The sequence below is a fragment of the Drosophila virilis genome, chromosome 2, assembly GCF_030788295.1.
Source record: "Drosophila virilis strain 15010-1051.87 chromosome 2, Dvir_AGI_RSII-ME, whole genome shotgun sequence".
Taxonomy (NCBI): Eukaryota; Metazoa; Arthropoda; class Insecta; order Diptera; family Drosophilidae; genus Drosophila; species Drosophila virilis.
In genome coordinates this window covers 11,980,297-12,467,883 of record NC_091544.1, presented here as the reverse complement: position 1 = coordinate 12,467,883, position 487,587 = coordinate 11,980,297, and the positions used below count along the sequence as shown (strand labels likewise).

At 41.7% G+C, this 487,587-nt stretch overlaps 56 protein-coding genes across 93 annotated transcripts; 24 read left to right on the top strand and 32 right to left on the bottom strand.

Annotated features, from left to right (window-relative positions):
- Positions 1–2,027: 2,027 nt before the first annotated feature.
- shps (sheepish) lies at positions 2,028–4,107 on the top strand. Of its 2 annotated transcripts, XM_002053989.4 has the most exons (3): positions 2,028–2,455; positions 2,527–2,709; positions 2,763–4,107. In XM_002053989.4, exons 1-3 carry the CDS (start codon positions 2,076–2,078, stop codon positions 3,625–3,627), a joined length of 1,428 nt encoding a protein of 475 aa, XP_002054025.1. In that variant the 5' UTR covers positions 2,028–2,075; the 3' UTR covers positions 3,628–4,107. The 2 variants fall into 2 exon arrangements, with proteins under 2 accessions (XP_002054025.1, XP_015027581.1); XM_015172095.2 differs by lacking the exon at positions 2,028–2,455 and having other exon boundaries at positions 2,554–2,695.
- Positions 4,108–7,216: 3,109 nt separating this feature from the next.
- On the top strand, positions 7,217–12,111 carry LOC6630035 (organic cation transporter protein). Its single transcript, XM_002053990.4, has 7 exons — positions 7,217–8,270; positions 9,709–10,155; positions 10,219–10,373; positions 10,435–10,603; positions 10,664–10,805; positions 11,095–11,248; positions 11,322–12,111. Exons 1-7 carry the CDS (start codon positions 8,155–8,157, stop codon positions 11,855–11,857), a joined length of 1,719 nt encoding a protein of 572 aa, XP_002054026.1. The 5' UTR covers positions 7,217–8,154; the 3' UTR covers positions 11,858–12,111.
- Positions 12,069–13,303, bottom strand: LOC6630036 (serine protease 55). Its single transcript, XM_070206930.1, has 6 exons — positions 13,284–13,303; positions 13,137–13,185; positions 12,915–13,077; positions 12,755–12,859; positions 12,529–12,647; positions 12,069–12,468 (listed from the first exon to the last, which is right to left on the bottom strand). Exons 3-6 carry the CDS (start codon positions 13,052–13,054, stop codon positions 12,116–12,118), a joined length of 717 nt encoding a protein of 238 aa, XP_070063031.1. The 5' UTR covers positions 13,055–13,077; positions 13,137–13,185; positions 13,284–13,303; the 3' UTR covers positions 12,069–12,115.
- Positions 13,304–14,236: 933 nt separating this feature from the next.
- LOC6630037 (golgin subfamily A member 7) lies at positions 14,237–15,591 on the top strand. Its single transcript, XM_002053992.4, has 3 exons — positions 14,237–14,374; positions 14,428–14,580; positions 14,643–15,591. The coding sequence occupies exons 1-3, from the start codon at positions 14,237–14,239 to the stop codon at positions 14,781–14,783; spliced, it is 432 nt and encodes a 143-aa protein (XP_002054028.3). The 3' UTR covers positions 14,784–15,591.
- Positions 15,592–15,838: 247 nt separating this feature from the next.
- On the bottom strand, positions 15,839–16,904 carry Pdf (Pigment-dispersing factor). 2 transcript variants are annotated; one of them, XM_015172455.3, is made up of 2 exons: positions 16,227–16,904; positions 15,839–16,151 (listed from the first exon to the last, which is right to left on the bottom strand). In XM_015172455.3, exon 1 carries the CDS (start codon positions 16,606–16,608, stop codon positions 16,228–16,230), a length of 381 nt encoding a protein of 126 aa, XP_015027941.3. In that variant the 5' UTR covers positions 16,609–16,904; the 3' UTR covers positions 15,839–16,151; position 16,227. The 2 variants fall into 2 exon arrangements, with proteins under 2 accessions (XP_015027941.3, XP_032295459.2); XM_032439568.2 differs by having other exon boundaries at positions 15,847–16,151; positions 16,236–16,899.
- Positions 16,905–17,593: 689 nt separating this feature from the next.
- Positions 17,594–18,133, top strand: LOC6630350 (uncharacterized). The gene has a single exon (XM_070206931.1). The coding sequence runs from the start codon at positions 17,642–17,644 to the stop codon at positions 18,035–18,037; it is 396 nt and encodes a 131-aa protein (XP_070063032.1). The 5' UTR covers positions 17,594–17,641; the 3' UTR covers positions 18,038–18,133.
- Positions 18,134–19,531: 1,398 nt separating this feature from the next.
- Positions 19,532–81,134, bottom strand: Pde6 (phosphodiesterase 6). The gene is made up of 13 exons (XM_032439565.2): positions 80,492–81,134; positions 49,213–50,510; positions 28,458–28,722; positions 26,552–26,797; positions 26,177–26,442; positions 23,769–23,858; positions 23,391–23,681; positions 23,089–23,332; positions 22,939–23,030; positions 22,545–22,868; positions 21,608–21,761; positions 21,393–21,552; positions 19,532–21,325 (listed from the first exon to the last, which is right to left on the bottom strand). Exons 2-13 carry the CDS (start codon positions 49,855–49,857, stop codon positions 20,713–20,715), a joined length of 3,390 nt encoding a protein of 1,129 aa, XP_032295456.1. The 5' UTR covers positions 49,858–50,510; positions 80,492–81,134; the 3' UTR covers positions 19,532–20,712.
- Positions 81,135–81,851: 717 nt separating this feature from the next.
- On the bottom strand, positions 81,852–82,796 carry LOC6630356 (uncharacterized). The gene is made up of 4 exons (XM_002054000.4): positions 82,693–82,796; positions 82,576–82,614; positions 82,429–82,517; positions 81,852–82,362 (listed from the first exon to the last, which is right to left on the bottom strand). Exons 1-4 carry the CDS (start codon positions 82,750–82,752, stop codon positions 81,993–81,995), a joined length of 558 nt encoding a protein of 185 aa, XP_002054036.1. The 5' UTR covers positions 82,753–82,796; the 3' UTR covers positions 81,852–81,992.
- Positions 82,797–83,551: 755 nt separating this feature from the next.
- LOC6630357 (uncharacterized) lies at positions 83,552–84,064 on the top strand. Its single transcript, XM_002054001.1, has one exon. It carries the CDS (start codon positions 83,552–83,554, stop codon positions 84,062–84,064), a length of 513 nt encoding a protein of 170 aa, XP_002054037.1.
- Positions 84,065–84,479: 415 nt separating this feature from the next.
- LOC6630358 (ras guanine nucleotide exchange factor B) lies at positions 84,480–84,825 on the top strand. Its single transcript, XM_002054002.2, has one exon. The coding sequence runs from the start codon at positions 84,481–84,483 to the stop codon at positions 84,823–84,825; it is 345 nt and encodes a 114-aa protein (XP_002054038.1). The 5' UTR covers position 84,480.
- A 5,174-nt stretch (positions 84,826–89,999) lies between these two features.
- On the bottom strand, positions 90,000–90,590 carry LOC6630360 (cystatin-like protein). Its single transcript, XM_002054004.4, has 2 exons — positions 90,331–90,590; positions 90,000–90,272 (listed from the first exon to the last, which is right to left on the bottom strand). The coding sequence occupies exons 1-2, from the start codon at positions 90,513–90,515 to the stop codon at positions 90,077–90,079; spliced, it is 381 nt and encodes a 126-aa protein (XP_002054040.1). The 5' UTR covers positions 90,516–90,590; the 3' UTR covers positions 90,000–90,076.
- Positions 90,591–91,545: 955 nt separating this feature from the next.
- LOC6630939 (cystatin-like protein) lies at positions 91,546–92,718 on the bottom strand. Of its 2 annotated transcripts, XM_070207616.1 has the most exons (3): positions 92,528–92,668; positions 91,892–92,465; positions 91,546–91,825 (listed from the first exon to the last, which is right to left on the bottom strand). In XM_070207616.1, exons 2-3 carry the CDS (start codon positions 92,074–92,076, stop codon positions 91,645–91,647), a joined length of 366 nt encoding a protein of 121 aa, XP_070063717.1. In that variant the 5' UTR covers positions 92,077–92,465; positions 92,528–92,668; the 3' UTR covers positions 91,546–91,644. The 2 variants fall into 2 exon arrangements, with proteins under 2 accessions (XP_070063717.1, XP_002054041.3); XM_002054005.4 differs by lacking the exon at positions 91,546–91,825 and having other exon boundaries at positions 92,197–92,465; positions 92,528–92,718.
- Positions 92,719–92,779: 61 nt separating this feature from the next.
- LOC6630940 (cystatin-like protein) lies at positions 92,780–93,495 on the bottom strand. 2 transcript variants are annotated; one of them, XM_032439954.2, is made up of 3 exons: positions 93,350–93,495; positions 93,131–93,269; positions 92,780–93,067 (listed from the first exon to the last, which is right to left on the bottom strand). In XM_032439954.2, the coding sequence occupies exons 2-3, from the start codon at positions 93,265–93,267 to the stop codon at positions 92,872–92,874; spliced, it is 333 nt and encodes a 110-aa protein (XP_032295845.1). In that variant the 5' UTR covers positions 93,268–93,269; positions 93,350–93,495; the 3' UTR covers positions 92,780–92,871. The 2 variants fall into 2 exon arrangements, with proteins under 2 accessions (XP_032295845.1, XP_002054042.1); XM_002054006.4 differs by having other exon boundaries at positions 93,324–93,438.
- Positions 93,496–94,265: 770 nt separating this feature from the next.
- On the bottom strand, positions 94,266–152,364 carry LOC6630941 (uncharacterized). Of its 3 annotated transcripts, none has more exons than XM_032440298.2 (6): positions 152,139–152,364; positions 98,205–98,586; positions 97,370–98,138; positions 96,877–97,313; positions 96,103–96,817; positions 94,266–96,039 (listed from the first exon to the last, which is right to left on the bottom strand). In XM_032440298.2, the coding sequence occupies exons 2-6, from the start codon at positions 98,558–98,560 to the stop codon at positions 94,390–94,392; spliced, it is 3,927 nt and encodes a 1,308-aa protein (XP_032296189.1). In that variant the 5' UTR covers positions 98,561–98,586; positions 152,139–152,364; the 3' UTR covers positions 94,266–94,389. The 3 variants fall into 3 exon arrangements, with proteins under 3 accessions (XP_032296189.1, XP_032296187.1, XP_032296188.1); XM_032440296.2 differs by lacking the exon at positions 152,139–152,364 and adding an exon at positions 99,312–99,469; XM_032440297.2 differs by lacking the exon at positions 152,139–152,364 and adding an exon at positions 98,641–98,768.
- stumps (DBB domain-containing protein stumps) lies at positions 100,757–140,583 on the top strand. 4 transcript variants are annotated; one of them, XM_015172099.3, is made up of 7 exons: positions 100,757–100,960; positions 108,774–108,981; positions 121,108–121,343; positions 121,494–121,645; positions 121,834–122,069; positions 135,960–136,152; positions 136,825–140,581. In XM_015172099.3, the coding sequence occupies exons 2-7, from the start codon at positions 108,972–108,974 to the stop codon at positions 139,673–139,675; spliced, it is 3,678 nt and encodes a 1,225-aa protein (XP_015027585.1). In that variant the 5' UTR covers positions 100,757–100,960; positions 108,774–108,971; the 3' UTR covers positions 139,676–140,581. The 4 variants fall into 4 exon arrangements, with proteins under 4 accessions (XP_015027585.1, XP_002054044.2, XP_015027583.1 ...); XM_002054008.4 differs by lacking the exons at positions 100,757–100,960; positions 108,774–108,981 and adding an exon at positions 120,122–120,609 and having other exon boundaries at positions 136,825–140,583; XM_015172097.3 differs by lacking the exons at positions 100,757–100,960; positions 108,774–108,981; positions 121,108–121,343; positions 121,494–121,645; positions 121,834–122,069 and adding an exon at positions 126,748–127,129 and having other exon boundaries at positions 136,825–140,583.
- On the bottom strand, positions 102,727–104,205 carry LOC116652034 (uncharacterized). Its single transcript, XM_032439741.2, has 2 exons — positions 104,083–104,205; positions 102,727–103,239 (listed from the first exon to the last, which is right to left on the bottom strand). Exon 2 carries the CDS (start codon positions 103,065–103,067, stop codon positions 102,765–102,767), a length of 303 nt encoding a protein of 100 aa, XP_032295632.1. The 5' UTR covers positions 103,068–103,239; positions 104,083–104,205; the 3' UTR covers positions 102,727–102,764.
- Positions 141,818–151,781, top strand: LOC6630943 (dentin sialophosphoprotein). 2 transcript variants are annotated; one of them, XM_070207615.1, is made up of 7 exons: positions 141,818–142,337; positions 148,935–149,028; positions 149,078–149,344; positions 149,628–149,685; positions 149,767–149,835; positions 149,903–150,445; positions 150,547–151,781. In XM_070207615.1, the coding sequence occupies exons 2-7, from the start codon at positions 149,020–149,022 to the stop codon at positions 150,669–150,671; spliced, it is 1,071 nt and encodes a 356-aa protein (XP_070063716.1). In that variant the 5' UTR covers positions 141,818–142,337; positions 148,935–149,019; the 3' UTR covers positions 150,672–151,781. The 2 variants fall into 2 exon arrangements, with proteins under 2 accessions (XP_070063716.1, XP_032296190.1); XM_032440299.2 differs by having other exon boundaries at positions 141,819–142,337; positions 149,087–149,344; positions 150,547–151,780.
- A 1,959-nt stretch (positions 152,365–154,323) lies between the features above and the next one.
- On the bottom strand, positions 154,324–159,477 carry put (activin A receptor type 2 punt). The gene is made up of 6 exons (XM_002054010.4): positions 158,939–159,477; positions 157,324–157,509; positions 157,073–157,249; positions 156,146–156,291; positions 155,268–156,083; positions 154,324–155,193 (listed from the first exon to the last, which is right to left on the bottom strand). Exons 1-6 carry the CDS (start codon positions 158,988–158,990, stop codon positions 155,014–155,016), a joined length of 1,557 nt encoding a protein of 518 aa, XP_002054046.1. The 5' UTR covers positions 158,991–159,477; the 3' UTR covers positions 154,324–155,013.
- A 503-nt stretch (positions 159,478–159,980) lies between these two features.
- nero (deoxyhypusine hydroxylase nero) lies at positions 159,981–161,032 on the bottom strand. Its single transcript, XM_002054011.4, has one exon. It carries the CDS (start codon positions 160,937–160,939, stop codon positions 160,031–160,033), a length of 909 nt encoding a protein of 302 aa, XP_002054047.1. The 5' UTR covers positions 160,940–161,032; the 3' UTR covers positions 159,981–160,030.
- Positions 161,033–161,115: 83 nt separating this feature from the next.
- On the top strand, positions 161,116–165,053 carry LOC6630946 (neurofilament heavy polypeptide). The gene is made up of 4 exons (XM_002054012.4): positions 161,116–161,638; positions 162,424–162,765; positions 162,829–163,762; positions 163,827–165,053. Exons 1-4 carry the CDS (start codon positions 161,525–161,527, stop codon positions 163,895–163,897), a joined length of 1,461 nt encoding a protein of 486 aa, XP_002054048.1. The 5' UTR covers positions 161,116–161,524; the 3' UTR covers positions 163,898–165,053.
- A 54-nt stretch (positions 165,054–165,107) lies between these two features.
- Positions 165,108–168,088, bottom strand: LOC6630947 (sodium-coupled monocarboxylate transporter 1). The gene is made up of 8 exons (XM_002054013.4): positions 167,784–168,088; positions 167,383–167,542; positions 167,199–167,316; positions 166,500–166,719; positions 166,299–166,439; positions 166,134–166,242; positions 165,543–166,075; positions 165,108–165,426 (listed from the first exon to the last, which is right to left on the bottom strand). Exons 1-8 carry the CDS (start codon positions 168,014–168,016, stop codon positions 165,108–165,110), a joined length of 1,833 nt encoding a protein of 610 aa, XP_002054049.1. The 5' UTR covers positions 168,017–168,088.
- An 885-nt stretch (positions 168,089–168,973) lies between these two features.
- On the bottom strand, positions 168,974–172,488 carry LOC6631090 (sodium-coupled monocarboxylate transporter 2). 2 transcript variants are annotated; one of them, XM_002054014.4, is made up of 8 exons: positions 172,222–172,485; positions 171,417–171,576; positions 171,238–171,355; positions 170,956–171,175; positions 170,743–170,883; positions 170,067–170,175; positions 169,476–170,008; positions 168,979–169,407 (listed from the first exon to the last, which is right to left on the bottom strand). In XM_002054014.4, exons 1-8 carry the CDS (start codon positions 172,449–172,451, stop codon positions 169,056–169,058), a joined length of 1,863 nt encoding a protein of 620 aa, XP_002054050.1. In that variant the 5' UTR covers positions 172,452–172,485; the 3' UTR covers positions 168,979–169,055. The 2 variants fall into 2 exon arrangements, with proteins under 2 accessions (XP_070063497.1, XP_002054050.1); XM_070207396.1 differs by lacking the exons at positions 170,743–170,883; positions 170,956–171,175; positions 171,238–171,355; positions 171,417–171,576 and having other exon boundaries at positions 168,974–169,407; positions 172,222–172,488.
- A 1,477-nt stretch (positions 172,489–173,965) lies between these two features.
- Smvt (Sodium-dependent multivitamin transporter) lies at positions 173,966–177,127 on the bottom strand. Its single transcript, XM_032439528.2, has 7 exons — positions 176,667–177,127; positions 176,485–176,602; positions 175,920–175,987; positions 175,702–175,853; positions 175,506–175,646; positions 174,946–175,429; positions 173,966–174,871 (listed from the first exon to the last, which is right to left on the bottom strand). Exons 1-7 carry the CDS (start codon positions 177,042–177,044, stop codon positions 174,446–174,448), a joined length of 1,767 nt encoding a protein of 588 aa, XP_032295419.2. The 5' UTR covers positions 177,045–177,127; the 3' UTR covers positions 173,966–174,445.
- Positions 177,128–179,414: 2,287 nt separating this feature from the next.
- Positions 179,415–180,289, bottom strand: LOC6631092 (uncharacterized). Its single transcript, XM_002054016.4, has 2 exons — positions 180,129–180,289; positions 179,415–180,060 (listed from the first exon to the last, which is right to left on the bottom strand). Exons 1-2 carry the CDS (start codon positions 180,144–180,146, stop codon positions 179,530–179,532), a joined length of 549 nt encoding a protein of 182 aa, XP_002054052.1. The 5' UTR covers positions 180,147–180,289; the 3' UTR covers positions 179,415–179,529.
- A 5,244-nt stretch (positions 180,290–185,533) lies between these two features.
- sip3 (septin interacting protein 3) lies at positions 185,534–188,841 on the top strand. The gene is made up of 6 exons (XM_002054017.4): positions 185,534–186,029; positions 186,104–186,160; positions 186,231–186,419; positions 186,493–187,327; positions 187,392–187,597; positions 187,657–188,841. Exons 1-6 carry the CDS (start codon positions 185,904–185,906, stop codon positions 188,140–188,142), a joined length of 1,899 nt encoding a protein of 632 aa, XP_002054053.1. The 5' UTR covers positions 185,534–185,903; the 3' UTR covers positions 188,143–188,841.
- Positions 188,556–190,328, bottom strand: LOC6631094 (JNK1/MAPK8-associated membrane protein). The gene is made up of 5 exons (XM_002054018.4): positions 189,719–190,328; positions 189,314–189,660; positions 189,089–189,255; positions 188,898–189,032; positions 188,556–188,841 (listed from the first exon to the last, which is right to left on the bottom strand). The coding sequence occupies exons 1-5, from the start codon at positions 189,818–189,820 to the stop codon at positions 188,690–188,692; spliced, it is 903 nt and encodes a 300-aa protein (XP_002054054.1). The 5' UTR covers positions 189,821–190,328; the 3' UTR covers positions 188,556–188,689.
- A 121-nt stretch (positions 190,329–190,449) lies between these two features.
- faf (ubiquitin carboxyl-terminal hydrolase-like faf) lies at positions 190,450–204,063 on the top strand. 5 transcript variants are annotated; one of them, XM_002054019.4, is made up of 21 exons: positions 190,450–190,847; positions 191,909–192,850; positions 193,652–193,800; positions 193,862–195,087; positions 195,148–195,747; positions 195,821–197,101; positions 197,165–198,536; positions 198,599–199,034; positions 199,094–199,409; positions 199,484–199,637; positions 199,702–199,852; positions 199,907–200,215; positions 200,280–200,391; positions 200,453–200,562; positions 200,618–200,969; positions 201,037–201,296; positions 201,353–201,950; positions 202,017–202,499; positions 202,852–202,896; positions 203,008–203,162; positions 203,599–203,737. In XM_002054019.4, the coding sequence occupies exons 2-20, from the start codon at positions 192,543–192,545 to the stop codon at positions 203,149–203,151; spliced, it is 8,406 nt and encodes a 2,801-aa protein (XP_002054055.2). In that variant the 5' UTR covers positions 190,450–190,847; positions 191,909–192,542; the 3' UTR covers positions 203,152–203,162; positions 203,599–203,737. The 5 variants fall into 5 exon arrangements, with proteins under 5 accessions (XP_002054055.2, XP_032295415.1, XP_032295413.1 ...); XM_032439524.2 differs by lacking the exon at positions 203,008–203,162 and having other exon boundaries at positions 195,797–197,101; positions 202,852–202,879; positions 203,599–203,799; XM_032439522.2 differs by lacking the exons at positions 202,852–202,896; positions 203,008–203,162 and having other exon boundaries at positions 190,451–190,847; positions 195,797–197,101; positions 201,353–201,929; positions 203,599–204,063.
- Positions 204,064–205,238: 1,175 nt separating this feature from the next.
- Mccc1 (Methylcrotonoyl-CoA carboxylase 1) lies at positions 205,239–208,120 on the bottom strand. Its single transcript, XM_002054020.4, has 7 exons — positions 207,964–208,120; positions 207,123–207,879; positions 206,554–207,060; positions 206,204–206,495; positions 205,950–206,137; positions 205,721–205,892; positions 205,239–205,661 (listed from the first exon to the last, which is right to left on the bottom strand). Exons 1-7 carry the CDS (start codon positions 208,002–208,004, stop codon positions 205,534–205,536), a joined length of 2,085 nt encoding a protein of 694 aa, XP_002054056.1. The 5' UTR covers positions 208,005–208,120; the 3' UTR covers positions 205,239–205,533.
- A 132-nt stretch (positions 208,121–208,252) lies between these two features.
- On the top strand, positions 208,253–210,203 carry LOC6631273 (tether containing UBX domain for GLUT4). Of its 2 annotated transcripts, none has more exons than XM_015172101.3 (2): positions 208,253–208,593; positions 208,650–210,203. In XM_015172101.3, exon 2 carries the CDS (start codon positions 208,685–208,687, stop codon positions 210,116–210,118), a length of 1,434 nt encoding a protein of 477 aa, XP_015027587.1. In that variant the 5' UTR covers positions 208,253–208,593; positions 208,650–208,684; the 3' UTR covers positions 210,119–210,203. The 2 variants fall into 2 exon arrangements, with proteins under 2 accessions (XP_015027587.1, XP_002054057.1); XM_002054021.4 differs by having other exon boundaries at positions 208,419–208,565.
- On the bottom strand, positions 210,164–212,048 carry LOC6631274 (prolyl 4-hydroxylase subunit alpha-2). Its single transcript, XM_002054022.4, has 7 exons — positions 211,821–212,048; positions 211,611–211,762; positions 211,404–211,557; positions 210,662–211,349; positions 210,570–210,611; positions 210,342–210,507; positions 210,164–210,287 (listed from the first exon to the last, which is right to left on the bottom strand). The coding sequence occupies exons 1-7, from the start codon at positions 212,024–212,026 to the stop codon at positions 210,214–210,216; spliced, it is 1,482 nt and encodes a 493-aa protein (XP_002054058.3). The 5' UTR covers positions 212,027–212,048; the 3' UTR covers positions 210,164–210,213.
- Positions 212,049–212,486: 438 nt separating this feature from the next.
- mtg (mind the gap) lies at positions 212,487–225,578 on the top strand. 2 transcript variants are annotated; one of them, XM_032439525.2, is made up of 8 exons: positions 212,487–212,640; positions 213,793–213,976; positions 222,953–223,075; positions 223,527–223,660; positions 223,716–224,027; positions 224,085–224,519; positions 224,573–224,728; positions 224,792–225,578. In XM_032439525.2, the coding sequence occupies exons 2-8, from the start codon at positions 213,934–213,936 to the stop codon at positions 225,209–225,211; spliced, it is 1,623 nt and encodes a 540-aa protein (XP_032295416.1). In that variant the 5' UTR covers positions 212,487–212,640; positions 213,793–213,933; the 3' UTR covers positions 225,212–225,578. The 2 variants fall into 2 exon arrangements, with proteins under 2 accessions (XP_032295416.1, XP_070062982.1); XM_070206881.1 differs by lacking the exon at positions 222,953–223,075.
- A 486-nt stretch (positions 225,579–226,064) lies between these two features.
- LOC6631276 (uncharacterized protein CG45076) lies at positions 226,065–228,406 on the bottom strand. Of its 2 annotated transcripts, none has more exons than XM_070206885.1 (3): positions 228,181–228,406; positions 227,222–227,295; positions 226,065–227,155 (listed from the first exon to the last, which is right to left on the bottom strand). In XM_070206885.1, exons 2-3 carry the CDS (start codon positions 227,262–227,264, stop codon positions 226,215–226,217), a joined length of 984 nt encoding a protein of 327 aa, XP_070062986.1. In that variant the 5' UTR covers positions 227,265–227,295; positions 228,181–228,406; the 3' UTR covers positions 226,065–226,214. The 2 variants fall into 2 exon arrangements, with proteins under 2 accessions (XP_070062986.1, XP_070062985.1); XM_070206884.1 differs by having other exon boundaries at positions 227,222–227,298; positions 228,181–228,405.
- A 682-nt stretch (positions 228,407–229,088) lies between these two features.
- Positions 229,089–230,654, bottom strand: Rpt6R (Regulatory particle triple-A ATPase 6-related). Of its 2 annotated transcripts, none has more exons than XM_015171544.3 (3): positions 230,506–230,654; positions 230,277–230,436; positions 229,089–230,218 (listed from the first exon to the last, which is right to left on the bottom strand). In XM_015171544.3, the coding sequence occupies exons 2-3, from the start codon at positions 230,434–230,436 to the stop codon at positions 229,164–229,166; spliced, it is 1,215 nt and encodes a 404-aa protein (XP_015027030.1). In that variant the 5' UTR covers positions 230,506–230,654; the 3' UTR covers positions 229,089–229,163. The 2 variants fall into 2 exon arrangements, with proteins under 2 accessions (XP_015027030.1, XP_002054061.3); XM_002054025.4 differs by having other exon boundaries at positions 230,496–230,636.
- Positions 230,655–231,652: 998 nt separating this feature from the next.
- On the bottom strand, positions 231,653–234,612 carry LOC6631278 (sodium-independent sulfate anion transporter). The gene is made up of 4 exons (XM_002054026.4): positions 233,064–234,612; positions 232,689–232,991; positions 232,470–232,615; positions 231,653–232,406 (listed from the first exon to the last, which is right to left on the bottom strand). The coding sequence occupies exons 1-4, from the start codon at positions 234,181–234,183 to the stop codon at positions 232,077–232,079; spliced, it is 1,899 nt and encodes a 632-aa protein (XP_002054062.1). The 5' UTR covers positions 234,184–234,612; the 3' UTR covers positions 231,653–232,076.
- A 7,932-nt stretch (positions 234,613–242,544) lies between these two features.
- Positions 242,545–251,290, bottom strand: LOC6631279 (phosphoribosyl pyrophosphate synthase-associated protein 2). Of its 9 annotated transcripts, none has more exons than XM_032439529.2 (8): positions 250,958–251,290; positions 245,557–245,793; positions 245,204–245,492; positions 244,971–245,137; positions 243,678–243,734; positions 243,248–243,389; positions 243,044–243,190; positions 242,545–242,979 (listed from the first exon to the last, which is right to left on the bottom strand). In XM_032439529.2, the coding sequence occupies exons 1-8, from the start codon at positions 250,975–250,977 to the stop codon at positions 242,821–242,823; spliced, it is 1,218 nt and encodes a 405-aa protein (XP_032295420.1). In that variant the 5' UTR covers positions 250,978–251,290; the 3' UTR covers positions 242,545–242,820. The 9 variants fall into 9 exon arrangements, with proteins under 9 accessions (XP_032295420.1, XP_015027029.1, XP_032295422.1 ...); XM_015171543.3 differs by having other exon boundaries at positions 243,248–243,359; XM_032439531.2 differs by having other exon boundaries at positions 251,042–251,290.
- On the top strand, positions 246,356–249,386 carry LOC6631280 (cytosolic carboxypeptidase 6). Of its 2 annotated transcripts, none has more exons than XM_070206880.1 (5): positions 246,356–246,744; positions 247,271–247,836; positions 247,903–248,277; positions 248,349–248,664; positions 248,724–249,386. In XM_070206880.1, exons 1-5 carry the CDS (start codon positions 246,732–246,734, stop codon positions 249,308–249,310), a joined length of 1,857 nt encoding a protein of 618 aa, XP_070062981.1. In that variant the 5' UTR covers positions 246,356–246,731; the 3' UTR covers positions 249,311–249,386. The 2 variants fall into 2 exon arrangements, with proteins under 2 accessions (XP_070062981.1, XP_002054064.1); XM_002054028.4 differs by lacking the exon at positions 246,356–246,744 and adding an exon at positions 246,811–247,183.
- A 397-nt stretch (positions 251,291–251,687) lies between the features above and the next one.
- LOC6629430 (putative nuclease HARBI1) lies at positions 251,688–252,931 on the top strand. Its single transcript, XM_002054029.4, has 3 exons — positions 251,688–251,860; positions 251,913–252,653; positions 252,708–252,931. Exons 1-3 carry the CDS (start codon positions 251,742–251,744, stop codon positions 252,835–252,837), a joined length of 990 nt encoding a protein of 329 aa, XP_002054065.2. The 5' UTR covers positions 251,688–251,741; the 3' UTR covers positions 252,838–252,931.
- Positions 252,932–253,296: 365 nt separating this feature from the next.
- On the top strand, positions 253,297–255,663 carry LOC6629432 (prolyl 4-hydroxylase subunit alpha-2). The gene is made up of 7 exons (XM_032439527.2): positions 253,297–253,482; positions 253,535–253,831; positions 254,401–254,585; positions 254,646–255,172; positions 255,231–255,278; positions 255,345–255,489; positions 255,556–255,663. The coding sequence occupies exons 1-7, from the start codon at positions 253,313–253,315 to the stop codon at positions 255,585–255,587; spliced, it is 1,404 nt and encodes a 467-aa protein (XP_032295418.1). The 5' UTR covers positions 253,297–253,312; the 3' UTR covers positions 255,588–255,663.
- A 331-nt stretch (positions 255,664–255,994) lies between these two features.
- LOC6629433 (prolyl 4-hydroxylase subunit alpha-2) lies at positions 255,995–258,124 on the top strand. The gene is made up of 7 exons (XM_002054032.3): positions 255,995–256,215; positions 256,272–256,423; positions 256,489–256,639; positions 256,696–256,889; positions 256,947–257,578; positions 257,634–257,802; positions 257,860–258,124. The coding sequence occupies exons 1-7, from the start codon at positions 256,010–256,012 to the stop codon at positions 257,955–257,957; spliced, it is 1,602 nt and encodes a 533-aa protein (XP_002054068.1). The 5' UTR covers positions 255,995–256,009; the 3' UTR covers positions 257,958–258,124.
- A 25,641-nt stretch (positions 258,125–283,765) lies between these two features.
- Positions 283,766–285,661, bottom strand: LOC6629435 (uncharacterized). Its single transcript, XM_002054034.4, has 2 exons — positions 285,425–285,661; positions 283,766–285,358 (listed from the first exon to the last, which is right to left on the bottom strand). The coding sequence occupies exons 1-2, from the start codon at positions 285,551–285,553 to the stop codon at positions 283,835–283,837; spliced, it is 1,653 nt and encodes a 550-aa protein (XP_002054070.1). The 5' UTR covers positions 285,554–285,661; the 3' UTR covers positions 283,766–283,834.
- A 19,895-nt stretch (positions 285,662–305,556) lies between these two features.
- Positions 305,557–307,959, bottom strand: LOC6629436 (prolyl 4-hydroxylase subunit alpha-2). Of its 4 annotated transcripts, none has more exons than XR_004304980.2 (8): positions 307,605–307,958; positions 307,243–307,545; positions 306,998–307,185; positions 306,359–306,942; positions 306,244–306,297; positions 306,013–306,178; positions 305,722–305,948; positions 305,557–305,664 (listed from the first exon to the last, which is right to left on the bottom strand). XR_004304980.2 is itself a non-coding variant. In XM_015171536.3 (8 exons), exons 2-8 carry the CDS (start codon positions 307,799–307,801, stop codon positions 305,878–305,880), a joined length of 1,563 nt encoding a protein of 520 aa, XP_015027022.1. In that variant the 5' UTR covers positions 307,802–307,838; positions 307,912–307,956; the 3' UTR covers positions 305,557–305,877. The 4 variants fall into 4 exon arrangements, 3 of the variants coding, with proteins under 3 accessions (XP_015027022.1, XP_032295417.1, XP_002054071.2); XM_015171536.3 differs by having other exon boundaries at positions 305,557–305,948; positions 307,605–307,838; positions 307,912–307,956; XM_032439526.2 differs by having other exon boundaries at positions 305,557–305,948; positions 306,029–306,178; positions 307,605–307,959.
- Positions 307,960–308,123: 164 nt separating this feature from the next.
- Positions 308,124–310,342, bottom strand: LOC6629437 (prolyl 4-hydroxylase subunit alpha-1). Its single transcript, XM_002054036.4, has 7 exons — positions 310,065–310,342; positions 309,707–310,009; positions 309,458–309,645; positions 308,819–309,396; positions 308,714–308,761; positions 308,489–308,654; positions 308,124–308,429 (listed from the first exon to the last, which is right to left on the bottom strand). Exons 1-7 carry the CDS (start codon positions 310,262–310,264, stop codon positions 308,362–308,364), a joined length of 1,551 nt encoding a protein of 516 aa, XP_002054072.2. The 5' UTR covers positions 310,265–310,342; the 3' UTR covers positions 308,124–308,361.
- Positions 310,343–310,540: 198 nt separating this feature from the next.
- On the bottom strand, positions 310,541–313,176 carry LOC6629438 (prolyl 4-hydroxylase subunit alpha-2). The gene is made up of 8 exons (XM_002054037.4): positions 312,838–313,176; positions 312,477–312,779; positions 312,067–312,257; positions 311,872–312,002; positions 311,354–311,806; positions 311,233–311,286; positions 311,006–311,171; positions 310,541–310,940 (listed from the first exon to the last, which is right to left on the bottom strand). Exons 1-8 carry the CDS (start codon positions 313,050–313,052, stop codon positions 310,876–310,878), a joined length of 1,578 nt encoding a protein of 525 aa, XP_002054073.1. The 5' UTR covers positions 313,053–313,176; the 3' UTR covers positions 310,541–310,875.
- A 1,931-nt stretch (positions 313,177–315,107) lies between these two features.
- Positions 315,108–315,437, top strand: LOC6629479 (uncharacterized). The gene has a single exon (XM_002054038.1). The coding sequence runs from the start codon at positions 315,108–315,110 to the stop codon at positions 315,435–315,437; it is 330 nt and encodes a 109-aa protein (XP_002054074.1).
- Positions 315,438–316,058: 621 nt separating this feature from the next.
- On the top strand, positions 316,059–317,136 carry LOC138910936 (uncharacterized). The gene has a single exon (XM_070207187.1). The coding sequence runs from the start codon at positions 316,149–316,151 to the stop codon at positions 316,812–316,814; it is 666 nt and encodes a 221-aa protein (XP_070063288.1). The 5' UTR covers positions 316,059–316,148; the 3' UTR covers positions 316,815–317,136.
- A 730-nt stretch (positions 317,137–317,866) lies between these two features.
- LOC116652119 (uncharacterized) lies at positions 317,867–318,196 on the top strand. Its single transcript, XM_070207521.1, has one exon. It carries the CDS (start codon positions 317,867–317,869, stop codon positions 318,194–318,196), a length of 330 nt encoding a protein of 109 aa, XP_070063622.1.
- Positions 318,197–358,529: 40,333 nt separating this feature from the next.
- On the top strand, positions 358,530–360,750 carry Spn100A (Serpin 100A). Its single transcript, XM_002054042.3, has 2 exons — positions 358,530–359,694; positions 359,761–360,750. The coding sequence occupies exons 1-2, from the start codon at positions 358,573–358,575 to the stop codon at positions 360,610–360,612; spliced, it is 1,974 nt and encodes a 657-aa protein (XP_002054078.1). The 5' UTR covers positions 358,530–358,572; the 3' UTR covers positions 360,613–360,750.
- Positions 360,751–362,813: 2,063 nt separating this feature from the next.
- On the bottom strand, positions 362,814–364,358 carry LOC6629484 (cAMP-dependent protein kinase catalytic subunit 2). Its single transcript, XM_002054043.4, has 4 exons — positions 363,873–364,358; positions 363,646–363,811; positions 363,301–363,578; positions 362,814–363,247 (listed from the first exon to the last, which is right to left on the bottom strand). Exons 1-4 carry the CDS (start codon positions 364,283–364,285, stop codon positions 363,031–363,033), a joined length of 1,074 nt encoding a protein of 357 aa, XP_002054079.1. The 5' UTR covers positions 364,286–364,358; the 3' UTR covers positions 362,814–363,030.
- Positions 364,359–365,108: 750 nt separating this feature from the next.
- Positions 365,109–366,587, bottom strand: Pka-C2 (Protein kinase, cAMP-dependent, catalytic subunit 2). 4 transcript variants are annotated; one of them, XM_002054044.4, is made up of 5 exons: positions 366,256–366,585; positions 365,952–366,181; positions 365,720–365,885; positions 365,375–365,652; positions 365,109–365,323 (listed from the first exon to the last, which is right to left on the bottom strand). In XM_002054044.4, exons 1-5 carry the CDS (start codon positions 366,430–366,432, stop codon positions 365,110–365,112), a joined length of 1,065 nt encoding a protein of 354 aa, XP_002054080.1. In that variant the 5' UTR covers positions 366,433–366,585; the 3' UTR covers position 365,109. The 4 variants fall into 4 exon arrangements, 3 of the variants coding, with proteins under 3 accessions (XP_002054080.1, XP_015027021.1, XP_015027020.1); XM_015171535.3 differs by having other exon boundaries at positions 365,109–365,318; XR_011416185.1 differs by lacking the exon at positions 365,109–365,323 and having other exon boundaries at positions 365,512–365,652; positions 365,720–365,905; positions 366,256–366,587.
- Positions 366,588–369,670: 3,083 nt separating this feature from the next.
- Positions 369,671–376,041, bottom strand: LOC116652104 (uncharacterized). Its single transcript, XM_032440002.2, has 2 exons — positions 370,525–376,041; positions 369,671–370,464 (listed from the first exon to the last, which is right to left on the bottom strand). Exons 1-2 carry the CDS (start codon positions 375,311–375,313, stop codon positions 370,013–370,015), a joined length of 5,241 nt encoding a protein of 1,746 aa, XP_032295893.2. The 5' UTR covers positions 375,314–376,041; the 3' UTR covers positions 369,671–370,012.
- A 6,544-nt stretch (positions 376,042–382,585) lies between these two features.
- Positions 382,586–383,645, bottom strand: LOC6629486 (uncharacterized). The gene has a single exon (XM_002054045.4). It carries the CDS (start codon positions 383,512–383,514, stop codon positions 382,744–382,746), a length of 771 nt encoding a protein of 256 aa, XP_002054081.2. The 5' UTR covers positions 383,515–383,645; the 3' UTR covers positions 382,586–382,743.
- A 23,941-nt stretch (positions 383,646–407,586) lies between these two features.
- Positions 407,587–409,407, top strand: eIF4H2 (eukaryotic translation initiation factor 4H2). 2 transcript variants are annotated; one of them, XM_070207192.1, is made up of 2 exons: positions 407,587–408,627; positions 408,714–409,407. In XM_070207192.1, exons 1-2 carry the CDS (start codon positions 407,675–407,677, stop codon positions 409,093–409,095), a joined length of 1,335 nt encoding a protein of 444 aa, XP_070063293.1. In that variant the 5' UTR covers positions 407,587–407,674; the 3' UTR covers positions 409,096–409,407. The 2 variants fall into 2 exon arrangements, with proteins under 2 accessions (XP_070063293.1, XP_070063292.1); XM_070207191.1 differs by having other exon boundaries at positions 407,589–408,627; positions 408,684–409,407.
- Positions 409,408–426,572: 17,165 nt separating this feature from the next.
- On the top strand, positions 426,573–427,784 carry LOC6629488 (adenylate kinase). The gene is made up of 2 exons (XM_002054047.4): positions 426,573–426,684; positions 426,741–427,784. The coding sequence occupies exon 2, from the start codon at positions 426,810–426,812 to the stop codon at positions 427,677–427,679; it is 870 nt and encodes a 289-aa protein (XP_002054083.1). The 5' UTR covers positions 426,573–426,684; positions 426,741–426,809; the 3' UTR covers positions 427,680–427,784.
- A 689-nt stretch (positions 427,785–428,473) lies between these two features.
- On the bottom strand, positions 428,474–429,028 carry LOC6629469 (MD-2-related lipid-recognition protein). Its single transcript, XM_002054048.4, has one exon. It carries the CDS (start codon positions 428,997–428,999, stop codon positions 428,526–428,528), a length of 474 nt encoding a protein of 157 aa, XP_002054084.1. The 5' UTR covers positions 429,000–429,028; the 3' UTR covers positions 428,474–428,525.
- Positions 429,029–429,983: 955 nt separating this feature from the next.
- LOC6629470 (uncharacterized) lies at positions 429,984–430,602 on the bottom strand. The gene has a single exon (XM_002054049.4). The coding sequence runs from the start codon at positions 430,571–430,573 to the stop codon at positions 430,097–430,099; it is 477 nt and encodes a 158-aa protein (XP_002054085.1). The 5' UTR covers positions 430,574–430,602; the 3' UTR covers positions 429,984–430,096.
- A 22,950-nt stretch (positions 430,603–453,552) lies between these two features.
- On the top strand, positions 453,553–480,911 carry zfh1 (Zn finger homeodomain 1). 3 transcript variants are annotated; one of them, XM_032439658.2, is made up of 5 exons: positions 453,553–454,080; positions 466,224–466,381; positions 466,451–467,173; positions 478,426–480,529; positions 480,592–480,911. In XM_032439658.2, the coding sequence occupies exons 1-5, from the start codon at positions 453,984–453,986 to the stop codon at positions 480,783–480,785; spliced, it is 3,276 nt and encodes a 1,091-aa protein (XP_032295549.1). In that variant the 5' UTR covers positions 453,553–453,983; the 3' UTR covers positions 480,786–480,911. The 3 variants fall into 3 exon arrangements, with proteins under 3 accessions (XP_032295549.1, XP_015027588.1, XP_015027590.1); XM_015172102.3 differs by lacking the exons at positions 453,553–454,080; positions 466,224–466,381; positions 466,451–467,173 and adding an exon at positions 477,732–478,319; XM_015172104.3 differs by lacking the exons at positions 453,553–454,080; positions 466,224–466,381; positions 466,451–467,173 and adding an exon at positions 477,733–478,256.
- The last annotated feature ends 6,676 nt before the right edge of the window (positions 480,912–487,587 follow it).

Below are 487,587 nucleotides of genomic sequence, written 5' to 3'. Positions count from 1 at the left end.
GAAAACAAATCAGTTTTTGGTCAATAATTTTTTGTGGCCCATCGATATTGAATTTCTTTGCCATTTTATAGTAGGGATCCGTACGAATTCAAAAAGGTATAACATTTCAAAATCAGACAATTTTTACGCGAGATATTCAATAAAAATCATCGAAAAAGTTTTGATTTTTGAACCGACCCTGATTTTGAAAAAAAAAAAACGTGATGATTTGCAACGTCATATCTCCGCGCGGAAATATGTCGTTTTGGAACGTCATATCTCCGCGCGGAGTTATGTCTTTTTGGAACGTCATATCTCCGCGCGGAGTTATGTCGTTTTGGAACGTCATATCTCCGCGCGGAGTTATGTCGTTTTGGAACGTCATATCTCCGCGCGGAGCTATGTCGTTTTGGAACGTCATATCTCCCCGCGGAGCTATTACCCGAGATATTAAAAAAAAAATCATCGAAAAGTTTCGATTTATGCACCGACCTCTAATTTTAAAAAAAGCGTGATGTAACCCCTTGTCATTTTGTCGATTTGGGTCAAAATTTTGGAAAATCATCAAAAATGGTTGATTTTGAAAACGAATCAGTTTTTTGTCAATCATTTTTTGTAGCCCATCGATTTTGAATTTCTTTGAATGCCATTTTATAGTCGGGATCCGTACGAATTTAAAAAGGTATAACATTTCAAAATCAGACGATTTTTACGGGAGATATTCAATAAAAATCATCGAAAAAGTTTTGATTTTTGAACCGACCCTGATTTTGAAAAAAAAAAAACGTGATGATTTGGAACGTCATATCTCCGCGCGGAGTTATGTCGTTTTGGAACGTCATATCTCCGCGCGGAGTTATGTCGTTTTGGAACGTCATATCTCCCCGCGGAGCTATTACCCGAGATATTAAAAAAAAAAAAAATCGAAAAGTTTCGACTTTCGCACCGACCTCTATTTTGAGTGATGTAACCCCTTGTCATTTTGTCGATTTGGGTCAAATTTTTGGAAAACCATCCGTACGAATTTAAAAAGGTATAACATTTCAGATATAATAAATATACAGGCCGCAAATTATATAGCGCGACTGAGAAATCATCCTAATCGTCTGGCTAGGCGTCTTCTGAATAGGCGTAGAATTGGAGGACTCCGAACGCGGAGGAGACTGCGAAGGTCTCACCCAATAGACCTCCCTGATCGATTTATATAGTCGACACTGTAAATAGTATATTAGACTTACCTGTAGAATAAGTAGTTGTAAATATTCATATAAATTTAATTTAAGTTGTTCCAGATAATAACAGAAAATTAAAATAAAACAAAACTTAATAATAATAATAAAAAAAAAAAAAAAAAACTGAGACAACTTAAATGAAAGCTATATAAATAAATACTAGTATAACTTATAACATAGGAAACTTGACAAATATAGGTTCTTCATATTTTTTCCGATCTGAGAGGTCAATTGGAAGAGACCTTTGCAATCTCGGACTCCAAGTCTACGTCTCTTTTGGAGATGATTGGGATGATTTTCAAGTCGCGTGATGTTTATTACGTGTCCCGGACTTTGGGCACGCCTAGGTCTGTTTTAAAATTGGACGGTCACATGTACCAGGGGGCATAATAATTACTGATAGCATACATATTTTTAATATTATTATTAATGTTATCACTGAGCTAAGACAACATTAAAGCAGTTAGAGATTCGCAGGCAGACCTCCCTTGTTCAGTTCGTTGAACGACTTGGTCACCCAGACAACTCATCTAGCTAGCTTAATAATTTTTAAAAACCACAACAACCAACTTATTTGATATAATTAAACTGTTCATCTATAACACGTCACCGAAAATGCGCAGTCTTCCAGCCTGAAGACTAGCTTCACGCAATGCAGGAGTTTTAAGTGCAGCCAAAAAGTATGCTATATTTTTGGCCATAGTCAGCCAGAATAAAGATAGGATTTTGTTTGAAATATTTGGCGCTGAGTGGCTCAATATAAATCGACTGGATCGATTTGGTTGGGCTTAGGGAAAATGTGTTAAGCTTAATTTGCTTCTGCTTTCAGATTTACAAATTTAAGATGTCAAAACAATTTTTCCAATGGACTTACCTTTTGGCAACGAACTACCACAGATCGATATACTTATAGTGGGCGCGGGTCTGTCGGGCCTTACTTCAGCAGTAAAAATATTGTCCAAGGAGCATTCGCTGAATGTGAAAATCATTGATGAGAATAACAAGCCCGGTGGGCAGCTGCGCGGAAAGGGAACATGTTTTGTGAGCAAGGAGCAGAAGGAGCTGATTGCCTTCATCACGCAACTAAATGTGGCACTGTTCCAGCATGATTCCCACGAACAGACGCTGAGTCGCTGCTGGGAGCTGGACCGCGGCCTGACCTCAGTTCCGGCCAAGTTTGAGCTCTGGCGCTATATCAATATGTTGGACATGCGTATGAAGAAGTTTAGCTCCGTGCGTTATGAGTTAGTTTACGATTGGACGGGGTATTGGGGAGCACAGAAATGCGCTAATGTCTGTCGTTGCCTTCCTTTAGGTTCCGCGAGCGAATACCAACAATGGAGCGGCACATAGTCACCAACTTGTTTTTCAATCTGTCCCGCGAGTTCATGTATCAGCTGGTGCATTTGGCCTCCGGTATGCAAGCCAGCGATATTAACTACGATGAATTCATGTGTCTGTGCAGCACATCGGGCGGACTGAATGTATTAATCGATCTGTAGGAGATCCATGGGGTATATTCAGTTGCACTTTAACAATGTCTACTTGCAGCTTGCTGGCCATGCCGGAGTCCATCATGAGCTTGTCCTGCGGGAAACTACTTGAGACGCTGCACGAAAAGTTGAAGTACACTGAGATCCTTAATAATGTGAAAGCTGTAAAGGTGGAACACTTTAAGAACTATGTCCAGGTGACAGACTCACATGGCAAGAAGCACAAGGCAGAAGCTGTTATCCTGGCCATACCCTGGGACAAGGTAAACAAGCTGCAGTTCGAGCCTCAGCTGCCCAGACAGTTTCGCATACCCTCCAGGCGCACAAAGAAATCGAAGAGTATGATAACCCAATACTCTATGCGCTACAACAAGCCCGTTTGGATAAGCCAAGGCTATTCGGGTCAGTTTCTAAACATTCGACCCTTGGTGGTGGGCTACGCGCTCAATTCGGGCGAATACTGCGGCTACATGCTGCATACCGTGGAGGAGGCAGACAGCGTGCGAACCACTGTGCTGGATCTGCTGGCAGAACAGTTTGGCGAGGAAATGCTTGATCCTTTGACCTACAAACAGGAGACCTGTGAGCTAAATACGGCCATACACAAGCCGCAAATAAAGCCCTGGCATCGTGTCATCTGGTCCAGTTCGGCTGCAGCTGCCACCAAAGATCGGAATCTCATGGCCGGTGCTGTCGAGAGCGGCGTACGGGCGGCGATTAATGCGCTCTTTGTAATCCGGCCACAGGTGGTGTGCTGGCGGGATCTGCAGGATGTGCAGGATAAGAACCGATATGTCGGCCCCAGTCCTGGCTACTTTGCTGGTTTGCTTAGCCGGCTCAATCTATACAACATCACCTTCTATGGCGTCTTTGTGATTGGTCTTATCTGTTTGCTCAACTTCGGCTATGGCGCCATCGGGTAAACCTAGCTATGTTCATTTTGCTGCTCAATTGCTCGCCCAATTACTTTGACATTACTAATATCAGGGGGCACTTCCATATACCTAGTCAAATCATAGACCCACTTGGGCACTCGCTATAGCATTCAGCTAGCCGTAATCCCATTTCTCGAGCTAATCATTTAATTCAACTCGGCTTGGTCCAGATCTGGAGTGAATTCCACATCTTATACTTAGTCTTTTTTGCATAATTCTAAGCCCGTCTGGTGGGTAATCATTCACTTAAGCGCCAACGCCATCTATGCCACCCACGCCACCCACGACAGGCCAACAAATTGGGATTCATAAATTTCAATCAGTCACCAAGTAGCTCTCCGGGGCCTTAGGGATGAGATATACGCTCCAGATATACCTGTTGTATCGAGTTACGAAAGTCTAATGATAATCGTAAATCTCGGTAGTAACAAAATTTGTTGTGTAAATATAAATTAAATGTTAAGTTAATCGGTTTGTGTTTTGCTTAATGCTGCCAACGACTTGAACAACGACGTTTGGCAGCTATAACTCGTAAATTGTCATGAATATAAAATAATTTATTATATTCATGTACATAAATGGTTGTAGATACTTTAACCACCTAATACACTTGATCTTTTCTGTCCATGTTATCCATGCTCATGTATATCATCTTTTTTAATATTCCATTAAATCGCACATCTCTACAACTTGGCTTTATCTTTAGAATACGTTCTATTTATATGGCATTTGCATATGGGATCATAAATGTTTTTCGGCAATTTGACTTTAATTGAATCAGGTTAGTTTTTATTAGATTAGTGCCAACCAGATGGATGTATGTCACCTACGAATGGGCGCACTGCTTGGACCGAGAGTGAAAGTATGGGCGTGGTCGGGGCACTGGGACTGACGACGTGCGCTCCATACATAATCGTAACAATATTCAAAAGCTCGCCAGCTCTGTGCATGCACTTGAAATTGTGGCCAAAATCGAACAATAGCTGCACGTGCGTTGGCCACAAACAAAAACAATAACAACAACAACAACAACAACAACAACGAAACATCAAAGCCAAAGACCTACCTATCCAATCACAATCAAATTGTCAACGGTACACGCCCATGTGCATTACGAGTTCAATTGAAAAAAAAAAAAAAACAAAACAAGCTGCCAATGGAATCTCTATATACACATAATAAATACGACCTCTCAGAGGATCGTCATGCATTCGTCAGAACGTCCAAGCTTAATGCGTATACCCTGTATCCATTGACAAGGGTGTAATGGTTCTGTGCTAAGGGTATGTAACTATGGCAAAAGACGTCATCTCCGTTTCCATGGGGTATGTATACACATATGCCATCCGTCTTTATGAATATCAATCTCAGAGACTATAAGATCTACAGAAATTTCATGTATGTATACTTCAAATCATCTAAAACTCTGTTTCCAGAATATGGCGTTAATCAAAGTTATTTTATATCTCAAAGTTCACTAAATTTGTCGAGATAGTTTTTATATGATACGCACAGATCCAGAAAATTCAACTTTTTGGATACCTTTCCTTTGTTCTAAGGAAAATAAAACTCAAACTTAACCTAAAGATTTGGTATATACCCCTACAAATTTCATAAAGTTCCGAATGTAAGCCCGGAAGTTATTCAAGATAAGCCTGTATACCTGTATGTGTGTACAGATGATAGACTGTCTGAGGTTGTGCTTAGGGTATCTGGCAATCGGGCACTCCCGGCCAGAGAACTTTTGCTTGTTTTTGTTGTTCTGAATTATTGCTAGTACTCAAGCGCCGTTAGACATGCGCTGCACTATGCAATTTTCACAGATGAATAAAATACGAGTGAGCAGGATGATTACATGCATGAGAAAAACTGAACAATAATTAAAGCGATACATTTAAACAACAGCCACAAAAAAAATAAAAATAAAATAAGCAGCTTAAATACAATGTCGACTGCTGCTTACCCTGCACTTTTCCAGTGCACAGTCCCATGGCTCTTGCTTACGTATTTCCATCGATATCGGTATCGATCGTACGCTCGATCGATTGACGTAGTAAAAACCATCAATTGAGCTTGGCCAGAGTCGAGAGCTCTTGAGAGGCATGTTATCTAAACGTTAATACAGTTAACCTCAATTGGTATTACTCAGTGGGGTCAATGCATCTGGTTCCAGTTTGAGAAATTGTCTAAACATCATAATGATTGAGGTTGTCGCTCCCATCAAATCAATTAAAGATTTAGTCATGAAAAAAAAAAAAAAACAAATCCACGCTTAAGAGTTACTCAAGCGCAGATACATATGTATCTATATTCCCACAAATTATAAATATTACAACATTGTATTCAGAACAAAGAGACTCCACCAGCAAGAGGCGACTTAAATTCAAATGCCTTCCGCTTCAGGGGATCAACATATCATTTACACAGCATTTAAGCAATATTCATTCACAGTGTTTCTTTCAATTTACAATGGTGTTTTGCTCTTTGCATTTTAAAGAGCCGAAAAATGTAAGAGCGCTGCTCTTAAGTACGCACTTAAAAATAACGGAATTGACGAAAACAATAATGTAAACAAGGCAGGCGCTCGATTATCGGCCATACGAATGTAAATTTGTAATGAAACGTAGACAAAATGTAAATTATATGAATTACAGCAGAGCGTACTGTAAATTAATGCTTAATTCCTATGCACTCTCATACATACTAAGTAAAATACATATTTCTTTGTTGTGGAGAGCAACCGTGCATTAGTTTGTAACGGCATTTGTCTCTAATTGTAATGAAGATCCTGTGCTGAATGTAAAGGTTCGGCTAGGCAGGGTGATTGATGAGCTCTGCGCGTTGGATACGTAAGGGATGATAATGTGGTTTGACATATTGAGCTATGTACCGATGCTTACACTGAAAAAGATCGTTATGAATGTTATACTTAGCAAACCATTTGGGTGCAAGATAGAATACCCTGTTGATAAGAAAATGTATTTATATTTTAGAAGTGTAGCTAGAGATAGGAGGGCTGCTAAGTCCTTTAGCTTTGGCAATTTAACTATATTTCGAATGAATGAAACATTTTAATATATGAAAGCTTTACTTTACAAAAATTTCTTTTTTATTGAAGGGGTTGAATATTTTTATGACGATGAAAAGGTTAAATTGATAAGGCTCGAATTACTTAACCTATTCCTATTTAATCAATTTTCGATCTTCCTATGATCTGTCAGTGTGGCTTAAGTGTAAATGGTCGCATATGCTGCTCCTCGTTCTGTGTAGAGTGCTATTGTCACTTGGAAATAATCTCTCCTCAAACGCGCAATGATTTCGAAAATTGAATGCATTACACACAGACACAGACACACACACATACACCAAACTCAAAATCCCAAGCATAAGTAAATGGAACGGGAAGAGCCGAAGCCGAACGTTTCCGAACCAGAGCCAGACAGAGGCAGAGACAGAGTCAAGCGTATTCGTGTATTTGTAATGAGTGTGCGTATGTACTACTTATGGGTGAGTGTATATGTCAGTCTGTTTTGTCTGGCGGGCTGTATGCTAGTACAAAATGTTGCGATCGACCTCCCGTGGGCTTAGTTTGTGAGACGCCTCCGAAGCGGCAAGTAGTTGGTGGCATTACAAGCGACTGCATCTCATCTGCCAGCAGACGCTACACGCGCTCGAGAGTTCATTCAAAATTAGAAACATTGCCGCGCGCAGCTGCCCAAAAAGACTGGGAACAGATATTCAATTCAATTTTATGTTTATTTTAACATATAAGAAAATTTTGACAAGCCAAAAAGAAAAACAAACGTGGGCTGAACAAGAAAAAAAACATAAGCATAAAGCGAATCTAGAAAATAGAACGGAAAGATAAACCGCAAAGGTCGCAACCAAAAAAAAAAAAAAAATTTAGAAGTGAAAGTGAAAACGAAAACAAGAACCACAAATAGAAAAAAAAAAAAACACAACAACACTTTGCGTTCGCAATTCCCGTTGCATTTGGCCGATCGGGCGCCTTTTGGCTGCGTATTATCAGTGGACACTGGAATAGGAGAAGTCGACCAGAAAAACGGACAGCGAAACTCTCGTGTCAGAGGCTACACGCCGTGTTAATGCACTCGTAATCGCCGGACAATTGGCGGCAATAAATTCTATATTTGTGCATATATATATATATGTATGTCAGAATTTAAATCGCGACTTTTGTGATTGCAATTTCAATTGAGCAATTGATGGGCATAGATTATAAATAGATTGACTTACAGAAACTGGTTTCAAAAGCAAGTTCAGTGTCAAAATGCGCACAGCATAAAGTTCTTCAAGCGAGTGAACGACCCAGAAAATTTCGAATTCTTTTCGAAAGAATCTGAATTTGAACTCTTATCAATACGCACACACACACATATACATATATATATACAATTTGTGTTCGTTGTTTTTGTTGTTGTTGAGCACTGTGTTGTGTGTTATATATATATCTATATATATATAAAAGCTGTGATAAACAAGGAAACTACTAAAATGACCCAGTCTAAGGATAATCTGGAGAAGACGAGAGAGCTCATCAGCGAGGAGAGCATGAAGGATTTGCTCACAAAGCAGCTGGAAATAGTTGGCAGTAGCGGCGCATTTGTTTGGTGAGGAGGGGTTGTCCTATGCACATGTGCATATATGTCGTCATGAATATACCCAGATCAGGAGTGCATAACTGAATGGAATCGATCAGTTCTGATAGCTTGACCTATTCCATTAATATGAAAGCTGTTCGACTCAAAAGTTCAAGTTCAAACTGAAACTGATTCAGAACTGGCATCAAAGCAGTTCAAACTGATTGAGTTGAAGAAAACTAGGTTAACACTAGTCCAAGCATTAGTCAGAGCTATTAGCTGTAAAGTAAATCTTATGCCAAGCACGAACAACTAATTTAAATAATATACGATTCAAATATTTTAAAACGAACAACACGTACCGACCAGATCTAAAGGCTAATCCGTAGTTGAAGTTGACTTATCAATAATAGTTTGAGCACGCGACTTGAGTGACATATGTAATGGATGAGAAAGAGTATTCAGCAGTAAATAACATTACCTTTGTACAGAGATGTCAAATCAGTGCACTAGATTTAATTATAGTAGGCAATTGAGCCTGATAACAGATTTGAATTGCAGCGGGCCAATAATCTACATACTTGTATTTGAAACCGGTACTCATTATAATAATCATTTTAATATTGTATATTCTATTCGATTCTATTCGAGTCTATATCGCTGCACTGCCTCAAGGAGGGTCAGTAAAGTGAATGGAATATTGATGCGAAATGGTTGAGAGAGAGAGAGAGAGGGGTGCTGTGCCCGAAGGACACGTACTCCGGCAGACATTCAACTACCGTAACTAGCCTTATGACTCGTACGTGTAGAACCAAAAAAAAAAAAAAAAAATCGAAAACAAACAAAATTAACTTTAAAACGTACTTTGAGTGCTTTGAATTTTGACGATCCTCTGCCCAGAAGTGGCTGGGCGGGAATCGTAAAAAAAAATCGAATATGTAAATATTGCGCATTGCGTTCCGGTTGCCCGGTTCGATTGACAATTTGGTGACGCGCCGTTTACATTGAAAACACTCGCAACATAAATGAGTTAGAACGCGTAGCTGTATATTTGTTTTGGGTATTGTATATCAGATCATGTGCTGAATACTCAATGGCCAAAATTGTAAGTTTAGCTGCGTGTTTGCTTTTTGGAATGTGTCACTAACCTTCACAATTTTTTGTTTTCGCAATTGTCAGTTGGCGTCATTTATTTTGATCGCCGATCGTTAATATTATTAATAATAATGTGAAATAACAAGCGGCGCCACTTTCAATTATCAGCATGTTGTGCTAACGTGCGAAAGATTGAAGTTGCGTATCGCATAAACAAGGGTTAGTTAATTAGATATAGCGATCATACCTGCTAAATATGTAAAATGTTTTAATTAGCGCCAGGTGAAATCAACGCCAACGCAATTTCGCTGAATTGCGTATTTAAGCAAACAATTTGAGCAGTTGTTGTAACTATTTGCATTTCCGTTTGCAGGGCCATCTTCTTTCTCTGCGTTACGCCCAACATTTTGAACGGTTTCCATGTGTCGTCGTACACGCTGCTCGGCCATCTGCCCGAGGATCAGTGGTGCGGCATTGACGAACTGCGTAACACCAACTGGACGCTGGCACAGAAGCGCAGCATCAGCGAGCATGAGCTGAACTCGGGCGGTTGCACGGTCTGGGATTGGGATTACCAGCAGCTGAGTCAGATGTCCTACGAGGCGGCACTTAACTACACCAGCCGCATGGCTGCGATCAAGCAGCCCACGGTGGTGTCCTGCAAGGCCAAGGGCAGCTACGAGTATTCGCATCCGGAGACCACATTCGTTGCCGATTGGGAGCTGACCTGTGAGCGCAGCATTCAGCGCACATCGGCCCAGGTTTCCCTATCCCTAGGCAAATTCTGCGGCTCCTTCACGTTTGGCATACTGGCTGACAAGTAAGTTAAAGCTACAGACTAGTTAAGCTGGCTGCTTAAAAAATGATATTCGTTTTTTTGTAGATTTGGTCGCAAGACTTCGTTTACGTTGGGCGCCGCTTTCTTCGTTTTGGGCAGCATCTTTTGCAGCTTCTCGCCCTGGTACAGTCTCTTTTTGATTGGCCGCTTCGCCTTGGGCGCTGCCTCGTCCGGTTTGTTCTATCCTGCATTTACGATGAGTACGTATCTTCCTTTAAGATTTGCTGCCTGTTGTACTTATATTGCAAAGTTTTGCTTTAGTTGTTGAGAACATTTGCCTGAAGCATCGTTCCTGGATGTCGATTGCCTTCTCTGCCTCATATCCCGTTGGCATGATCCTGCTGGCCATTGCGGGCTATCTGATACAGCCCTGGCGCTATCTGCAACTGGCATTGACCATACCCTCGCTACTTCTGATCCTTAATTGCTAGTAGGTTAAGTTGGTTAATGCAAGTGCCAATTTATGTAATTTCTGTCCTGTTTTTTCCAGTCTGATGAACGAATCCCCACGCTGGCTCATAACGAAGCAGCGTTACGACCGTGTCTATCAAATCCTTTTCAAGCAGCCCAGCCACTATGAGGTTCAGCCCACAATTGCGCCAGCCACCGAAATTGTTAGCGATAAGAAAACGGTCTGTAGAAAGATCTTCCAGATGCTTTCGCCAAATGAGCTAGTTGTCAAGCGAAAGTCATTTATATCGCATACTCTGTTCACAGAGTAAAACAGAGTATATCTGTCAAACAGTTTTATATATCCTGGTTACAGTTTGCAAGTCACTGCTTTGGGTTACAGTTAGAGAGTCAGTCAAATAATCAAATCGAGTCTTTTCACTTCATGATAGCGGTCATTGCACTGTGAACAGAGTATTAAGCAGTCAGTTACACTCAACAACAACGTTCATTTATTGCCTTTGATTACAGCTGGAACCGATCCCAAATGATTCGCTCGCCAAGAAGCTAAAGAATGGTCCACTTAAGTCAATTATCGAGCTCTTTGCGAATCCAAAAGTGCGCAAACTAATCTTCACCTCGTACTTTATGTTCTGCGTAACCTCGCTCAGTTACTATGTGACGGGTAAGATCCTGAGATCAAAAGTATTATGCAAAAAAAGAAAATAACCTTAATTTCAATGTTAATCCATTTGTAGCTCTCAATGCCGCCAATCTCTCGGTCAGTCGCTATCTGTATATTATAGCCACTGGCGTTGTGGATATACCTTCGTATCTGGTGCCGGTCATTATGTTGCGGTATACGGGCCGTCGTATTACCACAATGTTCCTGTTCATGTGGACGGGCGTATCGCTGCTGTTGGTGCTCGCGGTGCCCGCTGGCAGCACCACGTGGATCGTTGCGTTTGCCATGTTGGGTCGATTTGGCATCAGTGCCACCTACTCGGTTGTGACGCTCTACACAGCAGAGCTGTATCCCACCGAAATACGTAACTCGGCGCTGGGCACCTGCTCCACATGGGCGCATGTCGGTTCCATTTCGGCACCCTATGTGGTCGATGTGCTGGGCGCATTAGGCTGGTACATTCCGACAACAATCTGCGGCTGCTGCGTTCTAGTAGCAGGCCTGCTAACGCTAACGCTGCCCGAAACGGGCACGGGACACCTTTCCGACAAGGTTGAGGATGCCTCCGCCGCCAACGAAGCGACCGAGAGCAAGCCTGAAAAGCAGTAAGATTGAGCCACAACCAAGCCGTGCAGGCTGGTCGATGGGTTCCACTAGTTAAGTTAGTATACGATCGATTATCCATGCTACCTATGTATACGTATTCTACAATGTTACGATTGTAATACTACCAGTACTACTCTAGGCCTAAGTTTTCTATGCGTAATTGTTGTTATTTTTACTATTCCTTGCATTGTCGTAGCATATATATTCGTAAATGTTTTCTGTTTGATATAGTATAATTAATAAATTATATATATATAGCCGTTAGTAGTTCTGCACAAGTAGCTGGACCCAGTCGTAATAGGGTCGTGTCACCGTGTAGATGCTGGGCATTCCCTGAATGCCGCAGGTCAGCCCATGCGACACCAGTCCGTAAATGTATTCGCGTCCTCCGGTTCCATATTGACAAATAAGCGGACCACCAGAATCGCCCTGGCACGAGTCCTGATTGTGGCCCAATGCACAGACCGTATTTGCACCGTTCTTAGGTGCCCAAATGTGTCCAATAATATCGCGGCACTGCTGGTTGCCAATGACGCTCACCTCCGCCTCAAAGAGCTGCTTCTGGGATGGGCCAGCATGCCTGGTGGCGCCGTAACCAATTATTCTACACGATTCTAAAATACATTTAGGCGTATTCTGGGGATTAGTTATAATTAATCGCTTTGTTTACAAACCCTTGCTGTTGGGTTTCATGCCGTACGGAGGCAGTTGAGCAAATTGCATGTCCACTCCCAATTGGCTTTTAAATGGGCGCTTCAGATGGAGAAGTGCGATATCATTGCGGTAGTTGGAACTGTGATATTATAAGCATATTTTAATTAAATTTATTACCCAACTTGTAAAAGTAAAATTACTTGCAAAATTTTAAATATTTTAACCATTTCAATTATTTATACATACGGTTGAAAGTAAATGTATTCAGCGCTTTCCACACAATATCCTCTTAATTTTTCAACATTTTCAATATTTTCGTATCCGATAAAAGCCACAATCTTGTCAAGTTTTCTGCAAGCACAAGAGATTGACGTCAAGGCCATATCTTAAAGATATATATACCAACTTTCTCCAGATACAGTGGGCAGCAGTCAGTATCCAGCGTTCACTTATCAAACTTCCACCGCAGAAATGCTGATAAATCCGCATTTGAGTGAGATTCCTGTTGATTCCATATCCAGTGAACACATCTTGCAATGATACCATATAAGGGTACCTTGAAGTGCCATCTGCAATGTGATTGAATTTTCAATAATTCTCTCAAATCGAATTTATTTTGAAATACTGCCCACGCTAGAAACGACGCGACCGCCAACAATTGGCACAGCGCGACAATCCTTGAAAGATACAATTTTGATGAAAATTAATATCAGGAGACATTTTTGATAGCAACTGAAGCCAGCCCTCATGCTGGAACATTAACAAGATACTAAACTACGTCCGTCAGCAATCCCAATAGAGCAACAGTTTTCGAATAAATAAGAAGAAATAAAAGCGCAAACGCTCACATCGAGACAAGCTGTGTAAATAATTCAATGTGAATGCGTTTGTTGAATGTTTTGAAATCTCTGACTGCGGGCGTCATCGAACTTTTCTAGGAGATGCGTGTTAATTTGAGTATTTTCCATTACTATTAGGTGTTCTACACTTTATTAAAGCTATTTATATAGCACTTTTCTTAAAACAAGCAGTTTAATATTGTTGTATACAGCTTTAGGTTATTTAGAAGAATTCAAATTTTATTGGGCGCTCAACAACGTTAAGCGGACGATCTGGCAACGCTACATTTTGGCAGCACTGAGTGCTGGTCACACTGTTTTTGTCAAGCAGCTGATTAGTTGTACGCGAAATCTGTGAATGGTCAGACGCCATTGTGTACACGTTACGTGCGTTGAGAATTGTAAGTGCAAATTGTTCATTAATTTAAACAATTACTAATTAAATATCTGCCCAAATTGAGTGTTAACTAGAAACTCTAATGCATTTACCTTGAGAACAAAGTGTTGTGTATTTTGGAATGCTCAAATACAACACGCATTACGTTTGATTTGTTGTTGCTGCTATTTATTGTTTTGTTTGTGAAAAATATGTGCGAGTCGTGTTTGTGATAATAATATTCCGATTTGATGGAGATTAAAGGCAAATGTTTTGGCAATAATCAGTCATCAACAATCGTCTCGCCACAAGGTGACACAGCGCTATGGGCTCAAACCTCGCCCTTAGGGCATTTTCACATTTGCCCATTTTTGTGCTGACACAGACGAAGTGGGCTTTGAAAAGTTGTTGTTGTATTTCGTTTGTTTGTGGAAAATGATCGCGATGAACCAAATGTATCGATCGCTGCAATTGGAGTTAATTAACGGGCTATGCAATTTTTACAGAAGAATAATGTCACAAGGCGGTGGCACCCCATCAGCTGGCAATCCAACCATCCTGCATGGCGGCAAGGTCTTCATTCAGCGCGATTACAGCGATGGCACCTCCGTGAAGTTCCATACAAGGCTGCCCCCTGAGCTGGAGGGAATGGTAAGCAATCGTGTACTCCATAAGGCAACTCACCAGCTGTTTTTCACTTGCAGATTGAACGTCATGTCTTCGAGGCGACCATCAACAGGCTTAACGAATTTTATGCCGAGGCGGAGGAGGGTTCGTGTAGCACCTACTGCGAGGGCTGCATAGGTTGTATTACGGCGTATTTGATATATATGTGCTCCGAGACACATTACGAAAAGGTGTGATGGAGATTCCTATGTAATTTGATTAATTGATTTAATGTTCTTATGTCATCACATAGACGCTGCGCAAGATTTCCAAATTTGTTGCTTCCCAAAATGAACGCATTTACAATCCAAAGGGTCTGCAATTGATTGATCCAACATTTCGTGGTCTTCGCGTCATAGAAATTACCATATTTGATCGTCCAGGGCGAACGTGACTTCCGCTTTCGCATTCAGCAAATGAGTTTTTCATGTGAGACGTCAGAGATCCCGGCAACTAAAATCTGTTTTATCCATAATCAACAGCAACAAATCAGAAGCCATTTCGTGTGTTCCCCCAAAAATCTAAAACTGTGTCGCTAAAGCTTTAAAAACATTTCAATATGTGCAAGAATGCGATCGATACTTACAAGGATGCAGTCTTTAGCAAGTCAGCGCCTGTTTTTCTTGTTTCAATTATTTTTTTGGAGCACATGATTTAGTCATAAGTATGCTGTAATTATGTCACAGCGGCAGTCATAAGCGATATGTTTAACAGTATGATGTGTAGTTGTTAGCCAAGGCAGAGTTTACCCTTAACGAGTTAGTTAGTACGAGTATTTATGCGAGTGAAGCGCGTTGCTAGTTAAATAAGTGAAAAGCTACTGAAACTGCATTTGGGCTAAAAACCATAGTTACATACAGTTACTTATACAAACTCATACACACACACACACACAACCACACAACACACACACATTTTGCATATGTTATTGTTTTTACTAATTTAACAAAGTTGTGCGATTGTTAATTTAATTTAAAATATGTAACGCAATTCACGATTGCGATTTGAACTTGATCTAAAACATTCTGCTTTAGTGCAAATACAAGTTTTTAATTGTAGCACATACTTACTAAACAAGAAGAAAATACAAACCATACCTTTAAATAGTTAAAATGCATAAACTTTTATATACAATACAAATCTTTAACGATTTCAAATAGCGCCAAATGAACTTAAATATATACATATAACCAAGTGAAGAATTGTTCATTTTTAATAAAAATCTATAAAACTCAAATTTCTTCTAAATGTTATAAGCAAATATGCGTGGCACGGCTTGTGCTTTAGCTAAACAGCTGTGACTACTATTTGCTTAGCCAACAGAAGAAGTTTTCGACAATAATTTCGTTTAGCTGTTTTTGGTTTATTGAAATCAAAACTAGAAAATAAATGTTTGATTGTGCTCAGTTTAGATAAGAATTCTAAAAGATTTTCGATATTTTGGTTGTTTTTTTTTTTTTTAATAATTTATTTAGATTGTATATGCATATATACGTAGTTGCCAAAAACTGAACATAAAATTTAAATTTGAATATTTTGCACAGTTTCAACAAAAAGGCAGTTGGTGAATCCTTCGAGTCATATGTCATATGTATGCAAACTTATTTATTATTGAAGCGCAGGCCAGGCTTATAAAACTATTTATTAATATACATTTTTTTTTTGTATTTTTTTATTCATATTGTTTCATTATATATATTTGTGTTCACGTATAGAATCTCCACAGCGACATATGTACTTAGTTATATCCGGTCTTTTTTCTCTGTTTCATAGAAAGCATATAATATTTGATTTGTTAATATTTTCATCAGCAATCGGTCATCGGGACATTAATCACTTTACTTGCCCGCATCATTCATGTTTTTGGGTAAGCTGAGCAGCGAGTTAATCAGTTCCGAGTTTCGCTTTGGCATCCGCATATTTGGGTTAAGTGAGTTATCCAGAAAGTATGGATACTTGCAGGGCGGACCCGGTGGTTGGACGGGCGCATATCGAACGGCGTTATTAATCCAGTCATACAGATCCCGATTATACTCCTTTTCCACGTAGCGCTCCTCGTCGGGCGTGGCCCGTGCGAACGTACAGCAAATGCAGCCGGCCAGCGCCAGTAGAGCCAAAGTAAGCGCGTAACAAGTCATAGCCAGTGAAATCCAGGAGAGAGCAGAAACAGGACCAAGCCACTTGAAACTTGGGAATGAACAAATGCCAATTGCTGGCATCACTTATATAGGGTCCGCGGAGCACGTTGGGTAACAGGGCGGGCGCTTAGGTAAATCACAGCAGGGAGCCACACGCAGACCAAGCGCAGTGTCCGTGTCAGTTTCAGGGCAAATATGCCAGGCGCAGGCAAATAAGCAACGTTAGCTGTCAGTCGCTAGTCGCCCCATGGCTAATATTTGATTATGCAGCATTTTATGTGCGTGTCACAAATCCGAGGACAACAGCATCATCGGACAGACAAACGCGTTGCGCTATTTGCTTGCACTAGAAACAAGTCCTCGGTTTGGCTTGACAACAAGCTCATATGTGGGCGTCGTTCGATTAATTTTAGACTATGAGCCATCAAATGAAATGCTACATTTAATATTCACATTCTCTTTTATGACTGTGGCCAAAATCTCTTAACAGAAACGACGCACAGCAAATGCAAACACAGTTTTTTTTTTTTTTTAGGCATTTGGAAAAATATAGCCCAAATATTTGAACAACAATGTGAACACGCAATTCGACCTTGATGGGGTATTAAATTTGACTGAAAGTCGTTTTGCAGTCTCCTTATTCGCATTAAATTGCAAAAACTTTAACTATATATAATTATTTTAATTTTAACTAATTGGGTATATTAATTAAAGTGCTTGGAAGGTATCTGTTGCCCTTGTGTACTTTTAGTTTAAAGTATTTGAAAAGCAAAATTAGTATAAAGTTATTCTATGAATGTCCTGCCCAGGCTGTGACTAAAGTAAATTTTGATTATTTATGTGCAATTCTTTTCTATAGATAGATATTTTGATATTTAGCATATCTAAGAGTATTGATTCCAAACCACGTGAAAGACACAACTTTTTTGTTCGCGCATAGTGGAAGAAACAATGAAGTAGGCAAAACAAAAGAATATAAAAATATTATTATCAAATACATCTGTGCAAATTTGCAAAAAACTTTGTATAGTTTGCGAATTTCTATAAAAGCAGAAGTATTGGCCATAGTTTATGAAAAGTTTCGGGCTGTCAACGTTTGCAAATAAATAATAAAATGAGAATCTTTGCAATATTATTGGGCTGTGCCGTATTCGTGCTTTGCATGATCAAGGATAGCGAGGCGGTCGTCTGTACATCGCCTGGTGTGCCGACCGACTGTGTTGATTGCACGGATGAGCTGAACGCCGATGACGCAGAATGCCTGGCCATCACAACAGACACAACGGAGGCGACAGCAGCAGGATCAGCGACAACAACAACGACAACAGCAACAACAACAGCTGCAACAGCCACAACAGTGCGCAGCAGACGCAAGCCCAGGCGAAAGGTTGTCAGATTGACCAATTTGCAGTACACGAATGTCCGTCGGATCAGGGTTAATCGCAATCGAGCACCTGCCGCGTCCTTCAAGAAGCGTCAAAATAAAGCGCGTGTTGTGGTTGTGGGCTAAGGCCAATAAATAACTTGTTGCTGTTCAATAAAAATGCCATATTCAGAAAACATTTTCCCTACTTTTCTCTTATGCAAATTAAATGCTAAAAGCCTAGTTAGACCGATGGAGGTGTTTTATTTGCCCGTCCGGCCGCTATGTCCCTTTTCACAGTTCATTTTGCAAGGACCTACAGCTAAGATCAAGTGTGTAAATAGAATAATAGTGTCTTAAGAAAAATTGAAAATAATCTTAATTTAAATTATTTTTAAATAAATTATGTTTACTAAAGTGTTACAGCAGCTTGCTGCTATAAGAGCTAGGCCAAAGGACATCCGTGTAGTGTCCTCGCTGATGATTATAACAAGCATTATAGAGTAGTCTTTTATTTCTTTTATAAAGTTTACTAGCAAGTAAATCGTTTTTCTACTCCTTGACCCGTGTCGCACGTTACATGGCTGAGCCTCTCGGTCAAGAATCGTCCTGGTACCAAGGCTTGTCCATTTTCGGCCTGTCTCTTCGCGGCTAGTTTCTGATGCTTAAGAATCTCCGACTAGGTGACATGCTGTAACCAGCGCCTGGAGCAATTTATTTAAACATCCACCAAAGACTACACTTTTTAGAATTTTCAATGGTGTGATTTATTTTTGATTCAATTGCATTCTCTTACATATGTAATTACACAAATTAATAAAATTTCAATAAATTCCAGCAAACTTATAAGAATGATGAGGCCATCAAACGCAGGAGGACTTCGCATAAACTGCGATTGCAATGCGGCCTACTAATTTTTTCATTGTTTCGAAATCAACTCAAAATTTGTTTATATACACAAAATGGGTTACTTTCCAAGAAGAGTTTGGGTGAGTGCCAAAGGACAAAAGACAAAGGACATTTGAAGCGTACTCTAATTTCTGATTGTGTTTGTGTTCATACTTATAACCATATGGTTGGCATTTATAAAACTACATAATCCTTGAAAACCAATTGAGGTGGTTTTCCAAGCAAAGCAATTGAAAAAAAACTCATAAACAAGTTCTAAAGTTTGTTCATAAAGTTGTCTGGATTTTGATTCTCAAATGGCGCGACAGAATAGTTAGAAAAATAGTATTTCGTTTTTTTTCTCTTCCTTTTTGCTTTTGTTGCAACTGTTTTGCTGCAGTTACACAAATAATGAGGTGCCTATAATTTACATTTAAGCATTAGCAATTAGTTGTTAACAATTACAAGTGTCCCATACATATAGATATATTTATATATATATTTCTATGAGTATATATTTTTAGAATACGCTATATACTTGACCGCTTTATACACACATAAAGTAAGATTCTTTGCAACTTTGCTCTGACGGATAGAGAGATTGGGATACACAAAAGTGCGCATATCTTTTAGTTAATATAAATAGTTAATCACTAATTGAATAGGTGCTAATAGAATATACTAACGATTTGCTTAAACTGCCATTTAGATTTGAGTTGAATTCAAAAATTGACAAAATTGACGCCACGCAACGCATTTTATATGTGTTTATTTTTGTCTCTACAATAAATTTTTCATTATTATATTTATTATTATTTTTTTTTTTTTAATATTTAAACGTTGGTATGTTTGAATTTTACAATATTTCCATCCTGTGCTGTGCTCACAAACGACAAAGTACATACCATATTTATTTGAGTGTCTTTTGATTTTTTTTTTATATATAGATATATAGGTAGGTAATTTAGCTAGTCTAGAAATATCATATAATATTGCTATAGTTTATATTCTTCACAAGTTCTGGTTGTTTGGCTAAACATATATGAGTAGGTTAATTGCGTGTTGCTATTTAACACACAAATTGTGCTTTACTATAGTTAATTGTTAATTTAGTGTAGATTGTATTTTAATTAGTTATGCCATCTAGATAGTAAAAGCTTTAACCACAAGTTACCATAGGTTGAGTACAACACGTGTATGTAGATATCACATGCGGACTAGTTGTAATAGTTTTTGGGTACATTAACCTTGATAGCCAATATATGTTATATGTGTGATAGCCTCATTAAATTTCATGCTTAAACCTACACAAGGTTACACATACTATAAACATACGTGTGATTGCATGTATGTGTATATGCTATATAGTTGGTATTTCATACGCTTGACTAGCACGGTTTCGATTACGAAAGAGAACTACTTAATATTGATAATCTATTTAGATATAGTGTTTGGTTTTAGCTGGAGAGCGGAGTACAAACACCTAAGAGCTTACAGGTAATTCGCAGATTCCAATAGAGAGTTAGAGAGAAGGAGAGAGTATACCAAAAGGCATAACGCGCATGCGCTTTGACCTTTAGGACCTTAAATAGATCACATGATTTGACATTCACTTAGGTATAATATTGCAATTATCTCTGCTGTTTGGGTATGTTTGTGTGTGTTGTTCTCTACTTATAGGCATATACACGTAGAGTAACCAAAAAAGGTATTCATTCAACTTGAACTGCACATAAATTAGATACTATAGTAGTTAGTTAAGACAATGTCATTTAAGTTGTTGAATTTAAGGATTTCTGGCTGGCATTTGTTGCTTAGCACACTGTCCAGCCAGGTTCAGGCAATTAGAAGTCGGTCAGCCCCCCTCCGCTTTTGTCAGTCTCACTGCCAGCCGCACTGGAGGGGGTCAGCAAACTCTAATTGGAGGGTTTTCGTCATAATAACGCGCACAGCTTGGAGCGTTTCTTGCTCTTGTCGACGGTGCCGGCAGACGATGTGGATGATGATGCCGACATCCGCCCAACGCTGCCCAAATGCGGCTGAGATGGGCTTGTCGGACTCTTGTCATCCATATCCTCGCTGACATGCGACTCGAGCAGTTTGAGCGATGTTTTCGGCTTGGAGCCATCCATGCTGTTGTAAAGCGTCTTTGATAGCTTGGAGCGCACTACTTTGCCCAGGGCGCCGGTCTTTTTGATGCTTAGCCGTGAGCCGCTGCGCTGATGCTCCGGCGTGTGGCTATCGTCGCCGCCATGCTGCGACTGCTGATTGCAGTTGAGCGTGGTCACTGTGAACTCAATGTCCTTGATTTCCTCATCGGCACAGCCGGCAAACTCCTCCACTGGCTTGTCAATCGTATCATGATCGATCCAGGTGAGGCCCATTTCCACCTTTTCAGCTAAGTCCTGCCAGTTGCGTCGATTCTCCAGCGTGCCCTCGTACAGCGGCGTTATCCATGGGAATGTGTCGCATAATACGCGATAGAGCGGCAAACAAATGACATCAATGAATCCCACCTGCATTTTGGGCAGCTCATCCTTGCGTTCCCTGTGCGCATCGTTGCAAATTAACAGTTATTGTATGCAATAATATTATAATTTATCGATTTGTTCACCTGTCCATCATGGCCACCGGCTGCGTGTTTAGCTGCAGCTTCTCCAAATCGCCCTGGTCGAAGAACTCATCTGCCACCAGCTTGGCCACGCGATGCTGAACCTCCCAGGGCTTGGCTATGGCACTTACATCGCAGGCCGTCATCATCATGCCGCACAGTACTAAAGGCAGTTTCGAAAATATTACGTATACGCGACATGTGCCTCAGGTACTTACAATCTTTCTTCTCCTCACCCTGCCAGTCAAATTCGCCGTTTTCAACTAATTCGAGAAATGCGTTACGCTTCTTAAAATACATTGCCAAATCGGTGGAAAGTATAGCGCTTTCGACAGTCTTCATAACACTGCGGTAATCTTCGGGCGACAGCGCCTGTTGAAGGAAAGTATATTATATATATTTTGATTAGTCTTAACTGATTAAATCATGATTTCTTGCAAAAACATTAAGGGAAAAACATTTCAGGGATAAATGTGACTGCATACTTTCGGGTTCGAAAATTTGGGCCGGGCAAGATTTTTATCTGTCGAATAGAAGTGGCAAAAAATTACCCCAACAAAAGTTCTACAATAGAGAAATTATATAGCATACTTTCAGAGACAATTTACTTTGGGGAAAACAAGGTAAGATCTTCTAACAACTTGAATAACTTGATTAAATAAAATAATAATAAAATAAAAATAAATAAAAATGCGCCTAGATGGAGCAGCGATTGGCTTATCGAAATTGTAAAAATGTTGTAATATTTTACGTCACAATTTTGCGAACATATTTTCTTATTTTTAATTCCAATCTATTCTATAAAATTTCCAATGAGGATTTTACGAGGGACAAATCTCTCAGGGATCAAACTTCATTTATCCGAGATACGGTTAAAATACGCAATAGAAAGTTTGATGGTTAAAATGTATTGCGTAACTAAAGTCATATTTTCATATAATGCACATTTTGGGAAACCAACTATACATATTTTAAGGATTTGGCCTAATTAACAGATTTTTTGTTTATAAAAATGTCTCGGTTAAGTGAAAGTAAATATATAAAATTTGATTAATATCAATTTCTGGATTATTAAATTTATCAAAAAGGATGAATTTATAACCAAACTATTAGAGTTGAAGATTTAACTATTTGAAAATTAAACTTTATTATTACCTGGAATATATTGTTGCCCTCGGAGTTGAGTATCATAACACACTGATCGAAATGATGATGCTCCATGGTGCTGGTGGTATAGAGTATAGCCAATGGGGATTCGGTTTTGGTTTGGAATGCATTGTTGGTGCCGCGATGATCGAGATCGTGACATAAACAGGCCACCAGCAGGCCAAGTATCTCCAGATCGGTCATAAAACGTTCCATTTTGCCCGTCTTCAGCATGGCAAACATTGTCTGAGCCACGTTTAGAGCATGCCGCCAGTTGTGATACTTGACGGGACGATAATTTTTGCGTACGCTCAGCACCCAGCGACAGAGCACCTGGAAGGGAATGCAATGTTGATTCGATGTCAGAATTTGCAAGCAGCACCTTGATGGCAATGACACTTACATCGTAGGGAATGTGGAACTGTGAGACTAGGTTGCATTGCATGAACATGCGCAGTACTGCACGACAAGTGTCATCATCGACCAGGTCAAAGTCTGGATGGGATGGATAAGAGAGCGTGTGCAAAGATCTGGTGAAATTTTGGATACTTACCCGTGAAGGTGAAGCTGTACAAATTGTACGTCTCCGCCTCGGCAATGGGATCCTGTATGAGCTTCTCCGTCTGATCCTGACCGGCCGTGGCATGATAGCTGAGGCACTCCAGCGCCACCTTCTGCTTGGCCATCAGCTTGCAGGCGTTCTCATACATCTGTGTGTTGTGTATGCCAAGTCCGCAGAATATGGCGAACGCCTCAAATATGGAGGCATCCGATTCGGTGAAGGGCAAACCGCTCGCCTGCACAGAAAGAACAGCCCATCAGCAGAAGATTACACATGAGAGTCTAGCTACACACCTTGTTTATCAATTGTGCCACGCCTATGACCGTCTTCTGTGCATTCACAATGGGCATACAGAGTATGGCATGTGTGCTATCGATCTCTCCCTCGGCGCGTATTTGATTGTGCTCCCTGACCCAATCGTGAACATCGCAAATGTTCACCGTTTGTCCGGTGGTGGCCACAAATTGTGCGATCTGCGCCAGTGTCGAGTGGCTCAGATCATTGATGGAGGGCCTGGATACGTTTGCCGCCTGAGATTCGCCACCCAGCTCGAAGAGAACTGTGAAACGATTGCGCATCTTTTGCTGCAAGGGACAAGTATAAGGAAAATCAATAATTAATATGATATGGGATATGTGAAATTTGAATGGACGAAAAACCTTAATGCTCACCTTCTCCTCAAAGCTGTCGCCGCCTTTAATGGCACGCGTGGCGCGCTGCTCCAGTTGATGAGGCTTCTCGATTATCTTCTCCAAATGGCTCTGCAAAAAAGGGCATGTGCAAGGTACATGGACATTAAGTGGCTGCCACTAATGGAGCAACAGCCGCTCCCCGTGCAGGCGCAGCCGCTGATAAATTGCCTTTGCTTACACTGGGACAACATTGAGGCAGCACTCAACGTTTTTTGCCTGCCACCGCGTTGCACATCATTTAACGGATATGCTGCACATGACTTGGCATATTTTTAACAAGTTTTTCCCGAGCTACCTTTACTGAAGTGGCCAGGCATAATTTGCATACATATATATATATATTTATATATATATATAAATGTATTTACGTTATCGGACACGAGTTAATTGGCAATTTGTGGGGTAATCACATTTGAATGCAGACCCCAATGAATAAGCAATCAACAGCAATAAGCATTTAATTTAGCTGCACAAAGTGCCATAAATATAGTTATAGACAAAAACAAAAAGTAACATTGCTTTCCCCGAATGAAACAACATACAAATTGCAATATATCTAAAAACAATATTAACATAATTAATACGCTTGACCCAGTTACCCAAATTAATTACATTTTTCCCTCTGTCCAGGCTATGAATGGACCCTAGCATTGTTGCCATCGAATTCAGTTTATGAATAACAATTGTCATAACATGTTATGCATGTTTAATATATTTATATATATTTTTGTTTATATGCATCTTGAGTGCAAATGAAAAGTTTTCCAAGTATTTATGGGATATTTTTAAATATCACGCAATTTATTAAAAAGTTCAAGTTGTCTCTTTAAGTATTATTTCGTGTAAATTGTTTAGACGAAATGAAAATTATTTTCGCGTGCTTTTCCGCAAATCAACGCAAATATGTTTCCACGTATTTACGTTTTCTTTTTGTATATTTTTTTTAGATACTTTTAATTTGCGCATTGCAATAAAGATGGAAATTTTTGCCTAAAATCTTCACATTCTTTCCCAAAACTTGTACATTATTCTTACCAAGAAATCATATTAGAAAATATATTCAATTATTTATACATAAAATAAACAATTTTCTAGAATTTGTCTTTGCCGTTCAATTTGTAAAGAAAAAAATCTGCTTTGCTAATTTCTCTACAATTAAGTTTCTAATTGAGGCAAAAATGTGCCGCATAAGGTAGAAATAAGCTTACCAGCTATTTAATGAATATAGCCAATTATACACAGATTGTGAATCTAATTTAATGTTTAATTGTTTTGATATTTTCCTTATTAATAGGCATATTGGCAGCACAGCAAGTTCCGAGTGTCGTTGCAATCACAAAAATGCCTTCCTAAGAGTATGTCCATTCAGTTCGAGTAGGAATATTTCCCTCGTCTTCATGCTCTACTCATTCAATGTTCTTCTCTGTCTTGTAGTATTGTTAGTAAATACTCAACTCTAAATACTAAACTGAACGCTACACAACACACTTCGATCATGCTTGGCAGAGACTATCTGCTTAGTCTCATGCTAGCAGCAGCAATGCTAATACAAGTACGATAGTAATATTGAATAACAGTAGCATCTGTCGAATTCTCAGTTTATTATTAAAAAAATTGTAATTAGTACTATATATTTTAATAAAATGAGCAAAGCCAAGCAAAACTGATTACACAGACGCGCATACAAAACATTTATTTTGGCTGTTAATTTGTACAATTGTTTTGTTTCTGCTTGTGGGTTGAGTCAACAAGGGACAGGTGGTTTGTTTGGGTGACAACTACTAGCACATAAACTGTCGGTGCTAGAGGCCAGAAGAGGTATGTTTGCAGATTAGGCGCTTGTTCGGGCCTAAAAGAATGAGCGGAAGCAGAAAAGGCAATGGGACTCGTTGCTTAGTAGCACAATGGGAATTGCCTGGTCTTGGCTTAATTTACCTTTGGAAGTTAGTTAGCTTCCGGCTTGGCGGCTATGGCGGATGAAAGAAATATTACATACACACACGCGCACACACACACAGAGAAAGAAAAAGAAAAGAAATATTGTAATATAAATTGGACATCTTAATTTCCTTGGGGTGCGCTCACAGTTAACTTGACAAACGGACGGGCAGGCAAACAGACAGACAAAATGAACGCGTTGGCGTTTAAGCCATTTTAATTTTAATGAAACTGACAGCGACTCAGCCACGACCACAGTCGTGCCAACCAGCCACGCCCCAAATGTGTGGGCGGACAGCGAAAAACATTTCATTACAGCCATGTGCCATGTACTTGGAAAAGCAGGCCAACAATGTGGCGGCAGCAGCAACAACATTCGGCGCCAAAAATTCATTAACAATTGACGGCAGCAGCTGTGGCTATTATGGCATCATTAGGCATTTACTCACCTCCTCGCAGCAGTCCAGATCCACCAGAAATACCGAGCAGCGTTCACATTTGAGCAGCTCACGGGCCTCGGTCATGATTTTGGTGACAAGGCACTCGAGATTGTTCTGCTCCTCGAAGATGCTGCGCGCCAGATTCAAAAGGATTTGATTGCGCCTATACTCCTGGACGGACATTTCGAAAAGCTGTGCATTCTGTATGCCAATGCCGCAGAATGTTAAATATCTGCGAAATATTTCCACATCGTGCTCATCGAATTCCATGCAGCCTGCAGGATAACATTTGTCAAAATCTCGAATGTAACAAGTGAGCCAATTTATGGGCATTGCGATTAGGATTAGGATTGGAATTGGGATTGAGATTGGGATTCTATTTACCATTCGTTTTATTGATGATTTGTGCCACGCCTATGATGTCGCCCTCGTAATTGCAAATGGGCATGCAGAGTATGGCGTTCGTTTTGTAGCCGGTCTTTAGATCGATTTCGCAATTGAAGCGCGCATCCATGTATGCCTCCTTGATGTTAATCATCTCCTTTGTTTGCGCCACCATGCCAGCGATGCCAATGCCAAATGGTATAATAATTTCTTCGGCTCGCGCCCGCGTCACCGCATCCTTGAGAGCTGTATGGGAGAGGGGTAGAGGCAGGGCGCATAAATCATTAAAAGGCAAAGCCAACGCACACACATAGCTAAATAAATATTAAATTTATAGACAAAATATTCAGTCTGCCACGCGAAAGATACATCAGCCATGGCTGAAAGCAACAAATGCCAGTCCGGAATCCAGGCCAAAGGCGCTAAAAGTCAAATGTGGCTCGGGCTTTTGGTTCAGGGACTCGCAGCTCGCAGTTCGCAGCTCGTGAGTCCCAGCTGAATTTACATGGCCAATTCACATGTGTAGCTGTACTTGTGTGTGGGTGTGCGGGGTGTTTGTGTGTGTGTGTGTGTCAAAAAGTAAACCTTGGTTATGCTCTAGCTCTAATCTTTTTTTCGTCTTGCCCCCAAACATTTGCCATCTGAATTATGTAGCGGAAGAGGCGGCTTTAACGCACGAAACACACACCGAGATTCATTGCAAATAAATGTGCTTGTGTGTGTGTGTGTTTACCTCTACCTCTATCTCCCCCTGTCTTTCGCCCCTCTTGCTCACTGCCAGTCTGTTCGCCTGAACACGTTTTAGCCAGCATCTATTTTTCATTTGATAGCAACCTTTTGAGTTTTATGGTCTGGCCTGCCAAAAACTTTTAATGCCCGCTTCCGCTTAGGCTTAATTTGCTAATGCGTTTCCCGCCTCCGCCGTCCAACCGAACCGAGTGTTTGCCCCAGCCGCTAATGAGCGCCAATTTGTGAGGGTTAAGTAGTCGACAATTTGCACTGGAACTTGCCTAATGCACATTTTCAATCAGTTGAGAGTTCAGCAACAATAATTTAAATTATTTCTCTTTAATAAATAAAAGCAAATTTTCACACATTTTTTTTTTTTAAATTAAATTGAAATTAAAGTTTTAATAAAATAAAAAGTATGCAGTATTTCTTGTATCTCCGCTTAGTTGCTTAATCGCATGAGTCCGAGAAGTTTAAATTTAGCAAAAAGTTTTATTTTATAATGTAAGGATTTTTCCATTTCGATCCAGCATTGAGAGATTCGGAATTAAAGTTAAGAATAGTTATTTCGGGTTGCCCTTCATATCTGGCTGTCTTGCGTAAAATAGTGAAGGTAGAATTATATTTTATAAAAATGTTGACTTATGCGAGGTAGATAAATTTTTTGACGCGAATAATGTTTTGATGTTACGATTAACACTCTAAAAATTAAACAAAAATGCAAAGCTTTGGCATAGTTAGAATACAGAGCGCAACCCTCGCAATTACGATTTGAGCTTATATTTTCATTAAAACCCAGCACTGGCTTCTGTGAGCTACGTCAGTCAAGTTATTCAGTTGAACAACAATTTCAATTTATTTCTAAAAAATGTTCGTCATTTTGAGCTCTTTGTTAAATAACAGGTCTTAATATGCTCAGGCATTATGCTCCTCAAGCCGGAATCACTTTGCATCCAGCAGCATATCCTTAGCTCTGAACACAGCTGCATTGAATTCAGCATTCGATTGTTAGTTGGAATCTTTTTTGTGCAGGGCGCACTTAATTAAACCGGACTACCATTTTGCCCTTTCTCCATTTGCAGTGCATTCAGTTTTGCCTTTCGCCCGTTGCCTAGCAACATTTGGACAATGGACAATGGCTGGAAATCGAAAATTCGTATTGGCATTTGGTGCTCACCTGTCTTTTGTGTGACGTCAAACAGTTTGGCCACCAGATACTTGTTGTTGGGGGTGCCCTTGGCCAGAAAAAGGGATCCCCGATCCGCATGGGTCAGCAGGCCGACGTTGACCAATATCTTGTGGCAGAGCACATCAATGTCCAGCTCATTGGCCACGTCGCGTATCAGCTCCATGAAGAGCTCACCCTCGTCCAGTTCCATCAAATGGCGTCGACTTTCGGGCAGCGCATGCACCGATGAATTGGAAAGCTTGCGCGGTGACTTCTGCATGGAAAGGGAAGACCAAGCACATGGATAATAAATGTTAATGAATGGCTTAAATTGTGTACAACAATCATATACAGGACGAAGCACACTTGAGCTCCCATTCGTCCTGCCCCTGAAATAATTGAATTCTGTGGCCGTGGGCGGCATTTAATTAGCTGCTGTAATTGCTCTGCCACTCTGCATTGATATTAATAGAACGATAAGCTGGCATTATTGAAGGCGTCTTCAACTACAGTATGTATTATGCAAATGTACATACATTATTTTCAATATTGCGGCACACGTGTACTTCCAGCCAAATTGAATTCCTAAATTCCAGAACACTTAAACCATGCGACTTGTCATCTGGTCCGCGTTCGATTCGAAATGAAACTGAGCCCGCCCCGGTCAAAGGTGACCATTAGCAGTTTGCTTTAAGGGGCCGACTCCTCCAAGCTGGTAATTGAATATAAAATGCCCTTTCGGCTGCGTGCGAGGGGCCAATTACGAGGGCACCTCTGGGCTGGGAACTTTGCGTGCTGTGCGCCTACTATCCACGACGACCGGGACCTTGCCTGCAATTTAGCCTTTGTCTCTGCCTTCCGCTTTTTGGACAGCCAACAACTCCCCTTCCCTCCTGTTGTGGGACAATTTTGCCAAATTAAGGCAATTTGTTATTGTATTTTTATTATTCATTTCGCTATTGTTGTTGTTGCTGCTGTTTTATTTTCAGTCGTACAGAAGCAGGCTTCGTGTCGCGCACAAAAATATCGATAATTATATGCTTAAAAATAAATGTCTAATGACACAGAAGTTATTCTATTGAAAGGACGGCAACAGCTCAAGAAATGTATCCACATTTTTCTGATTATAATCATTATATCATAATAATAACACAGAGCTCAATGTTTTTCAACGCGTTTGATGAGCCCGGTTCCTAAATATATTATAATACAAAATTAATTATTAATAAACATTTCTTAGGACATTTCTTTTATGTCCAAAGCTGTTGTCCTCTCCTAAATCTCAGAAATTTAATTAATTGAATAATTCTTTAATTTGTTAATATAAAAAATGGGAAAACTAAAATTTTAGAAAACCTATTTTCCCATATTTCTTATACAAAGGGGTCGAGTTCGAGCGTATAATTATATAGCAATGGACGGAATTGCTTCAAATTTGGTTAGATTATATTGATTTAATTCAAATCAGAAACTGGTCACTTTTGTTTGTACATAATAAATGTTTCTTATGCACGTTTGATTCTTGGGCCAAACCCGCCCACTAGTTTTTTTGACCAATTGGGATAGCACAACCTAAACAACTTCTGCGTGTGCTTGCCATGTTTTGATTCTATTTTGACCGTCAAATACAGAAACATATTTTAAATGTCATGAAAATAGTCTTGTGGCTTAATGGATATTATAAATATGGCAGCCAATTAAATTGTTTACATCCAAAGTCTGTCCTCAGTCTTGCCTCGCGCTGTGTTATGTGGCTTTAGCCAATATAATTTCTTGGCTTAATTGAATTTCCAACAATAGCATTTGTGGAAATAATATTATTTTAGTTCATGCTTTTGCTTTAAACACAATGAAATATTCAATCGTTGAAAATCAATTAAAATTAATTACAATTTTTTTAAGTGGCCCATAAACTGCAGGCTAAACGGGCAAACCTATTAAGAGTCTCATAAATAAATAATTAAATAAACAGAGAAGTAAACAATTGTTATTTGAATATAATAAATGCAAATTTGAAGGCTTCTTTACTAAAACAGATTTCTCTTACAAGCATTTTAGATATATATTTTTTAATAAAAGTAATTCAAATATTTAACTGCAAAGTTCCTCTTTGGAATCTTAAAGAAAGACATGGCTTTTTCTATTCGCCGAAGACCAAATACTCTTGTGGGCATGTTGGGCATCTTGTAGCACTCCGATTTGGTACGGTTATAATGGGAGAAGGGGAAGTTTTTCGATCGATTCTACGCATAGAGCTTTTCGATATGGTAGTAAGACGTTGATAAGGCTTGGCTGCATGAAGACGAATGCCAAGTTCTGTCTTTATCGAGTCTGTCGGAAACGTCCCTCACTATGCGCTACACAATTGGTGACATAATGCGAATACTCTTGACAAGAGTAGGAAAATACAGCACCCAAGGTAACCAAACTTCTAACTAGTTTTATTACCTACAACAGAGACTAGAGGGAGGAGAGAAGTGGGGACAAACTACGTTTGCTATTGTCTCCCTACCTTTTCTGCTTCAAGGACCCTTTTAAATAATCAAACCGAAACGAGTGCTCTGAACTTTTGCCAGCAGTAAAAAAAATAACAAAAACAATGTTCAGTGCTTTGGCACAACAATAAAAACTACATGCACAGCCGACAAACTTTTTAAAACCTTGCCGGAGATAAATACAAATGAAAACAGAAACAAAAACAAACAAACAAAATTAAAAAAAAAAAAAAGGAAGCAAACATAAAGCCAAACGACTTTTAATGGGATTTTACTTTGGCACGACTGCAAATTAAACGAGATCCCCGGTTTGATGCCCCCTGCAGAACGGCAGCTGATGAAATTGGCGGCCAGAGTCCTCGTTAAGTCAGTCAATAAGGCAACAATAAAACAGCTGTCGACTGTCAACCGTCGCTTGCATTATGTAACATGCACTTAAACAAATTGACAATGCGACGCAACACCTGCAACCAACCAGGTGGGGGCACCAGATTTTTAAGCTGCAACTGTTGCAATTGTGTGTGGCAGCAAGCCACTCGCTTAAGTTGGCAATAATTTAAAAAATGTTGCATCTTTCGAACCCGCCTCATAGCTCGTGTTGTTGGCCGTAAAACACTTGCCAGTTAAGCCAGACGTTGGCCGTTTTTTCTTTTTTCATGTGCCAGAAGAGTTGTTCACACGCACACACACGCACACACACACACACACACACACAGACAAGTGCACGCACACACATCCTCTGAGTCCTTGAGTGTCGCTCGCATTTAGCTTGATTTTGCAAGTGCAAGGTAAGTGTTTGGCTGTGTGTGCGTGTGTTATAGCTGAAGTACTCTATTGTTGTGTGCGTGAGTGTGTGCATATCCCGGCAAAAGCCAAGTTCGACCAGACCATATCATATCAGATCCAAGCAGTCGAACGTACGCACCAGCTACTCCAGCCGAAATAAGTGTGCTTATCATACGCTGCCTAAATCGGAAAATCGGAAACTCCACCCATTCCCAGCGGCAAATGGTAGACAAAGCTTGTAAGTGCAAAATTAAAGTTTCGTTCGATCTTCCCCTTGGATGAAAAGTGCGATTTAAGGGTTTAACGAACGGTCGGAAAAAATTGATTCCTACTTTCATGGAATAAATTTAAATTTTCTACGTAAAATCTCAGGCAAAAACTTGAAATGTATAAGGCCGGAAAATGCAAGTGGCAAGGAATTTGCCTTACTTAAGATCTGGAACGCCAAACTTACTTTAATGCCTTTAGCACTAACGACCAGTTGGTTAAATATAAAATTTGGTATACATTTTCGTGAAAAGCAAACATCAAATTACATTTGGCACGCGTTGTTTATTAAGCGTGGATTGCCGCAGCTGTGTTTCTTAGCAAATGAAGAAAAGTAAATAAATAGCAAAATAAATTAAATAAAATAATATCAGGGCAATTGCTACAAAGGGAAACGAAGCCCATTCACATCAGTGTCATGTAAGGAGTTCCACCAAAAACCAGGTGAAAGTCCAAGACGAATGCTTGTATGCTGCGATTGCGTATGCTACGTCTAGATAGGACAATTTGCAGAGTAAGGAAACAACTAACAATTAAATAAAGTCCAATTCCATGCTCAGGCTAAATCTTGAACCAGGATCTTTATGTAACGAACAGTGTAATGAATCATAAGAAAAGCGCGGTGTTTTCTTCATTGACTTGAATGCGTTTCATATAATTTGGTAAAAGGACAGCAGGCGTTCAATATATTATATTATTATTTATCATTGTTATTATTATTTAAATGCAATCGAAATTAATATTCGATTGAAAAATCTACACACTTAATGTTTTTTTTTTTAACAGTTGAAAGTCAAAGAAGAACATTCACAACAGCTTGAACATTCACAACAACCGCATGTTTACTTAGTTTTTAAAATTTGTTTTTCTTTTGTTTTTTGTTTTTTAGTTTTTGACTACTTTCTACAGTTATGGCCATTGTGCTTAGAAGTTTGTATATGCTAGAAGCATTTGTTTAAATATCCATTGAAACCTAACAACAAAAGGCACAAAATTATTATCTAATAACAATAGCTATGGAGAGCTAAAAAATGCTAGCACCCACGTTTGAAGAATATATTAAAAGTTTGTAACAATGATTTTGAATCACATATAGGGTTTTACATTGATGTTTAGCCACGGCGAGTCTTGAAATATGTTTAAGGCCCTATTTAAGACTTCAAGCTAAACAACAAAGTTCCGATCAGAATGTGTATTTTATAAATAAGTCAAGAATGAAGCAATCCGTTTACTTAAACATAATGCCCTCTGTATAAACTATGTACCTGAATCTTTTGACTATAGCAGCAGCAACGGTTTTAGCCTTCGCAGTCCGTGCAGGCATCCTACCCACATGGTTCGCAATAAAATGATCTAAAATTATCTTTTTTCTATATTCTTTCTCTGTTATTTTAATATTCATTTTCCTTTTCTATATTTTATAAAATTATTTATTAAAGAGAATAGCAAATGAAATCAACAAACGTAAATCAAGGCAGTATGTTGGGGTCCACGCTCTACACCCTCTTTATCATGGATCCACGCCACGTTTGCAGACGACACGACGCAATTAAGAAATAAATTTATCTACTAAGCTTCTGAGATATATGTCCGGGAGTTATCTTGCGTCGTCAAATATTAACCCACTACAAAAGCTACAAATATTTAGGGGTGCAGTTAAACAGGCGCTTTACTTTCAACTACGCTCCGCAAGCTTTCTGAAGCCTCCTGGTACATGCACGCTTCCGGTTTGGAAAGAGACCGAGGAGTGCCCAAAGTCGGGGAGGTTATATATACATATAGACTATATTACGCGGCTTGGAACTAACCCAAATCGACTGGTTAGACTCATTTGTTAGTATGGCGCTCATCACAGTCACAACCTGATTGTTAACCAAAAACATAGATTGCAAGACTTGGCCCCAACAAATATTTCGCCTGTAGTTGCGCTTCAATATTTTGTATTTATACAAAGAGTTTCACAGCGATCAGCTGCCTGTCATTAGCCAATAAATTTTTAGGGTACATATATTTATCTATTTATTAAGCGTGCGGCTCGATTGTGGTATTTTGTTTTCTTTAACAATTGTTCAAATACCAATGTGACGCATATAGCATCAAATCACAAAACGGTCTACATATAATAGGTTATTTATTGAGCATTCGGGTGTCACAGCTGCTTTTATTTCAATGTTAAAAAAAAAAATTAAACACAAATCAACAATTAAAAATCGCTATAAAATGGGCGGACGGAGCCACAGCTTGACATTCGAATCCAACACTTGCTCTGGCTTCGAGATGAAAATCCAAACGGTGATCTTTGGCTGTGCCATTTTGGCCACTTGCCTGATTCGAGGCAGCAATGCGGCATGTGCAGCAGCCACCTGCACTGCAGACGAATGCGCAGACGCTGCCAATGCAGCGGAACCTAGCTGTGCCAACACGACCTTGGATACAACTACGCCTGCTGCTGCTGCTGCTACTGATACAACAACACCTGCGTCAGGTTCAGCTGCTGCAACGACAGCTTCAAGCGCTTCAGGAACATCTGCGACCACTGCAGCTAGCAGCTCGTCTTCGGACTCAAGCACCAGTGCGTCTAGTTCGTCTAGTACTAATGCTAACGTGGCTCGATTGAGGCGTAAGCTGCGTCGCTTGAGGAGACAACGCTTGAGGGCCGCCCGTAGGAGGAGAAGGCGTGCCCGGAGGGTGGCTGCTCAGAGAAGAAGGGCCGCATTGATGGCGAATAGGAGAAGGAGAAACAGAAATAGAAGGAATAGGACGGGTTAAACAGCGCCAATCTTATTCAAATTACTTCAAATAAATTGAATACATTTTTACATTGCATACCATAAACATATTGGACAAATATTTTTTAAATAAAGTCGGCGGTAATTTAGTTATCCAAGTAAACCGATCAGACAGGAATACCATATAGGCTATATTATATATTTAACTAGTAAAAGGTACAAGACAGGAGCTTCCGACTAGGGGATACCCTAAACTATCTTCTTCTTCGACCACAATACTTTCCGCCGCCTCTACCCAACAGCCACACGAATAATTGAGTCTTAGCGAGAAAAAACGAATTCAAATAGCAGAAAAGAAAACAATACAATACAATTGCAACTGCTGTTGACAGAATTCAAAGATGTCGAGCATGAATGTGTGTGTGTACACGTATACAGGAATTCTTGCAATTTGCGCTAGCTGCCGAAAACACGAAGCCAGCCAAAACACGTTTTCATTGTATTTATTAACCGATCTTGATGAAATTTTCCGTATAGCTTATTGTGTTATAGAATATTCGTATATTCTTGTAAAGATAATTGCTTTAAAATCGTGGTTTCAGTTGGTAGGTGGTTCAAATGTATTAGATTCATTGCTACGTAGTGGTACTAACAAAACAACATATAGATAAGACATGCAGTACAATTCATGTGGACATTAAAAATTGCAACATCTGGTCCAAGATCGACTTCGTTTTTGAGACCTGCTTAGTTGCTCAACGAGAAAGAAAGTAAGAAATACAAGGTGATTTGTGTGGTAGAACGGCATCGCTGTCTTTTATCTCGCTCCCACTACAGGAAACTGTTTTGGCTTACTTTCAGTGCTCTCTAATTATTTCTAGGGATCATTTAAATGTCTCTGTGTGCGTGTGTCCGCACAAGCAATAATGCGCACAAATTCAAATTTTTCTCAAATGTCCGAGGCATTTATTTCCTTTATATGGGAAAAACAATATGAAATAATGAAAGGGCTTGCCACGGCGATGCAAAATTCTTGCATTTTAGCTCATTATCGTTGGTAAAGGTACCTAAATGTTGGCATGTGTGCATTTAAAATGTTTTGACTTGCCATTTAAGCACACTTGCATATATTGTATATGAGTAGAGGCATTTATGCGTTTGCGTGCCTTTTGATTGGTTGCTTGCCTCTCCGATACAAAATTTTAAAAGATGTGAGCTTTTGTGATTTCTGAGTTTCGAGCTCTACACACACACACACGCACAAATATGTGTGAAAAGGCAGATCATGGCATGCGTTTGACGCGCACCTTCAATTGTATGGGCATGGTTCACAAGAGGACTACTCCTTACCCGACCTTTAAGGCGACTTAAACGGCAAGGTTTTGGCAAGACGATTGGGCGACAGTAAGACCACCTGCGTTATGGGGTTCGGCTCTAAATAAAACTGTACAGATTCTACACTTAATTATAATAAATAAAAAAAAAAGTGGGCATGTCATGGGCATGGTGGGTATATAGCGTGGGCCCAAACACACTCGAGGAACGCCAGCCCCGATGGTCTTTATGTTGGACTCAACTCCATCGAGTGCTGCCAACGAAGAGCATGGTTTCAATTTACAAAATAAATTAGTGCACCTGAAGTTGTGCTACAAAAATTTCATTATCCGCGCAGTGGATAAAAGTTTTCTAGCAAGCAGCTTTTAGCTGCTAAATTACTCAATGGAACTTGGAGCGAAATAGAGGTGGGCCAAATTAAACACGACGGTGTCGTGTTTTGAACTGAAAAGAACCAGTAAGAAGATCAATTCGAAACCAAAATAAATATTTCGAAAAAGTATAGGATAGAGTCTTTCAAATAAACTTATTACAAGTACAGACCTATTTATAATTATATTTTTCATAAATTATATAATCAGCAAAGTATATAAAATGATTTGATACTTTACTAAAGTATAATGTGGGGCCTCAGCAGATTTACAGACTTGCCATTTTGCCATATTGACCAGCCCCAGGAGGCCTAGCTATCCGGCATTATTAGATCATAACTACATATACAAATGATTTTCATCTAGCGATATTTGGAATATATTAACGTATTAATATACGAACGTATGTTTAGGCTTAAGCTTTAGAACCATATATATAATATATTAGAAATATAATATATATAAATAAATATATACCATAGATAAAAAAACGAATATAATTTGAAAACTTTCCCAGTGGGGGTTATGCAACTTGTTTCGAAGCTGTTTATTTTTCTTAAAATCTATAAAAACGAATGACTTTTTAAGTATTCACAAGTAATTTAATAGCAATGAATTGTGTGTAAGAAATTTCTTTCCAAATATATAAAATAGGCGAATTATTTGAACAATACACACCTGCCTAGTTGATTGATATTGTAAATACGCATTTGGTTGTTTTCAATTAGATTTGCTTGTATTTTATTAAGTTTGATGTGCATATATAATTAGCTGTGCCAAAATTTGTTTTTCATAAAACAGCTATTCAAATACTCAATAGAAAAAGAAGATGTGCGTTTATTATAAGCCGGTTATTTAATGCTCTCTCTACTAAAAACCAATAAAAATCTGTTCAAGCTAATAAGGCTGCGTCCCTAGCACAAACAAATACATACTCATTTGATTTTATCATGTCTGCAAAATTTCATTTTATAACACTGCATCAAATATTATTAAAAAATATGTAATTATTAAAAAAAAAATTTGTAGTCCCTGCGTGTAAAGTATTCAAAGGCAGAATAGAAATACCCTCAGGAAAGGTATACATGTATATTTGGCAATTCTATTTGATAATCCCACAATCAAAAGTGCTGGCTATCATAAATGTAAGCATACTAAATTATTTGTGAATATTTTAATGTTTCATTTGTTGACACAGCTGCAAAAATTTCGATATTAAAAGAGTAAATAGAAATGAAAAATAAATCGCTATAAAATAGGCAGACGGAGCCACAAATTTACATTCAAATCCAACTCTCTTTCTGGCAACGAAATGAAATTCCAAACGTTGATCTTCGGATGTGCCATTTTGGCCATTTGCCTGATTCGGGGCAGCAATGCGGCATGTGCAGCAGCCACCTGCACTGCAGACGAATGCGCAGACGCTGCCAATGCAGCGGAACCTAGCTGTGCCACCACGACCGCGGATACAACCACGCCTGCCGCTGACGCTGCAACGACGACAGCTTCTGATACAGCAACAACTGCTGCCAGTGCGACATCTGACACTACTACTGCTGCTTCCTCAAGCGCTACTACTGCATCCAGCTCAACTTCCACATCATCTTCCAGCAAAAGAGTACGCCGTCTTCGCAGACGTATTGCAACCCTACGTAGGCAGAACAGGCGCCTTCGGTTGCAATTGGCAAAATGTAGAACTGCTCGGAGGGTAAGGCGAGTGGTGGTAAACAGGAACACAAATGGCAACACAAATACGAACACCAATAGGACCGGCAGGACCAAAATCATGGTGCCGGTTAGTGTTGCCAGGCAGATTAGGAACAGAAGAAGGCTTAACAGGGTCAACTAAAGAAAACCAGAACGATAACTAATCTAAAATAATTCCAATAAATATATACATTGCATGCCCAAAAAACTTGTGTGTTACTTAGTCAAATTTCAATCATCAATGATCAACACCCTGCAAAATGTCTACTGGACACAGCGTTAATATAGGCTTCAGCACTGATGAAGTCATAATATATAAAAGACAATGTTTATGAGAAGGATTTATAATTTTATTGTTCTGTTAGCTGAACACCTCACCTCTGTAGTTCAATATAAGCTTTTCAGATCGTAGGCCAGGTAATATAAAATGCATTCGTTAAAGCTGGCAAAGTAGATTGTGCTTTGTTATAAGATATATTCCCCTACCACTGGAGAAAATTATAGTAGAAACGGTAAAACATAGGCCAACCATTTTTCCTTAGTCTAATAAATTGATTAGCTATATGAAGTAAAGAGTTTTCCTTGACTGATTAGAAATTAAGCCACCTTTATCCATTTAGTAAAGCTACATTTTAGGTTGATAGCGAGCCCAGCAACGGGACTGTGGCAAGCTCGACCGTCAAGTGAAAGCAAATTGTGGATAAAGTTTGTACGAAAAAGCATCACTGTTGTTAGTAATCAAAAAAAAGTCTATTGTGGTCGAGACGCCACGACCCTGCGCGGCTGCAGGGTCCATGCGACAGTCTAACAAGCAGGTGGCCGTATCAAATAGAGAATCAATTTGATATTATTATTAAAGAAAATATTAAACTTAATATAAATTTAGATGATCAGCTTAATTTGTGTCTCCTTTTTCCTACTTTAATATACACTGAGACGTTTTTATAAAAGATAAGATACACACAAATATTTTTGAAATATAATGGATTTATCTGTTTTACTTTGTAACAGAAACCGTCGGCATACGCAAGATAATTTTTATATTAAGATTTTGCTTATTTATTTTTTGTAAATTATATTTATAATTTAAACTGTATCATATCAGTTTATATAAATCGAATTGCAGCATTAAATAGTCTAAAGGCTTGCATTGAGGCTTTCATTTTGTTTTCAGGCACACGCCTAAAGCTATGCTGCGAACATTTTGTTGTTGGTTAATCATAAAATACTCAAGTAATGCTCTAAGCATGGCATCTGAATCGTTTCTTAAGCTAACAATCAAAAGGGGACGTAGTAAACATACAGGCTGCGAATTATATAACCTGGTTGTGAAATCATCCCAATCGTCTGGCAAGACGTCTTCTCAAGAGACATAGAAGTGGAAGAGTCCGAATGCATGAGTAGATTGCGAAGGTCTCATCCAATCGATTTCTCTCTTAATAACAGTTAAATTAAGAAATAAAACAAACTAATATAAAACAAAAACAAAAAATGCAAAAGACGAACAACAACTAACATAAGACGCATCTGAAAAATTTAATAAAATAATATATGCTACATTCTTTAACATTTACAAATGATTTTCCGCAATTGTTTTTGTTTGCAACTCAAAAATGTTTGCCTGCCTGTAACATTACACATACAAAGCATATTCATATATATCCATCAAGACGAACAGTAAATATATTTTCAACTGTCGAAAGACTAGTAAAATACACAAAGTTACCAATAAATTGTATATTTTTAAAAACAAAATTTATTTGTATTAAAACTCACCTATGCTTCTTCCTAAAAAGTTGAAAAAGAAAAAGCTCCTGTTCAAATAAAAATAATACAATTAAGAAAGCACATCTGAACCTATAAATAATAATAAATAACGAGAATATTCGTTTAATATCGATATCACAATATGGATCCAAAATATTCACTCTTTGCTATACATACAGACGATGGTGTCCTGCTAGTGGTATAAAGATCGGACTGTAAGCGAGACTGTATATTGAGGAACACCTTGCCCAAAGTATATGCCAGACCCGTTCTGTAAAGTGCGTTGTTAGCGTTGTGTGTATTTCTGTGTGTTTACTCGTTACTGCTTGTAACAGTAGCTTAAGACTCGATACAGGGGTCGGGTCTCTGGCACACCCTACCAGAAACAGCTGTTCAAATGTTATTAAAAATAAAAGAGTTATCGTAAGCCGTTGGCTTAATGCCCTCGCACTTATCTTATTCGAAAGAAAATGTATCAGGCAGAATAAAACTCTGACTTTACATACAACTTGCTTTATTATTTTTTATTAATATCCACCTTAAATATTATTTTATCCAAGTGTTACGCAGTTGGTGACAAAGTGGGAATACCCTCTTTAATTCGGTAAATCAGATCATAAATGTAAGCATACTTTGGATTTTTTATTTGTTTATTCTGAAGCCACAGCCGAAAAAAATTGTAATATTAAAATGCGGAAATTCAAAATCGTTATAAAATGGGCAGACCGAGCCCCAGTTTGACATTCACATCCAACACTCGCTCTAGCATCGAAATGAAATTCCAAACGTTGATCTTTGGCTGTGCCGTTTTGGCCACTTGCCTGATTAGAGGCAGCAATGCGGCATGTGCAACAGCCGGCGCCTGCACTGCAACCGAATGCGCAGACGCTGCCAATGCATCAGATCCTAGCTGTGCCACTACGACCGCAGGTGCAACTACCGTGGCGGCAACGACGACAGCTTCTGGCACAGCGACAACAACTGCCAGCAGTGCGGCTGCTACTACTACTACTGCTTCCTCAAGCGCAACTACTGCATCTACGACAACCTCGACATCTTCTGGAAGTAGCAGTATTCGCCGCCTTCGCAGACGAATTGTTGCCCTACGTAGGCAGAACAGGCGCCTTAGGTTGAGGCTGACAAGATGTAGAACTGCTCGGAGGGTATCCAAGACAACCAAGAAATCCAAGAACACCAAAAGGACCAAAATATTGGTGCCGATCAGTGTTGCGAAGATTAAGAAATGGAACAAGGCCAACTAATGAAACCCAGTTAATGATCTAACCAAACTCTTTCAATAAATATTTACATTGCATACAAATTACATTACTTTACATTTGTGTTTTATTAGATTCAACGTCAATCATAAAAAAACAGCACCCTAACATTATAAAAAAAAAAATTTAAGCATGTAACAAACTGACTGATTATGATCATATTCCGTAGGAAGTCGATGAATGAAATATTTACTGCAGTTACATTGTGTGATGAAGGTGCGTGCAAAGATGGAATTATTGGAAGTCTCACCCGCAAGAGTAAAAAACTCGTGAAAATGGTTGAAGAAAATTTTTTTTTAAATTTCTGATCGGCCTCAAAACTCATTATAGAAAATCTTTTTTTGGGGAAATTCACCCCTCCTGTGGATAGGGAAAACAACGACTTGATAGGTGTAGTTTCGAATCCATACTCATTTCCTTATAAATATAAAACGAATAGAATAGGTTATCTTCGGCACGCCGAAGATTTAATAACCTTACAGACCCAACCTTTTCATGATGCTCATAGTGCTTTATCCGTATCTAAAAAGCATAGGGAAAATACTTAATGCCAAGTATTATTAATATATCTTAATAAACAAAAAGTCTTATCTCTTTGGTCAAGCACGAGCAAATCCTCTACTACGCATTGGAGGACCTAATTTTCGGTACATTAAAAGATGACACAATCATCTTATCCAAAAATAAATATGTCTACGAAGCTCCTAATGATAATTTTTGGACTTTTAGCAAACGATTTGGAAAGAGATCTAGGAATGTCCATACAGGCTGCGAACTATATTACGCGGCTTGGAAATCATCCAAATCGTCTGTATAGCCGGCTTCAAAGAGGCGTTGAATTGAGGAGTCCGAATGCGGAGAAGATTGCGACGATTTCATCCAATCGATCTCTCAGATTATTTAAACACCCAACCTTTGTAAATTTGTAGTCCTAAGTTGTATTCATATACATTTAAACTAAGTTGTTTCCATAAAAACAGTAAAATTGAAGTAAAGCAAATAAAATGTAAAGTAAATAAAAACAAATAAAAACTAAAATAACACGAGAATAATCTATCAAAGTAACCCACACATAAGTATATTATATTTATTAATATTAATTTTGTTGGCAAAATATGATAGCATAACATCAATGATAAACGCGAATCAAAACAGGTAACACTTACCATTAAATAAATATTCTCTTCACATACCCACATAAATAAATTTCCAATAGTCGAAAGATTTGTACAACACAAAAACATACAAATAAGTTGGATCCGTACACAAACATTTGATCGTGCGCACTTAGCGACGTGGGTATTTCAGAGGGTTTACTTTTGAGTGTTGTTATGTATATATGAACAGCAGAGTGTTTAAATGCTTGTAACGGTAGCTTGACGCTAGGTTCAGGGTTCTATGGCATACCCTACCAAAACACTCGTAAAACAGCTGTTCAAATGTTTAAAAAAAAAAACCTATCGAAAATATTATTCTATCCAAGTGTTAAGCAGTTGGCGACAAAGTGAGAATACTCCCTTTAATTCGGAAATTAGAAAAATCAGATCTTAAATGTAAGCATACTTTGGATTTTTTATTTGTTTATTCTGAAGCCACAGCCGAATAAACTTGTAATATTGAAACGCGGAAATTCAAAATCGTTATAAAATGGGCAGACCGAGCCCCAGTTTGACATTCACATCCAACACTCGCTCTAGCATCGAAATGAAATTCCAAACGTTGATCTTTGGCTGTGCCGTTTTGGCCATTTGCCTGATTAGAGGCAGCAATGCGGCATGTGCAACAGCCGGCGCCTGCACTGCAACCGAATGCGCAGACGCTGCCAATGCATCAGATCCTAGCTGTGCCACTACGACCGCAGGTGCAACTACCGTGGCGGCAACGACGACAGCTTCTGGCACAGCGACAACAACTGCTGCCAGTGCGACATCTGACACTACTACTACTGCTTCCTCAAGCGCAACTACTGCATCTACGACAAGCTCGACATCTTCTAGAAGTAGCAGTATTCGCCGCCTTCGCAGACGAATTGTTGCCCTACGTAGGCAGAACAGGCGCCTTAGGTTGAGGCTGACAAGATGTAGAACTGCTCGGAGGGTATCCAAGACAACCAAGAAATCCAAGAACACCAAAAGGACCAAAATATTGGTGCCGATCAGTGTTGCGAAGATTAAGAAATGGAACAAGGCCAACTAATGAAACCCAGTTAATGATCTAACCAAACTCTTTCAATAAATATTTACATTGCATACAAATTACATTACTTTACATTTGTGTTTTATTAGATTCAACGTCAATCATAAAAAAACAGCACCCTAACATTATAAAAAAAAAAATTTAAGCATGTAACAAACTGACTGATTATGATCATATTCCGTAGGAAGTCGATGAATGAAATATTTACTGCAGTTACATTGTGTGATGAAGGTGCGTGCAAAGATGGAATTATTGGAAGTCTCACCCGCAAGAGTAAAAAACTCGTGAAAATGGTTGAAGAAAATTTTTTTTTAAATTTCTGATCGGCCTCAAAACTCATTATAGAAAATCTTTTTTTGGGGAAATTCACCCCTCCTGTGGATAGGGAAAACAACGACTTGATAGGTGTAGTTTCGAATCCATACTCATTTCCTTATAAATATAAAACGAATAGAATAGGTTATCTTCGGCACGCCGAAGATTTAATAACCTTACAGACCCAACCTTTTCATGATGCTCATAGTGCTTTATCCGTATCTAAAAAGCATAGGGAAAATACTTAATGCCAAGTATTATTAATATATCTTAATAAACAAAAAGTCTTATCTCTTTGGTCAAGCACGAGCAAATCCTCTACTACGCATTGGAGGACCTAATTTTCGGTACATTAAAAGATGACACAATCATCTTATCCAAAAATAAATATGTCTACGAAGCTCCTAATGATAATTTTTGGACTTTTAGCAAACGATTTGGAAAGAGATCTAGGAATGTCCATACAGGCTGCGAACTATATTACGCGGCTTGGAAATCATCCAAATCGTCTGTATAGCCGGCTTCAAAGAGGCGTTGAATTGAGGAGTCCGAATGCGGAGAAGATTGCGACGATTTCATCCAATCGATCTCTCAGATTATTTAAACACCCAACCTTTGTAAATTTGTAGTCCTAAGTTGTATTCATATACATTTAAACTAAGTTGCTTCCATAAAAACAGTAAAATTGAAGTAAAGCAAATAAAATGTAAAATAAATAAAAATAAATAATAATAAAATAACACGAGAATAATCTATCAAAATAACACATACATAAGTATATTATATTTATTAATATTAATTTTGTTGGCAAAATATGATAGCATAACATCAATGATAAACGCGAATCAAAACAGGTAACATTTACCATTAAATAAATATTCTCTTCACATACCTACATAAATAAATTTCCAATAGTCGAAAGATTTGTACAACACAAAAACATACAAATAAGTTGGATCCGTACACAAACATTTGATCGTGCGCACTTAGCGACGTGGGTATTTCAGAGGGTTTACTTTTGAGTGTTGTTATGTATATATGAACAGCAGAGTGTTTAAATGCTTGTAACGGTAGCTTGACGCTAGGTTCAGGGTTCTATGGCATACCCTACCAAAACACTCGTAAAACAGCTGTTCAAATGTTTAAAAAAAAAAACCTATCGAAAATATTATTCTATCCAAGTGTTAAGCAGTTGGCGACAAAGTGAGAATACTCCCTTTAATTCGGAAATTAGAAAAATCAGATCTTAAATGTAAGCATACTTTGGATTTTTTATTTGTTTATTCTGAAGCCACAGCCGAATAAACTTGTAATATTGAAACGCGGAAATTCAAAATCGTTATAAAATGGGCAGACCGAGCCCCAGTTTGACATTCACATCCAACACTCGCTCTAGCATCGAAATGAAATTCCAAACGTTGATCTTTGGCTGTGCCGTTTTGGCCATTTGCCTGATTAGAGGCAGCAATGCGGCATGTGCAACAGCCGGCGCCTGCACTGCAACCGAATGCGCAGACGCTGCCAATGCATCAGATCCTAGCTGTGCCACTACGACCGCAGGTGCAACTACCGTGGCGGCAACGACGACAGCTTCTGGCACAGCGACAACAACTGCTGCCAGTGCGACATCTGACACTACTACTACTGCTTCCTCAAGCGCAACTACTGCATCTACGACAAGCTCGACATCTTCTAGAAGTAGCAGTATTCGCCGCCTTCGCAGACGAATTGTTGCCCTACGTAGGCAGAACAGGCGCCTTAGGTTGAGGCTGACAAGATGTAGAACTGCTCGGAGGGTATCCAAGACAACCAAGAAATCCAAGAACACCAAAAGGACCAAAATATTGGTGCCGATCAGTGTTGCGAAGAAGATTAAGAAATGGAACAAGGCCAACTAATGAAACCCAGTTAATGATCTAACCAAACTCTTTCAATAAATATTTACATTGCATAACCAACAACACACTTGTCTCTTACATGAAAATTGTAGTGAAATAGTTACATTATCTCAGTCAAAAATCCAGATAACGCTGTTGGCCCAGTATTGCATGCTGTGTGATCAGAAAATATTCGAGTTTTTGGGCAATGTACAGTAAAAAGGCAAAATGTTGTTACAAATTATCTTTGGAAAATGCCATATTTTTGAGTTCTAGAGCTACGTCAAGTCGATTGGGTACATATATCATGGCAAACAAAATGCGATTGTTGTTTGAATGTTCGTTGTCCTATGTCGATTGAACAGTCATAATTCTTACCCAGAATAGTTTTTTCTCTTTTTCGATATTAATTGACACAAATTTGAATTTTTTTTTGTTTTTATTATAACAAAATAGTTAATCAATATTTCATCACTAAATATAAGTATTTGCGTCGAAATAGTTGATAGTGTATATCAAATTGGATCTCCCACTTAGATAATTTATTTTATTTACCAACACAATCCTTAAATATTCTTGTACTTTTAAGTTTCACCTGATCTAACATCCTCATTCAGCTGAGAATAATCTAAATGTTTGCACTAGGGCATTCTTATATCTAACAAGTGTCACGCCTTAAATTATGCCTCAAAAAATTCCTTCTTGTTAAACGCGCGAACATTTTTTCATTTCTAGGGTAGAAAAGCTGATGAATACAAAACTTTTACCATAAAACTTTTACCAGTTTTATAGTCATCAGCTTTTCTACTCTAGAAATAAAAAATCCCTTCAACATATGCTATATATTTAGACAAATTGAATATTATGAAAAATTTGGATTTTCAAAATTGGATTTCAATATTCAATATGATGGAATCAAAATGAAGCTGCTAACATTGAACATATAATATACATTATCCTTAAACATAGACAAAGACAGTGAATACATGAAAGGAATAAAGAAAAACTTGAAATAATTTTTACCAATTCTTCAGACAATTAAGAACACTATTGTAGGTTACAAAATCCCCTGTAGCCCAGAGCTAATATAATACTTTGATTAAAGTATTATACTCTTTAAATCATAAAATATAGCCTTATATAGCTTGGCTTTAGGAATGGTCGAGTTATCCATATCTGACTATACTGTACCTCAGCCAACATACCAATTGTTTTTGAATTATGATAAAAGAATACAACATTTTCAATGTATAAGGTATTAAGTAACGTAACGTAAGCAATTAGCTTTCAATCAAGTAAGAATCAAGTACAAAGTTTCTGGGTTAAGCGAATTCAATTATAGATGGAAGAACCAATTGAAAGTAAATTTAATAATAAAAGCAATGTTTTTATTGCCTAAAAAGTTGTCTAAACAAGTGGGCTTAAGAACAATTGAATGTTTCGGAGAAGATTTTGCGTTCGTCATAGATTTGGCAGCGCGTGTTAGAATGAACCAAATGGTTGTTAAGAACAGCTAATTAAATATTAAATTGAAATACTTTTGATATTGAACAAGTCAAATTCAATTTAATAGAAATTGCAATGCAATTGCCCGGTCTACCACAAACAATACAAAAAAAAAAAATTCATTAAACATGATTTGGATGTGCCATGTGTTGTTACAGCTGCTTCAATTCACTAACAATCAAATTAATAGATTCCAAATCGCTATAAAATCGTCTGCCGGGCCCATAGGAAGACATTCCAACCACCTCGCTGGCATCGAGATGAGAGTCCAAACGGTGATCTTTGGCTGTGCCATTGTGGCCATTTGTCTCATTAGAGGCAGCAATGCATGTAAAATAGAGGGCGCCTGCGATGCAGATGAATGCTTAATTGTTGAAAACCAATCGGACCCTAGCTGTCAACCCACGACCCCGATAACGCCCAACACGCCTACCACACCAACCCCACCAGCTACACCGGCCACTCCGACCACCCCAGAAACAACACCGGCGCCAACTGGCAGCACTGCGACAGCACCGCCTAGCAGTGGAAGTTCTCCCTCAAGCTCTACGGGATCAGGCTCATCAAGTGACACGGAGACGGCTGCGCAATTGGCTGTGGCTCAAGCTAGAGTCAACCGGCTGAGAACCCGAATTAGGCGGATAAGGCGTCAGCAGCGCCGGAGGAATGCAAGGAGGAGGAATCGTGCTAGGCGGCAAGCTGCCGAAAGAAGGAGGGCCGCATTGATGGCAAATAACAGGAACCGAAGAAATAGAAACAGTAACCGCAGGCGCAACAGTGTTGGTTAGTTGAAAAAAAAAAAAACAAAAAAAAAAAACATAAAAGGCCAACATTTATCTAACCCAATAAATTTGAATTCTGCAACATACTTTGGTTTATTGCTGATTATTCGTTCAAGATCACCAGCTTCCAAAGAACATGACACCGAAGGCTCTGCAGAAATTGCTAAGCTGCCGGTATAAAAGTAAATGACATAGCCACATATTTAATTGAAATTAATCTCATGAACTGTCCACCCGTGCGTATGTGCAATATAATATATGCAATGCAATAGACATTGACAGTGTCGTGTATGCGTAAATAAGTGAACTTTCAATCAGTGAGCACCAAACTAAAGTGAATCATTGAAAAAATAACATCAAATTGAGATATTTGCCCAGTAAGGCGCGAGGAAATTCAATTTTAAAGCAAGCCAAAGAAAGTTCCTATACGCAAAGCAAACGCTGCACGAATTCACAAATTCTAATTTATAAATTTATAAACGGCAACAGAACTAACAAGAGTAATTTTATTTGCACTATTAGTTTGAAACGTTTCGAGTTTAAAAACAAGTTAAAAGGCTCTTCTACCAGCACCAAATACAGCAGCTTAAATATGTCCCTCACAAACCGTAAGGGTGTGCACTACTTGAAAGCCATACCAAAACATAATGCTGTTAATAGATTTTAATAAAGACGCTCATGAATGTGTGTGTGTGTTCACATATTCATACACTTTTGATATAAAATATAAATTGATATAAGAAATCGTTTTCTTTAACAACTTCTGTGCTTCTTAATTGATCTTGATTAATTATATTCGTGGATTATCAAAAAATTTGTGGCTTAAATGCATAGTGCTTTGTTAATGTAATTTATATCTAAATGGTGAAGGTGGCGGAAGACAATAGCTTTAAGATTACTTGACCTGTAAAGGCTATTCTAGATTGCCGGTAACAAACTCGCACTGTGCGGGCACTATAAGAAGCTACGTTTAAAATTTCAAGTCTCTAGCTCTTATAGGTTCTGGGATCCTTGCGTTCATACATACGGACGGACTGCCTGTTTCTGTACTCTAGTAGAGGTGGCCGACTTGGAGATAGCAAGTCATACATACATTTGCTAAAAATCATTCTATAGAGTATATAAAAAGGTCAGCTGTTAAGCTGGTGTGAAAAATTTGTATTTCCACTTTTGCTTTTGTTGCTGCCACTCGATGCTTCTGATGAATTAAATATCAAACGGAGTTGCAGCTGAGAAATTTATTTTTAAGACAAGCGCACGCTATTGCAACAGCAAATTGAGTTTACCCAGCTGCTGGGCAAGTGGTTTGGTCTACGTCTCCAAAAAGTATGCCATATATTTAACAAACACTCACCTGCTGCACAACGGGCGAGGCCATCCACTGCTGGAACAAATCCGATGTGACCGAGGGCCGTTTGTGCGGCTTACGGCTCTCAATGAACTCGTGCAGGCGACTCAGCGCCTCAGGCGGGGCACGTTCCGTTAGCCATTTCTCAAACGCCTCGGGCTTCTCCTCAAACAGGCGGGCCACCTCGTCAACATCTTGCTTGCTGCTGCACTTGGCGGACGCCAAAGAAGTAGACGCGCCACTCGAATTATCACTGGCCGCAGGTCCACACGGTTCGCTGTCAGCGGAAACCTTTGGCTTGGGCAGCGAAGGTTGCGACGGCTGCGATGGCTGCGATGGCTGCGATGCCTGCGATGGCATTGCCGACGACGACGGCGAAGTTGGCATTTCTGCGGCTGCATGTTGATTGTTGTTGCTCTGCAAGTGACGCTCCAATTTGGCTTGATTGCTTGTGGTTGCCATTGCTGTTCCTGCTGTTCCTGTTCCTGCTGTTGTTGTCGCCTTTTTGGCACCATTGATTAGTGGTTTCGTGGACACTGAAGTAGACGTTGTTATGGACGCAGACTCAGCTGGCGCCTCTGAGTTTGTTGTGCGTGCTCGCTCGCAGGCGCCACCGGCGACCCCATCGGCTGCCGCAGACACATCGGTCATGATTCTCACTGTTTGTGGATACGGTTACGGATTCGCTGTGATGCCGGACTGCTGCAAATATTCATTATTCTAGCTGTTCACACATCCAGTAAATCAGCCCCAATCTGCTGGTTAATGTGCCGCCTCCACCTTGTGCGAAGCTCTTCAGTTAAGCGCTTGACTGCGGCTCCAGCTGCGTGTGCTGATAAAGTCACGTAGATGGCCACTTATGTGCTTGGGGTTGGGTCTCTAAGCAAAGCTCTGACGACCTGTTGCTATCGTCTGTTGCCTAACAGCCTGCTGTTTGGTTAGCTCCGACTTTAATAGGCAGAGAAGCAGCGCAGGTGCCCGCTGGAAGGGGTAATTGATGAGTGCGACTCAAACTGTTTCCGTCAACTGGATGTGTGTTGTCATCTTCAGCCCCTGTAGCTGTGCCTGTGGCTGTGGTTGTCTCTGTTACATTAGCCTCTAGATTTAAGTTCATGCACGTTCGCTTCCGGCCCTGATGCCTTCTTTTAATATTGGCGGCCTTCAATATCCGCGCGCAAATGGGCTGGAAGCTTCTATCTAATCCTTGACAGCTATTCAACAGCTCATTTCTGTTTGATTTGCCCCCACGTGCTGTCAACTTGATTTAATTGAAAACGCCTGCAGCGTTATTCAGCCTGTAAAAACTGAAAAGCATTGAATAAAAAGTTAGTATTTCATGGCAGATTGAATAGCTAGCCGAATGGAACAGACAGAACGATGTGTAAGGTGGAGTTCTGATGTCTGGTATTTCACAAGTTTTCAATTAACATGATATAAACACGTGCTAAAGTAATATGTTTTATATTTAAAATAAAATAAAAACATGTTTTTCTATTTTTCAAATTTTAATTGCTTAAATAATATCCTCCACGTGTAGGCAGTGTGTAAGTTAAGTAACGAATATTTTGTTCAATTCATTTTATTTATTTGATATTTTTTAAACAAAACGTTTCTTATAATATTTGGCACACTGTAAACTGTTTGAAGCCATGGAACAAGATTTATTCTAGATTTTGGCTTTTGCAATAAACTCTTGCCGTTCTGGCCACATTCATGTGGCTAATCAATTATTAAGTTTCCTTTTGCTTGAGCTCAGCTATTCTAAAAATGTCAATTGTTTTTGCGCAAACAAATGGATTTCGAATGCTCATGGAAAATCCACAAGAAATATATATGTTAAATCGAATTTATTTGTGGGTAATAAATTTGTTTATTTCAATCGCAAATATTTCGAAAAGCTGGCGTATACGAAATGAAAATATATTTAAATTCTTCAATGGAGTAAAAAGCTAAATTTATGACCACAAGGTGCATTTTAGGCAAAGGGAGCGAACGAGCGGGCTATTTGGTGCACAAGGGGGGCAACAGGAAGTCGGGCGACTTCATATGTATGCAAATGGTAAAGAGGCGCAGGGAATGCCGGCGACTCTGGAATAGCCACTTAAAGCGCGGCTACATTTCACAGCTGACAACAACAAAAACTATGTATATATATATATATTTCTAAATGAAAACGGGGAGCGTTGTGGCACGTTCATGGAATTGCAGCGGATAAGGGGTGGGACGTAGGGAGTTGGCAGTTGGCAGTTGCCATTTATGCGCATTTGCATTAGCATGGCTTTTGGCATTTGCATAGAAAGGCTTGCGGCACTTGCCACGTGCGCATCTCTTGTGAGCTGCAATTGCCGCTTTACCTTGACTTCAAGTTTAACTAAAGTTGGGGGCAAGAAGTGTTCGTTCAATCTTTATGGATCTCCATCTGCTGCCACTTGTACACATTGATTTTTAGTATTTTCACCAAGAGAGATTGCCTTTTCCTCTGCGTGCGTGTGCGTGCGTGTGTGTGTGTGTGTGTAGGTGTAGATTTATGTGTGTATTGGCTGTGTTTGCGCTTTGTACACTCATTTCCATTTTTACATTCTGTTTGCACACGAACCTGACGTCCACCTTGACCAGTGGATTGACTTGCATTTGCATCCTCTTCCACTATTGTTGCTGTTCTTTCCGTTTGTCATAAACCACGTTGTTTTGTATTAAAGCACACAATGGCAAGCAAAAGGTTGGATTCGCCTGTTTGTTGCAGGACTCAGATATACCCTGTATGCAGCTCTGAGTTCAATGCTCAATGCAATTTAAGTGTCTTGGCTATGTCTGGTATTCTCTGTTGGGTTCTCAAACAGGGTATATGCAAACAACAACGACAAAGCCGACAGCAACAACTACCTCGAGGTTTATCACGCACTCGTTTGCAATTTCAAATTGGGTAATAAATTCTTGAACTCTGCTCTATAAGGGACTCTTCGGGTGTATTCGTCCCTGTGTGTGTGTGTGTGTGTGTGTGCATCACTTTGCCATTCATGAGCGTGTGAAATTGCTTTGTTCTCGCCAGCTTTTTATGGGCGGCTATGTTTCTGCTTGTAGCATTGGGGCGTGGCCATACCGGTTCACATTGCGCTCTTTTCGACCATTGTGCTTGTAAATTTAATGTCAACACTAAAGATTAAGATTTTAATGCGCTTTTGGTTTTGGTTAACAAATTCGTTTTATGGCCCGTGAGCGCTGGGGCGTATTGTATGGCTGAGTAACCAGAAAATTGCAATAAACTTGTAGCATAAACTACTAAAATTTGTGAGCTTCTTGTAAATTGCAGTACGCGCTTGTTTTTATAGTTGGCCTTAATATGTAAATGCAGTGGAGCATGGACGCATTACCAGTCCCTTAGGTTTTTCTTATTTTATTTTTATATGTACGATAAGAAATTGCAGTGTATTCTATTTTTGATTTGACTTTTATATTTGAAATTCAAGTTTGCAGCTTGACAAGGCTGTAAGGCATTAAAGCATTGACTTGATAAATTTTTATAAACAAAAAGATTTGTTATATATGGCAAGGTTTTTGTTTTAAAATAGTAACCCTTCCGCAACTTACTTTAAACAAAATTTAATATACATTTTTAAAGTTAACATCTGTCTTATATTTGGCATCATTTCATCGGAAAAATATTTGTAGACCCAATAATAAATATACAAATCAAACAATAATTGCTTGTTTTTTAAAGCTGATCCAAAGTTTACCTGGAGTGGATATGGAACCAGACCAGGCCAACCAATTTTTTTCCATTAAAATCATAAACCATAAAATGTTTAACTATTGAATATTGACAAGAAGCTGAAAGTTTTACCATTGTGGCTTAAATTATAGAATATATTGCATCTCACAGCATAATGGGGAATATTATTTATACTCGGACGGGCATACAAATGTTTGTGAATTTGCGTAATCAAGGCTATGCAAATGTGTTTAGGATGCGCAGAGCCTGCAGCTTGGTCGCTCTTACAGGACGTGGCCTATCCCTTATACCCTTATACCCTATCTACCATTGGTCTGTGTCAGTCAACAAAACATCGCAGCTAATTTGCATAACTTAGGAACTGACGCTCGACGTGGGCAAATTACAATGCAGCGGCGGACAAAGTGATGTGCCGCAATTAGTGTGCCACAAATATGGGTAAATTATGCGAGGACCACACACAGAACAGCAACAACAACAAAAACAACATGAACAGCAACAAAAGCCAGCAGATGAAGTTTGCTGGGTTGACCGGAAATGAGCAACGGGATGTGGCACGCATCGAAGCATACCAATGTGGTTAGACGTGGCAAACAAAGCCACACAAATCGGGGCTGTTGTATTTGGTCTTTTAGATATTGGCCAGGAATGTACTGTGCACACACATGCTTATACACACACACACACTCACTCTCACGCCCTCTTAGTTAAATATGTGCACTCGCAAATGAAGCTCTTAAATATTTACTCACACATTTCAGTGGTAAATTGCAACAAGGCAAATAATACACATGCAACGGCAACAGGCCGCACGGCGTGTTGCTCATATTTCCGTTAATTAAAAACAGTTTTTTTGCAGTTATTTTTAATTAAAATGCGACGCAAACATGTCGGCTGCGACGGCAGTCAGCAGTCTCGGCTAAAGTTGGCATGCAAATGCTGTGCAACCTGGGGGCACCTGCCGCAGCATGCATCCATAAATAGATAGCCACAAGAGGATGGTGTGAGAGCTGGGCGCGAGGAGCCTATGTGAGCTTTGTAGTTGTTCATGCTCACAACGGTCGCTGTCCGTTGGAAATTAGAGAATTAGCGGCCACATTCTTGTTGCCAAATGCAAGCGCCATTTTGCAAGCGGAAGTGCCCATTACGCGCAAATGACGTGCGTGTTACGACAGCGGGCGTGGCGGCAGGGGGCGGTGCGCTGCATACACGTTAGCGTAAATTAACTTGGCGGCTACTTTGTAGCCCTGCGTCATGTCAAGTCCGTTGGTTCGTCGCTCCGCTTTCATTTTCGTGTTTTCAATTTGGCAAATTGCAACATTGCATTTTGGTCTTGGCCATCAACGGCGCTTAGCACGCCCAAAGCGGCGCCGGGCGGTTAGCGAGGCGGATTGGCAACACAGTCACGTAGCCGAGTCACACACACACACACACATACACACACCCACACACCTAGGGTATGATGCACGTTATACGCTTGCCGCGGCAGCAGCAACCTCTGCTTGCGGCAGTGTTTGCCTTTTTGGCTTTAAAGTGGAAAATGCGTCCAAGGAGAGTCAACGCTGTGCGGCATGTGCAACAATGGTGTTGGCATGCACCAGTCATCGCTCACCCTGCCTCACCAAAAACCAGGTCCGTCTTTTGTTCGTCGCCTTTTAGTTACACCCATGTTTGTTTGAGGTTTTGCACTGCTCTGGTTATTCTAATTTTGCATTCTACCACAGCGATTTCCCACAACACACACGTGCACACACACACAGCAGGCGCGTACATGTTTTAAGCTGCTTGGATTTCCCTTGACGCTACTTGTTGCATAATAATTGCAAAAATTCTCAAGCCCCAATGACACACGCTGAATATGGAAGGCTTAGTTTTAAAATCAGAGACGACAAGCTAAATGGAATACAATTTGTATAAATAGCTTAAAAAGAACTTTACAGCCTTTAGCCTAATAACAATAAATTAAACATAGGAGTTCACAACTTAGCAAAGAAATTTAAAAAATTATTTATTATTTATAAAACGTATTTTCATTATTTATTAAATAGTAATTGAATAATCATCAACCATAATCAACGCAATATCGATACTAACGATAGCGCACATAGACTTTAGGCAAGTGTTAGCAAACCATAGCATACTTTTGTGCGCATGCATTGAATATCAAAAGGCTTACACAAGGGACCTACTGCTTTTGTGAAACACGAATAAAAGAATATTTTTGTAATTATGAGAGGATGATGCAGATGATATTCTGAATATGGGCTTGGGCATGATGAAAGTAACGAAAGTTTCTTTTAAATTGCTGCTTATTTAGGTCACAGTCTTTTTTAATTTTTGGCTGCAATTGCGATTGTAAACTACACAATCGTTTTGGCTTTTAAGCTTAGAGTTAAAGCGCAAATGTGTTGGTTGCCGCAAAACATTTTGCCGCACTGTATTTTGTCATGCAATTTCCCAAATTTGAAAATGTTTGCATTTGGCATTTGCATTTATTTGCATATTTCTACTTATATTGACACTATCGACAATTTCTATTGATCCAAGCAAATGCATTAAAAATAAAATAGTTATTTGTTGTATGTAAACACATGAAAAATGTATTTATTTTGAAAAAACTCTTTTTCCTGGGACATCAGTAATTGCTTGTGGTTTAAGCCCAAACGATAAATAAAATAAAACAACGTTTTATTTTTGCTAGGAGTTAATAGAATAGAGTAAGAGATTCTAATGTTGAAATTTAAAATTGTTTTCATATTAAAAGTTAGTTGACAATTGGCAAATTGGATGACAAACTGTTAACGAATTTTTCTGTTTTGGGCACAAACGGAAATTTTCTACAGATGAAACCACAATAGAAACCCATAAAAAACACTTGACGATAATAATTTTATAATAGAATGTCAGTTGCAGCCCAACTTGTCGCCGTGCAAAGAACGCAATTTCAATTAAACCAATTCGAGAGACTCTCTCTGAGCAGATACAGAGCTGAGTGCTGGCTAAAGGCCAGCTGGGCTATCATTAATATTTTTTTATTCCATGAGTAAATTTACACTTTATTTAATGGAAGGCGATGCGCTGGGTTCAGCGTTGGCGCCTGCTGAGAACTTGTCAAAGCAAAATAATTGAAAAACTTTGGCCGCAGCAGCAGCAAATGGCAAAAGACCAACAACTAGAAAACACTGCAGGCATTGCATTAATTAAAACATCGGCCAAGGATGATGATTATAAGGATCAACACAAACACAAACGTGCACACACAAACACGCACATACCCCGCGGCTTGTATAATCTCCATTACGGCCGAGCACAATAACCAATTTTCTACTCAACTTTCAACTTACAGTATTTTGCTAAGTGAGCACATTTTGAGATTAAATCGGAGATGCCCGGTTAATTCCACTTGACGGCGCCAAGGCCCAAAGGATGCAAGACCGCGTCTGACTGCTGACCCCGCCGCAGCAAAAGCAACATAAATGTCAACAAAGTTGACTGCAAATAGTTGCTCGCTGACACAACAATGCGGCAGGGGCTCAGCCACTCAGGCCACCAAGTGTATGCGACAGGCCGCACTCGGGATGCTGCACATCCAGCACATCCTGGTCCAGAATGCAGGACGACAGTATGACAGCGTGACAGGGTGACAGGGTGCCAGCCAAGTGGCTTTGTGAACGGTCCAACGAGACGCCACTTCAGTGTCGGCATCTTCCATTAGAGTCGGCAGGTGGCGACCTGCCTGTGGCATGCAACTTGATATGAAAATGGAAAATTTATTAGTTAACAATGACACGAGCTGAATGTGACGCTTAATCTTTGGTCGTCAATATTTGTTGCGTGAAATGTGGCTCAGCTTAGTGGCAAGTCAAATTTAGTCCTGTTGTCAAGCTTTAAGCTCGTGTCATTGGTAATCAGCCAGGTATTCAATCTCTCAGAGTGTATGCATTCCTGACTCTTTCATTTTTCTCTTTGCCATTTGCCAATTTGCATACGCATAGCTGTATGAGATTTTAGCACATTGTATTTGTGTGTACGCTTGTTACTGAAGGAAATCTCGTGCCGCACTTTGGCTGTAGGCTGTGGCTTTTGTTGTCCTTAAGGACCAATTTAATACCAATTTCGGTGCGTGTGCGCGATGTCACAACGTTTGTTATTCAATTTACCATCAGAAACATATGAAATGTTCTGGGAAACAAGCCACAATAATAACATTCATGCATAATTTCTTATATATATAGAACCTGCTTCATGCCGCCTCAAGTCAAAGTCGTTGTCGATAAAGATGCCTCGTCTCGCCGCGTTGATGGCGTCGAGATTGGCGCTTGTCTGTTTGCACACGCTTGAGTGGCATTGGCATTGGTATTGGCATTGGCATTCGAATTGGGCATGAGTCTGGTTGTATTGCGCCCAACGGCAACTATAGCAAATAGAGCGGGGTCCATGCCTCTGCAGCTGCTTCCGTTTCCGCCTGCCATTGTTGCTACAATGGGGCGCACCAATGCTGCGGCTTTTGTCTACCCGGCAGCTCATATCGCCCCATTGACAGTTGTTGTTAATGGCATCACAATATTTAGCTGGAGCTTTGTTTTAAGACAATTTATGCTTGATTGCATTGATTGATTAGCCGCACTTGTTGTTTAGACGGCCACGCCAATTGTGTGCATACCAGTTTCTACGCCTGCCTTATGTGGTATGTAAAGCAAATTCAACTTTAATTGGATCAATATTTGTGGCAGATTGTGAGCAGAATTTGAAATTCAACAGCAAAAGCTTTCTTAATTAAGTCGCATACTTCAATATATACTATTCGGCATGTGTAATTTGTTAACTTTTTAATTAAAACTTTAAGCGAGCAACTAATATTAAATAATAAATCGTTTTGCGCTTGACTTAAAACTTTTGCCTTGAGCGTGTTTAAGGCTTAAAGAAAAAGCAGCTAATTTAATTTTGCTGCCTTTGGTATTATTAAAAGCTTTTAGTGGCAAAGGCATTATTAAACACGCCAAATGCGATCTAAATAAAGTGAATGTAAGAAAAACAACTTTTTATAAAAAAAAAAAATTAAAAGCAAAAAATCAATTCCCGAGAGCAAAGTCAATGTACGCAAACTTTAAAGAACGTTGTAAAAGCTTAAACGATATATCAAACGCTACTGAAACCGAAGTTGATCCAACAACTGCAAAGGGCAAAGGTCAAGGAATTGCGTACAACTCAAGCGAAGAGTTCGCTGTTTAGCTTAAGCCCCCGAGTATGACAAACATAAAGGACATTAATTGCCCGACTTCAAGTAAAGAGCTGAAAGCAAAAAAAAAGTTAATATCAGTGCGTGCAGTGTGCGGGGATTTATGTAAGCCATGGCATGTCAAGCTCCGGGTCTGAAATACTAGCTGTAACTCATTACTATGCAGCCCACATAAAAATTCCATGGAATATATATACTTGTGTTCATGTATATATGTATGTTCGAAGGACCTCATGAAGCAAATCACAGCGTCGCTTGTCATTTTTCGCATAAAGCGTCGTTCGCTTTGGATTCTTACTTAAATGCGAGTATTTTATTTGCAGCTTTGTTTCATTTATATCTCCTGCACTCATGGGCCAACAAGAGGGAGTAATAAATAAACCAGTTCATATACACAGACTTAATATGATATGCTCCTTCTTATATACACACGCATATTTATTGATTCGCATTTATCAAATATAGTTCGCATGCACATTATACTTTATTGCTTCAATTATTTATGGAGTTTTTTTTTAGTTCAGTACATTGAATAGCTCAGTCTGGATTTTTATATAGGTTAATATTAGTGTATATATATATATATTTTTTTTTAATTTCAAATATATTTTATACAATTGTTTAATGGATAATGAGTATTACTCGGTTGAGCATACATCATAGCTGTTAGTCAGCAAAAATATGAGACTTCTGTATTTTTTATGTACAAAATGTTGCCGTCATGTATTTCAGTCTCAAATGACATCAGCTCGGCTTTACAATGCTGCCCCCAACCTCGAACTAAATCCCTTCAAAAGCAAATGACACAAAGCAATTGATGATACTGCAGAGAGTTAAATTATTTTAAAATCTCAATGCAGACAGCGAATCGAGCTCAAATTAAAGATTGCACACAAACGGCACACGAGATTTATTGCCAGCTTAATGAGTCAGTGACCTGTGGCTGCATAAGACAATAAAGCCATTGCAAAAATTCTAGACATGCATCCAAGTGGAACAATTCTGCTCAATGGAGCTCAATGGACCTGGCTTATGGTTAGTTATGATGTTAGCTGTTGATTAGCTGCAAGCGAAATTGCATTTTCACGTCTGACTTGAGCCTAATTCCTGACTGTTTCTTCTGGCTATGGACACAGATTTTAGATACATTTCAATTGCAGTTAATAAACATTAATTTTCCGGTCGAATCACATATTTTCGTTAGACAGCAGCTTCACCTTCATCCATCAGCATTAGCGCTCATCAATATTTCCGCTCACATTCACTAAAGCCACCAATCATTTTTGCAATAGGGATTCAGGGCAACTGCAGGACATTGAAATGCCATTAGCATTAGGACACGCTGCGCTGGTTAACCGCAACAACTGAACCGCGATGAATGCGTGCTGTAAAAACACGACCCAGGACGAAAGTGTGCGCCGCAGGACAACCACAAAGCATGACAAACATTCGTCTGTCCTGTTCCTCGTTGTTTCGCTGGCATCGCATTCGACCGCAGTGTGAAAAACTAATTAAAGCGCCGTTTCAGCCACACCCCAGCTGAAACGGCACATGAGAAAATATGATACCCATTTAATTTATGATAAGTTCCAACTCTAAAATTCAGGTAAATTATAAGCCAAGCACAATAATAGTTTCGCTATTTCCATAGTTCATTACATGGCAGCTTAATACGCGGCAAAAAAACTCATTAAGAATTCCTACATAAAATGGGTAAAGATATATTGATTGCAAGGCTCATGTTTATTTTATGTCAGAGGAAGTCAGGTTAAATAAAATGGAAATAGTGTTAGAAAAAAAAATAGAAAGAATACACGATGAGTAATATTACTAAATGGCGAATACTTGATAAACAATTATCGTGAAGCTCTCATGAGATTCAATATAGCTTAAGAAAACCATAAATAAAAGAATCGCTTAAACATTTATTGAAAAGATGCAAATAGTACTGAAAAATTCTTAAGGATAACTGTAAGATTCGTAAATTATGTTTAAGAAGCTTTCAAAGCACATTAAAGAAGCGCATAGATATGTTAAATAGAGCTTTTCAAGCTCAAGTAAGCTTTAAGTAAATATATATGTAGTTAAGAAAGCTGCAAGTAAAGCACATGGACGTTTTAAGTGAGTTAAAAGTCGTCAAAAATAGAAACGAAGTAAACTTTACTCTGAAAACTTAACCAACTGTTTAAACTCATGACGTTTTATACCTCATTTGAAACTAGAAGAAATATTCTTCAAGACTTATTTTACATTGTAAAGCCAATTAGAATCACAGCAAGTTTGGATTGCGCCCTGAGGCCTTGGGCGCTGCCCCCAAAATATACAAAAGAATAGTTCTTACATTGTTTTCGTACAATGGAAATATTTATTATACAATGTTTGGCGCATTGTTTCGTACATTTTGTTTGCCATTTTGTGTGCCGTCCATAAAAAGTAATTCATTCTGACAAAAGGTCAAATTGGAAAGTTTTAAAAGCTTTTTACACCTGAGCCACTTGCGTGAAGCAGCCTAGCTGCCAAACTGCGCCAAAATTCTGAACATCGACTCCAACAACTTTGTGCCACTGGGCCGTTAAATTTCCCTCAACGGGCGACAGAGTTTTTCAATAATTAAACAACACGGCAACCACATTTGTCGGCCGTTGCGGGGTTTGGGGCTTAACATTTTGGTTTTTGTACCTGACACTTCGCTTGACATTTGCAGGCAACAGTTTTGGTCTGTTTCCGTTCCCCCCACAGCTCTGAGCTCTGTCTGTCCGTTTGTATGTTTTATCCGATTAGTTTGCTGCACTATTTGCGCAGACAGATGAAAAGGCAAGTCTGGAACTATTGAAGTGCACTTCCTGACAACTTCTGGTGCTTACCGTATGTCAAGCGGGCAATGAATTGTTGATTGCAGCTTACCAAGAGGAGCTAAGCGGGCATTTTTAAGGTGCTCTAGCTATCGATTCGCCGTAATGACTGTAAATTGCCGCTCAACTGTATATAATGTGTTGACAGTTCATGTAAATTACGAGTAAGACCATCTAGCATAAGAGTATTAAGCTGTTGACACTGTAAACTTTACCAAAACAAACATGACAGAGGGAGGGGACACGCTGACAGGGCGAGATGGCAAGATACTTATATGAAATTATATACTTATATATGTTGCCAGATAAGCTGCTTGGTATAAACTGTGTGAACGCACGTTTAATGGAACTTTTTTATTACCTCCCCATGTTCCGCTGAGCTTTTTAAATTGCCGTCATTTAAATAGAGTGGATATTTTAAAGCTCTTTCGATTGGCAAATTAATAACGATATTACCGAGTAATACGAAGAGGATTAAATATGTGTATATATACTTATTTTCACTGTTATAATATTGTAATTGGCTATGAAAAAAATATATGCATATATTAAGTGTACGCATTAAGTATACTATTTGGCTTATCAAGTCACTTAAATTCCCAACAGAGCCGCAAATTTTAATTTGTTTATAAAATTATATAACAAGTGCTGTCGCTTAATATTTTAAAGCCATTTTTACGGCTATGCCAACAGCTGCTGTGTGTGTGCTCGCGCGTGTGTGTGTGCATGTGTTCTATTTAGTGTGCTTGTAGAAGTTTTTTGCCTTACAAAAACCGTGGCATGTGTCGCAGCTTGGCAACCTAACCCTAACCTCGCCAAAAAAATATGAACAAATACCATGGAGAACTCACTAGATACGTGTTCGAGGACATAAGCCCCTCCACGCAGATGATAAGAATAAATATGTGTGTTTTTTTTTTTTTTTTTTTTTTGAGAACACATTTCCATCTTGTCAAACAAAGAAAAACGTCCACACACAGACAGATGCAAACACGTAAAACAGATAACAAGCAAATTAATTAATTAAATGTGGCTTTAATACCAGGTTCAAGTGTCGCAGCTGCCGCATCTGAAGCTCATTAATGTCACGCGTGTGTGCAAATTATATTAAATGCGAACAAACAACAAAAACCAAATACAAAATGCTCATTGGCAGCTGTGATTTATGCATGCATGCAGCCCAGGCGAGCCAATAAGGTCTGAAGAAGGGTATATTATAGCTGAAATCGATTTATGGCTTACTTATAGGTGTCCCAAAGACAGGATAAGCCTAATGGCCAACGCAGCCGATAGCTTGAGCCTGAACTCAAATGGGGGGTCAAAGTTTGCCAGCTCGAGCACGTATTTATTATATCTTTATATACACATATATGTATGTATGTATATAAGAACCTTAAAGTGTTTTGTGTGTATAAAATTTGCATGAAATGTCAAGTGGGAACTGACTCTGCGCTGTGATTGCCACGTTTGTGAGTGCCAAAATGAAAAAAAAAAGTCTAGACTTGAACTTGTCTCAAAAGTCACAGTTGCCCTAAAATAGAGAATAAATATATAGCATATTTCTCGGAGCAGTCTTTGACTTAATTGGCAAAACTAAAGTCTTAGCATGTAATCTGAATTTTAAACAGAAAATATCTGAGAACTTGCAATTCGTAATTTCAGCTTTATTGGCTACATATAAATATTTGTGGAAACTCTCAGTAAATTCTGAGTAAGCAGACAAGAAGTCTAAGAAGAAAACAATTGAAACTGATTCGAAAAAGTTTTCAGAAAATGTAATTGAAAATGTTTGCCTTAAATCAAATTAATTTAATATAATAATTGGTTTGACATACTATTGAAGTATTTAAGGCATGTTATACGAGTACTGCGAAGCTTCTCAAAAGTGAGATATGACCAAACATTACTCTAATTTATTTTTGTGAATTTATGAAGAATTCGAATAACTGGTGAATGATTAAAAGTTGGCTAAGCACAATTTCTTAAAGTATTAAATAACATAAAAAGAATTAAATTTGTTTGCGAATGTTTGCAGTATTGAAATAGCTTTTGATAAAATAAATAATTTAATGAACTAACATTAGTTATATTTTCCGTCACCTTTGCACGCAAATGTCTTAACTTGACAAAGTTATATTTGATCTCTGACAATAAAAGAAAAGCACAACAGCTTAACCTAAAGACCACAAACTGTTGGCAACTTAGTCAAGCCGAACGAAAGCCCCTGGCAGAAATCCAATAAAGCCCAAATGAAACGATACGAAACAAACAAATGCAACCAAATCAAACTGGGATGGCGGCAATTTCATTAAACATTAAACATTAATTTTAATTGAGATTAATAGCCGAGTAAATGCTAAAGATTATTATGGCAGTTAGCTGGCGAATTCGCTGCCTGGAATGACGCAAATTATCCAGACGTCTTTCGGTGTTAATTTTGCTGCTTGTTAGCAGCTAAAACATCCCGCTGAGCCGCTGAGTTTTTACCGAGTCAATGCAACTCAACTGATTCATGAGCCCAATCAATTAATATAAATCAGTCGAGCGCAAATATAAACAATAAAATAGTAATATATGTATATTAGGTGCACATAAACAATTGTGTAATTGCATATTTGACCAATTGACAGTTGAAATTGACACAAAACTAACAAAAACAGAAATAAGCACCACAGCCGCCCATTTTGACTGCGTCCCAAATGTGCGCACACGCCATGTAAATGGGCCTGTGGCCAAGCAGCTCAGCAGTCGGTTCGTCATGTCGTTCGATTCCCCATGGAACTTTGAACCAAAACATAACCCAACCGACATGGAATTCAGCTAGGTTTTTCGTTTGCTATTTTATTGTACCGCCCCCTAGTCTGTCTATTTCCAAGTTTATTTGTTTGCCTTGGCGCTATTTATCATGCGACAAATGCGCGTTTATCATCGCACGCGGGCCAGTGAGCGCGGCACTGCTCCCGCAGCGTATTAACTGTGGCAACTTAATGCTCTTTGGCCCCAAAGCAACGAAACAATTTTTGCGTACATAAATTTCATTTATGAAAATCATTTGCTCAGCCCTCCCCAGCGCTTAAAAGCAGGCTACAATATTGAGCGCGCGTGCAACACTGCGTATGAGCGCTATTTGGCCAACTATTTATGCATGCTTGTGTGTGTGTCACGAGGGTCTGTGGTGTGTGTGTGTGTGTGTGTGTGTGTGGTATGTGTATGGTATGTTGCATGTGACGTACATGATTGATGTATGGCAGCGCCCTAAAATTTGCCTTACAGCGTTTATTTTTATTAGTTTGTAGCCAGTTTCGGGCTGTTGAGAAGAGTCAAACAATGCACAACCACAGTGAAAATGTTGTTGTTGATTTTTCATTTACGATTTCAATCAAGTCAAGTGGATTTGCATCATTGCTCGAGTGCTCCATCGGTGCACATCGCTACGACTAGTCGCCCTTGCATTTATTGGCTTTTTAGCTGGCCCTTCTTCACTTTTTACTATATGCCGAGTGGCTCGTTGTTGAGGCGCTTATCAAAGGACACGCATCTATGTGGGTCAATGGTAACAGAAAAATGCGTGTTACTTGACCAAAACTGTTGTCTTTCCCCCAAAGACTAGAAGAGAAAGCGCCAACGCGCTCGTGTTGATAATATCCCAGGTCTCGGCCAAGTTAGTTGGCAGTTGAAAACGCCTCACTAGCTTGGCAGCTTGTTACCATTAATTAGAATTACACTATGGCGAACGTGACAGTCGCTTAATTATAATGGCATTAATTTTACCTAATTAAACTGAAGGCGTACCTGGGCACAACGGCACAAGGCCAACTTATGTCAGGGCCACAAATGAGCAGTAGAATTTTATATCGATTAGTATCGGAGTTGATGTTAGTTCCCGACGAATATAAATAAAACACGTTATGACTTACCTAAGCATTAAACATTATCTACAAAACAAAGGAAAGGAAGAGAAAATTATGTTGAGCGTAATTTAAAAGTTAGTTTTAGTTAAGCTTAGAACTTGTTTTGTATTTAACTGGATAAATAGCCAACGGACTAAAGCCCTGCAGGTTAAGCACATACAAATGCATGAGTATGCATAAAAATATACTTGGTTTTATAGAGCTCGCGTTGCCTGCAGACGACTTGGCCATAATTATATTCACTTTTAGCCCAAAGCCTTTTGACGCCCTCAACAGCTGGCTATTAACATTCATTTGCAGTCGATGCGAGTTAATTGAGTCACAGAAGAGTCTTGAGTTAATTGCAGTCAATTAGCACATTTCTCTTGCTCTTTTTATTCATATGCCAAATACAGATTCATTCATTTCAACGGAAGAGGACGTAAAGTATAATTTGGACTGCCAATTATTAACGTGTTATTCCTTTTAACTCATATATTTCAACATGTGCAAAAGTACGTCAATAATTGAGGGTTGCTAGCTGCCCATTAAAGTTAAAGCTGAAACTTAAATTCAGATAAAATATAAGCAAAAATAGAAGTTGAATTTAAATTCAGCAAACGTTCAGCTCAACATTGTATTAAATTACAGCTGCGAGGGAATGGAAAGTTATGTTGAATATTTATGCTCAGAAGTATCTTTTGCGTTTACATTGTGCTGTAACTCAGATACTTTCTATGCTTGGCAACAATATTAAGCTGAAAATATACGTAGCACATGTGAAATGTACGGACACGGCTACGGCTACGGCAACGGCTACAACAAAGTATTGCACTTCGGGGAATTCTGAATTTCTGATACGCTGGCAAAATTGAGTCCGGGCGAACGGAATATATGAGCTGCCTGTTTACTGATTGGACTAACCAAACTACTCCGTTTCCATTAAGCGGCACGAACAAATTTAATAATACATTAAGCACACATTTCACCTGAGCAAATGCTTTATTCGTGTATGTAGATGGATATTCAGCGGATGTTGTTATAGTTACGGCAGCGCTCCTGCTCCTGTTGGCTCTTGGTCTCCTGCCCTTCATAGAAACGGCAGATGGATAACAAGTTAAGGATAGAGCAAAATAGAGCAAAGTTTCTGGTTTCATTTCGCTTACTATTCGAATGAAAACATTTTGCATATGTTGAAATTTTCATTTATGGAAGTCAGAAATATGACACTCTGATGCAAGGCTTTCCTTTGCCTTGCCAAGGTTCATTAATATTTAATAATGCATTCAAGTATTTAATAGAGGATTCGCTCACCGTTCAGAAATGTTTATATTAAACGAAAGGAACTTAAATGTAAAGAATATTTACGTGAACTTCAAGGGAACTATTTTACTAACATTAATGGAATTTTTTAAATTGGTGTATGTCAGATATTTATTCAAATTTAAACAAATATTTAAATGTTAAAAATGCAATTGAGCATTTAAAACTGTTGTCACTTGAAACGTGAAAGTCAACAAAAACTATATTCACGTTCAATCGAACTCAATTTCTGGATGCCGGAAGCCGGTGGACAGTGTTTCAGGTATTTGCAACTGTGTTGCATGCAATGTTAACATTGACGTTTTATTTATGCAACATTCCAGCTGGGAGTCAATAAAAGTCAGCACTGTCCATGAACACAAAAATATGTATATATGCAATACATATAGCTATGGAAATTTGGCATGCGAATCGTTTTGCATACGACAAACATGTAGCGCATGCAACAAACTGCTGAAGTTGAACAGTTGTAGCTGAACAGCTGTTGAAAGCCATGAACCAACATTCGGTTCGCACACTTAATGTGCCACTGGAGATGCGCTACGTGATTATGTAACTTGAAAAAAAAGGAAGAAAAAGAGGATGTACTTGCGATAAATGCATATATGTAAGTATGTACGTAAACATCTATATAATGCATGACTGAACAGACAGCAGCGAAATAAAATCCCAAAATGCTGCACTTAAGGGGTAAATTAAGCCGAAAACGAAATGGCGTACGGAAGCGAAGGCGACGAGGCGAGTATCTGCAACATTTTCATTATATATCTTCGATGGCAAATAAAAACAAAAACACTGACTCAAACAGGCAGGCATATAACTTTATAAGGCCATCAGCCCTTATAAGGCAAGAACAAGCAGCAGCAGCAGCAACAGCAGCGACAGCCTGCAACCCAGCGGCAAGCCAGGCCACATACTCGACTTCGTCTTTCCGTTTGCCTGCACATGCCGGATATTTTACAAGTTCCGGCCGCCTACCCTTGGCTTTTATTGCGCCGTTTGCATTCGGCAAAGCTGCTCGTTAAATTTGAACACTGATGTGTTAATAGCCCACCCAAACACCCAGTGCAGCGTACACACACACGCACCCGTAAAGTTAACAGCCGCAGTCATGTCGAATAACTGCAACCAGGCAAATACATACAAACACACATGCACACCAAAAACATTCGCGACAAGCAAAAAAAAAATAACAACAGCCTGTCCAAATTTGTTTGAGACATTGCCAAACATCAAAGCAATTTGTGCCTAGCAAAGTAAACGAGCAAAATAAATTGCCAAAATGTCACAGAAATAAAGCATTCCAAAAGTAAAGGACTCGCTTTAGCTCAGCTGTACGAAAGTTTGTTGTTACCAAGCCATAAATATAATATATATATTTATATATGTATTTGTAGAAAAGAAAACTGGCTAACGAGTCGGTGAGAAAACTCAACTTTTACATACTTTAGGCACTTGCACATGCCACTCACATGGACAGTCGCTTATTTGCGTAAAGTATCTACGGAAAATCAGACCAAGTTTCAAATGCCAAACTCCTACAGAATTTGGAAAGTGTTTCGAGTGCTGAAAACAAAAGAAATGCGACATTTTAATTTACAATTTTGCATATGAAAATAAAACAAAATAAGTGCACGAAATTGAACTAGTACCTACATACCCATTTAGTTGGCTCCTATAAGCTCTGGGATATGGTAAAGAAAACCCAATCTGAACGAGGTGAGCTGGCGGGAGGTTAATGTTGGTAAGGCATATGAACCAAGAATGAGCCGTTTGTCTGCATACCAAATCCCCCGATAATCAGCATATATATGTTACTATATGGTAAATAAAGAGAGCTATATTCTATATTTCAAGTCTTCAAGAATATAAGTTAACGTAAGTAAGCAAAAACCGACCTAATTGGGCACTGGTCACTTTTATACAATGCAATAGTGTTGATAATCATCACGGAAACGTAATATGAGACTTGACATAAGGCGGAAGCTCAGCATTGTGCTGGATGACATCTGGCGTTGCAACAGAGATTAGGGACAGCTAGTAATACTCATGCATTTGTCCATTTAGTCTTCAACAAATCTCGAGCTGACACAGTCGGTGCGGCCGAGTATAACAAAGAAAGTTAACTCATTAAAATAAGCATTGCGGTTTTATTGGGCAAGTCAAACCGGCTGCCATCAATCAATTTACTTATATTATTCAACCAAGTATTTACTCGTCTAGAGTCTGGCGATAAATTATATATGTATGTTATAAGAGCAAAAAAAAAAAAAAACTCCAACTGACTTTTACATACATTTTAACCAAACTCCTATACACTCTTTTAAAATTTTAAATGTCTTTACGGCATAAAAATGACGAAAAAGTCGCATATCCAGCTTTAAAAACGTCCTATTTGCCCTTGATACAGCATGACCAAATATTAAAATATACACACAATGATTGTCAACATATTTTATGTGAACCTGCCACTGTAGTTCGAACCATAATACCCCTTTTGTACTATTGTACAAAATGAAAGCTTCGAATAAGTACAAAGCAAATTTGAAAACAATCAGTGAGACCTGACAGCTGACGGCTGACAGCAGCAAGCGACGTCACGCATACGACGCGTGTGTCCGGCCTGAACCAATAAAGTTATGCATACGCAGCGTATGCCGTATATCGAATATTTGAACAATTAATTAATTATACTATACCCTATAAATACAACTATTGACATATTTAGTTGTCGATTTTTCTAACGCTCGCATGTGACTTTAACAAGTTGTGTGCTGCAGAGGGGAGGACGGGACGAGCGCGTGTTTTGGCTATTCAAAAGAGCGCTAATGCCAGCCAAACTGTTGCCAGCATATTTACATTTAGTATATAAAGCGAGACTGTGAATTAGCACATCACAACATCTGGAGCGGTTCGTGCAAATCAGTTTAAATTGAATCAAGCCCCCCTCCAGCCAGCCTCTAGCCGAATAATGTGTCTAATTGATGCCGCTTGTAGGCAGCAGTTACAGCGTTTGCTTACATAATTTTACATAAATTAAAACATCTTCGACACAAATGTTGTCAATGCGAAAGCCTGCAAAAGCAAGTAACTTAAGTGATTTCAAGTAGTTGAAACAGTGCCTTTTGATGTGCTGCTGCCAAGTTCGTTTTTATTAAGTACCGACTCCAACTGTGCTTTAAATATATCTTTTCTGTGCGACAGTATGAAATATTTTGCTTTTATCTTTAAACACAACTCTTTTTAAGCCCTATACCCTGTGAAAACGGATAGAGAAGGGATATAATGTTTTGTGCAAATCTATAAGGCATCTTCGACTGTATATATCGAGCTGTTCCAGATCGAGGCTTGAAATTTTAAAATTTATTTAACATAGAAGACGTAGAAAACATTTATCTTTGTTTATCCATTTTATCGATAAATATCACTTATGAATTAAAGATATTTGAGTTACACGCTGTTATTGTAAGACGTTATACTTGGTATGCGTAGCATAAATATATCCATTTGCTACAATCCGTATATCCTGAATATATCAGTTTTTGGATCGATAGGCCTATGCAACTAAGATTGCATATATTACATCCTTCTATGGCCATAGTCCTGTGCTGAGGTATATTCTGACTACAGGGTAAATGTTAGTCGCTGACTTCCTAATGGAGCAATCTTACTTGCATTTGTATGGGTTCGTTTTGCTACATCCTGTTGCCTACACACACGCGCGTACACCCACACACACACACGCTCGCACTCTGCATATCAATCACATGTCAGGACGCTGTCTGTCAGGCGTCACATTGAGGGCGTGTGAGAATTTTGTGGCAACTCAAGCAGCGCATCCACTGGAAGAGGACGAGCATTCTATGCATTTGAAGAGTATCTCAAACGCTCGCGTTTTGCATATTTATTGTGCGTTCGTCACAGCTGAACAGCTGACATTCCGGCCAATGTCGCGTCGCACGCACTGTCCGGCTGGCAGTCAATCATTCTTATATTGAAATTCTATGCGCGTTCTGATAACAAAAATTCAATTAGAATGCGTTACGTGTTGCAAATCAGTTGAACATCTTTTTTGAATTGATTGTGGCATAAATTGTGATTCTGCTTTGAGTTTGTGTGAGTTTTCCGCACAAACTTAACAATATTATGGCAGCTTATTCAAAAATTTCCCAACAACACAAAATAACATATAAGCTGTTTTTATTTTTTTTATTTAAACGGTTTTCAGCTGTGTTTGCTCCACTCTTTTCATTTCTTTAGGCTCAAATCGCTTTAAGGCCCACAATATAACACATTTTTTTGGACACGAATTAAAATTCCTTACAAATTTATGACCACGCTCTGATTGCGGAAGAAATAACTTATATTACAGCAGTCACAATTCGGTTGCGTCCTTGTCCTTAACTTTTACTAACATGTGCCCAGTTTTTATATGCCGCCCATTTGCCATGCGGCTGCCAGTGCAGGTCGCGCCGCACTGGACCCAAGGACACGTTTTCATGTGGCCGGTTGCGGTTGCGGCTTTACCGAGGAAATCTGCGCCTGGACATGGCCAACAGACATATAAACCCACAGATGCGTATCGATGACATTATCAACTACAATTGAAATTGCTTTTATGGACGCAAGCGAGAGAATTTTAATTTTAACGCTTTACGAACAAAAGCGAAGGGCGTGCAGGATATATTTTTGGGGTGTGTATATGTTGGCGTGCGAGTGTATATGTGTGAGTACTTGTGGTACTTAAGAGCTTTTACATTTGCATTGCATATAGGCTTTACAGTATAAGTTTCGTTTACACACATTTTATATTGAAGCTAGAAAGCGGCCTTAAGGTTGTATGGCCCCTTTTCTATCGGCATAGGCCCTTAAAGATAATTCCGTTGTACATATATGTGAGAATAGTAATAAGTAGTAAGTAATAGCAGAAGTAAATATCTGAGAAAGCCGAATATTAACAGAGAGACGGACCTATACAAACTTTCCAGACGATAGTTTGAGAACTAAGAGACTAAGAAGCATAGAAACAGACAGACGGGCAGAAGAACGGACGGACATGGCTAAATCAACACGGCTGTTGATGCTGATGTAGAATATATATACCTTATTCGGTTATGTGCTACACATTTCATGACAAAATTATAGTATCCTCTAGAAGGGTAAATAAGCTTATAAATACAAAAGGGATTTTTGTGCTTTTTGAAGTGTGCTAACACCAATTAACATGGAGCACCGAGTTCGCACCTTGTGCAGGTAATCTTTTTATTATATTGATATATTTTTTTTAACCTGACTAAATCAAACAGAATTTAAGTATAAATTGTGATAGTCTGATGCTGTAACAGAAATAATATGTGACAATTTTTTATCTAATTTTGTTAAAAAGCTGTCCAAATATTAGGATGTATATTTTATGTAAAATAAAAAGTGTTAGAACGGACATTTGAGAATAAAATCAACACACACATGCACGTGCACACACACGCTGCCTTGGGCAAGAAACAGCTGGAATATGCTAGGCTGCGTGCGACCTACGCACATTGTGGTTAAATATTTGCTGCTATCCATCGTTTTGTTGGCTCACTTAGTGGCCTATGGCATGTAAATTTACATATCAAGAATCTATTAGCAGCTAATAGATTAATGTTTTGTTTGGCTTGCGTGGGCAACGTAGCGAAATTGTTGCCAGCCAGGAAATACTGTATGACAAAAGGAGGCACTGGGGATACTTAGGAGGAAGCACAAACAAAAATCCAAGCATATTGCGTTACGTATACGCCGCGTGTGTTGTTTAAACCGCAAGCGGAGGCGGAAGGTTGGCAACTTCAAAGCGCAGGTTGAGCAAATAAAATGGCGCCCGTGCTGGCGCTGCCGTGCCAAAGTTGTTTGTGGTTGCAAGAAAGATTGATTGAATCCAGAAGTGGCGATAACAAGCACAAAGTGAAATGGTAAATGGAAAAGCAAACAGTTGAAGCAGCAGCGCAGCACAACAACACGAAACGAAATGGCAACGTGTGGCACGTTAACAAGAAACAAGTATATACAACTATTTCACAATTCCACACGCACATGCGTGCTATTCAAATGTTGGCTGACGCCATTTGAGCATTTCACGAAATTTATACACACGTTTATTGCTGCCAACGCTGCCTGTGTGCGTGTGTACACCTGCGTGTGCGTGTGTGTGCACAATTCCTTGCCAAGTTGAAGTGAAATTTATTTTTCTAGTCTGGTTTATTCCGCCAGAAAAGTCTACGTTCAATTTGACTCTTTTCTTGAACTTTTCGATATCAAGGCAAACCCTTAAAGTTTTCCAAAAACTTGTAGCATACATTGAGGCGCCTATCGCAGTGGCACATGCCACGCTTGTGAGTGTGGTTGTGTGGCAAACCCTACATAGCACACTAGCTCTGCGGCGCACAGGTAATTAATTTCATTTTTATTGCATGTCCTGTTTGTGCCTGCGTCTCCTGCAGTATTTCCGTTACCGACGACTTGTTCATATGTTTTCGTTTCTGTGCTCATATATGTATTTTCTTTTCGTTTTTAGTCCTGGTCCATTTGGATGTTGTCGCGAATCATTTTTCGTGCCCACTGAGGCCATAAAAACGGTAATTAAACACGAAAACTAGTGTCACATGGCGTATACGTGACGTTAGCCGCTTTCTCGTTTAATTGTCGCCTCATACGCATTGCTCATACGCAGCGTATGTCGCAGTTTATAGTTTTATTTCCCACACGTTGGGTCCCTCGAGTGGCAAACCTGCCCGAAAGTATAGCCCATTGACTTTGCACTAGTTAACAACGATTTATCAATTGGTATTTTACGACTGAAATAAAAGAGCTATCGAATCCAATTAAACGACAATTTTGTTGCATCGATTCAATGTCTATGACTTTCTTATCAAATTTAATTTTTATAGTCAATTCTACAATTTATACTCTTTATATAAAGGATATATTAACTAAAATTCTTATTTGTATGCTTTGTTAGAAGGCGTGGCAAATAAATAAAATATATATCTTTGACAATTTGATAGTTCAAGCAAGCGAATTTAGAATAAGCTCTTTAGCTCATGAATGAACCCGTCTAAAAAACGATCAGACCTTCTCTGTAATTTTGTCTTTTATTTTGAGCTCTGACCAAAACTCTCAGCTGATTAAATAAATGTATATCACAGGTTTAAACATTGTTTTATATTGTCGCCAGCTTAATGCAATAATCGACAATTTGAGCTGAAGTCAACGTAAGTGAATGAACTAAATCTAATTAAGGCCCGTTGGCGTTAATTAATTAGTTTTGAGGCTTGTTAGTGCATTTTCATGGCATTGTTGCAGATGTTTGCAGCAGCAAAAGTTTGCCCGCCAGCTGCAGGCGGCGGTACAGCTGCAAAGCCCGTTGAGCTACATGGATTAGTCGTTAAATTAGGGCAGAAGTCAAGTCAAGTCCTGGCATCGCTGGCGTCTAACCTGACAGCAGCTCTGGCATAATTACACGAGCAATGTACAAGTTGGATGCCGGCAAAAATGTTTATGGCTCTTTTTGCGCACATTTTGTGCGCCTGTTGTTGCTTGTCATGACTAGGCCGTAACTAAATGCCAGCAGATGACAAAGAACATGTATGTTCCCATGTCTGGCAGTCTGTCTGTTCGTCTCGCACTCTGTCTGACTGTCTGTCTGTCATAGAGCTTGCCTGGCAACCTCAAGCACTGGCACTTCAGTCCCACACAATGCCGAACACAAACACGGCACAAAACAAAAGCGCAGCAGCGGCCCCTAAAACAAACAAAATACTCGTGTACATAATATGTGAAGAGGCAACAGCAACAGCTCTAGCGGTTAAAGCTAACGAACTAATGTAACATAGATTTTTATATGGCATGAAGAGCAAGAATCGCTGATGACTCGCGCAGATACAACAAGTCAGATTGTTGCCGTCGGGTGTAGGCGACTGCCTAATACTCATTCACATTTCAATTACAGCAATTAATCAGGCCATCCATTTATTCTTTTTCCGATTTGTCATGCGGCCAGTGGGCGTAGCCAAAGTATTTTAGAATATATTTGAAAAGAAGCTCATATTGTATATGAATAAATATGAACCGCAGCCATATAATATTGTCGCTTAATCTGGCGTCAGGTAAAAAATAATTCGGGAAAACCTGCGACGGACAGGATGGCGAATAAATCCAATATACTCTTCTACACTTTCGGAACGAGTCAAAAAAACTCGAATACACACGGACACACGTACACACATTAAGATAGGAGCTACGGAAACAGGCATCTCATCTGAGTTGAGCCTGGGCACTTAAGCAGCCGGCAGAGCAACAGCAACAGCCGCGGTTAAGGACGACTGCAGCGGTAGGTGTGGGTGGGGTGTGGGGTGTGGATCGTGTCCTTAGCCGGGGACTGAGTAACCATGTCTTGAATTGCAAAACCGCAAAATACACACAAGCGACAGACAGTTTGCACACACACACGAGAGACACTTAACATATGTCCTTTTTGTCAAATTTGTTGCTGTATGTGTATGTAATAGCCCAGCTGCACCCATCTTATCCATATGGAATTATAGTTATCTTATATGCATAGCTATCATATAAAATGTGGCGGAGTTTTTTGTCTGTAGTTGAAACTTTGTATAAAAAGTTGATGTGCTTGTCAACGCTTTTAAGAACTAGCTTAGCGTGCCTGAAAGTGTAACATTCAACAGAAAGGTGCTGCTGCAGCCAGTCAATTCCCATTGGGTCGGCTAGAATAACTGGCAGTTAAAATGTGCAGGGTGTCTGCGCTGCCTACCTTTATAAATATATATAGTTACATTTGCTATATAAATTATTCATGCATTCATGAGCACTTATTTATAAAGTAAGTACTTCTCACGCGCAATGGCCACACGCACACATAGACACCTATGTATATGTATATATATACACACACACACACACACACACACATCAAGTCGCATAACAGACCTTTACTAAAAGCCGGAAATTTCCATGCTGCGACTTTTGTGTAGGTTCCCTTCTTGCTGCGAGCGTAAAAATTTGCTTACATTTCACAAAATTTCAACAAACTCAGATTTTGCTGAATTTCCATTGCCTTATTTTCATTTTTTGGTTAAAAGTTTTCCCAGTTTGCCGTTCTGCAGTTTGCCAAATTGCCCGTAAGTTTATTTCAACATAAAAAAAACAAGTTCTAAAAATGTTTAAAATAAATAAAACTAGATTGCAAAAAGAGCTGAAAATTTGGCATGTTAAAAGAGTTAAAGGTGCCGACATTAATATAAAATCTGCTCGTTAAACTCTTCCAGTTCAGCTTAAGCCAAAAATAAAGTAATTATTTTAGAGGCTCGCCTTTAAAGCTTTCTTGGATTTCGTAAGCAAACCAGCTTTAAGAAGACAAAGAAAATACTTAAGTACCCGTTGAATTTGTTGGTTCATTAATAAGCAAAACTTCAACTCCTTGAAATAAAACACAAAATTCAAGTTTTTTGTAAGCCAAAATGAGCTTTTCGAGTTGACTGAATGAGTGGAAAAGTTTTGACAGCTGCGCCAAGCAGTCCAGCTTTAAGTTCTTAATAAACTGGGCAACGTGTTTAAAGCCTTTGCCCCTGTGACTGCAGTTGGACTAGAGAGGCTTGCAGCAGATGTAATTAGAAACAAACAAATCGGGTTAGTTGTAATGGGATTAAAAAAGAGGGTCAAACTTTCAAACTGTCAACCCTCACAGAATTCAACTAAATGTAACTGCATAAAAGTTTCAAATTGTTGGCAAATTAAATTGTGCTTGGATTCGAAAAACAAGCAAAAATTAAATTATGTCAAATAAATTGAAATCTTTTTGTGCATTTCATTTGAATACATAAGAAAACAAAATAACAAAACAGTAGAACGGGCAGTGCACAAATCAAATTATGTTAATTAAACGCACACAACAAAACCGAGCTAAAATTGTTGGCCAAGTGGTAGGATTTTTTGTTGCCGCACAATTTAACAAACAGAGCGGGGCAAGGGCGAGTGCGGCGAGTGGTCACGGGTTGGCCAGGTAAATGTTATCTATATTTTCCTTTCGCTTTAGCCTGCTGGCGACATTAACTGGCCAGCAGGACGTTAAGGATGACGGCAGTAAAAACAAAAGCGCAGACGTCGTTGCTTCAACTCACAAATTGTCACAAATTAACTCAATGAGTGGCTCGTGTACGACACTTTTTAAGAAATAATTCAATTATGGAGCCAAATTGCCGATCACGACAGCAGGTTGAGGGTAGGACGCAGGCAAATGTTGAAATTGTGGCTATACAACTTTTTATGCCGTTCCCTTTGGCCGTTTCACAGTGTTATCTAACTTTGGCTTCAATCAAAAGAAGTTCACACATTTGCCTCGCTATATTCCTTGCTCGGGCGTCACACGCCGCGTATACGTAATATAATTGCCAGTTATTGTCATAAAAGTGCAGTAGATGGGCAGAAAGAAAATGTAATTACGTGACATGTCCACGTGGCACTGACGCCCATCGATGATTATATAATCGATATAAAAACAGACAACAATTGCCGTTGCCTACGTTGGCTCCGCATGCAAAAACCCGACCGAAGGCTTTCAATTGTTGCCAGTCGATGTCGATTTTTGCTTTTGCACACAGTCGCCAAGACAAGGGTCAACTTTGTGGCCAAATTACCAAGCAAAAACCCCAGCGACCAAAATAAATGTTGCCCACTAAAAATAGCGCAAAGGAATAATCAGAAAAACCAACGACCAACAAAAAAAAAAAAAAAAAACTACAACGAAATGCGGTCAGGATATGTGTGCAAAAAGGGAGGGTTATCGCAGGAAAAAGAAACTGTGCTGCAAAAAATTTATGTGTTGCACGGTGAAGCGCAAACGAGCGCACAGAGAATAGGTTTTCTTGTAAGCATCATTTGGCAAAGCTCATTGAAAAATAAAATTTGGAAATTATGTAAAACCATTTTGCGTTTTTTAACTACTATACACACTTAAGCACTCTATCAAACTTGAAGAAGTTTCGTATCAGCAGTCCGGGCATCGCAATTCAGCACAATTCTTACAAAATGCATAAATAGTCTAGGTATATATAGTCGAGCGGCTTATCCACTTCAATACTTGTTATCCCGCAAAGAGAATCAGAATAAAAACCTCAAGTGGTGGCCAAGTCAAAGGCAACAACTAAAAGCCAGTCGGGGCCTGTACACAAAAGCGCAAAGCCAAGAAAATGAAGTAGCAGCAGCTCTACAGCTATCGACAGGATTGGCGAGAAAAGCACGGCTAAAAATCGGGTAAGATGGATAAGCGCCGCCACACAAAACGGGCAAAGATGAAGTTTTTCGCGTTGCTCTCAGTGGCGTCTCCGAGCCAAATGGAATAACACGAAACTTAAAAGTAAAAAATAAAATAAAAAGCCAAAAATAACACAAAAATGTGGCAGCTAAAAGTCAGACAGCGCCTCCTGCGGAACGGCAGGCGAACAGCGACCAGGTTGTTTCCCTGGCCAAGGATTCTCCGCGGCAATGGCGACAGCGGCTGCCTTTCATAAGGCATCCCTCAACTGTTGTATGCCACTCAGCAAAGTTTTTTTTTCGAATCTCGGGTCAATATTAATAGCTTCTGTGCTTCAGCTTGAAATGCAATTTTTTTTCTAAACATATTTATGAGCAATATTTGATGGCAGCGATTGCTTGTTAAATGAGCTACACGGAGCGTATACGCAACTTGCTTTTAACTTAGCTGTTAAATATTACAGCCGGCTTCATTAGTTTAGGGACAACCTTATGCGTTTTTTCGATTAATCCTCATGTTGTTTATTAACTTTTAATTCTGACTACTTTCAAGCCCAAAACTTAAAAAAACCGAAGCCAAAAGCGAATCACATCTTCTTTTAAAATGTTAGACTTTAAATGAAATAAGCTTAAGAGTAAGATCTAATCATTGAGTTTGTAAAAATCTTTAAAAATCCAGAATTCGATTATAGTTTTAAAAGTAAATGACATTACAAGATAAGATGCAAAAAACCATGAATTTGGAACCTGGCTGCGAGGTGTTGGTGCGTACCGTTAATCAATTTACCGTACATTTAATCAAAAGGTCTTTTTTATCCTAAATTCATTATTTTATCGTTCTGGAAGCTTTCAAAAAAGCGTCTGTAAAAAAAGTGCGATAAAAGCAATTAAATAGACATGAATTTATGTCAGGCAACAATTTGGTAAGACGACAGCAAATTAGCGGCAATTTGATCAACATGCATGACAGCTAACTGAATCAATAAACCAAAAGAAAATACTTCAAGGTCAATCAAAATTGGCTGGCTTTCAGCCGTGGCGTTTTAATAAATGAATTGCTGATTAAATGAAGTTGGCAAAAGCAGCCCAAAAAGCAAATCAAACAAAAAAAATTGGCCCAAACGGCTACACACGGCCAAAAATCGAGAGCAAGCAATGCGTAAGAAATTGTCGAACAAAATAAAATTGCGTAAATGTATCTGACAGAGGCCGATGGGCACAGGGTGCGCACGGTGTGCGCCATCAAATCAGAGGCAAGGCAAGGTTAAACCAAGCCAAAGCCTGTCACAGATGCGAATGCGACTAGCGAAATGTGCGCAGAGACACCATTTTATGGCCGATGATGGAACCGCGGCAAAGGAGGCGAGGCGAGTGGGCAGGAAGGGCGACGCAGGCAAAAAGGGCGCTGATGAGAATGAAGGAACAATAACAAAAAAACAAATATCCGCCTGCGGACCGCACAAAGCCAATGAACGACAGACAGTCCAGCTCTCTGCTAAGTTGAGGAATAGGACATACATGCACGTATGTATGTATGTATGTATGCATGTATGTGTGTACATTTCTATGGCGAGGGACGGCGGCAAACGACAGAAACACGCGCCGGCTTCAGCGAATGAGCATAAAACGCATATACGAATGAGTAAAAAAAAGAGGAATCGAAATGGACCTATGGGAAAGTTGAGAAGTGTAGCCGGAAAGCACCTTTTATGGCCTACGGCTGAACCTAATACACTTAGCAAATTGTAAGAGCCTAGACCCTTACTAAAAAATAAAGTAAGATATGTTTAACTTTATAATTGAGTTAATGCCATAGCATAGCAAGGCTATTTATCTAGGCGATCTTAATTAAAGGTTAGGTTCTAAGCTCTTAAAATGAGAGAATTAAGGGTTAAAATTAAGTGGCTCAAACGGTTCTTGACCAATTTGTAGCTGTCCATTAAAGCATCAGTTATTTGGGAATTAAATGAAGTCTTATGCAAGCAAAAAATTACAAATAGATACTAAATAGGTCAACAAGTTATGTTACGCCTAAAAGTCCTTAAAAAATAAAGTGAAGAGTAAGAGATCTGTTGTTTGGCCAGACAGATGTGCTTGACATGGGGCAACGTTCTGTACATAAAACAAAAACAAAAATACAAAATAAACTTAATGGATTTGACTAACGGACTGACTTGACTCACCGTCGGCCTGGGGAGGGAACTTCGACCGTTTGGCGGGTCTCCAAAAGGGCAACAAGAAAATTGGCGCGCGCAAGAGACACAAAAAGAAAATGAAGCGAAAAAAAGAAAATGTGTGAAAACAATTTTAAAATGTAATTTACGTGTTCGCCAGAAAAAAAAAAAAACAAAAAGAGTCGCTGCGTTTTATTTATATTTATGAAATTTGAGGCGAAAAAGTTGTTCAAAAGTAAAGTGCTTTTAGGCACCAGCCCCAGCCCCAGCCGCAGCCGCAGCCCCAGCCGCAGCACCAGCCCCTCGCCAATATAACGCATTTGCAGTCAAGGGTAAAAATATTGTAATTTTCTCATCGGGGGTTTTGCTTTGCTTTGGTCCACTAATTCGTGAGACTTGTTGTGAATATGTGCGTGTGTTTGACTTTTTGTTTTGTTGTTTGTATTTATGTTTGGTCGCTTTGTTTACGCAAAACCACAAACACAGCTAAAGCTGCAATTAAACCGACAGCTGAGCTGAGCTGTAGATAAATTCAAACACACGCACATAATAACAAAAGCTACTCACCTATTAAACACACTCACACACACACACACCACAAGCACATATGCGTCGACAGCGACGCTGGCGTCAAAAGCAAATGCAGTCACATTTCGCCGCAAATTGCTTTTGCTTTACAATTTCAAGTATTTTGTGACGTCTCTGCCTGACTTTGTTATTGTTTTTTATTATTATTGTTTTTGTTGGTTTTTGTTGCTGTCAATTATTCTGCCTACCTGATAACACGAGCGGCGTTTTGGCTGCGGAAATTGCGGGTGAATGTGAATTAGAAAAATGCGACAAATCGCTTTACGCTGCACTTCACAAGCATTTGTTTGTTATTATTGTTGTTGTTGTTGTTGTTTATGTTTTTTTGTTTTTTTTTTTAATATTTACACTAAACTGTTGATTGCGTTCAAACACTAATTCGCTTGCTGTTGCTTTTATTTGTTATTTATATTTGCTATAGATATTATGCAAAACTGTTTGCTCTGCTGTTTTACAACCGGCGGCAATTCCGCATACGTAGTGTAGCAGCAGCTTGAGGTTCGAGCAGCTGGCGGTGGGTGGACTAGCGCTGTCAGAGAGCTGCCCAATTTCCAGTACGACTTTTTCACAGCACGACGACACGTTGAGCACTGAGCGCCGTTTGCCACCAAAAATTCTGTGCGGGTCTTGCTAAATTACAACGTACCCAAATGGGTTATTTCTTTCTCTCTCTCTGTCGCTCTCTCTTTCTCTCTCCCATACACATATACTTCTGCTGCCCTGTAGACGTTTTGGTTCACATACTCTCTTTTTCTCTCTTGCAAATGCTCTGGCTCTCTCTCTGCAGCTTATTAGTTCTGAGCGCTGCTATTGTTGTCTTTTCGTTGCTCCAGTTCGCTTTGGCGCCAGACATCAACTGATAGGGCGATGCGTAGCCAGCAGCAGCAGCAGCGACGGCAGCAGCGAAGGCAGCCGCGGCAGCAGCAGCGGCAGCAGCTTACGTCGGCGTAGCATGTGCTACGTTTGTTTACTGTTATTTGGCACACGCCGCTGCTCCGATTCGCGCTCATTTTAAAGCGCTCTCCCAGTCTTCTCACGTGGATGGGGGTGGTGGCAATGACTGCAACAGTGCTGCCGAATTGTTAACATTTTGTGCACACACAAAACAACCGGAAAGCGAATTCAATTCGATTTAAAACTTAACGAGCTTAAAACAAATTTTTGTTTAATTTTGTATTATACTAAATATTTTTAAACACAATTATGTGCGTGAGTTATATTCTCCGTCAAGTCAGGCTTTTCAGAAAGACCACTTGCTGGAAATACTGAATAAAAATATTTTTGCATATATCAGACCACTGTGCCTCAATGCTAAGAGCGTGCTCTTTGACTGTGTCTGCGGCGCAGGCGCCATTTTTTGTGGGCTGGCGGTTAACGGAATTAAAGGCATGGAAAAAGTTGTTGCTCTTCCTTAAGAGCAACCGTTTGTTAAGTGCTGTGATCTTGACCAAAATCCGTTAAGCCGTATAACTTTGACTTTGACCGATTTAAGATTTCAATTATTTGTTTCAATTTTTGGTATACTTTTAGGCAAGTTTTGAATATGTATTAGGGCTTAAATAGTTTATTATATGCTTATGAAACTGGATTCAATTTGAAACTTTTCTACATTTTATGGAAATCATTTGAATAGAGAGATTGTTAGGGCTTCGCCCAAGCTAACACGAATTAATCCATATGTTCAAAGGTCTAGATGAGCTCATTGTCGCTGGTCACATCGACATCCGTTGCCGTGGCTGCCGTGGCTGACGTTGCTTCTTTGCCCTCATTGGCAACCTCAGTGTCCTCCTCGGCATCCGGTTCCTCTTCCTCTTCCATATCCAGTTCCGCCTCGCGCACGCCATCCTCGCAGACCGTCAATGGCTTGCGCTCCAGCAGAGGCCGCGGTGTGCGCCCCAGGAATGTGTTGCAGACAGTCACAATTGACTCGCACTCACCCGGAGCATTGGTAACCACGAACACGCAGCTCTGAATGACGTCGTGCGGCGTGTTGTCCATCAGCTGAAACACTATATGCTGCTCCTCGATGTTGCCGTGCGTGACAAGCTTGCCATGCAAACTGCGGTCGACGGCGTCGAAAATTCTCAATGTGTCTGCATAATTTTAATGCCAGCTCAAAACTTACCCCAGAGGCACTCCACCAATTTTCATTTGCAGCTCGGCATATTTCGCAAGTACATAGCCAAATCGTTCCTTGGCATCGCTATAGTCCATCTGCAAGTGGGATGAATGCAAAAACTACAACCGAATGCAAATTAAGCTGCGCACTTACGTCCTCAATGCAGTGGTTGGGTGGTATACAAATCGATAGCTGCACAAGTTTCACAATTAATTTAACTATATTATATATTATAATATGCTGCATTATAGACGCAGTTGGAATACTCACCGTTTGCCGTGCAAGTAGCACGAGCATCGAGTACAAACAAATATTCGCAGTAAAGTCCATGGCTGAACCGCTCAGAGATCGGCTTCAACTCCAACTGAAACGAATCGCATAAGGCCAACTGGCATTGTCTCCGCTTTGCTCTGAAAGTGCAGGTGACGTCATAATAATTAAAACTATATGGAGATACAAAAGCTCATTCATTGGAAACTCTCACGGTAAATTACAAAGTTAATTGGCGAGAAAGAGAATATTTTTCATTTGATTTTTGAGGCTTACAAAATTTGTATGACTAGAGGAAAACATTTAAAAAACTTAAATAATTACATGAAAATTCACTGAAAAAATCAGTATTAAATGTAATGTAAAAATCTGTTAAAGTAAGCCTTTCAGATAATTCTTGTACAAATTTGTATGACTGGAGAAAAACATATAAAAAACTTAAATAATTACATGAAAAATTACTGAAAAAATCAGTATTAAATGTAATGTAAAAATCTGTTAAAGTAAGCCTTTCAGATACTTTTACCCAAAGTTTATCAATGCTGATTTATAAGCAATTAAACGCTCAAGGTGCACATTTTTGTTAATTTGTTTGATTTTGGTTATTCAACTAACTGAAGGTGATCTGTTTGAAAAAGATGCGTATTATTTGTTCTATTCAATAATATATTTGCCTGCAAATCGACGCCTAATTTGACGAGTTATCAAACTTTATTAAATAACTTTAAACAGCTGCGCACATTTTGCGCAAAGAATCCATCAATATTTTTGGCTATAAAAGGCGATGTGTCGAAGATATTCCATATCAATATCTTAAACGCTTCTCTGCAGCAACAATCGAAAAACCAACAAAAATAACATGAGAGCTACAACAATTGTCCTGAGCCTTGCCATTTTGGCCAGTTTCCATGTGAGGAACAGCGAGGCGGTCGCCTGCACATCTTTTGATCCCAATTTGCCAGCTGGATGCACCGACTGTGAGGCTGCGGGCAATGAAAACCATGTGGATTGTGTGACAACAACAACAACGACAACAACAGAGGCTGCAACAACCGGCACTGGAACAACTGGCACTGGAACAACCGGCACTGGAACGGGAAATGGTGGGAGAACTGTGCGCGTTACCAATCTGAGGTACACAAATGTGCGTCGCGTTCGCGCTAATCGCAATGGAAACACCTCAGGCAGCAGCACTGGACGCCGCAACGTGAGACGTGCAAACGCGAGCCGTGGAAATGTGCGACGTGGAAATGTGCGACGTGGAAATGTGCGACGTGGAAATGTGCGACGTGGAAATGTGCGACGTGGAAACGTGCGACGTGGAAACAAGAATCGCCGCAGTGGAGCCAACGTACGCGTTGTCAGGGGATAATACTTTGGATCAGTTATTTAGTGTTAACAATTTATTACTTAACAAATAAAACATTGTTTTTAATTAAATTCAGAGAGCTTCTAGCTTATTGTTGCTTAAACATTTTAAATAATCGTAGAGGCAAGTGGGTTAAATACACAAGTTAACATAATGGAACATATTTTTTTTAGCATATGCAAAGTTTAAGTTGTAGCCTTGTTGACAGAGCACAAATCTTTAAATTTCGCTCTTTTGCGGAGTGTTGGCTGAAGGTCACACGTGCTTTTATTTTGCCAATTCGTATAATAGACTCGGCACAGCTGAACATATTTGCCAATAATCTAGCAAGGTAAAGTGTTAGCTATAAAAACCGCTGCTTTCTGGCTAAACGACATCACAAGTTATTTGAGGAATTCCCTAAGAAGTCTGTCAAAATCATGAGAACCTTCACAATTGCGCTGGGCTGTGTCATTTTGGCCATGTTGCACATCAGGAGCTGCGATTCGGTCGCCTGTTCATCAACGGTCCTGACCAACTGCACCGACTGCACGGATGCCAGCAATGCCAATAATACCGACTGCACCACCACAGCCACGGCAACAACAACAACAACAACAACGGCAAGCACCGTCTCACTCGGCTCCAACCGGAAGACGGTGCGTATCAGCAATTTGAGGTACACAAATGTGCGTCGCATTCGCGTCAACAATGGTAATGCGCGTTCCTCAAGCCGTCGCAACGGAAGCCGCAGAAATCGCAACATACGTGTCCTTGTGGGTTAGCTGTTAATTATAATTCTTCATTTTATCGATATTAAAGAATACATGATTAAAACCGGTGTTTCCTGAGGTAACTGAATGTTCTGTTGCTTCTGATATGACGTTTGAAAACGACATAACTCCGCGATCATGTCGAGATTATGTCGTTTTGAAGCGAAATAATAAATAAAAATAAATAACCGCGCGTACATATTACGTTTCAAAACGACATACCTCCACGCGGAGAGCCGCGGATATATGTCGTTACCCCGAATTTTTCAATACATATATCTCCGCGCCAAGATATATGGCGTTTGAACGACATAAATCCGCTCTCCGTTCGCGAGATTATGTCGTTTTGACGACAAAAACTTTTTAAAACGAGCAGAGACATATGTACATATATCTCTATATGACGTTTGAAAACGACATAGGTCCGCCGCTCTGCAAAAGACAAATATCCGCGCGTAGATATGACATTTCAAAACACACACACATTTTTCGTTGCAGTCATAGTATGGTGTTCATAGGAATAACATATATTTTCTGGGAGGTCTGTAAGAGCGCACAAAAGCCAGTATAGGTTAAGGTAACCCTTAAGGCAAATAGGTATTTCATACTAAAACACAATCTTCGATCGATCGTTTTAATATTTTATAAATAATACTTTATTGACGCATCTATAGATACTTAGCAACGTAGACTGCCAAAAAGAATATATTGTCTACTGCCGCCTGGTAGACTTGAGTTACAGCAGCAACAAAAAATCGTCTTGGTTTTAGAGCAATTGTAAACCTCAGCCTTATGCTAAGCATAGATAAAAGCAAGCGCCTAATGTTAGGCTACATTATGTTTCACTTAACACAGCTGCACGTTTTATAGCGCACAGCTTTTGTCTATTATATGAAGTGCTCAGTTTTATGTCGATATTTTGTGTCTTGTTTTTTTTTTGGGTTGATATTAATAACTAATCTAACTATAGGTATTTGAAATACCTATGTATATTAAGCATAATCTCTATATATAAAAAGATTTGTCCTGATTGTCTGAATGACGGTTTGACTGACTAACTGCTTTACTGATTGACTGCTTGACTGATTGGTGATCAACGAACTGCCCGAACCATAAAAGCCAGGAAGTAGATTTTTATTGATGAAAAAAGTTTCTATGGATTGACCTCAAACTTTTTTTGGAAAATATCTGTATTGAATTTTCGGAATCTACACTTTGTCTAATTGGATTCAAACCTATTTCGTAATCCCTAAGTAAGAACGGCGGGTTTTTTTTTATTCGATGGTTTTTGATTAAGTGAAATCTACAGTTTTAAGCTGAAATTTGTATTTAAGATATTTCTGGCATTTGTCTGATTATGTATACAGATTGAGATACATCCAATTAGGTATTATTATGAAGAATATGATTATTATTTATATTGTGATATTAACCAACATAAGGTAAGGCCCAACCTTTTTCGTAATATTAATTTTGAATATTTGCATGTTGAAAATAAACCATATTAAATAACTCTAGACGGCACACTCAATTATATATTGCCCTTTCGTATTAGGAGCCTGGAACTATGCTGTAGAACATGTTGTAGATTATGAAATCCGGTAACAGGTCTATTTTTTTTAAGTATTCGCCTTTTGCCCACTTGCACTTTCAATTGGTATCGAAACTGCTGACACTGAAAGTCTTGAATGGTGCAGCCGGAACAACTGATTACATATCAGACGTTAGAATTTGAATAACGTTGTGGAACACTTGTGTACCCAATTCGAACAGATGAATGTAAGTATGGGGAAATCGAGCTGGTAAATAAAATGGTATTTGGGCAAAATGGGTATAAAAAGAGGCGTGTGGCCCATGGTAAGACATTCCAAGCAAACCATTTGAATTGAGATGAGGATCCAAACGGTTATCTTGTGCTGTGCCTTTCTGGCCATTTGCCTGGTGAAGCGCAGCGCCACCGCCACCACCACGGCCCCGAGTACGGCCACCACAGTTGCGAGTACGGGCACCACAACCGCCAGCTCGGCCACCGCAACCACAACGGCATCTAGCTCTGGAGCCACCACCACTGCGAGCAGCAGCGGTGGCAATGCCGCCCGGAGGCGTCTATTGCGTCGCATAAGGATCCTGCAGCGCAGACTGCAACGTTGCAGACGAGACTCCGCCCACCAGAGAAAGGTGCTGCTTGGCAAGATCAAGAGCCTCACTGCAAGCAGCCAAAACAATCTGAAGCCCAGCTTTAACAAGCTGTTCGGCTAATCAATCCGTACCTGTTCTTTTATTAACTCTAATAAATTGTTTATCATGCATATGTCGCATATTGTTTAGCTTTGGAGAACATTAAGTATATATCTGTTTAACTGTCGCTCCAAGTATTTTCAGGCCCAATTCATGATCGCAGACCAATGCAATACAATTCTCATTAGGGGTCTGTCTACCTTATACTCTAGATTATCTTTTTATACCCTGTATCCCTTGTTAATGGGTATGGTTTTGTTCATATGTATTCCACAGACAGTAGAAATCGACTGAGTCTGCCTGCAAGTGCAAACGCATCGATAATGTGCTACGTTTCCGTGAAATCGATAGGAGCTATGAGTAGGGGCGTAGTTTGCCGGACTGGCAACAAATTCCCCCCAACGAGTCGGTGGGTTGATTATATCTATACCCTTATCAACTTTACATTCTATGCTCTTCACTTTTTTCACACCTTTTTTCTGCTTCTTTTTGTACTTATTTACATTCTAAGGTATTATAGATACTCAAGAATAAAATACCCCCAACGTGTGAGAGATAATATTCGCAAAAAACTCCCTTATTCTGATTAGGCTTTTAGTTTATAATTTTGCTATTCTCTTTAATTTGTCAACCATTAATAAAACAATTAAAAAGTGAAGAAGTAAATAAATAAAAAGAACAGCTTCCGGTCACATGGATAGAATAGGTGCAACAGCTCGAATGAGGGACGATAAAATAGGGGGGGAGGGGCTCACTTACGCCAAGTGGTTTGGGCGAAACAAATGCAAGGCAAAGCCGCAAATGAAATCCACTTTTCTTGAGTGCACTTTTTACAAAATTTCTTTCGCCCGAGAGAAAGCACGATTTCAGAAAGAATCGCAGACTCTCCGCTGCGACGACTTTTATAGCCGATCTCCAACTGCGCTTATGAGTACTTATCTCCTGCCGAGAGAGAGAGAGAGAGAAAAGGAGAGAGGGAGAGAAAAAGAGAAAGAGAGAGAGAGAATGCGCTCCAACATGCACGACAATTTAGTCATTTAATATAATCACAAGATGTTTGCCAATTTAGACATGTAGTTTAAGTAATGTTGCTTAAAGATTAAAAGGCTTATTTTAAGATCAATTGTTTTGTTTTTTATTATTTTTTTGTTTTGGCTTGAGTTTAAACTTTGTGCTGCTTGAAACGAAATAAGGCCGAGTATTTGTTGAATAAGTATGAAATACTTAAGAAAAAACAAAAATGTTTAATAAAATTTCTAATAATAATATGTTTGAATTTATTAATTTAGACTTTCTTGAAGAATAAAGCACAATTACATAAGCACAACAGCTGGAACAAATGTGCTGAGAACCTGTTGTGTGAGAATCGCTTAAAATATTGTCAGAAAATAATAAAACAATAACAGACACTGATTTATCACAGACTTGAAGCTTAATCAACAAAACAAAAAGTGTACTTTATAGCTGATAAATATAAAATATATAAAAAATTCCAAGCATTTAAGATTGTTGCTGCAGCAATAGAACTTGGTTTGAGATGTTCAAACCTGGAAAAAGGACGTTTTTAAAGGCAGCAAAAATATAACTTAAAGGAAACCCAATCAATGCATTTATAAAGAATTAATTTGTATCTTTTTGCCATTCAATCTTCGATTGGTTTTTATAAATAAAAAATACATATGATATTCCAAAATTTTATGATAGATAAATTCACAAATAAATTGGCTAAGAGTAAGGATATTTTCGGCACGCCGCACATTTAATACCCTTGTAGGCATTTCCCTTTTGCATATATATTAGCATGGTGAAGCTTGCAAATTCTGAGCTTTATGAAAATATCTTTGAAAATGTCAGAATCTGCTTTCCGACCAATCTTTCCCATAGCAGCTATATGATATAGGGGTCCGATGTTGTTAAGATTAAAAAAAAAAAAACAGAAAGACTAGCTAGTATCGATATTGATTTTTATCGATTGCTTGAAAACGGGGCAACTTATCGATTCTCGGAAAACCTCGTAGAGGCAACAAGTTCGAAATTTCAATCCTTCAGCTCTTATAGGTTCAAAGATAGACATGTTCATACAAACGAACTGCCTACATAATTTATTTTTATATATTATGTTTATGTTTCCATATATTTCTAATAATTTATGCACTCAACCTGACAGCATAACATGGTAATAATAAAGCCTACCACTTAAAACCCATATCACAATCCCTTCATGTATATTTAAATGTTCTCTTAAACTGAAAAAGTAAATAAAATAGAATGTCTGGAGTATTTAGGGATTTCATTAGTATCGATGCGATAACATCAAAGAAAGCAAAAATAAACCAATATTAAAGACGATCGATAAATAACTGAGAGTTCAATTAGAAGAATAAACCTGATCTAAAAAAAAAAAAAAAACATTTTTGTGAGCAATAAACAAAGCTAGTGTATAGATATTGCTTTGGGATAAGAGCAGCATGTCTGTGTGAATTTGAATATTATATTATAGAAAGTAATTAATTAATATAATAATTTATATTATAACCAAGCGCTACTTATATATCCAGTATCAGTCGACGCGAATTAGCCACAACTGTCTGTCCTTATATCTGTTTCTCTCGCAGTTTCTTCATGAAATTTGACTTTCATTTATTATATCCTTTTTGTGAGTAAACTCTTCGAAGACCAAACTTGGCATTTAGTTAACACAATCTTCTATAATACTTACTACATACTAAATAACTACATCACGAACAGGAAAAAGCTGATGTATGAAAGCAATTCCAAGTCTAGAAGGGCATTCAATCTTCGACCCACAATTCTACCCCGTTTTCTATTTTTTGCTATTTTGCATCTGTTAATTTAAACAATTTACGAAATGTGTTGTATATAACAAGATGTGAGAGAGCACTCGAATAAATATTCAATGCCGGCTATTAAATGCGAAACGAAACTGGTTTCTCTTGCTCAAAGAGCTGTTCAATTTTATTCAAATGCTGTTTAGAATAGAGCCGAGCAGATCGGATCAGCCAGTTTACCAGGTGCGATCCACCTTGGCATCGTCGCCCTGGCACTCGATTTTCACATTGGTGCCGTTCTCCTTGAGCCATGGCTGGGACCAGATCTTCACGGTGCACTGCTTGGCCACATTATCGCTGGTCAGCTCCACGGTGTAGGTGTCCAGAGTGCCGGCAACAACTTGAGTTGTCACCTTCAGCACTTTTGTGGCCCTATAACAAAAGCAAACAAACATAGTATAAGGAACATTGGAATAGGTTCGAGACTTACGCATAGTTGGGTCCATCGCCAGTCGACAATTTGGCCAGAGTGGCGTGCAGATTGGCAACAGCCTTCTCCAGCTCCTCGCCGCTCAGCTCCTTGTGACCGCCCACAATTGGAGGCGACTCATCGCTGGCCACCAGCACGCACACGAGTGCCAAGATTGTCAGATAAATCAATTTCGAACCGAACATTTTGTTTTCTATCTTAACTGATTTTATTTTTTTCTGGAACTGTTGTTCGACCAAAAGCTGCACATCAACTAAATTCTCTGCAGCAGAGTCGGCCCTTTTATACACCTTACGCTCTGAGCGCGGTTCCACGAGAGAGCGTGTTGTTGTGACAAATACTATGACACGATGTTTATATATAGATCCTTATATGTGTAATACATACAAGTGTGTTATCATTCATTTGAGAAAGAAAGAAATTTACATTGTTCGTCATGAAATGTGTAACGCACGGAGGGCGGCGCGCACATAATGTATGCATATATATTCTCGATCTGTATAACAATATCTGCTAACTAGTCTCTCAGTATTACTATAGCACTAAGTGTATATAACATAGGAATGATTGGTGTTAAGCTAAGCGCTACTGTGAAGAACCTTTCACTCTGCCTCTTTCTTTCCGCAAAGTTTGATCAACATCGTAAAAATAAATGATATAGCTCTTTTGTGTTTCCAGATATTCTCATTTAACTCAGCAGCTTCACAGAGAGCTTCAGAATTCTCTCTCCTCAGCTATCAGCGTATTTGTAAGTCGGGGTTTTTAATCTTTGATATATTTACTACCATACATTTTTTTTAAATAATCACAGAGCTCCAGAATAAAATTGTGGATTGACTTGTAATGCTTATATAAACACAGATAGAGGGTATTGCCCGGCCTTGCCCGTATTTCAATAACAATTCTATTAGTATTAAAAAAAGTTGCCAACTTTCCGCCAATTTTTCACAGTTACGCGTGGGAATTCCAAAAGCGCTGGATTTGAAGATTTTGAAGCCGATCGCCAACTTTTATCCTCATGTTCCACCTTGGCTGGTATTTATCGAAAAAGGTTAAATACTTCTCAAATGGGTTTTCTCGTAGATCTTGGCAAATGATTTTACATCAGAAACTTCGCCCACCAAATATTCAAACCCAATTCCAACCAAGCAGGAATGAATTTTCCGAAAAGTATGAAACAAAAACTTCCAACTCTTCGAGATAAAAATCTTTTATAAATAGAGATAATATTTATTGGTAAAGAACTCTGTGATCTGCGCTAAGCATTTATTTGAAATAATGTAAATATTTGCCGAGATTATGCACAGGATTATTTCAAAGAGTGAAGCTGAGTTCGGCATCGTCGCCTTCGCATTTGATTTTGATATTATTGGGATAACCCTCCCAGGTGGTGATAACGCATTGTTTGTTAGTTTTACCGTCGGTCAGTTGCCCGACAAAGATGGTGACGGCGCCCGAGACATATTGTTTCTGGACGGAGATCACTTTGGCGACACTGAAAAGTGAATTATTTCCTTGTAATACACGTATATTGGATATATATAGAAATACGTCGTGTTACTCGTAGCTAGCTGCATGCTCTTGGGATATTATGGAGAGGCTTTCCTTGAGCAGTTCAATAGCTTCCTCTCGCAGCAAGTCCTCCATTTCCTCGTCCATGCCCTCGAGCGGAGTATTGTTATCAGCTTTCATGGCTGCAGAGCAGGCCAGAAATAATAGAGCCAAGTAATTAATATTAGTGTTCATAATTAAACACGAACTAATTGGGGCTAGTTAGCCGCACCAGCTTTTATAGATCGCACTACGAATTCAAAGCTAGCTTTTAATTTTCCATAATAAGTCCAGCTTATTAAGAGATTCTACGGATAGCTGAGAACAATATCTAATGTATTTTGTGCATGCACATAATCTGGTTACAAAAGCGTATTCAAAAACTGATATTTGTGTGCAACAAGTACTCCTGACTTTCGGCATCTTCGCAGCTGATTTTGATGTCCGTATTGTCTGTCAGCCAGAACTGATGCCAGATTCTCACATCGCACTTCTTGGTCACAAGGCCAGTTGTCAGTTCCGTTTCGTAGGTCAATTTCTTGGCCGCAACACCCTGGCTCCGCACGCTGGTCAGTTCGAAGGCTCTGTAGAGTGCGAAAGATTGGGTAAAATATGCAAATGGAGCTGTCGATGCAGCTGGATTTACTTGTAGCTAACTGCACCAGCGCTTAGGTTGGCCAATTTGTCGAGTTGTTCGTCCAAAAATTGAATAGCTATGGTCAGCATTTCTCCGGTCTGCTCTTGCAGGCTCATTATCGGATACATTTCGGAGACCATGGCCGTGCCGGAGGCCAATGCCAGGGCAGACATCAGATACAAAAACTGTTCACAATTCATTTTTGTATAGAAACTGATATTGCCTGCCAGCCGTAGTGCCTATTTATAGACAAATGGGGCGTACTTATGGCATTAGTTTTTATTTGAATACAATTAATTAAAAACGATATTAGATCTTAATGTGTATTTAACATGCAGCAGCTGTTTAAATCTTTAAAAGGTGCTCTCAATCACGTTGTCATCGCCCTCGCACTTGATGGTTATATTGATGCTATTCTCCGGCAGCCAGGGCTGCGTCCAGATCTTAACATAGCTCTCTTTAATGTCATCGCCCTGGGCCAGCTGCAGCTTGTAATGATAAAGTCTGCCGGCAACCACTTGCGATGTCACCGACTTGACCTTAACAACCCTATGCAAATAAATGTCATTTACTTTTACAGAGTATTCGGTACTTAAATGCTTGTGTACTCACTTAAAACTGGGCTTATCGCCAGTGGCAGCCACTTTGGCCAGCGAGGTATTCAACAGCTCCACGGCCTGCTCCAAATCAGCGCCTTGCAGCTCCGCCGATACGCCACCACAAAGCGGTGCATCGTTTCGTTCAGCCATGTCTGTGGAATATTTATAAATGAACTGCATTGATAAGCAGCAAGAAGTATAAGTACTTTTATATGGAAGCCCTTCGGAATACCTGAACTGAGCAGCGCAGCGAGCCAAGACCTTCGCGTCGAAAGAAAGAAATAAAAACGAGTATTCCTGAATATCGCTTTGTTTGAAAACTCGACGATGACTGAGCACTGGAAGAGCTCGTACAGTTCAGGTTGGGCATTGGACTTGCTTTGTATGGGTGAAAACACAAAGAGAGCGCGGAAATTGGCACACACACACACACACACACTCTCTCTCTCGCGCTCTCGTTCTGAGAGCGGCTAGTCTGTATATAAGAGCTGACTCATAAACATGACGATAAAATCAAAAACAAACAGTGGCCACTGTCACTTGATGGAAATCGGCCCGAAACAAACTCGAACATGTTCAACAAACAACGAACTACCTGATATCTGGCCTTAATAGATCGTTTTCTCAAAAAAAAAAAGGTTATTTCACAAATGAGCTATTGATTGCTATTTATGGTACACGGTCGGTTTTTTTTTTTACAGGTAAGTTTATCAGCGCGTACATTTTTGAAATGCCAAGCAACATGCGTTTAGGTAATTAACTTGTTGAATGAAAAGAAAAATAACCAAGTTGGATTTATTTACTTCAGCATACGAATTCTTCAAAACAAAATTGAGGTACAAATTTAAAAGGCCTTAAAGCTAAGCTCTCTATTCAATTTAAATAACGCATTTATTAACGATCTGTCGTTGTTTTTTTTTTTTTTTTATAGTACCGTAGTTATATGTGCATATATTATATATTTATATGCTACTTATCCCGCGTAACATTTATTCAATTTGCAATTGAAATTCTTGTTTGGTAAATATTTCCAAAAAATACATTTATACCCCCCCCCCCCCCCTTCCTTATAGCCCCTCCCCACTCCTAATCACCCTTCCAATACATCGTGCGGGAAACTTAAGCAAATCTTACAAAGTAGTTCCACATTTGTTTTCTTTTTTTTTTTAAGTTTTAGTTTTCCTTTAGTTTTATCTTCCTTTTTTTTTTTGGAACTAACAAACGCTACAAAACAGTTCCAATAACAAATCCCTCTCCATATCTTCAGGCTCCTCAGATGTGTATATGCATGTGCTCCAGCAGCTGGGCACGATCCGGAAATATGGATGAACACATTTCACACTCAAAGCAGCGCGTCCGACGCTCCGTTTTGCTGGCCGCAGCTGCCTTGGCCGCTGCGTCGGCGGCATGTGCCGCGGATACCACCTCGGAGATGGAAAAGAAACCGGAACTGACATCCGAAGAGTTGGCACTGGCCACCACATTCACATTGTACGAGTCCACGCCATAGCTAAGGTACGAATTGCCGGCTGGCTTACTGACTGCAACGGGCGAGGATGTTGTCGATTTCTTGGCGCTGAATGCCGAAGAACTTTTGTCCATGTGCCGCTTGGCTGCCGAGCGGGTGGCCGAGTTGGCAGTGATCTGTCGCAGATGGCGCGATGTGCGCGCCGCCGATGAGGATGATGATGATGATGTGGGCGTGGCTGTGTGTCCTGTGGCAGTTACACGTTGCTGGCTCTCCACCATTTCGCGCAGATCCGGCGACGTGGGCTCAATTTTAATGAGGTTCTGCTCCTCCTCGGGCAGAAACTGTGGCGTTGTCGACGATTCGCTAGTAAAACGCAGGCGCGCATTCCGATCATGCTTGAGCGGACTGCGTAATATCTCCTCCAGATCATTGACAATGCTCGGATTGAACTTGTCGTAGGGCTTATCACGCAACATGGCCGTATGGATCAGCAAATGGGTGTCATCGTACATGAGCTGGACGCGCTGCTGTTGCTGCTCCTGCTCCTGCTTGATGTGCAGCGGACTGGAGCTGATCTGATTTGGCGGCTGTGTGGCAGGTGATATAATTTCGTAGTCATCGACAATCCGCGAACTGGCCACGCCGCTCGACTTGACCAGGCCCAGCTGGCTGCTCTCGCTGGTGCTGGTGCGCGTTATGTAGCTGCGCCCACGCGACTTTTTGCTGGCATTCTCTGGCGGCACACGTGCCTTTTCTGTGTGTATCATGCGGGGACGTGAACTGCTTGATGTTGCAGCTGCTGTGCCTGTATTCTTGGCCGCCTTGCTAGACTTCTTTCTGCTGCTGCGACTGTTGCCTACGCTGGATTTGCCAGACTCCTCGACAGTTGCAGCTGCTGCTGCTGTTGTTGTTGCCATTGTTGCTGATGCTGTGGCTCCCGCTCCACCTCCAGACTTGTCACTGCTCTCGGCCTGCGTTTGCGTCGGTGGCTGCTTGCCGCCGCGTCGCGACTTGGAGGCGCTTGGTGTGCTGCTGGATGAGCTTACAGGCGGCAGAGTGGTATCATTTACCACCACCAGCGAATCAATTTGAAAGAAGCTTTTGTAGGCATCATCTGCGTTCCCAACATTGCCATTGCTGTTTGCCGGCAGGAATTTCTCATCCCACAAACGTTCCGAGCTGCTATTGGCGGATTTGGCAGAACTGGAACTATTGTGTGCGGCGCCATTTGTCACGGCCTTAGCTTGATTTGTAGCTGCTCGCTTGCGCTTCTCCTTTTTGGTGGTTGGCAATGGCTCCGTCCTGTCCAGGAGATCATCCACGTTCTCAACATCAAAGTCACATAGTTCCATATCGCTGGCATACTCTTCGCCATCCTTGTTGCCCGCACGCATGTGGGCAATCTCGTGTGGCTGTAGTTTCCTGCGTCGCTTATACTTACGCGGACCAGTCTGAAAAAATCAATAAATTTCACTCAATTTTCTAGAGCACTCTGGCTATCGAATGCTACTCACAATTGGCTGTCGCTGTTTGGCGGTGTTCGTATCGCTGTGCTGGATGAGATGCTGTATTAGCTCATTGGATGAGGACAAATCGGCCGAGCAGACGGTGCAATGATAGGTGCCGCGTACCGCATCCAGACCCGAGTGATGGGATCGTATGTGCTCGCGCAGCACAACGCGCTGATTGAAGGCACGCGGACACACGGAACAGGCATAGGGCTTCTCGCCGGTGTGAATGCGTTCGTGCTTGCGCAGCGTACCGCCATCGGCAAACGCCTTCCAGCAGTAGCGACAGCCATATGGCCGTTCGCCGGTGTGGATGCGGACATGTATCTGCTGTGAGCTGCGCGAGCCAAAGGTCTTGCCGCACTCGTGGCAGGGGAACAGCTTGCCCGGCGATGTGGTGCTATGTGAATGGCGATGATTGGAAAGCGTGCGTCCATCGGGGAATTCCTCGTGGCACACCTCGCAAACCACCGACTTGTCGCGATGCGAGGCCATGTGTCGCTTCAGGCGCGCCTTGTTGTGAAAGTTCTTGCCGCACTTGGAGCACGAGTGGCACTTCTCGCGCGAGTGATCCCAGGCGTGCTTGATCAGTGCCTTGCGATCGCGACACTCTTTACCGCAAAGCACGCACGAGTTGGGCTTCAGCTCGTGCGGATGGCGCGTGTGCAAATGCCGCTTGATAGCCTGCTCCTCGTAAAAGCTAACACCGCACAGAACGCATCTGCAAATGTTAAAAGCAATCATAAATTGGAACTAGTTGCATGCGGCTGTCCAACTCACTTGAATGGCGGGAAGCGTGCATGGACTTCGGCATGGGCGAGCAGCTCTAGTGCGCTAGGAAACGATTTGCCGCATGTGTGACAACAGTGTGCTGCGTCTTTGGCATTTTCGGCATCAGCATCGCCGCCGCCGCCGCCGTCACCTTCTCCGGCGCCGTCGCCGCCGTCCGTGTCTGGTGTCAGCTTATGCTGTTGCTTGGCATGACGACGCAGCAGGTCCTGCCTGTGAAAGGAAATGCCGCACTCGCTGCAGTAGAAGTCACCGTAAAGCTGATCCGGCTCCGATTCGCTGGCGCTATCATCGCCCGCCGAAGCCGGATCATATTCCGAGTTGCTCTCCTCGAACTGATGTGTCTTCTGATGTTCCTGCAGGCTGTAATTATCCCAGAACATCTCCTGACACTGATTGCATTCGAAGGGCGAGTTCACGCGATGATTCTGGGACAGACAGATAGTTACATATGGAAGTCAGTTAAATATTCACCCAGGCTCACCTTGATATGCGAGACGAGCGCTTTTTCGCGGGCAAATGCGAGTCCACACTGCTGGCACACAAAGGGCTTGCTCTCGTCCAGTACCGGAAAGCGTAGTGTCTGCGCCGCATCGGCGGCGGTTTCGTCTGGGCACTCTGTCGAATGCGATGCATCGATTGACGTGCTGCCAGTGAGCTGCGGCTGCAGCGGCAGCTCCTCGCAATCCATGTACTGGCGCAAATCGTCAGTGGCCTGCTTCTCGGCAATCACAATGTACTGTGTGCTCTCCTCTTTGGGCTTGAGGCGGCTAATGCGACCGCGCGTGGCTGTTGGTGCGGACACAGCGCTAACCGCTGGATAGCTGGCCTGCGGCTCCACAAGCTGCTCCTGCTCCATTTGCTGCATCTGGTCTTGTACCTGTTCCTCTTCCTGTTCCTGGTACAAAGGCCAATCCTGTTCGTAATATTGATCATCCGCTTGGCGTTGCTGTTGCTGCGGCTCAAATTTAATTGCAGCCGCCTCATCTGCCGCAACCTGTGCCTCGGCATGCGCCTTAAAGTGACTGATGAGCTCGGCGCGCCTGGAAAAACGTGCGCCGCACAATTTACATAGATGTGGGCGATCGTTTTGGTGCGCCAGCATGTGAGTATTGAGGCTGCCCTTTTTGCGAAAGCGTCGGCTACAAAAGTCGCAGGGATAGGGGCGCAGTGCCGTATACTCATCCTGCTCCATGTCCAGCAGCTCCTGCGAGCTATTGTTGCCCGCTATTTGCTCCGCGGCGATTTCCACACTGCAAAAATAAAACGAACACATTATGGAACCGTCGTTCTGTAGGTAATAATCAATAAGTACTTACCGCTCGGCACCCTGATGCTGCACCCAATCATCGGTAATGATCTCCTCGGTGACCACCTGTGCATCATCATCAAATGACTCGGCATAGGCAACGGTGCCGCTGTCCGTGATTAATACAGTTCCGCCGCCGGCTTCGTTGGCGGCTATGATTTCGCTTAGCTGACCATCGCGTGCCATGAAGATAAGATTTTCGGCCGCCATATGGTCAAGATCCTCGTCCGTTGCATTGCCATTTACCAAATAGGCGGCAGTCACCTCGCTGTCAGCAGCGCCGTTTTCCAGCATATCTGTTTCGGAATCAACCGCAGATGCGTGCTGCTGTATCCATTGGATGCCGCCATAGTCCTGATTGTTCATAACTCAACTGCCCCGTTGCTTTTGCTCTGCAAGCGAATTGTTGTTATTGCAAACTTCTCGGGCAAATAATAATAATTTACAGATCTCAAGCTTGAGCAACAATTGTCTCTGGAGCACATGTGCTCTGGCAAAAAGACCGTGGGAGAGTGAGAGAGCAAAATAGCGTTGCCAGACAGATAACAGTTTTTAAATAAAAGTATAATTGGCCATTCAAAACAAACGATTTAATATGGAATTCACAAATTTTCGAAACTAGTTATCTTCAGCGCACATTTAGCTACTCATTTTATTTGATTGTACACCGGTAAGTAATATTGTTATATTATGGAACTGCACATTTAATAGCGCTGGCAACCCGGCGCTCGCTTCCAGGTAGCACACACTAGGCATCCCGCTCACACGCATGTGTCGCGCGCATCGTTTCCAATTTAATGTTGCTGAATGGCCAAGTCGTCGTCTCATAAGATTTTTTTTTCCAATTATAAGTCTGTGTTTTATTTATATTCCAGACTGTTGCACATAACCTCAAGTCAAAATACAATAATAAACAAACCGCACCGGCAACCCGAGCTCTATTTTGCACATACATGTATAACATACGCATATATGACTATAATAAGACAATAGGTGGCGCAGTCGTGGCACTCACACTCACGCGATTACATCACGCCCAAAAATTCTCATTTTATTAATTTCATTTGATTTTCAACTAAAAACTGGCGAAACAATAGCCGCACCTGCTAACATTTACCTTTAATTTCAACTTTACACAGATGTCATTCTTTAACTGTACGCCGCCTGTTTTTAAATGCAAAAAATTGTTTTCCAAACTCAAAATATGCACGAACTAAAAGAATTCCGCAGCAAAATCACACACATCGTTTTTTTTTCCTCCTCAACTCACAGCTGTTGCTGCGCCTTTCAGGCGTGTGTGCGCATACGTGTAAGGTCTGTTAGACAACACTCACACAATGAAAGGGGCTTAACATTTAAATGAGCTGTTATTAACATCGAGCATTAGGTTTTTCTTGGAAAAGTAAGTGACACAAGTTGCATGATTTTGTTGAAAATAATTAATTATTAAAATATAAAATAAAATGTTGTGTAAATTGTTTTGATAACCAATTAAAAAGCTAAAGAGAAATACGGTGGACAGTCAACAAATTTGAATTTAACAGATTTTAAAGTACCTTACAGTTGCCGGTCGCTTTCTGCTGGAGGAAAATCACAGTCGCAATATTTTAAACTTTATAACAGGTTGCTTCAATATTACAACTACATCTCTAGTGCTGCAAACGTCTTTATGTTTTAGTGCTGTTAAACTGAATGAATACGTCACATTTATCCGTTACGTTCTGTAAATATTTAAACGTATACAAATGTATAAACCCACGCCAAACAAAAAAATATTATTCACACCTGCTCAAATAAAAATTTAGTCAAGCTTACGAGTATACCGAAGTTTATTATCCAATTTTATTTTATTATCTAATAGGACTTGCTTATATGAAATTCGAACGGGAAATTATAACCTAGCCAATTGTTAGCTGTAAACCAGCTGGCATTTCTAATTTTAAGGATTTAGTACACATAGTGCTGGAATTTGTTGTTGCCCTAATACCGCAAGCAAAAAATATAGATAACGGTTGCCAAGTTCCGAATTTTAAACAGTTTTTTTTTGCGTTTGGACTGTTATCAACAGAGCAAATTTGCCCAGAGCTTAAAACAAATTTTAAGCTGTATTGGCATTTCTCGAATGATTTCACGTACATACAATACATTTCGCGTATTACAATAATTCGATTATTGGCATTTCTCGGAAGATTTCATGTACATACATACATAGATGATTTGCCTACGATCACAGCTGTATATACACATACACATATACATATATGTATGCATTTTACATATACTCACACAGTCGCGTTTCTCTTTCGCCATTAGCTTTGCTCTTTCAGCTAAAGAGCAATGCAAATGGCGAGCAACGCGCTTCGCCCAAACAGCGCCAAACTTTTTTTGCTCCACTCGCCTTTGCCTGCGGCTTTGCCCGTTGCCTTTGCCTCTGCCACTGCCACTGCCTCTGCCTTTGCTCTGCTTTTATTTTTATTGCTCTGTGTGCGTTTTGTTTTGCTGTGGGGCTCTGGGGCAGCGCCAACCAAGCGACTATTTAATTTTCGTTTTGCCGTGGAACCGTTTGGCGGCGGCCCGCAAGCGACGTGCGCGTTCTGAATATTTGGAAAATGTCGAGTAGCAGCGCGTTCGTGGTTCTATTTTGATTTACGTCTTTATGTGTTACCGTTACGTGTGCATATACATACATACATAGAAATAACGTTGTTACAACGCTGCAGCGCCATCTAGCGCTGATCGACCTGTTGCTGTCGTTGTTTTTGCCTAGTAAGTACCACGTTAGAGCTAAAATATAAACAAACGTAAGCGAATGAAAAACAACAATACCAAAAATAAAAAAAAAAAAACAAAAAAATAACCGCCATCCTTTGACAGGCGGCGACGACATAAAATGTCAAACTGTCGATCAACATCAAGGCGAAATATGCAAGATGCGTGTCTTAACTGCAAAGAGGGCGCCGACTGCTCTGGCAAATATGTGTGTGTGTGTGTGTGCGCGCGTATTTGCATACATATGTTTGTGTATGTATGCACATATTTGCAGGCAGCCATTTATGTAATGCACACACACACACACACGCGCGCACATTTTACTATCCTCCTCCCTGTTTTGCTTCTTTTAATCTTGGTGCTGATCTCGCTTTCGGCTACGCGTTTTGCATGCCTACGCGTTCGGTTCGGTTTGGGTCGTTGTTGCCCTTCTCTGGAATGCGTTTAATTCGAATTTGAATTTCATCGTTTTTCGCTGCTTTATATGATTCTGTTTTGTTTTGGGGCTACGCTCGCTTGTTTTTACAACGCAAAACACTTGTTGTGTGTGCATATTCCTCCAAGGGAAGAAATCAAACTAAGCGCAAACTTTAATTAATATACCACGCACGCACACATAATCACGATCTCGCGCTCTCGCTCTCGCTCTCGCTCTTGCACACACGCACGAGCCCACACAAACACACTGGAAGGCTGGAACAATGTTGTTATTGTTATTCGATGTGCTCATTATTGTTGTTGTTGTTGTTGTTGTGGTTTGTTTGTATTTTCTTGGATGAATTTTTTGTTTTGGCTGCTGGTATTTGGTATTGATTGAATTTTGCGCATGCTCAACACATTTTATGGTTAACGATCGCGGCACACGCTTCTTAGCCAGGTAAAAGTCAGCTATGGGGATTGGAATTTACGATCCACCATTTGTCTATTTATAGAGCTGCAGTTTTTATGGCATGTTAGCTGAAATGTTAGAGAACGTGTGGGAGGCGATTGACATGCCATGCTCAAATATTGGGAAGTAACATAAATCTAAATACTATACAAATTATTGCATATAGGTCAGGCAATTCGTTTTATTAACTTCTGCATTTAATCGATAGTAGATCGCAATGGTATATTCAATTAGTTTGGGTTACTCTAAGTCTTCTTCTACATCTTCGAGAAAATAAACATCGAATTGGTCTTATAACACCTTGTACCCCGTCCCTAACTCCATTATAAATATCGGTAATGATACGCAATCTACGGCGTCTGGGTTTTTTGGTAGAGCTACTCTGAGTTTTTGTAATGCATTGTGCATTTCCGGGATCCAGGACACAGTTGACGCAGCTTGGCTCCAATGGTGCCAAGTCGCAGGTTACACCCGTAACATCATACGGCAGACAATAGAAAATGGCAACCAGCAAGATGAGCACTTTTGCACATCTCATTTTAAGGGCTCACTTTGAACGACTGACCCAAGTTAGCCAACGCTTAAGAATTTATGGCTTTCAGAAGGGTTGAAAGACAAAGAAACAGATTTTCCTATACATAATATAAATGAACTAACATTATTCAGGTGTTCGATAGCCAATAGACTGCACCACGTGATAATCTTATTACAGCCAATGTGTATATTGTAAGCTGTACCTTTTAAGTTAGTCAATATTCTACACACTTAACCTTAACCATTCTCATTCACATTTGCAGCTTTATTTGAACCCGAATCGCCTTTCTATGCGATTCGGGTAAGACGAAAAACAGCTTAAGAGTACAAAAAAAAAAAAAAAATAGTAAAAAGTAATAAAATTGCATTTTTATATATTTAAGGAATTATGGGATTCAATTTATTTTTAATTTGTTGGAATCTTTGCTGAATCCTTTGAAAAAAGCTCGACAATAATGTTCTAATTCGGCGGCGTCGCGACTTCTTGGTGGTGCTTATCACAGTTGCAGCTGTTGTTGTTGCTGTTGTTGTGCTTGTAATGCACTCTGTATTTGTGGGATTGAGGATGCAGCTAACACAATTAGGATCCAGCGGTGCCACATCACAAGTGACAGCAGCAACCTGATGTCGCAGGCAATATATTATCGCCGTCAACAATATCAGAACTTTGACACAGCCCATTTTGAGAGTTTACAGATAACGACTGACACAAGTTGGCCAACATGTTTTGACTTTATTGTATCAAATAGGCGTCGAAACAAAGAAACAGATTTTTCGTATTTGCTGGTACCAAAGAATATTTAATCAGGTGTTTGATAGCCAACAGAGAGCAGCACGTGGTATGCTTTATGCACTGAAAATAAATATGTTGGCTATGTTAAAAGTAAGAAATCGCACAAATGATCAAACCCTGTACAAAATTTCAATAGAGCAAAAGAAAATGACTTATTATCTACTCCCCTTTAAATACATTTTCTTAGTTTTCTTTCTAGTAAAAATCAAATAATTGTCACTGGAATTTGGCAAACGACTTGATTTGCTAAAAATGTCGAGAAACCCATAAAAACAGAAAGACTAGAAACCCACTTTGAGCAAATTCAACAAGTTGCGAGTGACGAGACGCTGACAAAATTGTGACAATGACAACAATTGAACTAAATTTTAATTGTTGGCCATTTGCATAGACATTGCCAACATCGAGGCAATTGCATTGTTGTTGTTGTTGTTGTTGTTGTTGACGATCTCATTGATGTTTTTATGCGCCTGTCAGCAACTGTTTGTGTATTTGTGAAGATCGGTGGGCGCAACGTAAAACGTGCGTGTGGCTACTGTGAGCCACTCTGGTGGCACCCACATAAAACATATGCATATACATATGTATATACATTTTTTCTCGTTTGGCACAAAAACGACTGAAAACGTAAATTTCAGTCATTCGACGATCGCGATAAGCGGAAAAGCATGTGAAAGTCATAAGGCTGACACGAACGTCAGTCAAACTGAGCAGCGGCATTTAGCAGCGAAATTCGCACAAACAGAAGCAGAAATAAGAAAAGACACAGAAACGTTTCTAAAAGCGAAAATAATGTCATTCTGAAAATCGATCAAAATGGCAGACAGCAGACAAAATTCTCACGAAACAAGAAATAAAAATTCAGGCGTGATTAATTATATTTTAAATGAAATGAAAACTCACCAAACAAATTGTTGCAAGTGGGCGAAAATTGAGCGCTGTACAACATTGCGTATGCGTGTTGTCTACTGGGCAGCTGTTCGAACGTGTCTTCACTAACGCTCTCGCACTCCCTCTCTCTCTCTCTCTCTCTCTCTCTCTCTCTCGCACTCACTCGCTCTGTTTCCAGTGACAATCAGCTGTTTGCTGTGCTACATTTTATAACTAGTTCGCGCCTTCTACTCTGTCCTGTACTGGGCGCTCTCTCGCTCTCTTTCGCTCTCTCACAGTGCTGCTCTAGTTTGCCTAAATAAAAATATTCGCATGCTCACACAAATTCATTTAAAAACAATTTGTGCTTTTTATTATATAAATAAATTAACAACAGCTGCGCGCTCTCTACCTCTCTCTTTGCCATAGTTTGGCGCTCTCTTTAGTCGCGCTCTTTGACATTCTATTTGAGCTATTTTGTGCAAATTATATTAATTGTTTACATACGAATCTCTTTTTTGTTTTTTTTATTTATTTATTTATTATTTTTTTTTTTTTGTTACGGCGCACTTTAGTTGACTCTCGCGTGTTTTTATTGAGCATATTTTTTATAAATTTTATTGGCAACGCCGAAGCGAGCGGCAAATGCGTTTCGAACGTGGCGCGATTTCAGTATTTTATTTTCAATAATCTTTATTGGCCGTTTGACAAATTCGAAAACGCTTCAATTGATTTATTTGATTTTATTACCGTTCGATTTCGAAACATTTTCTTGTGACTGTGCGTGTATGCGCGCGCGCTCGTGTGCGTGTCTGTGCTACAATACGATCATGTAAATCGCATCGAAATCGTATATTTTTTACGTGAATCGCTTTGAATGCATTTTAGGCACATGTAACTGCAGGCCGAATGCGATTTTTACGTGCTTTATAGCCGATTACACAGAATGCTGGTCTAGATGAAATAAATGCGGGGGACCACACGGATGAATTGATGCGGCCTGTGTATAAGTATTTGTTGTGCAATAAACTTAACCAAAGTTTTTAATACACTATAATTCTTAAGCTGATGATCTAGATTTCTAGATCTGAATTTCAAATTATTCTTGTTATGTCTGATCAGCTTAAGAATTATAGATATCTAGATTTCTAGATCAGCATCAACAATTGATATAGCCAAGTCGATCTGTCCGTTTTAAAGCTATCTTATTGAATATATAGGATCCGCCCTGATCGGACAACTGTTTCATATAGCTGCCATAGTAGGTTCTTGTTTGAAAAACATATTTGATTTTCAAGATATCGTAACTAAACTATGCACTTATAAGTTTCACTATGCTCGCTGCTTATTTGCAAAATCTTATCAATATCGGACAACTATCTCAAATAGCTTTTATAGGAATTTATTTTACATGTTTGCAAAATCTAATCAACATGAGACTAATATATCATATATGTAGTTGTTTAAGGAACGATCGGACAAAAAGTTGGTTTTGATATGGAAACCTTTTTTATATTAAGGTAAGTTGACAAAACTCGAGACTTATTAGTTCCATTATGAGCCTCATTTATATGCAAAATCTTAACAACATCAGAGCTCTATATCATATAGCTGATATAGGAAAGATCGATGGATTAAGCATTTTCAGCATTTTCGTGCTGCAATATTTTCACAAAAGGGTATTAAATCTTCGGCGAGCCGAAGATGTTCTAACTTTATTGCTTTTGCCTTCTATTTAACAATTTTATTTTATTTTTATTTTTTTTTCTATATATATAAGATTCTGATAAATTAATCAGCTTCATTTAAATAAACCAGATTTCCTTTTAATACGAATTCTTCACATTTCTTTTTGGCAATTTGTTTACAGCAATTAGTAAAACAATGTTTTTTTTTGGCAACTAAATAAGCTTTTGCAGACGTACATATGTCTGGTTCAGCCTTCCACTCTGCACACACTCTTGAAAAATTCTAGAATGTCAGGTGCGCCAGACATGTCTATATATCACAGTGCTCGCTAAACGGCAGAGTTTTTGGCGTTTAACGGGCAGAGTCTGGGGGTATTTTTTTTTTTTTTAAGTTTATTTTTTGGACAAGCCTCCATTACACTGAATTCTTATGCCCCATACCCCGCATGTCAATTGTCTGCAGGGCCTGCATGCTCCACTTGATCTTGTCGCTGTCGCTGTCGCCAGGGGTATACATTAATCCCGTTTCGTGCCGGCGGCTGTGCCTGTTTCAGTTGCTGTTGTTGCAGTCAACGGCGCATTTACCTAAATTGGAATTTCCGGTAAACCGTAATGAAAATCGTAGCAATCAAACCGAAAAAAAAAAACACACACACACACGCACATACACACACACACTGAGCGATATGTATACAAAACAACACACATGCAAATATAATAAAAATACACGACCAAAGTATACCCGTACCCAGTTCAAGAAGTGCCAAAAGGGCCATTGACATTGGTTTATTTTTGGCGCATTTTGGGATTCCATATGGCAGATCAGACCAGATCGAGTAACTTTCGCTTTTAAATCGAGCTTTGCTTTAAAGCTGTTTACTCATTTCATAACAAAGCTTGAACGTGCTTTCAAAACTTTCTGCACAGCTATGAGTACTCAGTGTTGAGAAGCTTTGGAATAATACTAAGTTTTGAGAAGCGCTAGATTATAATATTATGTGTATGAAGTGATGAAAGGCGTTAGACTGTAAGGCCTAAGGCTGCCTGCACAGCTATGAGTATCCAGTGTTGAAAATCGTTAGGTTATAAGCTACGATTAAAAACATTATGCGAATGTAGTGTTGAGAAGCTTTTGGTTACAAAGCCTCAGGCTTTGTGACCAGCTATGCGTGTGCAGTGTTGAAAAGCGGTACGTTATAAGCTAGGACTAATAATATATAGCTTAACTAGTGTTGAGAAGCGTTAGGTTATAAGGACTAAGGCTTTGTATTCAGCTATGAGTGCAATAAAATGCCAAGACCACGTACAGGCACATATGCTCGTAGATACCCTTACCACGGGCACATTGATATGCAAATGAATGTCACCATCTTAAATGAAATAATCGTCTTAAACGAACGCTGTGCCGGCTGTCTTGCTAAATCGCTCGACTTAATTGCTTTTCTCAGTGCCCTCACAGAAGATGAGAGAGAGAGAGAGGGGAGACAGAGAGAGAGAGAGAGAAAGACAGAGAGAGAGAGAGAGCGCGAGCGAGGGTTAAAACATTTAAGAGCTTATTTTTTATGAGCGCCTTTAATGACTTATTTACTTAATAATAATTTTTATTGCAAATCAAAAACATTTCTTAAACACTTTCAATGTCATTCGTTGAGTGTTCAGGGTGGAAAAAAACCCCATCCTTCGACATCTTTCTAAATTTAGTTAACTTTCTGTAAACATTGAAATAGTAACAATACCACAAACATAAAGAACTTTTCTCGAATTCTATAAACAAAATGTACTTATTTTGAAAATTGGGTTACAATGCTGTAAACAATATGAATTCTGATTGTTGTTTCGTTCTCGCCGAATTCAGCATAAATTCCAGAAAATGTTATACTATGCACATTTTGGTTTTATGTGCAGGTATGAAAAGTTCTGAAAAAATGTTGCGCATAACTGAAAATGATTTACTATGAAAGCAAATAAATCAATCATTGTTGATTTAAATTTATGAAACCAACGAAAGCGCTCAGTAATACCCAAAAATGTAGAAATGAAACAAAAAATTCGAAAAACAAAAAGAATTTTTTCTGATGTGCATCAAATAAAATCAAAGCCTATTTCATCAAGGTTTCGACACAAATTCAAATACGCACAAGCATACAGAATTCGATGTTGAGAAGCTCCTCAAAGCCAGCACCCAATATACCGATCTCTACAGAATTGATAGGTGTTGATATGTGGATGCCGTACGATTGCCAAATCGACGAATCGTTCGCCAGTGCCACCAAATAAGAATCAGAATCACTTTGCGGTTACTTATGCGGCGCGAATATTAATTGACTTATAAAAGAAATCAACGAAATATGCCAATAAAAATATTCCAAGCATTTCGACAGAGTCTTGGCGGTGGGCCGGAGGATGAGGGGGGGGCCAGGCGCCAAACCGGGCAGCCATGCGCCAACTATAGACAAATACAATACTTACGATAATAAAAAAAAATATATATATATTTTTTATTGCTTTGTACTTATTAGTTTTATGTACTAATTGCGGTTTCTGCGGCCAATTGTTGTCCAACGTTTAAAACTGGGGCTGCGCTTCGAGCAGGCATTCCAGCTGAGGCAGCAAAGTTATAAAAATGTAAATAGGTGGAGATAGACATATATATGCATATATATAGACAAACTATAGGCCCTATGGCATAAAAAATATTTTTGGGACGCTTTTATTTGCCCCTTTCAAGCGCGATGCAACGTTTCCGGCCACAATATCCGTGTTTGCGTTGGAAACTTGTGTGTTAACTGAAAATGTTGGGAAAAACATTTTGCTTCCGTTAGAAATTGTCGAGTTTTCTATTTTGTATGCAGCCATACAACCGTTAGGCACAAGTTCAACCTGCCAGTTGCCTGTTTTATACTTTAGTTTTAATTTTTCTCTTCCCCGCATGCTATAATATTTATCGTTGTTGTTGCAATGTTGCTGCCTTACCATGCGCATAATTAATTAACATTTTAATAATTGCTATGCTTTTCTATTTTCTATGTTTTGCAGGTTTCCAATTGTGTGTGTACAAAACTTTGACTGGCCATATCCGCCGGAAGCACCTTAACGGGCCAGAACAAGTGCAAAGCCCCTGAACTGAACTGAACCACACTGAGCTCCACTGAGCCCAGCTGAGCTCTCTATAGCTCCCCAAATGGCAGACTAAACAATCGATACATTGGGCAAGACTTTGTGGCAATTATCAATATGTCATTGGGTAAGTGCTGGACAATCAAATTTTTTATACCCTGTAACCATAAAATGGCTAACACATGTACTATAGGCATAAAATAATCAAATTATTCAAGATTTCTGTTGAATAATAATGCGCGGATAATAAAATTTTGAAGACGTATTTATTATCAGGTAGATCTCTGCAAAGTCGGAAAAGAAGAGATTCGCCTCTAAGAAAAATCAACAAAAATCTATTATTAACTAAACATAAAATGTGGGTCGAAATATATTTTTTTAAATTTTATCTTCTGGTATTCTCTAGGGTATTCTATTTAAATATAACTTTGAAAGGTAAATATGCTTTTCTAAAAATAGGCCACAGGTGTTTCTAAAGCATATATATGCTTATGTCTATAGTTTGGTTATATTATTAGGATTTAAAATGATAAATAATAAATTAATAAATAAATAAAAAATAATTGTTAGAAGGTGTCTGCCTGAAATTATTTTTAAAATTCCTTAGCGCTGTCAAAGAAAATCGATTATGCAAAAAGCCAAATAAACACCTATAAAATGGCATATTAAATGCAAAGCTGCACATGAAATGTCAAGGATTAGGAAGTGGAACTCTAGGCAAGGCAAAAAGCAGCTTCTCCCTATAGGGCATGCCCCATAAGCAGAAGGTTTCTCCAATCGAACCTTAGGCAAAGCATACAGCTCCTTCTCCTTAAGGGGCATGCTCTATGCCAGGCACCTTCTCTTTCTGGGGCATGCTCTATGCCGTGCGTGGCGTTGCATTGGAGCATGCCCAGTGCATGGCATAAACATGACAAAAACATAAACCCGTTCACGCCTCGCACAGAATTTGACACCAAATCGAGTGCACATAAGTGGTTAGGCTGGGCCTTTGTCCATTTCCATAGCAACAACATACAGCAATGGCTAATGAGTATTTAACCGAGGGACAAAACTACTGTTAAAGTGCACGACAACTGTAACATGTACATTAGCAATTTCCCAGAACGCCAACGCATTTATCTTGGACACATAGTACGACTCCTACCCATATTCGGAGCAGGAGCCACGCCAACGATTAGTCCGAGAGCAGCCCACTGAAATTTTGATCGAATTGAAGCCAGCCACAACAACAACAATAGCAACAAACATAACAAACAATGGGCGTACTTTAAACATGCAAAGATTGTGTACTAGGCACGCCTTGGTCTGGAGACCCCAATGCCACCTAAAGAAAACTGCAAAGTGCGGCATTTTCCCAGCGCCGCAAATGATGCGTAGTCAGCTGAGACGCCAGTTGTTAAGGCAGTAGCCTGGGAAAAAACAACTGAAAAGAATTGCTATCTTTGTCAACACGAATATTAAATACTCTTTAAGAGGTATTTACTTCCGATTGCTTGTTTCTATGATAGCTTTAACATAGAGTAGTTCGATTTGATAGAGTTTCCCAGATATTTTGGCAGAACTCGTTGAGTAAATAATAAAAATTAAATAAGTAAAAGTAAAATTAAATAAGTCGAAGTGCTTAAATGATTAAACCTAAGTATATATGTCGAGTTTGATGCAGATATCTTGAAAGCCGACAATAATCTTCTTTTCGACCGATTATTTTTATGCCAGCTGTTTGATTTAGTACTCCGATGTAAAAAAAGGTCTGTCTTTTATGTTAGGAGCTTGTTAGCCCATGTAATCTATATTATATAGTGCTCGAATTTGACATATCAACTGTGTCTATATCTAAGCGACTATTGAAACTGATTAAGGTCATCTTGTGTGTGACAAAACTGTAATGCCCCGTGCAAGGGTATAAGAAACTGGTCGATCTAGAAGTATCTGCGTAGTGTGGCACTTATCCAATAGATACGCAGCGCCCAGACACAGTTGCAGCAGACACAGTGCGATCAATTCTGACTCACTGACAGACAGACACCGTGGCGAGGTCAGGCATCAATTTGTGAACAACAGCCAGCACGATTAACTATAATAATAATGCATAATAATAATTATAATACTAACAATAATAATGCCATGCAATAATCAAAGGACAGCTTGCGATAATAAATAACAAATCAAATGTCGAGCAGGCAACTAATTAGTCAGATTTTTGTGGCATGTACAAGCGATTGTTATCGCATGGCCTGAACTGTGCGGCATGTTTCCCCCCTCACCTACCTAGGGCCAAGCGCATGTCCAGCATCAGCTACAGCCGCGCAGTTGCCACAGTTGAATACTATTTTGTTTTTATTTATGTTGACTAGAATAAATAATCACAGAGCTGATATGGGAAATGGCGCAATTAAAACACAAAACTCGCGCGTCGCACGCACTCAGCCAGAGGCACAGATACAGTTGCATATACAGATACAGATACAGATACAGATACAGTTGTAGATACATCGCTATTAGCTGTAGAGAGGCACTCGTCCAACCCTCGTCCATCCGTTGTCCGTCTGTCAAACAGCCTGCCAGGCAGTCTCCTCTGCCTCCCCGGTTGCCTCTGTTCCCCCGCTCGGCCCGCATTCTGAAATTTATATAAATAGTTTGTCGTCATTGTCGTTGATGTCGCTATGTAAAATCATTCATTAAATCCGCATTGAATTTCATTCATTCGCGCTTTTTAATTGCACTCATTGAGCAGATCTGCGCGATTCGGTCCAGTGTTTAGCATTGCCCATTCACAGTTGTGCCCCTAACTCATTCACAATAGTCGCAGCAATGATAAAGCTAACAGTTCTTTGACTTTACTCAATCATATTATATGACATATTCACAGCCAAGGCGCGATCGCATTATTCAAATTGTTTAGGCATTGGTATTAAGATTTAGACTAGAGAAAAACTACAATTGCAGCTACAAAGATCTCTACCTTAAACTAACTTTATAATAATTCCTAACGAACAAGATACGTGGGGCTTTCAAATTTGTATTACCTTAAGATATTGCTGTCGTATTTTGAGCATACTCTATAGACCATTTATTATCGAAAGATCGTGACATGAACAAGATAGACTCTTGACTTTTGAAGCAAATGTGGGCCAGGTATCCAATCCATGAAATGTTCTTAACTGTATTATGAACATTACCAAAACCATCGATCGATTAGACGGAAAGCTACACAGACGGTCAGACAGTGAGACGTAACAAGATCGGCTCAGCTTGGCTGCATGATCAAGAATATATACCCATTTGAGTGGGTTCGGGGTATGTAGTATGTGTTCGTGTCACGAAAGGCAACAGAAGAAAGTCTTGTTCTTTACAGCTTGACCAAAATCAAACTTTTAAACATTCATATAGATTAGATATATATATAAGGAAAAATTTATAAATCAAGTAGATGTGTCTATTCTTAGATTTGGTGAATCCTCAGTTGTTTTTTTTTTTTTTTTTTTGGGAAACCTACTCAATGTATAATTAACTTTTAAACAATGCCTGACGTAAATAATTAAAAATCCATACACAAATTTCTCTCACGGGCATTTCATGAATATGAGAATATGAATATGGCCAAATGAGTCAGCTTTCTGGCCAATTCGATCGGCTGTTGGCTGTGCGTAATGCACCTTAAATATTAATTTAATGTTTTGTAAATATTTACGCAAATTAATTGTTGCTTGTGCGTGCAACATTCAATGCTGCTGCTGTTGCTGCTGCAATTGGCAAGGCCTTTGTTTTGCCCCGGGCCGACAAAGAGAGAAAGAGGCCAGAGAACAGCAAGAGAAGACAAGACAATCGAAGTGCCGTCTCCACAATTGGCAGCTGGCAGCGGCCAACGATAAAGAAATCTATCAGAGAAATGTGGACCACTGGCCCCAATTGGACTCGAATGCTGTCTCATTGCCAATGATGACGTCACAGCGCCGATCTGCTGTGGACTTAATGCCAATTTCCATGTCAGCTGCTCAATTGTGAGAGGCTAGAATAGCAGGCAACGAGCTCTTTAAAGTGCATCACAATTGTAAATGGCCTGCAAGTCGTTAAATGCAATTATTTGTGGATGGCTGATGTCTCAATTTGGTTTTTGTTTTTCTTCGAAATATTGGCAATTACTCTGCGTGGCACTTAGACAGCGCGTTTTTAGCCTAGCTAAATATATGGCCCAGCATAAATCAAGACAATCCCATTCCCAGACATGACTTCATATATTTTCTAAAAATATATATATATATAAACGACAGACATTAGACTCTGGGGCTCTCATCTGCTGCAAATGATTCTTCATAATTGAATTACACGGCCAGGGACAAGCGCGTAAACATTTTAATTATACACCTCATAATCATTTGCTTGAGTGGGAGTACCAGAATGTAGAATTTGAAACAGAAGTTGGGGAGTTGACAGACGCACTGCTGCTGGCAGAAGCAGAGCCAGATCCTGGCTAGCCGAGTGAAAATTTGATCAAATTTCTGCTACGAAAATAAAATTCAACGACGCATGTCTATGTCTTGTGGTCTGTGGGAGTGTGTGGGCTGGGACACAGATTAACGACTCCTTCACATTTCCAGGTCCAGAAATGTTAATTTTGACAGCCATGAGGAAATGTTGCACATTGTGGCTAGTACATATATTTTTGCAAAAGGGAAACAAATTTCAAATAAAATAATGCATGTACAATAAGTTGGTTTTAAAAGAGAAATTTGAAAAAAACTAATTATAAAATAAATATATACAAGAGGGGCTCCCTAAAAAAATAATAATAATATTTGTGATAGTAAGGATACCCTTTAAAAAAAATTTTTTTTTTATGTGGGATTGAAGCTCGTAAATGCTGATTTTGATGAAAATATTCCGGAACAACGACCGATCTTTCGAAATCTAAATAATCTATTATTATATTATGTAATAATTGCCATTAGATATTCAGGGAACACTAAAAGAATTTTTTTTTCTACATATAAAATGTATATTAGAGTCATTATCTAGACTCTGACGTATCTTTTACACTCAATTTCTAAATGTATCCTCAAATAGTATGCGACAAAGAGTCTGCTCTATTTGATAGCCAGCCATAGCAAGTGTGTGTATGTGTGTGCGTGTGTGTTACCCCTGATCCGATCTCATATTACAAGTGCAGTCAAAGCTAAATAAATCAAATTTTGAAGTGTGATCGTGTTGGAAGAAACAGCGACAAAAAAAAAAAAACAAAAAAGAAAACTATAGAATTCGACGCTAAGTGCAAAGCGTAACAAGATCAACAACATCATTAGAAGCATCAACAGGGAACTTGGGACTGTCCTCTCGATTGGGGAGTTGGTAATTAATGCGCCACTGATCCTCTGGGGTATGCCAATTGACATTTAACATCAACCTGTGGTTGGCCACAGCGCACAGGCGGAGCGGGAGATCGGCAGTTGGAGGTGGAGTCGGTCGGAGTTGGCGACGGACCTGGACACGGGCACATTTCAGGCTTATAAAATTTATACGAAAGCATTGAAGCAACTGCGCAGAAAGTCAGCAGAATGCCAGCCCCTGCCTCAACCTTATGCAAGCGACAAAAATATGCCCAAAAAAAGAAAAAGACACGCGCTCCACAGGGGACGCTGGCTGGGATCAGGGGCTCGTTCGGGCTCTCCATCTTTGCCTCCGGCACGGGCTCGTAATGGAGTTTTGCGCAGCCTCAACCTTCGGCTGCTTTTTTTAGTTTTACACGGAAGACAACGCTGCCAGTTGTCTATTTTTTGTTTTTCTCTGTTGTTTTGCTTTTTCCGTGTCATGTGCGCATTTCCATTAAGAAAATAATTAACATTTGTTTGTTGCCCAGGCCCAGGCCCAGTGCCAGGCCCCAGATGCGCCCAGCGAATGAGTGACTGGTCCAGGAATGAAATCTGTTGAGCAGATGTCTTGCGGCTGCTGCTGCTACTCGTCCTGTTTATATCGCATTTGGAGTTTTATGAATGCCTATCGAGTAACCATTCCGTTCATCAATGGCTTGAATATTGACCAGGTTTCATGCCCCGTAAGGTGGTCTTGTATTTATGCAATTGAATTTAATATGCAATTGGAAGCAATGATAGTCGCATAAGGGGTATACATTCCTGATCAGCAAAGTCGATACAGCTGTCTGTCCTTCCGTCCCTAAGAATGCGTCAATTTCAGGAATTATAGGAGCTAGATACTTGAAAGGTAGATAGGTTTTCCTATTGCTCAGGCATATCGAGATTATTATTTCTAATGATCGAATGATCGCTCCGTTTACACGATACCAATTGATATTCACATATTATGTTTTTTCGACCATATGTCAGACCTTAAAAGAGCTGAGCCCTAATCTATAGTGTAGATGCTCATATAGGCTAGAAAACTACAGATTATTTCACTCAGAGCAAATTGATCCTCTGGCAAAAAAAGATCACATCTCGGCGCTGTATACAGGGTAGCTGCTAGTCGATCACTCTTAGTTAAGCAAATGGGCATTTGATTCGACATCATGTCAACCACAACAAAGATCATAAAAGTGTTTATTTGATTTCTATTTTAATTGCAATCTCTCGACACCCAACAAAGCGACACACACAGCAACCGCCTACTTAGGACCTCAATATCAGGTAGTAAAAATCGCTTTCACACTTCGGTATTGAGCGAATTGGCTCTTACCTTTCGCTCACAGCCAGTTTTCCCAAATTTTCATTACACTTCCTGATCACATCCCTATTGATCTGTTGCTTGTGTGTGCGTTTTATGACTTTTTGGACATTTCCGTTGTGGATTTTACTCTGTGAGTGGCCCTTGGATCATTGGCATGGCTCACACGTGCTCTGAGCCACGCGGAAGTGTTGAAGTTTTTCTTTTCTTTTTGTTTTTTTTTTTTGTAAGATATTATATATCCTTGGTCACATCCTGGCCTGGCATGCCGCCTACATTTGGCAACTTGTTTTCATTGCCAGCGATCCTTAAGCTGGCTGTGATTTGGTTCGGTTCGGTTCGGTTCGGATCGGTTTCGTTTCAGTTTTCAGGGCACTTCATATCCGCAGCACCCCGAAAAGTGTTAGAACTGAACTATTTGAGCTATTTGCCCTGCTTTTGAGGCTGTTGTTTTTATAGCAATTGTTGTTGGTACATCCGCTTGCCGCTCTGAAGTTCTTGCCGCGTGGGCGGAACTCAAACAAAAATTTGTACATTTTAATGGCTTTCTCTGTGTTTTCCTATGGCCAACTAAAATAACACTTTCAAATGCACATTTTAATGATTTTTAAAGCATTCGAATTATGGCTCTACATTTTATGGGGCTGGCTCTCTGTAAAAATAACTCATTATTAATACCAGAAAAATGCCAAACAATTGTATGTACAAAAAAAGAACACAAAAAATGCATGCAAATGCATTCTGTTTTCTATATTCATTTCCAAGGAAGACGAGCACCTGCAACAGCCTGGCTTAAGCACAATTTTTCAATAACTATTGTTTGGGGGAAAATCAAAAATAATAATAATAATCATAATAATCATAATGGGGCTCGCCGTCGCCAAACTTCCGGGCAGGCTGACGTTGTGCTGCGTTTTATTTTATTTATTTTTTTTTTTGTTCGTTTGGGTTAGGTTTTGCCCTGGGCTGCTTGGGCTGCTTGGTCTGCCTGGTTTGCCTTGGGCTGCCTTTGGGGTTAAATCATAAAAAAAAGTCGAAAATAATAAACAAAAATTTTCAATTGAACGTGAAGGAAAACTCGTAGTGCGCATAAAATGACTCAAAATACAAAACGTTGACTGTGCCCTCGGAGCTTGGGGTTGGCACTCGCCAGCTGGTTAGAGGGCGCGGGTGTTGCGGGGCAAGTGCACTCTCAGCTGCCTACTGACTACGCGGAATTCTAATGAAAATAGCTGAGTAAATATGAGTACGTTCTGCCGTGGACCTGGCCAAATGCTCACACACAAGTGAAATAATTCGAATAGGAATAATAAATAAAACATTGCATGTAATTACTCGTATATGGCAAATGGCATCGAGTCTTGCTACAGCCGTTGGGCTCTGTCCCGAGGAAACTCAGTACCCGAGGAAACGCTTTCCCGCACAATCGATAGCCCAGCTAACAATTGGCAGCATTATGAATTCTCAGCTGTGAGTTTCCACTTATTTCTTGTTTTTATTATTTTTTCCTTTTTTTTTTTTTTTTTTGCGTGCAGTCAAACACTTCTTTTATTATTTTTATTTAGAATTATAAATTCTATATTTATGCAATTACTTGCCATATATGTGTATCATTAGTGCGCTTATTGCGCTATAATAGCCCGTTCCAAGTGGTTTAATATGTACTTGGAAAAGCCATAATTGTTTTACGAGTATCTGTGGCACTATATTAATTTATACTAAGGAAAAAATAGAAGAAAAACTGATTATTTTTAATGAAAAAGGCATTGTGTTTAAATGTATCGCCAGTCCGTAACTAAATGTCCGAAAAGTTGATCCTTTTAAGTCTCTAAGGTCTCCGACAATCATATAGAATATATATATTGCAGATCAGCGTCAACAGCCGAGTATATATAGTCCTGTCCGTCTGTCCACTTATTTGTCCATCGTCTTAAGACTAAGCATAGGCCGGATCGGATCACAATATATAAGAACAGAATGATCGGTCGAAATGCAGGCTCGTGTAAGAAAAGCTTACATCCATTTATAATTTTCACTATGCATCGCATAGCGCTGACATAGGTCAGTCGAAAAGTAGGTCTTATAATTCAAAATATTCTGTTTTGCAAGATATTTTCATCTAACTCAGCATTAACGAGGCATTTCACTAATCTCACATATCTGCAGAACCGTGGCAAATGCCTACAAGGGTATTAAATCTTCGGCGTGCCTCACTTTCTTACTTAAATGACCTTGATGCGTTGAATTTGATTGCCATGAAGCACATTTAATGCGTAATTTAAGTCATATATATGCCCGTAAATGGTTGATATAAAATATATTATTCTGATTATTTTTGATTGCTTTCCAAATACAAACTCGATACAAACGTTCTATTTTTGGCCCAATGCATTTAAAGTACTGCAACAAAGGTGAATCACTTCGTAATATGTAAAACCAAAACTGACCCAAGAGAACTATAAGAACAGAGACACCATCAAAGTGATTAACCTGTCAACGCCATAGAACAATCAGCGAGTGCTCCCAATGGTGTCCAGAGTAGGCAGCTTTGCCTATGCGAAAGGGTTGCTGTCGCTGTGCTCCAGTTTAGGTAGCTGTTGAGCGTCTACAGATTTACGACTAGAAACGGGGCAAGGCGAGGCTTACAGAACGCAATGGCAATTCCTATGCCGCACTCAAGAACCAAACAGAGTCAAAGTGCGTGCAGGCGAAGACAACAACTTGACATTTATGTGCAGGCAAATGCAATTGTATAAGTGCAAGTACTAGATGCACATTTCAAGATCATTTGCATCCACAAGCGACTGGTGGCACACACCACACACACACACACACAGAGAGAGAGAGAAAGACACACACACACACACACACTTGCCCCTGGAGAGGCCGAGCAACAATTTGGGCTGAGTGCGCACTCAAGGCGCAACCCTCTTCGCCCGGGTCCGTTTCTACATTTTATGAACTACGAAATGTGCAATTTCTACGCAGCGACCGACTTTTTACGAGTTTTCCATAGGTCCCAATGTGCTCTGCATCTGCCACATTCGTTGGCCCAGTCCCAGTCCACTTCAGAAATTCCGCCGTCTGCCACATGGAGTCGCTCTGGAGTCACAGCTTTGGTCGTGCCTTCCCTTAATTATTGTGCCGGGTCGTATGTTTCCTATTCCCTGTCTCATGGACATTTTCAATGCGCCCGTCTAACAAAATTTTAATGTGCATACCTCAGATGTTGGCCTTTGATGATCGCTCGGCTCTCTATTCTTTCCCCCGAACTTTTTGCATTCTCGTATTTGTCGTCGTTTTTGCATTGCCTTTTATTATGGCTGTCTATTTTGGCCGGAACATTTCATTGATTGCCCCTTGGCCATGCGACTCTTTTTAACAGCGAGGGGAATATGCCAAATGCTCAGCTAGAAAAGTAAAAGATCTTAGGATTATGCCCGAACCAGATATACTTAATAGTTCAAAGGATTATGCACCAGAGTTACATTGTGAAGTACTTTGTTCTATCTCAAAATTATTCGAATTTATGCTCCTTTTATATAAATTAATTATTTGGAGGTTCTAAAAACTCTTAAAAGAGGTCAGTGCAGCAGTCTTGGGAGAGTTCTCAAGATGCCCAACATTCGTCAATTTAGGTTTATCAAGGTTATTTCTAGTCGATTCTAAGACAATATTGTGTTTTTTTTTTTGTAGGAAATCGTCTTAGTTGCGTCTGGTTTTTTATCAAGAAAAATTCCAAACTGAAAGTAAAAGAATAAGTTGCCTGCTTGGAGGACAAACAACTGGAATAAAAAACCCACTCGAAAATCCTTTGTCCTCTGACAGCAGAGACAAATTCAAACTTTGACACTGATAAGACACGATGCATACAAAACTACCTCTGTACTTATGTATGTATATAGCATTAGTTGATATGTTGTTGTTGTTGTTGTTGTTGTTGTTGTCGGTACGAGTGCTCTTACCTATCGGAACTCATCAAATATGCGCGACGAGCGCAAGACAAAACGTTCCTTGCATTTATGGGATGAGAACGGCTGTGGGTATGGGAGTAGGGAGTACGTTGGGATAGTTGGGAAACAAAAATCATGCGCAAGAGACAACAGTATTTTGATCATGCGAAAAACGCACGCAAAAGAAAAACATGCGCAGGTACAACAACAACAACAACAACAACAACATTGTTGCTGGAAAAGTGAGCTCGCCTCATGTTGAGTTTTTCCTTGCGCACTCGAGTGGCCAAGCAGAGTACCGTCGGCAGCGGCAGCGGCAGCGGCAGAGCAGCAGTGAGTGGGTGCAATATGTTAACCATATTTAAACACTGATCCCGCATGCGTATGTGCATGTCGTGCGTGTGTGTGTGTGCGTGTGTGTTGCGTGCTGTGCGTGTGCGAGGGAGAGGCACACACTCTCAATGCTGCAGAGCCAGAAGAAGCGCAAGGCAAACACAGAAAATAACCATAGCGGCGAGGGATTCTCTATGGCAGCGGCCGCGGACGCGGCAGCGACGCGTCCATGACGACGCCGCCGTCGACGTCGACGTCGACGCTGACGGCTCAAGTGTTTTGTTCTCGTTGAAGTTTTAGAATTTATTCCGTTTCGGGAATTCAATGCAAACGCACGCGCAGCGCTTTGAGTAAATCAAAGAGACAACAACAACAACAACAACAACAGCAATTTTGTGCCCGTTACAATTTGAATGTATTTGGCGCGCTTTCGAAATAAAATCAATCAAACTGCGCAGTGAAACCAAAAGGGTTTCAATAATTTCTTGTAATTTATCGTTTGCCATTTTTGGCACTGTGCAACGCACACTCCGTCTGTGTGCGTGTGTGTGTGTGTACGTGTGTGCTCAAGTCTTTTGGCGCGTGCGCATGCGCAACCAGTGAAAGTGCAGCTACGAACCCCCTCTCGCTTTCCAACAACAATGAAAATGCATCATAAATTGCATTTGTGAATAGACAGCAAAACAATCGTGCACAGATTGTCCAAGTTATCGAACGAACTTAAGGCGACACAGCTTGACACGATCTCAAGATGTTTCTCACAATGGATAATACAAACGCCTTCTTCTCAGGTAAATATAAGATATAAACGAAAAAAATGCGAAGATAAGGCATATGTGTCAAGAATAAAAGCTTAGTTTTTCTACATGAAAGTTAAGGCTCAGTTCTTTAAAAAGAAGGCTGGTTCTATCATGTTTAAATGGACAACAAATTCAAATTGGTTACCTATCGATTATTATCCATTAAGATCTGCTAATAATGTACAATTATTCAAGGAATCATTTATATAGTTCCTTTTTATGTTTACAAAAAGAAAAAACATTCTTTACTTTTTCTCGAGTCCTTGGCCTTAATTCATAATAGTACTGTTATTGTACGAACTTTCCCAGTTTATATTCTATAGCAATAAAAATGATAACATATTACAAATTATGGTAACATATTCAATATAAATAATAAGAGCTTAATAATAATTGATTCAATTAAGTTTTATAAGACACTCACCTGTAGAAAGTACAGCTCGAACGAAATCAAACTTAAATGTTGCATTTGATCTTGTTTCATTTCAGACAATCCGTGTTATTTCAATGATGCCAAATCGCCACGCACGCCGGACTCACAGTCATCCGGCAGAGCCTTCTCGATATTTAAACGCCGGAACTCTAAGGGCAGCAGTCCACGACCCGCACTGGCCGCCAATCCGGAACAGATGCGTCTCATCACATCGGCCAATCTGGATACGACAGCGACGATGGCCTTTGGCAGTCCGCGCGGCAGCTTCAACTCTTTGGGCGGTTTCTCACAAGTGAGTTTTCCGTCCATAAAATTCCAATTTATCTTGTCCGATCTGCACAACTTCCTGTTTGCTGTTTTTCTCACTCCCCCCTCCATTCCCCCTTCACTCTCTATCGCTTTCACTCTAACAACATTCTTCTACTGTTTACCGAATCCACAGCAATCGTTTGAACTGCAGCCGTTGGTGTATTGCCAGCGCTCATCCAATTCGCAATCGGAGTCGTTTCGCGAACGGCTCGGCTCCTGCAATGAGACGCACAGCTCCCAGTGCCCTGGAGGCGGCGCCGAACACGACGAGGTCTTCAATGCAAGGTGAGTGATCTGGGGCGTGTGCCCGTTGACAGGATGCAGCTGTTGACAGTTTGCCAAACTCTACCCCATTGCCATACCCCTTACACCATGCCGCTTGCCTCCTGTGCCCATTCCCCATGCCCTCAGCTTAACATTGACTGTGCTAATCGTGCGTACTTTGCTCTGCTTTCATCTGGCCTCATCTGCAGCAAATCCCAGCGCCATCACACGCTGCCAAGCGGTGGCACACGTCGTCACTCGTTCGGCAACTGGGCACAGCAACCGCCGCAGCAGCAGCAGCAGCGCCAGTTCAACACATCCGCATCCACATGCACATCGCCATCGATTGGACCCAGCTCGCCGGATGAGGTGCCCAGCATGCTGGCACCGCGTCCCCCCGTGCTATCGCCGAACAAATTTCGCGGCTCATCCTATCGTCGAAGAGGTGAGTGAGCCAAAAATACTACAAAATATGCAATCACAAAAATATTGTCAACTGATTAGTCAGCGATCCCAAGGGTCGGAAATAAGTGCATGGTATTTCTTGAGATTTTTTATATAATTATAGAAATTTCCACATTTTTACTTTATGTTTGGGATTTTATAAGAGAAAAATTAGATCTGTTGACCCATGAAACAACCTAAGTATGCTTAGCAGATATATGAGACATTTTTTCGAAAAATAAGTCGAATATATTTGAGTTTGTTTTTATAAAATTAGAAGCAGAACAAGGTACTCTAATTTAATTAACTTATTGCTTGTATGTGCTTAGGCATAGTTATCTATGGAATTCATTGAATTGTTAGATATATTAGAACAAGAAGATACTTTCCTTTTTTTTTTAAATTATAGAAATTGTAATTTACTTCAATTTTTTATTTTGTCTGCCAGCTTAGGCTTCTAATCTATGAGATCTGTTGACAAATTCTAAAGATCCAGCCCAAAAAAAAAAGGCAAGGATTTCTATGATAGATATAAGTCTTACGAAAGCCTCTGCTGGAGGGAAAATATTGCTGACTTCCAATTTTCCTTCATAAACCTATGAGAATATTCCTGTGCTCATATTTAGGTATTCAAGTTTTGTACATTTAAGTGCATTTTATTTGTTTAACTTTAAGAGAAACAAGCTGCTGGCGAGGCAAATTGTTTTGCTGGCAAATAGTATATAGTATCTATGGCTATAAATACCGTTTGCAATGTGACACTAATAGCATTAATATTAGTTCATGCTGAAAAAGTTTTAAATATATATTTAAATAGAAATTCCAATTTCTGGCCTCGTTTCACGTTCGCATTTTTTGCACTTTGGCGGCTGTCAGCTTGACGGGGCCGATCCCGAGAAACGCGCTCTGACTCTGTGCATCACGTTTGCATATTAAGCGTTGGTCCGCACCCGAAACCCCTACTCCGACCCCGTCCGCCCGTCACCCACCGACAAATGCTCCGCCTTCGCCTCCTGGTGCTGGTTTGTGCAGGCGCCACGGGTCTGGTCTCAGCCGCTTTAACAACATTTAAATGTTTACGCAAGTGATAATTGTACATGTTGAATTGTTGTTGTTGTTGTTGTTGTTGTTGTTGCTTTTGTTGCTGTTAGTGGCCATTGTCGCCAGTGTGTCGCCAGAGTTGGCTTTGTTTTGAGGCGTAATGAGCCGCTGTTCCAGCCCAACTGACGTCTCGCTTCTGGCCCGGCTTGACATTGACAGTAGCTGTCGCCTCATTGTGATGTATGCCACCGAAATGTGTAGCTGCATGCCTGATTGCCCCGCGGCCAGGGACGCCAGCAGACTTGCATCTCTGACGACTCTGCGCCGTTAAAGTCATAACTTTATGGTTTATGAGACGCTCAGGACTACACTTCGGCAAGCTTATTTATAGCCAACCAGCCATATGCGCCGTCAAGGCTGCCATTGACAGGGAATTGACAGCCCAGCATAGCAGCACTTGAAGGAATACTTGAGCACAAGCCGAAAAGATTATCAAATCAATTTTGAAGCAAATAGCTCTTCAAAGCACTTGCATCAAATGCTGTTAACAATAATTAGATATTGAGTTGGGGTAAAGGCAACTCGAACGTTTAGATAACAAACAAAACGAGTTATTTGAATTTGAATTTCTTGATTTACATAAATTATGACAAAGTTATAACAGACTAAAGACAATTTCTGAGCGGCAAATCATTTAGTTTAAGTCAAGCAAAAACTGCCACAAAATTAAACTTTATATATGCAAAAGTATATGTACATAGATATATATATACATGGATACATTTGTGGCTAGGCAAAGTTCTAGTCACGCAAAATAATGAGCTGCATTTGATGAAGCTAACGGCAACGCAGTTCGGACAGGCCCCACGCATAGAGAAATTATGGCCGGGTGTCCATTTATGAAGTACAACTGGACAATTGCAATTTCTATGCCAGTTTGTCATATTGAGCGCACCGGCAATTGACACACTTGCAGCCGCAGCTTTTAGCACCTAAAGCAAAAACAAAACAACAAATTGTTTTTTTTTTTTTTTGTTTTTTATCAATTTTCCCCATTGGCTGTGCCATATTTGTGCAGGCAGTTCAAATTCAAAAACGAGTTCATAATTTTCAAATGTTCAGCTATCAAACGGCAATATGCAAATGAGATAAACATTGGCACAAGTTCTCTCCATGTATGTGTGTGTGTGTGTGTGCGTGTGTGTGTGTGTGTGTGTGCGTGGGGCACACATTTCCGGCAAAGTGCAGTTGCAGTTGCATTTTGCTGTTTAGACTCTCCAATTGTCGGAATATGTTGACTCTGTACAACATGGCGGATGCGCAACCTGCGCGCAAAAGGCAAACATCAACAACAAAAACAACAACAACAAAATGACAAGAGTCAATAAACGAATCGTAGCGATGCGCCTGCCCTCCAGTGGGTGTGGCAGCCGTGACAAGCAGAAACATAAATTGAAAATTTGCACAATTGTCAATAAGTCCCGGGACCGAGAGGCGAGGGGCGTTTGTTGTTGGCCAACAGGAACTTTGCATAATTGTTGTTGGCTGTTGGCCGTTGACTGTTTGGCTTTTGTGGCCAAGTGTGCGAGTGTGTGTGTGTGTGTGTGTGTGTGTGTGTTGTTCAAACGTGTTAATGGCACGGAAGCGTGAACTCCGCACATGCACTCGAAACAAACGGGCAACTGTTTTGCATATGGCGCGTGCCAGGCAAACATTTGGCCAAATTTGGCTAAAATGCTTTTGGCCAATTGTGCATACAAATACATACAACATACACAGTCGCACATCAAAGCAACCATAAGTAAACAGTTGGCAAAATGGTCTGACGGGCAGGGGAGGGCCAGCAATGTGCCATATATCAGTTTATGGACTGTTTTTAATTGCTCGACTGCAACTGTGGCAGGTGATTTGGGGTCAAACGTCAGAAACGCGACTGCAATGCGTTGCACTTGTTTATGAGTGAGTGCCACAAGCGTGGCATGTGCAGCCTGTTGTACTCAATTCCCAGAACATCTGCTCATCAGATTACACACACACACACACACAGAGACACAAAGCGAAGACAAGCCGCCTTTGTGGCAGCCAATCTTTAGCTGCCACCATTTTTGCTGCTGCTGCTGCTGCTGCTGCTGCTGGGGTTCAATACACTGGCTAGAGGTCTGCATGGCCATAACCCTGTGCACTGCATAACAAGCAGTAAAAGAAATCCTATTGCCGCGGCGAGTGGAAGGGGGAAAATGCTGGCTTCGGTGAATTTCCTTGACCGGCAGCCTTAGACATCGCATATCCAGTTGCCCGCACTCGTAGCCCAACACCTGTTGCATTCATAAATAATATACCAAAAAAAGAATCTCAGCTTTAAGCAACCTTAATTTACATAATTTTGGGCCCGCCTGGAGGTCTGCCGAGGATAACATAACAAGCATGCTTATATTTTGCTCACGTCCCAATCTGAGGTTTCCTTTTTGTTTTTGTTTTTGTCATTTGCATTTTATTTTTCTTCATTTTTCTTTAGCTGACTATTTTTAAACGTTTTCTCACATGTGCAGTTGAAGGCAGACGCACAGTGGTGCAAGGCTTATGCAAATTCGTTGTATTTATTTGAGAAAACAAAACGGAAGGAAACTTGTTTTGGTAAATAAGAATTCCGGTTAGTTTTTCGATGTGTATCTCAAAAAGAGTTTTCAAATGGAAAAGTTTAGATTTCTCTCACTCTCTATCTATCTATCTATCTATCTCTCTCTCTCTCTTTCTCTCTCTCTCTCCCTTTCTTCTTCTTTTACTATCTCTGTCTTACTAATCATAGTTCATACAATCCTCAAGGCGTATTAAATTTGAACAGTTCAGTTGAATATTAAATCTTACAGCTGAAATCTTTACAAGGATGATAAGTATCTTCATAATATCTTCCTCTACCGCTCCCTCCTTCGCTCTATTCCTAATGATTAAAAATACTGAGAAGTGCAGATGTCTTTGTTTATATCTTCCTTTAACCATTCTATCAGAACCATTTGAAGCCCAGCTCAAAGCTCTGCATATTTTGCCACAATTTATATGCTAAGATATATATATATATATATAGATACTTGATATATATGTATGTCATGGCACATTTAAATTGATATTATTTATAGCGACTGCCGGCTGCCCTTGTCTGCAGTTTCTGTCACTGCCATTTAAATCAAAATATATACATATTTATTTATTTATTTACTTATGCGCATGCAAAGAGCCTGTCCTGCTGCTGCCCATTTGTAACTTTAGGCGATTCCTAACTGTTTTCAGCGTCTTGGGACGCATTTGGCCAGAGAATCACGCAACTGGCGTATCTGAACAAGTTGGCTAAATGAAATAGGCAAAACATGGACTCTGTTGCCCACTTAAAATGCCATAATTCCGTTTATAGCCTGGCTCGAACTGGGATACGAACTCGGTAGCCCGCACTTAAAATGGAGATCGTGTAAATTAAACGTCACAAACACGTACAACAACAACAACAACAACAACATGAAGAGCCAACGTTGAGTTTTATTATTTTATAATCTTTTGAATGCATTATTTATTGAGAGAGAGAGAGAGAGAGAAACGCTGAGATACAGAGCGTATGCTAGAGTGGGCGACTCTCTCGCTCGCTCGCTCTCTCCCTCCCATTCTCTCTCTGCGCCTTTGGCGACACATCGATTGCTCATTATTATTCTTGGCATTCAATTTGTTTTGGCGGCCCAAGCCGAGCTCAGCCGACAGCTTTAGCCAGCTCCCGTCCGCCAGTTGAAGTTGAAGGACTGTGGCAACTTGACGTTCCGCATGCGCATTTAACTTGCCTCAAGCGCCAGTGCAGAGCTACAAGTGTGTGTGTGTGTGTCTACGTGTGTGTGTGTTTACGTGTGTTTTACGTACTGCAATGTGTCTTTGAAGTGTGCTCGAACAGCCACTCGATATAGTTCAATACTCGCACTCGAAGCTAGGCAGCCAAAATGTTGCTCAAAATTGAAGATATTGAAATGGAAACGTTCTGCTGCGGTGAGTACACGTCGTTTCGAGACCCCACGTAAAGATATTTGAATAACACTTGGATTGCAATTGCCTGCTCCGATTATTTGTTGAAGTGCACTTGAAATTCTGTGCGCCTAGAAAACAAAAAACATTAGCAATCAATTACTGAAGAAAAAAAATCATTTGCCTAAAATTCGAAAATGAAAGCACGTATTCCAAAAGGGAATATCAAAGCAAATGCCGTCGCTTGGCCAACAAGAAAAAGGGTTCGTTTTTGAGAAGGTTTAACACTCTTTTTTTTTCACACAACAGGCAAGAAGTTTTTTGGTTGCATGTTGTGTAATTAAAGGATTTCAATTTCCGTTCAATTGACAGCCGAAGCATGTGCTCAATTTCCGTGTACGTGCGGGAGCTCTAAAATTATTACATTCTAATCCTGCAAAACAAAGCAGCACGTGTGTGTGTGTGTGTGTGTCAGACAGCCGCTTCAGCAGATGATTGGGGGCAGCCGCACTCGAAAATAGAGCACAGATTGAATTTCCGCTGAAGTTGCGCCATTTAAATCGTCTAGACTAGGTTTTTGTTTTTTAATTAATAACAAAAGAAGGAAAGAAAAAAAAACAGATGAAAGCAAAGCAGCAGAGGGGTCGCCGGCAGAGCCAGACATTCAAACCGGGGGCATCCTTTTGCAGCCGACGAGGGGGCTCCATGCAGCTCAGCTGCTACCCCAAACCAGATGTGCATCAGCTTCAGGCAAGAACAAGAGCTGCTAAGCGGCAGCAGCGCGTGCTCTCGGCTAGGCTTCAAAATTTTTATATGTATATTTGTTGTTTTTTTCAGTGATTCTTGTTGTTGTTGTTATTTTGTGACGGCCGCGTGCCGACGTCAAAGCAAAATAGATGTATAAAAATAGCAAATAGCAGGCAGCAATTATAATTGAAAGGGCTGTGCGTGATGGAAATGCTGAGGAGTAACGCAAGCAAGCGCTGGGCAGGGGCAAGTGCGCGGGCTGGGCAGGGGCGCAGGCGCAGCGTCTAGTGGCTCGCAAATGTGGCAGGTGCCGTTGCCGTTGCAGCCCAAGATATGAGCATAAACATGAACAGCATGCGTGTATGCAAGTGCTTGTATATGCAACTGCAGGCAAAAATAACAATAACAGCAAATGCAACAATAACAGAAAGTAACGTACAATTTGCAGCTGCAGCGACGCTGGCAGCGACGCACGCACCGGAAATCGCTCATAGAAGGCAGCATAGCAGCAGCAGCAGCAACTGCAGCGGCAGCAGCGGCGTATGCATGTATGCTCTCTATGTGTGTCCATGCGTGTGAGTGTGTGCGTGTCGCAGCAGAGCTGTATGCAGCTCGTGCTGTAAAAAGATGCCATCTCTTGCATTTATCACTATTGAAACATCGGACACGCTTTGGCATATAATTGACCTATTCGTGTTTGTCTTTTTTAAATCACTTTCGGACTCACGCGTCCATCTCTAGCGTGCAGCATAAATTGCCTGCAGGAAACATCGCCACACACACACGCACGCACGTGCAAAGCAGTCTCGCTCCCTCACGCTCATTCGCAAGTCGCAGTCGAAAATGTGTATACGCAGCATCGAACTTTTTTCTCTTTTAATGCTCCCCCTCCCCGTCCTCTCTCTCTCTCTTGGCTTCTCTTGGCACGGCTTTAATAAACGGAAATGAAAAATTTGAGTTGATTGTTGTCAAGTTGTTGTCGCAGTTTTTTTTTCATTTTTTTATATGCGCGTCAAAAAAAAAAAAAAAAACAGAAACAAAACAAAAGAAAACAACAAATATGAAAAAAATCATAAAATGCGACACTGCGCCAACTACTTAGTTGAAAGAAATGCAAAAATGCGGGCTTTTTTAGTGCTTTAACTACTTAAACGTATTTAACAGCATAATTTTACTCACGCCAATTAACCTTGAAAGATTTCGATTAAAAACAATATAGAAAGAGAATGAGAGAGAAAGCGAGAGTAACACAGTAAATTTTAACTGAGACAAAAAAAATGCCCATAACTAACAAAATCAAATATTTCGTGTGAGAGCATTATCTTAAATTCTCCAACGGAATATTTATGACTTGATTTCTGGCTGAGTTGCAACTCAGTTCTAATATTTGTTGGGATGACATGTCGCATTTAAATTTATGACGACATTTATTAGCATGCAGAGCGCATAGATCTGTGAAATGGCCGCCAAAGTGACATAAATGCAGCCCCCACTCCCGCCGCCGCGTTTCGGATGCATTTCCCCAAAAACAGCAAAACATCAAATAAATAACTAAAAAAAAAAAAAAAAAAAAAGAAAGAAAAGTTATGCACACGCACACGCACACCTTTCAAATGCAACAGATTTGAAATGTTTGATGAAGTGTTTGACAAAATTGTCGCCTGCCACCCTCCCGACATTCCGGCACAGTGGGGGCGTTATTAATCAACGGCCATGGCGATGGGGTGGAAAAAATGGGATATGGAAGATGAGAAACTCGTGCTAAGACCACAAACGTTGCATTTTACACGATCATTTAGAGTTTCCTCATAACATTTCTGTTGAGAAATGACGATTTCCTCTCGTCGAACTCTTATATTTTTTTTTGTTTAACGAAAAATTGAGTTCGTCTTGACACATGGGGGAAGACATTTGACACCTGCCGCACAATTATTCAGCGCCCCTAACTAGTACCGGGAATCAACAGTTCAAAATAGCTCGTGACTTAAAAATAGGCACTAAAAAGAGTTGCCTGTTGAATTGTTTTTATACGAAATGCAGACACCAGATAAACATGTGGGATTTAGTATGCAATGTGTGCGTGTGTGTGTGTGTGTGTGTGTGGGAGCCTTTTGCTGTCTGGCATTCGCCTTTCCCCCCCTCTATGTACATGTCCAGCCCCAGCCCTTTTATGACAGCTACAGCAATAACAACAAAAAATAACAAAACATTAATGTCAAAAACATCAAAAAAATAAAAAAAAAAAATCACATTCAGACATCCCGAATTGGATTCGGAGTTGGAGTTGGAGTCGGAGTGGTAGTCGAACTCAGAGTCAATTGCCTGGGAGCCGACAGACCTCCAAAGTTGTTTACAGTAAATATTGCATTAAAATGCAACGCGCATGGACTATGACAGGGCCATAGGACTCTAGACTAAACTAACTGGTTAATTCACAGTTTGAGCAACTTCAGAGTGCCTTTTGTGCAGTTCAGCCATAAAGGAGATGGACTTCGGCTTTGTTTTATGAACTCTGTCAGCCAACTGATCTGCTATTGAATGCAGTTCATACAGTTTCTTATTGTTGCAACTCAAATATCGGGGGCTGCTATAAAATTTATAACTCAGCAGCGAGTTATGTTTATAGCAACTTCTTGGTCAGCGCCATAGTTCAGCAGATGCCGCAAGTTGCGGCATACAGCGTGTAAATGAACTTCTGAACTCCTACCCTCGATTGTACGATATTTTTCCTCTTTGTTTTTTTGGTGCTTAGGCAAATATTTCATGCCTCATATGCACAGTGCACGCCAGGGCAGAATTCGAAATAGTTGTTTATGTTCGCTTTTAGTTGGGGAAAAAACTGTTCAAGCGAACTCTTTCAGATGCACACACACTTTTTATGATGTGTTTTTAAATGTTTTCATTATGAGCCCGTTTCACTAAGCAAATAAATTTTTAATTAACTGGGTCAAATTGTTCAGTTTTGTTATGCTAATGCACCAGAGCACAGCGGAACTATGTGAGGGTGAAGAAAGTTCTGGTTAATATTTAACACTTGGATAATATACGAGTGCATACAATGGATAATTTGAGTCATCAACAGACGCCATTAATATTTAGATATATTGTGTATATAAATCTATTTAGCAAGGCTGCAAACGGGCTTAGAACCGATCTGGTTCAAACCAATTTTGGAGCTGATTTGTTCGCTGCCCCGATCGAGCCGTGGAACAGCCCCAAGGCTTGACCCCAAACAAACTACGCACTGATTGAAACCACATGAATTCAACTCAGGGCCGGCTCGATGCAGGCGCATTCATCGGCAGCCGAAACCAATGCAATGTCATTTATAATCGTTGTGACCGATTTGTGACCCCTCCTAATGCCCGTACACGCGGGCCTAACCGATGTCCAGCAATGTTTCCACCAATTCTCACAGCAACATGTCGAGAGACATTGAGAGAAATATGCGAGATTGAGTGCAATTTACAAATTTAATGAACATTCAACTAGCTGAGGGGTAAATTGTACTATTAGACGACGGGTGGGCGGGAACTGTTGCCTGGGTAGGGGGACTCGAGGCCTAGGCCTAAAGATAATAAAACAAAACTAGTTCAGATACGATTGGAGCTCCAAATCCATATCGTTTTAATTCATAAAATTCCTCTACGTCAACGAAGTAAAAGCTTAATTGAGCATAAGAATTCACAAATCTCGGGCGGAAGACAACAATTAACCAAACCAAAACTGAAACAGTTTTAATCAAGTGGCCTCAAATTAAAAGATGCGCTCATAATTAAGTTACAGTTGACATAATTAAATGATAATTGTTATGCTCGCACGAACACACAACAAAAAGAAAAAAAAAAAAACCAAAAACACATTAAAAAGAGATGCACGCATCTGAACGAGAAAGAGACGGCAATACACGTATTCTTTATTTTGTATGCACATTTGAGTTATAACCAAACTCACTCGTATATATATATATATATATATATATATATTGTTATTTTTGGTTGGGGGGAGGGTTAATTTGTGTATCGTCCGGTTCCCGGTTCTGTTCCATTGCGATCCGCCTCGTGGCCGCAGTCCATTTAATCCCGCATTATTTGTTCATTTTCGTTGATTTATGTCTTGCTAAAATGTCACACAGCGCTGGCATTTATTCAAATTGTCAAAAAAAAAAAAAAAACAAACAAAAAAAAATAACACACACAAATAAATACAATACTACAGTTCTTGGGCACCCCTCATAAAAGTCCAGCGAAACAAAAGTATCTTTCTATAGAAATAAGCTCAATGAATTATATAGTTTTTGGAATTTTGTGTACATTTGTGTTCTTCGAAATGATGCCGAGATCAGCATTAGAGGATCTCAACACTTTGCTGGAGACTAGTTGCGATGAGTTCAAACTAAGCTATATACCTTGATCACATTGTAAATTCTGTAGTGCCAATGACACTTGCTTAAAATCATACCAAACATTATGATTAATCTTATAAAAAGTAATATAGTAAACCAGGGCTGCATCGATCGATCATTTGCTTAAAATTAAGACAGATATTAAATTAAATCAAGTGAGCCTGTGTTGCAATACAGCTCTAATCACATTGTTAATTATGAACTTCCAATGAAACGGGCCTACAATTTAACAAAAAATGTGATTAATCTTGAAAAGCCAGGGCTGCAACACTTTCTGATTTGAAAAACTAAAATATGCCAAAACAATAAATAAACCAGCTTAAGACAGAGAATTGGTTTGCATCGTAAACTGAAAAGTTGTAAATTTTTTTGAAAAGAAAAGCCTTAAGTTCTAAAGTTCTACTTATTATATGAATGTTTGCCTTTCAGCTGGTGTCATTAGGTCGAATATCTCGCTGCTCTCTCCATTTAACTCCATCTTCTTGCCAACTCTCGATCAAACCAAATCAAACCCGTTCCAAGCCCGCCCACTAGCTGGCGCCAGTCAGCCAGGCCAAACGCGTTATTTTAATCAATTAATTAAAACTAGACTCGTAAGCGTAGCTAATCAGTGCCTAGTTCTAGCCCGAGCAGAGTCTTGCATTCGCATTCGCTTCCAGTTCCATTTGCGATGCCGAAACGACAATTAGCGCTGCGTGCGAGCTGTGCGCCGCATAATTAGAATTTCAAATAATTTATAGTATACTAAGTATTAGCAACAATTATTCGAGCCGAGCCAACATGGCGTCCGTCAAGCGGAGCTGCAGCCTCTTTGGCAGCTGTGTCTTGGGCCGCAATTCGAACTCCGATAACTGCGAGTACGTGGACATGAGTAAGTCAATAAAATGGATGGATGCGAGCTGCGAGCTGCGGGCTGCGATCTGTGAGATACACGAGCTCGTTAACAGATGCAGCTGCACCATTAAAAAAGCATCGATCAAAGAGCCAAAAAAAGAAATCAAAAGAAATTATGAAATTTTTGCAAATTGCTGCGGCAAAACAAGAAGTAAATTAAAAAAACAAAGAGAGTGTGTGTGTGTGTGTGTGTGATCGTGAAACAAAGGGTCGCATTTTACTTAGCAATTGCCTTGGCAACTGTTTAACAATTACCAGATGTTGGCGTCGACTCTTGCCGCTGAAATATTGCCCACATTACGGCCGGAGAGTCTGGCAAAGAGCTCAACTTCAACATTCAGTTCGAGAGCTCTGTGCAACTGCCGCAAAATGTCGCCTGTGTCGCCATGTAATTGAGTGATAAATTTCAATGCAACAGCTTTTGCCTCAACTTGCAACAAAATCAAAATTGCAAACTTGCAAACTTCAAAACAAAACTCATTAAAACGCAGCAAGCAGCCGCAGGCGGAGGCAGAGGAGCAAGTTTTGGCCACGGCCATTAATCAAACAAATCACAAAAGACAAACAACTTTTTGTCAGGCTCAGAAACTGTCGGCACATAGAAACGAGACTCAAAGCCAGGCAATTTTCGAGTTAATTATGTTGTCATGCGTTTAGAAAAACAGCCCAAAATAAAAGTTGCAACAATATTTATTGGTGTGTGTGTGTGTGTGTGTGTGTATGCAAATCTGTTAGCAGAAACAAATAAAAACATTTGCAGTCTGGCTGAAAACGACTGCGCAATACTCTGCTCAAAGTATAATTATCTCACAAAACAGCCAGGGCACATTTACTCGATTCTTTCTTTGGTGAATCAAAAAAGGTTGACTGTGACTTTTGTAAAAGGCGGGCATGGGCGTGGTCATAACACTTTTCACACGCTTGTAGCCGCACATATTTTCGGAATCATGCTCTAAGACAGTGAAAAATACATTTTCTTATCTTTCTCGAGAAGCAGCTCCAGAGCTGAAATAAATATTTATATAAATTATATATATATAGATTTTTAGCTTAGATTTAGCTTTAAATTTAAAAAATTTTGAAATCCCTTAAAAATTAAAAAAGAAAGTGATTTTGTACTATTTAAAAACTATTATTTTATTAGTGTAGTGGGCGTGGACTCGATCTTTTGAAAAGGCCTTACGTCTACCTGTCATACATGCGTGCTCTCAGGCTTATACATTTCGAGTGTCTAGGCGGCGAGCAGCTTGACCAAAGCCAATATACTCCTTATGCACTTGGTGAACAGAGAATATAAAGAAACAGAACGCTCCACTTGTCATTTATATTCGCGCAGTCTTTTATTTATAATAATAATAAAAATATAAAAAGAAAAAGGCACTGCCTCGACTCCCTTGGCCATATAATGAGCAGCAGCTGCCGCATGCAACAGGAAGAGCAGGCGCAACATGCGCCTCTCGGCTGGCAATCGGAGACGGCGACTGACGAGACGACAGACACCAGACAGTAGACGGGGCAGCCGATGGGGCAGCGGGACGTGGCAGGGTGCGACTGCCGACGACGACGCCATTTGTGGGTGTCAAGAAGTTCAGCGCGTTGTGCCGAGCGCCCAAATGCAACAGTAAATTTCGGTTTGGCCAGGAGATAACATCGGAGACGCAACACGGATCGGAACGGAAAGAATCGAAACGATTTCTGCGATTAGTTTTCACATTTATACTAAATGCTTAAAACGTGACTGAATTTATGATGGGCCAGCCACAACGCCAGTTGATTAGCTGAGACAATTTATTTCAAACACACACGACTTCACAGAATAGCTCTCGAAATTGTTTTTGCTGCCTATTTCAAAATTTATGTTGTTTTATTTAGCTTAAATCTGAGACAACAAAACAACTAAATCGAAAAGAAAACCATGCCCAGGCCCAGTTGCAGCTGGCTAAAACTGAACAGTTGTGTCTTAAATCTTGTTGTGGCATGTTGCATCTTGCGTAAAACTGTATGAATTTGGATGAACAAACATGTAAGAAATGCTGCTAAATGCATCAAAAATATGTTTAAATTTGAGCCGTAAATGCAGCATTAAATTAAAGAATAGTGAAATAAATATTGACATACATTTTATCAACGCGGAAGTAATAAAATTAATAATGTGTAACATGAATGTGTAATTTTTAATCAATTTAATCATTGCACAATCAAAGTTAAATATTAAAATTGACAATTAAGTAAATTTAATATATTGTTTTATCAATTTAATAGCACTTTATATTAATTGCAAGCCTTAGTACGTTTAATTTATATTAATCTATGTATTTTGGACTGTCATCAATACATTCCTCAGTTTGCAAACACATTTTTACTTGACCAATCGCATTGATAAGACTTAGGTGACACAGTGCCACAAAAAAAAAAAAAAAAAAAAAAAAAAACAAAGATATAATAAAAATTCCCAAGCGACCTTTTGTTTGCCTCGATGGGTACTTAACAAAATTATCACACATGAAAAATTTGCTCAGCGCGGCGCTTTTCCAAAGCCAAAAGGCAAACAAACTTTTTGAGAATGTCAGACAAGGGCTATTTGAAGAGCCACAGCTAGGGTCATAAATCGCTAAAGTCAAATCCTAAGTAAACACATTATTTATCAAAGACACACACACACGCACACACAGAGGGAAATACATATAGTGCACTGGTTTTTTGGGGTCGCTCGGGCCAGTTGTTTATCAGTAGCGCATTCTCATCTTGTTGCACTTTTTGCTCATCGTGACGATCGTGTTCGTCTTCGTCTTTGATTTCATTTTGCAGACAACTGCGGCAACGTGAACAACACAAACGGAGCTGCTGCTGCCACTGGCTACGGCTTCAGTCAGCCGGGCTACAACATGGACGACATACTGATCATCACTGCCAAGCACAGCGAACGCGCCTATCTGCGCGCCACTTTCCTGAAGAACCATTTCGACAAGATCACCAAGCAGCGCGGACGCAAACCATTCAAGTGAGTGTCACAACCAGATTAAATATACAATTATTTATAAAAATCCCCCTTAAATAGTCGTCCAAGCGCATTACTAGCTTTGAAGCACTTCAATATCACTAATCGCTGGTTAAATTGTTAATATTATTTCACAGATCTAGAATAACTATACCATAACCCAGAAAATCGATCTGAAACAGGGGCCAATATCAATTATCTACTCTTTCATCACTTTATTAGTACTAAAAATATGTCTATGCACTTCTTTGTAATAAGAAATTGTTATTAATTTAAATTTCAGGATTAATTTTTCATATTTGAAGTAATTTTCTGAATGTTAAAAGCCTTTACTCTTTTTGCAATATGTAGCGATTATTGTCACTGTTTCATTCCATCGTTCCGCTATGAAAACGGGCCTAAATTAAAATGTTAGGTTAGAAGCGAATTATAAATAGAAACTTATTAGAATAATGCCTTAAAACGGCTTTAAAATCATAAAGTAATGAATGCATAAGCATTTTAATAATATACATTTGCATCAAAAAAATAATTAAATAAGTGAGGTCATAAAAAATCGAAAAGGTTCTGGGGGTTCTGGGAAATCTGTGTCCTCTCTATTTATCTCTATTTTTGTAATATTCACATAGAAAGCAAATCGAACTCCTAGTTTATTCTGCATTTCCATCGTTTCAGTTTTCTGCACATAAAAATTGATGATGGCCCCTTCAGCGAGGAGATCGCTCAAAAATATCAAAATACGGCGCTACAAATTGTCATTCTGTGCCCAGCCCTGTTGGCACTGCCACACAGTTTCCTGATGGCGCAGCTGACATCGATAATACGCGTGGAGAAGGTGCTGGCCATATTGCTGGATGTGGGCGAAGATAAGGTCAAAGAAATGCACAAGACGGCGCTGCCCAACTATTATAAATGGCGACGCTGCGTGGTGCGGGACAACGATCAGGCGCAGATCAGTCACATTTTGGGCATAGCCACCGACATATTGGGCCGGGCGCTGTGCCAGCGTCCGCCCTGCCAGGATAGCAGCAATAGCAACAACAGCAGCATTTCGCGCAGCATGTCCAGCTGCTCGGAGGGCTTCACCGTGCTGCCCAAGAAGGTCAAGCAAGGCCAGAACAAAGTGTTGGCCATACTGTGCGAGCCGCTGAAGCCGAACGACACGCTTAAGCTGCTCGTGGAGAAATCGGGCGAGCTGCTTGAGGTACGCAATTTTAAGTGCCGCAATCCTTACACTGTCCAGTTCGCCATACCCGAATCCTGCATGGAGATCTCCACCATGATTGAAATACGCATCGAGAAGAACAATAAGAGCCTGGGCGCACGTCCCATCAAATGCGAGAGTCGCCTTCGCGAATTGGAACAGCTGCTGCGCGTCGAGGACTCGCCCATTGAGTTCATGTGTCATGCCCTGGGCGTGGGTCCTCTGGAGCGCGATGCATTGGATCAACATTTGCTGCAGTGCTTCCAGCGCAATATGCCGCCCAATTTCCATCTGCTCAACGGACCCAGCGAGCGTCAGCCGCACTTTTTCACACGCCTCGAGTCCAGTCCCGAGGAGTATCCAACACTGTTGCACTTCGCTGCACGCTGGGGCCTCAATCGGCTCTGCCTGCAGCTCATGGAGTGTCCTGGCGGAGACACGGCCTGCGGTGTGCGCAACTGCGCTGGCCGCACGCCCGCTGAGCTGGCCGAGCAGGAGGGTCACCATAAGCTGGCCCAGAATCTGATCAGCTTCTCGGAGTTTCACAATCTCACAATGGTCTATCACTATTTCAAGGGCGTGGAAAATGCCAGCAGCGGAGCCAGCAGCCCGGGTGCCCAGACCAAACCATGTGGCAGCAAGGGCGCCCAGGTGGTGATTGGAGCGCTGCCATCGTCGCCCAGAAGCAAACCACCCAAGCAGCTGCCCACGGCAGAGTATATGGAAATGTCCAGTGGCTCGGAGCGCGAGAATACGCCGGAGGTGCGCACCAAAACTGAGACAATGGCCATATCGAATCTCAACTACATTAGCGTGGAAACCGAGGATGAGAATCTGCAGAGCTGCGCCACAGAGAAGAATCTGGAGTCCAGCAAAGTGCTGGAGCCAGCAACTGGACCCGAGCAAACCACCAACGAGCTGCGCATCAACGAACCGCCATACTATCAATCCAAAGAGCAAAACAAATCCGAGGATGTGGTGGATGGAGCTGCCAACTATCAGACCACAGATAAGTTCAGCCAGGAATGCTCACAGCTGTTGGAGAACCAGGCAATGGCTGGCAACGATTACGTGATGCAGCCCTCCAATATACCAGTGCCACCCGTTGTGCCCGATGATGGCAACTATCTGTTTCAGCCCTCCAATCGGCCGGTGGAGGAACCGCTGCGCCTGAGTCGCTCCACAACGCGACTGCCCCAGACCAATAACAGCTATGGCACATTGAAGCGCAGCGCCAGCGACGCCTCCAGCAGCACACGGGCCAATGCCGACGACGAGCTGGCCGAGATTATGCACGATTTCAAGAACAATGTGCTGACCATACATGATGTGGAGCTGCTGGTCGAGAAGTGGAAGCATCGTAATGATGTACAGCAAAGCTTCCGTGAGAAGCAGGAGCAGATCGATCAGCTGCGTCGCGAATACGAGCGTATACATGAGCATGTCAGGTCACAGCTGAAACGCGAAACACCCTTTGAGCGCATCAAGAAGCTCTTCTCCAGACAAAAGCCACATGCCGCCGTCGAGAAGCAGAGCAGCTGTGCGGACAGTCTGCTGGACGAGACCAAGAGCTCCATTGCGACCAGCTGCAGTCTCAAGTCTTCGGCGCGTCCCATTAGCTCGCTGAGCCTGCAGAGCGTTTCCAGCTCGAGCTCCTCCTCGGGCCGCCTCAGCACAGGCAGCAATTGTAGTGGCGCCTCGCTGGGCGACTCTGGCACACATTCAGATCATGAGGAGCGTCGCCAGTTTGGCTGCCGCCTGGGCACGCCCGGTTCGCTGATGGATAACTATTTGGTGCCGCCGCCGCCGCGTCCAGTTTTTACACCGGTCTCAACGCCAGGCGATGAACGACATCAGATTGTGTTTCCCTCACCAATGTCCAGCTGCCAGCGCCTACACACGCCCACCAGTCCCACTGGCTCCGATCACTATCAGATGTTTCCATCGAATATACCCGTCTACTGCAATGGCAGCCAGCCGCTGTCCACATCGCAGAGCAGCAGCTATCTAAACACGATTATGGAGGCAAAGGAGCAGGATACACAGCAACAACAGCAACAGCACTACCAAAACGGTGTCACACTGCAGCCCATCAAGCTGAACGAGCGACCCAACATCATCTATGGCAAACTGACCAAGAGCCACTCCAGCAGCGGCTGCAGCTCGTTCAAGCCCAAGCAGGTCGCCTGCCCGCAGGTGGGCAGCATCGAGGTGCAGGCTGAGGTCTATCAAAATGTGGGCAGCCCAACGGAGGAGGCAACAGCCCCAGAAGTGCCGGCCAAGGAACAAACCAACGAGGCGCCCAACTACATGAACTGCTAGGCCTTGTTTCGTGTATTTCTCGTAGCTGCATAAGTTTTCATATGATATATAGATATCTAGCCTAAGCATAAGTGCATATATAAATTCGATATTGCTGGAATGAGTATAAACTAGTTACACAAACGGTTGCAATCAGCCGCAAAACATATTATAAAATATTTCTCGACTACATTTAACTCATTAACTAAGTATATAACTTTTCTAATATACATATATGCAACACACATTGTATTATCTTTAGCTATCGTTCTCGATCTTTTAAATGTACATTATTTTGAAACGATTGCAAGCAACCAAAATAACATATCAGATAGTCTTAGGCCAGGTCTCGAACCAACGAATTGCATGTTTGTAATTCTAGAACTAAGTATTCCCCCTCCCCCCCCCCCCCACATTTGTATTAAGCCTAGCATGCAGCTGAGCATGAAAAACACATATTTTTCGCACAAAGTTAAATGCAATAAATTGAATTCTTTAAGCAATGCAAACGATTCTCATTGCACCTCGCTACACGTAGTAAGCCGGGTAGCTGTTGGGTTCACGGGTCTGTTTGGAGCAAACAGGAAATCATGCGGAAGCCCGCACTACATGCAAAAGAGGATTGCAACTGCCAACGTAAATTTCGACGGTAAGAGCAACATACTAGAACAAGTAAGTTGGCCCGACTAGGAGATACCCTTTACGAAAACGTTTCTACTTTCTTCTATTCACACATGTACAAAAATATATACACATACACATACACACGCTTGCTCCATACTTTGGATAGTGTCTTCTTGAATATTCTAAGTGCTTATAGTTTTAAAATATTCTGGCTTTATTTTCAAATTGGAGGTACTTTCTAAAAATAAGACACACTAAAAAAGATTTCAAATTTATCTAGCTTTTTTAGTAGATCGGTTTAGTTCGTTATCCTGATCAAAAATTCTTCTATTAATTGAAAATGTATATTTTCTGCTTTAATAGATTAAAGTCGAAAATTTCTGTAAATATTATTCATTTTAAAATGCCATGGATTATGCTCTAAAATAATTCAGTATATAAAAAGATTGATATTTATATATGTACAATATATTTTATTTTTATAATTTGTAATCTTAAATTTTCATTAAACATTTTTCTATTTAAGTTAAGCGTTAATAAAAATACCTAATAAATGCTTCTGCATACAAAAATCCATTTCATTCTTTGAAGTCGAGTTTAGACGTAAAGTCTGAGATTCAAGTGGCTGTAAACATAAAGCCAACTATTTATAACTAGCACGTGACGCTCAGAAGTATGCTTACATTTTTAGAAATGCCAAATTTTAAAGGGAATACGACTACTTTTCATATATATTCTTATGTTAGCTTCTCACACATACACACGCACGCGAACACACGCATACTGTTACAAGCCCAGCCAAGCTTAAACAAAGCCTGTAATTCTTAATTCACATTCACACTCGCTCGACCTGCTCTGGAGGTCACAATTATTGCGTACGCGGCATAGTATTATTCCCAGCTGAGTTCGCGAAGAGCTAAGCCGCCATTTTACATTGGATGCGAATATGGTTTCGATGCAACCAGCTCCGCCCACAATATCCGGTTCACTCGCGCCCAACTCCCACACACAGCTGTTAATGGGCTGTAGTTTTTGTCTTTAAAGCACGAGTGTGGGTGCGTGTGTCTGTGTGAATTGCTTTAACGAGCGCAAACCACAAAGAGAGTGTGTGAGCGTGAGAGAGGCACGCGGTAAGCGTTTATTTTTTGTTTTCAAATGAGCTTTTGCACAGCCTGTTTCAGCCTAAACATTGAATATGTAAATGAAGTTGAAAAATTAAATTGAATTAAGCTAAATTTAGTTAGCAAATAATCATAATATGGCCCTTGTTGCAGCTGATTTGTGTGTTAATTTTCACATTGTGTCTTGCTAACCATAAACACCCTGTGCTCAGCACAATACAAAAAGCTTTCGTCAATGCCGCCAGTCAAAACAAACGGCAGAGCGCCAACAACTGTGAGAGAGCGCGCGTGTGAACTGAGCAAAAGAGAGAGAGGGAGAGAGAGAGAGAGAGCAGCTAAAGAGCTTGGCACGGTGGCGCGAGAAAAGCTTTTTGCATTTGGCCAGGCTAAAGCGAACAAGTGTGTATAAAAAGGACATTTCCTTCAGTCGACTCTGTTAATTAAGCGTAAATGCGACGCAAAAGTGCGCCACAACAACTTTCTTTCCATACAAAATTCACAATTCACGCCTAAACAAACATTTAGTGCTGAAAAAATAAGAGAAAACAACTGGAACAAAACTGAAATAATATATTTAAAAAAAAAAAAGTAAAGAAAAAGCGTGCATAGTAAAACAATTTGATAATAGAAGGACTTTGGCGCATCCTCGGTTGCCCCTAAGTGCTGCTGCACTCTCGTGTGAAAACAAAAACATAAGCACAAATCTTTTACGGCATCTCAACTGCGTAGTAGCCAAAGCAAAAACAATATATAGAAATAATTCCGCTCGGATTAAATATTTACAATTGGTTCGACACTAATTAGACGAGGGAACTTCGCAATACCCAAAAGGCAGCGGAAAGTCTACCAAGAAGCAACTGAACTGAACTGAACTGAACTGCAACAACCTGAGAGTCTGAGCAACGCTTGGAACAGCCGCCGCTTGTAAATAATTGAAGGTAGGCAACGTTGTCAGCAAACTCGTAAAATTTATGTGAGATTTTACTGAGTCCGTGACCAGGCAGTCGCATTAATTTCTCATTTTCCATACACCCCATAATCCCCAGCCGCTGTTGTCCAACATTTATTTGCCTTTCAATTAAGTTGAGGCTGTGCCGCGTGTGGCAAAAGTTTAATTTGAAATGTTGCCATGCGAAAATGCAACCTCTTCAAAGTTTCCACCGAGCATAGCATTTTTAATGATGCACTAAACGTTAATGGGTTGAATAGAGCAGCCTCTTTGAACTTGGTCCTGGCCCAAATGGAAGGTGTTCAAATGTTGTGAACATTTTGCAGCCTAGTTCAAGCTCAAGTTTTACAAGTATATGCATTAAGTACACGATCGTGAGTTTATCCTAAAACACATATGTTTGGCTTACAATTTGGATACCTGGAACAGTAGAACGAATAATGTTTCCTAGATCCCATGGAGATTAAGCTCAATCATTCAAGCTCAAGTTTTTGGTTCGAAGTTGGGTTCGTTACATGGTTTCCGCTATCAGATTGAATAATGCTCTTTAAGTGTTTTAAGCCGGTTTATGTTTAGGTTTATTCAATATGCAAAATTTGAGTTTCTAGCTGTAACTGGTTTGGCTTCAAACAAAGCTTTGTTTGGACTGTGACAAAATTCATTAAAGGGCCACAGGAGCGCGCAAGCGGAACGCAGAACCTATTAATCGATGCATATCCTATTTATATTCTATTCAACATTTTCAGAGACTTAAAGACCCAAAGACACATTTGTATAATTTTCCACATTTTCTATAAATATATTATTGTCACCATCCCAATGCAAACTATTTAAATTGTTGTTTAATTTTACTTACTTTGCTTTATATATATATACTTTATATTTTACTAAGTTAACTTATTTAAATTAAATACATATATGTAAAAGTTTAATTTAAATATATTCTAAATGGTTAGGTAAATTGAAAATAATTTAAAAAGCAAACATGACTGTTCTTTGCAGAGTATTAAAAAAATATTTTTGTTTAGTTTTGTTGAGGTTTTGTTTGTTGGTTTTGCGATACTTGTAACTACCTGAAGTGGCGCAAGAAACAAAAACACACACACACGAGCAGCTAGCGCGCGTGCACTCACACACATGCACACACACACATACACGGAAGCACACCCACACGCAATACATATGGCATATATATTGTATAAATTCTATGCAACACAAATACAAATGCATTCATTTACAACACAAAGCGAAGATATGCTTTGGCCACAATGCACGCTTTTCTTTCTGTGTCAGGGGGCAAGTGCCTTAGAAGCTGCCACACAGTTGGTATTATAATTTTAATTACCACTTGAACGACTCGGTCGACGTTCGTCAGCGAAAACGTGCTTGTAGAAATGCGCCAAGTCAACGCACACGCACACATATACACATATGCACATAGACTACATATATATGGTTATATATAAAAGCGCACAATGCGAAATGTGCTTACAATGCGTACAATTCTATTCAGCTGCATTGTTTGGCCCTTTTCTACATTTAGCATATTGCATTTTTTCCTGAATCGAAAAAGAAATGAACGGAAAACATAAACGTGCATAGAGACTGCTTAGAGCTTGCAATATTGCGCATACGCCATGTAAGCATGTCAAAGGAATGCCGACCCATAATTGCGCATTTGCCGCTTCACTGGATTGCGAAACCACAGCCGCACCTCTGGCTTAGATATTGCCACTCATATCGATTGCGAATGGCTGTTTAAAGTGGCCTCAAGCATGAAGTATGTTAAAATTTCCACAGATTACAGCTAGAACAAGCAGGTTGAGGCTAAATTATGCCAAACGAACCCATTAAAAAATGATTAAAAGGGTATTTTGTTGAGGTTCTTCTGTCTAACAGGTGGAAAAAAGTAATTCTGACCCGAGAGAAAGCTCATTGGCAACATTTGAGGATGATGCTCTGTTTTTTTTTTTTCAATATATTTATGATTTCGATATCATCGATAAATATCGGTTTAATTTATATACATATATATAAATATTCTAGTCGTATCATACAAAAACCAAATTCTATTTAAGTCTGACATCGATAAATATCGATTTTATATAGATCTAATATATACATATTTTTATTAAGAATTCTTACCTTTTTGGATAACTAATTGAAAACAATTTTATATAATAATTCTAAACGCTAAAACCTTTTGATTTAGGAGACACATAAAGTTGTGTGCCATGTTTAAGCACTAAGAAACGCAAAAAGTTCAGACTAGACACAAGACTAACACGAAAACCAATTTTCCCTTGTAAGGGGCTGAGGGAAGCAGAATCCCAACAAACACTTACTATTACTTTAAGTTTAAAGAAATAATGCCACAAACGAGCAGGCGTACGAAACTTTATGAGAACGTTAAGCTATACGTAAAAGCTTTAAGTAGAGAGCACGTAAAAAAACTTAAAATCGTATAGAATACTTTTTAGGTAGCTTACCCAAAAAACGTAGCATACTTTTCCGAGTGCCCGTGGGTAATGGCCGCCGCTTGGCAGCAAATGCTATTGCAATAATGGCAAATAGGTAATGTGATCATTATAATCATGCAATTTGGACGCTGTTATAACGACCAACCGAGCCAATAGCCAATAGCCCCATGTAATTGGAGAAGCACAAACGGAAAATGTTATAATAGTTGCAAAAGTCGCTTTGATGAACATCGTAAATTCGTTTTTATTGAATAATACCGTGTGACATTTACTGTTGGCAGGTCGCAAGCAACGAACAAAACACAAAGGAAAATACCAATACATATCGCAAAGAGAATTTCTATATAGTTGGCAGGTGGGCGCAGGTGGGCGAAGGTGGTGCACGGACACATTTGGGCTGCGGGGCGTGCCAATTAAAAGTAACTATAATTGTTGTGTGCTTTCTTGTCTAATGAACTGAGAATGTTTCAGGTTTTTGAACGGACTCTTGGCAAGAGCTATGCTTATGCCACGCCCCAGTATTTTGTTTTGGCCAAAACGCAACGATTTGGCAAACATATTCAGAACGTCGCGACAATGTCGTCCCCAAAGGGTTTTTCAGCCCTTTTTTTTTTGTGTAGCCTACGAGTAAATTATTCTTCCACAAGTCGTGGCCGTTTTCCGTTTTAGTTTTGTTTTGCTGTAGCTGCGCTGTGACCGACATGTGACCCCGACAAACACACACTCACACACACACACACACACACACAGTGCAGATTCAACTTCATGGTTGGCTGGCTTTAAATTCGTTTGCATTCAAAAGGCTTGTGCAATAATTCATCAATTTGAGTGTCCTGGCCAGTGCAAACATTAGAAACCCAATTTGCCGTCAGGCATATTAATTATGCAACTCACTTTGCTGCGTCACACGCAACTGTTTCGCTGCCACGTTGCATGCCCCGCCGCAAGCACTTGCTTCATATTGCAATTGTTGGCGTGGGACTGGCAACAGCTGACAGCTAAATGCAATTGCTTGTTAATCTAACTTCAATAGAAGTGTCCTTAAATATTAAAGCAAATATTCATAATTTCTAGAACTTCATGGAGAGCATAAATTGCAGGTAGAACATGGAAACCATTTTCTTTTCTTAATATGTTTTCTATGAATATCGAAATGTAAGACGGCTCTCTGGTAAATTCCACCCGCAAGTGTGAAAAAGAAGTGAAAAGTGGTTGTATGTAACTTTTATTTTCTTTCCTATTGACTTGGAAATTTACTTTCTACAGACAATATGCATGTGAATCGAATAAAAATGTATCTTTAAAGAAATGAATTTAAAATCTTAACGCGATCAAAGTAAGTTGAATAAGAAGCAGAGATAAATAATCCATGAATAAAACCAGAAACCAAAAGTTCTATATTGAGACTTGCACTCTTAATCCAAATGCAACATGTTTTGCACATCTAACAAAGATTGGATTAGTTCGCAAAGTAAGCCCAACAAATAAAATGCCCAACGGCAGCTAAATAAACTTTTGGAGACACTCGCAAATATATCCAAAAGCAGTTGCATGACAGTCACGGCCAAGCCGGCGAGCCAGACGCGTCTGACATTTGAAAATGCCAAAGGAACAACAGCAACAAATGCTGAAAAATCGAGTTAGAGTCGGGAGTGACTGGCTAGTAGATACCCTGTAGCGTGCTGTACGCTGCGCCAGGTCTTTCTGCTGCTTAGTCCTGTGCTTGGGAAATTGATTCCTGATTAACTTTGGGGCTTATAGGCTGATCAAATATATAGAAATCGACGGGCTTAAACATGAGGGACAGACAGCCAGACAGTACTAGATTGACTCAGCTCAGCTGGTACAATATACTAAGTATATAGGTTCAGGGATGCCTCCTTCTGCACAAAACCAATCTGCCCGCTTTTCGCATTTACAATAGATGCGTGGTATGGAAAGGATCAACCGACAAACAAACAAATCGCAGACAATTGAGTGAGTGACGTGCTGTTTGCCGAGACTGTAACTGACACAAGCGAAAACCGACATCGACTCTGGAGCAGACTGATGGCAATTAGAATTCAATACATTCGCCAGGACGACATGTAATTAAGTGTAATTTGGACGGACGGTGAGCAGTAAAACAGTTGACAGCCGGGAATATAAGGATGTGAGTTATGAGACAGGTAGACAGAACGACAGCCAAATGAATGTGCCATCAATTTGGACATATCAATTAAGTATAAAATACATATATATTATAGCCCTGCACTGCGGCCGAGAGCAATAAAGTAAATCAAAGGATTGTCGTGCTGTAAATCATATGAAAGTCCTTGACAGTGTGCGCCAAAGACCGACAGGACTGGCGTCTCGGCACCAAAGAAGCCAGTCTGTCAGTCTGTGAGTAAATTCCATACACAACTTTCAATTATTGAATGAAACAAACACACGCAACACCAACACACACACACACACACACACACACACATGCAGCATGCGCAGGCTGCATAAACAACAAATATTTGTAGCATAACTGCGGGCGTTTCATGTAAACGGCGCATGTCGAGCGCCAATTAAGCCCCAAAAACGTAAACAATTTCTTGCATTTCCATTTCACACTAGTTACCAATGAAAATAGCATGACAGCAAGATATCCATCGCACTATTAACACGTACTCGACTATGAAATACCCTGTAAATAGTTTTTATGTGAATTTATGTTAGAGCAATTGCAATTTGTAATGTAACAAGCAAAAGGAAGCATCTTTTCCAAAATGTATCCAAAATTTATCTATCTATATATCTACCAATCTACCCATATTCGTCCGTCCGTCCCTCCGTCTGACCCTAAGTATGAACGTGACGATCTCCGAACCTACAAGAGCTTGAAACTTGAAATTTTAAACGTGGGTCCTTTAAGTGCCCGCGCAGTCCGATTTTGTTTGCAATAATCGATGACTTGCCCGTTTGCAAACAATCGATAAATATCGATATTTACATTTTTTCCATTCTCTAAGACTTTGGTGACTAAATTTAACAATTTTTCATTTTATAGCTAGAGCTGAAAATATATTTGAAACCTTTCCAAAAATATGTATGTTTTTTAAAAAACTTTTAGGATAACATCAGACCAAATCATACGTGACGAAGGCTCCAGTCATCGCATTTAACTTAACTAAACTTAGGCAATTATGTTACACAAGTTAAGTTAAATTATTAACATTTGGAATGTATGCGACCAAGATCTTAAGGAAATGGAATCCAGCCTCACGAATCAAGCCTTAAGTTAGGAAGCTGCACAAATTTAGCCGCCAACAATTTTTGTAATAGCTTTTCCGATTTTTTTTTTTTTTTTATATAAAATATGAATTTATATATACTTATTTTTACTAAGTATACAATCAAAATTATCTCTTTGTAGGAATTAATATTAGCTCGTAAGAGGGGACATCTATAAAATCCTTAAAGCTTGACTTGAAGAAATATTAATAATTTGCTAAATAAGTGCGCACAGCATATAAAATAATCCTTATGTGTTAAACTATTTTCTGATCTGCCCATATATATAAGTCCAAGATACTCTATGCAATTTATGTACAGGGTACAAATATATTTGCGTGCTGCGCTACGTTCGCGCTGTTCAACTAGTTGGATACTTCAGCAGTGCAACCACCCACACCCAACTCCAGCCCCCCCTGCCGTGCCCTCACACTTTGATTTCGCTTTTCACCGCAGACTTTCCCAATATATGTATATATCTGCGTGGCCTCGTCTGTGGTCTCTGCGGTGCCTTTGAGCCGAAAGTGAATGTTAGCAGTGAATGGGGCACATGCACATATATACTACATGCATGCCCATAAATATATATACACATATATTGTTGTTGGTTGAAAGGTCGAGCTGCATTTATCTAGTAACTGCGAAATTAGCATTTGGCATTTTGAATTTTTCGCTCTTTGTTGAACTGTTCTAACGTATTCTTGTTAGGTTTTTTTTTTGTGCTTGTTAAGTTCTGTAAGGTCAACGGAAATGTTATCCAATTAGCGATAGTCATCGAATCGTTTTCTCGTCGATTCAGAAAAGCCGCATAGATTTGTAGTTCTACTTTTAAACTTTATTTGCAGACAATCCACAGAAGATGCAAGAGCCCGTTGCTTAGACTAAATGTCAAAGCAGGATTAGAAACTGTGCCAAGGATAAGATAGAACCATGTCAAATGTGGGTAAACACACATCATATACCTATTAGATTTAGTAAATGCTAAAAGTCTTTGCAGCCGCTGAACATGGACAAATCGAATGGCAATGGCGTGTATGCAACGAGCAGCTGCCACATGGATAATGTGGCTGCCACAACAACAGCCATGAACACGGCAAATAATATAAATATTATGAATGGCGCCGCGGCTGTTGCAGCTGCCGCAGCAGCCGCCACGCTGCCCACATCCGCCTCCAGCGAGGATCTCAGCCAGAGCCTGTCCGAGTACACGGATGCCGACGAGAGCATATCAGCACCCACAGAGTTTCTCGCCGAGGTAGGAGGAAACAAAATAATACAAAAAATGTGATATGCAAATAGCAAGGCTGAGAGCGAAATTTAATTTAAAATCCCTTTCAAGGGGATTATTGAAAGTTGCTTTTGTGCTCCAGCTTATTGATGGCCACTAAATTGTTTTCGAGCGCATTTAACTTTTAAGCCCAGCCAAAAGTTGGCCGTTGTATCCAATGTGGGCCATTGCATACAACTATATAAAAGTATATGGATATCCACAGGGTTTGACGCAATTTGATGCTCTATTTTGTTATGCTCTATTGCAGTTTCTGTCTGCCGTCATGCTCAAGGACTACAAGAAGGCTTTGAAATACTGCAAATTGAGTGAGCATAAAGATACTTTTTTAACAAGTTACTCCAACTAGTGCTGCATCCTGCATATAAACGATTCATTTTCATTTTCAGTTCTGCAATACGAACCAAACAATGCAACCGCCAAGGAGTTCTATCCACTCATATTGGACAAGCTGCGCTGTGAGTCCACATTATAGTATATCATTTGTAAGCGCGTGTTCGAGTTAATTAATCAATTATTCTGCAGTGGCCGCATCGAGCGACAGCGACGAGAACTACAATAAATCCTCATCACCCGAGCTGGCATTAGATCAGGAGGCGCCCGAGGAGCGCGAGGATAGCGTTAGCAGCCGCAGCAACAGCAGCAGTCACAACAATTGCTCCGATGAGGACGATAATGACGATGATGATGACGATGTTGATGATGTGGACGTGGATGTAGATGTGGATGTGGATGAGGATGAGGATGTCGATGATGAGGATGAGGATGACATTGACAATGTGGATGTCGAAGAGGAAAGCAGCAGCAGCGCTGATGACTACGATTTGCCAATTGACGAGCAACAGGATCCGGCCGCTGTAGACAGCCTGGCTGCGCACACATCCCATTCGCACTCCCACAACGACTCGGGCTCATCGCGCAATTCCTCGAGCGGTGGTGGCGGTCGCAGCGACAATACCACTCACTCATATTCCAGCCTACTGCTGGAGGAGGAGGACGACATTGTGCCAGTCAATTTGCAATTTGGCAACAAGCAGACGAGCGCAACAGATTTAGATGTGAGCAATGGTAAGCGCTGCCAAAACCATAATTTCGATTGCCATGCCAATCGATCATTTCAATATATCTACATATATATATATATATATATATATATATGTATATTTTAGGCAACAAGGTGCCATCCGCCTCGTGCAGCGATTCGGAATCACCCACAGAGCCGCTCACCCAGCGACTGGCCGCCATATTGCGCTCCAAGTGCGGCGTATCGGCCAATAAGGATGAGCCCTATTGAGGCGCTACGCTCATTCGCAATTTATATATGCATATACTATATATATGTGTGTGCTATATACGTAACTATATTCTTGTACTTGTACTCGTACACAATGAGTTAAATGTTTACACTTCCTTTGCCCAAAACTAGTGCATTCGCTTTATGAACCTAGAAACCGTCCCGAACAGCATACAACAAATACTAACTATACTATATAAAATTCCAAATGCAATAACTTTAGCTGCGAACTAGTTCTTTCGTTCCCAAAAATCCAAATCCCTAGACAAACATATCGTACAAACTTAATAAGTACTTATTGTAGTCATATTTGTATTGTGTATGTAAATGAGTATAATCTACGCTCCAATAATAATGAATATACTTATATATATTATATATTATGATACATATACATATACATATGTATATATATATATATATACCTAACGTATTGTATAACAGAATCTATTTTAGTAAAACACACCCATGCAAAACGCACAGGACTTGGAATATTGTTGGATAACTTTACACGTTTAGCGTTTTATAGAGGGCGACGTTTTTTCCAAACAATTTATATAATATAGTATTTAATTAGGAAACGGATAACGGTTTGGATAAGTCTGATAATCTGGATGGAGGTAAATAGTACTACAACTGAAATGGTCCAAAGTCATAAACTATATTAAACGAATACCATAAACAATTCTTGTTTGCATTAAGCATTAAGATTCTCGTGATTTATTAAGATTTTCTTTGATTCCGTATACGTAACTATATATGTATGTATAGTGCGATCCACATTTTCCAATATACATACATATGTACATAACCCCATAGATATGTATCTCATAATGCCCGCTCCATGAGCTTAACTAAATGACGAAGACACATATATGATTATATACTATATAACTACATTTATACTTAGAACGAGATTTGAGAAGATTGAACCCTCTGTGTACCCTTGATATTTATAGCAATTTATTGGTGTTTTTAAATCGGTTCCAGTTCAACTTTATGTAATCATATTATATTCGAAATGTATTCTACGTATAACGAATTGTATCATTCAAAGTTGTAATAAAGACAGCAGGCCAACAATTTAAGCGTTTTAATTACTAAAGAGTTTAGTTTATTTTATTTTTATTCCAGATATACAAATACTCCATGACATTTATGTATTTATATGATATGGCAGCCGGATGCTGATAAGCTTTTGATCATTATTTAAGAGCGTAATCAAATTTGAAGTTCTCATCTACTCCCACGACAACTATAAGATCTAATATATATACATATATAGTGGTCAGATTGCGGACAACAAAACCTGCTTATATTTATTTACTTAGCTCATCTTTATAATCAAAAAAAAAAAAAACTTTTGAATAGATATGTACACATTTATTAACAAAATTATAATACCCTCCAAATAGGGTAACAAAATACCGCTAGATAGATAAATATGTATGCATACAAAACTCTTACCCTTTGCTTCATTGCCTCATCCTTATAACTGTCTTGTTCTCTCTCTCTCTCTCACTCTCTTGCTATGAAGCTGTGCCTTAACGTGAAATGCGCGCCAATAGTTGTTGTTTTTACTTAAAAGTTCGACTCCATGTATATGTATAACGAAGCCTTTTACCGATTGTTATATATACCTGTAAGGCCGGCGAACGGGTGTAAGATTAATATATTGCAGTTTACAAACACACACACACAGCTGGAAATAATCGCTATTCATATTATTAATGTTATTAATTTAACATTATTAGAAATCCGATTTAATGTACACACGCGCCCGAGACAACCGATCAATAGCACAGACGCGCACAGACTAAATTGCCTCATTGGGAGTGCGCCTATGCTAAGCCGGCATTCGCACTAATACATAAACATATAAGAGCACACAGAGTTAATCTCCTGCTCTCGCTCCCCATACCATCAGCAGTGCTCGCTACGGGCCTGAGCGCTTTCGGCTGGATACTCAACTCAGATAACGGGATCGAAAGTGTTCTAGCCAATGGCGTGAACGCAGTGAGCATACGAGTTTCTTCTGCCGCAATTCACACTGCTCGCTCTCTGAAACTCTCAAAACTACATTTTTAACTAACGGTAAAATTTTGATGAGGTACATCTATATCTGTATATATATATATAAATAAGTACTGAACCAGGTGCAAACATGTCATTTGAAACGCTTGATAAGCATTTATTTTAAATCCATTATTATCCAAGAACTTTTTATATCAGTATACATTATTTATTAACAAGACTTGCAATCGACTAATGTACTGTAAGTACATTCATTTTTTTACGTTAATTTTCGATTTGATTATTATTTTGTAAAACCTTTAATTTTATTACCATACATTGTTTGTTTTTAAAACACTTATGATGATTCATTTCTTGAATGATTCGTGATAATCAGCCAGTATTATGGTTATGGTGAATGCCAGTTGGACTGTTTGTATAACTGTATCAAAAAGAGTTGCTTTGAAATTCGATAATACAATAGGTTTCGAAATTGTATCTATGTATGTATTTCAACTATTTGAGTGCCGAAATATGTATGTATATAACTTGCATGCCTATCCATAGCCATCTGATATGTAACAAACTACTGTGATAAACAATAAATTGTTTTGATTGCATTCTCGATTTGAATACTGTGTTTGCATTTGCTTTCAATAATACTTATGTATGTGATCCAACCACTTGAAAATTATTGTTTCTATGTATGTTCAGCACCATTCAAATAAATGTAAAAGAAAAAAAAAATCGAAAAATTAAGCATAACAAAATTAACTCTATTATCGTGTTGCATATTAAATAATGTAAGTTGCTCAGAATAAAATCAGGTAATGAAGCTTTGTTTGTATCGTAAATTGCACGTACTTGTTTCGGTTTTTGTTTTTTTTTTTCTTACTTTCAGATTAAAGTATACTAAAGTATGTATGCATATGTTTGATTGATATAATGCAGCATTGAATCAAAGTTTCAGCGTTTAGCAAACTATAAAGAAACTATGTTTTTTAGTTAATTAATATGTGAATGTTTCTCGAATAATTGCATAAATTTCTTAAACCTACATATACATATATTTTTTTATCGTACACAAACAAAATTACAATGTTAATATGTATGTTTTGATTACTTAACTTTTCAATTCAACTGTTTTTATCCCTTAATCGTGAACAGTTAATCCAATTATATCGTAGCTATATATATATATGCTTACCGACAATATGTAATATGTACACGGATTTTGTGGATTTAACAACATATAACATACCTACAGTTAGTATGTCTTTCATTTGAATTAACCCTAAATGCCGCAGCTTTACGAGTCAAGTGTGCTTCGGAAGTCTGCTAAGTCTGCGTGTTTTATCGTAGGGTATATCGTATATGCGCTTAGTTATAATATTCATTAAAAAGAAACTTTCATTTGAAAACTTCAGGTGTTTCTTGTACTGTTCAGTAGAAATACATATGAATAAACGTATGTAAGTGAGTGTGTGTGTGTGAGTGTGTGTGTGTGTGTATATATACTTGTGTATGCTATAACATGTTTGAATTTACTAGTGCATTTAGGGTCATACGAGTACATTGGCACTACATCAATAAAACAGAAAGCAAATTAGTTGAAAAAAAAAAAAAGATACAATTCATATTGACTCTTATAAAAAAATGTGTAAAGTATTTATTTAAGATACAACATCATTAAAGCACAGATCAAATAAAATGTACCAAAAATAAACGATATGTGTACAGAATTAAAATGTTAACTTAAAACTTAACAGTTAGGTTTTTAAACGTTTCGTCTAGGCTTAAATGAAAAGTAAAGCAACCACAATGGCTGGGCTTGGCAAAGAATTCAACAGCTTACAGGTTTACAAGAAAATTAAAATTCTGGGCAATAATTAGACAAACTAAGTATAAACAAAAACAATTATATTTACGTATGTGTATATAGGTATCAGTCGATGAAGTCAATGTGAGATGAGCTACAAACGTAATGCATGCAATGTGCGTCTAGAGAATTTTGCATTTTCAAAATTGCCCAGTCTGAAGATACATTTCAAAAATTCCAAATAATCTCTAGGGTAGCCCACCAGTAATGTGTTTTGTTCTGTTTAACTTAAACTAAGCTAATGTCTAAGGTGGGCGGGCGGGCGCCGTGTGTTTGTATGTATCTATGTATAAATGGCAGCTCGCTCAAGTGTATGTGTACATAAAAGCTGCCTATGCACAATACTTATGCAAAACTAAATTGTTGAATATAAAAATTAAAAATGAAGACGTGACGTTCGGGGTATTCGAATCACAGCCTACGAACGTTGGCTGTGATTTAGTACCGCTTCTATAAGCAATTCGTTGTCTCCTTTGCATCCTCAATGTTGGTGTGGTTCTTGATAAGCAACTGTGTGGTTGGATATTTGTTAAGTTGCGCAAAGCGCTCCATCACACAGGAGGAGCTGAGACGTGCCTCGGCATCGTGATCCCAACACTCTTCCATGGTGTCGCAAAATATGCTGAGGCCCTGCAAATCCAAAAAAAAAAAGAGGTTTTTATATGTACAAATTATTCCTAAAATATATCAATATGTTATCTTACTAAATGGGCACGCCAGGTGCTGAGCAAATGTGGACGCAATTTCTTCATCACGACGCTTTCCTGCACTTCATCAAGTGTGGGACGCTGCCCCAGTTCCGCCTCGAAGGGCAGCTGATACTCGCCGACGGGCCCAACGACATCGCAGCGCGATACCATCTCCCACAATACCAAGCCACAAGCATAGACATCGATGCGCAAAAAGGCATCGCGATTAAAATTAATTGCACCCTCGAGCACCTCGGGCGCCATATAGCGACGCGTGCCCACCTGGCCATGCGTATCGCCGCACGGCTTGCCCGGCTGAAAGATCATGGCCAGCCCAAAGTCAGCTATGCACGCTGTCAGATCGGCCTTAAGAAGCACATTCTTCGATTTGAAGTCGCGATGCGCTATAGATGGTTTCAAGCCATCCGTTTTGCTGCCCAGTATCTCCTCGTGTAAATGCGCCAGCCCGCATGCCATGGACTCGGCAATGCGGCACAATTCGACCCAAGTAATCGTATGGGACTTTAGATAGTCGCATAGAGAGCCATTATGCTGATATGTGGATATTAGCCAATACTCGGGCTTATCCAAATGCTTCTCCACGCCCAGAAACTCTAAAATATTTGGATGCCGCATGCGAGGCAGCTTATAAATCTCATTCTCTGTTGTCCATGAATCCTTCTCCTGCATGCGAAAGATTTTCACGGCCACATCCTGGCCATGCAGCTTGGCCTGCCAGACATCGCCAAATCGGCCGCTTGCCTTCTGCTCCAGCAATTGTATGGGACGGTTGCTGAGCAGCGGTGATGCATTTGTGATTTCCGCCTCGTGCTTAAATTAAAACATGGAGTTAACTAAATGATTACAGACTTAGCTAAACAACTGTGCCTTACCTTGGGTATCTCATTGAAGTGGACCTGCTTGAGGCGTCTATAAAATGCGTAAACAAATATGGGTAAGACGACCAGAACGGCAAAGGCCGACGAGCAAATAATATAAAAGGTCATATTGTTGTTGTCCTGTGTCTTCTCTTTGGGCACTGCAAAAATATATTTGAATCAATATACAATTGGAATTGTTTTTCTTGTGTATAAATATTCGCAAATCTTATTTAAGGCACATTTCCTGCAAACAGCTTTGTTTCGCCATTTGCTTGTGTACAAGCTACATATGCATATATAAATACATATATTTATATATATGTATATATATGCAATGGGGTGCTCTTTAAATGCTTGCCACAGGTGAAAAACATCTCAAGTGGCACCTGTAGTTGGCACAGGCTTGACTGTCAGGCCCACAAGCACAAAACGAAAAACGAAAAAACGAAAGTTCGCCCCCAATTTGGCATCTCTTTATGCTCGTCGTATATAACATTTTTTTTATGCTCAGATAAAAGGGAGCTAGGCACAAAAAAAAAAAAAGAGAAAACAAAAACAAAACAACAAAGTGCAGGGCACAAAAGATACATGCCTAAGCAAATGGAAGGCCACCCGCCCAATAAAAAAAAAAAAAAAAACACAAAAAAACGGCAACAAGAACGTGCGCAGAGGGCGCAAGAAAATGTGAGGCGGGGCGCTGGGAAATTGCCACACACGCAGCAGCTAGTGAGGCAGGCTGCTGAATGGAGAGGCAACACCGCAGCACACGCAGAGTTCGTTAACACGAAATACCGTTGCAAGGGTCGCGTTCTTTAAGGGCTGTGTGATGGCCTGGCCAGCTCACCCAGCGTATAGAATGCCAAAAATTGGGGTAAACATAGAAGAACGCACAAACTAAAATACAAAACATATTTAAGATCAAATTGAAATCAGTCGCACCTTGTGTTGTTGCCTCCGTGGTGGGCGCTATCCATTTGTACTGCGTGTTGCACATGGAGCCCTTGCAACAGCAGAAATGTATGTTACCCTGTCGCGGCTGGGTGCTGGTAATGCACGCGGTCTGATTGCACTCATGCATGTCCGTGAAACAGCCCTTCATTTTGATTTTCTCGATGCCTGCAGCAAATCAAAATAAATGAACAACAAAATTGTTGCAACTTGTTGGGACAAGTGAGGCGAGAGGCACATACCCGTCACATCGTCGGCACTCCACAAGACATAGCAGCTGGGAAATTTGTCAGCCTCCACTTGGCAGCGCTCGATGGTGATGCCGCAATCATTGGACGTATTGCAATCCTTTTCGTCATAGTGCTCGCAGTTAATGTTGTGCCCCTCGGGCAGAATGGCGCCACTGGCCAGTAGCAGCATCTGGCAGCCTGTCAAAAAGGAGCGAGACGACACAAGTCAGTGATATATATTAAAATGGTTTGCATGCTAGAGTTCTAGTAAATAAGTTAGTGAAATGGGCGCGAGCCGTTGCCTTTGTAAACATATCATGTATCTGCGACCTGTGGACCAACGACCCCAATTCCAAGCCAAGTCCCAACGGGCCAACGGGCCAACGCTTTGCTGAGGCGGGGAGTCCTCAATGAGCGTTGCCATTGAAAGCCACAAGCAAAACTTTGCACAGAACACAGCAAACGCTACGCAACCCCAATTCGTGCAGAGGGCCATACAAAATTAGCTCCGCTGGCCACCAGAGCCTTTGAGTAGGCCCTTTAACCCCATTGCAACTGCAGCTGCAACTGCTGCTCCGTGTCTGTCGCTGTGTTGGGGCTAAATGTATGCATGTATCTGGGCGCAATTCGCGCGCAAATCCACGTGTGAGTGGATACCATAGCGGCACAGTGGTTCGCATGTCATTTATCAATACTAACTTATAAAATTTGCGATTTTGTCGAACTCTATGTTGTACCATAGCTAAATCTTATTTGCGATTACATTGGTATTTTTCAGTTTTCACAGCAAAAAATTTTAATATTTCTTAAAAATAAATATATTTTACTAAATATAACTGGACTCTTGCCCTATTTCCGAACAATCACATAACAATCAATCAAAATGATCTCAATCAAGCAAATTATATTTATCATTAAAGCTTATAAGGCACAATAAATGAGATTTCCCTCTTTTTAAAATATAAAATAAAATATATATTATATTCCCAGGAAAACCTTCAGTTTCAGCATATTCATTAACATGCGCAAATTAGCATCAATTAAACATGCTTAGGCCCACTGTGCACACGGGTAATCGGATCTATATGTGCATATGTATGTATGTAAGTATACATGCGAGCGTGCGAGCATGCTTTATAGTAAAGTAGATACATAAGCATGCACATTATGCAGATTGAAAGGGGATGAGTTTAAAGTGGCGCTTGTTGAAAATAAAGAAACAACAGCGGGAGAGAGAGAGAGAGAGAGAGAGAGTGAGTGAGAGAACGAACTAGAGACAGAGTGTAAGGCTGCAGATTTTCACCCACGCGAACGCACAAACAACAAGTTTCTAATGCAACGTCATCCATTCAAAGAAATCATTGCATGCAGCTCACACACACACACGCACACACATGTGTTGCTGAAAACAACAGAAAAGCGCACTAAGAACAACAACAAAGCACGCGCCAAGCTATTCAATCAGGCGTAACAACAGGGGGCAAGCGTATGGGGGGAAACTGTAAATAATATCGACAGCAAGCCGTAACGTACAAACGAGAAGAACGAAGAAAAAAAACATACACACACACACAAATACTAAATATATACAGACGCACTAACAATGCAAACTATGCTCAATACATACCTAGAATAAGCTGCCCCACCAGATAAAACAACTTGTATTCGTATTTGGACATTGTTATTGCGTTATCGCTGTAACTTGTTTACAACACAAAATGTATACGTAACTAGACACACACGCGCGATAGTTGGGAGAATTTCTGTTTTTATTTTGGCACATATAAATTTTCCTTTGGAGAAATTGCGTTTCTACATTTGATTTGGCCAAGATTTGGGTTGTAAGCATTGACTGCTCTTGTTGCAGTTTTTAATCCTAGAATTTAATATTTCATATTATGTATACATATGCAGCGGTGTGTGTGTGTGTGTGTGTGTGTGTTATGTATGTAATTTATTTTCCGCTGCTGCAGTCGCAGCAAAGTTGCTGACCACACGTTTTTTCCATGTGCATTTTCACGTTTTTAATGGGTGTTATCTCTAATATGGCTATCACATTTCCTTTGTGGCTCTTTAAATGCGTTTCTATGCTGCATTTTATGCTTTTAATAAATTATTTTTAGTCGATTTATCTTTTGCACGCAGCTCCCACACGCAACTACGATTGTCACAATTGGTACAAATGTACCAAAACGAAGCATATTTACCAACACATATCATTTTTATTGACATCCCTGGTTGCACAAAGGGTACAAATGTATGAAACTAATACGGTTTACCAGCACTGTTTTTAAGTGGCGCCCGTGCTCAGAATTGGGCGGTGGTAGTTATATTCGATTGGACACAATCGATAGATATTTTAATTTGAATGGTCACACTTGAAGAAAATCAAAAGTCCGTTTCTTTTTAAATGTAACTACTTACATTCAGATTTGTGAAAAATATATAATCTAATCTGGCCAGAAAGTGTTATACTTAAAATCGCCTGGTCTTACTGTACTTCACATCTAATGTATTCAAATAAAAACCCCAATGTTTTTTCTCAATGAGTCAAATGACTTCATCATGCGGTAGAACGCGTCGACTGTCACGTTCTGCGATAGTTTATCTTAACAATGCACTGATTAGATGTCAGCGCATTGCATGTTAATAATAATACAAATACAATATTAACTTACAAATTTTATATACAACAATGAGTAATTTCCTCTAACTAGGATCACTTAGTGCCATCCAGCTTGGTCAGACCGTCGGCATACTGAAACTCTGGGCTGTTCTCGTACTCGCACATGTCCAGGGCAATGACGCAGCTCTCCTTGACGACACGTTTCTCATCATTCGCATAACAGTTCAGTATCTGAATGCACTCCTCGGTGGCAATGGCGCCCAGTGCTTCGGCACACTCGTGACGCACCATTTCGTTCTCGAGGCGATCTTCCAGGTTCTCCTGCAGATACGGTATGCTGCATGGTTCCTGTAGCTGACCCAGGACGAAAGCGACCTCGTGCCGGAACAATGCCGACTTATCCTTAAGTCCCTCGGCCAGGGCCAGAACGCTCGGCTCGGTGCGCAGATTACGCAAACTGAACATGGCGCGATAGCGATCGAACAGACTATGTTTGGCATCCAAATAGATGGCCTTTAGCTCCTCCACGCTCTTTGTGCCTGCTGTTGGCGGAGATGGGTCCACAGACGCGTATGGGTTATTATCGTCCACCTGTTGACCGGTCTGCAGCCAGCGCACACGATCCAGCGCTATGGCGCAAGTCTCAGCAACTTCAATAACTGAATCCTCCTTGTATTTCTCGAGTATTGGCAAAACCTCAGGTTGGCCAATGGCGCCCAATGCTTCGGCAGCCTCATGGCGCACCATCGGCTCTTGGGTGGTGTCCTGCAGCACTTTGCTGAGTATTTCCACGGCCTGCGTGTCCTGCATCTGTCCCAAACAGTAGGCCAATTCGTGTTTCAGCAGCGCGGAATCATCATCAAATGCTTTGCTGATTGCCTCAATTGCTGCCCCTCCGCCGATATTTTTCAATGTGAACAGTGCACGGAAGCGCTCCTTAAGCGGTCGTTCCTTATTGTTCAGCACACCGCCAATTGCTTTGATCTGTTCCTGAGATACCATTTTTGATTTGCTTCAATAAATAAAAGTAAATAACGAGCAGCCTGCCTCGTGGAAATTTATCAAGTGTAATATACAATTTATCGAATCTATTTGCCAACCACCACAGCGAAAGTAACGTAATTTTCAACACTGGCTAAAAAGGCCGCCATAAAAAGTGCCTGTGCAACACTTACGTTTAAGAAGAAGCAAATAGTCCAGTTGTTGGGTTACGTTTATCTTTGCCTTGTAAAGAAAACGTCAAAAAAGTGCGAAATACAGCGAATTTTCTGGCGAAAATTGTTGAAACCCCTATTTCAACATATACCGGTGCTACAGTCGATTAGTAAAATAGTTGGTCTTTGTGCGAACTAACTAAAAATTGCATTTAAAAAATTTGCGCGTTCACGGTTCGTTCAGCGTGGCGTGTGTATGTATATATGTGTGCGTAATATACCTGCTAGTTGGTTTGATTCGCTGTCTCAGTGCGCAAGGAGAGCAAGAGAGAACTCGCTACTTTGAAGCGAAGCGTTGCAACTGAACGAAAACATTGCAAAATACAAATAATTGTATTTTGTAAGCAATATTAATATCAATACCGATATCATAATGTCCGACGAGACCAGCATACAGAAACCGGAAGCAGAGGCCGTTGCCGAGGCGAAGGCCAACAACGATGAAGATGCATCAATTCAACCGGCGGCAGATGAGAAGAAGACACCCGTAAGTGTTTAGAAATATGTGTGAACATACATACATATAAGTTTGCATATATATATATTTATATATGTATAGAGACGGTCACAATTAACACCGGGGGTCGTGCGATAAGAGCGCACTTTACAACTAACACACTCGCACTGTGACGAACAGAATTATCTGGAAGAGCGTGCGCATTATAAATGTATGTACATAGATGTTTGGGCTAACGCAGTATTATTTCAGAATTATCGAAATAACACACACTCGCAGACACGTATTTCAAAGTGTAACTTATTTGATATCGTATTTTCTGCAATTTTCGTGTTGATGTTAATTATGTTGCCCTCGTGTGCGCGCGCTTTTCCCAACATCCCCCGTATGTGTGTGTTCGTGTGTGTATACACGTACATATAGTGCATGTTTGTGTGTGCGTGTGTATTTATTTTTATATGTCGCGTGGTACACTCGCTGCAAGCAATCGGTAGTCTCTTTTGTGCACGTTTTGCCGCTGCGCGCGCGTCTGTCTCGTTCTCGTTTGTTTTTATTTTTCTTGTTCTCTTTTTGACTTTTTGTTGTTTGCTGTACTTTGTCATACATGAATGTATGTATGTATGTATGTATCTTAAATGTGTGTGCACAGAAGCATTAATACGTTGCGCTTCAGAACGGGCATTTATTTACCGTTAAATAGGAATTAGGCGGGTTGAATAGACGGGTTAACGATTTGTTTCACTTCAATTCAGTCGTATTCTCTTGCTGAGAAATATCGTGAAATGTTTTGATGTGTATGTAAACAATCATTATAGAAACGCACGCCCAAGCGTCGCTCCTTCATTGAGCGGGCTCAGCGCGAGAGTGAAGAGCTGGTGCGGACAATGGGTGGCAGCTTGGAGCTGGAAGGTGGACGACGCACTCGATCCAGTACTCGTGGTACACCAACGCGACCCGCCGAAACCGTAACGCCGCCACCGAGCAAAAAGGCGCGCACATCCCCAGCGACGACTAAGAGCGGCGGACGGGGACGCGGAGCACGCAAATTGGATATAGCCGGCGGTGAGGAAGTTGAGCAAGAGACTGCTAAATCCAAGTCAGTCATAGCGGACGAGCAGGAAGAGCCGGTGCAGGCAAGCGAAGCTGTTAAGTCAAATGTAAGTTAATTGAAGTTTTTTTTTTATTATTAAACATAATTTATCTAATATCATAAATTCAAGGTTGCTGCAAAGAAAGGAAAGAAAGAAGAGAAGGTTCAAAAGGCTAAGGAAGCTGATGTAAAGGAGACGGTAGATACCAAGAGCAAAGACGATTCTGAACCTAAAGACACGGAATCAAAAGTAACTGCGTCCCAAGCCACAGAATCAACGGATCAGCCAGACTCTGCTGCCCAAGTGCCTGCAGCGCAAGATAAAAAACAAAACAATGTTGTTCACGATAAATCAAATACAAAGGAGCCTGAAGTGAAGGAGAAAACGCCCGAGCCATTGGCAAAGCCGGAGGAACCAGCTGAACCAGTTGAAAGCCCACAGAAAAGTGATGCTGCTGCCCCAGATTCTGCCTCAGCAATGGAAGTGGATGACGAAGAAAAACAGCAGCCAATCACAGAACAGCCTGCCGCAGATACTACATCTTCCGATACTGCTGTTATTACAGAAACAATTGACGGAAAGAATGAATCAAAAGTCGCCCAGGAAAAGGTGAGCAGTGAGGAACCGAAAGTAGAAACCTCTGAACCCGTCAAGCAGCAGACACCGGAACCCATGGAGGTAGATTCGAGTTCGAAAGCTAGCACTGAAACCACCAAGACCGTATCACCCGTTAAAGAGGTTGTGCCAGTAGCAGCTGCCGCCGCAGCCGTCGAGTCTGAATCAGATCAGACGACAGTAAGTAATAACGAAGTCGTTGAATCGGCTATCGAAGTCAAAGAGGATGCACCAGTCGTACCGGAGAAGGAGGTAAATGCTAGCGAAGTCGAGAGCACACCAGCAGAGAACAGTACAACTAAAGCTGATGAAGCACCTGCCAACAATGATGTAAGCAAACTGTCTGTGCCGGTTGCCCAAGCCGATACCGTCGTAACGGAGACACCGCCAACGGCCGTTAAGGAGCCGCAGGCCAACTGTGAAAACAAGTCCGAGCACAATGACAATGGTATGTCGATATATTTGATTTAGAAATTTAAAAACTTATAATAAAACTAAAAAACTTGTTGCAGGCGAACCGAAGATCGTTAACAATGCCACCGACGATGGGGAAAACCATGTAACGCCGCAGGCTTGCAATTAAGCAGAAGCAATATTATAATAATGATGATGATAATGAAAACCAATAACTATAGCTCGTGCCGAAAGTGTACAAGTGTAACTTCGAATCGATTCGACAAGTTGCCGCCAACAAATAAGCAAATAACAAGAGTTTTACCCAAAAACGGGCATGCATAGGTTTAATTCTGTTTCCATTGTCAAGTTTTCTTTTTATTCTCAAACCACAAAATGGTACGATTGCAATTCACTAACCATCTTCCAGTCTTTGGCTTAATTATTTTATGTCTTAGGCTGTAATCGATGCTGGATTTTAAATGCTGATCTGTGTGCGCAATATATAGTAACAAACACATACAGCAAATAGAAACTAAAACGTAGATCTAACCCGCCAACACACACCCAGCCCCACACACACACACACACACACACACGCACACATTGTTAAAAGCATCCAACTATAAATAATATGTATGTGTAAATTTAATTAAATTGGAAACAAAACAAATACATTATTGAGAAATGTATGTAAAATAGATGTTTTTAAATTATAAGACATAATCTTTAATGCAAAACTAATTTTAAAACCGATTTGGACAACACTCAAAACCCAAGAAAAGATTTTTAAACAACTGATGCGTCGTTCAAGAATTTAAGTACATAAGCATTAAAAACTTTACCAATGCCATTCACACTTACCTGGCTATTCACGATACATATTACGTATATATCTCTACTTATTATTTTTTTTTTGTTTAATTTCTATATAATTTTTCGTATTTTGAAAACCGCTCACTTAAAGCATTTAGTTTTTAACGTTTTGTCATCATGTAATTTAAACGGATAAACCTAAATCAGATAACGCATCAATTGTATTCCGCATGGAATTTGTGAATTGAAAACAAAAGTCTTTTCCACAATCTTAACTAAATTACGACAAGTACTGTAAAATTTTTCAATGAAAAATGCTATATATAAACAAAAACACAAAACAAAAAAAAAAACAAACTAAACAAAAAAAAAAAAACACAACACAAGAGCGTAAAAATACTTTGGAACTCTTTTTGTAACTGAAACAATCAGCCGAGGCCGTTTTTGTATGTAGCTGGATACTTTCTGTGTAAGAAATTCTTCATTTAAATATTCTTTTGTAAATAAAACTTTTAAAAATACAAAAGAGAGAGATAACATTGTGTATTAACTACAAATAGTTTTAAGTACAAAATTTGCTAAACCTATGCCGCACCATTTTCCTGCACAGCTTTTGTCAATGGTTCCTTTAATGGCAGCTCCTCTAGCTCCAGCACCGGATCGGGCACATTTAACATGTTGCGCACAAATGGCGAATACAATTTTGGACTTTGTTTCTCGTTTCTGTCCGGGCGCCACACATAGCTCATGGGCACTGCCCAGACGAATATCAGAATAGCTCCCAATACCTTATACCAATAGAAAGATATGTCATAGACTGAAAAGTCCCGATTGCTGCCGAAAGCCGTTGTCACATTGGTTGGCACAGGGGCAGCTGTTGTTGTTGCTGTAGCCGTACGATTTCTGGAAGTTAATAAACATATTTATAATCGTTAATAATGTGCATAGAACCTTTGACCCACAAGCAGTTTTATATAAACCTAGATATAGATATAGAAAAAATTCTCGATAACACTTACATTGCATTAAAAATCGTGTCTAGGCCACGCGCCTCACACTGATCCAAGGTATTTGGCAATACTTCATATTTAATAAGGCCCGCCTTGATGTTCATCTGGGCATTGACGATGACCCACAGCATGGCAAGCACACTGAACAAAATGCTGGTCATGGCCACCTTCCCATTGACACGGGGCACAAACATGCCCAACAGAAAGATACCCACAACGGCGCCCGTATTGATGCCCGTAATCGTCCACATGGTCTGCAATATTGAGTTGAAACGCTGCACAATAAACCCGCCCACAATACAGTAGCCGCCCATGGCAATGATGACCAGTTTCATGAAACCATTGGCCCGTGCCTCCGTGTGCCGTATATGGGGCTTGATATAGTCGAAGTAAACAACGCCGGCGAACGAGTTAAGGTTAGCCGAAAGTGAGCTCAGCGAAGCGCTAAACACACACGAGATGAACAGACCCGGCATGCCGGGCAGATTACCCATTATGTCCTGTATAAAGAAGGGCATCATTTTGTCCGGCTTGCTGACCAGCTGTGGGCAAGAAGATGCAATATTAGTTCGGATAAAGCTGGAAGTGCGAAGTACTTACGCCTGCCAGCATGGGATCACAGCCGTAATAGTAAGCAAACATGATGATGCCAGCAAAAGAGGTAAAGAACATGATAATCAGAAAACCAAAGCCAGCAACAACAAGAGATCTGTTGGACAGTGTTATGAATATATATGTTTGATGAGTACGTAACGCTCGGCTTACTTCTTGGCATGCGCATACGAGGGCAAGGAGACAATGCGCTGCACACAGCTCTGATCTAGTCCAATCTTGCCCGTCCAAAGTAGTAGGCCGCTGGTCATGCTGTTCCAGAAGGTGGCGCGTATTCTTGGATCAAGTCTAAAACTACATGAAACAAAAGTTGTTGTTGGCATTGAAACACTTCTCGAGCCAGTTGAAACTTACTCAAAGTTGAAACGACCGCCTTCCGAGGCATACTCGAGCACAGTACCCAATCCTCCAGTTCGCATAGTGCCCAGCACGCCCACCATTATCACAGAGAGCAGCATAACGCCAGCCTGAACCACATCCGTCCAGACGACCGCCTTGATGCCGCCCAACATGGTATAGAAAACGCAGATCGATGAGACTACGGTATTGATTAGGTGAATATTTATGCCGGTCACTGTGAACAAAAGTAAATACTGGTTAAAATATATGTTTAAGTGAGTGTAGCTCGAATTTGCCGTGCAACGATTCTTAAACGTGTACAAATAAAATTTTTCACGATTTTCACTTTGCGAAGTGGAATTTCCAAAATCGGTGAATTACTATTACACTTTGCAATAATATTTAAAAATACTTTGCACAATAATTTTTACATTATCAATAACTTCTTTGCTTAGATATGATATTAAGTTAAAATATGATCAGCCAGAAATTAAACTTTCAACTATTGATCTATATTTTTCACTGTGGGGTGTGGATTTTGTGAAAACTGTGGAACACGACTTTGAATATTAAAAAAGACCAAATAAAAATTTTGAAGCAGATGGGATTAAAATTAAAAGTTGTACACAATAGTTTCACACGCATATTCCGCAATTGTAGGTGAACTCATGCAAAGTCACCGAAAATTGGTACATTTTAAAAATATGTACATACCTTGAGAGAATGCCAGTGAGGGTATAAACATATAAACAGGCAGCATTAGAAATTGATTCAAAACAAATGTCAGCGTCACGAATTGACGAGTGCGTTTATTAAATCGCATCTCCAGATACTGTCAGTAAAAGAAAATTTATATTATATTAAACAAACAGATAAACGACTATTTACACCAACCTACCTCATAACAATTGACGACATTGTTGTCATAGAAGACGGGCACAATTATATATATCAGTATGGGAACAGTTGGTATCATGGCTAGCACCGCGAATATAAAGTTAAAGCCGTACGTATAATTCTCAGTGGGAATGGACATGATGGCAACACCTGACAGTTGACTGAAATGGAAATAATAAAACTAATTCTTACATGCAATTCAATTATCCAAAAGGGGGCGCGAGCGCATAAAATAATAACATTTATCTTAAGCTAGTAAAAAGTAAATGGAATAACAGATGTAATCTGCATTGACAAAACCTTCAAACAGATAAGTTAAGATAACGCCGGCTGGCATTGACTTTTGTGAATGATGAAACCGGCTAAAACCGATTGCCACTAAGGCACACTGGATTTACGCACCTGGAGACCAAAGATATGGCTATGGGCAGCGCTTGCATCTTCTTGCCGCCACGCAAATATTCCTCAGTGGTGTTCTTCGCCTTGGCGAAGAAGCCAAAGTAAACGCCAATGGACGCGGACACAGTCAACATAAGTATAAACACTGTATAGTCGGTCGAACCGAAACTTAAGTCCTCCACCTGTGCTGCGGCTGCAGCTGCTCTGCTGGCCAGTGTAGTTGTGGGTCCCGACATGCTGACGCTCCTAGTATCCTTTGCACTTCCCTAACACAGTTCAAATCACAGCGCGTGTGGCTGGTCTGGATGCTGCCGGCACACTTAGCATCGACGCAGTCGTATTACTTCACTTAAGTAGAGATCACAGGTAGCTTATCAGTGGCTGGCATATCTGCTAGACGCTGTAGTAAAAGTTGATGGTCCATCATAAAACAGGGCCATTAACTACGTATTTCTTCAACGTTTCCAAACGTTTAAAGGCTTCTGTCTTCGTCACGTCAAATGCACATGAGAAGGTACCAGCCCCCAATTGGCTTCATTCAATAAGCCAAGTCATAGGCGATTCCCTATGAATCTTACTAAAAGCGGAAGCTACAAATAGATTGATAGTCCTATTGCCTGCTTTTAGGGAGCGTTTCCTATGATAAGAACAAGAAGCCAACAGAATATCTTTGAAAAATAAATACTCTTACTGACACGATTTGTTTCTGATCATTGATCAGTATATGATGATTATGATCGGTCAGACTTGGCTTGGTTAGCGATTCGTCGCATTACTGCTCATAGCACAATTTTTTACACATATTGTATGCCAAATTTCATCAAGATAGTTGCAAGGTTAAGAGATATAGTTGTTCTTAAATATTTATAATCTAGAGCATCTATATCATATCATCTAGGGCATATCTGTATATATTATGTGGAATTTATCTATCTATCTAATCTATATGTTACATATTTTTAGACAAGCTTATAATCTTCTGAAAGGGTATACAAAGCGCCAAGCATTATCTGACGTAAAGCAGGTAGCAAAAGTCGTAATGGTCCAGGAGGAGAGAGTAGAGTCCATAATTAATATAACCCACAAGCTTATCTGAGAATGACAAGCAAATTCTAGGCGCCAGGCATTGTGTGATATTAGATATGTTTGCGTGCATCATATAAATGCACAAGCTGGGAGACAAATTAGATACACAAATATGTTATAGACAATATCATATTTAATATATGCAAAGGCACGAAAGTTCGTTAAGAAATAATACTAAGATGAGTCCATTTAAGTAGTCGCTGTATTCTCCTTTTTCGTCTCACTTAAATCTATCTTGAGCTCGGGATCTGCCTTCAACTGGGTTCCATTCAGCGGCAGTTGTTCCAATTCGTAAACATGATTCAGGTTTAGGAATTTCCTTACAAACGGCGTATAGAGCTTTGGATTCTGGGTTTGCTTCTCGTCTGGCTTCCAGATGTAACTCATGGGCACTGCCCACAGGATCGTTAAGAGAATGCCCAATCCTTTGTACCAATAAAATGATATATCAAATATGGAGAATTCGCGATTGCTACCAAAGGCGCTCGTTACCAAAGGTGGCCTCGACGTGCTGGTTGCCTCAGTTAAGGAGTTGTTGCGGCTGTTAAATACAATAAACAAGAGCTGAGTCAATTTATATAGCTTTTAGGGGCGTGGCAAAACGCTTACATGACACTCGAAATCATTTGCAAGTTCGACACTTCGCATTGATCCAGTGAATTGGGCAGTACATCATATTTGATGAGGCCGCTCCTGAAGTGCATCTGCGCATTTATGATAATCCAGAGCATGACAAGCATGCTGAATAAAATGCTTGAGCCGGCGACCTTGCTGTTCGCACGCGGATAGAGCATGCCCAGCAGGAACACGCCCACCACGGCGCCAGTATTGATGCCCGTGATGCTCATCACAGTCTGTATTATGGAACTGAAATTCTGCACCATATAACCGCCAACAATACAGTAAACACCCATGCCGATGATAATTAGCTTCATGGTCGCATTGGCCCGTGCCTCCGTATGCCGAATGAATGGCTTAATATAGTCAAAGTAGACCACGCCCGCCAGAGAGTTAAGTGTGGCCGAGAGAGTGCTCAACGCAGCGCTAAACACACACGAGATGAACAGACCCGGCATGCCGGGCAGATTACCCATTATGTCCTGTATGAAGAAGGGCATCATTTTGTCCGGCTTGCTGACCAGCTGTGGGCGAGAAGATGCAATTTTAGTTCGGATGAAGCTGGAAGTGCGAACTACTTACGCCTGCCAGCATGGGATCACAGCCGTAATAGCGGGCAAACATAATGATGCCAGTGAAGGTCATCATGCCCATGATGATCATAAAACCAATTCCAGCAATTACAAGCGATCTGTGGAATGTAATTATTTGTATATTAGCCCCATTTCATTAAATTAACATTTTACATAGAGTAAAATACAAAACGTTAAAATCATCGTTTTCGCCCATTTTTAATTCAAGTTTCTAGCTTTAAAAATAAATTTCGAAACCGATCAGACAAAACTAAAAGTTTTAACCATACAACCCTTAAATAACATTTTCCAGCCAGGGCGGATGATATTTCCAAAAATATTTTCAAATACGTTTCAAATTAATTTTCAAATGAATCGACACGAAGAACTTCCCTCGATACGCTGTAAACTCCCGTTTTCAATCAAAGAAGGGTGGATTTGAATTCATCCAAGGAAGTGAGTTTCTTCCGTGGGAGTAAACCTAACCCAATCGTTACTTTCCATTGGAGTGGATTTTCCTAAAAGTGTGAAAATTCTTTCAAATGAATTTAATCAAATAACTTTGACTGAGTTTGAGGCTGGTCGAAGCAAAAGCATTTCATACGATTTCCGCGTTTTTTTCACAGTTGGGGCGGGAATTTCTAGTTTTATATATAAAGATGTTAAACCTAGTCGTATGTAATTACTTTTTGGCATGCGCATATGAAGGCAAGGAGACAATGCGTTGCACACAGCTCTGGTTGAGACCAATGTGGCCCGTCCACATAAAGATGCCTCCGATTAAAGCGTTCCAGACCGTAACGCGTATGCGTGGATCCAATCTGAAGCTACAGATAAAATGTTGCTTCTTAATAATCGATAGAACACTTTTTTTTTTTTTTTGTAAACTGAATACTTACTCAAAATTAAAACGGCCACCATTGCTGGCATTCTCGAGAACCGAACTGAGTCCGCCAGCCTGCATAGTGCCCAGCACGCCCACCATTATCACCGAGATCAACATGATGCCACCCTGCACAACGTCCGTCCAGACGACCGCCTTAATGCCGCCCAACATGGTATAGAAGACACAGATCGAGGAGACCATGGTATTGATTAGGTGAATGTTCATGCCGGTGACTGTAAAGGCATATGCCCATTAGGCTACAACATAGTTAGGGGGTAGCTGGCAATCAGCATACCTTGCGAAAAAGCCAATGAGGGTATAAACATATACACGGGCAGCATGAGGCACGAGTTCATCACGAATGTGGCAGTTACCAATTGTCGCGTAAATTTGCTGAAACGTATCTCCAGGTACTAAGTAGAAAAGACAAATCGCATTAGTAAATTGACTGGTAAGAACAGAGCTCTCGCTTACCTCATAGCAATTGGACACGTTGTTCTCGTAGAACACCGGCACTATAATATAAACCAGTATGGGTACAACAACCACCATCGCGATGACCACAAGAAAGTAGTTGAAACCAAAGGTGTATATCTCGGCAGGCACGGACATGATGGCAATGCCAGAGAGTTGGCTAAAATATGTTAAGAGCTGAATGCAATCTTTTATTTAGATACTAGGTGTATTTTTTTAGTCAACTTTATAGCTTGAACTTTTCCACCCATCTTTCATATCTTCTCATGAATTCCATATCTCAAACTATTTTTGAGTCAGATAAAAAGCAGGTCTATTTTAGACCAAGGGCTTTAAATACGTTAGGATCAGATTTTAAGAAATGTAGAGCTTTGCAATGAGAAATGTAGAGCTTCAAAGCCGATCACAATATATAAAACCATTTTATGACTATTTTCCAAAGCCGAGATGCCAAAACACATTTTTGATCTTCGTATAGAGTATTCAAAATAAGTTTAGGGCCAAACGAAAGCGCAACACCCTTTTAACACACTTTGTCCAGAGGGTGGATTTTGAATATATTCAAGATTCTCGAAAATGAGTTTGAGCACAAAGCGTCAAATAATCGTTGATTCGCAAAGATAACAAATTTGACATTGCCAAAGCGCGCAGTTACATGCATTGCATAAATAACTACAGTAAAGCTGTTTGTCAATCACCAATCAGTCAGTCAATCAGTCTGTGTTATATATATAGAGGCTTGGAGTTTTAAGTGCAAAATGTAATACACATATCTTTACTAATATTCACTTCAAACCGAACGCACCTGGCCACTAGGGATACAGCTATGGGCAGTGTCTGCATCTTTTTGCCACCCCGCAGATACTCCTCGGTGGTATTCTTGGCCTTGGAAAAGAAGCCAAAGTATACCCCAATGGCTGTCGAGGCGCATAGCATAAGCGAGAAGACCAGGTAATCCGCAATACCAAATGCTAGCGCTGCGGTGGGAGCTGCTGGCCCTGATGTGGCTGAAGCCAGTGTTGTAGTAGCTGACATGGTGGCTGTTTCTGGACTACTTTCTGCTATACTCAATGCTAGAATTGGATGCTGTCGGTCTTAAATGATTATCTGTGACTACCTTATCTGTTGACAATTCTTTATGTGTCTATATGAAGCCATCACCTTGACGTATCTTTCATAAACTAGAACGCGCTTGGAAGCCTTTTTTTATCTATTAGGTTCTGTGGTGTCTATATCATGTTTATTTTCACAAATATTTAGTTCTATATGAAAAAAGTATCTCGTGAGATTCACAGCTACTTCTAACAGTGGCAGTAACAGCGAACATAATTACACAGGGAGAAAAATTCAAGACAATTCGACTTGAAGCAAGTGAATTTGTTTTACTTCTAAAATCTTGAATCAATATATATTTTCCAATTTCCTAATTGAGCTCATTAAAGGAACGAAACTTTCGCCTAGAAATAGATTAAATCAAACAAACACAATCTGACCAAAATGTATATGCATTTGTTTGTTAGAAAATATTGTTTTTAGGATCCTTAAATAAATCTTAACACAAGCTGCAAAACGATATTGAACAGAACCGGTTCGAACCCAGATTTACAATTTGTTTATTTTTTACTATGAATCGAGTCTTAAATCGACTAAAGACAGTGAATTTAAGTAACTTATGAGGCTGACCCAAAGCTCAAGGCTTAAGTTAAGTGGGCCACAACCAGAGATTAATTTTTTAATGCTCACGAGAAGAAGAAGTGCGAAATTGTCAAGTTGCAAATAAACGCCCGTACCAAACTTTATTTAAATTGCAAAGACTTTGCCAAAAACCGATTTGATACATTTGGTTTAATTCTCCAATAGAATGGCAGATGTAATTTTTTCAAATTTGTAGCAAAACATATTTTTATTTTAGTATTTTTTTTAAAAAACTTTTCCTTTTTAAAACAAAGGCTTGAGATTTATATTATTAAATTGTTAAGCTTTATTATTAAATTTATAACTCGGAACCAATCGCATGATACGTTTTTCTCGCTTCCGATAACTAATATATATATATATATAGACATAGGTCTTTCGGTATTCGAGCGATGAAATTTCAGCAATTATAAAAAAAACAGTTGAATTTTTGATAAGATAGCGCCTTTTTACGTTTCTTATATTCTTTCTCTTTGAGCACTTTATTTAAATAGATGGGCAATTTTAAAGTCTTTCACACTTTGAAAAGTTGCATGACTGGGAGCTACCCTGCATGAAATTCCAAGCTGTTTCTTCTGTGGAAAATGTATTCTTGAATAAACTTGTGTTTATTGTCCGATAATTATGAGATTCTTAGGGGCATAAAATGTCATAAAAATTAACAATATTCCTTCTAAATTATAATTTTTAGACATTTTAAGGCGAGTCGGGAACGAAATTCATCAATTAAAGTGTTCTAGATGTAGGTTTTGCTGAACGCCTGATGAAATTTTAAAATTTTCAAAATGCAAATATAAATCAAATTTAGAGAAATATGAATATATTAAATGGATATGCCGTATACCCTATTTAAGTATACCCTATTTTATTTAACCCATTTTCAATGTGTGCAAATAAGGCATAAGTCCAACAAGCTCTTAGGTTCTTCAAATATTTACCGACTAAGCGATAAGACGCTATAGCTTGATAAATTATAATGCTGACTGGTATCTTGTGATATCCTCACATAGTCTCTAGGGTGTGTGCTTAAAAGCGAAATCTCACTTATTTTATATATTTATTTATTTGTTTATAAACTATCTAGCTATCTAGAGGCTGTCGAAATTCTTACACGTTAGGCAGCTAATTAAGATAAGCGTTTTGTCAGATTCGTTGAACCATATACATATCTAAGACTCGGATCTTGCCAACATCTTGGGAATGATTGGCCAGTGTGAGCCTTCGTTTTGTGCCCACTGAGCATATATCTTAAGATCGTTGTATGCTTTGCAAGTTTGGATAGTATATAATACTAATTTAGATAATCACGATTAGTAAAAGCTCTTACAGAATTGTTATGCTTTTATCTTTTCTTCCTGTTTCTCGGCCTTCAGATCGGCAAGTTCTTCAAGCGGCGTCGGCTCGTACTGGACAAATGACTGTATAATTGGCGACAGTAGCTTCGGGTCCAGCTTGGCATCCGATGCCGGTTTCAGCACATAGCTGAGCGTTACGGCCACAAGCCAGGTGATACACATTCCGAGAACTGCATACCAATTGAAGGACATATCCAAAATGTTGAAACCAGAATCTTTTACGGCTTCCACCTTGATCGTGGCATTCAAGCGTGCAAGCGCTGATGTGGTCGTGGCAAGTGTGGCATTCAGGCCCGGGCAGTTGTCTACAGAGGTGGGCATAGTAGGGTAATGATTGCGCCCCCAACTGGCCACCACAATGACGGACATGCACGTAATGCTGCCAATGACGCCAGCAAGAGCTGCCTGTGAACAGAGCAAATATTAGTGGATATAGTCTCGATTTGTTGGATTTGATGGCAAATGCCGTTGGTACACACCCGACCATGTACCCTGGGCACCAACATGCCCAGCAAAAAAACGCCGCACACCGAGCCAAAGCTGACGCCGCCAATGGAGTAGACAATCTGCAGTATGGAGGCGAACTTCTCCACGATTATGCCGCCAAATATACAATAGACGCCGGAAAAGAAGACAAACAGCTTCATGATGACATTGGCCTTGTGCTCCGTATGGTGTATGTGGGGCTTGATATAGTCAAAGTAAACAATGCCGCCCAGCGAATTGATGCTGGCGGAAAGTGTGCTCAGCGCAGCGCTAAAGACGCAGGAGATGAAGACGCCTGGCATTCCGGTCAGATGACCAATAATATCCTGCACAAAATACGGCACCATTTTGTCCAGCTTGCTGACCAGGCCCTGGGCTAGGGGATCGCAGTCATGATAGCGAGCATACATCACGATGCCCGTAAAGCAATTGAAGCTCATGATGATGACAAAGCCCAGACCGAAAAGTACCAGCGCTCTGCAAGAATGCGGGATTAGGTTGTGTACGTGTAGGCGAACTTAGCAAATTGGTATAGGCTTTGTGTGTTACCTACCTTCTGGCTTTTGCTAGCGATGGCAGCGAAACGATGCGTTGCACACAGCTCTGATTGAGACCCACATAGCTGGTCCAAGCTATCACAGCCGAGGAATACACATTCCAGAACGTCGAACGTTCCGTGTGATTGAATGTGTAGCTGAAAATGGACTATATTCTAATAGCTATTCAATGGAGTAGTCGATGGCACCTACTTGACCTTCAAGCGACCGCCCTCGCCGGCAATGCGCAACACCTCGCCAAGGCCGCCCAATCGTTGGGCACCCATGATGCCCACCAGCACCACCGATACCACCATAATGCTTGCCTGCACCACATCTGTCCAGACGACTGCCTTAATGCCGCCCTAGTAAATAAAGTAGATAATGTTTATTCGAATTTCCCTGTGATAAGATATATACGATCTGCTTACGATCATTGTGTAGAAGACGCAGATGCTGCAAACGATCGCATTGATAATGTGCACATTATAGCCGGTTACTTGATAGATAGAATTGATAATATTTAGTTAGTCATAGGTATTAATTATATATATGTTAAGTAATGCAAACACAGGTTGTAAATAAATGTATGATTAAAAGTTAACTCAAAATAACTTTTCACTTTTTATTTAGAACTGAACTCGTCTTGCAAAAAGACACTCAAACGGGAACTGAACCATAGCTTTCTTTTTTAATGGTTCGATTTCAAATTAAAATCTTTTGAGAGGAATCCAGCCACAAGGCATAAATAACTTTGCATTATATAAGCATATTTGTGAAATGCCAATTTAGGGAAAACCACTTTCAGAAGGGATCCTAAAGAAGTTGGTTCAAAGCGCAAAACGAGCCAAAGACAATATGCTTTTCTTATGCAGCCTTATTATTTTTATTATTATTACTGGAATTATGATTTTTAAAAACAAACCCTATATGAATAGACTATCCTGATATGGCGAGTTCTTCAAGAAATGATAAGATGCATGCGATGGAACCTACCTTGCGCAAAAGCCAGGGATGGCAGAAATATGAAAATTGGCAGCATGAAGAATAGAGTCAGCACAAAAATAAAGGTTTGCAGCTTGCGGTTGGCACGATTAAAGCGCAACTCCAGATACTATTGGGGAAAATTCACTTAAATACAGTCACAAATTTAATGATGCTATAAATCTGAATCCCACCTCGTAGCAGTTGGTGATGTTGTTGTTGTAAAACACAGGTATTATCACATAGTTGAGAAGTGGTATAACCACCAGCATAGAGGCCACATTGAAGAACCAGTTAAATCCAAAGGCAAACATCTCCGCCGGAATGGTCATGATGGAAATGGCCGACAATTGGCTGGCCACCAATGAAATGGCTATGGGCAGCGTCTTCATGCGTTTGCCACCCATCAGATACTCATCCGTGGTATCGGCGCCCTTGGCAAAGAATCCAAAATAAACACCAATTGCCGCCGATATGCTCAGCATGAAAGTGAAGACTATATAGTCGGTCGTTTGGAACGTAAACAGCGAGGCGGCCAGGGTATGGGCCGTCGCATTTAAGTGAGCCGACATTGCAGAGGATAGATATATTAATCCGATATAAGTAAGTATTTTGCATGCACTTTCCGACACCGACACGAGTTGCTTAATCACAATTGATCTTCACATGGCGTCTACAGTGCTTTATATAAGTTTTTTGTCCTTTAGAAGTTTATCTTTAACTGTGATAATTTTTAAAACTTAGCTATCGACTTTATTATAAAAGCAGTTATCTTAACGATGCCATTTTACGAGTATAAGTTGATCGTCTAAGATTTTATCAGATAAGCCCCGACAATGATGATGACTCCGCAAATCTATTATCAGTCTAAAGTCGAGCCGGCAATCAAGCAACCCATTCATTGTTTTAGCCGTCGTCACACATCAAAATGATATCGCAAGTCATAATAAGATCGCAAAGTTTTTTCACTCGGGCTAGGCAAATAATGAAGCGGGCGCTGTTTATAATTAGAGTGTGGACTTAAAGACATTTGGGCTTATGTATTGCTGGAAAACCTTATCCGCAACACGTACATATATTTGGTTGCAATTGCTGTGACATAACACACACACACACACACACACACACACACAAACACACACGAATTCCACTTTACTGTTGCCGCCTGTCATCCTCTGCGGGTCGCATCAGTGCAACACACTTGTGGCACTTACCACTAACCACTTATGTGTGCCTCTATGTTGCCATAGTTGGACGTAACATGCATTAAATTGAACAAGTAGATTGAACTTAGCACGGGCTGACGAACATTGTATACCCTGCACCTTTCTTTAAAGTCTCCAAGATATGTACAAGATGTTGTTGTTTTTAATTAAAGAAGAATTGTGGCACAAATTATTTAGAACTGGGTCCGTTTAGTTAGGATCACGAAAATTAGTTAAGAAGTATACAGAATTAATCGAATTAATTAATAATAATAATCTTTCGTTTTCCGATTCTTATACCATTTTCAGGGCAAAGCAAATTGAGTCTAACTCATGAATGGGAAAAGCTATCCCAAAAGTTAAATATGGCTAATTTCATCATGTCATCCTGATCACGAAAATATATAGCTTTATAGAGAAGAATATATTTCCTTCTGCCTGCTGCATTGACTTGCAGGAAACATAATACCTATGTCCATATATTCGGGGTATATCGGATTATTATAAAAATCAAGCGACCGAAAGTTAATGCCTCAAGCTTGCGGCTCTAATGATATATATCTCATAGCACCAATAATTATAGCCAAATATACGTTGGTAGGGTATACAAATGTTAATGATGCCGAATGTTGGTTAAGTGGCTACGTCGCCTGCTGCTGCCCGCAGTCATCTTCATCGTGATCCATGTGTAATATGTGGTTAATGGTCAGCCCCGCGCGCTGCACTGTGACCCAATCGCAATATCGACTGCATCTGACGAAATCGGCTCTTAATGAGCGTCTGGCGCAAGACTTGAGCACTTGCCGTGTCTGCGGCGTTTTGGATATTGATGAGAGCTTCACAAGTCATGGCTACTGCAGGTTTTGTTGGTGGCGTCTTCCCATACAAAAAGTGAAAGGATATTTCAAGCTGTACGCAATAAGCTAGACACATTATGATAATGTCGAATTCGTTTAGACGCTCGTAAAATCAATGAGAATTCGAATTTGATTTTGGTTGTCATCGAACAGCTGAAACCAAGATTTTAGAATGTTGTTTAGTTTTAATTGCCAAATCAGAATAATCTAGGTCAATTGGCAGATGCATTTTGTAAGAAATTACAAAAATCGCCGAGAAACGCGCAACATCTTTGCCCGATTTTGAAAAGTGTACATAAATATTTTATGTTTTTTCCAAGTATTATAATAATTAAAAGATTGAATATTTTAACGGTGACAAAATTTACTATTTTTTTTATTATTTTCATATTTTTTTTTGTTGTTTCTTTGTTTGTTTCATAAAAATAAAAACACTTACATGCTAATAATGCGTTATAACACTGTTTTGTGGGGAAGAGAATGTGTGTTTTTGTTGTTTGATACAAAAAAAAGTGTTGAGAAAACTATTTACAAAAAACAAAAACGAATTTCACCCCGAAATTCGGTTACCTCTCAAATGCCAAGGCGAAATCGCATTTTGAGTTCAAATAGAAAGATAGTTTTGAGAAATTATACAGTCACTGAGTCTGGGTCTTCTGGAGGAAAGGTGAGATAGCGCGAGATTTGATGGGGGATGGATGGTAGGTGAATGAAACGGTGGATGGATTCGATCGTTCACTCTACATCACTAGTCGAACTACGTTTTCACTCAGAAGGTGTTTCAATAGGGAGGAGGGGGCGTGGCGCGCACGAACTTTGAGCCAAGTTCAAGTACTGGTTGTTGGTGAGCCCATACTTTCATAAATTCTTGTTGATTTCAGTTAATGTTGTTGTTGTTGTTGTCGTTAGGTCAGGCTGTGTCGATTGATGTCGTCCTTTCCGTCGGTATTCATTTTTTGGCAGCAAAAATTTGTTTTAGATGTGAGTCACTTGGCTTAGAAGGGCGCACCATAGCTGCCGCTGGGCCTTGAGGGAGCACCATACGAGCCAGATGGAGCACTGGGATAGCCACCGCCGGTGCTAGCCTGCGAGCTCTGTTGCGCAAACTGAGCCACCTGGATGGCCTGACGCACGCCCTCAAGATCGATGCCAACAACGCGACCGCCTCCATTGCTGGGCGCACCATAGCTGGTCGAGGGTGGACCATAGCTAGAGGATGGTCCGCTTGGGTAGCCACCACCACCGCCACCGCCGCCGCCGCCGCCACCACCGCCCTGTTTGCTCTCCTCATTCAGCAGAATCTGACGCACCTGCTCCAGCAGCTGGGGATCAACATTTTGTCCCTCCGATGTCTGGAAGCCACCGCTGACGGCTTGGAATCCACCGCCACCACCGAACGAGGATCCGCCGCCAAAGCCGCCGCCAAATCCACCGCCACCGCCGCCACCACCGCCACCACCGCGGGGATAATTGTAGCCCGATGGGGGCTCAGCAGCGGCCAGAGCAGCCAGAGCAAACACTAAGAACTGTTGGCGATAGGGTAATCCAATGGTTATCCACAGTGTAATCCACACTTCTTCTTTCGGCTACTTACCACTGAGAAGGAGTTCATAGCAATGAGTTTTGTGGTGTATGTGTGGGGGAGAGAAGTAAAATTAAATTATAAGGCAAATTTAGTTGCTTTCGAGTGGGGAGCCAGCGACTGAATGCATTCCAAATGCCACGCAGGCCCTCTTTATACTCCACACAACGGCCGCCGTGTGTCTTCATCATGCGGTCTGCACTCCGCCTCCTCGCCCAAGCCGTTGCGCCGAGTCAGTTTCATCGACTTCGTCGGGCCAACATCATTATCGGCAACTTCGTCTACTTCATGATCGCTAACGACAGCCAAGTCATTGGACGCTAATGATCATCACAGCACACACACACACACACACACACGCACACTCACATAAGAGTTGTTGTTGTTAAAGCTTGTACCTTCATCTTCAGCGTCGACTTGTTTTTGGCGGACGACCTGCGGCCAGCGCACAACTCCAACTCCAATTGCTGGCATCGCCTCTTGTTTCCCACCATAAAGCAAATATAAAAATAAAAAATAGATAAATAAATATAAAAAAAAAAAAACAAAAATAAAGCTGAAAAAATCGAAACACTAAAATGTCGCTAACATTTTTAGTTGTCTGTACTTGCATTTGAAATTTCTTCGGCACTTTCCTCGATTTGCACGTTTTGGTGGCTCTTTCGACATTTTTGCTTAGACAGCAACATCGACATCTCTCGACTTGACCAGGAAGTCATTTAAGCATCCATTGATTTGCAAAAGAAAAAAAACAACCATCGTTGATTAACCCAGACAGTCGCAAATGTCAATTTCCAGCTAGCTATATTTCATTTATTTGAGTTCTTCGATCCCCGAGATCAACTTTGACTACATCTATTTCCACCTGAAAGCCCTCGATCTGTAGCATAAGTCAAATAAAAGTAAACAACGGGCGCCACAATTTGCACCTTGTGCACGATTACGAAATAAGTTGTCTGAGAAAATGTGCTATATAATTTCCATGTAGAGCACTGGGCCGCAGTCCACAGACGAACAGCCAGACAGACATATAATCAACTTTGGCCGATTTCCCAAGGAATTACATTAAGGTTTCAATTATTTAAATTCACATAGCAGAACTGAGCAGCAGCTGCTCGTCTGGTAAAAGTTGTAGTTGTACAGTTAAAAAAGAAGACCAAAAGTTAATGATATGGTATATGGTATATGTGTGTATGTATGCATGTGGGTATGGATGTGTGTGTGTGTATGTGTATTTTTTACTCGTAATTCGAACAAATGTTTCACTTCACGTTCGCACTCTCCATTCGCGTTATGTCTGATATTTTATTATACTCGTTTCCAAAGTGAAAAGAGTATATTCGGGTTTATATTTTTGCAATATCAACACTATATTTTAACCGTCTTGAATGACTTGACAATTGGAATATATACTTGTTTTTATCTGCGTCACAAAAGGTGTTATTATTATGTGGGGGCTTTGCAAATCGATGCCTAAAATGTAGAGTGACCAAATTCGATCGATTGAAAAGAGAGACCAAATTTGTAATGAGAGCTAAAGAGTGACCAAATCTTAAATTAAAACTACTGTTGAGGTCCTTCGAACATGGACTTGGTGCGATCTCTCAGTAAATTATATCTGCCTTAAACTGTTATCTGACTCTGAACAAGTATTGGGCAGTCGGTTGGATCCGACTGTAACATTCTTGTTTATTATGCATTGGGTCTTCCCTGACGCGCTTTAAAGTGACATAACGCCTGTGTAGGAGACGATGATTCATTGGCATAGAGAAATATGCGAATGATTTAAACCCTCTAAGCAACAGACGAGCCTGCTCGCGATTCTGTCAGTAGAGCAGCACACACAGCTGATCTAACAGATCAGTAGGCGTATACGTAATATATTTTACGTTAGCTGTCTCAGTCGAGCTGTGCGTATTATGTCAACATGAACAGCATTGTGACGTGCCACAATATAACTGTAGAGGCTGTCAAGCGCATAAAGGCGAAGAAAAAAATGAAAAAGAAAAAGATGTGGAGCACAAGCAGCTGAAAATGAAACCGAATCCCAATCAAAGTGCCAAGTGGCAGTAAATTGTGGTAAATGAGGTTTATTTACTTGTACATCTCTCAGGTAACTTTCGCAAAGTGCAACGGTTTTTATTGGAGGGGAGAGAAAGAGAGAGAGAGATCTTGACTCTTGTGCGCCGCTGCGTTTGGTTTAGGGCTTATTGAAAACCTTCACGCTTCAAAGTGAAGGACTTCAGCGGCTGCGTGCGGTGTTGCGTGGCGGTGGCGGCAATGACAACAGCGGCACGACTCCGAGCCCAGCTCTTGCAATTTGGTGGCAACAAGATGAAAGTCAACACTTAACACTCTCAACAGCAGCGGGAACAGCGGAGGCATCAGAGGCAGCTCAAGCTTGAGCCCGACTTCAATGACAATGCGCTAAATCATTTTTTTTTTTTTATTTCGTCTTGTCTCTGTCTTAAATTATTTTTATCAGCCTGTAGTATTGTTGTAGCTACAGCTGCTGCCGCTGTCACTTTAGGTTTTAATTTGGTTTATTGTGGTGCTGTCTTGAGCTGCCTTGTGAAGGTCTCTCTCTCAATTTATTTCGTAATTGTCTTCAGTTTTTTTTTTTCTTTTTTAACTCGCACTTTCAGCCTAGTGCGAGCTGTAATTGGAATAATATGGAAGGGCTATAACATTCGTGCCGCTTTTTCCTGCTTGGGGTGTCATTCTAAATTACTAGCTTGGTCACACTGGAGGATCGGCCTGGCCTGGCCTGGCCCCGTTTCTCTTTTGCGTTTATTTTTGCATGTTTTGTTTTGTTATCGTTTTTGGTGCGTTGCTTTGGCCATTCGCATCGTTTTTAAACGATTTTTTTTTTTTGCAACTTTAATGAAACGCTTTATTGCACGCCACATTATATTTATGTACATACGCTTTGTGTGCGTCTATCTGGTCAAATCCATCATTAACACGTCCACTAGGTCAGCGTAGACGCCGCCGCCGTTTCATGACTTACATTTACTTTTGGTCTGCTTTTTTATTTTCTCTGCCTAATGGCGGCCTAAGTAGATGTTCATTATCCGCGCACATGTGTGCGTGTGCATTCGTGTGAGTGCGTCTGTGTGTGCGTGCGTTGGTAATGGTTATGCCATTTTAATTGGGCCAGATAGCGGCTGGAAAATACAACAAAGTTGGCAAATTGACTGAAGACGCGGCTAAATTATCAAATCGTCGTTTGTCTATGCCAATTGATGGATAATTCGATAAGGCTTTTATTACAAAATCTATTTAGTTGTTTACTTATGTATGTATATTTTGGTAGAGAGCAACGCCCCTGTCAACAAATGTGAACAGCTATTGATGCCAAAACAAAATAAAAAACAATTATTTGGCATTGATATTTTATATTCGTTTAATCTGATTCAAAAAATATAAAGCAATACAGTATATGTAACAAATACTTTTAAGATTTTGTTAACCAAAACTTGCCAAATATTCGTTAGGCGCAGCTGTCTTAGTGCATTTAGTGCTGCCAGATCACAAAAAAATTTGGGAAACGAGCTGTTAAATGCAATATTGATTGGATAAGAAAATTTAATTTACTTGCTCAATATCATGGTACTATTTAATTAGAAGATCGCACAACGCAGTCTCTAAATCTTTACCAGATTATGTCTGAAATATATTCGTTTTGTTTGCTTGCCAATTGTTAACTAAATTTATGCAGCTGTGTGGCATCTTTGCTAAAACCGTGATTTGTGATAAAGAGAAACCCATTTTTCAACATCTCGAAAACTGGCGAATCATGTGTAAAAAAAGCGGATTATTCAAGCATATAAATGACAGGGGGGTAAAAATCGGTGACAAATGCCGAGAATATCGCAAGATGTAATTGCTGCTGATTAAGATGAATGCGCTAAAACCGTAGGCACAAGGCATCGGGCAGATTCAGCTGGCAAACAGTTACATAAGGCGCCAACGCAGAAGAGCCCCTCGAGCGGTTGTGGCAGTAGCAACAACCTCGACGTCTTCTTTCGTTTCCTCAAAAAGACAAAACAAGTTTTATTTGTCCGACAACGACTTGAACCGTGCTCCTCGCTTTATGTAAGTCAAGCGTGGAGACTGATACAGCCCCGAGCCCCGAGCCAGTCGCTGCCACAGCAGCAACAAAGACAGCAAAGACAACGGCAGCCGGCATGCAGGCAGATGAGTTGTCCATGTTGCAGCCAGCGCAACCAGAAAACGTAAGCGGTAGCTGTAGAGGTGCACGGGGGTGGCTCGGCTAGGCAAGTGAAATTGCATATGCAATGCGAATTGAAGCTAGACAAAAAACAACAAATATAAAAGATGCTGTGAAAACCGAACGTGCATAGAAATGCTGAAATTGTTTGGGAAATTGCTGCGACACGTTTTGCCATGTCTGGCAGGCAGACTGACTTGCTGGAACTCGAACTCGGCCCGTGGCTTCATGTCTGGCTTTGGCAGCGGCTGGGAGTTGATTTGCCACCACACCACCAAAACATGTCCACTCTCGGCAGCCATCTCTGGCAAGTTCTGCGCACAAACTTTAGCCTTTGGGTGCCTACATTTGATTAGCTTATGCAAAGATAGCAGCTGCGCCTCAATGGGGACTCGCCTTTGCGCAATGCTCATGCAGCTAGTTTATGGCCATATGGCCAGTAGAGATTCTCAAGGCGGCAGGCCAAAAGTAAAAGTTCAGGCAGGTTAATCACAAATCACAAATCGTTTGCCAACTCGGACACCCTGCTGGTCACAGCGTGCATTTTTTATCAGCAGCTCGATTGTGTTCCGAAATTATAGCATGATTTTATATAGCGTTAATTATGGCCAAATCTGGCTCATCCGCTAATCATGGCCATAGGTGCCAGCCGTCAGTGAGAGATGAGACTCAATAAGCTATTTGCTATTTTTACGCTTTCTGGCTGATGTATAATTATAATTAATTGACTTTTGTTTATCTGAATAAGTTCATTAGCAGCTGTAAAGAAAATGACCTCTATTTTGATGCATTCATCAAATAAAATATCTCTAAAAGTTTTGCAATTTTTCTAACGGGCAATCGAAAAACAGGTAAATCATACTTTATTTATCGTTTTATAAACGATTTTATTTGACTGTTTGCTCAATAAATTTTGTTATTGCTTAACGTAAACAATTCAAAGAACTGTTCGGGGATTGGTTGACGCAAAAGCAATGTGACCGAAGTATACCGATACGCTGCATACTTTTAGGCGGTGCCAATGTGCTTGTTAACCATAAAGCCACAACTATTCACTTAATATTTAGAAAATATCGTTTCTATCGATACTATGCAGCATAATGAATGTAAGAATTTTTTTAAAGTTTAGAGAGTTTTCGTTGACAAAGCAAGCTAGCTTGTTTAATCGCCGTTAAAAAAACAAAAACAATTTTAACGTTGATAACCAAATTTAACGTGCACCTAACTTAGCGAGAGTCGGTCACACTGATTTTACAACAGCTGACTGTGCACGAACCTGTGAATGGCCGGACGCCATTACGTTACGTGCTGACGAGTCGTGTACGTGTACAATAAAAACAGGGGAAAAAAAAAACGAAAATATATGTAAAACACACAGAGAGAGAACAATCAAAATTAACCGTGTCGATGTCGGAACGCTAAAAAGTACGAAGCAATAAACTTAAAACATCTATATCTGACGTTCACGGAAATAGACCAGAGACACATTCAACATTAACATCTTTCTCGAGTCGATCAGCCAATTGGCTGGCTTTGCAACCAACTGCGACAACATGCAGCTGCTAATTTCAAGTGTTTGCATGGCGCTGACCAGCGCCGTAATTGGCAACGCCTACTACCAGAAACAGCAGTTCTACCCGGCCGTCGTATATATCACCAAATCGAATGCATCCATGGCGGTGAGTGGCAAACGCATTTGTTTTCCCAACAACAAAATAAAATTATAACCACAATGAATTTTCAATATTTACAGGTAATCTACATACAATTTTTTGTGATAGTCTTTATGTTTGGCAAGCTCTTGCGCAAGGTACAAACACTTCTCATATATAAATATATTAATATCGGTTCGGAGTTTTGATAATTATGGCTTATTGCAGATATTTCTGGGCACGCTGCGTGCCGCTGAATTTGAGCATCTGCTTGAGCGTTTTTGGTATGCACTGACAGAGACCTGTTTGGCATTTACTGTGTTCCGGGACGACTTTAATCCTCGCTTTGTGGCCCTTTTCACAGTGCTACTATTTCTCAAATCATTCCATTGGCTCGCTGAAGAACGCGTTGACTTTGTAAGTGCTCAACGAGCGTCGGCAACCAGAACTTGTGCATATTTATTACACCGGAGTTTTTTTTTTTTTATAGATGGAGCGTTCCCCAGTACTGGGCTGGTTGTTTCACATACGTGTCGGCAGTCTGCTAACCATGCTGGGCATACTCGACTATGTGCTGCTTATGCATGCCTACAACTCGACCCTTGTGCGTGGTCCGACGGTCCAGCTGGTGTTTGGCTTCGAGTATGCCATTCTGCTGACGGTCATCGCCAGCACGGCCATCAAATATGTGCTACATGCTGCAGAGATGCGCACCGATACGCCCTGGGAAAATAAGGCCGTATTCCTATTGTATACGGAGTTGGTTATTGGTCTCATTAAGGTGGTGCTTTATCTGCTGTTTGTTGTCATTATGGCAAAGATTTATGCATTGCCGATGTTCGTCTTCCGACCGATGTTCTTTACCATACGCAATTTCCGCAAGGCGCTGAACGATGTCGTTATGTCACGTCGCGCTATTCGCAACATGAATACTTTGTATCCAGATGCAACGCCCGAGGAGCTGCGACAATCGGACAATATCTGCATCATTTGTCGCGAGGACATGGTGAATCACTCAAAGAAGTTGCCTTGCGGCCACATCTTCCATACAACGTGTCTGCGCTCCTGGTTTCAACGCCAGCAAACCTGTCCCACATGTCGCCTCAATATACTGCGTACACCAACAGTTAATTCCACAGCAATGCCGCGACCAGCTGACGAGCCTGCAAATCCAGTAGCTCCAGCTGCCGCCCAGCCAGCAGCTGGCGCAAATGTTGCTGCAAATATCCCAGCAGCAGCACCAGACGTTGGTCTGCCGCGTCCAAATGGTGCAGCCGGACAAAATGCAGCAACACCCAACTTTTCAGACATATTCGGCGATGCCAGTGAGTGACTGCCCTTTCTCCTTAAATATTGGATATTTCATTTACATATATCTCTCACCTCCAGATAACCTAGGAAATGGATTTCCAAATCTAGCTGGGATTCCACCGCCGCCCATGCTGTCGCCATTTATGATGCAGCCACCATTTCCATACTTTACGCCTCCGATTGTACCGCCACCGCCAATGCCACAGGACCTAAACACTTTCAACGAGGAAGAACTGCTCGCCATGGAGGGCAATTTGCGCCAACACGTTCAAGAACGTCTTAAGGTAAATATAAAATGTTTAAATTTGTTTGCAATATCCCGCTAATCTGCAATAACATTAAGATGCTACGCAATATTTCGCTAATGGTGGACTCGGCCAACATCCTGATGCAACAATACCAAGGGATAATTGCGCGGCTGCCACCGCCCATACAAGTGCTACCACCAGTCCCAGAAACAGCGGCTGAAAATGTGCCCAATATAGTACCAGTGGCAACTGCAGCTGCAGCTGCAGAAGCACCAGCAACAGAACCAGTGCCGGCAGTGAGCAGCCCCACAGCTTGTGATAAACCCAGCACATCAAGAGCAGCTGCTGCTGTCGTTGCTGAAGATAAGCGGCAAGTCAGTGTTGCTTCAAGTAACCCTGTCTCAGAAAAAGTCACTATTGAAGATTTGGGCGCTGAGGAGGATGTTGTGCCGTCCACAGATGCTGCATGCGGGGATGTTGATAACGAGGATAGCTCCGAGCTTAGCGAGTTGCGAAAGCGACGTTTGAAATTCTTAGAGGAACGCAACAAATCACCAACTAGTAGCTACCAAACAGATTAGAATTTGAAGAACTGAATTTAATCAGCAGCGGCAGCCTTCACGCCCACCTCGCTATCACACGTACATCCAGATAATTCGATGTGTATTCTATGAATGGATATTGATTTAGCTTCTACTACATATTGACCTTATCTTTTACAAAATTCCTTTGACTTTGTTGTGTTGGCATGGTTTTCAATATGGGGAACTGTTGATGAGTGCGTTGACATTGTAGCAGGCTCGCATATATAAAACGTTATCCGTGTGAAACGTGGGGGGCTATGATAAAGCGGGGCGTGCAAACCCAATATATACCAATATATATTGTGTAAAAAAAAAAAAATAATTTAGAAAAGGGGAAACTGATGATTTATAATTAATATTATTATATGTGTATAATTAATGTGAAATATAATTAAAACGAAAAGACGACATGAGTTGGATGCTATTTTAAGAGTACATATATAATAGTAAGAAATAATTTAAGCACGTAAAACTACACATAAATAACAACTGTGGAACGCCTAGCGCCCCTCGCATGAAAGATCTGCATTTGCAAGTTTCCGGATCAAATGCGCGATTCGATTTCCCGGAACTCGCCAGGATCGGTGAAGTGCACAGTCAAAATGTAGAACAAAGAGGGAAACGGCACCAGGCACAGCAACGCATAATGGTAATTCAAGGAGCAGATGCCAAAAGCAAGCAGCAGCCAGTGAACAGCTAAAGTAAAATATAGTTTAAGATTCATCCGATTCTAACTGCCACAGACGACTTACAAATAATGACAACATTTTTGACATCCCACACAGACGACAGCAACAACGCCTTCTGGGTTTGATCTAGCTTTAAAGAGTAGTGAATGGCGTTGGCCACCATTGACATAGCGATACTTAGATAAGGAAACGAATAATCTAAAAAAAATTAAGTCAATATTATGAGCTGCACCAAGATAATTTGGTTGACTTACAAATAAGGCCACAGCAGGTGCCATGAATTAATGTCAGCAGTGGCAGAAAATAGAGTGCTGAGTAAATGGGCGCCTTGCCGCGCACATCCATCATGGAACTGATCACGGGCCGTATAAGAAACATATTGAGCAAACACAAAAAGTAATACACCAAAACAATTGTTTGCCTGCACATATAAAAAGGTATTTCATATAAAATTGTAGAGTCTTTTGCCATTGACTTACAAGGGATAGACAGCTTCCTGGGTGCAATGATACGTGGTTTCATAGTTGGGATTGGGATTATAGAACAATGTGTACCAGTCGGTAAGTTTCCGCACTTCGCACGAGTACAAACGCAATTCCCACATTGGCTCCATGAAGAGCGTGGACAGTATTGCCGCAAGTGCCACCTCAATGAAGGCGCTGGCTGTGAGGATTAATTGCTTGCGCGAAAACTTTCGATCTTTGGCATCCAAGTCAATAAAGAAACAGTGCATCATAAGTGGTAGCATGGTCATAAAGCCTAAATACAGCCACGAATAGGTGGTGAGTTCGTCCCGACACGGCGTACACGCATAGCTGGCGTTCACCTTTAACAAAAACAATGCAATAGTAAACCAAAACAAAACAACAATTTAGGCAATATACCCGTGATCCTCTGGGACAAACACCGCAGCTGCTCCAACTGCCATTTTCTAGCAGTGATCTACCACAATAAATGCCGGGGCAACGATCCAAATAATTGTACATCTTTATATTAAAGTGGATTATTATTTTTTCTTGCTCGCTTGGGAGCAATGTTTTTTGTTTCACCCAACACTAACATACAGCTGTGGGCACCCAAATTCCGTAACATTTGAGGAAATGTTTTTAACAGTGCATCTCTGGAAAGCAGCCGGTACTCGTATTTTGTTTTTGTAAATATCAAAAAATTAGACTTGCGATTCGGTGTGAAATGGCAAACAATTTGTTCAGAGTACAAACGTATTTCATCTGTCTTCAACTTTAATTAAGAAACGAGAAATTATTTCCAAATTGAATTTAATCGCTAACCGGCACAAAATGACTGTCTTTAAATTTATATGATAACATTGCCAAAGGGTATCTGTAACAGAACAGCTGTCCTAACATTCACTATACATATTTCGATACTTTAAAAAATTACTGAGCGTAACTGCAGTTATCATTCTTAAGATTATTAGCAAGCTGTATTTCTAACTGTTGCTGACTTTATTTTTTAACGCTAAGAGTATTCAAAGCTATTCACCCACAACCAAGACATAAAGGGGAGGGCGGTCGATAATGACCAGGGGTGCAAGATGTTTTGTGCCGTCGATGTTAAATTTAGGCAGGTCGACAATCGACCGGCTACTATAATCTATCGGCCGTCTACACAAGTAAAAATAATAATTAACTCTAATATACGAATTGGAAGTAGCTAGTAAACTAAAATAATTTATATAAATTTAATAGGCAATACGCCAGCAAGTAAAAAAACAAACATCAACATTTGCAAAAATTGGCCATCACCAACGGAGACGCCATTTTGGCTATCGGCCGGCTGATTTGTAAAGCTTAGGAGAGCCAGCCAGCAAAAATTGCAAAAAAAAAAGATACATAATTAGTTTTTAACATTTTGTGCAACAACTATGACATTCTAACAACCAAGCCCAAACCAAATGTGCGTACATATATCGTGGCAAATTAGTGCGACAGTGTAAATTAATGCGTATATTAACGAAAACGCACAGTGTTTTTAGGGCGGATGCACAAAATGGTGAGTTGTGCAAAAGCAAAATGATTTGGTGACTACATTTGTATGTGTATATGTGTAGCTTCGCTAATATGTGTGTGCTAATGTGTATGTTGGATGTGAAAAATGTAGCGAAACGTCAATGTCCTGCAATACTAACTGCAAATTGCAAATATAATATCAGGTTTCAGCAGAAAATGACTATTTAATCACCCGCCCGCCGTCGTAATTCTGCTTACACAAATTCCAATTGGATTTGATATTCGTTTGCCCTGCGCTACACTTGTGCGGGTCTATGCCCTCCCCCTACCCTTTCAAACTGTGCTGCACTGCCTATGTACATATATGCATATATGAATGTACAAATATGTATGCAGTGTTGACAACGAACAATTCGTTGCTCAAATGATAAGTTTGCACGTCAGTTGTCAGATTGAAAAATAAAAGTTTTGAACTGCTGAAATCGAAGAAGAAGCATAAGTAGGAGCAAACGAAAAATACACAGGACTGGAGCTCGTCGTCTTTGGTAGTAAAATAAGTGGTTGCTCTTTAAACATTTGTTCTTATGGTCCCCGGCGCTTTTGCCGGATGGGATGGGGTGCCGTTCCACGGATATCCAACGCAGCAGGCAGTGATGTAATTTTTGAGAAAAGCAAAAATCTTCTTTGTTTGGCTAACAAAAAAGAAAATAATAACAAATAAATATAAGCAGGAAAAGAACAACGTAAAACGGCAACAACAACATCAAATTAAATTCACACTGTCGCTGTGTGTATGTAAGTGTGCGAGAGAGTGTTGGTGTGCGTGTGTGAGTGCTCATATGCTCACATATATTTGGCCACTGCTCGGCTCCCTTCGCCGCCGTTGCCTGACCCCCGTCTATTAAATAATATTGATTTTTCATATTCCAACCCACTCTCAAACACTCTCATGCCACAATTTGCGCTCGCTCTTTTCGTTCGTGCGTGCGCCAGTGTGTGTGTGTGTTTGTGTGTGTGTGTGTGTGTGCGAGTGTATTTTTTCGGTCTCCTTTGTGCGCTTGTATTCATTTTTCTATTTCTTCTTTTTTTCTTACTTCGTTGCAGTTTATAGATTTTTGCAATTGTGTCCGTTGAGCAGAAATATGTAAACTAAACGCAGCGCGCCGCAAACAGCAGCAGTGCATGCAAAAACAACAACAATAGTAACAACAAAAACAACAATAACAACAACAGAAAACCCCGTTTCTTATTGGGATAACAACAACAACAACAACAGCAGCAACAATAATAATAATTATAAGGAGAGAAAATAAACAAAAACCAAGAAGAAACATAAAAAAAAAAAACGGTTTTCAAACATCGTTAAACAATAGACCGAGGCAAAACAGACGCCGACGCCGACCAACAGTGCCTATGTACATTGGTTACAAACATTATTCTTTCATTTGATTACTTACGCAAACCCAAAACAATAATAAGGAGCAACGGTGTAAACAGAAGTGCGCCCCTCTCTGTCTCTACGGAACCAGGACTGCCATAGCCATAGTCAATAATCAAAGCCAAAGCCGCCCAGCGTAGACTTCTGTAGAATTACGATAAAACTCAGACACACCCACACCCATACACACACATACACACACACACACACTCTCTCACACCTGATAAGCAGCCAACATAATACAACAAACGACGACGGCGCTAAGCAATTGTGACGCGGGTGCAGCCACTGGGCGCAACAATGACATTCGATACGCGCCGGCAAGGCACAGGAACTGGCCAAGCCACGACCAACAACAGCAGCAGCAGCACCACCACAACCACCACCACCACTACCACGAACACCACAACCACCACCACCACCACCGCTGGCATAACGAGCACAGCTCAAGACGCTGGCACGGGCACAACAGCAGTCACAACATCGAGCATGTCCAGCAGCGGTGGCGATACCAACAATAGCAATACGAACAGCCAGGATGGGGCCCAAGTTACGGATGCCCTAACAGAAGCAGGTGGCAATGCTGTAGAGAGTGCCGCTACAGTAATGTAAGTATTTTACCATTTACACATAATTATTGTTAATAACCTTAATGTATTAACTGCGTAGTTAATGGGATTGAAAGAAACCGGGAATTCGCTAAAACTTAACATATTCCAAACGTTCTCTTATACAAATAGACTGTGAAAGCTCTCTTGAGGGATAGCTTCCCTTAGGCAAACGTCTCCTTAAGCCAGTTTAATTGGTTAGTTCCAATCTTGTTTCCCTTTCTATATCAAACACAGTTACCCAGCTGAGCTTACGCTCTTTTGACCTGAATATGGACTATATTTTGGGTGCAGAAACTAGCCTTAGAACGGAGAAACAACTTTTTAACTTGAAACAATTTGTGGCAGGACAGAAATACTGGCATCGTAGCTGAACACGGGTTCCACTTTGGGCAGCCCCTTTTTGAATAACATTCTTGCAATTATGTGCTATAAATTGATAGAATTATTAGTTAATTTTTATTAAGCTGCAGCCGTAGCTGTAGCTCTTTGCTAATTGTTTAAGTGTTTGTCCCATTAGGGCAAATCAATTCGAATCACGAGTCTTAAAACACACAAACACACACACATACGCAAAGTCTGTGTGTGCGTGCTTTAACTATGTAGATGTGCAATCTAAATAATAAACACGAAAGCCGACGATAATAACAAAACAAAGCACAATTATCGCTTATCTACTTACGGGGCCAGGCAATGACTCATACACCCCTCCACCTGCACGCGACCCTCAATGAAATAGGCCGAAAATAGAATCGAAATCGGCAAAAAGTTAATATTTTCTTGTTTTTGCATTATGTATAGGACGCCGGAAAAGCTGATAGCGTCATTTCCAACCGCCAAGTTGCGCTCCCTAACACAAAAGATATCCAATCCACGCTGGGTTGTGCCCGTGCTGCCCGAACAGGAGCTGGAAGTGCTGCTTAATGCCGCCATTGAACTGGCCCAAGCTGGTAAGTAATCCATTTTCGCAAGGTTTGTTCTACATCTAAATTCCTAAATACTTGCTTTTAGGTGTGGATCATGACTGCGAGCCGTGTGTTGAGTTTTATCGCAATGGCTTAACCACATCCTTTGCTAAAATACTTACCGATGAGGCAGTCAATTCGTGGAAGTACAATATACATCACTGCATTTTGTTGTCGTGCGGCAAGCTGTTGAATTTAATTGCGATACACATGCAGCGCGATAATCCCTACCTCCTTGATTTGCTGGCCATTGTTTTTGATCCCGATAATAAGTTCAACACGTTCAATGCGGTACGCCAGCCGGAGTGCTTTGCGGCGTCTGATTCTATTTGGGGTGTGCTGGACAGTAATAAGATGTATGCGAAACCGCCGCCAGAGCCAAAGAATCCGCGCGGCTGGCTAGTCGATCTCATAAATCGCTTTGGGCAGTTGGGCGGATTTGATAATCTGCTCGAGCGTTTCAATAGCGGCCTGGAGTTGTTGAAACGCAATCAAAACACAAAGGGTGGAGCAGTCAAGAGCATCGCATCCAATGAGAGCGTGGGCGTGGAAGGCGCCGGACACGACAATCGACTGACACTGGCGCTCATACACAGCCTGCTTCGACCTTTTGGCCAATGTTATGAGCTGCTAACGCCAGCTACCATTGCCAAGTACTTTATGCCCACGTGGAATGTGGTGCTGGATCTGCTTGATAGTTTCACCGATGATGAGTTGAAACGCGAGGTTAAACCCGAGGGCCGCAATGACTATATAAATGGCATTGTGAAGTCGGCGCGTTCCCTGGCCAGCCGTTTAACCGGTCAGGAGGAAATGATACGCGATCTAGAGATGTTTCGCCTTAAAATGATATTGCGCCTGCTGCAGGTCTCCAGTTTCAATGGCAAGATGAATGCCCTAAACGAGATCAACAAGGTGCTTTCCTCGGTGGCATACTACTCGCATCGCTCTCAGCCCCTGCCTCATTGCTTACCCGAGGATGAAATGGACTGGCTGACTGCAGAGCGCATGGCCCAATGGATTAAGTCATCCGATGTGCTTGGCATTGTGCTCAAGGACTCATTGCATCAGCCACAGTATGTGGAAAAGCTGGAGAAGATCATACGCTTCCTTATAAAAGAGCAGGCACTAACGCTTGACGATCTCGACGCAGTGTGGCGAGCTCAAGCGGGCAAGCACGAAGCGATTGTTAAAAACATGCATGATCTGTTGGCCAAGCTGGCTTGGGACTTTACGCCCGAGCAGCTGGATCATCTATTTGAGGCGTTTCAGGTGAGTTACGTGATGTATAAGACAAGACTAAATCTTAATTTTTCTATTAATTACTTGCAGGCCAGCATGACGACCGCCAACAAGCGGCAGCGAGAACGCTTGCTAGAGCTAATACGTCGTCTGGCCGAGGACGATAAAAATGGTGTGATGGCACAGAAAGTGCTGAAGCTCTTCTGGACACTAGCGCACAGTCAAGAGGTGCCACCGGAAGTGCTCGATCAGGCGCTTGGCGCGCACGTTAAGATACTCGACTATAGCTGCTCACAGGAGCGAGATGCCCAAAAGACCATTTGGCTGGATAAGTGCGTGGGCGAGCTTAAATCTGGCGACACGTGGGTGTTGCCCGCTTTGCGCCTGATTCGGGATATATGTTGCTTATATGACACAACACCCAACCATGCGCCACGCACACAGACGGGCACCAATCGGTTGCAGGTGATTGAGCGTCTGCAGAACGATTACTCTCTTGTGATTCTGGTCACCAATAGTCTGACTGCGTACATGGATAAGGTGCGCGCTATGGTTAACGAGACGCCCAGCCTGGATGCGGCGACTATTCTGATAGACGGTCGATTTCCACATCATGCTCAGATTGCCGAGCGTTTGGAGTTTCTCAAGTTCTTGCTGAAAGATGGCCAGCTTTGGCTTTGCGCTGATCAGGTGCGTTTTCTTATTCCTTTCCATCTCGCTTGCTTATTGGCTAATGTAGAAATCGTGGTTGTTCCAATCGCAGGCGAAGCAAATCTGGCATTGTCTGGCTGTGAACGCCGTGTTTACGGCTGATCGCGAGGAATGTTTCCGCTGGTTCGGTAAACTAATGGGCGAGGAGCCGGATCTGGATCCAGGCATTAATAAGGACTTCTTTGAGAATAACATACTGCAACTGGATCCGCATCTGCTGACAGAAAGTGGCATCAAATGCTTTGAGCGCTTCTTTAAAGCCGTCAATTCCAAGGAGGACAAACTGAAGGCCATTCACCGAGGCTACATACTTGACAATGAGGATCTCATCGGCAAGGATTATTTGTGGCGCGTGATAACCACCGGTGGCGAGGAGATTGCCAACAAGGCTATCGATCTATTGAAGGAGGTTTCAACAGCACTGGGTCCGCGACTGCAGGAGCACATAACCGAGTTCCATGAAATGTTCATCGGTGAGTGTTGTTCGCGTCTGCGAACACACTACAGCAACATTCTAATACTGGGAAAAACGATGCTGGAGGATGCCGACAATCAGGATGCGAATAATGATAATTCAAAGGATACAAAAATGCGCTTCATTGAGGCAGAGAAAATGTGTCGCATCATCAAGGTGCTTCAGGAGTACATTAAAGAGTGCGATCGCTCCTTTAGCGGCGATCGCATCCATCTGCCTCTCAGTCGCGTCACGCGCGGCAAGAATACTAGTCTCTACATACGTTTCCAAACGCCCGGACGGCCCATTGACGACATTGAGATTGTTACGCACAGTAACGAGACAATGGCAGCCTTCAAGCGCAATCTGCTGAAGCGCATCAAGGGCAACTCCACATCTAATACCAATATAAAGGTGGATCTCTTCTATACCAATGGTGAGCTAATCGAGGTCACCGACGAGATCAATCCACTATACCAATACACTATACGCGACAAAATGATATTAACGGCCAAGCTGACACCGGTGGGCATTGGCCTGGCCAGCAGTCCCGACTCCTCCAGCGACTCCAGCACTGGTTCGCCACCTAGGCCCTGTCCGGATATGCAGCGCGTCGAGTCGGAGAGCACGTTGCCCGGCGTGATTATCTCACAGCACTATCAGTACACTGAGTTCTTTTTGAAGCTCTATCAACTGGGCAGTGACTTGGAGCACGGTCGCCTACGTGATAGCGCCAAGGTTCTGCTGCATTTGTTGCCCTGTGATCGTCACACAATGCGCATGTTGCAGCTCATGTGCCGCGTCCCTAAGTCGCCCGCCGGTGATGGTCCCAAGGAGGAGGATGCTTTGACTGGCAGCGGTCAAACCGCTAGTGATGCGGTAGGTTTCAATCTAGTTAAATATAGAGAAACATAATTTTAAATTGGTTAAATATATTTTTAGCTAAATGCCGAGGACTGCACACCTGAGCAGATGTTCCTGCACCCGGCACCTGCCCAAGTTCTGTATAATCTGAGCGTTCTGCATGGATTGTTGATACCTGCGCTGGATCCGCTGGGCGAGTCAGCGCTGCAAGTGCAATCCGCCTGGATGCATTCGGGGTGTGCTCATTTCGTGCTTGAGCTGCTCACAAAAAACAACTTTTTGCCTAGTGCTGATATGCACACAAAGCGTGCCTCCTTCCAGTGTGTGCTGCGTCTGGCCAAGCTGTTTCTCTACATAGTGGGTAGCGTATTGTCCCGCGTGGGCGATGAACCAATGATCTGTGACTATGACAACGGCGCTCGCTCTCAGGTGGACATACTTAAGCAGAACTTCTCGACGATGCCCAACAATGCGCAGGGCACGCTGCGCGCCATCTCGGCCAAGCTGGCTGAGATATTGGCCACCGAGATGCTATCGGCCAGTCATGAGGGTGAACGCTGTCGTGCACTCTTTAGCTCCACGCTGCAATGGTCCTGTCCAGATATAACCACCATCAAGGCGGTGGTGCAGCTAGCGTGGGCCTCGTCGTGCGGTAATCTTCAAGCTTTGGGCAGCACCAACGATTTCGAGGATGATGCCATCATACCCGATGGCCAAGATTTCAGCATGTGCAAGGAGGCGCTAGAGGTGTTAACGATCTCTTTTATACTCAATCCCAGCGCCAATGAAGCGCTGAGCAATGATGCCAATTGGCCCAAATTTATTACCTCAATTGTGCTGAAGAATCCGTTGCGCCATGTGCGTCAAGTGGCATCTGAGCAGCTGTTCCTGGCGTCCACCTATTGCGCCGGTGATCGTCGCCCGTTTGTCTACATGGTCAATCTGCTTGTGAGCGCACTGAAAACCCTGGTGCCCCAGTACGAGGCCACTTGCGCGGAATTCTTTTCGGTTCTCTGTCGCACGCTCTCCTATGGATGCATATACAACTGGCCACTGCAGATTGGTGAGGGTCTTCTGGGCGATGAGATCAAGTGGCTGCGTAAGATACGTGAAAACGTCAAACTCACCAGTGAAACACAGGTGCACGAGGAACTGCTTGAGGGCCATCTTTGTTTGGCCAAGGAGCTAATGTTCTTCCTGATGCCTGACTCAAAGGCGCAGCTGAACGAGCTAATACACGAGCTCATCGATGACTTTTTGTTCACGGCATCGCGCGAGTATCTGCATTTACGCAAGCACGGCAGCCTGCGCCTGGACACGGTGCCACCACCAGTGTGCCGCAGTCCGCACACAATTGCTGCCGCTTGTGATCTTCTTATTGCTTTGTGCCAGCTCTGTGTTCCTAATATGAAGCTACTCACCAATACACTCATCGATTTCGTCTGTACGGGTAAGTGACCTGGCAATAATGCTGTAGCTGCTCTGTATGGTAATTATTGTCTTTACAAATAGATACCGATCCGTTGCGCGAATGGGATTATCTGCCGCCGGTGGGGGCTCGGCCAGCTAAAGGATTCTGTGGTTTGAAAAACGCTGGAGCTACCTGCTACATGAACTCGGTGCTGCAGCAACTGTACATGGTGCCAGCTGTGCGTGTGGGCATCCTCAAGGCACATGGAGCTGCTACCAATGACAACGAGGATTTCAGCGGCGACTCGGATTTAACTAGCGGCGGCGCTGGTGGCATGGGCCCCTCCTTTTTTGGCCCCTCAGCAATACCGACGCTCGCATCGTCATCAGCAGCTGCCACCATGGGAGCTGATGACGGCTCCGATGTGCGCAAGAACTATCATGTGATCATACTTAAGCATGTGCAGGCCATATTCGCTCATTTGGGCCACAGTGCGCTGCAGTTCTATGTGCCACGCGGTCTCTGGACGCATTTTAAGTGAGTTGAAATACAAAATGATGTTGAGTATATTGATAGATAAATCCGTTCTTATACAGACTGCAAGGCGAGCCGGTGAATTTGCGCGAGCAACAGGATGCAGTTGAGTTCTTTATGTCGCTGTTTGAGAGTCTCGATGAAGGACTCAAAGCACTTGGCTACACGCAGCTGATGAATGCAACGTTGGGTGGCTCGTTTAGTGATCAAAAGATTTGCCAAGAGTGCCCACATCGCTACTCCAAAGAGGAACCATTTAGCGTATTTAGTGTTGATATTAGGAATCATAGCTCATTAACTGAATCTCTGGAGCAGTATGTAAAAGGAGAGCTGCTCGAGGGAGCTGATGCATACCATTGTGATAAATGTGATAAAAAAGTAAGTCTGACGCACATAAAAACACATTTCCTGCTACCGTGTACTATATACATATATATTCTTAATTCTATCAGGTAGTTACCATTAAGCGGCTATGTGTCAAGAAGCTGCCGCCCGTGTTAGCCATACAATTGAAGCGCTTTGAATACGACTACGAGCGCGTTTGCGCGATTAAGTTTAATGATTATTTTGAATTTCCGCGTATCCTGGATATGGAGCCCTACACAGGTGAGATCATCCTTGACTGTTTATTTATTACACCAATAATTAAACTGTTCCACATTTAATTTAGTTTCTGGCCTAGCTAAGCTAGAAGGCGAAGTTGTGGAAGTAGGTGATAATTGTCAAACAAGTGTTGAAACAACAAAATACGAACTGACCGGCATTGTGGTGCATAGCGGACAGGCATCCGGTGGCCACTACTTCAGCTACATAGTATCCAAGTAAGTAGCCAGAATACTCAATAAATATAATTTGTTGAACCTGAACTCTTTCAGAAATCCTGCGAACGGCAAGTGCCAATGGTACAAGTTCGATGATGGCGAGGTAACTGAATGCAAAATGCACGAGGATGAGGAAATGAAGGTGCAATGCTTTGGCGGCGACTATTTGGGCGAAATTTATGATAACAATCTAAAGCGCATGCAATATCGACGTCAAAAGCGCTGGTGGAATGCGTATATGCTTTTCTACACGCGTTGCGATCAAAATCCCACACATTTCGAACCCAGTGTGGAGCAGTTGTCGCTAACAGAGAGCCGTAATGTGGTGCTGCCCCTACCGAAGCCAATTGAGCGAAGTGTCAGGTGAGCCTATCTGTTTATTATTAATGCAAATTTTATAATTTATCATTCCTCTTACCAATTGCAGACATCAAAATATTCGTTTTCTGCATTCGCGCAGCATTTTCTCGGTCGAGTTCTTTAATTTTATTAAAAAGCTGGTCAGTTGCAGTATTCCCTCAACGCGCAGCGATAAAATTGTGAGTGTGTGTATAAGATTAAATCTGTTAAAAAATGTTAATTAACTATTGTACTGTGCAGACACCTGCTGCTGAGGAACTTTCGCTGCTGGGCGTACAGTTGGCATCACAGTTTCTGTTCCATACTGGATTTCGTACTAAAAAATCGCTGCGTGGTCCCGTCATCGAATGGTAAGTGGAGAAATAAACAGTAGAAAAATGGTTATTTATATTATTTTTGCTTTAGGTATGACACGCTCTCACATCACATACGTTCCTCCTCGCTGGTGCGCAAGTGGTTTGCGAATCATGCCCTGCTCTCGCCACCGTCGCGCCTGGGCGAGTATATATTGATGGCGCCCTCCCCGGAGGTGCGCACCGTGTTCGTCAAGCTGGTTGTGTTCTTTTGCCATTTCGCCATCAATGATGAGCCGCTTGTTGGCTACGAGGGTAGCAATCTCTGCGAGCAGGTTCTTATTAGTGTGCTGCGTCTGCTTAAATCTGAGGCTGCTGACTATGGCAAGCATTTACCGCATTACTTCAGTCTGTTCAGCATGTACGTGGGCCTGGGTACTCGCGAGAAGCAACAGCTACTCAAGGTAATTATAAGGAGCCATTTTGTTTATATTACATTTGCTAATGTCATGCTTTGTTTCTTTTTAACAGTTAAATGTGCCCGTGCAGTTTATGCAGGTGGCCATGGACGATGGATCAGGGCCGTCGATTAAGTATCAGTATCCAGAATTTAGCAAGCTGCATCAGGTGGTGTCGCATTTGGTGCGCTGCAGCGATGTCAGCGACAAGTGCCAGAGCTCCAATCAAAATGCGCGACCTCTGCCCAATCCGTACAAGGACGCAAGTATTTCCCAAGAGGAGCTGACGCCGCTGTCCAGTGAATGCATGGATATTCTCTTCAATCGCACCGGGTAAGTCATTTGTCTTACATGATTGTATTAGTTTTATAACGGCTCGATTTTCACAGCTATATCAAAAAGGTTATCGAGGACACGAATGTGGGCGATGAGGGTTTGAAGCTGCTACAGTATTGCAGCTGGGAAAATCCACATTTCTCGCGTGCGGTGCTCACAGAGCTGCTGTGGCAATGTGGCTTCGCCTATTGCCATGATATGCGCCACCACACAGATCTATTGCTGAACATATTGCTGATTGAGGATTCTTGGCAGCATCATCGCATACACAATGCGCTCAACGGCGTGGCGGAGGAGCGTGAGGGCCTGTTAGAGACGATACAGCGCGCCAAGACGCACTATCAGAAGCGCGCCTATCAGATAATCAAATGTCTAACACAGCTGTTCCACAAGTCACCCATTGCGCTTCAAATGCTGAACACTAATCCTAGTATAAGTCGTCATTGGAGCATTGCCGTTGAGTGGCTGCAGGATGAGCTGGAACGCCAGCGTGGCATAGGCTGTCAGTATAACTCGTACTCATGGTCGCCGCCGGCACAGAGCAATGACAACACCAATGGCTACATGCTCGAGCGCTCACAATCGGCAAAGAACACCTGGTCCATGGCATACGAGCTGTGCCCGGAGGAGGTGAGCGAGAAAGCTACGACGGTGCCTATAATACAAATTTATCTTTAAAATAAACTGCATACTAACGCATTCCTTTTTGGCTAGCAGGATCAGGAAGAGAACAACGAATCTGACTTGGAATCAAACGATGACAACAAGCAGGAGCTACAACAGCCGGCGCAGACGCAGCAGCCACAAGTCGCAGATACGAATGCTGGCAAAGAGCAACAGCAGCCAGATAACAAATCGGCCAACTATCCACAGCTAGCAACAATCCCAACAATTGGCGGATGGCCCGGCCCTGCCCCAAACTCAACACCGACTTCTACACCAGCACCAAACTCGGGTTCCATAGATGGCAATGGCATACCGAATTTGTCACGTCAATTGTTTAGCGCCTACACATCTATGGGCGTCGTCTCCTCCAGTGACAATGCTGCGCCGACTGTCGGTGGCGGTGGGGGCAGCGGAAGCGGTGCCAACAGCGAAACCGAGAGCAGCGCTCAGGATACGGGCAACACCGACTCCAACATAAATGGCCTTACCAACAGTTTGGATTATTTTTTAAAATTTAATATTTCATCAAAACAGGTAAGAAGCATGACAATGAAGCTCGATGGGTATCTCCTAGAGCTGTAGTTAGTATTGTTCAAGTCCACCTGGTTCAAGTCCTGCCTTGCCATACAAAAAAATATACCTATAGAAATATAAATATATATAAATATATAAATATATACAGATATATATATATATATAGATATATATGTATATATAGATATGTATATGTATATATAGCATACCAAAGTACACTACACTCCACAACATGGTAACTTTGTTCTAATTCTTTCTCTGTTTCAAATTATCCAATGTGCCTTCTTTCGATGTTTCGCTGTTTTCCTTTGTTGTCCTCTTCCCTTCTGCCTTTCTGTTAAACTGTGCGCAGGGCAGCCGAAATCGTGTTAACCGAGGAGGTAAATTGCCGCCGGCAGCGGAGCTGCTAATGCCGCCACTGCAACAACTACAGTCACAACAACAACAACAACAACAGAAACCGCAACAGCTACAACAACAGTCACATCAACAAAAACATCAACTACAGCTGCAACTACAACCAAAACAGCAACAACAACTGCAACAGCAGCAGCAGCAGCAACAACAACAACAGCAGCAACAACAACAGCAACAACAACAACAACAACAACGTGGTGATATTAGCAACAGTTCCACAAGCCGCTTAATTTGATTTGCTGCCAAGTTAGTTAGAGTTGTTCATCTAATTCTGTGATCCGACCACATTTGTTATTGTTTTTGTTTAAACGTTTCGTTGTTCACTGAAAAAGCCAAAAGTTCTTTATATCGAGCTATAGACACGATTGTCATTCGCATTGTTGTGTCTACCAAACGGGGACACGAAACTCCTGGCTTTTGTTTTATTTATTATTTATTTTTTAGCTAAATGCTTATTGACTCAGGCACACACACACACACACACACACACACACCCAACGACACTCCTTGTACATACATACTTTGCACACTTAGTTGTTTTCTGCTTTATTGATACGCTGACGCTCAAAGCACCCACAAAGTGTTGCAAGCGCCAAGCTTACATATTTGAAAACCCACATATTGTTTTGGATCTATATTTAATTAATAATTGTTATTTGTTTTTATTCTTATGCATTCACAGCAGTGTACGCCAAACAGGAAAGATCGAAGAAGGACAAGGGAAAAGAAGAATGTATTTAGAAGTTCGGAGGAGTACGAGGAAGTAGCAGCAACAGAGGCAACAACAACACCAATGCCTGCAACAGATACAACAGCGCCTAGCGCAATAAAAACACAAGCAGCAGTTGCAGATAGCTCAGCAGCAACAACAACAACAGTTGCAGCAACAACAAACGAGACAACATCATCAACAGACACAACAGCAACATTGTTAACGCCGGCGAACACTACAACTACAACAACAGCAACAACACCAGCAACAACAACAACAACAACGGGAGCGGCTGAACTCAATTCAATAATGGAGAAGAACTTAATTTAAAATCTATAGAAACAAAACGAAAAGTTTTTTTTCAATAAAATTACTAATCGCAACAATAATAAAAATAATATTAATAATAATAACAACAAACAAAACACTAAGCAATTTGTGAGCATCCATCAATTGATAATGTAAATTGTTTGGGTGGTTAAAGTGGGGGCAGATCGTTGTAAAAACAAAAAAAAATTGAAAACAAAATGAATAACAAAAAGATACACTAAAACGAGACTTAAACGCTAGTAGTTATTAACAAACGAATTAACAAATGAAACCTAGGCAAAAACAAGAACAAGAATACGAAAAACGATACTTAGTCGAAGTCGGATGCGAGAGGAGAGCAAGAGAAAGTAAACATTAAGAATGGGTATGTACCAACAAATGGTGTTTAAAGAGTTATTGTACTTTATATTTACCTAAACAAATTACATACATGCGTATACACACTCACACACCCACACACACACGCATATACACTATGATGGTTTTAAGTTGCACGTTAATAATACGATATAATTGTATTTATATAGTATATATAAATGATGTATTACGCATGGAAAGCGAGCAATCTAAACATTAACTGAATCAAATAAAACCAACTAACAAAAACTACATACATACATACATACATGCATACATACTTAGGAAACAAAATTAATTAATTCGGCTGAATGTCGTGAAGACAGCTGCGTAAATATTTCGATTAAGGCAAGCAAAACCAAATTGCATCTTCAGTACTCATCATGCCACAAGTGTCGCTTCTGAAAGGCGTTTCAAAAATAATATTCAATTTTTAACTGGAATTGGATGCGAAATCAAAAACGAAAACAAAACAGTATAAAACGCCAGAGTTGATAGATAAATGTGGACTAAGAAAAAAAAAAAGAGATCGTAAAATAAACTTGATTATGTTTATACTAAGTATATATATATATATTTTTAATTATTTAGTGTTTTTTGTATTAAGTGAAATTTGTTAAACATTTATTAAATTATTATGTTTTAAGTTGCAAAATAAACGCGAAAAGTAAGCAAATAATGCTTTAATCACTTTTTCTCATAATTTGTTTTATAAACCACAACAACGAACAAAACAAGCAATAGATCAATTCGATAAACAAACTGAAATATACAAATTGTTAATCTATTTTAATTTACATATTTTACATATGTAATCTGTGAACTGTATGCAATAAGAGACACGCATATGGCATAAATTAAACAAACAAATAGGAAAAAAAAAACGCAATAAATGAAAACTAAATTTTTTCTAACTAATAATGTTTTGTATATGGCAATATTTATTAGCTGAGCGATTGATTCGCTATGGCAAATGCAATAGAAAGTTTATACTTTATAAAAGAAACACCCATTATTTTTACTGTCACGGGATTAGTTACAACAATGATCCATTAGATGGAAATATTTACGCTTAAATCTAATAAATGCACGTGGGTAAAGCTAAAAACTGCTTAAGAATCGATTCAAAAGCACAGAAATAAATGCAACAAGTCAAATTCTACGCATAAATGCAACAATTTCCTGGTATGCCCAGGCAAACCAAATCAATTTTCTTCATCAGTTGGCGTCCTCATCAACGAATGTTATGACTGCAGCACCCTTGGCCATGTTGTCGCCTACGGCGCCGCCAATTAATTTAATAGTGGCATCCTTTGGTGCTTTCAGAATGTGCTCCATTTTCATAGCTAGCGTTGTAAATGCAGATTAGAGAGTAAATTTAAAGCAAATATCACTCTCAACATACCTATAAGCACAGCTAGACTGTCGCCCTTTTTGACTATGTCGCCAGGTTTGACCAGTATCTTCTCTAAAACGCCAGGCATGGGTGCCACTACTCGGGAACCGCTGCTACCAAGCTGATCAGCCTGAGCGCTTAGGAATTTTGGCTGCACTAGCTCGAAGTCCAATTTGCCGCTCTATAATTAGTAGGATTAAGTTCGCAAGATCAACTTGTTGCTTACGCAGTCTCTTACCTCTAGGAACAGCGTTACATTTGCTCCATCAATGTTAGCATTGTAGGTGGATATATTGTTATCAATATTGGCACGTATTTTCAAGCGTCCGTCATCCTGCACACGTTCGGCCTTAACCACTTGCCAAACACCGCCATCGACGCGAATTTCAATATTCCCATTATCATACTTAACGTCCACAGCATAAACTAAATTTAGAATTAGAGGTAGCAGCTGAGCAGCAGGTTTTGGTGTCTATGAAACCATTTGCATACCTTTGTCATGTGCCTTCAAATTGTAGCTGCGAATTAGCGCGTAATTGAGACGTACATTTGCGGCTGCAGCAAAGGGATCCTGATTGCTGCTGGCATTGCTGCCGGCAGCCTGTAGCTCATTGAAGATCAGCGAAAGAGCGGCTTGGCTCAGTTGCTGCTCCTTGACTACAATTGGCGGAAAGAGTGTATCAAAGTGTTGATCGATGAAGCCGGTGTGTACATTGGCTAGCTGGAACTCCGGGTGCGAGGCCAGGTCAATGAGAAAGTTAATGTTTGTCTCTAGCCCAGAAATCTAAGGTAATATAAGAGTTAGGCAAGAAAACCAATCCAAAATCGTATAAACTACTCACATGATATTCACCCAAACGCGCAATCAGCGAGTTTAGCGCCTGCGTGCGATTCTCGCCCCACACAACCAATTTGGCAATCATGGGATCGTAGTGTACAGATACCTCATCACCCTCTCGCACTCCCGTCTCTACACGCACGTCGGCATTGGGCTTTGGCGTACTCAAGTATCGCAGCGGTCCGGCGCCTGGCAAAAAGCCGCCGCGAGGATTCTCTGCATAGATGCGTGCCTCGAAGGCGTGACCACGGCGCGTGATCTGCTCCTGGGTCAGTGGTAGTGGCTCGCCAGCGGCAATGCGAATTTGCCACTCGACGAGATCGGTGCCGGTTATCATCTCCGATATGGGATGCTCAACCTGCAGACGTGTGTTCATCTCCATAAAGTGAAACGATAGATCCTCTTTGTCTAGTATAAATTCGACAGTGCCGGCGCCAACATAGCCCACAGCCTTGGCGGCGCGTACGGCAGCTTCGCCCAATTCACGACGCAGTTCCTCTGATAAACCTGGCTAAAAATAGGAAAACAATTCATACATGCTGGAATTACTTTTATTGCAAGATTTCCACTCACCGCTGGTGCCTCTTCGATGATTTTCTGATGACGCCGCTGGACGGAACAATCGCGCTCCCACAGATAGACAGCATCACCGTACTGATCGGCAAATACCTGCACCTCTACGTGACGGGGTGAGCGCACGTAGCGCTCGAGCAGCACAGAACTATCTCCAAAGGCTTTCAGGGACTCGGTGCGTGCCGAGTTCAATGCTGTGAGAAAATCTTCGGGTTTCTCAGCAATTCTCATGCCTTTACCGCCACCACCTCGCACTGCCTTGATCATAAGGGGAAACCCAATAACGGCAGCCTCTGCCTGCAGGCAGGCATCCGACTGATCGTCGCCATGATAGCCATTGATGATGGGCACTCCGGCAGCTGCCATGATGGCCTTGCTGGTGCTCTTGATGCCCATGTCGCGTATGGCGGAGCTGGGTGGCCCCATGAATATGACACCTTCTTTCTGGCATAGCTCAGCAAACTCTACCGACTCGGAAAGAAAGCCGTAACCAGGATGAATCGCTTGGGCACCCGACTTTTTGGCAATCTCCAGGATGCGCTCGCCGCGCAAATACGACGCCGCCTCGCCAACGCGATACGCTTCGTCGGCCAACTCGGTGTGCAGGCTGTGCTCATCGGGATCCGAATAGACAGCCACAGTACGAACGCCAAGTTTGCGGGCTGTTCTGATAACGCGACACGCTATTTCGCCGCGATTGGATATTAGAATTTTGTTGATCGGTTGGACCTTTGGTGTGGCTTTTGTGGCCATGCACCTGGCGAAGATAAAAACGTTTATGTAACAGTTGACTACAGTTGAAATAGCGCACAATAATTTAAAATATTCCTGCCATTATTACCTTACACTGTGACCAAAATGCTGCAATAGTCTTGTATACATTTTTGTGTTGTTTAATGTAAATAATGAATAAAAACAATTATTTATTGCGAGCAGTCTTATCACAAGTCCACCGCACACAATCAATGTGAACGACACCTGTTTTAAGAGACGGCAACTTGCACGACGATCATTTGTGGAGGCTGTCGATAGTCAATACAATAATCGATAGCATAAACAGCTGTTCATGGTATGGTTGGCTCTTCTTCTTGTTGATAGTTTGAAAGCAGTTGGCAGTTCAACAATTTAAATTAGCACGCACTTGTTTTTTTTTCCCTATAAAGAAGCAATTAACACAATTTTAAAAAACATATATGTATAATTATTCAAATCAGCAAGTAAAACTAATTAAGTTGGCAGGTAAATATTGGCAAGTAACTGGTTTATGTAACGAACTAGATGAACTGAATCTGGTTCGCTTATTTAGTTGGGCTATCGAACCTATTGGCAACAATTCGATACAAATCCAATGGTGACCGGCAAAATTTAGCCAACAATACACAATTAATAAGATTTTATAATTCAAGCTTTGTATAGCGTCGCCTGCAAGTGTAAAGTTTTAAGGTGAATTTGTAGCTTAACTGAAGCGGCTGTGGGTATTTGGTTACTTTGAAATTTTCATATATGTACAATTGTTGCTCATAATAGGGCTTCATTGAAAGCGTCTCCACTGGGATTAAGTCATGGATAAGCGCGTCACTGTCCTGTTGCCCAATGGTCGTCGACAAAATGTCAACGTAAGGCCAGACATGACCTTGCTGGAGGTACTGGAGACGGCGAGCGCAAAGCATGGCTATGACAGCGAGGAACATTGCCTCAAATTCCACAACAAGGATGTCAGTCTGGCGCAGCAGTTTCGCTTTAGCGGCCTGCCCAACAACTGTGTGCTGGAAATGGAGCCTACGGAAAAGCGGCGGCCGTTGAGCAACGTTGTCGTATGCATTCAACTAATTGACGGATCCCGTGAGCAAGGCGAGTTTCCGCCAAGCAGCACCGTCTGGCAAATAGTGCAAGAGCTATTTAGTATCCAAGTGGAAGCCTACGAAAGTCCGGTTATCATTTACATGCGTAGCGAGGTGATTGGTGAGGAGCAAATGCGTCAAACGACATTAAAATCGCTGGGCATACTAGAGGGACGCGCCATGATGCGGTTGATCGACAAGAAGCCGGAGGAGCTTAAAAGGCAGGCCAATGTCTACAAGCCGGCAGAGACGAAAGCCAAATTAGCGGACGAGTACGACGAACAGCCCAGCACCTCGCGCTCGGCCATGGGTGGTTCCGGCAGCGGTGGAGGTGGCTTTGCGCTTACCAACGATATGTTGAAATCGCTCAAGCGCTCAGCCTCTGATGAAAACAGCCCTACGGCCGCAGCAGCAGGAGTTCCTTCCGGCACAAATGTGCAAAAGAGCGAGCCTGAGCAGGCCAAATATGACTGGGGCAGTGGCTCGGGCTACTTACTTCATCACCGCAACGACGAGGAGCAATACGATGAGGATGCCGATGAAAATACCGGTAAAGCACCGCCAGTGGTAAACGTTATTGGGCCACGTAACGCTGTACTGTTCTCACTGGATGCGGCCAACAGGCATAACGACGATCTGCCCGATTCGTTTTTCGACTTGACAGTCAACGACTTGAAAATGGTGCTACGGGATCTGAAGCGCACTGCGGCGGGCAACGAGGATGCGCCGCTGCTCACTTCCAATCTGCGTGAATTAGAACGTCAAAAGGCCATGCTTGCGAAGCTGAATCAATACAAGGATTGCGTGCTACGCATACAGTTTCCCGATCGCCATGTGCTACAGGGAATTTTTAAGCCACACGAACCGCTTGGCAGGGTGGAAGAGTTTGTACGTGGATTTCTTGCCAATCCCAGCGAAAAATTTCACCTGTTCACCATACCGCCAAAGAAGATTTTGCCAGCGGACGAAACGCTTCTGGAGCTCAATTGTGTGCCCAATGCCGTATTGCATTTTACATTCGTTCAGGACAACCTAAACGCGGTGACAAATAGTTTCCTGCAGGAAAAATTTATCGCGCAGCTAACCTCGGAGGAGGGGGCTCTTTATGCCGTGCAAAAGTATCGCCTCACCAGGGCCACCGTTAGTTCCAGTTAGTTGTGGAATCTATAGATTTTAGCGAACACTTTGCGTGATAATAAATAACTTTCGCTTTTTTTATTCTATACGCGAACCAATGCAATTGCATCCCTTTAACTGTTCAAAGAATTCGCCTGGCAAGGTCTTCTAAATATCTGATCCATGTTATAAATCCATTTAGTCATCACTAAAAGATGGTAATTTTCAATTGGGGAAACTAATCAAATTTCAGAGCACTCACCATACTTAGAGCCAACAATGACAGGACATGCGGCGTGAACCGTTTTTGGATGGGGCGTGCCGGAATCTTTCAAATTGTGCCACAGAACAGCAGTTCCTTTCTCGGGCGAGATTGTCAGATTCAGTAAGGGAAATGTTGTGGCACCTCCCAGTTCAACGTCACTCAACTATAATATTGAAAAACCTCCAGACTTTTTGTTCAGTTTTAATGAAAATCAAACGGACTTACGTAAAACAATGCTGTAGCTATGCGATCTTCCGTTTTATTTTCCTGCAAAAAAAATCGGTGAAATTAACTGCTTGGAAATCATATGTAAATACCTCTTCTGAAAATGAGTCGTGGTGGGGAATATAGTGACCACCGATGCCGTAGTTGATCAAAGATAGATCGTCGGATCCTTCCATGCTCAAGCCAGACATGTCTGTCACTCGCATTTCGATAGTCTTAACTAGCTCGCCCTTTTCCAATTCAATGAAAACGTTCTTGCCGCTGCGATGCGCTGAAAATCCTCCATAATCCAACAAAGCGGGCGTATAATCAAAGCTTTGGGTTAGGAACCACTCAATTTCGCTATCGTAAATGACATTGTGATAGAGCACCACGAAAGGATCGATGCTGAGCTCCTCCATTTTGAGTGGTGCAATGCGAAGAAACGGCGTTGTCCAATTGTTATAGCGACAATGCAGATGGCTGGGTCGTTGCAAACTGGCGGCACAGTGTTCCTTTAGGGTCGCCATTGTAATGTGCTCTTCCAAAATTCCGTCGTAGTGTTCAGTTTTTGCTTGGTTTATATGCCACATTCCTAAAGAGTTCTCCCTGCGTTTAATCGAAAGGATACCCAACCACTTATGGATGCTTTTTTCATTAATGAAGATACTGTACTTGGCCTCTTGACTTGAGTCGTATTTCAAAAGCGAGGCATTTAACCAAATTTCAGCTTTCGTATATTCCTTCTGGAAATAGTTGAACATTCCCAAGGCGTAACAATCCATTGCCGATAAAGCAGCTCTGAAAGTAGATAAACTTTGACAGGTGTTCCACTAAGAGCATAAAGACACAAACCCTGGCTGGGAATATCCTAATAGCTTGCCGCTTGCCAATTCGTTGGGATTCAGTTCATAATACGTAATTAGGAGCTCGATACTGCGACTGGCCTCCTGAAGATCGAAAGCTGTGGGTAGTTCTGAGCGCATTTCATGCGCATATGCCAAATGTTCTGAATGAATAAGTAAATATTTAGCAGAGCTATGACAATTAATCATTTACTACCTTTTCCAATTGTTTCACTCATGAATAGCGCCCATTTCTGCCAATCCTGTTGCTGATGGCGTATGAGCGCAAAACTCTTTAGAGGATTGCTCAAATAAGTTTTAAAATATAAATTCATTCTGATCGCCTCGGCACGAAATTTTCTGAGTGCTCTGAAAAGGTGCATATACAGAAAATACAACAAAATAGTTAAGACAGTGCATTATTTACTGTTGAATTAGGTCGAGTTTCCATTTAAGCTCTTCCACGTAGCTAGCCAAGTTCTTTTCTAGCATTTCCTCAACGTCCAAAAGTCTTTTTAAGACTTCTGTCGATGCTGCATATGATTTTTGTCTTATAAGATTCTCAATGGCATTTGCTTTGAACAAATTCAAGCTTATTGAGGCTAGAAATATGATTATTCTTATTAAATTCATTTGATATTCCCGAAGAGCTTAGATCTGTGTTGTATAGTCGTAGAATATCTCTGTAGAACGAGGAATAACAAATAGTTTTAAGTTAAAAACATCGTTTTAGGAAATCGCAATGAAATTGCAATCGGTCATGGTAATAAGCTGTGACAAATCAAAAGGGATAGAGTACATTTAGGTTGACTCGAGGGAAATACCTTGTTAAATATGATAAGCTCTGATTGCAATATAATCTAATGAAAGACAAAATACATTTAATTTAATAAAGAAACTAAGAATTTTAACTAAGCTAATCAAGATAAATAACAAAAACTTAATCACTTATCAACCAAGTTTTTCCTTTTGAAAATGGCAGCTTGTGCCAGTGTTGCAAAGTGTCGGATGCCACATGCCCATATGAGAGAGACAGACACTCGCAACACTCACGCATGCGCGAAGTCGTCGCTTTCGAAACCGAGCCAGAAGACCAAAGAGGCCAGCCAACTCGGGGCTGGGTGGATTGGTTAGCCACAATTTCTGAATCATATTCAGTTTTCAGTCGTTGGCCGCTTGTCGAAGTAACAAGTTTTGTAAATCGCGCATTCAGACACCATTCGAGTCGCAATCGCATATGTTAATCGGTAAAGGAGCCACGCTCTAGACAACAATTGCAAGCACGAATACAAGCTTAATATATTTATGTATATGTTTGATTTAAGAAACAACAACAAACAATCAGAATGCGTGCCAATGTGAAAAAGTGAAATACATATTCGTTTATATTGGCCGAGTCGAGGCCAATGCATTTTTTGTGAATAGATTAATAATTGTTTATGCTTCCAAAAACAAAATGTGTAAATTTGCTAACCTATTGGAGCAATAATAGCAATAATTGTGCTAATTTAAATGAAACCGAACAAAATTGAAACACAAATAACAGACAAAGGAATTAAATAAAAACGTATCGCAAACAACTTTTACCTATGATTTTTATCTTTACAAGTTTTAAACGCAGAACCGCCGCCAGTTGCCTGTTTTGTGTTGTTGTTTCTGTTTTCTTGTGACAGTAGGCGTCTAAACGTGCCGACATTTTTTGGGGGGGCGTGGCCGCAATAGCAACGAAAACAACCTGCGACAGCCACGAAAATTATGGCGCGAGAGCCAAGAAATCAACCAGGCGGCCGAGCAAACTGTTTGGAAAGTGTTTGGCCCGTTACGCTGAAAATATGAAACAAGACGCTTCAATGATTTGTTTTAAACAAACTGGCATTTAGCTTAAACATGATTATGATTAAAAATATCTATGGATATAGTCATCATTTTATTGTTATTGTAAATGCCTATGTTGTTGGAAATGCCCACGCGACGTTTTTTGTTTTTTGTTTTTTTTTTTTTTTATTTGGCTTTAATCGACATTGGCATCTGAGTCTGAGTCTCTTCACTTTTACTTTAAACGGAAAGAGAGAGTGTTTGCCCAGCTCATTTGCGTTTCTGTTTACCGGTTTTTCAATTTACGCGCATTTTTTTTTTATTTTGTATTTGGCCACAACAATTGTTAATCTGATATCTATTTGGTTTTCTTAGCAGGCAGCTGGAAAAAAGATATAATATATAGATGTAATAGCTTCATTAAATTTAATTAAAGCAACAACTTCCGAGTCGGGCCGCATCTCCGGCAGCACGAGTCGTGCATTTAGCCATTTTATACTGCGCGTGCCTACATCAAAATAAACGTTTATTTTCCATTTTCATGGCAAGCAACAAAATATAAAAAACATTGTTTATGCTTAAAGTTTTTCAGTGTGTGAGTGCGTGAGTGTTTTTGTTCAACTGGGAAATTGGCAGCTAAACTAAAACGAAGCTAACATATAAACGACGTTTCCCCCCAACGAATTACACACAATCAAAATAAAGCGCTGGAAATAGTTGAGAAAATGAATTTTTTCGTTATTGGATTTCTGATCATGCAGGCGGCAAGTGAGTAAAATATGTAGCATATTGATATATTGATACAGATATAGACTTATCACGTTTGCCAAAAGTATTTCTACTCGGTGTTGGTTCAGCTAACATACATACATATATTAACATGTGTGGGCAATGTAATAATAATAATAATAATAAATAATTCATAATAATAAAACATAATCGCATTAAACATAACATCAGTTTGCATTACATATTTTTAGCTAATTATGCTATTCAAATTGTTTTGCTTACAACAAATCAAGTTTGTGCCCTAAGTCTTTCGTTTCCGCTGCCTTGTCACGCATGACAAAAAAAAAGTTATTAAATTGCTTACAACAGAGACTACCGCACATTTCGGTTGTTAACCCAAAAAAAATAATAAAAATTCTTTTGCATCACAGTTAAGTGATGTGTGCACCGCACAGAAGACCGGCTGATGGCATAAAAAGCGGCTCTCTGATTTGATATGTGCCCAACGTAATAGAACAGGTTATGCATGGACTTAATTTAAGTGGCTTGCATTCATTTGCAATTGAGATGAGCAGCAAATTCAATTCAAGTCACCTGCCTTGTGCAGCTGGGCAGTGCTTAGAAAAGCGCGCCAAAAGCGCGATTCATAACAACAGAAATAAGTGAAACGCAAGCAAAACAACAATTGACTTCTTCTACGAGCATATTCAACCATTTACTTTAAGACTGTTGCTGCAGTTTTTCGATAGTTTCTTGTTATACCCTGCAGCTATCTAGAAGGGTAGCTTAGCATTCTGGGATTTTAATAAGTAGACAGTAGAGCTGGGCTCAACTGACTAAAGACTTTTTCCTGCAGTTCTCGAACTTTACAAAATAGAAGCAGCAAAGTTGATATATGTATTCATGAATATCTCTAAGAACTCAGAATAGTTTTAGATTTTGGCTAATTTTAATCTGCTTACATTAGTGACCAACTTAGATATAAAGATCTTGAGTCATGAATGTCAGCTTGCATCATAAGTATAAAAGCGTCATTTAGTACAGGGTATTGCATATTCGCGCATCCTTGACACTGTGTTTTTCAGTTTGCAATTTTCGTGTGCCGCTCGCGTTTAGCCCGATTATTTGGCTAGCTTCTGTGTGTTTTGGGTATGGTTAATATTTCAGCTTTGTGGTTTCTCAATGCAAACGAGCTTGAGCATTTAAAGCCTTGCTAATGCAACTCACAAGAAAACACAACTTGATATTTTGTTTTTGCTTGTGTTAATGCTGTGACTTGCAAGAATATAGATAATATATGCTAAAGGCTTTTCGTTCTTTGTGTCGACTAACGAGCCTGAAACTGATAGATTTGGCTAGTATCTCATTTAAATCGCACACATGTAATTCTGGAGAATAACTTCGGAGGCAACTTGAAGCTGAACTTGGATGAAGAGTGCTTGTTGTGGTAGAAGAGTGTTTAGTCATTAGTTTTCATCCATGGCCGCAATTTAGCAGGTGTTATCGTTTCGCTTGGCCATATAAATCAATTCGCATGCAAATTGAAACACAAATTAATTTTGTTTAACCTTCGCACTGCAATTTGGCCCGAACAGCTTTTGCCTGAAGTGTAACATATCAACACACATAATTTGATTTTAGTCAAGTGCCAAATCGCTAGGCACTGCCTCGAAATTGACGGCCAGACAAGTGTTATGGGCATTCTGTCTAGCATACGCCCAGCCAACAGAAAATCGGTCAAGTTCAGCTTCAAGATGAGCATGTAGAGCGCATCAGTCATAGACCAAAAGCCATTCGGTGTTAATGGCCAGTTAACGTGGCTCTGCGGTTCTCTTTGATACGGAAAGAGAAGCGTAAATAAATCTGCATAAACCGCGCGCTTCATTTGCATTTCCATTTTTGTTTCGGGGCATGGACTATTTGGCTTGGAATGCGAAGACTGCAGCTTGACTCAGTTGCGCGTCTGCTGAATCATTTGGCCGAACTACGCCCAGGTTGCACAATGATCGCTGCCGTGTAGCGGTTACATGTGTGTGGCCTAATGCTCAGCTCAAAGGGCATGTTGATGGCTTCATAAAGCTCCGGTAGGCAATCGAGCATAGTGATTCATCAATTTGAAGCCAATCAGTTTTTTGAGATGCGTCTCAAGCCGACTTTAAGTTTGTTTCCCTTTTTTTTATGTGTTTGGCTGACCAGTCTCAGTCTTTTGTCTTGTGATCAATGACGCAGCGCTTTGGCATCGCTGCTCTCTCTCTCTCTCTCTCTCTATTTCTCTCCCCCTCTCTTAGCTTCTCGCTTAGTTTTTATATAACCCACATTTTGGCAGACCGCTTTATGCAACTTCTTAGCTAAGATAACACAACAAAAACCTGACACAGCCGGCTAAAGGGCTGACAGCATTCGATATTATTGCAAATGAAGTGGTTTTTTGTTGCCTGAGGAGACACTTGAGCCAAACCCAAATGAGTCTAAGTAACCAATAATGCGCATACGCCCAGTGTGACAGACATATTTCAAATAACTTTCAAATAGCAATTAGCATTTAGGTTTTTATACTCATACAGAGGGTATTATTATTTTGTCATGTAAAGTGTAACGCTTGGTGGGAGTAGCCGCTGATCCCATGAAATCTATATATATTCTTGATTAGCATGGCAATCTTCAGTAGCCCTGCTTATTCGCCCGGCATGATAAACATCATGGTACTTTGTAGAAGTTCGAAGCTTACACTTTTCGCAAAATCCACTTCTCTTGGATGGAAAGTGCGAGTCAAATTTTGTGTTATCAAAAGTTTGTTTGTCGACCTTAAGATGCTCATTACTAATCAAATTTGAGTTCTTTATGGCCTTTGGAGCTGCTTTTTAATATTGAATGAATATATTTAGGTTTTGGTTAAATATCTTGTGCAAAAGAGGCATTTAAGAGCCTTAATAGATTTTTGATATATTTGCAAAGCTGTATCAAGGCTTATATTTGGCTCATGTGGCACCAATTGAAACGTTTAATCAAAAAAGCGCCTTTAAGTCAGGTGACTAGAAGGGCATTGAATCTCCGACGTGTTCGTTTTGTCTCGTTTCCTAATTACTTTGCCGGGCTCCCAAGTCCAAACGGCAGTCAAGAGAGCTGCACAGCCCTTGCAAGCCCGAGTCAAACAGGAAAAAAGAAACTTGAAAATTGCATTGTCATATTGATGGATCTCAGCATTACAAGAAAAAGATGAAAAAAAGAAAGAAGCAAAAAAAAAATATGCTGTCCTAAGTGACTAAGTGAGCAATTTGCAAAGTGAAAGGCGCGGCTGTGCCCACTGCACAGACACATGGAGAACCGTCCTTCAGTGCATTTGGTATACGAGTATGTACTTGTACTTGATTTCTTGATTGCTTCATTATTTGATTTCACTTGCAAATTTGTGGCATATTTTCACTGTTTGCCTCGTTTTAGGCATGTGAGCTAATCAACATGCCCGCAATTCCCTTCCGCTCGTCGCACTTTGTTCACAATTAACAATAAATTATAGCATAATTATCGCATCTTCACAGCGCTTCGCTGGCAGCATCATGCAAGAGTCAACCGAAGCACATCCACATCCACACAGCCACAGCCAACAATACAAATAGTCCACATACATAAACAGCATGCGGTGACTATTGTCTGGCTCTGCCATAGTTTACTATGTTAGTGTGTCTCTTGTGGAGTTGCGGCTACTTTGGCCCGCTCACGCAACCCGCGCGCTCACGTAAGACCTTCAAAGGTCACGCACGCCGACTCCAACTCCAGCTCCGGCGAATCCGAATGTGTCTCCGTCTCCGTCTCTGGCTGTGTCTCTGATTCCATCAGCGAGTCGTCGTCTCGTTGCAGACTCATTTTGTTCACCCCGGGCTGCATCGCTTCTGGGCGTCTTTGTTACCTTTTGTTATTGTCGCTTGACATTTTTATTACCCTAACACAAGAGTTACGCACTTTTCCCATCAAGCTTGGAACAGTTTTTAATAGTTAGTTCAGATTGTTGCCAAAACTTAGTCTGGAGACTATCATAACCAAAATATATAGATTATATTTGGCATTATAATTTTCTTACTTAAGAACTGTAATAAAAAAGTATAAAAATAAAAAATAATAATTGCTTAACTAATATATGATTAATTATATTTTTAATTTTTGTTTAATTTAATGTTGATAAATTATTTTGTTTAGAATAAATTATTTTATTGTTTTTATGTTATTTGAAAAATAAGTTAATTTTATTTACAAATTCCTTCTTTCTTCGTAATTAGAGAAAGTGCATTGAAAGTTCGGCATGCCAAAATAAATATTTACTTTGGTTTTTTTTATTGTTTCTTGCCTATCGGCCACACACACACACACACACTCACACACACGCACACACAAGACATGCAACAAGCGGCGCTCAAATTGCAATTTAATTCGACATTTTTGAAAGATCTTGAAGTGGCCAAACATTTTGTTGGGTGTTTTTGTTTTTGGGGCCCTATCACTCACTGTCAAGTCCATCGTTCAATTAACATAATTAACTGACAAAACGAATTAGCATGCAGATTGGCAGCCAGCACTTTACACAGATACGTTGTCACGACGTTGTTGCTGCTGTTGTATGTTTGTTTGAGTATTGTTTGGGCTGGTTTCTAATTTGACACTTGTCTGTCTGAGATACTTGGCCCAATTCACGCACTGGTCTAGCACCTGAGCCATGGCATGGGGACAAGGTCAACTTAGCCAGATTGCTCCTACGTAGTGTCTACTATCGTTTAGTAACTTTTAAGATCCCAGAGATATGGTTAAAGGTTTTACCCCACATGCCATGCAAATGATCAGCCATGCATTCGGTTAACAGTTTGATGGAATCTAAAAAATCTTGTGGGAAATTGAAAACTTATACGCTGGCGAGGTCAAAGTTTTGTTGCTTATTGTCTAGGCATGCATCTATCTGAAAGGGAAGGGAATTCTCATAGATTTTCGGAGAAGCTTTAAATCGTTTATTTCAATTCAAAGTTGTTTCCTTTTATGTTCGTTTTATTTTCGGGCCTTAGCCAAGTTAACATTTAAATTTTTTTGGCCTATGGAATGCTGTGCGTTGGTCATTTTAAATGCGACATCCAGTTTGAACAATGCTCTCGGCCTGACAATGAACAAAATATTGAACATAAAAAAGCAGCTGGCTAACAATGCAAACTGAATTTGGGCGCTGAACAAAAATAAAACACGTATATATAAAAATGAGTTCGCTAAAAGGGAAACCAGCAAACGGCATTTAGAGGTTAAGGCTTTGGCAGGCAGGCAACAACAAGAAACACTTACTGCTGATTTTGTTGTACCGAAATGCTCAGGCTCATATAATCAACAGATGTTCCGCATAATTTATACAAGATATTTGCATTATATCTGTGCGGCCCAGAGATCATCAGATTGAATTAATGCCAAAGACAAGACGCAGCAATTAATATCAATTTGTTGTTGTTGTTGTTGTTGTTGCTGCTGTTGTTGACCCACTTTCGCGTCCAGGTGCTAACTGGATGTGAGTTGGGACGGTCCGAAGAAGGCTACTGGGGAAAAGTACGCAGCATCGCTGAAACGGAAAGTAACTAAAACATCGCCCGCCCGCCCGTCCGACTTCGGCTAGTTTTGTGGCTCGTGCGTCGGTCAGTGGCATATATGCTGACATCGGCATTACCGACTGCATATTTATGCCTCATTATTTGTTCAGTTTCGGTTTCAATTTCTATTTGCTTGGCGTGGCGGCGGCTTCAGCGACACAAGTCATAAGCTCGAACCACTAACATTTCATACAGACGCGCACGAGATGATGACGGGTGAAAGCGGCCTCTGACTAACTGCGTTAACGTTGTTTGTTATTGTTGTTGTTGTTGTGGTTGTTTTAGTGCTTGTTGTTGTTGGCATTGTCTCTGACAGTGCGCCGGTCTATTTGCCGGCTATTGCTCTTCCTCTGCGTAAACAATTTTGAGCACTGCACAAAAATTTGTTTTCAGTTTTCTTAAAGTTTTTTTTTTTGTTTTTTTTTCGCCACAAATTGCAATACTAATATTTATGTTTTTGGCCATGGTTAATTGTTCCGCCTGAACTCTGGCCGTCCTTATCTGGCCTGCCGTTGTCAATTTCGCCCCAAGCCAATCTATTTTAATGTCTCTATTAACAGGTTTGTCTGTGTTTAAGTTCCTCTGCCCATTTCGGGCGGGTCATTAAAATTGCTGCTCGCTCAAAGCGTGGCCCACGCGGCGCATGGTTAATGTAAATCTGGACAAAAGTGCAATTACGATTGACTAAACTACATTTATATTAGTGAAGTACTGCAAGAGAGTTTGAATGAAAGTCGTTGTCTTGTTTTTTATTTTTCTTTTTTGCATTTAATGGCAATGCAAATTTATAAGCGCCCATATAGAGGACGGCCTTTACTTGAGGACCAGCTCAAATGTTTTTATTCAAATTCTGTTTTCAAATCTAGCTTCAGGAATTTTTAAGGCCGCAGTACTGCTCTCTATTCTCATATTATTTTACTTCATACCAATTATCTTGCCCCAATTGCACAAAAGAAAAAAAGTAAGTGACATAAAGATTTTTTAATAGAAGCTACGTTTTAAATTGGGTGGCTGTTGCTCTGAAAACCTAAGCAATTTGCTGAAAAAATCTTAAATTTGCTAATCATTTATTAAAATAAACAAAAATGTTGTCTTCCTTTTGCACGGAGTTCGATCCCTTATCCTCAATATGCCGATCTTTCGCGCTTTGAGGTGGAAAGTTCAAAATATTAGTCATGGGTTTAGCCCGGCTTATAAACCGGACTTAAGGGGCTTCGTGGTATTCAGACAATTTTAATGGCAACATTTTTTTTTAAATTGAAAATACATACCTGGTTGCCTACCGATTTAGTTACATAAAGAGTCTTCACATTTGTCAAACACATATTTTAAAATTTCATTTAAATTTCATTTCAAGCGTATTTTGAATATTTGAAGGCATTCAAGTATCAAGCTTGCCTGCCAATATGAATATGTGTCAATTTACTTGAGAGTATCTTCTGGTCGAGCACTAACTACTAATACTAACTAACTTTAGCTGAAATTACGCTTAGGCAATGTTTAAGTAAAGCGTGTTTACCTTCAATCTGGCTATCCTTCACATTCTGAGTACCATAAAGTCGTTGTCTCTTTGTATTTGAGCAATTAACGCCTAACATAATTTCAAAATTTAAAAAGGCCGTAGAAATCTATTGTTTTACTTAGACGTTTCTTGAAAAATGCTAGTTATTCTAAGCATAATTAAGATTTGAAGATGCTAATGCTGCCTTGTCATGTTGACTCCCCATTTGGTGGCTTACATAGCATTAATGGCACCTAGCCACAAGTCTGTAACCCCAACTGAACCGCAAATACTCGTTAATCTAAACGAAAAATCGGGCCTTGCTGATGCCAAAGTGCGCATTGTTATTAAAGCACGCTCCATTTTCCTTGAACCAATGGCTGAGAGACTGGCTAACCGGCTGAGTTAAGCTATTAACACAAGACCAACAGCCAATTAATTGGCCCGTGGCAACAGCTCCATTAATTGGATGTGTGCACTCGCATCGTTTCAAGTATGTTATCGATGCTTGGGCAAACAGTTCAGACTTCAAGTGCGCATATCTAATGCACAGATTAGCTATGGTCCATAACTATACTCTGCTATATGTTTTTGTCAGGCTTGGGGTATGCTATCATGGGCATTTTGTAAGAATCCACTCAGAGCTCGGTGCATATTTCATGTCCCACTTGACATGCTAACAATTTAATTTGAACCCAAGACGTTGCAATTTGGTTCACTTGTTGTTGCTTTTGTAGATTAGCTAACAGTCATTTAGGCTCAATATATGCACACACACACATACACGAACTCTCTCACACACACACGCACACAAACACACACAGTGTTTAAAGTGCCTCTAGCATATACATAAGTATTTAAGTGCTTACTACGTTTTTTATTGTAAGCCCGACATAAAAATAAAATTCACACATATGTACGAAATCTGCCAGATCGAGACACTATAACATATATCTGTATATGTTATCTAGAATGTTAGATCCAAGATTGAGTTTTAAGGTATTTAAGAAGTGTATATAGCTCTATAGAATCATAAGCTTTTGTCTTAAAAAAAACATGTGTGTTTTTTAAGATGTGTTGAACTCTGAGCTTCGCTATTTTCCACACATATTTGCCAGACCTTAAGAGTATTTTATCTTTGACATGTCGTTCTTGGCTTTTGCACTAGGAAGTTATGTTCAAATACTTATTACTAAAGCACTTAGGTAATTGGGTTCTTTGGGCTTATGTCGTAATTGCCCCGGTCACGGCATCATTAGCCAAGCAGCATATGTCGGAGCTGTGGCCCCTTGGCATCTGATCTCGGCGACCGGTTAATATATTTCACTCTCTAATTGCAAATTAAGAAAAACATTTAAAAGGTTTCCGCCTCAGTGCACATAATCTTAAAATGTTCAAAGCCTTTTGTTCAATTTAACACCTTGATATATATGAAGGCAGCAACTGTGGGTTTTTACCCTTTGATATGAGAGATACATCAATCAAAATTTCGGCCAACGCGATTTGAATTCGATGCGGGGCATCTTTGTAAGATTGAAAGATATATTTCCATATGTTTGTATACGCATTAGAGTTGTCGTTTATTTGTTGAAACCTTTGCGAAAACTGTGCCACGGGCATTCACGGCCTGTGCCGAGATCTTTTCAATTGGATTGTGTTGGGGCCCAACCCAAATGAATTTTATTATGAAAGCACGATTTCATTTGTATGTAACTTTGTATGGTACTGGTGCTTAAATTTACAGATATTAATCAACATAGAAATATTATTTACTTAAATTTTATACAACATATATTTCCCATAAACTCGCTAATCCCACGCTTTATATACTAACTAAGTGTACCTGTGTATTATATTGAAAAACTATCCTATTCTGTGTATGCTTTTTCTATTTATTTATAGGATTGGCTTGCGGGACGTGCGTTTTTATGTCCGATTTTGGTTTCACCCTCGATTGTAACTTCAAAAAGTCTGGACTGTTTCGTGTTCGAAATTTGGGTGGCGTCAAGGCGCATTTCGGTTTAGGTAAATTCAAAAAGAAAAACACGAAAATTAAACAACTTTCTATTCTAAAATCCTTGCTCAAACTTTAACTATCTGCCCGGTTTTAATAGTAAGTTGTACATACAAGCATTAAGTGTATATAGATATTAATCAAGTGGAGCTAATCGAGCAAAAACAAATAATTTGCAGCATTTAAGTCATCAATGAATTAATGCCAATGCCAATGCCAAGCCGACGAGTTTAGAGTGGAGCAAGAGAGACGCAGCTGCGGTTCAATATCCGTAGCATTAGCATTGATCATTGATCATTGACCATTGACCATTGTCTAACCCTAATACAATTTTTATCTGTAAATATAATGCAAAGCAAGGGATAAAGACAAAATCTGATTTAAATGAACGATTTGGTTGATTGATGGAGCGTCACGACTTCGCAGTTGAGAGCCAGCCTAATCCCACTTGTGTGCTTCCAGGTCTCAGTGTCGGCGATGAGTTGGGCTTCAAAGAATCGCTGGGCAACGTGGAAAGTGATCGCAGGCGCGCTATAAGCTACAGGAACGGAGCACCAGAATTGGTGGGTGTGCTGCCCTCTGCGCGGCAGCAGGAGGTAAGTTTTGCTACGATTCGAACGATTACTGTTTGCTGCAACCACATTTATGCAGGCCAGTGCACCAGTGCAGCATGCTTTGCCGGACAAACGCATTAGTTCACGCTCCACCGGACCCGGACCCTATAATCTGCAGTTGCTGCAGCAGGCGGTGGCCAAGAGTCAAGCCCAGCAGCAGGCACAGCTTATGACAGAGGCACGCCCACTGCCCTTGGGCGTGCCTGCCTTCCGGCCTATACCACAAAAGGCCACGGCCAACGAGCCATTGGCCACGTCGCCGGTGGGCGCCCAGCGTCGCTTAGCCGTGGACACGACGCAGCCACGAGTTAGTGTCAACAACAAACTGGTGGAAAGCCATGTGAAACCGGTGAGCATAAAGTCCATATAGCTCTTGGGTTAACTTGACTTGTCGCACTTTTTTTAGCACTCCAATCGCACTTTCCATGCGGACAATCCGATGGTAGCGCAGCCGATCCTCTCGCAGCCGGTGGCAGTGCCCGTTTTCCAGGCCATGCCCGAGTCCATTGCACGCATTGCCAATGTGGGCAAGGAGGATGTGGCGCTGCCGGAGCAGCGCACACTCGCCAAGCATCCCAATTACTTGCAGTTCGAGGAGCCCAAGTTTGATTTGAAGGACGTGACCGTTGAGGAGCTCGCCGCGGCGGCCAATGTCACAGTCGAGACCATAAAACATGCCATCTATGTGCGAGAGCAGCAGCTGAAGGCGGAGCATCGCGCCATGCTGGCATCCAAGCTGCGTCAAGAATTTATGCGCACATCCACCGTGAAGACAACAACGACAACGACAACAACAACGACACCAAGGCCCAGGCAACTGGCGGAGCACAAAGTATCCAAGGTAGGTTTAATGCAACGAATGATGCAAGATTCTAATAAAGCTTTGGCGGACAGGTCATGAATGCACCCAAGGAGTACTATCCGGTGGGCTATGACAAGAACTTCGATGACAACTTCAAGTCGAAAGTGGATTTGCCCCCCACGAGCTTCTCCTGCGCCAGGCAAAAGCATTTTCCGGGCCTCTACGCGGATACGGACCTGGGCTGCATGGTGAGTCACTAATGATGCACACCGATCTCCGCCAGATCACTAATCATTTTTACTTACTATCAGGTTTTTCATGTGTGTGCTCTTACGGACGACGGCATGGTGCGTAAGTCGTTCCTGTGCCCGGAGAATACGCTCTTCGATCAGACCATACTGAAGTGCAATTGGTGGTTCTATGTCGACTGCAGCTCGAGCACCAGCGTCTACGATTCGAATATACCCATCTCGAAAAGCTATCAGCTGATGAAGTCTCTCACCTATTTCTCCAAGTACAACAACCAGAAGGGCGACCAAGACGGCGACAAGGATGAAAATGCCGTTGACATTGACACGCTGCGCGAGTCCATGGAGGGCGTCTCGCGTCGCCTGGAGCAGGCAAAGAATGCGCAAGCACAACTCGATGAGGTGGAACAGTCGCCGCAGCCAAAGGCCGAACACGAGCATGTTGTGCCCGAGGGCGAGAGCCAGCAGCAGTTGTCCAATTAGGCTAAGACCATATTTAGTTGCTATCTGAGATCTAGGTTAAGTTAAGTTCAAGATCGAGCGTCTCTGGTCGATTTGCCGTACATAGTCAATGTCTTGCGAAAGCCAACGGTTGTCTGTAGTCTCTGGCCAATCATTAATCCTCATTTCCTATGGCAGCGCCTGGTCCTGGGCGCGCTCCTAGCTGTAGTCCCTACCCCACATAGCTATCATTAAGTGGATCATTTCTAGTTTATTTAACTACGTAATCTAGTGCAATTCTAAGTGTTTGTGTGACTTGTGCGGTTAGTTTTACGTTCATAATACTATTTATTTATTATATTTTTGCGACAAAATAAAAAATCGTTATCCCCATAAAAATAGTATATTAATTGCGCAGGGGTAAGTATAGCTTTAAGAGAGCCAAGAAAAGGTTTTTTCAGCATTTGTCAACTTTAAGCTTAATTAATTTAAAGTTTAATTTGCGAAGAGCTTTAAAAGCACTTGGAAGCTTTAAGGAAGATTATTTTCATTGCGTAGATAGATAGATTTTATGTTCTATAAGATTCACATTTCTTTAAAGTATTCCAATAGCTAGTTTTTGAACAGAACTTTAAGACCAAATGCGAGCTTTAAAGCTGATTTAAATAAAAATTTGTAATAACTTTTGTAATAACGACTTTTTGAGATTTTCACTATTTTTTTTTATATATTATTTTGTTGAATTAATCTCATTTCAAGTAAAAAGCCTTCCGATTGAAAAAGCTTCAATGGTTTCCGAATCTGTATCCAAGAATTTGAATTGACATTATCAACCAAATTATACTTACAGACGATTTGTTCGCGTGCACTTCCGTACTATACTCTATAAGGCTCATTGTATAACTTAGAAGGGATCTGAATTTATTAAGTAACTGTCCAAACGCCAGACAAAAAAAATAAATATGTTATTTGAGTTAAACTTAAGTTAAATGCCGACCGCTGACCGTGGCCAAGAGACAGTTAGGCGGCCTGGTGGGGGCCTGGCCTACGACCGCTTGCGTTTGCGTGTAGACGGCGCCGACTCCGCCTCCAGATTGCGGTCGCTCTTGTCGTGAATGTGAACCGCTTCGCTGAGCTCAACGTTGGCGTGCAGCGCCGCATCGTTGGCATTTAGATGCGCCTCCTGAGCGGAGAGTGTTGCCTTCTCAGCCGCCTCGCGTGTTTCCTCGTAGTCCAGACGCGCCGCATAGGCCTGCGATTCGGTCTGCTCCAGTTTGCTCTTGGCCTGAGCGACCATATCGATTTGTGATGACAGCTCGGCGGCTGCCTCAGCGGCCGCCTTCTGGGCCAGCTCTGAGGCGGACTGTGCATTGTTGAGCGCTGCAGTCAGGACGCTTACATGGTTGATCGCCTGCTGGGCGGCATACTGTGCCGTCTTGGCGGAGCGTTTGGCCTGCTGCAGTTGGGTTAACTCAGACTCCACGGCCTTGTGCGCTTCAACAATCTGCTCCTCCAGGCGACGTAGCAGCACTTCCCGGCCCTTCAGTACAGCAACAGCTGTGCCCGCTGCTTGAGCGGCTGCCTGGGCCAGTGTGCTCTTGGCCACATAAGAGGCCTGTTTGCCAGCTGCATTCTGACTGGCCACAGCCGAGCTGGCCTGATCCGCTGAGCCCTTGGCAATGCTGCGCAGGCCATTGTCCACCAGGTAACCTCCGCTACCACTGCTGCTGCTGCTGCCACTGCTGTGACTGCTGTGCGAAATATAATCGGAATTCTCATAATGTGCGCTCAGCTGAGGATGTTGTGGCGGCTCAAACTCATCGTGGTTGATGGCTTCGAATGTGTACGGCGGCACCTCATGATCAATAACAACCGTTTGAGCGGATGCTGCAGTTTTTTGTGGCAACGGGGGCGGCGGTGGTGGCACATTCAAATGGTAATGGGCATCCTTTCGTTTCACCTTGCGTCCAAATGCTGGCACCTCACCTGTGTAGCCGGAACGAAAGCAGCTCCATTGAATACTCATATGCAAATCGTGCGCCCAAAACTTACCAAGCAGCAGCAGCAACAACAGCAAATGCAACATCAGTGACATCTCCAGAGTTTCTGTTTATGCAACGTGGCGGCTGCTGTGAATACGAAACAAACGTTTTTTATATAATCGGATGGCAGACAGGAAGCAGTGGCTGCTGCAGGTGCACGCTGTTCCTGTGGCAAGCCTATTGCTGTTGGCTTATCGAAAGTTTCGTTAAGGGGTTGGACCAAGAGTGCCCCAAGGCAAGCTCAAAGTTTTCCCAACTACCAAAACCGGTAGAGGTAACGGCTTTTGAAAATTTATTGACGGTTTTAACCTTTAAAAAGTCTGTTCGCTGAATCGAAGTCTTGGTGTAATAATGTAACTAAATTCACGTGACCTCGCTGAGGTCAATATACAAAATGTTTGCTACCTAGCTCGATCTACAATATTTCAGCTATTGCTTAGCCTTGTTCAGATTTGCTAGATAAGCTAGCTAGTAAAATTGATCAAGTTAATAAAAAAATGTCAAATGCCAACGAAGATATATAGACAGAAGTGCGACCCGCATGAAAGAGGGGCTTTCTTCATTAAATTACAAATCTTATGTTGTCCACAAGAAATCGAGCTAGATTGCAAAATGTTGCAGATGCTGTAATCCAAACATAATTAATGAGTCCAATCAACAGTTAGCAACAGAGTTATGTGGCAGCCAAATACAAGCTTTCCTTATATGCCATCAGAGAAATTCTAGAATTTCATCTTGTCAATTAACTGTGTCAGTCAGCTTTGGCAGCGATTGGGAGAGCAGAACCAGTTTACTTTTAAGGCCAGCACCGCTGCAGCCACCTTGCAACACACGCACACAGAGAGGCACACAAAACTGGACAGTGGCAACTGGAGGCAACATTTTAAAAGACAGTAATCACTCAATTTGACAGATATCCACACTGCACTTGCACAATCTTAAGCGGCTCGTTGCCCTGTGGACACTTACACGACACTTTCGGGTGGTGCGCGTTGTCAGAGAGGACGTCCTGCGTGGTGCACAGGCGAAACGTATCTAATGCGCGGTCAGCGCTTGAATGCCACACTAGTTGGTTCAAAGTCGATCGGCGGGTTCGTTGGAAAACGCTTTTACTTTCGTGTTGTAGCCAACGGAAATACAACAAAAGCTCCCGCTTGTAGATCCGGTAAACACACGTTGTCAATTGGCGGCGGGCGCCTGGAAGCGGCAGGCATTTATAAGCCAAGTGGCTGGTCGGTTGGGGCGCGTCTCCAGCGGCGACCCGCTCGACTCGTGTGCAATGAAAGTGCAAACCCGTTGCCCGTTTACTTTATGAGTTTGCAATGCAACGCAAATTGCTCCGCTTTGTTGGCGAAAAACAACAGCAGCATAGACAACCACAACAACAATAACAACTACTAGCCGGGTCATTGATTTCTTGCTGGACCATTGGGTAATTTGAAGCTGCTCGCGTGATGATGGTAGCGTATTTTTTAATTGCTTTGCAACGATTTAAACAACAGCTCAAAACTACATATTGAATATGACATCTGCCAGATATACTCGCGCACATATGTATTTGCACAAGGAAGTAGCCCGTGTCCAGGTCAGGTAATTTATGTAATTTTAACTACCTGTTTAACATACACACGGACAATTATTTTAGTGGGAGACAAAGAGAGATTTGAAGAGAGTTTATTAGATTGTCAACAAATGTGTTGTCTTACTTGAATTAATGAGAATCGCATAGAAGGGCAATATTTAAAAAAATTAGATCAACTTGTCAGCTGCTGCTCTACACTGGAATCAGAATATTGCCGTGATTAATATGTTTGAAATATTCCGTAAAGATTTAGGTATGTTCCATACAAGGGTGCAGACTGTTTGGCACATTCAAATAAGATTGATCAGCCAACATCGTTTATTGGGATAATTATGGAATACATAATAAAGCTAATTGATTTAAACGTGAACTACTTCCAGAACTTCTTCATGGACATATTACGCTCAGAGTCCTTCTGCATCACCTTGGAAACGGCCATTTCAAAGTCCTCCTGGGTGACATGGACACGACGCTCGCGCAGAGCGTACATGCCAGCCTCTGTGCAAACACCTTTGACCTCGGCGCCGGAAGCACCTGGCATCAGCTCGGCAATCTTACGAAGATTGATGCCGCGTGTGAGATTCATCTTGCGTGAATGTATATGTAGAATATCAACGCGTGCCTCTTCGCTTGGTGGCGGAAACTCGATTTTACGATCAATGCGACCGGGACGCAGCAGTGCCTGGTCGAGCACATCGATGCGGTTGGTGGCCATGATTACCTTTATGTTCTTGGACGCCTCAAAGCCGTCCAGCTGGTTGAGTAGCTCCAGCATTGTGCGCTGCACTTCCGAATCGGCGCCCCTGCCGGACTCCAAACGTGCCGAGCCAATTGAATCAATCTCGTCCATGAATATGATGGATGGCGCATGCTCCCGAGCCATGACAAACAGCTCACGCACCATACGTGAACCCTCACCAATGTATTTCTGTACCAGCTCCGAGCCGGAGACGCGTATGAATGTGCATTCGGTGTGATGGGCGACGGCGCGAGCCAGTAGAGTCTTCCCAGTGCCAGGTGGTCCATACAGCAGCACGCCCTTGGGCTGGGCAATGCCCAAGGCATCGAACAGCTCGGGATGTTTGATGGGCAGCTCAATGACTTCTTTGATTTCAGTGATTTGCTTGGACAGACCGCCCACCATTTCATAGGTGGAGTCGGGCACCTTTTCGACCATCATCAGCGAGACAAGTGGATCGACCTTGTTTGGCAAAATTTTGTGCAGAGTATAGCTATCGTGGCGCAGGGCCACACGGCTATTGGTGGTCACGTCGTTGATGTCAATATTCTTCTCCACATCGACAACGTATTTGCCATCGTGATGCACCTTAACCAACACCTTTTTCTTATCAATCGGCTTAACAACCTCGCCAACGTAGCTGCCCTGCTCCTGCAACAGCTGCAACTCCTCGCGCAGCATACGCACTGCAGCAGGAGGGTAAAGGGTAGTTGGCACTGGCAGCTCCTCAATTATTTCGCTTACCTTTCGAATTCAGCTCATTTCGCTGAGCCTCCAGACGCTGTAGATTACGCTGCTTCTCGGAGACTATAAACTGCAATTCGGCGATTTTTTGCTCAAAGAATGAGCTGAGCCCGTCCCCTTGTTTATCATTAGGTGGCTGCTTGGCACCCTCAATTTCCATCTGCATTTTTTTCCAAAAATCATAATTATATATAGTCCAACTCCTTTTTAAAAACTCACCGGTACTGACATTTTAAAATGTTTTTCTTACAAAATTTTCTCAAAATGAATAAAAAGCTGTGCACGAGCCCTTTGTCGTCGCTTTGTATGCTTTTATGATTTTTGTTTATATGAGACGGCAGTTTTTAATGTCAGTGTTGGAAAACGTTTGCACTGTGTGATTCCTGTCATTCTAAGGTTAGTGCTTGAAAATGCTTCTTTCCAAACTCGCTAGGTTTTGTTAGTGTTACAGTGGAACTTCGATTATGCGTGCTGCTCAACAATGAGTTCTTTGCATTAACAATTAAATTTGTTTTTTTTTTTCTGCATAAGAATAACATGAATATCTGCTAATTTATGATTAATTGCTCAGCGTTCCAGTCAAAATATGTTCCCATTTAATGGATTTCTGTATGACTTAATTTTATATTGGAAAAAAACGATAAGACTTTAAAGTGTGTTCTTTAATCTTAAAAGTTAACAGAAGCATTAGTTTTGATATGCCAAAGAATTTGCCTCTTGTCTGATAATAACTATTTTTCTCACTTTAATACAAGTAAGCTGCATACTAAGCCGAACCTCAGTTAATTGAATGACGATTTTCTTAAACTGCCACAAAGTATGTTACATTTTGCGCCTAACATGTTTGAAAATGTATGGGTTCTGATAATCTTATTTTATACAACCTTTTTTTTAAATAAAAAAATGGATTTCTGAGAATATTGAATACGTGACAAACAATAGTTAAATGAACCAGACACAATTTGTTCTAATTTGCGCGAATAAGAATTTAGGACCACCTTAGAAATCGCGCTCTTCAATAACTTAGGCATGCCCATTATCGCTGCCATATAGTTCACTTCAATGACGCAACAGTCAGAAACTATATAAAATATTAAGTGCTCACGACTTAATAGGTTTGAGTTATCCACAAACAGAAATTTCGCACATACATATGTAGGAGTTGAAAGTTATTATCTAATCGTGAATAATGCATTGCTCGGGCTTTTCATGGTTCGTCAATAAATCTTCTGGCTGGATCAATATGAAATCACGGCGCGTCAATTATTATTGGGAAAGTCTTAAATCTGTGCAATTTGTTGATAAGATATATTAAAAGCCAGGCGATGTTTAAATATGGAAACAGCAACCAAATGCTAGTGAAAGCAAATAACAACTTTAAGTGTTCCAATATTTGCGTGTTATATTAAGGCTTAGGTATAATTATTTAATACTATGCACAGCAATCAAGACAGATAACAATGAGGTGCAAAAATTTGTATTTTGCTCAACAAAATTCACAGCATTTTGCCAGAAATCAAATTCACAAGCGAATAAATAATGATGGATTGCTTCAACTTAAATGCTAATTAAATATACGGAAAATAATATTTGACTATTTGGCTGGACTGTTGATAATGATGTTGGTGACTTATGCGTGGGTTTTCATTCGTGTTTTTCTCCGCTTCTTTTCATTATAATAATTTTTTGCCTATAAGGAGCGAAACAAGTCGCTGGCCTTGCCAAAGCATGCAAAATTAAGCTAGCCGAGTTTTTGTGAAATAAATACAAAGACTTAAATTAATCTAAGACTAATCGAGGTTATGTCGTCTTCTCGCCCAACTTGGCATGCAGTGTGCTAATATCGTATATAGCCACTAGATCTTTGTTTAGACCCTCAAATACCTGAGCGACACGCGGCTGCAGATTGTAAAAGAACAGCGGCTGCTGACGCTGTGCAAAATCCATGACCATAGTCGATATGACCTTGGCGGCAGTGAAGTCTGCTCCATAGATATGCGTACAATCGATGACAACCGGCAGCGTCGATTTGACGCCCTGTTTGTTAATCACCTTGCGCACAAACTCCATGGATGGAAAGATGAGGCAGCGATCCGGCGTTAGCATTAGATAACGCTGGCCATCAGGTGTCTGCAAACGATAGAAGATTCGGTTAGCGAGTCATGGAGAAAGGCACATCATCTGACTACTTACGCTGAGCGTTTCAATGCGCAGCTTGGGACGCGCCGCCTGGTACAGAATGAAGATCACATTGATGCCAATGCCCACCAGGATGCCCAGCTGCAGCGGCAATACCAGACAGGCAAAAAAGGCGCCCAAACCAGGTATTAGATCCGTTTCTATAGAGGGTGAGCAAAGGAGCAGAAGTCAATTTTTGGCTAAAGTTCGGCATGTCCGCTTGTGACTACTCACTCTTGCTATGCCACATGGGCTTGATGACACGATACTGCACCATGAACACGACCGCAGCTATGATAATGGCTGCCAGCGCCGCCTTGGGTATATAGTAAAAGCAGGGCGTGAGGTAGAGCAGCGCAATGATGACTATGACGCTGGTGTAGAGATTGGATAGCTGGGTGCGCACACCGCTGGCATTGAGAATGGCGCCTCTCGCCAAGCCGCCATTGCTGCGCAGGCCCTGCACAAAGGAGTTGGCCACATTGCAAATGCCCGAGGCAATTAGCTCCTGGGTGGCATCCGTCGGCTTGCCATCCGCTGCACAGCAGTCAAAAAGTAGTTGCCGATTTAATAAAGGGAACTAACCATGAATAAGTACAAAAAACCTACCAAATGCCTGGACCACAGCCATCGTCTCGAGCAGCGCTATTAGTGGCACCACAATCAAGCCAGAGCCGAGTATGCTGACCATGTCCCAGAAGCTCTGCGCCTCCTGCAGCACCTCGCCACTTGTCTCGTTGAGCACAGCGTCCATGCTGAATGGCGGCGATTGAAAATGTGGCAGGCCCTTGGGCACAAAGCCAACGGTGCGCACCAGCTCCTCGTTGCCACTGACAGACAGCCAGTAGCCGAGCGCTGCGGTGCCGCAAACTAGCAGCGCATTGCGTGATGTGCCCACCGTCCAAAAGATGCCCGTGAGCAGCTTTTGGCAGGTGGATTTGTCCTGTTTGGGTCCCACACTGCAGCTGGCCAGGGCGCGTAGGCTGAGCAGCATTACAATACAGATGAGGCCCAGTCCAAAGTCCGGCCAGCTAATGTTGTGTATGTCATTGATAATACTTATCCACACTTGTAGGAAGGTGTTGCCGCTGGTGCTTATGCCCAGCAGATCCTTCATCTGTGAGCTGAAGATGATTAGCGAAACGGCGCTGGTGAAGCCCGCACCCACCGGTCCCGAGACAAAGTCAATGAGAAAACCAAGCCGAAAAACGCCCATCAGTATTTCAATGAGGCCAGTGAGAAAGGTGAGCAACGTGGCCATTTGCCAACTGCCGCCGGCAATTTGAAACGAAAGCAGCGCCGAAATCGCAGTCGGACCAATGGGCACATCCTTGCTGGAGCCAATGAATATATAGATGAAGCAGCCCAGAAAACAGGCGTACAGGCCATATTGCAGATCCAGGCCAGCAATGCCTGCATAGGCCAATGCCTGCGGTATCACAGTAAGGGCCACTGAAATGCCGGCAACAATGTCTCCAAAGATATAATCCTTTTTGTACTGTGGCAGCCAGACGAATATGGGAAAACGTTTCTCCAGCGTTTTTCGACGAAATATATTCGCCCAGGTGCTGCGGCAACAGTCCTTCCAGCCGCCCGACAGCGCCTGCTCCTCCTCCTGCTGCACAATGCAGTCGCGTGACGTGTGGTACAGCGTATTGGTGGGTATATCCACGGATACATCGGCGCCATTGAAGGCGCCATTAACATGCCCTGTATCTTTGGCTGTCATCTCAAATGACGTCGTCGACGTAACACACACACACAGACACACACAACACTTATGTGGCGCTGAAAGTTCGAGTATTTGATATTTATTGCGCTTTGTTATTTATATTTTTTTTTTGTTTTGTTTTGTTTTGCTTCTATTTGGCTTTGTCAGCGATGGCTTCATCTACGGCTTCATCTCATTGGCACTGTCACTGTCACTGGCAGCAATCACTTCACTTCTTGCCGGGCCCGAGCACGGAATCCAAACCGAATACCAAAAGCCAAACTATTCGCGAGCGCGTTAAGTGCGGGAATGAAACAAAATCGAGATCGAGATCGAGCCAGAAGCGGAGGTAACATCAACAGCAGCAGCAGCAGCGCGCAACTGTAGCCGTCGTTTGGAGCGCCGAGCGATTGGGAACTGATTATAAATAGGTGCGAGTCGCGAGTGGCAATCCGCTCGTGTCACCCGGCAGTCGCCGCCCAGCAGCAGCGGCAGCAGCGGCAGCGACAGCAGCAGCAGCAGCAGCAGCAGCGATATTCGAGACCAACCGCCGGCTTTCGTTAGAGCAACAAAAATAAAAACAAAATATTTAAAAAAAAAAAAAAACCGGCTTGTGTCTGGGTACTTTTCGTCTGTGGTCTGGTTGTCTCTCGAGTGCTGGGTCGCCGAGTATCGTGTAACAGATCCAATCCGAAGAAATGTTAATTGAGGCTTCTTCTGAATGTGGTGTGCGTCTTATAACCTCACCAGCCCGTGGGGGGGTTCCCAGCAGGTCGACCAGTTAACTGGCACTGGCATCATTTTAGGGAAAATCAGGCTTTTCAAGTTTCATACATGCACGTGCTGGGCACAACAACAATGCAAATCCCACTGAGCTGATCGCATTGTAAGCGATTTCACAGCAGAGTCACATGACTGTTCGCAACGCTCAATTGCCCTGAAAGTCCAGATGTAGAGGCCATAACTTAAAAAATAATAAACACAAATATCGGAGAGCTCTTGGCATTCTTGAAATGTATATTATTAATTTTTTAAATACCATTCTGTGCGGAATGTTGGTATTAGATGACAATTGAATACATAAATAAATTAAGAACTTAATAGGTTGGGAATGTTTGTGCAATTCCAGCAAAAAAGAAAAACACTTTTCTCTGCTATAAACAATTATTATAAAAATTCCATTTTTACGTATAATAAATAAATAGGAAATTTTATAGCATATTTGACAAATAGTTGTTAAAATTTTGAAATAACGTTTAGTTTTGCTAAACACCAAGCAAATAAACTTAACAGAATCTTTTCACTTGTGTCCGTGAAATTGAATATATTAAAGGTACCCATTTACGAAAAGTCATTAATAGCCCTTCAATAAGTGCCCCACTTGATAAGTTTTACAGCACTGGAAATCGCGAGGGGAAATTAATCAACAGGTGGTAGCAGGTGTGGGGGTGGCGAAGGCGGCGTCGGCGGCGCCGACATCATAAAACAAACATTGCAACCGTAAATAAATCAGCTTTGAAGTGCGGCCGCCATAAATCAGTTGTGAATATGGCTAAGATAAAGGCAATTTTTTTTTTTTGGCAAGCTAATCAGAATAATGCCAAAAGCTAACCCTGTCTATCAACTAAGACAGGAAATGTTTTATATTTCGTTTTAATATATGAATAATATAATATTAATTAGCCAAAGATGTCTCGCTTAGTTCGATGATTCTTCCGTATCTCGAGCTCGGCTTGGAATTATTGCGTTTGCATGCAAAAAGATTTATTAGTTTGCAGAATTCACGACCTGCTTAATATAGCAATTGGATTGCGGGGGTTTCACGATGGGGTTTTCCTCAATGCTAAGCGAATTAACTTATGCAGGTCGTGTGTAGGCTGAGTTATGATAAATTGTGTCGGGGGAAATGCTGGAAAGAATATTTTTGAAATTTTGTCGGGAACTGCCTTTACAATAATAATATAATTATTGATGGAAAAATACGTTAATTTGTAACCTACAATTTATTTTAGATAAATAGCCCCCCAAGCAGGCAATCAATCAAATATAATAAAAAGCACGCAGACCCGCACACATCTAAGCAGACACAACACACACACACACACACACACACACACCCACACACACACACATAGACTGAAGAGCAGCAGCCAAGCTTGGAAAGCACGTGTTGAACGCCTGATAAAATTGGCGTTGAAGCAAAACATGAGAAATCTTTAAAATAACGAATGCGAACGCAAAACAAAAAAACATAAAAACAATCAACAAAATGTTTCTGCTGATTATATCATGCCGAATGCCAAATACACTATTTTCTCACAATTATAAAAGAGTCGTTTCAGGAAATGTTGCTTAAATTTTAAGCAATATGGAAATGAATTAAAGCGAAAAACGTTTCGCACTTAAATCAAGAAAGATGCGCTGTTATCTGCACACCGAAGATTAAATACTCTACTACAACTATATGCCATTGCAGTGCTTTATTTCCGACCGGGTTTTCCCATGGCAGCGATATGATATGGGAAACCCAGTTAATACGGCTTTCCAAAGTTTAAGTTTTGCTGAAGAAAACGTTTAAACAAAAACTCATTTATTGACTTCTATATCACATAAGTAGTCCAATCGTGATAAGATTTTGCTAATATATAAGGAGTCTGGTGAAACGCGAAAGTGCAAAGTTTGATTAAGGCAACTCGAAAGCCAAAAAGGGAACTTCATTTTCAATTGGCAGCCATAAGATTTATTGCTGCGTTCCGTTTGCCAAAAAAAAAAAAAAAAAAAAAAACAGCAGATCTTGATTAAATTGACTTGACTCAGGAATCTATAAAGTCCTACCTGGCGTTACACATTTAATAACAGAATTATAATACCCTTTACAAGGTATTTGAATCATTTCGAAGTCATGATTGGCTAAAAATTGCAAATTTATGGGTAAAATTTTAAGCAGTATGAAAATTAAAGCGAAACATATTTTGGCTTGTGAAAAAAGGGAAATCTCTCTAGAACTAGCCAAACAGGTAGCTGTGGCTAATGTGAACATAAGTTGAATGTTGTATGTCTATGAAAACAACTTATATAACAAATCAATTTAGACAATTTGCCAAAATGCTTTGTCATCATTGTTGACTGGTTCGCAAGTTATTAACCCTAATTATGGCATTGCTGAAATACTTTTCGAATACTTTCTGAATGCTGTCCGAGCACTTTGTGAATGTACATGAATATGCATCGCGTAGGGCTGTAGAATTGTGCCTTTAGCCTTACGGGCATTCACAGTCACAGCCGCATTGTGATTTATTAAAAGCAATATAATAATATTATATGTTTCACGTATTCGCAACTTTTGTGCGGTCAGATTACGTTGCTCATACGACGCGTTGGCCGTGCCGCGGACTAAGTGAGTGAGAGGCGCAAATTAAATATTGAATAACAATTAAATGTGCATATCTAACTGCGAATCACTAAAAACAATTTGCAATAAAATATATTTAATTGCAATTTCGTTGGCGTGCTGCTAATTATTTTTCTCAAGCCCAGCGTCAAAGTCGCAGCTCGAAATTGAAAGCTGTCCAGAAATTTCTCACAGCAATTAGCAGATTAATCAAAACATCAACGGGCCAAAAATATATATATATATAGCCCGAAAATATGCTTTTATAGTGCCGACGTTAAAGATCATAAAGCCCAAATTAGGACCCTTGGATATGTTAGTGGCACACGGGCGATTTGATGCGGCATGCCACAGATAAGAAACTGTCATCACAAGGCCCATCGATGGGAGCTGGGCTGGTCTGGGCTGGGCTGGTAGGCAATTTGTATGCATTTCAGCTGCATATTTGCTCATTTTTTATGGGGTACACGTAACGCCAAACAAAAGTAACTGTAACTCCAGTAAACACAAACAATTGTGCCAACAGAGCGCCAAGTCAGCTGATCATTATAATCGCAATCATGAGCACGACTAAGTTAGCGAGTCAAATAAAACTGTTAATTGTGCTGGCGATTAATTTGAACAATATCAACATGCATAAATAGCAGCAGTAGCAGCAGCAGCAGCAGCAACGACTATCACAATGGCATCAACTAGGCCCACAGATTGCGGGTTATGCAATCGGAGCAAGCATTCGCTCGAGTGCAGTGGAATGCATTGAGGCATGTAAATTAGTTGTCGCGAGGCTTCACGTGACTCACCGGCTGTCTATAACAATATCGGATAAACATATTTAACTCGGCTTAAATACGTATCTCAATGCAATATCGATGATCGTGTTATGCAATTCGCCGGCGCAGCGTAGGCTTTGAGGAAATCACACACAACACAGTGACACCTTACATTATTTAAGGCCCGAAATGCGTGTCAGGGTCTACAGCTTGGACCAAGTTCAATGGCAGCGATAATAATAAATACGAATTATTAACCAAATGCGGTAGCTGTTCCGGTTGCTTTCGTCGGCTGCCTTTAACTAATGGCAAATGCTCAGCTTTAAACATTTGATTTTTGTAGATGTTTATTATTATTTTTATTTAAACGAATGCGTCAGCAAAGCGCCGAAATCTTGGCCCAAACACTGTCTGGCCTTAACGAGCATTCATAATCATCAGCTGCACGTTGTTTACAATCTTTGTATCACTGTGCATCCCCGCCTGGCCGCAAATGTTGCTAAATTGATTCGATCACATGACTGAATCCAATTGCCGACAGTTGAGAAGAGCAAAAACTGGATACCCGAGTATATTTGTACCATGGCGCATTTTGGGTAGTCAGTCTCATTGAGAAATGAATGCAACATTTGCCGAATGGAAGGTTTTCTCAACAAGTTTTCTGACTTGCAGTGCGACAACAGGTCAAGATTAGAGTTCATTGAACCGATGCGAGTTCTTTGTGCTTTGTCAGCTTTGCACTTTCTTAAGCACTGAACACCCCTATTTGTTTGTTTGTTTGTTTGGATCTAATGTAAACCTCATTTTGCCCCAACCATAAAAAAAAGTTATCAGAGCCAATAAAAAGCGACAATTAAAAACGTAATGAAACCTAAATGCGTTTTGTTTCTTGCTGTGCTTGCAAATAAGTTAAATTCATTTTGTTTATTATGTTGTTTTGCATTTATTTGGTTAACTGATTCTATAAGAAATGGCAAATTATCAAACATTTTTGTGGTATAATTAAATAAATTCAAAAATGTGTTTTTAATTATCTTAAACACTGAATACCCCTAAATGTTTGGTTGAATCATATGTAGGACTCATTTCGGCCGAACCAAAAAAATAAAAATGAAAATATAAAAATAAATGTACCCAAAAAGAACGTCATGAAAATTAAATGTGTATTGCCTTTTGTTGCGATCACAAATTGTTAAAAATAATTTTGTTTATTATATTAACGTAATTTCCTGATAAAATTAGCCAAATCGGATTAGACCACTTGGCTAGTTTTAATGCCAGCCGCGTTCGCTTTGAACAGCCCGAGTGCTAAATGGCGCTAAGCCGCGCTCATTCAGCCAATTTATGAGCACACAAATATCGTGCTAATGAATTGCCAACAAGCAACATGAATTAGCAACAAATCAATTTTGAATGATAGTGGAAAAAACTAACAATATGAAAACAAGCGACAGCTGACAACATTGCTTTGAGCCATTAATGGGCCACTGATAAAAAAAAAAAAAAAAACAATAAAAATATTCTGATATTTAGACACTGGCATATTTGCTATAACAAATAGTACGTACAGCTCTGACATTTGGGCTATTAACTTTGATGGGCCAGCTAATCAATATGCTAAACACTATGCAGTTTACGGAAATTACATTGAAATATCCAAAGCGGGGTTCAATGCACGCCACTGCGTCAACTGGGCGACGGGGCGTATGCGCAACGTGGCCAACAGCGCTTTAGCCATATTTTTCTTTTCACTTGACTTGAGTTGAGTTGATTGCGTGACGTTGAGCCGCTTCACGTGAGACGCGACAGCACAATAGCTCTGGTTAAACTATGAAATTTATGCAGCACATTTACAATTGTTAAATGACACAAGGTGCTGCCAAATGTACACAAATTTGCATTCTCAAGTGGTCTGTAGTCAAGTTAATTTCAATTGTCTCTAAGCCCTTAACACCACGCTGGCATAAACACTTGTATGCCCACAGGCCTAAAACTCGGTGTGTGTGTGTGTGTGTGTGTGTGTATCCTAAATTGCTTTTAGCATCTGCTGTGCAAATAAATAAATAAACGCGCAGCTTTTATATCGTTAGAATCTGGCCAGATAATTTGTAGCATCAACTGACGCATTGCTGAAGGTTCTGCCTGAGTTTTTGGTAACTTTGTTTTGGCATTTTGTAGAGCAAATAGTTGGTTAGCTTATCGCCTGACCTCCTGCTAAACAAACATGCGCTAAGATATATTAGATTTCACTAAGATCTGCCACTAAGCATGTAAACATCTACACAAGTGACAGTGTTAGCGCAAGTAAATAACAATTTCATTTTGCAACTCTTTTTAAGCGTATTTTATTTTTATAGCTTGACCTTAGAGGCGCCAAACTCAACTGACTTCCTGTTGGGCTAACAAGCACTATGCACTATGATTTAGTAGACATGACTGCAGAATCCAGAAAAAAAAATAAATTGTTCGATTCAAATTTTGCTTTGAGCTTTTTTCTCTGAACCAGATAAATTCCCAGGCTTTGGCTTGAATCATGATTTGCCACATTTTTTTCCATTTTAAACACGACAAAGCTGAAAGTTGAAAAGCATCTGAAATTATTGACTAGAATATGTTCTATGAAATGTTGTATATGATCTTATTAATATATTCCAGTAAATTTTGACTTAGATCCGACTATATATATATTAAATTGTCTATAGCTGTGCTTTTTAAACTCTAAAATAAAAAAGTTTTTAATACTGAGCTCACAATAAGACAAATTAAAATTTAAAGATAGCTTTTTTAATATGATTAATAGTTATTTTGATATAGAAACTTCGATTGGGTAAAATACCAGCAAGAGTAAGACAATTCTAAGAAAAAAAATTAAATGATATGTATATGCGATCTTTTTTAAATGCGTTGTGACTTTCGAGCAGAGAAAAACCCAAGTGAAGCTGTAAATCTTAAGTCACAATATTTCTGCCATATTGTTTTTGCACGATGCCCATTTTATTGCCACACCGCCCAGACATTGTTGAGATACGTAATCAGTTGAGGTTGTTTGCTGCATTTTTTTTGTTTTTGTAACATCACAAGGCACTATGTAGATTTATATATTTTTTGCATTTTCTTAGCATATTTAACACTCGTTCTGTTTGCTGCAAATATTTATATGCGTCTCTTGCTGTGCAAGTTGGCGAACAACTAAGCGCAGCCCTTAGTTGGAATCATGTTTAATTTATGAGGCGTGTACAATCACAATATTTGTAATTTTAATTAACACACACATACACACACAGTCACAACAGACACTTGTCGAGATCACGTCATGAGTTTAATCATAACGGGAATTGCATGCCTCGAAATTGCATTGTTGATAGTCTGTAATCTTATCAGGCTGTTCTCATTTCCGTAACGCACTTCAAAAACACGCGCCCAAATATTTGCTCAAATATCTTTTATGAAGCACATCTGTCGGCCGCTGTAATACTTTATTGTGTTTGCCAAATGTCAAATTTGCTTATACAATAGATAACAAATACTTAGAAGGAGAAAAAAAAAAAAAAACTAGATGGAACTAAACACAGTTTACAAAAGTTGCAAAATTATTTGACAAACTGATTTATGCCGCATTTGCCCACTCAATTAAAATTTATTATTCATTTTTTTTTTAAAGTTTGTTGTATAAATGTGGCCAGAAAAAAACCTAATTGCTCATAATGAACACAAAATTATGCGACTTAACAATTTATGGCTACAATTAAATTGTCTACCAATTAAACTTTTTATGATAATTATAAATTTAAATAAAAAAAATGCGATTGGCTGCGATTAGGCATTGCCAATAAATGTTAACAATTAATGGGAATAAGTGTCGCATTTCCGCCAAAACGGACTTAATTGACTTTTGGCTAACTGGCCAAGCTAACAATGGCCATTTATTGTTAAACTTTAGCTATGCAAAATGTTGATTAGCTCTGTTTGTATTTGTATTTGCATTTTATAGGCTGTCCAAGTACCTGGCTGGCAACTTGCACAGCTTGTGAGCTGTTTACCTTATCAGTTAGCACACATATAAAATTGGTTCTGTTTGTATTTCAAATAAGTTAAGATGGTGTTAAAATGTTATAGGGCTTACTCATTCACATATGTACGAAAACTTTACGTTGGACCATGCTATGTTTTGTGTCTCGGCCAAAAAGTATGCAACGAAAAGTAAAAAGAGTTTATAAATTAAAATTACAATTTTATTTGCATATCAATTACAATATATAAGAGTTCGCCAATTTTAAAGCATATTTCGTTTTATTTGAGCAGCCGCACCTGGAGCACGGTTTATAATAGTTTCTATTTAATAAAATTAAAGCGGGGTAGGGCGTGGTAAACAAACAATATAAAGAAGATGCAACTTCCATGAAGCTACTACACTGGCTAGTGACCATTTGTGACACAGTACATGAGTGATGTGTGTGTGGATGAGTGGGCATGAAGGTGCGAGCAGACGCATTCTCAATCCTCTAGCGTTACATTACGAAACAGATACGACATTGACTCCTTGTTGTGTATGCGGCGTATGGCCTCAGCGATCAGTATCGATATATCAATAGTCTTTATCTTGTTGCATTGCAACTTCTGTACCTCATGTGGAATGGTATTGGTGACAACAATCTGCGTGATACAAAAGTAAGTTATTAGTTTGTTAATTCAACAGCATTAAACTTTAGATACACACCTCATCTATGACCGACTCCTCGAGCAGACGGGGCGCATCTGAGCTGAGCAGACCGTGCGTGGCCAGTACGTATATTTTGCAGGCACCATTATCCTTTAGCATTTCGGCGGCGGCCACAAACGCTTGCACATCATCGATCAGATCGTCCTGCAGAGTATAAAAAGTCAGATACCTATATAGTTAGTCTTTAGCGCTAATACATACCACCATAATGGCAATGCGTCCATTCACATCGCCCACAATTGTGAGCGGCGGCTTGACTTTGACCGGATGCTCCGGCACACCCACCGATACGGAGGTGGTGCGCTGGCGGCTACTACTGGGTGCATGTTGTGGAGTAGAGTTTCTGGTTAATAGTGTGGCACATTTGACATTTTTTTTGGCATTTTATTGTGCAGAGTAGTTGTGTGTGGATGGCGTGTGCAGATGTTTTGTGGTGTGGTGCGTTGTTGTAGTAGCAATTGTTGTTGTAGTAGCAATTGTTGTTGTTGTTGTTGTTGTGGATGTGGTAGTGCGTTGTCGTAGTTGTCGATATTGAAACCAAAAAAGAAAAATGACAGTACATATACAATTCGCGTTTCAGTATAAACTAAACAAATTAACAGTGTTACATATTTGTATTTAAAATACAAACCTAGACGCCGATGGTATGCACATTTCAACAGAATTTCCTAATATATTGCAATACGCCCTGCATAAATAAAGAGAATGATATCGTTTTCGTTGTCGCTCAATGCTAAACGCACCGGAATTTGCATATACGGCAATTAAATTGCCAACATGCGTAAAAGCAATTACAGCCGATTCGGTCAAAAAGATACAACATAACGAAAGCTATAGCTAAAGGTAATTGCCTCAATGCATCTGTTGTCGGTGAAGTACAAATGGACAACAATTACAAAAGTTCAAGGCGAGTTGAAGAGAGTGCGGTAAGCTTGATCTACACATGGCATGGTTCGTGCTTTGATATCAATGTCAATGGAATCTTAATTAAATGAATGGCAAAAATTGTTTATTTAACAAAGTGTTTTTGGGCAATTCCAGTGCGACGCACATGATTGTCGTAAGTTTTCAATACCATTTATAATAAACTTTCTTGCTTTTTGAATGACACCTAAACGACAATTTGTTAATTGTAAAACGCTGTTAACAAAATGTTTCTAGCAAAGAACATGTTAAGCATAGAAATAAGGAGTGCCAGTTGATCGCGACGGCCATTTCTGCCTGGGACTCCTCGAGTAAACAAATTCAATTCATAAAGAACGCTTGTGCCTGGGCTGGGAGACAAACTATTTAAAACAGAGGTTTATTGATATTTAACTACATGGTAACTTGTCGGGTTTCTATTTGGATTTTGTTGTTCTATTGCAAAACTCGATAAGCTGCCAGTACTTTGACATAAAAGCTTTTGGGAATATTGTTCCAATAAACTTTGTTGACAGCAATTAAGAGAAACATTTTTTCGATTTTGATCACGTAGGAGCTGCTGCTGGAAATGCCCATATGTATGTGTGCAAATGTGTGAACTGTTGTTGATTGCAAGTACAATATGTCAAGAGCCGAAAGCAGGGACAGCTGCTGTATTTTGGAAGTATAAAGTGAAATCACAGCTTAATCTCGAAACTTCTAGCTAAAGACAACAAACATATTCAAACGCGCCTTAGAGCTACAGTCAAGTATAAACAAAGAGCTAGCTACTCAGCATAAACACAATGCTTGGTGGGAATAATGGAGCGAATCATATACAGCTGCACATTTTTCGCATAACATTTTTATTATGTATTTTGCAAAAAACATATACAAAAAATGATTTACGCTTGAGTTTCAGTCATAACAAGGAGATCAAGAGCCAAATAAAATACATAAATAACAAAAACGAACTGGCTGGAGGGGCAGAGTAAAGGGCTTGGTTAGCTTGGAGACTCACCTGGTGGGCGGTGGCGAGTATCTGCCGTCGACTTCATCGCTCTCAGCCTCCTTCTGTTCGCCGTGTATGACAGCCAGGCCGAGGCGCAACCGTTCCGCATACGAATTAGCCTTTTTGGCAACCCCCGGATTGCGTGCCACAATCACCGAGTTGCGGTAGTCGGGTATCTAAAGTGTAGTCAAAACCAATCAGTTAGATAGATGTATATAAAGAGTCTATTGCCTCCCACTCACGCTCTCCTGTATATACTGCAGCAAAAAGGGCGAGGCGCGCAAATTATCAACCGGTATATCGAAGAAGCCTTGTATTTCCTTCTGATGCAGATCCATGGTTATGATGTGCGTGAGTCCTGAGGTGCACATCATTTTGGCCAGCAGCTTGGACACAATGCAACCGCGTTTACGCATCTTGCACTGTTTCGAGTACGGCAAATAGGGTATGACACCGACAATAGAGCGAGCCGAGGAAGTTTTGCAGGCATAGGCCATAATGAGCAGCTCCATGATATTGTTGTTGGCATCTCTGTTGGGAACAATATTAAGATTTAATTATGCTCGACAGTTTTTATAGATACTTCCACACTCACTTGGTGCCTGTTTGTATAATGTAAATATCCTTGCCGCGCACCGAGTCGCTTATCTCAACGATGGTCTCCCGATTCGATTTGTGAAACACCGAGCAGCCGCCGTTCTTGATACCCATGCGCTCGGCCACCGAATTGGCCAGATCCGGATGCGAGTTGCCATTGATGATGACAATGTCCGAGGTCGAGATATTGTCCATGTCGCTTCTGCAACGCTTCGGTGGGCGTACGCTGCCTAATCTGCAAGATACATTCATAAAGGATAAGGCATAAAATCTAGTGGTAAGAAAGTGGACACAACAAAACAGGCACAAAAATAAAATATAATAATAATGAACGGTGGGCGGTGGGTTACATTAAAAGCTACCTGCGCTTGGACATGCTATGGACTCCAAATATACTATGTTATACGACACGCCAACAGTGCGACAGTGGCTGTCATAAGTTAAACACGCGTACGCCCTGTGTCTGGCTCCCTACACGATTTTTTAGTTTATTTATCGATTAGCCCCGTGAACTAGTTTCCGTCTAGTTGTGTCTGGGTGTTATTTATGTGTGTGTGTCTGCTGCAACAAGCGGCAGGGCAATTAGGTCTTCAACTTTGACAACGCCGTTGCCCAGTATTTTCTTTCTGCCTCTTTTTAATGCGAGTTACGCGAAGTTTGCGCTGCCAAAAAGTTAAAGACTGCCGTGACGCAAATTTAACTGTGTGAATCCTGGCCAAAACCGCAATGCCAACTGCGCGCGTTTATATCGATCAAACACAGGAGCACATGTGAGCCAGTGCCAGGTGAGTGTTCAGCTGTGTGTGTGTGTAAGTGTATGGCAACGTGAAAAGTGCCAAGCAATGCATTAGACAGGCCAGCGGCAGCAATCGGGCTGTGTGTGTGCCATACTCATTCAGCCCAACTCAGCCCAAACGGCCAGTTTAGACCTGGGCAATAGGGCGACGCATAGTCTACGCTGATTGGAATCTATAAGAGTTGTAGCCAAGACATCGCACGCGAATCGAGTGCCGTCAAAGAAAAGTGAAAGGCCGAAGACATAAATCCAAAAAGTGGGCGGCAAATGTGTTACGTTAATTGAATTTCTATTTATAAATTGGCCAGCGAAGCGATTCAATGCGCTCAACAAGGAATACGCCTTGCCATCTGTAATCCAATCAAGTTGCACGCGGCATGGGTGACTCAGGTGAGTGTGGCAGATTTCTTGAGCTGGCCGCTGCTCCTTGATAAATCACGGCAGTGCCGCCCATTTGGGTTGCAAGCAACGCAACCGCGACTATTCAATTTCATACGTTGACGTTTGAGGCGGCAGTTCCGTGGCAGTTGCAGCTAAAAAGTTGCAAACAGCGCGATAACCAAGACACGCATATGTGTGCTGCTCCTCCTTCTTCTCTTCCACCTGTCGAGCTTAAAGATAGCAGCGCGGCAGGATTAACCTTTTGCGATACGGTAAGGTGTTGTGAAAGCACTTCTGACATCATGGCTGCCGGATTACCAGTCGCCAGTTGCATTAGAAGAGTCTTAGAAGTTAGCAGCACTTGCGCCATACCGGAGATTGGCCAAAATGCTGGGCATAGCTTGTGATCCGTTGCAGCATACGAGCATGTATGAGCGCGGCTCGGATGGTATTTGCTTTAGATCTTCGCCCACAGCTTAACTATGCCCATCTACTCATCTGCCAAATTCTAATCCTTTAAACACTGCCATTTCAGATAGCGAGGACAGCGACGGTGAGGGTGGTTTGGGCAATGTGTCGCGCGTGATCATACGTCCGCCCGGACAGAGCGGCAAGGCTAAGCGCGGACATTTGTGTTTCGATGCGGCCTTTGAGACTGGAAATCTGGGCAAGGCGGAGCTGGTGGGCGAGTTCGAGTACGATTTGTTTCTGCGTCCAGACACTTGCAATCCGCGCTATCGCTTTTGGTTTAATTTTACCGTCGATAATGTGAAACAGGATCAGCGTGTGCTGTTCAACATTGTGAACATCAGCAAGAGCCGCAATCTGTTTAACTGCGGCCTCACGCCACTTGTGAAGTCCTCCAGCCGGCCCAAATGGCAGCGTTTGCCCAAACGCCACGTCTTCTTCTATCGCTCGGCCATGCATCAGGGTCACTATGTGCTCAGTTTTGGCTTTAACTTTGACAAGGAGGAGGATGTGTATATGTTCGCCCTGGCCCTGCCGTACAGCTACTCCCGCTTGCAGTCCTATTTGAATGTGATCGAGGCACGCCAGGGACCCGAAAAGCGTTTCACGCGCTCCGTTCTGGTCAAATCTCTGGTGTGTCTGTCTCTGCTGCTCAGCATCCGTGCTCATATTTAATGCCTGTTGTTTTTTTTTTTACAGCAAAATCGCAATGTGGATCTGCTGACAGTGGATCAGGTGACGCACAGCCAGCGTCCGACGAATCGCCTGGAGCGTAGCTTCATACGCGTTATTGTCATACTCTGTAGAACGCACTCGAGCGAGGCGCCTGCTTCTCATGTTTGCCAGGGCTTCATCGAATTTCTGGTGGGCAATCATCCCATTGCGCAAGTGCTGCGCGAGCATTTCGTATTTAAAATTGTGCCAATGGTCAATCCGGATGGTGTCTTCCTGGGCAACAATCGCTGCAATCTGATGGGCCAGGATATGAATCGCAATTGGCATGTGGCGTCCGAGTATACGCAGCCGGAGTTGCACGCCATCAGAAATATGCTAAAAGAGTTGGATAATTCGGATGTGAGTCGATGACATTTGGTATTGGGTTGAATGCAACATCTTTTACTTGTTCTTCCTCCTGGCCAACACAGACATATCAGATTGACTTTGTGATCGATCTGCACGCGAACAGCAGCATGCAGGGCTGCTTCATCTATGGCAACACATACGAGGATGTCTATCGCTATGAGCGGCATCTGGTATTCCCACGGCTCTTTGCCAGCAATGCCAAGGATTATATCGCCGAGCATACCATGTTCAATGCGGATGAACGCAAGGCGGGCAGCGTTAGGCGCTACTGCTGCGAGCGTCTCAGCGACACGGTGAATGCGTACACCCTGGAGGTGTCCATGGCGGGTCACTATCTGCGCGACGGCAAGACCATTGCGCTCTACAACGAGGATGGATGTATGTATTTGCAAGTTTGCTCCAACTGTGCTAATTCTCTCTCTCTCTTTAACATGCAGATCATCGCGTTGGACGCAATGTGGCACGCACTCTGCTGCAATACTATCGCTTCATCAATGTGCTGGCCGTGCCGCTGGTGTCGGAGATGCGTCTGCAGGGCAAGCGACGCGGCAGACCGCGTACGCATCATTCGCGCTCCCGTTCCAGGACACGCTACGAGGTGAAGCCGAGGCCAAAGACGACACGCTGTCATGCGCCCATTGCGTACACTAATCTAAGCATTTGCTATGACTCAGCCGGCGGCGGTGGCGTCTCCTCTGACGAGGGCGGCTTCTCACCCACGCGACCCCCCATACCCATTGCGCCCGGCAGCAGCTGCTTCAGCGGCTATCGCAATCACCGGCGCGCTGTAACCGCCAGCTGTGCCCACCACGATCAGTATTCTCTTGGCTTGAGCGAACCGGGCGCGTGCAGTCGCCGCAAGCGAGCCGCCGCCGCTGGCCCTCTCACCATAGAGCTGGGCGCGCCCACGTTGGGCGTCAGTGTGCCGCCCAAGCCGTACCTGTCCATTATCGATCTGAATCAGCTGACCCGCGGCAGCCTAAAACTGAAGGCGAGCAGCTTTGATGCCGACGATCGGCGCTAGGTTGAAGTTGAACTGTGACTCTAATTGATTTTATATGCTTAACGCTTTTTTCCAGCTGTGTTTCCCTAAATAAACAATTATGTCTATCTAATCGACAGCTTTTGTTTCGCTCACGCGGCCGCAACAAGTTGGCGTTCACATTGACTGAAGGCTCTGGCTTATCACAGGTACAGGTGGCCACAGTGAAAACTGCCTTAATTGGCATATAAGGTCTAAGAAATAACATAAATATATGCATGCATGATTAACAAAAAGGCAACTTTTAAAGAATATCTATTGAGGTCTGAAAAAGTGCCAATTTTGGTTCGATTAATTATCCTTTTTGCTGCGCAATGCAATGTCCGTTTAAGGCAGCTTTTACTGTACTCAAATATGTTTGCGCTTGCTGTGTTGTATGGCAATTGCGGTCTATTGTTGCGCATCCGCTTTGTTGGCCTGATGCCAGCCAGTGGCAGAGCTCCGCCTGCCCCGCGCGCGCACAATCAACAGCAGCAGCAGCAGCAACAGCTCATGAGCCCATGCGCCAAATTGGCGTCTCCAAGTGAAATGCGAGTCTATTGCGGCAAATATTTACAAATCGCAGTTAACTGACACACACAAAGGCAACAAACCGCACACACACACACACACACTGAGTATGTGTTGATATAATGAGTTTCTTTTTAATGGCGCCTCATTTTGAAGTGTCGCAATCTCTTGACATTTCAACCCAAACGAAATGCACGTGAGTGCGTGTGTGCGTGGGCTGTGTGTGGCATGTAATTAAGCACCCTGTTAATTCCAGCTGGTTGGCGTTTATCTTATCGCAGTGCATTTAGACATGTACATAGCAAGTACACGGTATTATTATAAACAAGATACCTGTTAAGAAAAGCGCTCAAATTTTTTAACGAAAACACGCGCGAAATTTGTGATAACACAACGAAACAGAACGCAATGAGCCACTGACACTAAAGCGTTGATTGATTAACGCTTTCAATTAACAAATCCGACGTTTGTTGCGTGCACGCTCGAGGGCTCGAAATCAATAAAAGACACTTTATCGTTTTGTATAAATAAAAGCGAATAGAATAAATAAATGGAGCGCAAGAGCAAAGACAACCTTCGAGAGCGGTCGTGCGAGCGATGAGCGGCAGCGTTGCCGGACTGTCTCGTCGGTCGCCGACAATGCCAACCAAATTGATAACAATTACAAAATTCCGAACTGCCGAAAAAAAAAATGACGTCTGCAATGCGCACATAAAATGTACAGGGATTTTGATGAAATGCTTGGCTTGGTCGTGTTATTTTGTTGTCATGCAACCAAACCAAAAGTCAACAGCTGGCTGCCTGACTTGCATTGGCAACGCCGATAGAATTTGATGAACAAAACAAAATCCAAAAATAAAGCAAATTGAACAAATAAAGTAAGCAGCAACTGAATTACATACAAACATACATACATACAAACATATGTGAACAGATAAAACTAACACGCAAATAAAACCAGAGTCTAGACAAGCCAAAATGAGGTGGGGGAGTGCCAGTATGTGGATGGGGATCGTCACAAACAGAAAATGTACACACAGCGCAAGCGAGACACTAATTAAATTATGCGGGTAACACAAAAATGAGCAAAAACGAAAGAAACCATATGCCGCTTTTTACTTGTTTCTCTGTAGGAGCATGTCGTTGCCAGTGGTCTTCTTGCTGTCAAAAACGTTAATAATTATTTATTGTAAACACATATACCACACTAAGAGCGCGTTGCGTCCGCCCTGTAGAATTATTGATCGCTTTAACACAATTTGTTGCACTCTTTAAGCATACACATTTATTTTACGCTGACTGAACCGTTGCAAGTAAGCGCACAAATGCAACTGAGAAGCCGTCAGCTAACTTTACTGCGAATTACTTGTTTTTTAGCTTGTGAATCAAACACTGAGTTTAATCTAATTTGTGAATATAACTCTTCTCCACTCTGTGCTGTTTAATACGAAGAGATACTTTTCGAGGGTAGTCCGGATATTATTGTGCTGTTATCGATAGGCAAAACTAATCGCTACCAAATGGGCCGATAGCTTGATAACTCATAAAGTTTATTTTGTTACAATTGGCCTAATTATATTAATTATATTTATTTTTATTATGAGCACATAAGATAAATGCTAAACATAATCTGCTTTGGACATTAAATCAATTGCCTTCAATTAAAGGAAGGCCCTTAATAATGTTAACTCATGCGGAGCTTTTCTTAGCTGTTAGATTTTGTTATGTTAAAAGCTTTTCTATGCGCATTTGAATGTCAACAAATTTGAATTTGTCGATCAGGTAACACTTTCCACTCAGTGTGGCAACATTGGAAATGCGTATTAATCGATAGGCCTAACTCACATCTCTAATAATTTTAATTTTGTTTTGCTTACTTGCAACCAAACAAGAAACACTAAAAATGACATTTACTTTTGCCATCGCTTGTTTGGAGGCGAAAAAACAACAGATAGTGCATCAGCGCAGAGTAAATAAAACCTCCAGAGCAAACACGTGTGTGCTCAGTCTGCCGGATGCGCGGTGAGTGGCATGCAACACGGCTTTCCTCTCTGCTTTACACTCAAAGTTTCAGATTCATAAAACTATTCCGAGTGGACAAGGAAACGTTTAAGTGGATATTGCGCAAAATTCAACCAGACTTTACACTGTCCTACCTAACGCCGGCGCTTCAACTGGCCGCAACACTCCATTTCCTAGCCACCGGCTCCTACAAGTTGTCCGTGTCAAGGAATCGTCCCGTCAACATTGGCAGGAGCACATTTAGCAGAATACTGCACAATGTGATTCCCCTAATGGAGGCGGTGCTGTGCCGGGAAGCGATTACATTGCGCATGTCCCAGCAGCAGATAAAACAATCCCGCGACTACTTTTATGAGAACTATCAGCTGCCCAGAGTCGTCGCTTGCGTGGATGGAATGCAAATCAAAATCCTGAAGCCGGTGCGAGATGAGACAATCTACTTTAACGATAAGGACTATTACAGCATCAATGCAATGCTGGTGTGCAACTACAACATGGAGATCCTGGCCATAGACTGTACGCATCCTGGCTCGTGCAGTGACCATTATATCTGGAGCAATAGCCAAGCCAGGGAATATTTGTCGCGCAACGTCAAATGCCATTATGTTTTGGCCGACACGGCCTATGCACTGGAAAACTATGTTCTAACACCATACAGAAACGCTGACCAGGATTCGGTGGAGCAGCGTTTCAACGAGAGGCATGCGGCAGCGCGTTCTGTTGTGCAACGCACCATTAACCTGCTTAAGAGCCGATTTGGATGCATGCAGCGGGCCTTGATGTATGATGCCAGGTTTGTAGCAAATGTCGTCAATGTGTGCTGTGCCTTGCACAATATTTGTCGCAGGCGTCGGACGCCGCTCGATGAGAGAGAAATGTTGCACGAGCAGATGGACGAGTTTGATGGGGAAATAGAGTACGAGGACGATGACACTGGCGCACTGTTGCGAGACGAAATAGCATGCACACTTCGCTGACACCTTTAGAGTAAATAGGCCAAAAGTAGTCAGTATTATTAAATATAGCAAGTGTATAAAAAAGGCTAGTATATGCATAAACATTTCAAATTTACCGATAGCCTATCGATTTTCGCGCTCAAAAATATCGACTGCAAGTGGAAGCAGTGGCCAAGCAGCGCACTGCTTATTGCAGGTGTACTGCTTGCTGGTATCTTACAGTGCCAACAAAACTGTTTCAAACGTACCGAGCAGAGCTGCTAAAACTGTGCATATAACTGCCAAATTTTTGAATCGAGTTTAGGATTTTATTGGAATGTAAGAAATCAGCTTACTTTTTCTTGACCATGATGCACAGCTGCCACCTTAACTTCCGCCGGTCCAGCCTAATTGCATTGGATCTGGTTTATGCATGGCATTCCCATTGATATGAGAATTAGTCAAGCTGAAGTCCAACTGCGCGTGTCTGGATCCATTTGCCAGCTAACAGTCACACATGATGGTTGGCATACTGTGCTTGCTGCTGCTGCTGCTGATTGCCTCGGCTCAAAGCGAAAATATCACCGTGAGCGAACTCAAAAAGGTTGTGAAGCTGGAACGCGAGCTACTGCATAATTTGCGCATATATGCCCACGAGTTGGAGAACAGACTTCGCCACATCAATGGGTAAATAGTTGACACAAATGCAGACAGACATAACTAGTTTATTTCGCATTAGTGCGATTACCGAGTACGGCGAGCACATACAGCAGCTCGATGGACATCCCGACTTGTATATGTCGAATCCCCTCTTTGCTTTCCGGATAATAACCCACATGCGCCAGCACTGGCCAGCTTGGCAGCTCTACATGACGCAGCCGCCGGGCAGCGACCAGTTGGAGATGCAGCAGCGACTGATCTCGCTGTTGCCCACACGTGATGCCCACAAGCAGGCGGCACAGAGCCTGCAGTCCCTGTTCAAGTTCTACAACTTTGCACCCGCAAACTTTCTGTTGGAGAACAACAAACACTTGAGGTGAGATTTTTTTTACCATAAGTAACATAGGTAAAAGGCAGTTGGAGACATTTCCCATTTTATAGAGTTTATATAGATGCTTCAGCAGGGCCTAGAGCAGAGTCGATTTAGTCATGTCTCTCAGTCCTTCCGTCCGTCTGTCTGTCCGTCCGCCCGTGAGTCCGGTATGAACGCAAGGATCTCAGAACCTATAAGAGCTAGATACTCCGAGCATTACGATTTTGTTTCCAATAATCGATAACTTGTGCAGTTTTCAAGTAATCGATCATAATCGATATCGAAATCCGGTTTTTTTGAGCAAATCTCGTAAGTTCGAAGAGCTAGAGTTACCAAACTTCACTTGTACTTTCTGAGATAGCATATATATATCAAGAATCTTTCATTCTATAGCTATTAGGTATTGCCTAGGGTATATCCTAGTCGGCAGCTCTCGACTTGTTAGCATTTTCTAACGAAGCTCGAATGTTCGGGCTCAGACTATCTTCTAGTCTTCCAGTCTTTCGACGGGACCTGTTCTTACTATTATATTTCCATTAACTGAAGCAATACCCTGTAATTTACGCGCACAGGCTGAGCTCGTTGGACTGCTACCACATGGGCCGGGAGCTGTACGAGCAGCAGAAATACCACGAGGCAGTCGATTGGCTGGCCGCAGCCGCTGCGAATTACAGCCCTACAACTCTGCATGATAAGCTGCTGGGCGTGTCTCTGGGGCGGATTCATGAAATGCAGCTCAAGGTTTTCAAGAAACTCAGTAGGTATTTGATTTGAGCGCTTCGATAGGGCGCAAACTAATGAAGCCAATCTGTGGCAGATATGCGAGTGGAGGCACTCGGCGTGCTCTCACGCGCTCTGGAGCTGCAGCCGGAGAACAAGCTGCTGCTGAGCCAGCTATACCAGCTGGAGCAGCAGGAGCCAGTGCATCCATTGCCAGCGTCTGCGGCGCCGCCCAGCGAGCTGCAGAAGCAATGCAGGGGCAACAACAAGCAGAACTCGTATTTGGTCTGTGAGTTGAATGACGCCTTGACGCCCTTTCTGCAACTAGCTCCACTGCGTCTGGAGGAGGCGTGGGACGAGCCGTACGTGATCATCTACAAGAATGGCATATATGAGCGCGAGATAGGTCACATGAAGGATGCCTTCGAGCATTGTCCCCCGAGTGCTCGGCTGCGGACAATCGCTGGCGTCAAGGGCTGCACCATTTCCGATAGATATAGTGTGATCACGACCTTGCTCACGGATCGGATTGTTGACATGACTGGTCTCAATTTGCACAGGAACCAAATGTTTCTCTTTGAGTATGGTCCGCGGGAACCGTTCCAGCTACAGGACCTACACCAGGTGAAGTCCATTCAATTCTGTGCATTCATAAATACATTTGCCTTTCTTTCGACTGCAGTCCATCGATGTCAATGTGGAGTCTATTGAGGCTACAGCCATCCTGTTTGTAAGTAAAATGCCAGCCAGCTCGTCGACTGGATAGCTCCTCTTAACTGCTTACTCTATTCGCCAGCTGAACGACATGGCGCTGGGTGGTGCGATTACCATAGCCCACCAAGAAATGGCCGTCTTTCCACGTCGAGGCGATGCACTGATTCTCCAGAACGAAGAGGACTTCCAGTACACCGTGTGCCCCAATGTGGTGGGCAATCGACTGGGTAAGCATTCGGACAGCATTTCTACGCCAACTAGTTGCCTTTTAATAGCTCCTGTTCTCTTACCAGTCCTCATCAAGTTTCTGATGGCCAATGAGTGAACTCTTCCCAGTTCACTGGACATCAAATTTTCACGAGTGTTCAGCTATCGATAATAAAAACGTTTAATCCCCATAATTAGCCAAGATATTGATTAATTAATCCTTGTATGTGACCACCAAAAAGTACGTTCTGCAACAGATCACAGAGAGAAACCTTAAGCAAAGATCTTGAGGGTCATCAAAATATGTTGGAATATTTTAAGGTTTCGAATTTAAAGCTGGCATGAATTGTTGACATCGGTGGGCTCTTTGAACTCTTGCGGCTTGTGACTGTCGTTTCTTGTATTCCAAATCAAGTTCTGCCTGTTGTCAAATTTTTAATCTAGCTTAAAGCATGGCAAACCATTTCGTCTCGTTGCAATCAACACAAATCCACATTTAACGCCAGCTCGAGCGATCCGCCCATCAGAGCCACGTCAAAGATGATGCAGCTCACAGTACTGCGCTTGGTTCTAAATATTCTGGGCTTAGCTGCGGCTGTGGTGCAAGGTGAGACAAGTGAGAGCGCCAGGAGCTACGTCACCTGCATGGCTGACAAGCTGCATCTGCTGGTGATGGAGAGGCAGCTCATAGTCAACCTACACGAATACATCGACAGGCTGCAGGTGAAGCTTGACACGCTGAGAAGGTAATTGACGCAAGCTGTTTACATTCAATATATAGAGATTGATACTATTCGTGCAGGCTGGCCGAGGAGCTGGAGATTCCAATGCAGGCAGCCGAGGGTCGTGAGCAGGAGTTTCTCTCCAATCCCTTGCACACCTACACGCTCATACGTCACATGCACGCGGACTGGACACAGCTGGAAAGTTCCATGCAGCAGCCGGTCGGTCAGGGTAAGATTCCGTGCAGCTCACCACATTCGATTCGTCATATTCGTCCAATCCGTGTCAATATGTAGAACAAATCGATTTTATCAAACAAATGCAACCCGAGCTACCGTTGCACAGCGATCTGATGGAGGTAACGGCAGCCATGCATCGAGTACAGCAGACCTATGAAATGGAGCCGGCAGACATGTCCAAGGGTCTGCTCGATGGAGTGCAGCTAAAGTGGGTATACAAATTTGAGTTGGGTGAATCGTTGATGTATTCTCTACATTTGACAGTGCGAATCTTTCGCTTCTCGACTGCTTTGAGATGGGCGCTCTGCTCTTCCGAGCAGCTGAGTTTCAAGATGCGTCCAAATGGTTGCGAACGGCTCGACAGCTGTGGAATCAGTCCCAGGCCGAACTTTATGCGCTACTGAACGTGTCGCGAGGCGATATAACCGCACTCCTGGCCAGATCACTTATTGCTAACGGTGAGCTTTGCCAAACATAGAGGGCCTGCTACTTGACATGCCTTTGCATCCATTTAGGTGACTTTGTTCATGCTCGAGATCTGTTGGTAGCTGAGCCCGAGTTGTGGGCTCGTAAGGAGGAGTTTTTTGCGGAGTATTGGAATGAACGACAATCAGCAGACTTTAAAGATAGATATATCGGAAGATTGGAAAAACCGTTTGCCAAACTCTGTGGCTCCTCGCACAAACCGAAACCAACTCGTCTGACATGCTATTACAAAACGAATCCGTCTGAGTTTTTGCGTCTGGCGCCCTTCAAATTGGAACTGTTGTCCAAGGATCCTTACATAGCCGTTTTCCATGACGTAATCTACGCGTCGGAGATTGCCGAGCTGATCCGCATCGGAGAGCCAATGCTCAAGCGCACAGCTGTTCAAAACATCACCCAAAACGTGGACACTTACATATCGAAGGATCGCACGGCAACCGGTTCTTGGATATTGAATGGCAATCTTACTAAGCTGGAAAGGAATATGATTTGGCGAATTCAGAGGCGGATCGAGGACATGACTGGACTGCTAATAACCGGCTTTTCTGAACAAGATTTACAGCTCTTAAATTATGTTTTCGGCGGACACTATCAGTCGCATTATGACTTCTTCAATTGCCCGTCATTCCCCCACGATCGTATTGCCACCACGTTGATCTATGTAAGTGCTTCACTTCGCTCGCTTTTGATTAATACCACACACCCTTTCAATGCAGCTCAATGATGTGGTCAGGGGCGGAGCCACTGTCTTTCCCAAATTGGACCTGGTGGTGCAGCCAGAGCGGGGCAAGGTGCTCCATTGGTACAACATGTTGCCCGACACGTTTGACTATGATCGGCGCTCTCTGCACGGCGGTTGCCCAGTTCTGATCGGCGAGAAATTAGGTAACCAACTTTTATTATTTCTACAAAAAGTTTTTCCGCAATCTTCTGTTGTTCCAGCCCTTACGAACTGGATATACGAGTGGGATCAAATTTTCAGGAAACCTTGCTTGCAACCACCCGTGAATCGCACATACTACTTCGAGGTTAAAGATTAAACCTTTTAATCGTAGATTGCAAATTAAATCTTTGCTAAAAGTAATGTTTTTTTTTTTAAAAAGTTCAATAGTATCTTATTATCTTATTATTATGGAATCTCCACGAAATCCCTTTAAGGATAGACAGAGAAACCAGAAGCCCAATAAATTATCAATATATCTATATATGTATATCTCTATCTATCTATATATCTGTATATCTATAACTCTATCTATCTATATATCTATATATCTGCATGTCTATATATCTATATATCCATATCTCTATCTATCTATATATCTATATCTCTATCTATCTATATATATGTATATCTATATATCTGCATATCTATATATCTATATCTCTATCAATCTATCTGTCTATATATCCATATCTCTATCTATCTATATATCTATATCTCTATCAATCTATCTGTCTATATATCTATATCTCTATCTATCTATAAATCTGTATATCTATATCTCTATCTATCTATATCTCTATCTATCTATATATCTATATATCTGCATTTCTGTATATCTATATATCTATATCTTATTTGGCGTAACTAGATGTGGACAACCGGAATCATGAACCGAACGGCAAGACATCGCACCCAATCCACGAAACTTATTGCTGGGCTTGTGGCCATAATGGTCAAGTTCATCGAAATGGCCAAACGTAGTTTACACAAGATTTACTTCCTTCGCTTTCTTTTTCTGTGCTTGCACTTAGCCCATTGCGCCATTAAGTGGGCAATTAAATTCAATTAGCCCCACACACACACACACACACGCACACACACACACTTAACTCCCCCAAATGGCAATGCCTCGCGCCCATATATCAGGAGCTGCTCCTGATGCAGCAGCTCGAACATTTCACTTCGATTTTCTTGGGCGCTGCTAATAATTTCATAGATTTATCGTTGGGCGGGCATTTCGACTGTTTGTCGTTTTGGCGGAGAAAGTTTGCGGTGCTGCAAAGTTCATGACTTCGATTTTGATTTTGATTTTAATTTCCTTTTAGATTGATTGCTTTTGTTAGTGAGTTTTGAATTGCAATGAAATTACCTGAATGTGATACTTAAATTTGCGTTTGAGCTTAAAGTTGGCAAGTTTCTTAGGTATTTTTTAGCTTCAGGCAAGGGGATGCTGCGTGAGTGGGGTTAGGGAAGGACAGTCTCATGTTCGAGCATCACTTTAAGCTAGTGTCATTTGTGCATTCGTCTTGATTTTACTTCACTTCAAATTGAGTCAATAGACAAGTGACAACATCTGGCAACGCTGGTTCTGGCTTACACTATGCCATTCCACGAAAGGTAACTGCGGCAATTTATCAAAATTTGCAAATGGAAGGAGAGTGTGGGCGAGGGACGGAGTTGGGACACGCAGCGCAGGCCACAAAAGCAATTGGCATGCGTGTGTGCGTGATTGCAAGGCTCAGCGTCTATGTGTAGGTGTATTGTTGTGCGCACATGTGTGTGTTTCTGTACTTGACTTAAATTGCTTTTTTCAATGCCACCGGCTGCAGCCATTTGTTGTTGTTGTTGCTGTTGTTGTTGCCCTAGCTGGCTGCCTGTCACATGTGGAGCCAAATGTCATTTCAGCAAAATCCCTCAAGTCGTTCATCTGCCTTGTCTGTGGCCGACTGCAGCTGTGTGTGTGTGTGTGTGTGTGTGTGTGTGTGTGTGTGAGGGTGTACGGAAGAAAACACTGTGCAAAATATGTTGGCAACATTTTTCTGTGGCTGCTTAAATTGCACTGTAGCGACAGGGCTGAGGTGGGGTGGCTGCTTTTGCAAGACAATGAGCAGTTGTTGCTTCTGTTGCAGCAACAACAACAACAACAACTACAATGAGTGTGTGCTCAAAAGGTGAACGTGTGTGTGAGTTTCCTTTTGTTTGTGGCCTATTGCTTGCGACAAATGAGCTAAAGAAATGCAAATACAAGAGTATAACGAAAAGGCAACTTAAGAGAAATAAATGAGAAATAGGCTTGATTTAATAAGGATAGATGCAAAACTGTTTTCTCTGTCTGCTACGCGTGCCCAACTAGCTACACATACATAAGTGCGAAGAGTACAGAAGATAAATTTTTTATCCACTGTTAACACAATTTTTGCGTTGTTGCTTTCGATCCCGTTTAATGAGAGTGAGCATCGAGCAGTGAGCAGAGAGTCGTGTGAGCGGGAGAGGAAAGTTATATGTCCACTGTGTGTACATCAATGCATTGGTCGCAATGCTTTCGATTCCGTTATCCTGCTTGTGGTTGGTGTGAGCGCAGCTTACAGTGAGTGAGCTTTGATACTTGTTGTTGCTATTAGTTGTTATTGTATTAGCACAAGCGCCGGCTTAGCGTAGGCGCGAGCTTAAAGCTGTAATTTAGTCTGTGCGCGTCTGTCATATTGATCGGTTGTCTTGTCGTCGCGTGTGTAGAAAAATTGATATTTTAACAAAGTTTAATTAGTTGCTTAATATTAAACGCGATTAGTTTGTGCTGTGCTGTGTGTGTTATTACAAACTACAATAAATTTGTGTTCTGTCTGATCTGCGCGCTTGAGGGTACATTTTTATGTCGTCGCAATTTTTAGTTTAGAGCTTTTTTTCTTCACAATAAAATGGCGCGCGTTTTAGCTCCGCAGCCGAAGAGAACGAGAAGAGAAGGAGAGAGTGAGAACAATAGAAAACTTTTCTTAAGCCGGGTGAGTAGGTATTTTTTCTTCCTCCTTCTTTATCTTATATACATATTTGAATCATAAGAACTCCAACAACTTGAATCTCTTTGAGTTCACAGATTTGTTTGACAATCATTTATTTGTATTTATTGCGTTGAGCTTGTTGCACGGCTTTCAACATGATCCGTGGCCCGTATTACCTTCTTCATCTGCTCGCTAATAAAATGAAAATGCCAACCATTTTCACTTAAGCCCCCCGTGCAATGCGATAGTCCCGGATAGCTGCTTGTGCTGTCAGTGCTAAAAAATTAGCAACAATTTTTCAGCATCGCATCAAATGCGACGACTGTCAGCCGCATCGTAAGGCAACCTTCCGGCGCTGGGGGAGGCACTTATCAAGTAGCTGACTTACTTTGCCGGCTACACCTTGCCACAGTCTACCCTGCCGCATGCCGCATGCCGCATGCCACATGCCACGCACTTTGTCATCTGCCTGGCTCTGCTTGGGTAATTTGATATGCTCTGGCTTATGCTTTTTTTTCTCCTGTTTCCTTTATTTTATTTGCCACAAACGATTTACTTGCGCGCCGCAATTTGCTCGAAATTTTTATTTAAACAGGAATATGATGGCCGAGATTGAGACTCGTTATAAAGTACCCCTAAATGAATTGTTTGCGCAGCAGATTGAAATTCTAATGCCGAGATATATTGTGGCAGATACGCGGCTACGTACTTGTAGATACGCAGATACTCAACTCAACTTAACTCAGCTGCGGGTCCACCCGTTGGCTCACCTTCAGCTTTGTCTGGCGTCTGGACTCTGAAGGACTTGGTCATGTCCGCGGGCTGCTGCAAAAGACACTCGGCAAATTAATTTGCTGCAGACACCGCTCAAGCAGCTGGGCGTGGTCCCGCCCGCCAAGACGTCCATGTCGACGCCTTGAGTATATTATTATTATTTTTATACCCTTCTCTCGTACAAAATGGGTAAAATAGGCGATGCGGGCTTAGGCAAATATAATTTACTGTAGACAGTAGATAGCTTTGCCCAACCCATATAGCATATATATTCTTGTTCAGCATCTGCCTGTACTTCTATATCGATCCGTCGAATTCAGAGAGTCCTTAGCTCTGGTAGTTGAGTTTTCCAATGAATTAGATTAGATGAATTTTAATTCAATGCATCGATAACTTATCACGTTTCTATGATAACAATAAGAATCGATTAGAAAAAATATAAAAGAAGGGAAAAGATCAGTTCGTATGCTTGTAATCGCAGCTCGTTGTTGGTTACAGGGTATCTCCGCGTCATGCACTCTCTACTAGTTCGCATTTGTTTGTTTTTTTATTGCTGCTGCTATTTGTGTTTTTTGCATTTTTTGCTGCCGCTTTAAATTGGTTTCATGTTCGCATCGCCCACTTGTGGCTGCTTTGGCTTTTCTTGCACCTTGGCTAATTGCAATTGGATGCGCATGTTGCTGACAGCAGCTCGACTGAAGAAGAAGAATCTTTCAAAATTTAAGCGCTTTAAATGAACACCAAACAGCGAAAAAAAAAAGAAAGTAAATCGAGCTTTGGAAGGGCTCCTGGCGTTAATGGCTGTTTTATGGGCAAGCGTTGCGGTCCCTGCGCAGCGGCAGCTGCTGCCAGTGCTAAATATTTTGTCAGTGGCCGGGGCAAAAATCTAATCTATGCAAGATACACACACGCAAACTAGCAGCAACACCAACACAACACACACACGCACACATGTGCGTTTTTTTTGCCCGACACTTTTTTGCTGCATACTTTCGAGCGCGTCGCAGTTAATTGCCCCTTGAAGGATACGCCTCACATTGTACCTATGGAGACAAAAGCATTTCGGTTTGCCCCACGGTGCATGTGTGCGTTTTAATCGGTTTGACTTTGCTGCTGACCTGCGGCGCAACAACAGCAATAGCAACAGCAACAAGGACTACGGCACGAGGACAACAAGGACAAACAGCGTTGCGAGTGCGGCTCGCAGCAGATTGAATCCTAATCGAGGTTTTGACTTTGGTTACGTTGCGTAAACACGCAACAACCGGTGCACACACACGCACACACACACGCACACACACGCACACGCACACACATGCACACGCCTGTGCCAGTGCAGTTTATTGTAGCATACTTGCAGGCTGGACGCCGCATGGCTGGCGTCTCATTTGGGGGCAATTTGTGCGCTTGGCATTGGGCTGGGGCACATTGAGCGCTGCTGCAGCTTGCGGTTTTGCAACCTTATGGAGTTACTGTGCCGTTGTTGTTGTTGTTGTTACGGCTGTGTTGGGCCACGCCTTTAAATGTGCTTTTAATCGCTGACTTTGTGCCTGGCGCTGCCTTCAGAAGTTGCCACCAATATTGAACCGGCGCGTGTCTATGCAGCTGTTGACAGCGCCAAACACAGGCTCACGTAGATGGGCAGATGGGCAGATGGGCAGACGGGCAGCCGGGCAGCCGGTACAGGCCGACATAACTTTTGACAGTTTCAAGTTTGACACCCCAAAACTCTGGCAACTTGTGACACAAAAGGCGCTGCCAAACGCAAGACTTTGTGCTGCGTCCTGTGTCTTGGCCCCTTTTTTGTATGCAGCAATGCGCTGACTTGACTTGTCTATGGCTCTGTCTCTGTTGCTGCCCTCCCTGCGACCTTCAGCACATGACAGACACACACACACACAAACACACTCTGGCAACTTGAGTATCACGTAAGCATTTCACTTGCTGCTGGTTCAACTAGCCACCACGCCCCTCACACTACTCACGCCCTCATCAACCACATTTGTGCATGCATCAATTTTTAGTTATTTCTTGCTATTTTGTACTTTACTTTTAGATATATACATATAGTTTCTGTTTTTTTTTTTCTTTTTTTTATTTCCTTTATTTTGTTGTCCAAAATTTGCTTTTACTTTTAGTTGTCGTCGTGCTCGCTTCAGCTCGTCCAGTTGCTGAAAAGGTCAGACATTGTCAGTTAAGTGTCCATGTCGAAAAAAGTAGTTGAACATTCGAGTGCTTTTTACAATTTTTTACTGGCTATTACTCAGTGGCAGCGCAGCTTCTCAGCTGGGCAACAGCTCTTGTCTTTCCGCTTTTTGAATGACTTTTGGTTAGGTGTCAATGTGCAAAGTGGAATTATGGTAAATGGTATTGGAAAACTTTTGCAGCATCTACACCAAATGGATATTAAAATATTGACAAGACCGGACGGCAACGAATCGAACAGTTGCTTAAAAGCTACTCCACTTAAAGGCTGCGGTAGCAGCCTGATTGATCATGTAAATACTTAAAATCTCAAGACCATAGCTGAAATTAACCCAGCTTAGACCCAACATTTTTTTGAATGGTGCAGCAAAAAGGAAATCAATAGTTGACTAGTTGACTATTGCAAGGTTTTTAAGCTATAAGCTTTAGATGTGCCTTGTATTAGTCTATCTAAACAATTTTTTATGTTGACAGTTAGAATGCGCATTTAAGGCATATACTTATTGATATTAAGCTTAAAGTGTATTTTATATGATTTGTTTCGAACAATTTAATAAGCTTTACTGACATTCGATTCATACAAACAATAATGTTTTAAAGCCTCTTCTTGAATATAGAACTTTACCGAGCTTTCACTGATTTATTCCATACATTTAATAAAGCGTTACGGCTTAAGCACTTTTTCAAATAGCCTTAAGTTTTTTCTAGACAATTAAAGCCTTAAGCTTTAATACGCTTTTCAGCTTGGGCAAGCATATGAAGCTTCACAGTCGAGCTTTTAGCCTTGTTTTATATAATTTATATTGTGCAATTCATAAAGCTTGAAGCTCTTGTGTCTTTTTAAATGATAAATCACTGTTAAGACAAATGCCTTGATCGAATATAGATTTCTGATTTCTATACCACAAAATTAATCCATTTTAATTTAAGCTCTAATTGACTGCTTATATAGATAGCAATTATGTCCATAACTGAATCTTCTGCCACTTTTTGCATCCACACCGTGACATAAATTACAAAATCAACAACTGACACAAGATATAATAAAAATCAAGTTATGACCAGGAAGCAAAAAAAGCACACACATGCTTTGATTTATTGGCTGCTGTCGAGGCTCTGCCCCCTTGCACACCTCGCCCTAAACTCTATTCGCATGCCCAGCTAGGCCGGGCTAAGTAGACAGCTCAGAGGCCTAAACGTAGCAAAACTGGAACAACACAAACAACAACAACAACAAATACAACAGCAACAACAACAACAACAAACAATGGCAGGCATTTTGATTTGTGACTTGCGACTGTTCACGTTGCTGACGCCACCCCACGAAACGCCGGCAAAAGCCAACACGCGCTGCAAAATCAACATAAAAAATATGAAAATAAAAATCACGCAACAGGATATTGAAACGTCACACATATGCCACAAGTGCGAGCCGCGCACGTAGCACCAGAATCAGAATCAGAATCGGCGTTGGTGTTGGAGTCGGAGTCGACGTCAGAGCCGGGCCACATTGCCAGGAGGAAATCATAAAAGTTTGGGTGCAAAGCCGAAACACGGAACAGGACTTCATGCGGCATTAAAACTGTCAGTGGCGCAGATTGCCTGCGGTAGGTAGGACACCTTCACACATGATTTATTTGCCCCGGCGATGCAGTGCAGCATCAGTGGGTAAACTCAATGCGAAATTGCCGCAAAAACTGCGCACAAATTTTGTAAACAGTTGCAGTTTCCTTATTTTTGGTTGCGCTACCTCCCACACGTCACGTCCCAGCCGGAGCCACAGCCACAGCCACAGCCACAGTCAGAGCCAAAGTCGGCGGGTATGATGCTCCGTTCTGGCCAATTGTCAGTCAGAGCCAAAGGACTTGCGTGTCTGATTGGAACTTGGCTTTGGTTTCTGGCCTTTGCCCGTGCTTGCCGAACGTGCGGTGAAAGTTTAAATAAAAAGCAGGAAGATTGCTCTTTCCGGTATAAATATGTACCTTGATTCTGGCATAGGGGTTCCTATACTAAAAGAAAGCTGTGAATGGGACTGAGAAGTTAAATTTTGCATCTACATTTATGAAACCAATTCAGACTAATTAACTGACGGGTGATCAATTGACAGCCGAACAGTCGATGATTTAATAGTGATTATCTTTTGATTGATCTTCTGACAGTATGTTTAACAGGCCGAATAGATGACATGGCAGCAGCATATGGAAACGTGCTCGAATTAAACCGCCCGTTAAAGTGCCTGTCAGGATTACAGCTTTAACCAGTTGCGAATTACAAGCGGTAAGCAACGAAATAGTACAGCGTGTAAATAGAATTTGAGCCTTCGACACACTTTAGTTACCCTACGGAGGTGCACGCTAAATTGCGATCCCCATCCGATCAGCCTTAAACTATATTTTAGAGATCTTCGTGAAAGTTATTTTGATATACTTTTCGCAAAATCCAGGTTCTTGATTTGATCTTAATGGATATTAAACTTTTTTCCAGAAAATTTCTGTAAAATTTCACACATGACGTGAAGTTCAAAATATTAAGCACAGAAATTTGCCACAGGCAAGGCCGGGAAATACCCGCTATTATATGTAAAATAAAAATATTCACTTTAAACAGGAGCAAACTTGATTTAAACATCAAGATCCGATTACGCTAGAACGCTTCGAAATTGTTGTGTTTCTTACATAAAAAGCTTTAGATTTAACATCTTGTTAACCTTTGCAATCAATGTGTAGCCGGTGTTAAAGTGCCTTGGAATGCCACAAAAAAATCTCATAACTTGAAACCTGAGTAGCAAATGTGGCTCAGCTTCAATAGACTGCAGCATGTTTTACCGTTGGCTGAAGCCGTCTGTGTGTGTGTGTGTGTGTGGGTGTGCGTGCGTGTGTGCGTGTGTATGGCCTGAAAGCATATCCATTTCACGCACAAGTGCCGTAGATGTTGCCCCTGATGTTGGACCGTGTGTCAAATCCATTAACCTTCTGTTTACTTTTCTACGTCCAGCAAAAAAAGAAGTGAATGAAGTGTGTTTGCGTGAGTTGTGTGTGTGTGTGTGTGTGTGAGTGGGAAATTTGATATTTTCACTAAATTGCGTTGCACACTTGAGGCCGCTCGCAGCGATTGACACACTGGTCAGCCCACTGCCCACCATAACATAAATCTTACCTACGCGAAAGTGGTGCGAGAAATGGAGTAGTAAATGAAGCAAACACTCGCACACACACACTCACATACACGCACTCACACACACACACCAAATGGGCATTAAGTTGACGTAAATTGTGGGCCATTACATTAACACGGCGATGTCTGAGGGTCTACCAATTAACCGACGCCAATTGTAATTGCTTTTCGTAGGCCTCGCAGAAGCTATAGATATCTATTCACATAACATATATTGCACAGCTATTAGCAGAGTATAGATAGTTCTACAGCCGCATTATGGCCCACAGCTGTTGTTGTTATTGTTGAGTTGCGTTCTAATTGAATTTTAATTACCGTTGATTTCACTTTTCGACCTTTGTCCACAACAAACAAACAACAACAATATTCAATTAACAGCAAAATATGCAAAAAGTGCAAAATAAAAGTTGCGCCCGCAGGCACCTTCGTCCGCCCCGTCAGAGCCAGTTCCAAAGCATTTGCATGGTCGGATCAAAATATATCCCAGGCATGGCCCTGGGTCTGGCGACGCCAAACTTTTCGCGCACTTTACACGCTGACTTCCGGCTGCGGGCAACACGAGTCCTTGTTGCTGTTTTGGCTGCTACAAATAACCGGCATCAACTTTAATCACCTGCTTAATTAAATCAGTTTCAGTTGCGCAGGTCGCCACATTGTTTCCACCAACTCGGTTCGTTCTGGCGTCCGCAACTGCGACGGCAACGGCTCCTGTTCTGTTTTCTTGGCGCTGGCGCCGTCTGCATAAATTATGCTGCATAATCACCTACAAGCATTTTATTTAAGCTTCACTGTTGTCTTGCCACTTCGTCGGGCATTTTTTTTTCAGCTCGCCGCATTGTTGTCCGATAAGCGCTTAAATCATTTACGTTTTTTCTATTTGGTTGAGCTGTTTTTTTTTTTTTTTTTGAGTTGAACTTTAATTTACTTCATGCTTTCGATGGATTTGTTTTTCTTATCGCGGGTGTTACGTTGATTCTGATCTTTAGTGGAATCAACAAAATTCAGCTAGGTATTTTTTATTAATATTTAATTTATGTTTGTGATATAATTCAATATGAATGTCAATGTGCCTGAACGAAATATGCAGGAGGGCGCAGATCAAGGTAAACTTAAGCGCTGGACTATTTAATGTGTTGTAATATTTATATACTATTACCTGAAAGCTTTATAGCAGTTAATGTTGATTAAAAAAGAGTCTTTTATCCATTCCATTAAACATTAAACATATATTTAGTGGAATGTAGTGTGCTCTTTATTACAAGCTTGCAAACTAAATATACATATTTATTTGATATGTTCTGTATCAAAAGACTTTGCGTATATCAATTTTAAAATTATTGCATACAAAAAAATATATTTAAATTTTATGCTAGTTAAAATTATTCGCAATCCGTTGAATAGCTTAAACTTAAATACACAATTCAATAAAAATGTTGTGCATCGCTTTTCACTTTTGACTCGCACCCCCATTGATTTAAATGTCCAGCAAACTCACTGAAGAATAAAACGCAAGACACAACAATTATGTTAATTCGTTTATGGGTCAATGTCTGGTGCAACTGACTTGGAAAGTACTGCACATACATATAAACCATCTATATATGTGTAGCTTACAGTTGCTGTACTCAGAGCTTGTACTTAATGGTCAACACTCGGCAATATTTATCATTAAACGTTTTAATAGAGCGCAACAGCAGCTGAAATGCAGCATTTTAACAGTGAAATTTCCCCTGCGCCTTAACACTGCTTCGCACTGCTAAGCTGTAACAGCGGCCATGTTAGCTAACAGGGCTGTTAGACCGCATATTGTTGCTCTCTCGCTTGGCACTGCGCATGTGCTAGCCTCACACCTCTGCTGCTAGCCACGTGTCGCGTGTGTTTGTGTGTGTTTTGCCGTATATAATGTACCTTACGCATCCACCAATCTACCTGCGCAAAGAAATGCCCGCTCACCCCAGCAGAACTCAATCCGCTAACCATATATAAAGCTGTGCCTCTCTCTGCAAGTGTGTGTGTCTGTGTGTGTACCTGTTCTAGGTGTGGTGGTCTTCGTCGTCATCGTCAGCATCGTCAGCATCGTCTTTAGCATCGTGGCGTCGTTTTCGTTGAGAGCAGTGCAAAATGCCTTTGTAGGTGCCATTGGTTTTATAGCCCTCTCACTCTCTCGCGTTCTCTCTCTGGCATCAGCTTAGCAACGCCACCTGCCGTGTGCTGCCCCTCTCGACCACCTACAAATGCTGCTGCCCATCAGTCAGAGTCACGCTCTGAGCTTCAGTCTTCAGTCGCCTCTGCGTCTTGTTTTATGTACCAGCTGCGTCTCTGCTGCGAGTTAGCTTCTGCTGCTGCTGCTACTGCTGCTCCTGACTGGTACCTAACCGCAAGTGGCAGTTGTTTTGCGTTTATTTGCACCCGTACACGTAGCCCATTGCCAGCCATCTGCCCCCTCCCCAGTTGAGGGCCTTGGCGCCTCCGTTGCTCATTCGTTGTGGCTTCGTGCGTTTGCGTTCTCGCTCTCTCCTTACACACACACACACACACACACACAGACACGCACAGACACACACGTATAGAATCACAGACAGGTTGTTGCTTGCTGGCTCGCTCGCACATTTACCGTTACCGTTAAGGTGTGCAGAATGTTGGCAGCCAACCAAAGCCGAGCACCTTGTTCGCTTGCTCACTGAGCAACGAGCATCGAGCATTGAGCGTGGCGCGTGGCGCGTAGAGCATGAAGCGTGGCGCCAACCGCATTTTCTTACGGCCCTTTACGGCATTTTTACCGACGGCAACAGCTTGTGCCACAAGCTGATTTATGACCGGCAAACGCTTCGTATACTTTATATATTAACATTCATACGACCCGTGCGCTGTTTGATGACATCAAATTATTTGCTCGCATACGAAAAGCTTTGAGTAATGCAAATATCATAATATATTAGGGCAGCACATGCGCTCCTGTTCCAATGCCTGGCCTTGCCTTTCATCAACGTCACGGCAATATTCTCGTCCTCGTGCGCGTAGTCGTAAACGTCATCGTCTCACTTTCGGCATACACCTTGCTTCTATTATATGTGTGTGTGTGTGAGCACATGCTCTCGTCGTTGCTGCCTTAGTGTGCAAGTTTTTTGAGCGCAGTTAGGTGCTCACACACACACACACACATACACACACACTGGTAGAGACGTAGCTTCGTATCGCTCGTTAGTTCTCGTGTGTATCTGTGTACCCCCTGCCCAAGTCTTGCCTTTGCTTTTTTACTGCTGCTGCCACACTGCCACTGCTGAGACTGCTGCTGGTGCTGGTTCTGCTGCTGCTGCACGTCTTTAGGTAAATACAAATGAGACCGCTGCCGAGTGGCTCCACCTCAGTGGCAGCTGCCGAGACAGAGAGCGGAGAGCATCAGGTGCTATGGAGCTATGGCTAACCCGCCAGCCAGTGGCTGCCTGGAAGGTGTGTCTCTGTGTGCGGCTGTTGCTCTCAGCGCTGTAGGTGCGCGACGGGGACGTGATTTATGCCAGCCAATGGTTGCGTCTCTCTGCCGCCGGAGAGGTAGGTGTGACATTACGGCGCGACCGTTAGTTGGCTATTCGGCTAACAAAGCAGCAGCGTTTACCTTCTGTCACGTGCGCTTAAAAATGGCGACGCCAGCCCAATGCACGCACCTATGAGCGTAGAGCAGCCTCCTCCCTGCTCGCCTGCTCAACGAAAGCAAACTTTTCTAATTAGCCAACGTTGCAAATTGGCAACGCTAAAGAAGTGGGTGGGGGAGGAGGTGGATTCACATAGAAATAGACGGCCAAAAAGTTTCGCCTCTCTATGGATTTTTTCCTGGCCCGTTTTCTTTATTTTTCACAGCCTCCCGACGCGCCTCAACGCCAGTTTCTCCGTTGTGTTGAGCGCCTCGGACGTTGCCGTCGCTGCCAGCTGGTTCCACTGTTGTGTTCTTCTTCTTCTTCTTCTTTTTGTTGTTGTTGCTGTTGTGGTGTCAGTGTCCTCGTTAGGAGGTTCTTGCTTGTGCGCAGCGCATTTTCTTTTGTTGCAAATAAAATCGATAACATTTTATAGCAATTTAATATGACCTTCATGGCATAGATACTCGCATACTGATGCTTAAGTATATATGAATATATTCATTTTCAATGTGTATTGTGTTTTTCCACAGGGCGTTTTTCTTTGCTGTTCTATTCGGCCGCAACTTTTGAATATTTGCTTTTTGTTTTTTCTTTGGTTCTGGCTTGTATTGATATTTTTGTGATTTTTGTTTTCTGCCATCTTGTAGGCGTTTTTGTGTATAAATTTTGCTTGGCCCAGCCGCGGCGATATTTGGCTTGCATTTCTGACGTTTAGCGCAAAGAAAAAGTTTACAGCACTTTTCAACAGGTCGTATGGACGATATTTAACTTTTGCTTTGCACTTTGCAAAAGGTCAGCAATTTGACATTGAGCTCGACACACGAGACTGTCAATGAACTCTTGTTTATATTTCTAAATGAAAGGATTTCAAATTTGAGAAGTTTGCAAGTACAACACAAACATTTTGTTGACTCTGTCTTCGGTTTCTTGAAGCTGTTGATGATCGAGCTAATCAAGTTATAATACAATTTATGTAGAACAAAAATAATATTTATATTAATGCTAAAAGTTAATTAGTTTCAATTCGAGATTATCTGCCAGCACTTGAGATACCCTATTAAGAGTTGGTATAAATCTATTCTTGCTATGCCTGACAACCTGTAAACTATAAAACAAGTTCTTTATATTAATAACTTTTTGCTCTGGAAAATATCCAAATCCTGCTCAGCATAAAGAGCCAAACTGTACTCTCTAAAATATGTTCACAGAAATTTGAGTTATTGCAGCAACAAAATTTTCCTATAGATAACAAATTATATACCACAAATTATATATAACAAATTAAAACAAATTATATACCACATGATGTCTTTCTTGTATCATCTTTATTGATTTTTATTTTTTGTCTCCATATCCAGTAATTCTTATTTATCAATTTAAATGTTATATTTGACTGTTAACTCAGCCACATGCAAAGTCGTCTACTTAAGAGGTTAACTCCAAGAGGATTTACCCTCTATGCTTTCCTCAGGGGATGCAGGACTAGCGAAAGCCTAATTGTCTGCAAGCTACTAGTCATTTTCAGAAGAGAAATCAATTCGCCTACTTTCTAGAATTATTAAAGTAGCTTAAAAATGAGAAATAACCAAGGCTGGAAAGCCAAAAAACTGGTCTATATCTCGATTAACGGTTCGAACCAACGTTTCGTCGAAATATTTCGTTTGTGAATCTTAATTTTTAGGTCCACGAACCTATGTTTACTGAAAAAACTTTTGTCTTCGGCGAGTCCAAATTGTATTATCTTGGAAATTTGCTTTATTTAATGAAAATATCTTAGAAAACAGACACAACAACCACACAAAAATATTTCGACCGTTTTTAACATAGTGCCATATAATATAGTACTGCGATATTGATTAGATCTTTTCAATTTCGATTTTCCACTCCTCCAAAGGGAAAATATTTTTAAAATCTTAATCTTGGCTTTGTGAGGAAGGGCTACTGTCATATGTACGATAAGAATGTTCTGCAATAGTTCAATTATTCCTAAGAATGTTTGTTGTTTAGTCTTCGAGATGATGCTTTGCTTTGGATTAAGCTTCGGAAATTATTTGTACTGATTCGGTTCATAGCATCAAAAAACGGGATTCAAATGCTCGGTGTACGGCATCAACTAAAATTTAGTTGTACTTACAGAAATCTAAAGGATTTTTTCTGTTAGATCATTTTCTGAATAGCTTGTTTCAAAATGTTATCCCATTTCAAGTGCAAAAGAAGTTGATAGATGTGATGCATTTGGATAGTTTATGAAAGTGTTATTTCAATTAAGGCGTTAGGCTTCGATTCCTTAGCTTTCAAGTTTTCAGTCTTTAGACTGAAGTAATAAATCATCTAAGTAGTTACAGAAGATGCTGCTTTGCGTTTCGACAAGGCATTGCCGTCAGTCTCTAATAGCGCACTTAACCCACACCACCAATGCCGCACTCATCTGGCGCTGCCTGTGCTGGAGTGGAGAAGTTGAACAATAACTCAGAGCATTAGTCGCTTGAGAAATTGTCTGTTTACCTTGTTGGGGCTTTGGCATTGCAGTTGCCGTTGCCAAATGGCACTCAAAGTGCGCCAAATATGAAAAATGAGACGCAGGAAGTGAAATTACAAACTCCGCTGGCAGCAGCAGCAGCAGCTACAGCAGCAGAGGCAGCATTCTGAAATCCTGATGCACCTCCAGACATGGCCGCAACAGCACAAAAGCAAATGAAAAGTTGGAGTAATAATTGTGCAGTCCCAGTTCCAGTTCCAGGTCCAGGTCCAGACCCGTACCCAGTGCCAGGCCGAAGACGGCGACAACAACGCCACGGGGCTTGAGGCCAGGCTACACATTTTCATTTGGTCATGTCCGGTCGTCGTCGACCGCCAATGTTTGTCCAGACGACCCCAAGTAGTACACACACAGCTGCTGGTTCGGATTTTTTTTTTTTACTTTTGCCTTTCTTTTCTTGGCTTGTGCTCTGTCAACGGCAAATGTTGCTAGCGCGTTGCGCTGACCGCTGTCCAGTTGGGGACACCTCGTCGTCGTCGACGTCGTCTAAGTGGGCTTCATCAGTTGCGCTTCGTTGAGCGCCGGCAGCGTCATAATCGTTGTCGTCCTTTTGCCCAGCGTTTTTTGCCCTTTGCGGTTGCCATTTTTGGGGTCAAAGTTCAGGCACATCGCCTGCGTCGACTGCTTATTTATCTTTGAGATTCTTCTTCACTCTGCTGCACAGGTTTTTGTCACCAGAACTGAGTTATGGTGCTCCAACAATGCGTCAGTTAGCCACTCTGCAGTGCCAGCAGCCACATTGCGTTTTTGTCAATGTCCACTCTCGGTTGCCATTTGCAGCGCCTCGCCTTGGCGTCGACTCGATGCCAAGTGCTCAAGTGTCCATGTGTCCACGAGTGTGTCGCACGTGGCTTACGGCCTTAAGTGGAAACTGTAGTTTTTCTTACTTAACCGTGCCACACACGCAGCCTCCCTCCCGCATCATAAAGATTTGTGTCGGCGCTTTTATGCCATAAGTCAAGTGCTGGTCGGTCAGTTCAAGAGCTCACGTGCTCCGTCCTTAGCAGCAGCTGAGGTTCAGACGCTAGGCTAAGGTTTTCCCAACTGGCCAACTTTTGTTTGAGCCGCGCCTTAATTAAGAATGCGTATTAAACAATTACGGTGACCAGCTCGAAAAGACTTTGCCATTTGCAGCGGCATTAATTCAATTTGTCACACTTTACGAGTGCACAACTTTTAGCCCCCAATTCGACACCCGTCCACCCGTAACTGTCCGGTCCAAGTCTCTGAGCTTCACAGCCTTACACTTTAGCCGCAAAAGTAGAGCAGCTGTCCAAGTGGTTGGGCGCCCTGCGGTATGCTATGCCACTTTCAATTTGACTATGCCGGAAGTTACCTGCTGGCGCCAGCCTCACACTAACACACACACACGCACACACACACAGCAGCAGCTGGCAGCTGTGCCGGCACTGAAGTCATTTCCTGTACTGCGTCTGGCTGTCCCGTGCCCAGTGCCCAGTGGTTTTAAGTGTCCCATGTGGCCAGCAGGCACTAGAACTAGATTAAATTGGCATCTTTTGTTGTGGAGTGTCGAAGTGACTTTGTTTTCACAAATGAGAGAGCGAGCAAATTAAAACTTGACTCATGTGTGTATCTTAGTCTGCATGAGTGTGTGTGGACTGTTTTGTGTTTGTTTTAGCAAAAGTCCTTGGGGCCATAGCAGTAGCTAGCTGAATGTTGATGTTTGCCAGCACACACGAGCTGCCTTGGGAGCATTCTAGGTAATGTTTGGCAACGGTTTAAAGCCTCTCTCGGTAATTCTCAGCCAGCAGAGGTTAGACAAATCGTTGAAACCTATCCGTTTACTTTATCTAAACATTTAAGTATTAAAAGAAATGTGCAGTGTGTTGATTTTTATAGCCTGTTATAATTGACAACTGGCATGTGAAATTAGAGAGACCTTTTTAACAGTCTATAAATTAAGTTTATTGATAAGTTAATGCTAAATAGTTGGGTGAAACATTCCTGGTTGTCTGTGCGACTCTTCATTGGTCTCTGAGACCAGACTTAAAGTTTTGGTCAATAATTAAAAAATAAAGTGATTTCAAAATTAGAGTACCCGGCATCTTTAAGACATTTATATTTTTTCTTGCCGACGCTTAATATTTCTCTTTAAGCTACTGCCTTTCTCCGTGCTTCTCAAACCAACGGGCTTATTCATCAACAGTTTTAATTGATTGCCTGCGTTTCATGTCGCTGTTGCCGCTGGTATTTTGGGCGCTTGCACAAATCGCCGATTAATTAAATATTTACAAGCTCAATTGGGCGGCAATGAATGCTAATTAATTTGTTATTTTAAGCTGAAAGGCGGCTGCTTCTTATCTTCACGCTTGACGTGAGTTGCGTGGCGCTGCGATTGAGCTTTACATTGATTATTGGTGATGGATGCTGAGCATAAGAGTGCCACGTTGGCTGACTGGGTGGCAAAAACCAAGTAAATGAAAATTAAAACAACCCTTTGAGCTCACTGGACAGTAATGTCAGGCACTTCCGCTTCGTTGAGATGCTTTGGGTCCTTGGCATGTCTAATTGAAAAACTTTGCTCTTGCAATGTTGCCAAAGATCTGAAGTAAAACTGAGCAACTGACTAAAGTGCAAATTGCCAAACTCAAATAAAAACTGACACACACACGCTCAGTCGAATAGTTATCAAACACATGAAACAATTCAATAAATGTAACTAGATATGTTTTGTCAAGTTACAAAAGATACTCTCACAAACATTTTTGTTGCTGCTGCATTCGAAATGCGGTTAATTTTCTTGAAAGTTTTCGCCATGTGCCAAATGAAATGGCTGGCCAAAGTTTGCTGGCAAGTTTACAGCTGCGGTCTTTGCCAGCAGTAACTACTGTACTCTGGTTAATGCAAGGCCTGCCCCAACTGTTTCTCCTGTCTCCTATCTGCAACCGATCTCTTACACAGCCTACGCATACACATGGCACACATTAGAGATTGGTTTTCTTTTTGGGCCATTTATGAAACGCGCACTTTCAATTTCCTTTGGCCGAGATCTCTGGCATTTTTAATTGCACGCCACGTTTCGCATATGAATTGTGGCCAGACGAAACAAACAAGTTAATTAAACGTTTCCGGCCAAAAGTTTTTCCATGCTATCTGTGTGCTGGCATCGCAACCCGCCGCGCCTTCACCCCCGCCACAATTCACTTGCTGAATGCTGCTTTTAATTACACAGATTTGTATGCCGTTTCGTCCTTTCACTTTCGGACAAACTTGTCTTGTATTACATCCCCTCAGTCTTATATGTATGTAAATTTATTATTTATTAACATTAATTATGGTGGTCAGTGTGCGTGTGGTAATTGTAGACGCTGGCATCTTAGTTCGGGTATTGTCATCAAATATCATCCGGTTGGCCGGTTATGCTGATGTCAGCGCTCCAATTAACTGGGAATTTGATTTTTGACCATAGAATACACGATGATATGGGATATAGCTGGTCTTCTTAGTCAGCGAGTAACCAGTGGAAAGGTATTCCAACGATGCTTCTTTATTAAGGTTGTAAATAGTTTCTTTATCGCTTAAGGAACTTGGAACTATAATCAACAGTCTTTTCTCTCTTCAGTCTCTTCTGTGAAGTTTAAACTTGTTGTGAATTATAAAGCGTCCAGCATCAAAGCGGGCAGCGCAAAGCTCTACTTTACTTGCGCTGTACACAGGCTTCATTCGTTAATACTACCTTGATATGAGACTTATTTTTCGAGATACCTTAATTACAATTAGTAAAGCTCCAATCTGCTCCACATATTCACACATCAAATCTGATTAACATCAAAGTATATACTATTTAGAACTATAGTATGTAACATAGCTTCATATTAAAGATGAAGCCATTAAATAATATATCTGTTCTATCTAATTAATTGCCATTGTGTTAATTACAAAAATCTTTGATATAAAAGGCAGAGTCCGTATTATAGTCTTTGTATACCTAGTTTCCAGGAGATGTATTTTCTGAGCTGCGCACAAAAGTAGGCCACATATTTTGTCTGCTAGTCAATTTGGGGGATCTTTAAACACATTGTTCTGGCACTTGCGTAGTCATTGAGCATTTAATAGTTTTACATGCAATTAACACTTAAAGCCAACTGAAACACACACACACTTACACACATGTACATATGCACGTAGTGTGCGTTTAGCTGCTGTTGGCACTTGTCGTAGTACGTGTTAATAAAACTAATTTTATTAGCTAACTAGTGTAAGCAGTGGTTTCCACACGTTGTTTGTCTATATCAGCATTGTGTGTGTGTGTGTGTGTGTGTGTGTGTGTGTTAAGTGTTGTGTGTGTTACCTAAAACAACAAAACAGAGCACACGTTTGGCATTAATTTAATCCTTCCGCAAAATAAAGTGATACCGCCAGCCACTAACAAGGCAAACACATTAAATATTTGTGCATACATCAGCACACACACACACGAGGGAAGCACACACACACACACATACATTGAATTAGCTGTCAGTCGCGGCGTGTATTTGCATATGTGTGAGTCTTTTAATTGCTGTCTTCAAAGGCTGAGGTAAGAATAATTGCAAGATTGGGTATAATGTGTCAGGCTGAGTGCCGAGTGCGAGCTGCAAGCTGATTACATCAAAAGCCATGTGACACAAGAGACACATACACACACACACGCACACACACACTCTTACTCACACAAACTTATTCACACTTTGAAGTGTCAACAGGCAATAGGGAGAGGAAACGCAGCCACGTTATCCATCAAGACATCTTTCACTTTTGTCAGCGAAACAACAATGGCCTCTTAATTACGTGTGTGGCTGCCGCTTTGTCTCGGTGTGTGTGCCTGTGTGTGTCTATGTGTCTTGTGAGTGTTTGTCTAGGGCGCCAACTGTCTGGTGTTTGCCTGACACTTTTGCTTTGCTCGCGCCACTTGTTGGGCCCGTCCAAGTTGGCAAGTTTTTCATCAAATTGCCGACGCCTTTGACTTGACTTTTGAGGCCATAATTGGAGCAGTTCTTTTTGGAATATTGCTGAAGTGCTTCCTGCAGGCCAGTGTGCAGACCAACAGGATGTTAATTTCAATTTAAATGCTTGTCCATCTATGCTGTTGCTTCTTTTGCAGTACCCTCTACTGGTTCAATTGTCACATACGACGTCCTTAGCTGCAAGCGTTTTGGTTTGACTCTTTTGTTGCCATATTGCGCCAACTAGACGGACATGTGGCAAACGAGATTGCTAGCAGATGTCTCAAGGAGCTGTGACTGGCCTTCTGACCAGCTGCTCAACTGGTAAACAGCCTTTGGGCACTTTCGTTCATTCAGCTGACCTTTGGCCGCAAAGGCAGTCGTCTTGCAAGCTGCATTTCCGCCTCCGATGCGGACTTTAATTAGATTCTCTCTGCACGAACACCGAAAGGCCAGCGGCCACTCGTATACTTTGATAAGTTTAAATGAATTCATTTATTTCATAGTATTTAATTATCAACAAAATAAACAGCTATAGGAACTTTTACAATTTAGTCAATCTCTACATCGAAAGGTTCCTCTTCATGTTTCCAAGAACGTAACTTTGCAAAAAATTCATTGATTATTATGTGCATAATAATTTTGATGTTGTATTTAATGTATTGTATTCAAATCCTTAAAACCTCGAATCTTATGAGATATAACTTCGTTAAGATAATCCTTACCATACTTCAGATTCTAAAAAATATAGTTTAAGTCGATTGTGCTGGTATCAAACACATTGTGGTGTTTTTTATTAAAGATTATTTAAAACTGACAAAAATTTGTACACGTAAGCTTTTTCACGGCTCTAATGAAAGCTCCTCATATAACTCGGGTCCCCAAAACTCTGTCACACCGAAACCTTGTTGGTTGACTATAATAAAAATACATTCCTTGAAATAACATTATTATTGATTGAATGCGATTATTCTGTTAAGAAAATTCAGTTTTGAAATTGAATGTTATATACATTCCAAACATAGTGCAACTAGCATTAGCTTATTGCCAGTTCGTAGTAGCTGCTCATTTGGCTAATTAAAATGGGATGAATAAACAAACTCGACACACACTTTTCCACACATGTAGAGGAGGGAAAAATGCAGAGTCAATTGTGAATTATCGGTGGAGCATGAGACACCGTGATGTAGAGCTGCCTGCCGTTGGATATATACTCGCAGCTGCTTCATAAGCTCATAATTCATATATCGAACGGCAGTGGCAGTGGCAAATCTTGAACGAACGCCGGAAATCACGTACCAGCGGAAAAGTTGCCACGTTGCGTGTTGGATTTTAGCATTATTGTCTTTTAAGCTAAGACAGAGTGAGTATCAGCAGCAGCCCCTCTTCGTCGACCACAACAGCTAATTAACGTTAATTTATTAAATCAGTGTGTAAGTAAAGGCATGCAGTGGCCGGGCGAGTGGGCGGTTGGTTGGGTGGCTGGTTTAGTGGCTGCCAGAGGCAAAGATAAAAGTTTCACACGACTTGCTTACGCTCGAGATGCCTCAGACTCAGACTGAGACTGAGACCGGGGCTAAGGCTTAAGGCTGCCACTTGGGTGGGTTTTTCTTAGCTGGAAAAGCATGAAAACCACACGCAGCAATTATTAATTCAATTATTTTAGCGCAAACAGCACCTAAGACGCTGCTGCGCCAGTTCCCGGACCAGGACCCGGACCAGAACGAAACTCAAGCAAAGACATAAATGGTTTTGGTCTTATTTCAAGTGCGATGGGCGGGGCAACAGGCAGGGGAAAAAATGATGCTGTCTTTGAGCGTGCTGCTGAAATAGAGTAGCACAAACACAATTAAGACGGCAAGAACATCAAGAAAGAGCATAGCAAAAGCAGCGGCTGCATGTGCCCTGGTTAGGGTATGCGATTCTTGATGCGCTGTGCAAATAAAGTGGCAAATTTAATTAGGAACACACGTACACAAAGTGAACGAAGTAGCGCAAGAGGAAGAGACAATGTGACTTACCACCTGCTTACGCGGGACTGTCCACTGGTCGCCATCGTCGTCGCCGCCGCCGCCGCCGGACATGCAAATTAATAACAGGCATCCGTTTCCGGTCAAAAATGAGCATGCCAAATGCGACGTCATGATGCTAAATTATAAGCTGAGCGCAACTGTAACAATAATAATAATAACAATAACGAAAAGGAACGACTGGCTGGGGCAAGCCGAATATTAAATACTCTCTTATATATGCAGGTTAGAAGTTATAATCGATCGAATGTTTTTATGAAAGCTATAAGATATAATACTTCAATTTGATATGAAGCATGAAGCTCTTAACAACAGAACTTGGTCAAGACATTCTGAAAGACAGAACAATGCTTCATGCTAAAAATGATTTACTCTTTCCGAAAAGATGTATGATATAGTAAACTGATCTTGACAAAATTGCTGATTTCCCAGTTAGCTATATGTATGATAGTGTCTGATCCGGACTGCAACAGAAAGATGAACTTTAGCCAAGTTTCATGATGATATGAATATGGCAATGATGTCTCGGCTGTAGCTACTGAGCAAGAATATACATATAGATTATGAAATCGGATTCTATGCAACACACACTGTATGACAAAATTATAATATCCTCTATAAGAGTATAATAACAATAATAATGAGAACCGTGGCCAAAAATGTTAAAGGCAACACATCCGCAGCGACAAAACGTGTCCGTAACAACTTCCGTAGCGGAATGTGAGGCACTTTTGGCAGGGGAGTAGCCAAATGGCAACAAAAAAGTAGGTAAAATGGAAAAGTTTGCAACTTAAAGTCACCTGCGCTGGTTCCCAAACTACAGACCAGCCCCTAGTTTAAGTAAAAGTTTACGAGCTGGGGCAGGGGCCTGGTTGTGGATGGGGCTGGATCGGATGGGATGGGGTGGTTGTCCCTTTTGTTTCAATTCACGGCAATTGCAAGTCAGCTCATCAGGCATCAGGTATAATTTGGCCGGGGACTATTTCATTTTACGGCCAAAGTGGCGCATTTGCATAAAGTTTTATTTTCTTTGACCCGCACTTGGGGATTTCCATTTGTCGTCGTCGCCAATTTCCATTTCATGTTTCCTTTGTATTTGCTACTTTGTCTACACGGCTATGTCGCCGGTCGTCTATGAAGTGATTTCTTCTTTTTGTTTTATTTTTTTGTATTTTTGCAGCTGCAGCTATTGAATTTCAATATCATCTGGTTGGCACAGCGGGGTCAGTTCTCTGCTTAAAGCTGTGACCATATCCATGTCCTGGCTTGAATAATACGCTGTGCATGCTAATACCCTTACTATTGCTTACATATACACACACACACACACAGTCACACGGTCAGACGTCATACGTCACGCCCCCACCACTTACTCACGCCCACAAATACACACACCCCCCACACCCCAAACACACACGCAACGCCAATAAAAGGTAATTTCAAAATCAAACACTTGCCCAAAAAGGCGGGCGGAGAAAGTCTGTTCAAGTGAGCGCCAGAGTAATATGAAGGATGGGGGCATTTTATAGAAGCTATCGTCGTCGATTTGCCGTCTCACAGTAAATCCTTTCAATTGCTGCAATTTACAGGATAAATAGGATCAAAATCGAATTTAAACGGCAAACAAATTTTTCGTGATTTTGATTTTGTTGACAGAACTTTTCACTTATGTTGCAAAATAAGCAGATTATGTGATGACGACGTCGCTGATGCTGTGCAGGATAAGCCAACAAGGGTTGCGCCTTGTCTATTGAACACCTACAGCACACGCAACTCACACACACACACACACTCTCGCACTCGCTACAACACAACCCGCCACCGAGTACCATTTGCATATATCAAAGTTGTGCGCATTTCGCGCGTATATATTTTTTTAAAATGCTGTAAAATATTTAAATTAAATGTTCACATTCACAGTTCAGGGAGCATGCTTAGAACTATGAGCCTAGACCCAAACTATATACCTACCAATATACCAATACCCACACCAAATGTGAAATCACTCGATTTTATTTATTTTTACTCAAATAACTTTGTCGAGGATAACTTCTGCAGAAAAGGCAGCAAAGTTGGGCGCCAACTTTCGACACGAGTCCTTGGAACCTCCTGCGGGTACAGCTCGACTGGCAACATAAACAAGATTAATTTCACATGTGCATGTATGTGGGTTGGGCACACTCGGATTTTGGTAGTTGGGCCGCGCCAGTTATTACTTTGATTATGTTTATTTTAGTCATGAAATCCTAATGCCGGTTTCTTGTGCACTTCTCGTTCATTTAATAAGCTCGTAGACGAAGCGCGAAATTATTTTCACTGAATTTTCAACTGGCAATGATTGCTTCTTTGCCGCTAACAAGTTTTGTGTGATTAGCCAAGTGAAAAAACACGAGATTAGGCAAAACTATTTAGAACTTCATTAACTTGTGAATGCAAATTATATAAATATTCTACTGAGGTGCGAGGCAGTTCTTAGCTTCATCGTAGAGCTAGCAATAGAGCTGATGGTTTTCTCAAATACAAATTAAATATATTTGTATTTAATAATTATGTATTTCATAAATATAAATTACAAAAGTTTAAAAGGCATAAGTAAAATGTTTCGTGAATAGGTACCACACAACCCATTGTTAAAACTTTTATAAACTTTTAAAAAGCCTTACAGTAGTTTTAGTTTCAATGCATTGTTTACTCTGTTCTCAATACGTTATCAACACTATTCCACATTTTTTCAACACTATGAACTATGACACTATGAAAACTACGACAACACATTCTAAGAAACCCTCTTTTTCAACAGTTGTAAACAATTGTTCTTTTTTTTCAAAATTATTTTAACTCTTTTCTGTGCACATTTCAAGAATTTTTGTACACTTTTTCAACACAATTCTCAACACTTTTTTCAACACTTTTTTCTACTGTTTTTTCAACACCTTAGTCAACACTTTGTACCCTTTTTAGCAGCATGTTTTGTTTTGTTAAATATAATTGAAATGATTTTAGAATTTATAATTCGGACGATGAACGATTGTTCAATAGAACAAGCCACAAGTTAAATGCATTTTGAAATAATTTTTAGTTCACATTAAAAAGAGGGAGCCCACGTCTGCACATGACATGCTCATCCTGCTAGCTATTTTTGGTATTTGCATTTTCATCATTTAAAGCACATTTCATCCGTCGCTGATCTCAAATGATTGCTCGCCGTCCAATTGGCCCGATCACAATCGGCCCGCACGCAACATTCAAATGGCCAAAACAATCTACAAGTGCATCTGCCAACTTGGCGGTGCTCCAATAGCCGCCACCACCGCCAGCAGAAGCGGACGACTTAAGTGCTTTTAATTATGTCCACGTCCACTTTACACCAAATATCGCAAGTTTCCGAAATGCGCAAATCATGGCTCTGGCTCCGACGCACTGCATCCACCTTTGTATGGGGCGGGCGCAATTAACGAGTGCGGGCAAAAACTGGAAGCTCGCCGGCGTTGCTCTAAATAAACCGTAACAATTTATGAAATTTTAATTTCCTACACTTAATAACACGCCGAGTTATGGGCGAAAGAAGCAAGCAAATTCTCCTATAGAGACATCAACGTGAGTTGCCAGCGCAGGTGTGGCTGGGGGCAAGAGGCACGCAGTGGCAGCTCCGTCTCTGTTCTGGCAACTTGCAACTTGTGTGGCATGGCGGCAGACGGCCACGTTGGGCATAATTAGAAACGGTGCGCCAACGCGGTGTTCGGCTAAATTTGGCGTGTTCGTTGCCGGCGTCTGATTCCCGCCAGCTCACGGCTGGGATTTATCGCACTTATGATGTGTGAATTAGCATAGATTTGTTTATATTTTTATTAACACGCATATACATATACGTATACATATACATGCATATAACTGATTTCATAGGCCAGACTCGGGCTCATCGAGCGCCAAGTCGAGGCGACTCTGCGGCAAAGAGTTGATCGAGCTGGTCTCAGAATTGGCATGATCCGATTGCCCATCCTTGTCATAGGTAATGGTGCTAATGTCGCAGAGCATTTGCTCCATCAGCAGCTGTTGCTGTGCCAGGAACTCCGTCTGCAAGCGCTGCTGCTCCTCTGCCTGTTGCGCAACCAGCTGTTGGAAGCGTTGCCGTTGTTGCTGCTCCATCTCCTCTAGCACTTTGCGCTTGATCTGCTCCGCAGTGCTACAATCAGCGCTAGTAGCTATAGGACCCGCGCTGCTGTTGGACGGGGATGTCGTGATTGACTGAGTGGCGCAGCTTCCGCTCGATTCGACTTTCTTCAAAGCCGCTTCACGCTTGAGCGTTGCACGTGGATCATAGCTAAGGCGCCGCTGTGTGCTACTCATCCGCGTGCTGCTGTCACTGCCCACCATCTGCACATTGGCATGGGAGGAGGCGTGCGCGGCATAGCTGACATTGCCGCTGGAGCGAGGTGTTCGCTTGCCGGACTTGTTGTTGTTTCCAATCCGCTTCTGCGGCGTGGTCTTGGCCACCTTGATGGGCCGATGCTTCTCCGGCGTTGAGTGTTGCTGCTTCACCTGGATCTTGCTGTTGCTGCACATGGTGCTTGGCGGTGAAGCAACGCTTGAGAAATCCGTATCCGCAGTTGCGGCTGCATTGGGAGAACTTGGTGCCACCATTTCCATCAGCTTCAATTTGTAGCCAAGCGGATAGGAGTGGTAGCGCTTCCACAGCTGCGGATGCAATCGCTCGCAACGCTCGCTGCTGCTATTGGGCGGCACATTGTTGGCCTCCTTTTCATCTTTCGTGGTCAGCGCAGGGCTCGTAATGGCACGTTGCAGCAGTTCGCGGTCGCGCTGGTCAATTGATTTTTTCAGTAGCTGAGCGACGTCCAATAGTTGCCGAATGGCCTCAAATCCACACTGCTTTTTATTTGCTTTCTGTTCGGGTTCGGCGTTTGGAATTATGTTGCACGCTGACGGCTCCTGCGGCTGCAAAGGGCTGCACCCGGTAGCAGGCAGCTGCTTTGACATAGGCTCAGCCGTTTCCAGCGAGGTTGCCGAAAGCGTTGCATATAAGAGATCGGGCTCCCTAAGCACTGCGTGCTGAGGCTGTATCTCTACGAATTCCTCGCACAGCATTTGCACCACCGGCGACTTCTTGAGCGGCGACCCTACGGGCTTGATGAACTTGATGATGGCATTGCATTTGTTGTCATAGATCAGCGTCTCCGAGAACTGCAGTGGCTGCTTGATGCGACCAACGACAGCCAGCGGCTGTTGCACAAGCTCCGTGTTGGTGCTGGCATCCACAAGCCGACAGCAGCCGCCGCCTGCTATGTGCGTCGAATGTTGCATCTTGTCTGCACCTGACAGCTTGGGCAGACGCTCCACCTGCTCCTCTATCGCCATAGCGGCCAGACGGTGTTTTTGCATCTCCAGCCGCCGCTCAGGTGTCATCTACATAGAGTTCATATATTTAAGGAGTGAGCTGAATTTTGCACGCTTACTCACTTGATCACTTACCAAGGGTGACAAAATAGATTTGCCATTGAGTGTAAAAACGGATTTGTAGTGACTGTTTTCCTCCTGCTGATGATGCATCTCCGCCCATTGTTGATCCACCTCTTCGGCTACTTTCAATATGTACTCCATAATAAGTTTGTTTGATTGCCAATTAGTAAGCCAGAAAATGTTTATTTGATATTTGAGAATTTTTTCGAACGCATTCAAGCATAAGACCCTAGTTTAATAAATGACAGACAGTAACAAAGTGACTTTGATTACAAATAAAATATAGTACTGATTACAAAAATAATATAGTAGCGCGCTATCGAGTGTGCTCGATGAAGAGACACTGAGTCTGATTACAAACACCAAAGATTTTAAATTTTAAATATTTACCTTTTATTTATGGATATCTCTATTTTCGTAATATCGATAAATATCGATTTTGTGACTTGGTTAAATTTGTACCCCTTGTAAAATTTTGTGAAAACAGAGTCTAGTATGTACGTGCGTTTTGGTGATCAACATACGCCGTTGGAGTATATCTACCGAAGCATACACATAAGGAAGCTCGCATGTTTTTAATAGCTGCACAGCGATGGTCTTTGGTTGGACCTCTTTAGCTTGTTTTTTGATTATAAATTACTTTGAAACTGAAAAACGTACATTGAAATTTTGATTACACACCTATTATTATATGCCCGAGATACGCATAAGTGGTCGTGTATCTTAATCGATAAAAGTCTTTGATCGAATAGTCTGTGGATGGCCTCCAACATTATCGTATAAAGAATAATTGTATACTCTAAGGATTCTTCTGCATTTTTTAATACACACTTTGTTTTCATTCCTTCTCATTGGCTGCAGGGTATACAGAAATTCCGTTGCCTAGAAACTAGAAAACTTGGTGCACACATTGATATGCACTGCACATGGCAGGACACACTGTACAGGCTGACAAATGGGCCGGTCGTCGGCGTTGTCGAAGCGTGCCACAAGGTGCCAGTCGGCAGCAGCCGTCCACTGATGCGTTGCAGCAACAACACAAATAAAGTCCACTCCATTACCGGCTGCCACTCCCTGTGTGTGTGTGTGTGTGTGTTTGTGTGCTGTCCTTTGAGACGCAGCCAACTTGTGTGCACTTCCGACCCAAAACGTATATGTCGGAAATTTGTCTTGCGGGTTTGAGTGCTTGTAGGTGTGTGTGATTTGTTTTTTAAATTTCTCTGCAGCATTAAAAGAAAAATAGAAAACGCAACAGCAAACGGTGTGCGCGAGCGGAGGAAATGCCACTGCCGCCGGCCAATTTGTCGCATAGTCCACCCCCCCTGGCAGCTGGCAGGACTAGCTCGGGTTTCTATTTGTGTTTTGGCAATGAAGTCACGTAGCATTTCACTTGCATATTTGCCCAATGACATGCGACAATTTTCCACTAAATTTGGCATGTCAAACATATTTGCAGCCAGCAGCGGGCGGAGTGGACAAGGCAATGAAAAATAATTCCAATTAATACATTAACAACTCGAGATAAGCGACAGGACAACTGAAGAATGGCAGCTGGAATCAGGCGAATGTCAGGTAATAAACGCTGTGAGGCCCATTCTCGTTAAGTCTCACTGGCATTGCGTGCCAAAGTCGCCAAAGTTTTGCGCAACGGCAATTTGTTTCAAGTGGCAATTCGGGAGCGTGCCAAGTGCCTTGATAACAGTAACGGCACCATCAGACAGTCAGTCTGGCAGGTGGGTGGGTGTGCTTGGCATGCCCCACCGCCTGGCCACAAAAGGTATTTATCTCATTGTGCAGATTAAGTGTTGTCTTCAAATTAGTTGAGGATATGGTGAGGGGAGCGACGTGAACTCAATCAGAGTACGTGCCAGGCAGCTCGGCTGTACTTGAGCCTGCCGTTAAGGTGTATTTGAAGACTTCTCTGCGGGCAACGAGAAATTTGTTATGGAAAGAATTATATTGTAGTCAGCAAGTCGCCTTTATACATATGCCATAATCACTTGGTTGAGTCTGCGTCATCAAAAAATACTTTAAATATCGTTGAAGTATAAAATTTCTTCAAACATTACTGCATATGTTATATTATTATAATAGCAAAGTAGAGCTCGCCCCGGCTATATCTCTGACAACTGCAGCTGTCAGCTGTGCGTACATATACTGAAAGCTAAGCACATTCTTTTAATAACCACATTTTCATTTGCTCTAACCTGTTAAGCGCTGTATATTACCATTCTCTGTCTGCTGGGCTGCTCATTGTCAGACTAGACGCTCCGTTACAGTTCATAAATTCAGGGAATTATGAGCCGTGACGTTGCGACTCCTAAACGGAAGCGCGTCCATTGCAAACGCAATGGTGGCACGTACACCAAATGGCCAATGCGCCACCTCCGCAGCTTATTTCAACCGGGAGCCAGCCAACAGGTAATAACGGTTGCACGATTGGTTAGCCTGACAGTTTTTAGAATTTACAATGTTCAAAATGGCAAAGTCAAAGCTGAAAGCATGCCAGACGAGCTGCCCGACCACCTTACCCTCTATGCAACATGTATCATTCGGCGTAGCATTACAGCTGCAGGGTGCGTTGGTGGGGGATTAGGGGACGACCACAACAAGTTGTCGTCATAAATTCGCTCTTTGTATTTGCTTAAAGGTCGCCGCATTTCTTTTGTCTACCGCAAGCCATTTTATGACAATTCGAAGTGATTATACCCTGTAAGCATATGGCTAGCTGAAAATGGGCATGCTAACATGAAGTGAATATATGAGTTGATTCTTGTATGATTTGATATTTGATTTATGTATACACCTACTTGGTTATGATTTCTCCAAATTTATTTAATTTTATTCGGCTTACATAGTATTAATTGAAGTAACTTAAGATTATGTACATTGGAGCGTGGATTGGAGCTTGTTTCGTAGCAGCTGGTGTCCAGAGCATTTTCTAGCCAATCATACTCAGTTGTGTTGGCTGGCAGTCATAATTTTATGCGGCAGACAATATCGTCATTTTATGTTCGGGAAATCGATGGAAGTTTTACGATTCGCATTCAGCTCAATGTCGCATTCACATTGATTTTGTCAGCGACTCAAAGTTCATGCCACAAAAAGTGAGTTGGAGTTGAAGTTGAAGTTCAGGGCGGCAATCGCTTTAATTGAGTTGCCGGTGCTCATGCATATGCACGACTCAATTAAAAGTGCGCCCAGAAAAAGCTGTAGACAAACAAACAGAAGACGCGCCGGTACATACCAGATAGTCGACCTGGCAGCCCCTTCTGCTGATGAGCTGCCGCGATGCAAGAACTTGGCAACGTCTGCAAGTGACTCGACAGAGCGTCTGCGGCGTTTTGTTGACATTTTGCGGTATGGAAAAAATTAAATTAAAATGCAAATTAGACAGTCGAGGAAGACGGTAGCGCGCGCAGTCACAGTGCCTGCAAACCGGCCGCTTACCAACAGTGACAAATTGTGGCAAACAAAAATGTTGCGCATACGCCCGGCGGGACGAACCCTTGACACTGTCAGTGTCACCTACGCAGAGGTCGGCCAGGATTTACCTATATATATATATATATATTGTATGTTTTGGCTGGCGACTTTTGTATGCCACTCCCAGGAGCGCTCTGCTCCTGAGCCCGCCTGTCGCGGCCCATCTTAAGCTCAAGATGAATGTTTTTATTTTTCCCAGCCTCTGTGTCTTGGCTGCCTTTTGTAGCGGTAAATTATGCAAAGTAGTTACGTAATGCGCTTGTTACAATAATTTAATCTTGTAATCTGTTGCTGTTGCTGTTGCTGCGGCAAGTGCCATAAATAATTCAGCTGCCTGGCAGACACTTAACGTTGCATCTTCGAGCGAGCTGCCCCAAAAAGTAGTAACAGCAGCAGCAGCGGCAGCGGCATCTGCTATCGTTTGGTCTGCCAGCATTTTTGCATTTTTAATTTCAAGGTAAACAAACGACAAACAACTTTCAAGTCGAAACGGAATTCTAATGAGCTGTCTCAAGGTGACTCTGCCCCTACCCTTACCACCGGCCCCCGGCCCAGCCCTCTATCCTTTACCTATCAGCCACTGTCAGCCAAATTGACATTTCAGCAAAGCGCGCACGTTAATTCAATTTTGGAGCTCAAAGAAAAATAAAACCAGTGAAAAGTTTTTAATGCCAGACCAAAGATAAGCCAACCCTTTGACGTTGCTCAGCTCAGCTCAACCCCCGCGCAAGGGATTGGGCGCAATGCTAAAAAGAAAATATATTATTTGCGGTGCGTAATTAGCTGCAAGCTCTTTAAAGGGCTGCTTAAAGTGAACTTTCGCTATAAACGACAGGCCATAAATCAGCAGCAAGAACGCAAATCCACTCCCAAATCGCAGACAACATAAAATTTCAATAACGCCTTAACCCAAATGCTTGTCTATGTTGCTATCTCTATCTGGCACACACCATGTGTGTGTCTGTGTGCGCCTGTCTGGGCTCCTGGCAAGGTGCACCGCCTGCTGCTGCACGGGCAAAACCAATAACAAACAACAAACGGAAGCAATACACGTTGACACGTCGAACGGATACAAATATGGCGCTGTTAGTTCCGCAACAAGACAAAACCCGTGGCGTAATGTAACGGAAACTCTATTGAATTGCGATAAAAATCGCGTTTGCCTTGCCTTGTCCTCGTCTGCCACACACACACACACAGTCACACAGGAAGAGAAAGAGAGAGAGAGAGAGGGTCTAAGCCATTTTTAAAGCATACTTTGCGGCTTGTCAACAGGCGGCAAAATTTATTGAAATTGCGCGCCAAAGAGTTGCAACATTTTAATACACGTGCAGCCAGGGTATTACAGCTTAGGGGTTAAATATGTAACTGCGGAGAGTAAAAAGCTTAACTGATTTCTTTTACTTTACTCTACTTTACTCTCTTTTGTATAGTCGTTGCGTGAAATTGCGAATAACTTTCTTGGTCTTTACAATATTAAAGGTTTAATTTGACTAACGTCAGCTTATGCCTTTTTATAACTTTAGTGATATTATAATTATTAAGGGTGTTAGCCTGCTTTGCTCAGGCTAAAATTATTCTGAAAGATCTCTTTTCCACCCATTTCCCTCAGGTGAAAACATTTAATTCTAGCTGTGTTCATGGCAAGCCCATTTTTAGCCAGCAACATGAATTTCCGCAAAAGATGAATTACATTATTTTAAAAGTGAATTTGATCGACTTTCCACCGAGCGTGGTGAATTTGCATGAACATTCACAGAGGTCGAATTTGAAGTCGATCGAATTTTAAAGAAACAAGTTTTATACAACTATTTTCTCTCGAATTCTCACATTCTAAAAACCCATTCATATGCTGTTATGTGAAAATGGCTCTGACTTATTGTATAGAGTAAAGAATATTCGGTATGTCATCAATGTGTTGCTCTTTTAGTTTATTGTGTCTTTGTGCTGACAATGTTATCGTTACGGTTATTGATTGAACTTTATGTTGGCATTGCTTGTGGCAGTGTCTTTGCATGCCAGGAGGCGACACCAGCTGCTGCCATTTGTTGCCACAGGTTGCGCTTTTCTTTTGGCTGGGCTTGGGCTTGCATTTATCTCATTTGGCGTCAAAGGCAGTCAGCTACCTGCGTGCCACAAGGACGTACTCTATACGTATCGTAACCCCATGCTCTGACGCAACTGTCACTTGCAGCAGCAGCAGCCAAAAGGACACACAAATGCCACATCAATGTGCATTTCATTTAACTTGCCACGCCCGTGTGACTTTTAAGTGTTGCCTGAACACACGCACCGCACACACAAGCACACCCGCCCGCACAGCCCTTTAGGCCAGCATTAGAAATTTGAGTGCTGGACATGACAGCTTCTGCATGAGCAACTTTTGCCCCTATGCCCCAAAAGCCAAAGTCAATGCCCAACTGTGTGTATGCGCGTGTGTGCGTGTGTGTGTGCTTGGCCGTATGTTGTAGGTGTGTGTTGTAAGGTATTATCTTGTGTGCCACTGAGTGGAAATGGCTGCTGCGTGCGTCATCATGTTCCATTGTGTTGTGTTGTTGCTTTTGCCAAAGTTTGTGTTTGTGTCATTGTTAAATTTTGCGCTCGAACGATCTGCAACGAATGACATCCGTACGGCAAGTTACTTTTTGATTTACAGTATGCTACTTTTTGTTCATCAAACGCCTGGCTGGTCCTGCCTGCTGCTGCTGCTGCTGTTGACCCCACCATCATTCCCCTACGCAGACCTTTCCATGTTTGCTTCAGCTGGTCCAAGGTGCAGCAAAGGTTGCCGCTTGCCGCTTGTTGGTTGTTGCTTGTTGGTTGCCGGTTGTCGGTTGTCGGTTGCCGGCTGGTTGTTAGCTGTCGTTAGAATTTGGTTTAAATTGCGCAAAATGCGTGTAATTGCTGGAACTGACGATTGAATGAGCCCGTGTCCGCCAACGAGGCAAACCGTGGCCGGGGGCAGGTCGATTCACTGTTTAGTTGCAGCTGCTGCCCGAGTTAGCCCCAAGATTTAAAGTTTCTGATTTGATTCGATTTCGTGTGCCTGTTGACTATCCGCACAGTAATTATGAACGCATTGTTGTGCAAAAATTGAGTTTCAGTTTTCGAGCTTTCGAATTTGTTTAGCCATAAACTTGATTCCAACTAGTTGTGGGGTGTTGTGGACTGAGACTGAGAGTTTCAACTTGGACTTCACTTGGGCAGCTGCTGCCGTTTCCGCTGCCGAGCAAGTGAAAGTGTCTGCCGTTGAATTTAAATTGAATTATATTTTATTTTTTTAATATTTAAGTACTTGTAACAAATTAAAGCTTTGGCAATTTACGGCTTGGTACTGAAAGTAGTTAATGCATTTGGCATTTGGCATTTGATTTTCTTCATTCGATAAGCTGCAAGACCGAAAGAAATGGTCATGTCCTTAGCCTTTGCTTACATCCCTTAAACCAGAGTCTGTTTCCATTCTTATTTAAAAGCTTTAAATTAAGTTCTTCATGGTGAATATATATATATTATATTAACATAAGATTTTGCTTAAACCCTTGCTTTGTCAGATCAAAATTTTAAAGAAGCTTTTCAAGGAAATTGTTTTTGAATGCAAGATGACAACTGGTTTGTTCTTTGTTTCTTTGTTTATAGTTAAATATTGCTTACGATCTGTGAAATACTTCTACGTAAATAGCTTTATACATTGATTGAAATGCAATATGTATGCAAATCATAATATTTTATCATATGTTGTGGCACTCGCTGCTCGGATTCAAGCGCTTGCCGCGGCTAACAACAACAATTAACGGTTTTTATTGCATATCTACCGCAACGGGCAATGCATCATTCAAAAATTTGTCAATAGAGACCGCAGCACATTTAATATATAGAAGCCACTGAATGTGGCTGACTTGCCCCTCCCGGCGCCGGCTGGTGCAACTCCTGCTGGCATTCCCTATAGGTATTATTATTTTTGTTTTTGTATTATATATCAGCACGGCACGATCGACGGCATCGCCGTAGGCATACGCAGGCGAAGAAGCGCTGCTATTTAATAATATAAAAGCAATATTTTTGTGACCAAAACAATAAAGTCGGGCTGTCATTGATTTATTTGTCTGCTGCGTGGCCAACACACAATAAACTGAACGCGAAATGCACTCGCACAATGCACAAAGTGGGCACCGGCTCAGGCACGGGCACAGGCACAAACACAGGCTCTGGAAGTTGCACCACCTCAACGGTGGGTCAGGCAGTAGCCACCATCCATCGGCACTGTGGCACAGTGCAGGCTTTTTTGGTGGGTTCCCGCTCCAGCTAGCCTCAAACATAATTCATTTCCGCTTATTGTCAGCGGCGCTTTTGCATTTAAAATAACACAAAAACCCAAAAATCTCAAGTGTAAAAATATATATATATGTATATATATATATGGATATATGAAAAAATTGCCAGCAGGACAATGCAGGTAAATTGAGTGCAGATGGCGTTCGAGTCCTTTGTCCTCAGTTACAGTGCGAATGCATAATAAAGCACGGCGACTGGAAAACGCAACAAATTGATGGGAATGCAAATAAAATTGCACGACTCATTGAACAATTGACAGTTCGAGCTGTTAGTGGTTGGAGAAATCGTTCTACCATCTCCTCCTCCTTCTGTTCTAGCTCATTCTTCTCCTCCCCCTTCCATCCAATGGACCTGGCACTGGGAGGATGACATAATTAAATCCTTGCACTAATTAAATTTCCCAAAAATGTATGCAAATGCCGGCAAATAAACCGTCACCGTCAACTTTTGCCAACTACCTTAATTGCATGAGATAAGCCGTTAGACGGGGCGCATACGTAATGCAAATTATTTTCAACATTTCACATTTAATTGCAAGGCGGTCGCCGGACATGTCCCCATAAGGGTTCCCAGCTAGAGGACACACACACATTCATTAAGCAACCCTTGAGCGGGTTTCCCATGCGTCTGGGTGCTGGATGCTGTGGTGGTCAAGTATCCGGTGTCGTGTGTCCTGTGTCCGAAATGCGGCATACATGGCATACCAGCTGAAAATTAAGTTTTCGCATTTTCCACCTTTTTTCTTTTTTTTTTTTGTGCTTAGCCCACAGAGGCGGCATTTTGTGCATGTGTGTGGGTTTTGGTTAAAGTCCAGTTGATAATCCAGCATAATGCGCTTTTATTTGAAATAATAATGTTGATGCCGACATCGGTCTGGGCTCATTAAATGTGAAAAAGTAAAGCGAACAGTAAAAAAAAATAGGCAGCAGGCCAACTCAGTTAGCCTAGGTGTAAACGTATGTAAGCCACTGAGCTGGGCTCCATTTTTGGCCAAGGGTTATTCGGGCTCATTGTCAACCGCAAAATTGTTGCATGAGGTGTCAAAGTTCATAACGTTGCTACCGCTCAACCGCTGCCCCTTTGTCTGGCAGCAGTCGAAATTAATTTCAATGTCCGGCCATATGTGCTCGAGTCCGAGCTCGTAATATTCGTGGTAGAAATGTTTTGTTTAATTGCTAAAATTTTCCAGCAAATTAAGTTTGATGCGGGACCTTTAAGTCGTCATGCGGGGGCTGGCGACATAAATATTTTTGAGGTGTAAATTGTTGAAATGCCTGCGAGATGACTAACGCAGGCGCATAAATTTGGCAGCCGTAAGAGTTAGGCGGGGCAGGGGTGGCGCGGTTAACCAGAGCCACAATAAATCTCACGAAAAACGATTTAAAATTTTGTACTTTCACTCGAGACACACACATATATGTGTGTGTGTGTGTGTATGAGTGTATAGTTCTATAATCCCTTAGCCCAACTGCTTTCTTAACTTTCAGCTTGCCAAGCAAAATTCTTGCGGCGTTGCCTTTTGGTTGCCTCTGAATGTGTGCCCCAAAAATAATTTATCATTTTCACTTTGAATTTTGTGTGAAAATTTACTTATGTGTGTGTGTGTGTGTGCAACTTGCTGGTGTCAGTGCAGACATTGGAGCGAGCCAACCCTCACCCAGCCAAACCCATCCCAAGTGGCACGTTGACTTGTCACCACATTGGTTCGCTACCTTTTTGCCACCGGGTGGTTGGGGGCTGATGTCGGCGTCTGTGGTTTAAAGTTGTGTCAACTGTTTTTAGTAATTTAAAGTTTTTTGTATAGTTTTTGCTTTTAATTTGCATTGCTGGCGTGCCATTGGGCATTTGGTCCTGGAGCCCACTACCTGGCCCGGGTGCTTGGACTCAGCCAAAAGGCTGGGCCTGTAAAATACCTCAACATTAAAATGCCATTAATGCATTTGCGTAATGTTGTGTGTAATATTCAGCCAGCCCCCTCCCTTTTGGCGCACACCTCATTGAAAGCCCATTAAAGTGACTTATGTGATGGCGCGGTCCTGGCTCTGGTCCCGGTCCCGGTCCCAGTCCCGGTCGCGGCATCGCCACCAACTCCAACTCCCATACCAAGTGGAGCTCGCATTGCAATTCGAATATGTTCGCTTGTTGGAGCCGGTCATGTAAAAATTGCATTAAAGGAGGGGCTGGCAAAGTGCGCTAGGTGGGCGTGGCGATTTCGGTTCGGGCAACAGCGCCGTGCATTTGTCTTATCAGCAGGCTCCTGGCATTGGCATTGGCATTGCCAGTCCGCATTCACCCGTTCGCCCACTCTTGTCCAACACATTTGCCTGACCATAATGAGCGGCAATTACCGCATCGGCCGCAATTTGCATTACACACTGCGAAAATGTTGCAATGCAGCGGTGTGGCAAGGGCGCAAGGGTGCGTCTGTGTGTGTGTGTGTGTGTGTGTGTGTGTGTGTGCGTAAACATTGTGCAATCTTTTATCAACAGCAGCAACAACAACAGCCGCAACAGACATCACAATGGCACTGGCAATAGGAAAGGGTCATATTTAATTGCACCTACTTAAGCGCTAAAGGCAACTGCCATAAAAAGCTTAAAATCTCTGACTCTACATATGCTCATGTGCTCTATCTTTTTTTTGAAATATCAACGAGTGCAAATAATAAACTTTTTTTTTATTAGTCACATCCATGCATGCATAAACATGTAAAATATATTTAATATTTGCTGCTAGTCATCAGGCGACTGAGGAACGAGGCTGCAGGTTCGCATCCTCGGCTTAGGGGGTGCAAGGGTGTGGCAGGGACATTATATAATAATAATTATAGCAAATGTTTCAAAAAAAAAAATAAAGTATTTATTTGTTTTGGTCAACTGAACAACAAGTATGCGTGCTTAAACCTTAGGAAAGTGTGCATTGTTCTTTCATTCTATATTTCTAAAAAGGTAATTGGTTTTAATCCTTAGTCTATTGCTAAATATTTGTGTTGTTTGATCGTCTGATCGCTTGTTTCTTGCATTGAGAACTTCTCAGCCGGTTTCTACAAGCCTCTTCTCAGCATTTAACAAAGCTCGTGCAACTCAAAAATCTGCCCAACTTAGTCTGCCATCAATTTAGCAACAGTAACAGCTAGTTATCAACCGCCTACGCAGCTCTCTTTTTTCCGGGCTATCAACATTGAGTGGCGCCTCAATTTTGGTTAACCGCAAGCAGCTTGTTCGTAATCCAACTAAGTTGCTTCAATTTAAATACCGCTAAATCAACAACTGCCACTTTATATCGAGCCGCGGCAGCGAGCAGACGTTGCCGGAATAAAAAGCACAAAATTAAATAAACTGCGAGTAAAATTAAAAGTAACAGAGGCAAATGCTAACAAACACACACACATATACACACACACGCACACGTACACCAGCTCCACCTCAATGCCTGAATCCTGCCACCTCCGTTCAGCTAGGACTTGTTCAACTTTCGGTACAATTTTTACGCTTCTTTTACTTCATTTTCAATGCATTTAACTTGAGTGACTCTTTAATCCTTGTAAGTATCTTAGCTTGAGTGTGCGCTTGCCGGAGTGTAGGGGGGCGTGGCAGCCAACAACACCGTTGCCTTTCAACTTGCCGGCATCAACGTCTTCGCGTCTTCGTCTTGTGCCCTGTGCGCGTCCTTTTCCTGGTCGCATTTTGTGCTACAATATTTATTTACCTTGCGCCTTTTGTGCCCACGTGCAGTCGAGGCAACGTCTTCGCCTTCAGCTTTACTTTTGCCGACTGCTGTTGCTGCTGTCGTCGCCGTCGCTACGTGCAGCTCCAGCTACAGCTTGGAGTCCACACCCAAACCTGGCCGAACGCCCAGCTCCAATGGGTGCGTCAAAATGTCTGCCACTTGGCATATTTTAAATACATTTCATGCGCTCCTGAATTTTGGTTGCCGCTGCTCCTGATGCTCCTGATGCTCCTGATGCTGCTGTTCCTCAAGGATATTTACTTCTTGAAAATATGTTTACTCGTGTTGTGCATATTTTAATCGTTTACTTTGCCGACGACTTTTGTAGCTGTGTGTGTTTGTGTGTATTTCTGTTGCTTGTTTAACTTGCGTTTAAGTTAAATAAGCCATGCGAGTCCTGTCGCCAGTTCTGTGCCTGTGCCTGTATTTCCTGCAACGTAACTAATTTTGCCAGACTTAAATGCCAAACGTTGTTCAGCATATTAGCATATTGTGGAGCTACTCATAATTGTTATAATAACCCAGCCACAAATTGCAGCCAAGCTGCGACATAAATTAGACATCGCACCGCGACGCATAAATAACGCGAATCCTGCGCCCGCCGGCCGGGCCGGGCCGGGCCAGGATCCGCATGGCTAATAGAAACATCCGCTGCAGTTATCTCACGTAGCTGCGGTCCGTGGCCAGAAATATGATATAAGCCGTTGTATGCAACCGGACAATGCCACAGCCAAATGGCAAACAGCAAACAGTAAACAGGTGTTTGTTATTTATCTAGCTCTAGCCGCAACCGCCGGTCATATTTTATAATGAATTCTAATGAGCGTGCTGAAAGAGATACAGATACAGATAAAGATACAGTTGAAGTTACAGATACTTTGGACAAGCGCCTGCGGCGATTCGTTAACACACGAGAAGCGCTTCAACGCGTCTCAATTTCTTCTTCTTCTGTTGCCTACCAAATATCTTGAGGTGAGTTGCAATCGTTTATATCTATATATACCACACACACATGTATTTATATATATATATATATATGTGGAGTGTGAGTATCTGAAGTTTGGCGCACAAATAGCCAGCGGGCTTAGCGCTTTATTTACAAAAGTTTTCGCTGCTTTGAAATGTTGCGGCATTAGCTACGCCAGGGTGTGAGTACATGTGATGCGAAGCTACGAGCTTTAAATTACTTAAGCTATCCAAATAAACAACTGTCTGCGAGAAATGAGTCATAAGCGAGAAAGGGAGAGAGAGAGAGAGAGGGTGAGAGCATAAGGTATAGAGTGTGCGAGAGTGAATAAGGGAGAGAAAAGGAGAAGTACTAACCCTTTTAGCATCTAATCATTTATTTTAACGCAGCCTTTTAGAATTAAAACTCTAAATAGCGTGGCAATTCACGCGTTGACATCGGAGGTATCTGAGGTGCGCCTCCTACTTTAGCATTAGAAGTGCGTATCTTAAAAGATTAAATATTAGATATATCGAACATGCTTCATTTTGCGAGGTATTTATATATACTTAGCTTACATATTCCATTTTTGCATGCTTATCATAAAAAAATTTATTCACATACATATTTCATAGGTAAGGCCCCAATTGAAGCCCCCGCCGCCGCATGCTTTAAATATTTGCACTTTGATTGCGCAGTAAAACTTTTGCCAAGACCCTTAACCCACACCAGCTACAGCTTCCGATTCTTGCGCCAGCCAAAATTATTTCAATTAAGTTTCTTACAAACGATCCCGCCCCCTTAATGCTGCGGGCTGTGGCCTCGCGGACAGCCGGGCCGGACTTACTTTCATTAGTTGCGCTTCTTTTTGTTGCTGCCGCACCGAAATTTATTGCCAGGTTCGATGGTTGGCAAAGTTTTTATTGCACGCGCCTGGCATTTGCCAGTTGTTGTTGTTGTTGCTGTTGTTTGTTGGCTTTTGATTATTCAAATTACGCTTAATTGTTAAGGTGGCCATAACACTGATAATGGTAGTGGAAAAGAGTTTACTTCTCGACTGAAGGTGTTTGAAGGGATTATGCTTGACATTTTAGTGGGCAGCCTATGGAAACATGAGTAGCTGCTTAATGAGAAAGTAAAGTTAAATTTGTATATTTATATTAATTGGTAGACAACTCGAGTCGTTTTTGATACCAGGCCTTAAAGCTTTCATTTCTGTAGTGGCATATATATAAACCAATTCAGACTAGTTAGCATAGAAAAGGACAGACGAACAGACGAATATGGCTATATCACTTTATGGGGTAGCAGATGTTTCCATTTATGCGTTGCACATTTCATGACAATATTATGATATCCTCTACAATCTTGCATACCCTTAAGCCCTTATACGCTTTAAAAAATGTTAAATCCTTTTAACTCTGCAAAAATTATGGATGCTCTCTTCCAAACAAACACTATGATAATGCTTTAATCGTTACAATCAGTCAACAATTATTGTATCTTAGCAGTTAATTCTTGAATATGAGGCAAATCCTATCAGCATTCGACTTTTAAAATTAGCACAAAGTTTGAATAGCTACAAGCTGGATATCGCAACAACAATCAGCATGTTTAAAGATTTTAGTTTTCTGTCGCTTAAGAGCTCAAATCAATTGTACTTCACTTGGTTTTGTTTATAGTGCAAGCCTCAAAACGGAAACGCTTCAAGCGGATTTTTTTTTTACAAAAATCATTTGCGGTATACCTTTTTTTTTGCCCCTACTGTAGCAGTACATTTCTATGCGACGCAGTGGCACTCTGTTGCGGGGCCGACAGAGTTGACCAACGTAAAATGGCGCGAAATTCGTGCATTAAATGGACTGAACTTCCGGTGTGTAAAATCGACACACACACACACACACACACACACACACACACACACACACACACAACCAATACAAATACATATTGAGTTCCATGAAGAGCTCTGTGTTTTTCTGGCCATATGTGAGTTGCTGTTTTGTGGACGCTGACAAAGTGCAAAAAAGGGGGACACAAAAGGGGGAAAAAAGTGAAAAAATGGCAAAGCAACTGTAAATTTATGCCCATGGCAATAATCCATTTTTGGCCGCCCATCAACAATAACAGCAACAAAACCAACAATATCAACCAATATTTGAGGGCCCATTGTTTCCGCGCTAATTGTTTGGCTTTTTGACCAATTTGCTGCTGCGGCGACTGGCATAAGAGTTTTTGGCAGCTCCAGTTTTTATTTTGGCCATTACTAATACGGACTCACACGCACACCCACAAAGCTGTCTCACCCTCCGTTCGAGCAGATTCCAGGGGACGCAGCTGCCTGCGTAGATTTGCAATTATTTTGCAAACAATGAAAATTGTTGCTGCGTGTGCAAACATAAAATCAAATTGTGTGTAGGTGTGCGCAGCTGTTACAGCCAAAGATACACGAACACACAGTTGCAGATACAGATACATTTACAGCCACATCAGATACATTTACGGCCACAGTTACTTTTGTTCAGTAAGGTGTGCCGCTCACAGTGTGTCTGCAAGGACGCAGCTGGCATTCGCAGCATTTGCCTTGATTTGATTACATGCGGCAACACCTAACAGGGGTTTGCCAGCTCTATAGATATGCAAATAATTTTGTTCGTTTTTTCGGAATGGGCCAGACAACAGGTGATGGCTACATAAAAATGCCAATCGATACGCGTGTGTGTGTGTTGGTTTTGGGGCAGCATTAAATTCGCATAGATTGCATGGATAATAAAGTGCAAATCGCTAGCAGCAACAGCTACATGAGTTGGTCTAAATAAATCACTTGGCTGTATATATATCAAAATAAACAGATCATGACAAATGCAGCGCCTTAATCGTGCAGAACTCAGTGTGCGTGTGTGTGAGTGTGTGTGTGTGTGTGTGTGTGTGTGTGCACACCTCGTCGTGCTGGCTGCAGCTAGTCTCTATTTCTTTGTCTTGAGTTTTGCGCGCTGCTCTTTTAATTAAAATAATTTCTAGCTGCACTTTTTCCACGTGAAATTCCGCTGCAGCAGACGACGACAACATAGCCGCTGTCATGTTTGCTTGTCTAGCAATGTGTTCGCTGGCCGGTCCCAATTCCATTCCCAGTCCTTGCCCAGATCCAACTCCACAGTGCCAGACAAGCGGCAAACGCATAAATTATGCTTTGTTGACAACGCAGCCAGCACTTTGAGGCTGAGGTGGCAAAGGTACAAAAACTGTGTACAACATTTCTTGGCAAAATAAAATGCCAAATTGTGTTCTCTTCTTCTTATTCTTCTGTTTGTTCTGCTGTCTCCAATGGACTTTTAATTGTCGAAACTTGCCATAAATCAGGCAAGCGGCTCGCGTGATTTGGACCTGTTCTGAAACATTTAATGTTAATTTCTCCTAGCCTGGCCAGCAGGTAACGCACGAATTCTTTGTAATCATGTGGCCTGCTGTTTGCCACAAAATGCAGCACAGCTGATGGGCTGCCTCCTGTCTCTTCATTAACTTAACTGATCTAGTTGGGAGTGCTCGACTACGAGATACCTTCTACCCAACTCTAAGCTGACTTCCCAGCTGAGCGTCTTCTTAGTCCAGTCTCACACTAAAGGGAAATGACTGCTTTAATAAGTTCAGTCTTTGTTGTCCGATTTTTATGAAATGTTCAGGACAAGCGGTTTTTGCTGTTAAGAACATATCTACTCAAGGGAGTCTGCTAATTATACCCCATTTTACCAATATTTCATGGGTGCAGGGTATAAAAAAGACGGTTTTTGGCGAAAAGTGAGGAAAAAAACGTTGCCAGCATTTTGGCTGGCAGCCAAACGGGCAGACAATCAGACAGGCATCTTTAAAGTGCGGAACAGACACAAGTTGCATCAATCTTTAGCCACAGCGAGACCCAGCCCAGTCCCCGTCAACCCTCTGCCCGGCACGCACCTCTGCTACATCTGTTTTGGCTGGTAAAATGTTTTGCATTTCAAATTGCATTTTAATCGCATTTCAACCTGAAATGCCATTAGACATAATTCGTTTAGCTGCATTTGTCGTTGGCCAGCAAATCATCTCGATATGGACAATGCCCCGCCCACATGCAATGTGCCCGCCCAACGATTGCGATTCACTTGAACACAATTGCCAACCGCACGTAAATCAACTTTGCCATTGATTTCGGCTGCTCCAACTGACAGTCGCTCCACTGGAGAGTCGACTGTGGACACTGGCCAGTTGTCAGTTGAATGGCTGCATTGACGTACTGTCCAGATTATGTGCATTGCATCCGTTGGCCCAATCGCAGTGCACACACATGTCAAATTTGTCATTTTGTAATTGATTGTGAGCCGATTGCAGCCGCAGTTGAGTGACATTTAATCAATTTATGTTTAGCTCATTTCTAATCAAACGACCGACAATTCCAATCCCCAACAAAACAGTTTGCATCTCATTTGCCTTGGCACCTGCCCCACGATCTGTGCATCTGGTGTATAAATACACCTAGTACAGACATAGAGCGTTTATTTACATACAGCATTTGGTTGCAAGGTAAGTGGCAGACTTGTTGAAAGGCGGGTCAGGCATAGTCCAAGTGCCTTGGCAGCTAACTGTATCAAGTGTAACTCAAATAAATGCCACACTGACGACATTCTCTGTGCCTACAGAACTTAAATAGCTCAAATCTCAGTGTACACTGACACTCACACACACACACACACACACACACACACACACACACATGCACTTGCTTTCTCACTTATCGATTTTCTTAAGCATTTACATTGTTGAAACAAATCACAGAAAAAGCGAAAATATACAAGATAAAAAACTGTGCTTGCTCGAATTTGCAATACACTTTCGGGGTTTTGTTATAAATATAATTAAAAATCTCTGCCGAATCTGCAGCAATTTTTTTTTTGGAATTGCGCAAATTACTTGTTCACCGATACCCCGCCCAAGAGAGGTGTATTGTAATGAATATTTAACATAGATATGCAAAAATGAATTTGAAGTTAATCGGCGAAAAAAAAACAAAATAGTCTAATCGCAGGAGAGGACTTCAAATATCCTTAAAAGCGTAAAGCTGCACAATTTAGCTTTCGTTCTGCAATCATTACGCGATATCTACCACGGAGGGGACTTTGAATATGAGTTTGGAGCCGATAAGTGTTTTATTATCGTTTTTCGCCCTTTTTTCGCCCATTTTTCGCTCTTTCGGGTGGAATTTAAAAAACAACTTTTGAGCGTTTAGAAATTGTTCCCTTTTTTTGAGCTCGAGCCCAGATCCGATATAGATTGTTATATAAACTGGGCATCTACCATGTATAACACTTTAATAATATATAATTATATTATTTTTTTGTTAAATTGACTTACTACAAATCGACGAGGTAGTAATTACATGATTTAGGAATCCGTTCTGTTCGAATTCGACATATTTTGTAACTTTTGTTATATCAATATATATATATATATATATATATGCCTACTTAAATGTGCTTCACATTTGACCACAAAATCGTAATACTCTCTGCATAATATATATTTACTCTGGCTGACCCTGAGAATTCGATGCTGCTGCGAAGACGACGCACCAAGCAAATTTGTGCGCTTGAGTGCGTGCATAAATTTCTGGTGCTTTTTGCTGGCTATTATTTACATTATACACACGCACACACACACACACACACGCTCAAACACACACACAAACACAAACGGCTTTACAGCTGTACGAAAAACTCAATTTCCTGCGACGGACACAGGCACATCAAATGCTTTACGGCCGCGCGTTGGCTATCCCTGCTGCCAGCTCACCCCTCAACTCAAAGCATGCCCAAACCCACTGCAGCACACATATCCAGCTGAAACTTTGCACACGTTGTGGCACGACACCCAGTTTGGCCACCACCGCGTTGACCTCGCTGTGCCCGTCTGGGAGCGTCTGCCGCCTTGGCTGCTACGTTTTTCATATTTCGCATGTAATGTGTGTAATCAAAGTAACAAAATCCAAATCATATTTCCTTCATTGACCACAAAATGTGTGAGTGCGTCTCAGGCAACCCTTTTTTAGCCTGTGCATAAAACATTTTGTTAGATTTCCACAATCAACGTTGCCTTACAGCCAACATTTCTTAACCTTGTTTGATTTTTATTCCATTTATTTCCTACTTTTTTTTTGTGTGCTGGGCAAAATTATTGGTCTGCGCATATGTAATCATCTCTGTGGTGCTGTGAGCGCACAGGACGCATCATAAAGTGCACACAATCAAAATGAAATACGTTTTAGGTACGTTTTCATCTACACTTGACTGGGCAGTGCCGCCTACGCAATGAGCTACCTGCGACGCTGATTGGTAGCCAGGCTTTGTTCAAATGTAAAACAATTTATTTTGAATCAAGAAAAATGTTGACATACAAAATTAAAGCCCACATTCCACCCAGATATGTGGATTTTGCGAGATGTGTGATGGGATGGTAAGTAATCAAAATGGTCTAAAACTGTTTTCCGCCAATTTTCCATAGTTGTAAGTGGAATTTTACTGCACTTTGTTCAGATATTCAGCTTCCTACCTCAATGGATTGGAGTGTACGTGGATCGCCAAACAGTCATACCTAATTATTTTGTACACACAGATGAAAATTGTAGAGTATTTCAAATAGTTTTCAATTGTAGCGCATTCAAAAGTTTGTCTATGCCGTCAGAATTAGTTGGTTGTCGCACGGCGTTTCGCATATGTTGGCAATTTTTTATTTATCGATGAGGTCGCTTTATTGAAAGGTGTTTGGTTGCGCACGAATGCTCAGGAGTAGAAGGGTTTGTGGGACAAGGACTATAGCCGTTGGCCATTTGAGTTGCGCCTTTTGCAAAACTTTAATAAGAAATCTTTTGAGCAGAGTTGCATTTCATTTTGCGTGCTGGCAAAAACTTTTCGCAAGTTCAAAAATTTTCTCATTTGTGGTCAAGCTAAAGTTTTATTTGAGTTTCACAGTTTCGTTTGCGAAATTCAATTAAATCTATGCATTATGCACGCTGCACTGCACAGTACAAGCCGAACCTTTCGGCTAGCCAAATACCCTTTCTCCATGCACGGTTTCATGCTCAATGCAAATAGTGCCCCCGCACAAAAGGTGCGCCGAGTGGATTGTAAACAAATTATCAAAAAAGTGCCCAGTCAGCAGGCGAATAAGGATGAGACTGGGGCTGGGAGCTGGATTTAATCGCTGACAGGGTGAACACGCACACGTTTCTCGGTGGTAAGCGCCAGTTCATTATTAAAACTTTTAAAAGCAGATAAGTGCACAGACTGATAGAGATGCTGACACTGATACACATACCTACACCTACACAGACACACACACTGGTTAACTGGGAACGATAACGATAACCTAAGCAGCAGGCGGCAGCCGCCACGTTGCCAACGTTGGCAACGTGGGCGCCACTTCACCTCTAATTGAAACATTAAGTTGCACATCACGTACGCGGTGTCAGACACTAGACGCCAGCTGGACCGCCGTTGGGGGTGTGCTGGGGTGGGAGATCGGCGCCTAGGAGTATGCTAAAATTTTGCTGCGGCTGCGACTGCGGTTGCTTGGGTTTTACCTAGCCCCAAATAACCCAAATGCCCAAAAGCAAGCAAGCTAGCGATCTACCGAGCGACTATCAACCACTCAGCACTTTATTTTTTTCGTGTTGGCATTTTAAAAAGCATTTAAGCCACCGAAGATGTCGGGTAGATGGGCTGGTAGCGGGCTTCTGTTAAGTGTGTAAAGTGATTATGCCGGAAATTTGTTTGTCTATGAGTCTGCATACGTGTCGGATGACTAAAGGAGTTTGTGTCCATGTTTCCGCATTTGAAGTGACATCAGCAGCAGTTCAATCAGGCTGAAAACTTGCACAAAACGATATGTTTATTGGCAGTTTAAAAGTTTGAAATGATGAAAAGTTGTTTTAGAACATCAGGCAAATTCATTTGGTGCTCTCCCGGAGACAAGGTCGAGCAAAGAGCTGCGGCCGTTCGTTTATCCATTGGGTCATTACTGTCAAAGAATTGTGCATTAGTTGTAAAAAAAAAAACAAATAAAAAGAATTGTGAAATATTACTCCACTTGGAACCCACTAGCACTGGACAGGCGCCATGCTCCGTTCTCTTATCGCCTGTTCCATTGCGATGCAAATTGTACCAGAGAAGAGCCTTTCCGCGCTCTGGCTTGAAAGCCTGCTCAATGCGAGGGAACACAGTGTCACCACCTTGTTCTACATCACTTAGCTGTCAATTAAAATTCAGATTTTCATGTAGTGCTGGCCGCAAAGGCAACATTGCATTTCACATACATAGAACAGAACCGTAGCAATGCGATCACCCGTCGGACTCTCTGGTGCAATAAGCTGAAAGGGAATACAAATTATACAGCATGATAGCTACATTCAGGAACATAGAGCAACTCACCTCTGCGGTATTGAAGTAATCGGTATGCAGAGCGTAGTGCCCACTCAAGCCGTAGTTCATGACTTGTAGTGAGGTTGAGCCTTCTAAATGAAATCCAGTCATATCCGAAATGCGTCTACCAATCCGCTTTGTCAGGTTATTATGGCTGCGAGAAAGCCAAATACCCTTTGAGGTCCGTGTGCCTTTGACAGATCCATGAAGGCCAGCATTTGAATCATATACGGTTGTGCGCTTTAAAAGCGGCATTGCGAGCTGTTGCAGTTCGCCTATTTCATGTGGTGACAGCACGTCGTGAAAGGCCACTATAAATGGTTTAACCACCAGAACCTCCATTTTGAGCGGTGCCAGGCGGAGAAACGGCGAAGGCCTGAACTTGTACTTGCAAATCAAGTTGGTTTGTTGCACGAATTGACCGCGGCATCCTCTAGCGTAATCAGTCGTATATCTAATGCTTGGCCTTAATTTGGGCGCCGTTCCCACCAATTCCTCGATTTGAGCCCTCTCATTTAACAGATCTGAATTGTTTGTTTTGTTGCCCTTCATCAGAGCGTGGTCCAAGAGGGGCAGCGCGATTGTGTAATGCTCTTTGCAAGTAAAACAATTATCGGTATGGGCTTATTAGGTATTTCGTGGGCTTACTCTGTTTGATAAATGCTCTCGCAAAGAGTTGCAGCACTTGTTGACGTTCACCTCCCATTGGTATTGGGAGTGTGTGCTCCATTAGCAACTTGCCTGTCTCCGCAAACCACTCCATGGCCAAATCTTGAATTCGATTCTGGTCCAGGTACTTGCCCATCGCGTAGGTATCCAAGGCTCCTAGACTGGTGCTAGAGATGGCAGCTAACTAGTTACGGTTGTTGTTAGTTAGTTCCTATATTACTTACTCGTACTGCTTCCCGTTAATTAGCCCCCTGGCGATGTCCTTCACCGTCAGGTTGTACACATCATATAGCCGGTGCAAGCCTTGGCATGTCTCATCCAAATCAGTTTGGCTCGGCAGCTGGGATTCGTGTGCATTTACATAAGCCACCTGCGATGAGCCCAGTGGCTCCTCCATGAATAACTTCCATTTATTCCAATCCTTATGTAACCGACGTATCAGAGAAAATGCGTTTATTGGATTCGACACATATTGCTCCATTTGACTCATGGCCTTATTGCTTTTCTCTTGCAATAGTGGAACGACCCTGAAGACATGCAAGGCTGTATCTTATACTCGTCAACGAATTGCAATTCACAGACTTACCTTTTCAATATATTCAATTTCTTCTCGAGCTCATCCGCATAGCTGCTGAGATTCTCAATGAGCTTGGCCTCCAGCAGGACCAACTTCACCATACCCGCGACAGAGGTGCTGTGGCTCTGCTCCATTGCGGCTTTGGCCTTTATCTGGCATAGGATTAGAGCAATCCCTATATAAAGTAATGTCCATAAAGACCGCATAAGCTGGGCTCTTGTTATTGTCCTATAAAGGGTTGGCCTTAAACAGATAAAAGTATAATATATCTTAGTATCCTAGAAGAGACGAGCCGATAGTTGTTTACGCCTCTCACACAATAAAATTGTTTCAGACTTTTACTGAATGATACTTTTTTGCTTCATTACTTCGAAGAGACTAGAATTTCTTTACCATTTACATGCTATTTATACTTGTAATCCAATCGAGAATAAAGCTGGCATAAAACATTTTTTAGTTAATTTCAGCCTAATAAAACTTTCCACCTTGCAACAGATGTTTCTCTAAATAAAATAAAATATGTTCATTTTACCAGGGGCTACTGACCATAAACATTTTTATTAATTGTATATAGATTTAACTGTGTCAATGCTAAGAAAGTCATATGAACCGAGATTCAATGTAAACTAAATCCAATGTGACTCTGCTGTACAAAAATGATATGAGAACCGATTGCATGGTGCCTGAAAAGTCGGACAAAAAATGTATGTGCGTTCCGAATATGAATACAAATCAATTTGGAGCACTGAGTGCCTTGGCTATTCAGCTAGGTAGTTTCTTTTAGACAAGGCCTGGTAAACAGTTGCATGCGCTCACGTATCCATAGGGTCATTACTGTGGGTATTTGACTATAAGTAATAAATAAAAGATCAAAGTGTAAGCTGGTATATTACTCCATTTGGAGCCCACTAAAACTGGACAGCCGCCATGCAGGGTTCTCGTATCGCCTGTGCCATTACGATGCAAATTGTACCAGAAAAGAGCCGTTCCGCGCTTAGGGCTGACAGCCTGGTTAAGTATGGTGAACACTGTGGCGCCTCCTTGCTCCACATCAGTTAGCTGTGGATTGTAATAGAGAATAGCATAGATTTAAAAACTCAAAGAGGTCAAGCACTTACGTAAAACAGAACAGTGGCGATGCGATCGTCTTCTTCTTTTTTATCTGCCTGAAAACGGAATTAAATGGTTAGGATTGTAATTGTTATTCATTTGCACAAGCTCACCCATGTGTCACCAAGGAAATCTTCATGTGCCGCATAGTGTCCACCTAAGCCGTAGTTCATTACTTGGAACGGCTCCGAATATCGCAAGTCCAACTCCACCATATCCGTAATACGTCTTTCAATGCGCTTTGTCAGATTGTTATGGTCGCGTTCAATCCAAGTGCCCTTAGAGGTCCTCCTGCTGTCCTTTTCATACTTTTTAAACTTTACTACGGTTGTGCGCTCCAACAATGGTCTGGCGAGCTTCTGAAGTTCGTCGATTTCTCGGGGCGACAACACATCATGAAAGACTATTATAAAGGGATTAAGCAGCCGAATTTCCATTTTGATCGGCGCCAAGAGGAGAAATGGTGAAGTCCCGAATTTGTACACACAATACAAATTGGATATGCCTACGAATTCACCACGGCAACCCCTGCCGTAATTGGTTGCATCCGCCTTGGGTTCCGTCTTAGCCAACACCTCTTCCCGGGCTAGCTTCTCTATATCACGTCGTCTATTCAGTAGTGCAGGATCTCCTGTTTTCTTTCCAAGTACCAGAGCGTGATCAAACAGTGACAGTGCAATCGAGTAATATTCTAGTTGATAGGAACTAAAGATAGTTGTTTGTGCAAAAGCATTATATACTCCCGCACTCACTATAATCAAAAAACGCGCTAGCAAAGAAGTGCAGCATTTTCTCACGGTCGGCTCCAATTGGGGTTGAGAGTGTGTGCTCCATTAGCCAGCTGTTCGTTTCGGCGAACCACTCGCCGGCCAAGTCTACAGTGTGGTGCTTGTGGTGTTCTCGGCCCAACACGTAGGTGTCCAGAGCATTAAGACTGACGCTGCAGATGTGTTGATTTGTCGGGCTTAGGCTATTGACAGTGGCCTCTAGATATTACTTACTCGTACTTCTTTCCGTTCAGCATGCCCGTGGACACGTCCTTCACCGTTAAGTTGTAGAACCTTTGTAGTCGGTAAATAGCTATACAAGCCTCAATAAGATCGACATTGGTTGGAAGCTGCGATTTCTGGCTACTAACATAAGCCACTTGCGATGAGCCCACTGGATCCTCCATAAATAACATCCAATCGTTCCAATCTTGATTCATTCGGCGTATTAGCGAAAATCCGTTTATTGGATTCGACACATATTCCTCCATTTGACTTATGGCCTTATTGCTTTCGGCTTGCAATTGTGGAACGGCCCTGAATACACGCTAAACCATTACTCTAATCTACTATGTCCCATGTGTTGACTGACCTTTTCAATATATTCAATCTCCTCTCGAGCTCATCCGCATAGCTGCTGAGATTCTCAATGAGCTTGGCCTCCAGCAGCACTAACTTCACCATACCCGCGACAGAGGTGCTGTGGCTCTGCTCCATTGCGGCCTTGGCCATAATCGGGCACTGGGTTAGAGCAATTGCAATATATAGAAATGTCCATACAGATGACCGCATAATGCTGTGCACTTTTTAGTGTATGAACTGCGAAGACTTACAACATATTTTTTTTTAGCAATAAAAAGTAGTTCTGCATTGACGAGTGCGTCAACTTACGTTGCTCAAAATTCGCCGCCAACTTTGCTTTGTTCATATTTATTATTATTATAGTCTATAGACTGCCCCTTTTTAAATTACTTTTGTTTTAAAGTAAGGTTTTTCTGCTGGCTGTGATACAAAACTGCAGAAGGTGAATTAACTTCTAGTCCGATGCGTTTGTTTGTATGTAGCTTAAAATTGAATTTATTGCTGTTAATAAGCGTTGGGTCATATATCTTAAGCTTGTTGGTATCAGTTATTAACTAGAAAATTAGATTAATAGAAATCACAGATTCAAAAAGAGCTATAGTTCAGATAAGACCTTATCACTTTTTCTGTTTGTAGCGCTGCAAGCATTGTAATGCGTAAACCTTTTTGTATAACGAATGTACTCATTGGATTTAAATCTTATCGTTTTTCTATTTTGAGTATTGAGTTCTTAAAACATTTTGTTTTATTTTTTTGTTAAGGTTCGGTAAATGTAGAAGATGGCTTAATTGTCCGACAAAAATAAATGACGCTAGTTAGGGTTAGGGGCTTGTGAGACATGGTCTTCTAAATAGCTGCTGATGCTCGCGTATCCATTTGTTACATACTGTAAAGTTTAGTTTATATAAATAGTTTGTTTATAATTTAATGAATATTTGATAAAATAGTTACCCCACTTGGAACCAACAATAACTGGGCAGGCGGCGTGCAATGTTTGTGGATCGCCGTCATTGTTATGCCTTAAATTGTACCACATAACAGCTGTTCCTTTTTTGGGAAATATAGCTTGTTTTATATTAGGAAACACCGTGGCGCCACCCTGTTCCACATCGGTTAGCTAAAGATGACCATTAATCGTTTGCTAATTTAGCTAGAATACAAACTTTGTGGCTACTCACATAGAAAAGGACGGTTGCAATGCGATCGCCATTGAGTTTTGTCAAATCCTTTGCCTAAAAAAAATATTAAGATAGACTCAAATTAATTAATCTAGCGATTCGTTTCGTATTCTTCACTCACAATGGTGGCATTGAAATAATCAAAGTGCAAGTCGTAATGTCCGCCAAGGCCGTAATTCATCACCTGCAACATCTCCGAGCCATACAAATCAAATCCCGTCATATCCGAAATGCGTCTATTAAGACGAACCGTGAGTGGATTTAAAGAATCTGTCAGCCAGGTCACCTTGGAGGTGCGCGTCTTGACTACAGTATTACGACCCATCTTCTGATTAAAGACCGTGGCACGTTTCAGAGTGGGAACGGCTAGGTATTGCAGTTCGCGAATCTCGCTGGGTGTTATCACATCGTGATAGAGTACCATGTAGGGGTCCAGTGCAAGCAATTCCGTTTTCAACGGGGCCAGCCTCAGAAAGGGGGAATTGGTGCTATTGTAGACGCAGTGTAGCTTAGACTTTGTGGGGAATTGGCCACGGCAGCCACGTTCATAGTTGCCGACTGGCTTCTTGTGGTACTGCAAAAAAAAAAAAAAAACGAAAGTCGTTAACAATTGTTTCTAATTTAACAGAGTGCACCTACCGGCTTGGGTGAAATATTAGACGACGTTCTTATCAGAGTTTCGACTTCCATTTTTCGTTGCAAGAGTCTTAAATTATTTTTGTCAATTGTCGTAGCAATGTGGAGAACCTTTAAAGCATCGGCATATCTATCTAAAAATGTCACAAAATTAATGAAACTTTAAATAAAATTTCCCAACTGTTATCTGGCACTCACTCATTTTGATAAGTGCCTCGGCATAGACATGCTGCACCTCAGCCGGATCCAATCCCAGGGGCAAAGCCAGCTTATGCGGTCCATTTAGCCGATTGCTGGCCTGGTAGATCCACTGGATGGCGTCGCCAAAGCTCTGCTGATCAAAGTGGTACTTGCCCAGAGCATAGGTGTCCAGCTCATTCAAGCTGACACTAAGGAATTGCAATGAACAGAAACCAATTAATTAAAGAGTTCAGATTGTAACGAGTCGGTGACTACCTATGCCCGCATATCGAACGGAACACTATACAATTGGTTAAGTGACACGACTAATCAATACGTTATCCTAACATAAGCAGTACTAAACCACTTTTCTACGAGGCTAGTTAATCTTCGGCGTGCCGAAGTTTCAATTGATTTATTCTACGAACTTGTACTGTTTGCCATTGAGCAGACCCGACGCCATGTCGGAGACCTTTAAGTCGTAGGTGGCCTGTATCCGATATATGGCAGCGGCTGCCTCTTCGAGATCTGTGCTGCTAGGTAGCTGCTCCCGTTTCAGATTAATGTATTCCAACTGCTGTTTGCCCACTGGCTGCTCCATGTACAGCTGCCAGTGTGTCCAGTCCTCGTGCATGCGTCGTATAAGGGAAAATGCATTCAGCGGATTGGACACATAATGTTCTGTGTGGCTCATGGCCTTGTTGCTCTCAGCCCGCATTTGTTCAACAAAACTGGGGGGAAATTCCAAGTTATAGTATCTCATATATAAATCATTCTCTGATAATTAACCTGCGCACTATATTGAGCTTCCCTTCGAGTTCATTCGCATAGTTGCTGAGATTCTCAATGAGTTTGTCCTCCAGCTGCAGCAGTTGCACCATTCCCGCAACCGAGGTGGAATGACTCTGTTCGCCATCCGCTTCTTGGCCACTGGCCATGCCCACGACCAGAAGGGCGGATAGAATTCGGATCGTCCATGCCGGCGAGTGCATTTCTTTGGCCATCTTGAGGTGCCTACGTGCCAATTCCAACTGTCAACTTTTTCGCACATTTGCCGTGAAGTTGACGTTGGCGCGAGATAAATACTTAAAAATACTCGTAGATCGTTTAGAACGTTTACCGAACGTTTACCAAACAAGAGTACATCGTGCTGCCGCTTGTTGTTATTATTCGCTTCCCCAATTGATAAGCGATTCGACGCTATTCGATGTTTCGATAATGAAGCGCAACGGTTAATTAAAACCAGCAAGAAGTCAGCCACGCACAGTGGAACACGTAACCAAAAACTCGATTCAAATATGATGTGATTCAATTGTATGTTGCTAGAATGTAAAATTGTAAAATCTTATTTGTATAACGCATTGCTCAAAGCTCTTTTAAGGTCGAAGTTTGATAAAAACTAATAAATGGAATGCATATAAAAATACGTGTTTATTAATACATCATACAATCAACTTTCAGAAATTATTTATTGACAGCAGTAGTTTTTAGCATTCAAAATAATTGACACTAATAAAAGTAAACATAAATTGATTGGGATGTATATAGAAATATTAAGAAGAAATATTAGAAACTTAGTATTTTTAAGGTTCCAAGAATATTTAATATTTTACATTTTTTTCTTTTATTACAAACAAATATTGTTATAAACGGGATACATGGTACTTGAAATATCTGGTAATTGAATATATCAATTATTGAACTGTTTACAAATCAAAATGATGCCATACTTTGCTTAATTTACGGAATCATACACCTGTAACTTTTTTTTATGGAAAAGTTAAGTTCCACAGTGCGCTGCCAACTTTTTTTGACCGGCTGCCTCGTCATTCACATTGTGTATAAGACGCAGAATATTTGCTTATGCAGCTTAACCATAACAATGAGCTTAGCACGTGTCCAACACAAAAAAAAAAAACGGAATGAACGGAAATCTTGGGCAAGCCGAACATTTAATGCCTTTGTAGCTCTGCAGATATGTATATGAATAGTGAAGCTCGTAAATGCTGAGTTTGGTGTAAATAATTTGGAAAACAGAATATTTGTCATACAAACAAGACACTTTTTTCTATAGAGCTATATGATTAAGTAGTGCGTTATTGAAAAGATTTGGTCTAGATCAACAAAATAGTTTTGCATACAAGATCTTGTTTTTCGTCTGATAGCCCCTGAGGCAGATATATGCTATTTTGGCCAGATATGGCCAGTTCCAACACACATGTAGCCTGTAACAGAAATACGAACAACGGTTCGTTCAAATCGGTTCGGTTTCAAATCGATAGCATTAAAGCTGAGAGATTGTTCGCAAAGAAACAGAAAGACGGACAGTCAGACAGGCGGACATAATTACTGCGACAACTCGGCTGTTAATGCTGTGCTACAGGTCGGAGATGTCGCCATTTGTGCGTTACAAATTTCATGACAAATTTATAATACCTTTTCAAGAGTATAAATATAATCTTCAGTGATTCATAAGCTCATCTATACCCCACAAAAAAAGTCAATTTATTGAAGCACTTGGTCACCTTTTATGATCCTACTCTGCTTAGTAATGCAGGCAGGTCATTCGTTCGGGAATTAAATTAAGGCTTGTGGTACTCGAACTGTCTGATGAATGACAGTTGACTTATTCAAACATTTGTCACGTCTAAAACAACAGATTAAATTGTATTTTTGTGTTGTAAGCCAGAAATTATTCCTAAATTATCCGTTTTACAAGAGACATGGTCAGGGACGGAACCATTGTCACAGTTTGGGGTAAACCCACAACATCAACTTCATTGCGGCCGATTTCGTTTCTATTTTACACGCTGGAGACGATCTTTAATATCTTTTGTTTGGCATATCACATAACGGGATTTATGACTGTTGATATGAATATGCTTACGTGGGATAGGCATATCTTTCATTATATTTATCTAATGACCTTCTACGTTTTCATGGTGATTACACTCTTTCAAAGTATTAACATTTGTTCGGGCCACAATCCCACAATTTGCATGGAAATCATTAAATCTTGCTTTGCTTCGATTGGATTTACAATGATTTCCATATTAACCATGTGGGATGCGGAACGCGACTTTCACTTGATGTATACTGGCAAGGAGCCCGTGGAGGGTGTCTACGAGAAGGATAACCCCGTTCATCAGTTCGCTTTTTATTTGCTCTTTCAATCGATTGCCTCATTGGCTTGTGGCGTTCTCTATATGCTACATGCCACTATTTTAATTGATATCAAGATCACTGCTGCCCACCAGGGATTGACAGATGGCGCAAATTCGGTGTTTGTTCCCATTGATATCTACGTCCTGGGCGAATACGTTCAGACTAGGCTTGAGGATTACGAATGGTTTCATGCCTTTTGCTCAGATGAACGCATTGATATCTAGTTGTACCCTAGACTGCAAGGAAACATTAGCCCGGCTGAAAAAATTCTTTTCAAGTATGATACGCAATACACAGTCAATATAATATGTCAGATCTTTATATATACAAGTTTTTGTCCTTACCAATTGACTGACCAGCATGTTATCCGATCTCAGTTGACAGTTGTATTTAAATATAGAAAAGGTATTTCTTCACGGTGAATTAATTCTCAGATAAAAACCTAGCCCAAGCAATGCCAGATAATATATCTGAACTGTAAGAAATACTTCGTCTATTCCCGTGTCCCGAATAATACCATCTCGTTCTACGATTTGAAACTTGATTTGCGGTTTTTCAATTAATCTTTGAATATTTTATTAAATTTATTCCACATTGAAGGCCATTGGCACGTCAAGTGGACAACTTCTGGGGAGGAATGTGACAATCTGTTATCTGCCTTAACCATTAATTATTTTATTGAAAGGCTTTCTGAATATCCTTAAAACTTATTTGTTACACAGTCCATATGCTACTTAAAAGGTGATTTAATTAAAGTACCAAAAGGAAAGGTAAAGTTATTTTTTGACAATAGTCACAAGTAGCTTGTGGTACTCGAACTGTCTGATGAATGACAGTTGACTTATTCAAATATTTGTCACGTCTAAAACAACAGATTAAATTGAAATTTTGTGTTGTAAACTAGTTATTCCTAAATTATCCGTTTTACAAGAGACATGGACAGGGTCGAAGCCATTCTCACAGCTTGGAGTAAACCCACAACATCAACTACATTGCGGCCGATTTCGTTTCTATTTTACACGCTGGAGACGATCTTCAATATGTTTTGTTTGGCATATCATATAACGGGATTTATGGCTGTTGATATGCATATGCTGAATTGGGATAGGCATAACATTCAGTATATTTATCTAATAACCTTCTATGTTTTCATGGTGATTACACTCTTTCAAAGCATTAACATTTGTTCGGGCCACAATCCGACATTTTGCATGGAAATCTCTAAATCTTGCTTAGCTTCGATTGGATTTACAATGATATCTATATTAACCATGTGGGATGCGGAACGCGACGCCCACCTGATGTATACTGGCAAGGAGCCCGTGGAGGGTGTCTACGAGAACGATAAGCCCGTTCATCCGTTCGCTTTTTACTTGCTCTTTCAATCGATTGCCTCATTGGCTTGTGGCGTTCTCTATATGCTACATGCAACCATTTTAATTGATATCAAGATCACTGCTGCCCACCAGGGATTGACAGAGGGCGCAAATTTGGTGTATGTGCCTATTGATATCTACGTCCTGGGCGAATACGTTCAGACCAGGCTCGAGGATTACGAATGGTTTCATAACCTTTGCTCATATGAACGCATTGATATCTAGTTGCACCCTAGACTGCAAGGAAACATTAGTCAGGCTACAAATAAGCTTTTAAAATACGATACGCAATACACAGTCAATATAATATGTCAGATCTTTATATATACAAGTTTTTGTCCTTACCAATTGACTGACCAGCATGTTATCCGATCTCAGTTGACAGTTGTGTTTAAATATAGAAAAGGTATTTCTTCACGTTGAATTAATTCTGAGATAAAAACCTAGCCCAAGCAAGGCCAGATAATATATCTGAACTGTAAGAAATACTCCGTCTATTCCCGTGTCCCGAATAATACCATCTCGTTCTACGATTTGAAACTTTTGATTTGCGGTTTTTCAATTAATCTTTGATTATTTTATTAAATTTATTCCACATTGAAGGCCATTGGCACGTCAAGTGGACAACTTCTGGGGAGGAATGTGACAATCTGTTATTTGCTTTAACCATTAATTATTTTATTTAAAGGCTTTGTGAATATCCTTAAAACTTATTTGTTACACAGTCCATATGCTACTTAAAAGGTGATTTAATTAAAGTACCAAAAGGAAAGGTAAAGTTATTTTTTGACAATAGTCACAAATAGCTTGTGGTACTCAAACTGTCTGATGAATGACAGTTGACTTATTCAAACATTTGTCACGTCGAAAACAACAGATTAAATTGTAATTTCGTGTTTTAAGCCAGAAATTATTCCTAAATCATCCGTTTTACAAGAGTCATGGTTAGGGTCGGAACCATTGTCACAGATCGGAATATGCCCTTAAAGTCAACCACATTGCGGCCGATTTCGTTTCTATTTTACACGCTGGAGACGATCTTCAATATGTTTTGCTTGGCATATCACATAACGGGATTTATGGCTGTTGATATGCATATGCTGACGTGGGATAGGCAAATCAGTCAGTATATTTATCTAATGACCTTCTACGTTTTCATGGTGATCACACTCTTTCAAAGTATTAACATTTGTTCGGGCCATAATCCCACAATTTGCATGGAAATCTTTAAATCTAGCTTTGCTTCGATTGGATTTACAATGATTTCCATATTAACCATGTGGGATGCGGAACGCGACGCTCACTTGATGTATACTGGCAAAGAGCCCGTGGAGGGTGTCTACGAGAAGGATAAGCCCGTTCATCCGTTCGCTTTTTATTTGCTCTTTCAATCGATTGCCTCATTGGCTTGTGGCGTTCTCTATATGCTACATGCAACCATTTTAATTGATATCAAGATCACTGCTGCTTACCAGGTATTGACAAAGGGTGCAAAGTCTGCGCTTGTGCCCATTCATATCTACGTCCTGGGCGAATACGTTCAGACCAGGCTCGAGGATTACGAATGGTTTCATGAATTTTGCTCAAATGAACGCATTGATATCTAGTTGCACCCTAGACTGCAAGGAAACATGAGTCAGGCTACAAATAAGCTTTTAAAGTACGATACGCCATACACAGTCAATTGATTATATTTATTGCGTATCGTACATTAGAAGCCTATTTATATTGTCCTAACTAATTGACTTGCCAGCAGATGTTTGTTTAATGCACACCCCAAGCTGCAAACTACTTTACTCTAAACAACAGAAAATAAGTGAAAAGCGGTCGCATAAAACTTGTTGTATGCTATCCGATCGGTGTCAAGCTCCGGTTCACCGTTTTCGGAAAGTCCACGTCACTGAGTGGAAATTGTGCTAAGATTAGAATTATGTAATGCTTCACGGCGGAATATATGTTAATCAATAAAGTATATAATTCCAATTATTCTCTTAGATTTTATTAAAAGTGATTCCACATTAAAGCCTACTTGCACGCCAAGTGAGCAACCTCTGGAGAGGAATGAGACTATCTGTTATCTGCTTTAACCATGAATGATTTTATTAAAAGGATTTGTTAATATGCTTAAGACTCTGTTGTAAAACAGTCCACATGCTACTTAAAAGGTGATTACATTTAAGTACCTAAGGGAAAGGGGAAGTTATTTTTTGACAATAGTCACAAATAGCTTGTGGTACTCAAACTGTCTGATGAATGAATGACTTATTCAAACATATGTCACGTCGAAAACAACAGATTAAATTGTAATTTCATGTTTTAAGCCAGAAATTATTCCTAAATCATCCGTTTTACAAGAGACATGCTCAGGGTCGAACCATTGTCACTGGTCGGAATATGCCCTTAACGTCAGCTACATTGCGGCCGATTTCGTTTCTATTTTATACGCTGGAGACGATCTTCAATATGTTTTGTTTGGCATATCATATAACGGGATTTATGGCTGTTGATATGAATATGCTGACGTGGGATAGGCAAATCAGTCAGTATATTTATCTAATGACCTTCTACGTTTTCATGGTGATCACACTCTTTCAAAGCACTAGCATTTGTTCGGGCCACAATCCGACACTTCGCATGGAAATCTCCAAGTCTAGCTTAGCTTCGATTGGATTTATAATGATATCTATATTAACCATGTGGGATGCGGAACGCGACGCTCACTTGATGTATAGTGGCAAGGAGCCCGTGGAGGGTGTCTACGAGAACGATAAGCCCGTTCATCCGTTCGCTTTTTACTTGCTCTTTCAATCGATTGCCTCATTGGCTTGTGGCGTTCTCTATATGCTACATGCAACCATTTTAATTGATATCAAGATCACTGCTGCCCACCAGGGATTGACAGAGGGCTCAAATTCGGTGTTTGTGCCCATTGATATCTACGTCCTGGGCGATTACGTTCAGAGCAGATTTGAGAATTACGAATGGTTTCATAACTTTTGCTCAGATGAACGCATTGATATCTAGTTGCACCCTAGACTGCAAGGAAACATGAGTCAGGCTACAAATAAGCTTTTAAAATACGATACGCCATACACAGTCAATTGATTATATTTATTGCGTATCGTACATTAGAAGCCTATTTATATTGTCCTAACTAATTGACTTGCCAGCAGATGTTTGTTTAATGCACACACCAAGCTGCAAACTACTTTACTCTAAACAACGGAAAATTAGTGGAATGCGGTTGCATAAAACTCTGTCAATCTACGGTTCACCATCTTCTGAATATCCAAGTCGCTGAGCGGAAATTGTGCTAAGATTAGAATTATGTAATTCTTCATGGCGGAAGATATGTGAATCATTAAAGTATATAATTCCAATTATTCTCTTAGATTTTATTAAAAGTGATTCCACATTAAAGCCTACTTGCACGCCAAGTGAGCAACCTCTGGACAGGAATGTAACAATCTGCTTTATCTGCTTTAACCATGAATGATTTCATTGAAAGGCTTTGTGGAAAACCTAAAAACCTTTTTGTATACAAAATAGCTGCACGCACACAAAGCAAGGCAGCGGCCCCGCCCACTTGTTGGCAAAGGTATGACCAGAAAGGGCTTTAAATTTTGCACTTTTATGGCGGCGGAGGGGCTAGCAGCGGTTGTCATCCTGCAGCGGCATGTGTCCTGCCGTTGATATCGGCTTAACTTTGCCATAAAACTGTCAGCGTCACGCGTGTAGTGGGCACTGAGGATAGCACACGGGGCGAGCGGGCGGTCAAATGAAATAAATTTTACAGCCAAATGGGCAGACTTTTGCCAAACAAAAAGGCCAAATCGCACACATACACAGAAAGAGATTTGTGTGGCCAAATGTCAGAGGCAAATCTAATGCGGACAACAAAAGCACCTGTGACCTGGAAAATGTCTCGTGGTGGCCATTTCGCAGCTGGCCAGATTTAAGCCGAAAGCTGTTGACCACCAGCACTTAAAGCCTGTCATTCGTCTGGGCCAAGTGTAAATGTTTACGTTAAGTCACTTCAAATCCCCCGTCCGATGCTCATCAATTAAGTGTCATCAATCATCTGCGAGCAGTCCAAAAAGTGAATCGAAATAAGCGACAACAACTGCGATATGGACAGCTACGACGACGGGCAAACATGTCACGGTACAAAATGTCGTTTAACCTAAAATGCGAAAAACCACAAAGATTATTTATTTTAGTCTCAGACATCGATTAGACGTCATATGTTGTGTTCCCAGAAACGATAAGTTTTTACGTATCGTTGCATAGTTGCGAAAAATGTAAGAGATTAAAATTTCATGGCAAAGTTTATTTTATGGATATTAGTTAATTTTTAGTATAACTAAAATAATAATAAACCTACGAATTAAATATAATTCAAAAATGAATATAAGAATAATAAAACCTAATTACGTTATTGAATAGTTTTGAATCATAAATTTTGATGATTTTCAAGGCAGACCCAATCAATGCTTATGTCAACGTTTTGGGAGTATTAAGGATGTTTTAACTACTGGAAATGTCGTTTAACTCTCTCTTTTCCGTAAACACATAAGCACACATAAATATTTATTTGTTTACCAAATAGACACGATTTAGTTTTTAATGTAAACGCTTTATATTTCATGAACGACTCGATCAAGTTTTTAAAGTAAACGCTTGAAACTTTACAAGGCGATATACTATTGCAATCGCTTTGTGGAACACCCTTTTGAACATGATATTGAATGGGAGTGGGTCCATTTTCCGACAGTGTGCAAGCATTGTACACCTAAACACACAAAAATTGACCCTGTTTCACTTGGAGCAGATAATTTCAGATCAGTAAAATGGTGGTTGTAGGCGCAGCACCACCTTTTTTCGAGGGCATATCCATTTCAATCACTGCTCAGCATTTTGTTTTTTTTTTTTCCTAGCCAGTTGATGACCCACTCGAAGCTCTGTTCGTTGCCATAAAACTAAAGCGCTAAAGTTACGGGGTTTTTTTTTTTGGGGGGCAGTTGAAACTTTAGTTGGTTTATGGGCTCGTTGGAAAATTCAAATCAAGTGGAAATGCGAACACTTCACGAACGACTTGTAAGACAAAGCCATTAATGGCGCCTGGCGGTGGCCGGGTGAATCTTTATGCGACAATCTTCGCATTAGAAATCAATGTCGAGCGTTGCAGTTATGATTATTGCAGTTGTCAAAAGTTGTGCGTATATGTGTGGGTGTGTAGGTGGTTTGTCTCTAAGCATAATGGGCTGTCCTGCTTGTCCTGGTTAGCTGGCTAGGTTTATGCAAATGCGAAGCGCCTTAACGCTGGCAAACAGACGGCCAAGTAAATGTGGCCAAGGCTTGCTAAAAAATGCTTATGACTTGTGTAAACAATTTTCCATTCGCTAGTCCAGCGCCAAGCCCCGAGACGCTGTGCTCCTTTTACGTGTAGGTATGTCCCAACTGGGGCGAGCAGCAGCAGCGAGTGTATCCTGTAGCAGGATCTGCAGCTGGTGTATAAAAATATTTTATGGACAAAAGTAACTTTGTGTCTTGGACGATAAGCGAAGTTTGCGTATGTGACTTCCGTTTGTCCTTGCATGTCCTTTCGCACATGTGCTCTGTGTGTTCTGTGTGTCCTGTGTATCCTGTCTGCGCTGTTTGCCTTCGCACAATTTTTATGCATTTTCTTAGCGGCCATTTTTATGCCCGCACACGTTTTCCATTAGACGTCAACGGCTGTCATTTCCGCTTTCGCCTGTTTGATTTTCGCCAATAAATACTCAAAGGATATTTTCACAGCGACCCGCTGCCGCCGCCAGTTTAATTGAAACTGGGTCACTTCGGTGTCATCCATTAATCACACTCGCCTGACACTCGCTCAATTTGCATTCGCGTTTAAGACAATTATCATGTTCCAACAATTATTCTTTGTTAAGCGAAAGTTCTTCCTTTCCAATTTGAAACGGTGAAGACGGCATTAATCTTCATAAGGTTGACAACTTCATTAGAATAGACAAAAACAAACACGGTATTGATTTGCTCAACTGAGTTTAGCAAACCTGCCCCCACAGCTCCCCCTCTACGCCATCCATTCACCCCGGCCCTGCAGTGCTAATTAAAAATGTAACACACACAACTTAAACCGCTTGCAATTTATCAAAGGCATAAAACGAAGTAAGTTTTTTATGCCGCGGATATAATTTTTTAGCAAGGCGCTGAAGCGCGGCGCGTATAATGCGCATAATTTCTATGCCACGTTGGTCACCCGAAAAGTAAATGTAGACACTGCCAGCCATTTGGATGGGCGGAGTTAGCCGAGGAGGCAGCGGCCGACCTTTGTGCCAGCGGCAGCCACAACAACAAGGGGCACAAACATGGCGTCAGTTTTTTGGCAATGAGCGGGCCCGTGGCTTGCGAGTCTGGTTGTGGGCACACGAACAAAAGAGGTACACGCGAAAATAAAACCTATTACCGGAATCATAATTATCTTTTATGGCCGCGTCTGTCATGACGACATTATGGCCAGCACGGCACGGCCTGCTGCCCCGCCAGCCGTGATCCGCGCCAAACACGTAGCAATAAAAAACCGCGAAATGCGGCCAAGTAGCAAAAAAACATAAATTACACAAACACACACATACACCATTTCTGGAGAGGAGTGGCGAGGGGTTAGGCGACTACCCAATACAAATTATGTGTACTATTGCGCTTATTATACTCGCTCACAAAGTGAAGAGAGAATATTCCGATGGGCAACATAGTCGAACAGCTGCCATAATCTGCCAAATGGGCAGTCTTTTATAATTTATTTCTATAATATGCATTGCCCACATTTCCACTCGCATTTGAAACAAATATCACTTTCGGATGTGGACGAGTATGACCTAGTCGGGTGCATCCGACGGTAAGGCAGCATTTTAGCTTGTTTTCATTAGAGGAGCGTAGCATTTGTTATGGAAAAGGGGCCAGACATCTGCCGGCAGCGTCGCCAAAACAGGTGTTTTCTAATTTATTGAAACACCCCAGCAAAGACTGGACCCCGTCGTCGTTGTTGTTCCGGCTGTTGTTGTTGGGTTTGGCTTGAGTTATTAAAAGTGCGATGAGTTGGGTGGTGGGGGGCTGTATGGGCATTGTCAGCTCCTGTCTGCGGCGTGGCAGACAAATCAAAGTGCCCCCGCGACACTTGTCATGTGCTTTTTAATTTCTAATATTTCACGCGCATTATAAACCAGCCCCAGTCCCAGCTTGAGACCCTAGCCCCATACGCTGCAACTACTGCCTGTTAGGCGCAGGGCTGCTGGTGGGGGCGTGGGCGGATGGCGCAGCTATTGTTGTGCACTTGCTGCAAATTATGCGAGACACGTTTGCAGAGGGTCTGTTTTCATTTGCCGGCGAGGTGTGTGCCTGAGGTGCTGCCAAGCGACACACATACACATACACACACACACTAACAGTATAGTAGCAGCTGTGAGCGTGGGCTACGTGTGATAATTCAACGCGCCAGCAAAAGTTTTTCTCAAAATTGCCCAAGGCCAAGTGTGTGGCATGCTCCTTGCCTGGTTGCGCCTGTCTCCAACAAAAAGCGCAATGCACGTGCGGCCTTTGTTCCTGCTCCTGTTGTTCTCCTTGTTGTTGTTGTTGTTGTTGTTGTAATTGCCGCCGCTGCCTGTTGACAGGACACTTCAACTATTGTTGTTTGCGCTGCTCCACTACCTCTGCCCTAACCAGCTCCTCTCTGCCCTGTTTAATTCAGCATGAAATTGGTTTGTATTATTATTTTGCAGTCGTCGCTCGTCTCGTTGCCAGCGGCGCTTCGACAACACCTCAAAACTGAAAGCTGTCAGCTCCAGTGGCTTAAAGCTTTAAACGTGCCACAAATCGAAGTGCAACAAAAAAATAAAAATGATGTAAAAGAATTCTACAGCAAACTTTGCTTTGATGCTGAGCGCCGCTTTAATTAAAAACTGCGCGCACTGAGTAACTAGCACTTGATTAATTTTTGGTTGCACGCAAAAGTAACGCGAAAAAAAACCACACACACACCACACTACGCAGCAGCAAACAGCAACAAATTGCTGGCCAGTTGCTGGACGGCTAGAAAAAAAGGAGTACAGCAAGAATGAAGGTCTACCTTTGGCTCGCTGACGAGTAAATACTCTTGCAGACTTGCGGCCCAGATAAGCTTTAATACTAAAGCAATCTTTTCTACCGATTCTTATTATATTTAATAGTTTTTCAGAGTCTGGTCAAAATCTCTCGAAAAAATAAAAATGGTTGCCGCTTCTAAAAGAAGCTTAGTGAAGCTTGTTAGCATCAAGTTTAGTCAAGAAATCTTAAAAAATAAAAAAAGCTTTCAATACAAGAACGTATATATAGACCTGCAGTATGATATAGTGGTACGATAGGCTTATTTTGAAATAAAGTTTCGGAAGAGACGGACGGTCGGACTTGAAAACTTCTTCTTCTGTGCGTGATACACTGAATAGCTGAATTATAATATCCTCAAGAAGTGTATAAAAAAGGGATCCAAATTAATTATGTCCATGCAGCGCTGTTGGAGGCGCTGCCGCAGCTCGCGTCGTACTTTAGGTTATCAACGCGTGCTCTGCATACGTGGCTGCCATTGAGGACGAGGACGAGGACGTGGATGTGGACGTGGATATGTACATAGATATTATGTGGTATAAAACGACCTCTACGCGCTTTGGCATTGCCATTGCATACTTTTCAGCGCACACTGTGTCCTATGCGCTATGAGTGGGCGGATTGTGTTAGCATTGCTTTGATATTGAATTTCTCTAAAATGAAATACGAGTAGATGAACCTGGTTTCTGTTGGTTGTTTAGGGCGTGGTCAACGTGATTTAATGGGTGCTCTTTATATTTAAAGCAGCATCTAAAATGAGTCAAGGCAAAACTTACATCTGGGCATTGGATTTAAAAATATTAAATTCAGATGCCATGTGGCAGTCTCTTCAATAATTACAAACATTATGAAATACACTTCCGAAACTCAGCAACACTGTAATGGAAAAAAAATTGTTTCAAAATGCTCAGATGCTTTTATTTTCTAACACTACGAAACTTGACCAACTGCAAAACCAACTCTTTCAGTCAACTCTTTAAAGTTTTTCAACACTCAACTTCTTAAGAAGCATTCTAAGCTTCCGCAAGCCTTTGATGTAAGATACAAGCTGCTTGCAAATATGTGATATTAACATTATTTTAAATGTTTTTCAACACTTATGCTATACCATAGGATTCTTAAGCAAGCTTTAAGGTTACTGTAGTCAGATGCTGAAATGAATTGAAACGTCTAAAATATAACCTGCTTGTAAATATGTGTCATCAACTGTAGTTGGCTGAAGGCTGAAATACGGCACAGGTCTCAAGCATTGTTCAACACACGCTGAATTTTCATTTAGTATTGAAAACAAAGCAAATAATGAAATGTCTGCGGCATGCACACATATTAAATACAATATTAATAATCTCGCTTGGCGTTGTCATGTGTGTGTATGTGAATAGCGCCGGGAGAGATGTGTGTGCGAGAGGGAGTGCCAGTATAATCATGCTGACATTGTCTATGTCTACGCAGCACACGCCAAGAGTCATCACTCATTCACTCACACACATGCACGCACAGACTCAGCAGACACGCCTGATTTTTACCTAGAGCACAAAAGTATAGCATACTTTGTGGCGTCGCGCGCCAGACTGGCGCCAGGCCAAACAAAAGAACGCAGCCCAAAGTGCCACAGAGGGTCGCTTAATAAAGCGACGACGTCAACTTCAACTTAAAGCCGAGTAACTGATAGAGCCCATACCCATCTTGTATACAACATCTAGCAGATACACTGCTCTCATGCTTGAGGCAAATGTTAATGTAAATGTTTGTCTGCTATTTGAATTTTAATTACTTTTCTCGGTTTTCGCGTAGCGCAAAAACTATTTATACCTTGTTTCCTGCCGACCCTGCCCGCTTGTCTTACCCAAACTTTATAATAGAATCTCGCCAGAAAACCATAAAAACTTTCGCAGCCAATCGAAGGTAGAGCTGCCCTGGCACAGTGAGTGAGATTGTAATGCGCCTTAATTGAAACAAGTCCCAAACCAATTGTGCCACACAGCCACTTAAGCGCGTCCAAAAAGGTAGATGCCACAGTGGCTCCCAGTTGCACAATCAAAAATCAGCAGCCGCTTGCCGATGGGTAGCATAAATTTTCAAATTGTTAGAGACTGCGCCACCGTGGACCACTTGAACGGAAACGCCTAATTCCAGCCGCTGAGATTGTGACTTTAACTCCCAACTTTCTCCTCCCTTCTGTCCGTTAAAACTTACCGGCGTCTGGCAGCTGTTTTTAGCCACAGACAGTCGACTGCCTTGGCCAGCATAAGAATTATTTGCGAACTCCTGTATTTCTGTGCTCTGCTGCTTTATCGGCCGCAGATTGAGAAGGTGCACCCTAAAGTTTGGCTGGAGCAGAACGCAAAAAAGAAATTCAATCAAAGGTACAAGTTAATCCCGCGTGAGTTCATAAAGTTCACAAAAGCCAATTTATTTGCCAGGCGCAATAAGTTTAAAAGTAAACGACAGCAAGTCGCTTTTTGGTAAAAAATCTCCAATGGATCTAAATTTGTTTAACACAAGGTGGAATAGGGGCTAGTTTATTTTAAATCTTCGTTTAAAGGAAACTAAAAAGCACAAGAAATTTCAAATATTGTTAATTCTAAGGCTTCCAGCTGAACGATGCACGATTCGAGCCCACTTTCCGCGTTTGATTCAGTTCGTGAATCTGGTTGTTTATATTCATTGGCAAGGCAATGATTGGGGCTTTGATTGTTCATGCTCTTCTGACGGGTCTTACTGTCTATGGGGCTATGTGATATTGGCTATTTAATAGGATTCCATGCTTAATGTTTGACCAGAGAGTTTGGTTCAAAGCCGGCTGCCTCGGTTGAAAGCCTCAATGTTAAAGTTTTAAACTGGTTAAAAAGATTAGTGATATTTCAGTGGCTGTTAAAATTGATAAAACAGTGAGCGCGATTTGACGAAATAGATCTTGGAAATATATGTATATATTTTACATTATATTTCTTTTGATTGATCTTTGTTGTTGAGCTTCATAAATCAAAAACTATTTAAATGAATGTTAAACTTCAGTTAGAAGCTGTTGGCAGAGCTCTTAAGGGCGCCGATATTAAACTGATTTATCGAAAAGCACGCAGGCCAAGAGAGCTCGTTTGCCAACATGCAACTCGTTCGAAAATCACGCGCCTTTGAAGTCGGAATGCGAAATAGAATTGAGCTGTCGCATCATTATGGAGTCAAAAGGAGTTGTCTACAAAGGCAGCTTTGGTGATTCCTTCACATATCCTCAATTAGTGTTAAGAGCTTGTCAAACAAGCAGCGAGATTAAAGCGACATGCCGCAGCCACCCCCCTCCTACCCCTTGCTAGATAACACGCAACTAACCATGGCGCGCAGGTCTCCAAGGGCAGGGCGTAACCTGAAATCGATTGCCAATCGCCGCCAGCTCATTTTACCTTCCATTGGCAGAGAAAAACAACAATCGCAGCTGTACAGACAGACGAGCACAAACATCTAATTGCCTGGACAGAGCAAATATAATGGCACAAGACACTGGGGACTACTTAGTCGCAGGAGCTGAAGCTGGGAACTCTAGCTCTAGCTGCTGAGCTGCCCAGTGCCAGGCAAACATGTTACAACAATAAAAAGGTGAAGGATTAATAGCAAATAAATTGATGTTGAAATGGCGATTAGAGTGGACAGTGGAAACGATAGATTACACATTGCTGTGGACACAGCTTGAAGTCCATTTTGGGGCACATTTAAAGCCACTTTACGTGCTACGAGTTTTTTTTTCAAACGAGTTCGGCCACATAAATCATCTCAGAAATTTACCTATAAAAGAAAATGTCAAATGCGTTGAAAGCTGGAAAACCAAAAAGAAAAAAAAATAACAAAATCGTGAATAGCCCGCATTATCATATGAATTTTTGTGGCCCAACCGCAAAACAACAAAAAGCCAAAAGTTGTATAAATTTGCGAGCCACTTGATATGCATGTGTGTGTGTGAGTGGTGCATGTGGCACAACAAAAGGTAGAGCAAAGAGGGTCAACACACAAAGCTGGACACAACAGTGCGGTGTGGCGGGGGTTGAGTGCATAAATTTTCATAAATTTCTGGGATACGCAAGAACTTTGATTTATATGATATTTGGTTTTGTGTTAGTTTGTGCTACACGCTCATCATAACTGAGTGAGAGTATGAGATTTGGAATTGGGTTTGGGGCTGGCATCTGATTGCCATGAAAATGGGGCTTGCAACGTGTGACGAATCGCATAAAAGTTCGATAGGAATATCGATTGGCGTTTCCCCCTGGCGAAAAGTGTTGCGCTTTAAGATTAGATGAAAAACAACAACAGAGACTGACCTTTAGCTCGACCACTTTTCACGTTCATTTTCACAGTGAAAAACAGCATGGGGAATAGGCAAAATTGGAAGTGGTTTGCATGTTGAACAGAAACAATCAAATCGCAATTTACTGGCTCATGGAAAAGCGATTTATCGCTGGGGAAGTTAGTCGGTCATAAAACATCCATTAACTTCATGTCAATGTTGCATATAAGCACAGCCTGCCTGCCCCAAACACCCCTCGCCCTACACCGCACCGCTGTCCCCTCTGGTTAGTCAAGGGCCGTTCATTTGCGGTATTGGTCGTGCATGGGAGTCATAGTCCTGGCCGCATCTATGTCCTGTGCACACTGCAAATTGCTCGGCGCCGCCTCTGCAACATGTCAGCGTTTTATTTGCTTTTGTCCAAGAACCAAACCCAATGACACGTGATAAGAAATGGCAGGCGACGAAAAAAAAGAAAACACAAAAACATGTCAGAGTTTTCCAGTCGGTAGTGCCCGAATAGTTGATAGCCTATACCGAACGTTCAACTGGCTTTTTAAACTTCGAACTTTTTTGTAATTATCTGCTTAGACACAAACAATTGGAAATGCGTTGTTGACACTTGTAGCCTTCGTTTTTTGGAGTATACCTAAGCTTGTCATTCAATCTGTTTAGAGGTTTAAGCCCTCTTTTTTTTACACATTTTTAATCCGTACAGAGTATTAAACAACAGTCAAAAAATCGGAAAAACAACAATTGCACACGTTCGCAAAAGCAATTTTCCAATTGCCGCAAAGAAATGTCAAAATTTTTGTCGCACTTTTTTTTGCCCTCTTCCCTCTTTTTTTTTTGAGGCAAACGCACTGTGGAATTTCCGTCTAACCAGCCCCAACGAAATGCCAACCACTCGACAAGAGTTAATTGTTGCTGGTGGTGGTATTACAAGTGTCTAGAAGTAAATACTTCTGACTGTCATTGCCAAAGATATGTCGGGGCAGGTCTGTGGCTGCCACTGCGGCTGCGGCGGCACTTAGCCGTAATGTGTTGCGAGTGCGGCGCCTTGGCGCAAACTTTTGAATTACCTCAGTTACAGGCACAAAGATGAAGGCTGTTACCGTTACAGTCTCGTATACCCCTAACCACCCATACTCATTCTCATTAATGCCGTTTCAAGTTGCGCAACGAAGCTTTGCCGCGGCTTCGCTCTCGCCCCCGCCTCATTTTCGCTTTGGCTCAATTCCAATGTTTGTCTTTCATTTGGTATCATCCCCCTACTCCGCGCGCTGCTCTACGATTATTACCTGCTGTTAAAAATTTCATAATCTTACAGATAATAATTTAATGTGCCGCTTTTAGTGGTGAGCATTAAAAAGTTTGCCAAGAAATTTTGGTAAAGCGTTGTGCAGAAGGGGATGGCCGGGTGCTGCTTTTAATATTGCTGTAAACAGGTAATTATGTTTAGCCGGGACATGGGTCTTGGGCGGGGTTGGTTCTCTGTTTTGGTGTGAGTTGATAAGCAGCTGTCGCTGGCTCAGCTTTGGCCATAAGTTACTCAACACTGGTTGCCTGGCCTGAGCCGGCACGTTCACTAAATCATTGGCCGGGTGAAACACTTGTTAGCCTGTCATAAGTTCTAGTCCCAGCACTCTCAAGCCCCCTTGTTGCGAATGTGCGAACATTGCCATTAGCACTGCAGGCAGGCAGGACTTATCTATGCAGCGGCAGGGACGCCCCCAATCGAAGGTATGTCCTGGCGAGTGCGTGTGTGTGTTTAGGTAGCTACTGTCTCGACCGTCTGCCGGCATGGCTGTGCGTGTGTGTGTGGAACTTTTCAAAGTTATGCGCATTTCTGCTGACCATTGGCATTCTGCAGCTTTTGTTTTTGCTCGCTCGAACATGGACAAAGGTCGACGGCGACGGCAGCTGTTGCCCGAACGTTTTGTCTGCCCTGCCCTTCCTTTTTTTGCAGGCGGCGCATCCGCATCCTTGGCGTGCTTGGCAAACGATTGGGGATTAATACTTGGTGCTGTTCTCTTTTTTTTTTTGTCACGGCTTTGGCGCGTCGTTTGGCGCAGTTTATTGAAAAGGTGACACTGCAGTGTCCAGAGCATTGCCAAAGTTTAGTCCTTGCTCGGCAGCAAAGTTTTGCGTGTGTGCTGCTTCACTTCGTCTAATACCCTTTCAGTGGATATAATCATTTTCTTACTCAATGTGTCAACCAGCAAAGGGTTGTATGCTGTATGATTGATCAGCATCAATTGGCGACTGCGTTCTTCTATTCCTATACAAATCAGACTCTGTTTGAAACGTATCCTCACAAAATTTTGTAATATTGCATATAATTAACCACATTGTAAAGCCACTTTATCATATGGCTGCCATAGAAATGATTACCCGAAATTTGATTGTAGGAAAACCAGCTTGGACTTTATTCGCGAGTTTGACCAAGCCCAGTATTTCGAAGAGATTGCAACACATCTGCAAGGGCTTATCAATTCGGACTCTTACATTATATGTCTCTTATTGCACCAATTTCTCGAAAGACAATAATTTGCCATGCCGTTTCAAGGGTATTGAGTCTTCGGTGTGGTGAAGACAATTGTGTTATCTTGTTTTTTTTAGTGAGTGCGTGTGTGTGAGTCTCGATATTATCGACGCGTAACATATGTGAACATGTCGTTTGACACATTTGTCAGTTGGCTTAAAGTCGAGACTTACCAGTGGAATGCGGTCTTAAAGCCATTTGCTTGGCCAAGTTGGCGTTTTGGCTGCAGTGCTAATTTCAATTGTCGCACACACACAGAGCAAGGCCAAATTGTAAGCTACTTCGCAGCCAATTAGTTGCTTTCAACAGCTTTTCACAAACACGCACACACACACACACTCGCACAGCGGCACAAACTGTTATGCATATACACACATATAGGCAGGCACACGTACGTTGACAAATGACAGGCAGTGTTAACGGTGTTTGGCAGCACTTGTGCGCCTCATTATGTGGCATTTGGGCTAACCGCTTTAATTAGCTCTGCAAGCGGTACACACACTCACACATAGCCACACACCCACTCACATGCACAGACACAAAATGCACGCCTGCACTGGTGCCGGGCTCAAAACTTGCATGTGGTCAGCGGCTGTCGACCCCAAAAGCCACTTGGGTCCGTCGAGTGTTGAGTGCACTGACTAAATGCTGCTAATACGTTGTTGCAAGCACCTTCCTGCCACGGCTGTCGTTGACTTTAATTGAGTCACAAATCAAACAAAATATACTACAGTACCAAACACACACTCTTTCACACACACACTCACACAATTGCTTGTGCCTCGCTAATTTATTACTCAAAGTGTTGCATACTTTCGTGTGCTTAGTCTACAGGATGTTAATGATTCGGTCGAGGGGGCACCTGCAGAAGACGACGGCGTTAATTTGCCTGCTAATGAGCCGCATAACACGCGCAGCAGACCTTGCGACAGACGCTGACTATGCCGGTGCCATTATGCCAATTTTAAAGCAGTTGGCGCTGACAATGCGGCGTATACGTAACGTTGCCCTTTGCCGCTCACATGTCAACTATCCGGAAATGTTTCTTATCGCAATCGACGTATTTGCGTTGGCGCCAGTCGCCTTTCTGTAAAATTTTTTTAAAGAAATTTTGCCAGCGTGGAGAAAAATTATTTGCAAACCGCATAGAACGAAATTTGGTCATCTTCCGGGAAAGGGGGCGCTCATTGCCCAAGGGTGACAAAGAGACACTGGCTTGTTGCTGTTGTTGTTGCTGCCGCTGCCGCTGCTGCTGTTGCTGCTGGGTTGAAAGTCAGCGTCACAGTTGCTTCCCTAGCTTTCATATTTTGAATACAAATTGCTTTATTTGCGCTGCTGCGCCAATTTGACATACCCCCAACTACATTGCCACCCCTTCCAGTCGCACATCCCCCGTTCGCTGCTCTTTGTGTTGCTGTGCCAGTTTCGGTCGACTTCATTGCGAATTTTACATAGATATAAACAAGTGCTCAGGCCATCGACTACCTTTTTCACTCTGTCGCTGTGTCTGTGCCCTTTTCTTCTCATTCTAATACCCTGTACTCATGGAAATAGGAAGAAGGGTATTATGTGTTTGTGCAAAGAATATAAGACCTTCAGACTTAATATTCAAATATTGTTCCCCTCATATGTGTGCGCGTTTTCACGAAATTGATAAGTATTAATTTTCAAGGTCAGCTCGGCGCTGCTTGTAGGGTATCATCATGTTGTTCACTCCCGGCCATAACACTCTGACATGTTTTTCTCTGGACTATTTCTTTTACATTTTATTACAAGCCACACACAACGCTTTGATTCGCCAGGGGTTGGTTGTCAGTGCTGCCACGGTATGGCGGGGTATGGGCTGGGGTTGGCGGCTCTATAGGTAGTTCTGGTTTTGAAAAACAAATTGCTCCCCGGTGAGCGTTTGGCAGCATTTGGCAAAGTTATTTGCATGCCTTTTCGTCCTGGTTCTCTGCGCTCAAATCTCAAAATACATAATAATTTAATAATATTTGTCAGGCAGATAAATCATCCACAGTTAATATGACAATGACTGACAGCAGAAGCTGCGGCTTTTTAAAATGCAAACAGCAAAGGAAAAAAAAGAGATAATAAAAAATTTGTATCAAGGTAATATGACAACATTGTTGACAAATTGCCTTGTGGCATTTGTGAATGTTTGCAAGTCAATTTTTCTGTAGGATTTTTTTTTTTATGTGGGGAATAGATTTTAATGTCAGGCGGCTTTACGATCCAGATCTAGATGCCCAGCTCCCTGTCCTGGGGCAACTTTGTTGCAAGCGCGCATAAAAATGAGATGCCGAAAAAAAACCGACACACAAATTAGCACAGAAACTGAGCCAAAAAGCTGAGCACAGTTTTACGACTTCATATATGCAGATTTTTGACTTGCTGAGGAAGTTATGCGTAGGAAATATGTTTTAATTAGCTGCTGACAACAACAACAGCGAAAACAACAACAACAACAACAACTCAAATACGATGTGGGTTAGCATCAACAAAGTAGCGTCAAAACATCCGCTCGCTAATTTTAGCGATAGTCTGAGCAAATCTCTAACAAATACATAACCGCATCCACACCCGCATCTGCATTTGGCATAATATATATGCATTTATTACTGCGGCCCATTCCTCGACCTTTTGGGGGCAGCAGCACGTACAGGCGTCTTGTTTTGATTTGTTTGGCGTTTTGTTTATGTACCATGTCGGGGCCTGGGCAATATTTCCATTGGTGTCGGGCAGGTGCCGAGATCACATTTAAGAAAATAATAATAATACCTCCCATTGAATTGCTAAATATAATTATTATTGATAGGCACTTGACATTTTTTGCCTTTTATGGGCTCCAAAATTAGTAGGGGCGGCAGCGCATAATTTTATGACAAATTAATACAATGGCCGCCCTGCGTTATGCGATGGGAAACGTATGTGGCATAGCGCGATTTATGCCAGTATTTATCATTTCCAGCCAAAATCAAATGAAACATTATTACATTATATTTTGCACATTGTGTAGAATTTTTGCACGCGGCGTACAACTGAATTCATTCAATTACAATTCGTTGTTTGTCTGCCATTGTTCATTGTTAAATAGAATGTGTGCGACATAAATATTGAACGCTAAACTGAAACATTCAACTGGCCTGCAATAATAATATATATAATTTACGATCAATAATTTAATATTCTTTAATTTGCACACCAAAAACATAAAAGTTGTTTGAAATATATGTACTTATATGCAGGCATCATCTATCTTATCTTGGCATTTTTAAAGGTTTTGCTAATTATATTATGTATGTGCTTGGTCGATTTAGATAAGGATTTCGATTGTGCCGTGCACTTGCTGAAGTATCAGTAATCTTACAATCTTTCTCTTGTTATTATTAATAGTTAGTTGTCCTCAATATAATCTCCTTTCATCAGACTATTTGAATCGAGACTAAAAGCAGTATATCAGCATTATACCAATTTATTTTATTCAAGTAAAATATGCAAATATTTATTAGGGTTTTTTAAAAATAATAACACTTTATGAAAAATCCAATTTGATTTATTTTTTCAGATATTTTGCGAAACTCAAAATATATCGTCAAAAGTTAATTAAAATAATTCAAGGTATGTACAAATTAATTTTAATAGATTTTAATTCTCATTTTAAAATTTCAAATCTTGAATCATATTTAAAAAGTTTATATCATTCATCTGAACTGTGTTATCAAAGAAATACGCAATATTTTCGGAATGCTCAAATGCTTCGAAGGCTATTTTACGTTAGGTTAACATATATCGTAAGGGGAAATGGCCAAAACATTGCGTTAACAGCATCGTGGCTGTTAAGTCTTGCCACTGTTGTAGCTAACATGGCAGCGTGCAGCCTCTCGACCTTTGCCAGCCGCAGGGCCATCAGTCGGGGAACGGCCATTGGGGCCGCAGCAACGTGTTGGGGCAGCTGGCCAGGAGCGCGACCGAGTTGTGGCAGCCAATTGGCCAACTGACAGGCTACCGACTGCTGTAATTGCTGTAATCATTGCTGCGACTGTGACAGGGTAGACAAAGTCACATTTGCAGTCGCTCATTTGTCGCTACATCTATGGCCAAAGTTTGGCCATTAAACTCTGCCCAATTGCTGTGATTCATATGCTGTCAGGCAGAGGGCAGAGCCAGATTTTATGACAAACGGAAGACACTTGAGGAAAAGTTTTTGCCGCGTCGCAAAAAAATGTGAGAAACCTGTGCGAAATTCAATGAATATATTGAAATCTATGCGACAGCTGAGCTTCATTCATGGCGGCCTTTGAACTATTGATGAGCCGTTTCATACAATTAGCGCTAAATTGCTTGGCTCGAGTGCGTCAAGTGCCAGAGGCCATTTAATGGCCAACACAAAGATCGCCCACACTTGTCAGCAACCCCCAAGCCCGCCCTTTTCTGTGCCCTGGCAGCATTTTCTTGCCCCTGCCAAATTTGGGCATTATTAATGTGCTCGGCCCTACTCATTGCGCTGCTAATACTTGAAAAATGAACGTAGACAATTTTGCGCACCTTTTTGGTTCGCAGTCTTTTTGGGCTGTAATGAGTTTGTTGCTTTCTATTTTTCGCCTTCTATTTTTTGTTGTTTTATTTTTGGCAGCCAACATTTGGCACCGGCATTTCAAATGCTCCTCACGTTGCGAGTCCATTGGCGCCGGGGGTTGGAAGTTGCAGCAACTTGACAGCAATGTGAATGATTGAGCGCGTGTCCATCAGAAATGCGTCTAATTGGTTTTTGCCTGCCGCGCAAAATGCGCAGCATAAAAAAAAAATAAAAAAAAAACCAAAATAAGAAAAAAGGGTAAAACCGTCTGCCAAAGGTAATTTTTTGTAATTTGCTATTCGTGTTCCTTCAGTGTTTTCGAGGCGGGGGCAAATAATTTGATTTGCTGCTGACAGATATGCCCCTGCCTGAAGGCTGCTCTTTAAAGTTGGTGTAAAGCAAAAGGCCTAAATTTTTTTCGCCTTATCGCCTGCCCCAATAAACTTCGGCCAAATGGCCATCAACAGCTGCGTTTCATAGGCAACATCTCAGCTAGGCAGGACTCGGCTCGTGTTAATGTAATGTAAGTCATTACGTCCTAGTCACAGACTCACACACACACACACAGAGCACTAAACACATTTACGTGTTATTCAATTTTGCAAACTAAACGTAAAAATATCATGTTTCCGGGGCCCAAAACAAACAACAACAGGAAATGCGCCAAGGGGCGGGTTGAGGTGCGTACAAGCAGAAGAAGTTATACAACAACAACAAAAACTGAGGCAGACACTTTCACTTACGCTTCGATCTATGAGTGTGTGTATGTGTGTGTGTGTGTTCTTGAGTGTGTAAAAGTAAATATCAGGTTAATGGATTTGACGCCGCCAGCGTCGCACGCAAAAATCTTCACTTTCACTTGGCATCTGCTGCTGCGGCTGCTGCGATTCAACATTTTCCACTCAATAAATTTATTTGTAGCTGCGGCAACATTTTCCCACCGATAAGCAATTTGGCCAGGCTCTGGCGCCGGCTCCTTGCCTGATTTTCCACGTTTGCCTCATTTGCTGCGCTCAATATTTGGGCTGATTTCTTGTGTATTTTTTGCTTAGGCCTGCTAAATGGCGCACCTTTTAAGGCTGGCTTTGTCTTAAACGTTGCAAATTGTTAAATGTGCCACAAGAAATTGTTTGCCAAGCTGATGAGCAATGCGATTTGGCCTAGAAGGAAGCGCCACTCAGGGAAGCTAAACTTTAGCTTGAAACCAATTTAAAGTATAAATGTTAACTTCTTGAGGATAATCGATTTTATTGATTTTTTTCGAAACTTAACCAATTCACGTACTTCAAGTTAAGAACCACTCAGTATCACTCAGTATCATGAGCTACCCTTGCTATGATTTAAAATTTGTCCTCAATCCGAAGTCCGCAGTCATAACCATCTTACATAAAAAAAGGGGATATCCAATAATTAAAAAAAATAAATACTTGCATACATGCATACAAGAACACCTATATACGTACACACATTCACACACCTACATACATATATACATACATGTTAAGATTCATTAAATTAAGAAACAAAAGCTTAACTGTTTGCGCCCATACAACTTTTTTTCGCGATTTGTTCCTAGTTGCTGGGGGAATTTCCCAAAATCATGTTTTGAGCTGTGCTTTGATCACCAGTCAGTCATTCAATCCATCAGGACAAACAGCTTTATATAAAGAGATTAATTTGTTTTGATATTTTAGATAATTAAATTTATAGCCTTAGTCGTTTGTCGGTGGTAGAACGAATCCTCAGCTAATTCCCCAATTCGTAGTAAATGCAATTCATGGAGATTCAAGTAACTTTGATTTGCACTCATTTTTGATTTATTATCATCATTTATTCATGCGCGAAAGACAAATCTTAAGTTTGGGGCAATATATTCCTTCGGCTGCTTTTTCTTGCCTGAAACTTAAAGCCACCGAGTGTGCTGATTTTTTATCCATGCCGTTATAAAACTCTTGGCCTCTTATCGAATGGGAATTGACAACACATTCGCGTGCCAGCTCCCCCTGTCATAAAGACTGATTATGTGTCCGCGTCCACACACCGACACACACACACACATACACACTCACTCACAGATTCGTAGAATCGCGGCCAGAGGATGATTCTCGTATGCAAAGTGGGCGCAAGGTACAAATACAAATCTCATGTGATCTCCGCCCAGTTGCCGCCAAGTCGCTAAGTCGTTTTAATGGCCAATAAAAGCAAAATGTTGTCACTTTTTTCGAATTTGTATAAATTTTCATTGCCCGGGATAAGCCGTGGCTGATGCCGATGCTGATGCTGAAATACTACGTGCAATTTGCCCCAATCCTGTTAAAAGGGCAAAGGGTTGTTGCCGACTGGGCAATGTATTTGTTGTTGTTTACGATGTAGCAAGTAATTTTTTGCAACTTATCGCTTGCAACAGCAGCAACAACAACAGGAGTCGACACTTTCGCGCTGTTGTGACTCCACTTTGCACTTTTCGCTTTCGCCTCTTTATGTTTGCCTCTACTTTGATTTAGTTGCTGCGCCTTTTGCCACGCCCCAAGCCAGTATGCCGCCCATTCCAGCTGAACTTGTTTGTGTGTTTGCCAGAGAAATCAATTTGTTTGCCTGTGTGCCGCATGAAAATAAATAAATGAAACGCAAATCGTTGCAAATTGTCGCAAATCGGCATCAGAAGCCAATTTGATAGCCTTAGCTTTAACCGAGCAGCAGCAATTTTATGACTCGCTCGTGGCTAGATTTTCCAGCATTATGTGCTTTTTGATAATAATTTATGTTTATTTACTTAAGCATTTGCAATTTTTCAATTGCCCAAACGATAAGCGTCCTATTTGCTGCCCATTTCCAATTGTGATCGTATTTTACACTGCATACTTTGAGGCGATGCCTCTGAGCTGAGCTCAGAAATTTGAAGCACTTCGACTTGCCCAGTTTTTTTATATAATTATAAATTTAAAATTGAATTGGCTTATGGAAATGTTAAAGTAATATTAAATGTGCTTACGGAATACCATTTCGACGAACCAAACTTATAGCTAGGGCTTTGATTCGAGCCATGAACCAAACATTTTTTTTCGGGCTTAGCGACTTATTTTGCGTATATTAGATTTGGCCCAAATCTGAATGCGATGCTTCTCATAAAATACGTGGCTCATAAATTCCCTGAATTTTGCTCAAAACTCAATTCACCTTCTAATGAAAGCTGGCTGTTTTTACAATCTCATCAAATGCTTGCCAATATGCCAGCCTTAAAAGAAATGTTATAGCATATCGTTGTTTATGCCTGTGTTGTCGGAATTTTTGCATAATTTTCGTATTATTTCACCTTAGGGCTAAACAGAAAAGCGGAGCAAGGCTGAAGCTGAAGCAGAGCATCCGTGGCATTCACAGCGCCAAAAAGTTTATTGATGTAATAAATTGTTATTTGCTCAAAAGTTGTGCCCTTTGTTTTTCCACATGGCTGGCAAGGCGCCACCAAAGCAGCACCACCCGCTGCACCACCTACCATCGCATTTCTTTTTTCTCAGCTCTGCTCTGCTCACCTCTCATATTATTTTATGCTGCATATGATTTTATGTGCATTTAATAGATCGAACAAGACACCAAAAGGTCCTATGCCATATGTTGGTCGTTCGATTTATTTACGAGGCACGCGTACAAGCAACAACAGCGGATATGGAACTGTAAGCTAGAAAGGTCGACACTTTTGCTACCCTGTAAACAGGTAATGCATAGGCACATTTAATTATTTTGAAAGAGTTTTCAAACGAACAGGTTAAAAATCGATTATTTATATTTTTATTAATCCGGTTTATTAGTACAAATAATAGACGCACAAAAAAATAAGCTAAAAAAGGTTCAGAGCTTCAAATGTGGAAATAATACGATTTCAATACTTAAATTCCAGATAACAGTTATATTCAAAAGATTCATTAGAAAATCCACGGAAATCCGAGCTTACGAATATATTTGGCTTTAGTCATGATACCCTCTGTTTTGTACTACAGTAAATATATATTTTTTTATAGAACTCTTTCGTTTAATTGATGAAAAATTGTAAAGCTACAAGCATTAAGCCTTAAAAGCAGGCTCTAGGGAGCAGCGGAACAGGCATAGCAAATCTGAAATGTTGAGCTGCGTTTTATATAATACCAAATACAGTATCAAACTCTTAGAGTCTTTGTTATAGGGTATAGTGGGGATCTTTCTATTAAGGAACAAGGACAGGCACCATTTCTAGCATTAATAATGCCGTTATCTGCGTGTTGTCACATTACAGGGTAACATAGAGAGAGATTTCTTTGTGTTTAAGTTTTATCTTTATGTTAAAGTCTGCTTGTTAGAGATATGTTTGATTTGCTTCTTTTTTCTTTTTGCTAGTGATCTAATCGCATCCGTTCAGCTTTTGGCCAGTTTTGGTGCAATTAACTAAAATGAAAATGAAATTAAGGCGTATTAAATAAGCGGCTCCCCCCTCGGCAACGAACACTGCCTGCACCCGCTGCATGCGTTTGGCCTCAATCCAAAAATTGTATGCAAAATGCGCGCAAAGTGTTTTTAATTCGCTGCATCACTGCAGGCTGTGGAGAGGGACGAGTGGGCTAGAGGAGGGGGCCAATACTTGGATCGCCTGGTCGTCAGTCCGCCCGACAGCCTGTCCGCCTGGCCGCCTGGCATGAACGCGTCATTAGCGCGTCGCCAAATTAGACATAAAATTTATGAAAAACTATCATGAATTGCGGCTCGGTTGTCTGGGTGGCCCAGTGGGCGATGGCACTTGCTTTGGCATTTTAATTGATTTAATAGGCCCAGCAATAACGCATTTTATATTTTTCATACTTGGTTTTGCTCTTCTTTTTTTTTCATTATTATTTTTTGCATCATTTTGCATTTGGTTTATCAATTAATGCCCTGCATTTTATTGTTAAGCACATTAACGCAGTCACGCGAAGGCCAACACCAGCCGCTGGATACCCTCTCCACACTCCACACACGCCGCCCAGCCACGCCGCGTTGCGTTGCCAGATAATTGCGTGTGTGGCCGCCGAGGCTGAACTGCGTGTAAATTTTAATCCAATTGTGTGCAGCCAAAAGTGTGCAGCCCACAAATGCAAACAGGCAACACACACACACACACACACACACACACACACACACACACACACATTCGCATGCACACACGCGCACACTTGCACTCTTTTACATGCTTATATGTGTATTTATTTTTGCGTACAGCTTTTCCAGCTGAATGCATTTGATTGTATTTTTCATTGAGCTACACGCCCCACCGCAATCCGCATCTACGGCCACGCCCACCCCATGGACAGGCCCAATCAACAGCCCACGTGGCGTTGTTCATTTCATTTGCCAGCAAATTTGTTTTCCGCTTTTATCGTTGTGCATTTTATGCTCAAAGGTGAAACACCAACAACAACAATCACATTTGGTCATGTTTTACAATACACAATAGACACGGCACAAAGTTTGAATAAGCGCATATTTAGTGCGTGTGAGTGAGTGTGTGAAATAATGGGTATGTTGTTGTGTTCCTCTCTGCATGTATGGTAGAAAAAGCTCTTAAATGTGAATCTGTAAATTACTCAGTATAAATGCTGACACTTCTTTCCTGCCTGCAACAGGGAAACAGAACTAGCTGGAGAATCAAGACGATAGCTTTAAAACAGGCGGACAACTTGGCTGTTGATGCTGATCTAGTAGCCAGAGAAGTCTACTTCCATGCGGTACACATCTCATGACAAAATATAATACACTCTAACACTCTATAGGGTAACAGTCGTCCTGAATGCTCTGTTATATCAAATACAGACCTAGTTTCCTTTTTCATTTTTGCACGAATGTCAGTATGTATGGAAGTAGATATATATATATATATATATATATATATATATATATATATATATATATATGCAAATATATGCACGTACTTATATTTGCTTAAGCTACAAGCATTTTTCCCACAGAGCAGCAAATCAAACGCAATTCAATTTAAAATGTGCTCCTTTTCTGTGATTCTCATTAATTTAAGTAAGACTTTCAGGCTTTAATGATTTCACTAAGAATTTAATTGTAACAAATTGTATTTGGCTGGGTGTTCACTTACACTTCTCAGCAACCGGCAATTACTACAATGTATTAAATTTTTTAATCTTAAGCTTTTTATTAAGATTAATAAACCTAAACAATAGTTTTCTAAATGATATAGACGATAATGTGCTATTAGGCTATGAACTTTCCAACTTCAATAATATATGTTGTTACTACTTACAATTAAAAGAGTTCGTACGAAATGCTGTTGACTTCATCAAAGTGAAACCCCATGTTGCCACCTTTTGGTGAAACACATCGTGGCAACACCTCGAGGTAGCTGACGTCAGCTTTCAAGTGTCTCGACTTCTCACCTCGACTCAGCCTAACTCAGCTCACATCCAACGGAACTGAACTGTGCTGAACTTTGTTCGTGGCGTTCCGTGTTCTCACTTTCTCATTAATAATTCCGCTTAAATGCTTTCTAATAATTTCCGCATAATTCATATCGATGAACGTTTTATGCGGCACTTACGATAAGGGCAATTCCGTTGTGCGACGAACTGCGTCGTTTCTTCCTGTTGTCCTGGCTGTTGTCCTCGCCGTGTTTGCTCACCAAACAAACAACACGTACTGGCAGACACACACACATATTCACTCACACATACATACACACACCGTCGCACACACACCTAGGCTATGTATTCATACTCGATTGATAACCTTAATAAAATGCTTCACATTATGCCAATCGATTGCACACCATGAATGTGTTTATCCTTTGCCTTTGCCTCGCTAAAGTCCACGCTGCTTCGCCTAATACAGCAGCCGGTGTGGCGGTGTTGGTTGTTGGTGGTGGTGATGGTGGGTCTAGGGGCGGGGTAACTGGGTTGTATATGTATTGGGGGCGTCGCACATCAATGCCGGCTGTTGCCAAAGCGCAACAATGACGAGGAGCAGCAGCAGCTAAAACTCAACGGTGCCACGTTCGTGTACCTTGTTGGCCTCCAGCTTGCCACAGATCCGCCTCCGCCTTCGCCTGCTCCGGTGGCCCAGCAATGCCACGCTCATTTACTGCTAGCAGGAGCTGGGGCAGCCGGCGTTGGCATGTGGGGCTCGGCAATTGTGCAAAAAGTGCCAATAAAGCACATTCTTTGTTCGGCTTCGGCTTCGACTCGCAAAGTGCTCAACAAAGCGGGCAGGCTGGCCCAGGATAACGTGTTACGCTAGCTTACGCCTCTGTGTGTGTGTGTGGGTTTGTGTGTGTGTAAGTGTGGGTGTGCCTGAGTGTGCAAGGATAATAATAATAATGTATGAATAGGTAAAAACGTTGGCGCGCTGTGCCTGACGAGCTAACCAGAAGGCAGAGGGCAGAAGCGGGAGCAAGAGACTCATCAGAGCATTGTAGGTGGCCATTGCCTGCGCTTGATTGCTTAGCTGTTGTGTCCATGTGCGTGTATGTGTGTGTTCACTGATTGTTTGCCTTGCCCTGAATGTGGCTGAGGTGCAGCGACACATCCAAACATACACACACACACACACACACGTGCACACCTCATTGATTTTATTGTGTTTTTTGCAGAGCATTCAAAGTGCTCATAAAAATGCCCACACAATAAAAACGATGATGCGGCTGATGATGACCCGGCTCCAGTAGCGGCTTAGCCACGCACACACACAATGGACCCAAAAACCCAACTAAGATATTTCGACTTTGCGCCGAGTCCCCTCCGCCCTGCGTTTACCCATTCTACAAGCCAACCTGATGTCTATTTTAGTGCTCCACATCAGCTGAAGCAGTGCCTCTGGCGGGTGCTGGTTCAAGTTGAAAATAAGCAGTTGCCATGCGTATGTATTATATATGTATCTTGTGGATATGGCCTCTTGGATTTCATACATCCGTCATGCGGCTCGTCAGCCCTTTATTTTGGAGACACGTCGGCGAGTGGGTCAGCTCCACTAATGAGCTCGGCCAGCAAATGGATTTTTGTAACTCATCCGAGTGCCGTGCAAATGCAGATACAAATAATGAAAAATGCATTTTCAAAACTTTCGCTTTTCGCGTGCAGCAGATGCGAAAATATGCAATTCCATTTTGGCAGGCAAATGCATTTCTAGCCGCCGCCGCTGCTGCTGTTGCTGTTGCTGCTGCTGCTTCTGCTTTGGGCACAGATTGTGCAACAATGTTGCCGTGTTTTGTTGCCGCTACTGGCAGCAGCATCTCTGGTGTTAATTTGTTAGCACATTTCAGTTGGGGCAGACAGTGATTAATTACAGTCCAAATCCAAATATAGACGCACGGGCAAGTCATTTTTGCCTTTAAAGTTAATTAGTTGAAATGCTCAAATAACAAATTTCATAAAACGTATGCTTAAAATCCAGCGTAAAAAATAAATATACATATATTTATATCTGTATAAATACTTGTGTGTATGTGTATTCGACTGCCAGCCCATGCTACAGTGGACACTCGCTACCTGCGCGCATAAATTTAAAATCCGTCCTGACCACAATTTGCGCATTAAATCATTTCCAGGCCATTTCACAGCACTGGGCGCCACCGCAACGCCGCATTCATTCGTTCATTCATTCATTCACACACACATTCAGTTATTCATTCACCCAGTCAGCCATTCATTTCGATTTGCAGGTGAGCAGCCGCCTGGAATGCAGCCGAACGCCCCAAATATGCAAAAATTATACAGACCAGTGCATGCAGCGCATGGGAAATCGGGCATTGGGCGACAGCCAGGAGGAGTCTCCGGCTGCTGGTGGCCACTTCAAATATATCACGCGTGAAGTGTCTGTCTGGGGCGCGTGATTGACAAACGCCGCCGGCTGAGACTGACGCTGACGCTGAGGCTGAGGTGCATGCAACGTTTTAGAAAAGATAAATTTAAGTAATTGTCAATATTTCAAGCGACGTAATTGCTGCCCAGTGGCCGCAGCAGCGACTGCTGCTGCTGATGCTGCTGCTCGCTAGCCAGTGTTGAACAGTGCTGCTTGCAAAAATAAAATAAATGCCGCACACACATACACTCGAAAGCAAAGGCTCAAGCGTGCCCTTTGGTCACACTTTGCCCCTCTCCATTTGGCAATTCATGCTGCGGCTTTATGCAGCTGCAGTTCTATGCAGGCAGGCAGCACTTTCCCCCACAATCCTCTAACCATTTGGATCTGCTGCCATTTTAACACTTGACGTTTTACCAATTTGCTGCATACAATTTTGCAAGCCCATATAAAGTGTAGTATCAATTTTTCGTGATGTATGTAACGCATAGAAGGAAAAGTTTCCGACCACATAGTGCATATATATTCTTGATGAGTAGCAAAAGTTGAGTTGTCAAAGCTTTCGTTTGTTTGGAAGAAAGTGCATATATTGGAGTCAAATGGATCGGACTACTATATTAAATAGATTCCATAGGAACATTCGGTCGAAAAATAAAACATGTTTTGTTCGATATAGTTTTTCGATATTTTGAATTTTCCTCCTGCTTACATATGAGAGAAATCTTATAACTATCATAAAATGTTTGCTTAAATAACTTTTCTGTTTTCCTAGAAATCTTGAAAGATCTCAACAATTACGAGCGTTAAGCTCGTGCTTCTCACACATTTGCATAACTATATGCGACATGTCCACAAGTGTATTCAATCTTCGTCGTGCCAAAGGCAGCCATTCATTCATGTTACATTTTTTTTAAGGGTTTTCCAGCACTTTTTTCACTTTTTTGCTGCACTGCAGCAGACAATTTTGTTGCGTGTTAACAACTGCAACAATTTAGGTTTAATTGATGCCCGCTGCAACGCTGAAGTGTCGCCGCCGGGCAGCACATGGTTAGAGTGAGGGTGGAGGGTGGAGCGACGGGCAGCGGTAAAGGGTTCCCTTTGTGCAAGTTTTGACCACGTAGCGTGAGGTCTGGTTTTTTTTTTCACACTGCTTCCGCTTGACGAGTTGTTAGATAAAAGCTATTTACATGTTGTTATTTATGATTTTGCAGTTAAAATGCGCTGTGAAATATTTGTGGCGCTCCTCTCGTTGCTGCCGAAGGACTCAACTTGGGGCTATATTACGCATACGTCATGTTGTGCACACTCCACATTCGGTTTATTTATTTAGCTTTAAAGTTGTCTCGCTTGCTGCATTTGTTGTTTATGTTTATGTTTATGGACTTGAGCGCACCTCCAATCCAGCCTGGGCGGGGGCGGCCACCGCGACATATGCTACAAAACGGGCAACAGTTGCGCGTCTGGTCAGCAAAAAGTTGTGCTCCGGCCAGGACTAGAACTTCCGCCGGGGGTATTATCGAACACTAATCCATATATGAGCATATTACATGAAGGATAATAGCCTCCAGCGCACAACTGCTCGGTCGCTCAGCTCCTGCAACTTTATTACTTTATGCTGACTCACGTTGGAGTCGGAGTTGATGCAGAACCAACAAGGGAAAAAAAACGAAACTCATGCAAAGGTTGGCTTGTTGATTTATCGCCCGGGTTGGCTGCTCTTCACATGTGTGCGCACTTTTTATGTGCCCCACTGTGCCCAGGCACCCCGGGCGTATGATGAATATGTAATTCCAGTGTTATCCACTGCGTTGAACTTTGATTTACTAACTGCGAAATAAATATTAAATTTTCAATTACAACGACTAAAGCTGCCTCACATGTCTCCACAGTGAGCATCACAGAGCAGCCATCGCTTTTTCCATGCAATTACCTTCGCCTTGGCTGCAGGACACGCCCCGTCCTTACACGTGGCTGGCCCCCCTGGCTGATGTCCTGGCTAATGGCGCGAACATTGCTGCAGTGGCCAGCACAGGAGAGTAGAGAGTGCCCAGGACTCTCGCTGACTTTGACTTTCGACTTGGTCTTGGAGCTCGACGTGGTGTCTCTACGCTTCGACAGGCTGCCTCAGTTTCCTGGTAGAGCTGCAGTTAGTTATGCGAATTGTTGCTGCTGTTGTTGTCGTTGTTTTAGTTTGCTGCCATTAAAGGAAATTGTCTGTAAAAATGTGGCCGTATTTCTTTTTGCAAGGTACTTAAAATTAAATTATTGGACACATTAACGTCTTGACTTCTGCCGTGAACGCAGACGTAGACGCAGACGTAGAAGTAGACGTAGTTGCTGCCACGTTGCTTTTCCCTGACGCAAGTAAATGCCACGTAATGACGTCATTAAAACAAGTGAAATGTGCTTTTATTGTAACGGCTGGCGGGGCACTTTTCAATTTTCTATATGCCATTGCAAAATCTCAGGCACATTGTCATTAATCTTAATAAAGTTAACAGCGCGACAAGTTTATTAAAGCCAATTCGGCGCCAGTCGAAAGTGTCAATGTGTGTGTGTGTATTCTTAAGGTGTTTGATTTTAGCATGCGATTCGATTATAATCAAAAAAGTCCGAGTCAGCATGAGTCAGGGGACTTAAAAAGTTACCCAAGACAACAACAAATGCTCATTAGCATAAGGATCTAACGGAAAGTATGCATTCATTCAAGCATTCGTTCATTCATTTATTCACATTCGCATATTGAATTGACGCAATTGAATCAATCGACAATGGCACATAAAAATGTACGGCAACAGGTTGCACCGCCCAGCTCAAGTGTGCCACGCCCATCGATACAAATTATATGCGAAAATTGCCAGCCAAATTCCGCCAAACGGAGCCAAACTGACAGGCGACAAATGAGGCGTAAATGAAATTAAACGCAAGCGCGAAAATTGCAGCGCTTTTATTGGATTATAGGCAGCTTATTTGTGTGTGTGCGTGTGCGTGTGAGGGTGTATGTGAGAGTGTGCATGTTTGAACAATGTGCGAATTGTAAGCTCATTTGTTGAATTAGCTGTAAGTGAATTTGCACAAAAACACGCTGCATACAAAGTAAGCCAGGCTATTGGTATGTGCCTAGTAAAATTGTAGCTTGAAAAAAGCCAAACGCAAAAAGCAAGCTCTTTAAAGCTGCCCGCAGCAGCAATTGCCAACTTTTCATTCATTCCTGTTTGGGACAGTGCACGTCAAAAGCACACACACACACGCACATTCACACACACTTGGGAAATGTCTGCAACTGTTTATTGTTGATAAATTGCTGCTGAGGAATTAGTGGAGACTGCAACGATGATGGAAGAGCTGGAGCTGAAGCTCGAGCTACATGCGAGTCGCTTCCAGTCGCTGTCAAGTGGCTGTGGCCGCTTGGCCGGCTTAGCTGGCAAACACCTACGACCACGCCCCCGCCCAGGCCGCACCAAACCCAAGCCGGCCTGGCAATGCTTTAGCAGCTGCTGCGGGCTCACAATGTTTTTAGAAAATGCAAATTTTTGGCTAGTCCAACTTGACCAGCGTGCAGCAGGCAGCGGGCAGAGCCAGAAGGAGCTGGGGCTGTAGCTTACTTTAGGCCCGCAAATCTTCATGCCTGCTGGACTGCAGAGTGACACATGTCGGCAGCATGGAATCAGAATCTGTGCGTTTTATTTTGGACAACGCTGAGCTATGGCCACAGCCAGCCGCAGATAGTGCTTTCATTAAACACACAAACAGGCACACACACATTTATATATATATATATAAATATGTGTACTCTATATAGTGCATGATCTGAGCTGGCAGGCGGGCATAATAAAGTTAGCCTTAGCCCGAGGGGGATGGCAAGTTTTCGGGCTTGTTTGGCATTTATTTAGTTTTAGTTTTCCCAACACACACTCAAACAAACAAAATGATATGCAAATTTGAATAACTGCGAAATGCAATTGAGGTGCCTTTTAGTTTGTCAGCTGCATAATAATCAGCATTTATTTTATTATATTTTATTTGCCTGCTGACGGGTTCATTCTTTAAGCCCACTTGAAGCTTTAAATGTAACTACTTGACCCCAAATGATCAGGTATTAACTGTGTGTGCCTTTTGTTGGGGCCAAGCGCAGACTGGCCTAGAGCTTGCCCATAAATTGCCAGCAAATCGTTGGCCACTGCGCATAAATCTTCGATTGTCCATTTTTGTCAAGGCGGAAATGTCCAATAAATTGTAATTTTTCCTAAGCTTTTTCCACCCGCTCTATGTGTGTGTGTGTGTGTGTTAGTTGCAGCTCAATCATCGTTTAATATTTATGTGCTGCTCGATTGTGAAGTTTATTGGATTTGTTGAAGAGTTCCACTTGGCTCTGACGATAATTGCAGCGTCTGCCCATTGGCAATGCCGGGTTGCAGGTGTGTCGCGTGCCCCGAATTTATTGTGTGCCCTGCAAAACAGTCGATTTGTGCTCAATTGGCTTGTTTAGATGTTATTTATTGCATTGCTTATTGGGGCTACGTGTGGGTGAAATCATTTTGTTTCCTTCACATATATCACGAAATGCTACAGCCAGTTCTTTAGACGTGTTTAAGGAAATAGACAGAGTGAGACAGAGAGAGAGAGAGAGAGAGAGATGTAGTATTTTACTTACATAAGGTTATCAAAATTATTAGTCTATTTCGGGCTGTTTTTTTTATTATTTTTCTGACTATCCTGTATAAAGTCAGCTTCAAAGTGTTTAATCTGTTGACTATCTGTAGTTTCTATAAATATTTGTAAACTACATTTTAAATTTGATCTCTGAAAAAGAATCTTTACAAAGGCTCAGATTTTTCAAAAGTTCGCAGAAGCTACATACACACATGTATATCTTAAGTGGAAAGCTAGTTTCTTTTTCTCAATGTCTATTGACTTAATTTTTAATCGTATTGTGTGTAATTATTTTACTTCTTATAAAATCATCTCACTTATCCAAATCTTGTCGTTTCTTATCGTTACTTTCATCTACTCGTTACTTTCGCTTGTTACTTTGCATTGTGATTTACATATTTATTTATATTTACATATGATTTATTGAAGTAACTTCTTTTAGAGATCTTATTATGTATATTCAATTTGAAGCGCATATGTGGGATATTGTCCATCAATGCCGTCTTGCCTTACCAATTCTCAGACATCAAATTATGGAACAATAATGCGAATAATGAAGCAATTCTTTTTGATTCTGCAAACCCTGTCGCGCCCAGTACTTCTTATTTTTTGTAGGTTTAATGCTTTGACTGTGCTATTGTGCCTTCATTAAACGGCAAGTGGCGCATTCTGTGCATATGTTGCACATCCTTTTTCGCTCCGGCTTATATGTGGGTGGGGCAGCATCATCACATAAACGTGTCACATCAAACAACATTGATTAAAATCTAAAATGAAATAGTAGCTGAGTTGAACTGAGCTGAGTTGAGTAGAACGAGCTGCCGCAGCACGTACACACAAGTACAGCAGGGAGGTGGAGGAGTATAACTCGTGCCAGCCCCTAAATGAAAATCCTTTTTTTCCAAACATGCTGGCCACTCGGGCGGGTTACAATTCAAATTTCAATCAAATGCGACTACAATACCCAATACCTTTTGGGCACATGTGTTGACCACAAAGTATTGTATCATTCGCCAATGCTCCCGGGTGTCCAAAATCAAATCAAAGACTGGCCACAAAAAAAAAAAAGGGAAGCTGAATAGAGGAAAAGGGTGCAGCATAAAATTGCCAACTATTGGCAAGAGCGTATTCGCAGTCGCACATAAAATCAGATAAAATTTTCATTACCTTATGGCCGCACATTATCGGCATGCGGCCATCGTCTTTGGCGCCTTAAACTCGAACTAGAACTGGAACTGGAACTGACTCCGACTCCGACTCCCAACTGGACACAATGTGCTGCTGATGACGTTGAGTGTGCGGCACAGTTGCCATCTATGTTGTTGTTGTTGTTGATGATGCTTATTGTGCGCTCCATACTCAACACGGGTGTGCCCGACTAGAAGACACCCTGAAACCAGTGTCGACCTACCATGTTCTTTCTTTGCCTACTTGTCACAATATGGACAATGTTTCGAATTAATCAGAGCTTAAATGTGCCATTTGATAGTGTGTACATGCCAACGTGATTGTAATTGGCAGGGGGAATGATATGTTACAAGAGATATATCGTTTGATACATATCATTTAGTGTCCTTGGGTCTAACAAGCTTCAAGAAATGCTCAGAACACCAATGATGATGACCAGTGATAATCAATATTTATAGATTTTGTGATGGACGATGGCTTAAAATATTATTTTTAAACGAGAACTCTCCATGCAATTTAAAATGTGGAGTTTCAAGATGCTTTTGCGCTTGTTACATACATCTAATCAAAGTCGCAACACCCTTTTTTAGCCATTTTCAATGGGCAAAGAGTGTAAAAAAAAAAACAGATAGAACCCTAACGTGCGAACGGGATAGAGAGCGCTTTTGTACAACAAACGACAAACGGAAAGTGTCCAACAGGAAATAAGCAGCAACAACAACGGCGACGGCGACTCGAATTCAGTCTAGGACTAAGACTAGGACTCGAACTCGGACAGCAGCTAGAGAGCCAAAATAAAAAGGGTAATAATTTTATCTTGCATTCAGATCAGACACACGTCCGTCTGCTGTCCACTACACTCGACTCCACGCCCAGGCATTGTGCCCGCACGCTCCTGTCCAGCTTTGTACTATCCGCGCTTTGCGAGTGGTTTCTTTTTTTTTACGTTGTTGCCGCATCCTTGTGGCTAGTTATGTGTGGCACTTGAAAAGTCTGCTTGAAACTTTGACAACAACCACGTCCACTTGTTATTTACATGGTCAGGGCTTATGAATATAAGAGCTACCCAGAAATTCCCGCCGCCCCGCAGCGTATTCAATTACGTGTACCTCTGCGCAGCGGTAAGCAGCCAGCTGCCAACTCGTGATAAAGTGGCCAACAAGCCACTGGGCCACTATTTTCATGTACGCGCTGTGTAGTACGTGGCTTTGCTGGGTCCAATCTATCAACATAATTGATGGCATCGATTAGTTACAACATTTTTGCGAAGACAAACGGCGTAGCTCAGTGCACAAATCGTCGATTAATTAAATATTTACTTCAAGCAGTTTGCTCTCTCTTGTGGCAATTAATTTGGCCAAACGAATCGACTAGCTGATAAACCCTTCATCTTTGTGTTTAACTAATGAAGTGCTGCTGCTCTGCGATAATAGAACCGGCAACTTCGCAAAAGAATCAACTCGGCATCCTTTCAGAGCCGTAAGCCCCGCAGCTACACGTTTACTTGTCATGCATCTCGTGTTTAACTGCACGGAAAAAAGTGCAAAAGCAACTTCGATTCAGACTCAGTACTCAGAGTGAGCCTGAGTGTGAGACTGAGACTCGAAGAGCTGGGCGTTTATTATATATTGTAATATGTACTTTTGCTGCTCTCAGTGCGACTGAATTATTGGGTATGGCAAAGTGCGTTGTCGCCAGACTGCGGCGCGCCAAGCTCATCAACGCCCCGTGCGCTATGCACTGTGCGCTGGGGGGGCCATAAACACACCAGGGGCACCGACGCCGCATAATTTTTCCATAACATTTTTTGGCGCCCCGACTCCGCTCTGGGCTACCTTGAAACGACATCGAGCCACTGCATTGTCGTTGTCGTGGCCCGGGCTGCCCTGGCCTGGCCTGGTGTGTACCTTGGTGCCATAAAAAGGAAGCAGGCCAACAATGGCGTCAACGGCGCTGCAATTGCCGCTAGAGCTGAGTTAGTTTCCATGTATCGCCATCGTCCTGTTGGCTGCCTGACAAAATCCAAAAATGCCCTGCTGCTAGCCGAGTTCAAAGTCAATTGTAATTTTTATGGCAAAATGCGACGCATTATGATATATATTTCATATGGATATACAGTAAACTGTAAGTCTCTGGCTTGAACTGAACTATGACTCTTATAGATAATATATTTGTTAATGGAATACTCTTTTGAGTGTCAAATATTTTATTATAAACTTGTTTCATAACGATATTGTGTTTTTGGTTTTGGCTCACAGAAGTAATCTAGCTAACTGAATTTATTAAGTAGACTGTAAATAACCAATATACAATTGTCTGCTTAATTTGTAAAACAAATTCACTTCCACGAATGTTTCACAGTTTCGGGTGAAATTTTTTTATTTCCGATTATAAGAACTGTTCTCCACGGAAACCATTGCAAACATATCTCAGGATTTTCATTTACTCAATTGTCTATCAGCCAATTAAATTAAAAATCTGCTTTGCACATCCTTTAAAAAAAGCTTACGGAAAAACTCCAAAGCTTATTAAAAACTAGACCAAAAAGTGTGGCAGCACGTGAACTACCCTGGCAAAGGGACGAGCCCTCACTAAATCCTTTAGAAAACCCGCGTTAATCCCATTAAATGGCGCAGCCTTGAAAAATGCCCGAAAAATTGTTGAAAAATATTTAAAAGAAATCAGTGCAAGTGCCCAGCTTGGCGATACCTTCATTATTTTAATGGTTGATTTAACCTGACGTCGTCGACTAGGCCTGGCCCTTATCAGCCCATTGCGAAGAGCATAAGGCGGGCCAAGGAAAGCAGGAGAAAGGGGTGACTGGCAGGGTGGCTGCGTGGGTTAGTTTGATCAAACAACACGTTGTTTTCATTGCTCATTAGCGGCGACAGCGCGAGTTTAATTAGCATTGACGTTACGTCTGATACTCATTACGGCCCGGCGAAAAAAGGGTAAAGGCAAATTGCTGCTGGCAGTTGCTGCCAAACTTCAATATAATTAAGCGCCAGCCGCTAGCAACACCTTGGCCAAAAAATAACCAGAAAGTGGCCAAGAAAAATGGCACAACACTTTGATTCAATCAGCCCCAAAAAATCCAATCCACAATCGAGGGTTGTACAGGCAAAAACTAATTGCCTTTTCGACATGCATTTAATCTCTATTAGAGTACACACAGAATTGATGGAAAAGTTTTTGGCGTGGCCGCATGTGTGAACCCGCCTGACTCCCTCGAGTCTCATGTGCATGTCCAGCATCAGTGGCTACCCCAGTCCTCAGTCCGGCTAGTCGGGCACCTTTGCCTGTTGCCGCTTGCTCTTTGCCGTTTCATAAATTATTAAGGGGTTTGTTTTCCACACGCCACTTGGCCTTTTGTCCATTTTTGGCATTTAAAACAAATTGTTGTTGCACGTTAGTTCGATTATTTTTGCCAGAGGGTGGCAAAACTTTGGCTTCAGCCATCCTGTGTGCTGATAATGACGGAAGTCATCACGTCTGAGGCTGGCAGCTTCGGCTCCAACTCCAGCTTCAACAGATAGATGCCAATTGGCTGGAAGGTGTGAGCACGCCTCTTACATATCAATAACATTTGTTAGTTTGCCTCACGTGAACAGGATCCCAGGACCGAAGCGAAGTCCTCGTGTGCAGCAGCTGTGGCGACTGCTGATGACCTTTTAATTGAAGTGCCGGCAGCCAAGTGTAAGCTTTTGTTCTTCTTCTTCACTAACGCATTGTACTATAATTTGATCAAGGAGATGCTAGAGCATTATTGTGGCCGGGGCCTAACTTTATTACCATTGGAAATTCGGAAATTTTGCCAACTCCAATTCAAGCTGCTCAGTCGAGCACACAAAAATGCAAATAAACGCACATAAAACAATTTGAAATCAAATTTGATGATAAAACCGAAGCCAAGCCAGGCCAAGCCGCGGGAATCCTTTAATAAACAGCCAAACAAAAATTGAACACACAAAATGTAAGTAGGCAAATTCCGCGTAGCCAGCCACGCCCATTTGCCGTTAATTAAACCCTTCGCTGGAGAAAATCTTTTGGCCAACCACGGCGAAAGTTTTTCCATTAGGGCCAACGGGAACGGGCCCGGGGTCGGGGCCCCGACCGGGGATGGGGCTATTGCTGTTGCCGTTGCCGCCAGGCAAACGAAATCAAAAAGTAAAAATTTATGAAGCGTTTAATTGAATTAATTAAAAGCAATAATACCTTGAAATAATTGCGCCTAATAGAAAAAGTTTTGCATCGCTGGAGTTGAAGCTGCGACTGGCCGCAATTCCAAGTGCCAAATGTAGCTGTCGACTGACAATGGGCTAACCTTTTGGCCACTTTTTGCCACTGGCTTCTTTTGACATACGCCCAGGGGCGGAAGGCGGTTGCTCGGTGGCGGGGCAAGAGTTATGTGACAAATCCTGCGCACGCTAGCCCAAGCCATAAGTCAAAATTATCAACAAGACGGCAAACGACGGCGTCTGCGGCACACACAGAGCCGTGTGTCCTGTGTCCTTGCAAGCTGCCTACAGTCTGTCCCTGTTGCAGTATGTGTGTGTGCGTGTGTGTATGTGGCCGAGTGGCAACTGTCACGCACGTAGGCCACGCAACATTGCGAAAAATATGTCTTTGATGTCATAAATCAATTAGGATTGCCAGGCGACGGGCTGCTACTGTCCTGCCCAGGATCTGAGCCTTAACAGCAAACAACTTGTTAGGCAGTTCGCCTCACAGGCGCCCCAACCCCCCACATTTTTGAAGGCCTCTGTTTGAAGCGCAGTTTTTACTTGTTAAACTCGTGCACAAAGTGAGTAAAAGAGTATATTTGGTTTGCTACAATATGTTTGATGTGTTTAAGGTGTTACTCGATTGTGAGCGAGCATTACGCAGTAGGCTGCACCCGACTGCAAGATTTTAACTTATTTTCAAGTTTAAAACGTGACCAACAAAAAGTTAACAACACCGTCTGCTGCAGCGTCTTCTTGATTTAAGCGTGAAATCAAGTGGCGCAAATGAAGCAAACGAAGTGGATGAACTTGAAGAACAATCCACACACACACACACACGCATACTCACATATACTAGCAAAAGCCTTTTGTTGCGTAATTGTGTCACACACACACACACACAATATTACGCTTCCTCTCCACATTAAAAGAAAGCCAGTCTGGAGTGTCATGTGTGTATGTGCTTTTGTGTTAGTTTATCAAACATAATTAAGAAGTTGGCACAGCCAACGCACGATTGCTTGACAATAAACAGAAGTTTAATTATTTTGCCCAGGCAAAGTCCCGCCTGGAGCATCATCAGGCTGGCAACTGATTAAGCCCAGGCTCACCTTTTGACTTATGATGAGTGCCGGCACCGGCTGATGTATTGCCCGATTTATGACAGCAGACAACTGACAACTGACAACTGACAGCTGACAGCTGGCAGCAGGCAACAGGACATCATTAAAGCCAGCGGCTGTTTGCCGAAGGAGTTGCCAGCTTTAATGCTTAATTGCAGCCCAGACAAACACAGCCAAGATGGCAGCACATTTGCGTAAATCAAACAATTAGTCATGGCATCTACATTATCAGGGCCCAAAACTATGCAAACTACTCGCATTGTCCACTTTTGGCCAAAGAAAATCTTTAATGTGTCCCCGCGGTGTTGTTTGTGCCTCGTCTTACAACACTGGAAGGTGTTGTGTCCTGCACTATTTTGTTAATTTATGCGACATTCTCGTAGTTTGCCATAATAACTTCTAATGGTATCACACATACTCGCACATGCATGTCCCATCCGAAACGGCGTCCCTGTGGGGTTTGATTCTCATCCAAAACTGGAAAGAAAGTGTCCAAAGAACAACTCGCCACTCGACGCATTCATTAATTTATGGTTTTGGGCCCTTGAATTTATGTACTGAACAAATATACAAAAGAATTTGTTTTAAAATAAAGGGGCCTGACCTAAGGTGACGGCTGGCTGCTTTCCTGACAGCCAACAAGACAGTTGAGAATTGATTTAACTTAAATACTTACTTAAATACTCTTTCAAATATTGAGCTTTAGAAAATCTAAGACTTCATTCAATGAACTTTATCCCATTTGATTAGTGTTGCTTTCATATGATTGCAAAGATTTCTGGCTCAAAGACTTTTTTCTCTTAAATGAGCTTATCTGGATCTTGTTCTAAATTTAGATGTAAGCTTGAACGTGTCGCTAATGTGCTTTATTAATAGCCTTATTTATTCTGGCTGTAAGCATTCCTCTGATTTTAACGAGCTTAATTGGCTCATGTATTTAAGCTAGCTGTGAGCTTCTATGCGCCGTAAATTAATTCAAGCTTTCATGTGCTTTGAAAGCTTTTTCTTAAAAATTAATGCTGAACATATATCTATATTTTGTTTGAAAACAGGTGAGATTTGCAAAGATTGCTTTTAAAGCACAATATTTTTGGATAAGAACGTGGACAGCATTTTACTAGATCTATATACCATATACTATATACCAACATATATACAAGCTAATATTTAAGTGCTACCCAACATTGTGTTTTGGTGCTATTCCCTTCGCTTTAGCGAATTTCAAAGCATTTGCTTATGCACATTGTCGGAAACAGCACACTTGAAAGCGAATTAATCTGTAAGAATATCAGTTGAATTGATTGTGCTGCTTGTTAAATAAATTGCATAAGAGTTGCTGCCGGGTTGTATTCCGTGTAGCTACACAGAGTTCGCTGCCCCTGGCTGACAGCATTACAAGACGTGCCCCCTCCCACCGGACAACAATATCCCTCCCCACCAACAACAATTGCAATTGTGCAACTTTTGTGTGAGTCTTGTTCTAAGTGGATAAAAACTCGTTTGCAAGCCTCTAAAGCTCGTTTAAATTTAACATTTTATTAGCGACTCACACCTGGTACCAGGCTTGGAGCTGGCGCTGCTGCTGCTGCTGGAAACAGCGACGCCGACGTCGATACGTTCTGCTCGCTTTCGCCCGCTTTTCGCATTTGGTAATCAGAACCAAGTCGACGACTGCGCCGGCGCCGACGCTCGCTCTGACAACGGCCAAGTTCAGTGCCCTCGAATTGTGTTGACGGTTTTCAAGTGGAATTGGTCGGAGCGTATCTACTGATATGTTTCATTCCAGACAATTTGCATTGAAACTGGGTTAAGCGTGCCCAGGTAGAGCCATAGAACACAGTTGCGACTCGGATGTAGCACGAACCATGGACCATTGTTGATGGCTAATTTTTGAATAGATTGCTTAATCCGTGTGTGAGGCACATGACTGTACAGTGAGGCAATCAGCGACAACAACATGAAAAGCCAATTAGCCCCAAGCTAAGCTAGCAAATCAAATGCCCAACACGTAGACCAAGTGGGAAACCTGTTAACATTTCTATGACTTTGAACTTATGGAGCGCGGTTTTTCTTCTGTTTGGTGTTGACATTTACATATTGATTGTTATTTGCTTGACCCATTTGTGGGGAGCACTTGGTGCCCACGCCACTTCCACTTTCGTTCGGAGCGCGACTTTCTTTAACAATTGCCCATGGATTTGGGGCCCAAGCATAAGCGCTGACTTTGGGCCCAATGTTTGTGGGATTTGTCAGCGCTGCTGAGGCCACTTTGTAACCAGTTTTAATGACGATGGCGTCGACGTCGTCGTCGACGTCGATTCTGAACGTTGACGCCGATTCTTGGTTGGCCTTTTATAAAAAGTCTTTGGCCAACTTTCTTGAGCTTCATTCGCGTTTCAGGCGCGATCGTCAACGTCTCGTAAAATGAAAGCTGCGCTCTGCCTTTTACCGCTGTTGGCCTGTGCCAACATAGTTTGTTCACTGCCACCTCCTCCGACCAAGGAGGATGCACTGCCCAGCATGTTTGCCAGTGAGGCCTCCCAGCTGATTGCTACCCAGCTGCTGAAGCACAACAAAGATATCGATGCCAATCAGGTGCATTCGCCGCTGGGCGTGGCCTCTATACTGGCCGTGCTGGCGGAGGCTGCAGAGGGTGAGACCTATGCGGAGTTTGGTCAGGTCTTTGGCTTTCCCAAGGAGCGGCAGGATCTAAGAGCAGCCTTTCAGCGCATTCTGGGCAGCTATCAGAATCGCGATGCAGCTGTGGCCCTGCCATCGTTCCAGACATGGTTCTATGTCTATCGCAACAACAGTGTGCGCGAGGACTACAAGCAGCTGCTGCAGCGTCACTATTACGTCGAGGTGAAGGATATCAATAGGCAAGAGTATGACTGGAGTGAGCCCAACACCTCGCTGCAGCTGGAGGGCAGTGGCGCCGATGTCGACAGCACAGAGCCAAGCAACAGCAAAGATGTCATCGGTTTCGAGACACTGAAGCGCATTAACCTGGACGACGATGCTCCCCTTGTGCCAAGTGATACCTATGGCGAGGAGGTGCTAAACAAGGAGGCATCCAAGTTCGATCGTGAGGTGGATGACAAGCAGTATGTGGAAAAACCAGTTGCATTGGCCGAAGCTGCAGAACAGCTGCAGCGTGACCAGGAACGGGAGCGGGAGCAGCTGACCACCGAGCTGTCGGCAACGGAAGCAGCCAGCAGCAGCACCGATGCACCAGTGGAAAAACTAGAAAAACCAGCTGAAATTGCCCTGACCGTTGAGGAAAATGTTGCAGCCAAGCAGCAGAACAAACGCAGCGATGCCGAACAGAATCCAAACGACGAGGAGAACGAGACGGTGCAGGAGGATGAAAAGCTGCGCAAGCTGCTCAACGAGCCGAGCAACGGCGGCAACCAGGTGACCGCCGGTGAACCCGAGAAGGTGCGTCTACCCCTGCAGAAACTGGAAAATGCTGTCAAGTCAATGGTCAAGGAGGGTGCCGATGAAATTATGATTGCGCTCGAGTCGCATCTGAGCACAGTGGCTCGGGTATGTCTCAGTTGGGTAGCTTAATTGTGATTCTTTCAGCTAAATACTCTTGCCCCCTCCCCTTAGGCTTATAGCGCACGCAGTCTGTTCCGACAGGACGACATTGCCTCAGCACTGAGCGCCAACTCCATAACGGGTCGTGAACTTGGCTCCAAGTCCAAGATGCTGCTCTTCAACGGACTCTACTATCGCGGCAGCTGGGCTCAGCCTTTCTATCAGCTGCGCGATGGCAGCGATGAGTTCTTCTTTATGACAAACGAAGATGCCGTGAAGACGCCCATGATGCATGCGCGTGGCAAATACAACGTGACCGATCTGCCTCACTTGAAGGCACGTCTGCTCTCAGTGCCGTACGAGAATGCTCAGTACAGTCTCTGCATTGTGCTGCCCAATGAGCCTGAGGGCCTCAGCGAGGTTATTGCCCAGCTGCAGCCCAGCGACTACAAATATGCACGCGAGCACATGCAGCTGAAGGAGTTGCATGTGACGCTGCCTAAGTTCCAGGTGGAAGAGACCTCACGCTCCGAGGCCATGCTCCAGCAGCTGGGCCTAAAGCGTCTTTTCTCCCGCACCGAGGCTCAGCTGGGTCTCCTTACCGAGGACGAGGACGTACATGTCGATGAGATCGTGCAGTTTGTCAATGTGCGCGTGGACGAGGGCGGCAGCAGCGCCAACTCCTTGTCTGCGGCCACAATGCAGGGCCGTTCACCGATTGCCGCCGAAGCAGCTGCCACATTGCCAGTGCCCGAACCTGAGCCCGAGCCGGGCGTAGAGCTTTTCGATGTAAATCGCCCGTTCGTCTATTTCGTAATGGACTGCAAAAATCAGTTTGTCCTCGCCTCCGGTAAGGTTTACGCGCCCGAGTTTAAGGATGAGCTGCCGCCCGTCTCCATCGAGGTGGAGCTGGAGCAGTCGTAGATCGTCTCTCCCATGGATCGCTAGCTATTAAGTTTCGTAACGAATTTTCACCGATGCGCTGCATGCAATTACCATACTCCTAAGTGCCCATAAGCAATAAAAGAGATTTTTAATTTCCCAAAAAAAAAAAAAAAAAAACGGAAAAGGAAAATAAGCTCTTGGTCCCGATGAGGCCGGTTTTGATTTTCCCAGCCACTTGAGCAGAGCAGAGCAGAGGCAGTCTAGCGAACTCGGCGTCCATTTGCTGCGCAATCAAAACAACAATTAATTCGCTTACTCGCTGACTGCTAACAACAACAAAGGCCGCAGCAGAAGCAGGAAGATCAACCCTCAGGATTCAATTGTCTGTCTGTAATATGAAATGTATCTGGCGGCGGGCATCGCTAATTTCCGTGCAGCGAATTTGTCATTGCATTTGGCTTGGGTTTGGGTAAGGGTTTTTGGGCCAGGGGTTGGCTATGTTTATGCGCCGTGTGTCTGCTTTGTTGACTTAGCTCCGAGTTCCATCAATTCTCAGGCTACTCAAGCGAAAGCGCGGCGCATCCGACACGTGCCCCTGCTGGCAGCCCTGGCGAATCTGACAGCCTTCTCTTCAAGTGGTCAATGGGCTGCAATTAAAAGTCTCATTAGAATGCATGATGTCTTCTTTTGCCATTTGCCAAGGTGGCCAGTCAGGTTCCACATACTTCGAAGCACACACACAGCCAACCGAGCAGCGGAGAAGCAGAGAAGCAAACATCCAATGCTAAAAATGTGTGTTTGAGCGAAGACGTAGACGAGGACGCGGACGCGTCGTGGCCTGAGGGGGAGCTCCAGGCGCCAGGCTGGCGGGCGCCAAAAGCCAGAGGTAAAAACAGGAGTAAATGCGTGCCATGATTATAGTGATGACGACTGCCACCCCAGGGCTGTGCTTGTGCCCAGCAACGTAGACCAGCGCCTCGTCTTGCTGCTTCTGCTGCCGCCAGCCGAGTAGACGATGATGTTTCATCTTTTCCACATGAAAACTCACGTAACAAAAATTATGATAATCATAACATTTTTTTTTTTAGTTTTTCCCTTGAATACTCCGCACTGTGGGCAGGCGGGGGTCCATGTTTTGTTAGCCACTGGACAAAGGAGTCGCTGGCTGGTTTGCTAAGGTATTTTTGGGCCAGGCTGGCGTCTAGTTTTTGTCTGGCGCTCGCTATATTTTTATTAAGTCTTGCATATAAATCAATGTTGAAAGATATGCAGAAGACCACCGAAAGGTATAAAAGATTTATAAGCGCTTTTTTTGTGTTCACTTTTTTGCCGTCAACTCGTTTAAACATTGTTTAACATAATTTTCATACAAAAGTTGTCGGATGAATAAAAAGTGAGTCGTCTCTTTTGCTTGTTAGACAGTGCAGTTTTCATAAGCAAAGACACCCTCAGCTCAAGCAATCAGTTGTGATGAATAACAAGTGAAAGTGCTCTAAATGGGAGTATTCGTCTTAGAAATACCCAGCGACACGCTACCGCTGCAAACAAGGCTCCACCCTTAAATGGAAAGTGAAACAAAATTTTAATCTGTATATACAATACGAAAACAACCTAATTTCATGTACTAGCTCTAATGACAGTCGACTAAATCTTAAAATCGAAATATATCTATATAATGGAAATGGAAAAAGATATTTTAAAAAATTGATAACTTATTCCGCCTTGTGCTTGTTAAATACATGTTACCCAATCGTAATATGTAAATTTCTTTAAGATACCCTTACCTCATCCAGTACACCCACTAGCTATTGGGCCTGGCACATAAATAAACCAAATGGCCATAAATCCATCCAAATGCATCAAAGACAAACATTTAGCTTGATGATAATTTCAACAAAGCGTCACGCCACGTCTTGGAAGATTTATGGTTCTGCTTCAAGTCTAATTACAAGTTAAGTTCGCCGAATTAAAAATGTGTCTTCCCGCGGGCAACAAGTGTGGGAAATCGCTAGAATTTTCAATTGCGCCAGCTGTTTTCTAAGAAAAACTAAACCGAAACAAGTTGAATTTCAGAATACTCCCAACCACCAGCCCCTGACCGGAGGGCGACGTTGACATTTGCGGCGTGAAAATGTAATGAACACATGTGGACGCCAACTGGCAAAGGGGCTGCTCCAGTGGAGTGAATGTGTGGGGGTGTCAAAATCAAAGCCACAACAGACTGATACAAATAGCTCATGTTAGCATAACAATCTTAAACAACCCGAACTTTATTTCTGAAAAATTGATTACTCTATGCATGCACATTGATTGGAATGAAAATTCTCTCCTTTAGAAGACAACGAAAGCTTCCTCATACCGCACGTTGCATGGCCTTAGCCTTCTTTCATAATTCACAGTGGTAAAATATTTAACAGGCTTTGAATTTTGCTTTTTTTTTTTTGGTTGAACTCCCAACTAGAATTCAGCGAAAGCTTCCTCATGCCGCATGGTCTTAGCCTTCGGCTTATGTTTACCCTCAGGATGCTTGTCGAAGTTTGAAATATCCTCAGCATTCGATATAGTTGGTAAGTAGGGCGGCGCTATGGTCTGGTTGAGCAACGCTATCCATTCCACCTCCTTGAACCACTCATGATTCTTGATATCCTTGTTGCCACCAATTAAATTGCCATATCTGCAAGAAGAGTTTCTAGAGAGTACACATTAACAAAGGATCGATTGACTTGCCGTTTCGAGAGATCCACTTGTAACAAATGATCCACCAGATGACGCAACGCCCCAGTGAATGCACTGGGCATTTTGTAGTCACCCTCGCAGATCTTGTTGTACATAACCATGACGTCACGATTGTGGGATGCAAACGGAGAATGACCGGTAACAAACTCATAGATAAGAACACCGAAAGCCCACCAGTCCACGCTGGTGCCGTAAGGCTTTGATTGTATAATTTCTGGCGGCAGATACTCCGGAGTGCCGCAAAGCGTCATTGTACGCGTTTCTACTTTCTGAAATGTATATAAGGAGCTTAGTTAGTTAATTTAGTGCAATTGAAATTTCTTTTGCACCAGCGACCTTTGCAAATCCAAAGTCCGTGACCTTCAGATAGCCGTTTTTGTCTATTATAATATTCTCTGGCTTCAGATCGCGATAAAGTAGACTGCAATGATGAAGATACTCCAGAGCCAGAAACACCTGGGCCGCATAGAAGCGCGCCTGTTTTTCACTAAATTTGCGAACTCTAGGGACATAGATTAGATAATTGGCCTATAATATATCGATAATATAGCTATATCACTCACCTGCGATGGTAAGTGAACAGTTCGCCTCCAAGCAGTAGCGGCAGAATCAAGTAAAGGCTGTCATTGTCCTTGAATGAAGCTATCAGATTGACGGTGAACGGGAAATGTATCGCGTTGAGAACCCGTTTCTCGCTCATGACATGCATCACCTGTTTTGTCTTCACGATCTGATCTTTGCTTAGCTGTTTCGAAGCATAATACTCTTCAGTGTCCTTTTCCTTGACTAACTGCACCTTCCCAAATGAGCCGGCTCCAAGAGTGGCTTTGATTATGTAGTTGTCGAGACCACACGATGGTGACGGTGTATTGCGGGAAAACCTTTTGTTAAACTCATCCTTCAGTTTATCCAAGATGACACCGTAGTCAACTTTTGGACTAAAATACTGTGGCTCCAAAACTGATTGCCGCCCCATTTTGATCAACTCGATTTTTCAATAATATACAACTTTTAATTTAATCTGATACAATTTCGAATATTTTCTACAGACTTTAAACCCATAAGCTAACTAGTTATTTAAAACAAAAAACATGGGCAACTTGATTAAATTATACCCTGAGCAAATTGTGTGGGATTGTGTGCATAACTCGGCCTTGCGCGCGGCACGTATTAAAAAAAGTCTTCCCAAAAAGCTTTCAAAATGGTTTTGACACTGATCGGACGGTAAATAAACAATTGTCATACACAATTGTTTCCACCAATTTACCACTGTTGCGGTTGGAATTTGCCAAATCATTGAAACACGTCTACTTTAATTTTTTATGTAGAGCTTTGAAAATTAATTTGAAGCAAATCGGACACAACTAAAAACTTCGCGCCTAAAATCTTGGAAGCGAGTTTCTACCAAAGAAGCTTGAATTCTGCGAAAATTGTGAAACACTTCTCAAATGATTTTTCTAGATTTTTGGAAATGAGTTGGAACGCGATACATCACCCACCAAATCCCTGACCTTCATTTCCACCAAGTAGAGATGGATTTTTCAAAAACTGCGAAACACCCTTCAAATGCATTTTAATAAAAATCTATAAAAATTAGTTTAAGGCAGAAAAAGCTTCATACTTAAGATTTTGATACTTATGCTGATTGAATTCCCCCGAAACCCCTTATGGTTTCAGCTTGCTAGCTCCTATGCTTTGGGCAATGCTTTGATCAGTCAGTCAATCAGTTAGTCAGTCATGACGAATAGTTTTATATAAAGAGCTTGTTTATAAACGAATAAAATTAAGGAGGACCAACGTTTAAAAATTATTAAACAACTCGGGATGGCGATTTATTTTTGACTTAAATTTTGATTTAGCTTCAAAATTTTCAAAATTTGACAAATCTTCAATATTAGACACGGTCGGTATATAGGGCGGACTAATTTCCTGATTGAGGACTGCAAACCAATCGACGCCTTGAAACCATGGGTGAGTTTTGATATCCGCAGAACCTTCGGTTGAGTTACCTAAACTGAAGAAGCGTGCTTGAAATGCGGTCCTTAATCATATCCAGAGTGCTTACCGCTTGGAGGGATCCACCTGCAGTAGATTGTCAATCAGATTCTTTAGTTGGCCCGTAAAGAACGAGGGTGCACGATACTCAGCTAAACATATTTTCGAATACATCAATATAACGTCCCGATTGTGCATAGAAAATGGCGAATGACCAGCCACGAACTCAAAAAGTAATACACCAAATGCCCACCAATCGACGGACTTACTATACGGCTTCAATTGAATAATTTCTGGCGCCAAATACTCTGGAGTGCCACAAAGCGTCGAGGTGCGGTTGTCCACGCGCTGAATGAACGTTGTGAATGAATGCTTTGATTAAATTCTTCGAGATATCAATAAAATGTTGTCTTACCTTGGTAAAGCCGAAATCTGTCACTTTGATATAGCCACGAGCATCCATTAGAATATTCTCTGGCTTAAGGTCTCGATACATGAGACTCATATGATGCAAGTACTCGAGGGCTAGCAGCACCTGGACCCCATAGAAGCGGGACTGCTTCTCATTAAACTTCCGCACTCTTGGTGCATAGGAGAAAAACTGTGACTATAATTGCAGGACTAGACAAGTTGATGTTAGCACTCACTTGCGATGGTAGGTGAACAACTCGCCGCCATTGATAAACGGCAACACCAGATACAGATAATCAAAGTCCTTGGTGGCATCAATTAGATGGACCAGAAATGGAAATCGTACAGAGTTCAATACGGTCTTCTCATTGTGAACGTGATTGACCTGTTTTAGTCGCACCAGGTCCTCCTTATTCATCATCTTAGCTGCATAATAATTCTTGCCCTTCTTCTCCCTGACTAGCAACTGCAGGCGGGCATATGCGGGTTGAGGGTGGATATATTAAGATAGGGACAGGCTTTGGGGACAGGATAACTCACTACAGTGCCAAAGCTGCCATTGCCAAGAACGGCGCGCTGCACATAGCTCTCTAGGTTGGTGTAGGGCGACGGTTCTTGGGCTTGCCAGCGCTGCTCAAACTCCTGCTTGAGGCTGTCGAGAATGGTGGTGTAGTCCTCCTTTGAATTGAAAGTTGTCCGCAGGTGCTGGCTACTCATAATCAGCACACAGACCACTTGAGCATTTTCCACGACAAAGATGGACAACACACTGGACTGGAGTATCTGATAACTTGTACTTACAGCTCAATAAACTGTTAATTTGGACATTCATAATTATGACAGTTTTTTGTATTTATATTGCTTGACAACGAACAAAAACAGAAAAAGCAAAACATTTATATCTACATTTAAACGAGTTTCGGGCTATTTCAATTAGTTGGGCGAGCCACCCAAATTGGGGCAAAGGTATGACAAATAGCCACATACCCTAACACAGACAGACACCGCAAGACCACATGACCACATCAAATGCCAATTTCCTGTGCATTGTCGGCCCACACATGTCAAAGTCACCGCCAACCTTAACGTTCACGTCACATCGACTTCTTGATGCCGTCCTGCAAAAGTAAGAAAAATTGCAAAACGTCCACTTGATAAATGATGCCAACCAAGATTACATAAGTTGGTAATTTTCTAGTACATTTATTTCTACATGTCAGCTAGTCAGTCGGAGCTCGGACCAGCTCCAGTTGGCCAACATTTTGCACTTGGCATGCGATGATGGACATCTCTGGCGTCCAGCTCTGCAGCTGAAGTCCTCAGCGTGATGCTGATAAGAGTAAACCGGATGCTCCGGTTGTTGCATGGCTTTTAAGGTAACTGTCCACTAGCCATGTGTCCATCAGCCTGTTGTTGGACCCAAATTGACAATTAATCATTATCTTTCAGCGTTCTGAGCCTCAACTTGAACCTGACGAGTTAGTTTTTGGGTGGTGTAGGAGTGGGCGAGTGGCTGAGGCAATTACAGATTGCTTTGGGTTAGGCTCTCATTTCGGGTTGCGTGTGTGCAGAGGCATGTGCAAATGTCTTTCTAAATAGGTTTGGGATTGGCTCTAATGTGACGGCATTTATTTCGAAGAACTTCATTATTGATTGACAAAAACTGCAGCTGGAGCAGGGCAAATTGGGAGCCAAACCGAATTCAATATTAATATAGTTTACTTTGACCAGAAAATTTGTGTTTCTTTTTAAGCTAAATTCTACACTTAATACTCTATATTCACATATAAGTTTTTAATACACTTAAAATTAGAAAATTTGTCACGTACTTAACATAACGCAATTCGCTCCCTTTCCCTAAGCCAAACAGCTTTCACTTGCACTCTCTTTCTCTCTCTCTCTCTCTCTCTCTCTCTCTGTCTCTCTCCCTCTCTGGCTCACTCTCTCATCCAATCTGAGTCTGTAAATTAGAAATCGTGCAAAAACTAAACAATATCACTTAGAACGACCCAGTCCCAATCCAAGAGCTTGGCTCATTTAACTTCCAGCCACAAGATGTGCCCCTGTGCCCCACTCTCCTCCCCCTCCCCACACATACATAAGATAAACTCCAGTGAGGCTAAGATATGTTAACGACTGCAATAAATAAACGGATAATATCTAGCGAGTGCTAGGCCTTCCATAAATACACATATCCACGTCCACGAGTTGGCTTCAACGGCGTCTTGGACATGAGGAGAGATGGCGCATCTCTAAGCGGCCCTAGACCAGATTAAGTCATACGCACACGTATCACTCTCCAGACAGACCAATGCCAATTCTTTAGCTGCTCTGGTAACACTTAAAATTCATTAGCTGTATTAGAAGGCGCTTGTCTCGGCTCGGCTCGGCTCGACTTGACTGCGCTTGGCTTATGCAAAGTAATTGACGCCCCGATGAACTGTTGACACGCTCGACATTTGTCTTGGCGCTTGGCGTTACGCTTGGCTAATATTTGTTTTAGTTATCAGTGACATTTTTCCTTTATTTTTCATGCTGGGCTTAAGTAGGTGAAAGTGATGGCCAAATTCAATTATGCTGAAAGGTTTCGCTATTGTCTCGACTCACATGGAGCATCCCAAACATATACCACATTTTGCGAACAGCCCTCGCCATTAGCGTTAATCTCTGCACAAACGGGATATGAATCATGGCACATTCACAAGCACTCGATTTCCCTCTCCTTGCTGCACGCTGCAGGAACGGCAAATGCATTCACTGTGCACAGTTCAGCGGGTAGCAACAATGTAACCGTATTCCACCTCTACGCCGCCCTTCCACGTATGTGTGCAAAAGGTGTAACTAATCCGCAGGGCATGTGACTTTTGTCATGCGCCGCTGTCAGTCACTGGCCTTAAACCGCCTGCCCCTGTCCTACTCCAATACCTATGCCCGATACCGAAACCCTTTGCCAATGCCAACGGTTTCCAGTCAATTCCACCCCAAAAAGGCGGTGGACCTGCCACCGTTTCTTCCACCTTCAATCATCGATGTGGATTGCCCGCCATTGTTGTAGTTGCTCGTTGGTTCCATGTAATCCCTTGATTTGGCCAGAGACACTGGCAGAGCCAACGGCGTTTAGCGCCGCGGGTGGCAACGCTGACATTTTGCAGCTGGCTGACTTTTGTCCATGTTTGAGGTAAGTTTCGGCATAAAAAATATATATATTGTTATTATTATTATGATTATTTTAATGCGCATTTACTTAGTTCGATTGTTGGTGCACTGGACTGTGCTGACATTTGACTGTGCGCTACCTTTTGTGTTGCCAGATCGTCATAAATCAGGCACGGCCAGAACCCATTGATGATATCAGAGCAATAAATCAATTGCAAATGACATCAGGTTCTATGTGCAGACAAATATCACCACAGTTATATGATGCATACACATATCAAAATGGTTGCATACCAAAGTCATATTCAAATAACCAAAGAGTTTGTAGTTTATAAACAAATATTTTTTTTTTATTCCTGAAAATGTCCTCTTTTCTCAACAGTATTTGAATGAAAATTACCCACAGTTCTGAATCTTTTTCTCTTGCTCTTTTTATGAGCATACGAAATTTTCAGATTTCCACGGCATCTTTGCAAATTTTCTTTTCAAGTACCTCCTCATATTTTTATTCTTATTTATTCGAGATTTCATTTATCTTAGTTCATATTTCGGTTAATGAATAAGTGTACGTTGGTATGTATTCTAGGTTCGTAATTATCTTTTCTTTTTTTCAAATCTTTAAATTATTAAGAATTGTAAGCTCTTTCTTAATTTTACAACAGAACATTTCTTCAGGTGTTTTTATTTTGTTATTTTCTTTTTATTTATATGGTTTGCTTTTTACATATTTGTGTAGTTGCAAGCTTTTTTGCAACCAATTAATTCTAACTGCTTGTGCAGCGAAATTCAAACACTTAGATTAGTTTTCAAATGGATTTATTTGCCGCGCAGGGCACTTATTAGAATTTATAAGTTTTAAATTGTTGCTTGGCAGCCAACTCGAATTAGTTGTGCCTAGGTTGCGATCAAAACGAAAGACTGACTGGTTATAACAATATGTAAAGCGAATCGAAACGAAACTCCAATAAGACGCTCGCCGGTTAGAGCGAAGGGCAGCAATGCAAGCAAAGCAATTCAGAAGGAGAGTGGACAGCAGCTTACAAAGAGCGCGCAAAAAAAACTATTTGCTCTTAGGCTGTAATTATGATTGTTATTTTCTGCTGTTGGATGATGTCCGCAGCCGTCGGTGTTATCTCTGCTGTTACTTGACCAAACATTCTCCCCCCGTTGGAAGGCAAGGGCTTTCAACATCATCCTGTTTGGGCAGCAAACACAGCTTTCGTACAGCTCTACGTATGACTCCAGTCGCAGTTTGAAGCACAGCAACTCTGGATACCCCATCAGATCCAGAGATCAGCTCTTGCACTCTGGCGAGTGGCCACTTCAGCGGCGGTAGATTCTCATCCTTTACAAGGACAACATCGTTAATGGAGAGTCCAGGCTGAGGAGTGCGCCATTTGGAGCGCTGTTGAAGAAGCGTCAAATACTCTTCGCGCCAACGGGCCCAGAATACTTGTTGGAGATATGTGACGCGCTGAAAATAATTAAGCCGATTGAAGTTAAGCTGCCTTAGATCGGGCTCAATGTATGATGAAGATGGCGCTGTACCCAGGAAGTGTGCGGGTGTCAAGACGTCAAGATCACCTGGATGCTCTGAAAGTGGAAGTAATGGTCGAGAATTAATAATTGCCGTGATGTGGCAGACGAGCGTACGCAGCGAATCGAAATCCAAAATGGAAGAGCAAACAGATCGATAAAAGTGGTGCTTAGCAGTCTTCACAGCGGCTTCCCATAGTCCACCAAAGTGCGGAGAGCGAGGAGGGATGAACAACCATTCAATTGATTCGGTTAGGCAAAACTCGTTAACGGCCTTGACATGCTCGTCTCTCAGGAACAGGCGGTTCAGATCTGCTAGTTCGTTCTTGGCACCTACGAAGTTTGTCGCATTGTCAGACCAGATCCTTGAAGGTCGAGAGCGAGTCAGGATGAAACGTTTTAGGGCGTTTAGAAACGATGTTGTGGACAAGTCCTTTACAAGCTCTAAGTGCACCGCCTTTGTAGCGAAGCATATGAACAGACTGATATAGCATTTCACTGGTGGCCTGTTGCGCACTTCGTTCTTGTAGTAAAATGGTCCACAGTAATCAACGCCAGTGACCATAAAGGGATACGATGTATTAAGACGATCAGCTGGTAGGTCTGCCATTATATGCTCGGCCAATCGTGGCTTGGCACGAAAACAGATTATGCATTTGGCAACAATACTGGAGACTGTTTTTCGACCGCCAATGGGCCAGTACTGGAGCCGAATCGAAGACAATAAAGCGCGAGGTCCAGCGTGTAAGTTTCGTTTATGAAAGTAAACTATGATTGCTCGCGTCACAGGATGCTGACGGGGCAATATAATCGGATGTCGCGCTGAGAAGTCCAACGACGAGTTTTTCAGCCGTCCACCGATGCGAAGTAGGCCGAAGTCGTCAAGGAATGGTGCAAGAGAGGCCATTGAGCTAGACGGTTTGACATGCCTTCCTTCCTTCAATGCCTTGTAGTCATCGCTGAGAGTAGCCATTTGCACTGACCGCAGCAACCAATGTGTGCCATGATGCAAGTGGTCAACGGTTAGTTCAGCTCCTCGGATTCGATTTACAAATTTGTAAACATAAGCAAAGACCCGCTGCAGCTTGGAAAACGAATTGATGAACTTGCAACCAATCGAGAGATCCGGTTGCGCTGCAGTTCCGAGGAGTACCTTGTGTCGAAGTTCTGGTAAGGATTCGACAGGTACACAGGAGGCAGGCCACTCTTCCTTTCCCTTACTGAGAAAACTCGGACCATGGGCCCATAATGGAGACCGGAAGAGCTCACTAGGCAGCGCTCCTCGTGAAATTATATCCGCCGGGTTTAATTCGGTGGGAATATGATGCCATTCCATTCCAGTGGTGAGCTCTTGGATGGCTGCGACTCGGTTGGCAACGAAAACATTGAATTTCGAAGCATCATTGCGAATCCAAGCCAAAGTCACGGCAGAGTCTGACCAACAGTAATACCGACAGTCGAACACTTTCATTTGGCATATTTCGCTGAGAAGTTGAGCCAGTAATGCAGCTCCGCAGAGTTCCAGCTTTGGTACCGTGATGGTTTTCACAGGCGCGACACGCGATTTGGAGCATAAGAGACGCACGCTGGTGTTGCCATTGCACTTTGAGACTGTATAGACGCATGCTCCATAAGCGCTTAGGCTGGCATCACAAAATCCGTGAATCTCCACTGTACTGTCTGATGAGAGTGCTCGACGGGGATACTGGAATTGCTGAGTATACTCAAAATCAGCGCAGAAGTTGACCCAGGCTGTGCTTAAGTGTACGGGCAGGCTCTCATCCCAGTCCAGCCTTTCTCTCCAGAGATCCTGCATAAAAATTTTCGATTTTGTTATTACGGGACCAACAAGACCAAGGGGGTCGTAAAAGCGAGCAATTGCGGAGAGTATTGACCGTTTTGTCAGTCTGGAGGGCAACCTCAGTGGAGAGAAGGAGAAAAGGAAACAGTCTGAAGCGGGATCCCAAACGAGGCCTAACGTTTTCGTGATGTCACTGCCATCGTCAAACTTAAGCAGCGTTTCTCTATCCTCTTCCGGTATGTTTTGGAGTACAGATGTGTCGCTAGAACACCATTTGCGCAGCCTAAAGTTCCCCTTGGCGAGTAGTCCAGATGTTTGTTTCAATATCTCAATTGCTTCTTGAACACAGCTACCACCAGAAATGAGGTCATCCACGTAGAAATCTCTTTTAACAATGTCAGAGCCAATAGGGAAAGTTTTCTGCTCATCCATGGCCAGTTGGTGCATAGCTCGCACTGAGAGAAACGATGCTGGTTTTGTGCCGTAGGTGACGGTGTCTAATTTGTAAATCTGTATCTTCTGATGCTGAGACTCACGCCACAAGATACATTGAAAATAACTGTCTGCGGGTTCGACTCGTACGCATCGATACATTTTGCATATATCGCCTGTCAGGGCGACTGCAAATGTACGAAACCGCATCAGTATCGAAAACAGCTTCGGTTGGATGGTAGGACCTGCCATCAGTGCATCATTCAGCGAGTGTCCAGAGGTAGTAACTGCTGAGCCATCAAACACGACCCTTAGCTTGGTTGTAGTGCTATCCTCCTTCAGCACGCAGTGATGTGGCAGGTAGTACTTGCATTGGCCCAGTGCAGCTGAGGTAACAAGTGACATGTGACCCAAGTCAAGATACTCCTTGATAAATGCTGCATACTGGGGTTTCAATAGTGGATTACGGTCTAGTTTTCTTTCTAAGTTCAGGAATCGACGAACCGCCTGTTGATAGGAGTCACCCAGCGGATACATGCCTAGACGTAGCGGTAAACGAACTGAATAGTCGCCAGTCGACAGACGTTTAAAATTGGCCTGAAAGTGTGCCTCACAGTCGCGTTCCTCCTTGTTTGGTAAGGACTCAGGGTCGGTGCAGCATTCCAATTCCCAAAAACGACGGATTAATTCATCAATCTGTGTATTAGGCTGCAGATGCGAGTCAACCAGCAGATCTGGATTCTCCATTGATCTCATGGCCATGAATGATGATTTTCCAGCATGTGAGGCACCTCCCGTAGCCACCCAACCAAGGCGAGTCTTTTGCAATATCGGCAGTCCAGCAGCTAGTTTAATCTGGCCGACGCATAGCAGATCGAAGAACAGACTGGCTCCAATCAACATGTCGATTTGCTGAGATTTAAAGAATTCAGGATCAGCTAGTTGTATATTTGATGGAATGTTCCATGATGCAGGGTCAAGAGTGAAGCCAGGCTGATTATCGGTGATGGATGGTGCAATCAAGGCCGGGATGCATGTGGAGTACTCCGACACTCGAGATTTGACATTGATGTTGACCGAAAACCCATCGGACGCAAATGCTGCATCACCAATGCCAGAGACGATTGCTGTTGACTTGAATTTGCGCAGCTGGAGCTGATGAGCAAGACGAGAGGTGATGATGTGCAACTGCGACCCAGAGTCGAGCAACGCACGGCAAGGCACCAAGGAGCCAGCGCGATTTTTCACGTTGATGACGGCAGTGGCAAGCAGGACCACATCGTGCTTGAGATGCTGGGCGGTAGTGAGAGGCGAAGATAAAAGTGCCGCCAAGGTGTTTTGGGATGACGAATAAGTTTCGGTATCTTGAGCATTGTTTGGGCTAGAAGCAGCGATGTGACTGCTTGTGTTGCCAAGATGCAACAAGCTATGATGTTTGCTTCCACAAACTCTGCAAGCGCTGGAGCCGCAGACTCTCAGCTGATGTCCCCTTTGCAGGCAGTTTAGGCACAGCGCAAGCCGCTTGGCTTCGTGAAGGCGCAGCAAGGGCGATAAATTTGCGAATTGCAAACATTTATAAATAGAGTGGCCTGCGACTTCACAAAACACACAAGCACTCGTTCCATTCCTAGTCACTACAAACGTTCTTCTACTACTGTTGTTCTGGCCCACCTGGGAGCTAGGCGTGTACATTGCCGTAGCGTGATCCGCATTTTCCAGCCTTTGGCAACGCCTCTCTATGAAGGTTGTAAACCGCTCGCATGATGGTATGACGTCCAACGGCGCATCATCCTCCCAGCTAGCCTGCGTAACGCTATCTAGTTTTTGCAGCAACGTATGTACTATGACGCAACCGGCGATCTGTTCCACACTGCCCATCGATTTTAAAGCACGTAGATGAGAGTTGAGCTTATCTGAAAATTCGCGCAGCTGTGCAGTCGCGCCCTTGTCCACCTTTCTCAAACCCAAAATTTCAGAGATGTGTGCCTGAAAAATAAGACGCTTGTTATTAAAACGCTTATCAAGCAGTTCTAAAGCGGCAGCATAATTTGCGTTTGAAATTTCCAATGAGCGAATTGTATCCAGCGCTGTTCCTTTAAGGCATGACCGTAGATGCTGGAGTTTTTCAATGTTGGTCAAATACGGATCCTTGTCAATGACCGTGGTGAACAGGTTCGAGAAATCGGCCCATTCTGTGTAGCCTCCACTAAACTCCGGCAATTTAAGTTGAGGCAATCGAGAGTGGTTTGGAACAACAAAGGTAGAACGCGAGTCATCGGCTGCGGCTGAATTGAAGGTGGAACAATGCGGAATCTGCTGAACCTTGCTTCGATTTCCGCGCTCGCGTTGAAGGGACAGCCGTAGCTGCCTAATAGTTGACTCAAAACTTGTCTGAAGATCCTCATCAACGCTGGCATGATCCACCTCCAACAAACCATCACAGACTATCTCAAATTTCGCCTGCAAGTCAGATGCCATGCTTATGTAATCTTGCAGCTCGTAGTCATCAACATCGCGAAGTCGAGCGGGATCAAGTTCCGAGGACAATCTATTGAGTCGATCAGTTAAATTCTTGATCTTTATTTTAAAAACAGCAGCCTGGGTTCCAACCGCCACTTGACTAGCTGATGTCGCCTCATCATTTCCATTTGCACTTGCACCTTCATCAAACATTATGAATGTAGCGCACAACAAGGTTCACACAGCCGAACTACAATACAAGTCTGATCGCGCAAGTGTTCGTTCGAGCGAGATAGCGTATAGCGGGTTATAGCGCGCAACGATTAGCGGGGATTTGCTACGGCGTTTATGTATAACAACCAACTGTATGCAGATGCGCAAGCAAACGGCTCACCACACAGCTTTGCCCGAACTGATAACTGTCCGTTGACACGACAAGAACGAAGTACAAGAAAAAATAGAAAAAATGAAAGAAAGAAAAATTCACGTCGGGGTCACCAAAATGTGTAGTTGCAAGCTTTTTTGCAACCAATTAATTCTAACTGCTTGTGCAGCGAAATTCAAACACTTAGATTAGTTTTCAAATGGATTTATTTGCCGCGCAGGGCACTTATTAGAATTTATAAGTTTTAAATTGTTGCTTGGCAGCCAACTCGAATTAGTTGTGCCTAGGTTGCGATCAAAACGAAAGACTGACTGGTTATAACAATATGTAAAGCGAATCGAAACGAAACTCCAATAAGACGCTCGCCGGTTAGAGCGAAGGGCAGCAATGCAAGCAAAGCAATTCAGAAGGAGAGTGGACAGCAGCTTACAAAGAGCGCGCAAAAAAAACTATTTGCTCTTAGGCTGTAATTATGATTGTTATTTTCTGCTGTTGGATGATGTCCGCAGCCGTCGGTGTTATCTCTGCTGTTACTTGACCAAACAATATTCATAGCTTATATTTATATATAGTTCAGTAAAATATTCGTGCAACTGTGCTCGTGTTAATTTTTTCTCCGTGTACTTATTCATATTCTAAACAACAATTTTAGGGCCTTGCTGAATGAAAACAACGAATTGTATGGCATATAGAAAAGGGCGGGCAACTAGAAACTGTGGTAACCGGCCTGGTAAATGGCTTTGGCATATAATAAAACAATGCTGGGATAAAAACAATTGCTATTGCTACAATTTTAACATTTGCCATAAATAAACATGAGCCGGTGGCATTTCCCCAGTTGCATGCATTTTTCGAGGAAATGCAAAATGCTGAACATTTTATTGAAATTCAATTAAAGTCGTATTTCAATAATTGGACACGCATGGTGCGCATTTCCGTGCTGCTCGATTTCAAAACGCCGCTCAAATTTATGAGTTTTCAATTTTTGCCCAATTGAAATGTTGCCACTTGGACTATTGGCTGCCCCAATTGACGTTGTTGTTGTTGTTGTTGTTGTCTATTTGGCGTAGGAAAACGGAAATTGGTGCAAAATTGAAGCCCGCTGCCCGCTGTCGAACTCCATCATGAAAGCCACGGTGCATTAGGCTGCACGTTCTTATCAGTTGGGCTCACCCTCGGCGCCTGGCCTTGGCTACTCCACATTGGCACACACACACACACACACACACACACACACACACACGCGCACAATACCGCACCCCACCCGTCTGTCACCCTTAGCGCATCTCTCACGTTAAGTGTGCAAAATTTTTGCGTGATTTGTGCGAATTTCCTCGTATTGGAACTGAGATAAAACTTGCCATCGGAGACTGTTGGCGGAGGGTTGTTTAGTTTTGGGCGACTTCTTGTTGTCATTGTTGTTGTTTAGTGCCATAAATTTTTTTTACTTGTCATATCTGGCTCTCCATTTAGGCACAGATCATTAAGTTTCCACGGCATTTCGGCATTCATATCTGATTTAAAGATTTGACTGCTTCACTGGCAGCGATGAGAACATGTGTTTTAATAATTCTTCTTCTCTTTTTTTACATATAAATATAGTTTTTTGAGCAAGTCTACATTCGTAAATAGCTATATTTATACGTGCGTATATAGAGTCCCGTCTCTGTATTTAATAATTGTCAATTGCGGCCTGTCATGACTCCTTAGCAATATCTAGGCGAATTTTAATTAAGGAGGCGTTGATGAAATATTTCAAACATTATTAAGTCAATTTATGTCAACACTACAAATAAATTCAGAAGAAATCAGAATGCTGATGTCTCAAAAAGCAAACCGTAAACTAAGGTTAAATATATAACTTAAAGGGAATACCTTGTTTGACATTTTTATCTTTAAATATATTTTAAGCGGTTTGCCCCAACTGGCTGACTTTTTGCTGATCAAAACACAGCGCAAGCTGAAAGGTGCTTGTAAAATTTGGCCAACTCCCGTTGGTATATAAACTCTCAGACTAGAAGTCAACCCGAAAAAATAAGACTTTCCTTGCTATGAAACATTATAAGATGTCTGGATACAATAGTCAGTCATGGTGCTTCCCACCCCACCTTCTTATATTTATAATTTTTATAAAAATTGATCTTAGACTAGCTAACTATGACAAATTTCAAATACTTGATACATCAACTTTTCTACATTAAAACTTTTCTCAAATAGCACGAACTATTTGACGACTATGCGGAAATTCCTTCAGAAGGAAGGCGGATAGGAAAATCAACCTGAGACGTGTTCAAAGCAACACACAACCGCAACCGCAACGAGAATGTTGACATAAATGATGCTATCTATGGATGAGCCACATATATGTAGATATATATCTGGGACCATAGCTACATCATTTTCTGCATCTCTGTCGAGCAACGCCTTTAGATCTTGACTCCCCGAGATCTTATTTCTAGAGTGCGGCATTTAATTTTGACATGGGCGCGATTTGCACGCTTAATTGAGACAGGTGCCCGGCAATAGGCGCGGGAGCGGGAACGGAACCGGGAGCTGCTGCGGTAGCAATGTGGAGACTGAGCAACTGTGACATGTGTTCGCTGCTGTTGCACAAGCCGCAAGATTTATCATCGTGCCACGTGTGTCATTACGGGCGCTGCGTTTTTCACGGGAATAGCGAACGACGCACGCCAAATGCAAAATTAACAACCTAATTAATACCTAGGCCTGTCAAAAAGCACCTCGACATGCCCATTCGCCCCTCCGCCCCTCCGCCCCGCCGCCCCGCCGCCCAGCCGCTCAACGGCCCATTGCCGGGCAGCTGCTCCAATAGTGTTTACCCAGTGTGAGGGCGGACGAGCCGGATAGCTGGCATAGTTGGGATCTGGGATATGGGATAGTGGGAGAATTTTCGTGATTTTAATTGGTGCCCAGAACGTAACCCTGTCTAACACATGAGTTGGAAGCGAACCGCAAACTAACTAACGGCCAGCGGGCGGGCAGTCGCTGTCAAAGTCAGCTGCTGCTGCTGCTGGTGCTACTAAAATGGCTAAAACGGCTAAAAATGCAAAATTGACTGCTGCCGTTTGAGAGTTTCAACCATATTGAAGGCGTTTGCGGTTGGCTGCCAGCACTTGGCCGGACGTTTATTGAACATTTTTACTTGCGGTTCTGTTCGGTTCCCTCGGGCGCGGTGGTGCGATGGGCCAACATTTTGGCTTGGCTAACTGGCAGCTGCTTTGGCAGGCGCTTTTATTAATTTCAGCGAACGCGTCTCAATTTCACGGACAGTCATCAGTATTAAATGCAAATGGGATTTGCAAACAAAACCAGGAGCAGAGACAGCGCCAGAGAGAGAGAGAGAGGGAGGGAAGGACGCTAAGCAGAAGCCAAGGCAGAGAGTGCCATAGATTTGGTGGTTGTCCTAAACGAAGCCTGTAAGATTGGCCAAAAATGCGTTAAATGCAAATTGGATAAGAAGTCGTGTCGGGCTATATGCCACAAGTAAGCGCGACAAGCAAGACCAGGCGATGCATATGGTTGCCAAAAACAGAAGAAAAAAATTAGAAAAAACGAAAAAGAAGCAGCAGCAGCAGCAACTGTATCTGAAGCAGTTGCTGAAGGATATCCGCAAGGATATGGCACTCGCATCACATGACCGGCGAGCGCGAGGCCGCGTTTCGTGTTCATTTCACAAATGAAAGCGGCGACAAACTTTAAAGTGGATTACGTTTGCCTAGCACGGCCATCAAGACCAGGATATATCCCGCCACACGCCCTGGCGCCCCTACTATATATTCCTCTCTCGCACATTTGTGTTATGAACCGCTTTGCTATCTGCTGCCGCATGTTCTTGCAACATAAATCCGTGAGTTTTTGCGCTCAAATTTATGGCGCTGGCGACACTCGGCTCAAACTTCTGCTGCCAGCGGCATTGTTGTATTTATGACCGCGACATGACCTGATCCTGCACCAGCTCCTGGTCCAGTTCCTGTGTGCTGTGCTGTGCTATGCTCTGCGCTCTGTTGTGGGCGACTGGCGCTGAAAGTGTTGTGCGTACGTGCAACCTCAGCCTCAAGCTGCAAGCCGCAAGTCTTAAAACTGACGCTCGGAAATTGGATTTGTTCGGGAGCCAAACTGGCATCTTAAATCTGCACGCCTGTCAATTTGCGCCTTTTTAAGCGCAATTTATGTGACCTCTTTGGGCTCTGCTCCTAATGAGCAGCGGCCGCCTTTGTCCGCCTGCAAACAAGCCAAACAGCCCGCTGGCAGCATGCCCCAAAACTCAATTGAAGTTAATTACGTGGAAGAGGCACACAGTCACAGTTACAGTTACAATTACAGTCGGCCATTTACATGTGCCACTCCCCCACAAAAAAAAAAAAAACGAAAAAAACTTAACTAAGAAAAGAACGCTGACATCAAAACCAAACGACTTGGAAATACTCTGTTTTTTTCGTGAAAAATAGTGTGGACATAATCTGTTGATTGGCATTGAAGGAGATTTGAAAAATAACGGACATTAAAGAAAATCAGAATACCCTTGGTATCTTGTAAACTATTACAGCAACTTGTATGACCTAAGTCCAGTCAAAAGCCACTTTCCTTAAAAGATGTTCGCCAAAGGAAGCCTCAGGATTTGAAATGATAGAGTTTAGCTAATACCAAGTATGTTGTGCAGTTTTTTCGGCTGTATGAAGGATAATCTTTTATCTTATTGCTTATTTTGGGTCAGCTCCTTGGAAAGTCCAAGCTATTGCATTTTTGGGAATATTTTAGATTAAATTTGCAGACGAATTATGCAACTCGTTACATTGATAAGAGGAGACGTTTGTAGGTGTGACAAAAAGAATATTTTACTATTTTGACAAGCGCAGGCATGAGCCATACGCATGAGAACGGACGAACGGATATCTAAAAATATATAATATACTCTTTTTTGACATCTAAGAACAGGGTATGACAAAGCAAAAATCCCATTTCATAGCTGGAAATCAATTCAACCGGATGCATAGCGTCGATGGCGGCTGCTGACCGTTGGTCGTTGGCCGCTGCCCGCCGTCAGCCGTCCGCCGTCCGCCGCCCGCTCAGCGTCCGCTGCCCGTCGCCCTTTGCCAGGATGTCAATTGTGATTGAGCGCGTTTTGCTTATGGCTGCAGAATCCCATTTGTAGTTCTTGTTGTTTGCTCAACGTCTCAGCATTTGGGAGCAAATGGGCAGCCAAAACGTAGCCATAATTATTGTTATGTTAATAAAGAGGACTTGTCCGGCATTTGGCCAGGATGGAGCTGTTACTTATTTAGAGGGTGGCACTGAACCCTCATTCCCAACTATGTGTTTGGCCATTGATTTTTACGTTATGTATTTGCGCTGGGACTTTGCATAAAAATGGCTAAATGACACAAAGTTTGCTGTATCGATAAAGATTCTGAAATACTGTATAGCCGTAGCTATATAGAGCTAACGGGCTGTTTGAGTTTCGGCTAAACGCCTGCAAGTATGCCACAAATTTCAGTCGCACGCCATTAACAGCAGACTCTCAAGTCAAGAGGCGTGGCAGACGCACTCCTTTTGGTTTTTTAGAGATTCGCCACAGTTGTTGGTAGCTGCAACTGATACGAGCCGCTGGTTCAACGCCTACCCCGATAGGTGTGACACATCGTGTGATTGATGAAATGTGGCAGCCGAGAGGCCTCCCGGCTGCTGCAGACCACCAAACTAATTTCCACATTTTTCACATTTACGAAGACAAATTGAGGTGCGAACTTGGGTCGAGGCAATAAAATTGCCGAATATCAAAACAACAAAATCTTTTGCTACAGTCGGCCATAAAAAAAACGACGAACCAAAGGAGTCTGCTTGGCAAAATAAAAAAAGGGGTTTGAGTGCTTGGGCCTGAGCAGGGGGTTAGGGGTATTGCTACATTTGACACAGAAGCTTCAAAGTGTCGCCAGAGACGATGCTGCGAGTGTCAGGCATGCGAATGCCAATTGTTTTTCGATTTCAGCGCTTAAAAATGCGCAAATCCGTGAGCGGCACATTATGTGACGGCTGCGGGCGGGGCGGGGCCTGGCGAGGCGGGCTGGGCTGTCGGTCGGTCGGTTTGGCAGGGTTACGGCTTGGACTTGGGCCCACTACTATAAAACTCAATATCTACAACCATAAATTTCAAGCCACACACGACTTCGTTACAGTTGCACAGCTGGGGAAACGTGGCGAATCGATGTCATTGCTGATTTCTATTTCTATTTCGATTTGTGTTTGTTGTGTTTCATTTTTTTTTTTTTTTAAGTTTTCCATTTCATTTCGTTTTATGTGCGACTCGCCAAAAGTTGTCAACGACAATTCGCTAGCCATAAACGTGGAAAGCCGCCCAGCCTCTAGGCTTTTCAATAAAGCTCAACACCAGCCGCAGACAAGCCCTCACCCTCCGGACATCATTTCTATTAGCATAATGTTGCTTCGACTCATCTGATTTCAGGCCCTGGCTATCAGCTTCGATTTGCTACAATTTTATTTATTGTTTTTATTTTATTTTATTTTATTTTCTTTGGACACGACAAAGTTAAACATTGAGCTCGTAAAAAAGTCCAAATTACATTTTAAATAGTTCTTGTACGGCTACACAGTATTTTTTTATTGTTAATTTATGCGCATGGTAAAATTGAATTATCGAAGGTTGGCGGCAAGTGCGAACCATCAAAATTGACCATCAAAATTGCTGCCCAGAGATTTGGTAAGCGCATATTGCCTGATGCTGATCTCCAGCTGTATTTTTCTGAGTAACTGCAGCCATTTATTGAGCTGCCTTTCATGTCCAATGCCACATGTCAATAAATACACGATAATCCACGGCGTATACGTTATACACAGAGCTCAAGGTCATGTCAAATGACGGCCTTGAAACATGTGCGAAATGAGCTCGAGATCCATTATAATTTTGGCGCCTCGATTTGTAACATTTCCCCAATTGTGGTTCAAGTGCAAAAATGGAACAGTTCATGAAAACAGCTGAAAAGAGTCAGCGTACATGTGATTATCTAGGGTAAGAGGGAGGGCTATCACTTCAGTCGGGCAAAGTGAAAAGTGGAAACTCTGCATAAAAATAGATCGCATATGGTTATATTGTCCAGCATCTGTTTTGTATAAAATTGCGAAATTAAAATCAAAATCAAATTTTCTTCAGCTGCCTGACAGACACTTTAATGCGGCCGCAAGCAACCACAGCGAGCCAAAGGCCCAAGAAAATGTTCCAAGGTCAGCGCCAACGATTCAAGAGCACACGCACGGCACAATGATCGAAGGGATCCACAGCTCCGGTGCTGACATGGTAGAGCAACGCGTACAGATTAAAAGGCACACGTTGCTCACCCTTCATGCGCCGCCAGGTGCGCTGCACCAGGGTGCGCAGGCGCCGCACACTGGCCTGTGGGCATTCCTTCACATAGCGCTTCATAAAGATTTCCTTGAAGTTCTCGTAGGGCGTTGGCCGCAGCTCGTGGCCAGTTAACGCCTGCCAATAGAAGCAGAACTTCTGGATGGGTTTTAGGCTCTCCCAGGTGGGATTTGTTCTCTGATCGTCGCCCGCGCACAGACGACTAACTGTTATTTGGTGCAGCTCCTTGCCGCAACGCTCCAGCTGCTGTAGTCGCTGTTCCGTTAACTTTTCGCAGGGGCCTAGCGGCTTGCATGATTTTCTTATAAGTTCCCGGACCTTATCATCAGACTTGCCAGTCTTACCCTTTTCTTTTTTTTGCTGCTGCTGCTGCTGCTTTTGGCAGACTGGCTTCATGATGTCCATGACGCTTTCGGTCAGGTCCGAGTAGCGTATAAGTCGTGACTCGCATAGCGCCTCCGCATCGTAGGTGACCAGCCGTTTGGGATACTTATGCCGGATGGTATAGCTAAGACACTCCACGGGCTCCAAGCAGGATGCAGTCATAGGAATATCTGTCATGTCTGAGGATTTGCATGGCCCCCCCATCACCTCGCACAAATCCAAACACAATAATTTGCATAGATGTTCCATAAGAGAAAAACACTTTTACGTAATTTGGCCAGGAAACAGAAATATATTTAAAGACATGCGTTTGTATTTGTGCGCATGTGTATAGAAATGTTTTCAATTGTTTTTATCAATTTTAGCACACGAAAAGGAGCCCCCAGAGGCGCCTACTCAGCCGCAAGCCGCCTCATAATTTAGTGTTCATGAAAATATATGGCCCTATATTATAAATGCGAAAAATAGTCGTTGCTATTATCAATAAAAATCTTGCTTGAATGGGTGACTCGGTGGAAGCAGGAGGCTACAGAATGACAGCTATATTAAAAATGCTGCTGTTTGCGCAAAAAAAAAAGTGACGATGCTCCAGTCGATGGTGCACGACTTGGAGATACCCCAGCTATGAGGCATGCATGCTTTATTTCTTAATGGTTCATTCAATCCGATTAATATTACATTTTTTTGGTTTTTTGTTTGCTATACCAGAGCCAACAAAAATGTTTCGAAACAAGTAAACTTAATATGGAAATAAATAGAAACAGATTAAGCTCTCGATGATCTAAAATTAAGTCAATTTGAGCGGGCAATAGGATAACACACAGTCCAATTTTAAAGTCTCAAGGTCTCATGGTTTCTGTTCAAATAGAAAATAGGTTAGATTGACTATTCTATTGATGCTAAGCAATATACTTTTTCTTTACCTCTTTTCAATGGGTACAGGGTATTGCAAGATAGAAAAGGAAGCCACCAGCAACTGAGCATTTGAATTTGTGCAAATATTTTGGTTGGTTTTTCATATTTCCCCGGGGTATTTATGTTTTGTGCTTATTATCCAGTTGAGGTTCCCAGTCTGCGGCAACATATACATACATATATATCCATATTCATTCTTCCGATTAAGCAGTTTTCATGGTCATCATTAAATATGTTCATATACTAGTCGCAGCAATCTGTGATGTTGGCGAAATAAAATAAGTGGCCTAAATAAAAACGTTGGCCATATTTTTTCGCTGTTTACGAGTCAATGCAAACGAAACGAGGCGACATTCGCCCGACTGTCTGTTCCCCGAATGAAAATCGCTGCAATTATTAAAATTAATTTCATTTATTACATCATGAAAATAGCTCAACGTAAACGTTGCCGAAAATATGTATTTGGCCACAGGCTGTCATAGCAATTAAGAACTGAGAGCAGCAATTTCCCAATGTCCTTAACATTCATTGATAGTCGTTTTTGCCACCCTTCTCCTGCTCCTGCCGAGAACGACATATTCTGCTGCTTCTCTCGCTGGTAATTTCAAGTTAATAACGCCGAAATATATAATGCACGTTCGATTTTCCATCATTTTCTTCCTCAATTGCCAATTTGGCAGCCATTTTGCGTTTATTTCCCAATTGTCCAGCATGACATTAGCAAGACTAAGAAATGTCCTGTCCAGGACTACCTATAAAATCTGCTTTTAATTGCTCGCAATGCTCGTCAAATGCGCATTTGTGCTCTGACAGCATTTTGTGTACTTTATAAGACAACACAAATCGATTTTAGCTAATTCATAACCAATTTAAAGATTCTCCATGCACAATTCGTAGCAAATTACACTAATTAAATCAGGACTGGAAGTAAAATCGGCATGACATTAGTTTGAACTTTGAACCGCCATCCAAAAAAAAACGCTTTTTTTATTTAGAGTCATGGACCTGCACACCTTGAATGTATAATAAAAATGTTGTCTAACATGAAAATGTTCAGTATGACGTCCAATTTTCCACTTTACTCTGACTTTTAGATGCATCTCTCGCCTCCCACGCACAGAAGGTGCTTTTAATTCCCTTAGTTATTTGTAGCTGCCACACATGCAGGCATGATGAAATAGATCATATATATGCCAAAAATCAACGTATTTCCCCTGATGGCCTTGGGTAACAAAAAAATAAAATGAAAGGAAATTCCTGCTTTACGCTTTATGGCGCTTAGGTGAGCGCCAATGCCGTGTTGCGGCTAATGGCAATGCGTCGGGAGCAGCTCCCAGAACAATAAAATTCCCATTTAGACGCGAATGCTAACAGCCAACGGCAGCGCCCCAGACTCGGGCCAAGACTGTGTCTGCACCCCGCCTGAATTCCACCTCTCCCACTTCCGCTCTAGCTGATTTCCAGTAAAGTGTGGCAGCAGCAGTTTTCCAAGTTGTTGTGTGTTTTGTGTTTACGTGAAAACAATTTTTATGGCATGTCAAAAACCTATTTTAATGCTTTTAATGAAAGCGAATTTTATTGCATTACTTTTCGATTTTACTGCCACCATGCCCAGGGAAGGGGTAGGGTGACGGCAGCATGTGCGTAAAAATGCACTCAAGTCAGAATGTTGACAAGATCGTAAAAACTCTGCACGGTATGCGAATCGGCGGCCAGCACTCGAGGAAAACAGGTGACAAAGCAAAAACAAAGCACAGTTTTTCCATAACAAAAGCCACTTAAAGTGCCAAACTGTGGTATTGCCCTCGGCTTCGGCACCGCAGCCCTACCAACAACGACCACATTTCCGCAGGCATTTCTGCATAAATTCAGAAGATTCCCTAAAGTATGTTCAATTTGTTGGGTTTTGGTTTTTGGTTGTGCGCATTCGGGTCTTGGCTTCGGGCCTTCGACTACCTTTGCCAAATTCATTTGACCAGAAACTTAAGTTATATTTTGGAGTCGCGCCAACGGGAAAGCGGCGACAGCGGCGACAGCAGCGGGTCGACAGAGACATGTTTAGTGCCACGGCAGCGGCAGCGACAAAAGCTTTCAGCCATAAAGAGCCACCAATTCCGAGGACGACATTGTCGTCCTTCTCGTCGTCGCACACGTCGCCTGTCGGACCACTCAATGTCAGCAAAATGCACATGCAGTTCGCCTGGTTAAAGAGGGGTCGCCCGGGTCGACGGGTAACTCGCAACTCGAAACAATGCCGCCACAGGCACAGGCTGCCTCTGGGTGCCCAGTCTACTTAGCTATGCTTTTGCTGCTGCTGCTACTGCTGCTGCTGACAAGGCTGACAATACTTTGGAATTGGACGCACTTTTGCGATCCATGTCCATGCATTAAATATTGCATGTGCACTAAATGGATTTGGGTAGCCAGGCCCAAGACTATTGACAGGGTCAGTCATGCATTGTTGGCCGGCCAAAAACTGTCGAAATGTCAGGACAAGCACAACGAACATCTTGGCCAGTAAAACAAGGCTTAAGCAGTTCACTCTTCGGGCCCATATTCAAATTTGGTAAGCTAACCAGCGCAAATTTGCAAGCCAAGTTGCGTTTTTCTCTTCTTTTTTAAGGTTACACTGCAATTAGGGGTGACTGCGGCCAAATCGAAATGACATTCTATAGGTCTATGTCTTCTACTTTTGGTTCCTTTTTTTTTTTTTTTGACTGTGACGAATTCTTGGTCTGACAATAAAGTGTCATTAGGATATATTGGCTGCCATTCGCATCGTAAAAAGCAATAGCACTCGCTCAGGCCAAAGTAACAACAAATTCGTTTCATAAGCACATAAAATGACAACAACCAAATGCAAATTAGCTAACGATGCGCCCTGTGCTCGCTCACACAAAGCACTAAGCAACAACAACAGCAAAAAAGGTGGAGCACTACCCAAAAAACAAAATTTTCGCAAGTACATAATTTTCAATGGCAATGCATAAAAAGTGGCAACAATTTTGCAGCGCAGCGTTTGATGGACTCTGAAATACCCTAGAAATATAAAGGCAACTGGCAAAAAACGTTCCGCATTTGCTACTTTTAGCGTGAGAATAGTTATGCAAGACTGAGAGTAACAAAAAAATGTAGACCGACAAATTTTAAATTTTTGACGTTTAAAAGTAAATAGCATGAGGATTTTATTTAAAATTTTAATTACAATTCACCGATCAAAATAAATATAAAAATTGTGGGACGCCTAAACATAAATAAAAGGGGATAGTTTTTTTTTATTTTAATTAATATAATAACATTTTTACGTGAACTATAAACAAACTATTTAAACTGCGAGATTTGAGTGTTTTTTAACGTTTATATTAAAATTCACTTATTTTTTGTAAACAAACTTAACATTTAAAATCTTCGCATACAGAATCTTTCTGTGAAATACCCTCTGCATCTCGGGTAAAATAAAAAGGTTATTCAAAACTGTCATTTAGAACTTGAGTATTTTGGGAGGGCGGGGGTGGGTTTTGGGCTCTTGACTGGGGTTGAGCCGAAGAGCGCTTGACGCAAAGGCCTGACATTGTTCTCGTTGGCATATAATTACAGTTATTTGTGTAGCTAATTAATTGCTAATCAATCATAGACCAAGACGCCGAAAAGGACTCGTCCCAGTTTGCTTTGTTGTTGCCTGTCACAGGATGTCTCAATGTCTGCGCTGATGCTCATGCTGATGCTGATGGTAAAAGCTGGAGCTGCTGTCGCTGCCATTGGCACTTCTAAGGCGTCGTTGTCCTGCCCTGCCCAGCTTGCCCTGGCTTGCCCTTTTTGTCCATAAACAAAAAACCCAGCGAAAACAAAAGCTTAGCAAGATTGATCACAACGGTCGCCGACGGCATTGAAGCCGCATTGAGCGGCACCTGTTCGCTTACTCACGGTTATTAGCCAGGACACGCTAGCAAAGGACATGCAAATGGACGTTGGCGCAAAGTGTGCGACGTCAATGGCACTTTTTTGCACCTTGCAAGGATTGTCGAGTGTTTGAGTAAGCCGTTGTCGGTTGTCCCGCCTCTCCGTCCGTCCATCTGGCCGCCTGTCACTCAGCCGAGTTGACGTTGGCTGACGTCAGCCTAGTCGTTTATCCTTTTGGCGCACATTTTATTTTACATAATTTGAACATTTAAGACGTGCCTGGGCATAGCCAAGAGGCTTTAGTTTTAGTTTATGCAGCCAGTGCGTAGTTCTCCACGTTTTTTTTTTTTATTCCTCGCCCATTTTATTATTAAAAGGCATCGCATCCTTTACGCCCCAGTGAATTTTATGACAGCCAAACCCCGGCCCCACCTCCACTCACATCAAGCGAAACCCTTGTACACTTGAAGATGTTCTGGCGACAACTCGAGGAATCGCACTTTGTACTGGTTTTTGTTAAAACTTTCACGTTTGCTGTTTGTGAAATTTGCAGTTAACCCAAATTGTCGGCAATTTGGTCAACATGCTTTTGGCTATATGTGTGGGTTTTATCCCATTTTCAATTCAATTGTTCTTGGCTTTGACTGGGGTACCAGTCCGCTGTCTAAGTGATAGTAAGAGCCGCTCATAATGCTTTGATGGCTCAATATGAATTCTAAAATCAACAGCGTAGTTTGTGATTTAGCAGCGTAGGCCCCAAGGGGTTGGCGGGGCTTGTGGACGATTTTAGTAGGCTCTGCCTTTCGCAGTGCACAGTGTTTTGTGTGCAATGTGCAAATCCAACTAAGTAAATCGGCAAATCGGTAAATCTGACACCGTGAACTATGAAGCCACCCTACCGGTCGCTTAGGTCGCGTGACCATGTCACAACTTGCCTGCAACAATGTGTCGGGTCTTGGGCGGGGGCTAGTGGTGGGGGTTGCAACTGGCATTGTATTGAATGATTGGTAATTCGATACAGTTGTTCGATTGCCGTAGTGCGTCTCGCTTTGTTTTGGTTCATTTGCCGCGCATCGCAAATTGACAGCGCGACCCACACCCATACCCATACCCATATCTATGGACAGGCCCAAACCAATTCCCATTGCCATTCAGGGAATCCAAAGGAAACCCGTCGCCATGCCCTGTTCGCACTAATTTTCCTGCTTGTCGCGCCGTGCGAAACGTATAAATAATTTTATTTCATTTGCTTTCATATCAAAACTATTTATGGCTAATGGATTTATGGCCCGGCATGGCCCAGCTCTGGCTCTGGCTGCAGCTTCACCCATCCGGTTCGATATCAATATCTTAATATCTGTTTTGTAGCGGCACGTGTGCTGTGCCCCGTTGGCCGTATCTCCTCGGGGATGCCCTGCATTTGTGCATTACTATGGGAAATCTATGTGTCTAAGTGCGCATAGCTCTTGTCCTTTCCCAGCGTCACCCACTGTTGGTCATCCTGTGTGGACTGTGGCGGCTTCTTATTATTCTTTAATTTTGGCAAATTGTTTTCATTTTATGAAATTTCTTTTCACTTGATATTTTTTATTATTATTCCTAGGATTGCCCAAAAAGGTTTCCATTTCCCTTTTGCGCTGCTAGCTCCTTTCGCCTTTTAATAAATGTCCAGCAGCAACAGCAGCAGCAGAAACAACAGCTCCAGCTTCGTATTTCGTCTGGACGCTCAAGAAATATGCACAAATTAATTTTGTTTTATTCCTTCTGAAGCAAAATTTAAATCTCGCAAGTGGAGAACGAAATACGTCATGTCCACCCCGCCACTGCCACAATCGGCGTCGGGTGTGGGTTGCAACAACAAGAAAAGGGTTTCAATTGCGTTTGGGCCTCTCTTACTCTCTCTCGCTCTCCTGTCCAAAAAGACAGGAGCAGGACACTACTGGCAACTGTTGTCCTACGACTCGGCACGGAATTGCCCTAGCCTTCGCCTTAGCCTTAACTCTTACAGACCCCCACTCCCCCAACAAAACTGCCGCCTTTGGTTTTCTTTTCAGTTGCCTCTTGTAAGGGGTGCAGGGGTGTGGGGGCGGCTGTTGTGAATGCAAATTAAAAGTATACAAATCTAATAAGTTCCATTTAAGATGCTTTAATTTGTTTCACTCGTTTCTATATTTTTAGCTTTCCGCTTTCTGCTTTTGCCATTTTCCATTTGAAAATTGTTGCTAATTGTTGAGCTTTCAGCCAGCGCATTTTAAATGCAAAGTGCACCATTTCGAAGTCAACCCTCTCCCCTCTCCTTCCCCCCACCAATTCCATTTCTCAAAAACAGAATGCATTTTTATGAAAATTGCATTTTGATTTGTTCGCCCAGCACTTGATGCACTTTGGTGCCAAAGCTATTGCAGAAATTGCAAATTAATATATAATGCTCCCTAATCGTACTCTTTGGGAGCTGCCTTCTATAAACTATGCTTAAACTATATATTATGAATTGGATTTTCCTAAAAATTATAAAACTTTGGAACGGGATATATTATATGTAACAAAGCAATCTTTGCCAAGAGACTTTTACTTGTCCATCAAATTTATGAATCAATGGCCTTCAAATTTATTTTTTGGAACTATTATTAATGTTTGGTGCTCCTTATGAGTCAGACTCTTTTCTGTATTAGCAGCTAGAAAGTTATCTTGAAAGGCAAATTTCTTATGTGATATTCAGCTAAACTTAAAAGATTCACATAATATCGGGTCTGTTGTTGTCATCTATTATGTTATAAGATAAAGATAATAAGACGCGTTTAAAAATAGCAAGAACTGCTTTTTAAATTGTTTTCTTTGTTTCTGCATTTTGGTTTTTTTCCTATGCGTATAAAGAGCACAGCTTAATGAGATGCATGCAAAGTATCCTTTGATTGACTAATAAAACGCTACGTGATCTGTGGTAGATAGAATACCATCATTTTAATACGCAGCTAGGTAATTTCTTACGGTTTTTATTTGGTCTCTTGCTTTCGAAGCAAAGGTAATTTCCTCAACTAAACTGCTTGAGTTGTCCCCGCCGACCAGTTGGTGGCGTATGTGACTCACATATTTAAGCAACACCCGACGCCCTGGGGGCAGCCAGCAGCAGCAGTGGCCGCAGCAGCAGAGGCAGCGGCAGCGGCAGATGTCACTCGGGAGCGAGTGGAGGATTCTGAGGGCGACAATGTTGATGGCTGTTGATGATGCTGACAATGAACGTAGCCAAAGGAAAACGAATGTGAAATAAACTTTGTAAAACGTGGAGAATGGCACAAGTGGAGTCGGGGGCTGAGGCGGCTGCTTTGCAGAACCCCGGTCGAATGGGGACCGGTGCTACTGTTCAACTGCTGACCATATGTTGCCGCCGCAGGCGCGCCTAGGTGTAACTACATGCCATAAAGTAGTTGTGTAATAGACTGGCCGCCCCAAAAGGGACTTGAGCTAAGGACAGCACCTTGAAGGCGCTCGCAACACCTCAGGGGCGCTTTTTGCTGAAATGTGCACAAATTTTCATGCTAGTCCCAAAAACCAAAATCAACGTCAACGTCGTCACATTGTTCTGTATCCTGTGTGTGTGTGTGTGGGTGTCCTTTATAGTTTTGCTCATTTCATAAATATGCGTTTGTCCTTTTTACGGGTTGGGCTGGGCTGGGCTGGGCTGAGCTATCCCGGCCAGAAGCAGCCTGCGGCTTTCATAACTTGAGATGGCCGGGCACACCTTTTAGCTGCCTGCCCTGCCATGTCCTGCCCATAAGGAGATTCATAATTTGATCCTGGGGTAAATACATTTTATTATGATTTTTATGTATATGCGAGCCTGCAGTTTATATGTCGGCCTAACCTTACTTCAGCCTCGTTCAACCTTGCCACAGGTTGTCCTTGTCCCGTGTCCACAGCTGCTGTTGCCTTAAGTGCAGACTTATGAATTGGTCAGGCGGCGACATATGTGTGAGTGTGAGTGTGAGTGTGCGGATGATGTGGGGGTGTGGCAACTGCTTGGGTAGTGGCCATTCAGTTTGTTTGTCTTTAATATTTTGCACATAAACATATCTTTATTTATTTAGGTCGCCGGCTAACTCGAGAGAAAAACTGTCGGTTAGGCAGAAAATTTATTAAAATATTGGCAACGACCAATTGGCCCATACGATTCACTTGATGCGAGGAGAGTCGCAATGTACAATGCCACGCGGTGGCTGCCACGCAAGTCGCTTAACACTTTCACTTCAACGCTAAATTAATTAAAATTTATAGTTAGCGAGCAGGAAAAACAAAACAAATTAAGTAGGCGTTAAAATAGTTCATATTTCATTTTGGTCTTTCGTTGCGCGTTTTTATGTGGAAACCTCCAATGGCGCAGACGAACAATTGGCAAGTGTTGACAAGCGCCCAGACAAAAATATACATACATATATTTATCTTGAGAAGTTCACAATATGTTATATGTAGCACCTAGCACTTGGGCACGCCTTGACGGCACGAGTGCGGCAAGTGCAACAGAATTTTGCAACTCGCAATTGCATCTCAGTTTTCCTGGTAGTTTTTGATTTATTTCGTACAGACAGCGACAATAGGCGAAATGGCTCAGAAAAATGCAACAACAAATAAGAATTCTCCAGTTCGGTTTGATGGACTAGAGTATGCCCTGTAAAAAAACACAACAAATATTAATTGGAACGAAAATATTTTTGTGGGTGTTCATAAAAAAACTACAAACAGATTAAAAATCGAAATTACTTTTTATTTTTTACCGAATCAGAAACTTTAACCGAACCTATTGTCTACAAAACAGTCGATCCAAGAATCGACTCAAGCCAATTCTTTTCAAAATCATAAATGAGGGAAGCTTTGCTTCAAAATAACAAATAATAAATAATAATAATAATAACAATAACAAATAATAAAAAAAAGAAAATATATTGAAAATTGATGCTGGATTTGAACCGGCGACTTCACGCTTGTAAGTTTCACGTTCACGAAGGCTGACGACACATGAGATTTTGCTCCCTGCTGATATACTCATTTAAAAATGCTACAGGGTGTAGGCAACGCGAATGTCCATTAGGCAGTTGCCTGCCTTCCTGACTGCATGCATGCTGGCTAATTGGCTAGAGGAAACACCTACTCAAGTGAGCCATATAACCACAGACTGTGGCCAACGGGGCCAAATGGTTAACTGAGCTGTCGCTGGTCATGGCCAATATGAGCTGCACATCACGTAGTCGAATTCTTTTGCACTTTCGCTTTTATTTCACTCCAGGGAGCTTGTTAGCCAAACGTGAGACGTGCATACGAGCCTTGGAGACTCAAAGATGAGAAGGATGATGATCTACATCTACGAGTATGTGTGTGCGTGTGGGTGGGTGTGTGTGCATTTTAAATTTCCAGCTCGATACATAAAGCACTGCTCGAACCATACGATTTGTGTTCTATATCATATTGCGTAACTCAATAAAATTTTCATATTTATTGACCATTAGACAGCAGCTCGATGGGATTTCGATATTTTTGGCACCTTGGGCGCAGCTGCGTCTCGCTGATTGCCAGCCACTCCCTCTGCCACACCCACGGCACGGTCCGCTGGGCGCTCGTCGTCGGTGCTCGACAATGCGAACAATTCACGTTGACATGTTGTCTGCATAATTGCAGTACACGAGACTGACGCCAGCTTGTCGGAGCTGACAGACGTCCGCCCGTGCCCGTTTTTCTAGGTGCGAAACTCCTCGAATCCGTAACCTTTGTGAAACGAAATACCTAGGTGGCGTCAACCTACTTCGGCATGCCCGTGCCTTCGCCGAAAATAGACGCCAACTCGGCCCACAAATTGTTGCCACCAATCACCTTTGCGGCAAACAGGGTGCACCGCTGCACACTTGCCCATGCGTTGCACAACTGGCCGCTGTGCGGGCACACCCTGTGCTAGAAAAGGTGCAACCACTTAATGGCGAATGGCCTGGTCTGGTCTAGCTGGCCGCTTAGGTGCTCGCATTCGGGAAAATCTTTCGCATTTAGGTACGAATTTGCGGCCAACAAATTTTCGTCGGCATTTTTGGGGCCAGGCCGTGAGTGGCTTGTCTGGTTGGCGTCTTGCCGTCGCCACCAGCGTCATCAGCAGCGTTTGGGGAAATAGCGAGAGAAAAAAATTAAATGAAAAATCATTTCATTTCAATCCATTTCACTTAAAAATACGCCACACCGTTCGAATGCTCTCGACTCGGCAATAAATTAAATTTTTTTCAACGCAAGAAACTAATTTCGTATTGAACGCACATTTCCTGAGAATACGTGAAAATGCAGCCGGTACATTTAATCGAAGGCGATACGCCCAAATCCCACTCCAAAGTAAAAAAAAAAAAAAAAAAACATCTCAAACTCATGGCTAACACAAATCAAGCGCGCCGTGTGCCACACTTTTCGGCCAAAATCCGAGCATGCTACAACGCCAACAAGACGGCCCCCAAAAAGCATTTTTCAGTTTATTTTCAAATTCAATTTCAATAATTTTTAATGGCCAACGCACGCACGTCTAGTCTGGCGTCTACTCTTTGTAGAGCTCACTCTATGCGGATCTCCCTCTAAACTCTCGGCAACCGTTTGGCTAATTAGTTGAAACTTTTTGCACAAACATCATATAAAATTTCAAGCTCAATGCGAATGATGTGCGCCATTCGACTGAATGACTGAGCACAACGAGTGCTCCTAGAAGAACATATATATATATATATGTATATACTTACTTATATATGAACGATCTGAATGTGTATGCCTTTGGCATGTTTGTTTACACTGGCTGTTGTTGTTGCTCAACTGCTGCTTCATCAAAGAAGCAACAATTTTATATTGGCATTTGCTTTGACATTTTTCTTTTTTCAGTAATGAAAATGAATATGGCTAGAAAAATGCTAAAGGCAAACACCTTTGTGCGCGGCCGCTGTTTCCACCTATAAAACGTCCAGTGCGTGGCAAACTTTTACGAGCTGCCCCCACAGTAGAAAAACCCAACCGCCCCCTCCACCATCTAACCCATTCTGACTGTGCATCAAGCAAAGATGTGAGCACAATTTTTACGCATTGGCAACTTCCACGAATTCCACGCCGGAAATTATGACCAGCGTCGACCTCCACAGCGTCTCGGGATTGTGCGACAACAATGTTGCCAAACATTAAAATATGAAAATTCACTTAAAAACGTAAACAACAACAACTCTTGTTGCTCTTGTTACTGTTGCTGCTGCTGCTCCCATTCGTTGCATATTTGCCGAAACAAAAAAAACCGAGAAACCAAATAAAACAAAATTTAAAAGGCGGCCGCAGAGGTGCTGCCAGCAATGAAGGCGGGCGAAAGCACTTTACGATCGATCGTTAAATAAATTGGCAAATGAATCTAAATGAGGCATGGTCAAAACAAAACATGACTGCACTTATGCGCCAAGTACGCAGCTATGCAGCTAAGTACGCAGCTATGCGGCGATGCAATTATGAGTTTTGCCTTTCAACATAATCTACGCGGACTTTGAGCTCAACGGGCAACTAACTTATCCCATGGCCAGAGGACTTATCCACTTGAAAATTTAAATTTCTTCAAATTAAGAATTTGAAGTGGATTAACTAAAAGTTATTTTTCAACTGGTTTAAGTAAGACTGTTGACCAGCTAGTTGATGGAGTAGAAGTCTTATGTTGGGAATAAATATACAAACCAAATGGACAATATATATTTTAATTTATTAATGTTTCAAGACGAGCGCTGGGCATTTTAAATGTTATTATTTATCCATATTTATTTTTTAATTTTAGTAATATTTTCGAAATTGACGAATGAGTTGTCATTGATACTTCAAAATAAATTGGGATTTTTATATTCTTATTATTATTTTATTAAGATATACTTAATATTATATAACAATTTATATTGTTCGTAACTACTATAATTTTTTAGTTAAATATTCAATTTTATGTAAAATGTCAGGGTCTTCTAATATTCTATATTTATTAACATAATTATCATATCAATAATACTTTTCAAATATATTTTGATGAGGAAAGCCCATCAAAAATTCTTAGAAAATTAAGCAGTTGAAAATAAAGTTTTCATTTAGTTTGCTTAATTCGTTCAGCTCCAAGAAAATAAGTTATCGTGCATAAACAAAAACAAACAAAATATTTTAAACATATTTTTTGAATAGATTAGAACCCAGCGGGATTTTTATGGTGTGGTTGATCGAAATGGCCAGCTGGCTTGTGAATTACTTAAGCAAATTAATCTTTGCCACTAAATAGTTGAATATTAATGAACATCAATTTTAACGGGCACTTTCAATGCTTTTATCACTCAAACTGAGAGCGGAACACGGCTAAGTCGGGATCTGGTTCTGGGCTTAGGTCTGGTTGTGGGTCGGATCGGGCACTCGGCACTAAAAGCGTAGAAATCACTGCAGCAATTAAAGTGAATTTATGAATCTCGGAATGACTGACAGATAGACGCATCGCTGCGGCATAAGGGCACGGAGCGGGCCGCCAATATTGTATTAAAATTTTGCCATCATAAAGATTATTATTTTATGACAGCAGCCACGAATAAGTCGCAGTCATATATGGACACGCGTCACAGGCAAATTCTAATAAATTTTTAATGCACTCGTTCCTGGGGCAGTCTCCTACTCCCGCCAGCTTCAACTTTTACAGCGCACTTTTATTATTGATATTTACAGCACACATATCGATGATGCATAATTCAATAGACGACGGCTTGTCACATGTGGCATGACGTCAAGGACCAAAAAGGGCCCTCTGCTCCGTAATTAATGAAGCCATAAAAACTACAGTCAATTAATTAAAAATGCAACCCAGCAGCAAACAGAGATCCAATGGAAATCTCGTGTCCAAATATACCGCAGCACCGGGTACAGTCAAAGTTGAATGTGCCAACTGTAAAATGTGTTTTACGAGCGATCTGCACTTGGATGGCCATTACCCATTACCCAGTACCTAGTATCCATTACCCGTCGCCTCTTACCCAATGGACACCCCCCCCTCCCCCCACCTTTTACCGTGTTGCTCATGCTCCTTCTAGCTCGATTGCCCTTCAAGTGCTTTTGTTGTAAAGTATTTGTCAAGTAAAATGGCGTCGGCCATTGTAAAAATTTTTATTATGCACTCGTAAATGTCAAATGTAATTTAAGCGCACACACATACTGTAGTGTGTGTCTGCGGGTGTTTCTTCGTGTGCTTGTAAGCCAGACATTCAGCTAAGTTAATTTAATAGTTAGCTAAGCGCTTGATTGAGCTGTGAGCCAACAACTTGTAGCCACATTGCCACATCGCAAGTGTGTTATCGTGTGTGTGTGTGTGTGTGTGTATTTAATTGTGTGTGTGTGTATGTATGTGATTCTTGAGTTTGTCACCAAAAGCAACATGTACCAAATGTTGCCAGAGACAGGCCGTAGAAATTACAAATTAAGTGAGTCTAAGCAAACACAGCGACATGCGACCAGGCCCAGGGCCCAGGCTGCTGCTGGCCAGGGCAACGCAAACAATTTACAAGAACTAATCAAAATATTTGGAAATGCACGACGCGACGAGACGCACTCACTGAAAGGTGCCAGTCGCAACGGCAAACGAAGAGTTTTTCATTTCCATTTCATTTGCACATGAAACTTGGCAGCTGTCTGCCGCCCCGCCAGAGAAGCTACGGATAAATTCAAAAGACTTGCCGAACATATGGTAACAGGTTAGACCAATAAGGAGAACTCGAGTGTTGGGTTGCTAGCGTGAGCATGCACGACTCCAACACGACGTGTTCGTGCTTAACAATTTCGTGCATGTTCTTGTTCAACCAAATATCGAAATAACACGACTTGCATAACTCGACTTAGCTGTTAATGACTAAATTGTATGAAATCAAGTTGAACAACTAGATGATACTCTGAACCTTCTACCAAACCAGGTGAAGCTACGCGCTCGCTTACTCAAATTATAATAAAAAACTAAACATAAATAATCGGTTCTGGCTTAGCTGGGCAAGAAGTTTAAGTAAAGGTGTGCTTTAAATAAGCAATAAAATCAGACCTTAACCGGTTCGATTCGAAACCTTTCTTGTTTTAAAATATGCACGTCCTGTCGTGTCTAGCGAGCGCATATATTTAGATTTTACTTAAGGTACGTGTTCGTGTCCTTTTGAAAGTCTTTGTGCACGCCCCCATCTTTTGCCTGAGGCCGTCTCAAACGTGACAGCAGGAGAAGCTGCAACCCGAAGATCTCTCCATATAACGATCTGTGGCTGAGTTCTCACGCACTCGCCAGCTGGGCTGCATATTTGAACATTAATTAAATTAAATAACTAACAACAAATACATGTAAACAGTGTGACCCCCAGGGAGCTGGGGAGTTGAGGAGGAGGCATACACATTATGACCAACACCTTCCACGTTTTGCGGCACGTGTCGCCCACTGAGCTGGCCAAATTAAGCAGCTCTCTCAGGCAGCGGCCGCGTGCTGATGAGCAAAGCAAACCGTAAATTGTCACATTACCACCCCCTTCTGCCCACCTCCAGGCAGCTTGGAAAATTGGAAAAACAGCGCATTGATTTCAAGTAACGTGTGTCGGGCGTGTGTCCAGTGCCAGGGTAGCTCCTTGTCACCCCGTAATATGCACTCTGGAGAGCGTTTGCGTGTCCCGCTGACAACTGACGCATCGCCAACAACACCTGCAAAAACAGCCAATGCCAGGATGTTGCCGCTGCTGTGGCTCTTGGCCACATTAAAAGTCAAACCCTAAATGTGAGAGAAATTTAAATATTTTGGCGAAAATTAACAACAGAATTTATACCCTTTTTGGCGGTACGATGGATTGGGTTGATAATGAGATCCCTGAAATATAACCACTTTGGACACTTGGACTGAGACAAACTGTCGCCGTCGCTATGACGGATGCATTGACACAGCAAATTAATATTAATTTTTTTCACACGCGCCAGTGACACTTTCTCCGCAGCGAGTACTTGAATCCATTCGCAGGCAGGCTCAAGGCACAAAAAAAAATAATAATAATAACACGAAATTATTTTCAAAACATTTATTTTTGTCTGTGCTTGCTAGGGGCGGCTGCTGAAGTAGCTCTCGATGATGAGGATGATGATGTTGTATGTCTGCAACTGGGCCTCACGGTGTGTCCGCCACGCATCCTGCGACAGGATATCAAGTGAAATGATGCGCGCGTCCGACCAGCGGCGAGCGACTTGAGTAATTAGTTTGGATTTTGTGGCATTATAAAATCTCTTTTTCGTCTGCGACAGCCGCACAAATATTTATTCAAGTGTTAAAGTGTCTGCAACGCAGAAAGCAAAAAGTGTTTGCGTTTTTTCCCTTTTCGTATTTTTTTTGTATTTAAAATTTTTGATTGCGCCCGACAGAGCGCCGTCAATCTTTGTCCGCTATGAAAAATTAGACACCTTATGCATTGAGCAAATACAAAAAATGAGCTCGAGAACTTTTGCACTGTGCCGCGGAAAACTTTTCCCAAACATTTTCATACACAATCAATCCTTGTAATTGGCCGTTACGCGCTTTCCTGCTAGCATTTTTCTAGTTTTTCCCATGAAAAACGTAGCGCTAAATGAAACTGAGAAGCACACACAAAAAAAAAAAAAAATTCACACAAAACCAAAAAGAAACGAAAAAAAGATGCCGCCATTTTTTGCAGCCGCGCGAAGAAATCAAAAAGCAAAAGGCAAAACTCACGAGCAGCAAAAGGAAAACGCAGAGAAAAGTTTAATTTTACTAATCACAGCAGAGTAATTACGTGGAAAATGAATTTTTTTTCTTGTTCCGCGTTTTGCTTACCCAACGCCATCCTAACCCAGCAGCCAGTGCTTGGTTTGCCGTCTTAAGGTGCCGCCCTGCCTTGCCCCACCACGCAACTTCAGACCCCTCGCATTCTGCTTGCTAGGCAAACAAATAACTTGCAATTTGTACGTTTTAATTTTTGTGTGTTTTGAAAAAATTTTTCAATTTTACTTTGGTTATTAATCAAGCGCGTGCTCTGAACTTGGCGAAAAGTCAATGCCTGAAGCTTTCAGAGTCTTGGCCCGGCTGAGGTCAGTCTGCAGCAGCTGAGATGCCCCCAAACCTGGCTCGAGACAGACACTTGTTATGCTCATCAGGCTGTCAGATGTATCTGCATCTGTATCCGTAACTAAAACTACATCTGCATCTAATGCAACTGGCGGCACACATGGCCGGCCCCGTTCTCGTGGGCTGCACAAGTTTCCCACAAGCCTGAAGAGTAGGCAGGCAGGGAGGCAGTCAGGCAGGCACATAAATTGTTCAAAAACTAAACACGCAATTCAAGAGTCTAATAAAGTTACGCAAACAAATGATGCGGTGCCCCCAAACGCGCAAGTGGAGCAGCGGCGAGGGTTGGGAGGGTCTGTCGGTGCCTAATGTACACAGCAGATACGAATGCAGACTGTTACAGATGCAGATACAATGTCGCATATCCAAGAGCGTGGGGCCGCAACACTTTCCACCAATAAGTAGATATTTTTTTTTTTTCGTTGTTTTGTTTTTAATTGCAACGAGAGGCAAAGTGTTAAAGAGTTTATGTGCAACATTTACGGAGTGTAGCGGCTAAAAGGGGGGGAACTGCGGCACAGCAAACACACAAAGAGAACTGCCCATTCATTTCCCATGCGGCACACACACACCCGCCCGCTATACACACACAATTATAAACGCAATAAAATACTTTTCAAGCGAAACTCATAAATTTCCAAAAGCGACGCTGGCGACAAAGAAACTGACGACGCGACTCCGGCTCCGGCTCCGGCTCCGATGGGTGACTTCATTGCCGACTCCGATTCCCCTGTTTTGATGCACTGGCTGCCGTGTGAATGAGTTTAACCCACCGATCTGTACATTTTGGGGCAAGATATGGGGGGAAATGGGCGTTGGCTACGCAGCTGCTCCGCCAATCGGAATAGCCGAAGCTGCTTAGGAGCCAACGGACTTGGGTTAATCACAACAGATGTTAATGGTTTTTATGGTCGTGTTTACTATGCCCCTCTGAAACTGTATCTGTATCTGCATCTGTATCTGTGACTGTGCCGTATAAGTTGACATCATCATCATCATCATCAACTGCGTTGAGCGACAGGCAGGGGGAGCCTACTCCTGCACCTAGCAGTTCCCTAACTTCAGGTCCGCTTATTATGTTTAATTAAATGAGTTTAAATTCTCCGTCTGAATGGCTCACTAGCTGTTTGTTTGTTTGCTTGTTGCTGTTGAATGATTTGTGACTGTCTGCCTTCGAAGTGAAGTTGCAATGTGTTTAAACACTTATCGAGTGGGTGTGCATGTGTGTGCGATAATATTCGTGAATAAACATGAGTTGACTAATTTAAATATTTTAGTTAAGTGTTTATTGGAAAATGCAAACTAACAAGTCACATTAAGTATGACTAAGACAATAACTCTTAAGCTAAAACCACTTGGGACCTTAAAGTTTTGTACCACATCTGAGCTCCTCAAGCTATTGTACATACATATTAAGGATGAAGCGAAAAGATGTACCCAGCAGTTCTTGAATTAATTAACAATTGGAGTTAAGGAAAAATGTCGATTGTATCGTTTAAATATATATAAATATACATCATATAAATATATTTGAGTTTCGTCTTTAGTAAAGAGCTCTAGATACAATAATATCTGACACATCAAATAAATATACATTTAAATTGTCTTTTGGTGTTGGCGAACCACTGGAAAACCTTGAACATCTGTATCCCATTGGGCTGAAGTAAGTCGGATAAGTAGCACAATCAATTACTGCCCACAATTGCATTACACATGCCTCGAGTTGCACACATGAAAGTTCCTAAAAATAAAACTAAAACCCAAGTCGGCTGGGAAAGCGGAACGGAACTGGACGGAACGATCTCTGGGCACATGTCGCATGTGGAAAATAAATTGCCAAACAAATATCAACATGACAAATTGATAAATTCATGTTATTATTTCACTGATGCCTGCTTAGGCATGCAAGTGTGTGCTTGTGTGCGTGTGTGCGTATTCGTATTTAGTTTTGTCCGCTTTCACACATTAACCAAATGAAAATTCGGTGTTGACGCATTTGTTTTACTCATTTCTCGCCGGCTGCTGGTGCTGCTGCTGCTGCTGCTGCGACAAATGAGCCACAGGCTGCGGCACAGCTGAAGCGGCTACTTGCAACATGGAGGCAGACAACGGACGCAATCACAGAGCAATAGATGGAAACTAGGCAAATGGTAATGGAAATGGATACATTGAGCACGTTGCGACATTTGTCAACCGCATATACGATGCGAGTATGTATGTACATATATACTTCCACATGGCCCCAGTAATGCCATTCACCTCCCCGCACCCATTCCCTATCCACGAGTCATAGTCATTGCTTCTGCCTTCGCCAGGCTACTGTCGGAATTTTAATGATGCGCGAAATGTTAATTTTTCATCTCGATCGTTCAGTGGGGCGTACAGTGCTCTGGCTTGTGGGCGTGGCCGGGCAAAGCACTTAATGAGCCAACAACAGTTTCCGCCGGCTGAGTCAATTTCACTGTCTTTTGTTGGCTTTTAATTAACGTTGATCACCTCAATTGAGGCACGTCGCATGTGAGTCCCGCTCTATACCCTGTGTGTGTGTGTCTTTGTCTGTCACCAATTAAGGAGCTCAAACTGGAACCAAAGCTACCCTCCAGTTGGCATTACATGTGGGCACTCAACGTCTGCTTCTGCCGCTGCTGGTGTATTATGCGGCGACTTGGCCATCTACTCGTAATTCCCATTAATTGAGCTGAATGGGTAGAGAGTATTTTCTATCTGATATTAAGTTACCACAGCGCCGACATCGAGGTAACATTCGTTAAGAATATGTGCCCCTCGGTGGGTCGCGTGTTTAATAATAATAATTTCTTTGGAATATGCTTATAAAAATATGTCTAAGTCATGGTCTAATTAAAATCAATTGACTTAATTGAAAGCACAACACAAAAACTTGTGCGACTACGACATGAAGGTAGCAATTTGATCATACGCATAATTTATGGCCAGCTTCAAATAGTTGGCGGCATGTGGTATGGGTATGGGAACGGGAATGGGACTGGAAGTGGGACTGGGACTCGGTACTATATACCCTTTGCCAAACATTGTGGCGAGTGGCCATAAATCAGCATCAGCAGCTGTACAAGTACAAGTTTTGTCTCTTTAAATTGGCATAAATCTACAGTTTGGAACTAAACAACTATATCTCTCTTCCTCTTAGCGCTATGAGTATATGGTATATATTCGTACATGACATTGTTAATTTTTCAAAATCTCGCGACAGCTTTTCGCTTGGGCGGCTTTGGCAATTGGTAATTGCCTGTTGGCCAGGCCCTAAGCAAGTGCCATATTTTATTGGCCTGCCACTCGGGCGCTGATATATGGCCCCAGAAATGATAAATCTCAGACATAAGTTTAATTTGGCCATCCTATTTGTTTATAACCCATGCATTCGGACGAGACAGCAGCCAAATTTTTGGATCTTATCGTCAGCCAAGTCGCTGCAATGGCACAAATCATCTGACCAAATTGTTTCGAGTTTCGAGTTGTATGCAATTTTCTTGTGGCCCAATCTTGTGGCGTGGGCCGCAAAAATCTGCCATCGTAAATTATGTAAATTGGCGAAAAATGCGTTTTGCCGGCGACGCAATTATCAATTCAAGCCAAACAGATAAAGCCAAGATAAGAAATAAATAGCTCTAAATATATGACCGCAATAACCATTTACAATTTTAGAGTGAGTTACCTTAGTCATAAACCTACATAGAAAAATATCTCTTAAGGTGGCTCACTCAGTGATTAGCAATCAAGAGTGGAAAAGTCGCGGAAAACCGTTGTACGAAACATTTTGCCTTCTATCTGATCGGCCGCCAATTTAATAATGTTATTCACCGAATTCGGAAATCTATCATGGGAGTTCAAATTTGTAGAGGATCTATATCATTCCACAGCCCGGAAAAGACAGAGAAACTTGTTTTAAATTTTAAGAATTACTCATTGCTTCGGACAAGGACGGGTAATACTCGCTATATTTGATTTCCTATACCGAATACAGACGAAGTTCATTTCACTCTTAAATATAATGATTCCTGTTTGCATTTACATATGCATAATTTAATTTAAATTAGACTTATGGAAACATTTTCATCTAAGAAACTTTGTCTTCCTTCTTCTTTTACATTAACACTCTCTCTTGCGCCATATTACTCTATTTGCCTCCTACTCTTTCTTCCTCTCTAACCCACTCTCTTTCTCTCACTTTATTTCTCTTTATTTCCTGCACTTACTCTAATACGTTGACCACTTACGTCTTTCCTTCTATTCTCTGAATGTCTTTCGTCATCCCATTAATAAATAATATATATAATAAATATATTTGTTAAGGCAATTAAGATCCAGGTCCGAGCTTTCAAAGACAAAACCCAGTACACTACATACATAAGTATTGGAGGTTGGGCATGTTATGTTTTGAGTTAAATAAGTTTTTTTATAAGTTAGTCATCCCAACATATTTATCACATGGTAGGCAATTTTTTAAAGTGAGAAGCATACCTTAATTTAAAAATGTTTCGACTCACTTTACGGAGAGCAACAACGAAATGTGCACATAATATTAAATGGGTTCATATACGACCCGCATCATATGTGAAAAATGTACAACAACAAGAGAAACTACAACAAGACCAGGCCAAAGGCAAACAAAACAAATTTCAATTTAGCTTAAAGATTTTGCACATAAAATTTGTAACACTCAATTAGTTTAAACGACAACAAAAATGTTGCCAGCCAGCAACAATGGCAACAGCAACAAAAACAACAACAACAGCAATAACAACAATTGCCAGCTATACGAAACGTTTTAGCAACCCTCGCTAGTGGCTCGTGAGTCCCTGAGTAAATCGCATAAATGCGGCGACGTATGAATTTCATTTAATATGATTAGTGTGGGCCGCTGCTCCTGGTCTACTTATACTTATACAGATACATATATGAGGTTGTTGAGACAGAAGTGCACTGGTGGGTTGTTTAGTTGGGCAGGGGTAGGTGGTGGCGGGGGCAGCTCAGGGCAGGGTTCATATATTGGGTCATAAAAATATTTACGCTGCATACTTGTGGGCGCTGCAGCATAAATCAACCCAAAGGCAGCGTTATGACGAGCCAGTGAAAGTGGCAAGAAGCAGGGAAAAGAAAGAGAAAAAGAGGCACAGAGAGAGAGAGAGAGAGAGAGAGAAAGAAGAGGAGAAAGACAATCTGCCCTAATAAGAATTAAAAGGTGGTGAAATGCGAGTATCAACAGCTCTTGAGCATGTGAAGCGCCAGGGTTGCAGGGGATCAAAAAAGAATAAGTTGAAAGAAGCAGAGCTTGGAAAAATCTAAGCAGGCGCAGAACAAAATCAATTTAATTTCGCTAATGTAGTGTAATACTCAAGCAGTTACGGTTAGTACTCGGTCACAAGTGCTTGAAGCGAAGTTCAGGCTGAAAAAAACGATTAGTAACAAATGCTCCATTTGAAGCGGCATACCTACTCCAGTCCCGAACTGCCCTACCCTGGCACAGCCACCCCGCTGACCAAGTTGTGGCATGGTAGAGCTTTGTCAGGACACTAAAACAAAATCTTCATTAATTCTGATCGATGACCATAAATCCTTTTCGGTGTTTCACTTCTTTTTCCATTGCCGTTGCCGTTGCCGTTGCCGCTGCTGATGTTGCATTGTTGCTGCAATCAAATGATTGAACACTTACGAATGGGACAGGGCAGCAAAGCTCGCTGTTGGCCTAAGACAGGATGAACATGGCATTTGGCATTCCATCGGGAGCTGGCGGGCAGGCGACACGCAGCAAGCAGCTCATACAAATTCGACAGCTGAAAGCGTTTCCGGTTCCGTTTTCTTGTCTTTGTTTGTCCACATTTCTCGTTTCGCTACGCTCTTTACTTTTGCCTTTGCTCGGCTTTTTGTTTTACTTTGCTTTTCCACTGTCCATCGATGCAGCCGAGCGCGTTTATTTGTTGCTCGTAATTTATTTACTGTCCGCATCGGTTCGAAGCTCAGCTACGTAGCTGCTTCTAAAGATGCCACTGAAACTGTTCAAGCCACTGGAGCTGTGCCCTGTGCCCTGTGCCCCACACAGTTGCAACTTGTTAGTTAAATATTGCCAGTAGCTGGCAACTCTTCTTGCAGCTGCTTGTTGCTCTGCCAGTGAGTGATAAATTAATCGCTACATCAGTTTTTAATTCCGTGTTGCTGACGATTTATCTTTTAGCATGCGTTGGCGTGTGCCGAATCCAACCCCCCGCCAAGCCAAGCCTCTGTATGGCACACTGAGGCCAGGCTCTAGAAAAGGTGAACGTTTCACAACTTAATTGTCTTTTCTTATCAAACGACACTGTTAACATTTAGTTACGTAGCAAATGCAAGATCCTCAGGGTCCCATCTTCAACAGACTTTGCTATCGACGCTAGGATTCGAAAGACTTTACACCCTTTAATTTGTTGAGAATTACAAGCATACCCATGTGTATTTCTATGTGGCTGGGTTAGAGAATAGGATATTATTACGAAAATATTCAAATGATCTTCAAATCTTGATGGTTCATGCTATTGATTGCTTGCTAGTATATTTTTTACAACTATAATACTGTTTAATTTTGTGCTCCTTGCGTTATTTTCTGACTTTCTGACCACTGTGGCTCGGCTGGCATAGCTGATGGCAGTGCATAATATTCCAACTGGTACCCACAACGACTCTGGTCCTGCCTCTTGGCCTCGCCAATGTCGCGCACTGTTTAAAATGATGTATGGCAAAAATTTTGACAAATGTACAAAAATGAGTCATGAGTTCGTCGTGCAAACAAAACGCGTTAGCTGTTCTTGTTGCCCCCAAAACAGTTGTTCTTGTTGGCGCTGATGCTGATGCTGATGCTGCTTGGTCTCACTATTTGCTGTTGACTTTTTCATGTACTTGCCATCGTCGTCAACGTCGCCGTTGTTTTATTTTTTAGTATCCATAACATAAACAAGCGCTGAATCTGGAGATGGAGCCATTTGCTCCGCTGCTTACACATGTTTTTCCGTGCATTTCTAGTTGGTCTGACTGCAGGAGCAATGCGAAGGCCATGGGGATGGTGACCAGGCGCTAACATTTCTCATTTCTGTAATTCACCTTGACTTTACCACAAATTGTGTCGCACGCAACGAACGATATTCCTCCTCAGATTGCCCCATTTCGCGTGAAATTTGGATAGGAAATACAGGCTGACAATCTTAATAATATACATAGATGTGTGTCCAGGATGTTCACAATGTTTCGGAGAACATTCAAAAACAGAAATAATATAATAATAATAATGCTATGCTGGAACATATAGGATCTAGTGAGTTTTGAAGCAATGTCAATTCAAAGTAACTCCAATGTCTCTCGTAGACCGTTTCCACAGCGTCTGGGAATACGAGCTCCGGACTTAAAATATATATTGTTTAAATACTGATAAGCTCGTAGAATATGGCAGATCGGTCAAACAACGATAGAGGTAACAACAATCATGACCGTGACTATCGTGGTAATTCCCAAGAATATCGTAACTTTCACAATCGCAACCGTGACTTTCGGGATCGCAACAGGGAAGTGCCAACCGATCCGCCATACATTGCCTTTGTTGGCAACCTGCCCAAGGGTCTCGTCCAGGGCGATGTTATGAAGATTTTCGATGATTTCGAAGTAAAGAGCGTACGCCTGATCAAAGATCGGGAGACTGACGAGTTCAAGGGCTACGGCTACGTGGAATTTACGACATTGGAACAGCTAAAGCGTGCGTTATCCCGCAATGGACGCATTAAACTGGACAATTTGTCAGCACCGCTGCGCATCGATATTGCCGATCATCGGCGTCAGGGCGGCCCTGGTGGCGCCATCGGAGGAGCTGCGTCCAGCAGTGGCGGCAATCACAACCAACGCCGCAACTTTCGACGCGACAATAGTGTTGGCTCCCAAAGCTACCAGGGCCAATATTCGCGCAAGCAGAACAGTCCAGGTCGTCCGGTAGGCAATCGTTCGTCCAACACAAACTTTCACATGAGCAGACAGGACGGCAGCCCGCGGCAAGGCGGCTATCGCGGCGGGCGTGGCGGTGGCGAGCGAAGAGGTGGTGGCGGAAGGGGTGGCGGTGGTGGTGGCGGTGGCGGTGGCAGCGGTGGAGGCGCCGGCAGCGGTGGCGCCGGCGGAGGTGGTAGCGGAGGTGGTGGCGGCGGAGGTAGGGGCCACCATAATAACGATGGCTATCAGGGCAACGACGGCAGCAACAGCAGCGATTTTGGCTCTCTCGGCGGAGGCAGCCACGACACGTCCAGCCTAGGCAGTCCCAGGCAGAGCGTGGAGCCGCACATATCATCGACGAGCTTCCAAAGTAGTCGTAGCTTTCCGCACTACACAAACAACAACAACTATAACAATAATCGGTAAGCATGTTATAGTGAAGCAATGTTTCACTTATCTGTCCACACTACTCGCCCAGATATAATGATCGCAACAACAACAACTACAGGCGTGGCGGACCCCCGCGCCAGCGAAGCATCAGCAATGACAATGGCCACTACTCGAACTTTGGCCAGAACCGGACACGAGACCGTCGCGGTCACTACAACCCAAATGAAAGGTATAACCAATCCCTGAGCGGTGGCACCAGTCCACCATTTGCCAATCTCGACGACGATGATCGTCCAAAGATTGTCCTACAGCCACGCACCGTAACCGAACCGATCAATGCGCTGGCCGAGACCAAGCAGGCGGCCAGCATTTTTGGCAATGCCAAGCCCCGCAAGAGTCAGCCCTCTCCGCCGAATACGCCGCATGGCGAACCGGAGCAGTTGAATGATTCGCAGCCTGGTGGCAGCCACCAAGCTGAGGATCCAGACCCCCCAATATAAATATATATATAAACATAACATGTAGCTTAGCTTAAAATGCGAAAATTACTTAATCACCTTCAATCGAAACAACAACCACTACAAGAGCTGCTACGGGGAGGCACAAAATTTAAGAATTTAAGAAGCAACCAGCCTTCCCATTCTGATATAATCTTTATATTCTATACATTCTGTACACTTTCCGCAGGGCATATCAAAATGGGGCGGCTCGTTGTCTACTCTAACATATTGAAATAAATTTATATGTGATTGTGTTCATTTTATACAAAATTTACACATTCATATACAGCAATAAATCAGCATACATAATAAGCTTTACAGGGTATATGCAGCATATAGCATATTGGAATTATATACAAAATCTCAATATATAAAACTGCGTTTGTCCTGATCGACTGACTGACTAAATGCATAACTTACTGTTTGGCGAAAAATTTTCACAAAATCTGGCATTCTTGGATGGTAAACGCGAGTCAGTAGTTGATTGGATGAATTTCTAAGTTTCGTCCGGTCGGACTAAAAATTATTTTCAGCATAAAAATAGCAATTTGGAAATTCCAATCGCACTTAAATTAATTTTCGGTTTACCATCCTATAGGTTTCAAACTCATCTACTTGTGAAAATGTATTTGACACGATACCTGGATGGCTGGGCTATTCACTAAAATTCTTATCTGTTTTCTTTTAATTGAATAAATTCAAATAAGGTAACAATATTAGCTACAATGCCATCAAAAATAGCCTGGCAGGGCTTGGGCAATGGGTTGCGTCAACATACCAAACACAAAGCTAGGGCATCGAACCCCAGTGAAATCGAATTATTAAGTAATTCAAAATTAAATCTTAAACTCTCATTGTACATTGGCTTTTCGGACGCGTTAATGATTTAAGTAGATGAATTTGTGCATGTGCTCAAGTTATTGCGAAACGCCGAATCTGTTTTGGCTATCTTTTAATTGGTCTTGAAAATAATCTCATACAAATTCGCCTGCTGCCGTTTTAACTGGCCCATAAATTTCAAAAGTTAATGCTCAGTGACAAAAAGAAGGCATAAGCGGCAAAACGACATAACCACACGGCTACGACCAGGATAAGGAAGCGGCACTTCGACAGGGACTGCGGCACACCTAAGCGGGCAGCTGGCAAAAAGGACATTCGCGGACTGTTCGCGCGGCATTAACTAGTCAACTCGAACTAATTGAATTGAATGAGATTAAAGAATTTCACGCCGAAATGAAGATGTCGGCGGCCAAGCGAGACGTGATGCGGGCCTGGGCAGCCCAGCCAGGAGCAGCTCCTGGTATGGTATTTATGGGCCAAAGATTTACGAGCCACAACAAGGCACTTGGAGCTGAAATGGAGCCGCATCCGGTGCCCAGGCAAATTGGCTTAATTTCTTTTTAATTTGCTTCCGCTGCTTACGCTCTACACAGCACTCCAAGAAATTCAATTTGAAAAAGTGGCCACCCGGACATGAGGTGAACAGGACTGAAAGCTTAAAACTGAAAACTGGCCGCTTCGGTTTGTTTCCATTTCAATTTTCGGGGCACAGGCTGATTTGCCTATCTGCGTATACACCCCTGTCGCAAAGTCAATTTACGCACGAACATTTTCAATTTGGTGCGAGGCACAAACCGCAGGACCCCCGCCTGGAGGAACTGGGCAGTCGCGCCCGCCCCGTTTTGGGCGCTGCACTTTATAGAAATCCCGCGTAAAATTCACGGCATTAAAGGACTTTTCTTTCAAACATTTTATTTTTATTTCTTTTGAAGTTCGCCGCCCATTTTATTTGCCTTTTTCCTTAGCACTTTTCCGCGCTTTTTTCCTATTTTCTCTTCACTTTTTTTGCGTTAATGTGTCACACGCACTTTATAAGCAATTGTTGTCGGCCGCGTTGGCGTCTGGCAAAGTTGACGACGTTGACGCCCATGGCGCAATTATTATGATTATTGGGTACAGCTGCACTTGGCCAGCAACAATACCCTCCTCCAGGGCGACGGCCACTTATAAACAAAATTGTAATTTACCTCAGCTCAAAAAGCTCCACACTGAGGCGGTTGCTGCTGCTGCTGCTGCTGATGATTTTCCAGCTTCCAGCCGCCTTCTGCTGGCATTTTGAGCCACTTTCATCAGCAGCAGCAGCCGCCAAGTTGAAGTGTTGTCCTGTTGTTGTTCATTAGGACGGCGGGCGGGCGGACTTGTATCCTGTGCTTTGGACGCTGTTAGTCGCCTCGGGGGTCACGCGTTCATAATCGCGCTGAATGACTTCATAATGAAAATATTAAAGGTGTTTTTTGTTGTGTTGCTTAGCCGGCGGCCAGGATACATTACTTGGCCAGGGCAGGAGTCACCGCCGCCGCTGCTGCTGCTGATTTGTGCCCAGCACAAAGGGCGCCAAGTTTATGTTTATGTCAAGCGCAAGTTCGAGCAGAGCTGGGCGTAATTTAATAATAAAGCGCCTTCTTTTTTTCATTAAATATAAGTGCAACAGCGGCAGGATGAGCAAGCATTTAAGTGGGGAATGCGGGGCAAAGCATACGCAGAGTCTGCAAAGAGTTGACCAGCGCAGCAGACAATAAATTGGAAAGCAAATGACTACGGTATACTCTGCTCCTGTATATCTGAAGGCAGGTGGAATAAGACAGTATAGGAAGATATAGTTAACTTTATTGAATTGATTCTCCACCAGCCTGGAACTGGAACCCGGATCACTTAGAGAGTGCATCTATCTACATATGCAATACCAAAAGTTGTTCTCTAGTTTGCAGACCATAGCTTGAGAGTTGTGGAGAATGTAGATACAATAGCAAATATTTTGTTTCCTGTTGACAGACAGACAAATCTGAATATGCATTGACCCAATATACCCTGTTAGCTGTTTTAAGATGACCAAGCGTTCTTCTTGCAGAATGAACATTTGCAGATGGTCAATGATAGCTATCAGGAATCAAATTGTATTTGCGCTTTCAACAATTCCCAAGAAACAATTAAAGCAACCCCAGACTTGGGATTGTCAGGGGTAATACACATTTTAAATATAGTTGTGGCTAATTGTCATGCTATCGACGGCGTCTTATCAGCAACAGCAACAACAACAATCGCAATGACAACAAGCAATTCAGCCAAAATTTATGCAACACAAACGAGCAGACGGGGCACACAGTTCTCAGCACACACACACACACACACGGACAGATAACGGACTGTGGCATATTAAGTCAAAAATGCTGCGTCTCCAGTGGTCGGCTTTTGGCTATTAAAATGCTAGCATTTGCAGGTTTATCTAAAGGCACAACAACAGCATAACAACAACAACAACTATGAGTCGGAGATAATGTATCGACAGGACACGAGGAGGTGAGCGCACATCTAGACGTGGCTCTTAATGAACGCAGCACGGCCTTGCGAACGGACGGTACAGTGGAGTCCATTAAAAAGGACTAAATGGCAATTAAACATTTGAGTTTGGCCTAGGACGCTGCCCGACAACTGACCGTTGCCGGCGAGTCTCAGCAATTAAGGCTCCCTTTGCACTTCTGGCCGAGAGGACACTTGGCAATTAAGCCGACAACATTTTTGGGCAAAAGTTGGCGCTGCCAATCCCTTAGCGACAATTTCGGAGTGCCCCGTCTCTGAGTTTGTGTGTTTGTGTGTTTGTGTGTGTGTGTCGACGTTATCCTTTTTACCTATCTTGGATGCTGCTGCTGCTGGACCCACTCCACCGTTCCCCCCGCTACTATTCCTGCTGCCGCTGCACTTGCTGCTGCTTGTGTTGGGGACAAACTTAAATGAGTTTGTTGTGCAGCCCCAAAGAGCATTTAAATGAGCTGGGCACAAGTTTTGATTGGCTCGCCGAAAGATTTATCTGCGCGCTCTTAAAGCAGCTAAAGCCAGAAATTCAAATACCTCAAATCTTAGACAATGTCAGAGGGCAATGCATAAAAATGCCCCAAATACTCTACCGGAATCCAGAAGAGACACATGTCTGTGTCTAGGCGCATAGAAGTAGCTCGGTGTTGGTGGGGGGCGTGGCACACACGCGCGGCACAGGCATTGTCGATATGCTCATTTAAAATAATTTATTGCAATGAGCTGACACTCATTGCCAGTTAAAAGTGGCATGCCACTCTGACACTTGCCACACACGCACACACACACATACGCACGAATTTAAAAATAAAAATAAATACTTATCGAGTGGCAGCGGCAAAGATAAATTGCGCAAAATAGAAAAATGCTCTAATTAAAATTATGCACAAATATTTTGGGAATTCGTTTAGCCATGCGACACAAGTCGCAAGCAACATGGAAATCTTGAAAGACTTTGAGATTTGGAAATCTCTTCTGCTGCTGCCTCTGCTGCTGCTGGTGCTGCGTTCTTATTGATGGCGTGCCAATTAAAATTGATTGGAAATTCCTTGCATGCCACGCACGTGGGCGGCGGCAGCGTCGTTTGCTAAGCAGCTGCCCTAAAGGAGTCCTGTTGCTCGGCAAAATACCAGCTGCATGCCGGATTCATGCATTAGCATAAATAAAACACTGCGAGAATGAGAAATAAGAGAACGAGAAATAATAAATATATTGGCCAATTTTTTTGAAAGGGTTTTAACATATTTTTAACAAGCAACAACTTATAATATTTTCAATACTCGGGAATTCTTTTATTTAAACTTAATTTCTAGTTTTTCTTCTTATTTAATGCTAAATATTCACAAATATCGTCAGATACTATACTATATATAGGACAAAATCTTTTATAATTCCATATGTATATTTATAAATAAGTCCTGCCTGACTTAGGCGCAGCTCAAGCTGGAATATGCTACTTCACACAAGCTTCCTTTATGAGTCGAAAGTAAGCAATTGAGAGGGGGTGTTGAAAAATCGCTAAGTTCCACTTGTAATATATGTAATGGACTATGACATACTTCATGCAATACTAACTAGAATTTGATGTATTTTTTCTCTGAGTGTATGCGATATGGAGACAGCTTTTGAAGTCGTTCATCACAAGGCCTGACCATTTCAGTTGACTGCATTTGAAACTCATTTCGCGTTTGTCAATTAACACTTTTGTTAAGTAAGCTATAAAAACTGGAATTGGCAACAATTGAAATCGAAGCAGATGTCTAAAGACGCGCATTTAACCCTCATTTCTGTTAATGTAGCAAATAAAACGGTCCACCTTAATGGATTTTTGTTACGCGGTCTAACTTCAAATTGGACAGAAGGTGACGTCCAAATCCTCATCCACGTTTAGAGCCCACTTGCCGCATGCACACGCTGTGCAGCTGATTGTCCTTGAATCGTTGCCCGTTGCCACTTAATCCAATCGCGCACATGTTGAGCTCTAACAATGAGCGCTGCCTCTGGCCGGCAACTGCCTCTGCCGCTGCCACTGCCACTGCCACCCCCTCGTGGCAGGGTTGTGCGTGCGTGGTGTGTACCTTAAGCGGCTTTCACCTTGACGTCGCAACACTGCAACCACCACAAAATGCACCAATGCTGCCTTGGGCTTGATTTTCGCACCATTGTGCCGTAAAGGGGGGTTGACTAAAAGTCGGCCAGGACCAACTGTTGTGAAATTTGTACGTGTGTTTTTATTCTTTGCCAGACTTATCACACACACGCACGGGCGCACGACTTCGCCGACCGACCGAGAGGAGTGTGGGGTGGATCACCTTGTGGGGTGTTGACTTTGCCTCAGTCTGACGCATTATGATGTATTCGAATTAAAATTAAAAGCACTGTCCGTCAGCATTTGACATGCAGTCAGAGAAGCCAGAAGAGCACCCAATCCAGCCTCACACCCTAATCCTGTGCCTGTTCAGGTTGCCTTAATGAAGGCTTTGTCAGTTGAGTCGCTGCGCAGACAGGCTCGCCTAATTAATCCTGCAACAAACTAGCACAGCAATTGATGCGAACAGTCATATATGTCGCTCTCTCTCTCTAAGGCTGGTGCCGCTCGTTAAGTAAGCCACAAAGATGCGCAACAAATTACGCAGCACTTGGAGGCGCAACCAAGTGACGAGAGGCAACATCTGCCCGCGCCTTTGCCGCCGACTTTTGACTGGCATTAACTAAAGACCGCCACTTGACTCAAATTGTGTAAAAATTAAACAAACTATGGTGCCCCAAAAAGAAAACAAAACTTGACGCACCAAATGAAACATCATTCAGCTGTCAAAATCATTAAGATATGTGAAATCGCTTAAATATGGCCGCAAGACGTTGCGACAGCTCCAGCTAAACTCAGCTTTTTGGGGGTACTCGCAAAAATGAAAGGAAAATACAAAACAACAGTTTTCTTTGCCACGCCGACTATTAAATACCCATCAAATACCAAAATCTTACGACCTATTAATTCTATAGAAACCTTTTCGCAGTTCATATCCGAAAATTCTTATTTTAAACGATTCTTTATATAGATATCCAAAATATATGTTTGTTAATTAGATTTATCTCATATAGAAGGGCTTAGTGAAATTCTTTAAAGACCAAGTTTGGTTAAATAATCTTCATATATGTTAAGATAAATTATCTTTATCTATATGTTATAGTGGACCGATTCGGCCTCTTCCCAATTATGTTCTGCCTACAATAAGTAGACCTGGCACAAGGAATATATATACTTTATACGATTGGAATGGTCTTTGTCCATGCATCACACATTTCGTGTGAAAATAATAATACCCTCTGAAAGGGTATGTAAATTCGAACATATGTAGAGACTTAAACAGCCACATGGCAACTTAACTCAGCCAACCTATAAACAACAAAAATTTCTTCTTGTTTTGTGAATTCAAATTAATGCCTGTCTCATTTTGAAGAAGTCGACGGCTTCATTTGCCACACGTTTTCTGCGCAGTGCCAAACATTTTTATTACAAATTCGTGAGTTTTGCTCTGAATGGCAGCTCGACGAGGCTCGCTTGCGCTTATGATTTTCAATACCCCTGCTCAAAGCGGAACTTAAGTGTAAAAGCATAATTCAGAGATCTGAGAGTTGGCAGATGGGAAATTTGGGAAGTATGAACAACAAATTTATAAATAACGATCCGCAGGAAAAGTCTGAAATCTTTGATTCTTGCGAAACTTTGTAATTTTACTTTATCTGCAGACATCTTATAGACCATATATGATCCAGAAAATACACTTTTAGAGCTTTCTGGTTTGTTTTAGCTTGCTCTATCCGAAATTTGTAACGCTCTATGTATTTCATTCCCATATTAAGGCAAGTCAGTTATGCACACCAAAGTATCTTAAAACATTCCGAATTTATAAATAGATAAGGGTACGGTCGTGCAATCTGTAAACTCTAGACACGCAGTTGCTAACTGGCTAGCTAGTTGTGTAATTTTTCTTTTTTTCCAATACTATGCAAGCGTGGAGCAATAAAAATGCCCGAACACTCCAAGAACTATTTCGCTGCGGGACTGTTGTATAGCCTCCTCGATAGGGCAGCTGTCGCAGCTCGGCTGTGCGGGCTGTGCGTATGCCATACGATACGCCCAACATTGACGATTGTCTTAAGAGAGGCATTCAAATTTCGGTGCGTTTATTGAAATATGAACAGCGACGACGACGCTGGCGATAAAAGTGGCAGAGCGAACCAAATTTTCATATAAAGTACCTTTTGTTGGCATTTTAATGGTGCGCTTTATGGAAGGATTAAGCACATAAACTTGTCAATAACTCGAGTGCCGGAGAGTTTGTGCCAGCGAAGTACAAACCATAGTCCATATCCACTTCTTAATAATGTCACCGCAGACGCTTTGACTTACAAACACACAACTCAGACATAACACACGCACACACACCGAACGAGCCATCTTATTTATGAGCTCAACATGAAATTACTGCCGCATATGGTGAACCCAAGAGTTGAGCGACTTATTAAGTACAAAAACAAGAGAAGAACACATTATTATTGATATTCGACGGTGGGGCCATGGGCCAAATACTCATAAGTACTCAATGTGAATAGATGGAGGAAAGGCGAAATCTATCTGTTTTCCATATGTAAAGTGTACTCAATGATTTTTATAGATACGATATAAATATAATTATGTTCTGATTATGATTATGATATTATGACAGCGATAAACAACGCATGAACAATGATGCTTGGGTTAGCTTACATAATAGTTAAAAAACACTTGTTTATGTTTAGTATTATATGATATATCATATTCGTGTTTTTTATACACATGGGATATTAAGAACTTTAAGCCTTTTTTAATATAATAATTAAATTTATATATAAAAATGTTTTTTAGACTTTAGAATTTCAAAAAGTCCACCCGTATTAAATGTGAATAACTGTATGAAAACATCAGTTGTATGAAGCGGCGGGCGTATGTTTGCATGTTTAGGTGATGTATGAATGTATTAAGTTATGAAAACAGATTTACATATTAAGCCCAGACCAAGTTTACTTAGTGCAAATTTGAAAGGAAACATATCTAAAAATAATGCTCTATAAGTATGCATTTGCACTTCCTCTGTTTCTCTCGCATTTTAATACTCCTTCTTTCTGCATCTTGCTCTTACTCTAACCCGCTCTCTACATCTTTTGTTTTTTTCAGCGATCTGGCCTTTTCCTACTAAAAGATGACAATCAAATTATTGTGCGTATGTGAATTTTTGGGTAAGTGCGCATTACAAAATTATATTTATACTTAAATAAGAACATGCTAATATATATGTACTGTATGTAAATGTCTTCATATTTTATTTAATATTTTTATTTAATTTAATTTAATTTAATACATTAGATACATTTATTGATGAAAGTTCATTCTTTAAATTCAAATTCGGACATATGAATTCCCTTGTTCAATGTCAATTTTTCTTAGCTTAAAAATCTGTCAGATATTAAAATAATATTTTCTTACCTTACCTTGAACAACATAAAAAAATCTATTAATTTTGTAACCTTTAGAAAATTCCACATATTTTTACTCTGCAAACATCCGCTCCAGGAAGACGCTATTTAGCAAAGCTCTTAGGTTCTCGATATATTTATATATAAATATATATATCTTTTTTGATGCCATACAAAGTGGAGGCAAGCAAATTGCAAGCCATCCAGAAGATTACATGCCCCGCGGCAATTATTTTACGATGCACAAAGGTATTGTTAAAAGGCGGGGATGCCAAGAGAGATAGAGGCAGGCATCAGCCGGCACAGAATAAACAGGCAAGCAAGCCAAACAGCCAAGCAAAGTCAAATATGTTGAAATGCGGCCAGCCAGGATGCGGATGAGATTGGAACAGGATGAGCGGATGAACGGGCGAACGGGCGAATAGCGAATGGCAAATGGGGAGCGCAGTCAAGAGCTTGCCGCAGTTCAATATGCAGCGGCAGGCAATATTAAAATATCTTAAGGATATTATGTTATTACGCACACATTACACAACGGACCGGCGTAGAGGGTTCTCGGGTAGGGGGTAGGGGGGTAGGATGGCAGCCGGCAACTCCACTCAAATGAGATAATTCCCTGTAAAATAATAATAATAAAATAAGCAGCAGGCAACGGGCAGGGCAAGACCTAACCCCCCCAACCCTCGCACAGTTTTTATGATATTCATATTTTCGCATGCCGTCCCGCCAGCCGTCAGACCCGCCCCCTGGCCAATTTTAAGTGCTTTTCAATATGAGCAAAATGCATTTAAGGTATCTCAGCTACGGCGAGGTCCACGTTTTGTTTGCCCACGCTGGGATTTGTGTAGCCGCCGGCCATTTAGTGGGACGGTGCGCTGAAGTTGGGGGCGTGCCAGTGGTTGCTTGGCGCATAAGTTAAGGGATTTTCGTCTTAAAACAAAACACACACTCTCGTGCTGCAGGGTTGCCAAAGCTGTCGACTCGGCAGAAAATGGCGAACAATTTTTAGTTTTGATCTAAATGCGTCAATAAATTGTAACACTTTCAGTTGGTCGACAGAAACAAAAGTCATTTCGGGCTAACAATAAAAAAGCCGCCAAGTTAGTTTTCTTACTCATTTTGTTATACCCTGTTATCATTGAGTATGCATAAAAAGAATACAATCACATTGTGCCTACGTATGTTGCAAAGAAAACAAAAAAGCGGTGCTGTAAAGTTAACATATTCTTCAAAAGAGAGACTTTGTTGCAAATTTTTCTTTGTAACAGATAACAAATTGTATAAATGAACCCTAAAAACTATATCGTTTGATCGTTTTATCTAAAGCTCTCTGTGTTTCCCTACATTAAGATCAATAAATATTGATTTCTTATAACAATTTTTAAATTAAGAGAGGTATGTAGTGTACATTTCAAGTATAACTTACCAAATGCAGCCAAAGGATAGACACAATAATAAAAATCGATAAATATCGATTTTATACCCTTTTTTGCAGTTATTCGATTACACACATGCGCTTGACAAGCGTGCAAAAGGGTACTTTTTATTCTAGCACTTCCTATTGGAACTCTTTATGCTTTGAATAGGTTTTTTTTTTTTGATTTTAGCCACCTCAGCAAGTTTGTCAGAGTTCTAGTCTTAGTCTTGGCCTTATCAATGGGCTCGTTTTAAAATCAACGCCCGCTTATTTACGAGTTGTATCCCGTTCGCTACTCGCTCGCCAGGACATTGTCTAAGTTTCTCATTTCATTTATGGCTGCGAATGAGCTCAAACTTATCGCCCGATGTGCATCTGCCCAGCCATTCCAGAGATGGAGACGGCGATGGAGATGGCGATGGAGTTTCAGGGACTGAGTCAGTTGGTCGCTTGGTCGCTGTAACAATAAAAGGTTTTTATGCGCTCCAGGCATAAGCCGAGCCCAGCCAACTGACGTATCAGCAGTAGCTACACGGCACAGAGTTCTCAGTTGCCAGCAATTCAGCGGACATGGCAGCTGTCTCGCTCTTATGTGGCACGCTTCTTGCCGTCTCGTTCAGTGTGCTGCGTTGCAAATTTATTGTTACTGATAAACGTTAATAAATTAATTAGAATTATTGAAATGCGTGGCCTGCTACTGGCTGCTGCTGCTGCTGCATTCAGGGTTCTAGGTCCTGTGCCTGTGCCTGTTTGCGTGCTTCCTGCTGCAAAGCTCCAAAATGCAAACACAGTCATGGACGCCATTATGCGCTGATTTGTGTTGCATGCTTTGTGGCACACAGTTGCTGTTGCTGCTGCAGTTGCAGTCACAGTTGACACTGCACAACTGCCACACGCACGCACTTTGAATTAGTTTGTTTGAACTCGACGCTTATCTCAAGTAGTAGATTTTCGGCATTTTGTAGCCATTTTTGGATGCCTCGTCGGGCACGCAACGCATTCGGCCATTTGCATTTGCATTTTGCCAAATCGGCCCCAAAAGCGATTGCGACACTTTTATCAATAAAATTTACGCAACGCATTAGAATATTGAAAATATGATATAATATGCGCCAGTTACAAAATGTTCCTTAAATTTCTTCCGTTCAGTTTTTGCTGCCAGACTTTGCCAACAAATTAAATGTCCAGGTCTATGGGTTTTGGTCACCTTTTCTAGTCAGACGCAAGGATAAACTTGAAGCGTCCTGTTCCACCATTTTATGCGAAGGGTATGATGACATTCTTGTGAAAAGTGCTACGCTCTGAAAAAAACATATTTAATTCCATAATGAATTATTTGTATCTATAGGAGGGATTTCATAGTTCTGATCAGGCTTCATTTGGAATCAAAATATATATTAAGAAAGCTTGCTTAAAAAATTATAGCTAAATAACTTGGAGATCCAATAGAGATCTTTGACCAAGAGAGGTGTCCGTTATATGATAACTAAGCCAGGGTATTTACTAAGTCGCCAATCTAGGGATCACTATTTTTTTTCATGTTTTTTAATGCCATTAAAAGTTTTTGCTCGCTTTTAGCCAAAGTTTTTAGCACTAAGGTGCCTTTTTTTATTGGCCGCCAGTATCCAGACGTGTTCGCCCCGCAGGAATTTGGCTCAAGGTGGCGTAACAAACGCAAAAAAAAAAAAAGAAGTACAAGTCAAGAAAAAAACGGAAAATAAAAAATTGAATAAAACTTTTTTAGCGCACAAATGTTTTGCTGCTAATTGAAAATATCTGTTGGGTTCAATTAGACGGCGACTTTTGGCGTCGTCGGTCGCACCGTGCGGCAACTTAAGCGCTGCCCACACAATCGCCGCAGCCAGAAACTTTGCCAGTGTTAAGCAATGCTAAATAAAAAATAGAAAAAACGCTGATTTAAGCACTTTTTGCAAACATTTTTTTGGATTGTCTGTGGCTGACTTGCCGGCTTGTTGAGGTTGACCGGGCCAGGGCTGGTAACTGATAGAGCCCTTGATACGATTCGATACGATTGTTAGTGCAAATTAAAAAGTTTCCAAAACTTGTGGCATACAAATGAGTTGCAGTGTACCTGCAGCTAAAGTTCCTGCCAAACTGACAGCTTACCAATCAGAAATTTAAAACTCTTTGTGCGAAGCATACAATTTCCTTGCTTCTTTTGCGTATCTTCAAAGAATATCAACTACGTTCACTAAGAATATAATATAGTATTATTATAAACATTTTATTGTCACTATTTTTAGTTACTTATAATCTAATTGGAATCACAGCCCACCGTTGATATTGCCTAAGACACGTTATGCTTGAGCAGAAGCCAATTTCTAATGTCAGGCCGATTAACTTCTAGAATTTAAGATTCACCTAACTGATAGAGCTCTCCTTATGTTTCAATTCGACTGTTAGCGTAATAGGTTTTCCACACTTGTGTACAAATTAGTTTCAGCATACCTGCTGCAAAAGTTGCTGGTAAAGGTACAACTTATCTGTTATTGGAAATTGAATAATTGGAACGTACGATTTGTTTAATTTTTGTGTACAATCAAAAGAAATACAGGAAGAATCAAATCTGAGTCAGTATATAAGAATTGTAATTTTAGAATATTATCATAACTAAATGTTCAATATTGTTAAATACACTCCATAGCCCACAATTCCTATAATCCAATGGGGATACCCCTAACAAAAAATTAATTTCTAGTAAGCCTGATTTAGTGGTAGCACTATTAACTCGGCGTAGTAATCACACTCTAAAAGTTCTGAAAGCATTTTTGATTCGATTCAGCTTTACGCCTCAAACATCTCCAATTAAAGAACACCATTGTTAGTATAACTATTCTCCAGCCAGAGTCAATTAATCTCTGCTGCCCAACTATGTTTGCCGTAACTAATGAATCACCGAACATTAAGCTCACATGTGTACCGTGTTGCCCTGATAATAGGTAAGGTACATATATAATTAAACAAAATCAACCATCAGATGATGTTGAACACAAATTGTCAATTAAAAGGTATTTAAACATAATACCCAGGTCACGGCCTCGCCAAGCATTTAATCCACGTAAATTAGTGCAAAAATCAAGTGGATGCGATACCTTTGGCCGCCATTTGCTGGATTGTGCCGACAGCGCCACGGCCCACATGACCTGCACCTGCCCCAGCCCATGCCCTGGCCCCAAAATGCGCATGCCCATCCCTCGTGGCGGCAAACGGTAAACACGGCGTTGGCGGCAACCGACACCAATAAAGCCAACAAAGCGTTTTTAGGGTTAAGTCCATGTCAAAGTGTCAGTTTAGTATCGGTATCATGTCATGTTGTTCCACAGATTGCCAGTGCGTGTGTATGTATTGGTGTGGGGGAGGCAAGTGTGCGTGGCATGGGGTTTTAATTTCGTGTGCGGCAACATGATGCCAAACGTGTGGCAGTCGCCCCCAACCTGAGCCTCGGTCTGTGCGTTGAGGTGCAACGTTTTACTAATGAATTTAACAAGGCTTTGCCTTGTCTGGACAGCAGGGGCAAGTTGCATGCTGCACGTTGCATACTCATTAAAATGTCAGTGCAAATGGAGTTGGAGTTGGAACTGAAACTGTTGCCCTAGACCTGGCATCAGCTGCACTTTGTTGCCGTTCTGTTTATCCTGCCAACATATTTTTCAAATGTTTCGTTTTGCATAAGTGAAAGGCCAAAAAGGAAGATAACGGCGGACAGCCCCAAACGCCAGGGCCATGTGGCCATGTGGCCAGGACACACGACATTGGCGTCAACAACAACAATGGCGCGCAAATTTACGGCTCACCTACGCGACTAGAAGCTGTAAAGATGGAAAAATCTTTGGGGTTTGAGCTGGACAGCTGTCTCTCTCACACACACATATGCGCATGTGTCTGTGTGTGTGTGTGTGTGATATCTGCGTATATGTGCGGCTTATTTAAATTTGTTTTTATGCGCCATGGCACAACCAGTGGCTGGGCAGCTACTCCACATTCAGGTTCGCTGTTAATCCAATAAAATTGCGTAATTAAATTTGTGCATCATTTGGCGTTTGTCATGAACAACGTGGTCGTTGTCGTTGTGATTGTTGTTGTTGTTGTTGTTGCCACTGTTTGTTGTGGTGACAAATTTAAAACCTGTTGTCATTGCCGTGTGGGGGTGGCAGCCGGAGCAGCAGCAGTAGTCGCCACCGGTAAGGCAACCCTTCAACAAATCGCAGTGAAAAAATTGTTGTACACGTCGTAATTTTTCAATTGTTGCATAATTGAAGGCAACCAGCGCACACGACGCAGGACAATGCCTCACGTGCCGCAGCTGCAAAGTATGCTGCACAGTGTGAAAACCCAAAAAAAGAAATGTCCACAAAAAATGAACAAAAATATTGGCAGCCAATGGCAAATTGTCGAAGGATTGAAAAGTCCTCGGTGCTGGTGCAAATATCGAGGTGTGGACATTGACTGCTTGTTGATGTGTGGCTGTGCTTCACTTTTTTATTTGTTTTCTTTTTTTTGCTTTTGGAGGGGTGTGAGGCATTTGCCACACAAGGGAATCATGTTTGACGTTGACTAGCAATTGTGTGGCGCGCAGTGAAAAAACGCTTTTTAATTGTTGAGTGTTTTGCGTTTAACCGCAGCACAAAAATTATGCAGGCGTCTGTCTGATAAATTCGCCTCGACGCAATTCAGAAATTGATAAACGCAAGACGAGTTACTGCGCCACACGTTGCACGCAGTTTCCGCAGGAAGTGTCTGTGTGCATGTGTGACTGTGAATGTGTGTGGGTGTGTGTCGATACAAGCGACCAGATAACACGCTCGCAGACGTAGAGATGCAACTGCCGCCAAGCTGACTCAAAAGGCCGCTGACTTTTCAGCAATGCGATAAAGTTTTTCCCCTTTCTTCTGTTATTTCTTCTTTTTTTTTGCGGCCACAGTTGCAACGTGCGGCAACATGAAAAACGGCAACTTAAGTACGCAGCAATCTAAACGAGGCATAGTTTTAACTACTGCTCGCAGCAGGCTTAGTGCCCAGTCCCAAGTGCCAAGTGCCAAGTGCCAAGCACAGCCCGTCACTTTTTCGCTTATCAGCCGCCGTCCGATGAGTCTTCTAGGTTCCCTGCCCCAACCGTAGCCTCTCGCTGCCCCTAGGGCTGCCCCTGGTAGTCCGCTTTGAGCATTTGCGTGTGCTCGTTTCGCAGCTTCATTCAATCAGAGCGACTGTTGGATAGAAAACCGCTACGAAATCTTTTCTTTTTCTTTTTTTTAAATATGAAATGTTTCCTGATAAGCGAAACTGCGTCAAACGACAGCGTTGCTTGTGGCAAATGTTTGTTTTTGGCTTTTTTTGAATACCCTGTAACAGAAATGGGTTAAATGGAGGTATCATAAAGTTGAATTAATGCATTACAATGCAGATTTTCGATAGCCTAGGCAGTTGCCTTATTCCATACATATATAGACGAAAATTAAAGTAGGTAGTCTATCTAGAGATATTTTGAAGCCGAACTTTAAGATTAAATGAGTCAAAAACCTCACATAAGCTAAAAACCCTATGCAATGGCATAACAACTAAAGTCTTGAGACACTCAAGACTTGGGACACTCAAGACTTGGGTACATGGTATCCATAGTCGTGGTACTCCTTAATAGTTAATTTCTTACTTATTTTTTGTTCATTTTTTGGATGATTAAAACGGATACGTTTTCGTATATGTGATGAAATGTAATTTAGCACATTTCTGGGAAATGTGACAAAATTGAGGAACTCTGAAAAGCTGTCGCCCGCTGCGGCCAACGCGTTCGCATTCGCAGTCGCTTTTGCTTTTGCTTTGACTTTGGCTTTAATTAAAAAGTTGCGCTTTGTGCCAGGCGACAGCTAACAGCATACAGATTCATATGCATATTCAGATTTTTATATCGCGCCTTATGTTATTAAAATAAGAGTAATTTTGTAGTTGTTGTTGTTGCAGTTGTTATGATTGCTTAAAGCTGGAGCAACTTGCAGCAACGACAGCAGCTGCTGCTGTTGGTCAAGTAAACCGAAAAGCAAATGCACTGAGCAATATTAGTATGTGAAAGATATTAACAGCATACTTGGCATTACAATATGGCCATATAAGACGTTGGCCAATGCCAGGCAAGCAACAGGAAACAATTTTTCATAGAATTCCAGTCTTTATTAGCCGCCCACTCTATACAAATGAGAAGCAACAAGAACAACAACAGCAAAGCAAATACTCGTTATAGCTATGACTATGCAGCAGAGTCCTCTGTGGCATGCTTGCATTTTTGCTTAGCGAGTGCCTTGGCCAGGACCGGGACCAGGACATGCCCTGGCATGTCTCATAAGACAATATAAAGTATGACAGCCATTTGGCAACACTTTGCAGGCCGTTAGCAGTGTCACCAAAACCTCCTTCGGGCCAAAAGCAGCCAAGCCGAGGCCAAGATAACTTTTTAAATTGTTAATGTGCGCGCTCAGACAAAAGAGCTGTCATAATTCGCAGCAAAATATTGTCACCAGCTTATGTGTAAGGACTTACATGATGCCAATTTACAACGCCTGGCAACACATTAGCCATTATGGCCATTTTAGCCAGTCTTGGCTTGCCTTTGGCCGGAAGTGCGCGCCATTTTCTAATATTGTAACGGATGTAATTAATATGTGCAATGAATGTGGCAACTCTTCAACAATTGGCCTTATGCTTATGCGCCTTATGGCCATATAATGAGAGATAATCACCGACTTGCAGAATTAACAGCATCTCAAACAAATGTCTTCGAAGCGGGAAATGAAAAAAAAAACAATCATTTCTAACAACCAAGTAGAATATACTCTTCCGCATCTTCAAACTTCCTTTACTTAAGCAATACAGAAAAGTTATTTATTATGCATGCCATTTCGACCGTGGTTGTCCGATTCTTGAAACAAATAAAGAAACAACAAAAATATGTATCTAAGATTCTTAAATATGCTATATGAGCAATTCTCAATAAAATGTACCAATATGAAGCTTTACAAGGCTAAAGCTAGAAAAAAAAATGATTATTAACGCCAAGACTTTTATAATTTGTAAAAAATATTATGGAAGAAGGGCTGGCTGTTCAAACTGGACGCTACAGCAATTCCGAAAACCCTACGATTATTGAAATTCCAATAAATCAGCTAGAGACACATATTTTGAAATAATAGTAAATTTCCCGGCCAGTGTAAAGAACAAAGCTGATCATTCTAGGAACGCCTAGTAATTATTTTCAAATCCATTTATCATCAAGCATAGTATACAATTTCAATAAGATTTTTACGAAATAAAAATTATAAAATTTACATTGCAGTTATTTACACAAGTCCCATAGACGTTCAGTATTTAATCGGTTATTTTTGTTTAAGTTAATATTGAAATCATGTCCTCTGCCACCAAAATGGATAGGGCCATGCTTGTCGAATTCAGTGCCTCCTACATGTTTTACATTGAGAAGCACAAGCTGTTGGATATCATGAGTCGCCTCTTGGCGGAAGCGACATTGCACAACATTGAGAATGTACGTCGCTGGCTGGGCGAGAACATACGGCACGTAGCCCAAGACATCTACACGAAGGCTATGAATGCATTTCATCTGGGTGTAGCTGGTGACTTCTATCAGCTGCCGAAGAACTTCTTTCATCGTATTGTGCTGCATGGACGAGCCGGCTCGGGCCGGCGTTCGCTGGCCCATGTGCTGGCTCAGCGCTGGAATCTGCTCATAATAGATGCTGATGTCCTAGCCTATCATCACATCAATGGATCTGTGCGGAATAAGAATGAGGAACTGCTGAATCGGGGCATAGAAAACTCAAACGTTTATGAACTTTCAGAAGCCGTTGGCAACATAATACAGGAGCGTTTGCTCAAGGAGGATGCACTGCATCGTGGCTGGATATTGATCAACTATCCGAACAATCTCTGCGAGGCACGGGAACTCTTCGAGGGCTTCACCGTGCCGCCCAATCGCCTGATCTTCCTTCAGATTGATGAGCAAATGGCACGCATGCGCCTGCTGATGCGTACCTATAGGCCCAGTCCGCAGGATAACATCACCTATCTGGACTATCAAATGCAGCAGTTCCGGAAGAGTGAGCCCGCGCTAAATGCCTATCTCAGCCGTCGTCGCGAGGTGCTCTATGTGGATGCCACCGAGTGCTTCGAGACTGTCAAGTGCCGCATCATGTCGCAGCTGACCAAGACGCCCTACGTCCTGGGCTACAAGTACAACGAGAATAGCGTACTCGACTGAATGGCCTGCTGCTCCGATTACAATATCCATTTCCACATAAATTATTAAATGTTACGCGCCACAAACTTGCCTCGAAGACTGAACAAAAAAAACCGTGTTCCATAATTTTGTATGTCATTGCTTTGTTTATTATTTACTCAAGTGGATGCTGTTGTTGTTGTTGTTGTTGTTGTTATCGATGTGGCGGTTATTGTCGTTGTTGTTATTGTTCCTGTGGTTGGGGATCAAAATGCTGTGCTTATCAGCTTTCTTTTGCCCGAGAACAGAAACCTCGTCTAACATTTCGAGCAGCCCCACGAAAGCGTAAACATTTTTCGTTTAGGTAAACAAAAAAAACCAAAAAAAAAACCAAGAGAAAAGTGATTTGAAATGATTGCTATTTGAATTTTCCACCACTGAGAGAAAACCCAACACAATACAACAACCAAAAATGTAGAAAAAACAATAAAAAGAAAAACAAATGATTTTATGACCACAACTTAAGTGCTCAATTTTTAATTGTTTGACGACGCTGATAAGTAGCCGAGACAAAAATGGGCGACTGACGGCGGTTGGAGGTTGTGGGCGGGGTTAGGTGGCTGCTTTTATGGCACCCAAAAGTTCAATCAAAGTTTTTTACTCCCTGTTGATTTAACGCTGCCCGCCATTGGGCCTTGGGCGCATTTCATTAGCCTCGCAGGTTGATAACCATGACGCAATATTTGTCCCATTCCCAATGCCCCAGTGTACCATAAGCCAAATGAGGAACAAAGCTCAGAAATAATTAAAAACAACAAAAAACGCACGTTGAAACGTTCAGAGCAAAAAAACTGCATTTTATTGCACCACATGGCACTGGGATTAGCATTAGCGCACCACCTTGATGTCATGGGTGAAGCAGCAGCGTTTGGAGGTGACGGGATCCGTAAGGGCCCAGCGTATGGTATAGGACCTCAGGGGGAACTTGGCCTCAATGGGCACAGTCAGTGTGTAGGTTTGCTGAACGCCAGCCCTAATCGGACAGGTGGTCGCCTTGCAGGCCTCACGATCCATGGTAACCAAAGGAAGCTCTTCCGTTTCACTTTTTGCCCAGCCTAAGGAAGCCTCCAGACGGTCTGCATCGAACTTGGGCGTAAACTCGAAAGATATCGTGGACGGACGGCGGCGGCGTATATGGCAGGCAGCGTTTTGTTCCGCCTGCGTGCACGGCTCCACCCGCACCTGATCAATGGTGCACGTATCCACACTATCCGCGCAGGGCTGGAAGTTGACAACCTCAGCGTTGGCCACTGCAGCTAGCAGAAGCAGCAACGACAACGACATCGTAGTGAGATGCAACATGGCGAGTTGAGTGCTGGAAACTGAATGCGCTGTTCGGATTAGCTCACAATTTGTACTTAACCCAGGCCCACGAGCTGCCTACGACGTCTTATCACCCGGTCATAGGTGAACTGTGAATTGTGAGCGTCACTGATAAGCGCTCTTATGCACGTCCCGTGAACAGATAAGACTGGACTGAGATAAGAACTCGAGCATATGCCACTCAACTTAGCTATGTCTAAGGTAGCTTAACTAATTGCCCCAGCGACAACTCTTCATTAGAATTCAGACACGAATATATATGTTTGTCGATAGGCTGACAAGCACTCAAACATTTGTCAGAGCGACACTACTCAACATGTATTTGAACAGGTACAGCTGAAGAAGTCACCTTAATCTCAAGAAATATATATCTTTCCCATGATCATACTTTATTTGATCGAATTTTAGTCAATTATGTTTTCAAAATAATTTTTTTTGCAATATCCCCAGTATATTCTGTCTGTTTTTAACAGCGTAACGATTTGGGCTGATCAAGACCTTTGATTGGCATTAAAAAGTGTCATAAATAAATTTTGTATCGTGACGAGTAGATACTCATTTTTTATAAGCATTTCAAACAATACTCAAGTGAACAAATTTTGGTTTTTCATAGAGTTTTATAAACACAAAGGAAAAATAATTCAAAAATCGCACTTAATTTGAACCGAGTTATAATCACTTAAAGTTTTAAGCAGAGAGGTTAAAGTTGAAACTATTTTGACTTGAATTAGTAAGGACTTCCGAGTATTCAAAATTATCGTTCAAAATTATCACTTTTATATTTTGAACATCAAAATTTTTGCGAAAATAGTATCAATTCACAATCCTTGTGAAAATGGAATGGAAAATACTTATGTGTTCGCTTATACAAAACGCTGATCCAGTTTATTTGCCGTTGCATGTTAACATAAAGGAATATCGCCCTCTTATGCGACTCTTATGGTTGCAAGTTAACCTTACGGATTTTTATATTTTAATTTTTATTGTTATATAAACGAGTTGCATGACCAATATAATACAATTTCGTTCCTATATATATGTTAGTATGTACGTAGCTCGTTAGTATTGTATAAGAATTAGCGCACCACCTTGATGTCATGGGTGAAGCAGCAGCGTTTGGAGGTAACGGGATCCGTCAGGGCCCAGCGTATAGTATAGGCACTAAGGGGGAACTTGGCCTCAACGGGCGCAGTCAGTGTGTAGGTTTGCTGAACACCAGCCCTAACCGGGCAGGGGGTCGCCTTGCAGGCCTCACGATCCATGGTAACCAAAGGCAGCTCCTCTGTTTCACTTTTCACCCAGCCCAAGGTAGCCTCCAGACGGTCTGCATCGAACTTGGGCGTAAACTCGAAGGATATCTTGGACGGATGGCGTCGACGTATGTGGCAGGCCGCGTTTCGTTCCGCTTGAACGCAGGGCTCCACCCGCACCTGATCAATGGTGCACATATCCACAGTATCCGCGCAGAGATGGAAGTTAACAACCTCCGCGTTGACCAGCGCGGCGAGCAGCAGCAACAGCAACGGCAGCGAAACCGTAGAGAGATGCAACATGGTGCTTTGAGTGTTGGGAACAGAATGTACTGTGGGGATGAGCTCACAATTTTATACATAACCCAGGCCAACGGGCTGCATGCTTAGTCGTAAGCTCATAGGTTAAATGTGAGCGTCACTGATAAGCGCTCTGATGCATGTCTCGTGGACAGATAAGACTTGACTCAGTTAAGAACTCTAACTTGTGCCTCACTCAACTAAGCTATGTATGCCCAAGGTAGCTTAACTAATTGCCCCAGCAACAACTATTCATTAGCATTCAGACACGAATAGTTGTTTGTCAATAAGCCTACACACAATCACAGTTTTGCCAGAGGTACACTGCCTTACATGGATTTGGAAATGTATAGCTGAAAAACATAAACATACATGCATGATTTGAATATATTCTAAAACATTTTTAACATATAGAAATATCAGCCAACTATGCGATTCTAACGATTGCAAGTAAACAGATTTAGTTCCTTTGATATTTTGTGTACTATTAGAAGAGTTATGTATGTGTGTATATGCATAGAAACTCAGAGCTGAGCATTTTCTGGCAGCAAATGAAATCAATCTTGGACTCATTAAAAATGTCGATTTGTTGTAGAGTGTAAGCAACTCTGCCCGTGTTCCCAAATGGCACATGTATCGACACGCTATCAGGCAGACTACTTGGGGCAATGTTCAGCTAGTTGAACAGATACACAGTGGGGCTCACAGACAGAAAAACAGACAGTTGGACAGACAAACAGACGAATAATTGTCAGTCGCAAGCTGCGCGCACGTCGGAAATTTGAGACGATTCCCGCGAGAGGAGTGCACTTCAATCTTGAATGCATCGACTAGAATGAAGCGCAGTTCGGAGCCTGTCAATATGCCAGGCCACGACGACAATTGCACGGCTCATTTGCGGGCACATATGTCAACAGGCGGCAATAGTAACAGCGACAACAACAACAGCAACAACATTTCTAACAAATTTGACTAAAAAGTGACAACATTTCAGTAAAGAACCCGACCCCGACACGCTTTAACAACACTTACGACTCGATGTCGCAATTTGATGCTATATTTTTATCATGCCCAAAGGAGGCAATTATATGGGAAAAATATATCACATTCATTTTCGGATGCAAAACATGTTTTTTAGCGCTTAAATACAAACAAGTTTCTCTCTTTCTCTCTCAAAAAAAAAAACAGCATCAACAAAAATTGATAGAAAAGTCTTGCGGCAAGCGCATAATTAACAGTCGTTCAGTCAAAGTTTGATGAAAACACGTTTTCCGCTTTCCTCAGCGCTTTATATACACATTTTTTTCTATAATATATTTCGCATAAATTATAAAATTTTTTAACATTTTCCCTTTTCCCGTTGCCTCGCGTTGGCCTTTTTATCGCCAGCGACTTTGCGCCTTTATCAAAGTCCACTGAACGGTGAATCAACAAAACCGAAAAAAAGCAAAGCCAAAACAGAATTAATTCATTAAAAAAATATGCAAAGCATTAAAAAAAAATTCCTAAGAACTCGCTGATGGGGTGCCAAAGAACAAAATACAAAAACACAACAAAAAACTGGAAAAAAAAAATGAAATTTATGTTTTATTACTTAATGAACTTACCGCAAATTAAGCCAAGGGTGGACCAAAAGAACACAGCCGAGTCCAAGTTAGCGGCCGACGCCTTGTCTTTAATTAATATGCAAAAAATGTCAACACCAACGGCTGCTGCTCATCAAGTTCTTGAGCCGCGGGAAAGTGTGTCCGGCAGTTGTGTGATGTGATGAAAGCAAATTGGTTGGCAATTAATGACAAGTTCTTTTAATTGAACACGTGATGAAGGCGCTGGTCAAGGCGTGAAAAGGGTTAATCAAGTGCAGCATATTACTCTCATTCAAATACAAAACAAATTTGTCAAACTGTTCGATCTTAACCCAAGAATATATCAAAATATATACACGTGCTTATCAAATTTCAGCAAAGAGTCCTTTATCCTATCTGCTTTCGAACTAAAACACTCATCTAGCCAACCTAAAGATTTCTTTTATATTATTTTTATTTGAACTTTGTCAGAGATAAACATTATCCAGATTTCATTCCAACCATCCCAATTTATCCCTTAACCTAAAAGCTATCATTATGCTATAGGTAATGGAAATACTTTAGATATTCTAAGAGAATGTAAGATCTACAGCTGACTAAAAATTATCGCACTCAATTGAAATGTTATCAAAAATCAAATCAAAAGGTGCCCAAATGCCTGAGCTGGGAATGATTGACTAAAATATACCCTCACCGTAGCTGCTGTGCTTCTCAGCAATGATTTAGGTTATATAAAATAGCTGTTCAAACAATATAGAACTCTGTCAACTATGTGAACTTCTAGCAAAGACTTGCTAAAGCCAAAAGCTGGCCATCATTTGCGGACCAAATGTAGCTTGTGATGTGCTTAGATTTAGACGATGCTTCTTTCGAACTGGTAAACACGCCCCCGGCTCTAATGGAGGGCAGCGAAGTTGGGCAAATCACCTCAAGCGCCATAAAAAGGCAAATGAAATAAAAGCAAAAGCCGCTGCCAGCAGACAAAACGAAAAAATAATGAGTACTCGGATGGAGCAGCAAGCCCAGCGGTTGAGTACACTCGTATCGTGAAGATTTTTATTTCTTGGAATAATCTGGGAGCGAGCACACGACTAATCTTCATTTAATTTCATTTGCGCCAGCGACTGAAATTGAAACCGAAATCGCAATCGCAGGGAAGTCGTAGATGTAGCTGGGAGTCGGGGTCGAGATACCTTGGTGAGAGCAACGGGCATTGCCAGTGACTGGCAAGGACAATGTAAGGACATTGGCAGACTATAGCAGAGACGGGAACAGAGACAGAGCCAACTGGTATCGGGCGGGGTAGAGGACATCTGCAACATTTCATTGGCTGTGGCAACGTTGGCGGCGTCAAGGAGATCAAAAGTATGCGACACCGTGGCTTAATTCGATTTTAACAATTGCATGGCAGCTCGCACAGCCAATGGCAATAGCCCAGCGACGTCTCCACCCCCGCCAATGGACTCTAATTGAACGCCGCCGAGGGAAGCTAGCGCCCGAGAAACCGAGACGGAGACGGTGACGGAGCCAGAGCTGCTCCTGCTTGGCGCACATAAAATTAATCCGACGTGTGGCGCCGGCAGCTTCGTCAGCGTCTTGAACAATTTGAATTTAAATGTCGCCTTGCTTTTTATTTCGATTTTTATTTGTGCTCTTAAGCTAAATACAAAAAAAAAAAACATATATATATAAAACAAAATAAAAAAAAAGCAAGAGCAGTGCCAAGGAACCTTTGCGAATTGAATTAAAAGTGTAACTGAACGTGTCCTTGTCCTTGTCTGGCACGTGCTCCGCACTGAGCTCTGGGCTCTGGGCTCTGGGCCCTGGGCTCTTGTCACTGGCTTAGGTGTCGGTTTTGTGCCTCCACTCCCCGGCTACAACCCGCACAATCTACGCATCTATTGAGAGTTTTATTGCTTGGAATAATTAGCTGAATTAAGCACACAAATTAATTGGCGCCGTCAACGGAGCATATGTGGAAAAAAAAATAAGCAGCAGCCACAATCGAGCTAAAGAATTTTGCAGACAAGAGCCAAGCTGATTTAGTTTAATAGGCATTTGGCTAAATATTGGAGCTCAAGCAGATTTATGCAGTTCACTGAATGAAATACTCAGATGCGTTTCGCTGCTGATAAAAATGAAAGAAAAACATGCTTATATTGGTTCAGGCATCTCATTCGCCAACCCACTCTTCCCAATGCTCTTCATCTTTCGCCTTGTTTCCAGCTTATCGCACAAATGAATTTCTCATAAATTGTTAATTTATCAACATTTAGAACCCAAAAATGCACGAGAATTAAAAAAAAAAACTGTCATTAGCTGCAACTAAATTTCTTTGTATGACAAAAAAAACTTCAATGATAAAAAAAAATTTTAAAATAATACTAATAAGAAATTCTTTAAGTGAATATTAAATTGCGTATTTAGTATACCAAGACGTATATATCAAGATCAGCATCAATAGCCAAGTTGATATAGTCAAGTCCGTCTGTTCGTATGTCTGCTTCAAAAGAAACTAGTCTCTCAGTTTAAAAACTTTCGTCTTAAGACTTTGCAATGGTCCCTTTTTCTGTTGCAAGCATATCATATGTTAGAACTGTCCGGATCGGACTACAATTCATATATGTATCTGCCATCCAATAGATCGGTCCAAAATGGCTTCTTGTATGAAAACGTTCTGTTTATGATGATATTTTACACAATCTTTCAGTTCCACTATGAACTCTATACATATATATGCAAAATCTTATCAACATCGGACAACTATATCAAGCATAGCAAGCTGCTATAGAAAGGGCTTCACTGTTATCACATATCTGCGTTTTATTATTTCAGACCACAGTACCTCAGATATTTCATTTATTTCGATTGTATAAATACTTGAAACTGCATTCCGTAGTTCAATATATGATTTTATCATGAACATGTAAATGTTTTCTATTTCTAAAATACTTTATCTCTGATCTTAGGAGCCCGTATTTTAGTTACTGCTGTTTGTTACTTATGTAAAGACGCCCGCTGCATGTGGCACTTGCAATATGTTGCAACAACAAAAACAGAAAAAGCATTTTATGCAAAAAGGTTTTTAATTTAAATTTCTCGAGTTGACGTGTGGCATGTGCCGTCGTCCTTGCCTTTGTCCCTTGACGTTTACATCTGCAGAAATGTGGGCAACGTCTCCGTGGCGCATGGCCAAAGAAACTACCCACATGGCCAGGCCCTGAATACACCCACATCCACACCCACACCCACACACACGCACATTCATGTAGTACACACACTCTTACACACACACATAGCCATGCACAATTGACGCTTACATTGTTCTCGAGAATTATTATGTGGTTTCCATCAAGGGCCGCCACACATGTGTGCCGCGACCCGCCCACATTCCGAGCCTTGGTCTTATCAGTGTGCAACACTTAGGTGAAGTACAGGAGCGTCTGTCAGAAACGGTTAAATTTTGTACCAAAAACTGTAAATTTATCAGCCGCAGCAGCAGCAGCAAAAGCAGCACATGGGCAACCCTTCTCGGCTGCGGATAATAGCTTAAGTAGTTAAATGAATCAGGCGGGCGGGTGGTCCTTCGTTCTGCTCGGGAGGTGAGCATCTTGGCTTGCGGTCCACTCGAGAGTAAGACAAATTTCCTTAAGCCCACGTTCCGACCACAGGCAGCAGCTCAGCTCAGCTTGGCAATTAATAAAAGCAGCTCGACTCCAAGACGCCCAGCTTCTTTGGAGCAGCTCATGTGTGACCCATAAATTTCAATTTTATTGGCCAAGGTGTTGTTGGGCCGGCAAAACTTTTAATTGTAATTAATTTGCCCTTTTAGGGGCGCCAGCCAACATCAGCACATCAGCCCGTGGGTGGTCCTGGGTCGAGCTGCCCGCTTTTCAAGTGCTGCCAACATAAACACACGGCTATTTATGCCAGCCAAGATTGAAACATTGAAATGCAATGCAGCATTTTTTTAATACCCTAGCAAAGGGTATCTCAATTTTATCACGATCTATGTAGCGCATAGATGCTGATAATAAGGGATATGTATTCTTCGTCAGCCGAGCTTACATAAGTCTGTCTATCTCAATCATCATCAATCAAAAGTTAGGCTCTTGTACGAGCAATTTTATTGTTTATAAAAGATCGTGAACAAATTCAAGAGATTCATCAACATCGTACTACTATATCTATGGTTGTTGTTGTTTTTTTTAAGTTTTATTTTTCTCTAAACAAACCTGAAATGCCGCATCAAATGGGAACATTATAGAGTTGCTTTTGTAATCCCCTTTTGCCAAGTCTTAAGACATTTCTAGGACTTGTCTTCGCAAGGGTATTTAATCTTCGGCATGCCGTTGATAGTCGTTCTCCCTCTAGTTTTTTTTCTCTTTTTTTTTGGCCGCCACGATTCGCCCGCGGCACAGTTTGCGCCGTTTGCCAGTTTTGACTGACGTTTTGTTTGTTTTGCAAAAAGCCAAATCCCATTGGGTGGTCCGCTACCATCTTAGCGCGGTGCCTGCCTGTGCCAGGCATCTCGAGGTTAGCCATGGACCAGAGAGCAGAAAATGCCTTGTCAGGTGCAAACACATTGAACTTGTCAAGCGGCGGAATTGTGGCAACATTGTCTGCATTTTGTTGACATCAAGGACACCTAGAAATTAAATACTATTTTTACAAAATGGTGCAAAAGTCCCATAACAAATTCACAAATTTTTAACTTCACATAGCTACATTTATTTTAAAATAGTGCGAAAACTATTGATATATATTTTGTTTAATATAAACGGCAATTAAGCTCTACCGAACTTAGTCTTAATATTCGTGAAATAATACGTGGAAAGGCTTGGAATCTTAACAAATCTAAATTAAGGCAGATTACTCGAGGGATACAATAAAACTTGGCAAAAAGTGGCAAAAAATATGGTCTGAAGACTTGTAAAGTAAATCTGGCGTAGGTGCGCTTTTAGATAAGTCCAAGAATTAAAATAGAGTACCAAAGATATAAGAGTTCCATAAAATGGAAATCAAACAAGAGAAACAAACAGGAAACGGTAAATAAATAAAAAGAAGGTATTATCCTAGCTTCTGAGTTAAATAAAAGTGATAAAAACAATCCGCAAGGTTAGTTATATTAATCCAATATAAAACAATAAACGATTACAGTCTATGATCAAAATTATTCACATATCTGTGGCATATAACAAAGTAGCATAACAACACGAATCTGTGAAACCCTTTGAATCCTAACTTGTACCTCAGTGCAACCCCATCTCCGTACCCGTCCCTGTCCACTGATCCAGCCCCCTCCACTGGTGCAGCCCATATGCAAATGACTCGCACAAAATGTTTTGTGCTGTTTGGCATTCGGGGCGTCTTTATCACTCGAGAGTTGGCGAACAACTCGCAGCTCGGGCCGGGGCAAAACTTGTCTAATAAGTTTGCATATCCCGCAGGATATAAAGCAGACAAGCAGCAAACGCAGCTCGCAAGTTGCACAGAAAGCAAATAACGAGGTCTATAAAGCGAAAAGGAAACCCAACGGCCAAGGCAGCTAGCTCCAAGACGGGAGACAGGCGACAAGTGTGCGCCATGTGCCCAGCTTTAAGCCTGTCCAAACGAACAACTCAGCTGGGAGCGGCACATCCTTGTTGACCCAAAGACAAGCTCCTTAAAGGTGTGTGCCTCATATGCATACAAACTGGGCCCAATTTATAAAATTTAACTGTAGCTCATTAATGGGCTACTTTCAAGCATTCGCATCGGGTAGTTGCTCGTTAAACTATTAAGACTAATGAGGGTCGCTCTCTGCCAGGCTGCCAGGCTGCAAATTTATCAGTCAAGCTGTATGATTTCATGGCAGGCAGCTGCTGTTTTCTATCTGAAGCTGAACTTGATTTGCAGATACTTCAGTGGGCGATGGCGACATCATCTGGCTCCATGTCACGTCAAACAGATTTTTGCCGCATGTGGGCGTCTGTCTTTTGGAAGGTGGCGTTCTTTCGTTTAAGAATTCAGATTTCATTTGCAATGCCAGCAAATTTCAGCACGTTTCGTATTTCGCTGCGGTGTGTATGTGTCCCTGTGTCCCTGTGTGCATGTGTGTGTGTGTGTGTGTGTGTGTGTGTGCCTGAGTGTGTTTGCCTTGTGCTTTCCGCGAAACATTTTTTGGGTGGTCAAAAAAAAACCAACAAAAAAAAAACGAAGTCAAGCAAAACAAAGTCAACAGTGAAATGCCAAGCCACAATTTTGTTTATTTACTATACGCTGAACCCACGGAGAATGGGTAAAAGGGTGTCTGCGGCAGACAGACGCAGGCAACTTCGAAGTTCAAACCCACCAAGCATAATCTACATACTCTTCCAGGGCGACAAACTGAGTCAATCAAGCCCTGTCCATCTGTACGTCCGTCTATTTGAACGCTACGATCTCAGAAACTTGGAAAGCAAGAGACTTGCAATTGAAAAAGTATGTGGATATCTGTTTATTACTCGAACGTTTTCAAAGCTATATAGCGAACTTGTTAGGTAGGCTCTCATATGGGATATTATAAAAACAGAAAGAGTATAGCGATTTAGTATATATGCATTCGTATAGGTTATATTTAAAACCAGAAAACTTCATAAGCACGAAAGTTGTTCAAGATTGCATTTCTTATAGGCATAGGAAGGAAAAAGAGGCACGCCTGCATGCCTATTTAGAATATGTGTACAGAAGGGGAAGTCCGAATGTTGGTAACAACAGCTTGGGGTTTCGCACAGGGTATCTACCAGTCGGAAACCATCTTGCTTTACTTTTATGCCTTTTTTGTCGCCAATTCGTTTGGGCTTCTCAGATCGAAGGGCATATAGTATATGGAACACCTCTTGGCCGCAAAGTGTTAAAGTTCTGCTACATATGCTTCATACACACACACACACACACACATATATATACAGGGACACACACGTCTGTTAGTCCCCAAAAGCAATTTGCGGACGTGCATGAAAAACTTTTACTGGCAGCAAATTGAAATTAATGTGAAGTTTCAGTAAAAGTGGCTTAAATGCACACACGGGCCGCATTTTGGGAATTGCACAACGGCGACGACGACGACGCTGAAACTTTTCGAATCCAGCTTTATATAGGAGTAGAAGCTGCCAGTTCTTTGGCCACAGATACTTATGTTATTTCCAAATACTTGGCCCACACACACCCACTCACACACACACACACACTCAAACAGGCTATTCGAAAATAGTTTGCTCGGGCTTCGGTTTTCATTGCCGAGTTTTAAGCCGCCAAAGCTGTTGATTATAAGTTCTATAGTGGGCGGGCTTAGGCAGTAACAGGCACACCTCACACAGAAGCACAAAATACACACACAGCACGTGGCTGGTAATAGATACTCTTGTGGCCCTGCCTCTCAATCCGCACCGAGCCAAGACAAACAATGGCGCAAAGTGCTGCAGCTTCTCCAAGAGGGAGGGGAGGAAAGGTAGCTTCGATTTGTGTCTGTGTTGAGCTAACGATTTGTGAATTGCACTTCCTGTCTGTAAATAAGAGAAAACTATAAATTCTGCAAAATGTGCTCAACTCTCAAATCCTTGAGCGCAATTTGCATGCGTGCTGCCTCAGTTAGGTGCCCTGTTTGCGAATCGGAATCAGAATGGGAATCGAAGTCGGAGTCGGAGTCGAAATCAGAGTCAGAGTCTAAGGAACTTGGCTGGGTTGCCTGACTGGCTGGCGTCTTGGCGCTGCCTTCTTGGTTGTAACTCGAGCGTTTGTGTTTGCCTTTTGTATTTGTTAGTTTAACAGCAAAACTTTGCCTTTTAAATCGAAAACTAGAAAAACGTTGCATTTTATTACGCTGCATGCGTTCTGAATTGTAGCTTGAGACTCGAGCGGAGGTGGCAACAACTTCAAGGACTTTGAAAAGCCAATTTGCCTGAGAGTTGTCATCAAGTCTGGCAGTTTACGATCTCTATATGCTCTATATCTTCCATAGGGAATGGGTTTCTGATTTATTAGTGAATATATGTGTGCAAAAAACTTGTGCTTCTGATTGCAGCCCACCAAAATATTAGATGTAGTTGTAAGGGTTTTAATTTAAAAATATAAGCTCGTTCATAAAAGTTTTATATATGGTTTTATAAATGATTTAAAAAATGCAGCGTTTTCAAATGGATCAGAAAATATATTTAAATAGTTTATTTTGAGAAATTACTGACAAACAAAAAAAATATTTTAATAATGTTTTTAAACTAGTTTTTCAAATGTTTCATAAATGAGTTCTTAATTTTTGTATTTCTACAGACTCGATTCCGAAATGGTTTGTTAAATGGCTAAGAACCGGTTCATTAAAACGTTTTATGATTTTTAAACTACCTTCTTATGGCGCAGGAACACGCAACTATGACATGCGATGTAAAAAGTTAATATTAATACAGGTAAGTTCTATTAAGAAACTTTATAGTCCCACTTCAAACTAGGTTAAGATCTTAAGTTGCTTTTTTTTTTTAAACTAGTTAATGTTATTAAACATTAGATTACAGAGTATTTATCAGGTCGGTAGCATTATGTCTAGCTGCTTTTCGAACACGTGGCAACGCCAGCTACCTTAAAAGGCAGCTTTTGTTCAATGAGTGTGCTCCGATTTGCCCGAGAGAACATATCCTGCTTTTATTCGATAGCTATTCAAAATATTTCGCTATTTGTTTGGCTGTGAGCTCCGTTTGGTTGATGCCATTGGCTCGATGTTTGCAATTTTCTTGCGCATTTATTTGCATTTAATATTTGTTTGTTTGCTTGTGCATAACGGCAAAAAGTGTTTTCCCCAGGAAAAGGCAAAAGGAACTCGCATCTGTGTGTGTTTGTGTGAGCTGTTTGTTTTAAGTGAATAATGCAAATTTTATGCTCTTATATAAGCGCAAAACTTTTGCACATGAACATGAAAATATGTGTGTAGAATATACACACACACACACTCCTGCACCCCCCCCCCCCCCCCCCCACCACCGCACACACACACACACACACGTTCTTTGGAATGCAAACTTTTATTGTGGGTTAAAATGAACTTCCGCTGGCTGCAGCCGGAAGTTCATAATTTCAGCTGATTTGCGAAAACTTTTGCCACTTTTTCCATTTTTTTTTGCCATTTATTTTGCAGCGCGTCTTCGCTTGACTGTTTAAGGCAATTTGCTTGGCGCTGTTGACTTGACAAAGACATTTCGCTGGCCAATTTTGAGTTGCTGCGCTGGCTGCGAGTGAGGCACAACAACAAACAACACGGCCATTTGATTTGTTTACACAAAGGACAGACGGATCGACAAACTGGCAGCAGCAACAGCAGTGACCAAAAGGCGTAGGTACACAAGCGCATCTCCTAGATACACAAAAAGCAAATGCCAAATGCCTCTGCCTCCGCCTCCGCCTCTGCCTCTGCCACTGCCTTTGCCTCAGGCATGGGCCCTTTGCACTCCTGACTGCCTGCGCGTTTTTGGTGCACATGTGTTTGCCAAATGTTTGCCACGGCATGTGAAAAATCTACCCAAGCCCGATGCGAATGCTCTCTGTGACTGTGCGTGCGTGTGTATATGTGTGTTTGTGCGGCAGCAGAGGTGTGATTCGAAAACGGAATCGTGGCTCGGCATGGCCACGCCAAGGCAAACGGAAATCAAATGCAGACATAGCACCGTATGCACCCTTAGTGTCTGCCATATCCTTTGGCCCGTATCATACATTTTCTACAATTTTTATTTTAGGTAAAAATTTCACACATTTTGTTTATGCGACCGCCTGCCGTGCGGCTGTCTAAAAGGCGTTATCGGCGCTACCACGGACAATGCCAGGGCGTTAGGAATTCAGCCTAGAGTTATGAATGAAAATGTTCCAAGCGTAAATAGATACAAATACTTTAAAATACCTTTAAAAGCGTGCCAATTGGATGCTGCATTTGTATTGGTGAGCTTTCAAGCGCCGCACTTCAAAGCACTGGCTCTCGATATGCATGAGCTGTGTACATGTTAAAGTTCCAGGAGCATATGCACGCTTGTTGTAAACTTTTCTTAGCTAGTACTGCAAATTATGTGTATGTTTTGAATAGCTTTTGAGCATTGAATGTGCTTTTGGTGTTAGCTATTGCTTGGCGAATGATTCACACTTGTATTACTGAACTTACAACCCTGCCTGTAGATATTTATAAATGCTTTCAATAAGACACAACAATTCTAAGCCAATGACTTCTCTGTATATGCACACAAGTGCTCGAATTTTGCGTCAGTATTGGTGAGCTTTTAAGCTTTTCGTTCGAAGCGCCTGCCATCGATCTCTTTAGCCGCATGCGTGAATTGTGTGCATGCAAAAGCTCTCCAAGTTGAAGATCACGAGCTGCATGTTGGCTAGCAGTTGAACTGAGTCAACGACTGCTCTGTGCGGTGCTTGGCAATTGCAATCACTCAAAATGTGTCAAACATTTGACCCACTACGAAGTACACTTCCCGTTGAAGTGCAAAGTCCAAGCGCAGCTTTGGTATTTCGCATTAATTAGACATGCGGCTCAAAAGTGTTGTGCATATCATTTATCTTCATCAAAGAACTGTTGATAATATCATTTAAGGGGCTGCACATTCGCTGTGCGCTGTCATCTACAATTTTTGGCGCCAGCAAATGCATTAAATTGCAATGCAAACCGAAACCAGTTGAGGAGGCTGCCAAAGTGGCGCCTATTATAAGTTAAACAATTAAAATTATATGGCAAAATGTGACAAGTGGCTGGCGCATACCTCAATTAGCATTTGAAAGAGTCCAATGAGAGACAGTCATACCGACAGACAGTCGGACAGACGAGCAGCTAATAGAAGTAGGCACCGTCCCCCAACCCAACCCCCTCAATGATTAACGCTCGCCGCGCCTAATTACAACAGTTATTTTTAGCTAAATGACAACATAGCCATCATTACCCCTGGCCAGCAGCCAGTCGAGTGTCAATTAAAGCTTCACGGCCTGGCTCCAGGACATTGACATCTCTTGCCTCAGCAGCCGAGTGCATGCGAGGAGTGGCAGGCGGCGTTCTCTGTCGAAGTGTCGCGCGGAATGTGCACTGAGCGAGAACATTACACAACAGTCAATTAAAATTAATAACTTTTGCAAATACAACAACAACAACAAAAAAACATACGTATACACACATTTGTAACTGGGCATGTGTGTGCCCCGTTTCAGATGTGTCAGTTGAGCCGGGCACAACGAAAATGTATCCAACAGATACGCGAAAAATACTCGCTCTGAGCTGCGCTTGAGCACGCACACGCGCTTTTCGTTTAAAAACCATTTCAAGTTGTGTTTGCTTGTTTTTTATTTGTTAATTTTAGCTGCCGCTTTTTATGAACTGCTGCAGCGACCGAATGTGCTCGCATAAAGCAACAAAACTGTGTGCAGCAACTGCAACAAGCAGCAGCGGCAGCGGCATGAGGCATCTTTTTGACGTTGAGCGCTTTATTAGTTGCAAGTGAAATGGAAAAGTGAAAGAAAATATGACAAACCAATTCTTTTTGGGGAACTTTACTCAATTAAGCCACGATCAGCTGCTGGCAGAAATCAAATCAGAATCAACATCAATCAAAGGCACTAAAGCTGAAGTATATATATTCTATATCAATATCAACAGCCGAGTTGATATAACCATGTCCATATATCTGTTTGTCCTTCTGTTTGGTTGGACACTAGTCTCTCAGTTTTAAAGCTAACGTCTTGAGACCCGGCATATTATTTTTTTCATTTTGCCTCTCTATTGAACAGATGTTGTTGATCATTGTGCTGTTCACTAGGAGCATTAAGCTTATATTCAATTCACAAATTTTCCGGTTCTTTAATCTCAGCTAAATCTTTGAGTAACTGTGGCAACTATGAACTTTATTTGAGCACTTTACTTCTTTACCTTAAATATATTCAATTTATATGCCACAAATAACACCGCATGGACTGGCAGTGCCACAGACGCCGCCGCATCGTGAAAAACTCGCGCTTCATTAAACACAAGCCGCATTATTCGCACCTTGGGCTACAAAGCGACGGCTAAGAACATTATAGAAACAAAACAAAAAAAAAAGGGAACACGAAAAAAAATAAATAATACAGGCAATACAATTTTGGGAACGTGGCCCGCATGCAACAACTGTGGCACAGGATTCGCCCGCTCAGCAACAGGGCTGACTGTCTGTCAGGTTCTGGCTGCGGCTCGCCTTTCAATCAATTAATCTAATTTAAATTTTCTTTTGTCGTACGCATTTTTTCGTTTTTTCCTTGAGCCACCACCATTAAACAGGTTTTTAGCATTTTGTTGTGGCTCTAAAGGTTTTTGCATCATCATCAGGAACAAGAACAACAACAACAATAAATCGCGCCAGGTTGCAGCTCATTCAGAGCCGGTGCTCAGTATCATTAGCGGCCCGACATTGAGGGTAGAATCCACACACACACACACACAGACAGACAGACAGACACACACCCCTTTAGAGTATGTAAATCCGGTAACAAACAGAAAAGAGTACAAAAAACTTCAAATGCAATTGAGTTATGCGACTCATCAGCTTAAAAGCCGCAACCGTTGGCCGTGTGTGCAAAAAGGCAACGGAAATGCGCTTTAAATGCCCATTTGGTGTAGCCAAAGTGCAATGAGCCATTTCCGGTTGGCTAGAGTAACCAAAAAAAGGCCAATATGGCCAAAAACTACAGCATAAATGTTAAGCAAAACCACAGACACGCATGCAGACATTGAGCTGCAAAAAAACGCAACGCAGACAAAACCCAGCTGCCAGCCGTCCAATATGGCCAAAACTGACAGGCGCCACGCCCCCCACGCGTAACAAAAAAAGGCAAGGCAGCAGCCGAGGAAGGTGCACAACAAAAACTGTAACGTGTGCCAAAAACAAAGCTGCCATCGAAGCTGTAGTCAAGCGGCGGGCTCTGCCATCTGTCAGTCTGTTCAACAAGAAGTGGAGCATTTCAGCTGGCAAAAGGGGTATGCTGGCCGCAGGATTTGTTGCAGCTTTTTCGATGTTCAGATTTACAGGTGGCATGGCAGCCTGGTTTGCCTGGCGATTTACCACTTGACTTCTTGCGCCGGCTTATGGGCTTTGCTACACCTTAGGCCATGTTCAGCTCATAACTCATAAGGCACAACATATCAAATCAATCAAAATCGCGCAGCGTGCCGGCTACAAATGTATGTACATTAATGCCATTGAATCCACCTCAATGAGCTGCACCCTACCACCACCACCACCGGCAGAGTGCGGAGCAATCGAACAATTGAACAATCGCAAAAGAGCCTGAGTTTAACAGAAGGATTAATGCTGGTACGCAGACGGGCATGTGCTGGCGCAGAGCAGCTTCTGTTACCGTTCCCTTGCTCCGTTCGTCTGCTCGTCTGCTCGTGCCCGTTCCGGCCCCTGGCTTGGCCAAAAGGTGTCGCGCTTAAAACTCGGCGTGCCGCTTTGCAACCCTAAATTGCATTTTATGCGCATCTCGCTCGTGCCCTGATCAGCACTTTTCATTATGCTAAAACCGTAAATGAAGAGGGTTGCCCCGCGCCCGGGTTGGGGGTAGGTGTGCATTTCGTGTGCCAGCGCGCCAGGTAAGCTAGCAAGATGAGCCGCTGCCCGACCGTGACAGATTGGCTAGCTGCGAAATGCTGACATACGGGACTGAATGCGGTACGAAAACGCCAGGGACGGGGCGGTGGGGGTGGTGTTCGTTCATCGGGTTTCATAGAGGCAAACTAGTCGAACTGCCTCGCAGCCGTCCGACAACCTCTCCGCGTGCCAATTGGCAATGCTGTTCGGGCAAAAGTCATTGCATACTTTGCGGCAGCTTCCGGCTCTTTGGCCGGTTTCCTGTTGCCAACGACGTGCGACGCACGAGCTGCTGGGGATTTACCTTCTCCAATGTGGCTCGTGCCCTCGCACAACAGTCAGCAGCACCAACAACAACAACAGCTGCTAAAATAACACGGCTTCAGCACCGTCCAGTGGGCTATTTATTTATCTTTTATGTCTGACAAAGCAGCAGGCAGCCTCACGTGTATATACAGAGGTATTCTCCACAATATGTTGAATGCATATACCCTTGCATAGGTCCTTTTCAACATAAACTCAATCGAAATAAAATATAATACACACTTGAATTAGTTTATTAAAGATCTTCTAGGCAACGTTCTAATCAGAGTTGCATATAGTAAATATATTTAGGAACACATGAGTTTATAAAACTAACAATAAAATAAAATTCTTATAGGCATTTGTTTCTAAATTATTCATGAAGATGATAAGAAAAGTAACGGAATTAATTAATATATTTTAATTAAGCAAAGAATTCGATTTGATAAAGGAGCTATATAGAAGCATATCAACCAAACAATTTTGTGACTGTCTAGATAAACCCAGATCTGCAAATATATGAATATCTCATAAGAAGAAAAGCACAAAGTTCAAATATTGTAGATCCCATTAGATGCTAGCTCTTGCTCTCTTATATATACATATACAAATGTACATGGTGTAGATGCTGTCGTGTACAGTAATATATTGCACATTGTACATAAAGAGAGATCGATTTGCCATATGCATGATAAGCAACTATTATATGTTAGTTTATATGTTGATATGTTTGCGAGAGAACCAAAAGTTCGTTGCATTGAAATCGCATTTAGCCTCTTTTCATTTGAGCAGGGCTCAAGTGAAGGGCGGTTTGAAGGTGGACCACGGCGCATTTCAGTGCCTGTTTCAGCGCTAATCATTAAATCTCTTATAACACACACACATACACACACACACGCACACACACACGCGCGTGTGCATGCCAAAAGTCGATAAAGGTGCATGGCATTGGCTTTGTATTGTTTTTGTTGCGGCTGCCTGCAAATGCTATCAACACACACACACAGGTACACACACACACACATATTAGCAGAGCCCTTGTAATGATGTGTATGTGCGTGTGGAAGGTGTAACTGTAAAAGCTACCCCCAATAAGTGCTGCGTAGCCTTAGCCACGTGGGTCGCAATTTCGCAATAATTTCGCCCAAAATCACAAAATAGCAACAACAACAACAACATGAAGAGCCAGAAACAAGTCAAAATGTTGCAATCGGGCATTATCGACTGCTCAATGCCCTTTAACAGCTTATTAACAGACATTCGTTCGATTTAATCGCCCCCAAGTGGGCGTCACTCGTTGAGGACATGCACGAATATACGGACTATATATCAAAATCAGTGGGTATACAGCGAGACTTGCACAAAACCAATATACTCTCATCTCGCTTGCGAGCGGGCATAAAAACCATTTGAAAGACCTTAATGAGTAAACGTGGCGGCTGCGATGACGCACATGCTGTCGCCAGTTGTCCTTGACGCCGCCCCGTAGCTGCCCCGTCGCTGCTGCTGCTGCTGCTGCTGTTGATGATGATGATGACGGTGATTACTTACAACAAACAGCAGCAGCATCAGCAGCAGCAGCAGCAGCAGCGGCAGCAGCAGCCGGCGGTAGCTGCAGGCGCTTTTTGGCACAAATGAGGGCTGCAACCCCATGCGATGATATCAGCCGCGGTGTGCACGATCCCAGATTGAGGTGAAAAAAAAAAGAACTCGATGAGCAATTGCAAAAGGTGCGTCGCACATGTGACTGCCAAACCACCACCATCACCACCACCACCACCAGCAGCAGCAGCAGCAACAACAACAACAACAACAACAACTGCAACAACAACAGAGTCTGAAACTTGTTTTCATTTCTTTTCGCATCGCTTTGATTTTGCTGCTCGATTGCTCAGCGTTCAACGCTCAATGCTGAATGAATCCTGCGTCCCGCTGCCCGCTGCCCTCGGCCTGCAGCCCGCTGTCTTCGTCCTGCTGCATCCTGTGGTAGATCGCGTGCCGCAATCTCGTTTTTTATTGTGCTTTTTCGGCGCGCGCGTTCATTTGCTTATTTGTTTGTTCACTTCGTGCGCTGCGCGGCAGCCGCATCAAGGTAAACTTTGGCCACCCATCCTTGAGGTCCTTCTCATCCTTCTGTTTTTTTTCTTCCCGTTTTTTCATGCTGTTATTGTTTTTTTGTTTTTGTTGTGCGCGCGCCGCCAGCGAAATGGGATTTATTATTATTTTTTATGCTTTAAATATTGTTTCAATAAAGGCAAACAATTTCATTTTTTATCAGCCAGAGCCTGGCGTGTCCTGGCGCTGCCTTTGCAATTGGCTTTCTGCTTCTTAGCCCTTTCTATTTTGGCGCAACCTTTTAGCGGCTAAAATTACATCAATCGAGGCAACTAAACTCAAGTATTTATTTGCGCAGCTGCGATTCACGTTGAAGTAAATGTATCTGTATCTATTTCTATATTGTTAATTTGAGCCAGAGATGGCACAATCGAAACGCGATGAAAACACGAAAAAGATCTCAAAGAGATTAAAGGTCACAAGAGAGATTTTCAATTTCCAAAAAAAAAAACTTGACATAAGCAAGAGAAATAATGAAAAGTTCGAAAAGTTACGAACAATGTGAAATATAAAATGAGCCGATTATTCTGATTAGCCTGAAATGGATGTTTCTAATATGGAAAACTTTAAATAGGAACAGTAGGGGAAATATTTTAAATTAATATATCAAATCAATCAATAAAATATAGTACATCAATTATTTGTTATGCATAAATTATATATATACAAATATATCTTATCTATCGTTTGGTCTATTTCGTGTCGTTTCGTGCTCCCATCTCCAATTTGAAGTGCTGCCGTCAGTGCAAACAATTTTTGCGTAAAATAAACAATGGGATCAAAATATTAAATTACCAAATGAAATTTTTGGAGTGCAGTGAAAACGGTAAACTACTTACAACATGGATATATAAATATGTACATATATATGAGGGCAGTTTGTTGTGCGCTCCTCTTCTTCCAATATGTGAACTCTCCCTCTTGCTCAATCAATGCAGGTAAAACCGTTACGAACAGCTTGGAACTGGGCAAAGCCGCAAATCGAATACGGCAGAAAGCACGTGCCTAGCGCGTTCTCGCTCTCGCTTGCACTTATTCTTTACCTCTCACGCTCTCGCTCTTTCTGGCTGCTCTTCGTTTGCTGAATGAAAACGTAGACAGGCAGGCAGAGGAGAGAGAGAGAGCGAGAGAGAGAGAGAGAGAGAGAGAGAGAGAGAGAGAGAGAGAGATTCGAAAAGGGATAATGTGCGTACCATTCAAATGCTGCTGTTACCGTTGTCCTTGCTGTCAAGTCTTTGTTATTTCAGAGATCGATGGAAAGTCAACAATTGACAGTTATGAAAACAGATGATGATAATGATGATTCGCTTGTTGTGCTGCCTCTTCTCTAGCTCGTTGTTGTTTTTGGGATGTTCTCAATGTCAGGACACGCGTCCTAGCCGCCTTTGCAGGCCACATTAAGCCGTTAGCCGAGCGTTGAACCTAAGCTGCAATTGCAACTGGAAGTCAAGTAAACAGTTTCACAGCACAAAACAAAATCTTCCCACACTCGCCGCATGCACTTGACTGTCCCGCCCGATCGACACCCTGTTCCCACCCCCCCAACCCCACCCACTGCCTTTCCCAGGCATGTGTATTAGAAACAAAAATTTGACATTTGCCTGCACTTAACTGTCACATAAAGTGTTAAATGAAATGAGCAGAAGCAGCCACAAAAACGCGCCGACTGCAGCAACACTTGAGATTGAGAGCGACCCCAATTGCAAACCACCAAGCAGCAGCAGCACCACTAACACCACACACACACACGCACACGCACACACACACATAGTACTCACCACTGGCAACACCATTTAGAACGCCAAGTATTTATGCTGTCATTACATTTCGGCTCGGTTCGGTTTCGGGTTTTTTGATACCCTAGACACTAAAGTTGATAAAGGGGTATTTCGAACTACTTTGAATCTATGTAACAGAAATGTGTACGGAAGAGAGGAAGAGGTATATATCTTAAATTAAAACTAGGCAATTAGGGTATACGTATATTAAATCATGTTTTAAATTTCATTTAGAATTGTACTGAACTCTGCAATAGTTATCCCAAAACGAATTCCGCAAGAATCTTGCTTTACAACAGAGCAATACAGAGCATCGGGCAGTCGATCAGGCCCGACTAGACCCAAATGACTTTTGTTTTTTTTGGTTAAATGCCGCGCTAAAGTTTACTGCTAATTAAAAATTGTAGAAACGAGAAACATGCATGCAATTCAATACCCAGAAACCCAACCGCCCGCAATTGAAAATGTTGAGATGAAGATATCCACAAATATATGTATATATATATATTTATCCACATATATGTGTATAGAGGACCCGCCTTGTAAGCGTAATGTGTGAAAAACCGCTGCGCCCTTATGCTGGGGTCACCTCTTGAAAGGATTGGAATTGTTTTCCCACCGAATTTGATCGAAGCCCCTGCGCCCCTGCCGCCCGGCCGGAGCGGGGGGTTAGAGTGCCGCTCACTTTTAGGTTATCCGTAATTATAAAGTGAAATAAATTGATTGCTTAACGGCAAAGTTAATGACAGCTATCGTCGGCTTCCTTCCTCTGCGCCGCCGATGACGTCAGCGACAGCTTCTGAAGCAGCGAGAACGGCGCGAAATACTCGCATTTATCGCACTTTCATGTGGGACCCGCAGCAGCGACGGCAGCAGCGACGGCAGCAGCGACGGCAGCAGATGACGGCGCGACGTTTGGCACGGCGTGAAACTGCAGTTGCCATTGCATTGGGCAAACATCGATCGACAAATCCAATTTAAATTAAGAACACTCAACATTTAGGTACCCCATATTCTCACGGTGTAAGTGGCCACCGGGCAGTGGGCAGAAGTAATGTTCCTGCCGATGCGGGAGAGCCTCAATCAAGCAAACCATCAGATAAACATAGTACGTATGTGCATATGTATATGTGTAATTACTATCAGGCTAGGTACTATACATATTGTTAACAAGGGCAGCAGTTATTCAATTTCAATAAGATATCAACCAGAGTTTGCGGGATTTACTTGGTCGCTTGGCGCAAGTAAAGCCCCTCCATTCAGATACGGGCCTTATTATTGACTCATTGAATTTGCTAAGAAGCGCGTACTTTTTCTATTGACATTCAGCATTTTCTCTAATGATTAACGATTCTTTTGTATGAATATGATTTTAAGATAGTTTTTTACATTTGTATATATACAAATCATCATATCATATTTCTTAACCTTTCTTATAAAGGTTTTAGGGCCAAGCCTTAGAATACATAAAAAATGATATATAAACGCGAATGCATAAACGACATTTAAGGACAACTCCACAGAATAAAAGCTAAAATATGCATGCACAAATATCTCGTAATTCTGTAAAATAGTAAAATAAAATAAATAATAAATAGCAGTAACCAAAAACTTTTATTGAAGGATTAACTATTGTTATTAGGAAGAAAAACAAGGCAAAACAAGGCTAAATAAATGTATAAATCAAGTGACTGAACCTTAGACAATTCCTCGCATTCCTTTTGCGAGCAATGCATTGTATAAACTATTTAAGTATACATTTATTTCATTATTTTTCCATTGCTTTACGCTTTACGCCTTACGATTTACGGTAATAGCCATATTCCATTCCCGTTCAATGGCCGCCTACAGCGGCCGGCAGCCAATGAGGCGGCAACAGGTGCAAAGCGACCAATGCCAAATGAGCAGCGCACACCTAGCGAGAGGCAAACACCTCGCTCATTAGCGCACCCACGCGAGCACACACACATACACTCGCACGCTGTTAAGAGCGAAAACTAATTAACATACAAAATGAATGCGGTGGGAGAAACAACAACAACAACAAAAAACCGCTAAACGCCGTTTGCTTTGCTCATTCTCGCGCTCTTGGCGTCAACGGCAACGTCAGCGTCAGCGTCAGCGTCGTCGTTGGCGTCAAGTGAGAAAAGTATTGAAGCTCCACCTTTTTACACTCACACAAACACACACGCACACACACACTAAAAACCAGCAGCGAGTGAGAAATGCACATGTGTGTTTGTGTGTGTGTATGTGTAATTTTTGTTTTTTGGGAGCGGGGAGAACACATGTTAACCGCATTAAAAATTAATGTACAAATTGTTTATTATGTTGTTGAGTTTGCTTTTTCGCCGTCGGGCCCACACACACGAACACATTTGTGTAAATGTGTCTGTGTGTATGTGTGTTTGTTGGGCTTTGATGACTTTTGACTACGCAATCATTGCAAGAGTTTCAGGATTTTTTTTTTTATTTATATGTTGCCTTTGATTTGCTTTGGACGGCTTCAACTTGTTGATTGAGAGTCGAAAACAATATTTTTTCCCATTTGGAGCATTTCTTTTGAATTTGTTGCCCAAGTGTTGTCGTTGTTGTTATTTTTATTGGCCGTTTGCATCTCTGATGTGCGTGATGGACATTCTCAAGAAGTTTTGCTTCTTGTCAACGTCAACAGAATGTCAAATGTGTTGCAATCCCAGGCGAAAAGTGGCCGCAGCCTGATATTTTTAAGCTGGAAATTCTAACACACAAACTTGCACATAAAATAAGCCTCAAGCACGCAGAGAAAATGCTAAGTGCAAATGATTTTCGCCTTATTGATGAGTTAAATATGGCAGATTTCTGAAGAAATTTAAATTCTTTTTTATTTTACAATCTTCTTCAAATGCAGTAAAAACAAACGGATTATTAATCTTTAAAATACATATATTTTTTTCCTTTACACACATTTCCATTTGCCATTCTAGTTAATGCAATCATTTCTGTAAGACTAACAGTCTAACGTTTCGGCTTTACGTCAAAGTCAATATCGTAATGTTAGAAGCATGTTATTAACAGCGGCGCTTTAACAGCATACGATAACGCGTCAGCCCCAGTCTATAACAGAAACATAACAGAGCGCTCTCTCCAATTGGCCGCAGCACCACCAGCACACACACACACACACACTCGCGCGCGCACAGGCAGGAGGTGGGGGCGTACGTTTGTCGAGGCTGCCGCGCCAGCATATCACCTCGGCAGCGCTGCCACCCCGCACACAGACAAAGACACACACTATCAACAAACGGTGCACCGTTACACGTTGCCGTTCTGCTATATGCCCGCTGCCTGTTATTGGTGTATGGGTGTTACACACACACACACTCACATATACACGCAAGCTACCACATAACAAATGTGCTCGGCGCTCTCGTGCTCAGTTGCGCTCTCGGGCGTTCGCTCTTGCCTCTGTGCCTTTTGTCGTGCCGAGCACAAATATACTGAAGCACCCTCACACACATGCACAGAGATGCTGTCGCTGATACTGAAGCAGTGACTGAGGCTGCTCAACGTAGAAAACAGAAATCAACAGAAACCGTTAGTTGAATTCTAGACGTCGCGTCGGCCGCACACGCGCTGCTCCCCCACAGCGCTAAGAAGCCAACGCATTGAAAAACAATTGTAGAAATCGAGTCGAAAAAGTATCTGTCAGATACACGCAACGACGCGCAGTGTGCTCCAACTTCAGGAATAAAGTAAACAAACAAAAATAGAAGAAAAAAAACGCGCCAAGTGCAAAATGTTGTAAATTCATATATGCATAAAATGAGAAATTAACAAAAAATATTCTAAAGAATAATTAAGAAACTAGCCAGCCCAATGGCCGCTACACGTGTGTGCTTAACAAATATCTAACCGATCCAAGATCCGAAACACTCTAAGCAAACCCCACAGAACCCAACCAAAATCAATCAATCGAAGAAAACACTTGTGAAAGCCATTGAACAAAGAAAGTGTCGTACGCAACAAAAAAAGCATTCCAATGTTGTCCTGTTTGGCGCCATCGTCTACACGTTTTGGCCAAGAGGATAACATTATACAGCAGAGCATGCCATCATCCACAGCCTTCTCCATGCAGTGTAAGTCAGCCAATTCCAGAGATCAAGCACTTTTTAGATCCAGCGATGAGTCAGCTCTCATTCAATTGACTAGAAATTCACTTTGCATTATCAGCGCAATGCAATTGAACTTTGTGTGTGTGTGTGTGTGCGTTGCTGTGCTGGTGTATGTCTCACTCTGTGTGTCCAATTCATTCAACTTTTGCAAAGCGCGCCAAAAGCTAAACAAATCTGTGTTTCAAGCTTCGCTCATTGTCAATGTCAACAGTTCCGCAGAAACGCCGCCATTTTCAACGGCTGTGTGGTCCCCAACGATCCACCAAATACAAATTCACCTTAAACGAGAAAACAACACAGCAAAAAATATCAGTAAATAACAATAAAACACACACACACACACACACAGACACACACACAGAGAGTACTTGGCATCGGATTTCCATTTTCATTACCTCCTACGCAAAGCAGCTCAAGCGCTGAGCCCCTTCCCCCTTCCGATCGACGCTCTTTGACGCTCTCTTCAGCGACCACAAGCTGCGCCTTGGCTATGCAGGCGCTGTTTAATCACCTCCAGCTACAGTTTTGAAAATAAACACCTCTAAGGTATACACACACACACACACACAAACACTCTCACGAGTAACCAGAAGAAAGGGTCCTAAACGTAAAGAACCCCAAGATCTGAAAGCTATCAAGAATTCGAAATACCCTTTAGGATTATGAGTTTAACAAGTTTTTAAATCATATATATTTCTGACTGATAATATTATTATTACAATTAGACTTATTATTCACATTATTATCGTTATTATTATTAATATTCTCATTATAATTATTATAAGTATTTTCATTAGAATAATTATTACTTTCTACAAATTTTAATACTATTTGTACTACTATTATTATTATTATTATTATTATTATTATTATTATTATCATATATGTTATTATTGTTTTTATTATTATTGCTGAAGTTATTGCCAATATTAATATTATTGAAGAGATGCATAAAAGACTTAAACCAAAACTTAAGTTCGTTGAATACATCTTCTTGAGAACTTTTTTGAAATTATTTAATATAAATATACATATATTAATAAATTTGAATATTATATTTCTCATATATTGTAAAATTGAAGCTCTTGATCGTAGCCAGACTTTTATTAACTTTCCATCTTCTGATGCTAAAGATTATTATTTGATATTTATTATATTATATTCAAATTTCTTATTTCTCTATTACGACGGGAATTTATTGGAGATTTGCATATAAACTTTTCTATTTGACGCTTAGCTTGATATTTTCTTAAATTTTAAGGTGAAGCATTTGTTTAACTTGGATCTTAAACATACCTTTTTTTCAATTTAATCACCTCAATAGGAAACGAAATACTGCTGAGGGTAATTTTTATGTGGTTTGAGGGAGAACAGCTCAGGTTGCAATTTACCTGTCAGAATTGTTTTTGTTTCATTTATTTATAGTTGAACTAAACTCATTATGCGGGCTCTTTTATAGAGCTTTTGTGAATCGCACGATTTTGTCGGCGACCAATTGCAAACGCATTCGAATTTGATTTGTTGGCAGCAGTTGGCAGCGCGTCGCCTTGGCCAACTGCTCGGCAGGCGTAAGATGCGATTAGCTTGTGGCGCAGGGGCACGGCCGGGGGCAGGCAGAGGCAGACAGGTAGGCAGCCACCACCGCAATGGCTGAGAGTCAAGTGCTGGCGCCTCCTACAATGTCAACGTCACCACCATTCAAACAGCACAAACACACACAGACAAACAAACACACACGCAGAGCAGCTCACCTGTGTGTGACATGCGCACGCGAACAGGTAGAACTGTCTCCGTCTCCGTTCCACTCGGCAGCTCGTAAGCCGGCCGTAAACCTGGTTAACCTGTTCGACTTTATGACCGAGTTATGGCCATTGTCAGTGGCAAATGGCAGCTTGTGGGTTCATTGATTGATTGTGCAGCGGGTTTTCCCCTACAGATCTTTGCTCTTCGTTTCATTTCGGTCTTCGCTTTGTGGGCCATTACGAAAAGTTGCTGAACAGTTCTCTTGAAATCAAATAAAATGCCGAACAGCCAATCAAAGTGTAAACAAAACATAAAACTGTCAGTGGGCGCAGCTCATCAACGCCCCGACTAAAGTGAAGGTGTTAACAAATGCAGCACGGCAAGAAAAATTCATTTCAAATATCTTTTATTTGTTGCTGGAAATTCCAAATTTTTGTTAACTGAAACCGAAAATGAGCTACAAATTTATGGCGCAATATCATTATAGCCACTGCCCACGTCTACGTCCATGTCTAGATCCACGTCCACATCCACATCCACGTTCACATCTCAAAGCTGTGACAATTAATAAGCACTGCTAAACATACGGATTAATTGCACATGTTCGCAGCGACTGACGAGCGCGGAGGGGAACCGCGCCGCATGGCAAATGCTAATGCGAGGGCAGTTCCTTGAGTTGTCAGCAATTGTTGATCTATTATCGCTTATATGCCAGACATTTAATGCACATTTCTGCTAAAAGTATTGAAAGCGCATTTGACATATTTAATGCAAATACAAATCTTTTCGGTAAATAGTTTGGTTTAGCCGATGGAATACACTCGGATATAACAAAGGGAAATAATTGTATCCGCGTATTACAATTGGCCTAGTCTAGATATATTTACAATATATATATATATATTACAATCTGTATATTCCTAGTTTTTTGATGATTCTTTAAAATTATAAGCCAAAACGTGCTTAATGCTAACTATTTGAAACTTATTCTATGTTTTATTGATTAATAAATTGCTTTTCAAACTTAAAAATTAATTTTATATTTGGTAAGCAATCACCTTTTTTTTTCATTTAAAACGTATCTAAGATCTGAGAAACGACTCTCGTTGGCTGCTCGTGTGTTCGGGCCAAACAATAAATTATAATTTATGGGCATTTAAGTAGCGCCCTCTGCTTTTTCTTCTTCTACTGCTTCTTCTGCCGTGCAAAGTGGCAGCGGCAACTTGTTGTTGTTGTTGTAGCTGGATCGCGGCTAAAAGCCACCGAAAAAGAGCACAGCTAATCGATCGATCAGACAGCGCTGTGCACAGGTTGCCCCAATATAAATGCGTAGATACATTTCAAACATGCTAAGTAGGTATTTGGATACAGATACAGATACAGATACAAATGTATCTGGCTGGCGACGTGTGCGCTTTTTCCGGTTGTTTGTTGTTTGTCTGGGACGCCTTTTGATGTCACCGGGCAGCTGCGGCCGCGATGTATATTAATCGCTGCTACATTGAAAACGCTGTTCGCTTCTCGCTGCCCGCTGCCCGCTGCCCGCTGCCCGCTTCTTGCTGCGAAACTCGTTTGCTGCTGCTTTTGGGGCGTGTGTTTGTCGCGTTTCGAAATTGCTCCGAAATGTCATAAATCAAAAATGTTGGTATCCCCAAACGACGAGGCTAAAAACCTGTCTGTCGCTGTGTTATCACCTACACACAAATTATGTATTTGGTAACGCGCCCCCCACAAACCCCTCCTCAGGCTTTTATGCCCACTGCCACAACATTTAGTCTGCCGCGTGCAACACTAAATCAATGCTGAAAGCTGTGCTAATTTCTTGACGGCCAGGAATATACTTACATACATGATCACGATTCTTTGTAGTTCTGCTGTGTTTTTGTACAGCCTGATAACATAATTAGAAACTTAATAAGTATTCTGTTTACTTCTTACTTAACAGCATATCTTTTAGACTATTTTCATGCATTAAGATTATATTAATTTGTCTTATTTATCTTTCTATCTGCAATTAAAGCTCTCTTCGTGCAACTAAATATCGATAAGTTATCGATACGCGCATACACCACAAGATACATAAGTTATCGATAATTGGTCGTTTATTTTTAGACGTAAACAAAATGTGCCTTTAATATTCTGTATTTCTGTCAAAACAAAATATCAAAAAACCTTAAAATATTTTAATTGAAAAGATACAGATTTTTTAAAGGTCTCCATTAAATTAATTTATTTATAAAGAACTCTGCACATTTTATTGTATTTAATAGGAATCTTATCTGTATTTCTTATAGCATGATTCATTTGGAGCTGTTTTCTTGATTATATTTTTCAGTTGAAATTCAATGTAATCTTTCGATTTGAATCGTTCTAAACTAGCTGCACAAGGTTCATTCATATCGATTGTAGTTTCCATTTATTTTTATTTTTATTTTTCTGGTTATTTTTTCATTAGCTAAAGAAATCCTTGGGGCATATTTTCAACACATACTCCAGCCGAGCCAGCATTGAGCAACATCGTAAAGTTCCTCCATCATTTATCTCTAGTCAGGCTCCCGGCTCGGTGTGCTGCTAATTAATCATTTTGCTGCCGTCAGTGAATGTCAGTTTTATATGCTGGTGCTGTCGGTGCTGCCATTTATATTGCTACCGGCTCTCGGCCTATCTGATGGCGTCTCACGTTGACATACGCTCCTGGCCCGCCTGGCCTGACTGTCGCTCCTGGCCAGGAGTCTGTGCCGGTAATCGAAATTAAGCAAACTTTTGCCCAAACTATTTGCAAGTGGCAGGCGCAGAATGATTAATTTGAGCAGGCGCAGCTAATGCTCAAAAGACAACTTGTTTGTCTAAGCACAGACTCTACACTGATCGCATCTAAAGAGGAATGTGTGTGTGTGTCTTTTTGAGCAGCTGCCAAGTGCCGCTGCTTGCCGTGCAACATTGCAAAAATCGCTAAACAAATATATTAGTGTGCCTTTGAAGGACTCATTCGCGCCAGGACAATAAATCAAGGGGCGCGGCAGCAGAGCAAGGTACTGGGAATTACTTTGATATCCTGCAACCTGGCACAGCTTTGTGCAAATTATTTGCCGCATTTTACTTTTATTTTTGCCATTTTGCTTACAAGTAAATTGTTTGCCAATATTTTTGTTTCTTTTATTTGCCTCTTTTTTGTGCCCATTGCTGTTGCCTTTGTGCACACAATTGAAACAAAGATAACTTTGAAACAGTTGTAAAGTGAAAATTGCACGGAATGTTGAACGTTCAGCCAGCCAGCCAGCCAGCCAGCCAACAGCTACCCCTACTAAGCCCCAACCCCCTCAGCCAACCCCGACCGAATCCCAATCCACAATAGCAGCGCCTCCAAAATGAAAATGCTGCCGAAAAAAATGGCGTTACAGCTGTTATTTTTTGTATTATTTGCTTATTTATTTAATGCCAGCCACACGACGAGACAACAACGCCCAAAAAGAATATATAAAAATAAAAGAAAAAGTGCCAAAAAATATAAATAAAAAACAGAAATCGAGGCGCAAACAAAGCGAACGCGGCCAACCCAAAAGGTGTAGCCAAAGGGCATGCAAAATTGCAGCAGCAGCAGCGGCAGCAGCAGGAGTAGCAGGTGGAGGTGGAGGTGGAGGTGGAGTAGGAGGTAAGAGCAGCAGAAGTGTGGCAGGGGTAGCTGGCTTGGGGCACAGCACTCAGTTGCACAGTGTTACGGGTGGTTGGAGTCGATATTCAAACTGCTCTTAACGCTTGCCAGGCACAATTTAACATGTAAACGATTTTTGTTAACTGGTCGCAATACCACGATGGGGCAGGGGGGCAGTCGGGCAGCGGAGCGGGGGTATAACCAATAGCGCATCGCATTGGTTACACTCTGATTGCCGTTCAATTGCAATAAATTTCGCACAATTGCACAATAATTGTTAAAAGTTTAAAGCAAACAAAAAATAGTGCCTACAAATGGTCGAGTGGGAGGCAGGGAGAGAGAGAGAGAGAGAGAGAGAGAGAAAGAGAGGGGGGAAGAAAAATAGTAACAAAAAATTATTCGACACGTTTCATTTGGCTTTTTTACTGATAAAAATTTATTATGTTCGAATATTTCTATTAGCTCACAATTTGAATCTCACTTAATATATTGGGCGAGGTTTTTAAGTATAATATGTTAACTATTTAATAGTCGAATCAAGACACTAGTTAGTCATTCAATCGTATAAACTAGCCTGTGTAAGAAATATATGTCTATTAAATTTTAATTCAAGCTAAATCGAATTATTTTAAAAGAAACGTCTTTTTAAAATTTATCGATATAATACAAAGCTTAGTTCAAAACTATATCATTTTTGCAAGTTCTCTTTAAATACCTTACCCTTGCTACATTTCGCCCCTCTAGCACAATCTATGCGCAGTTGTTGCAAGTCTCCCCCCTCCGTTCAAGTTGGGATATATATTTTTGTTCAGTTTTGCATTGGCATATTTTCCCTAATTGCAAGTCGACAGCAACAAACGCCTACGCAGCGGCCAGATATGCAGACCCCGCAGATTTTTTCAAGGTAAATCACAAAAATAGAGTTTGGAACAGGCCCTGCCTGCATGCATATAGACATACATATGCTGCGATCAGCCCGCCCGGCTGCCCGGCTGCCCGTCTGCCTGACAGAGGACACACATATGCCCAGCAGCAGCAGCAGCAGCAGGAGTCGAACTCAGTCAGTGACGGACACGGCTCGGTTGGCTATTAAAATTTCACACTCAGCAAAGCAAATGCTACAAATAAAATAAACCTGGCAGCAGCAGCAGCAGCAGCAACTGCAGCAGCAATGCGCTGCACAAATAAATAACAAGAAGGAACGTCTCTCTTTGGCACGCAGAATATCGAATACCCTTGCCTAAGGGTTAAAAACACGGCCGCTCCCATTCGGATCAATTGTTCCTATAGCAACTATATTAGGAAGTAGGCCGACTTCCAAAGGTTTTCCAGAGGAGCATTTTGATGCTTCCAGATACGCTCTTCCCGTGTATATATATATATATATATATTATATAGTAGTCCGATGTGTAAAAGAAGCATGGGAAATACCAAATTTGACTGCATACAAAAACTTCAGTTGCAACCGATCTTTTCTGATGCAGCTTTATGACAATGCAGTCTGATCCGGCAAAAGAAAGAGGCAAACAGATAGACGGGCATAGGATCAGGATTCTATATAATTTGATTGCCTCTGTGCCTTGCACAGTTCGTGACAAAATTGTGTTACCCTTCAACAGGGTATGGGAACTAAGTAAAGGGCAGAATGCCTCGGCGTTGGTGCAGTTGCTCCGTTTTGGCATCTACTCCCTTTACAGCTCTTGCTGCATTATCCGAAACTCTATTTATAGTCAGCCGCAGTCGCAGTCGCAGCGTCGTCTGCTCTGCGTTGCTCGCTGTGGCTGCCACCTTTGGCATTGCCACTTGAGGCTGTTTTACCTAAGCCACCTTTGTGCCCGGCGAGCGTATATACTCATGCATACGGAAAATATAACCCGACTCGCATGCACCTTTATATACGTACATACCTACGCTCTTTAAGTGCCCTGCGAGTTCCAAATTTAGCACGCCTCGGCGATTATTACTTAGCATTTGAGTCGGGGTCCCGGGCATATGTTTTTCATATGCGGCTCAAGTGCTGCCACTTGAGAACGGACATTCAGGCAGCAAGAGGAAGAGCGCGCTCGCGCATGGAGTTGCCAGACCGATCATTGTAAACTTTCGCACGCCCACGCCACGTTGTGGGTATTTTCGGTATTTTGGCATTCGATAACGAAGCATTTCACATTTTACACCTAAACAAATTGGCCTTCCCACCGGTTTACATTTACACGCCAATTAATTGCTAAATAAATAAATTAATGCTTGAGAGAGGTGTCGCTTACATTATCAAACACAATTAGGCCCCAACACTATGCGTGTGTGTGTGTGTGTGTTTATTGCCGGTCTGCCATTTGCAGCTAATTTTATGTAAATTTATTTAATAAATATGCTAAAAATGTCGCTAGCTGCAAATGAGCGGCTGCAACGAGTTGTGTCTGTTTATAATTAAGTGCTAAAATTTATGTTTATTATTTACACAAAAACTCGCAAAGCGATTGTCATTGAAAGCGGCGCCACCTGTCGGCCATTTGTCTAAAGCTGCGTCAGCGCTTTCGCAGCAGCAGCAACAACAATTAAACAATTAGAATTGTCTAAAGTAGCAACAAATTCCCTTACCTGAGCAGCTAAAAGATAAGCAAAAATAAAAAAGAAACCTATAGGAAATGTCATCGGTTTACATTTCGTTTGGGCGTGTTTGACAAGCGCCTGTCATTGAAATATTAAAAACACTTTAAAAACTGACAGCCAAATGAGCATGAGAAATGTTCCATCAGCCCAGAACTGGGCGCAGGTAAAAGCCGTCCGCCTGCAACCGCTGGCCATAAATTAAACGTGAAAATCGTTGCGAGAACTGAAAGTAAAAAGATGGCAAAATGAAATGAAACGAAATAAATAAATTGGCATTAGCCGAGCTTAGCTGAAAAATGTCTGGGGCTAATAAAAGCTGGCAATAAAAAGCACATAAAATTAGTGGAACGCAGAAGCCAACAACAACAGCAGCCACAACTAACAAATACAGATACAAATGTATCTGTCGCCTTGCACGTTAGCACAAATGTAGTTTTTATTTTTCATTGATTTACGCTGTCTCCCCCCTCAACCCACATGCATATTATTTATAATATAAATATACCCCACTATAAGCTGCGCCCCCCCGTTACTTTTCGACTATTTTGGGCCGCGCGTGTAGCACAGGTGAACCAGCATTGACACCAATTGCTTGATTCCATTCTGTGCCGTCACCAGTGGACCGCAAAAGTTGAGCAACCCGAGCCCCAACAAAGAACCACACGGAATTTCATGTGCCGCTATCATACGTGAGCTCCATTTTATATTTTTATTGTTTTAAATTGTGGTTTTTTGTTGCTTTGGCAAACGTGTGGCATAAATTCTAGGCAGCTATCACATCTATTCTGTCAAAATATTTGCGCCTTTGGAGCTGTCAAATCATTTAACAGCTGGCATTTCCCACAATTCTTACGATATTCTTTAAAAGTTCATCAAATCTGGCATTTTGATATGCATTTGTGTCGCATCTAATGGCGTTAAATTTAAATTTTTTTTTTTGCAAATCAACAGGTGTTTTTTTATTTATTTTGGCATTAAATGTTAACACAACATGAGCTCGTTTCTAGAGCTAACAGCTGGCTGTTAAAGTGCACTGTTAAGGCAAGCATCTGTTAATTAAGAAAGAACTTCAAAAAACTTACTGATCTCCATGAAATTTGGCCTTAATTCTACTAAAAATAAGCGCTTTGAGCTTTAGAAGTGGTCCACAAGAACTAAACCATGAAATCATATTCATAAAAGACATTCCATCAGCCAAAAATAGATTAAGATACACAGCATATTTCCTGGCTGCTTGGGCAAATCTGCTTTGATGGGTTCTCTCTCCTGACTATAAAACACTATCAATCAACTTCAATTGGCCTGCGTAAGCGCCAAATAGTTGGCCAGCAACAACAGCAACAACAACAACAATAAGACTAAAGCAACAATTGCAGGGCAAACAAACAGAAATATTTGATGCGACTATCAAAATTCGTTTGAGATCTGTTGTTTTTTTTTTTGTTTTCACTTCACAAATTGAAATTAATTTGCAGACACTTTCAATATTTCAATACCACTGCTTACATATGACAATGAAAAACAAATATCAATGCTCAACTAAGAGCTACCCTGTACACAGGCAGCAACTCTCTTTTGAAAGGACTATGATAAAAAGTAAATAAATAAAGCTATTGCAATTAATGTTTTTAAGACTTTGAAAAGTCGCCGAGCCTAAGACAAAAATGCTTAAATTAATTTATACATAGAGAAGAAATTTTTCCATTCAATGAGCAGCACTTTAGCATACCCTGGCTACGCACTTTTAATTGTTACAGGGTATTAAAAAGAAATAAGTGCAAAATGCGAAACGGCTTTTTCCACGTTGCGTTAATAATTTCTGTTATGAAAAATTGATTGAACTAAATGAGCTGGTGACACACTTGTTGAGTGTTGAGTGTCGCACACACTCTCACACACTCTCACACACGCACGCACACACACTCACTCAGCCCATATACCCCAGGCATTCAAGCCCGAAGCCCGCCATTATGATGATGAAAAAAGCCATAAAATTTGTTTGGTGTTTTAATATATTTTTCTCTTTGTGGTTCACGTTTTAACAACTTGCATATTTTATGAAGATGAGCGAATGGCCGACAGATTCATTTAATAAAAATGTCATTAAACGGGCAGCAAGAAATAAATTTTCACAAAATTATTAACTGAAATGTAGACGCGACCAGAAAGTGCTGTAATACAAGCAGCTGTTGCTATTTTTTTATTGATCGTTTTTGATGGCATTTAAAATGGAGCAAAGTCGGAATATGCGAGCTCTAATTAGAATGATTAGCGTTGGGCGCTAGGCGAGCGGGTGGCTGCAGGCGCAATGCGGGTCACGTTGCATGCCACAAATAACAGTAATTGAAATTACCTCCAAGTAACTAAGAGCCCGCATCCCAGAAAGGCAAATCAAACTGTATCTGAATCAATTAACTTTGTAATATCAATAAAAAAAAAATAAAAAAAATGATATAAAAGAAAACCTTATAGGAAAAACTATTGAAAGTGAAAATAACAACAGAACGTGCAACGAACTCTGCTTTAGATTGCGCTTGATTGCTAGGCCGGCCACAAGATACAGATACAGATACATCGCACAGATACATATACATACAAACATATAGCTACAGATACAAAAGCAAGGTATGCGCGTACACAGACCCATTAATTTAGCGCTGCACATGTGAGTGCCCCTATGAGCGGCGTCTGTCTGCAGGCGGTTAATTGGCTTAAATTAAGGTAGCGATCAAATAGCAGCAGCAACAGCAGCAGCAGCAACAGCAGCAGCGGCAGCAACAACAAAGACTCCCATTGTGAGATACACACAGCGTGAGCTGAAACTCCATTTTGTACCTTGCAGCGTGCCTGGGCCCAGTCGCAGATACAACAAAGTTGCTTATTTACCAAGCGACTCAGCGGCCATAAGTATCTCACACACACACTAACACATACACAGTCATTTACCATGTGTATGTGTGTGTGTGTGTGAGTGTGTGTATAGCAATTGGCTGACCCTCGGCATCGGCATTGCCAGCGACGTCGTCATTGAACAAAGCAATCTTCAAGATACTTTTTTTTTTCGTTTTTTTTCTGTTTTTTTCTTTTTTTTTTTGTCTTCTGCCTTGCCTCGCCGTTCACGTTCTATATGATCTCCTTTTTCGCATGCTTGAACGCTTTTTTAAACTGATTAAGTCGACTCTTCAGCCAGTTCCAGTGTGTGCACGTGTGTGTGTGTGTGTTTGTGTGCGTGTGTAAACCAGTTCCACTCTTTTATTTTTTTTTTGCTTTTGATTGGCGCATGAGATCATCGCCTTTTACGTGGAATCGTTGCGTGAAGGCAACGGCAACCACAATGCCACAGGCGGGGCAGGCTGTTGGGGCAGGGGTTGTGGCTCGTAGCACTGACTTTGCCAGCGGTGAAGTTGATTTGCCACGAAATTAATGTCGATCTTCGGTGCTTAAGCTGAAGTTGCCTCCGGCCACACGGCAGCCCTTCTTCTCAGACAAACAAACCCCCCCCCCCCTCCCCCTGTGAAGTCACTCTGCTGCTGCTGCTCCACTTGCTTATTTGTGGCCCTTATGTGTGGCATGCCATTTAGGTCTGCTTCTTGCTGCTTATCGCCTGTGCAGATCTCACAGTTAATTTGTTTTCATTAAAAAATGCTGCTTAATTGCAAAATGGCCGTCTTCAGTTTGAGGAACACTTACGTTAGGTTCCGCAAAAAAATATAATCGATTTAATTTGTTTTTTTTTTTTTTGTAGATTCTGCAACAGAACTAAGAGAACTAAAAGCTGAACATTCAAATTATTAATTTGTTTCTTTAAAATTTGTATAGATTTATTTTATATTTTTAATATGTGTTTTTGGTAATTTATTTAGCCTTACCCTTTCACAATATTTATTTAGAATCTATAATATTTAATAGCAATTATTTAAACCCATAATATTTCTCTCAGTGCATAACGAAAGTAATCGAAATTTTTACTAAATTAGTTATAGTATTTTTAGAAACTTTTTGCAAAGAATTTTTTACCAAACGTGATTCCTATTTTGTGTGAAAGCCTTGACTCACACTCAACTCTCTGTCTCTCTCCCTCTCTCATTTTCTCGCACTGCAGTTTCCTCTTTGGCCTCCAATTTGCATCATCACCAAGCGCACAGCAAGCCCAACAATGTGGCTGCCAATCCGGAGATCGCGGCCAGCGCCACAGCCAATGCAGCCGAAGACTGTTTGGTCAAGTGCACGCAGTGCCACAAGCGCTTCAATGAGTTTCAGGTGAGTCTCCGCTTGGCTGACATGCGTTTCTTGACGGACCATAACCATGACACCTTCCTCCTCCCTTAGTCGTTTAGCGAGCACATTGCCAACGAGCATCCGCACGACAAGCTCAACTATGAGCCGCATCGTGTCGCTGCTGAGGCTGCGCAGCCGGAGAGCGAGGCGGAGGAGGATGAGCAGAGCAATTTGAGCAGCAGCAGTCGCCGCTATGCCAAGTCCCCAAACAGCAACAACAACAACAACAACAGCGAGTTGGCCAAGAATCAAAACAACAACAACAACAATAACAGCCACAGTGGCAGCAGCAGCCACAGAAGCCAGCACTCGCCTCTGTGCTCCCCGGTTGCTACCACGCCCAGCGATTTGTTTGCCCACCTGCCGCATCCGCCGCCACAGCTGCCCGCCCATTTGCATGCACAGTTCATGGCCGCCGCTGCCCTGGCCATGCAGTCCGCACGCTCCGCCAGCTCGCCCAGCCACCAACAGCAGCAGCACCAGCAGCAACAGCAGCAACAGCAGCAACAACAGCAGCAGCCGCAGCTGCAACAGGCTTTGCTGTTGCCACCGCCACAACCCGGCAGCAACAGCAGCGTCGGCAGCAATTCCGCTTATGATTTGGACTTGAGTGCTCCCCGTTCCACCTCCAGCCCGGGTTCCACAACGGGCGATCTCAGCGCCGCCTTTCCCTGCATGCAATGCACTGCGGCCTTCGCCAGCCGCGAGCAGCTCGAACAACATCAGCTGCTGCACTCACCCCCGGGCCCGCAAACCACGCAGAACGTGACTCAGGTGAGTTGCTCTCTCTCTCACTTTATTTATCATTTATATAATTATTCAATTGGCTAGTTCGAGGTGCAGAGTCATTGATATATATTTTTTTCCAACTGATTACGATAAGAGTTACCTGGTGCGACGCATTCGAACAGTTAGACAGGGCTCTCAGGACTTTCATCCAAAAAGGTGGAAAATTGGTGAAAACCTGACAAACGCAACTTTGTTATTGCTCATGAAACAGATCTTCAGATTGTTTCCCTTTTAAAGCGTTTCATTAAATTTACAAAATCCACTTCTCCGATCGAAAAATGAGTGAATTGCTGTATATTAGTATTCTACAATGTGACTTACTTTATGCCCGTTGATTATTGGAAAAAAGAGGATAGCTAAAAAAATCATATTTAAAACATTTATACTTATGTTGAGACGTGTTGCATTGATTTTAGAGATTCACGTTATCTGGCGGAAAAAAAGTGGATAACTCAATTCAATTCATTAATTGCAATTGTACTGTGACACTCTTGAGACGTTTCAGCGAATTACAAAAATCCACTCAAACTATCGGATAAGGGGTGAAGGGGTTTGCACATGCAGACATACATATATCATAACTTAGATCGTGAGTCAGCGGACTCTGCAAAGTGGTGATCAAATATTTCTTATACAAGTCGCAGTTGTTGTGGCCGGGCGCAGGGTTAAAGTTCATGTTGTACGAGTCAGCGCAACAAGCGCAACTTACTCATACGTCTGATCTATGTCCAACACCCCCGCCCCCTCAACACCAACAACAGCTCAAACCCGCTCAAAAAACTGATCATAAACACGCACAGCGCCCGCTTCAGTTGATCTTTGAGCAACGCACATTGAACACAATGCGCGCGCTTTGTTCAGGTTGTTGTTGTTGTTGCTGTTGCTGTTGTTGTTGGCTTCGCATGTGAGCGGAAAGTGGGCAACGGATAACGACGGTGCCAAGCACAGCATCAACCTTATGAATGTGCCCACGTTTCCTGTTGACACAATATGAATTATATATACATATATATAAATATATTTTATACAATATATATCGAAGGCAAATGAGTAAATAATTAAGCCCCAGATAAAAACTAAACACATGGGACAGGCCATTTTTTTTTCTCCTTTATTTTCTGTAATTTTTTTTAGTTTTTTTCTGTACATATTTTTCTTTGTAGTTTTATTTTATTTTTTTTTTGTGTGAAGATAACAAATATGCTGTGGGTTTTTCCGACATTCAAGAGGTTTTCTTTTCGTGGAATTAAAAAGATTGTTGTTATTTTCTTATGCTTACGTAAAGTTTATCAGCAAGGCAACAGCAACAACAGCAACAACAGCAACAACAGCAACAACAGCAACAACAACGACAACAACGAACAACGCAGAGCGAACACTATAAACTATGATAAGCAACACCGTCATAATAAAAAACGAAAACAAGCACCAAATACTGGCATTAAATAAAAACGTAGGCGTTTACCAAAACCCCACACACACACACACACACTCTCACACACACACACCGACGACAAAACCCAATGACGCGCTACACAACAAAAACAAGAAGAAGCAGTAGAACAAAATAAAGATGAAAAAAAAGTATTATCAGGGGAGCATTGGCTAAGAACAAACCGAGTGAGATACAAGTACAATAAAGTGAGATAGCAAGTGCGTACACGTCTGTCACACTTTGTGGCGGCCTATCATAAGGTCTATGTAGTATATAAGGTCTACAAGTATGTGTGTGTGTGTGTGTGCGTGTGCGTGTGTGTGTGGCTGTCCGTCACACACTCGTAACTCCCAATTGTGCAGTTGTTGTTCTGCGTTCGCGTTCGCGTTGGTCTTGGGCTGGCCGTGTGATAAGGCATTAAAATAAATGTTGCTACAGGCAGGCCCTGATAAGACGTACCAACACTTACACGTTTACGGCCTACCCATTCCTCTTCACAATAATAAAAAACACACTCGCACACACACACACACATGCACACACACTGGCCTGCCTTACACGGCCAGCGATAAGCGGCAAGTTGTGTATTGAGGGAGGGACATACACACACACTTGCACACCTTGTGGCATGAGGCACCCAGCGGCTATTAAAGCCACATAAATTATAATTTTGTTGCATTTCTCTTCTTCTTCCACTTCGTTTTTTTTTTTTTTTTTGACTAGGCCAGCTGTAAAGGGGGCGGCCCGCAGCCACAAGCATTGTACGCCCCCCATCACGCATTGCTCATAAATTCATATGGCTAGTTCGGCTTTTTATCTAGCTTCATTTTCTGCTTTTTGCTACTTTTTTGTTACCTTCACGTGAGTAGAACCGAGCCGAAATGAAAAAGTTGGACAGCTTCAAGCTATCTGATTTTTCATATGAGCAGCCAGTTGTACTCATGCTCCTCTCAGCAGTTACAGTGAAAAGTGCCTAAAATGCCTGGAGCAGATTCATAGGTGGGCATATCTAAGCAGAATCATCAACTGTCTGTCCGAGCTGTTCAAGTGAGACTTTGGGGCAGCTGCACAATGTGGGGGCGGGTTGGAGCTCTAGAGTTTCGGACAAGGGTCTGGTTATGTGGATAAACAAGCCATAGGGCACAGTAGCTAATAATAATTACTTATACAGAACAAATATAATTATGTACTCGAAAATTAACCATACTTAATTAGGGAGTAAATATAGTTACAATTATTAGCATCAAAACTTGGATTTCAAAAAGATCAATATCTAGTATATAATGTATGTCCTGACTGACTGACTGACTGACGGACTGACTGATTGACAGAATTGCAGACTCTCTGAATGATTGACTGACCGATTGACCGACCCTAAGAGCTCGGCAGCTGAAAGTTTTACTTAGTATATTATAAAGCTAACCTTGCCTTTAGACAGTGTTCACTGTAGCTGTTGCATTTTGTACTTCTGAGTGTTGTTTTTTTTTTTTTTTTTGGCAACTGCTGGCATTATTAATATTTACCTAAGCCGTCATAAGCCGGGGTCGGCATCAGGCATCAAAAAGCTAATAAAGCCGCAAGAGCAGCACATCGAGTTGTGAGTGGGTTTATTAAGCCTGGCAACGTTCAGTCGCTGGGTGGGGGCGGGGGGGTTGACGGGGAGCCATCGTTGGGTCAACCTGTTTGCACTTTTGTTGCAGCCACACAGCTGGGGCACGTTTGGCTGCGGGGCACACATAATTTACGGCTTTGTTAATGACATTTAAACATTGAAACACATGCAAAGTGCACAAATGGCAACAGGATATTGGCCAACAGTGGGTTGGTTGACATATTGCAACTATGGCCAATACGCATTTATTGCCATATTTATAATTGATGGGCGGGGGGGTCTTTACACGTGTACGCGCGCATTAAATTATTATGTGTGAAAACAATTAATTATGCAACAACAACAACAACAACAACAGACGCGCGCATTGCTCATTATTGAAATCATGCGCATAAGTAGGCAACACAAGTTGTTGTTTGTTTTTATTTTTTTTTTGTTTAAATAACAATTGTTATTGAAAAGCCATTTAAATTGGCCGCAGACGTCGCGCGGCTTTAAAGTTAACAGCGTGCAACATTTTGTTGCAAAGGTCAACATCATTAACCAACGCATCAGCGTGACAGAAAGAGTGAGACAGAGAGAGAGAGCGAGAGAGAGATGGCATGCAAGGCCGTAATTGTTGAGCAAATGGCAGCACATAAATTATTGGCCAAACCCGAAATGTGTTGGCCAAAAGCAAAAACAAAAAAAACATTGACTGACACTGGCAAACTTTCGGCCATAACAATGCGAGTGCCAGAAAAAGTGCAGCAATTAAATATTTGCTTAACTGCGCTGCACACACACACACACACACACACACACACGCGCGCACAAATAAAAACAGTCGCAACTTTTTGGCCACAATTCATTTGGGTCCGGCGCTAAAAGTTGCCACCTTTTTGGCCACCACAGACCATGGTTGGCCATGTGTCTGCACACGAAACATTTCAAATTGAAAAATTATATGCACTTTAGGTGTCCTACCCCATGGCCAGCTCCAGCTCCAGCACCAGCACCAGCTTCAGCTCCAGCACCAGCTTCAGCTCCAGCTCTGCAGCTCTGCAGCTCTTCAGCTCCGGCTCCAGTTCCGGCTCCTGACATCGTCGTCTCGGCGCCGTTCGCCACTTGACGAACAGCGCTGAAAAATTAATAGCAATTTATTTACTCCACTGCGGGCACACCCATTCCCAATCCCAATCCCTTGCTCCACTTCGCCACTTTTAAATGTATTTTTATGTACATGTTTCTCTGGACGCTGCCCTTTGACCGCGCGCGCACAAAGTTTAAAAATTATTTGCAATTAAAGCAAACAAATTAAAAAACAAAAAAAAAAAAATATCAAAAAAGGGGAACTTTTAAACGCATGTTTACAAATAATGAAAATTTATTGAAATTTACAACGCAAAGTTCTGTTACATTTATTCAGGCCCCATGCAAATTAAATATATGTGTTGGAAATTTATAAATCATAAAGTTTATTAAGCCTTGACACTTATTTCACCGCGTGGTCAATTTATTAAGCTGCCGATGCCTCGCTTATTCGTATTCGTATTAGTATTCAGCTCTGTCTATAAGGTTTTCAATCTACATATAATCTGTAATCTATTATCTATCCAGATTATAGTCAGTACCTTGTCAACAGAAACAGCTTCCTGCGCAAGCATTTCAGACTTTAACTTTCTATCTATAAGGCTGTCAAAGATATGGGATCTTTTTATTATCCAGATTCGAGTCAGCACCTCGTTTTTGTCATTAGGAGAAGCCAATTCCTGCGGATCCTGTTTCCCAAAATATATTTTAGCTACTTCCTAAACAGCTCCTCGAATACCTAGATTCCACGCTCGCCAGCAGCACCTGCCTATTTTTTACCAGAACACATGCCAAACTATTTTTCCCCCAACAGAGAGATTTTACCTTCTGTGTAGAGTGGAAAATCTTTTTACAATAATTTTCATTTGCTCTCGGGACTTGGATCAACTTTCACCGTGCACATCATAAATTATGCGGCCCCGTGTGTTCTTGGTAAATGCTGCTTCTTCTTCTTCGACTCACATGGAATTTCCCTTGAACATTTTCCCTTGCCCCTCGTCTTGCCGTGCAAGTCCCGTGGGCACTTTTCTCTTTCGGGCATTCTGACGTTTATTGTGCGGTTGGGTCGAATGATATGTTTAATGAAGTTGGAAGAAATGCAAGACAGGGAGAGGGAGAGTGAGAGTAAGAGAGAGTGAGAGAGAGAGAGAGAGAGAGAGAGAGAGATAGAGAGAGAGTTTTGTACTGCCCAAGTGGACATTTTGTAATACGAGGCATTTGCCTTAACATGGCGAATTTTCCTTTGAGCAGTTTTTTATGGCACTCACAACTTGCGTTAGATAGTTTCCATAAAAGAAGAAGCAGCAGAAGAAAAGGTCTAAAGTCAACGGTCGTAAAAATGGAAAATCATAATAAAAATCATTTCGGAAGCAGCTGCTAGCTCCCAGACGAGCAATATGTATCTTAAGGCATAATTTCGTTATTTTATATTATTAGTTTTTTTTTGTTTTATTAATGTGAGGTTTCTTTTGATTTGGCAACATTTTGTTGAAGCTTTTATCAAAAGTAATAAATTTAATTTATTTTGCGGCGGCGCCAAATTTATGTTCTCCTAATACACAACTAATTTCGCATGTTTAGACGAGACGAGTTCTCAACTCAGGAAAAACTGAAAAATATTCGAGCGCCCAACCCCACGCATCATTGGGCAAAACGTTTTATTTATAAACAATTAAATTTGATTTGTCGTGCGTTGGCAGCCAACGCAAAATGAGAATTCGACGTGTTTCCGCTTGTCTTCTATTATCATTATTATTATTATTATTGTCTTGAATATTGTGAGGCTTTGGGTAAAGGTTTATCAGCTGCATTTGAGAAATGCGCCATAAAATATTGAAAAATGCGGCAGGCACAAATAAATTGCCAGCGCTTAAAAGTATTTTCCTGTTAATCAACTTTGGAAAACGACAACAAAAAAAGAAGAAGAAGAAAACCAAAATAAAAGAAAATACATAATGTACGACAGGCAGGCGGCAAGTGCGCAAAAATCACCAGAGACCAATAGCCAAATGGCGACTTTAGCCGCTTTTGCTCTTAGCCCAGAAGTGAATGTTGTTGAACTTTTACCACGAAATACACTTGGGGAAAAAAAAAAAAACAAAAAACAAAAACTTAAATAATAAAAAAATTATATGTATATAATATATGGAAATTGATTGTTTGCTGCGACTGAATAGCAATAAATGTGTGCGGCTTATCTATGGGGGCGCACCTCTAGATGGACGCTAATCGGACGAGTTCAAAAACCCTACTCGGAACGGCAATCGGTTGCGATACCTAGGCAAAAACCACTTTCGATAACGATAACCCAATCGAACTGAACGCAACGTGCTCTCACTTACTAGCGCTAGTTATAGTATGCGATTAAGTACTCGCATTTTTTATGGGTATTTATTGTTTTTTTTTTTCATTTTGTTGTGCTCTCATGCTAAGGTAGTACGTCAATGCTAACTAGAAAAATTCATTCATTGCTCTAATCAGGCGCAGCCTTATTAAGTATATACTATATATACATATAGACATATATGTTCTTGTTCATTGTTGTTGTTCCCACTAGCGCAGCTGCCGCACAGATAAGCACAAGCCTAGAGAATTGGGTCGCAGTTGCTATAAAGCAGTTAGGCATTTATTATTTTCTGTTGTCTTCTTCTTCTTCTGCTTCTTCGTTTTTCTGCTTAAACATTTTCTTTTTGTGGCATCGTTAATAAATTTTGGTTTGTTTCTGCTTTATCTTTTTGATTCTGCAAACAGAAATGTGTTTAGACTGACCTCAAAACAAGAAGGCAAAAAAAAAAACAACTCGAGCATGTCGTTTGTTGTTATTTTTGTTTACGCGTCGCCACAGGCGACAGGTGCGTCTTTATATGTATATATATATATATATATATACAGTATCATATATAGTATTTATATATAAATATTTCCATGCTGACGGCGGCATTTTGTCAAGTTTTTAGCGGCCAACAATTCGTTTGAACATGTCACTTTAAAAGCTTGTTGGCCCCGCAACAGGCCAGCCCAGCCCGGCCCAGCCCAACTCGGCCCAGTCCCATTCTTTAGAGCCAATTATGTGCGCTATTATGGCCAAATTCTCGTGTCACTCAATGCATGAAACGTTCGTGAAATACTTTCACAAATTAGCGGTGTCTGTGCCCGAGATATACACACACACACACGTACATATCTAGATGTTATATCTTATATGTATATATTTTTACTTTGACTTGATTATTCTATTAGTGCGCTTGTCACAGCTCCTCGTGTCGCCGTCTCTGTCTGTCCCAGTCTGTCGGATTGGCGCCCACCTACGTTGCTTTATAATTATAGCAAAAGGCTACTGTCGCCTGCAATTAGCGTTGCCGGACCTGCTGGACGCTCAATGCGTTTTCTCTCGCTTTCGCACACTGTCAGCAACGTTTAGCTTGATTTGTGCTTTGAAGCGGCTGCTGTGTTTGTGTGTGTGTGTGTGGTCCGTTGGTCTGCTGCATGGCATACAGTTTCCGGCTAGATTTTTTTTGGCTGATTTTACAAGGCACGCCTTTTGGCTTGATAACAAGCCAACCGCCGATAAGCAGCAACTGCCGTACAGGGCATTAACGCTCATGTGTGAGTGTGTGTGTGTGTGAGCAGCGCTTGTGTGTGTCAGTGACATCATTGTAAGCTCAGAATTTGTGTGTGGAATTCTGGCTTAAGGTATAGGCGACGCTCTTAATTGGCTGCCATGAGCCGTAGAATTCTTTTGAAATTTTGTTAATTAGCCAAACAAACTGACAAACTACACACACACACACACACACACACACACACACACACATGCACACAAATGTGTAGCGAATTTCGGCGGCTTTCAAGCTGTTCTTCGGCCTAAGCATTCGTACTTTGAGCTCTTGTGGGAGCCCTGCCAGCGCGAGAGAGAGAGAGGGATAGATAGGGGCACGTGTGTGAGGCTAATCTAAAAGCGCAAAGGTTAAACGCACTAAATCTCTTGTGCTCCATGGAATATACATACATACTCTTCATTTGAATGAATCAATTTCCAGGTCAGCCTTAAGTGCATCCTTAGCTCTCAGCCAGGCACTTGAGTCATCAGCGATGATGTTCCACGCGGTGCCAGGGCATCTTTGTGTGGCCATTATTAACGAAAGGTAGCTACAATTGGCATTTCCGCTCGCAGCACATGACGAACAGTGCATGAGATTCAGTCTGACGCATGCAATAATATTGTGGCTTACCTTTTGTAAAATGGTGTACAGTTATTTGTGCGCTGTATGGCTGCCATTTTATTTTACATTTAATTGATAACAATAAAAATAACAACCGCACTTGTGCGACAACAAAGCGTGTTCATAATGTCCACACTGTACTTAAACAGAGGTGGGCGTATTTACTCTTTGCTCTTTCCACACACTGCTGCGGCTCATGCACATACCACACACACACACATACATATGTATACATGTGGAGCGACAGAGAGAGCAAGAGCGTAACTTCACGCCGTGACGAGGCGATAGCAATAGCGATAACGAGTTTTGCTTTATGTGTGTGCGAGCGCAACAGGTAGACGTAGCCGTTGCCGTAGCCATGTTGGAGAGCATGTTAAAACTCGTTCGCTTTTTCTGTTTTGTTGTTGTTGTTGTTGTTGTTTTGTTTTGTTCGTTTGCTTGCTCGCTCGCTCTCGCACCTGCAAATGGCGACTGCTTTGGCTGCGGTGACGTCAGCGCACAAATCAGATTTATATCAGTAGTTGAAAGAACAGGTAAAACAACATGTCTTAGCCCTCCCCTCCCAACTCATAACCAGCGGAAGCGGAAATTTATGTTGCTGCTCTTCCGCTCCATCAGCCGACGCCAGCCGGCGCTCACATTTCACTCAAAGCGAAAATCCAATTGTAGTTTAAAGTTTTTCACTTTAGAAAAACAAAACAAATTTTCCCCAATGATGTTGTTGTTATTGTTTTTTTTTTTTTTGTTTTTAATGAGCAAACGGCTGTTAAACAAACAAATTAGGCCTAAAAACTGGCCGCGCATAATTATTGGGCGTATTTTGTGTTTTTTTTCTTCCACTTGCTATACAAATAAACACAATGTCACCGTTAATGTACAAACTAATTAGACTGGAGAGAAGCCGTTAGCCGAGGCCCATTTATATTGCTTTTTTGATGACCCTGGGCTGCTGTATACCCCCCCCCCCCCCCCCCCCCCTCCACCACCCTTCTATTATTACTATAAGCTTGTGATCTCATGTCAAGAGCTCATTTTTAAATTAGTTTTGTGTTGAAATGACTAATGACTGGTCACACTAAAAGATATGCACGCATATACACACACACACACACACACATATATGTACGTATGTTAATTGAATACATAGAAAGCTGCTGCTGAGTAACCTATCAAAGTCCAAGCCACGGCAAGCGCACTCTCTTACTTTGCAAAGCCAGAGAATACGCGTCATGCAAGTCAAGGTTCAGCAAAAATAAAAAGAGCGTAACAGTGCCTGTTACACATGCACATGCACATGTGTGCACATGTATGTTTGTATGTGTGCATACAGCAGGCAGATTTTATAGCGTATTGAGCAGACAGATTGAAAATTGATCGCTGATAAAAAAGTGCAGCAACGGCACCGCACCAACGACAATGTCATGAACTTTACAACAATAACAGTCTGGCGTGTTTTATATTTATTTATAAAGGGAAACAAATAGCTGAGGTGAGCTGCACTGCAGCAGCAGAAAGTTCAACGGCAGCACGTAAACAACCGCATTGGCACGGTGTCGCGGGGAAGGGTGGGGCGGTGGCCTGCAACACGTGTTGCCATATGTTGGCCGAGTGAAAGTGCCGCAAATCTTTCAACGCACTGGCTAAGTGGAGCCCCTTGCGCCCAAACCTGTCAGTCAGGCGGCTTGTGCTTTCATTGTGCACCTTTTCCAACAGGGGCAACAGCAGCAACAACAACAACAACAGCAACAAAGTTGCATTTGATGCGTTCAATTTGTTGCCAAACAAATCAAAGACAAACAAACGCATTTCGTTTTGATTAGCATCAGCTGCTGAAACGATACGATCTGATTTGGTTTAGGTATTAATTCTTTTTTTTCCGTTAGCTTTTTTGTTTATTTCTTCACTTGCCGGCGTTTGTTGTTGTTTATGTTTCCATTTCTTATTGACGCTTTGTCGCAATATATCCCATTGAAGTTTTCTTTTAATTTATTTTCCATCATACCGAACTAGACGTGCACTCGACACACTCACTACAATGTGCGTGTATGGACTACTTTTAATGTTGTTTTTTTTTTTTTTTGCTTATCTTCTTTGCCTTGCCTACGCTTTCATTATTACACACATGCGTACTTGTCTCAATGACAGTTGCAAGCTGACTGCTATTTCACCTCAATTGCCACTGTCCTTTTGCCGTTGCTTCAGTCTGTTTCTGTCTGTTGTAGTTACAATTTCGTGATACGCGCAGTGCGCAGATCGCTAGAATTTTTAATTAAGTCTGATTTTTTTGTTGTTGTTTTTTTTTTTCAGTTTAGAGTTTTATACATTTAATCAGCTAAACTCTTTTAATCTGCTTGTTAAACGCAACAACGCCACAAAAAATAGCAAATTGTGTTGGTGCTTCTGCGTTTTTTCTGCTTTGCGGTTTCGGTTTTGCTTTGCGGGCTTTGAAACAAATAAAAAAAACCGTTAGAATTCGAACGGCGCAGCAAAACAAATAAATACACACGATTTGTTGTTTTAAACAATTTTTATTACCTGTGCGTCGGTTTCGTGTGCGTGTGCGCGTTTGTGCGTTACGTTTTGCAAATGTATGCGTAACGAGTCTCAAAATAAAAAGTAGGCACAACAAAAGCTACAACAACAACTACAGCAACAACAACAATGTCAGCACTTGAGCTATTGACGTGCAGATTGAATGAGATGCTGAAGGAGCGCCAACAAGCACAAGTGAGCGTCAGCGTGAGCGAGAGCGAGAGAGTGCACAACAGCGTAATGGACAAAAGCTGCACTGTATATAATTGCATTTATGTCTTATTTGAAATCAATTTAAAAAACAAGGAATTTAAAAAAAAAAACATTTACTATATATTCTGCCGCCTCTCTCTTCTCTTTGCAGACCTGTAAAATATGCCACAAGGCCTTTGCGAACGTTTATCGCCTGCAGCGTCACATGATCAGCCACGACGAGTCGGCTTTGCTGCGCAAATTCAAATGCCTTCAGTGCGACAAGGCCTTCAAGTTCAAGCATCATCTGAAGGAGCATGTGCGGATCCATTCCGGCGAGAAGCCTTTTGGCTGCGACAACTGCGGCAAGCGCTTCTCCCACTCGGGCAGCTTCTCCTCCCACATGACCTCCAAGAAGTGCATCAGCATGGGCCTCAAGCTCAACAACAATCGCCAAATGCTCAAGACTCTGGACAAAAATGCCAGCGCTGGACGCTCCCCAACAGATCAACAGCAGCAGCAGCAGCAACAGCAGCTGGCGGGCAAACGTTCCTGCAAGCTGCCGGAGCCGGTGCTGCCCAATCCGATGAATTACTTTGCTGGCGATGCCCAAGCCGCACCGACAGCTGCCAATGCTCCCGCGCCCTTTTATCCAAACTATAGCGCAATGAATGCGGCTTTGCTGGCATTTCCCAATGCTTTTATGGCCGCAGCGCTGGATCCGCGCATGCATCCCTACAGCATACAGCGACTGCTGGAGCTGACGGCTGCCGGTCAGCAGCAGCGGGAGGAGCAGCAGGAGCGCCTGGAGCAGGAGCATAGAGAGGAGCAGCCGCTCTATGAGCCCAGCAAGGATGATGATGAGACGCCCGATGAGCCCAAGCTGGTTATGGATCTAGAGGAGTCGGAGCCCAAGCCAGCGGCCACGGCCGAGCTGCCCGCCGCAGAACCACTCGAAGATGCCGCCGCCGTCAAGCAGGAGCCCAGCCGCGAGCCGACGCCACCAGACACACCCAAGTCCATAAAACTAGAGCAGGAAGAGCTGGAGGCAGCGCCCGTGGAGCAAACGCTTGCGCAGACACCCCAAGATTTGCGCTGCAGTCGCTGCGCCAAGCAATTCAATCATCCCACAGAGCTGGTGCAGCACGAGAAGGTGCTGTGCGGCCTCATTAAGGAGGAGCTGGAGCAGCACTTCCAGCAACAACAACAACAGCAACATCAGCAGCAGCAGCAGCAGCAACAGTCGAGCTTTGCATTGCTACCCTCGGCAAGTGATGCGGACGAGGATGACGAGGAGGAGGAGGAGCCACGTCAGGATTACCATGCCGGTAGCAGCGACAGCGGCGAGCGCAAGGTGCGCGTGCGCACCGCCATCAACGAGGAGCAGCAGCAGCAGCTGAAACAGCATTACGCCCACAATGCGCGACCCAGTCGGGATGAGTTTCGGCTGATAGCCGCCCGTCTGCAGCTGGATGCGCGCGTCGTCCAGGTCTGGTTCCAGAACAATCGCTCACGTGAGCGCAAGCTGCAGAGCTATGCCAGCAGCGGAGAGCCCACGGCTGCCGCTCCAGCATTGCCACAGCCGCGTGCTGGCGAGGATCAGCCGCTGGATTTGTCCGTTAAGCGCGATGCCTCCCCCCTGTATGGCCTGCCCCCTCAGCCGACAGCTGCACAGCCCGCGCCCGCTGACTTTCAGGAGACCATGGCCATTAATTTGAGCCGCAAACTTTCCAGCTCGGCCTCCATGTCGCCGGCATCGCTGTCGCCCTGCTCGGGCGCCTCCTCGCTGCAGCAATCGGCCGCAGCTGCTGCTGCCGCTGCAGCGCTTTATTTTGCGCCCCCCTCGCCACCCGGCATGCACGAGTCAGGGCATACGTTGCCAACGCACAGCGCAGCGCCGCGTGGTCAGGCGTTTCCCGGCCTGCCGCCGTACATGCTGCCGCGGCTGCCCATGGAAGCGCTCTTCCAGATGCGACCCGGCGGCGACTATGCGCCCAATCCGCTCATGAACAGTATTAAGATGCCCGACTATCGCGGCACCAGCCTCAGTCCCGGCGGCTCCGAAAAGCGTTCGTGGCGCGACGATGATTCGCGCATCTCGCACGAGGACGACTATGTGCTGGCGGGCGGCGGTCTGTTGCCGCCCAAACCGAAGCGCGCCAAGGCCGAGACGCACGGGCATGCCGGTGATCCGGATCTGCCCTTTGTTTGCGATCAGTGCGACAAGGCGTTCGCCAAGCAGAGCTCCCTGGCGCGTCACAAGTACGAGCATTCCGGTGAGTCAGACATTTCAGGCGAGGCACAAGCAACCGCAGCTAATCCCAGTTTATATTTGCAGGTCAGCGACCCTACCAGTGCGTGGACTGCCCCAAGGCCTTCAAGCACAAGCATCATTTGACGGAGCACAAGCGTCTGCATTCCGGCGAGAAGCCGTTCCAGTGCTCTAAATGCCTGAAACGATTCTCCCACTCGGGCAGCTATAGCCAGCACATGAACCACCGTTACTCCTACTGCAAGCCCTACAGGGAATAGGTAAGCGACACCTCAGTGCCGCCCACCTGCGTCACAGCTGCCAATGCCGCTGCCACGGGGACAGCGCGTGCGCGCCGAGGCCCCGCCGCCCACTCGGCCAGGATGAGCAACAACAACAACAACAACCATCTGCAGCACCATCCGCACAACAGCAGCTATCCGCATCAGCTGGCCGCCATGGCGGCATTCCAACAACATCAGCAGCAGCAGCAGCAACAACAACAACATCACCACCACCAGCAGCAGCAGCAGCAGCAGCAGCAGCGACTGCAGCAACGTCTGCCCTGTCAGCCACTTGGCTGGCCACCGTCCGTGCCTGGCGCTGGCGTCATGTTGCCGCCACCGCCCAGCAACAATATGCAGCAGCGCAGCGCAGTGCCGCCGCAAGCAGCTACACCAACAGCACCACCGCTGCTTTCCGGGCCGACAACAACTGGTGTGTACGGCCAAGGGCCGCCAACACAGCCGCCGCCCTCCTTCTTTGCCAGTCCGCTGCACCATGCAGCGTTAATGGCGCCACCGCACCCGCTGCCCAATGAGCGCTTCGCGGCGCCACTAACGACGCCCACGGGCGTACCGTCCCACGGCGGGCATGCGTTCAGTTTCTTCAATGCGAAAATGTTGCTGAACTGAGCACAAATAACAGCAGCAGCAGCAACATTAACAGCAGCCGCATGCGAGCCAACATAACATAACATAAGTCTAACAGTGAACTAACAGTGCACTTAAATGTTGTACTTAAAACAGACGCAAAAATCTCAAATTGTGCAGGAACACAAAACACACACAAGACAACAACAATACACAAAGGAACATAATAATTTTAATAATAATTATAATAATGGTTATATACTCCAGATGCAACTGGCAGCCAACTGAGTAGAGCGCAGATGAAATATTTTTTATAGCCATATTTTGCCCGTGTCATTTTTTGTTGCCTCGAAAGTAAAAAGAAAAACCAAAACAACCCAAATATGAAAAGAAAAGAAAACCTTTCGTTTGAGCGAATTTATTATTTTTAGTTTATATCTTTTTGCATAATGTTTTTAGTATTTTAAATAATTTACGCTTAAGTTGAAATCAGTTTTTGTTTCATATATGAATATCGTATATATATATATATATATATATATAAATATGTATGTATATATATTTTTATACATTCGAACAATTTACGTTTAGTTTTTTAGAAGCGAAAAGAAAAACCCAGTACCAAGTGCTGCGAAATACTCAAAAGCTTATTTCTTTATCGGTTGCAACAGACACGTGCCACAATCATCATTTTATTAAATATTAACAACTATGCTTTATTATCGGAATAAATGTAAAACTTATTTGGTTTAATTATTAGCTTTAAATGTAGTCAAAACTGTCTGCCAGCAGGCTGTGTAAATACACTACATTTTTGGACCACAACAACAAACAGCAAACGTTAACTTGACAATATTGTATTTAATGAAAATTGAAAAACAAAAAAGAAAAAAACAACAACAACGCCGAGCTAGATGCTCTCTCGCAAAAGTATTAAACATCAGCCAACTGTATTAAAGCCAGAGTTTAAAAAATAAATACAAAACTTAATAAATTATGCCACACACCAAACACACACACACACACATACACACCATACACACACAAACAAATCTAACTTATGTTAATGAAAACCCACCGCTTGCTGCGCGTTTCAAGTTCATACTTAAATGGAAATGTTTTATTATAAAATACACAGCTATTTTGATTTGTTTATTTTGTATGAAAGTTGAAATATTTATGTAACATAATAACTACACGATAATCGACAGAGATGAAGTATATCTAAAGGAGACAACTATACGATCATTCCATTTAGCTAGAGTTGCGCTCGAAGAAGGTGCCCCGCCCCAAGCCACATGCCCCATGCCACATGCATTTAAATGAAGAACCTTCGGCTACTTGAGCGAAAAACTAAAACTCGATGTTTTGTAAATGTAATATGCTTATGTAAGTGCTATGCTAGGTTGCGTAACTCGAGCTCAAATTCATTAAAAATTAACATTTAATACAAATATTTAATATATATACACAGACTACACACAAAAACCTAAAGCTAAAGCGCAAAACAAAAACTTAATTTGGCCTTATTAAACATTATTTAACAATTAATTAATCACAAACAAAAAACTTATATATATAAGCTAAAACCGTTTACAAAAACCAAAAACAAACATTTAAATTTAGAAAGTTAACAAACAAAAAAAAAAACAAAACAAAACAAAAACAAAAACTTTTGGAAAAGTCTCTAAAGAAAACTATTAGCAAATTTCAATGTGCGTATTGATGTAAAAAAAATCCTTCTCAGAAAAACAAAAAAATCTATTAACATTAACTATTGAAATGTTTACAAGGACAATAAATTTCTAAATAATTAGAATGCTTTCAAATTTTTACTCCAAATTAATTCAATTTAAAATAATTTAATCGCATACCCAAAAAATTAAATAATTAAATCAAACAACAGCAATAAAATACGAAAACAAAAAAAAAAATAAATAACAGATTTAAATTGATGATAAAACGCGAAAAAGGTTTCCAGAACAACGAAAATTGTTTTCTAAATGTTTTTTTATTGTGCTATGTCTAAACAAAAGTCACACGTAAATAATTAAAAAACAATTTCTCATGTATCTACTGTTAACATTAATTTTCTTTTGCTTTTCCAAAACAAAAAAAAAAAAACAACAACAAAAACATGCATTTATTACTTAATTAATTTTTATATTTGTATTAAAAAAAAAAAACACAAACCCAACTTTATATATATATGCAAATATATATTTTGTAAATTATTTCGCAAGAAAAAAAGCTAGAGAATCCAAATACACAAAAAATAAAATAATAATAATAAAAACGCGCAAACTGCAATTCTTTCAACTATAAAAAAAAAATAACAAAACATACAGCACTCGTTTAGCATAAATTATATAATTAATAAATATATGAATTAGACTAGTTAAACGTACAGACGCGAAGTCTTTATAAATGTTAACTTACAAGAAAGAAGCGAATTAATTATAATTAAGCGCAAATATTTTAATTGTGATGCAGATGCCGGCGATAATATTTGCACTCTAGGGCCTTATATGAGATACACACACACACACACTTATACACACTGAATGAAACACACCTGTTAGTTATTTAAATTAAGCCTAATTAAGGTGCATATAGTGCATACTCTTAAGTTGCCAATCATTTTATTGTCCACCGCAACCTCTGTTAAAGTTGTTCGCCACAGTTTTCATGTAAATAAGCGTGAGAAATTTGACCATATTTAAATAGTATGATGATACTTGGGATCGGATCTGACGTAGGTTTCGCTACAGAGTATGTGCTTGTATTATTTGTTTTATGTTTTTACAAACATCTATGTTTAGTTATGCGTTGAGACACTGGCATCAAATGTTAATTGCTATACAAGTACACGTGAATTAAACACAACAGTTTAAATAACTTATATTTCAAATATTATGCATAAATGTATTTTAATCAAAATAAGCCAAAAGGATAAAACATTTTTGTCTTGATACATTTACAAAATTATTATAATTATTAAATTTACAATGTGAAAATAAAAAACAAAAAAAAAACAAACAGACAAATTATTAAACTTTAAGCTATTCAGCTCGTTTTAATCATTGCAAAAACTATTTCTATTTTGATGAACTGATCTTTTTTCAAGCCCCAGCAAATACTATTTAATATTTAAAATCAGTCCAGTTTCATGGAAAACGGAATTTAGCACTTGCTTTCGAAATTAATTAGCTGGCCTTTTGCAAAATATTTATTTTATTTATTTATTTATTTAAAATGGTCGACAAAACGAGTGTCTTCCTCATTATTCAAAAGATTGTACAATATAATTATATGCTAAAAGCCTAGTTAAAGGATTCAATTTTCTAAATAGCATCACCGACCGATGGAGGTGTTTTATTTGCCAGTCCGGCCAGCTGTGCCCCTTTTCACAGCTAATTTTGTCAGTGACGCTATTGGAGCCTACATCTAAGCAGAAGGTTGTAAGTAGGAAAAAAGTGATCTCAGGTAAAATTAAAAATAATCTTAATTTGCTATATTAATAAAGAAAATACAATAAATAGGAAAAAAGAAAGTAAGAAGATTGTTAATAAAGTAAAGCAGTGTAAGTTAGATAAAGAGTGTTAAGTAGATAGGACAAACATACACCCAATCTCAAAATGAAAATGTCAAAAACAACTACAACGAATTGCGTGTTGCTTTATTTTTGTTGTTTATATAACATATTTTTTTTTGCATTTTGCTTTTGAATAGGTCTACACATCATCCAAATGTTCGCGTTGTAGTTGCCAACCCTTTTTTCCCGACTTTTGTTGCTTGTTTTTTGAACTTCCGTCTGCCATGAAATATGTAGCTTTATTTTTGCTATATGAATCCAGTCGCATGGCTGTGAATCTGTATATGTGTGTGTGCTTGTAGGATATGCGTATGTGTGCCTTTCAATTGTCGCAGGATTTAACGCAGAGTACCTGTGTTAGCAGTTCATTTGTTGCCCAAATAACTGTTCATTTTGTTAATAGATTCTTATGAAAATGTCAGACCAGACGGCGCCAATCTAAAATCGCATTAGGCGGTCTGGAAAACTCTTCGCTTTTCAGAGTAAACAACACTGCATTTTTCGCGCGGAGTTATGTCGTTTTGGAACGTCATATCTCCGCGCGGAGTTATGTCGTTTTGGAACGTCATATCTCCGCGCGGAGTTATGTCGTTTTGGAACGTCATATCTCCGCGCGGAGTTATGTCGTTTTGGAACGTCATATCTCCGCGCGGAGTTATGTCGTTTTGGAACGTCATATCTCCGCGCGGAGTTATATCGTTTTGGAAGGTCATATCTCCGCGCGGAGTAATGTCGTTTTGGAACGTCATATATCCGCGCGGAGTTATGTCGTTTTGGAACGTCATATCTCCGCGCGGAGTTATATCGTTTTGGAAGGTCATATCTCCGCGCGGAGTAATGTCGTTTTGGAACGTCATATATCCGCGCGGAGTTATGTCGTTTTGGAACGTCATATCTCCGCGCGGAGTTATATCGTTTTGGAAGGTCATATCTCCGCGCGGAGTAATGTCGTTTTGGAACGTCATATCTCCGCGCGTAGTTATGTCGTTTTGAAACGTCATATCTCCCCGCGGAGCTATTATCCATCATACCGCGCGGAGCTATGTCGTTTTGGAACGTCATATCTCCCCGCGAAGCTATTACCCATCATACCGCCTGGAGTTAAGTCGTTTTGAAACGTCATATCTCCCCGCGGAGCTAGTACCCATCATGCCGCCTGGAGTTATGTCGTTTTGGAACGTCATATCTCCCCGCGGAGTTATGTCGTTTTGGAAGGTCATATCTCCGCGCGGAGTTATGTCGTTTTGAAACGTCATATCTCCCCGCGGAGCTATTATCCATCATACCGCGCGGAGCTATGTCGTTTTGGAACGTCATATCTCCCCGCGAAGCTATTACCCATCATACCGCCTGGAGTTAAGTCGTTTTGGAACGTCATATCTCCCCGCGGAGCTAGTATCCATCATGCCGCCTGGAGTTATGTCGTTTTGAAACGTCATATCTCCGCGAGGAGTTATGTCGTTTTGGAAGGTCATATCTCCGCGAGGATCCATCTCGTTTTGGAACGTCATATCTCCGCGCGGAGTTATGTCGTTTTGGAACGTCATATCTCCGCGAGGAGTTGGAACGTGGTATCTCCGCGAGGAGTTATGTCGTTTTGGAACGTCATATCTCCGCGCGGAGTTATGTCGTTTTGGAACGTCATATCTCCGCGCGGAGTTATATCGTTTTGGAAGATCATTCTCCGCGCGGAGTTATGTCGTTTTGGAACGTCATATCTCCGCGCGTAGTTATGTCGTTTTGAAACGTCATATCTCCCCGCGGAGCTATTATCCATCATACCGCGCGGAGCTATGTCGTTTTGGAACGTCATATCTCCCCGCGAAGCTATTACCCATCATACCGCCTGGAGTTAAGTCGTTTTGGAACGTCATATCTCCCCCCCGCGGAGCTAGTACCCATCATGCCGCCTGGAGTTATGTCGTTTTGGAACGTCATATCTCCGCGCGGAGTTAAGTCGTTTTGGAAGGTTATATCTCCGCGTGGAGTTATGTCGTTTTGGAACGTCATATCTCCGCGCGGAGTTAAGTCGTTTTGGAACGTCATATCTCCGCGAGGAGTTATGTCGTTTTGGAACGTCATATCTCCGCGCGGAGTTATGTCGTTTTGGAAGGTTATATCTCCGCGTGGAGTTATGTCGTTTTGGAACGTCATATCTCCGCGCGGAGTTACATCGTTTTGGAAGGTCATATCTGCGCGCGGAGTTATGTCGTTTTGGTACGTCATATCTCCGCGCGGAGTTATGTCGTTTTGGAACGTCATATCTCCGCGCGGAGCTATTACCCGAGATATTAAAAAAAAAATCATCGAAAAAGTTTCGATTTTCGCACCGACCTCGATTATTGGACACTCGGACAGCTAAATATTTTGACAGGGCAACAATTAAATCAAATATTCTCCCAAACTATATATATGCCAGAAGCAACTGCTGCCTGTGCTGCATCCACAAATAAGCTGATAATATAACCCACACAACTTAATCTGCCGTTAGTTAGTTTGGTCAATCCTGGCCATTTGGACAGCCGGCCAAAAGTTTTCTTTTCAAATGCAACAACAATAAATTGTCTAGAGTGTAAATTGATTGACGACACACTTGGGTCGACATTACACGAGCTC

Coding starts and splice junctions, on each gene's coding strand:
- shps (XM_002053989.4), top strand. CDS start 2,076: ATGGACTTACCTTTTGGCAACGAACTACCACAGATCGATATACTTATA. Junction 2,456..2,526: donor TTTAGCTCCGTGCGTTATGA/GTTAGTTTACGA, acceptor GCCTTCCTTTAG/GTTCCGCGAGCGAATACCAA. Junction 2,710..2,762: donor CTGAATGTATTAATCGATCT/GTAGGAGATCCA, acceptor GTCTACTTGCAG/CTTGCTGGCCATGCCGGAGT.
- LOC6630035 (XM_002053990.4), top strand. CDS start 8,155: ATGACCCAGTCTAAGGATAATCTGGAGAAGACGAGAGAGCTCATCAGC. Junction 10,374..10,434: donor CTATCCTGCATTTACGATGA/GTACGTATCTTC, acceptor GTTTTGCTTTAG/TTGTTGAGAACATTTGCCTG. Junction 11,249..11,321: donor GCTCAGTTACTATGTGACGG/GTAAGATCCTGA, acceptor ATCCATTTGTAG/CTCTCAATGCCGCCAATCTC.
- LOC6630036 (XM_070206930.1), bottom strand. CDS start 13,054: ATGGTATCATTGCAAGATGTGTTCACTGGATATGGAATCAACAGGAAT. Junction 12,860..12,914: donor GCCCACTGTATCTGGAGAAA/GTTGGTATATAT, acceptor TTGTGCTTGCAG/AAAACTTGACAAGATTGTGG. Junction 12,469..12,528: donor CATGAAACCCAACAGCAAGG/GTTTGTAAACAA, acceptor AATGTATTTTAG/AATCGTGTAGAATAATTGGT.
- LOC6630037 (XM_002053992.4), top strand. CDS start 14,237: ATGTCACAAGGCGGTGGCACCCCATCAGCTGGCAATCCAACCATCCTG. Junction 14,375..14,427: donor CCCCTGAGCTGGAGGGAATG/GTAAGCAATCGT, acceptor TTTCACTTGCAG/ATTGAACGTCATGTCTTCGA. Junction 14,581..14,642: donor CCGAGACACATTACGAAAAG/GTGTGATGGAGA, acceptor GTCATCACATAG/ACGCTGCGCAAGATTTCCAA.
- Pdf (XM_032439568.2), bottom strand. CDS start 16,608: ATGCCAGCAATTGGCATTTGTTCATTCCCAAGTTTCAAGTGGCTTGGT. Junction 16,152..16,235: donor CAAAAACATGAATGATGCGG/GCAAGTAAAGTG, acceptor TCTATGAAACAG/AGAAAAAAGACCGGATATAA.
- LOC6630350 (XM_070206931.1), top strand. CDS start 17,642: ATGAGAATCTTTGCAATATTATTGGGCTGTGCCGTATTCGTGCTTTGC.
- Pde6 (XM_032439565.2), bottom strand. CDS start 49,857: ATGACCGATGTGTCTGCGGCAGCCGATGGGGTCGCCGGTGGCGCCTGC. Junction 28,723..49,212: donor CCTCGCCCGTTGTGCAGCAG/GTGAGTGTTTGT, acceptor CTTTCCATGCAG/AAGTCACCGCGCAAGCTTTC. Junction 23,682..23,768: donor GCGACAGCTTTGAGGAGAAG/GTGAGCATTAAG, acceptor TGTCCCTTGCAG/CAAAAGATGCGCAATCGTTT.
- LOC6630356 (XM_002054000.4), bottom strand. CDS start 82,752: ATGGACTTTACTGCGAATATTTGTTTGTACTCGATGCTCGTGCTACTT. Junction 82,615..82,692: donor TGCTACTTGCACGGCAAACG/GTGAGTATTCCA, acceptor AAACTTGTGCAG/CTATCGATTTGTATACCACC. Junction 82,518..82,575: donor CCAACCACTGCATTGAGGAC/GTAAGTGCGCAG, acceptor TCCCACTTGCAG/ATGGACTATAGCGATGCCAA.
- LOC6630357 (XM_002054001.1), top strand. CDS start 83,552: ATGAGAGCTACAACAATTGTCCTGAGCCTTGCCATTTTGGCCAGTTTC.
- LOC6630358 (XM_002054002.2), top strand. CDS start 84,481: ATGAGAACCTTCACAATTGCGCTGGGCTGTGTCATTTTGGCCATGTTG.
- LOC6630360 (XM_002054004.4), bottom strand. CDS start 90,515: ATGTTCGGTTCGAAATTGATTTATCTGACAATCTTGGCACTCGTGTGC. Junction 90,273..90,330: donor GGCGATGGACCCAACTATGC/GTAAGTCTCGAA, acceptor CTTTTGTTATAG/GGCCACAAAAGTGCTGAAGG.
- LOC6630939 (XM_002054005.4), bottom strand. CDS start 92,718: ATGAATTGTGAACAGTTTTTGTATCTGATGTCTGCCCTGGCATTGGCC. Junction 92,466..92,527: donor GCTGGTGCAGTTAGCTACAA/GTAAATCCAGCT, acceptor CGCACTCTACAG/AGCCTTCGAACTGACCAGCG.
- LOC6630940 (XM_032439954.2), bottom strand. CDS start 93,267: ATGGCTGAACGAAACGATGCACCGCTTTGTGGTGGCGTATCGGCGGAG. Junction 93,068..93,130: donor GGCGATAAGCCCAGTTTTAA/GTGAGTACACAA, acceptor TTATTTGCATAG/GGTTGTTAAGGTCAAGTCGG.
- LOC6630941 (XM_032440298.2), bottom strand. CDS start 98,560: ATGAACAATCAGGACTATGGCGGCATCCAATGGATACAGCAGCACGCA. Junction 98,139..98,204: donor CAGCATCAGGGTGCCGAGCG/GTAAGTACTTAT, acceptor TTATTTTTGCAG/TGTGGAAATCGCCGCGGAGC. Junction 96,040..96,102: donor CCAAACAGCGACAGCCAATT/GTGAGTAGCATT, acceptor TGATTTTTTCAG/ACTGGTCCGCGTAAGTATAA.
- LOC116652034 (XM_032439741.2), bottom strand. CDS start 103,067: ATGGGCTGTGTCAAAGTTCTGATATTGTTGACGGCGATAATATATTGC.
- stumps (XM_002054008.4), top strand. CDS start 120,570: ATGTTTCTCACAATGGATAATACAAACGCCTTCTTCTCAG. Junction 120,610..121,107: donor TACAAACGCCTTCTTCTCAG/GTAAATATAAGA, acceptor GTTTCATTTCAG/ACAATCCGTGTTATTTCAAT. Junction 121,646..121,833: donor GACGAGGTCTTCAATGCAAG/GTGAGTGATCTG, acceptor CCTCATCTGCAG/CAAATCCCAGCGCCATCACA.
- LOC6630943 (XM_070207615.1), top strand. Junction 149,686..149,766: donor TTTGAAATACTGCAAATTGA/GTGAGCATAAAG, acceptor TTTCATTTTCAG/TTCTGCAATACGAACCAAAC. Junction 150,446..150,546: donor AGATTTAGATGTGAGCAATG/GTAAGCGCTGCC, acceptor TGTATATTTTAG/GCAACAAGGTGCCATCCGCC.
- put (XM_002054010.4), bottom strand. CDS start 158,990: ATGTCCAAATACGAATACAAGTTGTTTTATCTGGTGGGGCAGCTTATT. Junction 156,292..157,072: donor CACGGAGGCAACAACACAAG/GTGCGACTGATT, acceptor ATATTTTTGCAG/TGCCCAAAGAGAAGACACAG. Junction 156,084..156,145: donor ACTTCAATGAGATACCCAAG/GTAAGGCACAGT, acceptor TTTTAATTTAAG/CACGAGGCGGAAATCACAAA.
- nero (XM_002054011.4), bottom strand. CDS start 160,939: ATGGTATCTCAGGAACAGATCAAAGCAATTGGCGGTGTGCTGAACAAT.
- LOC6630946 (XM_002054012.4), top strand. CDS start 161,525: ATGTCCGACGAGACCAGCATACAGAAACCGGAAGCAGAGGCCGTTGCC. Junction 161,639..162,423: donor CAGATGAGAAGAAGACACCC/GTAAGTGTTTAG, acceptor CAATCATTATAG/AAACGCACGCCCAAGCGTCG. Junction 162,766..162,828: donor GCGAAGCTGTTAAGTCAAAT/GTAAGTTAATTG, acceptor CATAAATTCAAG/GTTGCTGCAAAGAAAGGAAA.
- LOC6630947 (XM_002054013.4), bottom strand. CDS start 168,016: ATGTCGGGACCCACAACTACACTGGCCAGCAGAGCAGCTGCAGCCGCA. Junction 167,543..167,783: donor GCCATATCTTTGGTCTCCAG/GTGCGTAAATCC, acceptor TTTCCATTTCAG/TCAACTGTCAGGTGTTGCCA. Junction 166,076..166,133: donor GTGATCCCATGCTGGCAGGC/GTAAGTACTTCG, acceptor TCTTGCCCACAG/CTGGTCAGCAAGCCGGACAA.
- LOC6631090 (XM_002054014.4), bottom strand. CDS start 172,451: ATGTCAGCTACTACAACACTGGCTTCAGCCACATCAGGGCCAGCAGCT. Junction 171,176..171,237: donor CTCATTGGCTTTTTCGCAAG/GTATGCTGATTG, acceptor ATGCCTTTACAG/TCACCGGCATGAACATTCAC. Junction 170,176..170,742: donor TCATATGCGCATGCCAAAAA/GTAATTACATAC, acceptor TACATTCCACAG/ATCGCTTGTAATTGCTGGAA.
- Smvt (XM_032439528.2), bottom strand. CDS start 177,044: ATGTCGGCTCACTTAAATGCGACGGCCCATACCCTGGCCGCCTCGCTG. Junction 175,854..175,919: donor GCGTCTTCTACACAATGATC/GTAAGCAGATCG, acceptor TTTATTTACTAG/GGCGGCATTAAGGCAGTCGT. Junction 175,647..175,701: donor GGCGGTCGCTTGAAGGTCAA/GTAGGTGCCATC, acceptor GTCCATTTTCAG/CTACACATTCAATCACACGG.
- sip3 (XM_002054017.4), top strand. CDS start 185,904: ATGCAGCTGCTAATTTCAAGTGTTTGCATGGCGCTGACCAGCGCCGTA. Junction 186,030..186,103: donor AATCGAATGCATCCATGGCG/GTGAGTGGCAAA, acceptor CAATATTTACAG/GTAATCTACATACAATTTTT. Junction 186,420..186,492: donor CTGAAGAACGCGTTGACTTT/GTAAGTGCTCAA, acceptor TTTTTTTTATAG/ATGGAGCGTTCCCCAGTACT.
- LOC6631094 (XM_002054018.4), bottom strand. CDS start 189,820: ATGTACAATTATTTGGATCGTTGCCCCGGCATTTATTGTGGTAGATCA. Junction 189,661..189,718: donor TTTGTCCCAGAGGATCACGG/GTATATTGCCTA, acceptor TTTTTGTTAAAG/GTGAACGCCAGCTATGCGTG. Junction 189,033..189,088: donor CACCTGCTGTGGCCTTATTT/GTAAGTCAACCA, acceptor AATTTTTTTTAG/ATTATTCGTTTCCTTATCTA.
- faf (XM_032439521.2), top strand. CDS start 192,543: ATGACATTCGATACGCGCCGGCAAGGCACAGGAACTGGCCAAGCCACG. Junction 192,851..193,651: donor GAGAGTGCCGCTACAGTAAT/GTAAGTATTTTA, acceptor CATTATGTATAG/GACGCCGGAAAAGCTGATAG. Junction 193,801..193,861: donor CATTGAACTGGCCCAAGCTG/GTAAGTAATCCA, acceptor ACTTGCTTTTAG/GTGTGGATCATGACTGCGAG.
- Mccc1 (XM_002054020.4), bottom strand. CDS start 208,004: ATGTATACAAGACTATTGCAGCATTTTGGTCACAGTGTAAG. Junction 207,880..207,963: donor CATTTTGGTCACAGTGTAAG/GTAATAATGGCA, acceptor TATCTTCGCCAG/GTGCATGGCCACAAAAGCCA. Junction 206,138..206,203: donor TTTGAAGGCACATGACAAAG/GTATGCAAATGG, acceptor TTCTAAATTTAG/TTTATGCTGTGGACGTTAAG.
- LOC6631273 (XM_015172101.3), top strand. CDS start 208,685: ATGGATAAGCGCGTCACTGTCCTGTTGCCCAATGGTCGTCGACAAAAT.
- LOC6631274 (XM_002054022.4), bottom strand. CDS start 212,026: ATGAATTTAATAAGAATAATCATATTTCTAGCCTCAATAAGCTTGAAT. Junction 210,612..210,661: donor ACGACTCATTTTCAGAAGAG/GTATTTACATAT, acceptor TTTTTTTTGCAG/GAAAATAAAACGGAAGATCG. Junction 210,508..210,569: donor TAGCTACAGCATTGTTTTAC/GTAAGTCCGTTT, acceptor TCAATATTATAG/TTGAGTGACGTTGAACTGGG.
- mtg (XM_032439525.2), top strand. CDS start 213,934: ATGAATTTTTTCGTTATTGGATTTCTGATCATGCAGGCGGCAA. Junction 223,076..223,526: donor CAAGGCGCATTTCGGTTTAG/GTAAATTCAAAA, acceptor GTGTGCTTCCAG/GTCTCAGTGTCGGCGATGAG. Junction 224,520..224,572: donor CGGAGCACAAAGTATCCAAG/GTAGGTTTAATG, acceptor TTTGGCGGACAG/GTCATGAATGCACCCAAGGA.
- LOC6631276 (XM_070206885.1), bottom strand. CDS start 227,264: ATGTCACTGATGTTGCATTTGCTGTTGTTGCTGCTGCTGCTTG. Junction 227,156..227,221: donor GTTGTTGCTGCTGCTGCTTG/GTAAGTTTTGGG, acceptor CCGGCTACACAG/GTGAGGTGCCAGCATTTGGA.
- Rpt6R (XM_002054025.4), bottom strand. Junction 230,219..230,276: donor AAATGAGCTGAATTCGAAAG/GTAAGCGAAATA, acceptor CTCCTGCTGCAG/TGCGTATGCTGCGCGAGGAG.
- LOC6631278 (XM_002054026.4), bottom strand. CDS start 234,183: ATGACAGCCAAAGATACAGGGCATGTTAATGGCGCCTTCAATGGCGCC. Junction 232,616..232,688: donor GCCCATGTGGCATAGCAAGA/GTGAGTAGTCAC, acceptor CACCCTCTATAG/AAACGGATCTAATACCTGGT. Junction 232,407..232,469: donor TGCGCATTGAAACGCTCAGC/GTAAGTAGTCAG, acceptor TATCGTTTGCAG/ACACCTGATGGCCAGCGTTA.
- LOC6631280 (XM_002054028.4), top strand. CDS start 247,123: ATGCTGGGCATAGCTTGTGATCCGTTGCAGCATACGAGCATGTATGAG. Junction 247,837..247,902: donor CCGTTCTGGTCAAATCTCTG/GTGTGTCTGTCT, acceptor TTTTTTTTACAG/CAAAATCGCAATGTGGATCT. Junction 248,278..248,348: donor AAGAGTTGGATAATTCGGAT/GTGAGTCGATGA, acceptor TGGCCAACACAG/ACATATCAGATTGACTTTGT.
- LOC6631279 (XM_032439529.2), bottom strand. CDS start 250,977: ATGCTCCTACAGAGAAACAA. Junction 245,794..250,957: donor ATGCTCCTACAGAGAAACAA/GTAAAAAGCGGC, acceptor TGTATCTTGCAG/ATTAGGCAGCGTACGCCCAC. Junction 242,980..243,043: donor AGGAGTCGGTCATAGATGAG/GTGTGTATCTAA, acceptor TGTATCACGCAG/ATTGTTGTCACCAATACCAT.
- LOC6629430 (XM_002054029.4), top strand. CDS start 251,742: ATGACATTTACTTTTGCCATCGCTTGTTTGGAGGCGAAAAAACAACAG. Junction 251,861..251,912: donor CTCAGTCTGCCGGATGCGCG/GTGAGTGGCATG, acceptor TCAAAGTTTCAG/ATTCATAAAACTATTCCGAG. Junction 252,654..252,707: donor GCCTTGATGTATGATGCCAG/GTTTGTAGCAAA, acceptor TATTTGTCGCAG/GCGTCGGACGCCGCTCGATG.
- LOC6629432 (XM_032439527.2), top strand. CDS start 253,313: ATGATGGTTGGCATACTGTGCTTGCTGCTGCTGCTGCTGATTGCCTCG. Junction 253,483..253,534: donor AGACTTCGCCACATCAATGG/GTAAATAGTTGA, acceptor ATTTCGCATTAG/TGCGATTACCGAGTACGGCG. Junction 253,832..254,400: donor GAGAACAACAAACACTTGAG/GTGAGATTTTTT, acceptor TTACGCGCACAG/GCTGAGCTCGTTGGACTGCT.
- LOC6629433 (XM_002054032.3), top strand. CDS start 256,010: ATGATGCAGCTCACAGTACTGCGCTTGGTTCTAAATATTCTGGGCTTA. Junction 256,216..256,271: donor AAGCTTGACACGCTGAGAAG/GTAATTGACGCA, acceptor CTATTCGTGCAG/GCTGGCCGAGGAGCTGGAGA. Junction 256,424..256,488: donor GCAGCAGCCGGTCGGTCAGG/GTAAGATTCCGT, acceptor GTCAATATGTAG/AACAAATCGATTTTATCAAA.
- LOC6629435 (XM_002054034.4), bottom strand. CDS start 285,553: ATGGAGTACATATTGAAAGTAGCCGAAGAGGTGGATCAACAATGGGCG. Junction 285,359..285,424: donor AATCTATTTTGTCACCCTTG/GTAAGTGATCAA, acceptor AACTCTATGTAG/ATGACACCTGAGCGGCGGCT.
- LOC6629436 (XM_002054035.4), bottom strand. CDS start 307,801: ATGCGGTCTTTATGGACATTACTTTATATAGGGATTGCTCTAATCCTA. Junction 306,943..306,997: donor GAGAGCATTTATCAAACAGA/GTAAGCCCACGA, acceptor TTACTTGCAAAG/AGCATTACACAATCGCGCTG. Junction 306,179..306,243: donor TTGCTACGGTTCTGTTCTAT/GTATGTGAAATG, acceptor TTTAATTGACAG/CTAAGTGATGTAGAACAAGG.
- LOC6629437 (XM_002054036.4), bottom strand. CDS start 310,264: ATGCGGTCATCTGTATGGACATTTCTATATATTGCAATTGCTCTAACC. Junction 309,646..309,706: donor CTGAACGGAAAGAAGTACGA/GTAAGTAATATC, acceptor ACACATCTGCAG/CGTCAGTCTTAATGCTCTGG. Junction 309,397..309,457: donor TAGCGCGTTTTTTGATTATA/GTGAGTGCGGGA, acceptor CCTATCAACTAG/AATATTACTCGATTGCACTG.
- LOC6629438 (XM_002054037.4), bottom strand. CDS start 313,052: ATGGCCAAAGAAATGCACTCGCCGGCATGGACGATCCGAATTCTATCC. Junction 312,003..312,066: donor CGAGGCACTTATCAAAATGA/GTGAGTGCCAGA, acceptor TGACATTTTTAG/ATAGATATGCCGATGCTTTA. Junction 310,941..311,005: donor TATTGTTGGTTCCAAGTGGG/GTAACTATTTTA, acceptor TAAACTTTACAG/TATGTAACAAATGGATACGC.
- LOC6629479 (XM_002054038.1), top strand. CDS start 315,108: ATGTGGGATGCGGAACGCGACTTTCACTTGATGTATACTGGCAAGGAG.
- LOC138910936 (XM_070207187.1), top strand. CDS start 316,149: ATGGACAGGGTCGAAGCCATTCTCACAGCTTGGAGTAAACCCACAACA.
- LOC116652119 (XM_070207521.1), top strand. CDS start 317,867: ATGTGGGATGCGGAACGCGACGCTCACTTGATGTATACTGGCAAAGAG.
- Spn100A (XM_002054042.3), top strand. CDS start 358,573: ATGAAAGCTGCGCTCTGCCTTTTACCGCTGTTGGCCTGTGCCAACATA. Junction 359,695..359,760: donor ATCTGAGCACAGTGGCTCGG/GTATGTCTCAGT, acceptor CCCTCCCCTTAG/GCTTATAGCGCACGCAGTCT.
- LOC6629484 (XM_002054043.4), bottom strand. CDS start 364,285: ATGGGGCGGCAATCAGTTTTGGAGCCACAGTATTTTAGTCCAAAAGTT. Junction 363,812..363,872: donor CTGTTCACTTACCATCGCAG/GTGAGTGATATA, acceptor CTATGTCCCTAG/AGTTCGCAAATTTAGTGAAA. Junction 363,248..363,300: donor CAAGTGGATCTCTCGAAACG/GCAAGTCAATCG, acceptor CTCTTCTTGCAG/ATATGGCAATTTAATTGGTG.
- Pka-C2 (XM_002054044.4), bottom strand. CDS start 366,432: ATGAGTAGCCAGCACCTGCGGACAACTTTCAATTCAAAGGAGGACTAC. Junction 365,653..365,719: donor CAGATTTCGGCTTTACCAAG/GTAAGACAACAT, acceptor ACGTTCATTCAG/CGCGTGGACAACCGCACCTC. Junction 365,324..365,374: donor CAGGTGGATCCCTCCAAGCG/GTAAGCACTCTG, acceptor ACGCTTCTTCAG/TTTAGGTAACTCAACCGAAG.
- LOC116652104 (XM_032440002.2), bottom strand. CDS start 375,313: ATGTTTGATGAAGGTGCAAGTGCAAATGGAAATGATGAGGCGACATCA. Junction 370,465..370,524: donor TTTGGATTTCGATTCGCTGC/GTACGCTCGTCT, acceptor TTCCACTTTCAG/AGCATCCAGGTGATCTTGAC.
- LOC6629486 (XM_002054045.4), bottom strand. CDS start 383,514: ATGGAACATCTATGCAAATTATTGTGTTTGGATTTGTGCGAGGTGATG.
- eIF4H2 (XM_070207191.1), top strand. CDS start 407,675: ATGGCAGATCGGTCAAACAACGATAGAGGTAACAACAATCATGACCGT. Junction 408,628..408,683: donor AACAACTATAACAATAATCG/GTAAGCATGTTA, acceptor CTACTCGCCCAG/ATATAATGATCGCAACAACA.
- LOC6629488 (XM_002054047.4), top strand. CDS start 426,810: ATGTCCTCTGCCACCAAAATGGATAGGGCCATGCTTGTCGAATTCAGT.
- LOC6629469 (XM_002054048.4), bottom strand. CDS start 428,999: ATGTTGCATCTCACTACGATGTCGTTGTCGTTGCTGCTTCTGCTAGCT.
- LOC6629470 (XM_002054049.4), bottom strand. CDS start 430,573: ATGTTGCATCTCTCTACGGTTTCGCTGCCGTTGCTGTTGCTGCTGCTC.
- zfh1 (XM_032439658.2), top strand. CDS start 453,984: ATGTTGTCCTGTTTGGCGCCATCGTCTACACGTTTTGGCCAAGAGGAT. Junction 467,174..478,425: donor CCACGCAGAACGTGACTCAG/GTGAGTTGCTCT, acceptor TTCTCTTTGCAG/ACCTGTAAAATATGCCACAA. Junction 480,530..480,591: donor TCACAAGTACGAGCATTCCG/GTGAGTCAGACA, acceptor TTATATTTGCAG/GTCAGCGACCCTACCAGTGC.